The sequence below is a fragment of the Symphodus melops genome (assembly GCF_947650265.1).
Source record: "Symphodus melops genome assembly, chromosome: 9".
Classification (NCBI taxonomy): Eukaryota; Metazoa; Chordata; class Actinopteri; order Labriformes; family Labridae; genus Symphodus; species Symphodus melops.
In genome coordinates, this window is record NC_136699.1 from 18,473,704 (window position 1) to 19,050,419 (window position 576,716).

General features: G+C 40.7%; 13 protein-coding genes and 3 long non-coding RNA genes across 23 annotated transcripts in view; 7 read left to right on the forward strand and 9 right to left on the reverse strand.

Moving 5' to 3' along the window:
• ablim3 (actin binding LIM protein family, member 3) overlaps positions 1-2,082 on the forward strand; it is a 44,329-nt gene extending 42,247 nt beyond the window's left edge. Inside the window, 4 exon segments of the mRNA XM_079352227.1 lie at positions 1-20; positions 137-147; positions 275-355; positions 782-2,082. The exon segment at positions 1-20 is cut by the window's left edge and continues 47 nt beyond it. Coding sequence (XP_079208353.1) covers positions 1-20; positions 137-147; positions 275-355; positions 782-895 — 226 coding nt within the window. The 3' untranslated portion in view covers positions 896-2,082.
• A 13,557-nt stretch (positions 2,083-15,639) lies between these two features.
• afap1l1a (actin filament associated protein 1-like 1a) lies at positions 15,640-28,918 on the forward strand. Its single transcript, XM_079352226.1, has 19 exons — positions 15,640-15,833; positions 19,026-19,151; positions 19,296-19,379; positions 19,471-19,550; positions 20,044-20,182; positions 20,360-20,455; positions 20,558-20,772; positions 20,881-21,060; positions 21,147-21,230; positions 21,789-21,864; positions 23,368-23,487; positions 23,570-23,781; positions 23,909-24,054; positions 24,179-24,251; positions 24,885-24,999; positions 26,368-26,535; positions 27,205-27,377; positions 27,746-27,868; positions 28,093-28,918. Exons 1-19 carry the CDS (start codon positions 15,803-15,805, stop codon positions 28,117-28,119), a joined length of 2,268 nt encoding a protein of 755 aa, XP_079208352.1. The 5' UTR covers positions 15,640-15,802; the 3' UTR covers positions 28,120-28,918.
• A 73-nt stretch (positions 28,919-28,991) lies between these two features.
• Positions 28,992-34,913, reverse strand: gabrp (gamma-aminobutyric acid type A receptor subunit pi). Of its 2 annotated transcripts, none has more exons than XM_079352225.1 (10): positions 34,651-34,913; positions 33,293-33,353; positions 33,032-33,144; positions 32,855-32,922; positions 32,542-32,759; positions 31,601-31,683; positions 31,230-31,367; positions 30,981-31,133; positions 29,873-30,066; positions 28,992-29,778 (listed from the first exon to the last, which is right to left on the reverse strand). In XM_079352225.1, exons 2-10 carry the CDS (start codon positions 33,343-33,345, stop codon positions 29,446-29,448), a joined length of 1,353 nt encoding a protein of 450 aa, XP_079208351.1. In that variant the 5' UTR covers positions 33,346-33,353; positions 34,651-34,913; the 3' UTR covers positions 28,992-29,445. The 2 variants fall into 2 exon arrangements, with proteins under 2 accessions (XP_079208351.1, XP_079208350.1); XM_079352224.1 differs by having other exon boundaries at positions 33,293-33,373.
• A 19,107-nt stretch (positions 34,914-54,020) lies between these two features.
• On the reverse strand, positions 54,021-56,786 carry foxi3b (forkhead box I3b). The gene is made up of 2 exons (XM_079351597.1): positions 54,911-56,786; positions 54,021-54,736 (listed from the first exon to the last, which is right to left on the reverse strand). The coding sequence occupies exons 1-2, from the start codon at positions 55,509-55,511 to the stop codon at positions 54,165-54,167; spliced, it is 1,173 nt and encodes a 390-aa protein (XP_079207723.1). The 5' UTR covers positions 55,512-56,786; the 3' UTR covers positions 54,021-54,164.
• Positions 56,787-56,886: 100 nt separating this feature from the next.
• Positions 56,887-165,774, forward strand: LOC306828868. 3 transcript variants are annotated; one of them, XR_013779796.1, is made up of 4 exons: positions 56,887-56,983; positions 58,169-58,283; positions 59,428-59,580; positions 165,756-165,774. It is a non-coding gene; the product is annotated as an uncharacterized lncRNA (long non-coding RNA). The 3 variants fall into 3 exon arrangements; XR_013779797.1 differs by lacking the exon at positions 165,756-165,774 and adding an exon at positions 65,067-65,085; XR_013779798.1 differs by lacking the exon at positions 165,756-165,774 and adding an exon at positions 76,329-76,719 and having other exon boundaries at positions 56,888-56,983.
• lcp2b (lymphocyte cytosolic protein 2b) lies at positions 59,587-60,636 on the reverse strand (the record flags this gene model as incomplete). The annotated part of the gene is made up of 4 exons (XM_079352430.1): positions 59,587-59,928; positions 60,149-60,295; positions 60,459-60,545; positions 60,604-60,636. The coding sequence occupies 4 exons, from the start codon at positions 60,634-60,636 to the stop codon at positions 59,803-59,805; spliced, it is 393 nt and encodes a 130-aa protein (XP_079208556.1). The 3' UTR covers positions 59,587-59,802.
• LOC306828870 lies at positions 60,660-63,233 on the reverse strand. Its single transcript, XR_013779800.1, has 2 exons — positions 62,519-63,233; positions 60,660-61,870 (listed from the first exon to the last, which is right to left on the reverse strand). It is a non-coding gene; the product is annotated as an uncharacterized lncRNA (long non-coding RNA).
• Positions 65,078-71,480, reverse strand: LOC306828866 (protein Wnt-8a-like). 2 transcript variants are annotated; one of them, XM_079351595.1, is made up of 6 exons: positions 70,439-71,480; positions 70,273-70,306; positions 69,995-70,133; positions 69,531-69,656; positions 69,299-69,441; positions 67,752-69,136 (listed from the first exon to the last, which is right to left on the reverse strand). In XM_079351595.1, the coding sequence occupies exons 1-6, from the start codon at positions 70,738-70,740 to the stop codon at positions 68,570-68,572; spliced, it is 1,311 nt and encodes a 436-aa protein (XP_079207721.1). In that variant the 5' UTR covers positions 70,741-71,480; the 3' UTR covers positions 67,752-68,569. The 2 variants fall into 2 exon arrangements, with proteins under 2 accessions (XP_079207722.1, XP_079207721.1); XM_079351596.1 differs by lacking the exons at positions 69,299-69,441; positions 69,531-69,656; positions 69,995-70,133; positions 70,273-70,306; positions 70,439-71,480 and adding exons at positions 65,078-66,602; positions 66,695-66,837; positions 67,162-67,287; positions 67,578-67,707 and having other exon boundaries at positions 67,886-68,569.
• Positions 165,775-168,843: 3,069 nt separating the features above from the next.
• Positions 168,844-253,246, forward strand: gria1a (glutamate receptor, ionotropic, AMPA 1a). 3 transcript variants are annotated; one of them, XM_079351592.1, is made up of 17 exons: positions 168,844-168,943; positions 176,996-177,350; positions 177,500-177,634; positions 198,217-198,456; positions 201,990-202,174; positions 206,763-206,816; positions 210,317-210,475; positions 211,079-211,246; positions 212,166-212,270; positions 214,103-214,213; positions 218,580-218,786; positions 219,062-219,507; positions 237,119-237,317; positions 238,015-238,262; positions 241,853-241,967; positions 247,642-247,776; positions 249,754-253,246. In XM_079351592.1, the coding sequence occupies exons 2-17, from the start codon at positions 177,263-177,265 to the stop codon at positions 249,919-249,921; spliced, it is 2,763 nt and encodes a 920-aa protein (XP_079207718.1). In that variant the 5' UTR covers positions 168,844-168,943; positions 176,996-177,262; the 3' UTR covers positions 249,922-253,246. The 3 variants fall into 3 exon arrangements, with proteins under 3 accessions (XP_079207718.1, XP_079207719.1, XP_079207720.1); XM_079351593.1 differs by lacking the exon at positions 168,844-168,943 and having other exon boundaries at positions 176,757-177,350; XM_079351594.1 differs by lacking the exon at positions 168,844-168,943 and having other exon boundaries at positions 247,642-247,931; positions 249,754-249,845.
• Positions 183,564-395,260, reverse strand: LOC306828869. The gene is made up of 4 exons (XR_013779799.1): positions 395,179-395,260; positions 394,000-394,162; positions 392,409-393,903; positions 183,564-183,579 (listed from the first exon to the last, which is right to left on the reverse strand). It is a non-coding gene; the product is annotated as an uncharacterized lncRNA (long non-coding RNA).
• lonrf4 (LON peptidase N-terminal domain and ring finger 4) lies at positions 270,900-284,297 on the reverse strand. The gene is made up of 12 exons (XM_079351694.1): positions 283,476-284,297; positions 281,789-281,907; positions 281,035-281,157; positions 279,815-280,003; positions 279,575-279,701; positions 278,867-278,942; positions 278,501-278,615; positions 277,960-278,081; positions 277,656-277,814; positions 276,969-277,131; positions 276,712-276,861; positions 270,900-274,334 (listed from the first exon to the last, which is right to left on the reverse strand). Exons 1-12 carry the CDS (start codon positions 283,771-283,773, stop codon positions 274,185-274,187), a joined length of 1,791 nt encoding a protein of 596 aa, XP_079207820.1. The 5' UTR covers positions 283,774-284,297; the 3' UTR covers positions 270,900-274,184.
• On the reverse strand, positions 285,348-287,256 carry med7 (mediator complex subunit 7). The gene is made up of 2 exons (XM_079352103.1): positions 287,122-287,256; positions 285,348-286,377 (listed from the first exon to the last, which is right to left on the reverse strand). The coding sequence occupies exon 2, from the start codon at positions 286,366-286,368 to the stop codon at positions 285,610-285,612; it is 759 nt and encodes a 252-aa protein (XP_079208229.1). The 5' UTR covers positions 286,369-286,377; positions 287,122-287,256; the 3' UTR covers positions 285,348-285,609.
• itk (IL2 inducible T cell kinase) lies at positions 287,304-295,871 on the forward strand. 2 transcript variants are annotated; one of them, XM_079352102.1, is made up of 18 exons: positions 287,304-287,391; positions 289,253-289,379; positions 289,543-289,647; positions 289,796-289,877; positions 289,974-290,099; positions 290,370-290,407; positions 290,906-291,057; positions 291,151-291,216; positions 291,315-291,369; positions 291,821-291,900; positions 292,145-292,287; positions 292,415-292,489; positions 292,842-293,010; positions 293,089-293,305; positions 293,384-293,448; positions 293,541-293,659; positions 295,313-295,470; positions 295,567-295,871. In XM_079352102.1, the coding sequence occupies exons 2-18, from the start codon at positions 289,272-289,274 to the stop codon at positions 295,630-295,632; spliced, it is 1,824 nt and encodes a 607-aa protein (XP_079208228.1). In that variant the 5' UTR covers positions 287,304-287,391; positions 289,253-289,271; the 3' UTR covers positions 295,633-295,871. The 2 variants fall into 2 exon arrangements, with proteins under 2 accessions (XP_079208228.1, XP_079208227.1); XM_079352101.1 differs by lacking the exon at positions 287,304-287,391 and having other exon boundaries at positions 289,165-289,379.
• cyfip2 (cytoplasmic FMR1 interacting protein 2) lies at positions 298,287-323,563 on the forward strand. The gene is made up of 30 exons (XM_079353096.1): positions 298,287-298,496; positions 305,077-305,226; positions 305,337-305,426; positions 306,383-306,460; positions 308,857-308,958; positions 309,127-309,308; positions 309,404-309,500; positions 311,274-311,402; positions 311,513-311,617; positions 311,715-311,803; positions 311,927-312,164; positions 312,293-312,445; positions 313,669-313,808; positions 314,307-314,454; positions 314,761-314,914; positions 315,019-315,175; positions 315,274-315,370; positions 315,475-315,551; positions 315,653-315,761; positions 315,858-315,977; positions 316,079-316,278; positions 316,373-316,460; positions 316,578-316,721; positions 316,879-316,969; positions 318,697-318,827; positions 320,513-320,585; positions 320,725-320,819; positions 320,951-321,189; positions 321,396-321,543; positions 321,642-323,563. The coding sequence occupies exons 2-30, from the start codon at positions 305,110-305,112 to the stop codon at positions 321,807-321,809; spliced, it is 3,759 nt and encodes a 1,252-aa protein (XP_079209222.1). The 5' UTR covers positions 298,287-298,496; positions 305,077-305,109; the 3' UTR covers positions 321,810-323,563.
• Positions 324,254-332,199, forward strand: hmmr (hyaluronan-mediated motility receptor (RHAMM)). Its single transcript, XM_079352104.1, has 20 exons — positions 324,254-324,409; positions 324,607-324,705; positions 324,792-324,865; positions 324,960-325,037; positions 325,186-325,374; positions 325,513-325,599; positions 325,702-325,813; positions 325,904-325,969; positions 326,680-326,753; positions 326,826-326,896; positions 326,987-327,354; positions 327,456-327,604; positions 327,684-327,898; positions 329,162-329,278; positions 329,367-329,567; positions 329,663-330,340; positions 330,448-330,520; positions 331,275-331,451; positions 331,542-331,692; positions 331,835-332,199. Exons 1-20 carry the CDS (start codon positions 324,364-324,366, stop codon positions 331,846-331,848), a joined length of 3,039 nt encoding a protein of 1,012 aa, XP_079208230.1. The 5' UTR covers positions 324,254-324,363; the 3' UTR covers positions 331,849-332,199.
• On the reverse strand, positions 332,267-333,448 carry insb (preproinsulin b; the record flags this gene model as incomplete). The annotated part of the gene is made up of 2 exons (XM_079352650.1): positions 332,267-332,652; positions 333,259-333,448. The coding sequence occupies 2 exons, from the start codon at positions 333,446-333,448 to the stop codon at positions 332,516-332,518; spliced, it is 327 nt and encodes a 108-aa protein (XP_079208776.1). The 3' UTR covers positions 332,267-332,515.
• Positions 395,261-576,716: the final 181,456 nt, after the last annotated feature.

The following is a 576,716-nucleotide window of genomic DNA, read 5'->3' on the forward strand; positions in this document are numbered from 1 at the left end:
GGTCAACTGGGGAAGCAGAGGTAATTTAATTCAAATTTAATCACACACTCATTAGATTCAAGCAATTATTTTAACGTTTTTTTGTTCTGTTCTTTTTTACCACTGTACTGACCTAAATCTATTTTTGTCCTCCCAGCAGAATACAAGGTAAGGTGCTTAAGTCATTATTTAAAACAATTCTTTTCATTTCATTTGAGATAGATGGTAATCCCAGTGTTATTGTACAGACAAGTCTAAAGGTTAAAACATCAGGGCTGCTTTTCCTTCTGTGCAGGTTTATCCATATGAAGAGCTCATTGTCACCACAAGAGGTCGCAACAGGGTGCCCAAAGATGTCGACAGAGCAAGACTGGAGGTAAACATGAATGGGGCTTTAAAGTGAACATGTGGGGTAGAAGTTGCCCTTTGTCCCATCGTTTTAGAACAGCAGATTACTGCTCATCTTTGTGAAACGTTCTTATTTGAAGTTTCAATTGAAACTTTGCAGTGCAATTGAAGTCAATTCATTGTCCCTGAACTGAGGAATTTATTTATTAATTTATTTTTAAATTGATTATTCATTCTGTTATTTCTAAAGGTAAACTATATTCGCCTTAAGATTTTAGAACAACTGAGAGTAGGGACTTATTTACAGTATATGAACCATATCATTACTGTCTTGATGGCCTGAATGACATTTAAGGCTTATTGTAAATAGAATATTTGAAGATTGTGAGTCGCTTTTCGTTGCTATATATGTATGTGATAACTGTTTGTCTTGTTTTTATCCTTGTGTTCACAGCGTCACCTGTCCCCAGAGGAGTTTGTACAAGTGTTTGGCATGACCATAGAGGATTTTGACCGGCTGGCACTGTGGAAGAGAAATGAGCTCAAGAAACAAGCCAGACTGTTTTAAAAAAAAAAAAAAAAATGACAGACAATTGTTGAATCCTGCCACATCCTTACTGACTGTAGGAGGAGAGAGCTGGGAAGACTGTGCTACAGTTTCACTGCCATGGCTGAGAATCTGTTCTATATCTCCTTAAAAAACAAACCAAATTCTGGTCACGGTGTGGACCCTTAAGATTCAGAAGAAGGCTGCAGAGATATTATGCACGGATATGACAGACTGATCAGCTGTTCCATGGTTGTTGTTGCAACTGTGGACATGGGTTTGAGTGGCGTTTAAGCAATAGACTGTAGTACTGTAGTGCTGTGCTTTTCTTTAGCCTGACAGATGGAGGAAGGCCTGAAGGCAGGTTGGTGCACTGTTGGTTTGTGACCGGAGCCACAGTACTAATATACTTAGAGGAGGTTTTTTTGGCTTTGCCTTATTTGTTATGCTCTCTGAGTTATGTGTGCAGCACCAGCATTCTGAATGAGTAGAATGTAGACAGTGTATCATTTTTGACACTTTATGGGTGTGAACGATTAAATGGGAAGAATGATTGAGCATACAGCACCCCTTTGCTTTGGTTCATAATGTTACTTTTTTTTTTTTTTTCTTACTGTTTTTTCTCTCTCACAAACACTGCTGTGTCCCTCTTGTTTACACCAATTGATACATAATGGAAACAGGAAACAGTCTGAGGTGGGCTCAACTTTTTCAAATGTATGTAATACCTTTTTTGCTTTGTGTGCAAATGAAAACCAAAGTCAGAATGCAAATATAGCATACAGATGAGCAGATCACATCCATGTAATGTTCTGGTTGAATAATTTAAGGTCACCAATATGTAGGCCTACAGTTCACTGTGCAGCTGTAGGCTAACCCTAAATACTGTGCAATTCAGTAGATTAATAAAATAGATAAAATAGACAATTAAGTCATGTTTTCCAGCCCATTGCAATAGAATGATGACTAAATGTTTTAGTATGTGAACCATAGTCATCCATCAATTTCAAACATGCATCATTATTTATAGCCTAGACTTTTCTTTGAGATTAACCCAATATTTTGGAGCTCAAGAGAGTATTCACTCACAATGAAATGCTTTGCAAGGATTTGCCACGCTGACAAAGATCCAGGGTTGTTGAAGACTTTACTTCTTTTAAATATTGTTATTTTTGATTTTGTCACAAAAAATAAACTTATAAACATTTTTTGTTTTTTACTCTTTTTTTAATGTTTGTAACTATATTCAATGCTTTTGATATTATTTGTGTCAAAATCTACAGTCTATGGTCAAAATATGATAAATTGGCAAGAAGTCTAGCTTGTGTAAGCCAATACAGAGGGTACTGGATCTTTAAGCATTAGGTTTAAAGAAGAAGAGATTGTTTAAAGGCAACAAAATACATTGTCGGCACCTAGAAGTCTGTTACTGACAATACTACCAAGTTGCTTTGCTCTTACAGATATTTTGTGTAAAGGTGAGAACCACAGCCTAGGTCTGTATGGTGAAAACATTTTTTTCCCCATGTCATAACTTTTGATAAACAAGCAGTGCCGACCTTAAACCTTCTGACTCCCTTAAAACAGCATTTTTTGTTTGTTTCCAATTCTCTTGTCTATTTCTTTGCCAAAATTAAGATGATACATTTCACATAGTGGTGTTAGTGTGCCTCTGTCTTATTTCCACACAAAAATATGCACACAAACTGCAGAGCTGTAAACATGGTTGACACATATTTCACAAAACAACTCCAGTCCATGGTATTTCGCTTTTATCCTTTACTGAAAGTGTTCTTGTTTTTACATACACATCCAAAGTTACAAAGCAAAATAAAACAAACTGTAAAGCAAAAGTCAAGCGTGCTACCATGACAATGGATTGGAATGAAACAACCAAGCAGACACAGGGAGCGAGCAGCAACCAATCAGCGGCTAGAATCAATTAAGCATGCTGCACAGGCATGAACAACAAAAATCAAAGCACACAATAGATTATGAATATACACGGATTTCCTTAGCTCGTGCATATACATAATATGCACGAGATTTGGGAAAACTGCAATTCTATGATTTCGTTTCATTGAACATGTTTGTATCGTTGTTTCGCATTTCCCCCTCATAGGCTAATAAGCAAGCAGCGGGCTAAAATGCTCATATTTTAACACCGCCTACAGACCCAGGTCCACACCATGCAGTAGATTGTAATCTACACAAGTCAAAACTAGAATCACGATGTCTGCTCTGGCATCAGCTGACACTAGGACCCAGCAGAGAAAACAACTGTCTGAGTCTCCAGACCTGCAGATCTGTAATGTAGAGAGACTGAATCTGTCAGCAGAAGCCCTACACACACACACACATTCTCACACACACACACTCACTCACTCACTCACACACACACACTTACACTCATGGAACCACATTGAAAATCTGCATCTCCCTCATGGACAGCACCAGCGGTGAAATGGACCCAAAAGGCACCAAATGTAAGTTTCCCTCTCTTAAATCCTTGACGGGTGCTGAAGGTTTTGAGTGCAGTGGTTGTGAGCTCGTTCAGCTTGTCGAGGTGTATTTACACGCAGGTTGGTTTTATGTGTTAATAGATAATTTCTCTCTTTGTTTTTGTTTTTTGTTTTTTCTTAAATGAAGGGGACCAATCTACTTCTATCTACATGCATCTTTATGTATCCTGGGTAGGATACATGATTATTTCGATGTTAATGGCAAAATTGTATAATTTTTGATTATTTATATGCATTTGCTGTTGTATACGTCTATGTCTTTGTGACTCTTACTTCTATCAATTGTTTGAGAAAACCCATATGGACACTTCCCTTTCCTCCTGTAATTCTCCCTCCTGATGTTCATCTAAAGACGGCACAGTGGTAGAGTACTTTAAACACAAATAATACTCCGTTGGTCTCCCCCCAGCTGCTTTTAGAGGCAGAAAACCAAGTTCTCATCTTGAGTTGGATTGTTGTTACAGAAAGTGAATCTCTCTCATCCTGAGTCAAGTCAATTATCTGGATTGTTGAGATGAGATAATGTGGTTTGATATTGGACACCACTGACTGCGAGCTTTTCTGCTGACTGCTTTTATATTTCAAAAATACAGCATGTGTTTCTGCCTGTGTGTTTCTTTCCCTGGGAGGGATACAGTTGCCCCCTGCATTGCACATTTTTCCACATTGAAATTGAAAACAAAAACACATTTGCTCCCCTTGAGAGCTTAGCATGATGTCAGATATGACAACTACATTTAACCACATTCAAGTATGACCCAAGTGTTACTATTCCCTTGGTTGACATTTCTGCTGTTTGTTTCACCTTTTAGTGGGTATTGCTCTTTTAGAGAGGTCTTCACTAACTTGTTGCCAGCTGCCATGTTTTTAAAACACATGCCAGTGATTACAGCATTAATTGACATTTATGACTGAGGTGAAAGGAAATGGGACAAACTGCACACATGATGTCTTCAAACAGCTGCTTGCCTGCAAGGAAAAGACCTTTTCAGCCACTAATGTAACTCCTGCCTTCCCCATCCAAACACTGCTCTGAGCATCTTTCCTCACCCCGTGAGTTATATGGATGTTAACAGCGTATTTGTACACAGATTTTCTAAGAAGGAAGTGCCCGAGGGAGAAATCCTTGCCTGTCACTTCCATCCTTGTCAGCAAACAAGCAAACACAGAAAAACACACGAAGGAATGTAGCTGGACTTACGTTCTATCTGAGGTTTGTGAAAAGGAGAGGAGAAAACACATTGTGACGGCTCCTGATCCCTGAGGATCACCTCACTGTTTGTGGTCTTTGAATCACCTGATCAGCTGGCCTACTTTCCACTTAAAAATCATTCAAAAAGATACAAGTAGTTATTTATCAAATTATGTTTACCACAAGCTAAGACCTGATTCCTGTCAACTTTCAAACTTTTTAGTTCTGCAATCTGTTCCATAAAGAGAGTGAGCAATTGATCAACCAATTGTCATTTATTTTTCAGTATTTCTGAATGTTAAATCGGAGTTTATATGAGTTCATATATCAAGCACAGTAAGATTGACAAGAGGCAGGTATCAGCATGAAAGGTTGAAGCTTCTTAATATGCAAAATGCAAGCCAGCTAGAGCAAACGGTGTAACAAAGATTTAGTTTCCACTGTGAGCAGCAGAGCATCAGGTGGGTGTGAGAGGGGAGAGGCTGTCCCTGCAGAGATGCATTGAAATGATGGGATTGTCTATGATTTAGCCCAGCTGATAGGATGAATTGCTGCTTTTGTCAGGCTGGTTTGAGCATATGGAAGAAGTTGTGGACAAAATAGAAATCTGTTTGGACTTGAGTTGAATGATGCATACATTCAACACACACTCTGTGCGTCTTTCCTGTGATTTAGATGTGTGTGAGTTCTTCACATTCTCCGGAAATGATGCCTTCGATTCATTTGTTTTTCACATGAATGCTATGTTCAAACTTTTTCACGACACAAATCAATATAGGTGTTGATAGCTGTGGAGGATGTCTCTGAGAGTATTAGAAAGTATGTGCATTGTTAAACGCTAAATGAAATCATGGCTTTAGGTCAGCAGGGTGAAAGAGCCCTTTAGAAATGCCGTCTGCTTTCGTCATCTAGCCAGCTGTGCAGAGACTTCACTGTGCATTCATTAGTCCTTATATATTTCTCATTATGTATGGTGTACTAGTGCATTTTCACATTGCAAAAGCAGACTTTGTGGAAGTCCCGGAACTCCAAAGTCTGTATCTCTCCAAAAAAAAATCGCCTATGTCAGCATTTAACAACTTCTTTTGCCATTTTCTTTTGCCAAAGTTTAAGCAATTTGCATTTGACATGTAGAGCTGTCATGGTTCAGATATGTGACACAAATTCTCAGTCGCGAGCAACTTATGAGGAAACAGGAGCCTCATGGCAATAAAAGCTCATCCTGTGGTTCAGGGTGATGTCATATTACTGTTAAAAGTTAACGTTCTGGCAACAAATATCCACAATAACCTTCATTTTAATGTCTTCATATGTCTTAGTTTTGCCATGTACAAAGCTGTTTCCATTGCAGCACTCTTAGTATGTCTGCATTTCAACGTGAAAGTATTGTTGTTTAGTGGTTAAGATAATATGATATAAAGAGGGGGGTCTTATTTAATAAACTCAGTCAGACTATATGAAGTGTTACTTTTAAAACTAAAGATTGTGTGCAGACATGCTGACTGACACCCATACATTCAGTATAGTATATGTGCCCCATCATGCATGAGCGATAAATCACTCATGATTGTGGACCAGCCCTTTAAGGAGTGGAATTCCCCTCTTTAACCCGTGTGAGATGAGGAGGTCTCTATGATTCATTTGGCTGAGATATGTGCAGTTTATTTTGGTGTATAATGTGCATGTGGGGGTGTGCACATAGGCAATGGTCATTCTCTGCACAGCTGTTTACATGGGGTTACCATGGAGAGTATACTGTGTGAACAGAAACTTTAAAGAATGCGCTTTACTTTGTTTCAGAGGATACCGTCGATGTGCCTGAGGTGTGTATGCATAAAGGTGAGAACACACTCAGAGGGAAATTGAGGTTCATAGGAGACACCGAGCAGATTATAAAAGTCTTGCATAACCTGTTATCAGTGTCACTATATGTTTCTAAACAAGAGCCGTAATTTCGCACTGATATATGAATTATGTTAATGTAAGGGTATGGTGACGTGTTTTACCTATAGGGCTACCCTCAGGTTAACAGTTCACAGTGTACAGATTCTCAGGCACTGAAAAAAGAAAGTTGTAATATGCAGGACAGAGTTTCCCTGCTGCCTCGGTGTGCCCTGTGATTACAGGCTTCGCTCAACATTAAACACCCCCGAGAACTGATCCTGAAAAAATTACAGGTCACAGAGGAAGACACAGCAGAAGCAAATACAAGCATCACCGTCATTCATGTAGAATACATTAGACACTTGATAAATCATGGTCTTACTTTTCAGTAAGTTTAAGTTATTAAATCATCTTTGAAGACTGACCATGTCGGGCGTGAATTATTATGTCACTTATAACTTTGCATTTAGATGGAATTAATGTTTTTTCAGAAACAACAAAAAAAACTGTTGACCTTTTAAAACACTGACATTGACTGAGACTATTGACTTTTTAAAATGTTTTTAAAGCCGATTTGTCCCAGAAATTAGCTGTGAAAAAAAATCGAAATTTGATGGTCAAGGACCAGAGGCAGGACAGTGGTCCAGTGGTTACAAAGGTTGGTCCCCTGGTTACAATGGTGGGTTCAGTGGTTACAAAGGTTGGCCCCCTGGTTACAGTAGTGGATCCACTGGTTACAGTGGTGGGTCCCCTGGTTACAATGGTGGCTTCAGTGGTTACAGTAGTGGATCCACTGGTTACAATGGTGGGTCCATTGGTTACAATCGGGGCAAGAGGTTTATCTGGACAAATACACTGGTTTAGATTAGAGTGTTTTGCAGTGTATTTTTGAAAAGCTGGGCTAGCTAATGGAAACAGTAATGTCAGCTCCTTAATAATGGTTATGTAGTGATTTATATAAAGTGTACAAACCAGTATTTTCATTACAATAACTGTTCACATACTTTGCAAAATCCAAAAACTCTTAACTTTTTTAATATCCTTCAGCAGTACAATACAATTACAACATAATGTCACTGTCGGGGAGAATTTCCTTAAATAGTCACTTTACTCTTTGTGATAGTTAGATTCTGTCAACAGTAAGAAGACTTTGAGAATGTGTCCTAGTTTTTAGAGAACAACTGAAGAGAGTGCTCTGCCCCGGTCAAAAATCTCATTACCACGAAAAATACCGAAACAAGACAAAGCAGCCCCTTCTCCTCTTTGGTGTGTGTGTTTGTGTGCGTGCGTGCGTGCGTTTGTGCGTGTGCGTGTGTGTTCAATTATGTGCGTTTGGTGTATATTACCCTTGTCTGTGCAGCATCAGTAAAGCAGAGCTTCCACTTGCAGAATAGCATCTTTCTCAGTGTGTCAATACTTTTCTGTGAGGGAGACATAGCATTGTGGTGATCTCATAGGACTCAGGGCAGATACGGGATCTGAAAAATACTGACTGCACTGTAGAGCCTTTGTCTTGCAGCAGGCTGAGTCAAGACCTCTGTGCCATCCCAGACCTGAATAAATCAAGAGGGCACAAGATGAAAAATGAGAGAGAGGGGGGAAGGAGGTTTAGCAGACATGAGACATCTCCTAAATCATGCTCAGTTTTGTGATCTCTGACCTTTGACCTCTCTCCATTTTCACTATAATGAGATGCAAACGTTGCCACTAGCTACCAAAGCAGCGAGCTAAGGAAATCCCCTCCAAAGCTGGACAGGTTGAGTTGAGATGTTTCAGAAATGTGCCTGATTCATCAGAGGCATTGATATTGTTAAGTACCCCGGATTAAAATCCAGACTGGAACCATGTCCAACAAAAAAAATATATGTATTTTTTATTCTCCAAGATAAAAGCCTACTCAGCAACACTTTTCTGTGAAATAAGAATGTGGCAATAGCTGAAAACAAAGGAGTGGTGTGCGGAGACAGCACCAGCAATCAAAGTTGGTTACAAGGTCAGCCAGCTGCTGTTAACTTTAGTTAAGCTTTTTTAGTCGATCAGCTTGGTTTGAGGTCAGACACTGCAACATTTATGGCAATCATATCACATCAGCCAAAATACTGATTTCATGCTTTTATCTCAAGCAGACTGGATTACTTTAACGCACATCTTACTGGTCGTCCCAAATAACCCCACAAACAAGCTTCGGGTCATTTAAAACTCTGCCGTTAGAGTATTAAGTAGAACCAAGAGGAGAGAACACATTAGTCCAGTGTTAGCCACTCTGCAGCGGCTTCCGGTGACTTTTTGAATAGGTCCTCCTGCTTGTATACTAAGCCCTAAATGAAACAGGACTGAGCTATATGACAATCTCCCATGTCCACTCTATGCCCTCAAGGACACTATAATCATCCTGTACTGGTTTATTGAAGGTTCTCATTAGCAGCCAAAAGACAACTGGAGAAGCAACTTTCATAAACTACACTCCAAAATTATGGAACACACTGCCTCCAAATGTCAGGGAAGCCGGCTCACTAAATATTTTTAAAAGTAAGCTTAAAACACACTTCATAGTCTGATTAACATTTGAGTTTACTTTGTAAAACTGTTCAAAAGCCTAGACAAAAACAGTGGAAGAGAAAATGAGCAGCATTGCTTTACTAAGCTGACCTGTAAAGCCCTTGACTCTTTCACTGATGAGATAGCAGCTTCCAAGATTACTCAGCTGCAGTGAAACCACATGATCTCTCTCTGTCTGTGTGTGTGTGTGTGTGTGTGTGTGTGTGTGTGTGTGTGTGTGTGTGTGTGTGTGTGTGTGTGTGTGTGTGTGTGTGTGTGTGTGTGTGTGTGTGTGTGTGTGTGTGTGTGTGTGTGTGTGAGTGAACTTCAAAAGCTGGAGTGCTCCATAGCTGCCCTTCAAAAACCAGTTAATGCTTAAACAGGTGAGTGGGAGTGCAGCAGCCCATAATTCTCCCTCTCCATCACTATGGAAACATCCCGACTGCTTAAGAGGCCTAATGACTTTCAGAAGATGTTTCCCTCTGTGTGACGAGCTCAGCTCATTAGAGTGGCCTCATTACAAGGAGTGAGATGGGATGTTCAAGCTAGAAATGTGTTTGAAACTTTGAATGCAGGAGTAATAAAATATATCAGCACATTCTTGCAAGAGTGACTTTGTTGTCACTTGGTTTGGTTTGCAATGTGTGTCAAAGGTGTCCAGCTGACCACATTGATTCAGATTTTATTAATGTCTTTATTTCTTAGTCCAAAGTGTTTATCATCACAAACAGCTTTCTGGTCAAAATGATCCCAGACTCATTCAGCAAGTGGATTAAGTGTTTCAATCAAAAATGATGTCTGCTTGTTTTTACATCCTTATTAAGAACTGTCCAACTGTAGATTGCTAAAAAAGACTCTACACAAGGTGAGGCTAAAGTTAGACCAGCATGGTGTGATAACATCTTTTCAATTGTTATAGTGTTAAGTACAGTATTGCGATGCACAGTAGGCCTACATCTGCTCTTTTTTTTAACACAACACCTGTGTTTTCCCTAGGTTTCTCCTGAATCCAAAATAAATCCAGTAGGATTTTTTTTTTTCACCATTAAATTAGCACCCGTTAATCTGAGTTACACTGCTTGAGTCTAATCTGGCTGCAAAGCGGTGTGAAAGCATGATTCATTATACCCAGGCCTACAGCAAAATGTAGGCATGTCTGTTTATATATATTTATATATGTATTCCTATTTATTACAATAAATACAAAGGACATCATGTACCACTTCTGGTTGTACTGGGGTTTGTAGACTTTCAACGTGCACTTCTTGTAAGGAAGCCTCGGGCAAAAACAGTCAAAATCAACTCTTCTTTGTTGTAGGGGGGGGAGGGGACTGATGCCCACAGAATGCCCTCAGAAACACCCAACAGACATCATACATTTCTACTGATGCCGTGGAATGTGTGCTTCAACGAAGAACAACTAAACAAAGCAACTACATGTACTTCCCTGCACTGTTTCCATCCCTTGAGTACTTACCGTATGTGTGTATACTCTTATACACAAACAATGTGAGGATCATGGCGTGTGGGATGAGATCCTTATTTTATGATAACCTGAAGCATCTTCTTGTGTGCAATAAAAACAGTGGGGAGAACATGATTTCCCCCCTATGCCCTTAATGAGTAAACCTTTATGGCTCCTTCAAACCAAATGAGTTTTTCCACATGCATGTTTCCCTCACCTGCTGCTAAATTTAAGTCCAGTGTGCTTTCAGTATGCACGCTGATTGTCTGAATTTTCCATCCACATGATGAATGTCCAAAGTCATGAGAAACACATTCTCTCTACCTGCAGCTGCTAAATATAGCCTCGTTTTATGTCATAATACACAGCTCCATTATATTGTCACTCATTGGTAATACACTGAAGCAGGCCCATTCAATGCTATCTAGCTTAGCATCACAGTGAACCGAGAATAGGGTCACCAGAGACAGTGCAGTAAAAGTGGGAAAGGGGCAGCTGACAGGAAGAGGAAACAGAAGGCCGGAGGTGATACGTGATGTCATCAGTAGAGGGAGGAAGTCCATCTCCATAGGGGGCATGTGGGGTATCCTAATACAGTTTGTGAGCCCATTAGCTAATGTGGGACAGGAAGAGTGTTTGGTTGGCAGCATATAGAATACGACTACAGAACACTACAATTCCTCAGTTTATTTTCCACTTTATTTCTCTCTTTGTGTTTTGCTGAACACATTTTTGTTCCCTTTCACTTGGACATGTCTTTCACCTGCCTGTTGTCTGTTTAGTTTGCCTGACTACCTTCACACTAGTTTCTGCATGATTCCTTCTCATTTGGGTCCTTGCTGTCTGCACTCCTTTATCAAGATACACATTCAATGCATTTTGACACTGGAGTGGATTCAAAATATTCATCAGCATCTTGTTTGTTAAAGGTCACAAATTGTGCAAAATGCATTTTCCCAAGAGGAGCAAGCAGCAAATAAACACTATAGTTACAGTTTTAACTTATGGTTGATGCATGTTGCAGCCATGTTGAATTCTACTTCGGGCAACTCAGACTTTCCGACTAGTAAATAGCTTCAGTGGGGGGTTCCAGATGACACTTCTGACTGGGAACTCGGAATTTCCCGTTTCCCAGTTTAATTGGAATGCAGCATTTATTCTGCCCTCTTCCACAGCTCATCTGCATTTAAAGCTACAGTCACATTAACAGTGTGTTCCACAGGGCTGTAATAGAAGGGTTTAATAGGCATGCTTAAAAAAATAGATTGGAGTAGATTGTTGGCAAGGAACTGCAAGACATGTTTTTGGGACCCCTCATTTTTCAAATTAAACTAGTTGAAAAATGAGTAAAGAATGTGACCTTTAACAAAAATGTCACAATACCCCTAAATGATAATAAAGTATGAAAGCTGCCTGACATGAGATAAATGCTTCAGATTGGATTGACCTGAATGAGGTCATATGGAAATCTGCACGAGGTGAATGGGAAGTGTCTTCCAGAATAAATGAAATCCACAGATCAGTCGGGTTCCCAGGCTTTCTTTCCCAGACAGTCAAATGAATAAAGGAAATGAACATGAATGTCCTTCCTGTAAGTTCGACAGGCAAAGGGTCAGTATTAACAGATAATGATAAGTAGTACTCAAACCGACATATATGGTACATTGTTTTGGGGTTTTTTTTAGCAGTGGACACAAACTTCAAATGTGACATTCAAAGGTAAACTGTATAGCTACTTCCTGACCTAGACGTCCAGCAGATCCTGAATCCTGAATATCCTTTGTGTTCATTTGGAGTTGTGTGCTCATGTGAGCAACAGAAGTCAGATTGAAGGTCTCATTTTAGCTGACTTCTTCTTGCTTTTATGAGTAAAGCGTAACCTTGTATCCTTCATTACTTTGACTGTGCCCCTTTCATATAATCATTGTTTTTACTTTTCTAATTACAATGTTGATAACAGTAGTTTCAAGAAGTCCCACACAGGCCACTTGGTACATGGACACCTATGAGAGATCGGTCATGGTGGTAGTCATCATTCTGAGTTGTATCATTTCCCCAATAGACCAATACTGTCTCTGTTTATGTATCATGGGTTGTGGAGATGTGACTGCCCAGGCATGTTTTGTGCTGGGGAGAGTAGAGCCGTCAGACTTGGGAAATGTTTGGAATCTGAGGAGTAGAGTGGGAGGAGATTTCATCATGATAGGGCACACCGGTTGGTGAGAGAAGTCATTGTTGGCACAGCTCTTAATGCAATTAAAATACAAGCACATCTGGTCATGGGGTTTACCTCACCTTTGTTAGCGTGCACTGGTTACTCACACCCCTGTGAGCTGTCGAGAAATACAGATGTGACTTCTGATTTATTCTTTTTTTTATCTTCTTCTAAAATGTTTTGACTCAGCTGTTTTCTTTCAACATCCATGTCCCAGCTTTGGAAGCTGAGTTGCATAGTGGTATTTAGATAACCCTCGCATGGCATGAAGATAACATTGAAACCCTGCTGTCTCTCAGCTGAAAAAAAACCCCTCTTCAATGACTCACTTAACATGAGATAAGATACTTTTTTGCATTTCACACTCAAAAGAAAACTGCTCCCCTTCTCCTCTCGCAAGTTCTTGAGTCACATCGTTGAGCCCGGTCTGTGTGATTAGACAAAGAAAAATCTCCCACGCTATGTTTTCTGGACACCTCAAAGTCTTCGACCTGCAGAGCTCTTTCATGTCAGATCAGGTTGGGGAAAGGCTGTGTATCCAACATGTCCAAAGACAATAAGGAAGAGGCCACTTCCAAGAAAAAGCCAGCAGTTTTCATCAGATTCTGATCTCTTGTGGAGCCACAGATGGTACAATCGTTTGGGTTTGTCCGAGCAAGTTTGTCTGGCAGGAGCTACCTCTTTCATGGTTTAAACTAAGTTTTGCTCTGGGAGCTTGATAAGGGATACTCACTGTTACCTGGAAAAGGCATTTGTTTTCTCGATTCATTGTCCATCTTGTTTTAGCTGTAACTTGAATAAGTCTCTTTCACGGTTAGAGCTTTTGTATCCATTTGTAATGAAAAGTGTCTTTTACAACCTGCTGTGCCTTCCCGTCCCTCCTCTGGCATCCACGCTCCTGTGTGAGTTTACAGCTTTACAGAGGTGGTCAGGGGTCACATTTAGTCACAGTGAGGAGTAGTTTGAAAAAGCAATAAAAAACGTACGTAGTTGGGTGTGTCTGTGGTGTTTGTCACACCTGGAAAGATTTTTTTCTTTTTTGCAGAAAGACGGGGAAGATAGAAAATAAATTCTCCGGGGAAGCTCTTAAGTACTAAACTGGAAGAAGAAAAAAACATCCTGTCTAGAGTTTTAGGTCAGTTCTTCTCCATTCTTCTATATTGACATCCTTTAGAGCAGAGGTTCTCAAACTTTTTAGAACATGGACCCCTTTCAGGTGAGAAATCTTTCCAAGGACTCTCTCATTATGATATCGTCGATAAGCATGTATTAAAACAATGTTTTCATGTACTATGGTATACTTTGCCATCATAGAATTAGGCTATATTAATAATTTTCAAATAATTTATTTTATAAACTTTGAGAAAATGTTGGCTCCGATGTGTTTTTTATTTTGAGGTGTTTTTTTGTTTGTTTTTTTATCGTTGCGACGATGAAGTGACAAACATGTCAACATCCTATCAGAGTTGGTATATCAGCGCAAAACTAAAGTCGGTGGGAGTATTGGACAAGATGGCTGGTTTTATTGGTGCAAATCCTAGTTTGTGGTGCAAGTCACAATTGTTTAATAAATTATTCCACAGACCCAAAAGCTACGGTCCGGGGGTCCTGGGACCCCACTTTGAGTACCACTGCTTCAGACTGAGTGTATCAGCCGAGTTCTGTCTGCAGTAGCAAAACAGGACTCTGTGTCATCCATTGGAGAGATCCTGAGATTAAGATGGAGAAAACATCCAACCAGATGCAATGTTTAGCCAGCGACCATGTCAAAGTAGTAGTCGCGCACATCCAGTCAGGTGCCTGTCTCAAAGACCAGTGAAAAAGGACGCCGCACACTTGCTCCCTTTTCGTGCATTTTATTGTAAGCACATCCCGTCAGTAACGTTTCGAGCACAGCTCTTCTTAAGAGTCCTTGCCAACGACCATGCAAATGTGATGAAGGAGGAGGTTTAGTTACTGTGCCGTCACCTGTCGGTTCGTCAACTGCTTTGAACAGTTAGGCTTCTTGTTTATTGGAATCTTGTTTTGTTATTTTTTTTTTAGCTAGAAGAAGACATTTTCAGATAAGACTATAAGGTAGGCATGCTTTGTTTTTAATCCTGGAGGGATGTGAGATCTCGACAAAAAGTGCTAGACTGATACTGATCCATCCCTCTGCAAGAACGTGAATAAACCGATTATGAAAAAAGTGTCCTCGTGTTTGTATTGAAAAGTGGTCATATGGGAGTCAAATGGAACAAAGCAGGATTTAAGAAAAGAGTGCTATATTCTCATATAGTGATTTCATAGCACAGTTAATCGTACCCTTGTTTGTTTGGTCTGTGCATGTGAGTGGTTGCATTGTTGTGGGTGTCGTGGTGTGTTGTTCAGTGTGCGAGCTCGAGGGTGTGTTTGTGCAGCGTTACTGCCCGTGTGATTGAAGGGCAGCGTGTTGCATCGTGTCGCGGCGCATGAGTCCGCCTCAAGGCGACGAGTCGTCCACGTGTCGCTCTGAAGAGTCTCAACTTGCCTCCACCTCCACTCCAGAGTCTTCACTCTATCCCTCCTCTTTCTTTCACTTTTCATCCTTGAAACTAAAGCATTTAGAATCGAACAAAAAGGGGCCTTGGAGTATCTTATCAGATGAAGATGTGAAGTACAACAGCTCACTGTACATGTGGTGAGTCAGTGGGTTCACTTGCACCCTCTGTGTGGCTCTAGTTAAAGGTTAATAATGTGTTGAGGGAAAGAATGTGAAAGAATAAAGAATGTGAGTAAGCTATTAGTCGACATGTGTGTGTTTACACAGCAAGCCTTTCCCAGGTGCTATACGATCCCGAGGATTACAGCGGAGGGGGCTGCAACAGGGAACACACACACACACACACACAAACAGAGCAACACCCCCCTCCTTTAAAGAAAAGAAAGGAGGGGGGAAGAGAGCGTGGGGAGGGAGATAACACATCAGAGGGAGGAAAGGAGAGGTAAGGGGAGTGTGAGTGCAGCAGTCTGCACACACGCTACAAGGACTTGACTACGCAGAGGAGACAGGGAGCCTTCCACTCTGGAATATCCTCTTCAGTGTCTGGTTGTTTCTGGATGAGCTGGTCTGTCCTCTCCTTGACTGTGGACAATGGTTGGACTCTCATCCACTGCTGTGGAGGGTAAGTGTGTGAGGGATGTCTTTGTAGTTCGTTGTACACGGCAAGTCTTTTTTTTTTTTTTTTTTTTTTTTAAATTGAAGAAGGTGAAACATGTAAACGAACAGATGAATATGAATGGACACAGGCTGTATGAACGGGCGACTTGAGGTTGGACACGATGAGGAGATGACGATGACGATGTTTACAGCGTCTGAAATGCAGAGCGCATAAGGAGGGAGTAAAAAACAAGCCGTGCACCTGATTGAGGGCACATGATTCATCATAGCGTGGTTTGTTGGACATGTTAGCACAGGTGCTCAACTCGCTGACATTATTCATCCCCCCTCATCCTGACATGACACACATACCCACCCACCCCCCACCCCCTTTTTTTTTCTTTTTCTCCCTTCACTCCCTTAAAGACTTTGTACAGAAAGTCTGCAAATGCAAGCCTCTTGTAAAGGTCTCAGTCTGCACTGTTAAACAAACGAGTCACTCACAATGCACACAAGCACAATCTGCAGAGTCGGCCACTATTAACAAGGTGAGGAATGTGTCCTGTGTTTAACGGCAATTGTCAGACTAGTGTGAGGAGGTGAAAGTTTGAGTGTGCAGCAGATTCCTGCTCCATGGTGCACTCACTGCACCCATCTGTTGTTCCATTGTAATAATCCGTGATCCTGTTTTTTTGTTCAACATTTAAATGTAAATACACATTTCAGTCAGTTCATCCTCCCTGAAGCTGCAAATATTCCGTCCATACTCTACTGGCTTATATCAAGTCAGAACCACCTTGTTTTTCTGCAGCGTTATGGTCTTATGAAAGCTTGTGTGTAGTTTCCTTCAGGTGCTCGGCTAAAGAAACGTCTTGTCTCGCTCTTGAAGACATCAAAGGCGCATCACGCTCACACACACACACACACACACACACAGGTTAACATCTGAGGCCGAGATTTAAAGGATCATGTGCTGCTCGGGCTGTGCAGTTAGTGTGGTGTCAGTTATGAGGGCACGACCGGAGACTTTAAGGGTGGTCTCATGTGCCTCACACGCCAAATATAATGTAGTAATTCCTCTTTTGCAACTTTTTGGCAACAAATGAAAAACACTGTAATCGTCAGACTGGATAATCAGATCTTCCAGAGGCCGGTCCAAGTGAAATAGTGAAATAGTGTAAGTGTTTTGACGTCAACTCCTTCAAAGTAACGCCTTCATTTCGATGTATTTGATTTAATGCTGACTGGTGTCAATTTTCGGTTTCTCTCGGCTGTGAATGAGTCATGCTGCGGATGAAGTTCTGTCTTCCACTCGATCAGGGGAAGCCCAGTGTGGAGCTACCCAGCCAGAATCGAAACAGCTGGAACCTCTGGCAGAGACGCAGCTCTCAGCAGGCCAAGACTTCCCTCTCTCATGAGTTACCTCTTCATCCACAACCTCCTCTCCCTCATTTCCCACCAAATCCAAATGGGATCTTAAGGAGGACACGTTCCTCGTCCCTCCATGAATAAATTCCGAGTGCCCGCTTCTTGGAGTGCAAGTGTGCTTTTGTGACAATTGACGGAAACCGCAGTAGTAAAGAAGACAAAGAGGTGAAACAGACACACACCTACTGCAGCTTTTGTTGCTCTTTACTGCAGCCTCGGCTGGGCATTGTTCAGCCCATAGGAAGACCCACCTCAGGAAAGTATGTCTGTCTTTAAGGAGTGGGAGTAGTTTCAATGTAGAACAGACATCAATGAAACACACCAGATACATCTTCCAGCCGATCAAGCTGCTCTGCTTGTCAGTGGTCATTACTGTACATGCAACATTTGTGTGTCAGAGTTCAAACATGCACACAAACACAACAGGATGACTTGTGTGCGCCCTTTTTTTTTTTCGATGAGTTTGCTGAAGTTTACTTAAACCAACCCACTAAACACTCACCATCCAAGCATTCTTTCACATTTTTCTGCATGTGGGCACGTCTACGTGGAAGTATTCGGTGTTTGTTTAGCAACAGGTCTTGTTGCCATATGACCGCCTGCTGAACAAAGACTTTTCTGGCTCAGTGGCTGTCCCGTGGCTGACCTCCAGCAAGATGCACGCTTCAGCAGGTCTAATGTGGCTGGACTGCGCAAAGGGAGCGTGGGGGGGGGGGGGGGAGAACGAGATGGAGGGAGTGGGAAGAGATTTTGAGGGGGGAGAGGGAGGCTAGTGTGTCAGTCGTGACTCAGCCAGTTGTCAGTGATTGTCGTGGTTTTAGGATCACTGAGGTGGAGGATGCAAAAATACTGACAGAAAGTGTTTTTTTATTTGTTTGTTGTTTTTTTTTTTAAATAACAGAGGATCAGTAGCATTGGCTTTTGTCTGGCAGAACACGAAGGAATCGAAATCCAGCAGCAGGTTGTGGACCTGTTCTCAGAAGGTTCCAGCAGCTGCAGGATTCAGACGGCTTATTTAATTTCTCTTCTCAAAACAGGGAGTGGAGCAGTCCCACCTCTCAGAGCAACATGTGAGCTGTAGCATATATCCCTGTAAGCCACACAGTGTGAGAGAACCTGCAGAGCCCTGAACAGAGTGTGTATTGCAAGAGGCCGGCCTGTCTGAGCCAGCTCTGGCTTTTGTGATTCTATGACTTAAATCCCCCGACTGTCAGATAAAGATCCGGTCCCGCTGAGCGCCCATAGATTTGGCCTGCTCTGGCCTCTGTTAAGTGGTCCTTCAATAATTCTTGTCAGAGTTTCATATTTCTGCCAGCATCTCAACAGAGTGGTTGATTTACTTTCTCAGCATTCAGAGTGACAGATGATTGAAACTTGGGTTTGTGCCCAGCAGAGAACTGCAAAAAAAAGTAGTCCCAAGTTTCTTAGTGGCTTTTGTGGGGTTCTATGTTCTTGATCCTGTGAGTGTGGATATTTTTGCAGTTTTCCCTTTTTTGTCTGGGTTAATGAGCAATTAGAAAAAGCTATTTCCTGTCACTCTTCTTTTGTTGTTGTTTAGTCTGGTTGGCTGAAGAGAGAGGAGGACAGGAGGACAGCTGTCTGCGTGATAAGGCGGCAGTTGGATGTTACACAAACTGTGAAGCGGAGTGACAGAACGCTAAAGAAAGACAGAGGCAGAGAGCCTCTCTGACGTAAACCTTTGGGTTTGTTTGGACTTGTCAGTCTGACCTTTGCCCTCTCTGATGATATACTGAACCCGTGTCCCTCTGACCTTTGCCCCCCCGTGCAGCCATGGAGGTGTTGGTGAATGAGCTGGGCGCTCTGCTGAAGATGCTGGACCAGGAGACCCTCAGCTCGTCCACGCAGGAGAAGAAGACCTCTGTGTGGAATCTCCTGCAGCAGATTCAACCGTCAGGTCAGAGATATTATTTGAGGCTATCAGAAGGAATTTGGACACACCATGAAAACACTGAAACAAGAATACAGAAAGAAAACAGCGCTCTAGTATCACCTGAATATTTTTCCTACCATGCTGTAAGTGTGCATTGCTTTCCTCCAGGTTCGGGAACGGACTACATTTACATGAACTCATCAGTGTACAGAAATGGAACCAGCTTTGTGGAGTCCCTTTTTGAAACATTTGGTGAGTTTAAGCGCTGAAAAAGTCAAAGTGTCTCCACATCAACTGTTGTCTTTACATAGAGGTTGTACATGTGTGTTCTTTTCTCCTTTAGACTGTGAGATTGGAGATCTAAAGGACGTCACGGATGATCTGAAGGATGGCAAGAACGTTGAAATGGACACGTTAACACAGGCAAGTTGTAAAAATACAGTTGATTTGTGGCATATACTTGTTTCCATAAATATCAGTTAAACATGAGTTATTGTCTTAAATCCTGAGTGGAGGGTTAACACAGTGTGTCAGGGGGTTTATGTTGTTTTATATATGTAACTGCATCCATCTTGTGGAGAATGCAGTCTGTCTTTTCAGCACTTCATTTCCAAATCCAACTTTCCAGAGGACTGTTGTGCCTCGAAATTACTTTGAGAAACAGCAAAGAAAAACAGAGATTTTATTCCACGTCGAGGGGCTTTCCCATGCGCACACATGCTCATCACTCTGCAGCCTGTTGGAAGAGTAAAGGTCTCAGGGTCCGCCCTCAGTCCATGTGTCTAATTTATGGATGTTATTTTAAGAGTTTAATTCTGCTGTCTCTTAGGCGATGTCGTCCGACGGCTGTGAACCAAAACACTCGTTCTTGTGTTTTGGAGGAAATCTGATCCTTGTGTTTGTGCGTCTCATTCAGGAAAACTGCACAGACTCCCCAGCCCAACACTCGGCTGACTCTCCCCCACCTCTGCCCACAACGCCTCCTCCTGAGGAGTACTACGAGGAGGCAGTGCCACTCAGCCCCGGCAAGATGCCAGAGTACATCATCACTCGAGGTCAGCACCTTCCCATTGTGTTGAACTCAGCGCCCTTCATGTCATTCACAATTTAAGAAGCCAGTGCTCAGCATTTAAATCACACGAACATGCAGCTAAAATATAATGTGCAAGTTGTATTAAAGTGCATGTCAGAACATACTGTAAGGACTAATTATTATCTCTTCATCTCTACAGCAAGGCCGAGCCCTCCAAACTCTATCGAAGACGGATATGAAGATGCTGAAAACAACTACCCTCCCACCTGCATTAACTCACACCGCAAAAACTCTTGTGAGTGTCGGGCGGAAATGTTTAAAAAAAAAAAATAGCCTTCAACTTCCTTTAACATGTTATAGAAGATATTTGATCTTCTCTTCGCCCCCGCTCTTACAGACAATGACTCGGATGCCCTGAGCAGTTCCTACGAGTCCTACGAGGAGGACGAGGAAGAGCGAAGCCCGGGCGTGCGACTTACGCACCAGTGGCCCTCCGATGAGAGCTCCATGCCTCCTGCCAGAGACTGTCGCATCTGTGCCTTCCTGCTGCGCAAGAAGCGTTTTGGCCAATGGGCGAAACAACTCACCGTCATAAGGGAGAACAGACTTCAGGTGAGAATCTGTTCAAGTCTTCAGCACGGCATGCAATCATGCATTCAGACTACATGAGCAGCACATTGTAGCCTGAGCTTACTGCTGTTTGTCCACTTTTATATGCAGTGCTATAAGAGTTCGAAGGACACATGCCCCTATGTGGACCTGCTGCTGCCACAGTGCACGGTGGTCTATGCACCCAAAGACAGCAAGAGGAAGCACCATGAACTCCGCTTCACCTTACCTAACGGAGATGCCCTGGTGCTGGCAGTACAAAGCAAGGAACAGGCCCACAGATGGCTCAGGGTAAATCTCACCATAATATAAGGTGCCGCCTTTTAACACAGGCTGTCATCTATCAGTGTCGAATGACATGTTTAATGTCTCCACAGGTTGTCAGAGAGGTGAGCGGTCACAGCGCTGGGCCTGACGAGTCTGCGTCTCCTGTCACTCAGAGAAAAACCGAACTTGACAAAGTAAGTGCAGAAGAGAAGATGTTGTTTCTTCAAGTCTGTTTTTTTTTTTTTTTTTTTTTTTTTTTTTCAACGTCTCAGACATAATGTGGAGTCACAGCCGTGGTGAGGAAAAGCACTGATTGAGTTGTCAGCATCAGTTTTCCCAAACATGTGTTTTAGTTCCTCACAGTTCACAGTGATTGCTTTATTTGGCTCGCAGGACAAAGATGAGATCCGCATTGTATTTGGGTGGTAGGACAGCGTCGGTAGTGGTGGTGATGGTGGTGAGTCAGTGTTGGCACATGCACATCCTCTTTAAATGTTACCACCCTGTCAGAACATAAACTAACTAAGACCCTGTCATCAGTGGAAGCACAGGGTGATGAGAGAGTTTAAGGACGAAAATGGCAGAGAAACAGGAGTTCAAAGTTATAACATGTACTCGAAGAGAAGAATCCAAAAGGCATTAAAAAACAAACAAAAAACACAGTCTCATCCAATGTTATGTATCTCATATTTAAAGCTGCTAAAGAAGATAGAGACAGAGTGTGAAGCTGTGTTTATGTGCTTCCTCCTCAGAGGTTGTCTGCTGAGAGAAACACATCGGATTCAGACAGTGTGGGCGTGTCCACTGGCGAGAACTGCAGAGAAAACGGTGAGACAGAAGCCTACACAGTCTAAAATCAACGCTGCCGCTAACACTTACCAGCTTCTGTTCAGCTGCTGCCCTCTCACCGCCTTCATCACAGAATACGCTCTATATTCATCAAGCCTTCTTTACCGCCATTAACGAGGGATAAATGATCGAGACAGACAAAAGGGTTTTTTTGTTTAACACTCACACTCGAAAACAGCTGTCTGATTTTAGAATTCAGAATTATTTTTATTTTTATTTTTATTTTATTTTTTTCATTTTTTTTTTTTTTCCTCTTATTGTTGTTATTGCCTTTTTTTCCTTTTAAAATGTCTTTGCATTTGTGTGTAAAGTACAAAATAAATAATTGATCACAAAAAAAGAATCGACTGATGAGTGTTGTAGGTATAAGATTTATAGATTTAATTACCTTGAAGGAAAACTTTGGTTGATGTGAGTCACCCATATTTTGTCTTTTGTTTTGTTTTGTCAACACTGCTTTCCTAAATATCTGACTAAGTTGTGATTATTTCAATGACGAGGGACTCGATCAAGTCGTTTGAAGAATACATGTTAGATCAGGTCACACTAAAGATCAAGGCTTCTTATGACAACTGTGTTTCCTCCAGATACATATTATTAATATGTATATACCGTAAATTCCGGACTATTGAGCGCACCTGGATATAAGCCGCACCGGCTAAAAATAAGTTAAAAAAAATATTTGTACATATATAAGCCGCACTTGATTATAAGCCGCAGGTGTCCACGTTATAACAGAGCTATTTGCACAGAAAGATGTCACATAAAAACATTTTAACTTTTAATTAAATACGTACTACCGGTAACATCCGCAAATACGAAGCCTAGTGGAAATCCTTGATCGAACAGTGTCTGTAACACGGCTGATGAAAAAGATTACCGTAATACATTTCACAAGAAAAAGTCCATCCATTCACTGACTCGGAATGACTCTCACTTCCTCAGTCTCTTTTTCGTTGTCGCTGTCAGTGTCATCTTAACGTGCAGCAGCTCTGTTAGCTTCTTTGACAGCCAGGTCGATCGCCTTTAACTTGAAAGCTGCATCATATGTATTTCTCCGTGTGTTTTCCATCATGAGGGTGCGTGCATGAAGCGCAAAATGACTGATATTAAGATCCGATGTGACGAAGTCAAATGTTTTTGCGGCAGAAGCTCATTGTCCCCCATAAAAAATCCATGCATTAGCCGCACCACAGTAGAAGCCGCAGTGCTCGAAGTGTGAGAAAAAAGTAGCAGCTTATAGTCCGGAATTTACGGTAATTAATGCGATTCACTGATAAAGACCCTCATGAGATGCTGATGTTTGCTCTGGATCAAGTTGTCTAGATGTCGTTGAGTTATAGTATTGTCTCTGAAATTTTGTTATTTTTCTTCGATTAGAGTTGTTGGTATAATGGTGATCATGATTTAGCTGCATGTTGTATCATTACTGAATTTCACTCATCTAAGACCAAATATGAATAAATAATTTTTTTTTTGTAGGAAAGGTGAAACGGGGAGCTCTCGCTGCTGGCCGTAAAATCACACGCATCATCAGCTTTTCTAAGAAGAAGTTCCCTCGTCCGGGAGATCCCCGGACATCCTTCAGCGATCCTCGACAAGGTCAGAACCAACTTCACCACCTCTCCGCACGATTCCAAGTTTTCGAACGCCCTCATTCTTCTCTTCCTTCATCACCGCGCAGGATACCTGTCTGTGTTGGTGAATCAGGTGTGGAGGGAACAGTGGTGTTGTGTGTGCAGAGGTTCCCTGCACTTCTATCACGACAAAGGAGACCCTCGTACCTGTGTGCCTTCACTTCCTCTCCACGGCTGTGAAGTGGTCCCCGGCCTGGGACCAAAACATCCATTTGCCTTTAGAATCCTACGGAACTGCACAGAGTTGGCTGCACTGGAGGTACTTTACATTACAGCTGCAGTAACCAGTCATTTCACTATGTTTCAGCTTGCTCTTTGGGATACAGCTTGTCCTGCTGCTTTGTGAAAATACATTTTTCAAAGAAAATGCACTCTGAATGTTTTAGGCTAGCAGCTCTGTGGAGCTCGGAAGGTGGCTTGGCGTCCTATTGGCGGAGACGGGCTCCACCACAGACCCAGAGTCTCTGCATTACGACTATGTTGACGTGGAAACCATCGCTAACATCCGCGATGCTGCGAGGCATTCCTTCCTGTGAGTGAGACAGAGACGGGGGGAGCAGGAATATTTGAACAGGGTCAGAGCGAGGCCACTGACCAATGCAATGATGTTAGGACCTCACACAGATTTCCTTTCCCCTTCTTTCCTCTGATCCTAGATGGGTCACATCCTCCAGCGGTACCTCCACAGACTCCAGAACATATGACGAGGTCCCTAATGAGGACATGCAGGTGGGTCACATGTGCTCAGACTCACACACAAACACACACTTTCTCAGTTTAGTAAACCCTAAAGTCATGCTTAACTTTGGTGTGACACGATTAAAAGGCTGCATGTGTGTGTGTGTGTGCAGCTGTTGGGGCCTCTCATATATGACATATTAGTCAGCAGACAGAAAGTGCTCTGTTACATGTCTGTCAATGACAGCTTTTTGTAGCACAGAGGGGGAAAAAAGCAGTGTGGGCATGAGGGAGGGAAAAAATACAAAAAAAAGAAGAAAAAAAAAGCGATCAACTGGTGACAGGAAGGGGAGAGGTCATGGTGATTTTACAGCCAGTAAACACCTCTCTTAACCCCTCTGACGTCCTCTTAAACATAAACCTCTCATCACCTGTAGCTACAAACACACACGCCTCAATGGTCTCACAACCAATACATATGGAGATTAGTGTACTGGATATCAAATACATTAAAAAATCTCTCTCTCTCTCTCTCTCTCTCTCTCTCTCTCTCTCTCTCTCTCTCTCTCTCTCTGTCTCTGTCTCTGTCTCTCTCTGTCCCTCTCTCTCTGTCTCTGTCTCTGTCTCTGTCGTCATCCTTATTTTGCACATGTGTCATGCTCCCCTCCTCTCTGCTCCACCCAGTCAGGGGAGAACCACAGACAGCAGTCTGGGACTCAAGTGAAGCGACGCTCAAGTTTCTCCAGCAGCGACTCTGACAGAATCAAGCCTTTAGTCTCCCTCAAACGCACAGGCTCAAGTAAGTGTATGTCAAAGTAATGTGCTCAAGACCTGGTGAGTCTTCTCTCATGAAATGTACTTGAGGATTAATTAATTACTTGAATACAGGAATGGTACTGAGAACAATCTCTCTTGCTTTGGTTCCCTGTTTATAGACAACAAAGTGACGGTGATCACTCGGTTTATTACAAAGCATCACATTTGACCACTCATTCAATGATGTATACGTTTGAACCATCAAAGAATATAATGAAGGTTTTTATAAGGGATCATTTATTGACAGTTTTCCCCAGAGTTGTCATAGTTGTAGTGATTTAAAAAACAAGACTTTATTCTTCACATGTGCAGTTTGGACATATTGCTGCGTTATTGTAGTATGTTGTTATCCATAGTGTTTCAATACACAAAGAAAGATCTGTAAACAGCTGCACAAATGTAGTCCAAACTATTCATGAAGTCATCCGTAACAAACACGTTGAGATGTAAAGTTGGACCACATTTTTCAAGAAAGTTTCGATACATACTCAGAGGAGAGCTAATAGAAATAGAAGACAAAGGTTTTATCACTTTCATAGCTGAGATCTTGTTCCACTGCAGCACAGACTTTTTTATAAATCCTCACAGTGGTCATGTAATGTAAGCTTTTATCTGACTCGATATTTCCTTTTCCCCCCTCTTCTCTTAAACATCTTCATACTTTACGATACCTTCCCTCTCCACTCGACTCTCCCATTTGTTCCATCCTTTCAGCTTGTGAATGACATACAAATGAATAAGATGAGCGTCCTGAGTTTAGGAAAGGGATATCGGTGTGGCCGGCCGTCTCTGTGCTTTCCAATTGGCTGTTTCACTGGCCGGCACTGGGAAGTTCTGGCACATCAAAGAAGCAGCGCTCTCCTGGGCTCAGAGTCTCAGGATGTAACCTGAGATTTATTGGACATTTGCATTAGATCCGCTGTCATGCATCCTGATCCATCACTCTGCAGGAGCTGTGTGTGTGTGTGTGTGTGTGTGTGTGTGTGTGTGTGTGTGTGTGTGTGTGTGTGTGTGTGTGTGTGTGTGTGTGTGTGTGTGTGTGTGTGTGTGTGTGTGTGTGTGTGTGTGTGTGTGTGTGTGTGTGTGTGTGTGTGTGTGTGTGTGTGTGTGTGTGATTGTGATAATCTTCTGTGCATGCATTGTATCACTGTATCTTCTAAAATTTTATTGGAATCACAAAAAGGACACATTTATTTGCAGATCTCCACTGTAAGTCCTAATAGAGGCGTTGTACTCTTCACATTATGGTAGATGACAGGGTGAAATATGACCATGAGATGTGCTGTCTCCTTCCCATAACCTCTGAACGTTTGGCCCCTCACCTCTGCGCCTCTCTGACATCTACACCCAGACGCCAACCAGTACGGACGGTATGGGAAAACACGAGCAGAAGAGGACGCCAAGCGTTACCTGAAAGAGAAAGAGGAGCTGGAAAGAGAGAGGGATGGGATACGAAATGCACTTGTGACCCTGCGACAGGAGAAGAGAGAGCTGAAGGAAGAGCTGAAAGTGGCCACTGGTGAGACGATACAAAACAAAGAAGAGGCTGCACATATTCTTGTTAATATGGTGTAACAAGTAAACAGCAGCGGTACAAACATCTGATAATGTAAACTGATCTGGATAAAAATCAGTCAGTAAGTTTGCCCTGTATGGTTGAGTATATTTCACTTTAACCACAATGCGTGCATGTCAGATGTGTCCCTGTTCTGTTTCTGACCCTCCACTGGGACCTCCATTATTAGAGGTCCATGTGAGAACAGAAATCCCCTACAGGGATTTTAATAGTTTTTTTTTTTTTTTTATATAATTTAATCAGAATATGTCTGTGAAAATTCCCTTTAGGTCTTGTTAATTTCCTGTCGTATTCAGATATCCTTCAAGTAAGAGAGAATTCAGAACAAATACTCATCTGAAGCACCTCTGTTTATTATTTGGTGCTTTATATGTTCAGTATTTTGAAGTGGAAATGCGTGAAATATTTTCCTCTGAGATGTAGTTTCACAAAAATATGATTCATCAAATTCAGCACCCAAAACGGCCCGTACAGTTAATACAGTACTTGGGTTTATTGTTTCAGAGCAGGCTGATTTTTCAGACTCGGAAGGACGTTTATCCATTCACTAAATCTAATTTTCTAAAACGTGTCTTATTTTGTTGCATGTTTTCCTGTGTGGCTGTGGAGCAGAAAGGAGGAAGCCCTGCCTGAACAAGCGTCTTTCCCAGCTGGAAGAAGCCTGCAAAGCTAAAGAAGCAGAGAGGGTGGACCTCGAGCTGCGGCTTTCCCAGGTCCAAGAAAACCTCAAAAAGAGCCTTGCTGGTGGAGCGCTGGGTGCAGCTGTTGATGCAAAGCCACCTTTGGTATACACGTTGATTACGTTGAAAGATGTTTACTTATACTTGCATACAAATGATTCAATTACTTTATTATGTATTTTGTTTATTTTGTCAGGGACAATGTACAGCCACTTAACTGTACCAGAGTTAGCTTTAAGCTAATTTCTATCTGTCGTTTCTGGGCAAGAGGCTGACTCAATAAGTCACTGTTAAGAAATAACACTAAAAACATCTTCACAACAAAATACCTCTATACAACAGCATTAAATTCATCAACAGTGAAATTCACATATGATATCCAAACAGTAATTGGCTAGCATCACTAAACTTTACAAACTACACATTAGCCTCAAGTTCCTCCACAGTGGCATTCACTTCTTCTGCTTGCGTAGGGCTCCTGCAAAAAGAAACAGAACATCTACAGTGAGTCTTTACCAGTGAACTGTTCCATCGAGATGCGGAGAAGACCTCCATCTGTTTACGCTTCTTCAGGAACTGTCATGCAGAAGGCAAAGGTAACTAAATAAGGGTGCAAGGTGCAAAATAATTCACTCTTGTGTAAAATGTAGCACCTGTTATATGTCACTGTATTTTGAATAGTTTTGATCTAATGGGTTAATCCACAATAGTTAACCTAGGTCACACCATTAACTCTGTATGATTTAGCAAGGTAATACATAACACAGAAGTTAAACATGTTTCTAAATCTCTTCCATGTTTTTTTTTTCATTTTCTACAGGAGTGGGAGTCAAAGAAAGGAACTTAAGAGTATTCTCTTGAAAAGGACTGAAAGAAGAATGAATAGAAGTCGGAAAGTGACTATTGTGACACTCAATCCTTCTAAGAGGCTTTGTACTCTTCACCCCCCCCCCCCCCCCCCCCAATTCAATGTAGCTGTTGGATGTGGAGTCTACATCTTAATAGCAATGAGAAAAGCAACTGCAATTAAAGAAATTGGCCACCAGGTGGAGGCACATGTCAATAAATATTTACTCTTGTTTCCTAAAAAGGAATGCTTGAAATGTAGGGAATACATCACTGTGCATTTCTTAGTATGTTTAATGTCTTTAGGGACAGAGATTCAAAATGTGGCAATCAAAAAAGAGAGAAGCAGATTTTGACTTATGGAAGACAGACACAAGAAAAGTATATGGAACAGCATAGTGAATGATAGGTAATGGATATGCAACAAATGAGTGTGCTCTCATTTGGTGTTGCATATGGTGAAATGTGTATTTGATGAAGTCTAAGTAATGTGATGTTAATGGACAATGAGAGGAAAGAAGCAGTGAGCCACAATGTGCCTTTTATATGTGATATTTTTCTTGCCTGTACATAGTGATCCATGACTACTGTTCTGTATGTCTTTGACTTCACACTCAAAACAAGTAACAACTCATTTTAGATGTTAAGTAACTAACAAAGTGGTGCTATTAAATGACCTGAACAAATGTTTTTTTTTTCTTTACTATATGTCATTTTCGTTTTTCGCCGAACCCATGGTTGACTTTTGCACTTTACTGTTCTCCACGAAAGGAGAAAAATAAACGCCTTTCATTCTCAAATCTTCCACCTTATAATCTTTTATTACAATGCAGACATTAGATTTCTTCATTGAAATTCAACACATCCAGACTTGTTTAATTCTTTGAATTTCACAAAAAAAATCTTGTAAAAAAAAAATTGTGATTCTGTAAAAACAACATATGAGAGCCAAATAATGAGTAACGGAATGAAGGCATTTAATGCAGTACAGTTTCGTGTGATGCAGCTCAGGCAGCCTTTTGTTTCAAAGTCATCCTCATGTTAAGTACATGTAGTGAATTGTCTCTAAGTAGACTAGAGACTTTGTATCATTGTTTTTACATGCTAATGTGATATCAGCAGTGGCTCAGTTTAATACACAAGAAATTCAGATTTTTAATTGAACTGCTTGAGTAGCTCTATCTTATGATTTCATACATGAGATTTTAAAATGGTTGTTTTGATCAGCTTGGATCCAGGCAGTGGTGACTAGTATTGGGTCTCAAATGAGGAGGTAGAGCAGCTTCAGGATGGTGAAATTAACAATGCAGCAGCTTGAGTCCAGCACTCAGAAGAAGAGGTAGTAAAGCCAGTAGAGAATATTGACAAACAGGAATGCCGTGGGGAAAACGGTGCGAGCGTGGCGATCGATGTTGTGTGGATTTTCCACGGTGAAGATGGACGCAGCCCTACGTGATGAACTCTTCAGTGATGCCAGGGTGCAGCCTCGTCGCTGAGTCTTCTCTTTTAACGCATCATTGATCTTGGTGTCACTGTTGGCCGACTGCTCAGTGGGCTCCTCTGCAGTTGAGCGTCTCTCCACAGACTGGTTTGGTTGGGTGGAGGTGACGACAGGGATCGAGCCATTCCCGTTGGATTCGTTTAACTCCTTCAGAAGCTCCTGGGGAAAAAAAACGCATCAAGCTTAGCATTCTGTTATCTTTGATCAAGAAATGTTCACTAACACAATAACTTGTAATAATTGTCCTCCTTACCCTGTATAGGTCCTCTATGGTCTGGTTCTGCATGGTGTAAAAGTGGGCGCAAGCGTACTCCAGCAGAGCGCCGAAGATGAAGGTGAAGCAGATTCCAAGATAAACATCGATGGCCTTGATGAAGCAGTTGGCGTTAGGTAGAGAAGTGCGAGCGCCCATCATAAGTGTGGTCATTGTCAGAACTGTTGTCACTCCTAGAAAACATGTCACAGTGTTGTTACTATCATTTTCAGACGTGGATGAATCTCTCCTTCACTTACTGGGTGTCACTTCAAGTGTAGATATGTGTCGTCCAGACCCTCCTAACTTCCGTCATCCTAACCTCCTAACATCCGATACTTTGTCATCCCAGTAGCAGAACATTCTGTCCTTTTGCTCTTTGACCTAACAGGCAAGTATCAGTAAATCAAATAGTCAACTGTGTTTCAATTTTGAGAAATCATTCAGGTTATGGCCTCATTTTCAATATGCAGAAGTACAAATACAGAAAAATAAGCAAAGAAAGCAGAGTATAGTTACATCCATAGGTGGGTGTCATCAGACACTAGGGTACTGATTTTGAGAGACCCTTTAAATATCATGACCACCAGCGATATAATTGAGTTTTGTCTGTGTTCATATTCATTTCAAATCGAGGTTTAAAGTGCTTGTTTGATTAGTTCAGTAGTTAACGGTACAGTGTCTGCAAAACAATACAGAATGGTGTCATCAGCATAAAGATGAGCATTACAGTTTGTGAATAGTGAATGTTAAAAAGAAAAGGGACCCAGTACAGTACTTAATGAAACTCCCCTTGATAGTGAGTTATATACCTGGTAATAATTTCTCCAGAGGGTCAGTCATGTTGAAGTGCTTAAGTTTAAGGATTATATCAACGTATTCTCACACATGTAGAAGAGTGGTCAGCTGCTTAGTTTACAGCTGACTGCCTCTGTTAGTAATCAGTCAACACAAGAGTGATGACTAAGAAGAGGTTGGTTTAGCAATGAGTGCATTTATTATTAATTTATGATATCTCTTTAGGGATTTCTATGATGATCAGTCGTGGTGACACTCAAGTCTACAAACATCACAGTCAGGAAAATGCAGCAAGAGACCCATTACTGACCGATGCAGGTCCTGGCTGGAACAGAGGACTGGCTGATCCAGAAAGAAACCCAGGAGAGAACCACCAGCAGAATGGAGGGAACATACGTCTCCAGAATGAAGAACAGGACGTTTCTGCGCAGCGCAAAATGCAGCACCAGCTTCGGGTACTGTCCTGAGTGGAGACACAACGAAAAGGCAAGGCTTCTTTGGGAGAATTTAAAGAGGAGAAAATGGTTTCAGTGCTACACGTGAAGTATCCATACTGTACCTGTTTCATACACAGCCTCTGACACTGTTGTGTAGTAGCTCTCTACACTGTACTGAGCCAGCCGCAGCGTATCCAGACCCTTTACTGAATCATTCCCTCTGGTCCAATAAAACACCACATCCTGCAGGTTATAGCCCCCTGACCGCACACACACACACACACACACACACACACACACACACACACACAAGGTTTTATAATTAAGGTTTGATGAATTTGATTGTCCAGGGTAAAAACACATCATACTCACTACACTGATGATGATGATGATGATGAAGAAAATGGAGATGATGATGAAATAATTGGCTGTATCCTTTAACACGCTTGATGGAGGTTTTACGGAGATGCTGGTGGAGCGCGCATGTACTCACAGCTCTCCAGCTGCAAGGTGCACACCTGTCTGTCCATGGGGTACTTAGTCAGGTCCATGTTGCAGGCGATCGTAGCTGTGATGCTGTTGCGAAGTAAGAGATCATGAGAAAACTTCACAAGACCTCCGCTGAAACACTTGTTCAGGCTTTGATTTAAAATAAGATCATTAAACATTCATCACCACAAAGAAGCCTCCCAGTGAGAGCAAACACAAGACCAAGGAATCATATTGATGTCAGCATTAGTGGTATTTGTCTTCATGCATCGGTTATGTTGAATTTATATTGGGATTCAATAAAATCCCTGTATGTGTTGAAGTTGTAGTAAAATATGCACATTCGGCACACAAACAATGACCACACAAATCTTTTTCTCCATGTTACCACGTATTCAATGGAGCGTCATAAAAAAAGGAATATAAAGTCAGTCCCCCTGCTAAGGAAAAATAAGAACATTTCTACACAACACTGCTCTTTCTGACCCTAAATGAAGACGTCCAGACCAGTCACAATAAAAGTCTGCAGCAGGGTGACGTGACAGATTAAAAGTCAAGACACATTCTTGTTCTGGCCAAGGGGGGAATCTGCCAATCTTCACTAACACAATCTGAACTATTCAAGGAGCACATGAAATACAGAAAACAGGGTTGCCTTCCCTTCAGTTATATGACTGAGTGATGATACATCATGGATTTCTTTCTTTTTTTAGTAGTTCCCAAGGCCAATTTACGGTTGATTACCACGAAAATGAAGAAAACAGCATATTAAGATGACGAAAGATAGGAGAAGATGTTTTCTCTTCTTTTTTTTTGTTAATTTATCTTCCTTCAGCTCAATTTCCTCACAAATGCTCTGTTTGCTTTTCTTCACATATTCAGGTGCCTCAAATGTCAGTAAATGTCAATTCAATACTGCCTAAGCGTTTAAAGAATATAATGTACCGGAGAGCGTAGAGAACAGTTCCATTGCTGAAGATGCGAATGAGTCGGTTTTCGACCGTGACGTCATGCAGGAAGGAGCGCTTGGAGTCCGGGATGAAGGTGTCAGGGATCCAGAGCAGTGAGACAAGGCGCCCATCCACACTGACGCTCTCATTCCCTGGAAACACCAGTCGAGAATCTCGCCACCTCTGACGGAGGAAGATGGTGGCAGTGTAGTCCTGAAAAGATGATAAGAATAGAAAATCAGGCCTTGATTTAACACAATATTTCAACATGTTGGCACATTCAAAAAACAGGATAAAGAGTGTGATACCATATTGATTTCAGAGATGGCATCAATGCTGGCGATGTCCAGGCTCATTCCAATCTCAACAGGACCCTCTGTCAAAGGGCAGGGTTGGAAATGATTTACATTTCATGTCGGGCATACTCAAACAAAGTCAAAATGTTACTTTTAGCCTGGGCGTGAAATCAATAAATCTTTTATTACCGTTGAAATTGGGTCTGAGGTAGCGGTTGTATCCTTTCATGAGCTTCTGAATGGTTGGCAGAAGCTGAGAGTCGTTCCATTCCCCCCAGTGTGGACTTGTAAACATATAAGCACTGGTGACAGTGACAAGAATGGAAAAGAAAAGTGAACCAGTAGGAAGGAAATGGGCCATAAAAAATTGCACTTCAATCAATATAAATGTCAATATGAGTTATGTTGTTAACCCTTAACTTGTGTTTTCCACCTCAGGCTGGCTCTTACCCCTGCGTGAAGGTCCAGCAGAGGATCAGGAGAGTCTGCAGGTGGGTCGACATGGTGGGATCTGCAAGTAGGGGTCAGCAGCTGTGCTCAGGGAATTGTGAAAAATAAAAACAAAAAGTCCACAAATCATCTTCCCCGCACGCAGACATTTTATAGGCTAACACTGTTTCTCCATTAGGTGGCAGCGCCTACATGAACGTGATCTCAACCTCAGGGGAAAGCAGACATTCTCGCCCTCCTTTGATGTCATCAAACTCAGCTTCCCACCAGCCCTCAAACTTGCAAAAGGCAGCAGCTGCGTCTATCGATCTTCCTTGTTTCATGAATACATTAGTTGCTGCTCCATTTTGCTGACACTCGCACATTTTAGAGCACAGTAAAGACCAACAAGAGTGTGGAGAAAGCCATGATAAAAGCTTGTTTCAGATTTTTTCTGTGCACATAGGTGTGTTTCATTGTCTGTCACCTGTTGATTTATGTGGCACCTAACTCATGGTTTATTCACAAAGCCTTCCTGAGAACTAATCCAGTCTCTAAATCACAAAGGATTCCCCTGTTGTAACACTTGTTCTTCCCTCTTTTTCTCCTTCTGCTCATCAGTCTCTGTCATCAATGCACCCAGACCCTCCTCCCTCTATATGTATTAATTAATTTCATCCAAATAAACTAAATCCAACGTGTTTTTGCTTCCACCTGTTCACAAAGCAATACAAAAGACACTACACCAGTAGCCGGAGTCTTTGCAAATGCCCATTGCATATGCAATGTATTATTCACACAGCACTGTCACTATGAATATAGACGCATATGAGCACTATTGATTTTCCTTTCTAATGGCTAATAAATCACAATTTAAGGGCAACAGATGTAATTAGGTCCTACTTGTTTTTCCACATATTGTGTTTGTTGATGATTAATTGCTGCCACCATGTTTTCCTTTTTTAATCACTAGGCTGAACTGCACTATTATCTTATTTAGTCGTGTAAATATTACTCTTTGCTAATCTGTTTATTTTTGTCTGTCGTTGATATTTAACGTTATACCTTTGTACAAAGAGAGAGCACAGTTGACTGAAGTTAAATTCCTTGTGTTAAGCACATCTGACCAATAACGCTGAACTCTCTCAATAGTTATTTGGATGAATTTAGCCTCTAACGTCAACGCTTGCATGCTTACAAGTTGTGTGTGATTATATAAAAACATGTAGGTAAATAGTAGTATATCTTGTTGTTTTTGTCTCTTCATGCACATCCACTTGTTTTATTTTTTACATTTAAACTATTTTCCCTATCAATAAAAGACATTTTCATTCCAGTTTTTTTTTCTTTTCTTCTTATCACTGCTCTCCTTCTCCTACCTGTTTCCGTCTTCAGCTTTTCTTTTTCCTCTGGTCACTCCTCTTCTCTTTCCACTCTCTCCTTTGTTTCCTCCCCCACGCTTCCTCCTCTTTCTCCGTCCCAGATGTTGTGTGAGTGGCTGAGATTGTTTTTTTTCCCTCCGAGGTTATTGATGATTTTATCCCTGTATTTCTTCTATTTAACAGTAAACCACACTTCTCTTATTAAGTTCTGGTGTGTGGTCTTCTGTTGGTTTGTGGTCTGTGCATCTCCCTCCGTCTCTCTGCACAGCTGTATTCATCTCCCCACAGAGCAACCCCCCACCTCCCTCCCTCCCTCACTTTTCTCCCTCTCTCTCCATCCCTGCTTCTCATTTGAGCTGCATCTCTCCCCTCTTTGCTCACTGCCTTCCATCCTCCACACACATACACAAATCACACCTACATACGTATGCACACACAAAAATACATATCGACTTTGATACCCCATATCACTTGTTTTCCAATTCTCATTCTTCTCCTCCCACTCCTTTTTCTTCAAGCCCCTAATCTCCATCTGCTTCTATCTTTTGCAATTTACACCGACACCACACTGCCTCCTGGGCTCCCATGTCTCGTTGTTTCATGCCCTCTCCATCCTCACCTCCATCTCTGTTCCTTTGCATCAATGTCTCAATCCAAGTTAGTTTCCTCTCAACTCTGTCTCCATCTTCACTTCCACAGAACACAGTTGGGCTTCAATGAGATAAAAAGACTTATTTCAACTTCTCCTTTTGTCTGACATAAAACTTGACTTCTGCAGCTCACGAGTTAAGATGTATACGCATGTAACCTTTTCTATGATAGCTGCTGATGTCCCTGTTTTGGTTGTTTAAATAAGCTGAAGTTCCTTTTTCTGACTTTATTGTGGAGAAAGATCAAGAAGAGCAAAAACAAGAGAAAAAGAGAATAGTACTAGAAATGAGAGAGGAAGTATCAATAAGCATTTATTTCTGAATGAGTAAGTGTGTGTGCATCTAGTTATGGTAAAGGGGCTTTTTGTAGGGGGTGGGTGGGGATGAGGATAATGGGTTGGTAGCTGGTATAAGGCTTTCAGGCAGAAGCTTGACTGCTCATAATATTGTGGACAGAGTGAATGTGAATGGTGAACTGATGTTTTCTTTCTGCTCAATGACGACCATGTCACCAGGTCTTTGGGCCTTTTGAAAAGCCACAGTTCAGTATGGAGTGCAGCAGGCTGTCCACCATTGGCCCCGAGGACCTAAGAGAGCTCAGGAGCTCCCAGGTAAACATTTCGTTAGTCAATGAGTTTTACAGATAGCCACATAAAGGAATATGATGTGAATGCACAGAGCGTAATTAGGAGCTGCTTTAACTGTGCCTGCCCATAACTGCTTTATCAAAAAGGAAAGTTTGAAGTCTGAGTGTCTGCCTCCCGGAGCGTGGTTGGGAGATGATTCCAAAGGAGAGAGGCCGGATAACTGAAGGCTCTACCTCCCATAGTACATTTAGAGAACCAAGAGTAGGCCTGCATTATGGGAGCGTTATGTTTTTAAAGGATAGTATGGCACTATTAGCTCTTTAAGAGAAGATGGTGCCTGACCTGGGTGCTGAACTGCTTTAATTCATCCTTAGCAGGATCCTGTTTATGGTAAAGTCCTGGACCCGGTACAAAGGCCCTCTCATGACAATCCAACATAATTGATTTTTCATGCATCTTTGAGCCCCTTCTTCACATGAGGGACATGTAAACTAGGTCCATTTTGCCCCCCAGTCCTACATTCCTGATGGCTTTATGGCTTATCACAGCAGTCACCCACAGCCGGAGGACCAAAGCTCTTTTACAGATAAATGGTCAGTCTTCAGCTGCAGCACTGTTGACATTGTGATTAATCTCGATTAGCTCTTTATTTTGTGGCTCTGGAGCAGAGATTCAGCTTTAATTATACAGCCTGAACTCCGAGGGCCCACTGCTAGGAGATCCACTTTATATGGGAAAGCCTGAGGGGTATACAGCCTAATAACACCTGATGAGATTTCTGTGCAGACGCTCAACTTGCAGAAATCTATTGCTTCCCAGCCTGTATTCTACCGTCCTGACTTTTTACTGGTTGCTAACAAGCTGATTTGTGGCCATCATTGGTCATTTTGAAGCTCAATAACTCATGTAGACCTCATGCTATCTTATTCTTAATTTCATGCTTGGATGGCTGTATTCTTAAATAAACCCCTTTTACCCTTAATGATGATGGGGAGGAGAGTATAAAATGAACTCTGGATAATCAGATTTGTATCCAGCCTTATAATCATATGGACCATAGAGCACACACGCTCTCTGACAGTGAAAGAGACAAACGAAGACATCTGTGAAGTTCCTGAGGATAAGGGAGGGAATGTTTGATCTGTGAGTTAAGGGTCTAATTAATAATTATCGTCTGCTCAGGGTCGTCAACATGGCAGACAAGTCAGTGTTACTCAGTATCCACTCTGCCTACCTGCCTGCATATTAATGTCTCTGTCACATCTACAATGATAGAGTGTGTTTGGCTTTTAATTTATTTCACAAAAAACTAACTTGTTTCTACCCATCTGTCCATTTTTACAACTTCTTTTTAGCTTACTTATATTTTCTTCAAAGGCCTAAGCTTTGGAGTGTTATTGCGATAGCTATAGTGCTTATCTGACCTGGAGCTGATGGTTGAGAAATGAACCATCTGATATTTCAAAAAGGAAGGCTTTTCAAAGTGTTCTTCCCTTCTTTAGGACAGAACACATGATATGAACACGCTGTCTCTTCCCAAGCTTTTGATGGAACTATAAAAAATTCAGATCACAGGAAAGGAAGTCTTTGGAAAAATAATTCTAGATGATGGCAAAACCAGATTAACTGTGTAGTTGGCATCCATTGCCAGAGGCTTTCATCATTGTATCATTGTTGTTAATGTTGTAAAGGTTCTTAAAAGACAAACAGTACTGTTCTATAGTACCAACAACTGACCCATTGCTGAAATGATTTAGTCAATCATAAATACTAAAAATGAATAATGTTTTAAGTGTCATTGAACACAACTATTCATCTAATGTTTGTCCTGCATCAGGTGTCTAAGTGTGTCGTGTGTCATCTGCCATACTACTCATCTCCTTCATGTTTATTTCTGTAACTGGCCCCTTTTCAACTTGTCTCCTAGTTAATATTTCATTTTAAATGCCACCCGTTTCACGTGCTAACAACACCCACTGCCACATGGTTAACACCATCGACCTTCCATTACATGTGTCCACCTACATTTTCTCACCTTTATAGCTCTCAGATTCTCTCTTCCCCTTCGACCCATCCATTCCTCAATCCTACCAGCCAACCTTTCATGGCATAAAATATGCATGCTACGTTCTCCCCAATCCTCTCTTTTCTATTTCACTGTCGTTGTCAGTATGAATGAACATGTTGACGACACCATGTTGCAAGTTATGTCCTAGGCACCAGGAAATGGAAACGTCACTACCCGCTCGTTGGCCCGGGTGATTTGCTGTCATGTGACAAATGGAAATGTCACAGGACGTCACATGAGAGGGACAGAGATAAATTTCTTTTAAATGACTGTGATGGCTGCCATATCTGGGAGAAACGCTTTTGAATTAATGTACCATAGCTTCTGAGCACTGTGCGCCAACCTCTGGTCTGAGCCAGCTGTCATGACTCTATTTCCAGTGGATGAAGGTCCTTCTGCTTTATTTGGACGCAAACTTCTTAATTAAATGTCCTTTCATCTCCTTTGTATGTAAAGTGTAATTGTGCAGGCTGTTGTCTTTTGTGCTTTGGCTTTGTCAATGGCAGAATTGAAGAACCTCTTGTGGATTACTTATGCTGTTTCTTATCCTCAATTTATTCTCTATGATTGCACCTATTGATCCCAAGCTATTTAGTGATTTCAGTTGGTTAGTTTCCTTTCCTTCTCACTGTTGCTTAAGGGAAAAAGTCCTGCCAGGTACAAAACTCCCAGAAAGATTTACTAAGTAGTTCATTCCTCTTCATTTCAGCTCTTTAAAGTTTTGGCGAAGAGTTTTAATTCCTTTCCTGTATAATGATCTGATGTGTGTCTTTAGCCACCTGGTCCCTCAACAACAACATATCCACAAAGGTATGATTAAAATCCTGTACATGTTCATCGGGCATGGCACAGCATTCTGTTTGGGACTGGGAGCAGAAACCAACCTACATGACTTCTAACCACTACTGCATTAACGCCTCAGTACATTAAAAGTACAAGCCCTCAGAGGATTACACAACATGATCAAATAATTGATGTAACAAATCTCATCTCCTAACAGCTCCTATAGATTCAAATGTACCAAACACCCAACCTAATGAAGGCGTCAGTATCGGCTTAAATGTAGACATAAATTGCAATGGTCTTGAACTCTATCGCTTGAAAAAAATCAAATGCAAAGCACATTTTATGTTCATGGCATTGTGACTGGCAGTAGAATTATCCATTTTCTCAGAATTAGTTTTACTTGTAAATCAAGAACTATGAATGGATTTCGTGGACTTTTGGGATTTGGAGCTCAGGTGGAGTGAAAAATATAAAAATCCAGACTGAGGGACATAAGCTGCATACAACCGTCATGTTAACATCTTATTTTACATCTTTAGTGTACTTCCACTTGCAATGTCTCTGATGTTAAAAAAGCCTCAATCCTTAAGCAGCGGCTCAAATTCCTGGAGGAGATAACCTTTACCAACCTCGGACCCGACATAGTCCTCTGGTCTCGAGGTACCAAGCAAGCGATCCTAATGGAACTTACAGTAGCCTGGGAAGAGAGGATTAAGGACGCCCATGAACACAAGCTCAAGAAATATCAGACCCTCATCCTCGACAGCCAGAGTAATGGGTGGAAGGCTTGGAATCAGCTGGTGGATGTCGGCGGCAGGGGCTTCGCAGGGCAGTCACTCTGGAGAGCTCTCAGACTGCTCGGAATTGAAGGCCTGGTTGGGAAACAGCTAAACAACATCAACAAGCAGGCAGACGCAGCATCTGCGTGGATTTGGATAAAACAAAATGTACGGTGGCAGGGCAAAACTAGTAACGAAAACATCAGAGTTGAGTGGTAGATTGCGTGGGTAGTACCAGGACCCTGGTTCTACCATCGAGCCCCCCAAGATGTCATGTGCTTAAATCGATGAAACTTCGAGGAAGAGGGGAACCCATTTGAAGACCTGCACAAATCACTCAACTCAAGTCCTGTTTGGAGGGGGTGCCTTGAAGGAGGGAAAAGCAGAGATCGATTCCACTGGCTTACAGATGGTGCAGGGGAGAATACCTGTAATGGTGAGCCGGTTGCGATAACCCCTATTGTATTTTGCATATCACACACACACATTGATCCCTTTGTCCTCAGGGATAAACCTGCACATTCTGTAACAGACAAATGTTGTGTTGCTGGAATAATAATATCGATTTGACATCATCAATTAAAGCTGAATTTATTTTGGCTGACTGTACGCCTGGAAATGAAAGGAAACTAAACTCTCCTGTCCACACACCTTCCTGCTCTGCCCTCAGGCCTACTCAGGCGGTTATTACGGCTGTCAGCAGCACACACTAGAAACTTCTCTCTGTGGACAGCAGAAGGGGAAAGTTATCAAATATTAATTCAGCAATGTAGGCTACTAAATTTAAATATTTGAGTTTATTTTAATTGTATTTGTACTACACATTTGACAGATGTTGTACATTTCATATTTAAGTGATATTCCAAATACTTCAGAGAATGTTTAAATCCAGAGAATCGCCCATTTATTTTTTTTCCAACCTAAACTTTGACCCCCCCCCCCCTTTTTGGAGCTAAGGAAAACTGAAGGCCCACCCAAAAAAATGCAAAAATTAACATCTATTTTAACTGATTTCTTTGATAAAATCGAGTAGACAGAGCAGGGGCCCAGACCCTAGGTTAGGTACCAATGCCAAGGTAATCCTTTTTTGAATATGCCCACATCATAGTGGTGAACAGTTCCTTAGCTTGTTTTAGAAATGCATAGTTCTGACTGGTGGGTGATGGTAGAAGTAACTATGGTTCTATAACTTCTGAATAGCTTTGTTATAGAGTTTGTTGTGTCTTGATATCTTAATGATGATACTGGAAAGGAATCACTTTTTGATGATTTGAGCTTCTGTCTTATATATCCCAGGACTCGTGACTAAAAGATACTCCACCTGCACATGTTGGAAAGGGATCACATTCAAGCCTTACTACAGCCTGTTGGTAGATGTAAACCAAAGAAGACATCGTAAAACTATGTGTCTTGTTCGTGTTTTGACCGAGAGCTGCAACATCAGCAATTTTATACTGCGCTTAAATTGATCCCCAGGGTCAAAAACTGCTCATCAGTAATTTATGTTCATAACTGAAATGTTTAAGTGATGTGCAATTGTGCATCAGAAATCATAAACAATATAAAAGCAAGCAGAGTCATTGTAGCAGTTCAGAAATTCCATTTGTATCTTTGAGACTGAGTCATCTATAATTCCCCAAGTCATCACAAAGATTCAATCAAACATGTCCATCATGGGAAAAATTTAACAAGCAATAAAACAGAAGGTAAAGAAATTGTCCCAATAGGGTTTTTATGTTTTCAGGGAAATGCTTTGAGAGGCACATTGGTTAAATCCAATGAGAATAGGTTACCAGATGGAGCATGTAGGATAGGGTAGAAGCTGAAATAATGCGAGGATAAACTCTAAGAAGTGAAGTATGATGGTGAGAAAGCTAAAATATACCCCATCCTTTTTGAGTCCCTCTGGGGATTTTTAGTCATTACATACTATAACTAAACCTCCAACCACTATTTTCCCCATTTGTTCTGTCCAGTCTATTAAAAGTCTCAATAATGTGTGAGATGGTTGCACTGTAATGCAGTGGTTACTGTTGTTTCCTCACAGCTAGGAGTTCCCTGATTTGAATCCCCATTGGACAGAACTTCCTGTGTGGAGTTTGTATATCATCCCAGGGTTCCCTCTGGGTACTCAGGCTTACTCCTGCTGTCCAAAGACATGCTTGTCAGGTTAACTGGTAGGTTTAAATTGGTGTGTGAAAGTAATTGTATTTCGTCTCTGTGTGTCTTCCCTGTAAGTGACTGGTGACCAGTCCAGGATGTGTCCTGCATCTTGCCCAATGACAGCTGGGATTGGCTCCAGCCACCATCAAACGCAAACAGAATAAGCGGTATACATAATGGCTGGATATTGTGGAAGAAATATGCACAGTGACTGCCCTCTACAGGTTGAAACCTGGCTACAGCAAAATTGATTTTTTTTCTATTGGCTGATAAGGAGGCAGGTGATGTTTGTGACGCCAGCTTTCATCATAAAACCCCGTAAAAAAAAAAACTATGTGACAAGACGCGAACTGTGGGGACTCAAGTGGATTGAGAGGACACATTATAACTGAAAATAAAATGGCTTGCCATAAAGCAAAGTGCAAAAAGTGCTAAAAATGTTCAAGCCATAGCGTGAAAATCCTCCGGGGGTTCAAAGTGTTGTTATAGATGCAATGTTTAAGTACAAATGTCTAAAATCTCCAAAGTGATTAAAAATAGTCTCATCTGTTGAGAGAAAGCATTGCGAAACCTGTGCTATGCTGTTTTTGAATTCAACAGTATCTGTAGCCCGTTGATAACTGATGATTCTGACCTTGTAGTTGAGAGTCATCCTTTGACCTTTTACTTTGACAGCATTATGTCAATTGCTTGCCAAAAAAAGAGTTAGCAAAGACTGGACTTAAACAAGAACTGTCAAATTAAAAGCGAGAGACACTTTCAACATGCAGTGGATCATGCCTTAAAGCTTCTTCTTTTAAATCTTTCAAAGTATATCTCTTGGCATCTCTCTTGGTTCTTTTTGGGAGACTTCCTTCTACATTTCTTCTTCTTTTGCCTACCAAGTGAATGTTTTATCCCTCCTCCTCTGAGCGCTTCAGTGTGTTATATGAACTAACTGAAGTGTGAATCCATTAACCCGATGGGCAGATCCCAGGAGATCTCACACCAGTCCAGCTCATCTAATCACTGACCTAAAAAACAAACAGAGAAACGGACAGGTCAGGCTTGTAAGTATATGCAGAACCTCCCAGTCACCCACAAAGAACAGAAGTATTCTTCCTCGGTCAATTAGGCAATTCACTTTATGACTAATTTTCTCTGTGTTCATTCTGTTTCTTCAAACTCACATCTAGGTATTCGACATAAGCTTCTCTGAGTAATTGTCTGCTTGTATTGTGTCTATCATGGCACTTCTTACCTTGATCAAATCAGACCACTGACCTATAGTCTCTCCTGGAAGAATCACCATCTCTCCCTGGAGCAAGTCCTGTCCCTTTTTTGCCTTACTTGAAATTCAGATGAGTGGATTGTCAGGTGTGTTTATCGTCTGGACCAGGGTGTCACCTCATTTAGTTCTACAGGGAATACAAACCCCAGTCACCTTCATCTTGCCAGCTCTGATAGATCACCATTCTGTGTCTGTATATTGAGTCTAATTGGAATGTCTATTTTGGTGTTTTCATTATTTTTTTTAATAACAATGTGGACTAGCTTAATGTTTCCATGATCTGAGCTCCTTCTCCTTATCAACAGTATAGAATAAACATATTTATCCCATTCCATTTGCTTAAACTCTAAATCTGCATCTACTATATATGTACCTGAACTAACAAAAGCAAAGCTTTTAGCACAATTTTCAAGGTAAACAGAGGAGTAGAGTTCAGCTCTGTGGTCTCTTCTGCACTTTCATTTCTTCATTTTACGGTAGTTTCAATGTAGCGGCACAACTGCTACTTCTGATAATAGCCTGATGCATCATCATAAACAGTTACTCTAACTGACAGTTAGTGATCATTTCTGGGTAGCAGCATTTGACTGTTAATGAAATAAAAAAGAGAAAATGTCTTTGGCAACACCTGCCTTATTTTATTGCCGTTTAACACAATGCAAGTGATGAAAGAGAGTTGGATGAAATTCAAAGTTGGTTTGTCAGAACTGCTAGCAAGCACACGTTTGAAGAGATCATTAAGACCACTTTAAGAAGGAATGGATCTTCATTCTACAAGTGTTGCTGGAGTTTATTGGCCGATTCAAACCTTTCATTATTTATGCACCTTGGTAGTTGGTGAAGTTGTGCCAGGAAACCCCACTCTGCCTCTTCAGAGCAGGCGGAAAATGTACCAGCAATGACAGTTAATGGTTGTCTCCAATAAAATGATGTTTCAGGTAGTCATTTTAATAGAACCTGTTTAACTAAGCAACGTTGGCAGGCATCCTCTCTGGTCAGTGTGGTTAGTTGACATGTAAGTGTGGTTAGTTGTGCAAAACTGGTGAGTGTGTGAGCGTATTTAACTTCAGCTGGTAAGGAATTAGCCTCCTGGGAGTGCCTACGAATATTTTGCTGCTACTCTAAGAGCTAACTCATCAGCATGGCCCAGTCGAGACTTCCACGTTCACGTCACACCCACACATACTGTATGCACAAATGCACATGCATGCTTAGCCACAGGGATAAAGACACCAATTAGTATGCACCAGTTGATTTATTCAGGAATTGGAGGAAAGCCCACAGGACTGATCAAGGTTCAGTATGCCGAGCCTGAGCGTACGCCTTGTGCATACATTAGAGTAACACGGCAGTTAGAATAATTAGGTAAGCAGTTGTTTCTTTCAGCTAATGACTTTGTAATGGACATTAAAGCTCACATAGACTCTTGCATGGCTCCGTTTCTCTTTTCCAATTCTGTATCCATGATGATAAATGGATTGGGAGGTAGAGGTGCAAATTATTTTTTTTCCTTCGCTGCTTCTCCTGCCTTCATTTGCTGAATATGGATATATCAATCAGGTGACACATTATCCAAGCCATGTTAACAAAATTCAGGCTTTTCAGGAAAATGATCCCTGACAGCTTCAATTTCTTTAAATTGAAGGATTTATTAGGTTGTAAAAGATCAGAAGCCATTCAGGAGGACAGCATCTGTTCACATTTGATTTATCGTAGCATTAATGGATTTGGACAAAAACGTTTATACTGCGAGAACAAATCCACTACATTGTTAATACTTTCATTGTGTCACACTATCATTGTGCGTTTCAAGACACAAGCTGAAGTGTCTTTGTGTCTTTTTTCGTAGTTTTTAAAGCTCCAGTCAGTATGGCGGGAAAAAAGGATTTTGTGAAGATGTTGTTAGATGTAGCCAATCCCAAATAAATGAACAGCATGCTTGAAAGTGTGCAGCCACTTTCCATTCTGCATATCTTCTGGCGAATAAAGGGATTTGTGTAAGGCTCTGTAAATACTTCTTTTTGAAGTCAGCACGCTGTGTGAACAATTTATTGGCTGGCACTCTACTTTGGTGTTCGCTGGGGTCCCTGGTGGACTTGCGTCTTGGGAAAATATATTCTGATCGGATGCTTGTCGTGTGGAAAGTGGATTCATTTATTCCTGCTATGGGAGCTTCACTTGTCCCTGCTGTTCTCTCAGTGTGGTCATAGTTGAGTGGGTCCCCCCCTACAAGGAAAAAGGTAAAAAAAAAAAAAGAAAAGTCTTTGCTTTCTGCATGAACTAGTGGGTGTTATAAATATAGAAATGGATTGTATGAAAAATGTAAGTGTGATGATAGCAGCTCAGGGTATAGTCCACATAAGTGTATGCATGTATTGCATGTCACATGAAACAATTAACTGTCAGTCAGGATTTCTGGCCAAAGTCAAATCCTTTACCTTCAGTCATCAAAGGTACAATCAAACCAAAGGCACCATAGGACATATTAAACAGAAAAATGCAAAGTTAATATGAACTTCTCTGTTCAAATATCACTGAGTGGATCATCATTACTTTACTCATTCACATACACCAAGCCTCATTGTTGTTATGCTAATATCCCAGCTTCCTATGTCTTCATAGACTAATTAAGTTGGCAACATACAAGGAGTGCAGTCTTTCAGTGGATTGATAATCAATCCACATCAGCCATCTGTGAAAGCCTATCCAATGCGACAAAGCAATTAATCTGCCATCGATTCACTCTCGGAACCCTGGAGATGTGCAAAGTAATGAAAAATAGGCTTAAAAAAAAAGGTAAGCGGCTTCTGTATCTTCATTAACAGACCTGCGGTCTGATGGAGAGGTGATATTTTGATGAGGTGCAACGAATGTTGAGTTACTAATGCCAAAGGTCGACACACACACTGAAAGACAAGTTAATGCAGCACTCCATTTCCATACAGACTCCACCTATCTGCTGCTCACATGGTTCAATAATAGTAAACCTCAATGGTTCTTTCAGTGATAAATAACTGGACTGTTTGCTTTTAATACCTGCCCCTATATGACATAATCAGGCTGTTATTAACTTAAAGTGGATGGATGTCCCCACGCAGTGACACAATAAATCTGTCATCACATGTTTGACTTATTGAATTTAATGTGTTAAGAGGAACATATGTGAGCTAAGGCTTTGAAGCTGATGGATCCTAACGTTATTACCTTCTTTAAAATGCACAACACTCTTAGAAGCCAAAAAGACTTTTCTGGGTGAACTGAATCTTCTGTACTCTTCCTTTCATTAAAAAATGTTTGCCGATCCCTTTAGAGAATCTTTGTCTGTGAATTAATCAAATAGTCTCTGTGACATTTTTGACTGAATATTTCAAACACACGCTCACATAAAACAAGGCATATAATTGACTGCCCCAATATCACATGCAGAACTGTTTGACAGTAGACTCCTCCTGAGCCTTTAAGAGTTTCATGACACGGGGGACATGACAGCATGTCACCCTCTTAAGACTTTTCGAGGGCTTATATAATACTGTGGATCTGCAGCTGCTGAAACAAAATCTTTAATTGATAAAAAAAACAGGTCTTCTGCCAAATGAACCAAACTATAGGCAGATGTTAACTGTTTAACACAAACAAGATACTCAGCAGTACTTGCATCCAAAACACATTTCACCACACATAAAAAAAACTACTATGCTTCACACATGTTTTCTTCCAAGCCACACTTATCCAAAATAGTATCTAACCAGTGGCGTCAGGAACCTCTATTTTTGCCATGGAAGTCAGTGCAGTGTGTCACAACACGCAGGTCATGAGGGTTTGGAAGATGTGCCTGTCAGATGCTTCAGCATGCGGGGCCAACAGTATAACTGTTAAGATATCGACTGTTATTGCTTCACATGTGCGACATATAATCCATCAGAGGTAACCTTGGGGCGCTGATGATATCAAAGTGGAGACTTGAGGTCTTTATGGTTAAAAGTGATGCCGTCTGGAGTGAGATGTATTGTTTCTGACACCTTATCCTGCAGATTTCTTGATAAATGTGGATACTTGGAACTCTGCAGGTTCTCTTTATGGTTTGGATTAAAGGCACATTTAAAAAAAATACAACCTTAGAAAACTCTTGGTGTACTTACTGTAGGTTTTTAATGATGCAAAGTCATGAAACATTTCCTTTGTTCACTCAAATCTGCTGCATCTCAGCTTCATTACAACACATTGTAGATTCAGTAGTTTAAAAAAAAGATCTACTGAGCCTTCACAGTCTGTTTCAAGTCCTTTGATTTCCCTGTGCAGTCCCAGTTTGTGCCAATATTTCAGCACAAGAGTGCACTGCATTTACAAGAGTATGAGTTATCAGGGAATAATGTAAAGCCTTTAAATAATAACTAAAATGGTTCAAATAGTGTCTTTATTGTCTCCTGGTTTTTATAGTTTGTTTGTTTTTTTAAATGTGCTGTTTTTCTGTTAGTGCATGTAAACATATTTTGTGTGCTGAAAGCTCTTATCCCGGTTCTGAGAAACCTGATTTTGCTACTGAGAGACCTCTGAAAGAAAACAGAATACTGTGGCATGCATACGCCTCACCCCAGTTTCTGACAGTTGCTGGCTACCTGGGCTGACATGGCCTTCGCCAAGTGTTGTATCTGCAAAACAAACAAGGAGGCAGCAACGAGAGCGTCCTACTTCTGGAGCAACACAGACTCTGAGTTTTGTTTTATTACAGTGAAGAATTAAATATAACGTACGATGGAGAAAGTCATGTGCCTGTGCAAATAAGATGCACCAATCAGAATTCTGGATACTAGTATTTATCATATAAACAGGGATATGAATATCAGGTCTCTCTGTGTGCATGTAAACGCCATCTCCCCAATATGATCAAAACCAGGATGGGCTCATAACTGGGATACTAAAGTCCATGTAAACACATTTATTAACCGTAGACAAGCCAATTAGCAAACCTTGCAGCCTTGTCAGTAACAGCACTGATAAGGTTACAGCTCAGACATGAGCGCCTCTGCATCACCTTCCTATAAGGATGAAATGTGACATTTTTAAAGAAAGACAACTTTCTGTCAGGCCCGTTCTTTTGATGCATCTGCCTCAAGGGAAATTGCAGGATGAGAGTCCATGTCTGAAGGTTAATGGCTGTATTGGCAGACTGGAAAAAGAGCCATGTTTTTTTTTTCTTCTGTGGAACGATTCATCATCTAAATTGACAGTGTGGATCTCTCTCTGACTGCCTGGTCCAGTTTCAGCTTGTTAATGGAAATAAATGTGACACAGAGTGTATAAGTGCACACTCCTACATGCTAGAACTGTTTTACTAAACAGACAGTTCTTACTGAGCATGCTTCAACACAGACTCATAAAGTCTGTGCAATGTAGCCCGTATCTAGAGAGATAAACATAATCTGCTGGGTTTTATACTCAGGCAATAATATGATTAATTTTTTTTTTAACCAGGAGGAATAATATTTGAGCAAGTTGTCTGAGAACAATAAACATGTCACTTGTTTTAAAATGTTTTCTCTGGGCCTTTATCATAGAAGCCAATACTTGTGAGCCATATAATATGTCATCAGAGGCAATAACTCAGGTACCTTCAAATACAACTAGAAGAACAACCTCTTACTTTAAATTGAGCTCATACTGTATCTTTTTTTCCTGCCTTTTCCTTTTCTTAAGGAGTGTTATTGTGAACGTGACCTTTATGACCTTTATGTTGAACATTTGAATGCTAATGTGAAATAGAAATGATTTCATAAACATCATAGTTTAAAGGACGTTTTTGCCTGCACATAATCAATCAAATATGTGATGTAGCATAAATCAATAACAGCCTAATGTCATAAAAACTCAGAGGCTAGAGCAATGCTCTGAGCAAATGATCAATGGTTATCTTGTTGTAAACATTGATAATGTTTCGTTATGTTAAACAAGCATATTTTAGCATATTAGCCATTGCAAGTCTTGCAGAGCATTAGACAAATTTTCATTTTATGATAGTGCTGGATTAAAAGTTGTGAAATTATTACAAATACAGGAGCATTGATGTATTTTCCAAATGTTTTTTTTTTAATCACAATCATTCAGAAAGTATTTTCTTCATTTATTCTAAAGTTATTTTTTATTTTATTTTTTTTGCCTTCACTAGTTAGGACAGCTAAAGAGAGAGTAGGAGAACACACTCAAACAGCAAGGACCACAGCCTCTGCACATGGGCCGCACAACACAACCGCCAGGCCACCGGGCCCCCCAGTCTGACAGGTATTTAAACATGTACCACCAAAGTCACAGTTTTATACATTTTATGGTCATCCATCTCAAGCTATTTCACATTAAGCACAAAAGGTATTGATTCTACGTTTGCAACAGGTGTATATATCAGGTGTAGAACAGAAATTAAACATTTGTTCATGACACAACGCTTACAATTTCATAGATTCTCCCCTTCAGTTTATCAGATAATCAGTGAGATGTATACACACTATCCCCCCTTCATCCTCCTACTCCCTCCCTCACTGCAAAGCCCTGTTCATATCACCATGTTTACTTCATGTTGACATGGAAAATATTTTAGGGTGAAATAGTAATGATTCAAATATACACACAGTCTCACTGCACTCTCTGTTTGTCTTTAAACTTCACTTTTGGACAAATCGTGTATATAAGCCATGTTTAGGCTGGAGAGATCACTCACTGCCTTTTTCTCTGGGGTCTAAGTCACTCAGCTTCACCATTTAACAAGAGGAGCTGCTTCCTTTTTACACTTTTTCATCCACAACTTGAATGGAATTTTGTGGGAAAACTGGAACTTCTACTACGGACTTAACATGTTGGATATTGATGATTACAAGTTGTGATGGGTCTGAGTATCAATAACATTGAGTTATACTGTTTTACAATTTTTGAGACTTCTGCCATTCTACAGCACAACTATCCTGTCGAAAAATGAGAGAACTTTCAGAGTAAGAGCATTTCATTTTTAGTCAGTGTCTGCAACCTGTGTTTGGGTAAAATCAAGAGAGAAATGTAACAAATTCAAGTGTTTTCCATTGACCTCTAAAGAGCACATAAAAGCAAAGATTGTTCAATGACTTCCAGACTCAAGGGCACGGTACATGACTCCTTTCATCACCTGTATTCGTGTGTCTGGAGTGTGTGTGGATGTTTACACATAACAGCAAGCTGGTAATGCAGAGCTGAAGCACTGGGCATGACGACATGGCTCCAGGCTTCACGTTCTCTGCTGCCGTTTACTAAACAGCCTTGATAGGACAAGACTGTTTTAGTAAATACAGAAAGTGTGTGTGTGTGTGTGTGTGTGTGTGTGTGTGTGTGTGTGTGTGTGTGTGTGTGTGTGTGTGTGTGTGTGTGTGTGTGTGTGTGTGTGTGTGTATGTGCCTATATGTGTGTTTTGGGTGAATTTGGTACCAGGACAGTTAGACAGTCAGTTTTGTCCAGGTAGCATTTATCAAAAGTGAAGTTGTGCATCTCCTCACTAAACCTGAACCGTTTCACAAGATTTCAGTCTTTGTCGACCACAGCCGTGAAAGATGTGGGGAATCTTCTTTGCCAGGCTACAATCAGGACAGTTTTTTTTGTTTTTTTTTTACTTACAAAAACTCTTATGCATGACAGCTCAGATACAATCTTCTCTGTCTGAGTTTATATTATAAACACCACACACACTAAGCCCTGCGCTGCACAAACGCGCACACACACGTATAAACATAAGTGTGTGAGTGCGTTCCGTTAGATCGACAGGTGTGTGGAAGACTGCCACGAGCCAGGCGGCAGGTGGAGATGAGGATTTATAGATTTTAATCGTATCACTCTGTTAGGCAATAATTGTAGTGCCTAGGGCGAGGAAGGTCCACAGCTACAGTCACATGTGATTGATGGATGCTGTGCTGGGTATCTATGAATCACACAGCAACTACTGTCTTTCATAATACAAATATAATAGCTTGAGCTTTGATACAGCATGGCTTAATTTTGAAAGTGGATGCACTACGAGGTAAAGAAAGAGGGTACAGTTTGAAGACAAGGTTCTGCTGGAAAGTAGATAAAAGCAGATGGGAATAAATTCCAGGAGCAAAAAAAAAAAAAGTTTGCACCTGTTTGTGGTCTTTGGATGAGCTAACAGATAAAACATATATTTACCCTCTACATGGGGCAGACAAGAATCCAAGGGAAGTTCCAAAACAATAAAACGTGTATTTTGGTTTAAATGATCTTCTTGACTTTCGTTTCAGTGAATCGGCCATGTAAATCCCTCAGGTTTCTTTTCAACAGTTTCTTATCTGGAAGACTCCATCTGGAGGAGCACCTTTTTCCCTCTGACCCTGTCATTCCCATCAGTGGCGTTATTAACGGCTGCAAATTTGCATCAATTTGAAACTGTCTAAAGAAGACAGCAGAAGGTGAGATGTCTGCTGCTAATGAAGTCTTCGAGACAAATTCCCTGTAATGTTTCTGTTGGCAGATACACTCAAAAGAGATCTCGTGCTGGATCGACGAGGCAAAGGGCCACCGCTGTTTCTTGATGCCACATCTTTCACCTGTCAGCGTAAAGTCTGAACAAGATATGGAGATAAAAAACAAACAAAACTGGCAGCACAAATACTTAAAGTTGCCAAGACTATTTGGGATAGCAGTATGACATGTTAAGACAGCGATACTTCTCATATTGACAGTGCTTTTCTCCTTTGTCTCCTCTTTTCTCTGCTTATCTCCCGCTTCTTTCTCTCTCTCTCTCTCTCTCTCTCTCTCTCTCTCTCTAGCACTCTCCTGATCCATCCTGTAATGTCTGCAGGAAATGATCTATTTGCATATAAGTTTGGCAGAGCCATAATTCTCAGAAGTGTGCTGAGGTTTATGGCGCAATGTGAGGCAGGACATTCCACACAGTTAAATCAGATATGTATAATAAAAAAAAAAAAAAAGCAGGACTGTGTGATCCAAACCTGCAACCTCAACACTTGTTTTAAAATCAGTTATGCAAATTTTAACAGGGTGACCTGTTAACCTCCAACCACTAATACACTTTGTCAATTGTGCCAGATTGTTAAATTCCACTTAATCTTGGTTTGAAGAGTGCACTCTCTCTCTCTCTCACTCTCTCTCTCTCATTGTGTGTTTCTTTCTTTCTTGTGTTTAGTGTAAATGACTGTCATGCTGCCTGTGTTTCTGGGTAAATAAAGGCCTAAGGGTAACACCAATCAAAGACTTAATATTTATTCAAATTACACATTTACAAGGCCGCTTGGAAAAGGAATAAAACTAAGGTTGATATTCGGAAATTTCCGTTTATGCCAACCATCTTTGGTTATGAAACTAATAAATGTAAACATATGAGTTACTTTTAAAAGGCAAATAGTTCCTGAGATTTTTAAGTGAAGCCCTAAAATCGTCTACAACGCAGCATCAATGGACAAATACCTACAGTATATGTTACAGGGCTTTTAATTTGTGTTACAATATTTATCATAATCCTAACTGAATGCATTTAAACTGCTGTGTGTCGATACTTTAAAAAGAGTAACATCTTATCAATTTTATGATCAACATTATACCTGAGAGTAGTTGTAGTTTATATTTATACTATATTTTCTTTAGTGTTCAACATATTACTTGAAGTATTTCTTCCCCCTTTTTTAAACATTTCTTTCAAGTTATGAGTTATGGGGCCTTTCAGCCCTTAATGTTAGGACACCTTAAGAGAGACAGGAAATGTTGGGAAGAGAGAACAGGCATGCAACGACGCTGCCGGGCTATTGGTGCTCTCAAGTATTTCTTCCCCTTGGGTTATTTTTTCATGAATGGCGGGATCAGAATAAAGCTCAGTAAAAATGTCTCTGTGAAGTTCAAACCTTTTTCTGTGTGAATAAGCCAATAAAACTGAACACATGTATGTTCTTTGTTTTCTTTCATTCACTTCAAGGTGCTTTTTTTCATTCTAGAGCTCCCGGACCGCCTTTTTGGATAACTTTTAGAATAATTTCATTTGAAAAAAGCCTTGAAAATGACCCTTTCATTACACTTTTGAAAACTCACATGTCATGAATGGAGTTGAGTTTTTTTTTGTTTATTTAGTTTAGGTTGTTGATTGGGCTTTATTAGAGCTTTTAACAGTTGCTCCCTCTCCGCGACCTGCTTACACCCAGTCAGCAGTTTCTGTGCAGAGATGGGGTGACAGACAGGGATGTCAGTGTTCACTGTAGCGGATCGGGTCAGCATGGGAATGTGGATTTTCACTAAGAAGATTCAGTTAACTATCCATCACACAAAGATCAGGTTTCACCGGCATGCAGGTTCTACTCTACTGGTCATCGCTTTTCTGACAGGACTGTTTTCTGTCAGTTGGTGCTTACTGTCTTTGTTATTTCCTTTTTTAAAGGGGATGGGCTCTCCAAAAGAAATTACACAGTTTAAAACAATTATTCTCCATAAAAAAAACAATATAAAATGCAACTGTAGAATTCTATAAGATTTTATTCATATCAAAAACACAACATACATAGATTACACAGATTACAATCCATTTGTACAATAACAGTGAAATACCAACAAACCCACGACATAAATCTAACATTAAACATCACGTTGACATATTTACAAAGAACCACTTCTGTATCGGATTGTTAGTTCAGCAGATAGTTTCTTTCAATTCTAAAAACATGCACGAGGAAGTCTTCACGTTAGCTTCGGTTCTTTTAGCACAATGGCTTCACACCTCAATGTAGTGTAATTTAACTACTTGTCCAAATATGCTGCCTGAGCATTGTAAAGTCGATACCATCACAGAATCAAAGAGAGCTGTGTGGAATGACCTGATGTCAGCAGATCAGATCTCGGATCAGTTAATAATGAGTCAGATCTGATAGAGACTAGCTTAACTTAGAATAAAAAGCTGACTGACGATCTGATAGCGTGACTGACTGTGGGTGCAGGGAGTGACACTTGTAGTGAATTGCTGCTGACTTAGCTTTTCCTGTGGGAATCAAAGCCTTTTTACTCTTTTGTCACACGGTATAGTGATCTCCAGTGTCTCAGTCAGCACAAACATACTGTGTGTGTGTGTGTGTGTGTGTGTGTGTGTTTGTGTCTTTCAAGACAAAGCCTCCAAACAACAAAAGTGAACCGGACAAGTAAAAAGTCATTTTTTAAAACAAACTTTCCCCCCTCAATGTCTTATTAAACCTCTGTGCCCTCGCGATGATAGATGATTCCTGTTGAGCCCAATGTGGGGTAGAACTGCCCACTGGAGCCAGAGTACTGGTTGAGGATGGGGCTAGTGTAGCCTAGGGAAGAATGGGTGGGTGAGGAGGAGAGCACAGGTGTACCTGGTACTTGTGGCACCCACTCTGGGCCACCTGAGTTGGGGGAGTAGCTGCTGAAGCTTCCCGGTTGGAGGGATCGATGAGGCCCATCTAGAGGAAGATTGATCTGCAGCGGTCGGCTTAACCCATCACCCCCCACCTCATTAGCTGCCCCCGCTGTCACTCCAGACATCTCAGATAAGAAGCTGCTTAGACAAGGTGCGGGACCCGACGGCGAAGGGGAGGGGATCCTGTCCGCTGTGGGGGAGATGTTTAGGGACGTAGAGTGTTTGGGGCTGCCCCTGTCGCTGTCACCTGACTCTGGAGCTCCCGGACCGCCATCACCAGCAAGAACAGAATCAGACTTCCTCTTTCTTTTGCGGCGGAAGTTTCCATTGTCAAACATCTTTTCACAATTTGGGTCAAGGGTCCAGTAGTTACCCTTGCCTGTAAGGAAAGAAAAATTAAAATATTACTATACTGCAACACACACACACACACACACAAAATCATTCATTCAAACTGAAAACACCTTAACTAAAGATGTAAATGAAATCTAAATATCTACTGGATTGTGTTAACACAAACAATAAAAAATAGACTGGAATTTAAAAATCTTACCTGGATCATCCTCATCTCTTGGTACTTTTTTGAAGCAGTCGTTGAGCGACAGGTTGTGTCTGATGGAGTTCTGCCAGCCTGCTTTACTCTTATTATAGAAAGGGAAGTTGTCAGCGACGTACTGGTAAATCTGACTCAAGGTCAGTCTCCTGTCTGGTGCTCCATGGATAGCCATGGCGATGAGAGCGGAGTAGGAATACGGTGGCCTGACCAGCTTCATCAAGTCTTCTTGTGAGGGCAGCGAGAACCAGCTCAGCTCCCCTCCCGGACCCCCAGCTCCAGTCGGGCCTAGGTAAGGCCTCTGCATGCCGTAGTGCTGAGGGACAAAGGGAGGGCCGGGATTGCCAGGCGGGCCGGTGGTGGCCAGGTACGGTGATGTGTTGAGGCCAGAGCCATTGAACCAGAGGTAAGGGTTTGGAGAGGAGGTGGTGTAGTCGCTCAGATCGTAGGAGGTCGGCGTAGTGCGCTGAGGACTCGGCAGGGAGGGAGGAGGATAGTAGCAGTCGCTGTACATGCTGAGCTCGGGAGGCTCCTGGCCCAGGCTAGGGAACTGTGGGCCACACCTTGGAGGAGACTGGCCCTGGGCCTCAAATGAAGACATTGGCAAAATTTCCTCTCACCTTTGAATGTCTCGTCTTAATCCTGTGGTTGTCCTTCAGTTCTTTGCCAAACTGTTTTGTTCTCCAAGTTGATTCTGTCAGTTAAGGAAAGTCCTTTCTTGTTCAGACCTCTTCAGGTATTTGAATGTAAGTAGCTGATCTGGACTCCCTGTTTCTAATGTACTCTTCTCAACCCCTTTCTTGTCTGTTTGCCCTTGCTGTATGTCAAGATGTCACCTGTCATACCTGCTTTATCTGTTTCCCTGGAAACGCCCCCTTGCTTGTTTCATTGGTTGTTTTCTCAGGTGAATATTCTGTTCCTGCTTTCTGTTTTTTTCTGCTGTCAGCTAATTCAGCTCCCCCAGGGGTTTTTTTCACCCTCAATTAAATAATTTTCCACTCAAGCTGTTTTTTCAGATAATGGAGTAAGCTATGTGTATGTTTTGGATTATAACGGTAAAACTGAAACAGAGTATAATATTGTTGCTTGGCCACTTAGACATACACTTAAATCATTCTTTCTTCTGCACACTATTGTGGACATGAATGACTTTCTCCAACAATGAAAGGAAAGACAGTATTAAAATGATGATGAAAATGTCCTTTTAATAGACTAATATTTTCTAACCAACCTTTTTACCTCGCTTTAAATGTTTTGTATTAAACATTGTAGCAGATGATTCCTGTCCAATCTTTTGCAAGGCATGAAGTCCTGTTGCAAGGTTTAATTTTGAATTTGATGATGGTAAAATAGCTTTATTAAGTCCAACCACTGACTGTGAATAATAAAAAGGTTATACAGTCTAAGTGAGACACATTAAAGAGAAATGCCAAATGCATTAAGTTAAACTGTAGAAGTGAATTTATCATGTGAAAGCGATTCAAAGTGGTATTATAAAAAGGCTACATAAAGACCAACCTGGATCCTCTTAACTCTTTGTTGTTGTTTTTAAAGTGACCATCTCCTGACAGGTTGGGTCTGGTATAAAACAAATATTTTATTATTAAGAAGAGGGAAATTCAGTTATTATAATTAAAGGGGAAATTACTTTTCTAAAGACACTTTGACAAAAAAACAAACAAAAATCAATACACAAAACATAAACTATCAATGTATGGGGGAAGGACGAGACTTAATGATTGTAATAAAGTAATGTAATAAATTAATAAAGTTGTTAAAAGATAAAGTATTTGTGATTCTGATTCAGTGTGCCTATTTTACTGAAACCTACTTTTATTTATCAGTTGTTCAATAAGCTAGCCCAAGTCAAAAGAAGTCAAAGTTTATGCAGGTAGCACATTATGATGGAAAATGTTGTTTTCGGTAAAAATAAATAAAAATTAGAGACTGTCTCGCCAACCTTTTCTACGGAGTCTGCGCAGTACGTCTTTTTTTTTTTTTAAATACAGGTACGCTAGCTCGCGCGAGTCCAGACCTCATTCAAGCATATTAAAGGAAGGAAGACTTTCTATCGTAAGTTTCGCTCATTTTAAAGCACTAATGTGTAACCGCTATCTTAAAGTGGACTTGTACTAAGCGCTAAAGCGTACTAAGCACCAAAGTGTAAATTATAAAATTTATTTGTAAAATCACCGTAACGTTACTAACGTAGCATACGTCAGATAATAGCACCGTAAGCTAACGTTGGCTAACGCCAGACTTTGCTGCCATGGCAACTACTGGGCAGAAAGTGGCTCCGGGTGGTAGCTAAAGGTAGTTGTATGTCTTCAAGAAAAATAATTGTATTAATATTAAAGTATATACCGGATTTTAATTTAGATGACCGACTCGGCTTCGCTCCCGGAGGTCCCACGGGACAACAACGTAGACGATTTGGAGTTAAACAAGGATTTGGAGACAATGATAGAAAACGTTGAAACTATATCAGGTAAGTAGCCATGTCCAGTTTCGTTGGGTAGACTCAACATTTCTCAACTTCCTTTGAGAGCCAGACGTAACTTAAATCAGTGTGTAAATCTTCATTCTTTTCCCCACCTGTAGTGCAGCTGACCTGGATGGCTTATGACTTAGTGGCACTTCGGACCAGTCCAGAGCTGGGCTCTTCTGTGCAAAAACTGGAAGAGGCCTTTAGAAGATGCACAGCTGCTGTGTTTGGAGTCCAGCAGCCAAAGAAGGGAGAAGGTCTTGATCCTACTACCGCAGCACACATCTGATGGGATCCTTAAGTTCACAAGAGTTCTTCTTGGTTCTCAAGAGCGCTGTAAAGTTCAGAGGATGCTTTGTTGACACAGCCCAGAAAGGAAACTGTAATCATAATGTTTGTGTTCAAGCTCATTGTGCAAACAGCTTAATTTTGCTCTGCCACACAAGTTTTGACCTTCCTTGAATTCTCTTTTAATTGTAAAAGATTTTTTTTCCCAGCACTGAACAGCAACTTTGACTGTTAGTCTGTCATATAAGCATTTGACTGTGTGTTGTTTTGTAGGTAAATAGTTCTAATCTATTAACCTTGATTTGTTGAATAAACATTGAAATAAAACAAGTTACAGTTGTGTTCTGTGGTTTTTATTTATAGACACATGGCTGGTACTTTTTTGTTGTTCTGATGTGATTGCATTTCAACTTGCTTGTGTCTTTAGGCCGGTCTATGATGAAGTTAATGTTTGTCTGCTCTGTTGTTATGTAATGCATTTTCAGATGGAGAACACAGGGAATGGCACGGTGCAAGACGCACACTCGGCTGCCTGCGTTGATCTGGAGCACATCTTGAAAGAGCTGGACTCCTTGTCAAACTGCATGGATCAACTGGCATGTATGTATGACTGACTGTGTATCCCTATCCTCCCTCTTTCTAACCCCACGATGTCAGGAAGCATCCACTCCACCAGCGTCATCACCCTGGTGATCGATTTGCAAATATGCAAAGCGCATGATGTAACTGTGACACTGGCTCTGAAATGTGATAGGCTTAAGTGGATTTTTTCCACTCCAACTGCTTCGCAGGTGAACCTTGCTTGTAGATGTCAGCGGTGCCGAGTTACATGATGCTACACGATGTCTGTCAGATCACACTTTGCTGAAGGGTAGATAGGAGTAACTGAAGGATTTCACACACAGATGTCCATCAGGTGAATTGATATGAAGCACAATGTTAAAACTTCTTCTTTTTTTTGCCAGAGGAGACAGTTGAAGTCAGAAAAAAAAGAAAGTCAGATCTGCTTGTTGTGATGTCTTAACTGATCATTAATGACTTTAATAAGTCAAAGTCACATCCTACTTTACGAGACGGCACAAACGGGGTACGTCATGTATGAAGATAAAAGACATGCTCGGACAGATTTCAAACTGTTCGTGACGACAGGTGACCAGACGTCACGCTGAAGTTGCTCTCAGAGGGTGAACAAAGGTCAGACCGTGTTCCCTCCGGTGCTGTGATTCTGGAGAGTTATTGCTATTTTCCAATTTAAAAAAATCATTAAAAAAAATCATTATTTTCACTGAGATTGAATATGCGGCCATAAAAATGTTTTCTTCCGTATCACCCCTGTCCCCTGATTGTTTTCATTATTCCTGCTGTGCTCTTCTCTTTTCCACTTCGTGTTGCGTTGCAATAAAAATCCCCCCCCAAAAAAGTACTCAGCCTTATGTAGTCTGCATGCTGACACAGATGGGTGTCATTTTGTCAAAGTTTTAAGAGTCAGCACACTTCAGTTTGAATTAAAAAGATGTTCTCAGTGATCCAAATGTTTTTTAGCGTTCTCAATGAATACAAAGTCATAACAACAGGGCCGAATAGAAAGGAAGGCACATGTTTAAGTGAATCATTCAGCTCATTTCCTGTTCGCTCTTATCAAACTCGGTGTGGACCCTCAAACATACTCTGCTGAGTAACTTGAGTTGAGACATCTCGGGCCTGAGAAAGTCGTAAAGGAAGTGATTTGTTTTTCTGCCTGCAGTGCAAACCCAGCTGAAGCTTTGTGATCTGATCGTTTGTGTTGGCCACCCTGACACGCTGGCGTTCCTGAAAGTCCAAGAGGAGGCGCTGAAGCAGCAGCAGCCGCAGCAGCAGTCCCCCGACATGGTCTGAATCTGAGGCGTGAAGAACAGAGGTACTGCTGTGTGTCTGCAAAAACATACTTTAATAGAATATACAAAAAAACAAATCTTTTTCTGTTCTTCTGAAAGTACAATTATAGTCAACACAACAACACAACAAGAACCTTTTTTAATTGTGTCATAAGTTCAGAGGTTTTTTATGAAAGGATTCAGAGTATACATGCACACAAATGAGCGGCGAGAGACGCCCACATCAAGCCCGACGTTGGTACCGGTCATAGTCCCGCAGGGTGAAGCAGACAGCACTGACTCTGTGCTTCCGAGCTCTGGTCTGCTGCATCAATGAGCAGCAGCGGGGTGTGTGTGTGATGGGTAATCATTTCCTTCACCCCAGGGAAACTCTACAGCACAGCAGCAGACAAAAAAAAAAAAAAAATTTTTAAAAAAAAGATGACGGGGACCTAATGAAGCAGCGCAGCACAAGTCTGCATCAGACGCTCCCCGAGGCGTCGCAGGATGTGAACTTCTCAGTGTACTTCACCCAAACACAGACATCATTTTCTCGCCTTTTTTGTTTGTTTGTTAAGATCTTACATAATGGCATCATCATTTTAACTTTACCTTGTTGTTGAGTCTAGTGCCCAGGGTGTAGGAGTTGCCTTGGTTACGGATCTTAATGTTGAAAACCTTTTCTTGTTTCAGCAGCATTAGGGTGTATGGATGATCTTCAGAACATGTGGAGCTGTCCCGCACTATAAATGTCCCATCCTAAAGACAGAAAGAGTGAAAAATCAATGATGGAAAAATGACTTAGCAATTACAATCCATTGAGACTTCAGCTTCATGCTTGTCAATGTGTGTGTGTGCTCCAGATAAAGGTGTGTGTGGGGGGGGGATAAGATGGGTGAGAATGGGAGAGGCACCAGCTGACCTTGTTCACCTCTCTGAGAGCGACTTCAGCTTGATGTCTGGTCACCTGTCCTCCATACCAGCTGGGATCCAGATCGTTGACGGAGCACTAGATTGAAACAGGCACAGGAGAGGCAAAGTCAACTCTTTATCTCTTCTGCAGTGACAGACTCGTGTTTCATGTATTCCTTTTCAAACATCGCCATCTGCTGTTTCTGTTCTGAAAATGATTTAAAAAAAAAAAAAAAAAAGGCGAAGTGTATTTATGGGGTTGAAGTGTGTGAATCCCTTTTTTTAATTCTCACCCGGTTTTGTTCTGAATCTGGTGTTGACATGCTCGCCTTGGTAGGCTGTGGTGGCGCTGGAGGGGATGGGATCAGTGTAGTTGTTCTGGGAGGAGGGAGATGAAACATAACATCATTAAAATCGTTTGTATTTGCCTCTCAGAGGGACGGTCTCGCTACCTCTCTTTAATTCTTCAAATTCGCTCACCTGTTCGACAGATCTGACAGCTTTGGAGGTCTTGGTTTAGGAACCCTGCTGGTGGATGAGCTCGAAGCCTCGACAGTGCCGCCCTCTAGTGGGCGTGACGGGGGAAATGGTTAAACCTGTGACCACCATACAGTTCTAAGCAATCTAAACATAGCAGCACATACTTGATATTTTAGGGTCGATCTTTGATGGGCCACATTTTCCAGGCTTCTTACTCCTGTCTACAGGCTGAACGGGTTGGCCTGCAGTTGATGCCAAAAGAAGAACACACACATCGAGCATGAACATAATCATTCATTCGTCTTTGGTGGTTGTTGAGTTGTTAAATATTAAAGCCACCTGATGCTTTCGGGGGTCTCGGAGGGATTTCTTTGACTTTTGGTGGACAAGAAAATGGAGGTCTTATGGTCCTTTCAGCAGGCAACGGGACCGGGTCTACACATTTACATACATACATTCTGTTAGCAAATTCTTCAAGAAACATGAGAACCAACTCTGCTCTCTAAACATATCAGATAGAAAACATGACGCACAAATGCTGTTTCTCGCAGCTGCGCTCTCTCACCTCTGTCTTTACTGTCCTGACGTTTCGCCGCTGTTAGACTCATAGGGCGTTTTATTGAGACTTCCGGTATCTCATACTCATCTGAGCTGGCCTCCTCTTCAGGCCCAGTCAGAGGACAGATGTAGCCAGCTTCCTCTCTCTCCTGCCGTTGAGCCTCTTCTTCAAAATCACTTTCATTTTCCTGACCAAAGTGACACGAGTAAGGAGAGACTGATCGTAGGATTCCGTTTTAAGAGTTTTATCTTGTTGGGTGTTTGCCCTTTGTTAGATATAACTTAATGCAGGTTCATTTTGATTGATGTATTTATTGAGTGTGAATACTTTACTTACAAACTCATCCGAGTCCCAAACCACCTCCTCCTCCTCCTGTACAAATGCTGCGTAAAATAAACAAAGAACTGTGAAAACCTTTTCCTCTCTGTACCATAACCTCAGCGTTCACACATTTCTTCACTTCATGATATTCTACTCAAATCTGGAAAAAAATAATTAAAAGTCCGCCTCAGAACTGTCTTCATTCAAACAGAATAATTTTTAATCTGAAATAGATTCTGAATCAAATCATGACACCAAGAGTCAATAATCGACTCAAACTGTCACACACCCAAAGATTCCCACCCAACTTAGTAACGCTTTGAGATGGCCACCATCGAAATAATACACACAAATATATATGTGCATATATATATATATATACATATATATATATATGTATATATATATAACCATGGAGATGTTTGCCTGTCAGTCAGGTCAGCAGCAGCTCTACTGTAGTTACACATAAGTCTTTGTCTCAATACAATAACAAGCGATCAGTTTAAAAAGAAAAAACCTAAAAGTTTTCAGACCACAAAAACAGTTTTTTGAACCAGTTTTATATGTGTTTTAAAAAAAAAAAAACATTTTAACTCAATGAGACTTTTGTAGCTTTACAGCCAGCCTGAAGTGGACGCTCAAAGAACTGCAGCTACTGCACCTTTGCTTCCTTTTAAAACACAAGCAGTTGCCGTTTGGTTCTTTCTTACCTTGCTGTGGAAACTTTTGCGCCTTTGATCTACAAACAAAAAAAAGATAGATTATAAATATACCTCATGTGGTTTGGTTAGAGTCGGGCAGTCAGTGAAAACGGTTCTCTTACTTCTGTCCAGCGGACTTCTTCTGCTCTCCCTTGTTGATTTGACTTTGGATTTTAGACATTATTCTTGAAAGAGAAAAAAGAGAGAGAAAAAGTAATTCCTCAACCTTGCCACTAGAGGGGGTCAGTCAAAAATACTTAAGATAGTGTTTCATGCTGGCACTGAGTTGTTGATCACTTTGAATAATGTTGGTCAGACTCACGGGATGTGAAGGCTGGGGAACACGTGGAGGTCAAGCTCGGTCATGTTCTGGATAGTGATTGAAGTTATCATGAAAAACACAAAATCAGTTTACGTTTTTTCTGAATAGTACAAAGACGTGCGACACACTTACCATGAACTGTGCTCCACTAATGCCGCCCTTCACCACTGCTTTCTCACAGCCTGAGAGATTTAGCTGAGAACATGAACATACCAGTTTAATGAGTACGCACTGTACGTTTCAACTTGTGTTTCCGGATTTAGTAGGTGTGATTAAATCTCACTTTTTAAAAAAAAATGTTTTAAATGCCTTGCCAAAAATATGCAATTCCAATTCAGAAGACATTGAACTAACTGTTTTATGGATTCATATGTTTCCATATGGTGTTTCACAGATCAGACATCAAGTTTTCAGTTCAACTCAACGAGCACGTTTCTGCCTCTTCTCGTACTCACCCTCCTCATGTAGTCGGCTAGACTCTGTGAATTCCATCCCATCATCTCCTTCTTGGAGGGAACATTGTTCAAACTCATGCCTGCCTCTACAGTATATCACTCCGGCTGTAATAAACTGGAGCTTGAACTGGAACAGTGGAAGTTTTTTTATAAAAAAAAAAGTTTTTTGTTGTTTTGCAGGACACTCACTAAACGCCTGCTCTGTAAGTCGTCAGCCTCTCTTTTTAAACTGAAAGTTCAGACTGACCACTCGAGACTTTTTCAAGAATCGCATGTGTGACGAGTCTATTTCCTGTTGAATAACAGACTGAAGTAGAAAGTTTCAGTGGCTATGTAAAGCACCCAAGAAGTACAATATAGCGCAGACCACGACTTTAGCTACCCCCAAACATAGAAGCTGTGACTTCTCTGTCATACACCTACTGTATAAAGGCTGCCACAGGTATTTATCTACTCACAACACTCACTATATTTGCTAGTTCTAACTTGCATGTCTGATAGTAAGATCTCTCCGATCTTATTAGACTATTTGTGAAGTGTAGTTTTATTAACCTGCGTAGATCAATGCTGCGGCTCTGTGATATTGGTTTGTTGGTCGTGGTGATGTCATGCATGCTTCTGATTCAAAGCGGTGCATTGTGGGGGGGCTGTGTCAGACCTCGTGTCCCAGCCTGTCCTGTGCCCAGGCCTCTTGGTGTCTCACACCCAGGTGAGAGAGGAGGGCAGCAGAGAGGGAGGGGATGATCAATCATTGCTCAGATCCCCCAGGCATGTCTGAGTGAATACAGGAGTCCTCCTGGGGGGTCCTCGCGGGAGATCATCCCCCTCTTGTGTCTTCCTCTTCTGTCCTGATTGAGATACATGACAGTGCTGCTGTGGAGGTTGGTTTATACAGGCTCACTCTAACACGAAAGATGTGTCTCTTATCATGGTATCAAATCGGCCAAAGTTCATGTTTAGAACATTTCATGTCTAAGATGCTAACCCCAAAATGTTGAAGGAAGATTTAGTAACGCTTCCCCTCGAATCGTCTCATTGTAGAGGAGTGAAGCACCAGGCAGGAGGAGAGGAACAGTACAAACAAGCAGTATCATCATATGGGACCAATATGCTAGCAATAATGTGAAAGCAGGGGCTGGGCAGAGAGGACTTCCCAGTGGGGTGAAACCTTCATTAACACACAGCAGGGGATCATGGGAAATACAGGACATCCCCTCAAAGAAAACAGACAAATGGGAACTATGGGAGGGAGCGTTTCGGTCTGTGTTTTGGTTGCGTTAGCCTGCGTGTAAAGGTAGTTTCTTCACTCTTCTGTCATTTCTTGAGAGACATTTCATCCACAAAATGCCCCTGTGTCCCTAAATAACTACATGCACCCAAATGCTAGACATTTAATTTAGAATATAGGCTAATGGAATATATATATTTTTGGAACAGTCTTGTACATGTTAGTCTTTCGTATTCTGAGCTCATTTTTATTATTTCAGGTTTACGTTGTACAGAGAGAGCCCAGTCTACTAAAGTTAAATTCCTTGTGTGGTAAACATACCTGGCCAATAACTCAGATTCTGAATCTGAGTATTTCAAGGTTTCTAAAGCAGTTTGGCTGAGCCGTCTCTCTTAAAATGTCCAATTTAAACAGCAGGGCCGCGTTTGCCTCGATGAAAAATATATTCTCCACCGACGATAATTGAGTTCTCTTGATAATCTAAAGTGACAGCAGTTGATCCAGTGTAAAGATAATCAGGCTGTAATTTCTCACTTATCTCGTTGTTTACAGCCTCGACGGTGACTGCTCTGTAAAGAAGGTGAAACAGCCCCTCACCCCTCAGGCCCTAAGGAGGTAATATCCACTCCATCACTCATTGAGCTGAGACGGGGCAGATTTATGACACGTCCAGCTGAGAGGAAGATTTTTGGAGATACAGGGGGTAGAGAGAAGAAGGAGATGAATGGCTCCTAAGACACAGATAGCCTGTGGGCGGAGAAAGGCTCTTCTAAGACCTAATTACTTGCAAATTATAAGATTAGAAACGAACTGGTATCCAAGGTGGAGTGGAAGACAGGCTTATTTATAACTTCTCTGTGTTCACTGAGTGATATCTGAACCCTGCTTTGACCCACTTTTTTTTTTTTTTTTTGTCAAACTAACTTGGAGCACGGTCAAATTGTTCCGTTACTGACAGAGCATCCCCCCCCCCCTTCCACGAGGCTTTGATGTATTGTGAGAAATTTGCATTGCCTGTGGGATGTGACAAAGACTAGGATAGGCAGGGGTGTCCCGGATTAAGGGCCAAAATACCTGGGAATACTTCTCTAATTTGTCTTAGAAAGCCTCCCTGCTCCTTGAATGAAATCAATACACGTTGACATCAAAGTGATCGAGGATCAACATCTTGCTTAGGTGTGAAGTGCACCATGTTATCCATGTAATCCTCTGTTAAGTGTATTCACTCCATTCTTATTCTAATAAATGCCTGTGTGCTCTGTCATAAAATGCAACCCCAGGGTTTATTATTAAGTGAAATCACCAAATTGTTCATGAAGTGTAAAGAAAGATGGCCACAGGAATATATATATTTTTTACCCCTTTATTTCATTAAAAAAAACACAATATTCATAAATAGATGCTCATTATTCATACATAATGACAGGAAGTGAAAAGTGCAAAAATACATTTAACATATTTATGGGTCCTTATTTTACATATTTACTGACTTAGACAGGGAACTTTTTATGATGACTTTCCTAAGTATTCTCTTTACTTGGGTCCTCGGTATCTCCGTCTGAAGCCGTGTCCATCTCCGTCCCTCCTTGCGCACACGTGTGTCACTATAACCTGGGAGCAGTCCTCACAGTTCACCGTGCAGCACCAGTGGAATTTGCAGTTGCAGCTGCTCACGACCTCTGTGCGCCTCTCCTCCACCCTGAGGCCGCACTCGTGGCACAACCTCCGGCAGCTGCGCCTCTCCCACTGGCTCAGACCCTCACCGTGCTGCACACACTCCCGGCCCTCAGTGCCGTACAGACCCATGCTGGTGTTCCTCCTGCAGTAATCCGGGGAGTCCTCCAGGTAAATGAGATCTGCGGGGGCGACGCTGCTGAACGCGTCCACGATCGCTCCCCTGTTGTCCGCGCTGTTTCCTGCCCGCATGCGCTTTTTGTGAATGTCCAGCTTCTGCGCGTTATTGTGCTTGAGCTTCAAGTAGTTTCCGATTTCTCTGAATTCAGACAGCTGCGTCCAGCAGGTTTGGACACTGCAGCTCTCAGACATGCCATGGCACCTACAGATGCGCTTCATGGTTGCCTTCACTGCCTGTCAGGAAACCAGGGAGATTATCATTATTTTTAAACGACCCAAGCTGCGCTGTATTTAACACATGGGTTTTGCACGTGACAATAACTTACCAAGCGGCCGGCTGCGTTGTTGTGCAGGTTGACAGCAGCCCTGGAGTCCTGACCAGTCTCCTGCGCATCCACGTACTGTTTGGAAATCCTCTCTCCAAAATCCACGTTGTCACTGCAGCCACCCCACAGCCAGCCACGACCGCCTGAACACAACGCAACACAAAACTTTAAACCAAACAATCAACTACAATTCGACTATTCATTTAGCAGACGACTTTATCCAAAGCGACATAGAGAGTAAGTAAAAAAAATAAACAAGGACTTAGAAAAAAGGAAACAATGTTGGTAAGTATAAAACGAAAAACTTAAATTCCCATTGGACTCAATGCACAGGCAAAGCAAAACATTTGCACCCCTTCTTAAGACCTCTAACCAGCACAGAAACCGTCTTAAAAGTCGACACCAAACGTAACCATATCAGACACAAGTTAATATTAAAGAAACGTGTTCTGATCTGGAAATCTTACCAATTTTCCCGTTCCTGGAAATATCACAGCCGCAGTTGTCGAGGTCTCCCAGACTACAGTTCCTGGTCAGAGTGTACATGACCCCCGCAGCACTGATGGCGTGGACAAAAGAGGACTCTCTGGTGGCTGTCAATGAAAAAAAGGATCGGTTAATGTAAAGGAATTAGCCCACTCAAAAACAAACAAAACACAATTCGGACTCATTTTGGGCTACAACATGGGCCATTCTTACTACAACCAAAACACATTTAGTTTCCTGCTAACGAACATGATAAGTGAAACAAAAATGAGTCACTGACGAGCATTATGATGAATGGATATTCTTGAACATTTTACGCACAGATACCACGGGGTTTAAGAAAGCTCTGCATCATACGTTCATAAATCGATCTTTTAAATTCACATTGTTGACCTACCTCGCCTCAGGCCTCTGAGCTGTGTTGAGCTGTCAGGACAGTTCCATCTGTCCCACGCAAACTGGTGTTTGCACTCCTCAATGCCGCTCTGTGCGCCAATCTGCACGCTCCTTGCATAGGTGAGATAGGCCTGCGCGAGATGCAATGTCATATTCTGCCCTTAGTTTATTTTTTTTTTTTAAACATCTTATCTAATTTACAATTCGTGACACCAAATATGTGTTTTTACCTTTGGTCCTGTCATCAGTAAGTTGCCTGCCAACCTGAGAAGAAGATTGAGAATAATTATTGCGCTCAGTTAAACTTACGTGTGAGACAATACGCAGCCACAGCGTGAGTAGACTCTTACCAAGCATGTCCCGGACATATTGTGTGCAAAAGGACCAGGAGCCAAAATAACGAATGCATCATTTCATCTGTTCCGTTTCTCCTCATTGCAAAGATGCAGTTAATTTCGACCTGTACTTTCTCTTTTATTTGAATGAAGAACAAATGCAACTCTTGTTCTTTGTTTCATAGGCCCAAGACAGCTGATTGGTTGACGGCTTCAGGAAACGCCTCTATGCGCACTTCAAAGGCTGGCATTAAGCGGCACTTTATCCTCTTCCCTGCGGCTGTGAATCCAGGCAACCAATATACAAAACGCTGCAAACAGCTTAACTTGTTACAAATCACACTGAGTCCTTCGTATTTCATAAAATATATTTATTTGGACAAATTAAACGCATACAATATTAGACATTGTTCGTCTTCACAGAAGACAACATACATCTGACCATCAGTCCCTTAACATAAACATCAGCGTGTGAGCATGCGCGGAAATAACTGAAGTGATTGAAAAGCAAAAAAAAAACTCGAATCCATCAGATAAAGTGCATTTAAAGGCTTCAGGTGATAAGAACAAGTGAATGAAAGTAAACGTGTTCTAATACAGAGTTATAATCAACGCTGGGTGGAATGAGAAGTCATGAGGATCCTGACCTAAATAGTTTTCATTGCTGGCGCTCACGGTGTCTGCGCTTCGTTTTGTTCTGTGGTTTTCTTCCGCCCTCTCGACGTGTGCAGTAATATTTAGTAACAACCTGCATGCATTTGTCACATTTGACTGTGCAGCACCAGTGAAACTTGCAGTTGCAGCTACTCACAACCTCAATGCGCTTCTCCACCACTCTGAGGCCGCATTCATAGCACAGCCTGCGGCAGCTTCTTTTCTCCCGGTGACCCGTGCTCTTACTCCCCTTCAGGCACTCCCTTCCCTCCGTGCCCTGATACCCCAGACTAAGGTTCTTTACGCAGTAATTCGGGGAATCCTCCATGTAAATCAGCTCCGTCCGAGCGATGCTTCGGACAGTGTGCGCGATGGCTCCTCTGTTGTCTGCACTGTTTCCGGCCCTTGCAGGCTTCTTGTCCATCTCCAGCTTCTTTGCTTGTTCATGCTTCATCTTCAAGTAGTTTCCCACCTCCCTAAAGTCGGCCAGCTGCATCCAGCAGGTCTGAATGCTGCAGCTCCCGGACACTCCGTGACACTTGCAGGCTTTCCTCATGGTAGCTTTGATTGCCTGCAAAGAAATTAAGATATTTAAAATTGCCAACCCATTTCATTGTAACGTTGACATGCATAAATCCCATCACAAAATGCACCACTTTTCATTCTTGATTATAATTTCAATTATTGATGAATAACATCCGTTCATTCCAGTCATCATTGAACCATAACTTACCAGTCTGCCTGCTTCATTGTTGTGCAGGTTGACCGCTGCGCGCGAGTCATGCCCACCTTCCAGTGCGTCCACGAACTGTTTGGAGATCTTCTCTCCGAATGCCACATTATCACTGCAGCCTCCCCAAATCCACCCACGTCCACCTGTGGATTCAAAAGAAATAATTTAACTCTCACAATAAAGGCAAATCTCACATAATCTATTTGTAACCACAAGTCGAATAGAAATGTACCTGTCTGCCCAATCCTGGAGTCATCGCAGCCACAGTTGTCAAAGTCACCCATACTACAGTTCTTGGTGAGCGTGTACATCACCCCGGCTGCGCTGATAGCGTGGACAAAAGATGTTTCCCTTGTGGCTACAACAAGTGGCGAAGAGAGAAGAGCAAACTGTCATTATTTAATTTCCAAAAATGTGCATTGGCTGCTCTCACACTTCGTGCGTAAAAGTCGCGTTAAGCGCGCGTAAAGGCTTCATAGAAGATGAATATTGAACAAGAACAGTAGTCTTTTTTTGGGGGGGGGGGGGGGGTCAGCAAGGAACGTACTTGTTTTTAAAATCAGGGCACATTGGCAACTGCATCCTTGTAATGAAGCTTACATTTATAGAAGCATATTTTACAGTTGCTGGAAACTAGCGTATCACTTCACAGCTGCGTGTCAATCCAACATACACATGTATGAAAACACGTCTTACCACTTCTCAGGCCGTTGTGTGTAGATAATTGGAGAGTGTTCTCTGGACAGTTCCACCTCTCCCACGCAAACTGGTGTTTACACTCATGTATTCCACTTTGTGCGCCCAACTGCACACTGCCGGCATAGGTCAGAAAAGCCTGAGGACAGAAAAGGGCTCAAGTTAGCTGTTTTGTGCTTTAGATAAAACAATATTTGGAAAGAAACAGGTAATAAACATGTGGATGGCCCAGATGAGCTTTTACGCACAAATGGTCCAGATGCATAAAGCATAAATACCTTTGGTCCAGTCATGAGGAAGTTGTTCACCGTCCTATAGAGACAGAAAGATAAACAAGACAGCCACGTTAAAATATGCAGTCACCATGTCACAAACAAAACACCAAAAAACAAACAATGTGTAGTGGTTTTGTTTTCAGAATTCTCCCAAAAGTAAGCGACATACCAAGCTAATGCAAACTGGACATGACAGCACATGGATAGAACCAAGGCTGGGAGAAAATTCAAAGGCCCCATAGCAGATGTAATCCACACTAAATCCTGCGAGTTTGTATCCCAGAGATGTGAGTACCACGAGAGAAGAGGGCAACTGAAGCTGTAGCCGGACTCCACGCTGATGATATTTATATGGTCATGCCCCTTTGATTGACAGATTTGTCCTGCAGGTAACGTTTCGCTGTGAAAAAAAGCTTCAACGACGACATTGTCCTGTAGTCCTGTAGAGACAAATAGGAGCCGTCGGTGCATAAGTGCACTTCAAAGACGTGACGCAGACAGTTAAACAGCCCCTCATTCATTCACCTGTCGTTCCCAGGCCTTAATCCTCATACTCTTTTCCCACGAAATAAAACACACCAAGCACATTTTAACAGAGCATATTAAATCAGGGCGAAATTACGAAAACATAAAGTCGTAATAGACATTTCGTTGTTCATATTTATTTAGATTTAATTTAAGAATATTACAAGGAGGCGCAAGGAGAAGGTGTGGTGAACGACGAATATGCGCACAGGGTCACTGTACAGTATCTAAACCTAGTTGAGAGTAGTCGACATATTTTAACCTCATTCTGTGACGATAAAAAGGGTACATGTGGAGTTTGAATTTGGGAAATGGCACCAGTGTCCCAGTGGGAAAGACAGTGACTACAAAGCCATAAAGTCTTTCAGGAGCTGTCGGTATATAGTCATGTAAATACTGCCTCACACTGTGGCGACATTGGCATCGTCGTGATAATAGGATAATAGATGTTTCCCTGGGAAGCAACTTGGTGTGAAAACAGTCTGGAATTTACACAAATAAACAAATACGAGTTTTACAGTTTTAACACCTGACTTATTATCGTGTGGTCACTAATATCGGTGTAAAAATGTTTGTAACCTGTTGCAAAATTCAGTAGATGGATTAAAAACATGTAGAGCTGTAATTATAGAATTGTAGGATTATCCGACTCAGTGCCATCACTCTTAATTCAGCTGATTCTCCTCCTTGATTTAACCTCCGTGATCTCCTGGCTTCATCATCATCATCATCATCAACAGTCATCACTGCAGTTTCTGTCATTTCATACTCATTTTGTGATTTGATGGGAGAGAGGTTACCGACTTGCTGATGAACATCAGTTCTTTTTTTTTGTTTTAAAGAAATCGCTTACACTTGTCAAATCCTCTTTAAGCCACTCAAAATCCAATAAAAAAAACCCATTCAGTTTGCGCATGAGACAATGGCCGGGCAGCTGGGCGAGGTCCTGCACTCTGTAGGTGAGGATAATCCCTCCTAATTAGACATGGCCCGCATTCATACTGCGATATGACTGAAACCTAGAGCCCCTCAACACCTGGTTGCCAAATAATCAGGGCGATCAAAATACTTAATAATTCCTCTCTTTAGCGATTTGAATGGGTTAATAACAGCAAACAATGGGACTGCATCTAACTGGGCGTGTTTCAACATGGGTGCTACATCGAAACTCTTTGGGACACCTCATGTGGGTTGTTAAAGAAATATATTGTCCATTAGTCTTATTCCACAATATGTCTGCAACTTTTTAAAGGAATCATTTTTGCGACCACCATTTATCGTATGGCAAACGGCAGTTATTTAAGCGCTTCATGCATATACGTGTTCTTTATCCGAGGTTGGATGATGTGTATTCCATCCAGCTCATTACTACACTTTGCCAGAGAGGAAACTGCGGGGTCGGGAGCTTTACGCTTAAAATAACATGGAGTAAAAAAAATGCGCATTAATTAAAGAGTTCTAACAGACATTTCAGACACATTAGGCCGCTCAAGGAGCGCTGACGGCTGATTTATGGCAGCGTGAGGTGAGAGAAATCCAGCAATAAAGGCTCAGGAGGTGGCAAATTTGTCAGGCCGAGGAAGGGTGGCAGGACTGTTGACGCCAGTCAGAGACATCAGTCAGGCACGGATCCTGGGTCATAAATGACCATTGTTTTTTTGGCGACTATGGAACTGAGTTATTTAACTCAAATGTTGCAAAAAAGTAGGCTTATTAAAATAAAAAAGTATATTTTTTGAATAGCTACAGGCCAAATAACATTCGTTCATTAATTGTAGTTCATTATAGATATTTAGCTCTAGTGCTATTCTCAACTTATATTTTTAATTCATGAAAGATTTTTTTCACTGTCTGTGTCTGAGTTATTTGTTACTTGTCATGAAAGCGTTTGAGTCGTCGTTTTCCTCACTGTATTAACCGCAGCAGCTTCAAGCTAGCCCATCATCGCCCCACAAAAGGGAAAGAAACAAATCACAACAGTCTTATGTTTCACTTCCAGAGTGTTTCTTTTCCCTTGCAAGTCTTAAAACTAACTCACTGACATTGCAATTGATATTCACTGAATAAGCATGGCTTCTTCTACCTAAGGCTTTGAGTGTCCATTAGCCAGTCAGTCACTTATTGGAATCTGTGCACTTAATGCACTTCAGCCCTATCTACCATGCATTTGCACTTTTCTGTACTGTTTGTGCTTAATTATGTGAATCTCCCTGTAAACAAATGTACCTACAGCTCCAAATATATACCTAACCTTTATTATGTCATGATTTTATCAATGAATTTTATGGGCTGTGAAACGTCTCATATACAATCAGAGAATGCTAACCAAAAGTAAAATACATCTGTTAAACATTTATCATTTGTTTCTCTTTTGTGTTTCTGAGGGATTTTCCCCGTAAAGTTTTATCCCCTTTTCTATCCAATAATGAACCCACTGAGGCTCCAGGGATAACTGGAAACCATGTAAACAATAAACATGTTAGCATGAAATGTTAGCAGGCTAGCTAACTTCAAAATCAAAAAGACTGATGAATATTTTCTCCCCAGTTGAGTGATTGACATCTTGGCTTACTCTTTTGCTGACTTGTTTATCGGTACTTTCTGATTTCTGTAGTAATGATTCTGACTTTTGTGGGCGCTACAATGCTTATGATTTTATGATGAGTAGCCTATTAACCTTTGTGTAAGATAATCATGTTTATTCTTAATCATCAAATGTTTGCTGCAAACACTTAAGCTTCAAGGAATCCTCGAGAGGAACATGAGCAGCAGGGCTCTGAAATACGGCCCTCTTTAATGGATTCACTTTTTAAAACTTAAAGACAATGTCTTGGACACCAGACGAATGTCGTGTTCAGATTGTCTTGAAAACAAATCATTTATATTATGGCTTAAGATAACTGCCCAATACATAATAATATAATGCACTACTTTTTAATTATAGGTATATCTGTTTTATTTCTGCATGTCCAAGCCCCTCCCGCTGAGAATGTGCGTCAACTTGAAATGAAAACACAGACGTAACAGAGAGAGAAATACTCAGGAGAGTCTGGTTGAATGTCTTCATATTTATTTCAAAAAGAAAAGTAAAAAGGTTTTTTTTTTTTTTTTTTAGAAAACAGCCCACATGATTAGACTCCATTCCCAAATCCTTTATCCCCCCCAGCCTGGAAGTCTGCCTTTCTATCTGTGCTACTCCACCACACAACTCCACCCCTCAACCATCGGGACATGCTAGCTACATGCTAACAGTGCAAGGCAGGCACCCAGGCTAAAGTTTTTCCTCCCAAGTGGTAAGAGAGCCCCCCATGTGTGGATGCCATATACCCCTTACAGCACCCCAGGGAGCTCAAGAGCACCCTTTTTTCTGAAGACAAAGCAAGAGATTGAAATACTGTGATGATGAAAAGAAAGTGCTTTTTTTTTTTTGCTGTGGCATCTCAGCTTCTTTTTGTTCTTGTGCTCAGAAGTCAAGGTGTGGCATCGCCTTTCCTCTCTTGCTCGATGGCTGGAAAAAGAAACAGAAGCAGATGGGTTAGGCCGGCACACTTGAGTCGGTCTCAGTGAATACATGAGCTGAATGCTGCTTTTTGGACTCTCTGTTGCCTCGATTATGTGCTGATGTTGCAACAATTAGCTGTTTGCTGCTCTGCCTGTTGAGGGTGCATTCTGCTGACGGCACTTGAAGGCGATGAGGAGCTACTGACAGGAAAATGGTTGCGGGGAACTGAGGCTTTTTTTTTCTTTTTTTTTTTTCTCCTCATTCCGCCCAGAGACGCAGACACAGCACACACTGTAGACACGAGGGTCACTCACTCTCTTTGGTGGGCAGAGGGTTTTTTTCTTTTGTCTCCGTCTTCTTCAGCCTTGTCTTGTCGAAGCGGGCGATCTCAGTCATGTCAGGCTTGTCAGACATCTTAGCTGGGAAAGATAAGAGAAAAAAAAACCTGAGCATACATGTTTGACATCTCCTGTCAGCGATTATCAGGATAACACACTGACATCATCGATATTACACACATATTTTACATATTCTACAGGACAACAGCAACGGTTGACTATCGTCATCTTTTTATCTGTCACTTAATCCGATTCTTCTGTCTTTGTATCCGACTGAGCAGCACATGTCGTAGCCACTCCCTTTCTGTGCAGACACGATGTCATGCACGCCTGTGAGTGGTGGTTGCCTCCCACACATGCTCTGCCTTCATATTCTTCTCCCCAAAATGCCCATGCAGCTAACATGTGCCTATTTTTACCCATCTGTCTGATCTTCTTTGTCTCTTCCTTCTCGCCTCTCTCCCAGGCTGAGGTCTTTGTTCTCTCCCTCTGCGTCCTCTCTCTCTCTCTCTCTCCCCTTTTCCTCTCTCTCTGCATCCACCCCTGCAGCTTGCTAGATCGCAGCCACTTCTCCACTGCAGTCATATTCCTGAGCTAGCCTCAGGTCTGACTAATCTGCCTCGCACAGTCGGGCCCAGTCACGCCTCTTTGACCCATCGCTCTGTCAGAGACTGCTGTGGAAATGTGACAAGCCCACCAGCTCGCAGCCAGTCATCTGCACCCCAAGCTACTGTAAAACTCAATAATAATACTCGTTTAAATGTGAATGGGGCCTAATGGAATCAGTGCGACATAGATATGCAGAGCGCGTGGCCAGAATTTCAATGCGGTTTCCTGAAACGAGTTACAATGGATCATTTCTCATTAGCTACAAAGGTGTGTACATGCGGCTCTGCCAGGTCTTGACAATAACGTTAGCAGCTAAAATGTCAGCTTAATTCTTCAAAACATGTGCTCAGTTGTTCCTTCATCATCACCACTACCCTCCACATAGTTTCATAGCTGCCATCAGCAGCTAGCTTCTTTTCACCCAGCCACACCCTGATCCTTTGTTAGACATCCTTAAAATAAAACCAGAAAGACGCACGAGGATGAAGAGAAATCAAAAAAAAAAGCTGGAAGGAGAAATGATTCATTCTTACCGGTGTGTTAGCAGGGGGCTAAAATCCACCAGCGGAGAGAGCAGGGAGGGATAGAGACACAGAGATGGAGAAGGGAGAGCGATACGGAAGCTGAGTCAATCTGCCGGTGTGTGCACGCCTGCCTGCATCCAGGGTGTGGGCTTAAGAGGGAGGGAGGGAGAGAGAGAGAGAGAGAGAGAGAGAGAGGGGGAGAGAGAGAGAGGGGGGGAGAGAGAGGGGGAGAGAGAGAGCTTGGTCAGCCTCCCTTCTCGGCATCAATATTAATGCTCTCGAGGGACAGACCAGAGGGAAACCAACCACTGTTAAGCTGTGTAATATTGTAACAACCTGTTTGTACTGAGCATGTCGGAGTGACTCTGCATGACATGGAGCTGAGTCGTCTCTTATAGATAATCATTCTCTGTAAATGATTTCTAAGTCCTGAGCCTCTCTAATATCCGTTACATGCTGAGCTACCAACATGTCAGTATGAATCATCTCATGACTTACTTCTTTTTATAGGGACATGTTTTTTATTTCAGTATTTTTTTTGTGTCATGTTTATTTTTACAGGGACCAGTAAGGCATGGACCAGTGCTGCATACCAGCACACTTATAGCCGAAGACGGTCTGCAGTGCCCATCCCTAGAAGGACATTTATACACACACGAGCTGCGCAGGAAAACACACACACACACACACACACACACACACACACACACACAAGGGCGATCAACGATTCCATCAAATGAGCATCATATTCAACGCGCCTTATCAAAATGACCTGAGATATCACACGTTTTCATATCATCATTTTCAGCATTCACAGTTAAAGCCCGACTCATAGTTTAACACCAGTTCTTACTTAAAGGGACATTTTTGTCATTTTGAAACCTGGATCTTATTCTCATATATTTTGGGGTCTAAATGAACTCCATGGTAATAAACATTTGGAAATCCTGCAGCTGTTTGTTTCAGTTATCAGCCAATATGTGAGCAGCAGTATCTGTGTGTTCTAATCCTTTATACACTGTGTGTTGCCACTGAAGAAGACAGCCTCTCTCTCTCTCTCTCTCTCTCTCTCTCTCTTTAAAGCCACTAAACCCCCATTTACAAAAACCAAAATGTAACCTCTTCTGGTTGCTGCCTCTTTGCACAAATATGTTCACACAAATAAAATGACCCAAGAAAAAAAACAGAACGCCTCTTTAAAGCAAAGCTCCGTAGAGAAGTCTATTAATACATTTATTTTTACAGAGAACTGAGCAGAGCCAAACTATTCATGGTCATTTAGCCAATCATTTACTAAGGCCCACTAAACTAGTTTGTCATGATTAAATGACCAACACACATCAGATCGTTCAGGACTACATGAGCTTGCACGAGAACAAGCGAAAAATAATCGATTATTTCATTATAAATGACTAAAACTCTGCAAGCATCTGAAAAGAAACTCCCTGCTTTGTCCTAACTCCCTGTGATCATTCAGGTACGTCTTTTTCATTTGAATCAGATAAAACAAAGAGTTGAGAAATATCACCATGCCACTAAATTTCATTAAATGATTTTCTTTTTTTCAGTCAGAACATGCCATTCATGAAACATGAGGTATTCATGTATAGTATTAAATATATGCCATATTTAAATATAACTAGTATTTTAAAGCTTATTTCAGTCAAATATCGTCTGCATTAGAGCCTTTATTCCCGTCTCTGTGTGCAGGTGTTAAACACTATTAGTCACATCCTTTATTTTACCTGTGATCAAGCTGCCCCTTGATTACATCAGGCTTTAATAGAGCCATGATGACGTGCAGAGCTCGTGCCCCTCTGCTGACATCATTAGACCTGCTGGTCTTAACTGTTTTATCTTCACTGTGCTTCAGTTACAGCCGGGGAGGGCATTTGTATCACCGCTCGTCTCAGAATAGCCAAGACATGATGATGAGTCAACATGAGCTCAACCTTTGAAATGACACAGGGAGCCCAGCAATGTTCCTGTAAGCTCTGTGTTTATGTGTGACATCACATTACTGGATGACTTTGGGCTTTTCTGCATTACAATGTGGTCATGAACACCCCCAACGCTCTAACCAGAGGCTGCGGCACCACCTGCTGGCCAATGTATGGAACTGCTTATTAAAAAGAATTCCTTCTTATTGCAAACTAATGCATTCGACATGCTTTCCTGTGTTGCTTTCACTCGACATGGAGATTGCTGATTAGTACAAACAACATAGTCCTGTGGCCCTATGGAGCTAATTATGTACCAATGCTCTTCCAATCATTCACTGAATCAGCTTTTCAGACGGATGTTGAGGGAAATATCTTTGACCTTCTCTGAATTCTCCCCAGCCTTCCTATTAACCTTTCTGTTTGAAATGTTGTCATATTTGAAGCTTGGAGAAGGGATGCTCACTGACAAAGGTCAGACTAAACAGCCAAATGAACTGTCAGACGGCGCTCGTTGGTGGATGGTTATAGACCAGTAAACCTTTTCCAGCTTTAGTTCTGAGGTGTTCGTCTCTGGATGGGTGAGACGGCAGCATAGGGCCGTTTAAGATGTTATAAAGTAGATAATGTTCAAGCCATAAAAAATGAATCATGTAGAAGATATAGAGAAGAATGAGTGTGTGCACAGTAGAAAGAAGAAAAAAAAAACATGGTCATGTGCAGTCTGAACACTTGATGGCAGCACAGGACAGTTTGACATTTCTCTACTCTTGAGTTGCACTGAGACGAACAGTCAGCGAGGTACCACCAGGGTGCACTAAACCCTCAGCCCTCCCATCACGGCACCTCGTAACAGCTTGAGCCCTAATGTTACTAATGTGATTAAAACGACGCTCTTCACACATTTCCCAACACAGTTTCTTTCATACTCGTGTTAATGGGGAGTAGAGTTTCACGCCAGTTAGCGGTGACGAGTGGTTTAGCATGAAGCTAAGAGGCAGCACGAGATTCAGATAGTGCAAAAATAAATGATTCAGTTGAGCAGTAAAGCTTCAAGTAAAGCAGAACTGACAGTCCTGAACATGGCAGATAAGCATGCAGCATGCATTATAAGGCCCCTTCGATTTGTGTTGATTTGTAGTGCTGGTTTATGTTCATTTTAGGAAACAGGTTTATGAAGATAGAGCGTATTTCTAAATGTTATGAAGGGAGTAAATAACAGCAGCCGTCTATTTCATCTGTATTGACTCTACAGAGGCAGTGTACCATGCAAACCATTCAGCTATTGGTCCATTTCCCCCCTCCTCTTTTTTTGCACTCTTACACCCTTCACACTTTCTCTGGTCTGTTTCAGCCACATGAGCAGCATGGCTGTGTGGATTCTAACGTCCACTTGTTCACAGTTATTGGATCAGAAATTATTTTTTCGCCCCAAGAGGATTTCTGACATTTTGGTGGTTCTTTAACCTCTGATCAAGTGGCACTTTTCTGTTTATGATATGAAACTTGTTGCTCAGCTCATGACATTCCCATCCACCTCAGCTTCACTCTGCTTTTAACAGTAACTGTTAGCATGCTAACAGGCTTAACTATGCAAAGAACAAATCTATTTATGATACATGCTGATATTAGCATGTTCTTTAGTGTATACAAATAGCTAACAGTCACTAGCATTACTGTAGCCTCCTACTGTCTTGTTTTGTTATTGTTGACAATTAACTTAGTTTTCCAACATAAAGATTATATATATATTTTCAATCAGTCCTCCTGTGCTCTAAATGAAACATATGTTCACTCTCAGAACGCTCCGTTTTGGTGTGTGTTTCTTTAAATCCAAAGAGCCCCCCTGCCAGTAGACATCACTCCTCTGTAGAGACAATAAAAGTGGAAGATCTGTGCAAAAGTTTTGCTCAAGGCTGGAGGTGGAGTCCATGAGTGGAGATACCAGGGGAGGCGATTTTCTTACCAGAATCCAACTTGTGATGTCACAAGTTGAAACGGAGCATTTCTCTGTGTGGTAAGACTTATGCAGACCACAAACAAAGGACTAATTCTGTGGCTTGATAGACTTTCAGGTTACCCAAATAAATGTTTACAATCACTGTAAAAGTGGATTTTCATAATATGTCTCCTTAATGATTAAAATAATTGTTATTTATGACCTGGTTCATGTTTTTCTTTTATGCTTGGGTGAAAACATTTCTGTGCTCTTGGACTCGTTCTATGTTAACAGGAAAGCAAGCCGATATATTCACACCTGCAAACAAGTCACGTTATTTTTGATTATCGAAGTTGATAAAAGATGAGAGCAAGTGTTGGCAGTGAGGAAAGTGTAATATCCAATCACATTCACCCCAATGAAACACAGCCAGGGACTTTGATCAGCCTTAAACCCACAGAAGGAAAGAACTGGGATATACAGAAGCCTCACTGTGAGTCCTGATCGATCTCTCAGACATATCTGATTGCTCTGTGTTCAAACAGGAGTTACATGTGAGACAAAGCAGAGCTCTTGAGTGTGTTTCAGGAGAGTTGTTTAAGATTGTTTGGGACAGTTAAGAATCAGCTAGACCAGATAAAGGCTCTTCCTCAGCTTATGGTCTCCACAAGTGATGATTCTGCTTTTGATTGGTGCCCTGTGTTCCATCATCTGGCCAATGAGCTGCGAGTGGCTCGGTGTGGAGGAGTTATCTCACCTAGCCAGCTGGGGGGACAGTGACAGAGATGAAAAGAGAAGAAGGGAAAGAGCGCTGAGGGAGCAGAAGAGGTGGAGGTAGAGATGAGGGATGAGGAACCAAGAGAGGAAGAGATGGACGGAAGATAAGAGCACAGCTATAAAAAAGCAAAACACGTTAGTAATACACCTTTTCAGGGAGCGGGGAGAAATGGCGGTCTGAAGCCGACCTTAGATATAGTGTGTGTTGTTTCGATTGTGTGTGTGTGTGTGTGAGAGTGACATCGCTCTTTTTGAAAAATATCTTTCCTTTTAGGGTGAGCTTAAGCATTATTTACAAAGCTTAGCACATCAAAGTAAATATCCTCCACGCATCTTTTTCTCTCTTTCAACTTTACTCCCTCGTCTCCTCCTCTTGTGTTCCTTAACTTTCTCTCAGGGATAAATGAAAAACATTTAACACACACACACACACACACACACACACACACACAAACAGTGGCTCGAGTAGATAAAGCAAATCATGAGTCCTTTAAATCTTTACATCAGTGAATTTCATGAACAAATGAGTGGCAACACAAACGTTTTAAAAACTAAAGGCAGGAAGAGAATGAATGAAATGTCGCCTTGAGGAATAGAGCATTAAGTGAGTCGCAGTATTTTTTTATTACAGCAATTAAAATAACACGTTTCTACAGTAAGGCCGCTTTTTAGTCCTGTATCTCAGGGAATTATGTATATACACACACATATATATGGGTGTGTATATATGTATGTATATATATATAAGGAAAGGAAGGAAGAATGTGCATTGTTTTGATCCAGGTGTCGCTCCTTGAGCCCCAGCATAAAACCAAAACAGCTGTTTGGTGACACCTCCGCTCTCCTCCAGCGACACACATCCAACCCCCATCCCCTCGCAGCCACACCAAGTAGCGATTGTATGGAATTACTGAGCACAATAAAGTGCAAGCTGCAGATAAAATCGTCTGCACTGTTTTGTCAGCATTCTGGTGTTTGCATAAGTTAGCTTGTAGCGCTTCATTGCATGTAACTCAATCATGTCAATTGCATTGACATGACTGAATGATTGTGAACTAAAACACGTACTTGACATTGAGGATGACTCTAGTCCTCGACTGAAACAGCTTTTATATACAAGGGGAGGAGCCTGCTGAATTTCTTGCCACTCCATTTTACTCAGCAAACGAGCTAGTATTAGCACTTAACAGGGAGTGACTGATTAGCCATGATATTGATGATATTTAAAATCTCACAAGAGAAGAATCATGATTTGTACATGTATTGATGTCTTTCAAGAGGATATACTTGAATTCTGTTGTATTAATGTGTGAAAAGACTACATTCTATCTATCTATCTATCTATCTATCTATCTATCTATCTATCTATCTATCTATCTATCTATCTATCTATCTATCTATCTATCTATCTATCTATCTATCTATCTATCTATCTATCTATCTATCTATCTATCTATCTATCTATCTATCTATCTATCTATCTATCTATCTATCTATCTATCTATCTATCTCTGGAAAAAACAAAGGCTTAGGACAACTAAACAGATAAAAAAGACTGCAGAAGAAGTTGATTGATTTTCTTTTAATCACATGAATCTTTAGCTCACACGGTTTGTGTTGTAGTTCTAATCTCTGTGGCACTGGGAGTTCTTTCTTCTTGAGGCCCCTTAGATGTTCTTGTTAGTATATGAGAATTCATTTGTTAATGTGTTATCTCTGCTTTGAATCCAGTACAGTAAAAACACATTCTTCCAATTTTAGGGTGGCATTTCTCTTTTTATTAACTCTGACTTTGATTTATCGATTGAACTTGTTTTATATAATGTTTGTTAACCGATCTAGTTTACCCTGAGTCTTGAGTTTGTAGTCTGAAATGTATCCAGATTAGCAGAATTCTTCCTTGGTATTCTTTTTTATGAATATTTTTGCTTAATTTCCTTTCACGGTCAAACGTTTTCCTACAGAACCATCTCTTGACTCTTATCTCATCTTACTCTGTGTTGTTACCTGTGTTTTGTGCATGTATGTTTTTTAGGCGGGACTTTGTTTGTTTGGACAGTAAGCAGTGTTGTGGAGAAAAATTTCCCCTAGGAGATAATAAAGTCAATTCATTCATTCATTCTGTCATGATCTGTGTCGTGTATTATACCCAGTCCTTTTGCACCACAAGGCCTGACACATACATACCACATCTTAGTAAGTTAATAACTCTAAGACTTCAAGGAAATGTCAATGAACAGAACAGAGAGAGATCTGTGAATGACACAGCCATATGAGCTAAGGACTGCTGCATTGAATCGTTAAAAACGTTTTAATGGAAAAGGGAAAAAGAAAAATAGTCCTGAGGGATTGACTGCCAGCCTCAATCTGACAACCAACTAGTTCCCTCATGAACCCCACTTTCATTCGTCTCCCTATTCCACCTCTTTGGGAGACGCAAAAGGTAAAGAAGTGCATTAGCCAGCAGTTGAACAGCCTTTGAAATTGAGTGAGAGTCCACTCCTTTCTTTGCGAAGAGTTCATATAGCTCGAAACATGCAGTGTAAAATTCATAAAGGGAAATGTGACTTTAGCAGCATTGCAGGCTAAACTAGCCGCGAGCAAAAACTGTCAAAAACCATCCAAGTCACTCATCTTTCAAATACAGTTAAGTTTTGCAGTTTCTGCTGAATTCATCAACTGAAAACTCATCTTAAATTTAACTCAGAAACTCTTTATTGTGTTAATGTTTAATGTTGTCTATATGATTTATTTTTGCAGTATTTGGCTAATAGCAACTTCAAAATATAAGTTTCTCATTTTTGAAAGATTCTGCACAAACGTCTTTATTTCTATTAAGGAAGTAGATAAAGTCCTGATGTGAATGGGAGTGCATTCGTTGTACTTTAATAATGTTTCCACCAGCCTTGTTGCCATAATCTCATTTTGTCGGACGAACAAAACAACTGGAACTCTTCTGGTGTTTTAAGGGAATGATGATCATCTCGGCTCAGCAGCTCTGCACACACACTCATTCATCATAACAAAGCCAACACTTCTCCATTCTCACAATCCTTTCCGAAAAGAAGCCCAGAGCACAGCACGCAGTATTGTCTGCTTTTTAAACTCAATCAGAATCCTTGTTATATTTGAGAGTGGCTGCTCTCGTTATGCAGACAGCAGCTCAGTGTGTGCTTTGGAGTGAGCTAAAAGTTTGGGATTTAAAAAAGTTACAGGGAGCTGAAATATATGGGAAAACGTGATAGAAATTTAGCAAAAAGTATACCGACACAAACAAAAGCATCACAGTACAAACTGCACTGCAACCGTCGACATGGATACATCTATTTCTAGAGAGAGTCCTTTCAATATCCAGTTATATGGCACATTTCTCTCTTTATTATAATCCTGCTAAAAGCACGTTATTCTCGCTTTCCACTAAATCAATCAGAAAATGCATTTTGTTCTCGGCCTCAACTTTGGATTTCCCTCTATCAATACCCATGCTGACCTTATACAGTAAGAGGGCTATTAGTGATTAACTGTAACATTGAAATAAAAGCTGTGTGGGCTGAGTGAGTCATAGCGCCTTTCAAAGCGAGCATTATTTGTCAAAGGAGCACTGAGTTATTTATAACTTACTGTCCAATTGTCTATTGGGGACCAAGAGACGGTAACCGTCTCTGGTGCACCTTTTAATGGATGCAAATGGAGTAAGGTTCCTGACATACATCACTTTTAGCACTGTCTTCTAGCTTTCTTTTTTTTCAAACACCTTTAGCAGGTGCCTCAAATCTTTCTGGCTAGTTTGGCTGGGGTTCGGTGGATGACAGGTTCCTCTGGCGTTCAGTGGATGAGATTGTTTGGAGGATGACGGGCTCGGCTAGGGTTCGGTAGATGTCAGGTTCGGCTGGGGTTCGTTGGATGACAGCGCTCGGTGGATGAGATTGTTCGGTGGATGACAGTGTTTAGTGGATGACAGTTTTTAATGGATGACAGGGTTCGGTAGATGTCAGGTTCGGCTGGGGTTCGGTGGATGACTGGGTTCGGTGGATTACGGATTCCACTGGCGTTCGGTGGATTCGGTTCTTGTTAAGTCAACAATCAGGAAGTAAATAAAGGCATTTGCACATGTGCTCCAGCTTATCATTATACCACTCCAAAACCAATGACCACAAACATACAACGCGTATCCATTCACAATCCTCATTCGAGAAGTGTTCAACTCTCACATCCACTCGACTCACGTGACCTCGCAGTCATCTAAAGATCATCTGGTAGAATAAAGCCTTGATAACATTCACAGGAAGTGTATCTGTGAGACCAGGAGCAATGGGTCGGGAACAGAAAGACGCAGCTTTTGTTTCCACAAATTCAGCGGCAATAGCAACAAAAGCAAATGTTGTTTGGTTTTGTTGTTGCAGTTCCACACTGTGTAGAAACCAGGTGACATCTGCTCTGGAATCCCTGCTCATACACCTGAAAGGCTTTGGCTCTCTCCTTCTGAAATAGAGAGATTATTAAATGTCCCTCTGACTGGTTTGGGGGAGGGACACCCAATGATTGTGTGTGCGTGTGCATCATCTTCTGCACAATATGCTGTACGTTATCTGCACACAGCCACCTGTTTATATGAAGGGAGTCAACAAACGTCTCGTGAATTCCAATAAGGCTCACCCTCAAAGTACACACACTTCATCATCATGATGCTCGTGACTGTTCACTGAAATCTAAATCCCGTATTTGAAAGTAGCACATGGTGCATGTGTGTGGAAGAGAGACGGGAGGACAGGGCAAGGAAGGAGATTAAAACTGACAAGTTTCAGTGGTTTTAAGGTTAATGTGCAGACAGGGGTTAAGATAATGGGTCAACAAGGGATTGATTTCAGGGTTAATTAGCAAGAACTGCTCTCATCAAGAAACTGACAGGTAGAGCAGAGATTTGAGGGTATATGTGTCGAAAACGTACTGACGTACTGACAGGATACTTTGATTCCAGTCCTGGACTTGTGGTTGTGTTTTTTTTTTCCAACACAGCTCCTCCTTTTTTTTTTTTTTTTCCCACTTGAATTAAAATACGTCATTCCAGATGCACACTGAAGTTCAAACAACCCTTTTTTTTTTTAGCTCAAACAGGAAGTAAATCTCTTCTGCTGCACTCCAAATAGTTGAACATTCGCCTCACGTGCTTCTCCCGTTTTCTGTAAGAAATAAGACTTTTTAAACTGTTCAGAATTAAAGCTGCTAATCCTGGGGATTAATACAATTGAGTTTGCTGGATTTTGGTAATGCCCTGTTTCCTAAGCTTTGCCCATTAGGCACCTGCTGCTGTCACACTCGGATGCCCTCGCAGGGAAATTGCCTGGTTTCACGAGGGCGAGAGTACGCCAGGGCGTTTGAACTGCAACGCGGAAAACCAGTCGCACACTTAGACTCCGCACAAAGGCAGGCGGTGAAATCTTTGCTGTTCTTGTCCTTCAGCTTCATGAGACCAATTATCAGCTTTAGTGTGTGTTTGTCTGTCTGTGTGTGTGTGTGTGTGTGTGTGTGTGTGTGTAAATCTGTCAGTGTGTGTCTGTAGGCAAGAGTGTCAGCGGACCCTGACAGTCAGATTTCATGCACCACGGACTGTGCCGTAAAAGGACACATACTCAGTCTTAGAGTAGGGGAGATGATTGGCTCCTCCAGAAAGCTTTCACAAACACTGACGATTTCGAGGAGCCAATTGTAAGCAAACCTCTTTCCAAAGATTAGCATGCCTCCTCACCTCCCTAAAGCATCATGGAACACTGCTACAGGGATTGTGCTACCTGTCAGCTAAGATCCTGTTAGCATGGTGTGACACAGAAACAGCCTCACTAGGTACCATTCATGGAGCAACTGCTCACATTACTGTTTGGAGAACTCAATAACAGTGACATAGAATACGTGCCTTATTCCCTTACGACATTAAACAATGTGGTAAAAATATATATTTGAACCCTCGTCTACAAAAAGGGTGTGGGTTAGTGCGTGCTTTTGAGTGGATGTGTTGTAAGGTCAAATGCATGCGGCTCTTCCTATTGACCTTCACATAGAAGCTGGCTTCCACACACACAAGGAGAGTGAGCAGGAAAAAGGGAGATTGTTTAAGAATCCAAATCAGCTTTATTGGCCACACGAGGAATTTAACTTCAGTACTGTGCTCTCTCTGTAAACGTGAAATATGTACAATCAACTAAAAATATAAACAAGTAATGAAAGAATGTGTACAAGACTAAATACAATAATAGTGCAGTTTACTTTTTATGGCATGATGTTTTTCATCACACAGCTGCAAAAGAACTTCTAGCTGCACCAGTGTTGACCGTATGATGTAAAATTGCATTAATGCTTACTCTCAGTGACGAGCGGCTCTAAGCTGATGAGGGTTCCATACCGTGCTAAAGGGAACCTTGGCAGAGTGATCTGACACTTCTCCAGCTATACCAGATCTATTTCCAGACTTGCTCTAAACTGGGACTTGAACCGGCGACCCTTGGGTTCCCAACCCAACGCAGTATAGGTCAGACAGACCGGCTGCTACCCCGAATGCTGTCTCTAACTAACTTTTGGTCAACCTCGCGCAAGAGCTCAACAGCAACCCTCCACCTTTTCAGTGGTGAAAGTACATTTCCTTCATCGAATCCTCCTGTGACATTTCATAATATCTTTATATTTACACGTTTAATCCTGGAACCAAACCAACCAGCTCCTTGTATTCTTGGGACTGTAAAACATTTGAGCACAAAAACAAAGATTGGAAAATGAAGAAAAAGGCAAAGGTACAAGACTGGGTGTAATAATGTAATATATCATAGTTTGTTCAGTTTTAGTATCAAACACCTGACAACGACAGGGGTTGCAAACGAGCCACAGATAGAAACCTGTGTGTGTGTGGCATGTACTTAATATTTTACATATGAAGCAATCATTGCATGTTTCCCTGTTTTATAGGAATTAAAAAAGCCACACAAACGTGTGTATACACATCGTTTCACACTCAGGTCGCTCGTGGTATGTCGACCTTTGATTGTTAGGACATAATGGCTCATCATTTAAATGCACTCTGGTGAAAATGAATAGGATTGTATACTTCCAGAACCACATATTTGAGCTCTTTCGGAAAAGAGCTGGAGTCCGAAGCGGGCCGTAAGCTTCCTGACAAACACTTGTCACGCATCCGTCCGTCAGTCAGATCAGCCATGCGCCTCTTTAGGAGTAACTGCTGAAATCAAAGCGGATAAGTTAGCAGACAAAAAGATGAAAAAGATTGCTGACATCCATCCATTCATTTTATTTGTACTCAAGAACTGTCAGCTGCTCGCCACTTTATAATAACAAGTCTTCATGAAGGTAATTATGGCAAAATGTTGCGGTAGTTTTTTGTTTATTTCTAATCAGCTTTGTTTTGTATGTCTGCAGGTTTGCATAGATTTAAATAATGACTTAGCTTTGGATGTCTCATGTTGATCTCGCCACTGCAATGCCTAACAGATTTATTTTGCGAGACGGGATAAGGTGGGAATAGTATCATTCCCTTTATCCTTTAAACTGTTGTTGCATATCTATCAATCAGCCTCTTAGCTGCTTCTGCTCATACTGTCACCTCATGCACGCGTGCACAAGTTCCAGCCTCGTTCTACTGGTCTGAAAAGAGGCTGCAGGTTTGCTCGAAATCCCTTTAATCAGAGCTCTTAAACAGGCTCACCTGTAATAAGTCAAACACCAGACGTCTGGGATATAAAACACCAGTGACACACTAATGTATCATCACTGCTCCGAGGCTGATGAAAAACAACAGATGAAAGTAAACAAGCCGCTGAGGAGCTGGAGGAGCGTTCTGACACACTCTAATGCCTTTCCTTTCCCAAACCGTCTAACACAGGATGTCAAGTACTCATGTGCTTACACGCACACACACACACACACACACACACACACTTTGCTCATTCCTTCACTCTGAACCCACACGTAAATAGGCCGGCAAAAGTGGCGATCTCCCTGTAGTCCCCCTGATGTTTCTCTCTCATGTTGCTCTGCCATAAAAAAAAATATGCCGTCGCTTCATTATTTCTATGGTGATGCCTTTACTGACCCCGTTCTTGCTCCCCGCCCCTCGCCCCCACACCCACATCTCCGCCACCGTTTCAACGTACAGCGCCCTCAGGGAAGAAAGCGAGTAATTAGTATGCTGCTACATGAGCCAGTGGTGTTGCCATAATTTGTTAAACATCTACTTCCACCTCTTAATAGGTTAGCCTAGCTCCAAAGAAACCTCTGATGTGCGCGCGTGTGTGGGGGTGTTTGTGTGCGTGTGCTGCAGTGTGTCTCCTAATGAGGCTGAAGTACCACAGCGGTACATTCTGTTCTTGTCACATTGAAAGGTATAACGCTGATGACAGATGCTCCCACTATGTGGTCTACCACTGACTCACTCATCTGTCTGTCTGTCTGTGTGCCTTTCAGTCTGTCTCTTTATCTGTGCGTGGGGTTTTGCGGTTACATAAGAATCCACACAGATTCCTGAGATCTGTTCGTTTGTGTTAGCAAAGGAGCGAGGGAGCGTTACCATGGCGATGGCATTAGAAACCAACCTTACATCAAACCATGTGTATATTTGTGCCTTCCTCTGGTATTTTTTTTTGGTTGATTTCTTTTTTTTCTTGTTTTTTGAGTGAGTGAGTGTGTCTGCTTTTGAGAGTCAAACTGGAGGAATGTAGGCCTCTTTTTGCACAGAAAAACAAGAAGGAAGAAAAAAAAACATGGGTAAGGGGGGGGAGTGGTGAAGCACAGAGGAGAAATTTGTTGGCGAAAAAAGATGCATCTTGGAAAGGGCAGGATGGAGAGGAAATATGAGGATGCAGGGGGGAGTTAATTAGAGGGAGGGAGAAGCTGATTGTGGACCCAGATGTTTCCAAATGATCTGTTGACAACCCCCTCCCTTTACCCCCCCAGCTCTTCCTCCGTTTAACGCCTTGAAATATGTTGTTTTGCCAAAGCTATGAGTAAGCCCTGTGTGGGCTTGTGCATGTGCCTGTTGGAGTGAACTTTCCTGTGAGTGTCCCTGAAAGTGTTTGCATATATTTGACCCGACCTATACTCCAATCAGATAGCTTTTATTTTTCATCCAATGCAACGGGGTGTGAGTCCATGTTTGACCCCGTACATGGCTAACATGTTCTTCCCCTCAGATCCCCCAGAATCACTATATTTCATCCAAGTTAAACGTTTCCATGTGACTAATACATTTGGATGTTTGGGGGTGCATATTTCGAAGAATCAGCCATAATGGGACACGAGTGTTGTCAATGTCCTCGTAAAATGTCATGCTTATTATACACTCACAGCAGGCTGGGTTTTTCATGACAGGTTTGCAGTTGTGACCCTAATATAGGAAGATGCTATAATTTATGCCTTAATGAATTCAAGACACAACGAGCTCCTGCCTTAAAACTAAATATTTTCATCTTTCAAACCTCTTAAAATCATAACTGGTAGTGTTGCTATAATGCCTTGCATCAGCCTTAAAGGAGCAATATGTAATTCTTAGCGTTTAAAATATGTAATTCCTAGCATTTAACATTGGTACTGCAGTTAAAATTCAATCACTGGAAAGAACAGTCTCCCTTTCACCCCTCCTCCCAAGAGTTGATACGCAGGTTGCCATCTGACCAACACTGAAGCTTCAGTGTTTAGCCAGCTCCACATCTGTCTTGAAACCTGCACGCATTCTAACCACTCTCAATTTTTCAAAAGATGTCTCCAATATTTATCCTGAATTTTCCATATTACTGGCTGTAGAGCCTTTCACAAAAAGAGGCTTTTTAGGTCGGGTAGAATCATTTATGTGATTCATCTTGCAGCCCTATTAGAGCGTGGATGTTGGAACTAATGTCAGTTTCACTCAGGGTTGCAGTCAAAGTATATGTGGTGGATTTGCACCTTGATAGTACATGGTATTTATTGAAGTCACATCAGACTCATGTAACAGTTATCCGATTTAAATATCTCAATGTGCAAATTGTTGTACAAAGATTCCAGGGGAGCAAATCCCTTTGTTTTAACCATTGCAGCCCTCTTTGACCATGTGCATGATGATCATGCCAAAATCCTCGCAGGTAATGCGATCATGAAAGAGACAAAAGTTGGGACTCTCTTTCTCTTTTTTTTAGAGACTCAATGTTACAGAGGCTGCTCTTGTTTGGAGTTTTATCTGACTCCTACGGGGGCGCCGTCCTGATCTTATCAACCTACTGCTGTTTCCTGAATCTGAGCTGAATGATTATTTTCTTTCTCAGTTCACTCATTTGTTAAAACAAACTGTTTGCTGTTGACTTGACTGAGGTGAATCGTGTGCTATAGTCCACAAAATGTCTGTAGCCTTCATGTGTTGTTGTTCTTTTCCATGTATGAGACAACAGACGGCAGTCTTAATTTGAAATGAACAACAGGACAAACGACAACATTCAGATTGAATACGTTAAAAAAACATTAGCATCCGCTATATCAAAGGTGCACCGTTTTATGTAACCCTGTGTAATGATCAATACTGCCCATCAACTACACACATCTGCCTGATTTAAAATTCAGCCAGAGCTTCTTGTCTTTTTAACCTAATTTAAACTCTCCCCTGATAACACACACATGTCCCAGCTATCTCCACTCTGCTGTTACTCAGCTATCTTTCACTGAAGACTATCAAGTGTGAGTCTTTTAGCTCAGAGTGTAGCTTCATTCTTTCTCTCTGCATATCCCTCAGAGACCAAAGGACAATCTCTCAGCCTCTATTTCCGGTTTAAAAAAAACCAAAAACAAAAAAAACCAACAGAAACTTTAACGGGGTTGGCTTTTGTGATTTTTTTTTTCGCCGATGGTTTACCGGATCATTTACATGTGTGGAAAAATACCAGCTGTTAGTCAAGACCGTGTCAAAAAATCTGCAAGCTAATGATGCGACAGGATGACATCTGTGCTTCTGCTGCGTGAAAAGAACCAAAAGTGACCCAGCTGAGCCCCAAGAGGAAAGACGGATAAATAGATAGAGTTAGAAAAGAACGGCAAAAAGACTTAGAAAGGGAAGTGTGTGTGTGTGTGTGTGTGTGTGTGTGTGTGTGTTCTTAAAGTGCTCAACCTGTCATTCAAGCTTTAGGGGTTTATCTGAGGGAGCAAGGGCACCTGGCTTAGCTTGGCTCTGCTGTGGGGACGGCAGATATCTGTGTGCACACTCACTGAAGATGTGACAGCAGGTATCCACGAGAGGGGACAGATATGACACCGTGTCATTATGTGTGATGCATAAAACATTCACGGCAATAAGCTCTCCTGTTTGACGTTTGCCTCTGTGTTGTTCTCTCTAAACACTGCACACAGACAGACACACATAAACAGTGTCGGAGCAGCAGGCTGCAGTAGATAGAATAGAGGAGGGACGCGTATTTTGGCCTCGGACACTTATCTTCTCTCAGTCAATGCACCACATGATGACTCCCAGAGGGGCTTGAAATTACAATCATGTCCATGTGAAGTGAAAATATTTTAGTTGAACAAATTTACCAGCTTCAACCTGTTATTTATTTTTATTTTTTTTGTTGCTCTTTTGCGCTGACATAGACTTACAGACGCACATACACGCAACACATACACAGACGACACACGCGCACTAAAGTCCATATGTTTGCGGTTGGCTGGCTAAATCATTTTGACAGCTGAACACAGATTATGAGTCCCTGAGCTGTCTCGTCAAACAGAAAGATGGCAGAAATCCCCACGAGGCGTAACAGTGGGAGGTGGAAGTGGCAGAGGCAACACAAATTCTTATTTTAAGAAAAACACTTAGGACAAAAATGATGAATCTGTAACACACAATACCTAAATCACGAGGAAGTAGAGCGCATCATACATTTATGAATCGCCAACTTCATCAACCTCCTGGCTCGAATAAGGCTTAACTGCTATAATAGAGCAGTTCTCTATTAACTGCTGATAATTATTACCACTTTGAATTATCATTAAGAAGTGAAAGGCACTGATTTAATTTCACAAAGGGGTATGTGGTTGCCTTCTCTCTTAATGCAGGAACATCATCATATCATCTTGTACTCCTCAGTATTAAAGAGGACATATGATTTTGTTTTTCTTTTCTTTTCTTCCTGTTTGTTTAATGTGCTGCTTTAATTTCTGTCTTTGTTATTACCTGTTTGAAAATTAATAAAAATGTTGAATATAAAGAGGACATATGAGAGTCCCCTATGGTCCCAATGAAACATCTGTGCTGACATGAAACAAGCACCAGTGGAGGTTTGTGACCTTGTATAAACAGGCCATGGGTGGAGGAGGGTATTTTTTTTGTTTACCAGAATCCCAATTTCTGGTAAAACTGGTGTCTTTGCATTTGTTTTGGGAGTTTGCATTTGCTTTTGAATGTGCCATGTTTCTGAATATTGCTGCACATTCTACTAAATGTTTATCGTTTCATCAGCTGCTGAGCATTTGCCCTTACCGACCACCGTAAAGAAACCTTCTGACTGGTTATTCTCACAATCGTAAAAAGCCTCATTGCAGGGAGTATCAAATGTACTTTCTGAATATTTTAAATGTAGTTAAACTCACAAAAACCTATCTGTGAGATAAACCTCAGGGGGAAAATGGCTCTTCTAATGGTTCTAATGCCTTGGTATAACCTGCAGGCATTACACTGAAGTAATGCAGTGATAAGGCTGTCTTGTCCGTTTCCTCCTAAGCTTACACGGCTGAGCCAAAGGCTGCATAGAGAGAGGCTGTATTGGCTGTAAGACTCCCATCTCCTCTTTCACAATGTGATTGTCCTCTTGATGCCCTAACAGTGGTCACAGTGGAGAACACAGGAAAGCATATAGAGTGTAACTGTGGGTATACCTAACAAAAATCCTGTTAAAATGTGGTTCATGCCTGATCTTTGTCTCCTTTTATTACTCCTGCTACCCGACACACAAATTGGTTTTTTACACTTTTCATACCTTGGATGCAGAAAGGACTCTAGTTTATATTCAGACTGGAGGAGTTCAGTTAGAGGGCGCACACATAATACACTGTAACTTTCACCAGCAGGCATCATCATACAGTTGTCACAAATATTGCCGAGGCATGTTGATAAGGACTGTAGCATTTCCAGAGGAGGAAGCACAGCTTTCTACAGCAGCGAGGAGGTGACCTTCTAACAGCAGGGTTAAAACCAACAAGGCCCTTGGAACATGTGTACTCTGACAACCCAACTGCGTGGGATCTACAGCATGCTGAACTCTATATAGGAGACATTTGTGTACAGCGTTCAAAACAACACCTTTGTCATGTTTGCTTGTATCCTGTTCGTTGGAAAGTCTGGCAGATGACATTTTAGAAAAGACATTAGCAACAAGTTGCCGTATTTGGACACACAAAAAATAGGATAAAATAAATGTGGTCTTTTTTGAAACCATTATTTTTTAACAAGGTGATAAAGCAAATGTGATTTAAAAAAAATACAAAATTCAAAGCATTGACTATGGAACTCATATCGTCAGCAATAAACATAACTTAGCATAAAGACTAGAAAGAAGGAGAATAGCTAGCAGGCTGTTTAAAGTTTAACAAGTCCAATTGTCTTTGAAGAATGAGCCATGGCTTACATCATAAATGACTGAAATTAGAGTGTAATCCATTGTATCAGTTCGCTCTAGGAAAGATGGCAAATTATTATATATTCTAATTTGTATAAGAGTCAAATTCTCCGCCTGAATGTTAAAGGTCACATATTATACTTCTTTCTAATCAGATAAATAAGCCTCAGAGCTCCCCCCAAAAAAGTTTAAGAAGTTTCTTGTTATAAATCCACTCTGATACTGTATTTAAACATGCCTATAAACCCTGCTCAGAACAGGCTGTTTCTTTGTCTGTAGCTTTAAATGCAAGTAAGCTGTGTTAGACCACGCCCCTCTAGAAGAACTTGAGTGCCTCAATCCACATTGTGTGCATTGCGTGTTCGCTCCAGTTCTCTTCTCTATGTAAGACCGCTCGAGACAAAGGAATTCCCACAGTAATTTTACAGATTCACGTTTGACAGTGTGAGCTAATACAATGTATGTGGTAAAAAACACATAAATCAACACACAGACGCTCATTGTTCTGAAATCCTCAAAACAGAGTGTATTCTGAAAATAAACAGGATGTTTTAATGTTGTTCGTTGCATCCATGCAAAATAATACAATTTTAAAAAACCATGACATTTCTACAGATTTACATTACCCCATAATATCGTCAAAACTTGATTCCCTTTATGTAGTTCCCGGGCTAAAATGTGTATCTTAAATAGTCTTGTGCAAAGTATGGTCCAGGGTTCTAGAAATCATGTGTGCATATGATGGAGGAGTGCACAGTGCAGGTAGGGGGCGTGGCCTAAAGAGCCCTGCCGTAAGCAGTGTGCTCCGTGCATGTGATCAAGGAATAGCATAGATATTCCAGTGTACTTGCATGACGTCTGGTTGTTTTAATCAAAAATGATTATAAAATACATCTTCCCAACTATATTGAAGTTCCCTTTTAAGGGCCAACCTTCAATTTTGTAAGTTCCCAGTATATTCCTGTTTCTTAATTTCTGTTATTCCCATGTAAAGTTTCCAACTTTGAAAATTCCCGGAATTTTGCAACCCCATTCAAAATTATTACCTTCTATATTTGTCCACAGACGTTTCTGTTTACATCAAGGCTACAAGAGCTTTGTGTTGTTTTCAGAGTGTCTCAGCGAGAGGCTTGATATATTTCCAACAACAAAAAAACAAGAAGAAGGTGCTTTGGAACAAATTGTTTTCTTGTAGACTGAATACATGTTATTGAACGTAATCTTGTACCTGAAGCAAGTGGTGAATCACATATAGTCCAACAGTACAGGAGGTAATGTTTACCAAGCAATATCCATTTTTCCTATCATTGCAACAAAGCCCTTTAGGCAACACGTTAAACCACACATTCACAAACATTTACACACAAACAAGGTGTGGGCACAGCACGACATTCCCCATCTTTCTATTATGACCATTCAAATCTCCCATCTGCTCTCGTGTCTTCTTCCTCCTCCCTTCACCGACCTCTTCAGCCAAGCCCCTTTCTGCTTGGCCCATTACATTTCATCATCTCAGCTCTCCCTTCTGTCATAAGTGGCCATCGGCTTCTAACAAGACACGGGAGGCCAGTGAAGCAAGCATGCTTAAACGCTCTCTGCCCCTCCATTCCCCTCACTTGAGCGCCGTAGTGATGGAGTCTCATGTCTGGAAGCTTTATTTCCCTTGTGGGCACTCTAGCATATTGTGGGTCATATGTAGCACTAAGACGACTGAGCTAGTGAACAGATCTCAGCCTAAGCTCGTCCACGGAGTGCCCTGAGTGTCTGACGACAAAGACAGGGCGGTATCTCCATGCATGATCAGTTTTCCTTCAAGGTAAAAGTGCTGGTGGACGATTGGCTCTGGTGGCCGCAGCTGCCGAGAGGTCCTTGTGCACATGGTCATGAAATACTCTCTGTGTGATATGAGCAGTACATTTCAGCCTTGAGCTGGTGACTGCAGCGGTAAAGCACCCACTTCTGAAACCTTAATTCAAGATGATTAATGGAGTAAACGGAGATCTATTTTCCAATTACAGCCAGAAAATAAACAATCGACTGGGTATTTGGCTCAGCTAGACTTAATTACTGTTAGCATGCACATCAAGTGTTCTTTTCTCATACCGTACACATTCAATTTGTTGTGATAACAGAGGCAGATTGACCACTTGATATCAGTCTTATAACAACAGCGGGTCTTCAGTTTAGTCAAAGCAAATGCATCCTTTTGCTAATGCTAAAAGACTCTTAGCAAAAGGAGCCATGACGAAGGCAATAACATTGTATCAGCACTGTCTGTGCATTAAAGTCAAGCTCAAACTGCCTTTATGTTGCGAGAATAATATCTGGAAGGTAAAGTTAGGAAGGCTGTCGGTGTAAACCCTTGTTCACTGTCATCCAAATAACACAGCTTTTCACCTGTGATCCGGTTTCCAACACAGCAGGTGGAGGTGGAAGAGGGGGGCGTGTTGTTGCAAGCATACTGAAGTGATCCAAAAACTAACATGCTAGTGAATTACATTTGAGATCCAACCACATGCAATAAATATCTTTTAAGACAGAGGTTAAGACACTCCATATTAAACTTGTGATTTCACAGAGATGCATGCACTTACACAGGACGACGCCTCTCTCTCTCTCTCTCTCTCTCTCTCTCTCTCTATTTGTTTGTGTTTTGTATCGTGTCTAATAAGAGCAACGACCATGTCATAAACGTTTGGATAAACGTCATATTCAGAAAGAATGCAATCCATAGTCAGTGTTTTCGGTAAACACTGACAGGTCATTTTTATTTGATTATTTTTAGTTTTAGGATGGATTTGTTTAAAATACTCATTTAAATCCCTGGAAATCACCTTCGGTATCTTTCAATATGATGTCTAATCCTCAATGACAAACTTCCGCACCGAGTCTGTTTACTACTCTGAGTTGAGAGGGCTTTTTTAATGTAACCTGTCTCCTCTCAAAAATAAGGCTGTTTGAAATGTGTCTGGCCTCAGAACTAACACTGTCAAAATAAAACTGCAGGTAAGAAGCTAATGAGCTTTTACTTTGCAGCTTACCTCAGAGCAGGAGAACAAACACTTTAATCTGTTCCCTACACTTTGGCGCTTGTATTTTTTTTTCCATTTTGGAGAGAATAAAAACAAAGCAGACCAAATACAGTATATAAAGAGTGACGCTCTGTTCACTGCATCAGCTTTGTGTCGACAAAGCCAGAGCTTAACAGATCTGCTCTTCCTCATTACTTTGGCCAAATTTTGATTGGACAATAACTGTTTGGAGAAGAAGTTTAGTCAACGGTCAATTTCATGTTTCACAGTCAATTATGTTTATAGTCCAAACACTGCAACGGCAGTGTTTCAAATAAACAGCCACAGTACAAACCCAATGTGCGGATGCTTCCAAATGGCTGTTCAAACAGATATGTGTGAGATAAAAACCAATTATGAACAAAACAAGAGATTAAGCCACAACATGGAAACAATTTTCTGATAACATTTAAAAACCAGAGAAGGTTAATGATACTAAATCTCCAGTTTCTGAGGTGTGATGTTCTGCGATAGGACTCTTAGTTGCTGTAATTTTGGCAAAATGTATATTTGGAGCCGGGACAGAAGCCCATTTGTTGGTGTGAGCAGAGTGAGATAACAGAATGAGAGCAACAGAGAGGAAGCTACTTTAACAATTATCACCAAGCTGAAAACAAAATGTGTATGCGAGTTATCAACGTTATCCAACGGGTTAAGGACATAACAAAGAACCATTTAACAATAGAATGTGCAACTTCTTCCAGTGCAGAAGAAAGACAGCGTTACAGACAGAAATCCAAACGGAGGAGCTGGGTGTCCCTTTTCTCGAGCGGAGAAAGCTCTGTGATGCGCTCATTAAGTGACACAAGTGTTAAATGGGGTGCGATGTGTTCGAGTATTTTAAGGAAAAGAGAAAAAGATCAAGAAATCCGTCCCCACAGGATATGTCGGGAAGCATCAGCCTCATTATATCATTGATCCTGGCTCTGTTCATTACTGTCAGATTGAGTTCGTTTTGCTTTTTCTTCTCCCTCTAATGACTTTATCGATTATTCGTGCAGGGAAAACACGTTCCTTCGTCTTGCTAAAGTGTGCGCAGCAATATGCATGCAAAGGCAAAAAAATCAAAACAAAATACACATACGTATTCCTATGATTATGGTGCGGCAAACAGATTTGTGTAATGCTGCAGCCCCTGTGGAGATGCAGAGAGGAGCGTGGTTTGTGTTGGAGTGGCACCTGCTCTGCGAGGCTGCGAGCTGCAGCCTGTCCTTTGTGATTTCAGCCACACTCATTATACAGCCCAGAGCTGCCTCCACACTGATTCAGCCAAAAAAAAAACCCTAATGAAGGATAATGAGCCACACAGTTCCCCCGCTGCCGAGCAGACATCGAGCAGGGACTCGGTAACCACTGAGTCACAATGTCGCAATCCCTCACAGTCCACCTCTATGGGAGGGAAGGGAGCAAATCAGAAAAGAAAGATGTGAATTGCTGGGTCATGATGTCTCTGCATTTGTGAGATTTCCTCACACCACTTTCTCGTTATGGATACACTTTTTTAAACTGTGGTAGCACAAAAGATTTGAGTTCCTGCAACTTAAAATTGCATAAGTAATAAATCCAACCTTGATTTTGGCCCTTACATCGTTGACTACAACAAGTAAGTCATTTTTTATATAGCACCCATTCATTTCAAACGTCATCTTGAGATGCTTTAAAAAAAGAAGCAGGTGAACGACCTTACTCATTGTTATGTTGCAAAAGAAAACAAAAAATGGGATAAGGGGGAGATTGGATAATATGCAGGAAGCATTCCTCCTTTGTATTCCTCGCATTCCTTATGTCCCCGCTCTCTTGCCGCTGAGGTGGAGGTCGGATCAGGCCGTGCATGAAAGAGGGACGGCGCTGGTTGTGGGGGACGACACAGTCCAATGGTAGTGGCTGGGCTTCGGGGACGTCAGGTGCAGCAACAGACGGGTCTCATCAAGCTTCCTCACTGCCGGAGGCCAAATTGGAACAAGTAATGTCAAAGTGGCACACAGCCTTCCTGTCATATTTTCTGTTCAGATCTAACATCAGTCGGGGCTTCTGGACCTGCAGGTTTTTTATTTCGATTGAGCCACCTGATCTGAAAGACTCGATTTGGCTGCTGATTAATCAAAAAAAGGAAAAAAAAACGTTGCATAATTCAGGATTATGGCAGTTTGAAGTGTGGCTGGGAGTTTGGAGTGTTTCATGGAGGGCAACTGCAGTGCAGATGGTTACAAACTCTGACAGAGACGGACAGAAAAAGGGTGTAAAATCGACAAAAATGTCAGAGAGATGGCTGGAATATTCGCGTGTCCACAGGATATTTGTGCTGTGGCTGCTTCAAAGGCCTTATCCACAGACTTGTCTCCTGTGGAAATTGCCTCATAATGGACTATTTCCCCGAATGGCCACCGTCTTACGACAGAGAAAAGATGGTCTCTGCACTAACCCGCGGACAATGACAACTGTTTTTGCTCTCCTTTTGACTTGCATTTCCGATGGCATGCTGTTATTTCGGCTGCGACACATTTCAAATTCTCGTTCCGCACCACAAAGCAGACAGCCGACTCCCCTATCAGTCGAGTCATTCTCGACGCGTCGTGTCGGCTTGGTGTGAATAGGAGATAATTAGAAGCCGTATCCTTTTATGTTTGGGATCACTATAGAGGCCCAACAAGTGGCAGCATACACTCCTCTCTCAAACAGATCTGCCTCGCTCACTTTTATTGCCACCACCATATAGACGGCGTCGATGTGTACGCCTCTGTGTGTTGGGGTGCTCGTGCGCTGCGAGGAGGTTATTTGTGGCAGACTACTGTGGGGTCTTTGTTTCCCGTGTCTCTTTGCCTCTGACGGAGGGAGGAAAGAACTTGAGCGCACTGTGCTTTGATCAGACACTGGAAACAGCTTCATAGAGAAGAGGGAGGGGAGGAGGAGAGGGAGATGAGCGATGGAGAAGTGAAGAGAGCAGAGGTGGATAAGAGGCAGAGACTGGTGATTTAGGCGAATTAGAAATACAGTAAAAAAAAAAAAAAAAAAAAGTGAAACCTTCTGTGGCTAATGAAAAGTCAGTTTTGTGCAACTTCCTTTAATGACTACGAATAAAAAGTAATGGAGTTTGTAAAGCAGAGAGTTTACAAACTTTTAGAGACTGCTTCATTTTTGGTGTCTCACTTATTGACCTCCATTAAAAGACACACACACACACACACACACACACACACACACACACACACACACACACACAGGCCAAGCTTTTTGGCTGCATAGCCGTTTGATTATTCGTGCAACAAATCAGTCTTTGCATCCTTGACTGGGCAGCAATGCTGACGCGGTGCTGTGTCGTTCATTCAGGAGTTCGGGGTCACACGTAGTGACTGGCGTGTACACTTGAAGTAATGTGCTGTGTCGTTCTCTCGCTGACGTGGAAAAATGTTCTTTGTCAAAAAGGCAGCACAGTAATCAATCCAGCTAAGGTGAAATCAAACTGCATCACCCATCCCGTGCTAAAAGTGTTGATTTTAATTCATGTAAATTGAAATGCAGTGTATTTTAATATGGTGTCCATATGACGGATCTGTTCATGTTTTTATTTCAATTAACACTACGGCAGCTCAGAGCAGAAAAAGCTGACTGTGCGATCTTTGTCAACTTTTTATGAACTTTTTATATTTTAATGTTTTGGTGAATTATGTTGTTTTCTTTCTTTGAGGGGTTTTATTGTTGTTTGGGTTCTTACACTTTGTTCTTATATGCTTTATGCTTGTAGCACCTTGCAAACCCTTATTTTTAAAGGTGCTATACAAATAAAACTATTATTACAGTACGGTTCACATATGACCATGTGATATTTCACTTTTTCTTTTTTAATCAATTTGCAAAAATTTCTACATTTCTGTTTTTTTTCAAGATGGGTTGCTGAGTGGACATGAATGAGAAACAAAATGAACTGTTTTGATTGAAGTCAATGGCTGCAATGAAACAAAGAGTGAAACATTTAAAGGGGTCTGAATACTTTCCGTACTCACTGTAGCATCGTTCTTTTTTAGGCAGGTAAGTTAACCAACAACAGAGTGAATACAGACCTGTGACAGCCAAGGATATCATCATCGATACCTTTTTGTCAGTTCAGACCATTTGATGTATTAACTGTCACATTTAAAAGAACACAACGCTAAAAGCTTGAACATGAAACCACCTGCTCACTTTAAACTTTCTCTACAATGTGTCAAAGACATTTTGATAACTTTCATCACTATTTATCTGTAACTCAATATTTCTGCATTTAATCCATAACAAGAGCTTAAGACTTTGACTGCTCTGCTTTTATATGACACTCTCATTATGTTAATTCCAGGAGTTCGAGCAGACTCAATTCTTTACGTTAATGCGCTCTTGTGTTGCCCCTGATCCTGTGCGCAGGTCAAACAAAGTACCTGTGGTTCAGTGTAATTGTTTTCATCAGAGGACCTTAATTGCAGTCTTTCAGGACAGAAATTGACATTTTTGATTGCACGGCTGTTTGGAGAAGAACAGCACAAACTGACTGCACTGAGTTTCAGCAGGCAGCGGCCTTCGTCGTGTCACTACACTGAACAAAGAGCTTTTAGAATTTTTTGTTCATGAAGCAACAAACAAGCCAATCGAAAGAGCACTTTAAGCTATTAAACCAACAGAAATCTAAATACAGCCGACTGACCTTCATCTTCTCTTTGTTTTGTACGTAAGCTGTATTGTTAATACCTGACCACTGGTTTCAGAGAAATGTTGTCTATACATATCCCTCCTTCATTCCTCCACAATGGTCTTAGTAAACAAACAGCAGGAAAGAGAGGATAGTGGACGGCGGATGTGATATGTGTTAATGAATTATGTCCGCTCCGCCAGCAACATCCTGAAAGCTTTTTCTTTCTCTACCATCTGTGTCAGGTTCGTTCTCATTGCTGACTCTTCTGCTTGCATGTAGCTGTGGGGTGATACAACACAGCCAGGCATCTGTGGAATTATAGCAATACATGTCGTAGCATGTGGTCCAGATGTCTCTGCATCCTTTGAACGTTCAGGCGACAAAAAAAACCCTCATTCCAACACAGAGTCATGAAGAAAGAGCGCAAACGTTTCACGTGTTTCAAATGTTTACACATTAGGCAAAGTTGTCCTTCCCCGTGTTTAAACATGATTGTTCCCTCCGCTGGCCTGCACTCACAATGATCCAGGACTAACCGGACATGGGTACGCTCACCTCTTATACATGAGGTCGTAATAAAACACGTACATGGCTTTACGTACTGTAACTATAAGTCACACATTTTTTCATCGTTTGATTGGTCCTGCGACTTTTAGTCAGGTGCGACTTATATATCAAAACGTGCATACTGACTGACATGAACCACGGACTAAACGTTACCGTCTGCAGTCGCGAGAGGGCGCTCAAGGCTTGTGACAACTGTATAGCCACCGCAGAAGAAGCGATGGCGCTTCGTCTTAGTTGGTAGAGTTGTTTCATAAGCGACACCGAAGATGAAGACTTCAGTGTATTTAGTGATGTGGAATAAGATCGAGAGCTTGGTGGCCTCGCTGGCTTGTTATGTTAATTTAGCCTGTCATTGGTGTGTTGTTTATGCTAACGTGTAGCTGAATAAGCGTGGATGTGTTACATTAACATACCGGACACCGATTAAGCCTGTTGTTCTGTGTCCTATTGTGTAGTTGGATAACTACACATATTTTGTGAAATAACTTTCTAAATAAATGAGACTTTTGTTTAATTTTTTGCTCTTAATGACGCATGTTTTGACAGATGCGACTTGAACTCCAGAGCGATTTACAGTCCGGAAAATACGGTATTTCTGAAGCGTCCTTCCTTTACAACACAGTCGATCTGCGTCCGCACATCAGAGAACAACCCAGAGAGCATAACAGATGCTTTGCTGACTTTGTGGCTTAATGTGAATGATTTTAGTCAGATACAGCCAGAACACTGGGATTTCTCTTCTACCCCTTTGAAGCGTGCCAGGGCCCAGAAAGTGTGACATATATGAGTGCACCCTTTGCCATATTTTTATGTTTGCACTTTATATGTGTACAGTACATTCATGTGTTGGTTGATGTGATACAGTAGGTGTGAGTGTAACTTGTACTGGAGACATCAAATTAAAATCAAACACAACGTGAAAGCTTGTCAAATTGAAGTCACACTTACCTGCACAGATATCAGAACAGCCTCCTTCTTCCTGCAACGTTTCTATCCAAAGCAAGTGTTGATGTCAGCGACGAGGTGTGAGGAGTGTGAGGTGCTTCAGGTGTGGGAATGGACTGATTTGAGTTTGCCATGTAATCCCCTTTTTAAAAACTCATGTAGGCAGGGGGGGAAAAAAACAATCAGATTGAATAAACTGGAGATGTTTGAGCTGTTGTGTGAGCCAGAACTGCATTCATTTTGAGCTCAAAGGATTATATTCATGTTTACTTGACTCAGTATTTTCTCTCCCTGTATAACAGTTCTTATGCTTAGTTGATTTAAGTTAAACGAATGGTATATTTTTGCCAAGAAGTCAAGTATTTTACTGGTGTATGTTGATGTATTGCACATGTGTATCACATTTATAATAGATGTAAGTTAGATTTATTTTCCCCACAATTGTAGACCTCCCCACATAAAGTGGGCTGTGTATTTCTGGACTGATGGTCAAACTGGTAAAGACTAATTCTCAAACACTCCAACAAGCTAACAGGCCTGCGCTTTGGAAACGAAATACTGTTGCACTCCAGTCTTCCACTTTCTAGAAATCACCAGCATGATGGCTCTTTCAAAATAAAATGGTGTACAGTGCCAGACATCTTTTGTCAGCCCAAGTTAGTCAGAGACGGAGGTTGGAACATACAGTAGAATAAATGGTAAATCAAAAACTCTGCTCAGCTCTGTCTTTCCCAAAGTGCAACATGTGCACGATTCTCCAAACTACTTAATCTCTGACCCAGCAGAGAAACACATGTATTAACATTTGTATTATTATTTTTAACCATTAGTTTTGGTGATGGTTTGGTGTTATAGTAGCTATTTAGGCGCCTTAACTCTTAAAAGTCCGTTTTGAGGGTCACACACGCACATAAAGCTGTTACACAATGGAATCAAATAAGTCCAAATACAATATAAAGTTGAGACATAATACATAATATCATGTCCTTGAAGGGAAACATTGTGTGTTAGAGCATAGATATAGAGGTCTGAGCTCAGGCACCAGATTTAGCTCTGAGAAGAAAGGCCGCAGTGCGCTTCTAAGCATGTCAATGCAGATTAAAATCAGATAGATGAGACACAAAAACAACATACGACAATATCTTGACTTCAATTTAAAACTCTCCATCACTCATTATTATTATTATTATTATTATTATTATTAAAGATATTATTACTATTCCAGTTAAGCCCCAGGATTTTTCTTTGACTCTAAGCAATGCTTGAAGCCTCCAGCATCATGCACATTTAATGTAACGCCCCCTCCTTAATGTAATCTTATGATTAAGCACCAAACTCCCATATATCCAAAATGAAAGTCTGGAAGACTTGTGTATAACTTTCCCCTGAGGCTGAGGATCAGATGCATCAAACTCAGTGAACATTTGTTGTCAGGCAGGAGTTTGGTTTCTTTACTCTGGGGTGAGGCAGGGATGGCTTGGCTGTCTGAGTCTCTTTGACTCTGGATCTTTAGGAGATAAAGATTTGTTGCAATCAGTTGGTTTTATGTTCGGAAGTTGTCTCAGGCCCATGCTGTCAGATAAGGGACTAACATGCCTTTGCTCAGAAAGCTTCAACAGCTCTGATCTGCCAGAGCACCAGGGAAGGCAACACTTTTTTTTTTTCTTTTCTTACATAAGGAACCCGGGCTGGAGACAGTTACATCTGCAGTTGTCAGTCAGGGTTTCACTGATTTAAGGTGAGATTTTGAGGCTATGCTTTTGTGAAGCTCAATTCCCATATTGGTTAAAGCTACTGAGCTATAGAAGCTATCCAACTCTCATTTCACTTGCTCCAGTTAAGACAGTTCTTCTGTGTTGTTGTTGTTGTGCAGATATATATTTTTTGGATTAAGAAGCCACATTGAGATCCATTCATGTCAAATTCAAAATGAAAATGGAGGCTACAAATATTTACCTTAGGCCCAAGAGAGCACCACAGAATGTTTCTGTGCAGAGCCCCAGCACTTCACTCGATGCATTTCCAACTAAGTACCCTTGGATTGCAACAACAGAGGCAAACAAGGTTAACAAGACAAGTGGCAGCAAGCAGGGAGGAAGCGTCTTCTTTAATACAAAACAAATTACTGCAACATCTTAAAAGCAGAAACGCAGAGGATAAAACTCTGCACTGAGCAAACAATTTGTGCTGAGATGTTTAGAGTCAAATTGCCAATGGGTTAGCACTGGATGTAAGAGAGGAGGAAGACACAGGAAATTTCACTGTGATCACTCGCTATTACTGACAGATGGAAACCAGCCTACGCCGGATCAGACAATGCTCGAGTCAGATCACTCCCACTTTGGCATCAGGCAATGACAGAAAGAAGAGAGTAATGACAACCGCCTTTAAATGTAACAAGCTTTTGTCCTATTTAGGATAAGATGAAAGCACACAGGAGAGTGGAGGGGAATTTTTGTACACAAATGATGAAGAAACACGTGAATTATACAGCGGATTAATGCTCGAGCCTTTTCATATGCAGTACATCTGAGAATGCTATCATTTCCTGCATGTCGCGGTGGGAATGGTAAAGCATTATGTTGCTTTTCTAACCTCGCTATTGCTCAGGGAAGCCACAGGCACCACACAGGGAGGATTTATTTCGCTAATATTGATTACACTAATTACACATTACTGATTATGTGCTGAAAACGGTGAGTGGCCATGTATCATTCTTAGTCAAAACAATGGAATCAAAATAATGTTTAATGAAACAAGTCCCAGAATCAGGAAACATGATCAAATTAGGCATCAGGAGAATTAGACACACCATTAATTCCAGCATCAAAAATAACAGATCAGACACTCATCTCAAATAGAAAACACCATGTTCCTGCTCAAGGAAAAGCCTACATCAGATGGCATTTATTGAAACGTTCCAAGCAACAACAAAAGGATTTGTCCAGGCAGATCATTGGTTTAAATTTATTTTTCTTACTTTTATACACTTTATTAATCCTGGTTCGCACTCGTACTTATTGTTGAGACATGCTTCTCACAAACACAAACACTGAATCACACACATGCACCAGCAGGACATGTGGACATGTCTTAATGGACAGATGTCAGAGTTGGGTGGCAGCCCACTGGAGGCGCCTCCTGAGCTGGTGGGGGTTCAGTGCCTTGCACAAGGGCACCTCAGCAGTGCTTGAGAAGTTCCAATTTCCATATTTTTGGTCCGCATCGGGACTTGAACCGACGACCCTCCGTTTCCCAACCCAAGTCCCTACAGACAGTCAAAGTAAACTTGGCTGTAATGACCCCGTATCTGATTGTTTCTGTCTCTCCCCAGTCTGTGTCTTTCAGAGTGTCGTCAAAGCACCTAAAAGCTGTCTGAGTGTATTGTTTCACAACCTATGGAGAACCAATACAGCATGTCAATGCCTACAATTGATTCAGCATCATGGACATTAGCGTCAGCTCGGATGGTGATTTAATTGACAGAGTGACACTTAAAGAAGAAAATTCAGACCTGGGATCAATATCACTTAGAGGGTGATTTGCTGCCGCGTATGTTAAACAGATGAAGGAAGCTGGCACAGGGTCAGACCTGAATTCGTAATGACTAAATACAACTCACAGTGCGCTGACAAGATGGCCTTTTAAGATCTGCGTAACCTCCTTGGTTAATTGAATAAAGTGAAATATCTTGCATGGTTATGGCCTGACTTATGGCCTTATGGCCGCCTTGGACTATAAAATGTCGATATTGTTCTTCAATGGTGATTTTCGATTTGCCGTTCTAATGAGCAAAAGCTGCTTCAGTTCATCGGAGCAGCTGTGGTTTGCAAAAAGAGAGAATGTGGTTCAACTGTGACTAATCACACAAAAAACAAGTCCCTCAGTTGTTATTTAGGCCTTCATGATGTCTCACTTGGGCAATTGCAAACCTGTTTGTCTAAAAATTGTGTTCAACTCTTAAAAGAGGCTAACACATTTTTAATAATTAGAACAAAAAGATGACTTATTTCTAAAAAGCAAGACCTCCAGCACTGATTACACATGAGAAAATGTTTCCTTCTTGAAAGGCCTTGGCTTGGGTCAAAATGTCTGAAAATGACAACATTGTCTTCCACTGTTTTTGACCAAACCTTCTAGGGAACAAGTAGCTTGTCATTATTACACATTAGAGTCCACAGTCAAGATTCTGTTCATCTGTAATTTGTCTCATATAGCTCCATACACCAAAAAGACAAAATACAGTTCTCCCAACCCCCAGGAGTGGGACAATGAAGAACATATATATACCAACAAAAACAACAAAAAACCTAATACAACACTGGTCTCAACTGATTGGTTAATTAAACAACTCGGCCAATGGAAACTGTTTTTTGGATTGGAGGTCATGTAACAAAGAAGAGTGTAATTCAGCAAGAAGCAAACGCTTATTGATCGGACCTTTTCCTTAACTTACATTCTCCCTTGCTTCTTGAGATCTTTGGTGGCTTCTTAAGATCTAAACTCAAATATGAAGGTACTGAGCTTCCTGGTAAAGGCTTAAAGGCTGCGTTCAAACTGCAGCCAAAAGTGGCTAATCTGACATTTCCTATTAAAGATGATGTGACAGCACAAGTCCCACACATCCAGCAGGGATTTATTTATCCTGCTTTAAATCACTTAAAAACACGTCATTTTATCACAATTTAACAAATATGTACTTGATATCTTTTTTTTTAAGTAAACCAACAGCTTTTCAACTCACAACTGATAAATCTCCCAGGACTGACACTAGTTTGAATGTTGGCCTTCTATATGAATATAAATACATTTAACGGTTTACTCTCCATCCTATCTTAATTACAATCACTTCTGATGTATTCAGTAAAGATGGGGGATGAACAGAAGCGTGAATTAAATGGAGAGAAAACAATGCTAAATGAGTCTGTCTGACAGGCTATCTTGCCTTATTCATAATTCTCTCTTAAAATATCACAGTGCAGCATACAAGTGCAATTAGACTTCTTTCATATTTTATGACAACATAATTGTTTGTCTACTTGCATTCAAACATAGGTTAATACCAATAAATAATTAATTCTAGGGTCATCTTTTTTGGACACACCCAGGGTCTTCAGGGCAATTTGACCCAGCTCCTGTTCAACCATTCTAAAGTAGTTCTATCTAAACCCGAAAAACTCTACTAATTGTAGTTTGTTCTTCGGTAACACTTTACAATAATGTACACAAATTCACAAATTTCATGGTTAGTGGGAAAATAACTACGAGGTACCGTAAAGTAACTACTAATTATCCACATGGTATCCGCTACGTAACAAGTAACCGCTAAGTAACCACCAGGTTCATGTCACCTCATGGACTCTGTAGGATCACATCAATGCCAGCCCAAACCAACCACACTGACTTGGCATCATTCAAACAAAAAGGTACAATCAATTTAAGAGCCCCCTAGATCTATGGCAGCCAGGAAGTTGTGTTTGCTATTTTTCATTTCTATTTACATTAAAGACACAAATCGCCCTTTATCTTTCTGTCTTTCATTATTCCACATGTTCCCAAAGATCGTTTAATCATTGGACAAAAAGATCTCAATTCAATTTAATCCAATTAAAAAAACTTTATTTGTCCCCGGGGGGAATTTCAAGGGCACACAGAGCAGCAGATAACGACAGTGCAACTAAACAATTAACCAATCAATAAAGTGTCAAAGAAGAATAAGTGTCAGGGTGTTAGTACAGGTTAGAATACAATCACAGAGTTAGTTACGAAGAACAGCAGATAGTAAAGTCACAGAGTTAGATTCAGAGGACAGCGACGACGTGAGATGTAAAAGAGCATGATGTTAACAGATGAAAGCAGACATGTGAACAGATGTATATGATGCATTCAACTATTGAAACAGATGTAAACAGAACTGTAGTGCCAGAGAAGATATAAGTGGACAGTGATCGGACTAAGATGTATCAGACATAATGCATATATGTAAAGTAGTAATGAACAGACGTTACAGAATCATAGTACAGTAATAGAGTATAAATATGATATATAACTATAAAGCTATATGCAGCTCGTGAATCATAAAGTGATAGTGGTGCATGGCAGGAAACAACAGTCTAAATATATACTAGCTCTGTATAAACAAGATGAATACTGAAAAATAAAGTGACCATAGTGCTATGATGGATACGATATAAGAGCTGATATCAGACAGAATAAGTGGAATAGTGCATAAAGACCATAAATAAGCATACTTAACAGAATAAAGTGGATTCAGACCAGTGTGAACATAATAAACAGCATAAATAAATGTAGTATTGCATCAGACCGGTGTAAACCTTATAAACAGAGTAAAGTGGAGTAGTGCATCAGACCAATAGTTCATTAGTTCACAGCTTCGAGGTCAGGAGTGGAGGTAGGTAACCAGTTCACGGCTTGTTAGTAGAAAAACGTAATAAATGCTAAATAACGCTAAAAGTTGCTCTGTGCTCCGACCGCACGAGCAGCGACCTGGAACCGGAAGTCTGGGACGGGGTAAGGCGGTAATCGCATAATGAAAGTAAACCATCATGGAGATCTTGTGTGCTGCACTCACTGTTCTGGTATGAAACATTTTGAGCAACAATTACACCTGTTTAGTATACAGTAGGTACCAACGTCTTCCATTGTGTGTTGGCCTATGTGTGGGCAATCGACCGGTGTTATGATAAATATGGCCGAGGTTATCAATGAAACATGTAACGCAGGGGAAAGGAGGAGGATCCACACCTTTTGGTGCACACCCGAGTTTAATGGTATGTAATCACACCGAACCAAAAGGTCTGCACCGGGGTTTTAGTTTGTTTCAAGCAAACTAAACATGGTAGGTGTGAATACACCCTAAGACCATAAAGGCTGTGGTGTCTAGCATCAGTGGACTTCATACTAATCCCTTTATAATAAACTTCACATTTACTTCAAAATTGGTGCTAATAGAACTGAACTTTTTTTGAAATCACAACTATTACTTATTAATTGTTCTTTCAGGAGGTTTCACAAGGACATGTGTGAGCTGTAAAAAAACAAACAGTAGATGGTTTATTACATGAACCTTTGCAGATTCCTGGAAAGAGAGAAAACAATGTTTTATGAACTCTAAAAACTACTTCAAAAACTCTGAAGTTCTGCAGAACTGAGCCTTGTTGGAGGGTCACGAGTTGTTTGATGGGGAGATCGGCTGCAGAATGAAAGAATCTGGACTCCCAGAATCTTTGAGAAATGAGCACAGTGTTTCAAAATGCAAATGTAGGGTTTGTATTATGATAATGTAGAAAAATGCATTTCCCCGCCACAAAGGGATTATATGAAGGAGATCAGCCAATTACGTGTTCACACCTTGGAGGAGATGAGGACCGGCGAGGGAGGAGAGATTGAGTGAGGGTTTGGAGCAAGAATGAAGACGGAATAGAGAACAAAAGAGAGAGCAGAAAAAAAGGAACGCTGATAAAATGAGACAAAAAACCCCCCAAAAAACAGGGCTGTTGTACTGGGGGGTAGATTAAGCAGGAGGTAGACTGTTTCATTGCCACCGCCGGCAACAAATCCCCCAGTAATAACTGCACCCAATTTCAGAGTTGCAAAATAAAGAAATAAAGGAACGCAGCTTAGGCATCAAAGCGTGAAAAATCCCTCTGTGGCTGAGAGCTGGATGATGCCAGTGGTCTCCCCGCTGGTATTATGGCAGATCTTATCAATGAGGGGGGCATTTTGTTGGCAGGATTACCCAGGCTTTGAGAAAAGGGATATTCATTAGCTCCTGTTGACATCTCACAGAGCGATCATAATCCCACTGAGGAGCAGAGGACGGAGCACGTGAACCGAAACAGACGCTCTTTGCTGCTCGGTGGCACCCCCATGTATGCACTCTTGCTCTCTGCCTCCAAAAGCCAGAGGTTCACGTACGGAAGAGTGCTCTGCCCAACGAACACAAAGGCCACTTAAAGCGATAAATAAAATTACATTCTGACCACAAACCATAGAGCGTGATAAATCCCGCAAATGCCATCCTGCAGCTGTCTGGAGTGATATTTGAAGCTTGCATATGTGCTGTCTGCTTGGCACCATCTTAATCAGTGTGTGAGGCTACTGAGGTCAGGTTGTCGTCAAACAAATAAGGCACAGCCTGACAGAGTATGACCTGTCTGACAGTTGAAGATGTCTCGAGGCCTCAATATAATCTAAAAAGATCTCCTCGTTTTTCAATCATCATTTTGAATCTCTTTGTTGGTGCAGTTGAAGGAATAGCAGGAGAGTGGTCTAACATTTTTGTAATTTCTTTTTTTAAACTGACAACTCGTCAAGCAACCTTAGTCTTGCTCAGCTTTTGAGCTGTGGGGGATCCCGATGCGAAATCCAGTGGTAGAGAAGAGCTCGTTGCAAAGTGGCCCGCTTTTACGAACAATGGAGAACAATATCGACCTATTACGGAGAAATGTGCATGATGGCAACTTCAATGTTTATGAGTGTGTTTTTCTAGCCTGGTGGTCAGCGTTTTGTTCTGCTTTAGCCTCCACTCAAGAACCACCTGCTGTTTTGAACTGTGTGCCGTGCATAGACTGTGCTGTGTAGGACTTGTGATGTATGAACCCTTACACAGTCACAAGGAACCCTTAGTTCAGCTATGTGAAGTTTACACATACAATACATGTATTTATCTATATTTACACATAAACAATACAGGACATATACGAATTCTGAGTAATCAATAACATTTTCCAAGTAACGTACCCTGCTATAGTAAAGTGCTATAGTAAAGAGTATTTTGGATGAAGCTGCATCATGTTGTCTGGCTTACCTGATTTACTTATTCCACAACCCTTATCCCCTGACTGTTTGCCTGCTGTATATTTCATGGTGCTGTGTGAGGTTTTCCTCTCTACAGTCTTCCTGTCAACAAAGGGATCATGGTTGTGGTGTTGCTTTCAATATGAACTAATATTTGTATTTGGACAAGAGGAGAACTGTTTAGTAATGCCTCAGTAATAATGAGTCTTGGACTGAAGGAGGAGGAATTAGATAGTTTAATTTTTAATGCGTGTAGGATTACAACTCCTGATATGAGACCACAGCACCGCCGAGCTCTCCTCCTCCTCCTCCTCCTCCTCCCCCTCCCTCAGCAGGCGTACCTGCAGTGTCCACAACACCTTTATGAAATATGCAGCAGCTGTCTCCTCTCCCCCTGTTTGTCCACCCTCCCCCTTCCACCCATGGCCGAGCAGAAAACTCGACCGCAGCCAGGTGAAGTCGTCAGGCTCAACAGACAGCCTTGCCATGTTTAAGCACCGGGGATCTCCTACCTCACTGAGGTGTGCCTTTCCCAAATAATTCTTCACAGTGCTGGCAGGTGACAGAAGCACTGACAGGAGTGGAGGCAGAGGAAGAGGAGACATACAACATGTTGTGTGACTACCTGAGGTATGACTGAAAGTAACCAGTCATTTCAACATTTTTGTGACACACAGTATCCCATTTCATATATTTATTTTCAGGGTTATCAACATGAGAACAACAGTATTTATTACATGAAAAAAGAAGACATTCTACTGAAGGCAAACTTACTTTTAATTTCTCATAGTTATATTGTTTATTTATTTTATATGCTTATATGCTTAAGCTTATATAGTCTATAGTCTTCTGCATGTCACACCTACTTATTCACACTGATGGCACTGGTTGCTATTTACAGTATACTGACCATCAATCACAAGAAACTAGTACCTTTCATACACATTTATACACCCTTGACACAGCAGGGGGAGCAATCTGGGGTTACGTTTCTTGCCCGAGGGCACATCAGACATATTGCTCTGGGGGATCGAACCCTCGACTTTCAGGCTAAGAGATGCCAACTCAGCCACAGGCACCCCTACATACATTTTTCTAACCATCAGCATACATGCTCTTGATGTTTACTCTGAATAACCTCATCTAAACAACAAGAACTTGAACGTTTTGGGAGTTAATTAAAGATCAGGAATGTGGGAGGTTTGAAATCTCAGGAAAAAGTTTGGAGGAGGGTCTTGACATGTAGTTGTCAGAGTAAGGATCTTTTTTTACGAGCGGCAGCTGATCTCCAAGTCTGTGCGAGCCCCTTCACAACGCCAGCATTGATTTTGCAAAAGCTTACACTCGTCTAGACACCACTTTGTTTTCAGGTTTTTGCAAAAACATGATTATTTAAACAGACAAAATATGCAAATAGAGGTTGGGAAATGTAGTGACCCAGTCTTTGGATGAGCTTGAAGCAGAGAACAGAAACTTCTTTCTAACCATTATCTGTACTATTGAGTCAGTCTGTATCAAAGACTTTATACGGACAGTGATGTCAACCATTTGTTGCTGAAGCAGCCCGGCAATGGCAGTCTCAAACTAACTTTTGATCAACTTATAAATGGAAAAAGAGCTGTAAAGTCCGATCTTCTAAACCAGGCTGCAAACATGTTCATTTCTGCTCTTTAAGTCGACATTTTAATCGATTGTGTGAATGTGACTTCTTGGTCCTTCGTAGCCAGCCTCAAGTGGACATTGGAGGAACTGCAGTGATTTGTGCTTCCACATTGACTTCATTTTTCAACACCAGAAGTTGCTGCCTGTTCTGCACAGATCCTTTGAGTTGTGTTACTATAGACACGGACGGCAGCAAGTCTGGAAAGGGCCCCTCAAACTCTGACAGACATAAAGCGTTTGGTGTCTCGCTACACGTGGTGTCTCTTATAAAGACACTATAAAACATAAAAGTTGAATACACTCGTTAAGATTTGTGAGATAATTAAAGTTTAACAGCTTCGGTTAACAGTTTAACCAAAACAGCACCTAAAACCTGGGTACAGAATCTGTGTCCATATTTAGTATTGAATTAAGAGAAGGAAACCCAACATACCTGCACACCTTCAGGATCAACAAACGCTTGTCGATCGTCTTTTAAAAGTCCCCACATATGAAGGGTGAAGTCTCTTCTTACACAAATCTGTTTAATTGATTCACTCGTCGCCTCCCGCCTCAGTGATTAGGAACATTAAAGCTCTTTTAATGGGACAATCTCATTCAAGTGATTGATATTTGGCGAGAGGAAAGTACAGCTCCTGAGGGGCCGGGCTGCACTGGAGTTTGCAATAACCTTGCAATTAAAAAATGTCTCAGCTTGACTTGGGCCGAGAAAGAGCAGAAAAAAAGGAGCCATTAGCGCAACCAATTATGAATTAAATAATCAATACTTTTGAAAGCAATTAACACATTTTTAAAAGTAATTACTTGGTTGAAAGATGTGTCTTGGGTTTCATTTTTTTGTTGTTTATGCTTTGTTTTTCTAATTTTGTAAATCCTTCTTTTACCTCAGAGCAATTTGGCTTCAACCTTTCTGAAAAACGCTGCATCCTCGATATGAAGATTTCATTTTTGGGGATGGTTAAAATGATTTTTCCACTGTATTAGCTCAGGAGGTTCAGGTAATATAAAAATGATCAGCATGTTGGAATATTGAAAACTGCTTCAGGCTATAGATTCAGTCCACCTTCCACAAGTTTTCATGCCTCTAGGTAAGGCCTCGGGCAAACCCCATTGGAATGATCCTCAAAGGTTTTTTTTTGTGTGTGTGCAGGTGTGTGTGTTCATGGAGCCACATGTTTACTATAATGAAAGCCATCCCTCATTCGCTGGGTTTATGTACACTATACGGCTCTCTGCAGCCATTTGTGTTTTAGTAAAATTTAACACCACCGTCATCCATCACAAATGTTTTCAGCAGATTAGCTGCTGGAGCGAAAAACAATTTGTACACCACAGAGTGCAAGTTAGTTCTGTACATTTTTTTAATCTGTCTGTCTGTCTGTCTGTCTGGCTGTATATACATATATACATGCACACAAACATATACACAGATGTGTGTGTGTGTTTCAAACTATTGTGCTGTACAGAAAGTCTTTCTGCAGACAAAAGATCAACAAAGTGAATGTGACACAAATGCTTCCTCCTTGCACGATAACACATCGCCATGTGGACGGCACGATCTGCCATCGGACCACCAATCTTCTGATCGAAGAGGGACCGACTGAGCCACAGCCGCGGCATCTTATCATAAGATTATATCGAATAGTTTTAATCGCTGAGGAAATGCTCATGCAAGATTGCTCCAAAACATCAGACAAAAACGTAACAAAAAAAAAACAATGTAAAAACAGTATAGAGCCTTGTACAGTGTGAATGCAAAATAATAATTTTAGCTATCAAATATATGGTATAAGGGTTAAAGGCAAAGAAACAGTTCCTAATAAAATAACAATAGACCATTTTGATGTTACAGACTGGTCTGTTTTCAAATCCGATGACCTGCAAGAATACTGTGATGCGGTCACTGGATATATTGACTTTTGTACGGAACTATGTATCCCACGTAAGGTTGTTAAGCAACACTTCAACCAAAAACCGTGAATCAATAACGATGTCAGACTCAAACTCGTGCCAATGCTTTTAAATCTGGTGATGTCACTCGCTATAAGCTTGGCCAGATACTCACTTGAGCGGTCAATTGAAGCAGCTGAGCGTTCCTACGGTGAGCGGATTGACGGTCACTTCTCTGGTAATGACCCCCGTCGCATGTGGCAGGGTCTGAATACCGTTACAGTCTCATGTCCTTGTGTAGTTGTACTGTTTTAACTCTTGCACAAACTTTCCAATGTGTTTTTTTTTTTTTTTTACTACAAATGACAATAAACTGAACTGAACTGAGATGTACTATTAGTTAAGAAGAAGAAATGTTCTGTAGTATTAGCAGTGATAATGACATGTTAAAGAAAATGTTCCTGTACGAGGTTAGGAGAAAAGGAAGTACAGTATTTAAGTAGAGTATCGTCACACGACAAGTAATATTCTCCATGATGTCGACAATCTTTTTATGGAAATTCCTCTTGAAGTAAGTGAGGCGTTTCACTGTGAACCCAAGCTGCGGAGGGCTGGGCTTTAAACGCATCTGTTCTCCTTCTATTACACCAGCAAAATAGTCAGGTGACGCCTTGAATTTTCAACACCTGGGAGACATGAAATGACCTTCAGTACGGCGAGCCTTTGAAGTGTTAGCGTAGAGAAGCACATGAAGGGCAGCGTGTCACACTGCATTACAAAATGTTTCCATGCTAACCTGTTAACAGGTGATGAAAAGAGAAACCAGATGGTGGCAGAGGCGCGGCAAGCAGTTCCTTTCCAACTGCAGCCATGCCAGGCCTCATTAAGATCCTGATCTTAAAATGCAGAGTATGGCTGGAAAACTTTGCGCATGTAAACAGTGTTTTCGGATTTACCACCATTAGTATGGGCACAGCCTGATCGTCTTCCCAGGAGGATATACAAATTGCATAAAGTGAGAGAGAGACGGGGAGAGAGTGAGTGTCATGTCCTACTTGAGTAGGTGGATTAAGGAGAGGAGTAAAGAGAACCCCTCCGATGATTCCTCATGTTTATTTCATGACACGACTCTTCAGTAAATAATCTCTCCCGCACTGTTTACCGCCACAACATCCTGTCCATGCCGCCATGTGTTTCTGTTCCAAAGATCTCATCATATTTTATCGCATCAGTGACCTCATAATCTCGGCTAAAAGCTCTCTGAAGGATACGAAATCAATCGGCCTGTGCTTGTTTTAACCTCTCTACATTATCGAGATTTGTCCTCGTCGCCCTCCTTTTCCTACCTCCGGTGTTGATTCCTTGGAATCAATTTATTTCTCCTTGTTCCTCTCACCCTCGTGTCTTCTCTCTCATCGAGCCTCCTCACGTCTTGCCCTTGGTTTGTTATGTAAGCAGTGCTCTCCTCCTTTCATCCCCCATGCGCTCATTGTTTTCTATTGCCATGGCAATCTGCGACAGACATCATGGCAATGAGTTTCAGATCTCCGAACAATGTAATTAATCTGTGGGATGGATCAAGTGCTCACAAATGATGCAATTTATTTTGACTGCTGACATATCAGAGGATATTTTATCTTCGTTCCTGTACTATCCATCCCCTCAGCAGCTTGATGCTTCATGCATAATTTTTACATTTCATACCGCCATGAGCATTGGGTTTAAGAGGATGTGCTCGCACAAGTGCTTTGATGTCAACAATTTAGTTGGATCTGTGCCTAGAAAACTTTGTGTATCCCTGCTGCTTTTACTTTGCACTTCCTCCGACATCAATACCCGTCATGGAGCTGCGTGTAGTGTGAGGTTTAGGCTTTTTGCTCTGAGCTAATCTCTCTTGGTGTTCAAAAGCTGAAGGCCCACTGACTCCAGCATGCTGACTCTCGCTCTACTGTCTCCCAGCAGCCTGTTGCCATGGTTACCCCAGCTCTGTGGCAGGCCGATGCAGCAGCAGCATCAGCCTAATGTATGATACAACCTCCTTCACTAAACACTGGTTCCTTTGTGTGGCTGTCATAAGCCACCTCCCGAACGCCTTCACGCTCGCCCCTCCAACTGTCACCGGGCTTTGTGGGTTCCCGTCTTGGACTGTGCGCTGAAAATGACACATTAATGAAAAATTCACATGTGGTTGTTTGCAATGCTATATAAAAAAAAAGCAGGGGCTAGGATAGAGGAATGACCTTCAATTTAGATCCATTTGACTTCATTAAGCACATGTCCTTTGCAAAGAGAGCGCTCATTTGGGTGTTCACGTTTGTGAGTGCTCTGTGTGGATCAGTTTCACATTTATGTCAGCGGGACGCAGACAATGACCTGGCGGATGTATCCTTGGTGGGATGAAGGAAGACACCGAGGGGAAAGAGAGGAAGGTGGATGGAGATTATGGAGAAGATAGAATGTCATGAGGAGATGTGTGCGGTTTCAGAGTAAGAAATGAGAAATGCTTAATCGTTGCATGAGAAGAAGAGGAAAAAAGGCATGAAGGTACTCAGTGCAACAGTTGTATGTGTCCCTCCCTATGGACATGCTGAGCAAACATTAAGTGGACATATATAGCAGAGAATCACTCCCATGATGCCCCGTTGTTTTAATTGAGAGCCCCCTAGTGGCAGATTTTGCATAGGCCTTCTGTACGTTAAAAAATGTTTTTAATGTTTGTGTGTTCAAGCTTCTGAGATATGACTCAATGAGACAGTTCAACTTTTAACAACTCTGGGATGGATCAAGTGCTCACACTATTTCACACAGTTTGAACACATTTTCCGAAATCAGTCTCCAGGAACTCTTTTTTGTGACAAATAAACTCTCAATTCATCTTAGACAATGAGAGAGAAAAAACATCAAATTATCCCTTTGCCTTCTCCAGCATACATGAGATCTACTTATCTGTGCAACGTCGTCTTGATTTAGTGTTCTTTCAAGTTCCTCTGTACATTTCAGTGAAACACTTGAGAAAAGGCAAAGCACACTGTACTGATTATTTCCCTGCAAAAATGTCAGTGTGGAAACAAAACAGGATATGAAATAAATAGACCAAAATTGAATTAATTATATTCTACTCCGTGCTTTCCCATATTTGGATAATGAGGCCATGAGTTATTTAAAGTCCCTGCAAAGGATGTAGGGGCAAAAAAAAAAAACGAGTGAATCCTGCAGAGGGAAAAAATACTCGATGTCTCTCTCCCGCCCCAGGCTCATTGTCATCCTAACAGTTTCATGTAATATTAACATGTCAGAGCAGAGGAGCAGAGCCTATCACACTGCCTGTAATAATCGCCGACGGTTACGACTACTTCCCACCACAGAGAGGAGGAGGAGGAGATGGCTCTGACAATATCCCTCCTTCTCACCCAGTGGCCTACATTCACAGCCAGGTGGACCTGAGGCCTGTCTATCCCTCCCACAGGGCGACTATGATTTGATTCAAGCCACAACGGCAACAGCTACAATATTTCTGCCTCCCTAAAGCTCCACGGTGAGTTATCACTGTCTGGGCAATACAATAAAAACACATTCTATTACAGAGGATTCATAGAAACACTAGCATCAGTGAATTTCTACAGGTTTGACTTAACAAACTCCACACTCACCTTATTGGGTTTTTCCATGTTATTGCACATCGACGAGGATATTTTTCATTTGAGTCTGTGCTCTACTGATAACCGAGAGAAAGGCGCATCTTATCCACCCACGGTCTAGTTCAATTCAACAGCACAGCTTTGTTCATTTCCCAACCCAGCAAGTCAAACAGAGATCCCTGATGTGGTTTGAAATACATTTTACCATAGCGTTCACCAGGTTTTCTATATTCCTGTGCAAAGCAACACAAAAAGCAGCCCTAATGAACCCAAGGGAGCACATGTTCAATATAAAAATGTGTGATGGAAGGGGAAGCCTCTCAGATCTGAGCGATCACCAATGAGCCATGAGAAAGTAACAGATAAACTACAGGGACATTTTCTTGGTTCAGTGAGGCAAACAGCATTTTTAAGACTGGGCCAAAACCAGATCAGGACCACGTTTGCTTCTCTCCGTTTCCCTGACATCACTCGGGGAGCGTGTTAAACAGCTTGAACAAGGACGTCTTTATCTCAGCCATTCACCACTCCACCAGGTGTGAACTGACCTCTTGGTAATTTTTGCCTTAATTACCCTGCATGCCACCATTTATGAAACAAAGAGCATTATCTCCCTGCAGGGCTCTCACCAAAGGCACACTCATATTGATCAAACCAAAGTCTTATAGTTCAACGTTTAAAAGAAAGTTCTTTGGAATTGGTTAGGGCTTTCAAGCATTACCTAAATAAAAAAACTAAATAAAAAAAACCTGATAAAATATGAAAGCTTCCCAGGTTTTGTAAATGTCACAGAACATACTGAGAAAATTGAAAACCTCGTCGATTTCACCCTGCTCACTGATGTAAGACTTTCAATTTGCTTCCACACTTGATTGAAGGAGTTCATGTTTTATACGCAGACATTTTAAGACAGCTCAAGTAAAATATAGCATGAGAGAAACACTTATAGAAAGTCAGAGTGAAAAATGGCCTCTCTGTTTCTTTGTAGAAGAGAGAAAAAAACTCCTCATTTAATCATGTTAATGAAATTACTAACTGGACTTTAGAATATGACATGTCAAATATGGAATAATTGTAATGTGTAATTTGTGTCATTTTATTTGTATGTTGAGTATTACTCATTAAAGATGCTCTAACCAATCACAGACCATTAATTAAGATTAAGTTTGGGAAACAGCTTTGTTATGATATAATGTGTAAAGAGGCTATAACCTCGTCTAACCATCCTGCATGGCGTGTTTTTGGCATAGACTGTACAGTAAGTGTTACTTAAAGTATGTTAAAGGCAGGGTTGGTGATTTAGCTCCAGATACACTTTTGAATATTGATTGTTGAAATGATAAACCCTATTAATATTTAACTTATAATTTGTGTCCAACAAGATGAGTCATTTTGATTTGAACTTGCTTCCTGTAGTCTTTGGAAAGGGAGACGGGTCAATGTTGTGACTACTCTGCCGACAAATAGCTTCATAGATCCCTTATTGCAGGTTTATTTTTGCTCAGCCTCTGAGGGCTGCAGCTGATGCTGACATTTGAATTTAGGGAGTAAAACTAAGAAACAGTTTTCATTTTTTATAGAGCCAGTTCAAAGAATATCCGAATGAGAGATTGCACTCATTTACAAAAGTTAGCGGGTTGCCCAAAGGTGATGTCAAGACTTGAGCTTGCTATTGCAGCATTTTTTGCATTCCTACTGGAATCAAACAGAATAAGTAAATGTAATGAACTTGAGCTCGGGGCAAAAGAAGAAAGCACTACAGTCCCATTGCATGTGTTCACTAATAATTAGCAAGTCTTAACAGCATTCCTGACCGAAAGCATTACCCTTATTCTTGCACTCCGACATGTGTTAGTGGAACCCAAAGTAAAACATGACTTCATTTTGAAGCTCTGTAGATCTATTTTGTAGAGTTCGTGAAAAAAAAAAAAGAAGAAGAAGAAGGAGAACGATTAATTGGAGTTGTGTGAAATCCACACCTCCGATGACTGAAGCACAAAATATGTTTCATGTTATGATCACTAAATAATATTTATTTGAATAAATATCAAATGAATAAATTGATTAGCCCAATTGACTTGACTGGATTTCCCTGAGTCAACAGTGTTAGCATTGTAGCTTAGCTTCTCTGTGAAGGCAGCTATATATTGGTGCTGTTAGGAGGTGATGTGTTGTATAATAATCTGATGAGTGCTGTTTGTCCCAAAGCTGCAACAAGATAAATCACAGTGGTTGGACACGTAAGTGCCTTTAGGGTCTCTATCTCTACCTATTCCCTCCCACCTCTCTGTCTTTTGCCTGCATTCAGATGCATGCAGGGCGCCATGACAACAGCTTTATTAATCACATCAATCATCTGTAACACCATGGCGACCAAAGGGAGCTTTAATCGCTTTGAACCAAGCTTGCTATTTCTTTTCTGAGTGGCTCATTGCAGTCTGCATTAACTTGACGTGTGCGTGTGTGTTTCTCTGTTTGTTTGTTTCTGTGTGCGTGCGTGTGTGTGTGTGTGTGTGTGTGTGTGTGTGTGTGTAGGAGGAAATCTGATTGTCTGTCAGTGTATTCTCGGTGTGTACTGAGGGCACATGGGAAAAGAAGTTGTTTCCTTGAACTTGTTTATTACAATTGCCCTCAGAACTTTGTTATCCCTCTTTCTTCAGTCGCTGAACTAAAACGTTTCTGCCAGCTGACTCGATACAATCTATACAACGTCTACCTATGGACTCCTTGACTGAATGTTCTGCCTCTTGCCATTGGAAGTTTTCCATGGAAGTAAAATGTTCTTTCTGCAAGAAGTTTGGTGGGTTTGATGTGTTTTGGGAAAGTTGGGTATCTTTTGAAGCGGGGTCATATGAGGTTATTGTCTATATTAAGTGTATCCAACACGAAATGCTAGTTAGCCTTAAAAAAAAAAAAAAAAAACGTCAGCATTAAGCTTAAGGCATCGTACACCTTTCAGTGACAGAATTCTGAGGTTACAGACTTAATATTTCTTCTGCTATTTTCTCGTTATCCTTCTTCCTTCACATCAATATGTCCATCCCATTCTTGGGAACAGCTACCTCACAAGCACATTAAGGGACTGTCTGATTGTCCACAAGGTCTCAAGGAGAATAATCAAAGGTCAAGGTCACTTTGACCACTAAATCACTGTGTCCATAACTCAGGATCCCTACGCTCTGACACAATTTCACAAACATGCTGACACAGATGACATGATTGAACTCATGAGGACTTTAATCCAAAAGGTAAAACAGTCAAATTCACAATGACATTGTATAGAAAAAAAACACTCAGCCATTATCTTTTCCCATCCTTGTGAAGGAGTTTTCTCAGGACCGCCTGGAGGGAAAGTCTTCAAATTTGGCATATTTACCCACTTGGATTCAAGGATGGACAGATTAGATTTTGTCAGTAAATGTGATGTGAGGTCCGTGTGACCTTATGTCCTTTTTATCTGCCTAACATCTTATCTATTTTAATGTTTGCGTCTGTCTGAGAGGATGACAGCCTCTGCGGTTTACTAATAAATTAAATATAGGTTGGTATACTTTTTTGTTCTGCTGTTGTTAAATGGCCTACTTAGCAAGAAACACTGTGTGGATGAACACACAGCTATGAGCTGCTTTATTAATATACTCTTTTAAATGTTATCAATAAACATACCTTGGACTGTGACCTATTAAAGCAGGGGTGCCCAATACGTCGATCGCGATCTACCTGTCGATCGCGAAGGCAGTGTGGGTAGATCGCAAAGCATTATAAAGTAGACGTCAGTCTATCGTCCGTCCTCACTATGAAAGAATAAAGGGCTCAGCGCTCCGCCCCTCCGTATTGTCCCCTTAAGTTTCGTTTCATTAAAACCAAAAGTAAAGACGGTCGCGATGTGACTGTATGCTGAATGAATATTAAAATATGTAACGCAGTGTTAAAAGGCTGCATCAATGAAGTTATCATTTGTTGCAGCAAGAAAGGCAGAGGATCATCAGGCAAAGAGGAGGAAAGGTGAGAACTGTAATAAGCTAAGAGAATGAGAAACACAGTGAAGGAGCCTACCGATGAAACAGATAAAAAATAGAGATGTAAATGTAGCTTAGGCTGGAAAACGAAAGGACATGCAATGAATCAGAATATTTCAAGGCCTTGTTCAGTCACAGTATGAATTATCCATCAATAATATTATTTGGATGGATAAGTAATAATGTGACTAAACATGGCATTAAAGTTAAAGTAACAGTAATCATGACTCAGTAGTATACGTGGACTTTTGATTTTAAAAATTCAACAGAGGACGAGACAGGAGAGAGACATGAAGACCAGCACCCAGTTACACAAAGACCAGAGTCATTCTCACTCTCTCTCTCACCATAACCTATACCAAGCACTTAATATACTGATACAGAGCTAAATTCTAAATAAATATAATTTTTGCATGTTTATATTAGGTAGATCATTTTGACTTTGTCATTTTATAAGTAGCTCCCATGCCAAAAAAGTGTGAGCACCCCTGTATTAAAGGATTCTCAAGCCCAACTTTGTCCAAATAGATGCCAGCAAAGAGGCAGTGCTGAGCGAGCCTCAAGCTTCCTGACAAGCAGCTACGATGCGCCTGCTTGCCAAATCACTCCCCTAGTTTTAGATAATTCTAATCCTTCATAAAATCAAAATGGATAAAAAAAATAATAATTTAAATCACCCTGCGTTAGCTGTTTGTACCAGGCTGTTAACGTGTTTTATTTCTGCTTTCAAAATGGACAATTGACCATGAGGTGTGTATGTGACTTCCAGGGCTTTTGGGGCAAGCCTTAAGTGGACATCCACACTAAACTTGTCAAATTATCAGACTGTCCTGTCATGGATTTTTCTTTTTTTCTTTCACCCCATTGGATCTATTGATGCCCAGATCGTTGCTAGCCAGCAACTAACAAGTCTGACAGTTTTGTCAGATCTCTGTCAGGTCCCAGATCCTATCAATTACTTCTGTGACTGCATAGTCATAGTCAACCCCCCCCCCCCCCCCACACACACACACACACACACACACACTTACACTAAAAGTAGCTTTATCTTTCTTTTAGAAAGATAAAAAGGATCTCAAACTTTGAGTGACAAGGTTGTTGTGCTCATCAGTTTCTGTCCTGAAGAGTTTTTTTCTGGTTTCATGGCGGACAAGCTGAAGTCTTGAGCCGGTTTCTGATACACTTTCTCGTGCTGCATCGCTCTGTCATTCACTGTCATCCTCTAGCTGTATCATCCATCAAAATTGTTATTTTTCTTGAAATATCTCTACATAACACCTTCTCTGCTTTTTGTAAACACCCTATCTTCTCTGCTCCTGAACATTTCAGCTTAAATATGAGCCAGTCCATCCGAACCTGGCATTCAGAAGTGTCCTAAAGTTCTCTTGATTTTCACAGAAACATGGGGGACAATTACATAATATTTTCTTTCTTAGCTGATGTGATTCTTTGGCATGACTACAATGCCTCATTAAAGAAGCATGACATGATAGGCATCCCTCGCATCATGTACAGATTCTGCTGAGCAGGCAGATGGCTCATGATTTCTTAATGCAGGGGAATACTTAGCATTGTGTGCTTGCTGCTCTGACAGATCAGTGTTTGTGAGGAGGTGGAACTCAGTGTATCACTGTGCATTGTTTTTGAGGCTGTTTGTCAGAGTACCACAACCCACAACGCAAGGTGTGTATTACAAAGTTAAAACGATACACAAGACATATTTAAAGTCAAGATTGTTTGCCTCCTGTGAATAAAAAAAAGAGATTGCCTTGTCAGAGTTAATGCCCAAAGGACTCTCGCTTAGTCATATGAGGATGGGGAATGAAAGGAATAAAAAGGTTATACCGTAATCGGGGGAAGACATCTCTTTGTTTCTCTCCTCAAAGACTCTGATCAGAAAAACTGAGGGCAAGCCAAGGCTGCAGGCAAAGCTCCATCAGATAGAAAGTGTTGGCCGGGGAACTGGCAAAGTCTCAACACGTTTCTCTGACTCGCATAGAGAGGTTTAGAGCTCCATATGCATACACACGCTGCAGAAACACAGTTTTTATTCTCTGGGATGACTTGGACCCTTTTTAGGGAGTCTCACATCTTTGAAAAAAAATCTGAAGATCTTGGAAGTGATGCTGTTTCAGCATGTGCGGTGATTGACTGGAGTGTGGATTGTGCAGGTGTGATCTCTTTTTGACAATTACGCAAAGGTTTGCACTATTGTATCCAGGCTATTCAAGAACATGTACACATGTAGCTCTTGCATGTAGCAATGATACAGTTAAAAAAACCCACGAGCAAAACAAACTCACATTAAAGCGCTGAAGCACATTATGTACACTTATATGAAGTGGAGTGGCAGTGAAATGAAAGCTTGTCCACATGTTGATCTGCCGAGCAGCTCAGCGCTTTGAGTCGAATGTTGTACTAATTAGCAAACATTGGCATGCGAACATACTGTATAGTGCATGTGTGCACACTGTGTGTTAGCATGCCAAGCATAAACAAACAGGGTAAACATCTGATTAACAGCAGATAAACAACTACTTTTAGCTTTGTTATGCTCATGTTAGCATGTTTATGTGGTACTGTGTATGTTTTAGATCCTCCTGCCCAGGGTGATGTAACAGATGTAAGTGAGCTACGGTATGTAGCTAACTCTTGTTTTCTAACACTGTGTTGTTCATGTTCAGTCCTGTCAAAGAAACGTAGCTGGTGTAAGCATTTACAATTCAGAGCTGTTCGAAGTGAAAGAAACAAAAACAAAGAAAACATCCTCATTCTGATCTTTTCTATGTTCGAATCTTTAAATATGGCATGAAATTAAAAATCGAATGAATTTAGATTGCTGAAATGATAAACAGCAGATTACTTTGGTTACTACATGTTTCTGTTGTTTAGCTTCATTCTTTTCTACTCTTTTGGCCGCTTGGCCCGCTGTATGGCTCAGAGCCTGTGGATCTAATGAATTTTGATTTCTACCCACACCTCATTGCTTCAGGGAAGTCTCCAGGGTCGAAGTGCACTCAGACACACACAGTCACACATGCACCTTTCCGTCTATCCCTGCCATGTTTGACAGCACAGAGAACAATACTCACACAAAACATTTATTGTCTCACGTATATTTTCCTTCGCTGCTGCTTAATCTTTCCCCCTTTCCTCTCCGTTTTCCCACTTTTGATTCTAACAGCTTTAATAACAGCCTTATCTCCTCCCCTCGATGCAATTCATCACTACCAAATGGGCGCTATCACACAGCAACACTGCTTGGAAAATCTTCCTGAGACACGTTAATGAAGGTCAGCGGGCCACCCCTCACTCCTGGCTGCTACCACTGGGCTCTAACACACCTGCTACCCTCCTCACTGCTCCTCACCCCTTCTCAACCATCAGACAGGCCTGCTGCAGGGCTCTGTGACGACTCCCTGCCTCACACTCTCCTTTCAGGTTAATTTGGGCCGCAGTCACAGAGCAAGTCTGTAAGTTGATGCTAATAAGTTAAGACGGTTTGAAATGAATGAGAACTTTTTTTAAGCTCTCACTTTCAGCTTTGAAATGTTGAAGAACGTGACATCAGCCCATTGCTGCACGGAGAGTCATTATTAAATAAACATTCAAACAAATTAAAATGAGTTTCACAAAAAAGAGAAGGAAATCAAATCAAGAAGATGCAAGAAATGCATTACTTATTAAGTTTCGCCCCCTGTGGACAAAGCAGTACCTTCAAATCATAGCTGGAAAAAACATGCAAATAGGTGTGAAGTTGAATAAATATTTTATGTTGAATAAAATATGTTGTTTGTGTGATTTAAAAAACACAATCCCTATTTCTCATTTAGCAAATACAACTTCCTTAGCTCAACTTTTGGACTTCACAAAGTAAAGCATGATTTTGGAAATTTGAAGTCGTCATTTTGGACACAGTATCCCAAACTTATAAATCTGAATCATGGCTGAAGAGCTTCAAAATCCAAAGTGTCATATTTTAAAGGTCCCATAATCTGCCTTTTCTGGTTTTAGATGCTTGTTTGTGTGTTTTCCACGTGTCTTCTGCATGTTAGGCAAATGACCAATTTTAAGAGAGCAGATCGGCCGACCAATCAGATCAGACTTGGGAAATTTATATTTTAATTTTTTTCATGGGGGATTCTGAGCATTATAGAAATACAGGCAGATGACAGAGCCAGCATGGAGCAACATGAAAACAGGTGCTTTTTTTCCAACATTAGTGATCATGTCGCTTCAGCAGGTACAGTCGACCCAGGTATTTGTACGTCTCCACCATGTCAATGTCCAAACCCTGGATGCTCACCGGTGCAGTCTGGGGTGACTTCCTGGAGAAGTCTTTAACCATCTCCTTTGTCTTGCTGGCGTTGAGCTGAAGGTGGTTGAGCTCACTCCAGTTGACAAAGTCCATGATGACCTCTGCTTGTACTCTCTCTCTTTAGTAACATGCTAATTTACAACACATTTCCATGTGAGGCTTTTAGAGAAAAATCCAAAGGAGAAAAGAAACAGTTGAGTTATAAACAGGGATAAAATACAATTACAAAGAGAAGGCAGTGAAAATATACTACTACTACGACAGAGCAGATAGTCCAAACAAGGTTTTTTGTGCATTGGAATGCAACAGTTACCGCTTACTGAAGCACGTGTTGACTCTACTGGAGATCTGACGTTACAAATTCATCAAACATTGAGGTGCCAGACCATGCAAACATTTCAACATTCATTTGAGATCGCAGAGCCAATGAAGTTTTCAAAGCTAAACACACGATGTCTAACCGCTGACAATGGTAATATCTATATTTGTAAAATACTATTTAAATATTTATTTGAGTCTAATGATTTTCTTTTAATCCTAAAACCTTTATGCATGGTTCTACTTTATATTTCATATACGAAGCAATGTCCAACTGCATTGCAAACGTTGCAAAACAAAAGAGCAAAGTAGGCTCATGTTGTATGACATAGCAATCTTTGCTGAGGAGCTTTTCAGTGTTCAACTGCAAAAACATCCACCCATTAATCTAATCACTTCTGCACAGTATTTCTACAATCCATGAACAGACAGACACGGTTGAGGTTAAGGTCTACGTGCTATAGAATATATTTTAAGAATACTATTGCATGTTTATTACATTCACAGCTCTACTGTCAGCAGTATTGATACTGTACTTCTCACAGTGGCCTCCACAGCTGGTGCAGCTGCTTTAAAGCTGTATTCGTTCCTCTGACCGTATGGTCACACGCTTCAGTGTAATCACATGATCTTAATTCATTTGTGTAAATGTGGCTGAGTGGCTTTGTTCTCAGTACTGGTACGTATATTGCAGATGTATGGATATTCTTGTAGTAATGAGGTCTTATTGGATTAATGGTGTGTCACTACTACTAATTTATTATTTGAGGATTATCGGTTCAGCGGGGAATATCCACTGTATTTTTTTAACAACTCTGCCCTGACCTGACCTAAAAAAAACCCACAGAGGAAACCCTGAGACCTCCATGTTACGCCTACTACTCCTCTTCCATTGAAGCTTTTCAGAGACTTGTAGCCCATTAAACACAGGCTCGACCTTTCCCTTTCACCACAACACCTCAGGGAGAGGGGGCTGAATGGGGTGTGTTTGATTTAGCAGCGGTGACAGCCTTGGATTCATGTACTCTTTAAGGGTTTTCTAAAAGACAACAGAACATCTTTTGAAGCCTGAAGCTAATCCATGGTAGGTGAGCTTGTAGCACCATCTCCTTGTCTTCTTGTGACTGTAGCTCAAAGGAGACTGAGGGCATGTGGCATGTTTTTTTTTTTCCAGAGCCAATAAAACTAAAGTTCTTATCACACTGCTCTTTGAGTTTTAATTTTCTCAAATGTTTTTCAGAGCGGTGTTCCCAGATATGGTGCAGTGTGCACATGGCATCATCTTCAGATAAAATAACAGGGAAAATAGTTTAACTTGACAAATAAATAATGTCTTTATTTAAGCCTTCAGGAGGCATCCAAAATGCACTTCTATAAACGTGTATGCACACAAACACATACAGTAGAAATTCCTCCTGCAGACTGTGGAAGCTACTGGGCACAATAAATCAAATGAGGTGTGTGTCTTGTGAAATGGCGGTGATCTGTTTTTCCAGTGATGCAGGCTTTTTATTTCAGGAGGAATAATGAGAAGAGTATGTATTTTCATCAGTATAAAGAAGGTAAACAGCAGAACTGTGTTTAAAACAAATACCGCCGCAGTCACGATAAAGCCTCCCTGATTGCTAATCAACTTTGATTCATTTATCATTGCTGTTACGACTCAGGATTATGACTTTATTTTTAAAGCTGAACTGTGTGTAATCTTCTTCCTTTGACTGCTGTATGAACCCCCAATCAACCCAAAAGAATATTTCATACAAAATGCAAACAAGCAAGCCTTGATTAGGTAAGCATGTATAAAAAGGATTTATGTGGCCTATTTCATCATGACTGCTCCGTATTAAACACCCTCGTTTATGTACTGTGTTTGCACTTTTAGCTGAGTTTTGATCTGGAAAAAGAGGTCTGGTTTCCACCAAGCGGCCAGGTTTGGTTCAGTACAGTTTGGTACGGTTAATCCTGATCTTGCTTGCCAATAAGTTAAACAAAGAAGAACAATGTGACACAGTTAACAGTTAAGTTAATATCAATAATTCCTAATATCTGCATGTACGAGGTCGTCCATGGGGCCGTGCTACGTGCTGACAATAAATGCAAAAAACAAAAACAGCCTTGAAGTTACTCCAAATCCACAGGATATTTAAACATGACGCGTTTCATGTTTTTCCTTTATTACTACTGTCCCACGGTAAGTAGAGATTCTTTTGACCAATCAACAGACAGCAGTGTGTCTCGCTCCACTTTTTAGGGTCTGATCGGTATGCTTGGCACCACAACAAGCGGGCAACAAAAACAGTAAAACTTTTGACAATAGAATTGCCAAAAATGGGCCTTACTGAAATGAACTGAACCGCTCTGCTTGGTGGAAATAGGGTTTAAGACTATACCTGCATATCATTTGTTACTGTTTCAGTTTCATGCATATTCTCACCGCATCTTGTAGGCCTCCCCAAAAAACACAAGCAATACAACATTCAGACAAGATAAAGACTCCCAATCTGTGATCTCCCAAGAAGGAAGTATTTTTTCCACACATATGGAGGGATATGGTACTCTAGATGTTATGTGGTTGTTGTATTTACCGGCCTTATTTAGCGTCTAGACAAACGTTCCAATACAAGCACAATGAGGACATTAACAACTTCAAAACCTGAGATGACTTTTTAATGAGGCTATGATGATCTGTGGGAGGCAGTCATGGTATAGTTAAAGTAAGGGGAAGTTTGTGATTAAGGCATTCAATTCTCTTTGATATATCACTGTGGGTTGCTCCCTTTTCACAAAGTACTTCTGCTTCATCTCGGTAATGATAAAAATGTTCCCACCAAGCACTGTAAGGACTTCAACTTTCTGTCTTTCTCTGTGAATCAGCAACACGTCTTAGTAGCATTCCTTCAGACGATCTGTAGCTCTTCTGCTGTATAACTATGTGTAATTATCACAATCATTCCTATGCTGTTAGCATTTTATGACATTTCATGAAGTTTTAACCACACTTGTAGAAAGGAAAAGATTCTGACATTTACATGAAAAAAACAACAACAAAGTAATTAGTATTGGTTTAATTGGGTGTATTTAATTGGATTAAAAGAAGACACGATAAGGATGGAACAGAGATTGAACAATAGTAAACAAATCTTGTGTACCGTAGCCAGCAGCCACTAGTTGGGGCTGCACCTAATGCTGACCTAATTGTGTTCTAAATGGTGATAAAGTTATGTCAGCTGTTTTAGGCTAAACTGGCATAACGACCAGAGCAATGTCAAACTCCACTTAGAACAGTCATGTGAGTGTTTATCTTTAAGAAAGACCTCATGCTACCGTTAGCCTCATTCAGGAAACCTATTGTACATTGTTTACAGATGCCCAAACCATTGGAAATGAATATAAGAGCTTTCTTTCTTTCCACTGTCCCGGTAGATCTTTAAACTCAAGAAAGTTAGATGCCGTTTGTTGTGAACAAGCTACCATCCTATTTGACACGCTGTGCTCAAGTGCAAACTTTTTCCACCAAGCGCAAGAAGAACAAGCGTGATAAATAATAAATCCTGCCTTTTTAATGGTGGCAAAGTTCTAAACATTCCCACAATCCCACCCCATACAGCAGACTTTGTTCAATCATGAATGTTGTTTCACTGTGAGACACAAACATCGTTTGCCCAGGCAGCCACCACTCCTGATTTGTGAGTCTCCTCTGGCTCAGCAGTCCTGCATGTCAACACTGTAATTCTCAGTTGCTCTGCCTCAGGTTAACTCTCTCTCCCATTAAACTCACATAATCCATGGCCACTGAGACTCTCACTCAATAGAAAAGTGCTCTACACTTGTGTAATTACCTGCCATTTTTTTGTCCGCGGTCCACCGTCTGTCTCGACGGGTCTCTCTCTGTAGCAAAAGGAACAATTAATTTTGGGTCAGTGCTGTGGGGCATTTGGAAATTAAAACTGCCTCTCTCGTGGATTTTTCCTGCTAAAATGAAACAGCTTGATCACTCCCTGCAGATTTTTTCATTCTACTTGTTTCCCTATCCCCCCATTGTCTGATAATAGACGACAACCCCCCCAGATATTCCTGGACTCTGATATTCCTTTCATCAACCAGAAACAATTCCTGTCTATAGTTTTTTTTTTTTTTTTTTTTTTTTACATACTGTATAACAAACCAAACCGAAAGTAAAATATGATAAGTCACGTTTCACATTTCTAAAAGTTCAATAAATTAATTCGTTCTTCATTTTCTTTCAAGCTTGTGATTTACTTTTAAAAAATGGACAAACCCTCCACCCATGAACTCTAAGTGGTGTAACAGTAAAGGGCTAGCTGAGTCCTTTATCAATGAAAAACTCATAAAGGAGAAGCATATAAAAAGGAAAGCAATTAAAATCTTAATAGAACAATCATTTACAGTGCACGCTATCTTCAGGCAAATTACGATTATTATTTCATTTTCAAAAGATTCCAGTCATATACCTTTAATGAGACTTGTGAAATGCAAGTTAAACCCTTGTTTAAGGCATGTGCAAAGTGAATACTTCTTGATGCGAACTAGATCTCTGGAGCCATGTTTGTATTGCAGTATAACAAAGCTGAGTTTATCATAGCTTTTTATAGAAGAGAAGAAATCACTGCGACACAAATATCAACGTTCCTCCTCAAAGAAGGTAGCGAGTGCCTTTTAGATCATTAGTTGAATCAAACTGTCAGAGCAGGTTATTAACAATTTCAGAAACGTGAACATTGTATGGACATTCTTCTCAAAGAAACTACTCACAGTCATCAGTTGAAGTAGTCTAATTTAACGTCGTATCCAAGGGACTGGAGCCTGAAATCTATTTTCAGAGCAGTTTCACTTCCTCTTTCTCATCAATTATCCCAGCGGTCCCTTTCGTTCCTTTCCCTCCAGTGTCTTTGAAAAGTACGGCAGGAGGTAAGCAGACCAGTGCTGTTGTATATCACAAGCATCCCTCTCTTTATTTAATTAGACCAGACCTGATGGCAAAGACACGCTCTGAATTCTATTAACCTCACCAGAGAGCAAGGAAAACTGTGCACAACCCTGATGAAATATTTACTGGTGAGATTTACATGCTCTGGAGAGCAGCGTGCATGAGGAGGAAAGCTGGAGAGGAGATAAGGGAATGGAAGGAACGGCCAGGATCGGGCAACCATTGTGTTCATCATCTCCTGTACACTATTTAACTATGTAACGAATGTTGAAGATAATGCTTGAAATGTTTTCTCTCAACTGTATGTTGGCTGCATCAGACACATGTTATGGGACAAGAGTTGTCGTTGCAGATTGAAAGTAGGAAAGAAAACAACCAGCCATTTGGAAGATGTTTAAATATAAGTGTAGAACAGTCCTCTTTTATGTAACTGTTATACTGATCTTTATCCAAACATCAGTAACATTATCTCCTGTAGCTCTGAGTAAAGGGTTATATCAGGAGCTATGTATAGGCTTTGGTTTGCCTTTTGTGGAGACAAAGGACATTTTTCGCCAAAGGCAATGACTTGTAGCTGGGCTTGTTAACAATGTAGAAAATGTCATGCTCGTGCTTTTTTTCTGGTTCAGTGATAAAAAACAATGCCTCTGGAAGGGCAGCAAGGTGCAGTTTATTTGACTGTGGCTTCACTTTGGGGATTACAGCAGGATGCTTTGAGCGTTTAATTTCCTCACGTTAGCGGCCGTCAGCCTTGGTGAGGAGAGTATTTAAAGTGCCCGTCGCATGAGGTGAAATCTCGACGCGTTGACAGTTCTCGTGACAAAGATAAAGGAATTTGAGCTCAAAAGGGAAAATGAAAAATACCGAGATAAGTATTCCAATTTAGCTATCAGACATTTAATTGAAAATGTCCCATTTTGATGGTGCAGATGGATTTGTGGTTAAAATGAGGGGAGGGTGCTGATCAAGGTCAGTCTTAGCATGGAAGGCCCACCAGAGGAAATCTCATTATGGAGACATTCTTATTAAGGGAGGTTGTCTCGAACCCAAAGGAGCTGAACTACATGTTTTCACAGGTGATGATTAGATTCTCTGCAGGGGTTAAAGCTTAGTGTGCATACGCATGAATGTTCAGGTGTGAGGGCATGTGCACTGTATGTCATAGGAATGTCATGAGACAAACATGTTTACCTTCGTGTGATGAAAGATTGACATTTACTCAAGGTTATTTACTTTGCATGTCATTTCATCCTCTAATATAAGGCTCATTGTTTTAGTTTTACTGATTTTCTTAGACAGAAAAACACTGCTTTAAAAGTTTTTCTGCATAGTCAAATATACAAGAAGTGAAAATATAGGAGCTGAAGGGCCATGCATTCTCTTGAACAGCCAGCAGGGGGCAACTGGATTTAAATAGAAGTCCCAACAAAGAAGTCTATGAGCAAATGAACGAACTTCTCTGCAATTCTTTTTCGCAAAAAGTTTCAGTTTTGAACCATGGTCCAATTACAGTAAAGAGAATAAAAGATCCTGGATCCCTTATGGTCGATAATTTACCAAAATGTCAACATGTAAGTATGGAGGCAAAGTAATACCCATACCTGTTGCTCATTTGGCGACTTGTCCATGTGCTGATTTGTTTTTACTGTGAATGTAATTGTCTGAATTCTGCTGTGAACTATGTCTGTTATCTCTGTGTTGTCTTGTGGTATCTTTTAAGGGCTTGGGAGGCTGTGAATCTGACTTCTGGGAATACTAAAGTTGTCTGAATCTGAACGCATTCGACAAAAGATGGGTTTGGCAAAAATCGCAAAACTTGATGCTTCAAAACATTCAAAACGTCTCCCTTCTATTTTATACGCGATGGATAACCTTCGAGCCTGACTTCACTAAAAGTACAGCTATCACACAGAAATAGACTTAGGTAGAAGTAGGTTTTAAAATTAAATGCAATATAAATTATTTTAATAAGAAAGAAAATAAAACTTTAAGAATTAAACAATGATGCCCTTTTAGCTATGAAACCCTGTCTCACCATAACTTTCAGTCAACCTAAAGACAGGTTTCGAACCCAAGCTGAGGCCGGTTTTAAGCCTCTTGACGAACCGTTACATTGTGCCCACCTGTCAATCATGTCAGCTACTTGCCTAACTATGGATAACATGTATCATTTATAAAATCAAAACAGAGCTGTTTTAAGGGGAAAAAAGCAGGACGGGAAGTCAGTCACCAATGCAACATTTAAACCTCTGGTTTATTTTCAGAATAAAACACTCCATTTTGGCATTTTAGAAAAATGACCGTACATGTGTTTGTTTATGTGTTTATAAGGTTAATATAGAGTTTTATACCACTTACATAGTATTATCTCTCGCTGTCACAAGTGGATTTGTAAAATTACCGCAGGAATTCTTTTGCAGCTGCGGGTTGTTGATGGATGAGGGTGCACAGAGCCGTAGATGGACCGGAGCAGACAAGCCACGTCTTTTTGGCCAGCGGTAACTACTGTAGGGACGCATGCTACTTGGGAAGGGACACGCGCACCTGCTCGACTCGTCCTGATTGGTCAGCTGTCAAAAAGGCGCATGACATCATGCTGCGCTTTTCTGAAAAGTAAAAAGAGTTAAACTGAAAAAGGTGTCGGGAGCAGCGCTTCCTGAAAAGGCGTTGTCTTTTCCTTTTCCTGTCGGGTTGTATGTAAAACAGGGGCTGGCAGTTGAAAGGAGAAGTCAAGCGTGATCACGGCCGTGGTCATTCACCTGAGCTTACAATCTCTGAAAACAAATAGTTCAGTGAAGGACGTGACTAAAACATAACTGAGCCGTTGAATCTGCTTCAGTCATTTATTTTGTACAGATGCATGGAGGCATCTCAATCTACTTGTGCAGCATAATCCACTCCTCGCCCGTCCATCTGTGTTCTCATTATGTTCCAAACAGTCACATTTAAACAAATACTTCAGAGCCTCGCAGATCGCAGAACAACGACACAGAAGCAGTGTATTTAGTCATGTTCTGGCAGAGCCCTGATTGTAACATATGGAGCGTGTGGATGGACAGTGGAAAAGTGGATTATTTTGCAGCAAGTGCTGGAGACATTTCTGTTGACGTTTATTGCTTTTCTCTTTTTTACCTACTGTGAAAAACTTGTCATGTTTGTAATCCATTATAACTGACTGAACCGAAGCTTACAAAATGTTGAAACTTTTTAAGCCCGCAGGGGGTACGTCTGACTGAAAAGCTTTTGGGTGCTATCTACTTGACAACAGAAAACGAAAAATAGAGAGTGCAAAAAAGCACCAGTGATGCTTCTTTGTCACATGATTTCTAAATCAACGCACACTGTCTGGGCACCTGTCTTATTCTAGAGTGAAAAGCAGGTTTCCCTTTTACCTACTCACACTCCAGTGGAGTGTGTCTCCATATAGAGTCAATCACACACCTAACATGGAGGGGAGACAATATATATATACAGTATGGTGAGGGGTATGAATACATCGACAAACTGTTGGATGCACTTGCCACTTTCTGCAGCTATTAGCAGCAGACAGCTGTGATTGCTGACAGACACTTTGGTCCTCCAGCTGTTATAGTTCCTCTAGAAATGCACATTCACAAATCACTGAGCATATTCTAACATAAATAGTGTGCACTAATTATTACAAGTTAAACATCCCTTTGACAAAAACATCCAATCATTGAACTAAGAGTACACAGAATTTTATAGACACCTTTGAGAAAGCTGAAAACAAGACGTATAGCTGTAAGATTGTATTGTGACGAGTTTTTTTTTTTTTTACTGTTTATAAAACAGACGGAAATCAATACTGATGTATTCATCTCCTCCAAAAGCAGATGGGACCATCAGCCAGAATGTTTCTTTCTCACAGGTGCCACGTTGTAATACTAACAGTCCTATGACAGTTTCGTTTGAAAATGTATCACCAGAAATTCGAGCCATTTGTACCTGTAGGTGGGACCTTTCATAAGCCAACCCCGACATCTTCTACACCTCATATACACAGACACTCTGATACAGTGTCCATTTTTACAACCGAAATTAACATATTTACATCTTGGTACAAAAAACAAAACAGGTCTAATTTTAGTTGTTAGACTGGCACAGGAATGAGTCCTAAAACCCGGTGTAAGTACCAGATTGGCTCGGGGTCCTGCGCCTGCTAATGATGTCATACAAATTTACACTTCCCACAATCACAGAGTGTTTCTGATTGGTTGAGCTTGCTGTTACCATGGTAATATTTCCCACCCCTCTATGCCGTATGTTTGCAAACCCTGACACGAACAGATAAGTCTTGTTAGCAAGCTCGCTCGTTAGTTAGCTATCACGAAATGCACTAATAAACTTGTCACACCGCTGTGAATGTACTTTATATTTTTCAACAGCTATGCATCAGAAACATGTGTTTGCCACAGAGTTTATTTTCTGTAATCATCCAAAATCCAATGCAAAAATCCTATAGGAGAATTCTCGTAGGAACCACCTGTGCCATTTCTTTTGTGTTGGCCTACAAAAATATGTCATCACTATACCAGTCTATTGTCTTCATGGGCAAGCACCGAATGGAGTGAGTTTTTTTTTACGATGCATCCGTTGTTTATTTCTTGAGCGTTATGTGTTATTCCTAGTTAGGCGCGTAGCTGACATGATTGACATGTGGGCACGATATAACGGTGAAGATGTTTAAAAGCTTCAGCTCTGAGTCTGTTGTTTGGATGACTGAGAGTTAGAATGAGACAGCATTTCCATGAGAGCAGCAGCAGCTGATGCAGCATCAGATGGGTGATGTCACTAAGGCTTTTTAATATTCACAGTTTGTAGTTATTGTTTGTCAACAAGGACTCGACGTAAATAAAGTTAATGCATGCCAATAAACGTGTTCATCTAAAATTTTACAACTAATGGTTATATTATATTATACTATTTTTTTATTTGTGTAACATATCAGTAAAAAGCTGTGGTTTCACAATGCTTTGGTTTACAGAATGATTAGCTGAATGTAATCCCTACACCTAATCAAGGTTGATTCATTTAGCTGTAAATGGGACTTCAGACTGATTCCACTCGGTGACAGGTTGTGAAAGGGGAGAGCTATGAACCAGCCCATGCTGTGATGGAACCTACCTGCTGAAAAGGTCATTACAGTAACCAGGCCAATAATTGCAGCTCATCACATTTGCAGCTTACCTCAGATGTTGCTGCTGTGCATCCTGGCATTCATGGCTCAGCCTTTATGATTCTTCTCCTCCCAGTAGTCACACTCCCACCTGTTCAGCTGCTTCTGTCTAATTGACACTGACTGGATCTTGTCACCCAGCAAGGGACTGTTAATAAACAAACTGCTGTTAGAGCACTAACTATGCTGAGCTAGTAAGGTGCTTGGAGCAGTTGAGGGCCAGCACTGAAAGCTTTGTCCCTACCATCCCTCAGCCCTCCTGGGGTGGAAGCCAGGTCTTTCATCCCCACTCACGCCTCCTGCCAACACAACATTGAATTATTCACCACCTTCTGGGTGGATCGTCTGTAACAAAATCTCTGCCCGTTCAACGCATTGATGTGAACATTTAACACAGGATTTCAATATCTTTGTCCCACAAAAAGGGAATAAGTATCATCAGAGGAGCACATACAAATGATAAAAAAGCGAACAAAAAACGTTTTTTGCAGATCTTCAGAATGCAAAATGTGTCATGTTTATCAATATTATTAGTCCTATTCATAGTGCTGTTTCAATGCATAATATCAACTCCCTTGTGACCTCAACATAAATGTTGCAAAGATGTATAAGGGAAAAAAGTCCTTTCAGAGTATACCAGATGCGTTAAAGCGGCGCAACGAGGAACAGAACAGCACTGTGTGTGCGCATGTCTGACTGTGTGTGTATGTGGAGCTCTTGCTTTACATGCTCTTTCATATTTCCGCAACACCGTAATGCAATGTGAATCCAAAGACCGAAAAACTAATATCACACCGGTGCAGAATCAATGTGAACGTCTTGAGACTTCATGTCAGTGGAGCTTTCTTATGGCACTGTTGCAGTATTAAAGAGACATTCGTAATTACATTTGAAAATTAATTTAGAGTTTTATACCACCTTTCACTGGATACTGGTTTCAAGAACACAAAAGAATTCCACATATAGAAAAAAGGTAAGATAATTCACTGTCACTTTTCTTTTGGGTGCAGCTTTCTTTATGAACAAAAGTTCAATTCTGGGCTCACTTCCAGAAACAATCTGAAGAAAATTGCAAACAGCGTAAATGTTTTAATATGCATATGTAACATGCTGAATACTTTAATAGGTGTATTACATTCAAGTCAACTTCATACAAAAGAACAGGTGGGAGTGAAGGTAAAAGATGGGGCATAAATGTATATAATTACTATGTCAGCATAAGGCCATATGCTTCTTGGCAGCATAATAAATAGAAGCCAGAGCGAGAGAGACAACAGAGTAAACAGTATGTGAGTCACAGCAGTTGTAGTAGGAGGCAGTGCATACTAACTTTTTTCAGTAAAAAGAAAATGACCATGTGATGTTATTTTTATGTGTTCACTATAGTTTGCGTCATCTGCTGCAACAACACGTGAACTCAGGATGTAAAAACCCCAATGCATAGATGCAGTCGGATAAAATGTCAGATCTGAGAGGTAGTGCTTCAAAATAACTAAGAAACATTGACTCCTCCTAAGTCATTAGCTATTCTAATATAATGCTTGAATTCATTAAGTAACAAAGAAGGCTTCTTTTTGGCGAGAGTTGTGTGGGGGCGAGAGTTGCCAGATCAGAGCGTGACAGCCAGCTGCTACCCTGCTGCGACTTGTACTTTCATTTGTGTTCATTGTTATAAAAGACATTAGTTTTATGGTATTATGTCTACATTACCATCCACATATCGATTCAATAATCTTTTTTGACAGAGATCTATGCTTGGCTTGCGGCAAAAAGATCCTTCTCTTTAACATGTCTAAACTGAAAGGCTTTCTGTTATCAAGCAAACCAAACCACTAGAATAAAGTCCATTAGCCTAAATGCTTTGATCGTGCAGCAGGAGATAGCATCCTTCAGTCCACGGCTTGAAAAATGTCTGCAATTAATGGATCCATTGCCATAAAATTTGGTGCAAATATTCATGGATGACTTCTAATGACTTATTAGTGTAGAATCATTATCATAACCAATTCTTCAAGTGGCCCTTTCCAAAAGGAATGATGTGCATCAGTTTCTATTGGACTCAGTATTAAATTGTAGCACATTTAGCAAATCACTAAATGTGAAATAAAAATAATTAACATTAGCTTTAGATCTTTCCCATAATGACTCGACATGTTGGCTTACTCTTCTGACACTTAGCTCAGAGACCCACTCTGTTGTTTATCCTAACAGAGTCGCTTACATGGCTGTAGACGAGACTGTGTTTCTTTGTCAGATCTCCTGTATCGTCTGCAGTTCTTGCAGTCCTTCGAGCTTCCATAAATGAATCACTTGTTAGTTTAGCAGAACAGGTTGCTCTAAATGTTGCTATACCGTTGTTTATGGTCATTGGAGAGAAACCTTACAGAGTTTCAAACTTGTTGCATTGACTTTTTTTATCCAATTTTAGTTCTTCCCGTTATTTTTATCAACACAGTCTTGAGTTTTTAACTATTCAGGGAACCAGACTTTATGAAGTGAACGCTCTATACTGATAATTCAGTCAGGAGCTGTTCAGATACATCACCCCAAACAATCAGTCACCTCCTGTCACTCCTTTGTTTTGAACCATACAGCTTTCATTTCTGCTGTTATCATGACTTTTGGAATTATTGTTGTATCATTGCCTCCCATTGCTTACTGTGGGAGCTAAAACATAAACAATTTGAGACCCTCACATAGTACTTCCTCACAATGAAAGAGGAGGAGGTGGTTTGATTATCCTACACCTGCCTGTGAACAGTGGCGAAGACCTCATAAACCAGAGCCAGACTCTCAGATAAATCAGCACCTAAATGTCAATATGGCCTTTGGAACACAGTATTTATAGCTCAGCTACGTCACTGGACCCACTCTTACTCACTGTGTCTGTTACTGGCTCTCTCACCTTTCAGCGTTCCCTGTGTCTGTGGAAATCAACAAGCCAAAGCCCAACATTGTAGTGTTTGATACGCTTAAAATGTGTGATCCAAAGTGAGCTACACCTGTCGGCTCTCTCGGCCCTCCTCTTTTTTTTTCTTTTTCTCATTTGCAGACATTTTATTTTCTAGCTGTGGGTGCTTCGATCTAGAGTAGCTCTTTGAATCACAGAGTCGTTAAATTGGTCAATTGGAACAGGCACAAATATACAGCCTTCCCTTGATTTTCATTTGAATAAAACTAAAGGCCCTGAGCAGTAATGATCCTTATATCATCTCTCCAATCTTCAGCTTGGATGAACAATTTCTTGCTTCATTTTCCACATCATGGTATATTTTCATTCAGGGATGCTTTGACCTTTGCTGCAACATATAGGTCCTTTCACAAGTTGCTGACACTAAAAGGTCCCTGATATGAACTAATGCCTTCAGGCAACTTGTCAAAGCTGACTAATCTCTATTATTGCTGATATAAGGCCCATTATTCAGAGATTTACATATAATTATAAAGCAGACAGTATTTCTATGGCTGATCCTGCCGACTTTAAATTATAACTTGTGTTGTCTATCTTCTTTGTTTAAAGAGGTGAATATAGTCTCGAAATGTTGCAGTGCTACTGGTATTTAACGGTTGCTTTGTGCAGATTAGCTTTCAGTTTTGATCGCGTCCTGCCAATTGATTCAAAGGTCGATAAAGGTCATGGCTATGAGGAGGCATTCAGCGCAGAAAACAAATAATATTTGAATAATAAGACTTGTCCTTTCTGGAGTTCAATCCACTTTGCATGAAACATAGTGTATCCAAGGTCTTCGTAACAAGCCAAAACTGAGCAAGTTTGTGTCTAGCTTGTCTGCTAAGTTAATATGACAACATATAATACCTTTTAATAACAACCTTATTTGTAGGCTGCAGGCTTTTATAAAACAAGGTTTTGCAGAGGGCTTTGACAATGCTGAAGAAAAATTAACAACCCAAATCATAACAGAAACCATGACAACAACGCAACCCACGGAAGAGACACCCAACCAATAACAACAAAATCTCAACAGTAACATACAAAAAACATCAGAAACCAAACATCAGAATTCAAGCAACAATAACTCAGGCAACACAGGAACCTGGCAACTGAGGTTGAGATCAAGAGGACTGAGGATGTAAAATGTGTGTCTTTATTTCAATTAAAGTTTCACATGAAGTGTTACTTCGAATGATCTAAAACACATTGGGGAAAAACTAGCTAAAGCTTGAAACAAAGCGGCCATTGTGTCTGTACAGTATGTGGATTGAACATGTGGTGCCGATCCACCAACATTGTTTGTATTCGTGTTCGGGTTTGTTGCCTGGCTGATCCAATCAGACCCCGGGGCCAACAGAAGTGTCCCCAGATGGGGTGCCTGCAGGCTGGGAAAGAAAATAGAGAAACCTTGGCCAGAGTGACCACAAACAACAAGTGAGGAAATTAATCTTGCTGATGTGATCAGAATGAAACAGTATGTGTGACAAAAGAACACGCCCCTCCCTTCCCCAATAAAAGCAAGACGACAGAAGAATGAAAAAGAGACTGTATTGTTAATCTTTGATGGCTTGTCGGGACATAAATCTGATCTTGGATAATGTTGGTATTCTTTATTTGAGGCAGTGTGTACACAAGGAGGGGAAGAACGATGTATCGTTCAGTAATGCAATTGAAATGTATCCTTTAGTGTTATGTTAGCGTTGAGCTGAAAACGATTGAGGCAGAGGCTGATGTTCGGGTGGAAAGGAAACAGTTAAAAAGCAAATGACGAGGACATTAAAAGACAGCGATAAAATCCCAGCACCAATCCAGATATGGCTTATTTTGAATTATGAACTTAGAAGATAATTAGTTAGATCCATTTTTGAAAGGCTTTACACTATAAAGAGAAAGATAGAGATTGAAGGGGTAAGTGATGATGAGGGAACAGGATGAAAGGATGGCGAGAATACTGGCTAACCAACAGGACACAGCAATAAAGGGATAATCAGATGGCTGAAATTGCCTGTCAGAGGCAACAGTGTGATAACATTAAGACGGGGGCAACTTTCATTTCACTGCCTAAGCACCCTAAGTTATTGGATAAATCATATTAATGCATGCCATCAGTTTTCACTCAAGTTAAACAGGCCTCAGCAAGGAAGCTTATTTCATGGTACAATTGTATTATTATTCATACAGTGCAAAGCTCTGGATAGGGCCATATGTTTATATTTGTCAGGAGAAGCACGGAGCATCTGCTGGTACTCTGGCTAACCAAATAATATGCAGGATGGGAAATTAGCTTTGGTAAATAACCTGTGAAGCTTCTTACTAAAATAAAACCTGTTTCAGCTTTGGGCCAGTTCCATTTAAAAAAAAAAAAAAGATGACAAAACTATAGTTTACACAAGTAACCCGACCACATTTTAGGAACTAATTGAACATTAACAGCTAACTACATGCAACGGTTAGATCCAGTTACTCGACATAGCAGCACTTCCTGGGTCCTGTCTTCACCAAGATGTTCATAAAATGTGTGATTAAAGAAGCTTTATGTTGGGAAGAAATCTAAAAACAAAGAACAGAATAAAGACATGAACGAGCTTTGCCCTGCAGCAAGTATTTGAATATCTGTTACATGGATGTATACGGACCAAAGAGAGCAAACAAGGCCAACTGTCGCCGCTAAAAATATGGCTGTAAATAAATAAATTTCACACCTTGATACTAAAAGCAACATTTAAACAGGGCTTTTGCATTGACAGGCACGTCATTGTACACAGTGGTAAGGTGCATAGCATCTGAATGTTTGTGGTGGTGTTCTCCAGAACTTATTACCAATTTGTGGTGGCTCTGGAGGAACTATTCAGAGAGTGGATTTGTTTGTGTGTCCTGTACAAATGTTTGTTTTAGAGAAGACTTTGAATTCCCAAATCTCAGAGGAAATGCCCACAAGGAACGACCCAGGAACTACATATCCCTTCTTTGTTTTTTTCCCCCTCTGTTTGCAGACACTTCACCGATTGAAAGGCTGGATTGACTCCGCCTGGGCCCCAGTTGATGTAGCAATGTCCTCTTTGCATGACCTAAAGCATCATTTCTGCTTGACATACTAGAACAACACCGTTTTGTGAAATGTGCCTTTTTTTTATGTCATCTCAACAAACCTTAACTTCAGTATTTGTCCATTTGTCCATGTTTGGGTCCAGATTTTTAGGAAGTATTTAAAAGTGGCAGTCACCAGTGCTACATTTGCTTCTTTGTTTGACAAATGACTGTAAAACTAAATATTGACAAATCCACATTTACTTTTGTAATTTCAGGGTTCCTCTCATAATCACAGAGTATCTACTCCATTATCGGAGGTAAATTGTACCTCTAAACAGCACTCAAAGATCGTAGCTCATTATTGGAAAATAAATCAACAGAAATAGTAAAATAGAATTGTCATCTATTGACTTGAAAAGTTTGTAAAAATCTTTCCCTCTGTCCTTGCCTTTCAGGGTCCTCCTCTGCTGTTTTTTGTTTGTGTTGTTTCTTTCTCATAGTGTTTGCTATTTTTCTCCTGTAATCAGACCTGCAGATTCATCTTTGTCGCCCTCAGACACCACCTAAATCAATTTCCCAGCACTCTCCCATCCTGGAGGGCCGCTGTCAGGGTTGGCACCTCACAACTTGGGACACACCTATATGCAAACGCACACACTTTCTTTCTCATTCACCCACACAGTCAGCAGAGCACACACACACACACACACACACACACACACAGGCACATATAAAACACACACAGGTGCACACACTCATAGCGGTGATTCACCACATCACTGTTCTCTAATGTCTTACTTGCTTCATCTTTGCAACATCCATTTGTCACCACTGACAGGTCCTGGCAGCAGCATCTATCCATCCTGCCTTTATCCTCACTTCGTCAGCCCACACTCTGTTCCCCCTCCACCTCGACCTCCTCCGCCCCCCCCAAAGCCATGCTACAGGAGGCGCAGGGCTTTGGTGCTAGCCAGCGTGTTCAATCCCAACATGAGGCTTTGGGGTGAGCAGTTTGACTGCCAGCCAGTCAGCCGTTACCGGTTCTGTAAGCGAGAGCATGAGATGCATCAGTAAGGAGGACTCAGCTCAGGCTGGTGGAGAATCACATCGACAAGCTGTCATGGCGTGTTTGGTCAAAGTGTGGTAGATATGTGGCTGATGAATACAGTGAAGGTTTACAGAGCCAAAATATGATAGATATGTTAATCCATAAGAAAACAAATAATAACATATAGAAACATGACATTGGATAGGCAGTTTCCAAAACTTTGCTTTTGATTTTATTGCCTCGTCCTCTATCTTGGATTTTTTCAGCATCTTTTTTACATGATGTATTTTTCCCAATAACCGTCACCCTCTCCGGCCCGAGAGGAGATAAACTTCATGCTGTTACGAAAAAGAGCGAATAGGCTACTCCAGGAAACTTCATGGACAGGTGACAGTGACATTTTCTAGAAAGTGTCTGCATTGCATTTAAAAAAAAAAAAAAAGATAAATGGACTTGAGGTACTATTGCACTTTTCTAGTCTTTTGACTACTCAAAGTGCTTTTACAACAAATGTCACACCTACCCCAGATGGCAGAAGAGGCCATCAGAAGTAATCCTATTCCTAATCCCTTATCACAGTCCATTTATACCTCCACTCTTTTTTGATATACAGCATTTAACTTTGTAATTTTACATTTTACATTTTGCATTTAAATTTTGACACTTCACTTTTTGTTGACACGTCTAAATTGAGTATAGCTGCACTGTCGTTGAGTTACTGCTCTTTGTGCCTTTGAATTGCCCCCCAGGGACAAATAAAGTTATTTATTTTTATTTTTTATTTAATTGAATTAAGCCACCGTTTAGGCAAACACATTAACACATGTGGCTGCAGGAGCTGGGGATTGAACCCTTCACCTTACCACTGTGCCACAGCTGCCCTGTGTATCAGTACTTTTAATGATTTACAACACCGGGGTCCAATTAATAGAAACCTTTCGACATGTGAAAAATACTTTTTGAATTAATGTATGATATGGCTTAAGGCATGACTGTATGAGCATCACAGCTTGGATGCAATATATCATGCTGTTTATCCCTATGCATGGGTTGGTACCCTCTCATAATATTTCTTGTATAATAGCTCTCGTTAAATGTGTTTACAGGGAGAGACTACTCAAAGCACAGAGGCAATGTACGAAAGGTTCACTTAATAATACAAAAAGCAGATAATAAAGGAGTTATCTACAGTCCTGACCTTAGGGGTAGTCCTGATCTGCCAGCTCATCCATCACTTCCTGTTTCCACCATTGTTTGTCAGACTCTGCCACACACTGTGTAAATGTGCATGTGTGTGTGTGTGTGTGTCCACTGATCCGACTCGCCTTCCTAATCAAATATTGATCTTCTTGTCAAAGACAGGAGGAGGTAGAGTTACCGCCCCCACTCCATAAGACAACATCGTGGGCGAATGATTGTTTACAAGTTTTCTCATTCATTCATATTTTGTATCCCCAACAGCAATACAAAAGATATCCAACAATGACACGACTATAGGTTCACTGTCATTTATTGGCTTCTGGGTCTTTGCTTATCTTAATCCCTTTGCGAAGTCGAAGACTGCGGCTTTGTCTCGCCCCATACCGAGGTCCTTTGAAGATAATGAGTGTATGGAGGCGGTGTTGTAGTTATATTTGCAACCTCTTTGAACTGTTTTGGGTGCGTGGCCTCAGAAGTCACTTCACTGAGGCTGTGAGTCATCAGTGTGTGCTGAATGAAATCTGTCTACGAGGCTTTTCAATTCTGCTCATGGTCATTGTGCTTGTCATCAGTGAGGCCATTTAACAAAGGAGCAGTGCTGGCTCCTGACAGAAGGAGCCACAACAGGACACTTTCTGGTCTTAACAACATACTCAAATGTTGCAAATATAAATACGTCACTTCATGGGGTGATGCTGCTGCTTTTGAAACATGTAGTCTATGTTTTTTTTTTTTTTTTCTGGATCGCTTCGAGCTACATATTGCAAAAAGAAACCAAACTTAGATTTGACCTGAAGGGGGGAAAAGCCGCTCTCAATCCAGAGATGATGTCCAGTAATTGTGTTGACAGTGATTAATAGTGATGTGTTGAGGCAAAAGGGATCATAAATCAAATGTGACAGCAGTCATAGAGCGTTTCTAAAAAACACGCAAGCATGAATGCATCTTACAATCTGAGATTGTGTCGGTAGCCATCCCTCTGTTGTTTGCTCTCTTTTTATTTGCTGAATTGATCCTGAACCCACTCAAGCTTTATGGCAGTATTCTACTGGAGGCTATCCTTTTCATAGAACAGAAAAGTTCTCTGTTCACTTTTAAGCGTTAGGAATTGACTCCTTACAGAAGCATTGCTTCGGGAAACAGAGGAAACTAAAAGCTTCAGCCTCGGAATGATGCTGCAGAAGCTGAACTGAAGCAATGGTGTACATTCAAATTATTGTCCTTTGGTTTTTGCATGTAGGTTGTTTGTCGTTATTGAATTGGTCCTGATTTCCTCAAAATAGGTGTTGGCAACATTTTTTATTCTCCTTTCTGTTGTTGGGGTCGGGGCTGATGACATTGGAAAAATATTTTTTCTCTATGTTTTTTCTCTCTCTGTTATATAGATTATGATTATAAAAAATATATATATATCGACAGTCTTATATGAGCATCTCTGAACTTTTCTATCAAACATCATACTTTTGATTAGTTGGGTCTTTTATTATTTTCTGATTTTAAATCTTAACCCCCTCCTGCTGTCACCATACACTGGGTCCAGCCCTCTGACAGCGACAGTCACTGAACTGAATCTTTAGTTAGTTACTAGATACGACTGTCAAAGACTAATGCGTTACAAACTTGAACTAAATGCCATGTAAAAAGGGGAATAATGATGTCATTTTAAATCAACCTCATGTAAATCTTGCAGCATATCTGAATAGTTCAAGGGGTAACAAATAAACCTGAAAACCAAACCATTCATTTCTAATGGTGACCTTGAATGTGTGTATAAAAACAAACTTGAGACAGTATCTCAGAAACAAATTCATTCATGTCAGCCATGTTCTCTGAAGAAGAGTCATCCTCGTATTTCCATGCTTGGCTCTCCATTCTGGCAATGCGGTTGGCATTTCAAGTAAGAATATATTTGTCCCTGTTGTTTACGTTTCCAAAGCCTCAGATGGTTGGAAGATATATTTCTCAGTCTGTGTGTGAAGGGCCTCTTGTGTAGGAAGGAGTACACTTTCATCCTTGTTCTTAATGTAGCAACACATTTGTGTCGGAGCATTGCAGCGTACTCACCGTAACACTCCAGCTTTGGATGCAGTCAATCACCCTCCTCATGTGCCTGAAGACAAAAAACCCCAATCAAACTCTATTCTGGCTCGTGATCCTCTTATTCCCCTTAAAGCTTCGCTCTGGAACAATGATCGAGATAAAGTGTGGCAATTTTACTCAGCAACGCTCCGGGAGAACCACGGGGGATATATTTGCACACGTGTCCAGCAACTGCTCTTCTCAGACGGATCCAAAAATGATAGTCATCGAAGAGTTCCATCAAAAACACTTCTTTCATTATCAGGAGTGCTGGACTGAGCAATTTTTAGACTTTGGTCCTTTTCCACACAACAAAAGGAAACATCTAAGTGGCAAGTTTCAACTGACTCTTTTCGGCTTCTATAAAAACGTACAATCAGCTTTTGTGGTGTGGCTAGCAACTTTTGGAGCTTGTAATACATTTATAGAGGTGACCTTGAAATAAAAAAATAATGTCTCAGCATTGTGAGCAGTCTCTTTAAAAGGTCTGCAAAAGTTTTCACTGCCTTAACCTGCGACTGACTCATGGGACCTCTCCTTCAAAAGCTGGATAATGTGGAAAAGCTTCCTCTTTATCCTCAGCTTCTCTATTCATGGAATGGGTCCTGTGTGGCTCATTGTGTTGCGGGGCGATAGACGTTCATGGGTGATTTCACACACTCATAAAAATGTTAATCTACAATGATAATACTGCAAATGGAGTTCAATAATTTGATCTGGCGTGGTAAAACATCTTTGTCTGCTCAGCTTTCCCTCCCTCCCTCTGTCTCTCTTTTTATTCCTAGCCTTTCTTTTTTTTTTTTTTTTTTTTTTTTTTTTTCCCACACGTGGCACCCAGTATAAATTCAGCTGCACAGACCACCATCGTGCATGAAATTGCGTTAGTCATAGCTTTGCCTTCTTGGCTGCAGCCTTGCTTCAGAGACGTTTAATGGAGGCTTTTAGGCAGGGTAACTTTCAGACGGTCGGTTCAGGTCAGAGGGTCTGTGGGGCCAACTGCTGGTTGTAACCAGGCGGCAACCTCCAGTGTTGAACAATGACGCTCATGCGGAAGTGCGAAATCCTGCAGTTTTGTGGAGTGTCCACCTGAAGCTGGCTGCAGAAGCACTGATAATCACATACACAGCCATGCAAAAAGTCTGTTTTTATAGCATTAATAAACACGTTTACTGCGTGGTAAAAATAAAAAATAAAATAAAAAAGAAATTGGTCTGATTAGCTAATTCTCTTATTCAGAACAAGGCGTGTATAGCTGACCTGACTGATGGCAAAGCACAGTGTAATGGTTCGTCAAGAGTCGTAAAACCCACCTCAGATCCAGCTCTCAGCCTGTCGTTGTCTGAATGTTAGGCTGAGGCAGGATTATCATCATGGACCACCACTGATAGGACTCCAACGTCCCCCTGCAGTAACAGACAGTTTTTCCAGGTGAAGATGCAGCACTGTCCAGGTGTCACCCTGTATCCATCCATTAACTTTACTCATGCTGGATTGTAATTAATGTTTGCGTAATCATGTTAGAGGACTAAAACGAGAGGAAGAAAAGGCTGAACAAGGGCTAAGGACAGGATTTATGATACTTCTTTACCACCACATGAATGTCTTTTTGAGACAGACATTGATGCACAGAAAGTGTTGTTGTGCTGTTTTTTTTGGGGTTTTTTTTCAATCTTTATTTGTATAGCGTCAATTCATAACAGGTGTTATCTCGAGACACTTTACAAAAAGCAGGTAAAGGACCTTACTCTTTTTTGGAAGCATGCCTATGAAAAACTGTACTTTGGTTTGATTCCCATGATTGGACAGTGATCTATACAGTTCTAATGCTAATCCTCTGCTTGTATTCACATGGATATAGGACAGTGAGAGAATGAGTGTAATCAAGAAAAAATGCTCATCTGCTTTCACACATTGTTGCTTTTACATTTCTCCTTTATGGAAAGGAGAAATGTGTGATTTGCCACGAGTCCTGTTGGTCAGTTTGTTGGTTCTCTTCTTTTCTTTGGTGTTTCTAGTTTACAGCCATTTTTAAATTTATCTCTGAAGTTAGGATAACAAATGAAATGTGTTTAGTAGAAAACATTGCATGTAATTATTGTTTCCCTATTTATCTACGTATACAGTGCATGTGCTGTTTTATTTGAGGATTTATGCACACTTTACATGTGTTGAACTGTTGTGACCTTTTTCAATGCCAGTGGCTGTTGGCTATTCCTGCAGTTTTAAATGCTGCATATGTATCTAACTACGGCTATGAATATTAGCAGTGTAGCACATTTGTCTTTGCAAAACATCTCTGTTCCCCGATGATACTGAATGTCAACTTCAAAAACTCACCTTTTTTTCTGTGTGAATGCAAGCAATGCTGAAAGAGGAAAATAAAGAATACAGAGTTCTGATTCAGAAGTTCAATTGTTTCTGTAGCTACGTTACTACTTAGTATTCAGTTGTGAATGTAAACTGTACTTAGTTAAAACCAACAGTATTGTTTTTAACTATTAACATGGCTGTGTACAGCAGAAGAAGTACCATTGGTCAAAAGATATGGAACAATTATGCATGATTGGCTCCTGTTGGGAGCAAATAGTAACTGTCAGGGAAAGAATGAAGAGAATGATGCTATAACAGGACAGCTTGACAAAACACGATCGAGTGAAGAGAATTGGCTCTCCCTCTACAAGGTTTTTCAAGCACAGTGGTTTATGTTGAACACAGGAGCACATTACGCCTCCTAATAGTCATTGAATTAGAACACCAGTCACGGACATTATCAGCACTGTTTGTGTGTGTGCAAGGGTCACGCAGAAACACAGAGTGCCGAAGGGAGGAAGAGTAGAGGAAGATGTTCACTCAGCCTCCAATTAGTATCACATTGTTTCTGTTCACTAAGCCGAGCAGCAGAGACAAGCAGATTATTTTGGTTATATAGCAAGCAATGAGCTCAGCCTTTCTTTAGAATCGTATAAACGTTTCTTTTTCAGTGTCATCAGTGACAATCAGATCTTATGTCTAAGGAGCATTTTTACCACAGTCAGCTGTTCATATTAATGAGGCAGCAGGACATTGCTCTGTGATCAATATGTGATAAAGGAGCATGAAGAGTATACTGTACTCAAGGGATCCTTTTGTGTTAAAAAGTGAAAGGATGCATCATGGGTGATTTTGATTGCTTCATGAGATCATTGATTCATACTCAGCTTGGCTGCAAGTCAATGGCATTATCTCAGCGATATGTTACCAGCTTCTTCTTTTTTTTTTTTTTGCAATGAAAAAACCTTAAGCACTCGGACCCATAAGTTTGATCTCATATTTATTTTGGCTAAAATGGTTTTATTACTGTGAAATGCAGCAGTCATCAACCAAAATGGATCTAATAGGCAAAGCCTGATTTGATTTGTCTCTGCATGCAAGCTCTCTCATGGAGTTTTTCCATTAAGTACAAATCAACTTCACCAACAACCAGGGGTCATTCTGTATTCATTCTGTATTCAGAACTGCAAAGCCGACATCTTTCCGTAGATGGGATTTCACCCAAACTTGCAAAAAAAACCTTGGGGCTCAGTGGGTAGAGTCATTGTCTCTCAACCGGAAGGTCGAGGGTTCGATCCCCAGCTCCTGCGAGGAACACGTTCGATGTGTCCTTGGACAATACACTTAACCCTGAATTGCTCTGTCAGGGTGTATGCAGTTCGCTGCTCCTGTGGTCGAACGCTTGGTGCGCTAATTGCCCCACGGGGATAAATAAAGAAAGAAAAAATGAATTTGGCAATATTTTTTCTTAAACCCTGGATTTGTTTCCATTTATTAAAACATGTTTTTTTACATGTGATTCTGCTTTCAAGTAGATGCTAAATTAGGTTGAGAAAGTTCATTTGAAAATAGCACATAAAATAGATATTACATAAAAATAGCACATACATAGCACATCTAAAGGATGTTATTCTGTCTCAGACTTGTCCAATGACAAACTAATGCTTGCAAAAGCTTCCTAGGTATGTATTGAAAGTGCACCGGCAGTGGAGGAATACAGACGCTATTTTTGCTGCATTTGGAGCGGAGGAGGTTTGATGCAAATTCGCGACAATAGGCATCAAGGGGTTAAACCATTTCACCATTTGTCACTCTTTAAATACTTAAACCTTCAACCTATCCAGATTATAAGACAACATGTTTTTTTCTGACACACTGACTTTGTGTTAGAATGACAGCTTGCAGAGACCCCATTTCACCCTCAAATGTTTCTCTCTAGATTTTCACTTGTGATTGTCTTGTTAGTTGCTTTTCATTGGAGAAGCAGGAAATAGAAAACTCTGTGACACTGAAATTGAAAAAGAAACATTTGGCCAACTATTGAGCTTCCCACACCAGAGTTTATCATCAAAGTAAGAGAACCATCATGAATTTGAATAATCACAATTCCTACCAAATATAATAATGGCCTGGCCAGTCTCTCACTCTGATTGGTTGCTCTGCAGACAGTTCTGAAGAAAAGGACCAACCATGCCATTTTTCTGGCCCTGCAACAAAACTGTTGCAAAAAGAGTTGATTGAATTGTCATGTGAAGCCTTTCAAAGTTCTCTGGAAATGTGGATGGGGTGTTAGAGTGCAGAATTGAAATCCTTTTGACTGGCCGAATATTGTATGACAGACCTAGATTGGCTATGAGTCACCAAGCGGTCTTTCTTCCTGAGAGGTTGCACTGCAGTCGCCTAATGAAAGCTTCTCCAGTCCGCAGTAGTTTGAGAGGCAGCTAGACTTCGAGTCACAGGTGCATGACACAGCAGTGAGGTAAGAGTAGAGCACTACAGAGTAATAACTTTGGGCTTCAAATGAAAATAATTCAGCTTTATTGTCTTAAGGCAAACCAGGAGAAAAATGGAGAGGAGAGCGTTGGAAATGTTCTGTCTGATGTGACTGATGAGGGGAAGAAGGGAGGGCGGATGAGGACAGGCGATATGAATTGAACCTCCGACAGCTTAACGTCAGCAGCTTGCTGAAGAGAAGTGGAGCTGCGGGGTTAAAGAGGTGAGAAGTCTCCCATCGTGACAGGAGTGTGGCCATTTTCACGCAACAGCCATGGGTATTAAATTGAGTTATTTCTGCCGCGTCCAGCTGCCAGCAGGAGATAAGCGCTGTTTGGCTGAACCTGTGAACTAACCTGCATCTCCCAGAACCTGTCCTTGCCACGTTAATTGATGTATGCACATTCAGCGCTGTTGCTTCCTATTAATGCAACAAAACTGCCACTGCATTAAGATGGCAGAATTTTTATTTTAACTTCAACTGAATTACGGTGCTGTAGGGGCAGTGTTTGACTCACACGTTTGTTATGGTTGTACATAAAAAGCTACAAGCTCCCAAGCCACCTGTGAAACATCCTTTTTTGTTGTTTCTTGAAGTAAAGATAATCAAGATGATTTTTTTTATGACTTTGAGCAAATTCGCGACATATGTCGACTTAATCAGGCATAAATAAAAAGATGGGTCTCTGGAGAACTGTGTACAAATGATGTACCTGAAGAAAGAGGATGACAACTAGATAAAATAAATCTGTGTTTGTAGTTGTTATGCATCTGTTGAGGGATTTTCCCTCGTATCAAGCAAAGTATACCCCTGAATACGTGAATTGTCTAGGCAATGATTTCACTCACATTAAATCTCTATTTTAATGAGTAAATACAAATGATCAGGTAATGTTCAATTTAAAACCGTGTAACTGCAACATCATTACTTTAATACACATCTTTCAGATTAACAGGGGCCATATAGATGCAGGGGCATGAAGAAAAAGATGTTTCAGCATTTTTCAAATAAAACAATCGGATGTAACATGTGGCAGCAAAGCATTTAACTCACTGACCAACACAGTTGAATTTCCTTCGGGATCAATAAAGTATCTATCTATCTATCTATCTATCTATCTATCTATCTATCTATCTATCTATCTATCTATCTATCTATCTATCTATCTATCTATCTATCTATCTATCTATCTATCTATCTATCTATCTATCTATCTATCTATCTATCTATCTATCTATCTATCTATCTATCTATCTATCTATCTATCTATCTATCTATCTACATAATTGAAGTTCTTTACTGATGGTCTGAGGAATTGTTGATCCTACAAATCTTTTCATAGCTTATCTTTAGGTATCAAGTATTGGCTGCTGAAGAACAATAACAACAGGTAGTCCCCAAACCTGTAAGACATTTCTATCTATGAAAGCGTGGGGTGATGGTGGATCACTTTCAACCAACATCCCATTTTTTATTTGTCAGCCGAGGAAGCAATAGAAATTTGAACCAATAAGACGTCAGTGCCAACTATTTCTTCTCTGTTTAAAAAAGTTACGTCTTGAAAGGGTCTGGCAAAAGCCATGTGTGGCTAATATCAGAGAGAGAGAGAGACAAAGGAGGACAGTAATGAATGTAGGTGTGGCGACTGGTGGCAGGATGCAACCTGCACAGGTGGGCCGGACAATGTAAAGCAAAAAAAACCTTTTTTTTTTGTCCTCCATGTTTTTTCCCTTTCCCTGCCTTCTTCATTGTTAACGTGAGCTGGTGCATTCCGTCGTCGGACACGGTAATCCTTTAGTCTGAGATTTGCCAAGATGTTTATATCTTGTAGCGTTAGCATGTTTGAGATTATAGTGAAGAACATCTGTTGGGATTTTCCTTTAGTGTGAGATGCTGGCCCAATTCAAATTTGGGAAGGATTTTAGAAACTCCTGCAGTGTGAGCCAGGCTTTATACTGCTAAACTTTTCTGGCAACATCATAATCACACTTCACAGCTAAAAGCCACAAAGGTACAAGAACAGCAACTTGACAGAGTTTGAATCCTTTTGTTCTCTTTAACAGAATGGTCACTGTTTTACCTTAACAGGCTTCACACTTCACTTGACACTAGAGCAGTATATAGGCTACTGTTTTGCAGCGTCACCTTTCTTTAATTCCTGTCAAGTGTTTGACTCTCAGTGTGTGACTCGCTTGTTCCTCAGGGTCACTGACCCATAGCAAGCAATTTGAAGTGATTCAACCCTGACACTTGACAGTCATGTATCCTCAGTTGAATCACTTAACTTGGTTGCCTCTGACTGAGATGACACAGTCTCGGACTGCGAACGGGTAGATAAGGAAATACACTAGATGAGGGAATTAATGTGATACTTAAGCATATGTCATTTATAATTAATTGCACTGTCAGCAGTGATAAGGATGATAATGATGCAGTGACCACAATTGCGTCATGGTAATAGTCAAACAGTTTTCGAAACAACAACAGTCAAACACAACACCCCAGTCTCAGACCCTGACCACATTCAACATATACCACTGGGCTTCTGTTTTTACAAAGGCTGTGTTTCTTTTTTAAATCTCATGAGGTATAAATCCTTTCTGTCCTGATTAGGGTTGTGTTATACTTTATTTCTAAAGAGCCTCTTTTCTCCTCTTTAGACTCACTTGGTGTTAACCTCCACTCCTTCTTGTCAGGCATTAAAGACTGACATCAGAGAAACAACATTGTTTTACGTTATCATTACACGAACCATCCTGTTGATTTGCTCGGGGAAAATGGCGATTACTGCAGTGTCTCCCAATATTATTCATGTCTTGTTCCCAACTTCACCAAAGGACCGGGAAGGAAAACAACTGTTTTTCTTACATATTTGAACAGATTTTAACTTGAAGATGGAGAAAGGAAGAATGTTGCTTTTGATGTTTTTAGTCGAGGGGCGAAGCTAAGCCTTGGTATAGGCTCTTTTAAAAACAGCCAAGGTTGAGGATTTGCTTGGAAGCAGCACAGCTACAAGGTTAGCAAGCAACGCTAGTCTGCTCTAGAATAAGGAGGATTAGGAGCTAAAGATTAGACTCTAATGATCCTGAGGTCTGAGTGGAGCTTCAGCACAAGAGACATTAAACTAACTCATGGCCTGTCATCAAAAACAGTGAAGGGCTTGATAAGCTTCGCCCATGCCTACAGGCCTCTTTGCTCATCTTACTGTGCACTCAGATAGTGTGCCGATAAAATGCTGTAAGTGTTGCAAAGTAGTCTCTTGACCTTGATAATGCAACCAGCCATGATGAGGGGCTTGGGGGAACTTATACATGAGCTTATCTAAACAGCTAAATGCTGCCAGTTGAAACTGAGGGAAAGGAAGAAAAAAGAGAGAGGAAGACAAAGAACAGGAGTAAGAAAAAAAAGAATAAAAGCAAAGGATATGCTATAAAAATGGAATAAAGCATTTGTGTATATTTTAGGCAAGATGCTATGTAACGAATCCTGTTACATAGCATAGGAAATAAGTCCTTGACTCTTGTATTGTGGCTCAAGACTAAACAGCTTTCCCTGAGGGATGAAAACATTGTTTCCAAGTTTCCAAAGCAGAAATATTTAGAGGTCAATGTCTGTTTTATGGAAACAACCACAGCACAGAAATTGATCACTATACTGTATAAGCATTGATATATCTTCAACTAATCCATTTGTCATACTTGTATGTAATTCAATACTCCACTAACACAGAGGGTGAACTTGGTAGTATTTAAGGAGAATACCTTTAAGGAAAACACTCAATATCCAATTAAAAATTACCATCAACAATAGTCTATGAATTGGGGGTACTGTTTAGTTTGTCAATAGCTAATGTTTTCTGAAAAAAACAGTTTGTATGAGTGGACAGGGATCACTTCAGGTGGCTTTATAAAACAAGACATCACAATGATTTCCTACAACAGCTTCAAATAGGAGCAAACATCAGATGTTAAATGTATTAAACACACAGCAGCTCCGTGGGATATGTAGTTGAATGAGTAACTTTGCTAGTTGCACCCAAATCAATAGTCTAAAATCATATAAAAATCTGTTATTTTGTTTAACCTTCCAGGACCAAGCGAAGCATCCCCATGGAAGTATGGGTAGGCATTAAGCACCTGGAGCTACAGAGGCTTGAGCACTGTGTCCTAACACTTAAAGTTCACTTGGGAGTAGCCAAACAGTAAATTGCTTTACTCCCTGAAAGGTGAAGAGGAGGACACATGCTGTGCCTGGGAACTGCTGATACATGACACAAGAGGTTTTCAAGTGTATCTTTGTAAACCAGTCAGCCAGTGGTAGAACATTTGGGACAGAAAATCATCTTCTAGATCAAAGCGAACTGTACCTTTAATATAGTTTACAAGAAAGCGAGGCGAATAGTGACTGCCCTTCCTGTCCTCTGATTCAAGTTTAACCATCTCTGTCTTTTCTCTTGTGAATTACAGCCAACTTCCTCTTGAAAGGACCCCAGAAAGCACACTTTGCCAATAGACTGCTAGGGGCTGTTCTTATCTTCAGTTGTAAAATACCAACTCCATTGTCATGAAATTAAATGTGGTATTGTAAAAGTAGAGTCCATTTACCAATTTTATTAACTATTCACAAGGTAGTTTCAGATTTCATATTCATACTTATCCGGTCGATCGAGGGTTCGATCCCCAGCTCCTGTGGGATGTCCATTGTGTAACTTATTTTGCTCCCGCTGCTTCGTCGGCAGCCTATAAATGTGTATGAATCAGATTAGTTACTTCTGATGAACTCGCTACAGCAACCACTTCCATCATTGTGTGAATGGATGTTAATGGGTAGGTGTAAGTGTGTAAAAGCGCTTTGAGTTGTCAGAACAGTTCAACCTGAGCTTGTATTGGTCTTGTCCGATTTTCTATTAGGCCAGTGCTTCCTAAAGTTTACCATGCCAAGAACCCCCATAAAGCATTAGCCCTTTGATTAGGACCCCACTCCTGAATAGTTTATCAAATGCCTTGTACATTATGCTGGCAATTGTTTAAAAAAGATAAACATACAACTTCTCAATATATTTCCTTGTTTTTGTTAACAATTAATAATCTTTTCATTCATTCATATTGTTGAATGTCTTTTGTGAACGGTCTTGATTAATTGCTGTGTATTCAGCAATAATCAACAGTATATAGTGACGCACAAACACACACACACACACACATGCTCGATTTTGATTGGCTAGAGTGGTCAACTGAAAGATTGGTATAGGAAACAAACACACAGATTAAGATAAGTAGTGATTGCATCTTAACAAGATGAATATTAAAATGTTATTCTTATCAAAGTTAGAAGTTTCCTTTTGTTCTACCTGTGTTGGAAGGACCCCCACTTTGAACGATATTGTATCAGACTGTGTAAGGATTAAAAAATGAAATGCCTAAGACAAGTAAACATGATTTAGGTTTAATAATGTTTTTAGTTTGTCTAAATCTAATACTGTCTCTGACTTCAAGTATACCATGGAGTACGTTGAATGCCTGTTGTGTCATGTCGACCGAGGGCTTGTGCATCTGTATTGGATGCCAAGTGTTTATAATTTGCAATCTAAGAATGACAACAGGCTGGGTATCTGCAGTGGGGCTTAGACTAGAGAGCCCTCATACTTTCTCTTTAACCATCAGTCCTTGTGGCTTAAATAAGCACAAGGGGGAAGTGGAAATAAATGAAGTGCTCTTGTTTAGCAACCAATGACCCTCTCAGACTAGAGTAAGGGCAGGCTGCAAGAATGAGGGATTACCTCCCAATTATGTGATGCTGCCCACGGAAGAAAAACTAAAAAAAAAAAAAAAACGTACGTGGAGCCATTAAAAGAGGAAAAAAAAAAGCTAGTGGAGACTCCAAGCCCTTCTGTCAATTCTTCTTTTAGCGAACACATACGCTGTCTTAGAATTCTCCATTACCTTTTCTTTCCGAAGGGCTCTGACTGAAACTGTCTAGATTTGACTGGCATGTGTTAAATGATATAATGAAACCACGAGTGCTAAGGCAGCAAACATAGTGGCATGATTCTATTATGAAATTCATAATCCAGCTGAACATCATCCTCATTACTCTGTGTTAACCAACAATTGATTTAGAAAGTCATGCATTATTCATAGGTTGGGAATCTTAAGCCAGGAGAGCTGCAAAGGCAGGACACAGATACAATCACTGTTTACCCAAAAACCACCAAGGATCCTCTTTGCCTCTTTAGAGACCATCTGCTACTACACCATTGGCTCATGTAGGAAAAGCGCTTACAGAGATCACAGAAAAGTAAGTATTATAAAACCATTACAAAAATACTATTTCATTGTAAATAAAATGAACAAATTACATTTGTTAATATGTCTCAGATACTCTATGTGGCGGCAATTTGCCTACTACTGTGACATTTTACACCCCGCTAAGCATATTAAATTGGGGAAAAAAATGCTTCAGGGCTTTAGGGGGAATATTGTAATTAAACCACCATTACTTACAATGAATTTGTCACTTCTGAAGATGAGCAAGGGTAAGAGTGTACTATACGAACTTTGCAAATAAGGGAAATGTTTGACATTCTGGCAGCAAAGCAAGAACAATACTCTGAGGCATTTGCAGAGTGAAACGCCAGTGGAACAAAATAAATACATTTTTTTCTATTTTCTTCCCCTGAGATGAAGCCTTTTTCTATCAATCACAACCAAATTACTGGCAAACATTCATCCATCAATTTAGGTGAGGGCTAAATAACAACTTTATGCCTGACGTAGGAAATGAAAGAAACACATAAAAGGATGAGAAAGCAGAGAGCGCTAAAAGCAAAAGAGTCTATAACATCTGATCTTACAAATCCACTATAATTACACTGACAGACTATTATCACCAAACATGCAGTAAGGCAAACTGTTTTATAGAAGCAGTAGTGTTTTTCTGGTGATTCTGGATATACACATTCATACACATAGAACATAGACAGTATGTGTTATTTTGCTGTTTACCAGCATATAGATAAGAGTCTTCTTCGGCCGAGAGGCTAACATCACAGTTGCTCTTTGTGCATGTTGGTGTATTTCTATTTAATAAACACACTTGCAGTAGTATGCATATTCATTCTTTTCTGCTTCCTGTTATCTCATGTGACAATAAGTAATGCATTCAATATATCCATTTATATAAAATAGAAAGCTTTTATGCCTCTCTCCATTCTCATATCTTCTCCTGGTTCGTGATGCTTGTCCTCTGAGGCTCAGTGAGCTTATCCCTCCACAGTGTAGTGTTCAACCAAACCGCACATGTAACGGTGGCACCAACCCCCCTGAGACAAGGTGATGAAACATTCCCGCTCAGCAGCTTAAAAGAGAATTGCAGTTTCCATAGGAACAGATCTAAAAGCAATTAGATATGACATGCAGAATGAAGCTTGATGAGCAATCATTTAGAAATGGCCCTCCAAATGCTATCAGAGAGGTGATGAATCCTCTTCTTGACTCTCTTCCTTTCATTTCCGTCTCTTCATCGCTTGGGTTTCATCTATCTATGTTTCCTCGCCAGATACAGGTTTAAAGCACACTTTTTTGCAATTAATCTCATTCTTTCATCTTGAGGGCCCCGTTCATCTTCTGATCAGCCAGCATGTCTCAAGTGGAGATCGATGAAAAGCCCCTTGTTTTCTGAAAAGAAAAAAATGGGATGCTGAGGATGATGCAGAAAGGCAAACACCAGGATGAGTTTAGAAGAGATTAGAAAGTAAGGAAAAGGAATTAAGGAGCAAATTAAATAGGAAAGGCCAAAAGTGAGGACGGACAAATTGGACCAAGACGAGGCAAGAGAAAGAGGGCTCTCAGATTGGTAGACAAAGACGAGAAAGAGGGGCATGCAATAATCGAGACGCTCATTTGGGGCTGCGGTCCTCGCTCCGCTGAGGCTCATCTGCATAATATTACTCCTTGCCTCATTAAGGATAAGCAGAGGTGCTTGCAACATTCTGCCAGGTAACATGTGATAGAATCTCCCCCCCACCCCACCTGCTCTTTCATCCCTGCCCTCCATCTTCGTTTCTCAGCCCTCCCACCCTCCTCCTGTCCAACCCTCCCTCACTCTGCGTATCAAAAACGCATAAGAGAGATAAAGGGAACATCTGACAGTCTGCAACCCTCTCCACCTCTCATCCATCATACATAAATGCTTCCCTCCCCCTCCTCTCCCTCACTTAGCCCCCCCCCTTGCTCATTTGTTGGTTTGAATTGTGACTCCCTTTCCCTCTCCTTTGGCATGTCTCTACTCGCGCCTTGCTAAAGCATGACGGCATGTCAGCAGCAGTTTAGCAAAGTACACATCTTTCCAGGAAGGAATGAATGGATTTCATCTCTATTTTTGCCTTGCTCTCCTCCGTCTTCATATTCAACGTAACCCAGAGTGACAACGTCTCTGGCGCCCATGTTTAAGGCCACTGGTTAGATTGCAGTCTCAAAAGTGCATGCTGTTTCACAGTAAAACTGGAGGCGAGCTACAAAACGCTAGCGCCAACCGATACAAACACATGTCTCCCATGGGGGAGCGATTCAAAATCACATCAAATGTCATCCATCACAGCCCCCTCGTTTATTTGCCATAGTCTCTTGACTTAGAGAATAATGCCTGCTGTGGCAATCAATAGATTTCTTCACAACTAATGTCACTCCCTGTTCTGCTCTCTCCCACACACCCACTCACTTGTTGAGAGGCTAGATAGCACAGCACAGATTTTTTTCCCTCATTTTCCACTCACACACTCCATTTGTTTTCACATCTTTGTACTTCTCTCCTGCTCTGGTCCCTTTTCTCTCTCTTTCCTCTTCTATCCCCCCCCATCTCTCATTTCTCTCATTCTTTGCCTCCCTCTCTATCTCTGACAGCTGTTGTTGCTTTGCTGTGTTTGCAGCCTACGCCTTATCTGGGCATGAATTCATTTAGCTGCCATTAGATGCCTCTCCACAGACCCTGCACAGAGCTCTTCTAAAAGAGGGAACCCATTTAAACAGCATAATTCATAACACAGAGAACAGCAGTGCAGATGGAGGAGTAATGTGCTTTAATGCTGTCAACTGTGGGTAGACAAATGGCTGGTCATTAACATCAACATATCAATGCACGGAGAGAGAGAAAAAAAGTAGATGCCTCAATGTTGTTATCATTTACATAGAATATGTTACAGTAAGCGCTGCATTTTTGACATCAAAGTATTTCCCCAGCAAAATGACACTTTCCACAGGATTTATGCTGAAATGTAGGGTCTTATTTTGCTCCTACTGCCTACATATGCAAATTAAACTTTTAAACCTTTTATCCAACTTGCTTAGATTCTCTGCTGTAATATGCTGATGGCAAGCATGAGAGCCAGTCACCTATCCAGCTGTGTGCACCAAATGTCTGAAATTTGCATGCCTGGCTGTTACACACCTCCTTGTCCTCCATCCTTTCACTCTTTTCTTCCTACAACATATGATCAGACAGACTAGAAAATAGAGGTGGAACTTTTCGACATGGCAAGCAAACAAATTGTTTTGAAGGACCACATTTTGTCTAGGTTGTTACACAGAGACGTCTTACCCCCTTTTTTTTTTTACCTCTTTTTTTTTTTTTTTTTACATTATTTTCAAATTAAAACGTAGAATATTAATTTCAATCTCGTTATGTAAACATAAAGATAAATCTTCTAAATACCAAAGATGGTCTGGCCTCTTCCAAAAGTTGTAGAGTAGCTCTGCTACAGCGAGTTCGGACACAGACACAGCTGCAGCTCAGCGGGTTACTTGTTTGTAGGAAATCAATCTCTTTTTCAAAAAAGTGAAAATGAATTGTAATTTGTTAATTATATTGAACTTGAAATCAGAGAAATGTATACACAGATAGATAGTATGCTATCAACAATTTGCCGAGCCAATTTCTTGGGGAAAAAGATATCAAGGTAGTCAAATTGAAAATTTGTTTGTTTGAAAATAAAGCTAATAGCATTTTAGCAGATAATGGCTGTAGCGTCAGTTGCCTCTTCACTGGAAATTTGAGGGTTTGAGCCCCAGCTCTTGGAGCAACTTGTCCATTGTGTCCTTGGGCACAATGGACAAGTCTATCTATCTATCTATCTATCTATCTATCTATCTATCTATCTATCTATCTATCGATCTATCGATCTATCGATCTATCTATCTATCGATCTATCGGCAGTGTATGAGTGTGTATGAATGGGATTAGTGATTTGTGATGGTCACTTTACAAAGCAGACTTTACCATCAGTGTGTAAATGGGTAAGTGTAACGTATGGTGTGAAAGGCTTTGATTAGACTACTAAAGTGCTTTAAAAACTCAAGTCCATTTACAATTTACCATTCTACTTTTCTCCCGTAGCTGTCTAACAAATATTATTTTAATGATCATTTGGAAAAACCTTTTTTTCTTTCTCTTCATGTAGTGGCAGCAGTGTAAAAGTGGGTGAATATGTGTCATTATTTATAAAACCCTAAACATACAGTATAACAGTTTTTCTTTTTTTTTTCTGGGTAAAGATCTCCTTGCTCACTAATTATGTACCTCTCACATTACTTCCCTGCATATAGGTAAGGAAAATAAAATAGAGGAGTTCCCCAAGGCTACAATCTAGGGCCTCTTCTGTTCAAAGTTTTCTGCTTCTCACTAGTTCAGAGAAGATGTATGCTAAAGCAACACACAAAGCATCTGTGTATGTTGGTGTACACTTATGTATATGAAAAAGGTTTAATCTAAAAGTGACATGAAAGACCACAATCCAGATCAGAACTGTTGTTGTTGTAAAGGACTCCGACCGAAGTTCTATCTTCTGCTTTGAAACAAATGACTGTCACCACCACAAGGTATAGTGATCTTGGTAGGATTAGGAAAATCTTCTGTCAGTTTCTTGTAGATTAATTACTGTAGTTATTTCTGTATAAATCTACTTAAAAAGCCCATTACACCGCTGCATTTGACGGCTATTGCTAGTATCCCTTCAAAGGCCTGGGTGGCGGATCACATCAGTTTGTCAAGGAATCATCTTACTCTTGACTTACAAAGCCAGAAAAGGTATATGGCCAAAATTCATTTTTATACCTCAGCAAAACCATCAAGATTGTGCCTTTGTCCTTTCACTCCTGTATCAGTCCATTAATAGTTTGGTCACTTCCTCTTCAGGCCACGTCATCAGATAGCTTTGTCACCTCTGCTCAGCTCTGATAATGTGTCTTCATATCATCCCTCTCATACAGGTCTACTCATACATATTAATTGGAAATCAAATTGAAGAAGCACCTCCATCCCCCTGTCACTTCTGCAGAGGTATTAATGGAAAGCCATTAACCTGTTAACGACCACTGCTCAGTAATGGTCAATTAAGTGTCATTATACATGCATTTATTCAATTTGTGTTGCAGAGTTCAAACATCAGAGCCAAGCACAAAATGAGAGGCCTCAAATGCACAAAAAAAAATGCAGATAATGTTAATGGTTCATAATCTAGTTCAGTCTACTCTTTACCGGCGAGTGTATAATGTATTTGTGGAGTGCTTTTCCAAACCAAACATTACACTTTTTCTTCCTGCAGGGAGGAAGGAAATGAAGCTGTTCTCCACTGAGATTTGTCCCTCGTTGCTGTTGTCATCGCTTCAAACTGCTGGGTCATTACTGCACCACAAGCAGCTTGGCTTAATGTCTTTTGACTTAACACTAATGACTGACTCTGCATCTGTCCCTGCAGGGAGGAGAGCGGACGAATGCACTGTGAAAAGTCACACTAACTCTTATTTGCAACAATTAAGGCGGCGATTCTCATTTCATCAGTTTTCTTAAAGTACTTCCACAAGGATGTTTGGGGTTTTCATAAGGCCGTTAACAAAGACGTTTCGCCCCATTAGTGAAGGGGAGATGATAATAGAAGAAGGAGAGGGCAAAGACAGACAAGGAGAGAAAAACAGACCTATGTAATTTCCTCTCTCCCTTTCCTTAATTTCTTCCCTTCACCTCTCCCACCTCCCTCCCATCCATATATCTCTCATATCCGTCCCTCTTTTACCCCCTTTTTTTCCCCACTCCATGCACAGTGTTGGATAACCCATGCATATTTAACATTGCTGCATCTTCAAAGCTACGAACTTATTCATTAGCATTTAGAGTACTAATGAAAGCACGCAGAGTGCCAGCATCCTCGCTGTTTCCCTACACCTCCTCTCTACTCTACTCATCCAACCCAACACCACTCGCTGCACATTACTCCACGACACCTCAACCCCCAACCTGTCCAAACCAAAGCCCCTCAGTCGTCCTATCTCTCTTCCATTCCAACACAGCATTCAATTACAGGAGTAGTGATTTACAATTTAAAACATAGAAATATGTGGGAGAGTCAGCAAAGCCCTTCTAGATTTATTGTCTGTTCATTTACCACATTTCCACCCACAGTTACTCTGTGAATTTCTCCAATCTTTTTTTTTTGTCATTCTTTAATTGTTGCTTTTTTTTCTTTCTTCGTCTTTGTTCCAGCCTGACTCCAGGGGGAGGAGAAGCAACGAGTTCCCATGGGTCATGAGGTGTGTTGTTCATTCCTTCACACGCCCTCCTTCTCAGTGTGTGTGTGTGTGTGTGTCTTTCTCTCGCTGGAAACGCTCTCTCTAGCTTCTCGCTACACAGAGAAAGACGGGAAGTGGCTTGATGCTCAGCTAATTGGGCAGGAAACAATGTTCTCTAATGCAGTAACACTGAGTGAATGCAGTGAAATGTGAAAAGCTCATTTTCTCTAAGGGGCAAAAAAAAAAAAAAAAGAAAAGCAGGGAAAGTCTCCATCTTCTCTTCGCCTGGGGTTCAGTTTCTATCTGTCCCCACACTGTCCCTCTCAACCTGCCCTTATTTGAAGAAAAAAGCTTTTGAAGCCAAAGCGACAAGCTCAAAAAAAGGGGGTGGATCTCTACACCGCCTCCAGGACTGCAGATTTGTCGCTCTCCCACACTAATACACAGGGGCTCCAGCAGGTAGCTTGATTGACAGAGAACAAGAGAGAGACAGAGAGTGTACAGAAGCAATAAGGGAGGAACGGGAAGGAGTGATGAGGGAAGACAGACGCTGGAGATAGTGAGTGCTTTGGAGAGAAGAAGAAGGGACTGGAATAAGAGAGTTAATCTGCTGAGAAACAGATTGGCATTCCTATCCCTCCTTCCCCATTCCTCAAAGAAAAGCACAAATTCAGCACTCGAAGACACATGCTCTCTCTCTCTCTCTCCCTCTCTCTCTCTCTCTCTCTCTCTCTCCCTGTCTCTCTCTCTCTCTCTTACTCTCACTCTATCACTCACATATTTACATTCACTCTCATGGGAATTCACTCACAAAAGACAATTCAAATGGTGGACACTCATGCATGCAGCTCATACTGAGAAGCACATGCAACATCGACAGAGATGCTTATAGCAAGAGAAGCACTGGTGTGGCCCCATAGGTTCACTCAGTGGCCAATTGCTGCTTTCCATTTTTGGCACAAAGACACTTGGGGTGACCAGAGAACAGGGTTTGCTACTAGAAAGATATGGGTCAATAAAACACCAGGGACATTTTTAGCTCAAAAGGAGATTGATTTCTCGGTGGCAGGAATACTTTCTGACCTTCACAAACTTTCACAGACCTGTTTTCCATCTCTTTATTACGACCGAGCGCCATAACATTTGTTCCAAACACGTCCTAGTGATAATAGGAACTTAATTGTTTTCTCTGTACTCTTATATCGAAGTATTCAAAGATTTTTATGAACTCTGTGTACTTTCCCCCATTGGTTACCAATTACCAATCGGTTCTGGCATCCCTTTGTGTTAATGCTTCGCTTTATTTTGTCATTTGCATCGTCTTATTTCTCTGTTGATAATCCTGACTGTAGTTTAGTCCTTCCTGTTTCATTTTCTGTTTTGTTTTTTTTACTGTGCACCATGTTCTGTGTTTCCCATGTCTGCCATCATCATTAGGACAAACTACAGTAACTAATGTTGACACTCTTTTACTCTTCATTGAAACAGATCATAGCTTTCAGGAAAAATGCTCCAAATATAAACATTATTGTTCTCCCCGTGGTGTTTCTACTATTTCCTTGTGACCCTTGGTGTTCTCCTTGTGGATTTCTTTCTTGGATTTTGATTAACTTTGTTTTGGAACTTCAAAAAGTAAGTTTATTTATTGTTTTGCCTTTTTTTGTGATTAAATAGTATGTTTGTTTTTTGCTAAACTGTGAAAGGGAAACATTTGGTCTTTCTTTTGGGAATTTGTTAAATAGTCAACACCACTCGTATCCATCTGATGCAGCCATTACTAAACATTGTTGATAAACTCAATCCTATGTTCATATTATTGATAATCTTTATTTTCCCACAATTGCATTTAATCTACATACATTCCATAATGACCATTCTGTATGTGGTGATTGTTGTATATAAGAAGTGCCAAGGGATTCAAGAGAAAGAAAGCAGCATTATGTGTGCAGTAAGTGCAAATGCAGAGTGAAGATTTTCCACTGCTTCCTTACATCACATCACCAGCTGGTAGGTGGTTTGATTTTATTGTGAAGTCATAAAGTTTCATGAAATGATTTGATCCGTCGTTTCAGCATACAAGGAGAAGCTGCTGTTAGCTTTGCATGACTTTTGTGACAATACAACACAAGTGTATTTGGCCCAATGGCAGAACAACACACCATTGGCTCCTCTGTTTGGTTTCTGATAAAGCGAAAGCTTAAGGTGTGTTTTGACTGGTATAAAAAAAAAACACAGCTTCAGTTACCTGGATGGATTATAATTTTAAATATGAAACTCGACAGCTTTCCTAGCATAATAATTGCTTACAGGGTAATACACTGGTCCTGTCCAAAGATGCCAGAATAAACCTCAGTCTCTCATTAAAAAAGGAGAAATTGGTAGGAAGTGTTCCTGTGTTTTGTGTCGTTAACTTCTTGCAGTTGCAGTGTGTTTAGCTAGCAAGCCGATCTAATAGCTTTGTTTCCATAGTTCTGTATGTGTAAAGAAGATGCAGTGATTCATTTAAAGTGCATCATGTAACATGTACTTCTTAGTTGTGACAGGTAAAAGAATGTGGACATATCAGTGGGTTTGTAAATGCACTACATGCGTGTGTGACCTGCTTTGCGGACGCAGTAATGGTGGAATGGACTTGTCTGCTCTGCACAGTTCAAGCAGCCTGACAACACACCGCTATCTGTCAGGCATGCTCAACACTGACTCATAACTTTATCTGCAGCACACTTTGGGGAGAGCACTGTTTGAGCGTTGCTGTAAACGGTTCTGCCACGTGGTCAAAGCAGAGCGACAAGTGCTGCAGAAGAGAGGCGCGGGAAGGTGGCAAGTGTGATTTTTCCATATGGTTTGACTCGGAGACGTATTTCGAGGAATGATGAAGTGTTTAGTCTGCTTACCTGGGACATCTGTTGTGAATGATCTCGAATGGTAGGTGTCCTACTTGTTAAAATATGTGCTGTTTGAATCAACTTCGCACACACGCTCCTTATGTCTCTCTTCCCGTGACTGCGCGCTGACCTTTCCACGTCTGCCTCTCTCCCTCCCACTCCCCAAGACTTCCCCTGCAAGTATCGAGTCACTCAGGCTGCATCAGGCGCCGATTGAGATCATTAGAGCTGCTGATTTAACAACCTCATAGCACCCCGTGCAGCTGTGGCAGTAAAGGTTTGTGCACACACAAAGTTCCAAATTGATTGGACCAGCGCTGATTTCCCTGGGCAAATATGTGATGCGTGGTTGCTTTTATAGGGAAGAAACTGTCAACTCTATCACCTGCAATGTATACTGCAACAGATGAGCCGTGATATTGAACCGTGTGTGTATGTGTACGAGAAAGAGCGAGGCAAAGAGTGGTTACTCAAAACAGCCTCAAAGGTTTCAGAGGGAATTCTTGATTAGAAAATTAATTACTTTGCATCCAAAATTTCTACACCATTTATTTTTTAGTATAATAGCTTCTCCTTTTTCCCTCTCAGCGCTCTTATACAGTACCTGCTGTGTGTACTAATTAGAGTCCAGTGTCTAAAATTACGACCAGAATATTTCCTTCCTCCCCCTCCCTGTGGCTAGAATCCATGGCTACTCTTATCACATGCAGCCACTTGTATTTTTTATTCTGAAAGAGCTGTAATGAAAGCAATTCAACGTTAACACTGGACAGTAAGATTGACAGCTCGACGTCCAGTTAATCATTCACTTCCCTTTGACCGTCCCCGTAAGCGCGTCTGATCTCATTTGGGTTGACCCTGTTGGCTGTGCGGAACGTTAATTTGTTTTGATTGATCCTAAATGCTTGTTAGCAGAGGCGGAACATTCGCACAGATATGGCAGCGTTGATAATGAAAATTATTAGACAGGGAGACACTTAGCAAACATATCAATCTACGCCACACTTATATAGAGCTTTTTGCACATGTTCACCTGAAAGACCGTCATAAGCAACTAATACAGCTCAAGGAACAGATACTGCATGTGCTACATCAAATAAAGTGATTCCTAGCTTTGTATATATTTTTTAATGGAACTTGCTGGAGGGGCTTGAAGGATTTATGTAAACAAGTGTTATTTATCATACTCACTGGGAAGTGACAACAGACAAATGGTCCTATGAATGTTCAAATGAATCAAAGGTGCAATCATTAATTTTCTCATTACATGTTTTTGTTATCATACACCAGCAAATAACAAAAGGCATATTTCACATTCATTATCTGCTATTGGTGTCAGTCCGCCAGGTTTCTCCGCCTCAGTGAGACATGGGAATGCTTTACTGGAGCTGGCATGCTTACCCAGGGAAGTTTAATAAGTTACAAATGGGCTTTTTTCACAGATGTCAATTCGATATGTCGCAGAAGATGAAGCACATTGATGAATATTGAAATAATAAAATGTAGTAGCTGTTTCAGTTCCACAGACTTGGTGTTGTACAAGCTGGCTCACTGTCATGTTGACATGTCGTACATGGACACCAGAATGCAGCAATCGTTAATGTGATCATTGACGCCTCTCTTTTGGTACTTTGATGATTCAAAATGTGTGTGTTCCATGAGGCAACTGTTAAAGGGATTATTTTGTCTTACCTTATGGTGAAAAACAGGAAACGTAGATAAATGGAAATGACACGTTTTTTTTTTCTTTATAAAAACGTTGTTTAGATTTGTTTGATATTAATGGTTTTTTGATATAATCAAAATTAAGAAAAAGACACCAAATTATATCAAGTAAATCAGCACTTTCTGCGAAATGTAAATGCTTAATCAATGTAATACACCTCCTTTGAATGGAAGTTTTAAAGCTTCCTGCAGCTTTATGATTGCTATAATGATTCTACGTCTGCATTACTACAGATGGTAAATGGACTCAAGCTTGTATAGCACTTTTAGTCACCACATGTCACACCTTACGCATTCACACACTGATGGCAGAGGTTGCCATGTAAAGTGGCCAGAAGTAACAAATCCCATTAATACACATTCACAGACTGCTGACCAAGCAATTTGGGGTTAAGTGTTTTGCCCAACACATCGGGCACGTTGCTGCAGGAGCTGGGGATCAAACCCCAGACGTTCTGATTGACTCACTACACACTACCACCACACAAACTGAGCCACAGCCGCCTGTCAGATGCTGCATGTGCAAACATTTATTTTAGCAATGCATCCCTCTCTTCACCCATCTCTCTCTCTCTCTCTCTCTCTCTCCTTTATAATCTTATCTAATTGACCTGATTAGGTCAATTAAACGTGCATTAAAAGTAGAACATGATGTTCACATCATTTGACACCTGTTGTTTCTAATAATCTCAAAGAGTTTTCTCGTACTAACATAAACTCTGTTATGACATACAACTGAAAGATACCTCGGGTTTTAACAGTGTAAAACACCAATTACTGTCCCCATTGATTATTGCAGCCACCTGCCATTTCAAGAACATTGACTTCCTGTTATTTAGGAAAAAGGTAAACATACTATAAGATGATTTCAACAAATAAAGTCGCTCGATATGGATCTACTTCATTTACTTTACTTTCACGCATTGTTATGCAGCATTCACTATAAATGTCCTCTTTGTCATCCTAGCTTTGTGTCTATTTGCAGTTAGACAATGGATACTTCAGCCCCCTGAGTGTAGTCCTTTTTGTACAGTTTTCTGTCCTCTGTGAGTTTATGGGTACTCACAATATTTCCATTTCCCCAGAGGGGATTAATCAGACCATTATAATTTGTTCCCTGAAATTTGTCATGTCTGTGTGCGACGATGCTCGATGTTCTGGAACCACACAAGCATCGACTCCATCAATCAGTATTACCACGGTAACGTTGGGATAGCTCCACTTCCCCTGCGGCCAGTGGAGGGGAAAGGCAATTATGCAGGTAGCATTTGAGAGAGAGAGATAGAGAGAGAGAGAGAGAGAGAGAGAGAGAGAGAGAGAGAGATAGAACACCTGAATAGCAATAAAAGGATAAACAGAAAGAGTGCATGTTAATTCCACACACCACTTAATGTTTTTCTCTTTGTACTTAATGTCTGTTTGATCATGGGCATTATCTGATTGACTGTGTGCTTGGTGCATAAACAGCTTCTCTGGTTGTTTGAGGCTGTTACAAACATTGAGTGTGACCATCTGCAGTGCCTCTTCATTATGTGGGAGCTGAAAAACTGCCCTCAGGTACAGAGGGCCTTAAAGACTATGTTGGAGTTTTTCAGGGTAGAGCTCACTCAATGACTTCATAAAAATACCACTTCTGTCCTGTTTTTTTTATTTATTATTTTTTCTGTTGCTTTTGATGTGGATTAATTTTTACTCAATTCGCTTCAGTAAAAATTGTAGGCAGGGAGGGTGAATCAACATTCTCTCAAAATCAGTTAAATCAACTAAAATACATTACTGGCAGCCTCACAAATACCAAAAAAAAAAGCAATTTTAAGTATTGACAGCATGAACAATGAACTGCAGGTTTTAGTAACTTTTTTTCTCCGGAAAAATAGACACAGAGGCGCTGCTTGTCAACAATCAAGGCAGGCAACTGTATGGGGACCCTGAAGTGGAATGTTAACAAGGACATAAATAAGTTCAATGTTTAAGATCAGTTCATCTGAAGGTTAATTTTTTTTAAGTTAAACAATTAAACACAGTATTCATTTAATATGTTAAATACATTTAAAATAGCATGTTCAAAATTAAATTAAGATTAAGATTAATAAGGTCTTCAGGGACAAAGCAAACCCTTTCCCCATGGCATGTGAATTCTCGCACAACTTTTACATTGTCAGTAGCTTCAAAAGTTCCTCCCGTCTCAAGCCCTCCGTGTGCAGACCTTAATCAATTATGAGGGCCGAATAATTAAGCCAAATGTCAATAACTCATCCCAATTAAGGTACGGCACAAAAATCAAGTGCTGTCCAGGCCGGTCTGCTTCTTATCGATCGTGTGTTAATGCCAGGCATTTGTCCAACACTGGCGTACTTTCACAGTTTCTGTCAGTCAGTCAACAAGTGCTGCTACCAAGTGTGCAGATAAGGCGGCTAACAAGCCAGAAACCATCAGAATCCATTACTGATGCCTGTGTGTGACATGAAGATTGATCACTGCTACACAACCGAGGGATCACAATGAAAGGGATGGGATGACAATTTTCACACTATTGTTTTGCAAATTGTGTTTTGTCTGTGCTTCTTGTCTATCATTTGCAAAGGGTAGAAAACAATACCACGCTCAGTTTATTCTTCCTTTAAAACACATTTAAGTCATCTCAAATGCAATTGAACTGGAAAATCTCATTGCATGGGTAAAACTTAAAATGAAAAAACTAATCTTTTTTTTTTTTCACATATTTTTTAGAGAGCGAAGCAGCCAATGAGAATAAACAACTCTCATTTATCTCCTGCAAATGTCTTATTATCAAATGATTTCTTTAACAAATACATTTAATGCTGTTTGTCTTTAGGGCTGTAGGTAAGTTAAGACAGTTAAAGGCAGCATTGGTAATTTCTGCTTCTGGACCAATGGTGCTTTTGCATGTCAGTGAGGGGCGTGGCATTTAAGGGGAGGGGGTGGGTGTCGACCAAGCACTGAGGGACTACTATTTTCAAAATCATGTTAGTTTTTGGAAATGACCAACCCTGCCCTTAAAACATTTTAAAGTTAACAATTACCTGACATTTGACAATAATTGACATTTTTGAGGTCATTTAGAATGTTCTATGGAGAAAAAAAGACGAGTGAGCCCTAAAGTCCAAAGACAAAAATACTGGTACAATAAAGATTTGAATTCATTTCTGGCATGAGGGGCAGTGAGCCCATTCCAGCTTTTGCACACAACTTGCGACCCCCTGTCCTCTGAGGTTGTTGTGTATAATGTGTTAGCAAACAGTTGCCGTCAGTGAAGTTATCAGTGATGTTAAATTACAACTGAAGAAGTGTCAGTCAAATCATTTTATTTAACCGTCTTTCTCTGTTTTTGGTCTCCTCTTTTGCTTCAGAAAACGGTCTTTCTTTTAGTTAAATGCTTTGTTTTCCTATTTGCTCCCTGCTAATGTTGTCCACTTGCACCTGTTTGACAGGCTTTAAAATAACTACAATAATAGATTAATAGATAAACTTGGGGGCTGCAAGCATTGAGATAATGTGGAGAGTTGTAAATGCCAATAATAAGATCAAGAAAATAAGCTCTAAACACTGCTGTTGAGCTACAGTTTGAGGATGATGCTAGCTTTTTGAGCAACCTTTAGCAGTGTTATACACATATGTTGATAATTCAAGTTGTGTGTTTTTTTTCTATACACAAATGTGACTAAATGTCATCGAGCTACAGTAAGGCATCCCTGACAGTATCTTTGTTTTTACTCTCAGTAGTTCCTGTGGTCCCTGGAGGAGCCTTCTATGACAGACTGATGTTATTTAGCTAAACCTAATCTACTCCTCGACCTCTTTTGTTTCTTTGTCACCTCTGCAGCAATATACTTTTTTATAGTTAGGCCTCCAGTGGTGTGACGTACGTACACAAGTACTCACAACACAAGTGCAGTGACTCAATTATGGGAAAAACATGCTGCGAGTTGTTCTTTTTGGGTTTTTTTCCACTCAGCACTCAGACTGGAGAGGAAGCAGCAGATTTTGACGGATTAGCCTCATTAAACTCTTCTCGTTGACTTCTATTAAAAACCTCAGACAGACAGTCCCTTTGTGTGATCTGACTTCTTTAGGAACAAGCATGTATTTCTTACAATTAATCATTAATTACATATTTTCTTTCGGTATTGTTGTCCTCCAACAAGCTCAATGTTTGTTATTCTACTGCTAACAATACTATTTTAAGATCTAATGCATTCATTTGGATTTTTGAAGATTCCATGGTGCTCATTATACATGGTGCTCATTATACATGGGACACACACACACACACATATGTATATATATATATATATATATATATAGTTTCTGTATTTGCAAAGGCACACTAAACCTTTGAAACAAGGGTTGTTAAACAGTCCAACCATCTAACCATTTTTGTTTGAGCTCAACCTTTATCATTTTGAACAAAGGCAAGGAAAATGGGCCATGCCTGCATTTAGAGGACATCCACAATTCATAAATTAGATAACCTTTTTACTTTCTTTATTGCTATCACTTAAATGTGTAAAACACTGCAAGAAGAGTCATCATTCCTATCAGAAATGTTTCCGCTTAATTGGAAACACTGGAAATGTAATTCAGCACAAGCTACTAATCTTGTAAATTTCATTTTCCGGCTGAAATGACTTAATGCCTGCCTTTGTGTTATGGAAACAATAAGTAGGGGAAAGTGATTTTAACAAAAAAAAAAAGGGCCCTGCCTTGTTGTGATAAGTAAGCACATCCTTAATCCTAATTGTGTCAAAAGCAGGATTACCACTTCGTTTTCCAAACAAGCACCGGGCCATCGCGCCATAGTGAGGCTTGCAATCAATCTTGTGAATATCGTTGGTGCCGGTTAATTTGGCAGTGTGTACAAAAGCACAGGGCATGCACCTTTTCTTTAGGAAATAATTGGCTGTAGCTGTCTGTAAATACATGGTTTAAATCATAGCCAACCTTATCAGCTGCTCACCAGTCCTGCACTGTGTGTGTGTGTGTGTGTGTGTGTGTGTGTGTGTGTGTGTGTGTGTGTGTGTGTGTGTGTGTGTGTGTTTGAGGTTAAACAAAAGTCCTTTTTTGCATTCAGATTCATACTTTTTTTTTTTTTTTTTTTGAACCAAGACAGATGAAAGGCAAAAACCTGGAATTAATAAACCATTTTCCAAATTGTACTTTGCCATTGTTAAAGTTCTGAAACTCTTTAAAATGTTGTTGCATTTCAAATCCAAAACACCTTGTGAGGTGGCAAACAAAGTGTTATAATCCTCTGGAGATATTTCGTTCATTTCATCATCTTTGTGTTTCTCGTGTGTCTCATTTCATATTTTATTCCCCAACAAGCAAACACAAGACAGCTTCATTAAGTCTCAGGGCCTCTAATCATCCTCTGCAGCCAGCAACCAAGACAAGTTTCAAAAACTCATTTAATCTTTTATATGTATTACTATTGTGTGCATAGACTGCCGTGGCAGTTTTTCTTTTTCTAAACTATATTAGAACAAAAAATGTGAAACATAACCTGTCAATCAATGACAAACACTATAAGGTTTTGATATTCCTATATGCATCACAATGTGATGGCACCATATTGTCCCAATGCTGTCAAAACACATTTACTTAACATCTTGCATTAAGTTTAACAATTTATCATTGTGCAGGTCTTATTTCTATAAATCATACTTTTTTAAAATTGAACACTGCACATGACTGAGGGTTTGTTTTTAAATCTCCCATTAAACCATTTAAAATAAATGTGTGTCAATTATTCACTTAAATAGCCTAATGTTCGGTCATATCTTGGAAATAGCTGCTACTGAGAAAACAAGCTCATGAGAGGTTTCCTTAAGTTATTTACTCCCTGTTGGCATAATGACGTCTCCATCGGAAGGTATTCTTTTAGTTGCAATTGAAACTTTCTGGTTAGAAATAGATATAGTCTTAATATTTGTGTGCCTTAATTGCTTAACAATTTTTTTTTAAGGTTTGGTCTTTAAAATAAACTTCATTTTGTTGCAGCTCAGCTCTTTTGATTATAATTGAAATCCTGCTGGTTCATTGTTACAGCCGCAAAGAAACAACAAAAAAAGTGAGCATTTTAAAACATGTTGTAGATGGTAAATATGAATTGGCTTTACTTTTTGCAGTGCAGGAAAGTGAATGGATATGAAATCCAGTGCTCCTGGGGGACCTGTGGGTGCGCTCAAAAGCTGTACACTGCAAAAAAAGTAAAAAAAAATAATACGCATATGAATAATAATAATCTGCCGCCAGAGATTCATGTAAGAAATGAGCAGTTTCCATTTTTCTTCTATTAAATTGGACAACGCATTTGATGAACTATACAATCTCTTTATCAGCTGCTTTTGTTAGTGGAGAGTTTATTATTGTAGATCAATTCCTTTGTGAGAGATCGTTTTATTGTCTGCCTTGTTGCAGTAACTTGGGCAATTCCCAGACATTTCTGTAAATGTTCGAGATTTCCCATTAGGAAGGACACGAGATAAACCATCGCGCTACAGAGAGGAAAAACAGAGAAGAAAATATTGATAGATTGAAGATGAGAATCAACAGCTTTTCAAGATGGGCATATTTTTTGCAGTGCGGCTAATGCTGAAGTCATTCTCCGGCTCATACAACAGCAGCCAAGGACACGAGAGCATCAGCAGTGAGAGGGGGAAGAGGAGAGAGAAAGGGGCTTTCTCTCGCCATTGCGATCACTGTCTAGCTGCTGTACCGATGTTGGTGTAAAAGCTGCTCACACAGGAGGCGAAAGGAGCGGCAGAGGAGCGAGGAATTTAACTTCAGACACGGACAAACCTATGCTTGGATTTCGGCTTTTTCCCCCTTCGCCAATGCAAAAGGAAATATGCAGCGAAGCCTCACCATCCTCTACACCAGTTTACTGGGGATATGCTTGGGTTCAAGCTCAAGTTTTCCAAGTAACATCAATATAGGTGAGAATTACGCGCACGCATCAGACCTTTTGTTTCTGTTTTAAACTTTGTCCCTTTTATATTTTGTTGATCTGAGTGTTTTTTCCTGATGTCCCCTCGGGTTCGCTGATTCCTCTTAACTCCTGTTTTTTTTTTTTGCTGCTCAACAGGAGGATTGTTTCCAACAGAATCTCATGAATATGAGGTTTTTCGTTTCGCCCTCTCACACCACCAGGACATCCCCAAACTGGTGCCGCAGGTGGATATGGTCAAAATGGGGAATAGCTTTTCCATGACATATGCCTGTAAGTAAAATCTCGCTGGAGTCAGATTAGAATCGGATGTTCCTTTCTGTTCTGCATGGTTTCGCCCCTTTAGTCTATTCACCCGCTTCCCAAAGAGTGAAGAACAGCATGCTTGTAATGTTCAAACCTAAACTGGCTGTAATCGCAATCATAATAGGCCTACTCAGAAGACTCGCGAGTGTTGGTAGGCTATTTTAACTGTTGCGTGGGACCACGAAATACTTGTTCTTTCTGCTTTTCTCTGCGCAATTGCAGCGTGATTTTGCGCTCAAAGGAAGCCACGGCGCTTGTTCAAATACATTTCTGCAGCAGTATTAATAATCTCACAGTCATGTCATACCAGGTTTTGCAGTTATATGATTTTTTTTTTTTTAAATGAATGGCACTGTTTTTTCTTGATCAAACAGAGGCAGAAACAAAGAACCATAGCGCAGATCCATGCTCTCAGGCAAGACGAATAAAGAGGAAAGGGGCTCTAAATGTTTACTAAGTCGTTACGGCTCACAATCCGATGAGATGATGATGACTGTTATACGCACACTTTTTCAACATTCACTCAATGAAACCTCTTGGAGATTTGCACGCAATATATATTTTAATTAAGGACTGGAGGATACACGCCAGATCTTTGTTATTGATCATTGTTAATGTTGTCTATTTGTGGGTTTTTAGGCAGAAATATGAGTGTCTGATTACTCATTCATGTGAAAATGTTAACCATAAACGATCCTATAATGGTACAGTATTTATGGTCAGCAGAAGGGCTTTAAATCACTTTGAGTCCTTAATTGGACAGAGAAGTGGGGGATGCCCTTCTCCTGTGGGGGATAGTGTGTGCCAACATGCCAGCCAAAAAAATGACTCCACGGATCTTTACAAAAGAAATGCTGGTCTAAATTGTCTTTTATTTGTTTGCTGTTCACTTATCCCTCCTTTGTATTCTGACAAGATTTTGTCACCACTGAGACAGTTCTGTTCTTCTCCTCTGAATTAGCTTGTATACTCCACTCACATTTGGTAAAGCAAAGTGAAACATTTCCAGAAACACCATTTGGGATTTCAGATTTGTTGTTCCCCCACTGTCGTAGATGGAAGCTTTCAGTGGCCAAGACAAGGTGAAAGACTTACATATAGGCTTTGATCGCCCCTCAAAACGGAAACACTGGAGAACGTTTAGCTCATCGAAAGGTTTTTTTTTTTTTTTTCAAATTCCTGAACATGTATCATGTATCACGCAACACGGTCTGCTCATGGCCCCAAATAGGATCATCTGCCAACTTGAAACATTGCTATTTTATCACTAGAGATGGCGACCTTGTTTATAAAGCCAAACAATCATTGCAAGCAGGTTTGTGCCAAGAGAGCATCCTTATAGAGGAGGATATTGAAGTTCTTTACATGGTGCTGGAGTAAACTATTCTACCTTGTTCCTCATGTTGTGGTATTGCAGTTCAACCTGCTCAGACTGCAACTAAATGACTTAAAGAGAACTTTAATCAAATCCCCCTCTTTGGTCTTAAGAGGGTAAGAGTTACGATCTTGGGGTTTTGCAAAAGAACAATCAACTTCATTTGAAGGAGAGGTTTTGACTTACAAGATGTTCCGTCAACATCCACTCTAACATTAGCCTCATAAAAGATGACTTGTCCTGTGGACCATGTGATGACCTTGAGGCTTTGATAAAGGTGTGTTACCAAAGCTTCACAACAAGCTCAGTTAAATTGAAAGTTGGTGAAATAAGTGGACTAGACATTTAATAATTTCATTTTCTACTGACACAATGAAGAAGAACAATCACAACTTTTAGCTTGCTTAAAGAGAGACCCACATGGCTGCTTAACACTGCCAACCAACTAAATAGCAAACCTGAAAGCCAGTAATTTAAAGTGCCAGTTGGTTTGGAGGTTTGATAAATTTGTGCAGTGTTGTGGCTGTTCCAACTGTACATAAGCTATTATTGAATAAGTTAAGTAGCTGCTTTCTGGTTAAGCAAAGTCTGGATAGCTTAAAAAGAACCCCTGAATGTACTCTAAACCAGCTATGAATAATAATGCATTAGTCCTGTATGTGACAATGGAAGTGGTTTGAGTGATGCTTTAGTCCAGTGGTGTCCAAACTTTTTTTCTTGCGGGCCAAAATTGTCGAGTTAGAATCGCTCACGGGCCACAGGGTTTTTTTTTTAAATATTGGAAGGAACTTTTTGTACTTTGACCTCTTCAAAAATAATGTAAATACACAATAACTAATTGCAGTGAGAAACTGTTGTGTTCTAATTTTTTGGAAAGAATAGTCAGGCTTTTATTGGTCTCCCTCGCTAACATGAAAAAGAAATGAAATATGCCATCTGATGAGGCCTGGGGCCAAAATCTTCTGATTCTTCGATTTTGAAGTCAAGGGCCACAAAAAATCCACTCAAGGGCCACAAATGGACACCCCTGCTTTAGTCTAATTTACCAGTGACAACGTGTCGAATGTGATGACTTGAGAATGGACTGACAATTCACTGGACCTACCTGGTCTTGTCCTTATAATGTCGCTGGATGCAACCACATGATCTTCCCTCCAAGACCTTGGAGTTTATGACCAACATGTGCCAGAACTAGCCGCCCCTCATTAGCTTCCGGATGTAATATCATACTGTAGTCGGTTCCTTCTGGTGCTGCTAAATAAAGGGTTGTGATGACATACCATGCACTTTGATATCACTTTTTTTTATTGGCACCCTTCTCCTCTATTCTTGTTCACTATAGTATTAACTGCTGTTCTTATAGGAGTAAAATCCAGGTTGGGTTTACTGGACTCTCGTTAATTGTTGTGTGACCCATAGCTACTCATCAGTGCCGCCAGCCATGAGCCGCTCCATCTTTCATTCCATTTCTTCGACTGCCTTGGGACTGTTAGGGGCCACTGTTATGCTTTACTGTATTTTGCATTTCCTGAATCTTTCTTGTCACAAACCAGCTGATGGATGGCATGAGGACAATGACTATCATGAATGTATGGAGACTACATTTGTTTAAAGTGACACAATAAAATCCACATGATTCACCCATGTTCAAAGATGAAGGCTTGAATACTGGCTTATAGCTGCAAAACCCAAAGGTCCTCATTATGGTTATCGGCTTGTGCATTGGTTTACTGTCTCTACATTTATGATGCCATTCTGGGCCAAATTCCAAGCTAGTAAAAGTAAAGTTGGGAAGGACAACTTTTAGGTTTTCAGCCCCCGTATTGCAGTTAACAGTCTACAGACTGATTTTTAATTGCAAAATTTGGTAACTTTGATTTTTTTTTAAAGAAATCCAGAAATTTCTTTGAGTCCACGGATCCTGTAAACAGATGTCTAGCTAATAATTTTAATGTAGTCTTAAAGCTATCGTATGTGTCAAGATTTTTGTGTTTTTCGAAACTGCTGTTATTATTTTAAACCACTTCTCCCTTGTAAAGAATATCTCTGAGCTCAATGGACCAAACTTGGCTCTATAAAGGGTTAACAATAAAACTGAATTAATAATGGAAATTATTAATTAAAATGTTTTTTATGAATTAAAAAAACAATTGTTGATATGTGAGGTTCAGTGTGCTGGATAGCCACATTTTTGTCATTAGGGGCTTCACATTTAGGTTTTGCTGGGGTGTTTTTTGAATACTGTCACCAGGCCAGTCAAAAAAACACTTATAACACTGTTATAAAACAAGAAGATGGCTGTTTACCAAGCACATAGATCTCAATACTTGTTTACATAGATCAATATGTGTTTATTTGGTCATATCCACCACCGGGGTTTGATGTAATGTGGTTGTAGCAGTTCTTATGAGATTCAGTTATGAGTTTAAAATTGGATTTGAAATAAAGCATTATGTGCAACAGCACTCATGCAGATTCAAAGACGCTCAGTGCCGGTTTCTGTGGAGTGTTGAGCCCTCTCACTAAAATACATTTACTGTTGTTGGCCAGAGTATCACCACAATATCTCAGCATTTTGATATTACTTTTTGCAAATATTTTACCTGTAGATAAAAAACATACACTTTTATTCAGACAGCCTGTGCAGATTTGGCTTCATATGGAGTATCATTTTGCAGATATGTCTTTAAAACACGGAGCTGTGAAAAACATTTGGAGACCTTAACAGACCCCAGGCAATATCAACCTTCCCCTACCGTCCCAGTAATTTGAGACCATCAGAGCTGTGTAATGAAATGTAAACACACCCAAGAATGCCCTCATTAATGAGATGGTCCAACGCTCAAGAGGGAATTTGAAGTGAGTATGAGGGTCAGACTATTGCTGAACTTTTCCGGGGATGTCGTTAGTGGATCAAATATGGTGCCTGTATCTTGGAGGAGGATAAGGGAAAAAGGGATAGGTGCAAAAAAGTCACAGAATAAACCAGGCAGTAACAATGTTGTAAAAGGAAGACAATGTGGAAGTGCAAAAAATGTTTAGTTTCGAGTGACCACTTGAGGCTTGATGCAAAAAGACCTGAATGTTCCATTTACACCCATGCTAAAAATGGCCACAACCAAGTTCAATGAAAAAAAAAATGTTTTAATTGTTTACATTTGTACATGCTGTAAGCGAGAGGATTTTTGATTATATCGAGGCTCAGAGATATGCATAATAAGAGAATTTGCTTATCATTACTCTATCCATTCTTAGTAAGATCAGCGGTTTGCCTGGAGGCTAAAGTCCTGCCTCCCTTCTGTCTGTCATTGTTGCTAGGGTGATCTTGCATTTCCAATATGGTGACTGTCCTCATTGGGCATCAAAAGTTTTCTCCAGAAACCAGTGGGTGATGTCACTGAGACTACATCCATGTTTTATACAGCCATGGCATAAACCAAATAGATAACATACAGTTGGCTTTCAAAGAACATTTTAGCTTACGGGTCTCACATAGCTAACCTGCCATATATACCGGCTGCTACCCTCTTCCTTTAATTGAGTTAAACTGTTAAAGTAACTAAAATTAGCTTCAAGTCTTAAAGCAGGTCCTTGACGATGGCCTCAGAACAATGGCCTTAAGAAATTTAGAAACTGCTCGGAATTGATAATTTGATGAAGGATCACTGCCACTGTTCAGAGCTTTGAATTTTGTTCACTATTTGGACAGGAAATGCAGATGTCCTTCCTTCCAGTAACCCTCTCAGCCTTCTGTGCAAAGCCATCAAGTATGACATCTTTTCATCGTAGTGTCACAACTATCCCTGCAGTCCATCGCTATGATGGTGGGCTGTGGTACAAGCATGTCAGAAAGATTCACAGTAGCGGCCGATGGCAAAAAAAAATGAAAGTGACACCTCTTCCTGCCTTGTGTCATTCGTTCTAAAAGAATATTTCAATGTGGTGGCTATGGAGGCGCGCTTGTAAGAAAAAAGCAGAGCCTCGGGGCCTGTTTATAATGAGTCAGATGAGAAAAGCAGCCTATTCCTGGATCTTTGTGTAGGAGTGTGAGCATGTGTACATCTGGGTGCCCATGCTGGCATCTGTGTAGGATGTCATGAGTGACAGTTCACCCCTGTAAGCTTGTGTGAGTGTGGGAGCATACCCAGGGCCATTGGGGTCCAAAAGTGTGAAAGCAGCGTGTGAATGGGCCCTTGTGCTAGGGGATGAATGGAGCTCCGGATGAGGGTGATACTCATCAGCTGGCTCTTGTGACTTGTCACTTTCTTCAGCAGCAGGACCTCCCACCTCTTACATACACACACCCACATACACTACAACACACACTTACACATGCTCATACACACTTGCTGGCACCTGCCTCAAGAACAGGGATAAAGAGGCGAGAGGTTAGGGTGAACTTCGGCAAAAGAAAAAGACAAAAACGAGGAAGAGGAAATGAAAGGCAAAACACAACAGACACGAATAAACTGATTAATTTGCTGATCGGGTCTGCTGAAGATTTCTGCCTGTTAAAAGAAAGTTTTTTCTTGCCACGCTATGACGGATTAAGCTGGGCTCTTGTAGTATAGCCATAAGTAAGGTCCTTTACCTGCTTTTTGTAAACATAACAATGAGCATGGTCTTGTTACCTGCTCTTTCGTTAATGTTAACAAACAAACAGTAAGGTCCTTTACCTGCTTTTTGTAAAGTGTCTCGAGAAAACGCCTGTTATGAATTGACGCTATATAAATAAAGATTGATTGATTTATTGATTAATTTTATTTTTCTCTATTGGATCATCAAGGTAAAAATCATGACAAATGTGAGATAGGAAACTGGAGTTCATTTGCATTTGTCTGTCCTCTTTCCTACTGTCTCATGAACAAACCAACACAAACAGGTGTCAAATCTATTTTTTAGCATGTATGGTACACATCTTTACTTTTTTGATACATGTGCCTTTGTTTTTGTATTCTGAGTGAAAGCTCTTGCTAGACTGGCTTATTGTACATGTTTCCTGTAGTTAAAAATAACTTCCTGGGATGCAGTGTGTACGTGGTGAATATTAGTCACTGTTCCCCTCAGTTAGATATCACATTACCATAATCTGCTATTGACTTGCTTTATAATAAGGACGTCACTGAATCGCTAGCTTCATGTCAAATCCCCTGCAGGCTCATGCCTATATTATCTACTTCTCCCTTTGATATTGTACGTGTGTGTGGTGAGATTCAGGCTAAGCTTTGGCTATTTTCAGTGTAAAATTCTCTCTGCAGGGTAATGCACCTAGCAACTAAATGTAGCATTTCAAAATGTTGAATTTTTAATTTCCTGTCATTTACATTTACTTTTGATATTGAGTTCAGTGGTTCTGATAATAAACCTTTCATTAGGACTGATCAGTATTGTCACTGCAGTGTTGGCCGCAGTATTTCTGTGTGTCTCTGAAGGGCGGTTAAAGTGGACTTGAGAAGGATCTATGAGGAGATCCTGATCAATGAACTGAGCACTGCACAGAGGCCTCGCAAATCAATCAATAGGATACAGATAATAGGAGATGGAGCTGTTTGTGCAGTCAGATCTTGACTGGCATGTAGAGGTCAAGTCTAGGGATGGTTGATCATTTGTGGCAAATCAGGCCTTCATTGTTGTTAATGCGGCTCATATTTATTGTGAATTATTAGTATGCGCTTTAAATGTATACTGTATATATATTTTTAGATGTATTGTATCTATTGATGGGTTGTTTTTTTCATCGAACCAACCCCCAAAATCTGGTGTATAAGACTCATTTTGATCCAAAAAGTTTGCTGCCTCTCATACACCAGTGCGACCAATTTACCAGAATAAAAAGCATACATGCCGTCATTACCAAGAGTGCAGCTGCTACAATCCAGTGGCACTATGGCGCTCCCATTCATTGTGTATTGCAAGGTGATTGCAAGCTGTGGGGACACGGCCAGTCTTGTAGTGCTACGTTTTAAACCTCTTTTATTCTTCACTTTGTCATATCATGCATTTACATCAAGCAGTGTAATTGGTCTGTAAATAAACCTTGTGTTGTGCTCTTTTGATGGACTGACTCCTGTTAAACTTAGTGAGTGACCAGCAGAGTCAGACTGCGTGACTAGCGTGTTGTCAGACTTTCATTGTAGGCTGAGAGCTCAACAACCGTACTACAGCTAGTTGGAGTGCAAACCCTACAAGTCAAAAACAGACGGTCCTAAAAGAGTGTGAAATAGCTGTAAACCAACTGAACATTGTGGACTTAAACACAACAGAAATCGTCACACAGGTCGACAGTTTAACCCTTTTTTTCTTTTTAGGAAACCCCCCAAAATAGACTCCATCATATTACACTGGTGCAATTTATGTCCCGAATTTTTGTGAACTCAAGTCTTTGAAACTGTTGGCTATCAACTGGTGACAATACAGCCTCTGGGAGTAGTGGCCATCTTCTTTTCCAGTGTTTCAGCGGGTAAAGGATAGACGACTTGGGCATGACGTCTTTTTATAAAGTTTTGCCATAGTTTACATTACAACTAGAAACTTAAGAAACAGAACAGAGTGGATGTTGAGATTTGATGTCCGAGATCAGGTTTCTGTTTGCAGCTGTGTTTTGATTTCTATATGTATGTAGTTAAAAAAAAATACAAATCATTAAGCTCTGCTGGTTCCATGCTCTGCCTCTATTGCTCTTTACGCTGCCTTTTTGTTCCTGATTACAGCCAACACGCCAAGATAAACCGCTAGATTATACTCAGACTATGCAAACTACTACTAAATATGTCAGTAGCCCACAGATTTATGTGCAGAATCTGTTCATGGAGATTGGATGAATTAGATAAACTTTAGTATTGTCTTCTCAGACTGCTTTGATGATTGTATGACTACTATCAAAACCACAACAAAAAGCAAACTGTTCCAATGTGTCCAACAATGAAATATAGCAGAACTATCTCTGAACGTGCATGAAAAAAAAGATGTCCTCTTCACGTTATGATTTTCTTGTGTCAACTGCAGAAATTCACCTGCCTTACTTTTTACCCAAAAGGGTAGTTTCTTGCTCTGACTACTAAATAGAAATCTGTGAAAGCATGTGAGGCTGCTTTGTGATGTTCTCTGCTCTCTCTCTCTCTCTCACACACACACACACACCCCACAATAGCTACAAGAGACGGAGCTCGAACAGATGCATTTAATGTATTATTCAATGCAATACATCCAACGCTATCACTCCATGGAGTTATAAGTATAAATATGTAATAATAACCCTGCAGAAAAAAAGACAAGAGAACTTACTCAACTGTTAAACACTGTAATGCTTAAAACAAAAACACTCGTTCTATAGGATCTGCCTGAAGAAAAGAAAAAAAAAACTGTTTGTCTCTCAGGAGACCTTTAACTTTCACATACACACCCCCTTTCGCTCCACTCTCTCTCCTCCCATCTCCTCCGTGGTAAACATCACCCAAAAAGAGAAGTCTCAGCTGGGGTGTAAAGTGCTTCGAGGAAGAAGGAGGGTGGAGGTTGAACCGCTTTTTCAGACCCGGTGGCTGATGTCACCGAGGCTCTTCGGTGTTGTATTGTACTGTGTCGCTCATTGAGCTACAGCTGTGGTGACCGACTTCTTCAGTTCATGCATGTTCAGAGAGATTACAGTATTCAGTGTGTTGTTGGAAAAGGCCAACAAATAGCAGATCACTGCTCCCTCCTGACTGTTCAGGACATGACAGTAATTTGTTGAGGAGAAACAAAGAGCACCGGAGAGTCGGAGTGAAAGAAAAGAAACTGACGGTTGTTCTCTGGAGTCTGGCAGGTGTTGGTTTGATGAATGAGAAGGCTTGGGTTTTCTTCTTCTGCAGCGCCAGGGATAGAGAAAGGCCCATAGCAATCAATGTAGATCAGCCAAAACTGCTCCCCAAGCTGCAGAAGGGGGATGGAGACGGATTCTGTGTGAGGTGTCAGAAGAAAGATGGGGGGGGGGGATGTAAACATGGGGCAGGGGTGAAGGAAGGGAATTGTTTAGGAAAGAGAAAATCAGCAACCTGTCATTTAATCTCCTTTCCCTATCCATGACAATTTCCTCAAAAGTATTCACTTGAGGTTCGAGGTGTTCAAGTACTGCCTTGGGGATTGAGCAGCAAGACAAAAACAGTCTTTGTTGCTCACACTCTTCTCGTATAAACACACATTACTCATGACTGTGTCCACTCTGTTTCTATTTGTCATCCTCATTGTCTTTCTGAGTCCGTTGTGAGTCCTTTTCTGTATTCATAGCTCACCAACTATTTGAAACAAATCTGCTGTCCCTGGAGGTAACAGCAGCTGGGACGTAGAGGTCTGAGCCGAGACGTGTGGGGCTGGCAATTAGAAGACAATGTCTTGGAGGATGAAGAGCAGGATTTGTGCTGCGAGGTGGAGGGACAAGCGCTGGATGATGGCAGCTGTCATGGGTTTTTTTTTTTTTCTACAAAGGCAGCAACAAAGGCTCTCTTTTGTCGTACAGCACATCTCAGGAGCTTCTTTGTACTTTAATGAGGAACAAAGCCTACAAGCATATTAAACTGTTTGACATAGTGTAACTGCTCCAACAGTGACAGCTAAAAACGGCTCTTGACATCTGCACAGCAGCGCAGATGCTTGCAACACTAAATTACTGAAGTGACACCACACCTGCAACAATTGTGCAGGTTGAAGAAAAACCATCTTTTAGCATTCTCGCTGGGCATTAAATATTTGACTTTCACCACATATACTGCTTTACTACCAAATTACTACTACACAATTTGGACTATATATTTATATCTGTGGGCGTATACAACTCGTGTGACTAATGTTACAAATCAGTGAGCAGGATAACTGCGAGACGATGTTAAATTTATGATCTAATTGGCTCTCGCTTCGCCCTGCCCCCTTATTTACTGTTGCCACGTCATCTATTTATGGATGGCTCATATGCAGTTTATAATGATCATGGTGGTTTAAGAGCTTCTTGACATACCAAGGTTTTAAAAAATAAGGCTTCCACAAAATACAAAGATGGAGACTAGCAATGTTTTTACTCTCGTTGGTTGGCTAAAATGCCAGCTTACTTGCTATCATACTTATTATCATGTGTTACATGAGAGTTGGTCCCAACCTGTGCCTTCGCTCTTTCCTGAATTGTTCTGAAATGACAACCCTGGGAAAACATATCTAATGGGCTCTTTTCTTACTCTTTCTTGCTCTTTCTTACTTTCTTTCTTTTAGGTTTAAGCAGTGTGGTAAACTTGGACAGTTAATTGTTACCTTTATTTTTCAAATATACATTCACTTAAAGAATGAAAAGATGTCATGTTGGGCCACAAGATATAGCTCACATGATTTTCAAAAGACATTACCCTGTCACATTTTTTTTAACACGTCTTCTTCTTTGATAAATGATTTTATATCCTCGTCCAGTTTCAGGTGCATTGAGCTGTGCTGCTGCAGAGTTGTCCAAAGTTGTAATTTAAAAGTTTAGTCAACAGACAGACAATTTTTGACAATAAGATTTTCTGATTCTTATTAGTTACTTAAATGGAATCATGTGTATATAAAAAACAATAGTGTAACATTTGGGACATTATAGTTATAATTTCATTATAATACACTGGATACATTTGTATTTAAGCCTTTAGGTCAAGCTCAATATTTTGTTGCTTATTGTGCACCTCTGGTCAGTTCTCGTAGAGATTAAAAAAAGAAACATTTCCGGTTACTCTGAGATTCTGCTCAGGTCTTTCACGAACACTTCTTTCCCCCAGTGGCACAGCTAGAATTTATTTAAGACAATTGCTAATTTATCCAGCAGCTCCTAATGAATTTGCATGCAGGTTGCGTGTTTGCCTCATCTTGCTCCACATATCCTCCTCCATCTAGTCTTCTGTCAGAGAAATGCGAGTGTGGGAGCAGGACCCTCCCTCAGCACCTGTCGACACTGATAAGCAGATGGAGCGATAATTGCAAAAAGGGATGATGGTTAAGGAGATAATTGGAGTTTCCATACCCCCTGATACGAGCTGGTCTGGGCAGGGTTTCTGACCTACTGCCCAGGTAAGCATTTATTCAGCAGGCAGCAGGGCTCCGCTGCAAACCAGAATGGGAATGTGGCAAGAAACAGCGAGGAGCACAGACAATAGCCTAGTGTGACAGGGTTAGAGAGTGAGGCACAGGAAGGGAGAGATATGTTTGGAGCCGAGGGGAGTGCTCTCACACCCTCGATTACCCATTTAATGAGGCGATGCGGTGCCATTGTTTTATTACTTAGAGGAAAAGGGAGGAATCTAGATTTCACTGTGTGGTCCCTGTGTTTCCCACTGCTTGGCTGGCATCTGTTCTCTTTGTTCGCAGCAGTCACCCCATCATCTCCTCTCAGAGACACTAATGTTTCCGATTCTTCTCATCTAAGAAAACCGGCTTTGCCTTCTGTCTCACTTTCATTTTAAAGACAGGCTTGCTTTTTGGCTCATCCTTATTAACCTTCCATTACCCCCTTTCCAACAAATGTAATCTCCCATAAGTATCCAGCGCTCTCTGACATTAATCTAAGATCTGTTTGGCTGGTCAGCTGCTCTGATCACTCCTATTCCCACCAGCGTAAGCTTAAGAGAATAATGTCTTTATTTCTGCCCCCCCCTCTCTACTTCCTTCATTTTTCGCCACCTCACCTCCTCATCAGTCATTTCCTCCCTTTTCTCTATGGTAGTCTTTTTTTTTGCCATACACTGGTAACAGCGGTGACATAAACACGGTTTTATTGCTCTTGCACTGGCGGTAAATCTCCCTTAAGCTTGAGGAGCTAAAGCTGTTTATATCCAGGAACAGCGAGTGCACCTCTCCGGAGCGCAGCACTCCACGGGGTATTTGGGTACCCTAGAGAGGTACAAATGCAGCAGGGCAAAGCCCACTCCCTTCAAAAAAAAAGCCTCTATAACCTGCTTTGCATTTTCTTGACTTGGTATGCATGGAGGAAATTATCTCTTTTGTCAGTAAATTGACACATAATCGCTGAATGAATCATGCATCTTCAGAACTTCTATTTTGCCGAAGATGACACAGGGAACTGCTCCCTCAGTGAAACCATCCTCCGCAGTCATTTCTGCATACATTCATGCAGAATCACGTAGGTGATGCGTTTCGGTCCCCAGGGTCTCTGTCCTCTGAACAGCAGGGAAGTGATCTCACTGTGTGAGACATGCTGATCTGGAGGCCTGTTGGTTTGGGCCGACCCCGCCTATCGTCAGATCGTTACAAAGCCCAAGCTGTGTGTGAGATGCTCTTATTGTCAAAACCAGCGAATAATATTCCCATTAAAATGAGTATTGTTGAGGGAGCAGTGCGCGCGTGCATCCATCTGCGTTCATGTACATGTGAATATAAATATGGACTGTTGACGCCTCTCTCTCATTAATAAAGCTGATTAGGCGGGACCAGAGGGACCACAACATGCTCTCTACTTTTATTACAGACATCCTCTGACAGTTATTGGCCATGGGTGGCTGAGTTGACGATGATTGTGTGCGTCTTCCAGTGTCTGGTGTCAGATGTGTTTATCTCCCTTCAACGTGCTCCGTGGTTGATTGAGTGACCCTTCACCTTTATGGAGGTGGTAAATATTACTGCCTAATGGGACAGCTACCTGCCTGCTCCTGTCATGCCTCTCATCCTTCTCGACGATACCTGAAACTAAATTCAGGAAAGATAGTTTAGGGTGTATTGTGAATGTGAGTAAGTAGAGGAACTGGAGCTTCAGAATCAGCTTTGTTGGCCAGGTATGTTTAACACAAAATGAATTTTATTTGCGATGCTCTTTCTGTACAATCTAAACATTAAATAATTAGCTAAAAATATGAAAAAGAAATTAAAGACTAATGTGTGCAAGACTAAATAAGATAATGGCGCAGTGGTGAGTAGTGCATAAAGATGATGAAGTTAACATAAGGTAGTTATCTTTTACAGTGTTTACTTCATAGAGTGTGCTTAGATTATCATAAATTAAATAATATATGTACATTCACAGTGACAGTTTACTTCCATAATTATTTCACAGCGACAGGTCTGACACTCTTTGACTGTTTAGCGTTCATCAGAGTGACAGTCTGGGGGAAGAAACTGTTCTCATGACGGGTTGTTTTGGCGTCCAGTGATCTGTAACGCTTGTCGGAGGGGAGGAGCTTGAACAGTTTGTGTCCAGGGTGTGAGAAGTCTGCAGTGGTGCTACCTGCCCGTTTCCTGACCCTGGACCGGTATAAGTCCTGGATGGGGGGGAAGGTCAACACCGATGATCTTTTCTGCAGTCCTGATTGTCCGTTGCAGTCTGTGTCTGTCCAGTTTGGTTGCAGATCCAAACTCGACAGTGATGGAGGTGCACAGAACAGACTGAATGATGGAGGTGTAAAACATGATCAGCAGCTCCTGGGGCAGGTTGGACTTCCTGAGCTGACGCAGGAAGTACATCCTCTACTGTGTGTTTATGTGGGAGGTCCACTTCAGGTCCTGTAAGATTGTGGATCTCAGGAACCGGAACGAGTCCACTGTAGACACTGTGCTGTTCAGAAAGGTGAGGGGGGAGTCGGGGGGGCCTCCCCTGAAGTCCACTATCATCTCCACAGTCTTGAGCGGGTTCAGCTTCAGATGGTTCTGACCAGAGAGCCAGCTGCTCCACCTCCCGTCTGTAGGCAGACTGGTCACTGTCCTGGACGAGACAGTTGATGGTGGTGTCGTCTGCGAACTTCAAGAGTTTCACAGAAGGGTCCACTGAGGTGCAGTCATTGGTGTAGGTGTGTGTGTGGGGGGGGGGGGGGGGGGGGGGGGGGGGGGCGCCAGTGCTGATAGTCCGGGTGCTGGATGTGACGCTTCTCAGCCTCAACTGCTGCCTCCTGTCAGACAGGAAGTTGGTGATCCACTGACAAGTGGAGGCCGGTACTGTGAGCTGGGTGAGTCTCTGGTGCAGGATATCTGGGAGGATGGTGTTAAACGCAGAGCTGAAGTCCACAAACAGGATCCTAGCGTAAAAGCTTAAATATGAATGCCCTTTGCCCCAATTCGGTTCTGACCTTTGGAACAGACGACAAGAACCCTGGGACCAAAGACTGGAAGTGACGGTACTGTTCTGTCTAATGTAGGTTTATAGGAACAATGTAACCAAACAACAATTCAAAATAATTGTTGGGCTTAAAAGCTGCATGATGCACAGTATCCAGAGCATGTAGGCATGCATGTAATACACATCACCACAGTCCAGTACAGTTCCAAAGAAAGGCAGTTTTGGAATTGGTAATATTAAAAAAAAACAGATTCAGTAAAGTGGGACTGGGCATCAGTGTGTTTGTTACAAAATGATAGTAATTAGATTAGAAGAAAGAGAAGAGAGGGAGCCAGATGGGGTAAGACATGCAACAAAGGTCCCAAAATAGACACAAGACTTAACCCAAGGGCTCACACCTGCAATCAAGCTGTCAGGTTTCCCCACAATCAAGTTTGACTCAATTTTATATGACATGGAAATTATTTTCCTGCATTTTTATGCAGTCTTTTTTTTCGCCCTGGCAAACAGCATTAGTCACTCTAATATCTATCAGTTATGAACGTAAGATACTTGCACACATGGGTTCTCAGACTCTTAGCTATCAGGACATTCCCTTCAGGGCAGCTTTTCTCACTCAGCTTGAATTTCTAATAAAAAAGTGACACCCCAACCTCCCATGGCTGATAGAAAAACCTATAACATTGTTTTGGCACGGAGATTGTCCAGAGATGTCGTAAGAAAAGCAGGAACTGCTTTGAGAAAAATGATAAAAGAAAATAAAGCTTAGTACTCAAACACTTTCAGACTATTTTTTTTATTATTATTATTTTTTTTTTATTACATAATGACACTAATACAGCGATGCCATAGACTTTTTGAAAGTCTACCAACAGGCCAGAAAGCTAAATGACAAGTACAAGGCTAACATGTTAATGCTAAGCAGCTGTTATATTCACCTTTTTAGCATCTTATCTCGTATCTTGCATAATATTTGTTTCAGGATGAGTTCAACTTTGGCGCTACATGATTTAGAATAAACTCAAGATACTCTTGCCCTAATGAGTTGAGTTGTTCTTATTTTTCAGTCTCTACCTAAGTGACTGACTGACTCAGCTTTATCATTGTTAGAACATGCCAGTAGCATCGCAAATCACAAGGAGCTGATTTATTGTTTGCATTTTTAGAAGGGTTAATGTCTGCGTGTTGGACTGTTGATGTTAAAAAAAGGGTCTGAAAGGGGTTTAAAATAAATTACAACATTTTATTAAAGATGTGTATGTTCTTCAAAATCTTTAAAATTTGACCTCCCCAGGCATCCGTGAAAAACCTGTTGTGTAGAGGTGACATTGGATGGACAGTAAAAACCCTGTTGTCCTAACTGGATTGAGATTGTGTGTGTGGCTCTGGGAATCAATCTGGCTGGGTTATGTTGCGGTGGAGAAAAGTGGGACTGGATTTAGCTGCTCACTCTTCCATCCCACGGTCTTTGTTCATCCAGGCCCAAAGGAATAAAAAAAAAACGTGATTCACACTTCAAGAAAAAAAAAAATCTTTCAAGCTGCACAGCAACAATACAAAGAGTAGAGTACGATTTGAAAGTCGATCAGTGGTTTAGATGAGCAACATGACCTATTTTTGAGGAGTCACCCAACATGTAGTTGGGGCTCTTTTAAATAAAATAAAAAAGACCTTTACGGTTGGTTGAACAAGAACAACCCTGCAATCAGCACTCTCCCTCTAGCTGAACCCATCTTCCTGCAGCTGTGAAATTCCCTCTGTACTGCTGACCTTAATGTTGCACAGGATAATGGCATGCAAGTCCTAGGGGAGGAAAATTGTAGAAGCCCTATGTTCCTCCTCTCGTGTTTGTCGGATTAAGAAGGCATATAATGCAAACATCATCCATATCAGAATTTGTGGTTTGCATGTGGTCGCATTAAAGCCAGGAGTCCATGTGTACATGGAACCGCACTCGGAATATCACCATCATATTGATTCTTGCAAATGTCGTTGTAACTTCCCCCAATGTATATTTATTAATATACATTTGACAGCCCTCACCATTCAATAGTATTGACATGAAGCAATACAGAGATATTGAAAAAAGAATCACACACGCTCCGACACTAGGTGCTGTTCTGTAATACCACGGTCTTACTCAGGTTTTGAGAAGCTCCAGTGGAGCAGCATGAAGTCAGGTAAATGCACAAGGACACCTTGAAACCTTTGAAGGATTTTGCCCAAATATCAAACAAAAAATGACATGCATTGACCTATTTCTTAAAAAAAAAAGAAGTTCTACCTTTGATATATGAATCCTTCTTTTTCTCCAAAATGTCAAAAAAAAAAAAAAAAAAGACTTTTTTTGATGAATCCTGGTTTTTCATGTTCTGGACATTTATCAAAAAAAAAAAAAAAAAAAAAAGCAACCAGCCAAAAGCGAAAGTCTATTTTGGATTTGTTTTTGTCCAGCATCAGTATTAATGTGGTTTTAAGTCACACTCAGCCTTTATCTTCTAAGAGCATTGTGTGAATTTGTACTGATATTAAAATATTCACGGGTTCTCTAAAGGATGCAGCCCTCCCATCATCCACAACTTTAGATGTAGGAACAACTGTCACAAACACGCCCTCTTTATGCAGCCGACACAGACACGTCTGTCATTTGATATTTGGCTCATGCTAAGCAGAGGAACAGCTGCAGGGCACAGGAAACAGAGAACAGGGGAGACAGAAACTGCATGAGTTGTTACTGACAGCTCCTCCTGTTGTGCGAGTATCTGTCCCTTTAGGATTTGAGTGTTTTCGCTCTTTTCCTGCGACCCAAAGCTCTTTGGCCACACCGAATGCAAAATCATATGCAAATGTGGCTGTTCATTCATAGGAAAAGTTTAGAAAAAAAATTGTACAGTCAGGAGAAGGTTCCAGCAAGCTTTCCAGCGTCGTCTGTATGCATGCGCTGAAGACTTTTGTCAGCTTTTGGAAATGATTATGTTTTGTTTGAGTGTAAATAAAAATGCGATGCCGTGGAAATGTGCCGCAAATGCTCCTTTATACCAGGAACTATCGAAGGATTTTGCAAAGCCAAGTCAGTTTTTCAAATTGGCTAATTCCTTGAGGAGAGACCTAATTATGACAAACTGTCCAAACACTCACAATTCCCACTTCATCTCGCAGAAGTCCTTTAGCAGCTCTGAGCCACTGTAATCCCTGCCAGCGAAACAGATCGTTGCTAGGGCAACCTCCGTCCTGCCGCCGTGGCAGATGTAACTGTGGTGAGGAGACACGGCATGCCAGGGAGGACAGGTGTTGCTGGGGTCTTCGAGATCACTTCAGGTCTCCTGGCTCGGCCGGCGATGTCGTTGCACATGTGGAGAAGCACTAACAAGCCGCTCGCACACAAACACACTCAACACTCCTCTATGCTACTATCTGGACCGGAGCACAGACCGCTGAGTTACACTAATGTCCTGTGTCAGGCTCTTGTCGAATTAGACGAAGGCATGCTTCTCCCGCCAGCTCAGAACAGGAGGTCTGTGCCACATGGCTGCATGTTTTCTTTTTATGTTTTCTTTTTCAGACAGATCTTACTGCAGGTATGAGCAGTGACTCATATCCAGTGAAACCGGGTTACCTGCTGCAGGGCAGGGTAATGGGACACTGCACAAAAAGTCAAACAAGCTCTCATTACCTTTTATCCATGCAGAACATGGAGGCCACAGCTGAAATTGGTCCTCGAAAATTGTAAAGGGAAATATAATGTATGCTAGGGGAAAGCAAAGTGAGTGTCGATTTAATAGCGAGAGCATGTGCAGACCATGAAGGAAAGATAGTTCTGTTACTGAGTCAGTGTGGCGAGGCTCAAAATGTCTATTTCAGGGCTTGCTTTAAGTAGGGTGACTCACCAGGCTTTTGGACAACGAGAGACTGCATATGTGTGTGTGAGCTCATGTGTGTGCACATGTATTTATTTGTGATACCGCTGAATTTCTCTCTCACCCAATCTCCGTCCAACACACACGCAGACACACACACGTGCCTGCCCGGAGGGTGCAGGTCTGTGACAGGTTAGGCGTTTTGGGTACCGGCCATCCTCACTCTGTCTTTCCCTCAGCCCCTAGGAGCAAGCTTGGCCCTCACACAGGGACAGGCAGCGACTTCAATCTGTTTGGTAAATACTGCAATAAGTAAGGCCCACCCATCGTCACGGTGGAAAATAGCCCGGACCAGACCGGCGAGTGCAAAGATAGCGTGCCTTGCTAATATGTCAGAGAGGACATACCTTCCAAAGAGAGGACTGTGATCATAAATGAGCTATTTAAAGATATAGGTGGGAGTGGAGACAGTCAGATTGACATGCAGACAATGAGACAAAGAAAAATGCAGAGACTGAAGGAGAAAAGCAAATAAGAGACGGGAGCCTCCTGCTGCAAGTAAAATGTCAGAGGAACTCCAGGGATGCATTGATTAACCTCTCTACTCCTAATCTGCTTTCACCTCCTCCACCTCTCACTGGAGGCAAAACACACACACTGCTGGTACACAGATGGACAAACTGGTCAGATTTGCATAAGCATGTCACTAAGTAGCGAAAAAGGAGGAAGCTGTCAGAGATGGTTTCTACTGAAATTCCAAAAGCAGTCAGTGATGACCCATGACAGATATCTACCCCGATCTTATACTCTTCTTTTTCAATACGATAAGTTGCCTCCTTTTATACATTTGGGAATCAAAGTGAATGAATTGTGCATGATAAAAAAATTCTATTTAGTTCAGTTTAGCAAGGCTTGACTCATTACATATAATTCTTGTTTTATATCAGCTGTTATCAATGAATGTCATTGACACGACCCAAAGAATTGTATAGGCTTAATGATTATGTATTTCTTCTGTAAAGCGTCTACTCGTTGTACAATTGATCTTCATAATATCTCAAGCCGATGTCCCTGGGGACCTTTCAATCTCCAAAAGAATATTCTACAATTTGAGTTGAGTAAGCAGCACATCTTTGAACTGAAATCTATTGCCGAGTCAATAATTGTATTAATCTTTGTAGCTGCAAATCATTGCATCTTTTCTCTGCCAGGAAATCTATGATAAGTACGATCATTACAAGCCTTCAGTGAGTGAAGGTGTCTACCTTTATAGCTCAGGCGTTTGATGCATTTGGAGGCAGAAGATGGAGAGGAGGGACCAGACCTAGCAACTTTTAAAGACAGTTTTTGCTCCATTTTTAATCAACAAGGCCCAACCGATTCATGCAGTTTGGAGTGAAAGCAAACACATGCGTTCGTGTGCCTTCTTGTTCAGCCACAGTTTATGTGTCGTGGTAATGCGCTGAGTGCAGTCAAGTCAACTACGGATTGGGCAAAGGGCTTCAGAAAATGTAAAATTCTGATTGATAGCTGGTGGGTTTCAGGTATTTCTGTGTTTATTGGACACCTGCAGTGATCCCATCGCAGCAGAAATGATCCCTGCTTCTCTCTCAGAGGGGCGTGGTGTGTATTTCTGCAAGAAGCACAGCGCTGTAAGTTCATTTATAATTTCACTCTCCAGACACGCTGACAGCATCAGTCAGAATCTCATATTAACTATTAGTAAGCGTGTTCGACCATCCAAAAGGTAACCACAGCGGACCTCCTGATAAACCCGGAGCTCCACGAAAGGTGTGTTCATCATTATATTTTCAGTGATTCAAGTTCATCAGGCCTCTCTGGAGAGTCTTCCTCTCTCCTGTCAAATGTCAAACAGGCTTTAGTTTTATTGTTGCTGTTGTGACATCACAGCACACATCATGGACACCCTCCTAGATGCTTTGAACAGAGTTGTCATGACTCAATTGCGTTTAGGTTTTTTTTTTTTTTTTGTGTGTGTAATTGTGTTCTTCAATGTGTGAGCTGGGTTCTGCAGGCAAGTGCTCACCATTACAAATGTTTTCATTTATCATGTATAGTGTCTTGTTCAGAGATTTTATGTGCACTATAGAAGGAAGGGCTTCTTGATGAGAATAAGCTGTATTAATCTAATTTCACCCAGGCATTCACTTTTAGTCTTTTAGAATTATTATTATTATTATTATTATTATTCTCTCCAAATACTGATTTTCTTTATGTTTCCTCTCCCCTCTTTTCTCTCTTGCAGTTTGCTCCCAGTTCTCCAAAGGTGTATATGCCATCATTGGCCTGTATGACAGGAAAACGGTCAACATGCTCATGTCGTTCTGCGGAGCGCTGCATGTCTGCTTCGTCACCCCGTCCTTCCCAATCGAGACAGCAAACCAGTTTGTCATCCAGCTGAGGCCCGAATTACAGGATGCCTTGGTGGGAGTTATCGACCACTACAAGTGGACTAAGTTTGTCTACATGTACAGCTCTGACTCAGGTAGGAAACCTTCTCACTCTGTACTTAGTATAACATCAATCTTGATCTTTCACAAAATCATTTTTTGTATTCTATTTTTCAAAGACATCTTTTTGGTTTTCCTTACCTACCTTACTTGCTTTATTGGTTTTATAATCCATATTCATCATTCAACACCAACACCACATAACAACAGTGTGCAAAAGAATTTGCATTAAATGACATGAAGACGAACAGAGTCGTTAGAGCAACCACCATTAGCCGTCTTCATATTGCCATGGTGACAGCAATAGGGTCAATCATAGCCATTGTGCAAAGAGCCATCAGAGCGTTTATTTTTGCCCACCGAGGACACAGAAAAGAAACATTGACCTGCACTGAATAGCAGCTAAATGACACAATGGAACAAATATAAAGCTTTTCAATGAGCAGTCCTCAGTGCTGTAAACAGTGCCTTTGTCAGTAACATGCCAAGAGAAAAACACAAACAAAACACATAAATAGTGCTGTAGCGTTCAATTTAAACATCTCCTGCAGAGGCAGATAGAAATAAAGCAGGACACACCTGTCAGCCTCCAGCCTCCTCCTCGTACTCTCCCCTCTTACCAATCAGATGAGACTTTCCCATTATGCCGTGCCATCTGTCCCAGGTGTTGGGGGTTTTAGAGCATGAAGGGTGTATGTGTGCCCCATTTAAAAAATGCAAATTTGCAAGCATACTGTAAGAGGATTTTATTTTTGCAACTTTGCACAGCATCAGTATTAATGTAGTTTTAAGTCACACTCAGCCTTTATCTTCTAAGAGCATTGTGTGAATTTGTACTGATATGCACGGGTTCTCTAAAGGATGCAGCCCTCCCATCATCCACAACTTTAGCTGTAGGAACAACTGTCACAAACACGCCCTCTTTGTGCAGTTTTTTTTTTTTTAATTTCTTGAGACATCAGCAGGCTCACGTCAGCTTTAAAAGACAGATGCCATCATGTCACTCTGCACAGCACACAAGCAAGCAGTGACAGTGAGGATTTCACAGTGGTCTTTAACCCTGTTGATGCATGAGGGCCATAGCTCCACACATGTCACACAGATTTTTTTTAATCTCCGGTGATCCTTTCATTATTATTGTTTGCTAGTGTTTGTGTGCAGGGTCACCCCTATGTGATTGAGTGGTGGGATGGAGCCAATGGAAACTGAATCAGTCGTCCTCTGTTGCCTGGATACACCGCCATCGTCACCCTTCCAACAGAGTTATTTTAAGCCTTTAAGAAAAATCATATTTAGTTGTGAGGTGTATGTCTGGTATAAGTGCGTGTTATCTTTTTCAAACATCTGTCTTTTTTGAGCACTTCTTGACCATATTGAGTTCATCTACGTTTAACATTTTCTAATATTTCTATCATTATCTGTTTTAGTCAAGGACACACAAGTATCCAGACGCATTCATCACTTTCCAATGCTGAAGGAATTTTTTTAAATATACTTGTTTCCTTTTTTTAATATTAACATCCATCTTGCCGTTCTACCTCGTAGTATCTGGGACTAAAAGTGCGTCCGATTTGTATTTTCAAAAAGCTCATGGACCGAAAAACAAATTTGATAGCCCATTAAGTTTATCACAAACAATATTCAGGAAATGGTTTCCCCAAAGTGTTATTACTCTCCTCTCGATTGCCTGGTGTCCAGGTCCTCATGTATTGCCTCCAGCGAAAGGAGGCTCATGGTAGCCAGATTCCATTATGATATAATTCCTTTTTCCAAGATGCCTTTGGAAGACCTGTTTTTACCTCGGCCAATCCTACGATTCTCCATGTCAGGCTGGCTCTGATTTATAGGGAGGTATCTGCCACATATCTACATTTAAAAGGGAGTGGGGATATTCAATGGAAACATAGTGATACAGAAACGAAATGGAACAAAGCTATAGAACATAAATTGTCAAGTCACACTGAATATATAAGGAACAAAAATCCTTATAAAAGTGCAAAACATTGTAAACTCTAAATACTAAATAATAGACTGAAAAGATACAAAGTGAACCTCGCTAAGAGAGACACTTTCCTCTTAGACTGCATGGTGCTGTCCATGGTGCTGAAACCTTCACTGACGCCACAACTCCCCTCTATTCCAATCCAGTCGTCCACTTCATCTGTCAGGAACCACCGGTTTCAGCCATAACAATGATAAACTGCATTCTCTGTCCCCATGTGGATCATTAGTTCCACAGCTACAAGCTTGAGCACCAAAGACTGCAATTATTCACTCTCAGACAAACAGTCAAAAACAAGAGAAACTGTGACAGATTTCCTGTCCCCCACCAATAATATTCCAATTTTTTTGAGATGTCTAATTTATTTACATGTTCTGTTCTCTGGTCATATGTTGAGGTGAAACACCATCCGTCATTGTTTCTTAATGACCTGGTGTCAAACAGGCAGCATGAGTTGCCTGGAGAGCAGCTGGTGTGCATTGTGATAAGGCAAAGCAATCATATTTCAGAAGCAGTGACTGCATCTCTCATTCTTTTTTCTTTCTTTTTTTTTTGGATAGGGTTTGTGTTGTTTTGTGCATACGCCATTTTAAAATTTGCTCAGTATGCATATGCAGAAGCTTGGATGAACATGAACAAAAAACAAGCATGGAGGAGGATATGCAGAACACATCTTGTATAGGCCCACAGTGGCTTTAACAGTGTTTGACAGCTTAGTGGGAAAAAAGCACGACTATATCATGTATTAGTTTACATTCTGAGATTTTGTAATTGCTGTATTTCGGCTGCCAGTCTGCTGCGTGTGAAATTACTTTATTTTCTCTGTGGAACAAATGTGACTGCCAGCTTGAGAGGAATCTGATTGGTCTACTGCCAGCAGTGAAAGAGTACAACAGTGAGTCAGCCTGTAAATCAGAGCTCAGGATCAATGTGTTCTCTAATCGCCTTTTATTTCCTGTCTTAGCATGAGCCCTTAACTCATTGGCTGCTCTACCTCTTTCCCTTTGTTGCGAAAGAATCTTAGTAGCATATCAGTGACAGTGTAATTGAGTAACGGCTCTTTTAATTGGTGCTTGGAGGACGTAAAGCTGGCTGTGAGTGTGTAGTCTGAGATGATGCACGGTCTGATTATTTGTTAGTGTGGAAGTGGTGATTATTTAGCCTGGCGCTGTAAGATCTGGAAACCACACCTGTACGTGGCAGTGTTCCTACAGTAATAGACTTTTATACTCATTGTACTTCATCACTGATGCTGCAGGGGAGAGTCTGATGGATAAACTTATCGAGAGCAGTTTGGTTCTGCACATTTTCTGTTTCTCGCAAGGTGTTTAAATTGATCTGACTTCTCACAATATAAAATTAACATACGCATAATCTATGTCTCAGACAGCCTAATAAAATAGACAGTTGTGTTCTGCTCAGTAGAATACAAAACAGTCATTTATCACTATATTCCTCTTAACTTATGCTGGAAAAAAAAGCAGAGGAAAAATGCAACGGCAGAGGATTAAATCCTGCAATTTCTCATTTCCTGAGAGTTTTACTTTCCCCTTCTCTTCACTCTAGGCCTTTCGGTGCTGCAGAAAGTTCTGGACACTGCAGCGGAGAGGAACTGGCAGGTGACCTCAGTCAATGTGGAAACCATGACGGAGGCCTCATTTTTGAAAGTGTTCCAGGACCTGGATAAGAGAAAGGAGGGCCAGATTATCATTGACTGTGAGACTGAGAGGCTCACCGGCATCCTTAAAAAGGTAAGAAGGTGTCTCTCTGTTTTGTCACAGTGATAGGGGATGATGTGAAAACAGTGTGCTGCAATATACTGTGTATATTGCAATATCAGCTTAAAGACAGAAACCTCCATACATAATTAAACCCTGCTGTATGTTTTGCCTTTCAAATTGCTCAAATTAAATGTGATTTTTTTTACATCATGTAATTTGAGCAATTAGCCTCCATATAAAGGTTAAAAGAAAAAAATACATTGAATACATTTAACACACATTTCCATGAAGGATTTACATGTTTTATTCAGATGAGCGAAGAAAAGAGGCAGAGGGAGAATATAGTTGTAAGAATGAAAAGTGGGGGTTGGTTAGTGGTTTACTGTGGGGGTTTAGCCTCCTACAACATCAAGGACAGGCGAGATAAATAACTCAGCATTGGTGTTGGAGTCGACAGTTTTTCCGTGATAGGATAATCACTTACTCACCTCTGTGATGTGTTGAGGAAAATGTTCTAAGAATCATGGTTGACTGTCCAATCACGGCTTAGCGTCCAGGCACGACTTGCCTGTCAAGCTTTTGGATTTCAGTTTCAGTAGTGGTGTATTTCAGTCTGTTTGAAATCAACAGAAGAGAAAAGATGTCCGCAGTGAAAAGTAGACTGCGAAGGTAAGCATTTAAAGCTTACTAGCTCCATATTTACAGTATTGACAAAACAGTTCTGACATATAATGAAAAAAAAGGATAATTGCGTGGCTAACGACGTAATCCTGAGGTTTAGAGGTAACATTAAAAAAATATGTTCATGACGAGCAAATTTACTGTGTTGACAATACAGACTAAAACATGGACATGGTCTAAGTGACGTCACAGAATTAGTCACAGAATGATCACAATGGTCACTGATGAAGCCAGTGATAGCGGTTGTCAGGATACCAACAACTTGACTCTTATACTTATATCAAGTTTAGTACATTTAGTACATTTCTACAGTGCAAATAGTTATATCTTTATACCCTGCTGTGGTTCACGCCTCATACAATGCACTATTTATAGTTTACACCCTGCTATAGTTTACATTTCGTACTGTGCAATAAGAAATCTGATGTCTGTTTATCCATTCAATTTCAGCGTGCTGCTAACTGTAAATCAGTCCTCCCACACTTATCCCACCTTCCGTTAACTAGGGTGACTTTTTTTTTTACCTATACTCTTCTTCTTGTTGTTTTTAATTTTTAGCTGTGTGCACTTTTAGGTTAAGCCAAGTAATCTCGTTGTACAATTTGTATAATGACAATAAAAAGGCATTCTATTCATTCTAGCATTGCTGTACTTCAAACAGAAACGGTACTTGTTTGAAACTTGATATCTGATGTAGTGTGCTTTTGCAAAACTACAAGACTCAGGGCCTGATTTACTAAGATCGCAATTAAAGAGTACTAAATTGCATATTCTCTCCAAAAAAGAAGCCCACAAACACATTTGGTTTGTGGGCGTGATCTAAAAAAAATATTTGCCTGAATGAAAACAGGTGCAAACCTTGTGGAAGCGGTAGTATTTAAGTTTAGTTAAACATTTGAGAGAGCGTTTGAACGGAAAGGAGGACGACTGCATGCTCAAAATATGTATTTGTGGGAGTTATTGCAGATGAATTTGAATTTAACAAAAAGAAAATTTGGCTTATAAAAAAACTACAGCATTAAACAGGGCCTCTCTTTTCTCCTCTCCATGTTTTAAATAAATTGTCACACATTTTGCTGGAGTTGTAAGCTGTGTCCTCTGTTGCACGGGCGCTCATGTGCGTCAGTCGAGCCATTGTTTTGCGCACCATAATATTATCATGTTTTGGAACTATTATGTTTAATGGGAAATACAAAAGGAAGCCTCCATAGACCTACCTCAGTTGAAAATCAAAAATTTATATTACATATTTTGGCCTGTTGAAAAAGAAGAGCATAAATGTAATCAATATGATTATAACATGTGAAGCTCAGAAGCTCATTTTAGAAAAAACAACTATTGCGCATACTCAGTGGCATAGCTTACCAAGACAGGAAGTGGAACTGAGCGATCACTCACTAAAAGGACAGATGTCGAGGCTGGCACGGAATCATGGGAGTGAGTCTCTGCTACTCCACCTCCCACCCCCGTTAAAAATAAACTCAAAAACAAACCGCACTGGCTGGAGTGAACATGTTTACGGACGATGTAGCAGTTCCTGCTTTCTTATGGATTTCTTTGGCGTAACATCCATTGTTTCCATGGCAATGAAAAACCTGTTGTTTCTATCATGGTGGCTTGGTCATGGCGGCCACCACAACAACTATCAAATCAAGGATTTAACTGGCTTTGATAACTGATAACTTTGGAAATGTTAGTTGTAATGTAATTACTCAGCAACACAAAAACAGTTGAGGCACCTGAAACCAATTTATCACTGCAGATTATTATATCTCCAGAAATATTTCAACATAGTCATTTTTTTGTTTTCCTTGCTAATGTCATCTTTCGAAGATTTTTTCGTCAGACTTCTAGAAATGTTTTCCCCCTTGTTCTGTACATCCTAGTCTATATGAAAGCACAGACACACATGCACATGAATGGTTTTCATACTATACATACAAACAGACAGGCCCCATCTGTATAAGCTATGGCTCCTCCTGTGTGAATATTATTGATGGCCCAGTGTCTACAGTTAAGGTTATTGCATCAGTTCTCACCACTTTACAGGAGCTGAGCCTGAGAATTTCTTCATTCAGACAGCCACCATCAATCATCTACATGTGTTCCCTCCCGTCACACTGCCCTGCATGCACAGCCAAACAATAGCGTGCTAACACACACATATACATACACCTCTACTGTACCTTTTCTGCCCTTTAAACTCACCCATGTGTTCATCTCATTCATCTTATACAGTACACAGATTCTTTAGCGATAATGCCACTGACAGTATCCTGAGAGGGACTTCTTGTATAAACTGAATATTGATGTAGACTCTGGGGAACATTCATTGCGATGCTGTGAGCTCAAACAGCATTTTCCTCCAACACAGAGACAAAAAGTGACCCGCTCTCTTGGGGCTGAACTTTGAATGACTCTTCAAATCTGCATGCATTATTAAAAACCCACTTGCATCCAAAACATTTCCATCCGATGGCCCACTGTGGCAGTAATATGTGTGCTTCCCCTACCCATGTTAAGTGTATTGGTGTCAGCGCTGGTGTGTGTCTCTCCTCCCTCTTGTTTTTTTTCCTTGCCTGGGGCTTGGTTGCAGGGTCTGCCTTGTGCTGGGGTCACCATTAATAACAAATGCCACCGCCTGTCATGACCTACAGCATCAGTAGACACACACGCGTAACACACAAACAAATGAGTGCACCCCGACGGATTAAACACAGGGGAAAATGCTCCGAGAGAGGAAGAGAGGTGAAAAATGTGTGAGGTCATGCGTAGTGCCTGAACAGACCGCCGAATAAGCCGCTTATCAGCTGAGCTAAGGGTTATTAATTGGACGGAGCATGGCTTTAAAAAAGCGCTGCCCACTCTCCCTTCATTTATGTTGAAGCGTATATTATAGTACAAAACAATTAATGAACCAGGCTTTAGCCATTAGCAAAACAGAGAATTCATCATTGACCCCATATCTACTTTAAGAATGTCTGTGAAGGGGACGCTAAATTGGCCCACATCATTTATAAATAAACCTGGCACCTCTCACTGTAAAGTTCAAACAGCCCTGGCCCTCGGTGTTGTGTCGACCTATGACGCCTGCAGGTATAGAATGACAACAGCAGGAGAGACATGGAGCGGTGCACAGCACATCATTACTTTCCGGTATTATTAGACCACTGTGGAGTTTCAGGAAGATTGGACTTTTATTCAAGTATTAGATCAAAGATTAAATTACAGCTCTTGAGGTGGTTATGTTAAAAATTAAAGTCGGAGGAAAAGCAGGGAGGAACATTTAATGTTTTTATGAGTAGACTTTTATGAATATATCAGAATAAGAAATAGTTTGTCTTGACCCAATGGGGAAATTGGTACAGTAAAATGGAGGATATATTGTGCAGTGTTGCATAGTATAGCTGCTGATTCCCATAAAAAAAGACAGAAAAAAAAAGTTCGTTGAACATACACATTTTTAATGGTCATTGGAGAAGCTTGTTGTTTCCTTAATTAGATGTATGTTCTGTAGAATATGTACTGTGTCTTTGTCGGTCTTCGTTTGATTGATGCTTTGTTTATGAAGTGAAAAAGGGGATTCTGCATCTTTTTTAACCTACTGTATCTGGTGTTTTTGCTGTGTTTCTTTTTGATTAATTGTAATTGATGCTGGCGATTGAGGTGTGGATACTTTTTACACAGCCAGCTCAGCTTGTCTTTGTTAAACTAGTCGCCTTTTAACATGTTCGCTGTCTTATTTCTCATCCACCTACTTTGTGTCTGTCCTGCACAAGGTCAAGTACTGTATAGTGCACCAAACACACTGCTGAGAGACTGTCAAAACCCCTCTCTCTGTTGTAAACACAAACACAAGCAACACACATACAGCAGCCTTCTGTTTGTGTATCACAGATATTTTATTCTCTATCTCCTCTGTGTCCTTGACTTTCAGATTGTTGAACAAGGCAAGAATGCAAAGGGCTACCACTACATCCTGGCTAACCTGGTAAGAAATCTTTATCATATCGCTGCCTCGCAATCTTTTTAAGCTTCCCTGATTTTACTCTCTCCATTCTTTTACACCTTAATTCAATTTGCATCACTATTAAATTTGGCTTTTAACAGGATTTCCGACCTTCTGTACTTTATTGCCTGTTTAATGGAGTTGCTTGTGCCGAATAATTTAGCCTAAAACTATGTGCTTTTATGTCTTTTATGTTCTCTCATCCCATTTCCCTCTTCCGCTGCTTCGTATATTAGTTCGCTGCACTGTCAAACCTGCAGACATCTCAGCAGCAGAGTGTCTGACTAACAGTAAAAAGCACAGACTGGGAAGCTGTGACAGGCTGAGACAGAAATCTATGCAGACTGACAGTGATGGAAAAAAGGTCAGGTGGCCAATGTATGAAAGCGTATATCCATTAGCGCTCTTGGTCTGCAGCTAATGGTATGTAGATCCCATAGCCCTGATCAAACTCACAAAATTCAACCAAATGAAGAGAAAATTGACATCAGTGGAATCGGTGGTAATAACAACATTAATATGCAGCTGCTGGCTTGAACAATTTCTCACTGCTGATTGGCTCAATCTCTCTTGTCTTGCCAGTTTGCTAAATTTAATTTATAATGATAAGACTCGGATGGTAACAACAGCTGATAGGCAAAGTGGTCATTTATTATGGGCCCATTAAAGGTTTGCACAAAATTACTTTTTCTGTGTCCTTGTATACTTTCAGAAATTCCCTAATTTGCTTTGTGTATGTGTGTGTGTGTGTGTGTGTGTGTGTGTGTTTAGGTGTGTGTGTGTGGGTGTGTGTGTGTAGGTGTGTGTGTGTGTGTGTGTGTGTGTGTGTGTGTGTGTGTGACTGAACCTAAAACATAGACAACATTGTGATACAGACATTAAATAAAAAGAATAACTACTGGGAAAATGTGGTCAGAATGTCTGTTTGAAATAACCCCGTCCCCCCCACCCCCACTTACATGGCCAGTGTTAGAATAGACTGGTTTCTATAGTAACCTCTTCAGCTGACTGCACTACATTAGCTCATACATGGAGCAGAAAAAAAGACATAACTCTGTCTGTTCAGCTGAGAAATATGGAAACCTAGCAACGCACAGGTACTTTAGGGAGACCGAGGTAAGGGGGCCGAGGGTCGATTCTGGATACTGCTCCTCTTAGCAAAAGTTTGTTTCCTGAAGCTTGAGCTGGTCTTCATTTTTTTACCAGTCAATTTGTGGACCTTCACCAACAGCAGAAATCTTTAAAAAAATGTTACTTTTTAGCTAGCCAATTCAAAATGGCATCCTTTGTCTCTATTGTATGGATCAGAGGAGGTAATAAGTGCAATTTTTGAGACTCGTTGTTTGGTATACTCTTGTGGCCAAGAGAGAACAAAAGATTCAAACAACGTGAAAGAAACATCCGAGCAGAAGAGACAGAGAAAGGATCGAAAGGTGTGTGTTGTCAGACTGATGCCTAGCTAGCGGGAGCCACTCCAGAGAGGCACCTTTTCTTTTCATCAGTCAAAAGTTTGCTCTTAAATCTTTGACAAATCACAGACAAATCGTCTCTCCTGCTCGGTCTCCACTCCCACCCATTCCCACTTGTCTGCCTCTTCCTTTCCCCACGCTGACAGGCAGCCTGCTGAGAGGCTGAATCTGTCTCTCCCACTCCCTGCCTTTCTCCTTCTCTAAAAAACAGCCTTCTCCACATAATAGTCTGGGGGGAAAATACAAGTAGGAGATACCATTACTGTAAATCGCTTCTTTCTTCATTGTACTCTGCCTCCGGCAGCCCTGCTATTGTTCACAGCGGCCCATAAGGTTTTGATCCAGCCATTGTTAACAATAGCCTATGAGGACTCAGTCTATCACAGATTAGCTTCGGACAGCGGCAGCCATTAAATTAGTTTTTCTTTCTCACTTCTCTGGTCCCTCAGGAACCACAGACATGAGTTCTGCACAACTGGAAAAACCTCTCGAAGTTAAAAAGAAGGATTTGTCATTTTCATTATGCCATTAACCCTTAAAGCTTTGATTGTAAAGTGCAGAACAGTGAAAACAATCTCATGAGGTGCCCTATAGGTGACTAACTTGACCCCAACCTTTTTGGCTTATGACCCATCTGAAGCAAAAAACACCGTTCTGTCACAAGTAGAATTTAATGACCACATATGAGAGTGAAATTCAAGTCCCTGTAAATAGTTTCTTATAAATATTTGTAATACAAAACTATTTTGTGCAGCATTAATATGTTTCTACTTTTTTCTTCTTTCTTTTATCCAGTAGTTTGTAACTGTAATATGGGAGTGTTTATCTTATGAATGTTCAATAATGAACACACGGTTGACAGAGTTTTAATGTTAACAGTCTTTCTTATATTCTGTTAGCAGGTACAGCCTACACATTCCTTTCCATTTGGAACAACACTTCACATAGGATAGAAAAAAGACATTAGCTTGACTTGTAATCGTCAAACATACATTTCCTCAATCTTAGAGAATCACTTTTCCTTTTCAGCTCACTACATACACTCGGCTCCAGTCCAAATATAACTCCAGTGCTATAGGATGTTTAGGGAAGAATTACCCTTAGATGGTTGACAGAATTATCAAGATGAATGAATTCATGAAAATTTGTACTATTCGTAGTAACCTCGAGGTAAATCCAGAGGGGTCACTTTAAGATTACATGGATGAGAATAAAGTTAAAGTGTCAAACAAAGGAATCATCATTCCTCTGCCATTGTTTCTCTTTCAGTATTTTCTGGCAAGTGTAAGTCACTTTGGCCTCCTCAGACCTTCAACAATCTTTGGAATTTCTTTGAAAACTGTTTTTTAAAATTCAAGATTTCTATGGAGGAATAATAACTCTTTGAACTTTGACATTCTCACAGCTGAAGTCCACTCCCAGTCCTCACCTGTGATGAGGTGTTAGAAGAAGGTATTGATTTTTTTTTTTTAGAGCTCAGAAGGCAAAAAAGACTCAAACCACTGATGGAGTGACCCCTCCTAGTTGTTTTGTGACACCCTGTCGGGGTGATGACCCGCAGGTTGACTAACGCTGCGGCAGACAGCCGGACTGAAGGCCCACAAAGAGTTTTTCCAATCACACATGACAACAGGATCATGGTGTTTGAACCATCTCTGACGATCCTGATGTCAACCAAGTAACGTTGATACTTTCAACTGTGGTTTGTGCAGTTACCCAAAGCAGGATTGTCACAAAAGCTCACATCAAGATACAGCTCACGCTTGCTTTAAGAGAGATTTCAGTTGAAAGGGCATCGAGACAGACTGATCAATAGAAACATCTCTGTGTCTCGATATCCTCTTTCTCCATGTGTCCTTCACTTGCAGGGATTCTAGTCAATCCCTCTCAGGACACAGTGCGACACCAATGCCTAATCATTCCCTATGTTTTTTTTCCTGAAAGCCTACTTTGAATACACAAATATCTCCTTTTCTACCTCTATGTCTCAATTCACCTGTCTTCCTGTCTCAGGGTTTCCTGGACATTGACCTGACAGATTTGAGGAAAGGAGGGGCGAACATTACAGGCTTCCAACTCGTCAACAACTCCGAGCCTGGTGTCAGCCGTGTCGTCCAGCAGTGGCTCGAGTTCGACAACAAAGACTCCAAAGTGCCCAAAAGTGGACTTAAAGTACTGCTCCTTTTTCTCCCTCATCTGCCCTCTTATTGTTGTTTTATTTCGCTTGTATCCACGAAGCACACAGCAGCCAGGGACATGTTTAGGACTTCTCTGTCACACTGAAAGAATGTCAACTAAAAGAGGATTGTCATTATCTGTGGGTTGTGGTAACTGCTTTTCTGTGTTTGAGGAAATAACAAACCTGGCTGATGTAACTCTGACCCGTTTGTTTGTGACTGTCATCTGAATTGAGCGCAAACGGTTATGAAGTTTTTTTATTCGATTTGGCCAACAAATGAACCATGATCCCAGCTTTTAACTGATTATTGATTTTTAGCATTTACAACTTTCCAACCAGTTGAGGAGGAGATTGATTTTTTAAATCCAGGAAGTCTCACAAGATTAACATATGAAATAAGTAATAGAGATCATTTCCTTGAGTGTCGAAGGAGAGCTGCAGGATTCTTGAAAGATGTTGTTGCATTTGAAATTCATTTTAAAGCATTCATTGTTGATTTATCGATTTTTCTTCTTCTTAAATTACCCCCCCTCTCTCTCTGTCTCTCTGTCTCTCTGTCTCTCTCTCTCTCTCTCTCTCTCTCTCTCTCTTCACAGTATACAGGCGCTCTGACATATGATGGGGTGAAAGTCATGTCAACAGCTTTCCAGAATCTGAGGAGACAGAGGATAGACATATCTCGCAGGGGCAACGCTGGAGAATGTCTTGCCAACCCACCAGCTCCCTGGGGACAGGGCATAGACATCCAGAGAGCCCTGCAGCAGGTCTGTGCACATACATGGCTCATATGTGCACACACACACACAGACACGCACTAAACCCACACATACACTCATGCAAACTCCTGAGTGGCACATTGGCTAACCAATCCTGAGCTGGGGCTGGCTGAACAAATTAGGTCTCATTCTGTCGTGTAAAGTTCACATTAAGTCATAGGAGAGCTCTCCAGTATCAAATGTGACATCATGGCTAGTAAACAAACCTGCGGGCAATAACACTCAGCTGTGATCATCATGGAATATGACATCAGCAATTGAGTTCAGAAATGTAATATTTGGCCTGCAAATGCAAATGTTGGACTGGCTGGCACAGAGACATAGAAACCATGCAAATCTAGGAACAGGGACTTTATATCATTTTTTTAATGACATTAAAATGGACTCAGGGACAAACAGTTTTCAATTAGAAATGCATAGAAACATATAATTCATTTACCCTGAAATACAGTTTCCATTAAGTATGGAGGTATGTGCTATGCTTGTGAGGGCTTGTTTATAATTGCATGTTAGTGTGTATGTGTATGCATGTGCAGCCCAAGGCTCTGTCTGCAGCGTGGCTGTGCAGAGGCCTGCTCAGAGTCAATCTAGCCATCTGCCTGCGGATAGACAGGAGATTGAAACCCTGTTCGCTCAATTAACTCCATCGCATGGCCAAAACAAACACACTGCACTGCACTGTACACACACACGCACACCGTCTGTCATTCACTCCTGTAGGGACCCTGGCTCAAATGAGTCCTATACAAATACAGCGACGCTTAACATGCATTGCATGTTAGCAGGACATGCACATGAAACAAGTTAATAGTATGTATATCATCCTTCACAGCAGACATTATTAATCCATCTGCCAGGGAGGCCAGAGGCAGTGAGTTACTTATCCATATCTGTGATTCTTTTAAAGGTCCGTATAGATGGATTGACTGGCCACATTCAGTTCAACGAGAAAGGCCGCAGAACAAACTACACTGTTAGCGTCATGGAGCTGGCACCATCTGGACCCAAGAAGGTAAGCCTGCCGCCCGAGGCTCTGATTAAAGACATTAATGTAGCTCAAGAACCACGCCTTTAAAAAACGGTTTTCTTATGTTACGTTATAACCTTGAGGCTCGTTAAAGGACTGACACGCAACATTCAATGAAAGGTGTTCGCTGCAGTTAATCCAACTTCTCAGATTTACACCTGAAAAAGCAATAAACAGACCATTTAGAAGTAAAACAAAAAAGTTCCTCAATGAGGCCCATTTATCAAGCAAAATACTTCTCTTCTCTTTAGAGCAGCACTCGAGTGATCACATGATTAATCACAGGTAAACTTTGAGCAGGAAAAGCCAAATGCAGATGAGCATTTATCTGACAACCACCTCTGGAGTCATTGATAAAAAATGAAATCCTCAGTTTACACAGGGATGCTTGTTTTTTAATGAATACATCATTCTTAATTTTTCATTGAATTCATGTGAAATCCTTATTACAATCTGGTATTTGTGTTATACGCTGAGTCAGTATGGATGTAAGGCTTCCAAAAAGAAGACTGTAATAAGATGAAAACAACAATAAAGTGTCATTGTGTACAGATTCTGCATAATTATGCAGAATTGTTCATTGCACCTGCTACTGTTTCAGCAGGCTTTGCATGTATGCAGGAAAACAGCACTGGACCGCTACTCAACATACCAACATCCTTCAAACAATCCGCAGTTATCTGACAAGTATTAGTTCATTTCTTATCTGAATGCATGTGCAGCTAATAATCCCTTGGCCATCATTCCTTAACACCAACAAAGTTTGCCTTACTTCCAGAGGCCATAACATGGTCAGACAATGTGTTTCAGCATGGCTCTGGTTAATAAATCCAATGATGTAACTTCCGACAAAAATGTTTGACTTAATTTTACAATTACCAATTATAGTTTCTGTGGTTGCTCCAAAACATGGTCCATGATGCTTGAGAAAAACAGCAACTGTGTTCAACCTCCTCTAAAATTAAGGCAGGGTTGGTAATTTTCCCCAGATACACTTTTTAAGATTTTGGTTAAAATTGTCTTCAGGTCCTGACAGAAATTATTGACTCATGTGCTCTAAAAAAGGAATAAAGAAAATCCATCATCTGTAGCAGTTTTAGGCCCGTGGAAACTTTGACCAATGTCTGCCATGAGGTAACAATTTGATGAACCAATCTCCCTGTCTTCCTGCTCGTTCTTTAACCCATGCATACACAAGCCCACACTCGAATCATGAGCTGAAATACGCTTCTGGACCAATAGTGTTTGTGTCTGTAAGTGAGGGGCGTGGCTTTTGAGGGAGTACAGAGGGGAGGGTGCGGGTGCAGATGGAGCACTGAGGGAATGCTACTTTCAAAATCATGCCAGCCTTCAAAAAATTACCAATTACACTGCCTTTAAGACAATATTTTTGTACATTTTTTTGTGGACATGCATCTAAGAGTAGAAGTGATTCATTTTCAAGTAAATTTCAAGATGTTTCTCAAAGCAGTGGTTCTCAACAGGTCTAGCCTCAGGACCCACCAACACTACCTCAGTGAGAAACCTTAACCAAATTTCTGAAATGTTCAACCCCTCTGATTTATGTGAAAAAGACAAAATAGGGCAGTTTTGATCTCAGACGGAACGAAATGTGAAAGAGCGCAGAGATCGAACAGGACAAACGTGTCTTGTAAGAATATCGTCGACTTTTTACAACAACTTCTTTTCCAGGCACAGTTGGAGACCCACTAAAAACTGCTCTGCAACCCACATATGAGTCCAGATCCACCATTTGAGAACCTCTGTCTTACTGATAAACACATTACCTGATTTATGACATCCTCTCCTTGGATCAGGTTGGTTACTGGAATGAAGATGAGAAGTACGTGACTACAGCCAGCTTCATGAGAGGCAGCAACGAGACCTACGGCCTGCAGAACAGGACTTACATAGTCACCACCATCCTGGTAAGTCCGTGTGAAACAGAGAGGTTAAGGGAAGTGGCTACAGTAAGGATGGAGAGCGAGGTAGAGAAAGGCGGGGTAACATTTTTCATTTTCCTTCCTGATAGAGTTCCTAAAAGTTCAAGTCCCTGATGGAATTCAGCAGACATCTATGATTGTATCTTCCTTTCTTTCTTCCTTTTCTTACACTACTTTGCCAACATCTCTGTCTGACCTGTGCTTGGCCGCAGCCACATTCAGAATCCCTCTATTTGTTTTTGTTTTTTTTACTGCGTTTTGGTTCATTTAAGTTTGGTTTGTCTGTCATTATGCTCGGTTTTATATTTTCATTTCTGTCCTTTTGTATTTCTCTTTCTCTGTCTGTGAAACTATTTTTTCTGTGCTCTGAATTTAAATTAAATGCCACACTCACTTTATTTGTTTAGCACAACATTTGGAGTGGGCATTTCATGACATTTCTAGCTTCACAGAGTTTCAGAAAACATGTTTTTCTTAGTTTAATTTCTAACCTTTAATTATACTCAAGAGTATTGGGGTTTCCCTTATGTCTAATGCATCTAGATTACAGACACATAATTCAAGCAAAATGAAAGTTCCCATACAATCGTTTGCAAAAACAATAGAACAACAGAAAATAAAAGAACAGTAACAATGTTAACAGTGCTTTTGAGAATATAAGAAGGTCAGGACAACTTCTCCTTTTATGTTCTGAGACAAACACAGAAGAAGAATAGTCTGAGACTGTCCACTGATTCATATTAATAGTACTATAAAGAAAGTACTTCCAAAGTATGTAATTGCACTGGCCTTCATTTCTCCTTCGCCCAAATGTTCTCCGCTCGGCTCAGATGACACCATCGGGCTGTTCAAAACAACTCACCAGGCTGTGTTAAGTGTCCAGGCCTACATCATAGAGATGAAGCTCTGCAGCGTGTGAAGGTTTGAGAAAAGGGCAGCGACAATTCAATCTGTCCAGCTCATGGCACCCAGGTTACCATGACATTTTCCGTGGCAAAGCAACATAGCAGACTTTTCTTGGCTGATAAACAGTGGAGGGTAATAACAATGGTCATGCTGTATATCTTTGCAAGCACAAGATGTTCCCAGTGTCTGCATCTTGATGAAAATTTAATATCAAAGAACACTCTTTGAGTCTGGAGAAGCCTGAAGCCCAGCACTGGTCCTTTTTGTACTCCTGGTTTATTTTTCAGTGGGAATTTCTTTTATCTCTGAAATCACTGCTTCAACATAATTCTGTTGGACTTAAAGTAGATATTCAGTTGCCAGCTAGTATGAGGATGAATTTTCAAAAGCTGAATAGAAATACAGACTCTAGCCAAGCATTGTGGGTGCATCTGATCTCTATTGTTTAGGGATTCAATGACTGCACAAATACTTCGCTTTTAACAAGACTCACCACATACCAGATAGAAACTTGGTGAAGGTAAAAGAGGTGATAACCAATGTTTAGTGGTGAATGTTCAGTCAGGACCCTTCTAGCATAAGCAGGAAACATCTAAACACAACAATGTTATGACATAACCAATGTGAATCATCGAGCAATTGTACATTCATGTCACATTATGAAGCCTGTAAATACCAGCATCCGAGTCAGGAAAACCTTTTACATCATCCTCTTATTGTTTGTTACGTCGTTGAGAATCGTACACCATTATCTTTCCCTGACATGGCCAGAACAGTTTCAGAATCAGAGTTAGCCTGAAACCTCTCAGTTATGGGCCATGCAGCTTAAAATGTCTCTGGATACTTTGGTATACTTACAACCAATCAGAGCAAATGAAACATGTGACCTTGTGCTAGGTTGCTTCAGTAGGTAACTGGTTGTGACATCCAGAATGGCAGAATAGCCATCTTGATTGTTTCTAAGAATGCATACACTCATTGAACTGGGCATGTTGTAGATTAGGCAAACGGTTCTGATTGGCCCAACATAGAAATCTATCAAAAACAAAAAAGGCGAGAAAGGTGTTGCTGCAGTAGAAGCGTGCAAAAGAACTAGTTCAGATAGAAATGATTCTACCCGAACTAAGGAGCTTTGGATTTTCTCAAATACGCATTAATGAGCAGAAACGTGATAAAACTAGGATCAATATTGGTGATGCTTTTAAAAATTAGAGAGGTTAAAACAAAGAATGGCTAAACACTTAAGCTTCAAAGTCTGCAACATGGCAAACTGCAACTCTGTGCCAGACAACTCTCTTCAAAGCTAGCTAGCTTTGTTACTTCCATTGACTTCAGTTGTGTTGTCTTTTATTTAATTAATATAAAATGTCACATTTAAGATGATTCCCAATTATCTGATTTGAAAAGTGACAGATGTTTTTGAGGGGAATCAAAGGACTGGCGAATCGCACTACACAAAAAAATGTTTGGACCCCATTTAAAAATTTGTGAAAACTGAAACTGTCGTCTTTTCCCATCTAATTAAAAACATGTCGAATCCTCATTAAACCCATTGGCTGCTGTCTCCCAGGAGTGTGGACCCAAAATAACTCTTCCTGACATAATCTCCTATCAGTGTCCCCTTTCCTAAGAAGATAAATTGGTTCTCTGTCTCTGAACCTAAGAGAAGAGATAAGGTGTGAACAGTTATTGGGCTTTGGGGGGAGCAGTCAAAGTTTGAAACCATCTAACTTTTGGGCTCACTGATTGGTTGTTTGAAGGAGTGTGTTGTTTTGCACTTTGTGTTTCTGCACAATCCTTGCTGTCCCAGGCTGTGCACACAGGGCAGGCTAGGGTTAAGAGGAGATCTAGAGGAGCCAAGCAGAACATGTTTAACGGAGCGGTCAAGCTCGGTGTCTCCGCAGTCATGGCTTTATACTAAAAGTAGGCCATGAGTGGAATTTTAAGATTTAGTTTTACCATGGTAAAAGTTTGTTAATAATGGCTTTCTCACCATGTGTGACTTGTAAAGTTTTTCACAGGCTGTAAGCAAGACATGGTTTAATTATATAGCTGAAGAAGACTTGCTCATGGACTGTTTTAACCAAATACATAAGTGGACTTTTGCAATTGAAGCAACAGTAAAAATTGTGTGTGCATTTGTTTTATTTTGTACTGCATACATTTCTGTCTGTTATGCCTGTGTGTTTCTGTATTACATTAAAATGACTAAGTGACAGCTGATATCAGTGGGACCCTTTCGAGGTCAATGCGGAGACTGAGTCCTAGAGGAGGATTTGTATGTCATGCTATGTCTGTGTGTGCTCGCTTGTGCCTGCACACAAATGCAGTTGTGTGTAAAGTGTACATGTGCATGCTCTCACATGTGTGTGTATCTGACTTTGTGTGCTTACACTGAATTGCGTGCGCTACGGCAGACCTTTCTCACCAAAATCTCCCTGGGGTGTGATTTCTGTACCAGTGGGCTCTGGGTTTCCATGTGTAACAATGATCACATCCAGTAAAGGGCAGGAGAACCCTGATAACTGAAACACACAGAGGGACTCCCCTTCCTCCAGACCCTGATGAAATATGACGGCAGGATTTGCTCAGCTCAGCACAGCCTTAGCTAAAAGCAGGCACACATAGCAGCTTGTGGGAATTGAAGGCCAGCAGGTGCTACTGGACAAGTCACACTGAGCTCACTTGATTTATATATGAAATACAGTGTTTTCTTAAAGTAATGAGAGGCCCCATGTGTCATGTCAGCTGCAATCCTCAGGACTGCCAATCAGTGTGAGTTGTTGAAATATCGGTATGTTGCAACAAGAAGTGCTGCCTTGGTCAGGAGGTCAGCGATGTCTTCATGGCTATCTAAAGGGCTCACACACAGACCTACAATCACAGATACACACATTCACAACCACAGATACTTCTTCATCTGAGATCTGTTGTGCGCTCGTTCCTACAACTCCTTTCTATATGGGAGTACTTTCTGCACGACAACATTTAGGCACCTTTTGTGTTTTAATTACAGACCATACCTTTATTAAAAAAAGGCAAAATAATACCTGTTAATATCCAACATTTATCTTTTCTCACCAACTTTATCCCAGCAATAATTGTATGTTTGGGCCCAGTAAGACGTTCTATTCCTTCGGGTAAAACAATATGTGATGAATTGCACTAAGTGATACAAAGAAACGTTCTTCCCAAGATCTGAGCTAGTCATATAAAACCTAACGACACGCTAAAGCTTTATGATCAGCCATTACGCTATCCTTTGAATTAATTAGCTTAACAAACTGTACTGCTGTAAAAAATGATGCGACTGCACTCACGTCAGCTTGTGTCAAGAAATAATCCCTGACAGCGTACAATTAGTTTTTACAAGGGTGTATAATGTGTAATATTGATGTTTGCAGATTTGAAAAATCGGTGCTCATGCTTGCCCTCCATCCGACAGGAATCTCCATATGTGATGCTGAAGAAGAACCATGAGCAGCTTGTAGGGAATGATAAGTACGAGGGCTACATTGTGGAGCTGGCTGCAGAGATAGCCAAACATGTGGGCTACCAGTACAAGTTGAAGGTCGTATCAGATGGCAAATATGGAGCCAAAAATCCTGAAACCAAGATGTGGAACGGGATGGTGGGAGAGCTGGTGTATGGGGTAAGCAGAAAGAGTTTTCTGTTGGAGTTACACCTCTACACAGTTAGGGTTGAAAATCTACAAGCAAAAATGACTAAAAGTCTCATTATAGAGTCAGTCTTTTCTCGATGCAGATTTATAATTTTGCCATACCCAAATATTTCAAAATCAGTACACATTCTTTGGACAACCTTTAGCGCTTTTGCTGCATTAGAAATCAATTTCAATCAATACAGTTTCAAAATTGGACTGTTTGTTCTTTTTTAAGTCTTCCTCTCTCTCTTTCTGGCCCTTAGAAAGCAGATGTGGCTGTGGCTCCTCTGACCATCACCCTGGTCCGTGAAGAAGTGATCGACTTCTCCAAACCCTTCATGTCTCTGGGTATCTCCATCATGATCAAGAAACCCACCAAATCCAAACCTGGCGTCTTCTCGTTCTTGGACCCCCTTGCTTACGAGATCTGGATGTGCATCGTGTTCGCCTACATCGGCGTCAGTGTCGTCCTGTTCCTGGTCAGTCGGTTCAGCCCGTATGAGTGGCATGCTGAAGACTACGAGGAAGGAGCTGAGCCGCAGACACCCACCCAAGCTTCAGCCACCAATGGGGTGCAACAGGGCCAGACTCAGACACAGCAGAACACCAATCAGCAGAGTCAAGAGCAGACCAATGAGTTTGGCATCTTCAACTCCCTTTGGTTCTCGTTGGGGGCCTTCATGCAGCAGGGCTGTGACATCTCACCACGGTAAGAAATTGAGGCCACACTTTTTGTAGCGTTGCAAGCACAATGGTATGTGTGTTGGTGTGTGTTTATTGGTACACAAGGAGATACTGGGTGACACCTGTCTGGCATACCAACACTTCAACAAAAGGCTCTGCAGTCTCGTTCAACTCAGCTGGGCTTTGTTCATTGAGATTTATTTCTTTGTCCGTCACTCGTCATACAGAGCAACCATAAAGGTTTGATGAAGAGCAGCGGAGGGAGTTTTTGATGTGGTCATGTTGCAGAGTGTTGCATCTTCATTGCTTGTTTCCAAATACTTCCTCGGGTGTGTATGAATGAACTTGCTGAGCTATAAAAAACTGTTTTGGCAGCTAGTTGATTGTTTTTCAAAATGCCCAATGCTAATCTTTAAATCTGCCTTCCTACCCTTGTATTGATCAATAAATCAATAAGTTAAAAGTGAATATCAGACCCTTCTTGAAGGATTCTTGTGTGAGTATTGAGTGGTATGTGTTGTCTACCCTGGAGTGCTCTCATGAGCTATGGGATGGAAGCATTCTCAAAAGGTCACCAATTAAAAATCTCATTAAATGTCTGAAATTAGAGACTCTGAGGTCGACTTTTTGAGCTTTCCAGAGGGACCAGAGGGAGGAGATGGGAAGATAGTGTCAGTGCTAGCACTGTAAGTTCTGAACCAGCAGAGACAGGTTAGGTCAGAGAGAGATGTACTGCTTCTTGTCTATTTAAACATTAAGGGACATATATATTATGTATATGTGCAGTGCAGCGGTGCACATATGCATATAGTCTAGTATGTATAGTGTGAGGATGAGAGGCTGCTTCTATTTCTTTATTGAATATTTATTTTCAGCTTCGGACAACAATATTCCCGGACCTTTACAATGCTGTGCATGAAACCATTCCATTTTAACAACATAAATAAATGACTCTGCCATTATGAACCTTTTGTTGCTTAGATTTACCTGAGAAGATCAAAATAGCTATTAAGTCAGTAATGTGAGCATGAAGCTAGAGCCGTGGATGGTTTAGCCAGAGTCCATAAAGACATAAGACATAAAACACAACAAATATACAAAAACACAGCTTCGGCTCACAGATGAACATGTTTAATCTTGTTTGTTTTATTTTTTTAAACTCTCTTGCATGAAAACAAGACATTTTGAAGAAAATTAATAAAGAACCAAACTAGTTAACATTAGCTTTGCTAGTCATACCTTGGCTATAACATCCTCTCTTTAGTTAGCTCTGGCTGGACAAAAAGCGCTCTCAAGCTTACTTTCAGCTAAGTGAGAGTCGGACTTCGGCCAGAAGTGAAATTGACGTGCTGCAACGTTGCATTGTAGACTTTTAAAAGTTGAACTTTTTAAGACCGCTAATGAAATGTGGAACACAGCAGAGAGTGCATGCTGTACCCAAGGAAAACAAGGGTTTGGCTGGGGATGCTTTTTTGAAGAGTCTCTGAGTGGTTTTTAACTTGTCATTAAGCTCTCTTCAATGCCGAATTGTCCCTTTAATATTATTTTTTTTACTTAAAGTAGTAAAACATATTTAATGGATAATTTGTATCTGTAGTAGCTTTTAAGCTAATATTCATCTGGATTGACAGAAAGCACAGTTCATGTTTTTTTTTTTTTCTTTTTTTTTCTGGGAGGTTTAACTTTTCTAAAGAAATGATCCGTCAGAAGAATTTAACAAGTAGTTCCTGTAAAGATGTAACTTCTGAAACAGAGTATTTAGGACACTGTGTAATGTGACTTTTGCATTTTTTATGGATTTCTTTTTTATGTTTAAAGCAGCGAAAGTGAACATTAAATCGAAGAAAATCCCACCAGTCTCCTAATCAGCTTTAGCAGAGGAAACAATAACTGCCTGTATGGCCGGACACGGAGGTAAAGCTGTCGTCGAGGTATTCTGGAAAACATGGGTTTTGGAATTGTGGTTCAAATGACCCCTGCGTTATTTAGGCTGATCAGTGAACAAAAATAGTAGACGTATTGCAATTCAAGTCTCTCAAGCTGAGTGTGATTGCATGTTTAAAAGGGTGTTACTGAGACGGCAGCAGTGCTCAGTCAGCCTTCCCAGATGGAGTTGTTGAAGGTTAAAGAAATTACAAAAATGTTCAACACTGCATTTCTGTCTTGACTTCCATCTTGTGACATTTACAAAATGTGTTTTCACTTTGCTCTCACACTACACAAATATCAGAAGGACCTACACACCTGCACCTACAGGCCTGTGTGTTGCATCAAGGTGTTCAGCAGCACACAATGTATGTACTGGATCTCTACACCCACAGGCCTTCACCTGACATTTACCATTTTCTGCCCGGAGACTCGGCTGTGCTTCATACAGGATGAAGCCTATTGTCCGAGTATTCTCCTCATCCAGCCACAAAATACATGTGCAACAACTATTGATTTCCTTGCTCGTCTTACAGAGACAGACAGAGAATGTCACAATGCATCCTGTGATTGTCCCTTCCCTATGTTTATTTTTTCTTTACGTGCACGCACACACACCCGGGCATTTCATAAATGTTTTTGAGTGTGTGTGCATTTGTGTGTATGTCTCCGACGTGCACTTGCCTACACACAGGTTCATGCATATTGTATTTGTATTTGCATTTGGTTTGCTTGAGGGAAAGCAATCTCTGCTGATGCAAGACCTCTCACAAAGAACAAAACAGATTTTCTGGGGGGGACTTGAGGCAGCTCTGTTGATGGCACCTTTAACTCAAATGTAACCAGTCATAAGTTCATTTATGTTTCATCATCAGGTGTGACAATTGCAAATGCAGTCTTCGCCTGAAGTTACATTTAACTACAGCGATGTGACACGAGAGCAAAACAGTTGTAGAATATGTTTTTCCTCAAGAATTTCAGGATACATGACCTACTTGAGGAGCACACAGACATGTGTTCTTATTTAAATAGGTCTCATGTGGAACAATTTTCTTAGTGATACGCTCTTTGAGGGCTCACACTCTCCAAGGAATCTGTCCTCGTGCTCCATGTCCTTCCAAGGTGACTTTCATTGTCTCATCTGCTTCTTTGGTGAGAAACTGTCTGTGAGTGACAGCATGAAAGAAAAGAAAGCCACACGTGGTTCGCGGTGTGCAGCAGTCCGAGTAGTAGCGATCACAGCGTGGTGGATTGTGCTCTGTGTCTGAAAACCAACACAGTGAATGTTTCACCCCAGTGAATGCTGCCCTGAAGGAAACAAGTTCCCCTTGAAGATTTGGGTCACCTACTTGCTCAAGTTAGAAGAGCGTGAATTTACACACGGTGGTGGATGTTGATTTATCTCCTTAAGCGATACAATTTCCCTCTGTGTGATTTGAAAGGACATGTTATAAAATGGTGTTTTCTCAAATGAAAGCAAAAGTTGTGACCTACAAGGAATTAGTAAAAAAGGATTACTACTAAGACAAAAAAGACTCCCAAAGACATTAATTTTAAAACAAATAATGGATTCTATAAATGTAATGAATCACTTATGCAGATACGAAACACTAGGGCCTGATTGAAATGGAATTTTTGGTGCCAATAACGATGTCTAAATTGGACAGAAGAAAAATCTGATCAATACAGTATATGTTGGTATGGTCTATGTTCCATCCTTAGAGATAGATGCATAAGGATAAATAAATGTATTGTATTCATCCTTCAAATGTAGTTATCAAACACTCGTGGAAAAGATATACAGTACAAGATGGTCACTTAACTGGAAAGTGCACGTACATGCGTCACCTCTTGACACTGGAGAGTGATAATGCTCATTGTAATCCATACAGCACCCTGCTGGTAAAAGTAAACTGCTGGTGTAATGCAATGATACTAAAATGACATCATTTGAGTGGTAGTAATATTAGTGCTATACATAAGTTTTTATTACATTAATAGAAGATCATGATACCGAACATATAAAAGAACTTCTAGTTTTGCCTTTCGTGACTTTCATGTGAACCGCTCGTCACTTTGCTTTTATAAATAACAGGTGACAATAGAATTTTCCGGAGGTGCATGCAGCTCTGGGGTAGGCAGCTCGAGGCGCTTCACTCCTCATGTGTCTCCATTTAATCAGAGACAAAAGGCCAAGGAACAACAGTGACGATCCACTCTGTCCTCCATTAATCAGTAGGCGTGTTTAATTTCCCTGTCTGCCTGGACCCCAGTGTGTGTGTATGAGTGCGCTTTAGTCTGTATGCATGTGTGCGTTCTATAAAAAGCTGAGGCTCTTTTTGCCACAATCTTTGTCTGCTGCCTGACTGCATCTCTGCGTTACTCTTACAGGCAGCTGTGTTTGTGCATGCACCTGCTTTTTCTGTGTTAAAACATGCTCGCAGACATTAGTACGTTGATGTGACGCGTTCATTTTTACAGAATGTAAATCTTTGGGTGTGGGTATGCATGTATGTCTGCGTGGGTGTGTTTCAGCCTCCCTGCTCCTCCTGCTATTTATTTTCTGTGAGACCTTGTTTACTGTGCTCTCTCTAAATGTCAGCACTGTCAGTCAGGTCCTCCCATAAGCCCCAGTCCGTGCTGTTGGGCCCTCCCTGTGTTTATCTCTGCAGACAGGTGGACTCTGAGTTTAAGCCCCCGCCCAACACCACTTTATCCAGCCATCCATCCATGCATCCATTTACTTCCTCTCCAATCAATCCAGTCGTTCTTTCATTCTCCCTCTGCTTGTCCGTCTGTCGTTTTTAGACATCGCTGACTCTTCATGTTGTTGTGTTTGGTTAAAGAATATGCCAGGTGCAGCATATCACCCTAATCTGTATGTTCCTCTTTCTCTTCACACAGCTCCTGATAGCAAACAGCTGCAACCACAAAGATTTGTTGTCTGAGGTACTCACCGTGCTTTTTGGACTTTGGTAAATTGTACAGAAGTGGTTCCCATGAAACTATCAGAATCAGAAATGGAAAACCAATCCAGACAGATTTATTTTTTTAAAGTTCAAATTTTTGAAAAGTTTTCAATCTTGGATTTCAATTGCATCAGCTTTTGAAGTATTTGAAGAAGAAAGTGTCCCAGTCAATAACTGTCTTCATTACATTCCAAAATCTAAAAAGATTTTGATTTTGAAAATGGGGTCACTGGAGTCTGAATCTTAGGCTTAGGAAGCCTAAAAATCTGCCTTGAAATTGTCTAATTCCTTTATAAAATCGTAAGTCTCCGAGAAGATGTATGTTCACCACTATGAAAAATCTGCTCCCTTTGACGTAGACAATTCCTCGAGATTGATCACATATGGATCAAGTTCTGGTCAGCTTTCGACTGACAATCAGCACAGCTCAGCTTTATGAGTTTGAGATATCCGAGGAGGAAGAACAAGCCCTGACCTGTATAAAATCATAAATGTTAATTGGAGATTGGATGGAGAGATACTGAATTCGTTGTTGTCTTTGTACCTTTCAATCAAAATCATCAACATGCACGTGCAATGTCAACTGAGCTGTTCCAATTTGTTGTCAAAGCTGTGATTGCAATGGTGAATGGGGGCTCTTTAGTGTGAGATACATCTATGATATCAAGAGCAGCAGACCATGTACAGTTCACAAACATGTGCATTAGGAAACAGACAAACCTGTGAACACATTTAAACACGTTCATTGAAATACTTGCAGAGGGCAGAATGCATTATTTTAGAGGATTTTTATTTAATTTGATATACTGTATTCATCTGGAGGGGAATTACAACTTTACATTCTGTCATTGTGAGACACTCCTATGGCCCGAAAGCACAGACAGGATCTACAGGCTACATGGGGACTCTGCATTTTATGGGATGTGGCACCTTGGCAGTGCTCTGGAAGTGAACTGGCACCTCTACAGCAAACAGTCACAATTTCCACACTTGGCTTGACTTTAACGTATGACTCCCTGGTTCACGACCTAAGTCTATACACGCTAAGCTTCTGCCTCCCCCAAATAACAAAATAAATAAATAAGAAGTCAAGATTCAAATCCCAATGCCAGGAAATATGATCTTAAGTGACACAATGTTAAATGTTTCATCAAAAATACATTCCTTACAGAATATAATGCAGGTATTATGTACGTACCATACATGAGACCATAAATAACATAGTAAGAACGTGGGTAAGAGCGAGTTCCCAAAAGATTTAAATGCCTTAGATGAAGAAATTCAAAAAATTAATTCAAAAACCAATCAAGGCAAAGTGGAGCAGTTTGTAAAATGAGCTGCAGTATGTTTGATAAAGGTTTAAGACACATACAGGAAAGTAGCAGCATGTACATTCAGCAGCAGCTGTACTGAACTTGTGGATGTTTACTTGGCTCCTGTTCCATATAAAGCTCACCGGGTGGGAGATCTTGGCAGGAAGAGAACTTGAGTAAAAGGGCGTGGGTTCATGATGTTCCTCCAGTGAATGTGTTTTGAGATGTTTATGTCTGCTCCTGATGTGTTTGTGTGTATGTCTGATCCGTGTGTGTATATCTGTGTGTGTGTGTGTGTGTGTGTGTGTGTGTGTGTGTGTCTGATAGCCCCATGGAGTTGTCTCCTCTCCTCAGCGCCCGTCTTGCTGCCGTTACATGATTGTAGACTGAAATAAATCAACTCTGCCACTCACACTCTGCCTGCCACAGCAGCAATTTCTCAGCCTGGCGGTCAAAATGGTTCGATAATGGATCCAGTATGTGGTGTATAATGGTAACCAAGGGAGGATCAGTGTTTCTCAAACTGAGTTTTTTTGTCAAACAGTGATGCTCATTGTCTATTTCAGGCATAAAGTGAGTGAGAACAAAAATACTTGTAAACACAGTGACTGAAATGAGCTTCCTCTGGAAGGTGTCTGGGCTCAGTTTTACAGATAGGATGAGGAGCTCGGACATTCGGGGTGAGCTCGGAGAACATCCGCTGCACCTTCGCATTGAAAGGAGTTGAGGTGGTTTGGGCATCCAACCTCCCTTTGGAGGTTTTTAGGGCACGCCAAACTTGGAGAAGACCCCGGGGCAGACCCAGAATACCCTGTAGGGATCATACTGGATACCTGTCTAGCTTGGGAATCCTGAAGGAGGAGCAGGAAAACGTTGGTGGGGAGAAGGAAGTCTGAGCCACTACGATAAGTGGACGAAAATGGATAGACAAAAAAAGGAGCTTTTTAAATATGTTTTTTCGTGTATTTCTGATTGAGAGACAAAAGAAGTGACAGTTAAATTGATCCACTGATAATTACCAAAAAAAAAAAAAAACACTAACCAAAAAAAAACAGACTAGAAGTAAAAAGTAGTACAAAAAAATGTAATTGAAAACAAGAAGTAATAAAAATTATGGAGAAGAATAAATGAAAGAATCCAAAACTTTTAGAACCTTTCAGAGGGATCAACCAAAGTCAACAGGGAAGGTCTTTGATACCACATTAGTGTTAGGTGACGATGAATCTCTTTCCTCTGTAGGAGAGTTTATGCCTTAAGTTGTGCACTCTCTTCAACTGAGCATTCATTGCGTTTTGGTGACGTGCTTATTTGGTAAAGTGCTTGTATTTAAAGACACAAAACTAACTAATACTTATTTCTGTACACTTTTTCTGAGCAATGAAGGCCTTTTTTTTTTCACTTTTCGTATCTGTCCCTGGACTTGTCAGGTGAATGTGGCTTATGAAAAGTGCAGTGAGATATTTCAGTCTAGAAAATAGAGAAACCTCTGCAGGAGGTACAGAGCGTCCCAGGCGGTGTGAAGGTGTGAGGAACATGATGTCCATTGTTGTGTTTGTGTAGGTCATTCCAGATGTGTTTGTTCACCACCTTATTTGCCTCTATGAAGGTTTATTCTCTGATGGGCCCACTGCCCAACAGAACTGTAGTATTGCTTAATATGTAAATGATGTAATCTGAAACTTGTTTCCAATGTCTTTGGTTACATTCAGGTTTTTTCAGTACAACATGCAAAATCATGTGTTGTCTCGCAAGACTGAAAGTAGAACTTCTATTGCTGTTATTTTTTAGATCCTTTTCATCTTTCTCCCGTGAATGCTGTGTAAGTGTGTGTGTGTGTGTGTGTGTGTGTGTGTGTGTGCGTGTGTGCAAGAGTGCGCGTGCTTGCCTGTGTGTATTTCTGGATGCGCTCCTTGTTGCGCAGTAGTTTGTTTTTGTCCCTTTTAACACACTCTTCAAAGCAGGCTGTACACATATCTCATTTCGTGAGTCTGTAGTGTAGTGAAAACACTGCATTAAAAAGTCAATACGATCATAAACATAAGTGGTACTCGACGTGATCAAATTTAATTAGATCTTAATTTGCTAATCAAGCCATCTGAGTGAATCTTTTCGATCAAGAGAACTGCACAGGGATCAGTCAGATATCACTTTCAGTATTGTTGTCATTTTCATGGTTAAAAAACAATAATAATAAAAAAAAAAAAGGATCGTGTTACACACCACTGGGTTACATAATTGTAGTGTCAGTGAGTTGCTGCCAAAGCAGTTGGGGAAGACTTGGTAGGAAGGAATGATTTATTCATACAGCGGCGGTTCAGTTTAGTTCACAGCATCGCCTATGTTTTATTTATCTGGAAATTGCATCAAGGCGACTTTTGATCATACATGCATGCACACTCACTCACAGAAGCTAGTGATGCACACGCACACTTCCCCAGAGGATCTCACTGGGGTATCACACTTTGTACACAGACAACGACACCGGCCCCTCTGAGGCATATACTCTGTCAAAACTGCATTTAAAATCACAGTTGCGCAGAGGCACACATATGTTTCCTGTAGCAGAGAAAGGTTTCACCGTCATCCAGCTGTGACAGAATACAAATGCCTTTCCTGCAACCATGAATTAAACACCAAACCAGTGGCCACTTGGGAAATCTACCTGTAAATAATCTCTTTGATTTGGCTTTAAAAGATGTGCCCTGTAATGCTTCGAGGGCTTATCATTCAAGCATGCGTCTTTAAGCCTGTAAATTGAAAGAAGCCCTAATGTAATGAGCGCCTTCACTTTGTAGCGGCAATTGTATCCCAATATATGGGTGGTTGCTCTTATAGAGAGAAAGACAGAGAGGAGGAGAAGTGAGATGACTAAAGTCTCTCTCGACTCAGCTGCACTGTTTGGAGTGCAGAGAGTGCTGCCATGGCAACCAAAAAGAGACAGATTTTTCTATCAGGGCAGAGCTTCATAACAAGTGTTTGTGGAAAAAAAAAATAATAATCTGCATGTGAGTGCACACGGGTGATCTTTTTGTGTAAGTATACAAGAAAGATTTAAGTTGGTTTGTGCGCTTATTGTTGGTATTTATTTCAGTGAGAAGCTGTGATGTATCGACGTTTGGATTCCTGCTTTCTTTGCTGGAGTGACTAAGAGGCTGCGCGTATGTGTGTGGGCGCTTAGCGATCGCCCTCACAGCTCAACCAGCACTGACTTATCTCAGGTTACACGAGGCTAAGAACGCATCCGTGATATCATTCAGCGAAACCTATATGTACACGCACAGCTACAATGATTACTCGATCAGATCGATTCCTCTGCACCAAAACTCAGCTGGAGGCTAAGTTGTTGTGTTGTCATGCACCAGCACTCACAGCTGCTGCGTGTTGCAATGCAGCCTCTTAGTTTAGCAAGCTTCCGAATCAACGTCGTAGTGTTTTTTTTAAATCATAATCCTTATTGTTTCTGAAGCACACTGGGAAGAATGTTATCACCAGCTTTCGGTGGGGTTGCTGCAGGCTCTTAACAACATTTTCACAATGTTCTCTTTTCAACATGGTAATACTGCCCTTTACAGGAAGAGAGAGAGAGAGAGAGAGAGAGAGAGAAAGATGCTTTAATAAATCATTATCTTTTTTTTTGCTCCCTGCTTTAAGGCCTGCATGCTAGTGTGGCCTTGAAGATGAAAGCACTCTGAAAGTATGCAATCTAACAACCGCGACGACGTGAGCCTAACAAAACAAAAGTGAAGCGAGCAAACAAACAGGAATCAGAAGTAAACCGGCGTTTCGCAGTCATATTGGCCATAACACATTTTCATCTCCGCTGAGCCTCATTTAGTAATATCCAGACAAAGAGAATGACGAGATTGAAAGCTATGAACAATTCAATGAGTGCATTTTCAAAATGCCTCATCTGTTTGCTGCGACCAGGTGTGCCCTAAAATCATTGTGTGCTGCACATCAAACCAATTTGACTTCCCCTGCTCGCTGCTGAGCTCAATATTTAACCTGCAGCAGGCGACCACAGTTGCCCTTTAGCGGGAGGCTTCAGCAGCCAAAGTGACCTATATCGTGGCAGAATAACATCAAAGGGTAATCAGGTTTTTAAAGACTTTATTCTGGTTAATTATCCTGTCACGGCCACATTCCGATGAATGTTGTTCATGTGTCTTCCACTGAGGATGCTACGGGGGAATCTGGATCTTAATAAAATTTTTATCAACTCATAATGTTTACATGCAGCTAAGATACAGCTGAGGAAGCGCTAATTAACAACAGCTTAGACGTATGGGCAAGAAGTGAGCGCAAGAATTAAGGTTTTATTGACACACACAAGCGTCTGCCAAATCTATTATTCAAGGTTTTCTTGCTGTTTGTTTCGTTCAAACACGATGTAGGTGCAGCCCAACTTACTCTCCCTGCACCGCTCAACAAGAAAACATCAATAATTTAACTTGTGTGTGTTTGATTTCAGAGCCTGTTTTTAATCTTTAGATAATATCAACTTCAGAGGAGGTCTCAATATAATGTAATGTCAATGATCTACTCTCTGGTCTTGTTATGTTGCTGTCTGGGTGGTCGTGATCTAAAAAAAGGTTCTGTTTATTTTTTTATAGCTCTGTTGTCATTATCACATCTAGTGAGCTGTGGTGTCTGTGGATGTTTCCTGCAATTCACCACAGTATGGAGCAGCTAATTAGACAGCACAAATCCACAGACACCCAGAACTCTGTTATCACACTGTGTCTACAGTATGTGTGCTTATATACCTCCATGCCTGCAGATTTCTTTAGGTTTTTCAGATTCCATGCATGCCATTTGCTTGCAGACTCCACCCTGCCTGCCTCATTCACCCTCTTCCTGTCCTTTTTTCTGAGTGGCACCAAGTAAGTCTGGTCCATCCGTGCAGACAGCTCCAGCTGTCTCGCTGATTTCTAAAAGGGGGGGGGGGGGGGGGGGGGGAGTCAGTGTGGCAGAGTAACTCTGTATCCGTCCCTGATTTGTCTTAGAATCACACCATAATTAGAGACCATTTTCTTTCTCATTTAAACCTCTGTAATTCCTAATCCATTGTAATATGGCCATTACTGGCTAATTTTTTACACTTGCTAAAGTCATTAGTCATTGCTCATTAGCATATCGAATAGAGGGGGGGCAGCCAGGGGAATTCTAATGAGGCTTTAGTGCTTCAGCAGATTCTCAGGGAGCTGTGGGTGGAGATCTTTTAACACGGATCTAGATCTGACGTACTTTAGAGAGATGGTCCAATATGTTCAGCTGTCAGTCAAGAATGACCACCAAAGGTCGACACCTGAAGCAGTGTTGGTCTCTTTAAATCTGTTGGAGGGTGTGTACTTCTTTGTTTGGTAACATCATGCTTTATGTGAGTTAACGAAAATGTGTTTTTGTTTTATTTAAGCTGTATAATATCCTTTATCACAAATATGACTGTGTATGTGATGTGTTACTCATCATGTCAAACACACAGCTAATAGACCCTTGGGTCTGCAGGTCCCACATTCATGTGATTATTGACTGTGTCTCATTTGCATATTCAGCAGTCCCTCTTATTGTTTTCCAAATCTGTCAAATGCCTGACATACACAAAGAAATGTCACAACTGGTTAGATGTGAACGCCATGATGTGTTCAAATATCAGTAGTTCTTGTTGTGCAGAATGATATGCAGAACACACTTTTAAAGATGGACATCCGAGGGGCTGGATCTATTTTTGATTTGATTTACAAAGAGCATTGTTTAATAATCTTTGTTCTTAAAACTTGTAAATAAGGAATAACTTCCATATCATATTACCTAAACTCAATGAGAGGCCGTAGTCTGAGTCTAGACGAGACCAGCACCTATTACTGGACTGAAACAAACATTTATTTCTATTTTTTCAAGACAAAGAGAAAACAAACAAAAGCACAAAAGAGTAGTACATAAGACAATAGAAACATGTAGTTACTGTACATTAGAAAAAGAATGGGGAAAAGTGTGAACTTGTCTAATCCCAGTCCCAGTTCTCTACATGATGCTATCCAGCCTTTCAAATCTTTCATTAAGATTCAGTGCTATGAGTGGACCCAATGGGTGAATGGCTGTAGAGATACAGGTAGAATCACGCCAACAGAAGAGTTTCAGAGACACATTGGGAGGGAATACATGAGTTGGTGAAACGTGAACATGGAGCTCCAGAGACAAAAGCAGGAAAGGAAGTTAAAGCTTTTAATTAAAAATGCTAGGACACCAACATGTTCATACTTACTGGCATTAATAACCAGTATGCCTAGTATGATCTGAGATGCTTATTAGAAGTACCTTCAAACCTTTCATATGATTTGCTGTGATACGAGTCAGTTGTACTTCCTCAGTTTATAGAGTCGTTTGATCCCCAGCTCCTGCAGCAACATGTCCGATGTGTCCTTGGGCAAGACACTTAATCCCGAACTCTTCCCATGCTTCGTCTGCAGCGTATGAGTGTGTTTGAATGGGATAAGTGACTTGTGATGGTCACTTTCCACAGCATCCTTTACCATCAGTGTGTGAATGGGTGAAAATGGGTAGGTGTGACATATGGTGTAAAACACTTTGATTAGTCAGAAGACTTGAAAAGTGCTTTAAAAACTCAGGTCCATTTATCATTTAAGTTGCAGAGAACATACAGGCGCTGCTACGACTAAAATGACAATTGAAAATATTGGATTACCAAAATTGTAACGTAAGAAGGCCAGGCTCATTTGATAATAGATCTAGTTTTTCATTTCTCCATAGTCCTTTAAACCACATATTTAAGATGAACAGTTTGTATTCTTTAGTCTGCCACATAATAAACCTTTACCGATACTCCGATGCTATATTTACTTTTTAAATGACTTAATCAATTTTCAAAAATCATTCAAACTCTATTTTTACACAGATGTCTGAGATTACATCCCGGCTCAGCTGCTGAGCTGGTGGTTTTTGCTGCTCCCATTACCGTTCCGTTTCCTCCTAATGCAATAAAAGAGGCATGGTGAATAATTGATTAATCATTGCCTTCACACGACTATGAAATTACAGTGCTACTTGGAAGATTTCACTTTCTGTAATGAGACAGCTTAGTTAATGTTTCACGGCGGCACCAAGGTTGGCTTCTATGCAATAATGTATGAGGAGCTGGAAAAGTAGGCTCAGAGGAAACAACCTCAAAAGGAAACAAACAGAGACAAACAGGTCTGTGTTTGCCATGTCGCTCTGCTCAACCAGGGAGGACGAATGTTACAGGAAAGCCAACACACACCCACTCACATATGTAAACAGCTCACACACACACACACACACACACACACAGCCTCACTCTTTCTCAGAAGTCACACAGCAAATGGTGACCCGGTCGTTCTCTTGCACAGACAAACTCAAACTCTCGCACATTGTCCTCAGGAAATAAATGTGAGTGTGTGTTTGTGTGTGAGTGTGTCCGTTTGTTTGTGTGCATGCATACTTGAATGCATCAGTGTCAGTGCCAAGGTGTAGGCCATTGTTGTCTTGGCCCAAAACAAGCCCCTGTCATCTCCCCCGAGCTTAAGAAGAGACAGGCGGGCAGCAAAGCGGAGAGGCAGAGAAGATGGAGGGGGAAAAAAAGAAGAAGAGAGAAAGAGAGAGGTAGGGAAAAAAAAGGCGATTGAAGGAGAAGGATTAGACAGCTGTTTACTGCCATCTCTGGAGGCCAGCAGCAGTCAAAGCTAAGGAGTTTGTCAGCCTCTGGTGATACCATCCAGTTTACTTTTCATCTGCCTCCCCCCCCCCCCCTCCCTCTCATATGTATTGCTGTTTGAACTGAACACAACTCTATTTTTCTCTTTTACTTAGATCTCTGAGTATTTCTTGTTTGTTGAGTTCTTCCTGTTTTCTTTCTGACCTAAACAAAAGGACTGAGGAGTACTTAAGACGTTTAACCAATAATTTACATCATTGTATTGAATTTATATTGCATAACTATACGAAGTGTTTGATTCTGTAGAACGCTTTCAGATAAAATCTCATTATCTGTACTCTGTGAGAAGAAGCAATCAACTTTGAAATTTACGGTCTCAAAGATGTTCAGTTAAAGACGTTGCAAATGCTCTGCTCGTTGGTATTCAGAAATGACTGAGGGTCGATATTTACAGGAAACATCACACACAGCGTCCATCATCAAACAGGGGTCGGCTTGCATTAGAGCGAGAGTAGGTGGAAGCGGTGAATCTTTTTCTCCGCTCTCCGCTGAGTTGAAAGCACATGATGAACTCTTTTTTAAAAAAAAGACAAGAAAAGATGACGACTAGAGTTGATTAAATTTCAAGTTTAAAAAAAGGATGAAATGGCGATTTTGAAGATTGCTACATTTAAAAAAAAAAAAAAAGTAAACAAGCTTTAGTCTGTCTGTGATGCCACTGGCTGTGTCAGGCAAATGTAGTTGTAATCCTTATCCTTAAATCATGTTCTATCTAAACCTGCCTCTTCAATTTAACACTAACTTAACGAGTATCTGTTTTGATATCTAATTAAAAAAGGTCCCTTGTGCCTAAGTCGTGGACTGTAGAGAATACTGTACTTTAGTGTTTTATCCTCTATTAAATGAAGAATAAAGCAACGATCAAATACAGTTTGGAATCTAAAACTCTGCACACATCCCAAATATCTGAAGCTAGGGTAATGAATGATCTGGGTATTTCTATCATCTATGCGTATTATTGAATCAATAACGAAGAATGTTAATCAATAGCCAGTCAAATCATGACCCACAGAACTGAATTCAAATTGGACTGTGAGGTTTTTGTTAATACTCTGCCCCAGTTATAAACACATCATACCATATTTGATACCAGTAAAAGTATACACATTTGGAGGATTCATAAAAGATGCTACTTCAACTTTTATAGTAATTAAGCAGGTTGATTTCCTTTTGTCATTTATTGGATGATTGATTCAGAGTGTAACTTTCAGATAAAGTGGTCATGAATCATGATATTATGTAAGGAGAAGATCACAGTATGTTCTTTGTTTGATTCACAGCAGTTTGATTAGATCTTCTTACAGAAGCCTAATGAAGACACTGTTTTTACAAGGGTATTAAACTCCATTTTTTAAGGTTTTAAAGGAGACATGAAAAATCCACTTTGTTCACATTTATTTAGGTAAACTGAGTGTCTATTGAGCTGCATAAATTGAAGTAAATCCATCCAGTGCTTTGTTTGTGGTCTGCACAAGTCTTACATCACCATTATCCCCTCCCCTGGTATCACCACCCATTGACTTCACCTCCAGCCTAGAGGAAAACTGTTGCACAGGTCTGCCATTTTTATTCTTGCAAGTGAAGATGATGACTAAAGCCTAGTTTATAATTCTGCGTCGCGTCGATGCTGTGCCCTCGGCGTACACCCGACGCCATTGTTGAGCATTCGAAATTCTGCGTCGAGGGAACGTTTTAGGGGGCAGTGGCGACGAAGGAGACATTTGTGGAGGTGGTCTGTTCGACAACTAAAGCAATCGAGGCTGAAAAAAGGTTAATTTAACACACTTGTTAGCTCACTGAGGAACCTGGATGAAAAAATGCACTTTTGCTTTTGAATGTCCGTATACACCGTATACAGCCTTTTAATATTTCCGTTATGACCGGAAAAGCAACTGCCGGAAATGACGTTCTGAGCAGACCAATCACAGTCCTTGTGGTTCGCATTGACACAACGCGTAGTCAGGATTTTTTGGAGGTGCACATAGGGCCATTGCATAGGGGTCCACGTCGACCGCATAGCTACGGCGCCGACGTGACGCAGAAGAAAACTCAGGGGGTCTTAACGCATTTAAAGAGACACACACACCAAAACGGAGTGTTCTGAGAGAGCTGGTTTATACAGGTTCACAAACCTCCTCTGCTGCTTGATTCATGTTGTATTTGGACCAAAGCACAGCACAGATGTTTCATTGAGACCACCGGAGACTGTTTGAAAAGGTGAAAGAGGTTTATAGTATGTCTTCTTTAAGTAAGCTATAAGAATATTATGCCTCTCCGTAAATGACGAACAGAATTTTGGTTTGACCGTTGCCCTTGTGTGGTATTATTTTCAGTTTTACACAACATTAATCCATGGGCTTTAGATTATGGAGTTTATTATTTTACATCTTACTGACTGTAATTCAGTTCTATGTGGGAGTGTTATGCTAGCTATTGAGCAATATTTACTGCATGTGAATGTTATGATCCTGGTGTTATTTGTCCGTACGAATCTTACCTGGAGAAGGTCTGAGGAAAAAGATGTCTCGAGCTGAACAGAGAAAAAAAAAATACTAGTTTTGACGCAGGAGAATCTACCTTGTTAATTGTTTGCTGCAGAACTAAATCTGTACTGAGGTATTTAGAAAAAAAAAAACATGTTGCTTTTCTCACTGCGCAGAGAAAGCTTAACCTTACCCACACCTTTTTTTGAACAGTGATGAGCGAACAAGTGAGAAAATGCAGACACAAACACAACCTGCAGACATCTCTGCATTCTCCCGACTGATTTTCAAAGGCTCTGTGTTTAGTCTGTGTTTGCTCTTCTCTCACTCCCTGACTGCTCTTTCATCATCCGGCCGTCATCTGGAAAGCATCTTAAATGATTATGTTTCAGCTTTCCCCCCTCCCTTTTCTCCCCCATACTTAATCTCGCCTTCATGTTCACGCTTCATTTGGCTTGACGGCACAAAGGTGAATCATGAAAGCCTTTTTTGTTTCAGATTTGTGTCATTTTCATTGCGTAAGCTTTGCCGCGTGGTGCCTCCGCGCTTGTCTGGTATGCGATATGTAAGGCAACATGATTTCTGCTGTCGCTGTTAAAGCTGGCTTCTCAGAGGTGAAGAGAGAGAGAGAGAGAGATTTGACTCTGGGGATTTTGCTCACAAATCAACCAGTCTGTTTTTTTATTTTAAATTGCAATTAGAGCAGTGGCTAAGTGTTCTCCTCTGCTTATTAATCCCAAACAATTAATGTGCGTGTTTCCATGAAACATATTGGCAACTTTCTTAAAGTGAGATTAATTTGGCAGGCGGGGAGCTGAGTGGGCCTTTGTGGAGCTGGTTATCTTTCCTCAGCACATTGGACTAAGCTCTCCAAGCCTGGTGGAACGCAGAGAAGAGTGTGTGAGTGAGTGCAGTGGGAGTGTGATGCAATGTAGGTCATTTGGATAGTTTGAACATCTGAAGGTCTGAAGATTTCTGTTCTTGATTGTGTGAAAGAAAAAAAAAATGGAAGAAGAAAAGGAATGGTGCCGTTTCTTTTCCAATGCCCAAATTTGTATGTATAATTGACTGTGCTTGTCAAAAGTAAAGAAGGAACAGCAATCTTGAAACAGAGAAATACATGGACAGGTAGACACACTGTTCATGAAGCCAATTGTTTTGACTGATGAAAATCTTTTCCCTCTGTTATTAGATCTCTGTCTGGCCGAATCGTTGGAGGCGTCTGGTGGTTCTTCACCCTCATCATTATCTCATCCTATACTGCCAACCTGGCTGCCTTCCTGACTGTGGAGAGGATGGTGTCTCCCATTGAGAGTGCTGAGGATTTGGCCAAGCAGACTGAGATCGCCTATGGGACACTGGATGCCGGCTCGACTAAAGAATTCTTCAGTGTGAGAATTAAAAAAAAAACTGATTTCAGTCCTAACCTCTTGGATGAATATCTTGGGGCACTGGTGGCCTAATGGTTCCTGTGCCAGCCCCATGTACAGAGGCTAGGGTCCTCCAAGAGGGCAGCATGGCTTCAGTTCTGACATGTGGCATCTTTCCCGCTTGTCATTCCCCACTCGCTCTCTCTCTCTCTCTCGCTCTCTCTCTCTCTCTCGCTCTCTCTTAGGGATTTCAGACTTTATCTCCTGTCCTACCTTTAAAAATAAAGGTCTAAAACCTTCCAAAATGTCTTGCATGTATAGTATTCTACCAGTAGATTCTAAATGAAAGCATCAACAGATGCAGGGATCATTGGGTTTGGATTGTCAGTAACTTTATCAGAGCGAACAGTGAGTCCGATATCAGAGAGATAAAATAAGAAATAATGATTCATTAAATGTTTGTTGAATTAAATCAAATTGCTGCCTCCAAATGAAAACTACTAAACAGAAAGCTAATTACAGAATGTAACTACTTTTTATTGCAATAATGATTTTAAATATACTGCAAAATCTATGTAAGAAGGCTTAATTCCATCACATCAAAGATTGCATTTTTACTGCAGCTTTCCACACTACTGAAATATAAATCTTTTTTTTCTTTACTCTCACTGTTTCTTTCTCTGTCTTGATCTCATTCATCAACCGTTCTGGCCGGCAGAGGTCTAAGATCGCTGTGTTTGAGAAGATGTGGTCCTACATGAAGGCAGCCGACCCGTCCGTGTTTGTGAAGACCACGGACGAGGGCGTGATGAGAGTCAGGAAGTCTAAAGGGAAGTATGCCTACCTGCTGGAGTCGACCATGAACGAGTACATAGAGCAGAGGAAACCCTGCGACACCATGAAGGTGGGAGGAAACCTTGACTCCAAAGGTTATGGTATCGCCACACCCAAGCGCTCCCCCCTCAGGTAAAACCCCGCCACTGCAACACAGCTGGATAAAAGCAGCTAATGGCTTTTATCACGGCTGGTGCAGGAGCATCATATGTCCATCCAGCTCACTTCTTTTTGCATTTGTTCATGTATGATGACCCTTCATCGTCCTGCTTTTTTTAACATGCATGTTTCATGCCTTTTTATTTATTTTGCACTTCTTTTGATCAAAGTAGCACATCTCAGTTATTGAATCGTTGTTCCTCATCTTTTGAATACAGTAAAGACATACAACACAGCATCATCTTTTACGGCACTTCATTAAACTTGTCCTTATTTGTTCATAGTTTAGTTAAACCCCCACAGAGATATTCTCACACTTGATCATGCCTCATCTATGTTTGTGTCTGCAAATGTATGTAGCATAGCCTATTTAAAGCTGACATGTGAGCACAGGCAGAAGTGTAAAGTAGGAAAATGTGAATCTCCTTCCTCTTAAAGAAATACTTGCCTTCCTGTCGGCTGCTAATTATACTCTAAACCTGCTTTATGAACATTTGCTGAGGCTGGTCTCAGGCGGTCCTCTTTGAAACTGAAGCATCCCCTCAGACACACAGAAACGCTTGTACAGAATGTAAATGTACCTCTCAGAAACCAACAGAGCCCTTGAAGCAGGGTTACAGCTTAAAAGGAGCACATCCCATACGGCTACTTTTCCACTTCCGCCAGGGCTCACACCTTGAATGTGTAATTAGCAAAAGTGAATTTATTTTTTTAACACATTCAATGTGATAACTGATGTCATGAGTAATAATTCCTGCTGGTTGTACTTTTCTGCTGTGGATGTCCAAGAGCAGCAGCTGTCTCTACACATCACATCAACACCCTAACCAACTTCCCATTCATGTTTCTCTTACAACGACAAAGAGAGAGAGAGAGAGTGTGCAGGAGCTGGTGGCATCTGAAGCTTTTAATCTATCTCTTAATAGGCCTCATTCATTTTAATGAAAGGAGCCATATGGAGAGGTTTCATTCAATCTCGCTGAGGATTCATTCGGGGTTTCACCTTGGTTGACAACCAAAGGTCAGAGCATGCTGGCTGAAAATGTCCAATGCATGTAACTTGGAGGCTCAATTTAATTTACGAATCACATTTTGTTCAACATGTAAGTGCTGTTTTTGTGACAGAACAAGTAGTGAAATTAATCTGTTCCCATGTCATGCAGTAAAATGAGTGTGAACCTGCAACGATGCATACAGATATCAGAGCTTAGCTGCTGAGGATCGCCCCATTATCTCTTCCTCTCTCTCTCTTTGTCTTAATTATGAGCAGAGTGGCATGTTTTATTTTCAAGTTGCCATTCACAGATGTCTGATAGTGAGGTTCATTAAAAGATTAAACACCGTCATGACTTCAAATGTGATATTAAGGATTGATACTTTGAAGGAAAACGACATCTTTGGTTGATGTAGGAATAGGCTGGATGTGCTGCTCACCTGGATCAGACATCAGTGAATGTGATGTGGATTTAACCAGCTAACTTCCATCATACCTACGGTGAATTATAAACTGAATCATGAGGATGCTTTCAGTAGACTGATTCAACCTATTTTCAAATGACATACTCAGGATATGTGTTGATACCAAACCAGATCTGCCTTTGATTTTCAAAACATGTCCTTTGCTGCGTCTGTGAAAAAGTCTCCTCTTTGACAGTTTGATGAGATTAAGTCATTATGACGAAGCCAACTTGATAGGCTATCCATAATTCTTTGTCTTTAGACATGATTATAGTGTCCCTCTAGAAAATGACAATGTCATTCTGACACTATTGCCCAGACTGAAATATTTGAACAATGATTTGATTACAGTGACATTCATGGTCATTAAAGTAAATGAATCCTGCAGAGTTATCACATTCCGTCATCTTTCACTTTACGCACGATATTGCTAATTAGTTACTGAACTCGTAATAATATGCCGAACTATGGTTGCAACATGTCGAATGCTTTTCCTGCTACACATCAGACTGTTAGCGTTGTCATGGTAACAGTTTGGCTTAATCTCCACACAGAGATAGCTGTAGCTACAAACTCTCTATGTTGGTACCCTACTGTGAAGTTAAGGGAGACGCACCATGACATTGATCTTTTTTTTGTAAAGTAAAATTTTCTATTAAACAAATATTTAAAAAGCACATCATGTCCGTGTCCCAGACAACTTGGAACAACGGCTCACCTCTGACTTTGTATCACAACGATTTTATTGTTGATAAAGATGATCGGCAGTAGCTTTATGCATAAACATTAGCTGGCTGCAGCCGAGGAGGATAGCACACCATTGAACAAAATTAAGGAATTAAATGTAAAGATAGATAAATCAGAGTCCAAAGGCATTCTGAGCTCAAATGGATATTTGAAATTATATTCAAATACTGAGCTGTGGGTATGACTGAAAGCAGCATTTTGAAATACGAGCTGTAATAATAACGTTTCTCCCCTACAGGATGACAGTCTTCACTATACACTAATCAGTTTGTAAAATATGTTGTTCATAATCTGTTTTAATCTCTCCATTTCTAATTGATATGATGTCCACCACCCCATGCCTGCCTGACTATTTCCCCCATCCCATCTAACATACAGCACAGTAGCCCCCCTGACATGTTCTCACGTCAAACCACCGGACCAAACTAACTAGTAACCTGCAGCTCTGCAGTCATCCATGTCCACGACCTTCTTTCTTTAGATGAGAAAGAAATCAGAGGTTTTACCAGCTCTGAGGATACCTGTGTTACCTACAGCTGTGTTGTGCCTTTAAGGTCTCGGACAAAGACTCGTCTGTGTCTGTTGGCTGGGAAAGCAGAATGACAACAAACTTAAATGTGGCAACAGAGACAAAAAGATGCTGATTTGGTGTGAGAGACAAGGGTGTAATCTTTGCCTTTTTATGTAAATTCTGATTGCACATTCTGCTTTTCTGGGATTTGTGAGTGCAGACAGTCTTTGTCCTCTGCCAGACAGCTATAGGAAATACACTCACCAGAAAGAGAGAGAGCAAACTTCTCGAGATGTTTTGGATTCATATAGACTCATGTTCAGAACTCTGTCTTAAATTGGTCACAAGGTTTCCTTTCATCCAGATTAGGAAATGAAACTGACAGTTTAAACATTCGAAGCCTGTCTGCATTTGTCTCTGTTGATATAAATTAATCAACACAGGCTTCTTTTCACCAGGATGCCGTTATGTGTTGAATATTGATAGGTTAGTTTCCATAGCAATCTGTATGCTACTGCTACTAAAGGGAAATTACCATCTGTAGACAGACTTCTGCATCCAAAGCATCTCCATGTGTGTGTGTGCTCTGCCTCCCTCTGAGGCCGCTGCCTGGTAAAACCTGACTCTGCCACTGTACGGCTGCTCTGCATCACAGCCCCTCACAGAAATACAACTAACAACCGCATCTAGAGCCAGCACTCCTGCTTCATATCAGTAGTCTCATGCAGGAGTTTCTAATAATATATCACTGTTATGTCATAATCACTGCCACCACCATGTGAACAAACTCTTTATATCTGTCGCATGGAGTGTCTCCTAATGATTATCATTTTATATTACTTTCAAGAAATCCAGTTAACCTGGCAGTGTTAAAACTGAACGAGCAGGGCCTCTTGGACAAATTGAAAAACAAGTGGTGGTACGACAAGGGAGAGTGCGGCAGCGGGGGCGGGGACTCCAAGGTCAGAGACAGTTTGATAAACCCTGCGGGTAACCCACCACCACTGGGAGTGGGGATGTGTCGGGACAGGGGTAACCGGCAGGCTCACACTGCACTACCACTCTTGCGACACTTAATCTCTCTGCGGTGTGGCTGAGAGCAGAGGAAAAGTGCAGGGCTGGGGTGGGGGGGGGGGGAGTTTGAAAACAGGAGAGGTGGATATTTTGTACCATCTCCGCTGCTTGAAAAAAAAGAAAAGCAACATTGATTTAATATTGATCAATGTTTAGTAATTAAACTAACGGAGTCCCTCGTGCTCAATGATATTTGAAGATGCGTCTTGCATTTAGCGGCTTTGGGATTTGTTCAGTTTAAGTTGTTTCCTTTGGCGATTTACTTTTGACAAAAGACTTAATTGAGACATCCGTGTTGCGTAAGAGAGGGTAAGCAGTGTGCCGGTTACCCAAAGTGATATAGTAATACACATCTACTGCCAAAGAGAGCAAGCCATCCAAGCTAGATGGAGTATTAATGCATATCACTTTTTCTATAATGCTTCTAATGATGTCTATGTGAATGTGATACTGTATGTGCGTGTGTGTGTGTCTAAGTGCTGTGTGCAACAAGTTCTCTGTTTATTTGCTTTATTTTACCTTTAAGCTCACGCATCATGTGTGTGTATTTGCTACTCTGTATCTATGAATCAATAACATAACATAACATGGTATAATATGTTATTTATGTTATTTCCTTTCGATTGGAAGAATTCCAGTAAACCTAGCGGTGTTGAAACTCAATGAGCAAGCCGTCTTAGACAAACTGAAAAACAAATGGTGGTACGATAAAGGGGAGTGTGGCAGCAAGGACTCCGGAAGAAAGGTTAGTCCCTATGCCAAACGTGTCACCTCACAGCACCTCCCAGCACAACCCTGCCCTGATCCTAGACCAGCCCCAAGTCCAGACCTCAGTCTCTATTTCACCGAACAGTTCTCCCCTATGTGGCTCCAGAAGTACTACCGTATTGGCCTGAACATAAGACAACCTATTTTCTTCACAACATATCTTGTTTTAATAAAAAAAGATAAAATAAACAGGTTAACCAAAAAGTAATATATTTTGAATGTTAACAGTTAAAGTTATTACAGTATAATTTACAATTGTGATTTAAATGCTTTGGGTCATCATTTCATTGCTCCTACCAGTGCCAGTATTGGAAAGCTTTGCTCATAATGTGCACATTCTTTAGAAATGTAGGCAATTACCTTTGTTTTTGTTTTATTGTCTTTCTGCAGCATGAGGCAGCTGACAACTGTAAAAGGTTAAATTAATTTATAACTTTGGCTTTCAGCAGCCACTCTACCCTCAATGATCTATTGTAAGAACACAGTCTATGGTACAGTATAGTGTAAAAGTTTAACAAATAGAGAAAGCTCATATTTATCCGGAAAATGACTCAGCAATATTAGCTAAACAGTTCTCTGGGCATTGCTAATATTAGCTAACATAAGCTAGCAAAGTTACTGGTTATAATAGAAAAGTTAGTAAAGTTAAAGAGGGAAAACCTCTGAGTGAATTTAATTGACAAATTGACAACCTTAGGAGACAAAAGTGAAATACTTAATTCAAAATCAAGTTACTGAGGGATTAGCCTAGTACACAAAAGCCACCCCAGCAATTATAAAAAGCTAGCTTTTTGTACAGTAGTTAACTCTCAAAGTACCAATTCTCAAGCACAAAGTAACACTATTTGTGTGGGACTGCCGAAAGTTTCCACAAATAAACGTCTTATGTTTGGGCCAGTACTCTGATGGTACTCTGATGTCTAAATGTTCCCACTGATGAGCTTGTGTTGTGAGAGATTTGATGTTCATTGCCAGTGTGTACATAAGTATTGTGTGGTGGATTAGTTAGGCTGGCTACAATGGTTTACACATAGTGACTATATAGTTACAATCTAGGAGGGATAATCCTCTGAAAATAGACTGCCAAAACCTTCAAACACACTCAGATGCAAACACTCAGATGTGTATACACAGATGAGTACCTTTAGTTTGTGCTAGAGGTTTAATTTGAATGATAATCCACTGCATATTGACAACTCTCTCCCAATGGGAAAAAGAAGAAGAAACAGAAGAATAAGAGGGGAGCAGATGATCACAAAAGGCCTTTGAACTTTGAAGAGCCTTCGTGTCATGTTGAGACATCACCTTTGCAATCTGGCTCGTATGATAATTTGTTACGATTGCTTCACCGCAGATTTTGCATATATTGATGCAAACCCTGTCAATCTGCTAGATCAACCCAAGTCTTCCACTGTGCTTGCATGTACTGTATTTGCACTTAACATTATCAACACTGTTTCAGGAAGTGCGATTCGCTTTCTCCCATCACTGTACATATTTAAAATGTTAACTGGCTTCTGATCCTGTCACCACACTTGTCAAGAAAATCTTTATCTCGCTTCCTGAACTTTGTAACCCGAATTCAGGAGTGTCAAACCATTTGCTATTGGGCTCAGTGTTGTGGGAACATGGGCAGACAAATATGTGCTCTTAACCAAGAAAAACATTCATAATTCCAAGAAGAGATCGAGTTAAAAATACACAGTCAACCATACATGAAGAACATCTTAAGTGTAAAGTTGCATGTGTAGTTTACTGTACAATTTTCAATCCCTTTACAGAAAATATTATCGGAAATGCATTAATATAGGTCTAGGAAAACATGTTTCTTATCTTGAAAAATACACACATAAGCGTACTTTTCCTCATGTTGTGTTATACATTCAAGGTCTGTGGCCAGTACTCTCTTGGCAAGGCAAATTCGCCTGCTAGTTAATTTTAATTTTACTTTTATTTTATTTTATTGTATGTCATCATTAATAAATGATGACAAAGACTTTGTGATGACAGTCAGTTCACAGACAGAAATTCATTGAGAAGTTAACTAACCTTTTGTTCCTCCATAGCCCACAGTTTGACACGCCCTTGCATAAAGGCCTTCTTTCAATCACACATGCTCCCTGATGACAGGATAGCCCATACAGATAAAATACAGAACAATTACGGAGGACCAAACAAAACCAAGACACATGCTTAAATGCAAATAGATGCACTATTAACTGTAAATCATCACAAAGCTGTCCATGTGGCAATAATCTCTTCAGTGACTCAAAGGGATTCCCCAGCAGATTTACATAAAATAACACAATTCACTAGAATCCGATATTCCACGAGAATACTTGAATTTGACTCACTCATATGATAATGTTAGATAAGTTGGCATGAATGTCAGGAGGCACCAAAGTGATAGAGAATAATGACACATAATGTGGAATAATGTAAGGCTGAATATGTTTGTGCTGTTGCTGCATGACTGCATGTGTTGTGGTTTGTTGTTTATGTACGTTACCTGTCCTTCTGCCCTTTTTCCAATGTGTTTTTGGAAAAAATAGTCATATTTATAATTACAAAGTATATTTTAAGTTACAAGTGGTAAATATAGCCATTGTTGAAAATGTTAAGAATCCTGTAAATAGGTCAAACTATTTCCAGATTTTTTTTGACAATCTGGGGCCGGTCTCACAAAATTAGCTCAGTACAGTCAGGCTCTCTTTAAAAGGTAAGTTTAACTCGTCTTTTCCAACATGATTCTGGATAACCGTCTCCCAACCAGCTTTCACAGAGCTATTTATACATCGTCATGCAGGAGGGAGGGCATCAAACAAACCGCTCATTACTAATTACTTTACAGCTTTAAGTGCAGTGATTTTAATAAGGAGAGAGTAAACAGTTGACCCCTGCTTGGAAATGGAACCTCCCACCAGCACAGTCACATGAAGTAATGATAAAGGTAGTAATTATAAAAGGGCCATACGTAAAAGTGTTCAACAATTTGTTGCAAGTTTTCTGATCTGATGAGAGAATCGAGCTCTGATATTGAGTACAACATCACAGGGACTTTTTCATGTGTGTATCACTCCATCTAAGCCAGCTAAAGTTAACATTACAGCAGGCAGAGTGTGTCTCTTGCATGTACTGAAACCCTCACAGAATATTATGAAACGTGCATGAACAAATTAAAGGTTAAAAAACATGGACTTAAAAATAAGTAGCTGGTCCGTGGTTACTATGGACACTAACTAAGTTGCAAGAGTCTGAAAAATATTTGAGTGGTATAGCAACAGGTCAGTTTCAGTGATGGTGGAGCAAAAATTTGTAATTTGACATTTTAAAAAGCAATATCAGACTCGAGGTTGAGATGTTGTCCTGGATATCAGTACTGCTGTGATTAGCTTAGTGCTGATATTCAGTTAAAGATTACAACCTCCAGTGTGATAGCTCTTATTTCTACTGCAGTATGGGAACAAAGATGCTAACAGCACAAAGACAATCAGTGTTCAGTTTTAATATGTTGTATTGGATGTTTTCCAAGGAAGTACATAAAAAGACAACACTAAAATGTTTCAGTAATGTTTAATCATACTGTATGCAAAGGTGCACTGTAGGAGTGTGACTCGTGAAATTGAAAAGACTTGATAAAGGCCTTTGACTAAACAACGGCCCACATACATCATGGGAGCCAATTTTCAGTGTTCTGACATTCTTCTGTTTTTTAATTGAAACCCTCTGATCATTGTGTGTTAGTTGGGCACAGTTAAATTATGTCTTATTTATGACAGGGTCCTCTTGAGGTCGCCTCGTATTATCTACTCCTCTAGTGTTTGAATATATGAGTCAAGCTGTCTACACTTAACTGAAAGAATTCCAATACAATTAATATGCAATAGTACATTTTACTATTCGCTTTTCCAACCACCCACTGTGCTTGCTGATTTGTGAGATGCCCTGGTTGATAGCCAGTTTGGCACCCAGGAGGTGTACTACATAATTATTTATGATATATTTTTTTATCAATGGACTTGGTAAAATATACCAAAACTTGGAAGAGTGTTCAATACAAACCTGTTATTTACATAAAGTGATGTTTAGTCCTTCACCAATACGTTTCTCACCACCTACTGTTTTGTAGTGTTAGTGAGTATCAACTATTTGTTGCACATTTCTGATATAATACATGACATAAAGAGCTTTCAAGAAAAACACTGTAACATTAAGCTTCTCAGTGCTCTTAGGTTCTTTTAAGTTACATCTGATTGCACTGTTTTGTCCCTTCTTAAATCCCCTTGGGAAGATAAAAATGTTTTGCCTCATTTAATACATTTCTCGCTGGAAGCCTGAAGCAAGTTTTCTTCAAGGTGTTTTATCTATTGTGAATACTTGGCTTGAACTCTTCCTTTTTTTTAATTAATCAGAGAAGTCAGAGTCGGATTCAAAGTTATTATGTCAGCGTATTTATTCCTGATTTTGTGAGACAGGCCTCTTAAATGTGTATATTTATTTATTGTATGAAATGTTTGTTTATCACGTCCTCTGGTCCTGTCCTGGATATGATTGTATTTTGTCTGTGGTCTTAATTAGCCAGAGAAGTATGTGTGTGTGTGTGAATGTTTGTGTATACTTTTGTATGAATGGTGTGTACAGTATATTTGTGTCCGTTCAGTCCTCGTTCTCGGGATTCTTGTTTGTGAAGCTATTGTTTGTTGTTATGAATATATGTCAGTGTTTTTGTGTTTTGTTTTGGGGTTTTTTTGGAGCCACTTCCACTCCTGACCACTGACCTCTGCAACCCTGCAGGACAAGACGAGCGCTCTGAGCCTCAGCAACGTGGCGGGAGTCTTCTACATCCTGATCGGCGGCCTGGGCTTGGCCATGCTGGTGGCGCTGGTGGAGTTCTGCTACAAGTCCCGGACCGAGTCGCGCCGAATGAAGGTGTCCACTGCGCGAGCTGCTGCTGCATCAGCCGCTCAGGCCTTTCACTGCTCAGCCTTAGACAGTGGTGCTAGCGCCCCCTACACAGAGCTGCAGAGCTACGGCCTGTACGCCAACAACACTGTTAAGATATAAGGGCAGAGCACAGCCACGGGGTAGGAAACGCTGTTATCGATGATGATGATGATGATGATGATGACATCCGCCTCCTCACCCCCTGCCCATCTAACCGTGATCACAGTAGGGCCTGTCACGGCTTCCACCGCTGTGCAAACACTCTCCTGTTCCTCTCTCTACCTCTGCCGCTCACATCTTTACGTCTCTGGTTTCCAGCCGTCTTGTTGATCACTTGATTTTAAAATTGCCTTCATGCCTGTTTTTTTTTTTGTGTGTGTTTAAGTTTACATTTGTATCACATCAGCTGATGCATTAGCACTACACTACAACAAAGTTAGCATCCCAGAGTTAGCAGATTGCATTGGACATTACTCTTTCTTTAAAGTTGCATTTGGATGTTTCTTAGAGATTATTCTCGAATTTATCAAAGTGTCTGAATGTTTGATTTACATTACCTAAAAACACACCATTAACAGTGGAATCTAAATGTGTCCACTCCGAAGTTAAGCTAACTGCTTTGAAAAATGTGCTTTGATCTTCGAGTTAAATTTCATTACTACACTCAACAGCTAATCTCATGAGCAAATTAAAGGAAATTTACAGCACAGGTATGAAGGCAATTTAAATCACAGTGATGCATCTATCTGTCGCTCTGACCTCCTTCCTCTCTGTTTGCTAAACTGTCTCGCAAATGCAGGGCCCATTGTGGTGAACATCCTTTATATGTATACCATAAGGCAGGCCTGGTGCGGCTGACATGTGTTCCATCACTGCTTTAACCTAGAATAGTCTAACTCCAACTGTTGTATGTTCACGACTCTAACAGCAAGGACTTGTTGCTTGTAACACTTCACTGCGAGATGTGCGCTTTCTCCGCTGACAGCAGCAACATGGCAGCAGTTAGTCAGCTGCTGTGTGGATCAATTTACAACAAACAACCTTTGATTCATTCTTCAAACATCAAAGCCCCTCGCTGAGATACTCCTCATGGAGGCCGCAGAGACAAAAAGAAAGGCAGGGCCAAGAAAAGGACTGATCTTCTACACGGATCTCTTATGTTTTAATCAGCCGTCGAAGAGACACCTGATCAGTATGCTGATGACATTGGCGAGGAGCCTATTAGTCAGACGGCGCCTTTATGCTGTTTGGCATGAAAGAAACAACAACTCCATTCCAATTAGAAGCCAGAATAATTCTCCAATCCCCATGTAGTGCTCACATGTTGCTCCAAATCGTACACTCACTTTGCCCAATTTATTCAGCAATAAGAATGGGGGGGGGGGGGGGGGGGGGGGGTGCAGGCAGACAGCAAAGAGGCACGTGCTCACATACACACACCTGCGTCACACATCATTAGATCTGCTTTCATTCCCAGTGGCTTTCTTTGCACTTGACTGGAGAATGAAGCTATTAAGCCAATGAGTGACGCCTCAGCTCTTGTCTCACTGCCCACACGTCGCTCCGCTCCTCCTGTTACAAATTAGGACATCGATGCACATCAGCTCGTAGCACGGTTTACCACCCCGAATATCACTCAGAGGGTAAAAACCAGCACCCTGTGACTCCTGACAGCTCATTCTGCCCGGGAGTTTTGAGGCGTGCCAGCACCACAGTCACATAGAGACAGAAAACAGCAGCTTATGCGCATATATTCCTGTAATAAAGAGCAAAGGAAATGCTCTGTAGACTTGTCTCTATTCTTCTTTTCTTTTTCTTTTTTTAAAGTGGTTAATTCTATGGCTGCTAGCTCTTACTGTTTCAGAAGATCTCTCTCTCTCCTCTGATTAGGGTATAATACATGCAAAACTGTAATCACGGGTGTAGACTGACTGCAATTTTGTTTTTCGTTTTTTCTGATAGCAATCCATCAACGACGCCATGCACTGCTCCACCCTGACCCGAATGAGTGGCAATGGGAACGGCGGAGAGAACGGACGAATCCTCACCCACGACTTCCCCAAGACTGTTCAGACGCTGCCCTGCATGAGCCACACCGCCAGCATGGGACTGGGGGCCTCTGGCATGTGATCATCATGTGACTGTGCTGGCAGCGAGGTATCGGCAGGGTGGGGGCAAAAAAAAAAAAAAGAGAGCGCAGTGACTCTTAAGTGACCTCACAAATCATGGCTGTCCGGTTTGACCCATCTACTCTCCTGGCTGTCAAGGTGCCCAACTTGAACAAGACTTAATTTACTGCCAAAATGCACTCTCTAAATGCTCCACAAACGTTTTTTTTTACTCAATGGATGGAAAAAAAGAGATATTGAGGAAAAAAAGGAGGGAATGTGCTGCAATAAAGAAGCCGTCAACGGGGCGTGTTTTGGAATTTTTTACAGTGTTGATTTGTGTGGGGGAAAAAAAAAAGAAAAAAAGAACTCTATTCTTCAGTGTGACACCTGCGCTGCGCCATTTTCACGGAGCTGTTGACATTAGTCTGCGTGTGCAATATCTTCTCCTTCACTGATGATTATGTACTACCTAGATGCTTCTGAGGGCGTGAGGGAACGCGTCCTGCACGGATGCGGCTGAGGAGGACAAACACACAGGACTGCTAACGACGACTTGATATGCTTTGGGGACATTACTGCTCTCTTTCACTCCCACATTTACACCCCATTTTGGAAGGACAGAGTTCTCTGTGTAGCATAGACGGTTTTTATGAGTAGTTCATGGTTTACACTGTTTTCATAGCGCAAAGAGCTTTTGTCAGAAGTAGTTTGATTTGGTTTTTTTTCCCCTGGACTGAAGGCAGTTTTAATCAGTGGTTGAACAGACAAACACGCATTGCTGCTACACCTCATTTAACACACCATGCCTTGTCTTTGTGCCATATGACCATTCTCACAAACACACACACATGCACTACACACTTGTTGATGCAAGGTCAGAAGTTTGAAAACCAGATACACACAGAGTTGAAGTAATTGAAGGGCAGATTCAGAGACGCTCCCTCTAACCTGTGTAAAGCTCGATTACACACTGACACATTATGTACAGTACTGAGTGACCTTACACTGTATTCTACTGTTGTGACATTCATAGCATATCCATCTATATACGAGGGAGTCTATTTGCAGCACATGCATAAGAACAAGGATGAAATCCTTCATTTCAATCTGTTGTCAGAGCTGTTGCTCCTGTGCTCTATTTTCGGCTGTTCTCAGTTTGAATGAAATAGACAATGCAGCTATTGCTCTCAGTTCATTGAGAGTGGCATATTCCCTGCAGATGGTGTGTGGCCTATAAAAGGAAAGTTGACCTCCTCTTGCTGATACTCGCTAGCTTACGGAAGGAGGTGGAGTCGGAAGACTCCGTGTTACTGACAGATTCACACCCACTATTTTCTGTGTTTAGTGGAAGTGAAGGTTGCGGTTGTCCTTGAGCAAAGCGGCTGTGGACTTCTCCCTTTCAGGTCATGGATATCAGAGAGGCAGGCCTTAGACAGGAGAGGGCAGAGACGACAGGGTAGACTGTCTGGGTTTGGCATTAAGGCCTTAAAGGAAAATTCCACCTTAAAGCATCTCAATACTATGAACTGAAAAGGCTTGTTGGTGATGTTCTCTGCATTTCCAAGTCTTTGTAAGTATCTGTGTGTTCTCTGCTGACACTGACGACAGCAGAAATCTGAATACATGTTTTTATTCAGTACCAAAGAAAAATGTAACGGAAAGAAAAAGAAATAGGCGGCCATGATTATATGTTTTTCTTATTGCTAAAAAACCCTTTAAAAGGACAACAAAGCTATCATCCCCTCTACCCAAAACCTTGAAAACTGACTATATAAGAGTGAGCAAAAGATTCCTGAGCGCAGATGTATCGGTTGCGGTTCAAACAGAAAATCCTGTATTTGTGGAGCTTGTCTGTGCTCTTCAAAATATTCCTCCAGTAGTACTGTATTTGCATTAGGTAACATCTCGCCCAAAGTCTTACTCCTACTGCAGGATCATTTGCAGATGTTTTAGGTGGCTACCGTCTCCAACGTAATCAATTAAAGACGATTACTTTGGAGGTCCAACTCGCATCTTCTGATATATTTCCGAGGGCCTTAAATCATCATCAATGACCCTTTTCCAACCCCTTTAAACTCCTGCCGAATTCAAACACACAGTATGAGAACGGCTCAAAAAATACCTATGTTGTGTTTGTTTTTGTTGTTTAAACAGCTGTGTACTCTAGTTTTTTAGATTGCTTCTGAAATGTTTTATTTTTTATTAATTATTTTCAACAGCTTGAGGGTATCTGTTTTTTTAAGTGGTAGCCTGTCAGTGTAGGATTTACTTCCCTCCACTGCACAAAATAAAAAGTCAGCCATTACTATGATGTGGCTCTGTGACGTGGAAGGAATTGCAATATGTAAGGAAGGATGGTAAATAAAAAGGAAATCATATTTTAGATATTTTATGATTAACAAAGCAAATTATAGACTTAATTTAGGTTTATTTGTTCTACTCAATATTGTTTATCTCAAGACACTTTACAAAAAGAGAAGGTCTACACAGTATTTTTTTAATGTTATTTTCAGAGACTAAATCCAATTAAGGTCATCACAGAGATCATTCAAATCCAAAGGACGTTTTGTTTATAGTTGAAGGTTAAAATGCAGTTATTCTTCACAGTATGTGTCCTGAAATGCACAGAACATCATCATCACACATGGATAAGGGATATCTGAGAGTCTGAAGGTGTGATTTTACTTTCAGGTGGCTGGAAGGTCGTTGCTTGAAATGGGATTTCCACTGCAGCTGGAGGCCAGAGGTCGTCTTTAGATTATGTACCGCACACTCTCTCTGACCTCTCATTTCACAGCGGAGGCCAAGCGCCTGAACAAAGGCAGCGCTCCTCCTTCTCCACAGTCAGTTCTGCATTCATTTCCTCCTTCTCTGAGATTCTGCTTTAAAAAAAAAAAAATGGAACCAAATCAAAAGTATGACTTCTCTCTTTCTTTACGCCGTCATGCGAGCAGGAAAAACAGGCAGTCAGAGTTTACTGAATCCTACATATCTCCACCTATTATGTATATAAAAGGCTTCTCTCTTTCCCAGTGAAAATGTTTGTTCTCCTCCCCATCGAGCCTCGATGTACCTGGATTAGTTACCTGCCGTGTGAGTACTTTTCCTTTCTTCCCTCATCTCTGCGTCTTCTTTTGCTGATGTTGTATCAATGAGAACACAGCACAGCACTACAGCGAAGGCTTTACCTTAAGACAGATGTTTTATATGCCATAACAGATTTGTAAAAAAAAAAAAAAAAAAAAGAATCAATAAAAAAGACACTCAATGTTTGTAATATAAGGGAGAGTGTGGTGCCATGAAAGTGTTACACTTTTACGAGTGTAAAAAAAAAAAAATCAAAAGAGACACAATGATGTGGAATAATTCGTAGATGCTAATGTTGTTTTTCTGTTCATTTTCTTTTATTTTGTTGAAATTTCAAAAATTACTTCTCATTTGTGTTTTTTTAAGTGCTTAAAGTTTAACACCATTTAAATATTTCTTTGTCGTTTTCCTTTTTCACAGTGTTTTACTACTGGAATCCAATCATGACAAAACATCAGACGTTTTTTCTTTTTAATATGGAAAGGGTGTTGCTAAGTTTTAAAATAAAAAATGGTTATAAATTGTTTCTAAGTTTAAGAAATGTTAAAGAGTATAACTATTAGAAGTCAAACTTTTGAGAAATATTTTTTTTTCTAACCAAAGTGCTTTGGAAGGAAGTCATCATGCTTTTGTAACGGAATAAAGAAATAAACCATGAATATTTGTTCAGTGTTATTTCCACTGGAGTGCTGTAGCTCACTCTGTGCCTCAGGCTCTATGGGATATGAGTTTAGATATTACAAGCAGAGGAGAATGATGCACCGCCTGGGTCACAACCAGGTGCGTTGAGCCAAAAAATAGACTTTAGCCGTCTGTCTTGTGTGGACAAAGAAGAAGTAGCATCTATTAACAGTCCTGGAAAATCATTTAGAACAAAACAGTCAACTAGTGGTGACTTAGCTCAGGAGACCACCTTCACAAACCAACATGCATCTTCTTCTTGAAAAGCAGGACAATAGGCCTGCAGGGTCAGAAGAAGAAAACAAATCAAGAGGGATATTTAGTATTTTGATTCAGATTTATTGTCTTTTCTTTCTGTGTGAAGCTCTATGCCAAATCAGCATGTTTAGTGCACAAGGTCTCAGATTTTAAAATCTGATTTACAATGCCATCTGACTGACTGGTGACAACATGCAACAGAAGTCTTTTGTCAGACACTCACAATAAGTGGTACTTGTCTTAAACCATGACTATTAATCGAAATGATCAAGTCCAAAGTCAAATGTTTGCCACGAATCTTAATTTTTTGATTGAACATGCAGTATTTGAAGGATGACAGCAGACTCGAGTTTCCAGATAGTGGTCAGTGTTACTTCATTTAGCCTGCGATTTAACTGAGTTCCACCATTAGTACAGACTATAGATAAGGTTACTTGAAGGGATAAGACTCTTACCTGCGATAAATAATAAGGGCCACTTGAGGGCAGTGCAACAAGTTTTAAACACATTTACTGTCAAGCTGCAGACACAGGAACAAATATCAGAATGGTTGGCATTACATGAGGTAACAGTAGCTTTCATTGAAAGTCATTTAACTACACACCTTAAAGTCTCAATGTCTCCATGTGCATCAGAGGAACATGTTGTTTATGGTTACTTATTAGGTTAATGATAACCAATCATTAGCTACATGCTAACTTAGTCTCTAGTTCTCTGTTTGGTCAGGGAGAAGATTAGTCTGGAAAACCTGTTTGGTGTCTCGGCACTGTTCTCATCAGACCTCACAAGAAGCAGTTAGCTCAACACAGCATGGATTGCAGATAGGCTAATGGGTTACCCTACAGAGAAACGTAAACCCAGAGCCTAAAAGTGGCTGCTTGGTTGGAGTTTTGTCTCAGGCTCTATGGCCAGCAGCAGTAACAAGTGTAAAGTGTGCAGAACAAAAGTACATTTAATAGGCAGCAATAACTAGTGATGTGAGTATAGTGAGGGATGTGCAGTAGCTTTAAGAAAACTCATGTTCTTAAATTTATCAGTTTTTTCATTCTTACAATTATTCTGCAAATTCATATTTCCCGAGTATATCTTTGTGCTTATTGACAACACGAGGGGGAGGGGAAAATTCTGGGGGAATAAAGCCTTTTCAATTTGAGCCATTTATGTCAAAGATGCTACTTTTGAGTCTCGTCAAATCCTAGCTTCTGCAGAGTTAATCCAAGCACCTGCAGAATGGTGTTACTCCAAACACAAAGTATCTGTACCGTGAGCTGGAGGTGGTAGACAGATCCTCAGAGTACAGGTATCTGTTGAATAACTAGTTGTGATATACAGCGGTTATTTATATACAGTATGTCCATATGCTTGCATAACATACATTCAAAAAATCCATCTGTTTGCACAAGGGCTGAGACGAAAAATAACTTTCATTACCTGGAGGACACATTTCATGCAACAATCATTTCTCATCTTATTGTTCAGCCGGGAAGAATAATTATTATGATGAAAATGCAAATATAGAAGGTGTCATTGTCTGCTGTGGTGCTTAGTGTGTACGTGTATTGTGTGTGCGTGTGTGTGCCTTTGTGCTACATACAGATAGCAGGGTGTCATGCTGTGTCACACCCCCATGATTAGTGACATCAACTAGTGGAGAGGCCCCCACTCTTTCTCCCCCTGACAGCCAGAGGCCTACTGTATAATTAACATCTCTCTTTTTCTGTCACTCTCTTTCTGTCTCTTTGAGAGCTACATCAACAGGATTGTTTCTTTTTTTTGTTAGGGTCCTGGTTGTCATATGTAACTTTGAAACTTGACAAAAACGTACATTTACATGTCACTTCTTTATAATAACTATTTATAGAGCAGCAGGCATACAGAAAACCTGCCCTGTCTAAAGGTCAGTTTGTCAAAGTCTTGGCTCTAGACTTCACGAGTTTGCACCTTGTATGAAATTAATCATTTGATAATGAAATCATGTCCTCACATTTTAAGAGCCAGCGAGTAATCAGTCCCTATCTTAAATTAAATCTCGATGCGTCACCTGACTCGTCCTATGAGGACCTGTAAATCACGTCTTTTCAAATGAGGATGTCCTTAAAAGAAAAGTAATCTTTTGATGAGTTGAGTATAAACGACAGTCTCAGAAGTAAAAGACGGAAGTTTCTTAGAAACACCTGCAAGTGTGCTGATGACGCCGAAGGCAGCAGAAATACAATGTTGTCGAGGAGGAGATATGTTGATGAGAAAACTGAAAAGTATGCAGAAAAAATCATGTAGAAGTACACAGACAGACACAGAGAGATCTTGTTCCAGCCTGGAGAGTCATAGTAAGTGAATGCAGTCTAATTGTGTCCAGGTGCAGTCTCTGTTTCTCAGTGAGCTGATGAGGAGCAGCAGCAGCATTATACCTTCACAAGTGGACGCACACAAACATACTCACACTAATCAAGATTTTCACAGATGCTCTAATAGGGACGGCTGATCAGCAGAAGGGCCAGTTTCCAAGGATGCTCGACAAACACAGGTGTGGACTCACAAACACTCTGTACATAATTATCTTAGCCACTTAGATGGATCTGTTTGGACACCCAATATTTCACCTAAAATATGTGATTCTGTGTTCAAACTTACCGTGAAGTTATCAACAAAGAAAGGATGAACATGTTTTGAGACTGAACGTTATCAACAGAGCAGGAGCCTCGTAAGGTGTCTAGCAGAAACAATATTGCCTGACCTTGTGTTATTGAAACTAAGAAGGTTACTTACATCATTGTCTTGTAGCCTATGTGTTCTTTGACTTTTGTTCTCCCTGACAACTGTCCGTGAACAACTCCAAAATAAAAGCATTCTGCACCAACACACCGAGTTTCTTCACAGGATCCATTCTTCATTTAAATAAGATCACACACAGGCTATGTGTTGGCTTTGTCTCCCTGCTGTCAGCCCTGTCTTTCTAAATAAGGTTCATGCATTTTTAATTTACTGGCTTTAAAAGGAGATCTATTCCTCTGATCCATACTTAAACACATATAATGTTACTGTGTTGGATGTTCATGCTAAACCTCTGCAACGTTTTTTTTTTAAACACAAGATACTCAGTTGTTAGCGTAAGCTTCATCAGGTAGAAATTTTTGCTGTCTTCTTCAGTTAAAAGCATTGCTTTCGTGTGTCATTGTGCAGCTTGCTATAATTGATTTTTGCTGGAGGCCTTTTGTTTTCTAAATAAGGTTGGTTCCCCAAACCCTCTTATTGTCTTCCCTTGCATTCCAATGATGCTGTGATGAAGACAGGCGGTCCTAACTTTGTTGCAGTGTCTCCTACTGGCATGTGAGCCATGTTTTTCCAAATGGAGGAGGAAAGGAAATCGATAATGGTGAAGACGTTGCTGCCAGCTCATGTTGGAGGGACGCAGTAAAGTCTCACGGCCATCAGGGAGGAAAAACGCTGTTCCTTTATAAAACTGCTGGAGTGGCTCAGTGTGTAGTAAAACATTGACTCTTCCTCATTACTTTTATCTTTGAAGTCACATGCACTACACCCACTTGCTGCTTCAGGCAGCTGCTGCACACATTTCTGTACAGGAGCCTTTTTTTTTTGTTCGTATTTAAGCAAATACATGCACACAGACATGGTTATATGTGCACTAAAACCTCAAGCACAAACACTATCCTCCTACAGAGATGCTGTAAGACTGAAGCCCTCTTCAGTCGGATGTAGCACCTCTCGCCTCTCATCCATCCAGCCCTCAGGCTGTCTCTCAGTCTGAGTGACTGGCACTCCCAGCAGGACGAGATCTAAAGACAGCTTCCAACAGCACATTGACAATACAGAGAAATGCCTCAGGACAGTGTTGGTGCTTCGTTGATTACCAGGAACATTCCTTCTATACATGTCCACATACTTTTCAAACATGCTCAAATAACACAGTCGAACAATATTTGAACAGGGTTGCTACTTGAAAAGATATTGATAGACTATTCACCTCCTCTGAATAGCATGTGTAGTGGTTGCTATAGACTGAAACCAGCAAAAGAGCTTGCAAGATCCAGGCAAAGCTTGGCAACGCTTTTCTGCCAACCACTCGAGTTGCTTTCCATCTGTGTTTCCATTGGAGTGCAACTGCTCTTCCAAGATGTATGAATTGTTTAATTGTAGCCTGTATTTGGACAGGAAATGCAATAAATATTTTAAGGTCTGCCGTGAGGACTGTCTCTGCAACCGACACTCCTAGGGATTTAGTCAGCTAATGAAAATATTGAAAAGACTACATTTACCTCAGAACAATGGCTTATGTCCAACAGAAGATGTTTCAACAAAATTACCAACAAGAGAGACATATTTACAAGCAGTGAGCAATAAATGTCTTCTTCTGCCAGGACTTCTTTTCTCTTACGTTACCTGACTGCTAAGTTTTGATGTCAGGACGGTGTTGGAGTTGGGACACAAGAGCAGATTTGTATCTGCACGTGCATGAATGAGTCTGTTATTAAGACACAAATTACAACAACATTATAATTATAAGACCATTATATTGCATGTCACCCCTTTTAGTCCCCATACATGGCGTCAACTCCAGCAAAACAAGAGTGGGTGATAATACTAGAGGAGATACAAACAAAACCAGACCTGAAAATGTACACAGAGTAATCTATTTTGTCTTTTACGTTTTAAGGTCCTGCTTGTAAAATGTTCAAGGATTATTTGAGACTTTTCCTGCAAACTTTCTCAGCACATTGCGGCATTAAGTTATGTTAGCTTCATCATTGTTTTATTGTCGACCCGTTTTGCAGTACAGAAGAAACAAAACATAAACAGCTCTGTACAGGAGGACAGACGCACACACCTTGGCCTCAGACGGGACAGGACAGCCTTGAAGATTGCCTCAGTGCTCAGTACACACATCGAGGCTTATAGTTTGAAGTTCCACTTATCCCATTAGCTGTTGATTTATGCTGGTAATGCCGTCATATTGCTCTGTAAATGAAAACGTATTAGGTTATGATGAGTTGTTATCCAGTCTGAGCTTCACTGGTCCTCCCTCGTCTCTCTGGTGTTGAGGGTCACCCAGGGACCGACGGAGAAAGACAGTCAATCACCAGCCAGAGTCAGTTAGTCCCGCACCCTGAAGATTAACTGTCCTCGTTTGAGATATGTGCTCCCACATTGTTGAGGGAACAGAATAGTTGCTCTGCTGCCAGGTCTCCTAAAGTTAAGGGAAAGCTTGCGCCCTGTACCTTACATCTCCTCCTCTGTTTCCCATCCGTCCATCTCAGCGGAGGGAGGCAGACGACGGCCTTGAAGGAAAGATGGATGGAGGTAGTAAACCAGCCCTGGAGACAGAAAGAACAGGAGAGCGGGAGAGAGAGAGAGTGAGGGAGAGATGCATGACAGCCCACATCAGCTCAGACAGAATGACAGATGAGGGGATTATGGTGCAGGGCTACTTTCCACTGTGATCAAAGTTGGGGAGCGTCCCTGCACAACCCAGGTCGACTATGAGCCAATCAATGTGCTGGATAGGGTCAAAACACAAGGAGTGGGAAATGCCCTCCATTTCAATGTAATATTTCCTTCAATAGGGCAACATTCCTTACTCAAAAGTCTCCTCAGGAAAACAATGTTTTTATTTCCATATTCATTTGTTGAAAAGGAACTGTTCTTTGACAAAAAGAGACATTTTCCATCCTGCCAGCCTTTGCATGCTGGTGTATTAGCTGTGGGCTGTAAGTAGGCAATCTCTTCACTTTTAGAAGACAGTGCTTCTGCTCAGAGTCAGAGTTCAATTGAGAGACACTCAAATCACTGTAGAAACCTTCTTAACTCTAAAGTTCAGCCTCTCCAAGGCCCAATGCATATATAGCAGGCACGTAAATCAAGTTTGCCCACAGTCTTATTATCTAAACGCATTACTGCAGAACAGGCGCATTTAGAATAATGCATTTGTCTGAATTTGTGTGGATCTATGTGTATGTGAGCATCTGCAGAGAGCATGCATAAATGCATGTGTGCATACATGAGTAGCCTCCATGTGCAGGTGTTTTCTGCACCAGCGAGTGAGATGTGCAGGTGTGATTTTGGTAAAACGCGCTGTGAAGTAAACCCTGAATAATGGATTCAGCCCCAGTAAGAGTAATCAGTGAACCCTGAGCTCAGCCTATTGAAGTTTAATAACATTCTGAATGTCAGAACACATGACAGCAGAGGAGCATAATCCCCTCTCCCTGAGAGAGGCTGCAAACTAACTCTACCCTGCTCTCTCTCTCTCTCTCTCTCTCTCTCTCTCTCTCTCTCTCTCTCTCTCTCTCTCTCTCTCTCTCTCTCTCTCTCTCTCTTTTTCTCTTCACCCCCCACCAGCAAAACCAACCACCAAACACACACACACACACACACACACACACACACACACACACACACACACACACACACACACACACACACACACACACACACACACACCTCTGTCACATAGTGTATACATACATCAACACTGGTAAAGCCTTTCAGATTAGCGGCTGTGATTTAAACAACATTCAAAGAGCAGTGTATGAGGGAGAGTTCCAGTTGAGCGGAGTTCAATATCCATATCACCTACAGGGTTCTGTTACCTTATCACAACCAGGGTCTCTCTGTTTGATCAATGGAATCAAAGTAACCCAACACTGGGAGAACACAAGTTTAAAACCAGATCTTGATGAACAAAATAACTTCGTTATTTGTGCACCACACTGCTGCAAAAATTACACTTATTGTCTTCTTAGATAAAAAAATATATATATTAAAAAATGGACTCAGGGAGTCCTTGTACTTAAACTGAAAATAATAGTAATGCATTTTATTTATGGGTGCCCTTTCACTACATTTAAGGTCACCTTACAGATAGAGCAGTAAAACTAACAAACAAAAACAGCAACACTAAGAAGGGTGTGGTTAAACAGAGGTAGCTAACACTAAAAAGGTGTGTTATGAGCTTTGTTTTGAAGGTGGAGAGAGACTTAATGTTACTAATGCTTTATGGGAGAGAGTCCAAGAGACGGAGGCACGTAAAGGCTTAAAGGGATACTTCACCCATTTGCATGAAGCTGTGTATCATTAGAAACATGGTAGTAGTGTTGAATGGTCGTGAATCCAGCCCTCATTTTGCCCTGAGACGAGAAAAATGTGTTTTTCTTTGCTTGAAAGTTTTCTTCATGTGATGCAAAAAGCGTCATATTGCATCACATGAAGAAAACTTCCAGGTAAAGAAAAACATGAGGGCTGGATTCACGACCATTCAACACTACTACCATGTTTCTAATGATACACAGCTTCATGCAAATGGGTGAAGTATCCCTTTAAGACCCATTGATGATAGGTGGGCAAGAGGTGTGGTGAGGAGCACGGAGGAGGCAGAACGGAGGGTCTGAGAGGGTGTGTAGGTGTAAAGGAGAGCTGAAAGGTAAGTAGGTGTTAGGCTATGGAGTGCCTTGAAAGTGAGAAGGAGCATCATATATAGTCAATGCAATATTATGAGCCTGTGGAGTTGTTGAAGGGCAGGAGTGATGTTTTCTATGGAGGGTGGTGATGATCCGGGCATCTGAGTTCTGGATCAGTTGGAGATACTGGAAATCTTAAGCCGTAGGCCAAAGAGGAGAGAGCTACAATAGTCTGCACGGGAGGTGACCATGGGTATTGACAACATGGCGCTGCTGTTAAGTGTGAGAGACAGTTATAGACGGTTGACGTTGTGCAGGTGGAAATGCGCTGACGGAGTGAAAATATTCATGTGAGCTTCAAAGGATGGAGAGCTGTCGAGGACGATACCAAGGCTCTTTACTTGGAGGGAGGGAGGGACTGTGGAGCTGTCAATTGTTATTGAAAAAAAAAGTCAGACTCGGTGGAGCAAACAAGGAAAACTTCCGTTTCGTTGCTGTTAAATTTAAGAATGTTATGAGAGAACCAGGACTTAACTTCAAGGAGACAGTCGGAGGGGGATGAAGGTGGGAGGATAGGAGGTAGACAAGAAAGGGAGAGGACCCAACACTGAGCCCTGAGGAACACCACCAGTGACTGGGGAGAGCAGTGATCTGAAGTTTTTAAGTTGAATAAACTGAGAGATATGATTTGAAGAGGAAGGAGGCAGGTGCCAGTGAAACTGCTAGCCTCTCTCTCGGTGATATGAGAGATGGTGTTGAAGGATGCACTTAAGTCAAAGAGGATGCGTATTGAGTCCAGAATCAGCTGCTGTCAGGAGATCATTTGTGATTTTCAACACGGCTGTCTCAGTGCTATGAAGGGGACGGTGACTGGAGTTCGTCAAACAGGTTTCTGTCAGAGAGGTTTTTTTGTAAACCTGAACTGCAACGACTCTTTTTAGTATTGCTATCATCAGGTATCTTGATAAGTAGATTAACTGAATACGTAAATGTGAACGAAGCGGCTCAAAATGATAAAACCCTTGAGAATGATCACAGGTTTTATCATCGATTCATTCTATGGTGCCATGTAGCCTCTTTCAGCTCAATTGTTTGGGTTTTTCTGCCTCAGTATCCCTGAAACCTTGTCTAAGTTTCAAAGGATATAATTTCAGACACTTTTGGAGCTCAGTCACATCTCCTTTCCTCGGAAGTTAATGGCGAACAAAAAGATCATTGCACTGACAGCATACGCTTTACAAGGTATTTATCTGTCAGTAGACCCTCTCACACAGGACCGCCTGAAAATGTTTATAGAACTTATGTCATCTCAGGCAGTGAATGTTCTTGAAAGTTTCCTGTTGCGCCGATACATCAGCTCTCAGCTCACCACAACTTCTTGAGGAAACTGAACAATCAACAACCTTGGTGAACTTTGGAAAATTGAAGTGCAGTGCATGTGCGGGGGGCTCCCATCTTCTTTACAGCTCGGTTCTGCAACACAAAGAGGCTCACAAAGGATTCTGTGAGTATGTCTAGAGAAGAATATATTGTTGTTTAGTGATGCTCTCCTTGTACAACATCTCATCTGTAATTTATTCACTTATAATCACGCAGGTACACACAATAAATGTCAGCAAGTGAAAAAACACAGTGGCATCACAGTTTGCTGTCCATGCATATGCAATGCTAAAGAGCAAGCACATCCCGAGTCTTAATGCCACATTAACATGTGACATTTATAGGTAACCTAAATGAAAAGCACTGTGATATTCATCCCCCTCACACTGATCATTTCCATGATGCACTTCGAAGCCAGAAGTTGATTGTTGATATTAAAAAGAGAACAGAGGAAGACAGGAACAGTGAAATCATGATGTCTAATGATCCTGCCTGTGCCTGAATGCCTCATTATCATGAGTGTGCATTAATTCAGTTCTTGAATGCCTCTTTATATCTCTCTATCTCCCTCTCCCTCTCTCTCTCTCTCTCTACTTCTCTCACATCCGTCTCATCTTCTCTCCAATCCCCCCGTCTTCACGTTTTTTTTTCCCCTTGTCCCTCTCTAATCTGTAAAACCGCACATTTGGCTCGCTACAGAGAGCGGTGAGAGGAAATGTCACATTCCACTGCAAGCAGCCGACCATCACACTAGAATGTCAATTGGACAACTAGTGTCGGGGCGGAGGGATGGAGAGGTGGAGGGATGAATGGGCAGAGGAGAGGAGGGCGACAGGATCCTGAGCCTTTGTGTGTTTTTTTAAAGACATGGCGTTTTCTGATGATTATTCTAATCCCAGCGAGGACCTTTCAGCCTGAACTGGGTACCTTATCTCCATTCACCAGTCTTTCTCTCATTAAAACACAATCACAGGCCACCAACTCTAATAAACCTTCAACTTCCTCTTTGAAGGGGGGGGAGGCTTTCTGTACGTGACATGGGGAACAAAAATGCTATTTTAAATCACTTCTAGGAGGAAAAGACTATTTAAAAATTGTTGGGTTTGGTGGGTTTTTTTTTTTTGGTTAAACCCATATTGAAAAAGGTCACTCTTTGATAAAGGATACTGGGATTACAGACATTCTTTTAGGGATTTAGGATGTAAGCACCTTGATAGTTTTTTGGTTGCTGTGGGGACGTGAATGTTCTGAAGTCACAGCTAATATGGGAAAGTTGTCCAAACTAAGCCAAACTTCTGAAATCATGAGCTTATTCAGATCCCTTAGTTAAATGTATGTATGTGCACTGAGATTTTAACAGCCAATAAAAGGGTCCAGCTATGGTTCACAATGTATTAAACTGTAATAAAGCCCTTTGGGTCATCTGAAGTCTAGATCAGCACTACACATGCTCAAGTCCATTTACAATTTTACCATTTCAGTTAAAAGCTTTGCCTCAAAAACAAGGCATGTCAAAGTAAAGAGATTGTTTTAGAGTTGCCGTTGTTCTTTGTGAAGTTCCTCTGCTGGCCAAAATGATGATATGACAAACAAAGATATTCTTTCCGAGTAGTGAAGATGAAACAAACGTCTATAATTATTCAACACATGCACAAACACGAACGTTTTGTCGATAAATCATCGAGAGTCTGCTTGTTTAAGCGTTTTAACACCGCTGCCATGAAGCTAGTTCTTGACTCACATGTGTATCTTTCTACTACCAGCCTCCATGTTTCTTTTGTAGAACCTACTTGATAGATCAACAGGTAAAATAGTCACTGTTACAATTTTATCCTACAGAAAAGAACAAATCAATAAAGACTTCCTGCTACCCTGGACACAATGCAGATGATTTGTTTTTTTGTGATCGTGTTCTACTTATCATCGACAGTCCAGGGTCTCCAACCTTTCTTCTTTTGAGAGCTACCTTCAAAAACTGAAAGTGGCCATGAGCTATTTGCATCACATTGCTTGCATTTATTCGCATCGCACACACCAGCTGAAGTAAGCTACTGTTTGCACATGTGCAAAATTACAGAGCCAATGCTGATGAACAACCCACATTCACATCAAGGTATAAGAAAAGAAAAAAAAAACATTGAATATTTGACACTTCTTGTTGTGCAAAGTAGGCTTTGTTGCTAAAAAATCACATTAATGTCAAAGAAAACATTACTTCTTTACACTTTTTTTGGGCTACATAACACAATAAACAGTCAATCAACCCATCGGTGAGCCACTGAAATCCTACCAGAAACAACCTGTTGAAAAATCCTGATCCAACCGTGCGACAATATTTGTCTCCAGTCCAGCTGTACTGAACACATCCTCCTTGTAAATGTAACCGAGGAGCTAAGCCACTTTGGCTTTGATTGCTTATTCAGCTGAACTTTAAGACATAATGATATCGCCACTGTTGTCTTCTTCATGTCGTTTTTACCCTCTCCCTCAGGTCATAGCCTCTGTATGTATGCAAGGATTCAGCATTGCGTCTGAACCAACTTTGAGATGTAAGTTGAGGAATTTATGGAAATAATATGCATTAAAAAAGATGAGAGAGGATCCAAAGTCAGAGCATGCAGCTGTCATTGGTAGTGATTCAGAGGCCTATGAGGCATCTCACTTTGTTCCTAAGTTATTCATGCAATCTGTCAATACTGCTGTCTAGGTAGACTCCTCTCTCCCATGTGTTCTATGACGGCAGAAATCCTACGCTGCGTTCGCTGCTATCTTCTGCAAATCTCTCAACGGAGACGCACTGAACTTCCAAAGATCCTGCACATGCTTGTGAGTGTGTAGTATGGAGCAGCTATATGGCTGCCCATGTGAATCTGTCTCTCACTACTTGGTCATTGCACATTGTTGTTGTGCGCTTACAAGTATTGGAGTGTTCCCTCATGCGAAAAAAAGTACACTTCATAACAAATGACCATTCAGGCACACGTGCTCGGGCACGCACAGTGGATGCTGCCAGTCACAATGTCCCTCTCAGGGGATGTGGCTCTGGCTTTCTCGCTTTTACGGAGAGCGGGCAGACTCAGGGCAGAACAAACTGATGTGGGAGTGTCACCCACCAGGTGGGAGGGGTTACTACCCTTTGTGATGTCATCAAGTGAAAATCAATACGTGATCAAGCCAAATACCAAGACAATCTGATGTCGAATTTCAAAATAAAAGCTATCTGAAAAACAAACATAGACCTATATTCAGGGGCTTATTTCAGTTTAAGATTGAACATAAATTACCTGTTACCACAGACTCATTTTAGTCCAGATTGGTAGTTCACCAGCTCACAATGTTATTTACCAAAACATCCTGAGACTCTGATGTAAAATTTAAAAAATATGAATTTCAGGATTATTTACATTTAAATTTAAGAATAAATTGTGTTACCACAAAGCCAGTGCTGCTGTCTGACCAGTCCAAGAAGTGTAAATATTGATAAATGTTTCTCATTCATTGCATGTTTAAGACATAGGGAGGACTGTAGGACTATAAATAGTGACGTTAAGGGTTTGTAGGCGTCTCAGGGAGGCTCAGGGGAGCTACAGGCTGCTGTGACTCTGCAGGCACAAACACTAATGGAGATATGGAGATGTCGAGACAGACATTAGCATATTTTATCCACACGCACAAACATCCTTAAAATATTGTTCTTGAGCATACCGGATGTCTGTGTCCTGTGCTCATAATTAAGAATGCAGAGGGAGCAGATTACTAATGTAACAGTAACCAAGGCCAACTGCTTTGCCTCCATGACAACCAAACCTCAAAATCTGAGGGAATTGCTGTGCTCAGTGATGCTGCGCTGCTTCAGATCAGAGCCCTTAGTCATTGTGCTGATGGTGCTCGTGTTTCATGTTTCTGGAGAAAAAAATCCACATAGATTCTTTTTCTTTTTCCATCTAACTTTTCTCTTCTCCCTGTTGCAGCATATTGTTCCTTTACAACAGGACTTAGTGTAATGATAAGACCCACAGGCTGAACAGAAATATGATCTCACACAGCTTCGGCTTGTGCTGTTACTATTTAGACGCTGCCTTATCTTCCACACACACCTTTGCTTTTGCAACAAACTTCTCAGATGTCAGAAATCACCGGAGGTGAGTCACGCTCTCCTGTGAGAACGCTCGGATGACTTGCTTCTGGGGAAATTATGACCACTGGGTGATGAGATGAAACAAACTGATATTACTGTATTTACCGAAATGTGAGTATTTGTCAAATTGAACCGGCCTCTGAATCACTCTGTTCTCTTATCTTGTTTTCTTCCCTGAATCCCTTCTCTCCCCTCTTCCTCTGCATCAGCTCACTTTTCTTCAGCTACTTATTTCTTCCTTTCAACATCTTTATCACAATCAGTATACTCTCCATTTTTCTTTAAGCACTTGATATGATCTTTCATATTGTTTTTTCATCATTCAAATGGCACGTCTGTAATATTTTAACGATTAATGGGGGCTTTCCTGGAGGGCATGACTCATCTAGCACGTCATTACTTTTTTTTTTTTTACAAAGAATAATGAGGAGCCCAGTAATTTATAGTTTCAGGTTTAGAAGACTGTTAACATAGATTTTCCAATCACTCAATAAATTAATTTGTGTCATGTTAAATCATGAGCGAATGAATCTCTTCACACATACGTGGGTCTGAATTGTAGGCTGTCCTCAAGCCTTGTTCACGCTTCTCCTGAAATTCTCCTGAAGTTTTCAGGGTGAGCTGCATGTGTGAACTAAATGTTTCACTTGCAGTTTCATCCAGAGTTTCTCTTGCCTGCCCCCTTCTAATTTTTTCTGTATAAAGTACGAGTGAGCTGAGACAGGAGCAGGATTTTATTGGGAGAATTCTTCTGCAGGGAGCCAGATCAGGTGGGGATGTTTGTACAGGATCAATGCACAACCATTGACTGTCTACATGAAATGGTTGAAATCACAACTTCATTATATTTTCCAGTGTTAATTGTTGCTCTTTTGTTTAAATCATACTTCTGCCAAACTACACATGTCATGGACATAAAGGCAAATACGCTCAATATAGCGTCATATGGCGGACTGTGTTGCTTATAGTCCCTCATTTCCGTGTCGTCCATTTTACCTCATGTCCTGTCTCAGGAGACCCCCTGCCCCTTCTCCCATCCAAAAGGGATAGTCTCTCTCTTTGAGCTGCATGTGTGAGCAATCAGCGAATCAGATAAGGAGCATTTAAAGACTAAGTCGTCCTGAAATTCTCAAGAATTTTTCAGGAGTCCATTATGTGAAAACAGCTTCAGTAAAATGATTTTCAGACACCAAACTTAATCGATCTTGAGCAAACGTCGGACAACAGTGGGAAGGAAAAACTTCACTTTACCACGAATAGACATATTGGTGAACCGCTATCTGCTGTGTAGCTGGTTCGAGACAGTGGGATAGAGAGAGCAGAAGACAGAAAGGCTGACAGGCAGACAAGAAGAAAGGTCACTAAATCATAGCAACTTTCTTTTTGAAATGCAGCGAATAAAGTTTGGCTCAGAGCATGTGACTGGCCTTGGACACATAAAACACACTTATACAGCAAAGTTGGAGAATCAAGATATCCCACTCTCTCACCTTCTTTTTTTTTAATCTCCCATCATGCATCTCTATCTCTGTCCTTCAGATAGACAAATGCACATGAGCAACACAGCATGCCTACAGACCACTATACAACTGTGAAGAGCAGGAAAAAAAGCTGCCCACAGCCAGGTGCGTCTCATCAGGTGGTTTCTCTCTAAATCACTGAGCCACTTGGAGGACATCGAGTCTCCTGCAGTGACCCCCCCCCCCCCTCGCTTCCTGTTTCTCCTGTCCTTCATCTCCCAGCAGGTGATCCCCACTCTGCTTCATTTGTTTTTGTGTTTTCTCCCGAAAAAAGGACACCTGATCTCTCCCCTCTAAACCTACTAAATCTGCTCCAGTGATGCCTCAGAGGATTCTTTACAGGGGGTCAAATGGATATCTCATCCATCTCTTTGTCATATTAAACTGTCAATCACGCAACAGAGCGAGTCAAAATCTGTTTTTGCACACGTTTAAGGTTTGAATCATGTGTCTCCTTCTTTGGACAGTTGGAATGAATTTAAAAGAAAAAAGAAAAGTTTTTTTGGGTTAATCCTGCAGCCCTTTCTGGGCTGGATATCTTTTGTGTTTTTTGCCAGTTTTTACGATGTGTGCCGTTGTGCTGATAGAGGCAGGTGGCCGATATGTTTACTTTGGCTCTCAGTGGAACTGTCACACAAGTGAGTAGGTGCTCATGGGTTTATCATCGTGTTGACACTCAAGGGGATTATACAAAGACAGAGAAAGGTTTATCTGCTTGAGACCCATAGGAGGACACACACAAACACACACTTGCGCACTCGCACAGACACAAATATTCCAGACAAGAGAAGCATGGATCATAGCTGAAATTTCCTGCACATGTACGCGCAACCAGTGAGAGAGAACCCGAGCTCTTTCGCCCGACCTTCGTCTCCCCCAGCTTCCATTCACCGCCCTCGTATCTGTACGAATTAGCTCCCTGCCTGTTGTCTTTCAGGCTCTGCAAAGTAAACAAAGCTCTTTTCACTTCAAAGGCAAAGTCTCTCAATTTTCTAATTGATAAATCGACTCTTGACAGACTGTGTTTTGTTGCCGTGACAACCACGCTGCATTTATCCTCTGATGCTTTCCTGTGGCTGTCTTGTTGTTGTGCTATTTCGCACAGAGAGGGCTGTAGTCTATTTTAGTGGAGGCCCTGGTGTGTTGTTCCATAATTAAGAGGGATAATTATTAAGGATTTACACACATACACAAACCAATTTGAATTTGTATGCTTTTCAGGACTGAGATTCTCATTTTCATATTCCCCTTCTTTGTGTTTCACAGAAGCGAGACCTTTACCTTCCATAAGGTCCAACTTTAATCTAAAACCTTTAACCTAGAACTGTAAACGAGCCAGTACATCCTCTCTACAGAGGACTTTCTTGACCACTCGTTTCCTGAAAGGAAGCATGGTCCTCTTAACTGCACAAACACAGAAACACACACACAACACACTCAGACAAACAGCAACAGCCAGTTCCTCCTTTACGATAACTCCAACAAAACGCCTGTCATCCCTACTCAGTCATACACAAGCAGGGAGTCAGTGCGAGCCAATGGATCAATTTAGTACAGAAAAGCTGTGGCATTCTTCAAATGTAATGGGCTTTGATGTAGACGCTGAGCTGCATTACAGAGCCTGACTGAAGCCAGTGAAACCTCTCTTCATCTGCTTGCTTCCTATGCAGAGGACGTTGGCAAGAAACGTGCTTCGCTTCTACTACAGTTTTTTTTTCTTTTTCTCTTCTTGTACGTACAGAAGTGCAGTTCATGGCCTGTACACCTACACAACATCTTTTATGGTCACAAATTGATGCGCTCCTCAGCTGCATGGAAATAACTACTTCCTTCCAGCGTGTTTTGCATGATTGGTTCCTCCCGCGGAGCAGCCAAAATGCCTTTTTTAACCTCTTTTTTTTTTTTTTTTTACACCAAATGGCTCATTTTTTGCCTTTATGAAATGGAAAAAGAAATAAGATTTCTCCTCTTCATCCAATGAGTCTAGCTGTAGATCACTTTTTATTCAGCTACAGACTGCCCCCTGGTGGACAGTTAGTTTATTGCAAGAGTGTGTTGTTCTTTATGCATTCAAGATGATGCTTCCTCTCAGATAGTTGTAGAAAGTAGTTATACTATAGCTTGACATTAAAGACATTGCTTTTCTGTGTTTGGCCCATGACACAATTTTAAAACGATGACAATATCGGTATCTGACATCTTAACTGTTCTATTTCTCTAAGACTGGAAATCTTAACATTCACATGGAGTAGCCTGTCTTCTTATATGTAAAAGAACAGATGAAAAGCAGAGGTTCCTCTCACTGTGTTGCAGCTGCACTGTACACTCAGTCCTCCATCTAATTATAACTGTTTCCATACATAAGTGTTGTATTATCAGTATGTGAGGCATGTTAATAACTGCTCCTCTCCACCACTTTCTGACATGCTTGGAATTGCAAGATATTCACCTCCATTTCCAGCTTGAAATGAAATACCAAATGTTTCAGCATGACATACAAATGGACACAAACCACTTTGAATGTAGACAATCGCTTCGAACAGCTTTATTTATAATAACATTGAAAAAATTCATCCAGGGGCCAAGCAAAGAAACAATTATGAGATCAAGATAAGTGACTGCTCTCGGAGGTGGAGGGGTGAAGGTAGATGAATTACAGAGAGGTTGTCTCAGTTTCTGTGAGTTTAAATTGTCTCATTAACGTTGTGGTATCTCAGCAAAGTGTAAAGAAGACAAGAATACATATCTGTAGTTTTTACAGCTTGTAGACCACTGACCACCAGACCACACCAGCCAACGTTTTCTGCAAGCTGCAGCACATAGCAAGAGCACACTTTTCACAGCTTTACCCCCCCGAGAACCCACGTGTTAGACTCGTTCTCACGGGGGGAAAACTGCCACGCACATGTGGCTTCTTCTGTCCTATTTTTCTGTTTTGGAGACAATATAGAGTTGGTACAAACTGTTTCAAAGTCAAATTAAATGGTAAATAGTGCTAATAGACATCCACTGTTGCAGTCTGAATCAACATTTTATTCAATAATGGCGTCTGAAAGTGAGAAAGTAACAAACGGAATAATGCATGATGTGAAAAAAAGAGAGAAAAACGTGTGCGACATGGCAGCTGAGCATTAGAGAATACACACAATTATTTCACTGTGCAAACATCTTGTTTTTCTCTGAAAAGAAACAGAACAGGGGCTTGAGATTGGCTGTAGTGGCTGCAGGCTTGTCTTGAAGCTGATCATTTCTAAATTCTCCAAGAATCTAAATCCCTTTTTAGTTTTTTCCCCGCGAGCTTTCAGACAACTGACCTCATGGGATACATGGGAAATCAGTCAAATTCACACCGCAGAAAGAGAATTGTATGAGAAGTTGCACATCGTAGAATTTGACTCAAATCTCAATGGCTTCAAAAACCTCAGCAAATAAGCAGTTTTACATAAACAGTAAGTTTTTACCTTCAAGTAAAGTGTAAAAGTAAAGTGTAAATTCCCCAGTCAGAGTTAAGTGTGTAACATGTTTATCAGCTAATCACTGCAATCCCAGAATCCCTAAGTCTGTCTGCTGATTTACTCTTTAGTGGGATATTTATTGTGCGTATGCAGTCTTGTGAATTCCATTTTAATTCTAAGCTTTACATGTCCTATCAAAGTAGCACGGCTACTTTTCGGCGTCGTACAAAGTGTTTCTGTAAGTGATATGTTGGCCATGAAAAGATTGTAGCTTAATGTCAACCATACAAAAGGCGTGAAGTCTAAATACAATGTCCATGATGTGGACAAACTGAAAGTGAGACCATCAAGCACACTGTCCCAATGAAACAAAGAACATAGAAATATCTGTGGCACGTGTCAAAGTTTAAAAAACACAAAAACAAACTCGAGCGCAACACTTCACCCAGTTTAGCCCATGGTTAGTAAATTCACTGTACGTAACATTGCAGGTTCAACATTCCATGGAATGTAGCACTACATCAATAAAATCAATAGCGAAAATCACACACTCATTCCTGTACAGACTCTAAACACTACTTTGGTGAGCCGGCCCAGGCACTCAAAGGCATCATGACTGGTGTTCGAGGGTCAGGAGGACAGACAGAGAGACACCATAGGTGCCAAATGTAGGTGATGTGGCCTACACAGAGGCACCGCGGGGGAGATAGCCCTCGTCAGGCCCCAGCTTCATTATTTCACAGAGCTCCCTGCAGCACAAGAGGTGTTAAACACTGTGTCCTGGGACTGCTGCTTCATTTACAACCATAGTGCTCGCACCACACCACCAAGTACTGTCCTTTACAAGACACACAGAAAAAAGCTAATGACGATAGTGACATTCAAAACTGACTCCCTATTTACAGCTGACACACACAGTGCTGCATCCATACTAAACCAGCAACACACATATTCACATTGGGTCATAGTGTAAAACTAAGGTGGTTCTTGGGCTGCACCCTTAAATTTACTCATTTGAATAATAAGTTAAGAAGATCTGATTTGACTCACGTATGTCAGTGGTATACATATTAGTCTTTCAATGCCGAGAGCGACAGCAGTCTGTAAACGTAAAGTGGGAGTGGTGAATTGTTGAGTCATCAGTCACAATGTTTGACAGGGGGCTATCTGCAAAGGTAGAACGGTAGAAAGGTAAAGTTGTTTTTAACCAGCAAAGACACAAAATAAATTAATTTCACAACACAAATGTGTGTCTTTGAATCTCTTCAGTGGATCACAAAGCAACTCAATCATTCAGAAAATGCTTTTGTTAAAAAAAAAAAAAAAAACCTGGACTGGACTTTTCCTTTAATGTATGGGAACTTCCTAGCTTGCACAAGCCAAATCAGATTCAATTGACAAAATTCTGAATGGGAAACTTGTATTCTCTGTCCTGAATCTGTTTGTCCTGTGGGAGATAGCAGCCAAATCAGCAACTTCTGTTGATTATAAAAGATGCGGCTGCACTTCAGAGTGAAGATAAAAATCACTATTGCAATAATTGCTAATACTAAATAAAGATGATTCAATAGAATAAAATGAGCCGCTTTCAAAGGCTACTAAGGCCAATAGATGCAGCTAAAATGTTAGCATGACAAGAATTGCCTTTCAACACAATCTAAATAATCCATTTTCTTTAAAATGATCCCCGTAAACACAGGAACTTTAATCCTCTAATATGCATAGTCCCCACTGATGCTCTGCTAAATGATGTGTGTCATGAAAGTAGATGTTCACTCCAAGCTTTGCTCTGTTCATGCAAACTTCTCAAAAGGCAGCACGTCATTTTTTTCTTTTTTGACGATCCCCATAACTATTGCTGGAGAAAAACAGTGACACCTAGTGCCCATTTTCAGCAACAGCATTTGTAAAATGAACTGATATAGTGAAGAAACAATAATAAACCACTGTCAGTGGATCTTAATTAGCAGAATCTTTGGTCACACATGTATGCCTTGCTGTGAGTATTATTGTGTCTACTGAAACTATTCTAAACCCTTTAACACCCAGGGAAGAAAATGGTCGAAGAAAGTCAAACCCAAACCGAAATAAAGAAAACAGATTATATTCAACTGTGCTGTGTTCAGAAATTCACTCACTATATTTCTTCTTTTTTAGATTATTCATCCTTAAGCTGTGATTTTACAGGCCATCCCTTCATGATTCAGAGTCTAAAACTCAACCTCTCTGTGCTGCGAGAGCATCTGTTGATTCCTCCACTTTGATTTGTATGTATTATCTAACTCTCAGCTGATAGTGGTGACAAAACAAAAAAACAAAAAAAACAACAAAAAAACATGGTGCTGTGGAGTCTAGCTCTGAGAGAAGTATTCGAGGACGAGGCGAAGGTGTCCCAGGCGGTCTTGGAGTGAGGTCAGGGACAGGACGGTGGTCTGATAGGCAGGGTCGAGTTGGAGGACAGACAGCAGCCACCAGCACCAGGCCGGACCGTTGGATGATGCCTAGAGGTTTTTGAAGAAACATTTGACTTTGTTAATCATGGAAATGCACAATCCATACTATGTGCTATTTACATGAAGCAGAGAGGGAAAGATTCAACTTCCTGTTCATGGATTCATAAGGGAGAGACAGTGCATGTCCCTTCTGTATGTGTGGGAGTCTAATGTGTCTGTGAAGATGAGAGGCAGGCCAGAGGTGTAAATGTGTAACTGTGTTTTAGATAAATAGAGAAAAAGGCATGGGGAAGTAATGAAGGACAAGGATAAAGAAGTCCATCAGGGGTTTCCTGATTGACAGGGATGTTGTTTATTGAAACATACTGCAGCAGAGATACGACCCAAAGAGAGTTAATCAGAGTTCATAAACACAGGGTGGACATGACATATAGGATAAGAGATGATCTCTTTGTAACAGATCAGAAGACTACTGTGTGGTGTACACGCACGTTCAAGGATAGGAAAATAAGTATATGGTAACAGAAGACTTCATGATTCAACCTATTACACCAAAGTGGAACACTATGTCCGGGGAATGACATGCTGGAGGTCCGATTGGAACCCTGGCTGCTGACTTCGAGGACTATTTGACAGCCTAAGCTAACCACTACTAGCCTACAGGCGGCCCTTTAAAAAAAGATCAAAGGGGCCTTGAGACGCAATTTCCAGGAAACATTGAACATACATGTGGAAATGCGTTCAGGAGTACAGTCAAAGTAAACTCTCTCATCGCCACTGTTTTCTATTCCCTCTGAGGAATCTGAATGATGTGAAGAAGCAGATGCTTTCATTGATGTCAAGAGTTAATGCCGACAGCGTGCATGCATCTCTGCGTACAGTTTAACAGGAGCAATCTGGAGAAGCATCAAACCTGAAATGAATATACTGCAGACATTTATGTGTCAAGTGAAGGAAACCAGACGTGCACGTGTCAACAGTTGGATTGTAAATGGTTGTAAGTTAATGTTTCACGCCATACTGACTTCTGAACGGATGCTGTGGCGTCGAAAAAAAAATTCATGGAATAACAAGGAATTCAGGAACGTTAAGCATATCAGTTTTGATAAGTGAACCGGGTGTGCTAATTATCTACTCCAGGGGCCTGATTTACTAAGATCCTCGTGAAAGAGCACCAACGTGTGTGATCATGCCAAAAAATTGCACGTTTGGTTTGAGGGTGTTTTGCAGGTGACTTACGAAGAATATTTGAGTGAATGACATCAGGTGCAAACCTTGTGGAGGTGGTAGTATTTCAGTCAGGCTTTTGAGTGTTCTACTGTTTTACATCACGGAGAGTTTGGACGGAAAGCAGGACAACTTCAGGTGCAAAATAGGTATTAGTGAGAGGCAAATGAACGTCCAGTATTTTCGAGTTATAGCAGATAAATCTGAATATAACAAAAATAACGTTTGGCTTATCAGAAAACCATGTTCCCTTCATTTTATGAATGAATTGCCATACAATGCGCAGGAGGTACGAGCTGTGCCCTCTGTGGCACGGGCGCTCCGGCGCACCACTCGGATCATTGCGCAGCAGACAGCTGGTCAGCGCTGTGAGTGATCGGACATAAAAGGCTTTGCAAAAGGAGCGCACCGGAGAGACGTGCAAACCGAGAAAAAAAAAATGTCCAGTTTAAAATGTAATGTTGGCGAAAAGAGGGAAATGTCAATGTTGCAATTGTTTAGAATGCAGAGACTGTGAATGTTGAGTTATATCAATTTAATCGAGGTGTTTCTCTTATTGAAATAAATAATTACCAACCATTTTTTTTTCTGTCATTTGAAACATCTTAAAATGTGTGGGGGGAACAAAAACTATCTTCACGCCTTCTTTTATTGTGCCTCTAACTGCAGCCTGATTAGCACGTTCCTTTCAAAGGTCTTAAATTCAGACACCGTCACAATCCGCAATTTTTGCCTGGCTTTATAAATCAAATTGCTTTTACTAACGTAACTTCTTTGCATTTTCTCCTCCCAGTATTTTGCACTCTGGGGTAGAAACATCATATATTGCATATTCATTAAGGCAAACGCACTAAATGGACAAGACGTGTTGTTTTGCTCATATGAAAGACGCAGTCCTCACTGCACGCTGTTAGCAGATCAGATAGCACATCTTCTGCTGCTGGTATTAAGTTTGCACACGTTTTAAGACACACAAACGTTTAGTAAATCAGGCCTCATGTGTTTTAAGACATTGGCTCCATTAACTTTTAAGCTGGGAAGCACTTAAAGGTGAGTCATCACTTCACTGGTGGACAGCAAGAGTGGCTACTAACCGACATCCAAAAGGAGTGAGTCGATGCTTACAGGTTCTGGGACGTTGTGAGAGAATGGTGGTGAATTTAGCCAAAGAAATCATAATTTATTGAAAGTTCCCAACCTGAATGTTCTCATCCCTACTGGGCATGGGGCCGTACTGCCTGGTGATCTGCTCGCTGATACCGTTCCCAAGGCGCTGGTACCAGTCCTGAGCCTGCTGATACACGCTGTCATGGAGATGCTGCAAAAGCTCCAACTCACTGCCATCAACCTGGGAGAGAGACAGAGGACGCGTACAGAAAGAGAACCTATTCGTTATATGTCCAGAGTGTGTCTTTTACAATCCAAAACTTTCCGTTGGATGTCTGTGACGCTGACCTTGAGGTCCTCCAGGTACTCTATGTCAGCGGTGTGGTATCCGTCCCTCAGACTTCTCTTTATCACCCTGAACCTGCTGCCGCCCACCGTGTCCACATAGGAGCGTCCGTCAGGCAGCAGCTCCAGAGAGTGGATCTCCAACATGCAGCCGTAGTCTGCAAACCTGCAAGAGCACACGGCCCGACGCCATTTTCACATGAAGGCGTCGTTTATCTTTCCACATGAGAGACTCCAGCTAGGGATACGCTCAGCGACACGTTTTATAATAGCCACCGACATTGACAAGAGGTTTGAAAACGAAAGTTCAAATACAACAATATTCTAATTGTTTGGCCTATTTTTTTTTTATTTATCAGGACAAGATAGAGTGGAACTAGGAGAAAATATATGAGCGAGAGATTGGAATGAACAGATGACTTCAAATCAGTTTCATGACCATGCAGCTTCTTCTTCTTCCCACTCTCTAAAGGCCACACTGACTGGTTTTAGCTATGCTGAGGTGCTGACTGCTTCCACTGCATCACTCTGTGCTCCGAGAGAAAAGCCAAACACAGTCTCTTTCTGCCATGACAGCCTGTTTAAATGACTGTAAGAATCTGTTCGTCCATAGATAAACGTCGACCTCGATCCAAATTAAAACACTTCTTTGGGTAATGGTTCAAAACACCATATACATTGATATCATACCCCTTTCCGTGCTCATAACTGCACATGCCAAACTTCTTGGTGCCAGTCTCCATGCAGCGTCGCATCATCAGCCGATAACGGGGCTCGAAGATGTGCAGAGGGCAGGGAACTCCAGGGTAGGCCACCGTGCAAACAAATATAGGGATGTCCTTAGTGAGACTACAGGGCAGGAGACAGAAGAGGGGCAAGATAAGACAAAAGGAAGATGAAGGCAAAGAAAGAAGGATTTAAAAAACAAACAAAAAAACAAGGATAAGCTGCCACACTTCATCTAAAGTAGAGTTTGTGTGAGGCAGGTGCATACTTGGACAGCTCAGCCATCTCAGCATCGTGGACCTGTTTCCTCTCAGCCAGCTGTGAGGGGAAAAGGCGGGTCATGATTTCCTGAAGCACAGCTGTTGGGTTGTACTTCCTGTTTTTAAAGTACTGGAAAGACAAAAAAAACACAGACATCAGCTGTCAGAGCAACATTATGATGCTTCCAGGGTATTATACCATATAAAAAATACATGCAGAGAAATGATTACACAACGCTGACACGGCAGTTATTTAACACAGTTGTGATCTTCCAGCACAAAGCAACATGTAGAAATGACAAACCAAGAAGTTCTCCTGTTTCAACCTTTATGAGATATCCAGTACATACTAATAAAAGAGGGCTGTCATCCACTGTGATCAAGTCTTAAATAAAACTGACAACAAGCTAAGTTTAATGTTGTCATATAAGGGACACTGGGTAAGATATAACAAAGCACTGAAAATGAAACAGCCTGTAAAGTGCTAAAAACAGGACTCTCTTCCATTAGGTTTAAAATAGATGTATGAAAGTGTCTGGAGGTGGTTACCTCTTGCAGTGGCTGTTTGCAGAGTGGACAGCGGAGGTTGTGGTCCAGACTCCTCTCTATGCAGTTTTTACAGAAGGTGTGACCACAAGGAGTAGTGACAGGTTCAAAGAACAACCTTAAACCAACACATAAGGGAATAAGCTTGTTTTAAGAGCTGAGCTGTGCGAGGGGATTTAAGCTTTGTACAGTAAGGCTTGTGAGTATTTGTGGGAAAGTTATGTTTGTGCTAAACATTAACTAGAGAGAGAGAGAGAGAGAGAGAGAGAGAGAGAGAGAGAAGGGGGGGGGATGTTGCATGATTCTGCAGGGGACAGGGAAAGGGCAGCAATGCATTATTGATAAGAGCAAGCACTCCAGCGCACTGACCTAATGCAGAGAGGGCATTCAAAGTCTGACACGGTGAGGACAGTCAGGGTTTTCTCTCTGTGGTGACTACTCTCACCTGAGAGAGAGAGAGAGAGAGAGAGAGAGAGAGAGAGAGAGAGAGAGAGAGAGAGAGAGAGAGAGAGAGAGAGAGAACAATGTTTACATTCAGTATAAGCCGCCACAGGAACACATTACACAACTGGAGATTTTTTGTGGGATTGTGGGTTTCGTGGAAAAGTGAAGTATATGTGGGGGGGGGGGGTTCAGAGAAGGGAGGGATGTTGTCTGGATGTCTCAACTTCTAACAAGGGATAGAGGTTTAGACCTCGGCAAAGACCCGGCTAACAAGCTAGCTAGGAATGTTTTAGAAGCTAGCAAGTTTGTAAGTTGGCTATGCTATATGCTTCATCACACGTCTACTAAACATCCATCTCTGCCCCACTTCCCTCAAGACGGAGGTAAAGAGCACACAGGTTCAGGAGGGCTCACCATGGGAAGAGCATGATCATTAATGTGGCCTGATCAAAAGGCCTCACTGAACAGGCCACAGTGGGAACTTGTGTGTTTGTTTTGTTCACTGTGTGTTGTGTATGTGCTGTTCTGTGGTGGGGATGGTCTGTTGGACAGATACACTGCTGTGAATAGGAATTTCCCCATGAGGACAATGAACTCTATCTGATGGAGATGTTCTCTGATAGATTTGTGTACCCCTGCCACGCTCATCCTCCTTCCTCATCATCATCTCCTCATCCTCCTCAGCAGCAGGGAGGAAGGAAACAGCTTGGCAGAGGCTGAGGCAGCACTCCGTACCTGATTCATGCTTCACCTTTGAGCCCTAAAGAGGAACAAATTCATCTTTTAGAATTTCACTTGCATGCCAACACATCCCCAAATCTGTCGATTGAAGAGCACAGTGGAACCGTGAATGCTCTCCCGTCAGCAGCTTACCTGGTGAGCCCCCTTCTTCCCTTTTCCCTCTGCTTCATGCCCATGTGGATGTCTGAGGCCATCGGGGTGCGTCGGCCCTTGAGAGCCACTGAGGCTGGTGATGGGACAGGGCTGTTTCAAGTACTCAGACACTACTTGCAAGATGCAGGACACCTCATCTGGAACAGCCATGCCCTCCGCCTCCAGGATCTGAGACACAAGTAGAATGACAGACTGTCACTGAATATGATTTTTAAAGTGAGTTTTCAATAAAAGGCTTCACATAGATGTAGAAGTTTAGAAAGGAAACGTATGTAGTTATCGAGTCAAATGTATAATCTGAAATTAAAATGAAGATTTCAAATGTTCTACATGTCTAAAGTTACTAATTGGCTAAAGCGCTCTGGTCCTCCTTTGACTCTCAGCACAAGTTCTTTTTAAATACAAGAGAGAGGAGCATCGAGAAGTTCAGGTAAAATGCGCTCTTGCACGCACTACACACTCCCAACCAGAAGAAGGCAGCGGAGAGATAGATCCCATGAACTGAGCTGTAAAGAGCAAGTCATGCAGTGCCACCGGACCAGAGGAATCACAGATCATGGCAGCAGGTCAGACTAGCATGACTCAATGTTTGTTTGTTTTTTAAAAAGTTTGTCCCCACAATGTTTAGGAGACGTATATCTGTAGGTACAAGCTCAATTTTCAGTTTGTGTTAGCATCAAGCTAATGAACTAAGCTATACATCTGGGGAGAAAGTGTGGCCACCTTGTCGAAGAATGCACCAGCCGCCACTTACATTGAGAACTGGACTGCTTTAATGTAAAAAAAAAAAAAAAGAATACTTTGTAGAAGAATGCATTCTCATAACAGAAACTTCAGTCAATCTAAGACGAAAGTTTTACAATTTAAAATGTTCAATCATAGTAGAATAGTACACTGATCAAAAGATCTCTTTGTAAACACAATCCTACGGTGAGCTTGTGAACAAGTGAAACATTATGTCACCGTCATGCTAAACACCAAGTTCCTGATATTGTGCATGTGTCATCTCTCTCTCAGTGTTAATCGATGACCATATGAGAGCTCTTCACGATTGTTCTATAAGTTAATCCATTGATGCCGCAGCCTCTAAAAGGACTAAATCTTTAAAGTAAACTCGCCTCTCAGTCTGCACCTGGCTGCCCGGCTCTTTGTGCAGAAATGGACTATTACTACAAGAATTCTACATCGTAACTTCTAACCTTCTTGATCTGGCTCTTTGCAGGAGCAAAGTCAGCTTGTAGATTTAGGCAACGGTGGAACTGGACGAGGGCCTCGGCCTGTTGACCCATTTCCAGCAGCACATTCCCTTTACGAAAGAAGCCCTGCAACAAAGAGAAGCGTGAGATCAGCACATCGCTGCCTGAGTGATCGACAGCTCGAAAGCATTTCAAAGTAACTAAAGGCACTTTATCTCTTTCACTTCGTTTGCACTAAAGGACATTTACATCATGCGTTGTGTGGCCAGCTGCCAACAGCAGCAAATGAATAGTGAAACATAAGGGGAACTTCTAATAGTGATATAACACACCGCTGGAAATAAAATGACACAATAACAGTGATTTCATACAGTCAACATTTATGCATTTGCAGTGAGTCGCCCACTGGCATTAAGTGAACAAATGACATTATGACATAAGTAGCTGTTTGCATAACTTTGTGCATGATATAACATCAATAAAAGCCGAGGTAATGGCTTTAAGGGGGTCAGCTTTTCAAGCCAAATATAAAAACATGCAATTAAAAAAACAAAAATAAAACTTTTTTATGGTCGTGTGAGTCATTACGCGCATGTTAAAATACCCAACACTCGAGTGCGTGTCGGCTAAAAATGACATGAAATGACATGCTTTAAATGTGGGTTGTCGATGGATAACTTCAACAATTGTTTCGTTGATTTTCCGAAAGTAAGCCTGACGTAATGGGTCTCGATGACACTTCCCCGTGGTGCCTCACCTCAGTCCAGTTAGGACGAAGGCAGCAGAGGTAGTCGAGGTCTGTCAGAGCGTCGGAGAAACACATCAGTCCCGTGTTAGCTTCAGCTCTGTACACCTTTAAACTCTGATCATCTGGGACTGTAGAGAGAGAGAGAGAGAGAGAGAGAGAGAGAGGAAAAGTGTTGAATAACCTCTGCAGAGCTCTGGCTTCAGTGATTACATTGTATTTAAATCTCCTTTCAGTGCACATACAAACATTCAACATGTCATGACGGGCACGGAGGAACTTGCATCATGAATAGTTGCGCTTTGTTCTGGAGTGTAAAGCACTGACCTGATATTCACACTGACCTTATTAAAAAGCATCATGCAACTCCAGGTCATGACTAATCCATATTCAAATTCTGTTCAAAGTCACAATTATTATAAAAGAGTGACCATCCTATCAAAGCTTTCTGGAACGTGTGAAAACTACACAGCCACTGGATTATGCATCTCTTTATTACAGGCTAAAAAAGTTACTATTACCTAAATCCTGTTGCTCCAGTCATTGATCATGTTTATCAACTGTGTAAAGACCATAAAGACACAATTCACATGCTTTGTAATGGCCATATAACACATTAAAACATGAGAGCTGAAACGCATCGAGACACAGCCTCAAAACTCTGAGGACAGGAGAGAAAAAAAAAACAGAGGTAGACAAATCTGTTAGGAGATCATTACACAAGAAGTAGGAGGGCAGGAGCGGCGAGGCAGCACTGTTTAATTGGGTTGGCCTGAGATGGCAAACATGAAGGTAATTTAATGGAGCGCTGATTCACTTCAGCACAATCACTCCTACAATCCAGGGGACGCCTACAGACTGCATATACACTGATGTAGGGCAGAAGTAGAGCCTTTTTTTTTTTCTTTTTTTTTTTTAACGTCCTCGCTGCTGCCTGAAGAAAATAAGGTGAACTGCCCCCGGAGTGTAACTCAATGAGTTGAGCATCTCTGTGCAGATAAGAGTTTCTGTTACAATCAAGGCATTTAGCTGTGGAATGATTACAACACATGTGCTCTTGGACATCCCATGGGTTTTATAAACATGACTAGCCAGCAGAACAAATACAGAGCTTGCTCAGAAAGATGCATTTCCTCAGCCTTTATCTATAGATTGTTTTTAAAAAAAAACACACACACAAAAAACAGAAAACAGCTGTTATCGCTGCACCTTACTGAGTGCTTGCATGTTATAGTGTGAAAACAGATTAATGCTTCAATGTGAAATGCTATAGGTCTATATTTTTCTTTAGCGTGCACACAGAGAAGAACAGAAGTGAACACTTGGAGGTTGTTTACTGACCCAGTTTAACATTTAGGTCATCAATAGCCTCGAACAATACAATGAGTCCCACTGCATCCCAGTTCCCTCCTGTGATTACACCTCCAGCATCTCACTGCTGTGCACATTATGTCAGTGTTCTGAAGTGAAGGATGGGATGCACCATCAGTCCCCATCACTGAACCCCAGCCGAGACCACTGTGAGCAGTGAAGTCAAAGTGCCGCTGTGGACGGCCTGCTGTGTCAAGTGTGATGTAAGATAAAGAAAAGTGTTTACAGCCAGACCTGCCGTGGCCATCAATTCACGCACTATGTAATCAGCCAACCACACGTGTGTTTTAGCCAGCATTAAAGTGATGTCTTCGGACGTGAACCTTACCTATGTCCAGCCCCTCGTTCGTCATGCGTAAAGCTTCGGCGAACTCGTTGGCTTTCAGCTTCTCCTGTACATGGCACTTCATCTTCGTCTCATCGGGGCAGCACTTCTCAACGACACTTATCAGCAGGACGTTGTTCTTCATGCTCTTCACCTCTCGTTGTTTTAACCTCTCTTTGCACGACGGACATTTGGACGGCAGGAATAAGCCGACGCACCTCCGGCAGTACGTGTGACCGCACGACATGGTCACCGGCTCGCACATCAGGAAGAGACATAGTGGACACTCCAACAGATCCATGGTTGGGGATTGGGTTATGTCACCAAAAGAGCGTCCAAAGGGACGGCAATGTGCTTTTTTTCCCCGTCAAAGTAATGCGGGCGTAAGAGCTGCATGGACCATTTAAATAACACGCCGACAACAAGCGATAGTGAGAATGTGTCAGAACCACACCACACATCTGCTTGAACCACACTGGGTTCTGTCAATCTGAGCTCACCTCACAAATGTCCCTTTCTTGTTGGATTTTATCCATTGCAATTATCCGTTATAATGCCAACACTTTGGTTTGGGACACATAACGTCTTCCCTCACGCACAGGTTGTATAAAAAAGAAGTCAGCCCGCAGTTCAATGCGACGCTTTCCTCGCCGCTCCAAACTCAATGAGCGCAACACGAAGCCCACAGGAATATTAACACGTTCGTATTATCTCCTATTAGTAGTCTATGTCCGCATTTAACCCCTCCGGCGACGTCTCCGCGACCACGAAGCTGGGTTACTGTGTAACACCATTACATTACATAAATAAAGACCACGTGACGCTGCAGCGCGCGCGCGGATTGGCTGGAGCGATGGCTTTCCGCCCTGTTGTGAAACACAAGGATGTCGAGTTTCATAACGTGATTTCTGCGACACAACTTTTGTCTTTTTTTTTTAATTTAGTTCAATTAAGTGACCCGTGGGGAAGTTAGTCGACACTAATCGTGAGACGTGTAGAAGAAGAAAACGACTCCATTCATGCAGTGAATGGAAACTATCCCACGGTGTGTGAAGGGAATCCCAGCAGAGGGGGGAGGGGGCAGAATGATGACATAAACCAATCTACCCATATTCTCTTTAACTCACTTACACAAGACATTTACGGCGGATAAAACTCAAGTTTTATTTAGAAAGTCCTAAGGACATCGCACTTTGAGCTAGCAATGCTCAGACACCTGCGGCCACATTGGAGTGTTTCAAAATGTAATATATATTTGTGAAACAAGTAGATGCATGTCAAGTAAAGCCTGCCTCAAATACACCAGTCTTTGTCCAAATGACGCAGATTGAGCCTGCTGTTTGTTCTTAAATTCACGTTTAGTTTAATAACTCCTAATGTGAAATGCACACTCTGTCTTCACGAATACTGAAGACACGCTGTCCTTCCTGACAATCCGTTTTACATGTTGGAACAGCTTCTACTTACACAGCAGCTTCTGTGTTGTACAACACTGAAGTACACAGTCAGGTTTACTTATCAAAATTCAACCTAGATAAAAAGTACCTGTATGTGGTGAGACATGCGTCTGGTGTATTTCAATACTCAGGTTAATGGTTCACAAGTGCCAAAAAAAACTGTGATCATGTCTTCTTCATGGTTTAGACAAAGGGGACTTTTCTCTGATCTGAATTGCAATGAAGAAATGAGTATACTTTCAGGAGAGGTATGTTTGGAAGAGTTACCGTTATTTAACAAGGCTTTCAAAAGAACCTTTGAGAAGGTAAAGAATACAAGACAGTGCTATCATAAACAAAGGCATGACGGTAAAGAGTTTGAGGAGTGACTTGTTGATTAAATTTCCCTAAAAAAAATATTTTATGACCACAATCAGGCTTTGGTGAAAATCAATTGAAACATCTTTATTATACAAAAAACTGAAAGTTGTAATCTGTTCAAGAATTCAAAATTCTCCAATTATCTACGCAGGAAGTCCTTATATCTGCATGTTAGGTTAAATAAAAGTAACATTTCGTCTCTAGATGGGATGTTGAACCTGACGAACACGGCACAATTCTCCACACTTACAACAAGTACAGCAAATAAAAGACAAACCAGTTTAATTGTACAGCAAGAAACAAGAGTCCACAGCAGAAACTTAAGCAATATCATCGATAATACTGCACATGGCAGCATCCTTGTCCAACATTTTGTCCCTCTTTGAAGTAGGGATACTCTTCTCCTGGTGAACTGCAGCCATACAACTGCCCCCTGCTTCCTCTACATCCATTGGTTCAGTTTTCAGCCGGGGGACTTGTCCGGAGGAACAGCCAACACTAGCTGCTGCAGTCCTCGTCCCATCGGCCGGACCATCCTGAGCCTCTATCTGAGGCAAGTCATCAGGTAAGGAAGCAAGGCAACCCTGGATCATCTCGACCACCCTCTCCAGATGTTTCTGGAACCGTTCTGCCGTCTCCAGCCGTTGTCTTTTCTGCACCTCCATCATCACCCTGAGTGTCTCCCTGGCTTGATGCGGCCTGTATTCATTGATTAGGTGGTGCATGTGAACGAACAGGAGCTTCAAGTCTTCCATCTTCTCTTCCCGCTTTATACTGCCAGGACTCTTGATGAGGATGTCCAGCAGGTCCAGAAAGTTCACGAGGATAGACATGTTGAGCTTCTTAAGCTCGCGCTTGTGGTCAAACTGCATCGGGTGGAGCCGCTCGATACCTTGGCTCTCCAGAGGCCGGATGATGAGGTCGTCACACTGGAACTGATTCCCAAACATCATGTAAGTGTCTCTGATGGGTGGAGGTGGCTTAGGAACCAGGCCCTTACGGATGTTTTCATCCGTGTACTCTTTGATGTACTGCATAGGCGGAGGAGGCAGTGCGCTGACCTGCTGTGGTTCACCCATGATGCTGACCTGAAACAGTGACACAACATGTTGACCACCCTGTTTCAGTAACAAGGTTAACTACAAACTAATACATAAAGGTAGCAAAACAAATATTAAATATAAAATATACAGATAATAACACATGACATGAGTTTAGAGTAAAACTAAGGTTATATGAGGGCACAAAAACATTCAGTTATTTAGATAAAGCATAGTGCAAGAATGAGGATTAGATGTAATACATTTAAACAATTGAGACTTTACATGTATTATACTTTCTTAAAACAAGACTTGAATTTGTACTTTATTTGGCTTCTTCATATTTCATGTCAATGCATTTTGTTGTAGCAGCGATGACGAACTAAATGGGAGTGAACTACTTCAGAAATGTGCTGAAGTAAATTCATTCAGATTCAAAGACAGAGGGGGTGAAGTCGACAGAAGATAAAATAACTTTATACATGAAAAGACACAAAGTTAGCCTGCTACTCGTCATGGATCAGATAAAACCAGCACTGCTACCTGCTTCCCCTGCCTCTAGCAATTATAATCTGCACGTAGTTTATTTTTGATTTAATAAACTTAAAAATACTGTTTGTTAGTTTAATTCTCTGGTTTTTTGGTCCGTAGCAGCGTTTTATAAACACGCTAGCTTACTTAGCCACTCAGCTAGTTATGGGGCTATCAGCATTTAGCTCATATGCGCTAACGATGGCGTGCCGAAAGTCAACTTTTCGGTCACTAAAATGCAGCGGTCAGACTTCTACATACCTTTAACTGAGATCTGCTCTCAGTTGTTCACCGTAGACTTTAGATCTTTTATTTTCTGACCGGACTTTTAGCTCATGACTAGCTTAGCTGTTTCCGTCGCTGACATGAACTACGGCGGACGTTTCTGTCACAGCTTCCATTGGCTGAAATGCGCACGTGGAGATTTTTCGATCGTGCTGATTGGACAGTGTTTGATGAACAAACTAAACTCTGATTGGTTTTAATATATGGACTTCAGATGGTGGAGGATGATTGACTTTAGTTTGGAAGGTTCGTCGCTGAGCAATCAGTGACCGACATACTTGCTACGACAAGTATGTCGTAGCATATAGAGAGATAGCTCTCTCTATATGTCTCTCTCTATATGGCTATATAGAGAGAGATATAGAGAGAGACATATAGAGAGAGCTATCTCTCTATATGTCTCTCTCTATATGGCTCTGGTTCGTAGAAAAATGCTCTTCTTCTGCTCTTTGTAAAAATCATGTTATCACATTGAAGTCTGTTTTTTTTCAATTGTTTTATTACAAAGCTGAGCTTCACCAAATACTTTAAACAAGAACGGTCAGAGTTAGCGACATAAATAGGGATAGGGATAGATAGGGAGCATTATTATTTAAACAATTCCTTCCTAATACTCAAATAATAATGACAGTAAATCAGTAAATAGCCCAGGCCTACAATAAAATAATATAGTTTGTTTAGAGTAACTATAAGTAGAATTTGTTTCAGAGCCCCCTCCCAGCATAATATAGGTAGTGTTTGTTTGTTGTTTTCTTGTTTCATGTCCTTCATTTATGCCTTGTAAAGCCCAACCTGACAAAAATGCTGCTCAAGGAAAAAACAGGGGGAAAAAATCCTTTGGTGCTGAAATACCATTCTGATTTTGTAAAATCATCTAAACAAACAATAACAAAAAATGACACACTTACTTTTTATTGTGGATGTAAACAACAGGAATGTTGTTTTTGAGGCCATCAACAAGCCTTGTTGATATCTGAACAAAAAGTTAGGCTTATAATATGTATGTATGGATAGGATGCAGTTCTTATTCCTTTAAACGGGTCCCTACATCATGTGTCATCCTAATAATGACACAAACTCAGTTTAGAACTTTTTCACAATGCATCTATCTTTCTGTGTTGTGTTGCTTTGTTTAAACACTATAGTTGTTTACTAAATCTTAAACACTAATACGCTAATCAAACCTACAAGACAACAACATCTTCAGAATATCTGGCAATGCGTTTTATTTAGTTATAGTTATTTTTGCATAATTAATAAGTATAAATCAGTTGTTAATAAAATAATTCAGTGCAAATATCCCAGAGCAAAACTTTGTACACTTTTTTTCTGCCAGCCCCCCCATGGCAGACAAAATGTTTTTAATCAACATAAACTAAACATATAGTCCTGCTCTTTATTCCTATATTCCTGTTTAATGTATCCCAAACATTTGCTATTAAAAGTACACAATAGCAACTTTAGTATGTGACAAAAAACTTACAAACCACTTTTAAAGAGGAAGCAATTCAAAGTTAATTTGTAACCTAAACCTCCAAATTTGTGACATCTGTTAAACATTCGTTATTAGCTTTACATTAACCTGGAAGTCCTCTCAAATTCACAAAAATGTGTCATACTTTGCTAGCAGTAAAGCATGACACCCCCTCATAACTCTGCGACCCCCCCCCCCCGCCGCGGGGTCCCGTGCCCCATTTGAATCACTGGATTAGACTTTTATCCCCAAAGTGCTTTTTTCGATTGAATATGTTCAAAAGTGCAGATATTATATAATACCCACCGATCTAGCAGATTGAACACTCTAACTTATTGCAACATCAGTGAAAGTACATGTGAGTGCATGTGTAGTTTGTATAAGCGTGTGTGTGTGTGTGTGTGTGTGTGTGTGTGCGCGCGCAGGTGTGTATGTTTGCTTGCTCAACCCATTTCATGCCGTGGATGTGGTTTACCGAGTGCAACAACTTTGTGCCGGAAGCTCCGCAGCTTCTATCAAGTTGCTTCAAAAAAAAAATCTGTCAGTGCAAGTTGCTCCGTCTCTCTCTCAGGGAGCCAAAAACCCTCTGGTATCTGTCACTGCGTGTTTTGTGTCTGTGACAATGTTCCCCAGGGTGATTTTGAAGGGAACTATGATTAAAAAATCTCAACAAAAGAAAAGAACATCGCCTTGCAACTACAAGGAGAGGCTTTTTGTTTTGGACACACAAGAATTAAAGTATTCTGAACGCCGCACAGGGGTGAGTAATTGTCCTTTTGTCGATGTCTACTGTGGGTTTAGATATTAAAAATCTACAATCTAGAAGCAGGGTCTGTACATTTTGACCTTTGTTAAGCAACTTTATTTGAATCATACCCTTTATATGTTTGGCACTCATTAAAGGAACTTTTTTCTTCTCTCAGAAAAAGCCCATGCTGAAAGGTTGCATCAAGCTGAACACAATCAAGTGTGCCGAGATCGTTTTCAGTGATGCCCCTATACCATGCAACTTCAAGTACCCTTTTCAGGTGGGTTTACATTCTGTCAAAGCAAGCATGCTAACAAATAAAGAACACTTAAATAAAGTTTCATATATCGTAAGTATAGAGTACAAACAAGCAATATGGACATGACATGCAAAAGAAGGTCTTTTCTCAAATGTAAATGTCTCTGCAGGTTTTTCATGACATCCACTACCTCTACATTTTTGCTCCAGATAAGGATTGTCGCCAGAGATGGGTCAGAGCTCTTAAAGAAGGTAAGCACTACTAAAACATCAGGCTTCAGATGACACATTATTGTAAACCCTTGATTTGAAATAATTCAATGTTTTGCTGTGGTGCCTGAACAACAGAGACGAAGCATAACAACTTGGTGGCTAAATATCACCCAAACTTCTGGATGGATGGAAAATGGAGATGTTGCAAACAAACAGAGAAACTGGCAGCAGGTTGCCGTGTGTACGACCCAGTGGGTGATGGTGGGTTTTAAACTTTTTTTTTCCATGGTCCTTTTGGGATTTAGTGAACTTTTATTCTTGATTTGGTTAGTTCATCTGAATGAAACAGTTATGAAACAATCTCATTTAAGTAGACATTTCTTCAACATGGTGGGGTAACATCTGTATCACGATCTTTGTTCCGTTCGTGTTACGTGACTTAGTGCCCCACAAAATCCTGTTCAAGCGCCACTTACCACAAATGAATGTTCCCAACAACTTCTCAAATTTGTCTGTCTAATTTCTCCACAGCTTCTATAAAGCCACTTCCTTTCCTTCCAGATCCAGAGGTATGGCTTGTTGATTACTAATTTAACGGAATAATATGACAGTTATAGTCCAAACTACAAGACAAAAATCTTTATTTTTACATTTATTCTGTTGCTTTTTGGCTTCAAGAAGCCAGTCCATCAGAACCGCTCCACTTTAAATGATCATTTTGAGACATCTCACATTAGGTTCACTTTTTTTTTTTAATCTTGTAAACACTTTCATTGCCTTTTAACAAATGCACATATGGTTTGGAAACAGATGAACCGATTTGTCTTTCGTCCTCTTTTATTAAATTTTATTGCTCAGATTATAAGTCTCCTCTTTAGCTGATAAAATAAGTGTTGAAAACCAAGTACAATTGTTTTCCATCATATTTACACTTTTTGGTCTGTGTGTCTCTTGGAGAATATGTAAAGCTAAAAAAAAAAAAAAAAATGCGTGGTAAATTACGAATAATTCGGTGTCCTTAAAACCGATGTGGAGATGGTTTATTTTCTCTTTGTTGTGTCTGCCAGTTGGAAGTGATTGAGGACGGACAGAGGAAAGTCATCGCCTTACAAGACTACACACCGGTGGGAGACGATGACCTGCCTCTTCAGAAAGACCATGAGTACATACTGATCAACTACTCCCACTCTGATTGGTGGACTGTCGAGGATGACAGAGGGTATAGCACTTAAAATGCAAATACAAGTCTGAGAATTAAATAAGAATGATGAAGTGTGTGATTGATGTTAACTTTGTCTTTACCCCTAATCAGGAAGAGAGGCTTTGTACCGTGTACATATGTAGCCATAAGATCTGGAAAAGACTTTGAGAGATTTGGGTGAGTTTGATTGAATGTGTCTTCTTATGTTGGCCTCTGCAAATCCATTAAGTCCTGCACAGAGTGGATTTATTTGTGCTTAATTTGTCTTCTCACAGATGGTACAACAAAAACATAACCAGAGGGGGAGCAGAGGATTTGTTAATGAAAGAGGTAAAAATGATTTAATTGTTTAAGGATGCAATAATTCTTCAAATTAATTTGTTTGAGCTTCCAGCTGCGGGTCGACAGTAAAAAAATGTCCCAAATAATAATGCTGATGAGAATTAGCAGGATGTTGCTTTTGTGTGAAGCTGTGCTGTTTTGCTTTGACTGTGAACCACCCACAGCAATGTAGCAATTGCAAGAAATTAATGCAAATGCACCTGCGCAACAAGAATCCGACATGACATAGGGCATAAAGAATGTCTCATAACCACAAAGTTTCCTCCTAAGCTGAATTTCCTGCCGTAAAAATGCTTTGCAGTGTTTTGTAAGCAGGAGGAAGAACAACCTTCCGACATGTTTGACACCAGAATATCACCATGGGCTACTTTTACCTTGAGTTTTAACATGTTTCGTTTCATTTGAATTCTGTAACGTATATTTAACGCTGTACTTTTAGAGAAAAGAAGGTGCATTCATGGTGCGCAACTCGAGGCAGGCAGGAGTTTACACTGTGTCAGTCTTCACCAAGGCACCGGGGTAATATGACTTTCTTCATGCTTATTTTACTGATAATCAATTTTAAGATCCTGGCTGATAACGTTTGACTGAATCATGAAGTAAAGCCTTAGATGCTGGCAGATTGAATGATCATAGCTGGACGTACTTGGCGTATAATGACATCCGATTGAAATCAATGCTGCTCACATTTTGTGTCGCACATGCTTCCTTTGAAAGTGTGCATTATTCTATTTATATTAAATCATCTATTTACTCTCTTCAGGTCAAATGGGGAGAAGAACCCAAGAGTGAAACATTACCAAATCAGACAGGCAGAAACAGGAGAGGCAAAGTTTTACTTGGCAGAGAAGTACCTGTTCTGCACCATTCCTGAGCTCATCCATTACCACCAACACAATGCTGCAGGTCTGATGCATGCTACAATTACAATCTCATAAACACTTCTGGAAAACAAGTGCAGAAGAAAGTCACTGCCCTGAGGTGTTTTCTAAACGAATGCCTGCTGCTTGTCTCCGTGTTGCGTTTGTGACAGGATTGATAACCCGTTTGAGACACCCTGTCTCTCAAGAGGGGAGCTGCTCCCAGGACATTGCTGATACCTCCAAAGGTTTGATTATTCCCCTTTGTATAAATGGATCTGTTGGACAAGTTGGATTTGAAGCAGGTTTTACCTTACATATATGGATGTAAAAAACAGGTTTTTTGCTGACCTCTAGTGGTCCTCACAGACGCCTCCACAGGGTGTGTTCAGTTCCTTCTGTTGTGCAACAAACTTGAACCTTTCATAAGGCTTTGTCTATTATACATAATAATGTGTTTGTGAACTACTTGCTGCAGTAAACTTTCCTAGAAATCTCTTAAAGTTGTCTTTTAATCTTTCACATTTCTTGTCCACGCATACTCATACGTGACCTGCATCGTTTATTATCTATCTGTTCGTGTTGTTTGATTCTCAACAGATCAATGGGAAGTGGACCCGGAGGAGCTGATTCTGGGTCAGGAGTTAGGCAGCGGACAGTTTGGTCTGGTGCTGGAGGGGAAATGGAGGGAGACGAAGGTGGCGGTGAAGATGGTGCGAGAGGAGTGCATGTCAGACGAGGATTTTAAAGAGGAGGCGAGAGTCATGATGTAAGGGCAGTTTTCTGCACTCATATTGTTTTGCATCAATTCTCCATCATTCTTACTTTTATGTTTGTGTTTTAACAGGAAGCTGTCTCATTGTAAGCTCGTGCAGCTGTACGGCGTGTGCACCCACCGTTCCCCCATGTGTCTTGTGTTCGAGTTCATGGAGAAGGGCTGCCTGTCGGAGTACCTGCGAGCTAAGAAAGGCCGTCTTTCTCAGAAAACCATGTTGGAGATGTGTTTGGATGTCAGCGAGGGGATGGCTTACCTGGAGAGCTCCAACTTTATACACAGAGATCTGGTAAAAGAAAGTGAACTTCATGTCATAGATGTTTGTTTTCATAAAATTGAAATCGTTAATCCTTCCCTTTTTCTGCAGGCTGCCAGGAACTGTCTGGTTTCAAAGAACAATGAGGTGAAGGTGTCTGACTTTGGAATGACCAGGTATGCTTTTCAATGCCGACTCACTCTTTGCCCTGTCCAACATATCGCCATGTTTGTTGCCTAATGATTCAACCGTTGTCTGTTGTCTGTAGATTAGTGCTGGATGATCAGTACACTAGCTCCCAGTGCTCCAAATTCCCCGTCAAGTGGTCGGCCCCAGAGGTCATCAGATACTGCAAGTTCAGCAGCAAGTCAGATGTCTGGTCATTCGGTGTGTTTGTCGGTCAATCTCTTTGTTCCTTTTGCTTATCATATCTGTGTTCCTGACTTATTTTTTCTGTAGTCATACAGACTACAGAAAAAAAACCAAAAAACTTTATTTTCCTTTTTTTGACCATTTCTCCAATTTGAAAATTCTGTGTATAACTTTCACAGGAAAACAACAGGTCAAGTTTTTTTTATTTTTTTTTTTTTTTTTACAAATGTTGAAAACATGTTGACTCTACATGAAGAACTTGGGATCAAACAAGAACACAGCAGTTTGGTAACAGTGTGCACAGACACTAAGGGTCGTGTGACAAATACGCCCTTTGACCCCCTTAAGAAGCATGTTGTGTAAGCAGAAGTTACAGAAGTCTTTTAGAGTTGCCTGGACGGACGGGAAGCAAATGCCAAAAAGTACCATTATTACTATCGCTTCTTATATTGTGCCTATGGATTTGTAGTTATCTGAACACCTTTAGGATCCTTGTAGAAACTAGCTATTTTCAACGCAAGAGCTACAAAAGGATGAGCTCACAAAAATGAGCTCATCATCGCCTCTAATCAGGCTCAGAAACAGATGTATGTCAGGTTTTTTGTAATTCTGGTTCCACAAACATGTTCCACTAATGCAGTTCAAGGCGGTTAAGTTAAGTTAAAATTAAAATTCATTAATTTAAGTCCACATTTTCAAAGCCTTTGTACCTAGAGCCCACCCTCTTCAATCTGTGCCCCCCCCCCCCCCCCCCCCCCCCCACACACACACACACAAAAGTGATTAATTGCTGTCAAGCAGTAAAAGAGATTTTAATTGTTTTTTATTGATTAATGTCTCTTTTCTGCTATGAGCTTTACATTACTATCTTCTAAAATTCCCTGGCACACCTCATGTTCTTCACAAAGAACCTTTGTAGAAACCATCCAGTAGGAGTGTCATCATGATTGTAGTTCAAATATGCAAATCTAGTTTTGGTAATACTGTTAAAGCCTTCCGCCCTGAACTTGAAGGTAACCACATATGTAAAAAAAAAATACCACATACAATCCAAAATTAAAATCTGCCCCATCTGACTTTTCTAATATTAACATATTATTTTTTAAAAACCACACAATTAGTGGATTAAACCAAGTGTTCAAAATAAAATGGACGATCCTGGAATCTCCCATTTTCCGTTAGCTTGTGGGCAATGAAAGAGTGTATTTAGCTTTTGATGATGATTATTTAACCATTAATGAATGTATGTGAACTACATAACATGAAACAACCACAGGATTACAAAAGCAGATGCTAGTAGTCATCATAATGTGAAAGAACTGACTAACAGTCTATGACTGTGTCACATGCTAACTATAACATCCTGGTGGCAAGAAAAGTGAAACGCTATCTGAAGTTCTCCAACAGAACCCAGAGCGCTGTTGAACCTAAATATCTTATCCAAGTCTCTGATCATTGTTTGCTGGGGAATACATAATGGTCTGGATGTTGAGAAATCAAAATAAAACTACTCACAGGAGGCCTGATATACCTGCATAATGTAATATACGTGTACAAGGATACATATGTAAAATAAGACACATAAAACTGAGATGTAAAGAATTATTTAAATACTGTCCATGTAATTGAACTGGTGTATTTATTCTGGAGTGTCTGTTCTCTCCTCAGGTGTGCTCATGTGGGAGGTTTTCACAGAGGGACGTCTTCCTTATGAGAATCGTACTAATGCTCAAGTGGTTGAGTCCCTGAACTCGGGCCTGAGGCTCCACAAGCCTCGCCTGGCCCCCGACTCTGTCCACCTGCTCATGGAGTGGAGCTGGAAGGAGGTGGGCACTGGAAGAAGGGTTAAATGATGATGTCCTAAACAAACAGACAATCAAAACTGTGTGTAATGATTCTTTTATGTCATGTTCTTTTCTCAGAAACCAGAAGATCGACCCTCCTTCGCTCTCCTCATGCATGAGCTGGGCTCCCTCACAAACGAGTGAGCCATGAGAAGTTGATTTTGATGACAATAAACCGCTGTATTTATTTTATTTATTGATTTATGTATTCCACAAATTTGTTTTTAATGTATGTTTGATGAACATGATTACAAAACACAAAATGGTGATTTGCACTTTATCGGTTTTAAACCTTTGTAGGCTACACTGTAAGTCTCTAACAGTCCACTCACTTAGCTGCTTACTGCAGGGTGAGGATGAATTAAAACATTGTGTTTAACTACTGAGAGGATGACTTTTTTTAACCCTCTGTTAATAAATGCATCCTTTTGAAAGAAAATCGTCTTCGATAGTATGTAAAGCAGTGAGGGGATTATTTCATCTGAAAATTCTAAGGAAACGTTTTATCTATCTGTAGGTTATGGAACACGTTGAAACATGAAACAGGTAAAAAATAAGCAAATGTCACTGATTTTCACGAGGTGCAGGGAGGAGGAAGGGGCTGTGGGGATTACTGTTTGCATGTTTCATTTGTTATTTAAAATCTTCTCTTTCTTTATCTGAATAAATCGATTTCTTAAATGAACAAAAATACATTTGTAAATGTGTTTACATTAGTCAAGTATACATGACTGTTCACCCATGTACAGTACATAGCCTTGTTAGAGCCTGAAATGTAACAACACCCTGAAATGTAATAAAAACAATGCAACAAAACCTAAAAAGTAATAACTGATTGATAATGTAACAAGATGCTGGGCCCAAAACGTAGTTACCCAAATGTAATAAGTTGGCACATTTTGGGTCAGTTATTACATTACGGGGCAGGTAACACATTTTTCAACTTGTTACATTTTAGACAAAACATGACTATGTTTTGGGATCAGCATTTTGTTTCATTATCAACCAGTGATTACATTTTGGGTTTTGTTATCTATTTAGTTTCTAACATTTGGGGTCGCAACAAGCCTCTATGATGCATGTTCTCTCTAAGAACAAGCTGTAGATGCATTTTACATCATAAGGTTCACATATGTTTATATAAAACTAATCATTTTATGAAGATAAATAATATGTAAGATCATAAATGTATATTATATTCCATTGTTATTTTAATTCTAATAAATGGGAAGCTGATGGTTACATTTTAAAAGAACGTCATGCATGCTTTTCAGACAGCTCAGGGTTTGACTGTAATATAATTTACACTGTTTGTTGACTTTTCAGAGATAAACAACCTTTCCGAGTGTCGAGAAAAAAAACCCATCCTGTTTATTTTGTCATGCCTGATGTCATGCCTGCTTTTTTTTGACACGTAGCTTCAGAGCTTGAATTTAGATTATTTTTTATGAATTGTGAGGTTAACGTGCCTTCATGACAAAAGCGTTCAAAAACAAATTTGAAATGGTCACAGTTTGATCAAAACGTTGGAAATAATATTTCCTTTGAAATACAGTTCAGTAATGTTTCAATTGAACTGGAAATGTAATAAAATATGAAGACCGATGTTACATGGGATCATAACATAAGAGGTGAGTTCACCAAACTAGATACCACATAGTGCACATCAAGGCCTAGAACTAGAAGTCACAAAATGCCCTCTGCTTTAATGCTTTGATTAAAGCTAGAATGATAAGATTTAGCTGCATTAAATAGACCTTCTTCACAAGACCGTTAAGGATACATTTGACTGTAAAAAGTTTGTTAAAAGTGTTTTGTTTTAGTTAAGAACATGTACGGGTTTTATCATTAAAGAGATAAGATATTGCTTTGTCCACAGGGGTCGCCAAAATCAACACAAATCACAAAATCCTCTCAGCACGTTTTTACGTTTGTTTTTACTTTCTAATCAACACCCGACAGGTTTAAAACAAAAGAGCTAGTAGATAGGTTGGTTTAAATCCGTAGTTCGTTAACCTGACTCTGCTGTTGTACAACATGTCTGGGGTGTCCTTGGGCAAGACACACGTTGGTCCTGGTCCTTTGTTGGCAGTGTATGTGCGTAGGAATGGGCTTAGTTACTTCTGATGGTCTCACTATATAGCAATCACTGTCTGGTTGTTGATGGGTGAAAATGAGTAGGTGTGACGTTGTGTAAAATTGCTTTGAGTAGTCAGAAGACTAGAAGTTCAAGTGCCTTAATGTATCATATCTAATGCAAAGTCATGCATGACAGCTCCAGGCCTATATGCTTTTCACTTTTAGAACTGCAATAAAAAAATATGACAAACATGACTAACAAAGCAACTGCACTGTTTAAGTCATTGCAAATAGGTTCTAAAATGTATTTAATTCACTTGACTATAAAATGGATTAATTACAAAGATTAACTAGCATGACCCATACTGAGATAAATAAGTAGATGATCCTAAAAAGACCCCATGTGTGATGATAGGCTACACTTTGACTACATTGACAGCAAGTCCTCTTTAAATAAAAGCCAATTCAGATAGTTTCTCTCCTTACATGACAATGCCCTTTTATTTATAAAGGTTTTTAAGGGTCACATGATCACCCCTTTCCCATCACACGCACAAATATACTACTCTACATGGTTTTAGATGGATGTATTCTTTAAGTTAACAGATATAGATTTGAAAGATGTACTGTAGCATAGGAACTAAAATCCCACGAGTACAATCAACATGTCGGGGGCCCCCTCATCATCCCCCCATCACTCCACTGTGACTGTCCCTTTAAGAAAATGCACTTGCAGCCATTTTCTGCTCTTTGTGTGGGGTGGATTAGCAGCACTGGGTAGGCACTGGGCGAAACTAGAGCATCAATCGGCACAGAAGACGAGCACAAAAAAAAAGAAAAAAGGGACCAGCAAACATTGGAGCACCGTCGCAGACCGCGACACCGTCCGCCCGTCTTCGTGTGCCGCCGGACGGACATGTAATTTACAGGTATGGGGCTTTTTTTTTTTTTTGGTTGCAGCGATGGATGGAGCCGCAGCGCTACAGATGATGTGCTCAGGGGTAGTGATGATGGCTGGAAACCGAAGAGCGGTTTTTTCCCCCTCATTCTCATTCACTCCCTCTCACTGTCTGTTTTCCTCCTCGGCCGGTGCATCGCTCCTGTTACTCATTTCCTTGTGCACAAACACGAGAAAAAGGGGGTCGATCGTGAAAAAATGAGCCTTAAAGAGTGGGCAGGACCGAGCGGATTAATCTGACACATGAATGGGATCCCCGTTAGCTTCCATCGGCGCCGTAGCTCACGCTGAGATGGGTGGGGTGAGGAGAGGGTGCCTGTGTAGCAAGTGCACTATGATGCACGATGGATGGATCAGATGTGGGGGGGAAACTGAGAGATTTTCTGAGCTGATAGCAGCGTTTTCTGTGAAGGATGTGAGTAAAATAGAGCTTCATCCGGCTTGATTTCACGCCCTTTCATCCTTCTTCTGCCCCCCCCCCCCTCCTGTATCGTCGCTTTGACCCATCCGGCCAGCAGGGCACACTGCATGTAGATGAGAGCAGGCGATCTGCACAGCTCCATGCACATTTGCACAGTTTAGAACAGCTGCAGGCAGACCGACTCGTTACCGATGAGCTCAAATGACAGGTTCACCCACTTCCGTTTTCGCTCTCATGTCGAAACACTGCTGTTTAATTTGAGGACAGTCTCTCCATTAGATCAGATCCATCCATGCACTTCTTCAGAGTGGATGTATTAATGTGCCGCTGTTGCAGAGCCCATGAGTTGTAAATCTCCATGGCAAGCCTCTCACCATCGAGCAGTGATGTAATGATGAGGCTGTGGGTGCTTTGCTGATACTGACCCACACTCAAAGAAAAAAACAAACACCCAAATATTTATGTTATATCATGTAAAGAGAGTTTATTATTCTATCCCTTGATCACGGTTTTTTTTCTCAAAGTCCTAAATAATTAGCAGGTGTGGTTAATAAAAAAACCCATAATGAAATAATTTAATTGTAATATTTAAAGAAATAATCTGTGAGAGTCATATGTGATAGATGTGTTATGTAAGAGATGTTTGCTATTGGCTGTAAGTGGAACGCAGATGGCAAATGATTTCACTCACTGTTATAACTGTTATAATTTATAATTTCTGATACATTTGTTGACCAGTCACAAGAAAAAAAAAAAGAAAAAAAAAAGGCTGTTATACCCGATATGACATTAAGCTTTAGTTTGAAACCTTAAAATCCAAAAGCTCTCTCCCTTCTCTCATTTATTAGCTGACCGGTCAAAGAAGACAGGAGTTCATCATTGGGCTCTGAGAAATACTGCTTTTACACATCAAATGAGTAAAACATGACACTAAAGATAAGTCACACTTCATACTGTCGATATTGACAAAAACTATAGGGTACGAAAATGATAGGATATGGCATTTGGATAAAGTTCTGTCGACACATCTGTAGTTGGAATGGCTAGAATACATTACAAGGATTAATAAAGGTTTCCAAACAGTTTTTTTTTTTTTTTTTTTAAGTTTAGGAAAGGAATGACGGCAAAGACGCGTGTGGACAAAATAACCAAACAGCCTCGTAAAAGAGAAGTAGAGGTTAACAATGCAGACAAAGTATGGTTCACAAATACACTTGTTGGCATAATTTTGATACTTCTCACTTCCTTAAGCGCCAACATCTTTACAAAGGGAGAATCCTGAAAATGCGAAGGCAGGCGATGTCAGTGTGTTCTTGTTTGTCATCTACCTTTCAGGCCTGGTCACATGAGCGTGCTTCTGTATTTTTTTTACCCCATTGTATATTCATGTGACGGTCATTGTTGTTGGTCTAAAAGGAGAGCGTGACATCATGCGGCTTCACGAGATGACAACAGTTTTTGGGACGCTCTCCTCTGAAACAACACGGCTAGCCTTTTAAATACCTCACCCAGCCAGTGTGCTACACATGTTAACACAGTGCAAGACAGCAGTGACTCTGCATGCTGACACGACGCTAAGCCGGAGTGTTTTCTGTCGGTGAACGTGTTGTAAAAAAAAAACAAACAAACAAACAAACATGGGTATGTGCGTGTCTCGGTGCACAAACACTCCCCTTTCTTTTCGCGCTGATCAGATCTCATCTCGTCGAGGGGGTGAACATATCTTCCAACGCTCGCCTTGGGGGGAGATCCCATTGAGTCGTGGCCCTGGAGTTGACACACTTCTCTCACTCTCTGTTTCTTTCAGGCGAGATGTCACACAAAGCCCTAGTTCTACTGGTAGAGGGACTATCTTGGACAATTGATGTGTTATCTGTATTATTGCGTTTTTACGTTATCTATCACTTTGCCTATTCTTACCATAGCCTGACGATACACGGGTTGACCTGAAGGGCTGATCACAGCCGATCAACATTTGAATGAGAAATACACTTCAGACAACAATAGTTTCTGTGATTGAGATATAATCTGACTTCATGGTTTACTCCAGTCTCAGGACTGTCAGCAGCGTGTGTCGCAGAACATCACAGCTGAGCAGAATGTGATTTTCACAAGGATTGGTTGACATTGAATAATAATTGTACATATTTATCTGACGACTGAGTACTCTCATATATTCAAGTCTTTTATCATTCCAGCTCCACAATTCATGATATTGCCACCAAATGTGTTATATGAAGCCACCATCTGTGACCCCCCCCCCCCCCCCCATTCAAAATTGGTTGGCTGAATTTATGACATCATCGTTATACTTTATCATAAACCAAATCCGTGGAAAACTGATTTTCATTCGAGTGTTGTCCGAAGGTTACATTTACTTATTCCTCTGTTGCAGTTTGGTTTTACAGTTTCAAGACACTGTCTCGAAACTATTCGCTGATCTGCTCGTCAGATTCTCAGTCAGTGGCTGACATCTAAAACAAATACAAAACTGTCTGACTATTTTTAGCTACCTAAACAAGATTGTAGATATGAAATGAGTTATGGCTGAGTCCATTACCAAATGTATCAAGAAAAGTCTCAATCTTACAATATTGTGACAATCTTACAATATTGTTCAGGCTCTAGCTAATATATTTTTTTGTTTTCATTTGATCCTTTGTACCATCCATTTATTGGATCCTCATAGTCATGAGGAGATCTGACCCTTGCCTTTAATGTACAGGACTATCAATGATGTACATCGGGGCTATTTTCCCACTGCAGTGTTGGGTTGGTTAAAAAGAGCAGTCTTGTGAAGTCTCACTTGGTCATTCTGGTGTTGAACAGGCCTAAGGCTGGGTTACTAAGTGTTCTGAGGGGAATGAAGAGGCCCTTTGCTTTGTAAAGATACACAGTGCACACATAAACACACACACACACACACACACACACACACACACACACACACTAACTGTTAAACAGAATCTAGTACAGGGTGGGAAAGTTTATTCAGCCGACCCAGGCTTCAGTCTGTGCCTGTATTCTGAAGCACAGATGGGTACATTAGCACTGAGCATGCTTGTCTGCCTGTCAGAAGCCCTTTAGCAAGCTGCACGTTTCGTTTTTTTTCTGTGAGCTGAACGAATAAAAATAATCAACCAAGTCTTCAAAGAAGCACAGCGATGTGTGAATCCAGGATGTGCAGAAAACGTACAGCATGTAGTGCCTTCTTCAAGTTCACAAAGAAATCCTGTCTGCATGATTTTTTTTTTTTTTTCATCTTTTCATTGGCAATCAATCTTCACACTTTGGTATACAAATAATTCCACCAGCAATAATGCATGTTATAGCAGGAATTAATTGTTGACATCAGTCCAAGCAAGAGTCTTGTAAACTATTCCTCAGATACATTTCCCTTTTCACGGTCGAGATACGAGCGTCTTTTTTTTCTGCTCCGTTACACAAAGGTGTCATTCACTTCAATTTTAATTAGCAGTTTGATGACTCAGTCATTCGTCGGTTTTTTGGCCTTGAGCCTGACGGCGTACCTCCTTGCAGATATAGCCTCAGTGTATGTTAACTCAGTTTGATGCGACAGGAAACTACACCTCCCTCCTTTGTGATCATGCTGGTGTGCCTGCACGCGTGTGCCTCAACAACGTGTCGCGATGAAGTTTGTCTGTCATGCACAGGAAGGTTGCGTAATAATGTTTCGTGCACTTCTTCTGGCAAGTTTGATGATTTACCTTTTTTATTTAAAGCACCGTCAAAAGAACTTCTTGGAATTGCGTCTCTATAAACTCCAGAATCTCAAATTAGCTGCTGTTTTTTGAGATTTATTCACCTAACTGTTCATCAGATCCTCAGTCAGTGGCTGACATCCAAAACAAATGACTATTATAGATACCTGAACAAGATTTTATCTACAGTACATTCAATTTGTTATGACTGAATCTCTTACCAAATGTCCTGCTTGATTCAGCACTACCTGTACAAGTAAAGGAAAGACAGACTTTGAACATGCCTCTTTTTTCTTTGGTATTTGGCTCTTATCCTTCTCAGCTTAAGTTGTGCTCTTTTTGGCTGTGAAAATTAAGCTGATTATTCGCCCTGCCAGCCCCATCTGCCAGGTCAGATGTAAAACTCACATTTCTCCGAGGCACATGACATACCGGTGGGCACATACACTCTGCTGCTGTGTTTTATTCAGGGAGAGAACACTGCTATGGCTGTGCTCTTTCAAAGGAGTCTGGTCATATTTTAAGATCGTAAAATTATAATGGCTCGGATTTTTATTATTGGGGCATGAGGCACATACCATAGACTGTATAAAACATGGACGTCGACACAGTGACGTCACCCATTGGTTACTGAAGGGGAGTTTTGAAGCCAAATGATAAGAGTCACCGTCTTGATAATGCTGTCTCAACCTATCTTTTGGTCAACATAGTAGCAGGCAAAGAGGTGATGCTGAAGCTCCTGGCAAACAGCTATAACACGTCTGCTTGCTGTACATGTAATTGTCCATTTACATTATTATTCTGGAATTAAAAACTGATGAATTCTTATAAAGTTCACCACCGTACTGTGATTGCAAATATAGACATAAACCATTCCGACCAAAAGCCATTTATCATGCTGTAAACATCTATATGTGTCTATGTATGTGACTTCATGGGGCTCTTGGGGCCAGACTTAAGTGGAAACTCAAAAAACTGCAATTTTTTTGCAGTTGGATTCATTCTTCAAGCTCCGAGGTTTCTGCTCGGTGCGTTGCATACACATGACCCGGTTGTTCATGTAATTGCCCTACATTGTTTAATAGAACATATCAGGGGAGCTTTTAGTGAAAAACAACATACAACAGTGAGTCCAGTAAGCAAATGATCAAATGTAATTCACTGTCCAACAGTTTTCTGCCTCTTTCAACGTTCTTTTCAGTTTGATTTCCAGGTTTATGCATTTTAAGAATTGTACGCTTCAATAAGGCCTCGAGTCAGAGATAAAGGAAACAGTAAGAAGCATCTGCCCTTTACTTCCTCTGTGCAGTGGCATTTATAGAGGAGGATACAATAGCAGGCTAAATACATCTGCAAAGACCTTAAAGGATCTTGTAAGAGGAAGTGGAGTTGTCGAGGCATAAAAAAATAATATTTTGCATATTTTCTCTGAAGGAAAAGCACAAAGTAGATACTAGTTTGTTAGTTTCTAAAATTGTAACACTCACCCTTCTCTTTAATTTATTTTGCATCCTCTAAACTTTTTCAGCCCTTTTGTCTTTTTTCCATTACTTGCAGCTAACTTCACTGGCAACTATAACTATTAAGCTAACTATTTGAACCAGCTATTCAAACTGTTCAGCTTACACTTTGAAGCATTTATGTGCTACATTTAGCTTACTATTTGACCCGTTTCTCCTTAGCTTTTAGTTTACTAATTGGCTAAATATTTTATGCTTTTAGCAAACTTTTAAGCTAGTTCAAACGTTATTCTAGCGATATATCATTTCATTTGCCAAATTCCCCATTTTTAAAATAATTTAATCAAATCACCCTTTTGGTCTATCACTTTTAACTGGTCCTTCAACTAGTAACTTTTTTGCTCGATGTTTTAAAGTCTTTGCTAGCTGTCCTTAAAGTTGAATGCATTCTTTGTAACAGCAGTAGTCCTGACTTGCTATGTGGATGTACTTTTATCATTGAAAAAAACAAAAACAAAGGTTAATTGGAATTATCAGACAACCTGTAAAATTCAAAATAATAGCCCATGCTTTTACAAGTACTTTAGCAAAGAGACCATAAAGCTGTAAATGTACACCAGAAAGAATAATTGACTGTTTACAAAATTAAGGAATGGATACGAAAAACCAAATAACATCACCAATAACTAATTTCATCTTGCTTTGAAATGTCACCCATCTACTTTATGCCAACCTGCATACTATTTCTACACAAAATGCATTGGGCCTCTAATTGAGACCTCCCTTTATTTGTCTCAGAACTAGGCTAGTAAAAAGGAATGGCCTTTTAATCAAGGTGTTATGGTCAATAACAAATACCCCCTTATGTACATCTGAAGTCTCTGTCATGGCATCTTCTTCTGAGCCCTCATCTGATGTCATCGCTCTCTCTTTCTTTACGCCTCTTAGACTGGGGTGTTGTGTGAGTGACGCCTTGTTGCCATGACGACCCACGTTACCCTGGAGGATGCTCTGTCCAACGTGGACCTGCTGGAGGAGCTGCCCCTCCCAGACCAGCAGCCATGCATCGAACCCCCGCCCTCCTCCATCATGTACCAGGTACACACTCACACACACGCACTGTCACCTCCGTTCATTACTATCCGTGATTGTTTGCTAAGACAGAACCCCCTTTATATACACTCTGTTTTTTCACCCTCTCTCTGCAGGCTAATTTTGACACCAACTTTGAAGACAGGAATGCATTTGTGACTGGCATTGCTCGCTACATAGAGCAAGCTACAGTCCACTCCAGCATGGTGAGAAATGTGCACCACTGTAAAACACACACAGACACCAAGGCCTGCCATGGTATTAGTTTTTACATCTGAGTGGCTGAATCAATTTTTTGTTGTCCATCGTAAATAGTTGCTGTTCCCCTTTCAGTGAACACAAAGCCGACTGTGGGAAGCGGCCTCAAGCCCTCAAAGAGAGCCTTGTTTAATTGTGAATTGATTATCATTTGGCTCTTTTGTTAGGATTTGGCCAGGCCCTTGGGTGAGACACACAGACAACACTTACACACACTCGTACAGACACATCCTTCACTCACATGCTGGTGATTCAGCCAGCAATAGACCAGTAAACCTCTTTCCTCCAATGGATAATGAATGGAGCGTGTGATCTGCCTGGCAAAGAAGGGAAATAGTGCTTTATTTAACCCCGTTAAAACAGGAAGTCCCATTGAGGTAGAGGCAGGTCTATTTGAGGATGCTACTATCTTTGTCCAGCAGGATGGAGAAATCTGGCTCATCCATTTTTTTTTTGTATGGAAGAAATTCGTCTTCCTTAATTATCAACCCTCATTCATTACGGAATATTTGAGATGTCAACAAGTATTCGTAGTTAAGCGCCTTTTTAAATTACTCCTGGAACAAACATGTTGAAGAAGTAGGAGTAATAAGAAATGAGTTAATCAAAGCATAGCTTTGTCAATTCAGATGCTGTGTCTGTCCATTAAAAATGGATGCTTTTTAAAGACAAAACAAGCAAGACCATCCGCAAGAAGACGTGTTATTTTTGGTGCAGTCTGCATTTTTAAAGCCTGTGACTGCTGTAGGTGTCAGATGAGGTGATCACCAGCACATTTCTAAAACAGCCTCTTTTTTTTTTCCACATCTACCACGGCCAAGACTCTTCAGGGATTATATTTGACTGTTCACAGAAAGGACGATGAATGAATAATGTCTTCGCTGTATTTTGTGTTTGTGTGCAGAATGAGATGCTGGAGGAAGGACATGAGTATGCTGTGATGCTCTACACCTGGAGAAGCTGCTCACGAGCAATTCCCCAGGTAGGAAACACTCAGAAACACACTTACACAAACACACACACACACACTAACGCAAAGGCCTGGGCTTAATAGGACACCTTATTTCTCACTTTGTATTGTACTTTTTTTCCTACCTGTCCTGATCTCGTTGCAGCAGACGAAGAGCTTCTATGAATAAAGCACCTTGGTTTGCACAGGTTTCAGATTACATAATGTGCACATTAAGCAATACTACAGGTCTGTTTGCTCCATTTTAAAGTCGATTATACACATTTATTCAGCGCTAAAATGACCCCCTTCTATTCAGATAAGCCCCACTTCAAAGGGTTTACAACCGCAGAAAGTGTGTTCATAGAACATTATCACTTTACAGTAATCCATACAGCAATTACACCGTTTGTGAGTTGAAAAACAGAATAGTGTGTAAATAATATTTTGATATGTTATAATGATGATTAAATTAAGGATTAAATCAGTCCAGGGCTATCCTGGGACACTTACCAGATGCATGTGAAGGTGTCTGGGGTCATTTGCGCAGGTTTGGATTGGAAAAAGAGGTTTTTTTTTTGTTTTTTTTTGTCTTGGACAGCTTGCTCTGGTTAGCTCGCCAGAGGAGGAAGCAGAGCTAAACGCGTTATTAATGGTATCACATCTGTAGAGTCTGGATAAACTGCTACTGTAAAAAGAGCTGCTTCCTCTCCTCCTGGCAGCTGGTATATCAATTGATCAGTATCATCTGTAAATTGAACCATTAGTTCTCTAATCCCTTTGCACCATGCGGAGGTTGTTAAAAAGCAAAGTGTGTTTGGCTCTATTAAACCACTCAGCATCCTTTTACGACCAAATAAGAAACATAGTTGTCAGTTTTTAGCATCTGCTGATCTACATCCGGTAAGTGTTAAATTGATTCAAAGGTGTCTGAACAAAGAATCAGAATAACATGGTGAGCATCAGCAGAAGAGCAGAGGAACTTCGCAGATGTTGAAATTGAAGACGCGTCTTTTAAATCGGAGGTGTGGAATCATTTTGTCTTCCCCAAGACGTAAAATGAAAGAGGAGGAGGAGATAACTGACAAGACAAAAACTGCGTGCAAAATATTGCAAGAGGACAGGGAACTTTACAAATAGCACAACCGACATGACGCAGCATTTTAATGGACGCCACGATGACAGGCTCCAATCGCCTCCTCTAATAAACCATGAAAAGGCCAAACCACACTGACCAGCTGGTTAGCAGACCCTAAAGGAATCTGTTTCAGTCATTTTGTAAAATCCATCATGAGAGAATCGTATCGTGATCGCACTATTGTGAATCATATCGTGATTTGAGTTAATTGTTACATCCCTACTGCAATGACATCCAAATCATTACTCAAGACTCACCTTTTCTAACAAGCTTTTCATCTGTGATTTTGCTGTGTTCTTTTAATATGTAGTAGGTTATCTGTGTAAAGTTTATGCTCTTAATATGTTGTGTTGATTTTTCTATTTTCACGAAGGTTTAGTGTCTTTGAGTTCTTGAAGAGTGCAATAAATCAAATGTATTGATATTATTACTATTATTAAAGGAAGAATGTGCAACATTTAGATGCCGCCCTTGAGCACCAGAATGAAACCAAAACAAACTGCTGTTTGGCGACACCTCCGCTATTCTGACGCCTCCGCTCTCCTTCAGTGACACACCTCCAACCCCCCTCTCCACTCGAACTTGAACGCACCATACTTAAGCACAAGCGGCAGATGAAATTGTCTGTTTTTTTTGAGCTGCAATTTTTTGTGTCCTGTGTTGTTGTATTAGCATGCTAATGTTAGCGCACTTTGGTTAACTTGCAGCTTCATTTTGCACATTAATTGACACGACATGACTGTGATCTGAAGACACTTGCGTGATATCCAGATCAGCAGTGAGTAGGCTGTGTCATTCTTACAGCCCCGTCCATGTAAACACGGCTTCGACAACAGTACAGCTGGCAGGACTCAAGAGAGACATTTACACAGGATCTATTGGATTTCTGCTGTATTTATGTATTAAATGCTTCTGCCTTTAAATGCATCCCAACAGGTCTGCAGTGTTACTTGGGTGACTTCATTATTGAACATTATATAATGTTTACCTAAGTGGGCTGGTAACACTTAAAAACGATAGAAGATGGATGGATAGATAGATAGATAGATAGATAGATAGATAGATAGATAGATAGATAGATAGATAGATAGATAGATAGATACTTTATTGATCACAAGGGAAATTCAAGTCAGTTCAATGAACATAGGAGAGAAAACATCCAGAGAGAAAGAAAAGCAAAAGTCACAACTTGAGCCATAATATTGTTGTATGAATGGGCTGAACTGCACAAGTGTAAACTGCTGTTTCTTAAACCAAGTTGTGAGCAATGGTACCCTCTTGTGTGTGATAGGTGAAATGCAACGAGCAGCCCAACAGAGTGGAGATCTACGAGAAAACGGTGGAGGTGTTAGAACCTGAAGTGACCAAGCTCATGAAGTTCATGTACTTCCAGGTAAGACTCACTCGCCCACCAGTGTTTTTTATATTAATTGAGTTATGATATATCAATTCATATGATGGCATACATTTCACCTGAGATTACTTTTTATTGTCAAGCGGAATTTGAATATTGATTAATGTAATAAATATTGATGTGTCTTTTTTTTTTTTGTCTCCACAGCGGAAAGCCATCGAACGTTTCTGCGGTGAGGTGAAGCGTCTGTGTCACGCTGAGAGGAGGAAGGACTTTGTGTCTGAGGCCTACCTGCTCACTCTGGGCAAATTCATCAACATGTTCGCAGTGCTGGACGAGCTGAAGAACATGAAGTGTAGCGTTAAGAATGATCACTCTGCCTACAAAAGGTGGGGACTCTTGACTGAAGATATAATGAGTGGAAACATTGTAGGATACCTTAAATTAAAGCCATTTAATATTTCTCTCCTTCTCTGCCCTTCAGAGCTGCTCAGTTCTTGAGGAAGATGGCCGACCCTCAGTCCATCCAGGAGTCTCAGAACCTCTCCATGTTTTTGGCTAACCACAACAGGATCACTCAGGTTGGTATGCCCACTCTAGGCAGCATTACAGGGTGCAATGTTGAAATGAATGGCCCGGGTCAGGGGTCAGCAACCTGTGGCTCTTTTGATGCCCTCAAATAGCTTCCTGTGGTGTTGCATATGAAGAAAAGAAAACATTTTTGACATTTTTATTTACATTTATGAATGTTGTTTCAAAGTATTTTACATTCTGTAACTGTAAAACAGGTGCAGCCTTATTAAACTATTAGGCTACTGTCAATATTTTTAACAGTTCAACAAAGTTTCCCATCCTGCCTGCGTGGAGGCTTACTGTTAGGCAATGTGTTGCCATAAGTCAGCAAACAACAACAACAGTAATAATGACAGACATGACCAGGACGAGCACACTGGAGAGTGTGACACTGCAAAGAATCTGTCTGCTCGGTTGGAGAGAAAGGGGGCAGTTTCTGAAGTGATGCTAAAACCAGAGCAGAACAAAGGTAGCCTACTTTTGAGAAAGTAATTAATTCTCCATTAAACTCGACCACGGTTCGAGCTATGTGGCAGCTCAGGAAATCATACGACTCCGGAAGTCGTCCACAGAACTGGAAGTACATCGAGGAGTGCATCGGGGCCCTACCAGCCGAGTTGTCACCTGAGCCAAGGAAGGAGACTACGGTCCTTGTTGCAGCTGCCGTGGGTTCGACTATTATCCAACTCCAACTATGGCATTTGCTGCATGTCAATCCCCACTCTCTCCTCACAGCATTTCGTGGTTCTCTTCAGCTGTCCTATCTCATAAAAAGCAGAAAGGCCCAAAAATGATTATTAATCGGGCCTCTGACCTCATAAACAAAACATAGATCCCCGAAGGTGATATAGGCGCTTGCTTTGGTTGTACAGAACTGGAAGGTGCTGCCTTTTACACTGAATGTTTTGAATGCTTCCCACTCATATGATGTGAAATACAAGCACACTGTCAGATTGTCAACATCCCTCATCTGCAGGGAGGGTGAGAAGTTAGTGACTTCTCATTTAAACATGTTTCCTAATATGGTGGAAATTTCTCACCCGAGCCGATGTGCCATGCCAGGTTGCCGTGTCACGGAGACTGAAGCTTCAGTGTTTAGCCAGCTCTGCATCAGTCTTGAAGCCTTTCTGCATTCTGAACTCTCCAGTTTCCCAAAGCATCTTTAATCCAAGTCTGAACATTGAAGAGACCTTTATCCTCAAAGTGACAGCAGGTTGCCTTGTGACGGACACTGAAGCTTCAGTGTTTAGCCTGCTCTGCATCAGTCTTGAAGCCTTTCTGCTTTCTAACCTCTCTGATATGTGTCCTAGTTTGACCACGTCTCTGCTCGTGTAGCTTATTAGAAACGTGCAGAAACTTTTTAAGTCGGGTAGAATCAGTTCTATCTGAGCCGGTTTGCTTGCCTGCTCCATCGCTGCAACACCTGTTGGTTTGCTATTTTCCTGGCAAACAGAAGGGCAGAACCGCCATGTGGGGGTCCTCAAAACCGCTTACCTTCTCTGGTCAAAACAAACGTATCATTCGGGGCAGAAACTGAAACTTAGAAGGAGCACAAAGTGTGGCATTGTTGAAAGAGAAGCCGGCACTTCAACACAGACGGATATTTATTTATTGATCCCAAGGGAAATTCAAGTTTCCTTAATTTCAGCTGATATAGTAAGGTTAATTTATTAATTAATTCACTAGATAGCTTTCTGTTATCTTTCTCTGAGTTTCCTTTCAAGTTATCTGAAGGTGACCTGTTGTCCCACTTCTTTTGTTCCTCCTCTTTTTCTCTGTAGTGCCTACACCAACAGCTGGAGGTGATTCCTGGCTACGAGGAGCTTCTGGCAGACATCGTCAACATCTGTGTCGACTATTATGAGAACAAGATGTATTTGACGCCCAGTGAGAAGCACATGCTGCTTAAGGTAAATGCATTGTGACCCTTCTGCTGCTTACTGTCAGCAGCTACAGTGTGGACTGTAGCTGGCTAAATGTCCTTTGTTGATGTTAAACAAAGCGTCTCTTCCTGTGTCAGGTGATGGGCTTTGGTTTGTACCTGATGGATGGGAACGTGAGTAATATCTACAAACTAGATGCCAAGAAGAGGATCAACCTGAGCAAGATTGACAAGTTCTTTAAAGTAAGTTTATTTTTTTTTGCTTCTTCAGCAGCTCTGTGATCCTCTTTTCTTTGTGCGCATGATATGACTGTAAAGCCTTCCTCCCTGCACTTCTCAGCTTCAAGTGGTGCCTCTGTTTGGAGACATGCAGATAGAACTGTCACGCTACATCGAGACAAGTGCTCACTACGAAGAAAACAAGTCCAAGTAAGAAGATTTGTCGAGCCAACTTTACGTTAATGATTAACAGATACGCTCAGGTATTCTTGACCACGGTGCCATCTGCTCACTCACCCTCAAACCTCCATCGTCTTCCATTTTTGTGCCCAGGTGGACGTGCACCCAGAGCAGCATCTCGCCTCAGTATAACCTGTGTGAGCAGATGGTACAGATCAGGGAGGACCACATCCGTTTCATCTCGGAGCTGGCGCGCTACAGTAACAGTGAGGTGGTGACGGGCTCGGGCCTGGACAGCCAGAAGTCGGACGAGGAGTACAGAGAGCTGTTCGACCTGGCTCTGAGGGGCCTGCAGCTGCTGTCCAAGTGGAGCACACATGTCATGGAAGTGGTGAGTGACGCCATGGATTGACTGAGTTTACTGAGTGAAGGCCAGGATAGATAAATGTGTAGTCTTTAATAGGTGTGGGTTTGGTATTTAAAGTATTAATAGCTCTATTTGTCTTTTTTTTTTAATAGTACTCCTGGAAGCTGGTCCATCCCACAGATAAATTCTGTAACAAGGACTGCCCCGGCACAGCGGAGGAGTATGAACGAGCCACGCGTTACAATTACACCAGCGAGGAGAAATTCGCCCTGGTGGAGGTCATTGCCATGATCAAAGGACTGCAGGTATAAAAAAAACCAAAAAAATAGTGACTCTTTAAAGTCTTTGCTTTGAAAGCTCTTTATGTGGCCATTCATTCAACCTTAAAGGGATAGTTCAGCTGTTTTTAAACTATCGGTCGATAAGTTCGTTTAGAAGATCAAAACCACTCTCAATGGTGTTGATCAGAGCCAAGGCCGCCCATAAGGGGGGTGGGGTTATGGGAATCGGGTCCAGACTGTGGATGCAGATAGCATCCAGGAGACCGATCCATTACAGATGCATTGATATGATTAAGTTGCATCTGCAGGGTGCCCATTCACACTGCTTTTCAGGAGCAGGAGGCATTTCTTTGGGCGGGCCTGATCAGTAGATCAGATCATCTACTGACTCTACAGCCTGATAGCTATTAGGCATCAGACTTAAATACTTTGTGGAAAGCAGAAGGCCCTGAACTGTTTATACTCTTAGATTTAAGATTTGAAAAATGAGGGCGAGGTCTATTTAAAAGATAGGTTTGATAAAACCATTTTAAAGAGGACATATTATACCCCTTTTTTCACCTTTTCAAAAAGTCTCCTGTGCTCTAAATGAAACATCTGTGCTTCGGTCCAAATATAACATGAATCAAGCACCAGAGGAGGTTTGTAACCCTGCAGAAACCAGCTCTCTCAGAACACTCCGTTTTGGTGTGCGTATCTCTTTAAATGCAATGAGTTTTCCAGCTAGACATCACTCCTCTGTAGAGACAATAAAAATGGCGGACTTCTATGAAAGTTTTGCTCTCAGCTGGAGGTGGAGTCCATGGGAGGAGATACCAGGGGAGGGGAGGGGAGGAGATTTTCTTACCAGAATCCAACTTGTGATGTCACAAACTGAGAACATGTGAAACAGAGCATTTTTCTGTGTGGTAAGACTAATGCAGACCACAAACAAAGGACTGGCTGGGTTTATTTCTAATTTTGTGGGTTGATGGACAATCAGGTTACCCAAATAAATGTTCAAAACACTGTAAAAGTGGATTTTTCATAATATGTCTCCTTCAAGACACACATTTAAATGCAGAGCTGAGTACGCGTGATGTCTTTCAACTTGGGGCAGATATTAGAGTGGTGTGCTGGATTACATGTGTAGCTCTATAAAGAAAGCGGATCATATCCAGAATGTCTGTCATTGTTAAAGAAGCATGTCGATGGTCGGTCGTGCTTGAGATCAAGATCAACATGGTGCTGTGTTTTAAACTGTGTAGGTTCTGATGGGCAGAATGGAGTCAGTGTTCAACCAGGCCATCAGAAATACGATCTACGCAGCGCTGCAGGACTTTGCACAGATGACCCTGAGAGAGCCTCTGCGCCAGGCCGTACGCAAGAAGAAGAATGTCCTCATTAGGTGCGCACTCAACTGATTCACACCTTGTTTAACATCCATCCGAGGCGATCGCGCACTTCTTTCACACTTTGCTTCAACGTGCATTTGCTAAAGTGTCCCCGGTGACCACTTTGGGCTCGATCACACTTTCCCCCCTTCATATTCAAATCAACACACAGCCTCATTACGTTACGCTCTGACACCTTGCACACAGAGTCCAATGCGTTTATTTTTCTATTAATTCTGAATATTTGCAGTATGACACAAAATGCCCCGTAGATCACGCTGCATAATCAAGCAGTGAAGATGATTTTTTGCTTCCTTCTCTACCTGGAGAAAAAAAAAAACCCCAACACTAATGAGTGTGAGAACAGCTTCATATGCAGCCTGAACTATCCTGGGAGTTCACAACGTGCATTGAGAATGTCCACTTGTGTCCGATCACCCACAATGGATGTTGATAATACTTCACCCTTTAAGACAGGAAGCTTTTCTAAAATCCTCTTTACCTCTCTTCAGTGTTCTTCAGGCCATTCGAAAGACGGTCTGTGACTGGGAGGGGGCGAGGGAACCTCCAAATGACCCCTGTCTGAGGGGGGAGAAGGATCCAAAAGGGGGATTCGACATCAAAGTGCCGCGCAGGGCTGTAGGACCCTCGAGCACACAGGTAAGACAAAGGACAGGTCTTACCTGTGTGGCCTATTCTTAACAACCTGCTGAGTCACTGCAGGCTGGACGTTTGAATTACAGTACAGGCCACTGCAGGATCCTGTCTACAATCCTTTGCTCATTTAGTTTGAGAGGTGTGGAGTGAATGAAACTGGAACATGTAAAACAGTTTGGTGCCGTCTCTGAAATCCCAGCACTTACACGTTGCAGCTCAGTTGCATCTCATTACAGAGATTTGTGAGCGATCCTCCCTCAAACTTGCTTCATCACTGTTTGTATTTTCACCCTTGCCTTCTGTCCGCAGCTGTACATGGTGCGCACCATGCTGGAATCATTGATAGCAGATAAGAGCGGGTCTAAGAAGACTCTCCGCAGCAGCCTGGATGGACCCATAGTGGTGGCTATAGAAGACTTCCACAAACATTCCTTCTTCTTCACACACCTGCTCAACTTCAGTGGTGAGTGGATCATGCTGAAGCCACCGCATTTCATCGGAATCGTATTGCTTGTAGATCTGTAGATATTTGAAGAGTCTCCCTGTCCCTCTTTCTCCCTGTCTCAGAGGCCCTGCAGCAGTGCTGCGACCTCTCCCAGCTGTGGTTCAGAGAGTTCTTCCTGGAGCTGACCATGGGTCGCAGAATCCAGTTCCCCATTGAGATGTCCATGCCCTGGATCCTCACTGACCACATCCTGGAGACTAAGGAGCCCTCCATGATGGAGTAAGAAAAACACATCTAGGGTTGAACTGTGATATATATATATATTTTTTTTTTTTTACTTTGACATATTATTATAACTACAATTCTCTCTCCTCCAGATATGTGCTGTATCCTCTAGACTTATATAACGACAGTGGCTACTACGCTCTCACTAAGTTCAAGAAACAGTTCCTGTATGATGAAATCGAGGCTGAGGTAACCTTGAATTCCAAATTAAAATGCTGCAATCTTTACTTCAGTATTGCTCTTGACTAACACAACCTTCCCCCATTATTTATTTATTTTTTGCTTGCTTTCAGGTTAACCTCTGCTTTGACCAGTTTGTCTACAAGTTAGCAGATCAGATATTTGCCTACTACAAAGCGATGGCTGGGAGGTAGAAGTGACTTTCTTGTTTGACTTTTTTTTTTTTTTTTTAATAATTGAAGCGTTGTAGCAGCCAGTAAATTTAATTGCAAAATCCCACGTGTTTCACAGCGTCCTCCTGGACAAGCGTTTCCGAGCAGAGTGTAAAAACTACGGTGTGATCATCCCGTACCCTCCTTCCAACCGCTACGAGACACTGCTCAAACAGAGACACGTTCAGGTACTAGACCCATGAAAATAGTCGAGCTGTCAAAGCCCATCTATTTTATTTATATCTTATACCACATTGCTGAACTCTTCCTTCTTTGTATTGCAGCTGCTAGGTCGCTCGATTGACCTGAACCGTCTGATCACTCAGCGGATCTCAGCAGCGATGTACAAGTCCCTGGACCACGCCATCAGCCGCTTTGAGAGCGAGGACCTCACTTCCATAGTGGTAAGATCCCCCACCAGGGATACCAATACTCCCAAACTAACATGAGTCCAACTGAGTTCCATCTCCTTGAATCTGCATTTTCCTCCTTATGTCTCTGGCAGGAGTTGGAGTGGCTGCTGGAGATCAACAGACTAACCCACCGGCTCTTGTGCAAGCACATGACCCTGGACAGCTTTGACGCCATGTTCCGTGAGGCCAACCACAATGTGTCTGCTCCCTATGGACGAATCACACTTCATGTCTTCTGGGAACTCAACTTTGATTTCCTCCCTAACTACTGCTACAACGGATCCACAAACCGGTTGGTTTTTCGCGTTGAATCGTTTGTGTGGAGACATTTTTCTTCAGCCTTATTTTTGGTCCCTTTTGTTTTAAACGTTGTTTTCTCTCTTCAGTTTTGTACGCACAGCCATTCCCTTCACCCAGGAGCCTCAAAGAGACAAGCCAGCTAATGTGCAGCCTTACTACCTGTATGGGTCCAAGGTACGGTGCTATGTTCGATATTATTGTGTGTGTATAAGATTTTTTTCGTGCAGTAATGTATAAAGGATACTCCCTTTCCTACTGTTCCAGACTGACACTGTTTCTTTCTCTTTCCAGCCTCTGAACATCGCCTACTCCCACATATACAGCTCCTACAGAAACTTTGTTGGCCCGCCTCACTTCAAGACCATCTGCCGTCTCCTTGGTTACCAAGGCATTGCAGTCGTGATGGAGGAGCTGCTGAAGATTGTCAAGAGCCTGGTATTTATCTTCATTTTCCATTGCATCCCCTAAAATCACATTTTCTTCCCCCTCAGTGGGCGGTGTTCTGACAGTGAAATCTTTTGTTCCCTCTCGGTGCCCTCTCCTTCTCTTCCCCCCCTGCTGCGTTCTATCCATCTTCCCTGTCACTTTGCAGTTACAGGGCACCATACTGCAGTATGTAAAAACACTGATAGAAGTCATGCCGAAGATCTGCCGCCTCCCGCGCCATGAGTACGGCTCACCAGGTGAGCCTACAATTCCCACTGTTACTGTGAACAGAGGGCATGTGGGGAAAATCTGTAGACCATTTGTACAGTGTCTGTCACAAAACTCCCTGGATGACATTTAAGTTGTTTACGGCTGATATGATGGTACATTTCATGTTGTCATTTAAGGAAGAGGGGTATGTTTGTGGTTGCACCTGTCATGTCATCTCTTTAGTTAATAGTATAATCATAATATGTAAATCATTTCACTCTGACTGTGTTAGCAATAATGAGAGGAAACCAATTTAACAAACCTGACACAAGACGCATTGTGTGGGCTACACTTTTAATCATGAAAACAAACAGTCTCTTTGAGATAGATAGATAGATAGATAGATAGATAGATAGATAGATAGATAGATAGATAGATAGATAGATAGATAGATAGATAGATGATACATCAATTGATACATCATTTGGATGAAGATCCAGCTGCCATATAAGTTACTGAGCGTGAGCGCTTTTTTATTTAATTAATTAATATGATATGTTAAGATGGTTTGTTTGTAGATTTCGCCAATTTTTGACCAAACACATGAAAAAATAATAACATTACCATCAGCCATTGTATTTATGTTTTGCATACTCCTTAGCATATGTTGCTAAGCTAACGTGTTAAATGTGTTCACACATCTAGCTTAGACAGAGCGGTAGTATTTTGTTTAGAAGAGCTCGGGCGTTCAAATAGTTTACCTGCTTAGCAACATTATGCTAGCATCGCCACTGTGAGTAGATTATCAAACGTTAGTGCTAATCTATAAGCTCCCAAATAGCTGGACCCCCTTACTTCAGAACAAGACATCCTTTTATCAATGTGGAAAAAAACACACTTTTATGGTTATGCAAGTTAGCATATTCTTTATGCTAGTCAATATCCTTCCATTGACACCATTCTTTTCCGTCCCTGTTTTAATGCCAGCTCAGCGTTCCTCCAGTGTTTTGTGAGCACTTCTTTTAGAGCAGTCGGGACTTGGAAACAAAACCGGTATGAGATATCACTTGGAGCAGCTGTGCAAGCATTTGCAGCACATAGTCAGCAGAGGAAAATGCTGAGTCGTTGAAACAGGAGAGGGGTGTAAATGTGCGAATATGGGACATTTGGAATATGCTGTTTTAAATGTAACAAATACATTTAAGACATTTGAATGATCTATTTTTTTTTTATAAAGTTTACCTGCAAAAGAAGACAAAGGCCTTCCAATTGAGTTGAGGCACACGTGAAGTAGCTTTCCTTTTATGTCTCCTTTCCTGCACATTTTAGCCAGATCTCTTCACACAGATTAGAGGTCAGTCAGATGGTCGGTCTGTATGAGGAACGTTTAGTTAATCTGTAGATTACTGATGTTCTGTACTCAGAGTTCTGTACCTGGCTTACTGCCTGTGATCTTACTGTCAGCGGTTAATGATCCTCCCGTCGTCTGCTGCGACGGCCTGATGCTCGGAGCAAATGTGGGTCAGGACAGCTGGGCAGACACGCTGACACCTTCCTGATTCATCCAGGTGGCAATAGATTATCAATGACATATGGAAGTATCAGAGGGCACACGCCGCTTAGCCGTACAGTATGTTAGACTGCAGGAATTAAGGGGTTGTAGAATGTTCGACTTTGTGAGCATTCTTTTAACATACATGTGTCATCAGAAGGGACTTCTGATGACACATGTAAAGGGACAGAGCTTTACAGAGCTTTACTGTTTCCATTCCAGGTATCCTGGAGTTCTTCCACCATCAGCTCAAGGACATCATTGAGTATGCTGAGCTGAAGACAGATGTTTTCCAGAGCTTAAGGGAGGTAGGGAATGCCATCCTCTTCTGCCTGCTCATCGAGCAAGCTCTGGTAAGACAATTCATTTTACTACAAGCATTAATTTCCCTTATTATTATAATATTTCACTTTTAGTAAACCTGTGACCCTATCGACTTCGTCGGTTAATTTCACTTGTGTTCTTTCTGGGCAAATCAGTATTCTCCCTCTTTACAACCCTGCTTCCACAACCTTTTAATCTTATCGTTCCCTGTTGTCCTTGAGTACGCTCAGTGACAGGAGGACACTGATGAGTAAAAGTGTCTTGACTGCCGTGTTTTTGTGTGGGTGACCACAAACTTATGAATTCACATCTGTAAAAAAAAAAGTCATGGACACAAACAGTCCCCACTCCATATGACCCTTGAAGAATGTTTGATATTGGATGTTTGTGTTTTTGTCTGAAACAAAACTCTATTTTTCATTACACGCTGGCATCTTCCTCAGGTGGTAAGGATTTAGGTTTTGTTATTGCAATCACAAAGGCAGCATATGTCTTTTTTTCCCCCCTCCCCTTTTCTTATCAGTTCTTCAGTGTGGGGCTGCTGTCTTTCTGTTTCTTTGTTGGTTCAGCACACACAGTTTATCATCAATCAGCCATGGGAGACGAAGGACTGAGACGAGTCCTTTTGTTTGTCACAGATCAGTGAAATGTCACTTTTGGACCGATATTTGAATCCAAACTATTTCCTTACTCAAAACACAGATGTATCTGCTGTGTTTTAGTATTTCTGTCTTCGGCTTCCATAGAAGTGACAGAGCTTATGTGGCTGCTTGTTGGTACAGTGTTGTGCTTAACTCTACTCTACATTATTTCTCTCCATATTCTCTTCTGGTTCTGGTGCCCCTGAGATTGCCTGTCTACTGTAGATAACACTACTCAGCTTTCACTTTATCTACCATGTCTTTCTGACGACACTCACGTGTGTGTGTGTGTGTGTGTGTGTGTGTGTGTGTGTGTGTGTGTGTGTGTGTGTGTGTGTGTGTGTGTGTGTGTGTGTGTGTGTGTGTGTGTGTGTGTGTGTGTGTGTGTGTGTGTGTGTGTGTGTGTGTGTGTGTGTGTGTGTGTGTGTGTGTGTGTGTGTGTGTGTGTGTTTGAGAATGTGTGTCTAACTCCTTATATCATTGCATGCCTCTGTTTTCCATCCTTAAGTGTAGTTGAGTGTGATTCACAGCATGTGTTGACTAACAATTGCCGTGCCGACTCCTTCGAACTTTGACATCCCGTAGCAGACACACCGCTAACACACTAACACTCCCCTCAGACGGATGAGTGTTCATTCAGGTGGTTGTAACCTCTTCCTGCGAAACGAGATTACATGGGATGTTGTACTTGAGAGTGTGACAAATGATCACCTGCTAACTGTGGCTTGTCATCACGCCGTGATAAACATAGCAACAGACAAATTCACTTATCTCAAGTCTGCGCATAAGCTGACTATAGTGTTGACTAATCCATCAATCCATCCCATGTCTATCTTTGGAATAACAGTTAGCATTACAAACGTGCTTGAAACGCTGTTGGTCCTTCCGAAAAGCACAACTCTTCGAATGTTTTGCGATCGTGTTGAAGGGACTCATCGGAAACTTTCGAGCAGCGTCCTTTTTATCACCATCCCGTCATGGCTACCGGCATGCTCTTGTAAGGATAGTCCACGGTGCAAAGTGGGTGCTGAACTTTCAATGACCCTTTTGTTGTAATGTGTTTTGAATCTTAGTCGCAGGAGGAAGTGTGTGACCTGCTCCACGCCGCACCCTTCCAGAACATTCTGCCTCGAGTTTACATCAAAGGTAAACAAAAGTGTTTCAGGAAGAAGGTTCAAAAATCAATCGTGCCCTTTAAGGGAAGTCATGCACCCATTAATGTAATTGTCTTTTTTTTTTTTTTTTTTTTTGTACATTTCCGTGCTTGTGTGTGTGAATTTAACAGAGGGAGAGCGTCTGGAGGTGAGGATGAAACGTCTGGAAGCAAAGTACGCCCCTCTCCATCTTGTGCCTCTAATTGAGAGGTTGGGAACCCCCCAGGTGAGCAGAACTGAATCCCATGTTTGCCATACTTTGGTTTTCTGTATTTGTTCTGCATAATCCACTTTTTTTTTTCTTTATGTATAAATGCTACTAAAAATAAAGTCATGTGGTCCCTTTTTTTATAACAGCAAATTGCCATTGCTCGTGAGGGGGACCTGCTGACCAAAGAGCGTCTGTGCTGCGGCCTCTCCATGTTTGAGGTCATCTTGACGCGCATCCGTAGTTTCCTGCAGGACGGGGTGTGGCGCGGCCCCCCTCCCACCAACGGGGTGATGCATGTTGACGAGTGTATGGAGTTCCACCGCCTGTGGAGTGCCATGCAGTTTGTGTACTGCATCCCTGTGGGCACGCACGAGTTCACAGCAGAGTAAGTAGCAAATGGCATGTGTGTGTACTACATGATAGGAATGAACTCTGAGAATTAGACATTCTCCTTCTCTTACACGTTTTCTTCTTTGTATTGTCGTCTTGGTTTGTCTTGTTGTTGCACTTTGATAAGTCTCTTTAAGTATTCAGAAACGTGCGAGATAAATCTAATGCACAACTCATGCATTGTTGCGCCTCTCCTTCCAGGCAGTGCTTTGGGGATGGCTTGAACTGGGCCGGCTGTGCCATCATCGTGCTGTTGGGACAGCAGCGCCGCTTTGACCTTTTCGACTTCTGCTACCATCTGCTCAAAGTCCAAAGGCAGGACGGCAAGGATGAGATCATAAAGAACGTGGTGGGTGAACTGCATTTGCTACATGTCCTCGCACAAAAGCAGCTCCGGATATCGTCCGACTAATTATTTTCTCAACTCTGTTTTTTTTCCCTCAACAGCCCCTGAAAAAGATGGCAGACCGCATTAGGAAGTACCAGATCCTAAACAACGAGATCTTTGCAATCCTTAACAAGTACATGAAGGCAGTGGAGACAGACAGTTCTACTGTGGAGCATGTCCGCTGTTTCCAGCCTCCTATACACCAATCCTTGGCTACCACCTGTTGAAAAGACCCTTCACGTGTAGTGCACAAACACAGGCAAACACACATAGCTGTGACACTGATTTCTTCCTCTCATTGGTCTTTTAGAGGTTTACATTAGACTTTTAGAATTCAAAGACAAATCTTAAGCTGTTCCTGTATCTAAAACGTGACTGTCTTTTAATTCTCAAAGCCACCTAGAAGTGGACCAGGCCAGAGGCAGAAGTGTAAACTCACACCTTTTGTTTTTTTATTTAAGTATCTGTGTGGCTCTCACTCAGACTCATGCATGCCTTTGCTTCCTCCTTCTGCTGCACACCTGTGGATTGGACCACTGACTCAATTGCCAAACGAGTAACTCTCATCATTGAATCTGAATGCCACTTGTTTGAATTCACAGCCTAAATGCCTTTGAGAATTCACGATGAAAAAGCTGAGACAAACAAATCATAGTAAACTACTAAATAACGACACAAATAACAACATTTTGAAGTTGTATAAAGAGGGAAATATGGTGCTCTCAAGTGCTACAGCAGTGCTAGCCTAGGCACCAGTACACATACATTTGCTACTGTCATACATGCCATCTGTTATGACCCAAACCTGTTTATTTGGATGCATTTCAACCTCTTCACTCATGTTGATCATAATCTGGCTTGCCCATGTCCATGAAGCATAATGTCTTATCCTGATGCATTTGAATTTGTCTACTTTGTCCTTTTCTTCACCTGCTTGCTTTCACAGGAATGAAGATGCATAGCGTTCTTGATTTGCTCTTTATTTATCTCAACGCCCCCTGCATCTGGTTTTTCTTGCTTCCTCCTAAAACACATTTTAATTCGGTACCAGTCCCACTGTAAATTTCACTGTTGAACTAAGTGAAGTGTTGAGTGTTGTAATTGTTCTTGTTTTTAATAATTAATATTTTTAATTTCCACATCCTTGGTATACTTGCCTCTCTCTACTACTGGCTGGAAACCTCATTAACTGTTTGTTTTTTTTGTCTGCTGGAAAGATTTTTATATTCTGTAAATGAATACAGTGATATTATTTACAGTTTGGAGAAAAAAAAGCATCTTCATCTGGGTAAATGTTTTTGCTTTTTCAAGAGTTAAAAAACAACAAAAGAAACAAGATTAGAAAATACCTCTAGGTTGTATAAAGATAGTGCTGTACTAGATTAACCTGTTTTGAGTGTGAGTGGATGATGTTGGTCTTGCAGACCTATACTGCACATAAAGGAAAAAACATAACTAAAATGTCAGTTATAATGAAAGGGCAGTTTCCTTAATATAGTCAGTATTTACTATTCTTGGATATTTTTCTTTAGATATAGCAGTGTTATCAAAATATGCAAAAATCTGTCCCTATTTTTTCTTATAAAGGAAACAAATGAATGATGACGTCGCCCTCATCAAACAGCCCTGCGATTGTTTTTCTGCTCCGTTTTGAATGAAGACAGTTTCTTTTTGTAACTCCGGTGTCTTTTTATCATATTTATTCAACTCTGACGTATTGTTCATTTCAAGGTTAATCTAGTCAAAATGAAGGTATCCATGTATCATCTCAAAACCTTAGCATGGCAAGTGTAATTTATTGTCAACAATGGCTCCATTTGTGACATGAGGCTTTGTTTATGATATTGTTGTACAAGTGACCATGTTTTGAAGTACAAAAAAGTGGAGAAAAAGAATATAAAATGTACAACAATGGTCCTGAAAAGGATTTAAAATTCAGTTGTATTTCCATGAAATAAAAAAAAAATGTTTAACTGAAAAAGTTTTCTTTCTTAATCTATTTTTTTTTATTGTATGTTATATTGTTAATATATTTATTGCAGAAACTATGCTATTCTTAGTTTACAGGTGAAGGCCAGATAATTTTAAAAAAGGATCAAGTGTTGAGTGTTTCTGAAATATTCCTGTTTTAGAAATTCTTAGAATTTCTTTCAGCAGTTAAATAAAGTGAGTAGCAAGTCAAAAATGTCTGACTGTATGGTCTAGTTATCTAATCTTTCTCTGTAATATTAAAGAGGACTCAAGGGAACATCTGTGCTCTGCTTTGGTCAAAATGTAACATGAATCAAGCACCAGAGGAGTTTTTGACCATGTACAAACCAGCTTTCAAAACACTTCATTTTGAGAATTTTTGAAAGCATGCAAGCTGTCATCTCATGGTTCACATCGATTTTGTTATAGCTTGAAGTTTTAAAATTTTAATGTGTAAATATGATTACACTCTTATAATCTTTCTTATGATTCAAACGTGTATAAAACCTCAAGGACCGTTAATATATGAAAATAATAAACCACATAGTATAAAAAGCATTAATCCTTAGTGGTTAATTTACATTTTAACCTGAGCGAATACTTGGTGAGGTTTACGGTCGTGTTTGAAAATCTGAACGTGAGGTGACGGATGACGTAGTTCCAGGCTGGATACCCATTGGCCAAACGTACGTAAACTTGCGTATGACGTACATTTGAAATTTCAGCGGTGAAGCGTTTGTTGTTGTGTGACAGGGAGCTTTATTGCTCCGGTTGGTAGTTAAGAATTATTCACATACCGTGGACTTTAAAATGTCTTTTTCAAGAGCCCCGTTGAAAAGGTTCAACGAGCACATCGGTAAGTTTAATCCAGACCGTCGTACCTTGTTTAATATGTGTGAACTTTAAACGGCAAATATTAGCTTAGGCTAGCTGAACACATAGACAATTGCTTAACTGTCAAAAAAAGGTTACCATATTCTTTTTGTGTTTGTATCTTTGTGTATTCAAGCTAACGTTAACTTAACAATTTAACACCATACCCTGTGTTAACAGGCTGTGCCCCTGCACCGGGATCCTATGAGGTGAAATCTGGGGACATGAAGGGAGCTGCCTCCTTCGACAAGTCTGATCGATTCAAACTCGTCAAGGCAGGTGGGTAACTGAAAGCAGAGTCAGCTCTATGTGTTGTCTTCAATATCACGTTTTGTAACACTTCTTGTCATTGTTTGCGTCCCCAGCTCTCCTTCCGCCACCGTCGCCCTCCAAATCTTTAGTGTCACCTGTGCGCAGGACCATGTCTGTTGATGGGCTGGTGAGTTTTCACAATGTCCCGCATCAACAGATCTCGTCCTACAGCTGTCGCTTACCTAAAACTCCCCCTCTTTTTTCTCTATCTGCAAACTTAGGCTGAAGGGTCAAGTGCCAAGAAAGAGAAGAATGCCATGACCCTGGAGAGGAAACAACAGAAACTCTTGGAGAAGGAGGTACACTTCATTGAAGGAACATTTGTGCTTCAGGGTTTCCACATTTCTTCCCCCCCCCTTCGACTCAGTGTTACGTGTATATTTATGTTTTGTATTGATCTATTATTACAGATGTCAAAGTCCTAACATCAGCATTTATCGCTTCCAGATAAGGTCCCTTGTTCAACAGCGAGGGGACCAGGATCGTCGCTTACTGGCTCTGGAAGAAGAGCTGAAGAAGGCGGAGGCCAAACTGTTGGCTGCAGTTCGGGAGAAGACAGGCTATGCTGCGAATGTCACCACCCTTGAAAGACAGCAGGCTGAGCTCAAGAAAGTCAACGAGTTCTTGAAAAACAAGGTGTGCTTGGCCTGAATGTTAGATGATTCTTTATTTAGTTTATACTCTGAATTGATCAGTCCTGAACAAAATCTGTCTCAGCATTATGGGATGAAAAGTTGAACTTCTTTTTTCTTTTCTTTCTTTATTTTTTTTAAGGTGTCTGCTGATACTACAAAAAAGAGAATCAATTCTCTCAGCATGGAGTTGATGGAGGCCAGGAGCACATTGGATCTGAAAAACAAGGTACAACGTGTGTGCAAACACTTCCTTTATTTAGGGTTTAAGCTAAATGTTGAGTTTCTTCCAGCCGCAGCAACAGCTGTTTCTCATGTACGGTTCGTTTAGGAGTTAAGTGTACTGCACGTTAACACCGAGGGCCAAGTGAAGCTGCTAGAAACTGACCTTCATGCTGCCAGAGCTACAGTCACTACACTCAAAGACAGAAACAAAGACTTGGGTAAGAGTTACCTTCAACAGAAAGGACGACCAGTGAGGTGAACAACAACAACACATTCACCAGCACTGCACTGTTTTCACTGTTTTACAGAGGACCTTCATCATGTGACCAAAACCCTGAATGAAGAGCTTGAGAATGAGAATGCCAAACTGCAAGGTGAGATTTTTAACTTTGATACCCAGTGAGCCTCTATAACACAGAACAGCGTGAGAAGTGTCATGCCCCAGCCTAGAGGCCTTTTAGTACAGGACAAGACTCACCTGAAGACCTTATGTGATTTAGTTACACACTGATTGTGGGCAGTGTGTTGCACTAACGTAGAATCAGAAAAGTCTCTTCTCCGTATATAATGTCGAGGCTGAATGTTGCATTTGCTTCTTATTACCTCATGTAAATGAAGCCATCTCTTGTATAACTGCATTGTTTTATCATGTTATTGCGGGTTTCTTATTTAGTCTTATTCAGAAGTCTTTTCTCATTATGTTTATTGTAGATATTTAATGTAGCTGTGCGTATGAGAGCACAGTTCACCAAAGTTAAATTCTCTCTCTGTGTAAGCAGACTTTAAAGCTGAATCTGATTCTATAAATTATATTTGATACTTACAGAATATTTGAAGTTCCTGAATTCACGACAATTCATGAACTATACTTCTCTAACTTGTTAGTTACTTTAAGCCTATCTTTCATTATTCTGAAACGGAAAAAAGCTGAGGGGGAAAAACTTGCTAAAATTTATTCTGAGTTCTAAGTTCTCAGTTCTAAGTCAAATCCACATGGGATTACTTGCATGAGAGCTAGTATGGCTGTATGTCTGTTTTGTTGACCTCCATGTCAACGTGTCACTGTGTTTGTGTTCTGTTCCAGCTGTGATACGGGAGCTGAGAGAGGAGGTCAGAGTCCTGCAGGGATACCTGGATACAGCCAATGACAACATCCAGGTACATACTTGGACCTTTGCCAAAGACATTGACCTCCTTCGAGGACATGCTTGACTTGTTTGCTCTTTTTAGGATCTTCGCATGAATCTCAAAGAGCAAACGCGGGAGAAGGCTGTCGCTGGTTTTCAGGTGGAGAAAACGAAGTAAGGAAATGCCACTGGCTCCTTAAAACAAAGTTAGATCTCATCTGTGTACCAGGAAACTATATCTTCTCTTTTTTTTTACTTTTACAGAGAGCTGGAGACTGAACTGGAGCAGTGCACCGCTGAATTAAAGAACACGCGAGATGAGCTGAGACGCGAAGAGGAGGAGGCTCAGAAATGTAAGCGAGCGCTGCAGTCCTCCACGGAGGCTTTAGAGGCAGCGGAGAAGAGGCTGGAGGAGCAGGAGCTGGAGCTGAAGTCTTCGCAGGAGTCGGTGAGCGACATGGAGGAGCAGTTGAAGACAGCCAACCGAGAAGTCCGAGAGTCTCGAGCAACGGTTCGGCAGCAGGAGGCGGAGCTTGCGAGGCTGAGGGAGGTGCTCAGGAGGACGGAGAAGGAGCTCGATGAGAGGGTGGCACATCTTGAGCAGAGGTGTCTGTTCTCTGAGGAAGAGAGAAGTACGTTGTTGCAATGGGTTTTTTTTGTTTTGTTTTTTGTAATTGAAAAAGTAAGTTGACAGTCATTTAATGGATGTATTCTGGATTTTTTTTGTTTTTAGGCAAGACTCAAGAACAGGGGTTGAGGAGGGTGGAGGAGTTGAAGACGGAGCTTCATTTGCTTAAGGAGGCAAAGAGAGATGAGAGCAAGAGGCTGGTTCGGCTGGAGCAAGAACACTCTGCTCTAACTCAGGAACTGACGAAAGAAAAGGTAGCACGGAAGTTTTGTCTTTGCTGGATGCCATTTGAATCCCTTTGGCTGCAACTGATCCGGTTGCTGCTCTCTACAGGCACTTGTAGACTCCCTGACCGTGCTGGTGGAGCAGGAGCGGGAGGAGTCGGAGGAGAGGTGCAGACAGCTCAAGGAGGAGATGGAGGAGGTGCTGGGAGAGCTCGCTGTCTTGGAGGAGCAGGAGGAAGGGAGGCAGGAGGCTCTGAAGAGGCACCGGGAGGAAAAAGAAGAGCTGCAAAAACAGCTGACTGATACCTGGGCAGTGTCTGAGAGGTGAGTGACAGTCAAGCATGCTGACAAAACAGAAAGGAAAAGGAACCGTGTTTGTGCTGCGATGTGGAGTCGCAGGCAGGCAGAGGCACGCTCCGACATATCGTGCACTACAGGAAAATGATGGACATGTTGGAGCTACATCAGAGAATTTACACGGTTCACTTTCCATTTCTGGTCATAAATATTTCAGCTCCGCATTTTCACAAACTTGTCTTTGGAATTGTGAGGGCAGCATGTTCCTTTTTCTTTGAGGTTCCAGCTCGAACACACGGAGAACGAATAATGCAGAATGGTAATAATGACACGAAAAGGAAGTCATCATTTCTTGATGTTGACCTTACAGCTCTGGCTGCTATTGAAAACGTATTATTAGGAGCACTAGTATTGTAATGGTTAGTGCGTGTGCTCCATGTACGGAGGCTATAGTCACCCAAGTTCTAATTCTATCTGTGGCTCCTTTGACTGTCCACTGTCCTATCTCTACAATAAAGCCCCAAAATACAGCTTAATAAAACAACTTGCGGTTAGCGTAGTAGCATTTGTTGAGGGGACGTTGAACCCTTGGTTGTCTTTCCTTTAATGTACTCTGCACTGACATACACAGACCCAACAACAACAACAGTGAGACCTCGGTTCACTCAGCCAACCGTAACCATGAGCAACCTTAAAGGCAAAGTGCATCATATAAATGCTACAAAAGTACAAAACATACGTATAGATGAAATTTATGTATATTATCTTAATCTGAGAAAAATGAAGACTGATAAAATAAATCTCTTACATTAGCATGACAAATGTGTAAATGTATATTTTTATTAACTTAAAAGTTAATAATAATAAAAAACCCATAGCATTTTCTCTGCGCCCAGGATTACTTGTCTGATGGACTGACTCTGTTATTATTTCTCCTCCTCCTGATAAAGAGCTGCTCTGTAATTCACCACTGACGGGCAACTTTTGTAATGGTGTCAGAGGGAGCGCTGGTTTAAAAATATTCACTTTAAGAAAATGTCCTTTTTTACCTCTAAAAGTCTTTGCTTTTTAGAAAAGCAAGTTGAAAAAAGAGCTAGAGTAGTGATGGTCGGGGCGGCTGTGGCTCAGTGGCAGAGTCATCTCTAAAGTGTAAGGTTGAGGGTTTGATCCCCCACACAAGCTCAAGTCCATCCACCACTCACCTTGTGATGACAAGTGTAACAACTATTTGTTGCCTCCTCTCAACACATCTAAACTGCACTCTTTTTTAAAAAAATGTCTTTTTTTTAGTAAGAGCAGTGATGTCGCAGCTCTAAAAGAGGAACATTTAGCTGCAAAGAGGGAACTCCAAGAAGCACTCACAAACTCCCTGAGCAAGATGGCAGACGTCGTGTCAGAGCTGGAAAGGTGAGTGGTACTAAGTATTTCTTGGTGTCGGCCGTAACTTGACTATTCGGTCATAGAAACTTCACAGACAGCTTATGTTGCCTTTCAGTGCTAAAGAGGCTCTCAAGGCAGCCGAGACGAGACGGACAGAGCTGGAGGCAGAGGTGGACAGAGTAACCAACCAGATGAGAGAAGAGACGGCTAAAGTGGTTCAACAGAAAGACGAGGAGATCAACAGAGTGAAGGAGGTCTTAGAAGAGCACCAGGAGAGGCAGTCAGCTGAAGCCAAAGCCAGGGAGGAGGATTCAAGGTACGCTTAAAATTCACTCTCTGTCTCGGGTTAAAATAGCTGCAACTTTTTCAGACCTTGTCATATTTCCTTTTTTCTTTGTTTTGACTTCATAGACATTTGCTGGAGATGCAGACATCGCTTGCACTAAAAGAGGAGGAGATAAAGGCGATGGAGGCGAGTCACACAGCTCTGATCAGTGATCTACAACTGCAGACCAAAGAGAGAGAGGAGGCAGTGGAGCAGCTGGAGCTGCAGAAAGGTCAGAGTGCGAGAGCCCAGACGCTGCTCGAGAAGGTCAGCCAGGAAAAAGAGGAAATAACGGAACAGCTCCAACAAGAACGAGAGGAGAGAGTTAAGATCCAGACAGCCCTCCAGGAGGAACGGGGAGCATTGGATGTTGAAAGGAAAGGCCATGAGCAGGTCAGGTCCGAGGTGCTCAGACTCCAAACCCAGCTCGAGAGAGTAGAGGAGGAAAGGAGCAGCCTCGTGTCTGAAGTAGAACTCAAAGAGCAGTCCAGGCTCGCACTCCAGAATGCGCTGAACATGGCAGAGCAGGAGAGAAGTCGCCTGGGTGAGGTCGAACAAAGTGGTGGAAGCTTCCAGGCCCAATTAGAGCTGATGGAAGAGAAGACCCAGACTCTTCAGCGTATGCTGGAAGAACAGCAACATGACAGAAGGGCTCTGCAGGAGCAGGTAGAAGTACTGACACAGGAAAAGGTTACACTGCAGTGGGAGATGGAGGAGCAGCGACAGGAACTCCAGAAACAAATAAATGAAGCCCAGGAGAAAAGGTGAGCCTGATTGTTTTTTGTGTGTGTGTGTGTCTTTGTATTGTTAGACCTTTTTATTATTATTTGCCATTTTCACAATTCAAGCATCCCTTTTTTTCTTCCCTCAGCTCCCAAAGTTCAGAGACGGAACACTGGAGGAAACAATTTGAGGAACTGTTTGCTAAAGTCAAGCCCTTCCAGGTCAGACATTTCCAGAATAATCCTGATATGATTTCAGTTTATCTTCTTTTAAAGACGCACTTTTAGAGATATCTTTGATTATAAGATTTCAGGGGGAGAAAAATACAAACATTTTATCTACAGTAACTGCAGTTCCACTTTGCTTCATGGAAAATTCCAATACGGTTTCTCCTTTGGGATGAACTGCGGAACATTCATACTCCATTTTCCCATGATAACCAGTAACTGTTCTCTCAAGATCTCAGTGTATATATCTCAAGAAAACAAAACGTGGGTTTCCCCAGATAACATTTATTATCAGTAGATTTTTAGTTCTAATCTTATTTTTCATGTTGTTTCTGCATATCAAACTTAGTTTTCCTGCAATTATCAGATTAAATGTTTTTTATATTTTTTATTTGTACTCATCTGGAAACAATAGACTTATCGGCCTGACCACACATGCTATCCTGCAGTACTGTTGCTCACATTAATGCACTGTTGTAAGTTTATTTCTTTGATTTTGCAACCTCGGCTCCGTAAAGCTAAGTCGAGATCTTGAGAAAAGGGCAAAAAATGACTTCTCATAGAAATGCAATTGTAAAAAAAAAAAAATCACTGGATGCATGTCCATTCAGAACCTCTGTATTGAACAGGCTGCAACTTCAAAGTTTGGGTTGAGTCTGGTCACTCATTAATCACACTTGCAGCCTCAGAATGAGTCATACATTCTTAAGTGAAATGATTTTACTGTTTGCTGATGTTGGGCCTACAGGAACAACTCAATGCGTTTGCGGCAGAGCGCAATTTACTGCTCAATGAAAACGGAGCAAACCAGGAAGAGCTAAACAAGCTGTCTGACGCTTACGCTCGTCTGCTGGGACACCAAAACCAGAAGCAGAAGATCAAACACGTGATGAAGCTGAAAGATGAGAATGTCACTCTGAAACAGGTGATACAGACGCTCAGAACTGTCTGCTGTTTTTAACTATGCACATTTTGTTTCAAGCGCCCATACATTGCATCCTGTGTGTGTGTGTAGGAGTTGTCTAAGCTTCGGTCTCAGGTGAGCCGACAGAAGATTGAACAGGAGCAGCTGAAGTCGAGGCTTCCTGGAGCCGCTCGCCGCAAGTTTGATCCCAGCAAAGCTTTCCAACACGACAAAGAGAACAGGTCTGAACCTCTTAAAGAAGGTGAGTCACTGAAACACCAGCGACTCTAAAGTGAGGCTGAACTTTGGAGATAAAAATAGGTTCGGTAGGCACATACTTTTTGGTTATTACTTTCCTTTCATGACATTTGAGTGGAAGCCTAATTCTGTGTTTGTTTTGTCAGGAAATCATGCGTAACGGAGCTCATCTTCTTCTCGAGAACTGACAACTAATCGGGTCCCAAAAGACATAACAAGTTTTATCTTTTCAGTACCATTATTTTACTTTGACTCTTTTTATGTATATGAAACAGTTAGGTCACCATTCTTAAAGGTTTACAGTTTTTGTTTTTAGTTTTAAAATAAATATTAGGAGATGTGTGTGTGTGTAGAGGTTTGAGATAAATAATTAGGAAACATTTGCAACTCTGAAAAACACAATCCAGAAGAGAAATGTCGAGTGAGCATTAAAAATGTGATAAAGTGAATGTGTCGTTGAATTGGATCTTTTTAACTTTGTCTTCTTTGTAAATAAAGACTGATTTCTAAACGTGTTACTGAGATTCATTGAGTTTCCCAGTGTAAAAAAGCCATTTTATTTATTCTTCTTGGCCATGTCTGTCCTTCGCCAGTAGAGAGCACTCAAGGACTGTGGCCACAATTTGGAGCGCGGCAAAAGGCCGAGTTTCATCCATTCTTTATAGCAGCTAAAAAGAAATGAAATATCACATCGTAGCAAAAAGAAGCCCTTGGGGTGCTGGGTCACGAGGCTTTATTTCCTTTAGTTAATCAGACATAGACAGGGCTGTTGGTCTGGAAGTGGACTTCTTACATGGTGTGAGTGATGAGACATGAGGAGGGACGAGTCAGTCGCAGTAGCCCTCGAGGTGGTAAACGCTGCATGGCCTGTGGCAGCACTGCTCCACGATGCCTCTCTTCACCTTGGGCTCGTTATGAGCCTTCGTCAGCCGCTGCTCCTGTCTGGCTCTTTTGGACAGGAAACCTTTAAAGTGAAGAAAGTTTCCACAGCCGTGTGTTTATATTTTCCTCGTCTGTTTAAACCTTGAGTTTATCAAACTGTCATTTCTACTGTTCACACTTAATGGTTAGATAATCTCGTCGGTACACTCTGTTCGGTCCTTTGACTTTCTACTTCAAGAGGAGCTAAGGCGGCGCTCAAGACCTGAGTAGACTGTTTGAGGTAGAAGATCCACATAATGTGTTTTGGGAGTGATGTAAAGAAAAACTGGGAGATCTCACAAGATTTGTGATCACTGGATTTGTGACAGATGTCGTAAGCAACAATAGGACACCAAACCATGGGATTTAAAGACCGCCTTTGCACACTAATGATGGCTCGGACACATAACAGCTCATCCCGGAGGTTTCCAGTATGTTGTCTGTAAACATTTGTCCTCCAGCTAGTATCCAAATTGGCATGCTCATTATACTGAGTTTAAACTTTGAACATGGTGGGCAGAGACACAAAGCCAGCCCTGGCTCTCGGGGCAATGTCATGCTGGTCCTTTGTGAACTCCCGCTATCAAGGGGACAATTAAAACTTGTTTTGCACAAGTCAAAAGTGCTCCCAGAGTCAGTGTGGCCTTACCGAGCAGATGATTTAAATCCCGCTTGTAGAGTCGGTTTTGACTGTAGAAAAAGCCTCGCTCTCCGCAAACAAAGTAGAGTGCATCAACCAGGTGAGAGCCACACAGGTGCTGGACGGGGGCTGTGGACACCATCGGAGGGTGGAGCACAAGTAGTAACAGCAGAGACACCACCCATGATACTCTGGCCATGGGAAGGGGCCCTCTATGACACAGAACAAACACAAATATGGTACCCTGATTAATTTTGGATTAAACTCGGTTCCAAAAACCAACACTAAAATTGAATCCACACATCAATTCCTAATACCCCGAGGACAGACGGCTGAAAGCAAGAGGATGAAGTGATGTTCAAATTTGATCAGACCTTCCTTGACAAACACTTGAGCATTACAAGACTTCTTTCTTTTAATAACTTTCGATATAGATATTTTGTGATGTTCCTGACTGGGACCGCCTGAGGCTTTGTTTGAAGAGTTTCTCAGAAATAACACTGAAGGTAAGCAGCAATACCCCCAACACAAAATAAGGGCCTTAAAGTAAGACTAAGGAAATCATTCCGTCATTAAAAAAAAATCAAAGGCCAAGATTAAAGCAGTTGTGATTAATGTCTTCTGTGAAATCATTGGAGGATATTTGATTCAAAACTCAAAAAATGGTCAAACGGATCATGCGCCAAAGTAAGCAAAGTCACTGAATGATGATGAAGAGCGATGAGTGCAAATTGTACATGTTGATGACAATGGTCCTCATACCCTTGAAAGAGGGTTACAGTGGCGGTGCTTCTAAACTCCTCCTACTCCGGAATAAATTGTTTTTAAAGTAAAGACCGACCCCTGTTTGATGTTCCACATTTTATAGTTCATCATAAGCATAAACATTTTTAGAGATTTACCAACCCAAGGTTATGTTTAATGTTACTTCCTTACAGCTCTGATTGAAGTAAATTGAAAATTGATTTGGTTTTGATTTCTTTTTGCTTTACTTTCATCCCCCCGGTGAGCCTTGTTTTATCGAAGCGCCATTTACAGGCTAGAAAGAAAGCCTGTGTCCCTGATCATCATCGTCGATACCGTCAGTGTATCCTCAAGGTCAGTCCTCACCGAGCTGTCAAGTTTAGCAGCTCTAGTGCTCAAAAATTGAATTATTTGTTTTTATTAGTGTTATTTGTTAAATCTCTTTTTTGATGGATATTCTCCTAGGGCGGAAGTTCAGCCCCAATTTCAAGGTGAAAAAACATATTTAGTAGTCATTTAGAAACTATATAGACCTTCTGTGGACATCTTGTGGTGAACTGCATATTATTGGATCAAATATGAATTATCTTAAGCGTGTCTTTAACAATGCACCTGTGCCAGGCATTACAACATTGGCAGAGCACTCTATCTGGCCTGCCACCCCTCTATCACTCTTGGCTGTGAGCCAGGCTCCTTGGCATGGTGGATTGGTTGAATTATAGATCCTTCTCAGGCTACTCTTTACTTTCATCCCTGGTTATTATACACATAAATTAGAAAACGTTGAATTCTTGAGGGTATACAGAGAAACTTGCTTACCTGCGTGTGAGGCCTCAGTGCGGCAGAGTGGCTGGTAGTCACAGATGAGATTTTTGTTCATGTGGATTTTGGCCTTAAGTACTATACAGGTACAGAGAACATCTCCACTTGGCTACCTTTCCCCTTTATAACTCCTTACCTCCACCTGGCGTTTGTCAGCCTCAGTGGAGAACACCGTGGCCTTCTCATTGACGCACCCTGACCTGTAAGCCCGTTTATCCTCTCTTGAGTGGCACTAAGTCAGTTAACTGAGTGTGTACCAACAGCAGAGTTGACATAGAGTTGAGACGGCCGTCACCCAGAAACGAACTCAATTCAACCCTTCCTGTGAGAGGGCCTGTCTGACACAGTTCACACACAGATGGATAAACACCATATGTCACGTTCTGGCAATTTAGTGTAGATTAGAAAACAACCAGGTGTTTTAGTGACCACTAGTGGTGTGTTAAAGACAAAGCCGTGTGCACAGTTGCTTATGTGACAAAATCTTCTGTTGCACAAATCTTCTGTTGCTTTATACTTGCTACGGTAGCTTATTCTGATGGTCACATTATAAAGGAACCTCTGCCATCAGTGTGTAAATGGATGTGAATATGTAGTTGTGATCTGCGGTTTGAAAACACTTTCAGTAGTCCGAAGCCTATGGAAAAGTTCAAGACCATTTATGTGATTGGCTGGTACTTGTGACTTAAGGTTTACCACCCAGCTATTATTATTTTCTACAGTTACAGAAGACCAGGTGGACTTGTTGTTGAGCCCAAACATATTCCTTTTCTAAACTTCACTGAGCACTCTCTGTGCCTGAACCTTACCAAAATATTATTGTAACAGTATTTAATTTGAATACAGCTCTTTACCTATTTTCTAATCACATTGATTTGGGTTAACTGTATAGGTCCCCACAATTATCTAAAAAATAAAAAAGGTAAAACTTTATGTTAGGGTACACCTACTTTTTAAACACAATCACAAAGTTACTCTCCTGAACATCACAAACGACATGACACAAAGCATGTCGTTCAAATTCATAATTGAATCATTAAAGCTAAAAATTAGGAGTGGTTATTAAAAGCGCTTAAGAACATGTGTTTGAAAAATAAAACATCTATATTATGGGAAGACAGTTCCCAGCAGATCCAATACTAACTGGTAGGGCTGGGAATCTTTGGGGGTCTCATGATTCGATTCGATTTAGATTCTTGGGGTCACCATTCAATTCAGAATCTATTTTAGATTCAAAACTATTCTGGATTCATGATTCAAAGTCTATTTTTTAATTAGTACGTACTCCAGGATCTATTCCAGTCATCTATGAGACTTGCTGAATTTCTTGCTGTTCCATTTGGCCTTTTCCTGAGTGAAAGAGCCCTTAGCACTTAGCACCATTGTGCTAAGGACCACTGAGAGACTGATTAAGCAAACTATAACATCGATTTTTGGAGGTTATATATCTATTTAAAATCTTCCAAGATCTATTTTTCACCTTGACTCTGGAGCACCCAGCAGGTCTAACCCAGCAGATCAAATTGGCCTTTTTGGACAGTAAGGGGTTCAAAGGTCGCTGCATGAGTTACTTTAGCAAATCTCTTCTGTGTGCAAAATGTATTTTATCCTGAACTTATTTCATGAAAGATGTTCTTTATGACTTTTTGCCTTCTGTTTTACCCAGGTTTTATTGCACCCTTTGTCATGTGCAGCAGCTGTTCTTTTTAGATCAAGTGTGCCTACAGGATCTGGGGGTGGGCCAATTTAGATGAGAGGTGACACGCTGTATAATTTTATGTCAAGTGATGACTCAACTGTCAGGCCCTGAGGAAGAAGCGCACCTTGGTGCTATCACCTCTAAGTCTCTGTGGTGTAATTCACTTCATCATTTATAATTGAAAGCACAGTAGATATTACACTGGGAGACAGTTACTGATCTAGATATACCAAATGAACAGATGTATGTAAACAGCATGGTGATTATGGATTTGCTTCATTTCTTTCTACAGGTTTTTTAATTGGTTGATGTGTGATATATTGTTTTGTAATATTGTATTTTTACATACTTGGATGGGATGAATATTTGGGTCTCTACTGTCGACATAAAATCAGAGCTTATTTTATAGAAACAATTCATCCTTTTTATTGCCAAGACTGAACTGAAAGTCTAAACCATAATTTATAACAGGGACACCTTTTTAACAGATTTCACTTTACTTTTAGGGCACAGACTTACGAAGGACTGAGTCTTACAAACTCACTGTGAGTGGAGCTCTGGTTGATATTCTATCTTTCACTGCCTCTCAGTTGTCGAGTTTCACACTTTTTAAATTCAGAAAATTAAGGGAGAATGATCTTGAGGTTTTCAGCTTAACTGTCCTGGAGGCAGGAATGGCTGTTCAAAAAAAAAAAGTCACATTCCCATTTTAGCTGTCATTGCGGCTTTGAAGTTAAATGTATTTCCAATACTTCATTTTGTAAAAAGATCCAGTGGTCATTAGCTCAAAGTTTAAAGAGAGATTTCTATATGAACTTTTAAACCAAAAAAGTCCTTAGATTAATAAAACTATCATTTGTAAAAGGCCTGATAACGACTCCCTTGACTCACATCACATTTATTTACTGTGAACATTAATGCCGTAGTGTATATAATGTACACACTATTAACTGCTTCTTTCTTCCCATTGTCAGAGGTATTGACGGGTCCAATCTGGAGCACCTGAGCCTGTTGCTCTCAGTGCATTAAAGCCCGACCCGAGGGTGGATCTCGCTCTTTCTCTCCTCCACACACCTCGACAATTGTCGCTTGTTTGTTTGTGCTGCAGTTGTTGTTGCCCGTACACTACTAAATCATTGTTATTTGCAAGTTGTGGTCCTTTATTGTATTTATCATGGCCCTTGAGCCAGGTTATGAAAAATTGGGGGCTCGTCAGGGAATTGAACCCCGGACCTCTTGCAGCTTAGCTATCATCATGAAAATCTACATTTGAATACTGACATGTTTTAGAAGGATCACATGGGTAGACAACCCCTTTGTAAAGACACTCCAAGGGCACAAGCAGGTTTGACTTAAAAAATACAATGTCTAGATTCCACAACCAGCGGGCTCTCAATCAATACTACAAAAACAAAAGATGACGTTGAGTCGAGCGGGGAATCAGGGGAAGAGAATATGTTCACAGACGATGTGTCCAAGTATAATTTACAGTATATTACATTTTTGTCACAGCAGCACATACAGAAACGGGACAGCAGCTTTCAGCTTCCTTATGCAGTGTTCTTTGACGTTACATCGATAAAACATCTGTCATAGCGGCTGCTGCAACAAAACACGTCCATTACAACTATAAAATTATTAATTTCTCTGGCTTTGCAACTTTTGGAAGTATTTGAGGTAATGTAACTACTCAACAAAAACATTAGGTTAAGTAAATTTGTAATGATTTTAGATATTTTAATGTAAACATCGTCATAAAATTCGACATATTGTATGACTTAAAGCACAATCTGCTTTTAGTTTAATCTGTTCAACTAATTTTTCATACAAAGCTGTCCTATAACAACAGAAGCATCCACAATATTATTTTCTCTGATAGAAAATCCAGCAGGGGTATGCATGCCTGTCCAAGAAAGGAATCTTCTGAACTTATATTCCGGATGTGTGTTTTTATTCAGTGTGAGTACAAACCTTTAAAAGGGAAACATGCTTCTGATCTTTTTGATGTTATCTGAACTGAACATTACAGAAATGAAATATCCAAGAGGTTCTCGCCAAAGCAGTTCAGATGTTGCTTTAAGGTAAAGAAAGCTCAGATCAGTAGAAAACTTTTTTTGTCATTCGATTCGATTATGGGTTCGCCGGCTCGCTTGCCCTTCTAGAAGAAGGTGTAGCCCCCTTTTTCCTCTTTCAGTTGCCCTTCAACTGCCAGTCGGGTTTCGCAGAGAGCAGCCACATCAAGCTGACATCTCCTTAGCTCTCTGGATATGATGGCAGTTCTCCTATGGGGTCTGTCACTAGCTTCACTGTCCAGCAGTGTGCGGATGTTTCAGGTTCCAAAGTTAATTGTTTTCTGTTTTTGACCGCATAATGGTGATCCCTCTTGACGCGTTAGCCAGTCAGGAGATGGGGCCCCTTTTCTAGCCCCTTCCCCCAAGGGGATGAGCAGAGTGGATCCTAAATAGGGCTGGTCAGTCATGGGTGTAGTTGCCAAAGGGCTCTCCTGCCTTGGTCCAAGACCCCAGTGACAGATCTTGCACCCACCGCCTACTGTGCCAGATCATGACTAGAGGCACAGATCTCACAATCTTTACCCCCGTCGCCATTTACTGATCGCCAGGGGACTTAATCCAGGATGATAGGGTGGATTCCCATAAGAGGACGCTCGTGCATGGTTTGGTTTAACGTGTGAAGACCGGTGCACAGACAGCCATCGCATGGTCCTTGGCAGGGATGGGTCGGGGTCCAGTGGCATGGACTCCAGGACGACTGGAGACACGTACCTGTTGGAGCCTTTCATCTGCCTTTCCAACCGTTGTGGGGCTCAAAGAGCTGTCATCCTCTGCCTGGTCTGCCGTTGAGGTCCCCCTTGACCTTACCGCAATGGGTGACCCTACCAGGAGCTGGAGCTCCAGACAGCATTGCTCTCAGGTTAATTGGAACACGCAAGGTTCTCTACCACGGCAAGGTGGCAATCCACGGAGAATGCCTCTCTAACAACACTGCAGCAGTCAGTATGTCCTCCTTCTAAGCATCAAATCCAGTCTAGAATGGTCTTTTTTTGTTTTGAACAGAGAAGTTAGACAGTTTTAAGGCGCCCCAGCACAGTTGCTGGGGTGCACAGCGAACCAACAAGAGCTAGAACTGATTCTACCCAACCTAAAAAGCCTCTGTATGCTTCTAATAAGCTCCAAGAGCAGGATCGTGGTAGAACTAGGATCAGTATTGGAGAGAAGGCTTCAAGACTAATGTAGAGCAAGCTAAACACTGAAGCTTTTGTGTCTGTCACTGCTTGAAAATCGAGGTAAGAGGCTAGGCGGTGGGGTGAAACAGCTCTCTTTAATTTTGAATTTGGACTGCAGTACCAATTATAAATGCTACATATCTGAGTTACTTTAATTATAGGAGCCAAGTAGCGGAACCTACATACAGATTTACTGATTGAATTCAAAATTGTTTCGTGACATATTGGGGCTTATCCTTAACTGAGTTTTACATTCTGATGACCTGAGAGCTGGTATTTAAATTTTCTGACTGTTGATTAAATAATTAGTGTCTCTGAGAAAAATCCCAAAGGCTATGGGGAGATTTAATGCAAGCCAGAAAAAAAGCAACTTACAAACCCAAAGTTGAACTTTGTTTTTCATTTATTTTCCATAAAGGGAATAAGAGCTGTTTGTAATGAGTTGACAGTTAAGCCTTTGTAAACTTTAAAGCATTGCTTTTGTAATAAAATATCATCAAGCTGTCATGATCAAACAGTCTTTCAAGAAGTAAGACAATTAACATTACATTAGGGTGTATGTGTGTTAAAATGACTTTTGGGCACTGAAGCAGATGTTCATTTGCTTTAAATGACACGTTTCAGCGAAATGACAGCAGAGGGAGGGCTGGTCTTTGCTAATGAGAGGAGGTTCTCTTTGAATGGATGATAAAAGGGAAAGAGTAAGAGAAAACTATGGAGCACCTTGACACTGCGATTCGAGGTGTTAAATGAGAACCAGGAAAGGTCCAACTTTGCCATGCTTTAGATGTCGTTCCTCAGGGGAACAGAGCAAAGCGGCAAAAAGCTGCAAACAACAGGCACATCCTCCTCTCCCCGGTCGCTTGGCTGCTTCAAACAGCCACATCAAATAGCACAGAGGACTAGCAGACGCCCTAGACATGCCGAGACAGACAGAAGTTGGGTGGAAAGTCAGCTGGGTCCCTGAGGTGGAGGTTGCATAACTCGTCTTCTCTTCTTCAGCGTTTGAGGAGATAAAAGAGAGTGAGGAGTTCATCTCAGTGAGATGCTGTTAATCTGCTCTGATAGTGAGGCTTTTTTCTCCCTATAATTATCCCTGGTTTTCTGAGGATGAAAACTAAAGAGACTTAGAACCTCGGAAAAAAAAGAGGGGGAAAAAATTGTTAACTCACTCAGTAGACAGAAACAGCTTGGATGATTATGTGTTTATAAGAGAGTTTGAACTATAAGAAGACTGAAGTATTGAGACAGATTCCTATAAGGCAACGTTGAGAGGTGGATACAAGAAACAAGGGCTCTGTGGAGATGTGTAATGCGATGTTTTATAATATTGGACAATGCCCAAAAATCACAGAAACCATCAAAAGTGTCAAAAAAAAGATGAGAACTCATTTTTTAACTTTTTGATTTTTTTTTCTGCATGGGCTGCTTAGATTGTGGCAGGTCAAGCAACCTTGTCATTTGCAAACGCTATCTCCTGCATGTGTGCGCACCAACACGAACGACAGGCTGGACATGTCCGCCTGTTCCAGACATTGACCTCCATGTGAGTCATAGCCTGCTGCCTCAGCTTCATGACAGAATGCCAAAGAGCTTTAGAAACCTTTGCTGCATATGTGTGTGTGAAATTATGTATGACTGTGAGTGAGAGTTAGAGAGCTGCCCGGGTGTCTGTGCTCTCTTTCCAGCCGGTGACAGTCGCTAATGCAATACTAACCTCTGTCATGACCTACGCTGCTATGCCACCTCTGTCTGGACCCTTACAGATCACACACATTAGTAATGAATAATGGAAATGTCTTTGTCTGAGGACATTTTCTTTTAAAATTACTTCATTCAGAGTTCACACACTGAAATGACGCTCAAATGTGCACAAATAAGAAACATTTGAGCAGATTAGAATATGAAGTTGACAGGAACAGAAGTTGGTATAAGAGCACGCTTTGACAGCTAAGAAAATGACTTCATGTTATAAATGTGACACGTCCCCAAGGGAGGTGAGCCAAGACAGAATGATGGCCACTTTGATTTTCAGACATTTCTATTTAAACACTCATGTGGCCGCCCCTTTTCACGTCAAGCTCAGCACGTCACAAGAGGATTCAATTTGGAATTGGCCTTTTTCTAGTTTGTGTGAGGTGTCGTTCAGCGTGATGGATTGATAAAAGAGCCCCCTCGCTTACTCGCTTTTTTTTAACACCATATCTGAAGGGAGAAGATTGTTGTGTCCATCCCATCTGGGTATTATAACCTTTCGATTCCCCCAATGAGTAGTAGTATCAGCTTGAAATGTGCTTGATCTCGTCCAATTTCTCAATGGAGTCAGGTGTTGATACACTCAGGCTTGGGATTGACATGATACAATCTTCAATTGTTTCAATTGTTGGAGCTGGTGCAGTTTTTTGGTTGCATCCCTGTTCAAAACAGGTCCTGTTTCAAAAAAGGTTTACAGAACAGATTTTGAAGTATTCACTTAATCAAGGTGCACTGCTTCATTTGCACGTTTGTGTTCAAGGCCATGGTGTGAAAATCCCCACCATACTTATGCAAATGTCTTCCCCAGTTCAGTGTTTGTTTTTGGTTTGTTTGACTGTCGTCATTGTATGGTCTCAACCACATTTCTATTTGGAAAGACATAATGTGAGTCAATCGCCACCTTGGCAGCTTGCTGAGACTGTACTAATTTGAGTTTTCAACACAAGGTACAGCTAAGACTGTTGAAAAGGTCATTTTCAAAGTGAGTTTGTTCAAACAGAAGTACTTGGTATTCAGTACTCAGTCCAAACTCTTGTCCCAACGATGTAATCAGTGAACCTGATGATGGTAGTAATGGTACCAGAAAGTTATTACAATGCAACCCTAAGGTTGACTACATAATAATGATATGATAACGCCTGTTATGAATTGACGCTATATAAATAAAGATTGATTGATTGATTGATTGATTGATACATGCCATTTTATAGCAATCCATCGAATAGTTATTTCTGTCTGTTTTACCTTGCCATTTACAATAGTGCTAGCATGGCTAAGATAAGAAAGGGCATTCTGTTTGAGAATATTGCTGATTATATGGTTTCAGTGTGTACATATTGGGTAATAGACAAACGGCTTTCAATTTTCTATGGATAACCTTCTAGTTATGGAGTAGAATTGATGGGGGTAAACCGTGAGGATTACAGCAAAAGTGTGAACTGCCACCTGCTGTAAGAATGTTTGTGTTAGTGTGAGTGTGGTTCTGTCGATGTGTGTACAAATCGATAGGGCTGGTATCACCCCGCCCCCGAGTCCATCTCCCACTGCTCTTGGAGATTAAGTAGAGAAAGCAGACCTACAGCCAGACATATGAGTGGGATTAACACCAAGTGCTTATTTGTGGGAAGAAAAGAGGCAAAAAAAAGCTGAAGATTGAGAGATTTCAACACTTTTTCATTATTTTGTGGAGAATGTGTACAGCAGGTACTGTCAGGGAAAATGTCACAATCAAGCAATCCAATGTTCTCTGCCAACCTGCCTCAAATTGCATATTGACTCAGTGTAACGCTTTCCAAACTGGTGGATTAGAAGCATGTTGACAACTTGAATGCTACAGCGGAGCTTTTCTATAGCAGTACCTGTATGTCGTTATTGGTGTATCTCAGGGAGGTTGAGTAGATGTTGCTAAGCCCGAGCTATTCGTCTCACTTCTTTCTGCGCTCTCTCTCCCCCTTCGAAACATTCTCTCATACGGGTGTGAATGTGAGCAAGAGAGGTGTCGTGGCTGTGGAGCAGAATGCCAAACATGTTTGTGTGCAGGTGCGTGCGTGCGTGTAGAGCCGACACCTGAGAGGTATCTCGATCTGTAACTGTCTGCTATCTGCAGGAGCTGTCAGAGCGATATATATAAGTGGTGTGTAGTCGCATAGAGGAGATGTATGTCGCCTTTTTGTCTTCCACTGAGTTCACATATAGCATGTTGAACAGGAGGCACTGCAGCTTTGATATGATGATGAGATTCTTTTATGTTTTTGGGAGCAAATGCGTTTTACCCTTCTTGCTTAAAAGCAGTGAGGGAGACGCCTTAGATGTCGTGTCCTTTTATTCCTTTTATTCCATCGTCCTCTTTTGAGGAACGATGAGCCCAGGGAAACTTAACATTTTATTGTGTCTCGCCGCAGATAAAGATTGAATTATCTTGTGTTCTCCTTAAGTCCCCATTCAATTTTTTCTTAACAGGGATGAAAGATTTTGTCCGAGGTGCCCGAGGAGCAGTGGATTCTGACATTAATCCCTCCTCCTTCCCCAGTTGTTCCCAAACAATTCAAGGGCAGTGTTAGATCCCCAAATTGAAAATTTACTGAAAGGCTTTTTTTGCACAACAGCAAGTGATAGTGTTTTTGTTAGGCATAATTCCATTTATCGTTACTGGGTCCTAGCAGAAAACTGGCTCAAACAACAAATTATATGTGACGCTCAATCACAAGGGTTGTTACCCATTAATGGAAGTAGATTTCTGCTCAGTGTTAGAGAGAAAAAGAGAGGAGAGGATAAGTCTTTGAAGTGAAAGCAGAGAACTCCCCTCTGAGTTTCCACAAAGAAGAACTTCAAGGAACGGAAGACAGGGTGGGAATGCAGAGAGGTGAAAAGAGGATATTTTCTTATATACTGTGAAAGAATTCTTCATTCTTTCCAAGAAGGACTTGCTTCATAATTCAGCGGGATCCAGACCTGAGCTTCTCATCCACACACACACACACACACACACACACACACACACACACACACACACACACACACACACACACACACACATTCACCCTGTACGCTGAGTAAATGGCCTTTGACCTGGTCCAGAAGGTGGCTGCCTTGGGATGTGAATCCTTCTGAATGCAGATTCAGCATCATGGTCTTGATTTAACCTGTAAAATAGAGCATCGTTCAGACATGGATAATAGAATGTGACAACTACGCCTTTGATTAGGTTAAAAAAGGTGCTTCCTTTTCAACCCTATATTGTACTTGACAGGTCTCTGGCGTTTAAGCCAAAAGTTCACTGCTGGGTCTGTAGAAGTAAAGTTTTTGAGGAAAGTGAAATAAAAGTGAAAACAACTCTCTTTCAAAGAACGCAACACGGAATTAATGTCACTCACAAAAAACATCTTTTATCGTTTGAAAGTCTGATGCCGATTGTTCCAGCTCAGTCGTTACTTACTCGATTACCTTTGCTCATAAAATGAAGCAGCTCAAATGACCCGTTAGTTGTTGGTTCTTTAGAGAGATTTAAAGATAGACGGATACATTAACAGACTGAGTCCACTCTTTTACAAAGTGTTTAGGATACAAAATACTTCATCAATCCTAGGGAGGGAAGTATTGCACTTAAGGCTCGGTGACGACAATGTTATCCAGCTTGTATCAGTATTGCTGACATAGGTGGCTGAGAAAACTTGTTGACCAGTTGAATTTTGGGCAATATGTAACAATTACTGCAGGAGAGACCATCAAAAAGTGTAGAAGAAAGGACGAAAACTGTTTTTTTTTCCCCTGTTTGGATGGTGTCTACTATTTTGATAGATTCTGTATCTGTCCACAAGGGTGTGCCGCAGGGCTCTGTATTTGGTCCACTTTTATTTACTATTTATGTGGATAATTTAGGTCAAAATGTATCGAATGATACCTTATATTTTTATACTGATGACACTATGGTATACTGGTGCACTACATCTCTTGCACAAGCCATTGAAAATCTGCCAAATGCGTTTGTTGTTTTTCAGGACACACTGCACAAGCTGAAACTTGTTTTAAATGCAGATGAAACCAAGCTTATGTTGTTTACCAACTCAAAGATCAGGTCACAATACCTGCAAGTTCTACTGTTGATGGAAAGGAAATTGAAGTTGTAGACGATTGAAGTTGATCGATGAGTCTCCTTAAGTTTAAGCTACATGTGCCGTGTCTGGTGAAAAAGCTGAGGCTAAAACTGGGTTTTCTTTTTAGAAACAAGTAAACTTTTCATGTAAAAAAAAAAGTGCATCCTTTTTACCTGTCTTGAACACTGATGATTTATGATACATGCATGCCTCTGCTCAGTGTCTCCATATTGACACAACTTACCATGCATTGCTGAGGTTCATTACAAACTGTAAAGCTCTGACTCTCTATTAGACAGTATTCTTTGCACTCTCAGGACCTTTTCATGCTCTCTGTCCCAAATGCTCAAACAGAAATTGGGAAAAGGGCTTCTGGCTTTTCTGCACCATCAGCCTGGAATCTGTTACAGAATGATTTAAAACTAAAGTAGCTGGTGTCCTTCAAGGTTTTTTAAATCTGAAATGAAAGACCGAAGCAGTTTCCATAAAATGCTTTTTAGCTCGACAGCTTGAACTACCCTGATTTGACTCAAAGATGGTCCCATTATCATGCAGATGTTTTGTAAATTGTACTCTGTCTCCCTTTGTGTATTTGTTTGCAACTTTGTGTTTCTTGCTGCTGCCAGGTCTCCCTTGAAAAAGAGGTTCCTAATGTCAATGGGACCAACCTGGTTAAATAAATAAAAATAAATAAAGAAGTCTACTTATTTAGCCATTAAAACACAGCAACTATGAAAGACATGGACTGCATAAAAGATGTAAACAGGTGACAATGTTAGTGTCATAGAGAAGTATTCTTATATAAAGTAGAGAAAGTCTGTTTTTTACACTGAAAATAAAACCGGTACAAATCACAGAATGCGCACAAACATGCTTCAAGGTCTAATGTTGTGAAAAAACACACCACCAATTATCGCTAATCGCCAAAGGTGCTTCCAAAGAGAACGAAACAGTGATCTTAGAGATTGATACTTTTAAGCTGACCTTTTAATCCATTAGCTAAACCGCTTACCTCTGAAAGGTCGGCGGGCGTAAGAGGTAGGTTAGATGATTGAAAAATATTGATAAGAAAAGCTTTTTTCTTTTAGCTATACGCTATTTTCAGACACTAGCATTTATACTTTACCTCGGCTAGCTAACTAGTTCAATACTTTTTGTATGCACTAATGTTGATGTGTTAAGCACCAAATACATTGTTGTACATTTATAGTGATATCAACATGTAGATATCAACTTCATAAAGTGGCTAAAAATAAACTACACGTTAAACTTACGAGTGCAGCAGCTGCAGGATTCAATAGATTCTGCTGCACCAGATGTAAACAAGAAGGAACATCTATCTCAGACAAGCAAAGAATCCCAACAGTGAGAGACAAGAAGGGTAAATATTAGTTCAGTTTTCTCCAGTAACTACATGGCGAAAGGACAAACAGAGACTGAAATACGACCCAGACCATGCAGAAAGTTAAAGATTCCAGCTTAAAGTATTAAGAGGAGCAAGAAAAGAGCTTTAATAAAGCAAACAGCACTGTTGATTTAATGTGGCCAACCTGACACTTCACAGAGGCAATCCTTCTAATAGAGCCGTTCTGATTTATCACCGAGACTCTCCACAATAGAGACCGTAATGGGCTTTATTCATATTTTTATTTTATGAAACACGATGAAAGGGGTCATGGTGGCCATTAAGAGGATTAATGGCATGTGTTGGGTAAAGAAGATGCTATAAAGTCTTTGAAGTTAATGCTGTCATCTGCACACTGCTGTCCTGATGGAGTGGGAGGGGCCAAACGCCACTAATAGACATAATTCAGCCAGGTAATGTTGGATCACTGGGGGGACAAGATGGATCTCACTTGGCAATGTTATAGGTTTTGCCGAGGTGTGCCGGCACATTTATGCAGGTTATTTATGCTCTGTAATGAAGAGCATAATGAAAATTGGACACAACTATAAATATGAGCAGGGAAAGTGTAATGTGGAGGGATACTCATTGATGCAATTATGGTGTTGTACACATGCAGTGCGAGCCCCGCCTCCCCTGACTTTCTCCTCTTCCTTTCACTGAGGCGGTATTTTATTCTGAAATATCACATTCAATCAGCTGGGGCATGTCTGCATAAATCTTCTGGTCTTCTACAAGAAGGGATGGCATTTAAAATATGTTAATGCCAAAGCAATAAAATATTTTCTTCATCTATCTCTGAGGTTATTGACAGCTGCTGTTATACAGCGAGTAGTGTTTCTCTGACTTAATTGGCGTGCGGTTTGTGTTTTTGTTGATCCACGAAAGAAAATAGGAACATTAGCTTCTCTTTCTTTTGGTGCTGTTTCACCAATGTCAAGATCACGAATGAGAGACAGAAGGGAGAAATGGAGGGAGAGAGGGAGATAAAGTCAGGTTAGGAGATGTGGGATGAAGACAGATGAGAGAGGGGAGTCCAGGCGCTGAAGTGACCCTGCAGACAAGATGTTGATAGAGTGCCATCACTGAGCACTCTGTCAACTCTGGCTCGCTTCTGTCACTGTCACCCTGATGCATTTCAACCTTTTCTCCTCCTCTCCTTATTTTACCTCCTTCACCTCCTTTGTATCGTCATATCCTTAACTGACTTTTGTGCGTTCTTTTTTTCCCTCCCTCTTTCAGATTTTTCCTGTCTTAAACCCTCATTTTACCTTTGATTTTCATCGAAGGTCTCACACTTAGATCATTCTGCTTCGTGGTAAATGACTGACAGCTGCAGTCACGTGTGACAGACTCATACAGGGACCATAGCTGTTCACTGAGTATTTAGATCCCCCCCCCCATCACGTTTGAAGACCACCTCAGTCGCTCAGTCATTTTCTGTTATATCATGTTAAGAGTGGTTGCAAGCTGCCCCGATTGAGGAGAGAATTAATTTCAATACTGAAAATGTTTTCACAATGAGCGTCAGAGATGATGAGCAAGGATTTACTGTACCAAGTTTTGGTGCTGTTATAAATGCTGATATAGCAATTTGTGAAAACTAAGTGAAGTTAGCCGACCTAGACGTGGATGTCCTGCTCATAAACTTCAATTCTTTTATTCTCTTGCCTTTAAAACTATTCCAGGATGTCACGAGTTACTAGGCACTGCATAAGTGGTCCTATGAGTGTTTTTTTTTTCTTTCATTGAAAGTGTAAGGAGAGTGCTCGAGCATAAAGCAGCCTTATCCATACGCACTTATCTTTCTTTGAAACAATGATCTGATATAATGTGACACGGATGAGAGAGAACAGATGATTCAGAGTACTTCATCTTGATCTTGGGTGTGTTATAGTACGAGTGGGTGTAGTGCGGTTTAAAGATGTTAGGAATCAAAGGAGTGACATGACGACTGGCGCGGCTTCTCTTTCCTTTCTGTGAAAACACAACAAATTAATACAATTCAAACAGCATAATGCTCAGCTGAAAACAAATGTAAAAGGAATGCACTTTAACACTTTCCTATTCTTCAGACCATTTCAAGTGCTTTCTTCGCTACATGTCTCCCTTTCACAAACACCTTGTCATACTGAAGAATGGGCTTTTATGTAACGTGCCCAATCTTCTATCACCAATCAGTGCTGATACGATCATTTATACCAATTAATTCCCTACATACTGTACTGTGCGCTTTCAGGGACACCTTGTTATGTGGAGTATCCCAACCCGTGTGTTCATTCTTTGCTTTTACATGTTTTAACATTAGCTGAAATAACACATTTTTAATTGGGAATTTTCACCATATGGTCTTGTACACAAAAATTTGCAAATCACGCTGTGGTTGTTTTACACTGCTGTTTTTTTATTTTTGTATTTCTGTACATGATAACATTTTCTCTGTGCCCCTGACAAGAATCCCATAACAACGGAAAAAAGAATAACAATAAAACCAACAATTCCAAAATAAGGCTGGCTGACAAATATCATGTTTTTAAAAAATTAAATACAACGTTATGTTTCAGAAAGAGATTAAATAAGCCGAAAAATGTGCCCCAGTAAAGTTGACATATGTTGGGTCGCTACAAACCACGATTGGTATAACTAATGTTAATATGCAGCTAGCATATGTTGTATAATTAAACAGAAGTTCACATCTGGGCAGCTGGTTTAAATCAGTGTTTTGAGCAGGCGCCCCATGGGCAGAGGTTTTTACTTCCATGCGCACATTGGTTACTGGTTTGACTCCCAGTCAGCAGCTATTTGTTGCCTGTCAATTCTCGCTCGCCAACACTCGCTCTCTCTTCGACTGTCCTGTTTAATTACGATCCAAATGACCCAAAAGTAATTAAAGAAGATGTGTCTACATTTTAAGTGTCTTGCCCAAGGACACTTTGTTATAAAAAAAAATCTGTGATCGAACTGTCCAACCTTCCAACTAAGAGAAGACCCACTCTTCCTCAGAGTCACAGCCACCCCTGACAATGCTCTCCCAGTTATAACCTTCACTTTTGTGCTAAAATATGTAGAAGGACACTGGATGTTGAGTCCCTGTTTGTCAGTTGGGGTTGGACAGGAATCCCTCAGGTTAATCTGTCTGATTGCAACTATCCTGGCTGTCACCACCAGGCTGAGACGGCACTTGCAGGCTCAAATGACTTTGTTTTGTCCCTGTCTGAGAAAGCTCCACTGATTGGGACTGTGTATGTGTGTATGTTTCATAAAAATAGCGCCACATGGACATTGATTTGTGTTTGGTATAACAGATCAAATTGTCCCCTCACGCTCGTACCCTAGCAGAGTGTGCGTGTGTGTCCCCGGTGTGTGCGTTTGGACAACATTGCAGTCTGATTTTTGCAGCCAAATCCTGTCATTTTGCACCTGTCACATTCTGTTAAGTGCAGCTCACACGCCTTCCTTAATTCTCCACATTGCCTTGTCGCCTCCACCGTCATTCCAGACGCTCATAAACAGCATCTCTCTAAATGGCATGCATGTCATTACACCCGTCTACATGCGAAGGAGGTAGAATACCAGCACCTCTGCCTACACACCAACCGCTGCAGCTTCGGGTGACGTGTTAAGAGATATGCTGAATTAGCTCTCTAAAATGTTGATTTCTGCAGTGCGAACTTTCAGTAAAGGTTATGTAGTGGACACTTTCTACAAATATCTGAATTAGTATATTGATATTACTTCTTCTACAAAGTGAACTGCATATATTAAATGGTTACTTGATACTCGTGATAGCACTTGATATGCGCTAAGCTGATAACACATACCGTTTTTTTTGCAGTATCATAATCATGGAGTAGGTCTGTACGGAGAAAAAGTGAAATGTACAATGTTCAGGATCAAGAATTTTGTGTTGTGCCACTGATCACAAGAAGAGACATCAATATAAACTGAGTCTTTGTTTTACTAAACCCAGTATCTCTGATTACTGAAAAGAAAAACTCTAAATTAAAAATAAAGGGGATTCACTGTCAGATGGCAGAATCAACTTTCTTAACATGTCAGCCACAGCCATCATTTAGTTTCCAACATGTTATGATGTTGTGCATGGTGTTGGGATCCCTTGTTTTAGTCGAAACACAAGAACAAAGCATCAAGGCAACTTTGAGACTGTCAGACAATTCCCAGTTTAGTTCCGTCAGCAGAGCAGGTGCCTTAAAGGCAGAGGTCACAGTCCTCGATACATTAGCCGCTGGTCTGTAGCCCTCTGATGCATGTCTACACAACTCTTTCCTGTCTCTACTTAGTTGTACTTTTATAAAGATAAAACAGGCTAAACAAAAGAATGTTAAAGAAAAAATAATGACAGCAGAATTTTATTATGATTTCAAATATTAATTAAGCCGTCTTAACTTTGGGCAGGTAAACAATGTGTTTATTAGAGCTATCAGGGCTACATAAATAGTTATCAGATCACTCACTGTACAGCTCTTCTGCTCCACCCCTTTTACTTCTATATGGGCATATACACTTAGCTCCTATTGCCTGTGGTTGTTAAAGACAAACACCTTGTGTGTCATGCACCACCACCCAGTAAAGTCAAAACACAAAACCTATATTTACCAGATGGCATTTCCACCTTTACAACATTACAAGACCATGTAGATCCAAAGGCATGGCCCATACTATCAGCTGTGTTACCAGTATAAGGTTACACACGTTTTAAGAAGATATCAATCCCTTATTATTTGTATTTCAATTCCAATTCATAGCGAGTGTTATCTCGAGTCGCTTAATGAAAGAGCATATGGGATAATATACAGGCAGGATTTGTCCTTTGTATCCCTCGTTGTCCACACGTCCTTTTCACTGAGGTGAAGGTCTGAGCTGGCCGTGCATGAATGAGGACGGCACAGTCCGATGGTCGTGGCAAGGGGTCAGGGATATCGGGTTGTCGTAATACCAGATCATCTCGCTGAAGGTTGGGGGGGCTCCTTCTACTCGAAAGCCTAGCTTTTGCTGCTGGGACAAGGCCTCCTGGACATTGGGGGTAAAAAAGACACAACTACAGGATGAACCATTAGTGTTTTATTTATTCAGTTGAGGAGCATTTAGACGTGTTACAACTGCAGAAGATTTTTTTATTTTTTAAAAACAGATGTAAATAACATGACTGTTTTTCAAAATGTGAACAGGTGAAAAAAAAGTCACACCTAGCCACTTACAGCATACACACTGACTCCTGCAGCAGGCGGGCCAGCACTCACGGAGCACGCCATCTAAAGCTGAGTGGCTCTCAGCAGCACTTAAATAGAAAGAACACAATCGGAGTGACAACCTCCTCAATCAAAGTTGATCGGTGCTCAGTTATCTCAGCTTTAAATCCTACTGCATCCTACAAAAGTTTCTGAAACTAAGGGCATGTCAGTGCCAGTGGTTGTGATTATTTGGTGACTAATTTGGTTATTTAAGTATTCTCAAAAAGACAAGTTTTGCTTTACATACACCTGCACACACACACACACACACACACACACACACACACACACACACACAATATTTTAGGCTATGTGCTTCACTAGAGTTATAACTTGGGAATGGAAACCTGAGTGTTGGGGAATGTGTGTGTTCGCTTAAGGCCGCCATTCATCCTCATAAGGAAGTGTCAGGCAGTGGTATGAGCTTCTTAATGGAAGCTAAATATCCGGCTGCTGTGACCTTTTTATTTGTGTCCAAACAGGCACGACAGTGATTCTCTGTCAAGTGGTGGTTAATTTCTTGCTTCCTTACTCACAATGTCACTCTGTTGTTTATGACAAATAACCACAGAAAAAAAACAAGAAAACTTGTGCAAACCACTTTTTAACCAAAACTTGCAAAACAGGCTTTGATGTCCCTAACAAACCCATGCACATGCACACATGCACGCACGCACGCACACACACACACACACACACACACACACACACACACACACACACACACCTACACACACACACACACACACACACACACACACACACACACACACACACACACACACACACACACACACAGGCACACAGGCACAGAAATACACACAGTAGCAGAGCTGGTCTGCTTCTAAAACGGGATGCTCTTCTTGAATATAGTTTTTGCAGCCAGTGTAGAACCAGGGGAGAGCATGAAGTGTTTTGGTCAAAGGCGCTTCAGCCTACTGCTGTGTGCAAAGAAATGCGATGAAAATGTATACTCTACTTACACACTAGTTCCCCGGGCAAGGGGAAATGAAAGGGTCAAACTGGCCTTGAGAGCTCCAGAATCAGTCTTGCGGGTTTCTGTGTCACCCACTGGGAAACGGGACAATGATTGCTATAAAGCACTGCTATTACTGTCCTTGAAGAATGAACCAGAAGGTGCTGTAAAGTTGTCTTAACAGCAGGCAGAGCACTCACTGTGGTCTGAAACTGGGCTGCATCAGACTCTTTGGAAACCATCATGAAGTTATATATCTCTCATGGGATTGAGTTTGTTGTAAAACAAATACTTAACAAATATGAACCTTTTTCCTTGTATACTTAGTGACCTGGTGAAGGAAAGAATAGCACATTATGTAGCCTGTTTCACATTTAGTGACGTGAATGACTTTTTGTCGGATATGTAAAACAGCTTGATCAAGTTTAACAGCGTGTCTTAAAAAGTCTCTCACTCATGTGACAGCGTGGTTAAAATAAGCCCCAGAAATAGATTTCAGCACATTTCTGACACTGCTGATGGATAACTGAATTGTCTAAGCGTAACAAACCATGGCAACAACAAGGCCTCTACTTGTCCCAGCATGTTCATCACTTCAAAGTGTCTCCTTGTAACACTTTCTTTGTTAGTGCCGCTTGCAGCATGTTTGTGTATTTGGTGGCATTGTTTCATATTTGCACACCTCCTCTCAACACATATATTATCAAACGGTGGAGGTTTTTCCTCCAGTATCCGTTTCTGTCCCTGATTTTGTTCCTAATGCACACGATTGAGCTCTCAGGGCCGCCATACTTTTCAGATCAAAGTAACATAGATGAAAACTACTGTATCTAGTTGCGCAATACAAACTTGTATAACTATGTTATTCACACATCAAGTAAAAATGATGTACTTTGAACTGACTTTAGAGTCATATTTGTGTCTAACACTGCCACAATTATTCCAAAATTCACTCTCCTTTGATCTCTGTTTTGGTCTCCACCAACCTATCAGGAGGAAAAATGGCTCTTTGAGTTCTGAAACTCCCTGATTGTCACTCTAAGATAGTTTACAGTCAGAGATTGTCTATTGCAAACACCTGCCTTCAGGCAGCTGTGGTGCAGTTGCTATATTTGGTTGTCTCCTGACCGGAAGGTCAGGGGTTCGATCCTCAGCTCCTGCAGCCACATGTCCACTGTGTCCTTGGGCAAGAGAGCTAACCCCAAGTTGCTTCGGCTGCTTTGTTGACCTCTTGTGAATGTGTATAAATGGGATTAGTTGCTTGTGGTGGTCACTATGCATAGAAACCATTGCCATCAGTGTGTGATTAAAGGGTTAAACAAAGGTCAAATTTGGGACTGAATTTGAAAAAGTTTGGCAGCATCAAAACAAATTTTAAAAGGTTGAGAGTCTATCGCTCTCTTTCAGATTCACATCAATCCACTGAATGACTATAGTAATTGTTAATTTAATTGAAAAGGGTAAAAACTGAGTGATGGATGAAACATTAAAGAAGAGCTAAAAGCAGCGTTCTTCAGGGAAAGGACAGTTTTGTCACTGCAGGACACACACATCTCCGTTAGTATACATTTAAGCCACTTATACGAGCTGATTTGGGGAGTGTCCTTGATTAATAAAGCGTACCTTGTACCACCACAGATGCTGTAGGACATATAAACTCCTTCAGACGGCCTGTGTGTTACAACAGTGATACATGAAGCAATGCCAGGACGGAGGATCAACTAAAAATGTGTTTGTGGTAGCCTTATGATGACACACCGCTGTAAACATCAACAAATGCTTTGAGGATTTGGAAGTAATCATATCAGTGTTGTTGATAAAGATGCATGACATCTTCTGACGTTCCCTTGAGCCACATGAGGCACACAAAGTAAACATGAAGTTCTCACTGATCTTTAATCAATTTCTCCTGCACTAAGCTGCAGAAACAGGTGGAGGAGGGTGTTGCATTAAAATTCTGTTTCATTTCACTTCAAAAGGGGCTTTTAATGTCTGACATCTAGCCAATGAAAATGGACCTGTCTGAATTATCCCTGTGTTGGACGTTCCTGCTGTATAGTGAATACTGAATAGTTGCTTTTCCTAAAGCTAACCTTTGCTTGACTTCATCTTGTGTCGTAGTCCTGCAGAAGCGTTGCCCTTGATGGGCTCGAAAACATTGTTTAAGCATTATAAAATGTATTTACCTCTTTGTGACGCAGCATTTGTTTCAAAAGTTTTGCTTCTTAATATGATTTTATACCAATGACATGTTTATGAAGTCTACAGAAACTTCAGTTTGAGTCTTACAGAGTCAAGCTGGAAAACATGGTCAGATCCAGATCCATTTTCTCATGCTCTCGATCTGATTGCAAACTGGACTTTATCCAAAGCATCTGTCCACCCTAAAATAAGTCAATTTAAATCTGATTTATGTTTTTGTGTCTGTCTGTTCATAAAGAGTCAATTAACTATATGTGATAATTATGACGTTTTCCTAATAAATGAATACAAATGTGTCAAAACAGCACCTTCCTCATATATAAACCATAAAATATTCCCTGATTTGGTATGTGATAATACACGTTGTGGTCATATGGTTTATTATTTTCATGTGTGCATATCAATACACCACATATATTTATATAATTTATCCCCTCAGTACCTATCAAAAATACTTTAAAGGAGAAACCAAAGCTTTGTAACTCAAAGTACTATTCATCTGCAGCACTGATATAAACAGTAACAGTAGAATAAGATAGATAGGTAGAGTAAATCAGAGCTACTGAACATTAAGAGACGAATCCCGCTTCAGTCCCGCTGAGGATTCTGTTGAGTCTGAAACGTCTGTTCACAATCAGACTGGTTGTATGTGTTTTTTTTATTGTCATGGGAAACAGAAGATGTCTGCTTAATAATCCAACTAACAGATTGCTTTAAAGGTTTCCTTCCATTGATTCCAGCAGCACCAACAACAGGATTTGATCCATGTATCCTGCATAAATCATTTACTAACCTTGAACACTGCTCAAGCCAAACTTTCCATCTCTATTAAATCTATGAATTATAATTAACAAAGCTGGCAAGTCCAGTATTACTTGCTGAGGCCATATGCTGCTCTCCCTCAGGTTCACAACAGCTGAATCAGTTGTCGTCTCTTTTAACCAGAAAACACAATATGACAGTGTTTGGCAGGGCCTGTTTCCTCATCTTAATGCCGCTGTTGGTGCCAAAAGCGTATTACTTTTTGATGAATTGAACCAGAGCTCCAGTAGGGGGCAGTGTTGCTCTTCTGCAGGCTTCTTGGCCTCTGCCCAGGCTCAGCATTGATTCATTAGTTTATCAAATGTTGTGTAGACTTTGGTGAATTGGCTCTGGTCTGTTTTGGCTCTCCACCTCTGGTCGCAGACAGATTAACAGATAAATGGATCGCCATAGAGTATTCCAATTTATTTGGGTGGAATCAATACATATTGTCCCGTAACGGCTTCAGAGGACATTGAATCATCTATCAGACCTGATTTTAAACTCCAATCCCCCAGATCTCAAACACTAACTGTGGAGCATTTCAAGGCAGAACATAGTTGTATTCATTTTAATTATAAAAACAAATGAGGTCATTGATTAGCATAGCAGCTCCTAAGACAAATCAAAGTTCCTTAATTGCCTTTAATAATCCATGAATGTTCACTTAATTGTGAAAAATCACATTGTGTCTTGAAAATATTCATAACTGAGGTGATGGGAAAACTTCTCAAGCTTTAGCTGGACTGCTATTGCTGGTTCAGTATATTGTTAATTTCAATGAAAATTAATTTCCTTTCATTTCAATTTTGTAAGGTCAACTAACTTTGAATAGCTCAGAGAGAGTTTACCATTATCATTAAATGTGTCCTGATTGGGACTGGCCTCGAATGAGCAGTTTGTGTGCTTGAAATAGAAGAGGAAATTGTGGGTGCAAGCCTTCAGGGAGCATGATAAGGTGACTCCTCTCTTTAAAAAGAAAAAAAAAAAAAGAATTAATTGTGTTTCCAGCTAAAGAAATTAATTTAAAACCTAAATATTGCTTATTGAAAAAAGACAAAGGAGTTAAACACTTGGTAATCAACTGTGATAGAACAGCACTTAATTTGTCATGAATGAAATGCTAAATGAAACATCATTAATTAGCAAGAACAATAGGAGTGGTTGTTTGAAGGATAAAGTGGAGTGTAAAGGCATATGCTTTTTGATCAAAGCTCGAGAGTTGAATGAAGCTGTCAGATCAAACACTTTATTTTACAGCACCATCAATAATGGATAAAAAGTGCTATCATTCCCATCCACGTACAGGCACGCAGGTGTCAGGAAGACGTACCAACATGTGTGTTCATAAGGCTGTGAGTCAAGTGGTTTGATTCAAGTTGACTTGTTAGGGCTGCATACATAATTTCCTCATGATTGTTTTTGATGTTAGCAGAAGCTGTTTTATAAATGCATTTCTTTCCTTTCCTGTCAGAAAAAGAGGAAGATGTTTACATTCTGTGGGTAACATGGACTGCTGTTACTATCCTTCCCCGTCTAAGAAGAAAAACAACAACATTATGACAGACAGTTTTCCTACTTCTCAGACAACATGTTGTGCATTTTTATACATAAAATACTTCTCGGGTGAAACAGCACAACTAGAGATTCAACATATCTGTGTAAATCTTGTTCCTCAGCTGGATTGTTGAATAATTGCTAAAGCTCCTTTCGTATTAGCTGTGCAGAGTGCCCTCTTAAACCTATAGGCCCTGACTTTTTAGACAGCCTCTTAAGACAGTCACGCCATGAAGGTCATCCATTATTCAACCCTCTGCACTCTGACCAAGCAACAAAAAACATGTCACAGAGACAGACTGCCAAAACAAATTTAACATATTTAATACCAACCTTGTGCGGGTCTAATCACACCCATTCTCTTTGAAACCATAGAAAATGGTAATTAATTTTTCATACTTTAAATTATAATCCTAATTTGGAAATGCAAGATCAAAAGAAATCATTTCAATAGCTGGCTGGAGGAAGTACTCCTTAGTGGCCGAGGACAAGAGGCTGTGGTGTTCAAGATGTCCCCAATGGCTGCGTCACAGCAGAATGCAAAGACGGATTTACTGTTATTTTTCTGCTGAATCACATTAATAAAGCATGCACATATTAAACCATGGCGACATTCGTAGGAGGAATAAATCCGGCTTACTTTTCATTTCTATTTATTACCAGAATGACTTGCTTTTTAGAAAACAGTCTAACAAATTCTGCATTCCCTGGCTGGACCCTGCACACCCCATTAGGTTGTACAGTACGTGTTTGACAAGGAGCTAAATAAGCAGTGCACACATTCAGTACATTGCAATCGGAGCAATTTCATTTGGTCGGGATCAGTTCTGCAGGCTGGATGAAAGGTCGCTGAGGTTGTGAATCACAGAGGAATCCTAATCAGGCCTTGTTGCAACTCTAATTAATTACAGCCCAGAGGGCAAGAGATCATGCAAACCTACAAGCTAGCACACATCCAAACACTGAAGAATACACACACACACACGCACACGCAAACACATATTGTGCATACACACAACATGGCAGAATGTATCCACTCTGGTTCACATCAATCCTTCTCGTTAAATACGCTCCAAGAGTTGGTTGAGGATTGGTAACTTAATCTCATGTAATCTTATATTCTTCTACTTTCCCTCAGCCAGTTGCCCCAGTTAGAAATGTCAAAGTTTAGACAATGACTCGACAATCTCCAAACCATATGCATGGACTTGTTACATTATGCTGTTTTAGAGGAGGGCAACAGCAAGACAGAAGAAGTCTGACATTTTCATAGTTTCTCATCAATTCAGAAATCACTGTCAGTATGATTTTAAATAACAAGTGTGTCCAGAGAGAAACCAATCAGAGTTGTAGAGCTGACACTAATGCTTGAAATCCTTCCCTGTTATGACTTCCAGGGATATATCTCAACATGTCACATTCACTTATAAGAAAAATAGTCTAACGGCATTTTAGGAAAAGACTAACTAGCTTGGCTGTTTCCAAAGGCACTGTAACATTAGCTGACCAGCAGCTCGAGAGCTCACTAATGTGTTGTCTTCAGTTTTTTTTAGATTTGTTCCAGATCGAGCTGTAGAGTCCGATAAAAAAAAGAGTGTGGTATAACTGGGAATGGGCTACGTGCTGGAATCTCTAATTGTTCCAGGCTTGATAAGCTGACTTCTTTTTCAGCATGACAGATAGCCTTCCTGCAGTTACGTAGCATGTCCTGTTAGCAAGATGAGCTATAGCTAACTGAGCGAGAACTGCAAGCCCAGGACTGACAGGGACATATTTTTTAGTTCTATAGATATGTCAGGGGACTCGGGACAGGAAGCTTAAAATTGGGATGGTCTTGTTTAAAGCGGGATGTATGGTCACCCTAGGCTACATGCAAGTTCATATTTACTAAAGAGATTTAGAAGCGAAAATAGAAATCACCAAACGTCTATATGAAAGACTATTAGCCTACGTCCATATACTGTGTATTGCAATGTTGCTGTTGGAGTTGGGGTTTTATACTTATCTTATTAAAATACAACCTTGAATTAGAATATTTGACTTTATTCAGCCTAAAAAGACTATTGCACTAAAAGCGTTTCTCAGGAATGTAACCGTTTTTTATTTTTATTTTAAATATTGTGTTTGTGGCAGCAGAATTAAAAGGCTGTGAGAGGCCAGCCAGAATCTCCCAGGGCAGCCCTGAGTGCAAACAGGGAGAAAAGCAAGGGCAAGCCAAAGCAGAAGATCACAGGGTGTTATGAGAATGGGTTTGGAAGTGTGCGTGTTCGTGCATAATGACATTTTTTTTTTGTTGGCGTAAATTAGACAGTGATGAACAAAAGTTTGCTGACTCAAATTCTGGAAGTCACATCCAAACCATCATTTGCTGTAAAATTGTGGTCTTTGACAGGCCTCAGATCACAATAAACCGATCCAAAAAATGTAAGTGATGAACCACTGACTAACAAAAAGGATGGCCAATATGAATATGTTAACCTTGACTTTAACATTTTTGCAAATGTGCTGAGTAGGGGAAAACACTGACTTAACTTCGATAATGCCAAGTTCTCAAACTCATACTGATGCAGAGTACATATTTTCCTAATCGATTTGGGAGCAAATCCTCCACTGAAGGCAAACAGGACTTTGGTATTCATGGGGGCATGTGTGCCTCTCACTATGTTAATAATGCTGTCTTCTGAAAGGATCAGGCTGTAATGAGGATTCACGAATTCAAATCACAGTCTGCTACATATGTCAATGCCATCAATATAGCAGAGCTCAGCCTGTAAAGATTCCTCTCCGTTTTTGACACAGGTTGACTTCTTGACCCCTCCCACCTCAACAAGGAAGCGGTGGGGAAGTTATCTCTACTCCCATCAGATAATGACAAGATGATGGCTGGCCTCTGGCCTCCTGCTTCATGGTTTACAGGAGAGATGTTGGCAAGCAAAGGGCATTAAAGGGAAAAAATAGAGAGGAAAATGGAGAGGTCTAAGCACTACTACTATTAACTACTTGTCAACATCAGTATCAGCTTATGTGATGCAAGCACAGATAGAATTCACTTCCCTTCCCCTTTACAAAAATAGTTTTTTTGCCATCTGTATATTTTTACGCGTCCTCCAGTTTTTGTGTAGTTTTTTTTAAAAAGTGTTTCTTCAGAATAAGACTCCATCTTGGCCTTAACTATGTTTGATAAATCTTTAATAGGATGGGTACATGAGAGTCAATCTAATTTAGCCGTGTTCCTGCTCTCTGTGTATTGAACAGTAAGTGTTTATGTAAATTAGAGCTGGCTAGCAACTCTCCCTCTGGTCTAGACTCAAAGGATGTTGTTTATCACACGGAGAAAAAGGCAGTTTAAGAATGAACTGTTTATACATCAAATCAATTGTTGAGTAGATTGTGTTTTTTTTAATTTACAGTGTTAGCATGTTGGCCAAATGAGCACCTTGGTAGCTTTAGCTCATTTGCTCAAACTCCATTTCATCATAAAACAAAAGACTACCAAGCCGCAGTGCTCATTTGCTTCCGTATCCACGAACCCTCTTTAAGCTTCCCAAGCCACTCCTCTGTCGAAGACTTTCACTTATAAATAGTTACTTTGAAGAATGAACTTCAGGTCATTACAGCCAAAGTACTTGATTAATTAAGTCGTTAGAAGAGAAAACACAAAGCAATGGTTTGCTGCCTTTCGGTCAACACTTGTTTGCTTCTGTTTATTAAAAAGAATCCTTTGGGTGAGCAGACCTCTTAAATGGGGTTAGAGCTTGTTGAAAGCAGCATTTCGCAGTGAATAATTGGATTGCAGCCTTGAGAACGCATGTGTTTAAATGTTGGGATCGAACAGTGCCTGGGGTGTGTTTACCTGCGAAGGCTCGTCTACCTCCTATCCTTCTTTTTCTCCCTCCCACCATCCATCGCTGCTTTCCTTTCTAATCTTTCTAATAACGGATATCCTCTGCAGTCTCAGAGCCGTAGCTCTGCAGCAACAGATTAGGCCGCTTGCAGGTATGCGCACACATCGTCTGCTGTGGAAAGAGGATAGCAGGGGCGTTTCTGCTACTTTTTTTTTTTTGGCGAGGTTGGCCCAACTGATGATGCCCCATATAATGCAGGAGTGTGAGATGATGTACTGTATGTGCGCACACTTTCTCAAGTTTTGTTACCTGCCAATGTCAGACTGCTTTTTCAAAGTGGTAGAGATGTATCACCAGAAAACAAACTAAATTCTTCAACAATATAAATTTAAACAGTTGTAGATTTGGATGGTTCGTTCATAAACAAAATCAGATCATAAGAATATAATGAAATATGTGTTCTGGCCGTGGTTTGTATGCCCTTCACATGTACACATGGTGAAATAGTTTATGCAAGAGGCTATACTCAAAGCAAGACGTAACACAAATCTTGACATGTCAAGAAATTTGACCTAATCAATAATGTATCAGCAAAAGAAAATTAATTTAGTGTCTAAAAGAAATACTTTCAGTCTCTTCACTTACTGCTTTCTCTGTATCCAAACTAACCATTACTACACTGCGCTGGTTGTACCCAATGTAATGCATAATTCTAAACAATCTTCCAAGATTAGAGTTAGGCTGACAGCTTTGACGTCAGACTTTTGTATGTGCTTTAGATCAATATTGGTCCTTCTGATGATGTAATCTCTGGGTCTTTTGTTCTTTTTGAGTTTGGGTAATACTCTTAAAGTGGCACGCTAAATTGAGTTTGTTAATTTTCTAACCTGAAAAGAGTGCAGAAACATTGTTGTGGTTAATTACGGTGCAAAAATGGATTTAAAAGTCTTGTGTACACTGTGGAGTTAGCAAACTCTGAGTGGCTCTGACAAATTGGTCAGTGCTGATGAATTGGCATGTGTGTGTGTACTTTGGCTAACAACACTTTGGAGTAATGAGCAGGTTGCCCCTAAAGTAACCTCTGCATGTTGAGTAACGGAGATGGATGCTCTCTTGGATGGCTTACGCATAAAGGTGTGTGTGTGTGTGTGTGTGTGTGTGTGTGTGTGTGTGTATGTGTGTGCTTGTGTGCATTTCTGTAAGTTTGCAGGACGACAAAATGACTTTATATCTGGATACATGACCAGAATCCTCTCGAGGCCACAAATGTCCCAGACATTTTCGTGATCACAGCAGCATCAGACTATTTGTGTTACTATAAACCCAGAGTGGAGCAGAAGGGCTTGTCCAATGGCTTTTACCGTTCTAGGAAGGTACAGAGACTAGCTGCAACTCTGTCAATGGTGCACAAGATGCCAAGTTGGAGACACTAGTGGATAGTGTTGCTGATTTCAGACATTTGTATTTACTCTGAGCATGAAATGTCACCACTCAAGTTGTTTGTAGCACTAAAAGCATCTGATTTTGTAACCTCCTGTTGGCACTTGGTGGTCTCCAAAACCATTGGTCTCGGAATAAACATGCCATCGCTGTTGCCTCTAAGAGAAAACTAACATGCTTTACTTTCAAAAGCTTTCAAACCTCCATGGAGGAAAGCATTGACTACTTTACAGCATCATCTATCTGCAGTCGCATTTTAAATGCACCATCTTGCCACTTTATGCCATTCTTTATCAAGACAATGAAGGAACGAATTCTTTGTGAGGCATTTACATTGGACAATTCTTGTTCAATCTAGCTACACTCCCCATTTTGGCTCCCAAGTGAGACAAGCCTCTTTCTGTGAATAAGCTTGTGCATCATTGTGCCCTCATTTAGCCTTCCCTGTAGCTGAATGGAAGCTGTTACGAGCCCAGATTCTCACAACCTTGACAGCTGCAGCAATCAGCTTAAATCACACACTTTTATGACCCAGCTTTCTACCCTGATACACTGCACTGAATGAGATGTTTTATAATTGGAGAAGCGCTGCGCCGTAGGTGGCTTTAGATTTACAGTTGATGGAGTTATTAAAACACAAGTCAGTCGTGCCTTAAATGCGCGTGGCTGTTTGTGTCGTGTGATGCTGCTATTACAGCGTGAAAGCAGGACTAAACACATTGATTCATGGTGTTGGCACCATGATGGTCACATCTCTCCTTGGCTGGCTGGTTTATTTAGGTAATAAAAAACTTCCCTTCACTGTTAAAAGTCAGAGGTTTTAATATTTGGAAAGTTACCTTGAAACAAAGAACAGCCTGTTTTTTTTCTTTTTTAAGCTGAGCAAAATATCCAGAGACACAAAGTGAAAACAAACAGAGGGAAAGTTTTTCTTGTCCAAACTGGCAAAATGCGATTACAGATTCATGTGGAGAAAGGTTCAACCTCTACACTATCATACAAGGGGCAGTTTGCTCTGGTGAATGTTCCTGCATTTACACATTCTCTTTAATAAGGTCCTGAACTTCATCAAGAAACACGGCAGGGTGCCATTATCTGCACCCAGAGAGCCACGCAGGGCTCCAGTAGCTGATGGGATTAAGGAACAAAGAGAATCCAGGGATTAGTTGGGTTTGGGAGACCTGCCAGAGTCTGAAAAGCATTCATTTTGTTTACCTTTGTCTTTATTCTTTTATTCCATTTCCTCAGTGTTGTGTTGTGACTCCCTGTCAGGGGGCGGTGGAGAGTGATATCTTGTTTGGCTCCTGACAGCACCACTTGGAGAAGAAAATGAAAAGAGATGTTGATAACATGGAAACTCACGCATTCACACACACCTCCTGCTGGCCTGTCCACCTCACGCTGTTCATAGGGCAATTCAGAGCTGGCAATTTAGGGCTGAGTTAAAGTGGAAGGAGAAGCCTAAAAATAGTGAGAGAAGGTGAGAAGGGGGGGAGAAAAAAAAAAAGGACCTGGGGAGTGATTGGTGGAATGGTGAGCGACAGATGTAATTTTCAGACAACGGCAGGGAAGTGATGTAATTTTCTGGGTGCAATTTGTGTATGAGTGTTTGTGTGCGTCTATGCTTTTGTATGTGTGTGGTCTGTCACAATGCAGATGCTAAAGTAGCACTTGGATTGAGGGCTCCTCAACCGAGAGGAACAAAACATCTCATTTCGCTACCTTGTTTTTTCCTGGAGATCGAAATTGGTACAAGTTTGTGGGATATAATGACCACATTGCAAAACAAAAGAAGGGCTTTTCATCTTGTTTTTATTCTTTACTTGTTTGGTCACAAAATACATTTGTTTCAAGAACACATTAAATGAGCTTTGTCAAGTATGTCTTGCTATTTTTCTTAAAACAGTGATAAAACAACATGCACAGCAACTGTAATCTCAGGCAAATGAGCTTTACAATTTGAGAAGGGACAATTGATATTGCTAGCAATGCAAATAGTGACTTTTATTTTGCCTTCTCTGTTGGACTTGCCAAACTAATGTTTCGTCGAGACAACATTGTTTGATGCATTATGCTCCTGGCTGTCTTGGTAGACAATTAGCTTGACAGATGAATTAAAGAATACGAGGCCGTTTTCCGCAGGAGATGGATCCCTCCCGCCTAGGAATTTACCCATTTATGGGGGTCTATTTTCATATCATACAAGGGAGAAACATAAAAACTTTAGTGTTTGGTAATTGAATGGTTTAATGGCATCCCTCTCAAAGTGAACCAAGGACATCTTTGTTTATTAATTTGAACTCTGTATGCAAACTTTAAATGCAATGACAACAGAAAATGAGTCAACTGAATTGATAAGGCAATGTTTATTTTACAATCAACAATTCCTATTAAAAGACAGAGTCCAACGACAAATATATTTGAGTTACAAGGACTCCCATAAAAAACAAGGCCTGATATAGTTTATTCTTTTGTGCCATAGGCTCCCATTGTTGTCAAAAACATTACAATTTATAAACATTCATGCTGGGGTTCATTTCGAGTTAATAACAAAACTAGAAGAATTGTCATGAAAATGCACCTTTGTTTAAACCCATGTCCATCGTTGTATTGGCCAATTTTAGGCAGCACAACAAGTTTAAAGTGCAACTTAATGATTAAAACAACAATATGCAGGACATTGGTTTGGTGCGATTTGGCGCCCACGGGAGGTCTCGGAGTGAAACTGCAAACATAATGCTGTTATGCCTCTTTTGACAATGTGCATTTGTTAACAAGCAGAAGGTGTGAAGCAAATAAAGATATTGTAAGAAACTAAACACCAACTAGGTAAAGTAATATTACCAGAATTTGTACAAATATGACCCTGCAAGTGTCTTCAGCCAGTTGTTTTTATCTATGAACTGTGGCTAAAGGTCTACCTGATAGGTTTGTAAGCTTTCAAACTCATGAAGCTAACGAAAAGATCGACAAGGAAAAAGACAACTGTAAAACCAAAACAACAAGTGCAAATGTTTGTTGACTACCGTAAATTCCGGTGTATAAGAAGAACTTTTAAGACCAAGTTTTTTCATCTTAAAAGTTGGCTGCGCCTTACACATTGGTGGGACCAATGTACCAGTATAAAATGCAGAGACACATGCTGCCATAACCAAGGACAGAACTGCACTGAAACTACACGCTGTAGGATTGACTAAACACAATAGAAATCGTCTCTCTGAGAGACCTGAAAGACAGATTGAGCGTTATATTCCAGTGGGATTTATAATGCAGATTTTATGGTATGTTTCAGTGAGTGACATCATTGAAATTACAAACACCAATTCCTTTGATTGTTTATGACACATTATAAGTGGGCCTTGTGACACAGAAAAAGAAGTGAAGGCAGGAAGAATTGTGTAATGATGTGTTATTTGTTTTGGTCTTTTTGTTGGATATGTTTGCATATTCAAACGTCACACTAAAAATACACATCTCTTGTCAAGTCTTCAGTTGCAATCACTACATTTTCAGACATTTAAACCTGACTAAAGCCTCCTAACCCTCTTGTCTACCATGGTCATTTTCCACTCTTTAATTAAAATCAGGATTTAAGGTGAGTGTCACGTTCAGTTCCTTCCTCTATAATTGCGACTGAAGGTGTTAAATGAATTGAAATAAAGCCGGCAATGTCACATGGTCACCATAAACACGGCAGAGCTTGCTCCCGCTGTTAAACTGTCCTCTCACCCCATTCGTCTCTCATTACGTGGACAGCAGGTCAGCCATGAGCTTTGATTGAAAAGACAGATTCTGATAGTTACATCCCCTGCTGCTCTGTGCATTAATCAGGCTTCATAAGCTTTATTGGGCTGTGTCATCATGTGACTGAGTAGTTGATATAGTAAATCTTGTACCCAGAGGTTACAGCATAAGGCAGACTCATAATCAGACGAGATAATTTAGGTAGTTTAAAATAAGACATTATAATCAACAAGGGACAACAACCAATTTTTAAAGATGTAAACACTCAGGTTGTGGCCACATCAACTCACTAAATCTATGCAGCCCAGCAGATTTTATTTGTGCATTCACCTGGAGATAAGACAGAGTTTATTGGCTCCTCTTGTGACCTCCTCGTCCTTGCGAATCTCAGCGGGACTGTTAGTGTCTTGATGGAAGGTTACCTCCCAGTATAAAACACTCAACAACTTTATAGAACACCTGTGGCAGCAGGATTTTATGAGCTCGACGCCTGCATGGTTTTACATTTTTCGGTCAGCAAAGTCACATATGCTGCGGTGAAACTAACACCGAGTCCTCCAGACACCTGCATGCAGATGGGAACGGTCCAGAGTCAGTCATGTTGTTCCATGCCTAAAATCTGTGACCTTTATTGTCCTACTGAGATTACACAACTAAGATTTTAAAAAGTAATGTGCATAGAAATAGTCACACTGAACCATGGGGCCAATTCTCAAGGACAATTTTTGATGATTTCACATAAATATGCATCATTACATTTAGCCATATAAGTCAGAACGATGAGTCAACAACAGTCATTCAAAGTGTTAATACTCAATTAGCACCCTATTTTAAGTGCCTCCTATAACTATGGCCATTTGCATGCATTTTTACATAGCCACGCTGGCAGAGGCTGACTAGAGAGAGCAGCGGTTATATATCTCCTTGCAGCAGAGCATGTAGAGCCTTTTGGGGGCAGTTGAAATTCTGCAGAAGCCCAGTTTTCATTTTCATGGCTGCATTTACATGCTGTCCTACTGTCTGCCCCTTTGAGTTATATCAGGGGGCTTTATCACCTGAAATAAAGCAGAGATAAATGTTGCTGAGAAAGTGTAAAACCCAGCCCCCTCCCCCTCCAGCGATATGAGTGTGTGTTGTGAGTGCATGTAAGTGGGCCTGTGTACATCTGTGTGTGTGTGCCTGTGTGTGTTTCTGTGTTATTTAATGCTCTCAATCGTGTGTGTAAACTATGAGCTTTCTGCAGACTCGGCTTCTAACGCAGTTCTCACTGTTCTGCTGAGGCTGCACTTTCAGCTCAGGGCTGCAAGAGGTCACCGTGTGACAGAGAACACACATACACACACACGCGCACGCACACACACACACACACACACACGTACCTACGATTGTACCGTTCCTGACATTTGACGCACATATGGATCCAGCTGTCACTGAACAGGGAGTCCACTTCTGTGGTGACATTTACCTGGGGTCACCAGAAATCATTGGTTAAGGTCAGTTTCCTAGCTTCAGTGTGGGGAGTGGGAAACGAACCAGACTATACTTATCTATACCACTTCAGTGAGCTGTTAAGACTGTATGGATTAATGGGTGGGAGCTCTTAGCGAAAACATCCTCTGAAATAGAATAGCATCACATTTTTATTGTAAATTGTGAGGAATATTATCTTCAGAAATACAGCTCATCCTTTGTCACAGCAGTGCATAGGAAACGTTGAAACCCATTTCTCAACGTATTCCAACTATTGAATTCTGTTTGCAACTATTGGGCCTATGTTGTCTTGTTTGTATTTAAGCTGTTTTCCCAGACTTGAGTTCTTTTGTTTGGGGGATGTTTTGGTGAACTTTTGAGCCCTCCTGAGTGCCTGACTCCACTCCCTCTGAAAACACAAATAAAGAGAATAAATCAAAGAGCTCTGCTGAGATACTCTAAATACAAACACAGTGTTGTATGTGTTGGGTGTTTCTCTGTTTGTAGCTGAGAGGAAAGATGTATAGTGGGATTTAAAAGAGACTTATGCACATAGGACTTTCTGAATAATTATTTTCTAAAACTAACTCTCTATAATCCTCATGGAGACAAAAAACCCTGCTAATATCCATTTTTATTCTATGCACAACCTTGATATCTCACAATACATCTACTTATATTGAAGCATTCACTAACTTGGGACTCTGAAGTTTCTTATGTGCATAGTAATTAGAAAATCCAACCTTTACCGCACACAGATGCAAATAGATTCATAGTAAAGCAACCTGATTGGCTCGATCTGAATCAGTTGACTGGGAGGAACAGAAATATTCTGATCATGTACCACTGGCGTAAGTTATTTCTTTCACTCTGTCCGCCTTTTTCTCAGTGATCCACGTCTCAGAAGACCGAGCTGGAGAGTCTGCGCAGACTGAAAAGTGGTTAACTGAGCACTGCAGAGGATCCCCAGTCATTTAATGATACAGCATGACACAAATATGGGATAAAAAGCCATATGACAGCCTAATCCAATTTAGCCATACCTGGGACGAGGGGGAGTAATTGATGGGGTAGGTAGTGAAACAGCAACACAAGTAAAATACGACGAGGAAAAAACGGTGATATTTATTTTCAAGGTAGTTTTGATAAACAGCTTTTTTTTTCATCACAATTTTAACCCTAAAACTTTTGTATACATTCAGCATACATGTACACACAAATGTCTGCACTCGCAAGCATCTCAGAGTGTCAGGATATTATAGAACATAGATTCTTCTAAGAGCACTTTCTCTTCTCCTTTAATGGAAACACATTTTATTCTGGCCCAGCTCTTTGTCAAACAGGCTGAGAGAGCAGAAGACGTTTCTGTTTGAAGCTCTGCAGTGCTAAGCAGATTGGAGATCCTTTGTTTATAGCCACACAGGACAAAGCTGGACTGGACTGGACTGGATTCCCTTGGCGTGACTTGCTGTGACACCACATGCGTCAGTCGGGGAAAGAAAGACACACACAGGCAGGTAGGACACTGGCTATTCATGCTGTTGGCTGTTTGGAGAGCCTCCTTCTTCTTCTTCTTCCTCTTCTTTTGTACTCAGCACTTCCTGCGGCTAGCTTGTGGAAATAAACTTTGTTCCAGCCCAACATAAAAGAGTTTTCCTTTCTGTCAGCACAATTCTCTGTTTTTGTTTGGTCTGAAATAGCCTTTCAGTGGATACACAAACACAGAGTGGAATTCTAGTATCTATCAAGCTATCATATAGTGGACCTTTGTACTTATGTAAACTCACACACATAGTAAGAAATAACATGTTCAAGAATATGCAACTGCATTCTCAACTGAGAAAAAAAATTACATCTGAAAAAATTCAGATAATCCTGCTCTTCGGGCCGAGAAGAAGCATCAGCATGAGGTGGCTGCAGTGTCTCAAATAAAATACTATTCAAGTGTAATTATCTAATTAAGGTAACACATCCTGAATACTGAGGGAATATAAGGGAACCTTCACATTATGGTTGCAGTAGACGTTATGATATAATCTCTCCTACAGCTAGCTGTAGTGTGCAAATCATTGCTACCGATTTAGTTTTATGCGTCACCATTATAATAGTTGATGGTACTTTTTCACTTGGTTGAAAATAAAAAGTAAATTTGTAAAAGCATCTATCTGGGGCACTGACTCATGCAGGGGTGGCATGAAGTTTGTGCTCACACATACCTACACACACACAAAAATAAATAGCATTTAATCTCCTCTAATTCTAAGCTTCTGATATTTAGATACAGATATACAATAACACAACAGATTGGCAAAATATAAATAATCAAAGCTTTTTATTCTTTGGAAAGTCAAACAGAATAATGTTAATGTGCCACGATGAAAAAAAAAGAATAGATTCTAGCACTCTGTTGCAACACTGATGAAATAGTTAATTTTACACAAGTTCCGCCTCTGACAAGGAAAAACAGGCTCCAAATTTCCTGTAAGCAACAGAGACTATATGAGTCAGTCAACCTCTAGTGTGTGCTACTCACACGTTTATGTGTTTAATTTGCACTTATTCACAATTTCAGATTTAATAACTTTCCAATAACAGCTCAAATAATATGCATCCAGAGATACATATCAAACTCACAATTTATTACATAAAAATCCTCTTACTCAAACTGCCTTAAAGACAATGACACCATTGTCATTGTGTTTGGAGAACCTGGCACGGTAGAAACGTTTGGTCCTCTTCGTGGATGTGCACTTTGATCATGATGTTGAGTTTGGCTAACAGCACAACACTGAGATCTAGTATTTACCAGCTCAGACCTGTAGCCAAGATAAATTGATACCTCCCTGCAAATTATCTAGAAACAGCAATACATGCATTCATAACATCTCACCTGGACTACAGCAACTTACTACATGTGGGCTTGGACCAGTCATTCATCCAACACCTGCAGCTTGTCCAAAATGCAGCAGGCTCACCTGCTAAGAGGCACAAAAAAAGAGGGACCCTGTCCTCTGTTCTCTCCACTGGCTTCCTGTTCACTTCAGGATTGATTTCAAAATTTCACTTCTGGCTTTGAAATCACTAAAGGGCTCAGCACTACTTAAATGAACTTCAACATGTTCATGTTTCATCCAGAGTACTAAGGTCCTCCAGCCAGCTGCTCCTGGATGTTCCCAAAACTAGGCTTAAAACTAGAAAAGGCTGTTGAGCCTTTTCATGTTGCAGCTCCAACACTTTGGAATAAACAACCTTTTAATATAAGTTCTGCTGCAACAACAATTAAACAACAGTTTATGTCATTTTAAAACACATTTATTTTACTTGGCTTTTACCTGTCGTTGAGTTGTTTTTATCCCAACAGCAGTTTCCACTAGAACTTGTACTCTTATTTAGTGTTTATCTTATTTTTAAATTGCTTTTACATTTCTTTATGATGTTTGGAAGTAATGTATTTTCCTTACTGTACAGCACTTTAGTCTGCCTTGGCTGTTATATGTGCTATATAAATAAAGTTGACTTCACTTGACTAATCACAATATTATATACATAATGCTCCCTTTTGCAAATCCTTTGACATCAATTATACACAACATAAAATACATAATGTGGCCACACATTTCAGATATTTCCAGTTCAAGGTGGGATATTTAAGCCCCTGTTATGCCCTTGAACTGGCTTCAGAGGTCGTAACAGAGTCTCAGGGGGAGATGGTGGTGATGTATAACATGAGGTGCATGTTAGCATTTGCTGAGTATGTTTGTATAGTGTAGGAATCTCCCACTGTTTGTCTGTTTGTGGGGCCTCTTAAGCTTATATGTGAAACAACATAGTGGGACATGAGTGTTACATAGTTGCGGATATTGTTTCAGCATCGAGGTGAAATGTTGGCGAAACTTTGTGACATATTGCTTCTGGTTGGCAGAAGTACAACACAAGGTTGTAAACATCGAGAACTTCCTCAGGCGATGCTTTTAGGGACATTGTTTGCACACGTCTGTTTATGCCAACTCTTAAAATGAAATATCTCTCATGTGAAAACAGAAGCTTAAATAAAACCAGACAAAGTGTCTTCAGACATATGACTGATGGATGTTTTGTGCAGTCTGTGTTTATTCACCCAGTGTAACAGGTGTCTCAACTGGACAGATGTTAGCTGTAAGCTAGCTTGCAACAGACTTGTGTACCATGTGCACATGTGTGCAGCTCAGCCTCAGGCTGAAATCAGCACTCACCAGACGCTGCATTTCTTTCTTTTATTCCCCTCCTGCTTCCTTTTTTTTCTCTCATCCCTCTGGATTTCTGAAATAGATTCATGAAACCTTCTGATCGAAGTGAAACATTTCAAACTCATCAATTTAAGACACTACCTCAGGGAACTTTGTGTCTAGTTGTGTGTCATTTTAATGACCCTGTATGCATTCCTTCACCTAACACTTTGACCTGGTCCGAGCACAGTTTTAGTGTAGATCTTTGTGAAGACAAAAGTAATTCACAACTATCCACATACATTGTTTACTATTAACTAAAGAAAAAAAAAACATGACTTAGAGGACGAAGACCCCTTTCTACCAATGAACAAGCTCAATTAGGTAACATGTCCAATGATCACAATGTCAGTGTTTTTTTTTTCTTCAGCAAATTAGCATAACTTGCAAGCATGCTAGCAATTACTATAATGCAGCTGACACTGTACTAATGCTGCTGTGTTTTGGCCTTTGGAGGCTAATGGAAACATAAGTTTGAATGTATTATGTCCTAAAATTTGGAGAACTTAGGTTTCTGTAAAACCTCATGGCAATATTGTTGAATTTTGTCATTGATGGATTCCCCTGAGCCACAACACCATCCTTGTGGAATCACAAGGCAAGAGATAAAACGTTGCCCATATATATTCAAATGAAAAATGTTGGACCCTTTACATATGATATATACATACACACACACACACATATATATATATATATATATATATATATATATATATACATGTGTGTGTGTGTGTATATATATTTTTCACTCGCTGCACTTTATTTACAAAAAAATGACTAAACCGCTCATCAACATGCAGTACATAGTTTGAAAGCAAAAAGAAATCTGCATCATAAACATGTATCCACACAATGGACCGCAGAGACGATGGTCATGGACTTTAAAAACAACTTGAATCTCTCAACAAAATGAAAGGTTATTGTAAGGACACTTGTGAATTCACAGCTTTTTAGATTGTTTTGAGCATTTTATGTCAACTGTGTTGTTCACATACTCCAGTTTGTCCAGGGGAGTTCTCATATATTATTCACAACGAGGCAACATTGGCTATTCTTGTTTGTGTTTTGTTTTTTTTCAAAAGCAAGAAATAAGAAACACATATGCTGAAGCAAAATATCCAGAGGAAAGAAGTGTTTGGATGGATTCAGTTACAACATGGTCAATTCTCAAAGTTTTATACCCACTGAACTCCAATGTCACAGGGATGACTTGATTGTATCCTTTCTGTAGAGACAGAGGAAACAAGAGCAGAAGATGAGTTTAGGGGACAGTAATTGAATCCTGGAGTTATTAGATTTAGCCAGAGTATCACAGTGGGAGACCACGATGAAGTTGTCTCTAAAACACTGATTAGTATTTTTAGTGCTAATAGGCTTACAGTTAGGGTTTCTCAGTGTGTTTTTTATACTGGGCTTCTCTTTCCTTTATTCTCAGTCCCTCAACATGACTCCCCTCCACAAACATAAAGTACAGTAATTACTACTCTACTTTCTCTTCCTTGTCTGATCCTTCACCCTCCACCTTTCCTTTTGCCCCTTATCTTGCTGCCCTCAACTGAAGCCAAAACCCCACAGAACCCTTGTGCTCTCCCTGTGTGTCTTATTCCCTTGGTACTTGAGGAAAAATATATATGCTTGCGACAGTGCACACGTCTTCCAACTGCAGAAAAAGTCATGTTTCTTTCTCTGGGCCTGAAGCCAAAGGCCAGCGTTGGTGTTTTACTACAAACCTTAGCGGAGGCACGAGCTGAACTGCAGCGATGGCACTTTCCCACCTAAGTCCCTGGCCTCCACTCTACTCCCCCTCCAGCCCCTCAGCCTCTGGGGATCCGTGAAGATAAGGATTGAACATCTCCGGATGCCACTTTGCATAAATGTTTAATAGCAGGGAAAACATTAGCATCAGTAATTAAAGCAGTAATTTAGGCCTAGACGCCATCAACAGGCAAGCTACTTCCACGCTGGAATAACACTAGTGAAACACAGTAATTAGCTTTGCTTTGATTGGACGGCAGACTGAGTTCAGAAAAAAAGTGTGAGTGTGTGTGTGTGTGTGTGTGTGTGTGTACTTGTGCACTGCTGCGTGAGCGTTACAAAGCCAGACTTGAAATGCTTACCTACTTTCTGTGCACGAGTTTTCTTTGCAGATAGCTCGTGCTTGCACATGACCATTGATGGATTGTCCGACTGTCCTACAGATTGATTGGGTGTGAATGTTTGTACAAGCCCAGTGCGTGGATGTGTGTAAAATGGCATTTGACATTGGTTTAGACAGTGTTTAACACTGGCCCGAGGAGGTCAAATATTGTCTAGCACTTCCCTAAGGAAATTGATGTTGTCCTATGTCATCATCTGTGCCCTGTGAGCCCCAGCCTTCCTCTAATTCCCCCTAAACTCGAGACTCTAACCTTTCTATCTATCTGGGACCTTTGGGACAGAACCCTGCATTCTTTTTCATTAAAGTGCTATGATAGCAATATGGCTGAGAGGGGGGATGATATGTTTTGCTTTTTTCCACTGGCATCAAAAATCGTTAGGAGAGCAAGGAGGTCAGCCTGGCTCGTATCTGGCTTTTAATGGGTCCTTAAAGCTAGGCCCCAGGGATGGGTGTATATACACAGACACACACACACGGACACACAAACTACTGAGTGTCTGAAACTGAAACCAAGCCAAGACCTTACTCTCATCCCTCGCTCTTTATTTTTCTTCTTTTTTTTGTCTTTTCTTCTCTGGCTACCTATTCCAACCAAATAGCTGTAGCCTTTGATGTATTTCAAATGACTATTGCTGAAGCATCAGTGCTGTTTTATGATTCTCACTCATCCTTGGCTCTGGTGGAATCTGCACTCCTGATTGTTTCTTTATCTTTTCAATTCCATCTGTTTTATGTCTTTGAAAGCGCACCTTTGTCCATGTGCATTCCTATCAAACTGCTGTAAAAACAGTTTCTTTTTCATGTATCAACACAGTTAAACCCATGACCTTTGAGCTTTCTAGAAAAAGAAAAAAAAAACACTTTTCACTTGTGGCGGCACCCTGCAGCTTGCTCTCAGCATGCCGATAGACTTTCTGAGCATTTTAATTAAGCTTATTGAGTTTGCATCAGCAGTGGGGTGTTATATGGCCGACTGGATACTGGCACGCGCACACGCACAAGTCGCACGCTTCGCAAACACTTACTCCCCTGCTGCCGTGCACACTCCTATCCATCCCAGCTGACAGCTTGTTAATTGCCAGGGGGTTAACTGGAAGTGGTGGTGTAATTGCATCAGAGTTTTAATTTACCCTCGCCTTTTATTTATTTACCTAGCCGTAGATTTTAAGGCAGCATTAATCGTCCGGGTGAGTCAGGACGAAGTGGGGATCGACAGGCAGGATGTCAGTCCAGACTTGGTCGAGGCAACTTTGTAGAGCGTTCAGTGATACTTTCAAAGTAGAAATCTTCAGCACTGTGAGGAAATTAACTGGGTTTCTTCCGTGCTTTTAAAGTAGAATATTTCAAGTTTATTGGAAAAGAAGATAATAATTGAGTCACTGTGATGTTCTTTAAGGCTTCTGCATATATCCTTCCTGTGCTGCTGCAGTGTTTTATGATCTACGGCAGTGATGAATGACTAGGCTCAGCATAGCTGTCTTATTATCAACGCTCTTTACAGCTCGACTAGTCTAAAAAATGTGTAATATTGTGCCTTATGAGGCCTTGATGCTTGAATGCGTGGCATTTCATGATGGCATTGACTTTTTTTTCTTGTCGATTTTTTCCATTCCTGACCTCGGAGAAACAGCAAAGCAGGAAGGCCTTGGTAATCAAATTTATTTGACGGGGGAAACAACTTAAAAGCTCTGCTGCCGACTAGCCTTTAGTTCAAGGCTGAGATGGAGGACGAGGCATTTCAATACCTATGAAACACACTTTAGGAAAATGTCATGTGCTTGATCTATCTGACCACCGTGGCTTTGAAAAACGTCTCGATTAATTGGAAAATCATGGAATCTGTTTGAGTTGGGGTGTCTTTTTTGAGTTGAAAGGCTTCTTTGTGTCTTTGCACTTGTGTGTATTTGTGCGCGCGCGCTCTGTTGTTTGTTGCGTTGTACATCAGATTGACTCTGGGTGAGGAATGTCAGGGAATTGGGTCAATTCCCTGAGGCAATCCAAACCTGCAGCTTTGTGCCTCGTGCTTTTATCTAACCAACCCCCTACCGTACCCTAACACACGCATACACACACACACACACACACGCACACTAACTCCTCTCCTATAAGCCCATCCATCCATCTCCTTGACATGATTGTTCCTCTCTTGTTACTTTATGTTCTAATCCATCAGCTATGAGTAAAACGGCAATTACAGCGAGCCATCGATGCAGCCAGCAGACAGAGTCAGAATTATGGCATGGTGCATTACTGCAAATTGCTATTAAAGTTCATTTTTTCCCACCAGAGCATGGGGAGCAAGTGGAGAGTAATGGACATTCATAATAAGGCATATCATTAGGATAGATTTAGTCATCTCACGGTTTTAATTGCAGTCTGGACATTTATCCACACATACAAGTGTATTCCCCACAGAGTTTGAGTTGTGGTTTTCTTTTCGCTGCCACTTTTTGCCCCTGAAGTCAAAGTTCTCACTTCATCTTGATGAATCTGTACCACTTCTGCCTGCTTTTATCACCACTTTCCCACTTTGTCGTATCATTTTAAACCGCATAATGTTCCTCTGAAGTTGTTTACTGTCGTTTAACGGCAGCTCGGCTGCATCTTCCTCGTCTAATGCGTGCTTAAAAGTAAAACTGCCACATGAAATATGGCCGTGCCTTTTGATATGTCAGAGTGACACATGAAACTCGGCAAGAACAGTCCCAAATGCCATTACTTAATGAGCAACAGAATCACCAACTAGTGTCATGCGAGGACAGGAAAAGATAGCATATGTTAAAAAAAAGGGGAGTGATGGAGGGTAGATGAAGAGAAAGGTGAAGTGATGAGCGGTGTCCTATACGCCTGTTCTCCAGGAGATGGATGGTGTACGTGTGGGTGGAGTTGTCCTTGGTGTGGTGCAGATTGTGTATGAGGTGGTGCTCAGCAGGACAGATGGTGCTAGTGGGCAGATGAGTGAATAATGATGTTTCACCACAGAGCAGTAATTACTTGCTCCGAGGCCTGCATGGCAGAATGTATGCACTGTATGCTGCTGACGGACACACACACACACACACACACACACGGTCATGCATGCCCTCATGAATCCCCTCATACAGTGTGTGTATGAACATATAAACCCGAGTACAGTACTGACAACACTGCTGTTCATATCTCAGGATTGATAGAGAGCGATATCTGTGGCAACACTCGGTGATGAGAAGTGTGTGAGAGACTTCAGCACACATTTTAAATCAGGGTGAATCTTTTTGCGCCTGCATGGGAAGTCACTGCACTGAAATACGAGTGCTAGTGATTTTACAGCATAAGGTATTATGAAGTTCTTAAATCCCATGGTTTCCGTCTTTTGCTGTCAAGTTTAGCGCCTCATGATGTTATTCAAACAGACAGAAAACATCTGAATCTGAGGTTGTTGTTTTTTTTGGTTACTTTTTAAATATGCAGTGATCTCCAGTTTCTGAGCTTAACTCAAACGAATCTAAAAGCACGATATTTCTGCATTTTTCTCTTGGAGGAAAAAAAAAAGAAGTAAATGCTTTGTGCTTGGGGTATACTGGTTATCCACAACTGACAGCGTTTCTTGGGGGAAAGCCAATGAGAGATGAGTGACTCAAGGGATTGTTGGAGGGTAGATTAAGCTGCAAAATGAAAATAGAGATTTTAAATTCAGTCCTTGCCAGTGTTTGTGCATCAAATGCAAATCACACAGTGTTTGTGTTGCAAGCAAAACAAAAACACATTCATTACGAATATAAAAAGTCCACAATACAAATGATATCCTATATTTTTTTATTTGGGGAACTTCTCCTGAAAGATATTTTTTTACGTTACTCAACATCCCCCATTACCACAAATTAGAAACTGTGATTTATCAAAGAGTTACACTCCCTCCCTTTTTAAAGCTCTTCTATAGAATATTTCCATTCCCTGTCATAACATAACTTTGAGCATGGGTAAATGGAGGGTAATCATAGTCACAGATCCACAGATTAAAATCACCCGACTGAGCAGTTCTTCTTTTCATTGGATTGTATCATGTTCTAATAAGTTATTATTTGGTTCTACGGGCTAAACTTCACTGTTGTGATTATTTCTGGTTTTCATCTGCATCATTTCCAGCAGCAGCAGCAGCAACAGCAGGCAGCTGTTTTCAGTGACCAGTCTCTAATAAATCCACTGTACACAACCAGCTCTGCACCAGACAGCTGACACATACAGTTAGTGACCAGAAGGTGAACACAGTGGTGCATTTCGCAGCTAAAGAGGCGGATATTTCACTGGTGAACACTGGACTGACATTTATCAGGTGGCCGGGCACACAGCTCCGAGATGACTGCAAACGTTCCCCCACGTGATAAGTAAACACAAGTTTGCCTTTGCAACTTACACGACGTTAGTATTTCAATGTTTCGTGAACAGAATATGTCCATTGCCCCTGAGAGAAACTTAACATTCAAGGCACCTTGAAGGAAGCATCATTTGTCAGGTCCACTTGGTCAGTTTGTGCACAGTGTTTTACTGTGTCGGAGAATGCAGAAAAGTTAAACTGGTGAAGAACAATGGACTTGTGGTTTGTGATGGGTTTTTCCCCATGCACACACACAAACTCACACAGACACACATCTGAGTTGACAGGCCAGTCTATGGCAAGACTACCAAACAATGTTTGTGTGCTGCTGGACTGGATTAAGAATACTCCTGGTGTTTCAAATGGCCAGTCATGGTCTGCTCCCCAATACTGCCCGTCTGCTTTTAACAAGTGTCTCAGCCTCAGAGCAGCTGGATCTTTTTATGAATCAAGTGTGAGCTTGATTCTTCTTGTGCATGTTTATTTACTGGTACACAACAAACTTCTCTTTTCCCCCAAATTAATGTGGATCGAACCCCCCCCCCCCAGCAAAGCTGCACTCACAAGATAGAAGTGAATAATGATTAATGCTCCATTGTCTCAACAAAAACTGTTTAAAAAAACCAGAGTGTGTTTGAGTTATACGGGTCACACAGGCTTCCAACAGCATCATTCAATATCAAAATACAAGTCACCCTTTAAGATGCTTTCTCTGTTGTTCAGCCTGCAGTTGTGTCTGCTTTGGATACGTTCAATCTTTTTTTCCCCGCAGATTATTTACATAGAGTTACTTATTGCTGTAGCTGACACGAAAAATATGGCAGTATATTTCTTGGACACATAGAACACGTGAATTGCAGAGAGAAGAAAAACTGGCCAAATGAGAAAGGTAGGACATGGTTTTTTTTCTGTTTTTTGGAATTATCAGTGCGACAGGTTACGAGAACAAAGAAACACTCTCACACACACATTACCTGATATATACCTGATATTAGCTCAGGATATTTAAGGTGAGTGTTGCTGCTCTGGTAATTCTGGTAATGTTGTTGAAGCTGGTTTTAAATGTGCCCCATGCATCTACCCTTCACTTATTCAATTTTATTCACATGATTATGTTTACACAAGATTTCGAAATGCAAATGTCCTCTCCATATACACCTGCTGTCCTTAGGGCTCAGATGGACCCCATCTGGTTTAACTATGATTTAAAGCATTACAGTATACATTTTCAGTTTCTGTGTTACACCTTTAGTCTTACTTCAGTCCAAAACATTACCACACATAGACCTTTTACATCAAAGTATAACCTGTTTTTGAGTGAAAATATAATAACACACATTTTTTTGACTTTATATCATTTTGACTATTCGACTGATAACACATAGGTCAATTTGAATCATTTAAAATGTTATTAAAGGCAGCACATAATCACACCTGCTGTCCTCTGGGGTCAAAATGTGCCTGTCTGGTTTGCCTGTCATTTAAAGAATATGAAGGGGATATTTTACCCCATTCTGTGTCACACCTTTAGCAACAACTTAATTCGAACACCATTTCTTTATTTCATTTGAAATTAAAGGCCAAGAAGACCTCATTTACATGCCTGCATGTGAGGCTAGTAGTGACGTGATCTTGGCAGATGTATGCGATTGCAATTTTGGCATGTCCTCCATCACTCTGGTGAGGGGAGAATTTGCACTTTTTTTGGGGGGTGATGGTCCAGGAGGAGAAGGTGCTGCAGAGGTCAAAAAGACATTACTGCTATCATTGAACTTGACCATATTGGACGTCGAGGCACTTCATTGTTTACTTGTAAACTGCATGGGGCTTTTGTAGTAAAGTAGTCGTAAGGTAAACACTGCTCTCATGTGTCTAGATGGCATTTTAGCTACTACTTAACTAGTAATATTTCCAAGCCTCACTAGTTAACTCTATTGTCGACCTTACTAGTGAACATGTAGGAATTTTTGTTGTCTACTACCTGCGGTTTTTAGTGAATCTTTCAACTTTCTACTCTCACAAGCAGTCAAAGACCCAAGTAGTGCAGGAACTTGAGTTTTTGTTGTCATAGCTATTGCTCGACTCCTAACATCAAAGAGCCAGGATCCAAAATGTTTTGGAAAGCAGTTTATGCTGCGTGGTCTATTTAACCCCAGAGGACAACATAAGTTATAAAATTCAATTAAACGCCCATAATTCAATCCAATGACTTCAAATTTTAAAGTTTAATCATGAAGAGCGTATACCTCCATTATTTTCAGAATATTTTATGAAAAAAAACCGATAGATTTTTTGGCAAAAGATTTAATTTGGAGTCAGATTGACCCCAGGACAACAGGGGGATTCATTTAGCACCGTGTGACTCCTTTAGTAGGAAAACATGCTTAAAAAGTTATGGATAGAGACACAAACTTGAAGGTTTTATACAATTCTACACTTCATTTCTCTTTTATCTAAAGCCACATACTTTAGAGAGTAAATTAAACACAACCAAGGATTTAGATTGGAGAAAACAACGACACTTAGTGCACAGCTTAAAGTCCGATCGGACACAGAGGTGCTGACAGGCAGAGCACATCGAAAACTGTTTTTGACTTAAGACTTGAGAGATCAGCATAAAAAACCATCCTAAACATTGTCATTATCATTATCAAACAAAACCAAAGTCATCCTCGTCGAATCATCAATAAAATCAATATTAAGGGTCTGCATGCATACACAAACCTCAAAGTTACAGATGAAGCAATCAGTATTTATATATTTAAAGAAAATCCCATCAACACGTTTTTTCTCATAAAAAGTCCCTGATACAAAATTATCTTCTGATTTTGAAATTCCCAGGAGAATTTGATTTGTCTCTTAGAGCTTGTTTTTTTTTTTTTCATCCACAACAGTAAAGTCTTAGTTTTGTTCTCATTGTCTACCTTATTTGTTTCAAACAGCTATGGCAAGTACATGATTGGATATCTGCAGTGTATTATGGAAGTGCAGCCAGCAGCTAACACACCAAGTGAGCGTATAAACAAAACATTTCAGCTTAATAAGATGATATGTCTGTGCTGTGTTTACTGTGTTGATCTGCCCCCGAGTGGCAAAAAAAAAAACTTAATCAGAAGCTCAAATGCAATATTCTATTAGATGTTTTAAACAAGGTTATTAGTGTTCCCTTTAAAGGCAATGTTCAATTGACTGTCCAACCACTCTTTGACTGTGAACAAGGGATTACAACATCTCTCTTCCTTTAATGCTAGTAACTACTGCACCAAATCCCAGAAGCAGTACGTCTCAGATAATTCTCTCATCAATTAGGAGCTGCTTTGTAGAACTTTGCCGCATACTCAATGAGAAAAGGCTCTCATCTAGTACAGATGTGAGGCAGAGTATCATATGCAGGTCACCACTTAGCTTTTTCCACATTCTGCAGCTGTCGTCCCCTGGTCCAGACAGCAGCCACTTCATCAAAATCAGCTGCTGGAAAGTCACACAAATTACCCACAGGAACCTACGACAGAGCTTGAAATAGCAATCAATTTCACCGTTATCACAGCTGATGTCATACGCGGTAAACACTGCTGTGCATAGCTTATGCTAATGACAGAGAGGGGAAAGGAGGGAGCGGGAGAGAGACGCTCCTCAGATGATAAAGTTCTTTATTGTGATTGGTTAAGTGATGAGTACAGGTCCAAGATGCTGTATAAATTCCCCATGGGACAGGATAGAAGACTCTCAACACTAGATCACTTGTAATAGTGATCTATACAACTGCAGACAGATCACAAGATTACAGCTTTTTATTGCAGTGCATAGAAAAGACCTCTGGGGCATTTTCTTCAAATCATTATGAAGATAACAGAGGAAACCATGTTAACACTTTGCATGCCTTTGTAGATTTCTAATACTCGGGTCAATTGCTGTTCTTTTATCAATAAAAGTGTTCATTGATGTAAACAGCTTTGTAATCATGTATCATCAAAGCCTCTGGAAACTTACTTTCCAGACTACAAGACTACAAGAATACCTGGTTCATTTTACTAGTTTAGATCATTTTCTCAGGACTGGGTATGGCATCTCACGTTTTGATTGCACAAAGTGTATACACGTATCTAACCGCACGGAACAGAGCTGTCTCCCTCATAAAAATCATCCATAACAAGAAAATAGCAATATATTGTTGAGAGAATGTACTTTCTGGACTGTTGGTTTGTTTGAATAGAAACCCAAATTTAAGAGCACAAGTGACCAACGAAGGGGGGCTGCGCAACTCTAACCAAACTGTTGGCCTTCAGCGGCCAGAGACAGGAAGGCTGCAGTGTAGCGAGCGAGAACACTGTCCAAAGACTCAGCTGTTTGCCAAATGCCCAAAGCCTTCTGAGGAAATCAGTTACATTTTCTTGGGAGGGAGAAGTGCAGCATGTGTCGGAGCGCTTTTGCATGACTCCACCACGGCTCACCAAAACTCGCTGGTTCTCCAAATGGATTAAATGACAAGCCGCCATCTTCACCTGTGGATGTGAAGGAAAGACACGCAGAGAATGTGGGAGCAAAGAGCAGAAGAAGAGAGACGGATCAGATCAATGGACAGATAGGAGTAAAAATAGATGACATTTGATGCTTAGTTAGATTAATAATTGCAAAAGGTGAACAGAGAGGAGTTGGCTTGGACTCATGAAGGCAGACTGAGCAGATGTATTGTAGTTTTGTTGCATTTAATTAGCAGGACATGTGTATTTTTTTATTATTGGTCTGAAATGTATTGCGTAATAAATCTCAGAGCTAACCCTTCACCCAATATTAGGAAATTGAAAAAATACTTGAATGACAAAATTCCAAAATTGGTTGGAAGGTCCTTTCTGATATTTTAGCAGGGTTTGATATGATGTACATTACATCATGAATAACATAGCTCGAGGCAACGCACAGCATCTCATGGATCTTTGAAGTTAACAGGCTGCAGAAATGTGAGGGTTTCCAATCTCTTCTAGTTCAGGATCAGCTTATGAAAAGAGGGCAGATCAAAGTTTATTTAGACTCTGATTCTCTGTCAGGATGATTGTAAATGAGAACAATGAAAACCCCTTGTTCGAATGTTGGTGATTATGCTTTAGTGTAGATGAGTCAATGAACATCTGTGAGCCTGCACAGACAATGCTCCGTCACTAAACTAGCCTCCTCTGATCCTCCTACACCCTCCTCTTCCTCTCAGAGGGGAAGTATCCTCATCTCAAAGGGCCACTGCGCCACTAACTCGACACTTTCTATTTCAGGAGGAGGAAGAGTTGCAAGTTTGTTCCGTCGTCTGATTTCTGTGTCGTTTCATCGTCACTCTCTCATCCCCTGTGGGCTGTGGAGTGTTGGTGCACTTGTCGAAGATACACCATATACCCTCTCTTCAACAAATCATACCCGACATATATATCTTCAAGAAACATCACAGAAAACTCCCTGGAAGATACCTCAAGGCAGTGAGCCTCTGTAGCCGCAGAGCAGTTGAGAGATGCTTGACTGAACTGTGTTTGATAAAAGTGGCTGCAACACCTGCATTTAAGGCAAAAGCAGAAGTCTGCAGCTATCTGCTCCAGACAGTGCTTTTATTCTGACTCATGTATAACTATATATTTCAGCATTTTCTTCTGACAAAAAAAACCCTATGATGTAAAGGGAAGGTGGCTTTTGTTCTACTTTCGCTCTATCTATCCATTATCTATACCACTGTTCCTGAGGGGTCGAGGGGGAGCGGAAGCCGATCCTAGCCGTCACTGGGTGAGAGGCAGGGACGGGGTACACCCTTGACCGTTCGCCAGTCAATCACAGGGCTGACATACAGAGACAGACAAGCAGCCACATTCACGATCACGCCTACGGGCAATTTGAGAGAGTCACCCAATTGATCTGACGAGCGCGTCTTTTGGTCCGCGGGATTCGAACCAGGAACCTCCTCGCTGTGAGGCATCCAGTGCAGTGGCCACACATAATTTCCGAAGTCTTCAAAAGGATAGAGCCGACTCTCATTTCCACACACAAGTTTGTGTTGTCTTTCTTTTTGTTTGAATTTGCTTTCAAACAGGCACGCACAAATAGACGCAGACTCTGACAGCGAGGACAAGAATTCGAAAGTAGAGGCTGGAGAGTAAAATGAGGTAAGTGTGTGGGCGTGACTGTACGTATGCGTTTGTGTGTCTGTGCCTAGTCCAGGGCTGATCTGTAGCTGAAGTGGCAGGTCTGATCTTGTAAAGGTCATCCATGGCATCAGGACTTGGCTGCTTTAGACTTGATGTGTATTGGTGCTGATAGCTGCACGACGAGTGAAAACTCTGTCCTCTCTTACTCTTTTCTCACTCTTTCTCCCATTTCTTTACTTTTGTTCTATTTCTTTCACCCACACACACACACACACACACAAATAAAGACTTGCACATTTTATATAAACAAACCTCAGGTATTAAGTGTATCCGAAAAGGTCAGTCCCACTCATTCACTCTCTTAACTGCTGACCAGTGGGAGTGTGCAATAAAAGCTTTCATGATGTCCTGCCACAGAGGAAATGTGTGTGTTTGTGTTTCGTTTTATTCAAGCGAGAGTTAGAGAAGGGACAAGTCAGGACAAAGTCAACAAAACAAGGACAGTTACTCTAGAGATTTGGTCCTTCCATCAGCCACATCTTTGCAGACACATTTAATGTCAGATATGATTGAAGTGAGGGGTTGGACCCTTCGTGAAATATGCTTATTCAAAAGAGTTTGCTTATTCGCTCACACAGTAAATCCCAAAATTGTGACTTTTTATGACCTCACTGGCAGACAGACATGGATCTTTTTTTTTATATAATTGGAGCCAGTTCATATTAAGGCCACATTTTATTCCTAACTTGCTCTTTTCAGTATTCAGTATCATCCTGGCTCGCTCTGGCACCAAATTGCATATGCATAACAACCTTTTTACACTTTTTAACGGCATTCACCGCTCGGCTTTTCTCAGTGTTCTGGCAAAATGAGATGGTCAAATATGTGTTATCTCTTTCACCCTCCATTTACTGCCAATCTGAGGTGATTTATGTGAAGTGAAGTCTGGATTGTGTAATAAACTGTAGGTGTTTGTGCGTCGGGTGACATTGTAATATGTTTTATAGTATTGATTTTTCTGTCACGCTATTAGAGCTGTGACCAATATATTTGTTCTGAAGCCGTTGTGGTGTTTGATTAAATCACTGAGAAAAGCTCTGTGATTGCTGTGATACAGGTTTTGGATGATATTACATAAAATCATGGGCTTTATGATGGACTTTGTTGGATCCTCTGTAGTTTTGGGGGGAAAAAATGTGGCTTTTGTCTTTTCCAAGAAAATCACAATAGTTGGTTGGCTCACTATAGGTAACAAATCTTCCTTTTGTTATTTCCAAGAACAACTGACTACAGACTCCAGCTTAAAAGTAAAGCTACTTTAGTGTCTCGCTCTTTATTTATTATGGGCACTCTTTTAATCTTTAGTATTCAGATTGCAAGCAGTAGTTAGGAAGTATCAGGAAGCAGCAGAGGGAAGATGTTGTGTGTGTCCACACATAACTGACATTGTTTTTTTGTTGTTGTTTTTTTCATTGTGATCATAGGTGCTATTGTGATTGTGTGATAACACAGATTGATGCGATCAAATCAGACAGACAGCTGCAGATAAAAAAAGGGAGCGGGAAAAACACAGCAGCTGATGAGAAAGAGAGCAGCAGCATATGATAAAACACATGCGGTGCAGGGACTTTACAGCATTATTTGTATATGATTGTAGGAAAACACTTTGTAATGAGTGTTGACATAAGTCAGAAATATGACAGCTGCTGACCCACTAAAGTCTGTGTTGGAAAACAGGTTGTTCTTTAGCTCTGTGTTGTGTCTTTGTTAAATGAAAGGTGTTTTTTTTTTAAAACTGGCGATAGTTGCTTTTAGGAAAAAGAAGGGAAATGGTTTCATTTTGCCTTGGGCCCCAAACCTTTGAAAACTGCCTCTGACATTTAGCGAAGTAGAACTTGCTTGAAGGGGTTTTTGACTTGTTAACTAGACAATGTTTTTCCTCAAGTGACTTTAAACTTGAAGGTGGTTCACAGTTATAAATAAAGTTAATAACTTTTGAAATGCTCACAGCTTTCTTTTTTTATGAACAAACTTTCCTTGTTCTTTTACTTTTAAAACTCATGCGATTGTTAAGTCGATAATGTATGAGATAATTTAAGAACTTTACTTTCTACTAGGACACATGAGGCACTTTTTCTGGTTTTACATCTACAGTATTACCTTGAGGTACTTCATCCACCATTGTTTGCAAATAACTAATTGGAAGAAAGGCAAAGAAAGGGCTGCTCATCATCTTCCTCTAATGGCTGAAGGAGAGGAGGCCTGAAAAAAAGGGACATGCAAACACATGAAAATGTTTCCCATTGTGGGTATGAGTGCCCTCATGATGTCCCCCCTGCCTGGTACACGCTTTATTTGTTCTGTGCATTTCGACAAACAGAAGAGCCCTACTCAGTGAAATTAAGGTGAAAAGCGAAGTGGCAGGGCTGAGGGCCTTGCTTTAATATGAAGTGGCCTTCTTTCCACCAGGGGCCCCTGCAGCTCTGAGTACTCTAATGTCAGACACACAAACACGATAGAGGAGTTGGACTTCACCATGGCAACTATACTCATCTAGACTTACCCCGGGTAATTGCCTGGTGGGACTTTTTTTTTTTTTTTTTTTGAAAACCTCAGAAGTTTTTTGAGGCTGAGAGGTTCATATCTCTTTGTTTTGTCCTCTTAGTTTTGCGGAGAATGATGAAATTTACAGACATTTTTGCTCAACCATCACAAACTATGATATAGGGACTGCTGCTGCCACCAATTTATTTTTATTTTTTTTAAGGAAGCTGTATGCTTCCCCACACACGCCAACACACAGATATACACTCAGTCTATCTCCGTTTCCCTCACTGTCGGCTTGTGTCATGATGAAGGCTCTGTCACTCCGTCCTTATTACCAGAAGAGAGGTCAGTGCAAGTTCACTCTTACATCACTCAGACTGTGACAGCAGAAGCACTCTGCTAAGAGAGAAAAAGGAACAGACGTATGGAAAGAAGGAAAGAGGGAAGGAGAGAAATGATTCTAGTTTATGGGGGGGCTATATCCATCGAAGCAGCCCTGTCTCCCTCTGCCAGCCATTGTCGGAGTGAACTGCAGGAGTCAGTCAACCAGCTGAGTCTTGTCTGTGTTCGGCTGCCATTTAGTGAGAAGTGGAGGCGCAGAGGAAAAGATGAACGAGATCAGTACAGCACATATCACAGGAGGAAGCTTCGGCCTGAGTGCTTCTGTGTCCAGGTTACCAAAAAGAAAAAAAAAAAACAACACAAAAAGAAAAGCAGCAGAGAGTGGAGAAAGAAGGATCTCCCGTATGCTTTTAGAGACTGTATGCTATTTGTCGGTAGCCAAACTTCAGAAAGCATTGATTTCCAAGGAACTGGATATGGGGAGCCATATTTTTCCACTTTACCTTTTCAAGTGTTTGTTTGAAGCACGGCTATTGAAATCCTTCCTCTGCTGCACTATTTTCAGCACACCTTGAGGGCATCCAGCACTGCTGCTCAACACAACCACGTTTCCAGTGCTTCTGTTTTCCCTTTTACCCATTTAATCAATCACTTCTTTATTCAACACGACATCTATTTCAGCTTTTATTTCAGTCCTCTCTCCAGGTCCTGCCCTAAATCCCTCTTTACTTTTGACTTTTTATTTCCTCTTGTGTTGTTTTCTCTTCCCTGACGATCTTTTCAGCCTGAAGGAGGAAGGTAGCTCTGCAGAGACACCTGGGCAATGGTGTCTGTCTGAATAGTTCCCTCTCCCAAGGTAACCACTCCTTTTCTCCCCCCTCCCCCTCTGTTCTTCTGTCCTGCTCCTCCTTCATTGTTCTTTTAAAAGGCACAAGCCACAGAGAGAGTCTTCGTGGAGCACAAAGGTCCTCTGCTCGCCCGAAGAGAAATGCAGGATAGGGAAAGGCCAAACTTTGTCTTATTATTGACATAATCCAAAAAGCTGGTGCCTGTGAAGACAGATCAATTTTCTCTACCTTGTCCTATTATTAAAAGCTGGCTTGAGGGCTAAGGACACCAGATCTTACAAGGAGAAGCACAGGGAGAGAAAAACACACAGCAAGGCGGATGGAGACACGCAGACACCAGCTCCTCTCTCTTTGCCAGCTCCAGCTGATAAAACATGTATCCAGTATGAATTTGATTTTCCAATACTGTCATTAATAGATGAGCTTGCTTGGGCTGGGGTTGAGGCCCGTGGAGCGGGCAGGCCTGCTGTAATACTCATGGACAGGAGTGAAGATAGAGACAATCACTGCTGCTATGAACAACACTTCATCACTGTCACGTTTGGGCAGAATTCAATTTGCAGATGTCGAACTCACCTCCCACTCTTCTCTGTCTCTGCAGCATGTCTGGGTTGTGAGAGGCCCACGTGCACACACGCACGCGCGCACGCACACACGCACACACACACACACCCCATCAGTACACGAATGGTGCATGCTTGCTTATTATGTGCTTCTTACAGTACAAAACCATATCAGGCAGAGATAACTGCTTTGTGTCTGGTCCACATATGATCAATGAGCTCTTTTGTTTGCTCCGTGCGATGACATCATTGTGAGCGGCGTTTCACTCACAATATTGGGCGTAGAATGTATTTAGAAAAAGTACATCTTTGGCCTACAGCTGTAAAAACACTAAATAAAACTAAACAAAAACGGGACTGCCTTTTTTTTTTTTCAAATTGCTCGATGCACAATGTGTAATCAGTAATCAGAGAGATCTTTCACTGTAGACTTCTAAATATGAATGTGGTTAAGAGTGCGTTTTCCTGACAACAATAATAGAAAGAATTCATGATTTTCTCGATAGTGTTATTTAGAAGACTGCAGAAAAGTGCCTTTTAAAAACAGAAGAGCATGAAAAGAAATCACCCATCCTGTAATCAAGAGAAACGATGAAACATTTAATCAAAATACAGCAGAACACTAGACCAGCATCAATGTGAGGTGAAACATGCTCTCAGTTTGTGTGTTTACCACACCTGTATGGTGTGATGTGGGTAGAGTATTCATGTCTATATGGAAGAGGTTGAATTTTATTTAGATTTATTCATATCTTTATCAGTAATTGGCTCCTGATGAACACTTTTTAGAAGTAGCATGCTAGTAAAATACAAAGCAGGGCAGATTATCAAAACTACTTGTTTTCTTCTTTGTTGTCAAATACAATTGTGATAAAGATTAAAAAAAAACACACACCTTTAAACTTGGTTACCATTTGAAGTAACAGAGGTGTAAAATGTAGCGAGAACAGTGGAACAACTGTGACAACTTGATTTTACAGCCTGTAAGTGCTGTTTGTGTCATTTTTGAGAATAAAGGATAAAAAAAGCCTTATTTTACAGCCCACATCCTCCAGACCTATTGGTCTACTACACTACACTACACTACACAACTGTATATTAAAACATGAGTGCTTTCTCACACTCTGATCATTGTGTTTCTCGTGAAGGTCTCGGCCACATTTTTTTTTTTTTTTATCAAAAGCATTTTTACTTATTGTCATGTCTCAGACTGGACGGACTCCGGATTTTAACTCAAGACTGGTTAAGACCATCACTGATAGCCCTTCTATTTAACTATGTCATTACTGCGATAAAAAGGAAAATGGTCCACAATATCTGTTTCCGTATTGTGCATTTTTGTGACTGTTTTCCCCCGCTGGAACACTATATTCATGCTTTGCAAAAATAAAAGTTTCACTCTGAAGTCTTATCTAAAAATGCTTTACTGCATTCTGTTTTAACCTATATTTAACCAAGTATTTAACCCATCGGGATCTCTTTAACAAGGATGACCTGGCCAAGAGGGCAGCAGCATGTGTCATAAACATACATGACGTGATGAAGACACATTGACAATAAAATGAGATGAATAAATGACCAATGACAAGAGTTATAAGGTGTGATTAATCTGCATCATCAGTGGTGAATGTGTGTGTGTGTGTGTGTCTGTGTGTGTCTGTGTGTGCAGAGGCATAAGCAAACTAAGCGCTTGCTTAGGGCCCCGTGGCCACTAGGGGGCCCTGAAGAGCACTGTCACTGCACGTCCAAAGTGCAGCTAGAGTCAAAAAAACGTCCAAAAAAAAAAGGACATCCTTTGGGTGCAGATAAAAGGAAATTGAATGAGATTTGTCTGCGTAATTAGCAAATTAGCCAGCAAGTTTGAAAACGGCAACATTTTTCTGGGGTTGTTGCTGGCACAGTGGAACTGCTCACGTTTCTATTCATTGCAGAGTCTTCGCGCGGGCGGCCGGGGTTCACGTCCAGCTCATGGTGGTCCCTCCCACATGTCTCTCCCCACCTTCCGACACTATCCATTACCCTTTTCTGCAGTGAAGGCTGTAAAACGCTCAAAAATAAATCTTAAATAAATACAATTTTTAAAAAAAAAGCTAAATGTATTTTATAACTGGCTGTTGAAGTAGCAAAATATTCATGCCAATAATATGTAAACAACACTGCCAGAGCCACAAGGAGTTTATGATAGGTGTGTGAATGATCAACAATGCATATTATTGGCAGAAATAGAGGGCCCCAAAATCAAATTTAGCTTAGGGCCCTATGGAGGCTTGGGCCAACTCTGTATGTGTGTGTGTGTGTGTGTGTGTGTGTGATACACAATTATGTGGCATGAGCTGTTAAAGGGTGCACTAACAAAGAACGAGAACAACAAATAGTCTGGCTGGGAGAGAGAGAGGCATAGGAAGCTAGGTATTTATATCCTGGGTGGAGCATTGGGCCCAGGTGCTCCAGATCTAGAAGGACAGGATGACAACTCCATGGCTCCTTGAGGAAAGCACACACACATGTGCACACAAACATACACACATTCTAAGCAGAGACGTCAACGCCCCCCATAAAGTCGATGCTCTGTGGGGAGCCACTGCTACTCAGGCAGCAATGCATTATTACCAAGATATCAAATGATGTCAAAGAATAACAACTGCATTTTACGTCTCAATATAACAAAGAGTACTTGCATGAACACATAAATAAATAATGAACAAGACCTTCATTAATGGCAGTCCTCTCGGCAGGCTGCAAACCCAACTCCTTCTCTGCAACCCCCGATACAACTTTGACTGTCTTTTGACTTTACTTAAAGGACATAATTCATAGCATGGGTGCATGGGACAAAGCATTCGCCATGACATTTATAACAGCTTTAATATGCTCAGTTTAAGGTCACAGGCCTGCAAAAGCAATGACCACCTACACTGTAAAAAGAAAACTGTTGTTTTAACGGTAAACTTCCGGCAGCTGTGGTTGCCGAAACACTACCGTAAAATTACGGTAAACATTTTCTTCATTTACTATCGATACTGTTGATTTTACGGTTAAAAAATGTGCCTCATTCCATATTTTACTGTTAAAAAAAAAAGTTTGAACCTTTAAAAAAATGTGTTTTACTTGAAAATTTACATGGAAATACCGCTTAAAATAAAGTTTGTTTCATGGCATATGACGGTTTTTTGCTTGACAATTAACAGTCTAAAATATAAACTACTAATTTATTCTGTAAAAATTCCCAAAAATTACTGCAAATATTAAGGTTTGCACAGAAATTCCCCTCAAAAATTACAGTAAATCAATGTCTATTAGTAATAGCAATGAGTGCTAGTGCTGCTAATTTTATGGTTAAAAATGGTGTTTTAGTCCATATTTTACTGTAAAAGCATGTTCATTAATTGTATAATTAGTACTATGAATTATAAACTACTGCTTAAATCCATCAATGTAAAAATCTAACAAAAGATGTTTGAAGCATACTTTACTTCTCTATATTTATCAGAGTAGAATCAGAACATAATATAAAATAAGAAAAGATCACATGTAAAGAAAAAAATTAATATACTTTGAATATTCAGCCAAATTAGCATTTCCACTGTTATCATTCATTCTGTTCTGTAAACTTAAAACAAAGAGCATGAATTAATATTGTCAAATTACTTAATGTACTAAAACAGCAACACAAAAAATATCCACCTTAAACTTTTCAAATATATAAACTCTTTATTTGATATTTGTGAGGTTGTAAATATCAAATATTTGAAGTTTTACACATCACAAAATATCTATGAATAACATCATAACATCATCTATAAAAACATCATGTAAGAAATGTTCACTTTGAAACTGTTTCAATTTCAAACTTGTGTAGTAGCTGAAGACACAATTTGCCAAGAAACCTTGAGACTTAATTTGAGAACATTTAAGTGCATTTTTTGGTACAAATATAACCACAAAGTGACATCAGTCTACATACAGGGTATCATTTTCACGTTATCAAAATAAAATCATCCCTGAAGGGGAGCAAAATTTCAAATCTTGCATCATAAAGCTAAAGAATATACAATCTCTATGAGTGCAAGGAATTGTAACACTTCACTTGAGAGCTTTACCATTTTTAAGACAATTCTGGAACTAGTAACAACATGTACAAACTGTACCAGACAATTTATCTAGTAAAAATATAGCTTTTGTAAAACTTTCAGAAATTTAACTCTAACAACAAAATATCTGCATTTTATATAACATCCAGTGTACCTTTTATCATATCATCCCTCAGCATCACTGGTAGGTCCACTCGTGGTCAGCAAGGTCTGAGATCAGAGTGAGGACCCTGGGATTGACTGAGAACACTTTCTTCTTCTTCTTATTCCACTCGACTTTGGTGCCTTTCTCAGGATTTATTGAAAAGAAACATCTTTAAGAAGGAAGGAAAGAAAGAAAGAAAGAAAACATCAGATGGGTCATCAAATGCAGTGTATTTTCTAATATTATAAAAAGAAAGAAATTTTACCGTTGGAGGAACTCCAGTGTAGACCGTAGTTCCACTGGGTAGTGTATGTTGAAGCAGTAGTAACTGCCAAAACATCAGGCAGATGTGAAGGAAGTGATGTGGTTGTTGACAATCTCTTGGTCGATGCTCAACATAAATGTCTCAGCGGCAAAGCAGGAGGACCCTAAAAAATACAAGAGACAAGAGCTTCAATATCAGCCATAAATACAAATCCAGTGGTACTTATTTCTTACAGGTTTGGTTCAGTTTACTTACCACACACAATAAGGCATTTGATGACCCATCTGATGTTTTCTATCTTTTAGAAGTAAGTTAAGTTGATTCAAAGTATGTCTGTCCCAACTCGTGTATATTCTGTATTTCTTCAACAATGTTTTGAATGGTAGACACTGGAAGAAGATGCTGTCCCTGCAGTTTTATGTAAAACATACATATATTTCTCAGATACAGGTCACTGAAATTAGACCCATCCCCAATAATGTTTTCAGCATCTGACATGCTGGCAGCTCCCTGTGTGCTAGCACTTGTAGTGGGACTCTCACACTGTGTATCTTTGGTTGATGGACAAATCACATTTTCTGACCAATGTCTGTGCTTTCTGGGCATGTGAGAGGTAAAGGACGTTTTTGCAGTGAACACATTTTTGCATCCTCTCACTGGGCAAGCTACATGACGCCCTTCTGCTATGTGCTCCTTTAAGTGAGCGACCAACGATTTAGTTCCCTCACACTGGCGTTCACAAATTGAGATGGTGCATTTTAATGGCGCTAAAGTCGTATCCTGAGTAACTGTTGGTGTACTGCTGTGGTGACGATAGAAGTGCGACTTTAACGCGGTATATCCAGAAAACACCTGCTTACAACTTGTTCCAACACATTTGAAAACACGTCGGGGTTCATTGCGGTGCAGTTTGCAATGTAAAACATAGGCTTTTACAGACATAACGTTTTCTCCACATACATTACAGGAATACATATTCAACAGTCAAAAACACACAGAGCTTATATCCACAACACGAGCAGCGTAGTTAGCTAACCGGAGGCTTCAGCACAGACGGACCCGCTTTAGCTTGATGCTAAGCGGCTAACTACACAGCGCATTTTTTTTTAAAGCAGTCAAACTGATTAAACGATTGCTAATAATTCACTCGGTCTCTTTAATTGGTTTTGCTGTACTTACCGAGGTGTACTGACGACAGGCTTTGGCTGGAAATCATAAAAAAGTCCAGACGCTGATGAAAGCTGCTCCTCTGGTGAAGACCGTGAACCGGAGTGTGTCAGAGGTTAACGTACGATGCGTCAGATGCGATGCGCTGATTGGCCCGTTTTGAATTTCAGGCGCGCTGTCAAAGAATGCACAGTCTGTCGAACGAACTGTAGGGGGGCATACGACTTCTACTCAGTTTAGATAGATAGCTCAGATTAATGTTTTAAAACAAATGTGTGTGTGTGTGTGTGTGTGTGTGTGTGTGTGTGTGTGTGTGTGTGTGTGTGTGTGTGTGTGTGTGTGTGTGTGTGTGTATATATATATAATACAAAAGTTCATATGAGAGTTATTTTCAAGATATGAATTTAAACATTTTAAAACATTTAAAGGCAAACTGTTGTCTTAGGATAGATATTGTTAATATAATTCATTGTAAAGGGAAATAAACAGGCTCTTCAACCATATGAAAAACAATGACAATTAGCATTGTAACAGAGAAATAATCTAAATAAAGTTAAAAATTAAAAGTTAAAAATAAAGTTTTCAGTTTGAGTTGTTCGGTTATCAGCACAATAGTATAGTACAATAGTAGTTACAAACTGCATTCTTTATGAGAAATGAATGTAAAAACTGTAGTGTGACCTGTTATAAATATTACAGTATGTTTCAGTGATCAGCACAACAGTACATACATTTAACTGTGAAATATTGTATTCTTTTCAAGAAATAAATGCAAAATTCACAGTATTGAATGTTATACATATTACGGCATTTTTCCATTAAAAAAACTGTGCAAGAGTAGGGAAACGTATTTTTTCAAGAGAAAAAATGTAAAAAACACAGTTTTTTCCTGATTAACTTATTTACGGTGATTCTGTGTTATATAAACAGTATCAAACTGTTTTTGAGATTTACAGATTTTTACTGTCACGATTGACAGTTTTTCACCGCAAAATTTACGAACATTTTTTACAGTGTAACTAGACCTGAGAGATTTCAAAAAGGTCAAGAAGTCAGTGTATGCCAAAAGGGGCACTTCTCCTACATAAATAGACTTGAGCTTATAAAGTGCTTTTCTAGTCTTCTGACTATTCAAAGCACTTTTACGCTGAAGTTGCTATGTAGTATCATACATCAGAAATAACTAATTCATTCACACACCACAGCGGGAGCAATGCAGGGTTACATGTCTTGCCCAAAGGACACATTGGGTTACTCTCTATAATTTAGGGATTATACCCTTGACCTTCCAGCAGCACTTTTTCCGAGTGTTGAAGCACCCACACGAGCCAGCACCTCTTTCATCAATAACAGAATAGTTAAGCTGGTGAAGGTGAAACTTTTCTGTTGAGACCTGCCAGTTTCAAGTCATTTTGGATTGCAGACAGAAGGAACATACAGAAATGCAAGGCATAGTGGCTCCTGGTTCTTTGAAGGCATGAACAGAAGTAAGAAGTAACTTAACTAAGAAAAGCTGTATACATAAGATTTAGCCAGTGTGTGCACCTGCGTACCTTCAAGAATGGCCAGATTTAATGTACAGGTCACAGTGATGAGTAAGGTGTCTATGACTAGTAACAAATCTCAAGGCACAGTGATACACAGTGTCAGTGTCCAATGTCTGTTTGCATTTGGCGCCCATAGAAAGCACCTCCCTATATTCCAACTAAGGCAAGAAGGTTGATGACACAAGGAGTCTCCTAGCTCAAAGGGAAAAGCAGGATTGCTTTCTAAAATAGAAGTTTAACTTCATCTAAAGTTTGGAGACCAAATAGAAAGATAACTCACCATCAATGAGAAAACCCAAGTAGTTTTTACTTGCTCAATTGGATCTCTTTGGGAAGTTAAAATCGATGGGACGTTCCCTGGTAAGTTAATTAAATTAGAAAACAACATGAGCTTGGTTTTATCTGTGCCTGAGACCACTTTTCCTCGCATGTTCTCCAATACACTTCATTTCAGTTCTTTACAAATGAAATAAGGGGAGTTTAGTTCTTTAATGTTTATAATCTGTTGAAATTACAGGACATAAAGAGTTTTTTTTCCCCTCCTATTTTTTATTGAATCATTAACATTATGAAGAAACTTTGTTTTTATAGTTTTGCAATTAAAATGATGTTATCATCGGCATAAAGCTGCTATATGTTCTGTTAACTCTAAAGAGCAAAACATGTCTTCATAACAGATGAAAGCAAAAGTACCAAGAGGATGTTAATTGAGGAAGGTCTAAGTGGTGTTTCATATGTTTTAAACAAACTATTAAAATTACTAAATGAAAGAATAAAGGAGCTGGCCTAATTCAAACCCATGCAACTTGTAAAAAGCCAGCTCAGTTTCTTCTAATCATGCAGGTCTTTGGACACTTGTGACCATTAAACTGCACTCACAACACTAATTCAATTGTGAAAAATAGCTCAGTACAGAACTCCACTTTGAGCTTCGCTGTCTAACTTTCCTGGATTAGAAAAAAATAAATGGTGGTAATTTTAAATCAACCTATGCCTTGGCTTGTTTTTCCTTTTACTACACCTTTGTTTGAAAGTCAGATGGCATCAGTTGTAATTCTTTCATGACAGTGTGCCATCTCGTTGTTAAACCAAAACCTTGAGTTCCTACGAGCCTCACTCCTCCACTGAGATTGTAAAATCAACACATTGAGAAAAGTTCAGGTTGCTTTGTGCGGGCTGATAATTTATTGCGTGCAATGGATTGTTTTTCTGTCTGTGAATTGACACAGTAATGGCTGCCTGTGATGTATTTGACCACTTTGTGTCTTACTTTCAAATCAACACACATAATAGGCAGTGATTACGGCAGCCAAGCCGCACAGCCACAGCAAATATTTCCTCTAAAGAATGGGACTGTTTGAACCCCTTTCAGCCCAACACAAATGGAATCGATTAATAATAGCCTTTTCTTCTCCAACAATGATTAGTTATTTCATGTTGCCATTTGTGTACCGTTTGATTTGTGCAACTAGCAAGGCAAAGTTTATGTGGTTGTATCAAGGGACTCAAGCGAGTGATTTGTTTGGTGGGTACCTGGGAAATGTATTCTTAATTGCGTCGAAACCTTGTTACACCCTCAGACTGGCAGGTCACAAATAACTAGCCAGCTGCTCGGTGTTTGTGGGCACAAGGGGGGAGAGAGGAACATAAATGGATGGTTGAGAGAATGCGAGGCTTTGGTGGTGGAGAAGGAGGAGGAGGAGGAGTATTTCAGCCCCTCATCAGTGAGGCTGCAGGTGTCCTGCTGTCAGGTCTGGGTGGGCAGAGGTGTGAGATGAATGTCGAATCTGCACCCCCTTTCTTTGGAGGAGTTCCCTGCCTATCACTTACATGCAGAGGTGTCTTCTCTGAGTCCAAACAAATACAGTTGATTAGTACAGTATGAGTTAAATGAAGTGCACGCATCTGTGGGACATTTGTTTCCGTGTCTTATTGATGTAGCCTTTGAGCAAAAGCTATTATTGTTGCTGATTTATTAATGCGTCTGCTTTTGTTCAGATAGGAAAAAGCTTTCATTAACATCCTATATAAGGCAAATGAAACACTACACAGGAAGCACTTTGTTAAAAATTTGCCATTGATTTCCAGATCCTATCCATGTCTATGTGATTATGAACACGATTGGAGTTTTAGCTTAAATGGAAATGACTGATGTTTATTGGCTGATAATAAGCTATTACCTCAACCTTGCTGCAAGCTAGAAGTCAATCCATGCTCATTTCACTTGTAAGGCGGAGAAAGGGGCTGGCAAGAAGGATGGGGAAGAAGGTTTGGAAGTATTAAGGAGACAGAGGGCAGAGTGAGATAAAAAGCAGAGAACATCCGTGTTTGTATTTCAATGTGCTGAGAGTAAGCTGCAGCTTAAAGCAATTTATATACCTGTGAAAAATGTGCCAACAATTTAATGGCTGTGGAATTAGCCGGGAATGGAACAGCACCTATTTCAAGGGCAGGGCTGCTTGCAGATAAGCATCACCATTTACTGTAATATTGGAGCCAGAGGATAGAGTCCTGTTACAGAGGAGATTAATGAGACCCTGCGTGTGAGCCGGTTTGTGTGTCTGTGTGGATATTGTATTCATATCTTTCCTGGAAATGTTAAGGTTTCCAGCAGCAAAGAAATTAATATTTCCTCACTTTGACACAATACACCACACATGGATTGATGTTAGATACTCCTTTGAAAAAAAACTCATAACAGTGCCATCATGTGGAAGGACCTCTCCTGTGCACCTGTGTGTGCCAGGAACTCGCCACTGAGACAGCATTTTCAACTTGCCTCTTTCTTTAAAACTTAATTGCAATATTTGTGTTAGAGTATGCCTGTATGAACACACACACACACACACACACACACACACACACACACACACTCACACTCACAAACACAGTTTTCCCTTTTATATGAAAAATGATAGATGAGAGTATAGTTTCTGGTGTATTGATTGCATGCTTTTATGGAATTACATCTTCGGAGCAGGTTGGGCTTTAAAGGGAAGACGAATAGGCCCTGACTAAATGAGAGTAAGCACTATCCACTGTGAGTTGGCTAGAGAGATTGGGTGAGGGGGCACCTAAGGGCCAGGACCCGTTCCAACACCGCAGACAGACATCCATCCTTCCTCAACTCCTGCATGCAATGGCTCCGGAAAGAGAGATAGCGCCCCTCGAGTGGAGATTTCGAAACAGAACTCCACTTTTCCTCCTCTACATGCTACACACACTGATACGTAAACACACTGCAGCACTGAGAGCAACAGCCGTTCAGCTTGATGGGTTTCTCCTATTGCCACAACACATAAATGGACCCGCTCTATTTCCTTTATTGATTATTATGAAAGCATTTCATTATGCAGGAAGTTATATGGCCAACAAGCAATTATGAATTCAATACTGCAAATGTAAACTGAAATGTGTCTTCAAGGCATGTGAGGTGAAAAGGTCATTAAGCCTCCTTAAACACACACTCACACACATGAAGTGAAGAGGAGTGTACCAAAATGCCGCCGTTTTTAGATATTAATCAGAATTATGGAAATGGTGCCTACTCAAGCTGTTTCACACTGAGGGGCTGCAAACAAGCACTGAGAGCAACAGCCACCTGCAGCATTGGCGAGTATAGAAGTCAAACAAAAACCAAAAAGCCGGGAGGGCTAAGCTAGCTTAGGAAAGTGACGACCTCAATGGAACACTGTTTGAAGCTGTAGTACAGTACTGTAAGGGCTTTTTGATTTACCATCTCTCCAAAATGACCAATATTTACATCCTCTCACAACCCCAGAAAAACGGAGAAATGAATATAAACTGCAACTTTTGGACACTTGTGATCATAAAACTGCACTCACAACACTAATTCTAGGGCTACAAACAGCTCAGTACAGAACTCCACTTTGAGGTTCACATATATCATGGAGAGAATTCTTCCCCTTACACAGCTGCCAGGATGAAAGCCTACAAACCACAGACAGCTTTATGTATTGTTGATGTGGCTGGGTCAATAATGCTGCCATTTAGGAAGTGAAGGGCGAGAATTTCGTTATCAAAGCATAAGTGAGTGCGAGCATGAGCCAACATTTGCTACTTAACGTTACCTAGAGATTGTGTCAAGAAGTCAGCTGCCAATTTTAAGTCAGTGTTCTGGAGCAGAAATGTGAGTTCAAAGGAAGTAAAAATGTGATCCAGTTAATACAAAATAAGGCAGTATTAGAAGAAGTTCAATCTTTTGGTTCCACAAGGGTAAGCTGTGCATTAAACAGCATCTGCTCCTCTCTGGGTTTTTACTCTACAGGATTCTGAAGTACAACCCTTCCTTTGTAGCCAGGTCCTGCTATACATAAGACTATTAGATGCAAAAGGAACATTGAGTAAAATTTGGTATAATAAAAATATATACAGTATATATATATATATATATATATATATATATATATATATATATACATATATACACACACACACATATATATATATATACACATATATATAATATCCTACTACTATAGAATTTTGTATTATTAACAGTATTAGACAGCAGACTTGCTAAAGTCCATGTTTGTTAATTAAGGAGCAGCAGTTTATCCATCTCATTTGCCAGAGAGTCAGCGTTCCCCAGGTGGATTAACAAGAGCGCAGTACGTAATCCCCGCCGTCTCACTGTAGAAAACTGCTGCCTCCTTTGACCAGAATCTCTGGAAACCTTTCTAGTTCAATTGAATCTGATGAAAAAGTTTGAGCTGAGGACAGGTCAATGATTCAGTGAGTTCCTCTGAGGTGAAAGTGACATGAGAGGGGGAGCAGGTAACTCAGCCAGTAAACAAAAACATTACAATCAAAAAGCGCTTTGAACTGTGATGCTGCCATCCACAACAGCAATTTTGGATCTTCAGTTATTCACAAGTGATATTGTGAGGTTTGTAAAGCAAAATACAGTGAATACTTTTTGATGTAGTATCTTTCATTTAATCGGACAAATAGCACTTTTTCACCTCTGTGCATTTGACACTAAAGATAAGGCCTTACCATATAGTCTAGTTACATCGACATCATCACCCTCTGGTTTTATACAGAAGCCCAACAATAACAAACCCTATATTGAAAATGCTGTCTCCACCTAACTTTCAATCAACTGTAAGCCTTCTGGTAAACACAGCTACAATCCACACCTGCCAGGAAACTCAGTCATTCTGCATCACTCTTAGCCAAACCGTTCTTTGAACCAGGTTGTAAACTTGTTTATTTCAAATTATTATTTTTAATTATTTTTTAATTATTTTAAAAAAGGACATACATGGAATTCCTTGGCTTTTGCAGCCAACCTCAGAGGACACTCTAAGAACTGCACTCTTTTGCACTTCTGCATTAGCTTATTTTACAACAATGTGGTTGTCATATGGGCACAACATGCTGTCCCCTCTTAAACAGGCAATGCCATCATGTAATGCCTTTTTTTTCTCAGTAACTTCTGGAAGCCTTAGAGTGAAATAATGGTGCGATACTGGTCAGTTTGTTCCAATTCATGCAAAATGTCCTGGATATGGTTATGATAAGCACCTCACTTTTTGGGCTTGAAGATAGTATTGTGTGGAAACAGGTGTGGGTTTATCCCTTGCTGCCAAAAGGTAGGAAGCACATCATTTAAGCAAAAAGTAGTTGTGGCTAGACCCTTTATCGGTAGGCAATGCCCAATACTGTAAATTAGCTTGTTTGATTCTCTTGTAAGGCTTCAAAATCCCAATTCTAAATGACAGTGATTTACTGTATGTATCAAAAGGTCCTTCAATCATCGCTATGGAGCCTCAGTTCGAAAGCATAACACAGCCCTGAAATGCCTGAGCTTAGTCAGTGATGAAATCATCCAGAATGACTTTCAGCAGATAGGAATGAAACAATATGGAAAAGAAAATGATTTCACATACATTTCAAAGGTGACAAAATATGGAGGGGTGGATTATTCACTTTGTTCACAGTATTAGGCTTAACTGTTGTTCCTTTGTGCATCACTTTAGTGACGAGAACAATTAGCCAAAAGTTATCTGTCACTGTCCTTCAAGACAAAAGTAAGGGAATAGACAACAATTCAGCCTGTATTTTGCAGCTTACAGCTCAAGTTCTGCTGTTTCTTTTCTTTGTAGACTACTGAGGCTTCTGTTGGCTGGAGACTGTTGTGCCTGCCTCTTATCCACCTCTTTCATGTGCCCAATTATCCACATGAAAAAGAAAAAAAAATACATCATTAAACAAAGTTGACCCAAAAATGCAACTTAAATTCCCCAGAGCTTTTCACACTCAACCTTATTAAATGTTTTTGGTTTCCTTTCATCACACTTTTAGGTAAATTTGGATGAAATCCACGCCCACGCTGACTTCACATTTTAACTGTAAATTCACGCCTGTCATGAATACGAATTGAAAGGTTTTTTAACCTTTGAGACGTGTCAAACAGAGTTTATGTGAATGCCCGAATATTAATTGCTGGATCAGTGACTTTAAACTTCAATCATCAGAATATGAAGACCAATGTTATAACTGTGCAGGTGAAAATACATCAAATGAGTTAAGAAAAAGTCTGGCAAAAAAGGACATGTAACTTTTCTTCAGCATGAGGGGAGAAGAGGATAAAAACCGGAGGTAGATGCAAGTCAAAGAAGGAGTGAAGATGCTGTGTTCTGTGCGCTTCAATCCCCTCGAGTGATCCCGGTGAGAGAGAGAGAGGAGAGAGAGAAAAAAGGGAGCCATGTTCCTGCTGCAGTGTCTCTGCCTGATTTTTAACAGACTGATAAGCTCAGCAAGCGTCCCTGCAGGACAACTGACCAATGGTGCCACATTTCTGAGACTGAGAATGACATGGAGGCGGAGAAACACGTGCAGTTATCAAACAGCCAGCATCGCTCAAAGTCTCTGATTGTCATACATGAACAGCCTCCAAGGACATAAATTTTTCAAGTGAGCCGGGCCGATGTTATTTGTTTGCAGTGATTTGAAATTTCTCCATATCAAAGCCTGACGGGTGGCGCGTGTGCAAGCGACGTGGGGCTATCACATGCATTATATAAATACAAATAAAAGGAAATAGAGCACAGGAAAACAAATGAAAATGATAGTGTGTGAATACTTATTTCTCCAATGTAAACAACACAGTCAGTAGTAGCTAAATACATGCATTTTCATGATGCCTGTGTGGATATTTTGTGTAAATGGAAATATGAATAAATTGTGATTATTGAACTGCAAAAACAGAATCCAGGGCTGCTGTGCTAAAATCATGCGCCGGCTTAGACCCCATTGCTCTGGACATAATTGTATTTACCAGCAATCATTTGGAGTCCCCAAGGGCCACTGCTGGTAAGAATATTTATTGGAAGATAATATTGATATTCGATTTGCTTAACTGAAGTCGCTCTTCTTAAATAACATCCGTTATGCACTGTGTGTGTGTGTGTGTGTGTGTGTGTGTGTAGGAGCAAGGCTACATGACTGATTTGAAAGGTAAGCCCTTCATCAGATATATCACCCTGAGCAAATTAAACCACGTGCAGTCAAATAGCCTCAATAAGAGGTCTGAAACGACTCAACACAATACTCTCCTTCCACCAGGAATCTATAAATGGCACATTTAGCATCTGTGACCCCAACGCCTGCTACTGAAGGAGAGTTATGGCCTTTCAAAAGGAAACTATCATAGATTTTAGTGAAGTAAGAAAATGTCCCCAGGTAGCTCTAGAGCAAATGAAATTATGCATGACCCCCTCATTACTTGGCTTAATACGTGATCTATGGACTAGGAACAATAAAGATCCAGATGTCATGGAGACATATGAACAGAGAAAGACTAAAGAAAGTAAAAAAAAAAAAGATGATGAAAAATTCCTTGGATCTACATATTCAGTTCTTTAGGAATGCATGGAAGTGGGCTGAGTAGTTTTCAGTCTCTCTCTTTGTCATTCACACACGCACATACCAAGGACTGTGATATCTGTCTCTCATTGGTATTCATTGACCCTGGGATGGAGAAATGGCCATCGCGCTTTCATTTAATCAGACTGTTATGGGGATATGCTGTAGGCATGTGTGTGAGAGTGTGCGCCTGGTGGACATTGGCTGTCAGCAGATATTAACGCAGACTTGTCAAGGTGGAGGAGCAAAGAGGGTATGAAACCTGAAGCTGGGTTAAGTAATTGGATTCTTGTTCAATAAAAGTTGGGCACAGGGTGTGTGTGTGTGTGTCAGTGTGTGTGTGTGTGTCAGTGTGTGTGTGTGTGTGTGTGTGTGTGTGTGTGTAAGTGTACAGTAAGTGTTAGTGTGTTTGCGTGTATGTGTTCTGTGTGCTTTGCATGTTGGGAAATTCCTCTTTGCATCTTGAAATTTACTCCAAAAGGTTTTCAAATGTTGAGATGTGCCTCTCATGGTGCCCTGGAGAGCTGCGGGTGAGGGCGCAGACTGAGTAACTTGTGCCCGATATATCACGTGAGGGGAAAGATTCAGGTGCATAGTCAGAACAAAACAAATGTTTTTGGTAAATGAGAAGAGATGGGCACGTGGCAAACATGTTACTCTGATAACAGTTTACTGGTTCACAAAGATGTTAACTTTGATAAGAGTTAATCAGTGAGTTCAGTTAATATTTAACAGATGTTAGAATGAATATTACTAATCTTATCAATAAACAACACAAAACATCAGCTTTACTTTTCAATTACAGACCGATATCTATTCTTCCGTGCTTTTCTTAAATCAGAGAAAAACTAGTCTACATCCACTTGTTCAACTATTTTAATAGCAGTAATATTCTTTATGCAGTAAGGAATCAGAGAGAAACATTCAAATTCAGTGGCCCTAACCCAACTCTTCCTCATTACTAAATCCCTTGACACTAAGTAAATCACACTTGGTGTGTCCATTGACTTATTAAAAGCATTTGATACAGTCAACCATGACATTTTAATGCAGAGACTTTCTCATTATGGCTTAAGTGAAACAGATCTGTTGTGATTCAAAAGTTACTTGACAGAAAGAAAGCACTTTGTAACCTGGAATAGCCTTTCCTGATCACAGGTAATTTATTGTGTTCTATCCTTGGTGCTTTACGCTTTCTTATTTTCATGATTTATATTTGAAATGAAATAAATAATTTTTTATCTTGTTTGCTGATAATTCCAATATTGTTCTATCTGGTAGTGATGAGCAAAGATTGGTGTGTCAGAAATGAACAGCGAATTAAGTAAAGTTGACACCTGGTTTACTGCAAACGAATGATCACTCCATACAAACAAAAACTCTTACAAATTATTTACAAACCAAATGTTCTTGAAAATGAAGAAGTCATAGTAGTAGTAAATAGTAAATATTGTGTGCAATATAAAGAAAATATATTGAAGCTATTTGTGGCGTTTTACTTGCAGCTTAATTCCTCTGAGAAAGATATGAAGTCTCCCAGTCTAGCAAATGGTCGACATAGCAGATAAGCAGAGAGTCACTGAGGCACACTCGTGTACAGGTCTCAGTCAAGCATGAACCTCACTGTCTCACACACACACCTACATACAAATGCGCACACACACACACACACACACACACACACACACACACACACACACACACACACACACACACACACACACACACACACACACACACACACAACCACCTGTGACTTGCAGAAAGTAAACTTTTGCATTTCATTGTGAAGAGTTCCACAGTCTCCAAATTGTAATCATCTGAAATTCAAGGAGCTTTTCATTGATTTAATTATTGTCTCATCCCCTTCTACTACTTCTCCAACAGCTCAAGTGTAAATCCCTGCAGTGTTTCTAGGTCCATGGCCTGAGATGTACTTGCTTACTGATCCAGCTCACCTGCTCCGATTACAGTGTAAAGTAATGTGGCCTGACCCCGAGGCCCCCTCAGAACCACCACTGTCATGCAGTGTGAAGCCAATCAACCTGTGGATGAAATTCATTTTGGCTCTGTGTGTCTGGGATCCTATTCTTTCAGTAACTGTCAAAACTTGTGACGGGGGTCAAGGGCAAGAACAAAGATATTGAGTGGGAAAATAAGAGTCTGGCTTTGCGGCTCTGCCTTCTCATTGCCACAGTGGTCCAATACGGCTGCATTAATGTAGCCCCTTGCACCGAAATGACAGTCAATTTCATCACCTATTTCAAGGAGAGAATTGTGGTGTCAGATATCAAAGTACAGCACACAATCCCCACAGAGACGGAGACATCCTGTTACAATTGGACAAAGGCTGAGGTTTGGTTTCAGTCAAGTTAGTTGGGCTTAGGGGGTCTTCTTCCTTTTCTTGCATTAGTCATAGGATTTGGTGATGTCACGGACCTTGTAGTTAAAGTTGTTGTGAAAAGACGAAGGAACACTCGCACAATGACATAGAATAGAGATATAACTTATTTGAACAGTGACAAAAGCTTAGAAAAATGGATTCAGCCACTTTGCATAAAACTTAATACAATGTACTGAGCAGCTCTTTGGTATGTAGTGTTTAAGTGTGAATAGAACATGTCTTCTAAAGGTTTTGCTTCCTTTATTTGAGACCAGAAAAAAGAAGAGAAAGGTTGTACAAGCTTTTAAAATCTTAGACCTTGGTTTTCAAATGAGGAAGGACTCCTTAAAAAACAATTTACAGTAAAAAAAATTAAGCTTCAAGAAGAGCAACAGAAGAGATGTCATGCTCTATAATTTTTTCCCTTTACCTTTTTGCTCTTTATGTCATGCTATGGTTGTTTTTTTATTCATTAAATTTGAAGACCATTGTGTTGAATAGTGTTTGAAATGTGCTATAGAAAAATAGATTGACTTGATTCCTTTAGAAAAAAAAAAGGTATTTGCTCATCTTTTATGTAAGATTTCACTTCAACATTCACAACATTATTACAAAAGTCAAGATCAAATCAAATACTAATATCAATCTCAAGGTAGGGTATTCAGTATAGCTGATCGAGACATTTCTCTTTGTAGAACACAAGTGAGGGCTTGCCCAGATGTGAAAAGATGTCAAAGTTTACATTCTTTTTGGACCACTTAAAAAAACATTTTTTGTCCGAGCTGATATTGTTTATATTTGACCTTGAAACCAGCAGCTGACAAAAAGTTAATAGTAAACTCAAACTCTTTCAGCTGCTAAATGGGCTTGGAGTTTGAGAGGCAGAGGGAGGCGAAGGCTTTACTATTGTGTCCTTAATACAGTATATGTATATATTTTTTTTATATATATATAGTATATAGTATATAGTATACAAACATAAATAAGTAAAATATCGTAATATAAATCATAGGTTAAATTATAAAGCCTTGGGCAACACATCGTATACACATATATATACATGTATACATACATATATATATATATATATATATTGAAGATGTTCATGCAAAGTGACTCTAAACACTAAATATAATATCTCTTTGTCACAGAGGACACTTTGACGTGAAGAGAAAGCTTTGGTTAAAAGATGATGATAAAGCTCCATTTAATTTATCCAGGTTTAGAGACCCTATTGTACATTTAGATTACACAAACTCATGTGACCTAACATACTGGGCACTTAAATAGAACATAGCCTGCCAACAGGCAGGGCATTGGTTCCCAAAGTAGGGGTTGGGATTCTTTCCACAAACACATCTAAAAGTAAAATGGTTTAAAATCGTGTATCATACCAATTATTGTGAAAATATGCACAAAAAAAGTACACTGAGAGAGAGTTCTTACATGTTGTAGCGTTTCATGCAATAGATACATATACATGTATAAACAGCGTTTGATGTTTAAAATACATCCAGGGGCAATGGGGCTTCACAATTAACCCTTGCACCCTTGTTATTACAGATACAGAGTGTGGGATGTTATGGGACTGAGTTTTTTGGGGGCCTTTTACATCTTTTACCTTTTTTTCATTGCTAACAATTACAGTTAGTCCTCAAGAGCCAGAAACTTCTAGCAATGATCTACATCAGAATGTAAAAAAAAAAAGAGACCTCAGGTTGCTTTGAAATATGTGCTGCTAAAAAAATAAACAATGATCGGCTTTTGAAAAATGCTGCAGTTGCTCAAAGCTAAGAACACTTTTGAAATTGGTTGGAATTTATTGAAGCTTTTGAATTTATATATAAAGTCAAGGCATACTACCTGAAATAACCTTTTTAAAGTGTGCAACAGCTTTATCTCATCCGCTGTATAACCCTTTATGATTAATTGGCAGTCATGGTCATCATTTGGCCTGCTTTCAACTGCCTCTTTACTGAACATTGGAAGTACGTACATACAATCCACCAAACCTCTCTGTGAGGTATGCAGGAGTGCAGTACAGGTTTTTGGATTGGCACGGGGCAGCACTCAGTCTCTATTACTGGAGGCGCAGGACTGTCTGGCTGGAGTCAGGGAAGCTCAAGGTAGCATCATAGATTTGACCAGTCAGTCGTGGAGAGCACTAAGTCCTTCATTTACTCCCCGCATTCCGTCTGCCTTCCAACGTCATACCAGTGCCCTCATGTACACACAAACACACAACCAGTCACACAACAACATGCACACACGTTAAATGTAGGCGGTCCTTCTTATTCCCCTTTTCTCTCTATTGCTTCCACACATATACACTCAATTCCACAAAGCTTGTTTCCCAACTGACTCACTCACTCCACCTCTTCACACACACTGTTTTAGCAGCCTTGAAAAGCTAAATGGTGTGAAGTTGAGTGTTGGTCCATCTGTCTCCTGGGTGTTTGGAAGGGATGAGATGGAGAGTGAGCAGTGGGAGGAACAGGGGGGAAAAAGATTGGAAGAAGAAAAAGGAAAGGAGGGATAGGGGTCAGGCCCATTAATATGAATCACCAGCAGAACCCCACAGCGGCTCCATCTGTGGTTGTACAGCACCCAGGAACAATTCACAGCCTCGACAACGGGACATTAAAAGGTGAGTTGAGAAAAAAAAATACCTATGTCATGCATGAATTGCTGGACAGTTTCTGCCTGTGGTTCAAGGTTTCAGTGCATAACTGTCTTTTCTCTCGCTGTGTTTCAGGCAGTAACCATTGCAATGCGAAAATCAAATGTCACTGCAGCTCCTTGGTGAAATAAAACCATTGCATTTGCAGAAGAAGAATCTTTAAACTTTTAATTGAAGGTAGAAGTTATCTCAGTATACCTGCTGAATGTAGTTCTTCAGTCAGAGCTTCTGTTCAATATTCAAGAAGGACGTTTGAAGAGGCACTTTATGTAGTAAATCTATTCATCAGAACATGACAGTGGAGGGGCCTGACTATTGGTGACAGAATCAATATTCTTCTTTCATGGATGCTTTAAACAGTAAATGCTCCTCTTTGCAGCAAAGCGTTAGAGCCAGAGGTGATTGTAGATGCGTGCACACACGCACAAAAACGTGCGCACACAGGCAAATGTGAAATTGGCTGAATGATACAGCTCCTCTATGGATTTCATACACAGCAAAGCAGTACCTCTTCTTTTTTTTCCAAAAGGCATTCATAATGCAAAATGCATGAGGAGAGAAAATAGATAAAATAATTGGTAAGAAACCTTTTAAGTTTTCTGACACATAGTGAAAAAAACAAAAACAACAACCTTTGAAATGAAATATCGGAGGCCATGGCATAAAGTGAAGCCCTTTAAACCCAATTCCTTCTGTGTGGCAAAGCACCTTGCTTATTCAGCAAGACGATATACATTAATGAGCTAACAGTCACATCACTGTGTTCTCTTTTTGTTTTGTTTATCCAATCCAGAATGGACGAGATAGGGTGGGTTCAGGGTGGTAGGGCCATTGTTGATCTAATCCAAACATTAGAATTGGAGAATGATATCCAAAGCTCATGCAGCAACATGCTGCGGCGTATGAATGAGATTGCTTTTCATGGTCTCACTACATAGCAACCACTGCCATCAGTGTGTGAATGGGTAGGAGTGACATGCAGTGTAAAAGCACTTTGAGTAGTCCGAAGACTAGAAAAAGCACTTTACAAGCTCAAGTCCAAAACTTATTTTCCTCTAAAATGTCTTCTTTTTCAATAGATAAAGATTTGATTACAGTTGATAAGGTAACACATATACATATGAGTCTCTTCTTAAAATATTTTGTATCAATCGCTAAGGGAAACAATCACATTGACTTTTTTTTTTTAACAGAAAGGGAGCATTTTAACAAGCTAAATGGTAAATTATGAAAAGCAAATGTGTTTACTGTCTTATCTGATTTATTTTTTATTTTTTGCCATGAAATATCTGAAAAATGGGTTCGATAGAGATATATATTTGATGGAGATAATGCCACGCTTCAGAAATTATTTTTCAACTCTAGAAAAAAAAAAGCTGTTCAGTTTTGTGACGACTCTCCCCGCCAGCAGGGCCTGCTGAGGTGTTTGGTCTCCCTGCAGGTCACTGGTGGGTGGTGTTCTGCCACACTTGGACAGACATGGCCAGTCTCTCAGGTGTAAATTAACAACTCATTCAATCCCAGCCGACATACTGATTTACTAACACACAAACACACTTTTTGTAAATTGTCAAATTGTACTTTTACTTTGTTTTTTTTTCAGGCCTTAAGAGCTGGGTCATGACAATATCTTTTATCAAGAGTGACCTTGACTCATAATCTCGTAATTGTCTTTAGTCACCAGTGCTCCCAAGGGAGAAGGTGCTGAGGTGTAGTGTGTGGTACTCTGTTGAGCTTTATAAGAGCATGATTTATATCAAAAGCAACAAACTGGTTAAAATGTTATTATGTTCTACAATAACAATGATCTCTCGGACGCCCAGATGGTTCAGTATCATTTTCTTGGCTAAGTCACAAACTGTAACGCTTGGCACATTTATAAGTCTCTAACATCCCTAATTAGTGTCTGCAACAACAAGCATTAGTTATGGCACTGGTCTTACAACTATAGGCTTGTGTTTGGGATTAATGTCTTTGTGCGTTTGACCTGACCTTGCATTGAGGCAAATCCAGAAGCATGTGTGGTTGTGATGTCTGTCTTTTTGGAAAATCTCCATCAGTACATGAACTGAATTGCCTCGACAATTTGAAGTGTAATTTGAATCTTCAAAAATGTGGAACAATGTGATGAGACGTATGACCGAGTTTATGTATCAACTCCATCCACTACATAGTTCCCCTGGTTGTATTCACATCTAAAGGGGAAAGATGATAGAAGATATATTTGCTTTCATCACAACTTTTTCCTTTTTCTGAAATAAACACAAAGTACTTGTGTCCTAATGTAAGAATAAGCGCTCAGTGAAGAAGCCCCTTATCCCTACTGATAAATTACAAAACTTAACTTTTGTTCCTTTGTTGCCACTACAACCAAAACATTATTGCCCTCCGATCCATTTATGCGAGCTACTGAGTTAGTGAATGACAATACCAATGCTATCTACTCTACCACATGAACACTTTTGGCCCCCACAACTCAATCCAAGACGAATGGGCAGCAATAGTCAGGATATCCAGTGTTTCACCTAACTAATGGAACAGCACAGGACAGTCAGCTCCAAAGCCCCAGAGCCCCCCACCTCCATGCTAGCTCTCACCACCCACCTCACCAATGTGCAGAGATGTTATATATTTTTTACAATTCATTGAGCAGACCATTTTATTGAAAGCGAATATCTTATCAACTTTAACACATACTTATCAGAACAAAGTATCCACTGACTCACAGCCTAACACTGTGTCAGGCCTCAGGCTACCGTTTCTTATGGAATAGCTAGTTTTCCTCCAATATCTACCTGCACCTCCCAAACATTAGCACCTTTACGTTGTCCTGACTCCTCTTTCACAAACAAACCGGATGGCTGCAATGTTTTCCTGAGCAGCGTGACAAAATATGTCTTTAAAGTAGCCATCTTTGAACATGAGGGCTACAATAGGTCGCTATCTACCAAATAATTGGATCTGGGTTTGACAGCACATTATCAGTAGCTATATTTAACATGACTGTAGTCCATATTCCACAGGGCCATCAAACTAAGCTTCTTTAAATAAACCAATCAGGTCAGCTACTGTACTTAAAGTAGCCGTACCATTATTTATTTGCTGTGATTAACTGAAACAATATAGCTTAGCATCACAACAATTTCAACTTTGGCTACATGTGTGTGATGTTGGTGGAGGGTTGGCGTCCTTCTTCCACACGTGAATTTCTCCTCTACTTACTCCACACATTAACTTATTTGAACATTTTGGGCTTCTAGTCTAATGCTTAACTTCATTTCATTGTCTCTGTACTTTCAGTCTGTGCAAGGACAATTTACTTTAATCTGATCCAACCTAATCTGTTCCTTCCTGCATACGCTCAGGGGACGGACCGATGTGTGACTCATTGGCTTGGTGAAAGGCTGTTTGAGGAAGTTTACTGCCTCTAGAGGGGGAAAGAAGACTTCTGATAACTTAATGTTTATACAGCATGCTGTGCGTTCTTAGCTGCTCGCTAAACTGTTGACAATGTTATCCATGTGGACAAACATTCAGTTCTGTTTGTGGATAACTCTGCCTGACCTGGCTGCTTGGTATACTAATGTGTTTTTTCTGTTCCTACATGTTTAAATAGAAGATGTATCTTGTGGATGCATTGCGTTGTATTGGCTGATTGAAATGTATTATTTAAAATGTTTTGCAAAACGCTGATAATGAAACATTAATGTGTTATTTTATTATAATATGTTTTTACTGCAGACTGAAAAGACATTGTTGCATTGGAGGACAGTAGTCCTTCAAATGTGACAGAGTTGTAATGAAGTTGGGTAGAGAGATACTGTACAGAACCAAGTTTCGTGATATATTGTAATAACCTGAGCTCCGGCAATTTCCCATGATACATATCTCAGAGACTGAGTGTATCTTTCTGAAAATATGTTCTTGGGTCCACCACATCTTATTTGAAGGAGTACTTTACGGCCATAGTACAATCTCAAGCTAAAGGGATGCAAGGACAGGAGGTGAATTACAATCCTTGAAGTTTAACCACAGATGAGTATGTATGCAGAGCCCCAAGGCCTGTCATGGTTGTGATACATCATGTATAGGCTCATGAGGGCTAAAATTGTGCTGACTAAAACAGATTGGAAAACAAAGACTTGTGAATTCAAACTGATCATGAGATGTCAAGCACACCGCCTTTCTCAAACTGTAAATCAACATTGTCAGTGCACATGTTCCTCAAAGGTCTGTTACGTCCAGGACAGCTTGAGAAAAAGTAACCAAATTGGCATTCCCAGGTTTGATAATTACAAAGAATGTGAGGGCTTTTTCACCAGTGTGCATCTAGGCTTAGATTAGATCTCCCTCAGTCCAGTGTGAGTGAAAACATTACTGGGCGTGTTTAGGGAAGCTGTCAAAGCTGTCCCTTCCAGACTGTGTTCAATTCCACCTCAAGGCCCCGAGGGGTGGTGTCTGGGAATTAGAACTGTCTCCCTCTCTCTCAACCACCCACCTGCACATAAATTCACACACACAAACACCCTTGTCGGCCATGACCCATCTGGTTTCTCTCTACTTCTGTGGTTTAGCCTGTCTGATAAGGAAGCCAGAGCTGGTTAGATGACAAAAAATACATTTAATTACTTTCCAGCAACCCACCCACCTATCTTCCAGGATGGACAGACCGTCAGACAGACTCAAACAAATTCACTCTGTCTCTCAGTCATTCACCTTGTTTCTGCTCTTTCCACCATCTCATCCCCTGTCGTGCTCTGACAGCCTTATGTAAGTGTCCTTTGGCAGGCTGAGTCTCACAGTGTTTACACATACAGTATGTTTGCAGACATGAATACACACCAAGACACACATGCAAAAATACATACTATTGAGCCAGGGCATGTCCATAACTAGTTTCTTTTTTGTTTAAGGGATTGGGGGTTTGCCTGTGAAATAGCCTGTCCATCAACTCCAGCTTGTTAAAGTCTTGAGGGAGTAGATCGGCTGTGACATGTCTAGTCTACCTGTCTCTGTAGAGATGCTTACATAATAAGTCAGTTTGAAGGGTTGGAGTCTGGCTGATGGGTCAGCTCAGTACATGTTGAGGATGTGTGTGAAGACATGCTCAAGCTTAAAAGTGTATGGAAAGAGGACAAAATGTGCAGTCTGTGACTATAAGGTTATAGGGTTTATATGTTACCAAAATCCCAGAATATATAATTCAAATGGTAAGTTGGAGACACTAGATGGGAGATGACCTAAATTTAAATATACTTTTTCTCAAGTATATGCAAGATTCAGAAAATACGAAACTAATGTAATAAAGCAAAATGTCAGACTGCAAGGATAATACTATAAGATGAGTTACAAAGTAACACGTCAGTATCCACATCCCAATCCAGAAAATGATGTTTGTAATTGTATGCCAAACAACAAATTAAGAAGAAAAAGCTGACAAAACACATGAGTAAGAAAAGAAACACATGGTAATAACAAGGTGAAATGGTTGAGCCTGAAAAGTAGTTGTGTGGGTAAAATCACGGGTTCACAGTCTTATATGTAGGTATGTCATTGGAAACATGTAGAAAATGTTAATGAACGTTATATGTTACCACACAGAAGTGCCAATCATGGGATTTAGGCAACACCTAAAGCTATGTGACCACAAAATTCATAAATCATACATATTATACATCGCTTCATAAGGAGGCATTTTATCTTGTCCAGTATTTTACGTTGTATTTATTGTAGAATTTTAAATTAGGATGTATGTTTCTGTGTTGCCCCTATTTGACATCATTTTGTTTAGTTTTCTTATCTTTTTAAGTCATGTTTAAAACACTCAAGACTGTACCAACTATAACAGGTAGTGCCAATAGCACAGGATGAACCAAACTCAAAAATAAATAAGCCAAAGCACTAGCTAGAGCATCCCTCCCATTCCTGATGTTTTTTGGAGCTTCTTCAAGGTGACAGAAGGAAGCCTGTGATGGTCAAGATGTACCTCTCTCCAACATACTTTTTAAGTTTCCAATACGATGGACCTCCACATTTTCCCAAGCCATAGAAGGTATGTTACATCTCCAGGGAGTTCTGCATATGCCCAAGGGTCTCCTATCAGTCATATATTCCTTGATAGCGTCAAAGGAAGGCGTCCAAGAGATCCCTTATCAGATGTTGAACCACCTCAAGTTGCTTCCCTTTAATGCAAAGAAACAACGTCTCTACAGTACTTCCAACTCTGAAGGGATTTCTGATCTCCTTAGCCTATGTCCATGGTTGAGCCCTTAAATCCTCAGTTGTAAATGCATTTTAACCACTTGTTTCTGTAAATCGTTCTTTTGGCCACTACAAATGAAAAGCTAATGACCCTGAGGAATGGTTGGATCATATCCATTGGTAAGTCATCAGCTTTGCCTTTGTCTAAGCTGAAAAAAAAAACTCTTCAACTCTTTACTTGAAGTACTTCACTTGAGGTGGAATCTTACCCAACAATCAAAAGGGAGCAATCCACCATTGCCTGGGTGGTGATAATACTCAACTATTATTTTCACTCGAGATTTAAAATGTAGCTTTTAAAAAGGTCATGGTCTTGTAGAGGCAACAGGACATCATCAGAGAGATGATTACTAGGTCCCCATACCACACACTTCCCTCCCTTGACCATGCCTTAAGATTCCATCGTTGTAAATACCAATGATAATCTGTGAGGAAATTCTACTCTGTTCGAGCCCCTAACACCCACTTAAAACATGAAGCAAAATAACTTTGCAAGAACACAGATGCAGCATAAAATTCTGTAAAACAAGTGGGCTTATAGCCTCCCAGACAGCCATAATACTACTTTCATACGCTATAAAAAAAAAGGCATAAACGTGTATTTGAAAATGGCCTCTTGGTAAAAACACAGGTGTTAAGGAGTGTCATGGCCTAGCGGTTTGTTAAGTGTCTGGTTACCAGATAAGCTTAGTTAAAGTGTTGTATGTCTAAGTTGGAGTCAGATACATGGTAAATGGACTTCAGCTTGTATAGTGCTTTTCTAGTCTTCTGACTACTCAAAGCGCTTTCCCGCCCAGTAACCAATTCAATTGTAATACACATATTCACCCTGACGCAGCAGGGAGCTGGGGATCGAACCCTATTCCGATTGAGAGACGGCGACTCTACCAACTGAGCCACAGCCTTCCCAAATACATAAAGAGATCTGCCATACATAATGTGTACCATGTCTTTGTCAAGGCAAACTTCTATTTAATTTAAAGCACTACACAGAGTAGACAAAATAATCAAATATTAAGTAATTGTTATTTTTAGACAAGGATAATTATGTTTTGTTTTCTGGGCTTTGGGGTTTGCAGCATAGCAGTGTGCACATGACTTGCAAATATTAAAAGCATAATGGACTATCTAAGATTGAAGAATGATTTAGCTCTGTGAACGCACTATTAGAGCACTTTAGAGCATTAAATCTAAGGTGTGAATCAAGAGCTTGGTGCTAGCAGTGTTAATTATCTTGCTACACCCCATTCTACTGTATGACTGTGTGTTCCATGTGCAGCCCATTGACCTGGATGAATCCAGATAGGCTAGCTTTAGGCATCTGTGAAAGTGTGTTCAAAGGGTGTTGAAATGATGTGGTAACGCTCTTGGTTACATTCAATACTAATGTGAGAAGCCCTGCTCAAAGATGCAAATACAATCATTTCAAGAGGCTGAATGATGGAACTGAGTGCATGTCCTTGCCATGGCTAACCTGCTGTACTGTCAATAACTCTCATTTAATCTTAACACAGAACAAGACAATTGAACGTAAAAGAAAATTACTTTTTAAATACATGTGACACTTAAGCGGTGAACAAATCATTCAAAACAGCTCACTCAATGTGTTCCAGGTCACGACACACAAAGAGTAAACTGTCTTGACAAGTATCTCTTATTTGCGGTGAAACTAGTCCTCTTTGAAACAATAGCTTATTGCTCGCAATTGACATCTCTCCAAACAAAGCTGATGGAACGACATGAAATGAATAAAAGAAGAAAGACTGATGTGGACATTGTAAGAAGTCATGTTTTTTTTTCAGGTTCAAGTAACAATCTTTGACAGACCCTTTGAAAACTTAATAATACCGATTTTCTGACAATCTAAGCATGCCGATTAAATCGACTGTTTTATATTTTTCTAAACCGAGCACTTGGCAAATAAAAAATCCTTTGCACATGGAGGACAAGGAGAGAATAAATACTGGGGAGAGTGATTGAAGGACAAAGGAGATTGACGGCTGGACAATGATGCTGGAAAAAAAAAAAGAAAACAGTGATCGCTGAGCTGAGACAGGTGGATGCTAATACAGAAATTGTGTGAAGGCAGCAGACTGTGGAGGATCTGCATGTTGAGTATTTTAAGCAGACAGGAAGAAATATTCGTCTATACCCTGAGGGGAGGGGCAGGACTCTATCCCCACTCTGAATCTCATCTTTCAGTCAGTGTTGGAGCGGATCAGTGCGGGGTCAATATGTCCGTCTGGGACGTGTACATCTATCAAACAAACGAAAACATGGTACACAGCTTTATGAAAAAATATAACAGCTGACTGCATTCTGTGTTTGATTGAATAATATACATGTTTGGTTATATTTCAAAATTAACAGCCTTATTCTTACAAAGACCTGTGTCCGCCCATGCTCAAATCCGGAAATGGATCATTACACACATCAGCACTTACAGTAACCAGCCACAGATGTGATTTTTCCTATAATCAGTGGTGCATGAAAATGCTACCAGCCTTGAGAACAGACAAGCCGTACACTTGCTCGCACACACAAACAGTAACGGACAACTTAGCTCAGGGTAGTGCAAAGCAATCTTGGCAGCCAACCTTGGCATATTCGCAGCCTTTCAGAATCAACACAGTGAAACGGAGGGTGGAATCTCAGTGTGCTGGCAAGGTAAGGTGTCCTTGGGAAAAGAATGTACAAACTGCATACAGGAAGAGATCATATACCACTACCAGATTACGAGACCTAAACAGATGGTGTATGGCTTCGTTAATTTAAACGTTGGCGGAAAGTGTCATTCATGCGAAAGAGCGATGGGGAAAGTTAAAAAAAAGTTAAGAAAGAACCAACAAGAATAAATAAAAAAACAGAGAGAAACACTGAGCAACAGATGCTGAATATTGTGCTCATTTATTCAGGGCCTGCTGTGTTAATGGCTATGTAAATCTGCAGGTCTCACAGAGTGCTAGAAACCAGCATTGGCAGGACTCAACAATGCAGCCTAATTGGAGATAAGCCTGAACAACAAGCTTATAGCATGGCCTCATAAATTACTGCACCACACAGTCCATCCCTCTTCTCTATATATACAATCCTTCTTCCTTAACACCTTTAAACAATGCATTGTGGGCTCTCACTCTTTTTAACAATTTTCCTGTCCATTGTTTTTTTTTATATAATTTTTTCTTTTCCCACTCATCATAGGTGCATCCTTCAATCCTCCCTCCATTCCCTTCTTTTATTTCCTACTGCCCAGGCCTTCCCAGGGTTGTAAAGAGGTCTGTGCAGATTGAACAGTAAATTAAATTAATGTAGGCCATTTCTCAATCATTTTTCATCCTCCTAAAATGATTAAGGCTGACGTAAGAAGTTCATTAAAACAGAAAACATTAGGCTCATTAAAAAGCCATTAAAACTATCGCAGAGAGGTGATTTATGCTGGAGTAGGACTGGGGGAGGAAATGATTGGACGAGGGGGAGGTGAGTCCGAAGAGGAGGAAATGGGAGACTGAGGTGGTTGATAGCAGGGAGGCAGGTTTTTTTCAGTTTTTTTCTTTTCGTTTTTAAAAAAAAAAAATTTAAAGGATGCCACAAACAGTAAACTCAGGAAAAAATAAGAAGAATGGAGGCAAGAGAGAAACAGTGGGTGGCAAGCATTAGAGGTTTTTAAGTGCTTGTCGGACCCTTCCTTTTTAGTGCACCTTATCCAGAGCTCTGACTGTTAGAGAATAACAGGTCTCTCCATCTCTCTAATGTCTTCACACTAAGTCAGCGGAGCCTCACACCAGCCATCATTAACTGTTCTTAACTCTGCCTATTAGGCTTTGGCATTTACCAAACTAAATGTCATTGTTTCTAATCATCATCTGTAAAGCAAGACACAATATGCATGCATGCGCAGACGCACTCATGCATATTAACGCGGCAAATTTCACCCGCCGACAAACTAAAACTCTTTCGCTTGTCTTGTTCTATATATTCTTTCCTTTTGAGCATTACATCTGTTCGGAATACGATATGTTCAGTGAGATAGCATCTCAAAGCCCATTCTCTCCGTTTGACGAGGCAGAGGGGGAGCTTTCAGCCGACTGCTGCAGGTACAAAGTGGCAGAGAGATCGCTGGAGATGAAGAAGCAGAGGGGGAATATTTTTGAAGAAGGTCTTTGAAGCAGCAGTTCTGTGTCGGATAGATTCAGCTGTGTGCTAACGTAGCAGCTGGGGACACAGCCAACAGTGAGCCAGTTTTCTAGAGCTCAGCTCACCTGAAGAGGCTCAGCAGATCGGATGGTTAGATTCTGCTCACTCTCCGTCTAGCTGGAGGCAAGGTTTCACTGATATGTCTGCTGCTATCATACAGACAAGCTGTCTGTGATACTAATGCATCAGAGCATATTTAACTTGGCAGACAGCAAAGACTTATTTTTCTCCTAACCTTTTTTTTATTTGACCAGAGCTTTAGTTATACACATTTGTGTCAGGAGGAAAACTACATTTTATGGTCTGTCAGTTTAAAATGTATTAAAATATGCAGTAGTCTCTTTGAATGTGGAAATGCATACATATATTTGTTTCTGCTACATTTCCTTCTTTGAAGACAACCAAACCTTTACATGCAAATGTCCAAGTGTGGGCACACACAAACAAGCTCCCACTTTCATGCTGCTGTTTTTGTGTTTAAAGAGAATTCTAAATCGCACCACACATGGCCTGCTTTTAACCCAGAGGGATCCCGACACAGGCTACCTAATTGTCTGTGAAGCTGCCAACTGTGTTCCCTTTTTTTTTTTTTCGCGGGTGTGTGTTTAGTGTCTAACCACCCGGCTGACAAAGACACACTTTGATAAATTGGCTGTTGAGCTAGTTAGCACATGTACAGAGTTTTGTGTTTTCTTAGTACGTATGTAGGGCTGGAGATTGTGTGTGTGTTTGCTTCACTCTTTCAAACTGAGAATGTAAATGCTGTAGCTGGCTGTTGGTGACATATCCAATTTGCAAGTTGGCCAACGGTTTAAAGTAACTTCACTTAGTAGCTAAACTTAAACTCTGTCTCCTTCGAATTACATTTCTTTATTACTTATTTGCTACAGTTACTTTCCAGTCATATTCTGGAAAGAGCTCACTTTTTTAACTTTAATAACTTTCCTCCCACAGAAACAACAGCTATTAGGGCAAAGCTAACTTGATAAATCTACGTAAAGTTTTCAGTGTTCATTTAACATAATTGACACATACTTAATGCATGAGATAGATAGTACTTATCAATTGTTCTGTAAATATAGTTTTAAAGCCTTGTTGATGCCAAAAATGACACCAATTCAATAAAAGGTGGGTACACATAGCTAAACACTGCTAAATAACAAGGACCACAAAAATAAGCATCATGCTATTTTGAGGAGATTTTGAAAAAGAGAGAATAATACATTTGATTACAAACTGATTCACTGAGGTATTAAATAAATCAAAAGTAGGATGATTCTGTCATGTACAGTACAGATGTTGCCAGGCAACCATCAGACCCAGGCAGTCATTCGACCAAGCAAAGAATTGGTCTCAGATATGAATACTAAGTGAAATGGAGACTTGACAATACCAAGGTTGAGATTAAGACCTTTGATAGGCTTGGACCCACTGCCAAGAATCAAGGAGAAAAGGCGTGCCCTCACACGGCATTCAACTCATAATGTTTTAATAATGAAACATCAATCCATGTTGTATGTTCATCAGTTGACTGCACCTACGGCCAGGAAACAAGCGAGACTCCATGAAGTTACTAATTTATTTTCAGTTTAGAAATAGTCCAGCTAGGTTTTTTCAAAACCATTTCTGGCTGTAACTTCATATGGGCTTCATATATTACAGATGTGAACATGTTATAATCTTATCATGTAACTCTTATCAAGAGATTATAGATTCCAAAATGTTTATTTACATTTTTTTTTCTCTCACATAAATGGTTGTTTTGAGTAAACCTCACCTCATGTAGGACCAATTTCTTGTAGAAATCTCCTAAAACAATTCATACACAATGACCAACTTCCTATAAAGTCTGCTGGGTACGGTGGCTGGGAAGTCTTAAAAAAATGCATTTACACAATGCTTTGCACAAAAGTAAAGCGCAACTGCATTTACAGAAAACACAAACCTGAAATAGCCACAACGTAGATGCAAATGCAAAAAAGAATACAACATGAATTGAAAATGCCAAAGTAGAGGATCAGGTTTGTGGTTTCCAACAGACTGGTAGTTCAAGAGGACACTTCTGGAAGATTCACTTTTTGTATCAAACTTTATTAAAAAATGTTGATTAAAGGGATATTTCAACCATTTGCATGAACAGATCTCGCTTTCAATCAGTTGAGGAAACGGCAGTACTGTAAATAGAGCACCCGAGCTTTAGCACATTTAGCTTCACACGTCATGTTTTACGTGTGAAGTATCCCTTTAATTGTATACAGCTCAAACATACTGTAGGAGTACTACCCCCCCCCCCCCCCCCCACACACACACACACACACAAAGAAGTAAATTGATCAAGATTTTATAAATTAACATAGGAATTTACCAAACCAATATATTTAATATGGCAAGAGTTCATGTCTTTGAAGCTTTTTTGTTTCATCCACACTTCACAGCCATAGCATATCTTAAACGTTTACACACTAAAGTATCTTACAGAAGTCTTTTACTGACAGACACACCCTATTTTGGATTCTGATTGGATACCCAAGCAGATAATGCTTTATTGAGACTTTGCATCATCTTCATCATACTTTAGCCTTGAAACACTGAAATACTTCAATGATGTTTGTTCTTCTTTGGTCGTCATTCAGAGCCTCAGTTTGTTTGACCCTTTCCTCTGACTTTTTCTTATCTTTGGCCTTGTTTTTACAGCCCCCCTCCCCCTCCTTCACTGTCTCTGCTTTTATTGCATAATTTGTTCACAAAATCCTCTGATCTGTTCGGCTCCAAAGACTCCTGTTGATACATGAATTATGGAATTGGACATTATTCAACATTCTCTCATGCTGCTCTTTACATTGTGCTGCTTGCATGTATTGGTATTCATGCAGATGGGAATAAAACATGATAGGGATCCTGATTTGTAGTTGCAAAGATTGATGCAATATTTGCTTACAGCAGTTCTGTGCAGCTACTGTTCAGTTCCACTTTATACACACTGCTCCCCTATGGAGTTGTGTTGGATAATGCATATTCAAACATGCACATAAAGTCACGCTCAAAAATGTCACAGTTACTCTTTGGCTCTCTACGGGCTGAACACATTAGCACTGCCCGTGTGTTGTTTTAGGCTTTTTTGTTGCTATGCAAAAACAGTTCAGAGCTGAGCTACTGAGTAAAACCACAAATCGCTGCATATTCATGATTCAGTGTGGATAAAACATCAGTGGCTTGTTTCTGTTTTGGTGTATAAATGCTAGTTGTGGTGTATCAGTGCAGGTTTCAATGGTTGCATTTTGGAAGTGGTGGTTGTTCGCATGAGATTTTTTCTCTACCGAACTCTGAACTATGTCCTGCTTGAATAAACTCTTAAAGACCCACAAACATAAACACCACCTGGGCTGAATTTGGCTAGTGGACTCCCTCAACCCAAATGAGTGACATGCACGACCAGCTTTAGCTTCTAAATGAATTAGTCATAACTGCCATCATCAATCAATCAATCTATCAATCTTTCAGTCACTCCAGCAGAGCTGCCATGGAGGCATGCATTATGCATAGTCTGTTAGTCTGAAAAGGGAGACAAACTGCTCATTTCACATGCATACGTTTTTGTTGAGCTCAGAGGAACCTTTGGTAAGCTTATGACGCTCTAACATTTGGTGATGCTTACTGAGAGGCACCAGCTGCAGGAGGTTGGCTCTATGATGGAATGACGAGCAGCTATCTTTCACTCCTGACAGCAGACCCTCAGATGATTTTCTAATGTCCTTTACTTTTATCTGTCACTGATGAACCTATCAGCCTGTCATATGGATCCCAGACAACCTGTACGATAGTGTGATCCTTCAATACATTTCTAAAAGACATGTTTTGACGGATTATTTTTTACACAATACCCAACCCTTGAAAGATGAACAATTGCAGAATTAGTATGAATATATTACCAAGAAAAGAAAAATAACCTACATACTTAAAGGTGCAATATGTATATCTGACAGCTCTGCATCAGCCTAAAACCTTTCTGAGTTCTAACATATCAACACGATTACCTCAAATATTTATTGTAGCTTTAACACATTAATTATCCGAACCAGTTTGTTTACTCACTTCCATCTTTGCAACACCTGATACGCTACACACCGTGACAACTGACCTAATACTTTGCAAGCTGAAGGCCATCTAAAATGGTTGGGGGTGCTCTTCAACTGCCTACCTTTTTTCTCTTCAAAACAAGTACAGACTATTCCAGACCGAGACATATACAGGACCGTAACCAAACACAGCACGCAAGCATCGGATATTGCTTTCCATCTGGCGCTAGACACACTCGCTGTCCACACCAAATCTGTGAAATATTTCATTCATTTGCTCTATGGATTTCAATTTTACGCACACAAACAGTAACATATCTTGTGTTGTTTTTTTCATTTAAGTTGAATATGGTGCTTTGTATTTAGGTGCTCTTAACTTAAATCACAACACTCATAGACTCGTCAGTAAACAGCTCTCGGTGAGCCAAATTAAAGTTTTTCTAAGGAGGTAAGACAAATCACAACATTGGGAGTGTACCACAATCCTCACTTTGTCAAACAAGTTTTCAAGCTTTGTTGGGTGAAATAAGCGAGTGCCAGTACCTTGTAGAGCCCCCTCCTTTCTACTTCAATGTCAGTCTATGAAAACGACAGAGAGCACAATACAAATGGGGCATTGGGGAAGAGTTGCGTGGGCAGTTAGGACAATCCAACAGGAAACAATAGAATCTAGTCTATATTGTCGCTGGTGCTTCCTGCAGTTACAAAAGGTCGTTAGATGGAGGACATAGGCTCAATCTCATGTCCCTTATTTGCACTGAGTGTCCTCCGAGTTGTCTCCTCCACTTGCGTCTTAGTCCCGCCCACCAGAGATGCACGGAGGAAACGAAGCCGAGGAGAGAGGACCGAGGAAATCAGCTTTAACACACATGAGACGTCGTTTCCTCGACAGCGTCACATGACTCGACATCAGCTGATCACGTTCAGCTGTCAATCAGACTAACAGCTGTTTATGTCCACACAAACACACACTGTATTATTTCTAATCAAACACACAGTTACAGTGTTTAGTGTTTTTACCTGATAAAAAAAACAACACCTGAAGAACAACCTGCAGTCTGTTTCAAACCAAAAGGACAGTTTCTACTGACTAAAAGATTTCATTTTGAATTGTCTATAATTATTTATTATTATTAAACAGTTTTGACTTAACCTAGCCTGTATTTAGACAATGAACTCTGTATTTTATAAACACAGATATTTATGTGTCAGGATATTGAAAATGATTGATTAGAATCTAAATGATGAAACTTTGTGAAGATAAATAAGTGAGAATATAAAACGGACTCCCTCTTCATCAAACTGTCATCCTCATCATCATCAGACATTCAAACACGAACAGAACATGAAGGATGTATTGATTTGAGATAAGTTATAAGATAAGAGATATAAGAGATAAGTTATAGAGCTTCATATTTGGTTGTTAATCTTCATGTCAGACTCTTTTTAATCCCAGCTCATCACAGAGTGACTCTTTACAAACTCACTGATGTTCATCATCTGTTTAAATGTCCCACTCTCCGTTTAGCGTCTTTTTAATGTCCGTCTTTTCTCCCGTAATAAACTCTGCTCATGTTGAGAAGTTTCACTGAAGTCTGATCCTGTGCAACATCCAATCAATGAGTGATATACGAGAAGGGGGCGTGTCTGTCAGTGAAAAGACTTCCGTGAAGTCGGCTCTCGTGTCTCCTCGGTCATCGCTCCTCGGATCAGCCTCCTCTCTCCTCGATCCTCTCTCCTCCGTTCGCTATAAGAGCTTTGGGACGATCCTCAATATGGCGGCTTTGGAACTACTTCCGGTTCGGCCGAGGACCGACGACCGAGGAGACTGCAAATAAGACACTTGGGATCCACCCATAGTGGCTGCTGTATTGTTGTTAGAGAAGCCAGCACTTCAACATAGCTTGTTTCCTTAATGTCTGATGATATAGTAAGGTCATTTTACACAGAACAGCGGCCATTAAAAAACTGTCCGATCATGTGTGAGATTTCAATAAATTGAATGGATAAATTGAAAATGCATATGCACATCCTTTAAGGCTCTCATCGTATCTGATGTTTGGAGAGCCAGCGGCTAAGGTGCAATGTGAAGTGTCAATATTTTTTATACTCTCTCTGTTTTTTGTTTTTCTATAAAAGGGGAGAGAATGAATATGTTCAGTTTAGTTTAGTAGATTTATAAGTTGGTAGTCATATAGTATGGTTCAAAACATTTCGCATTCCGTTCAGGGAAGGTCGTGGTGAGGTGCCAAGCTTAGCTCCAGGTCTCTTACAGTTTTTGGGAGGGAGACAGGGAAGTGGATTTATTATCAAACCACAGATAAACACCACCAGACCAGCATTTTTCAAGGCCTATGCCCCAATGTATATGTGCAAAAACACAACTTTATAACATGAACAAAAACCACACAACTTTGAGAAATTAGGTTGACAGGTAGCTCTGGTGGCTGCCCAGCTCGACACTGTTGCCCGGCATGAGTATGGGACTTTAGTCCGCCAGGATTTTGAGCTTGTCAGGCCCAGGGCAGAGGGTTCTTGTTGATAAAGTTTGTTTGATGAAAGCGAGTTGTGTGAAACTGTTGCAAATAAATGAACAGAGAGTTCAACCCAGACTCTATCAGCACGGATGGCGAAAGCACGATGTGTTAGGCTGTGGAAGCGGGTGCAGAGATGTGCTGGCTCATTACCCCAGAGCTAGCACGAGCTCCACGCGTCTTAGGGCTGCAGCCACGGAACCCAAACTCAGGCTCATTTTAATCCCCGTGTTTCTGCAATTATAATGTTATTCTCTACCTTTCCACGATACAAGTTCCATATCTAAACATTACTTGTTGTACGGTCTCTCCTCCTCTCTTCCATACATAAACAGTTTCACAGCACATCCGTTAAATGCTGCACTAGCTGAGTTTCAGTTAAAACAATCAGCTTAATGTTTTAAAGAAAAAGTTATAATAATTTATTTAATCTACATCATTTAACGATTCAACTGGGTTAGGAACAACAACAAAGGATTTGGTAAAGAAAAAAAAATCTGTTCACTGTTCAGAATTCAATAAGACAAAAAGAGAAAATGAAATGTGTGCTTTATCGCAGTTTTAAACATTACGATTAACCAATTTAAACTGTCATTCAAAAAAAATGTTGTCTCCCTTTAATGTAAAAAAGAAAGTCAATCCAGGAAACACTTCCTTAATCCATTTAGTTCCCAAAGAGCTCAGAAACTCCAAAAAGTGAAACCCAGTAAACAAAAACAGGTTGAGCAATGCCTTGCAAAAAAAAAAAAATCCTACAAAAAGTGAAAGGTATTTGCTGGTTTGGCCCTTACCAGTCCTGCAGCATAGATCCTCTCCTTAACCTGAGCGATACCGGATTGTACTCTATGTTCACGGTATGTTTTGGAGGACAGCTCTCCTCTGCCTCTTTCCCAGTGAGACAAAACCAAACAAAATCCCCCACAAGCATTTTCCCATCTTCCTTTGTTCTTCCGAGGCAACGCCACCTACCCACCTGTGTCTCCCTGGCTGATCAGGTCACATGACCAGGCTCAAGGTAGAAAATGAACATGACCACAGGGTGACACATAATATATACATACATAGACACTACAAAGGGGTTGAACCTTCCGAACAATTGTGGCCCTGTCACACAGTATCTACAGTTGTTTCCTGTCAATGTGTATGTTTTTGGTGTGCTTCGTTTATGAACTAGATCTGTTTGATGTTAAAGCAATTTTTGTGTTTGTTTCTTCTGCAGCGCATGAGAGTCTGTGCAGCGTGTTTCAGATGTTGCATTTGGTTTGCGAGTTTGAATTTGCTTTTGAATGTGGCTACATGTCACTGACAGAGGAATACAAAAAAAAAACCTTGTCTTGAGGAAACAAAGTGGGATGTCTCCAACTGGAAGCCTGAGCCATTGCCAATAGATTGTTTTTTCCTATTAACTAAACTAATTGAATAAACATAAAAAGGTAAAACTATAACAACTGCAATAAACGACAATGAAACAACAAATGATTAGTCTTCCACATAACCAAAGCCTATAGAACAGGTTTCTGTTCTTTAGAGTTACATAGCAGTTATTTATCTGAAATCGTTTCAAGTCAGCATGTGATTGTTTTCATAAACATATTTTGTATCTTCCTAATAGTTGCAAATGTTCAAAATTGTTTTGTATCTCAACATTATTGTAAACGAGGAAAAACTCAATGATTTTCAAGGGTTAAATAAAGGTTGATTGCAATCAATCCCTGCACACCCCTAAGTTATCTTGATGTACTGTCACTTTAAATCATCACTGGTGATTAGAAGCATTTTTACTCCTGTTTTCAGCTCTTTATGAGGGTAACACTTTTTACAAATGTAACAATATATTTTATCTAGTAAACAAAGGTTGCAATAGTTGGGGCTAGATATTGTGCATACATATATGCACAGTGGTTGGTTTTGTTGTTGAAATTGTTTTTATCAAATGAACACCAACAAGAGTGCAATTACAAAAAATGAAGTAGATGTTGTTGTTGTTTGTAGATGTTGTTCCAGTGTCAGTACAATGACTCTTGGATGCTGAAGAGGTTCTGCAGTTATGATGTTCTTTGTTCTGACTGTCTCAACTCTTTTTGAATCGCAAGGAGCTTGTAACAAACTCCGAGGTCAAACAGCGAGATGAAATATGTAATGTGTATCCTCAGCAAAAAATGCTTTGACTCGCACACTTCACACCTCAGCCCTTCATCCTGCTTTTGGTGGATTCATAATTAATGATCTATAAATGAATAATGCATTTTCATTTTACCCACTCCACTAAAACAAGAATTTCTGACGTGTGACCATGTCCACTCAAGTTAACACAACTGTTTCTCCTCCCAACAATAGATACTATGTACTTGTTTCTTTGACTCCTTGTCCCTTTCCTTCCCTTCTCTCCTTTCCTTTCCTTTACTCTCTTCCCATTTTCCTTCTGCTCTTCTCCTCTTCTCTCCTCTGCTGTCCTTGCTCCCCCCCTCCCGCATTGATTTTCCTGATGCTTGCAATGCATTTTCCATACACCTGCTTACCTCCATGCACCGGAATCACCTTTTTTTCCTGTCCCCTCACTGATCATTCACGAGCTCGTACCTTCTCCAGCCCAAAAGAGAGACGATCCATTAATCAGCAAATAGTGCATTACCTTTGTAATTAACATTCAACTGAGTTTCACCCAGTAATATTTCATTAGTTTATATGCAAATAATTTTGAGTGATTGCCTCATTTGGTCTGTGAGTGCAATGATATATTGGTCTGTGGAAGGAGTGTGTGTGTGTGTGTGTGTGTGTGTGTGTGTGTGTGTCTGTGCGAGTGCTTGTGTGTGCATTTGCGTGCGTGTATAAGTGTGCATGTACTTGTACTGTAGGTTAATGCCATAAACTCTCTATCTCTCTGTCTTTCTCTAACACACACACACACACACACACACACACACACACACACTTGCTCTCCATCAGAAACACATATGCATATACCCACACATGATAGATTGCTTGGCCAAGTATCCTTGTGCTGGATTTTTAAAGGCATTAAGCTCTTTACTCACATCGAACCAATTTCAAATTCACTGCACTCCATCTAACCTGAGTTGACTGTGAAAACAGCATGGTCAATTCCTCTCAGTTTACCTGAAATATACCTGCACACACTGGAGAGCTGCACCTCAAACAGCTGCCAGTTCTGCGTGTTTATTTAACCGAAGCATGAAAACGCTTTTAAAGCCTTTTGATCCATTTTCATTTGAGTTAATCGTCATTATTTACTGTTTCCACTTAAAGTCCATGCACACTTGTTCATGAGACCTGTAAGCATCATAAAGGTGGTCATTATTACACTGTATAGTCTTTTGAGTAATGGTAAAGCCTTATGCTTGGTATAATTATACTCTGAATGAACAATAGAATTACTTTCACAAAAGCAATATTTATAACTCAAGCTGTTTTTAATTTTAATGGAAGATAATTCTCGTATTTTGAAGTAGACGACAGTTGCGTTAATCCATATGATCCTCACGGCTGAAAAACTGTGGAAGCAAGACCTCTGTTTCTCTAGAAAACAGACGGCCTCTGAGGCAAAACGCAGATGTTTATGTGTCCAATATGATCAAAGATTACATTATACAGGGTTTGTACTGTGACCCTATACTAACCAAACATCTAATGTAATATTCATTTGTTTTAAACATCAATCATGCCCATTTCTTGGGTCAACTTTTAACTTTTTGTGCCCTATCTCAACTTTCCATTTGTCACTCTGTTCTTTCTCTTGCAAACAGGCCATTTGGCATTATAAATTCTCAAAGGCTCTTTGAAAACAAGACATATCATTGGAATATCTGTAATTTGTTGTACAGAAATAGTAGGAGGAGCTACAATTACAGACCCATGATACAATAAAACCAGACTGTGTTTTGTCAACCACCAAGATTTTGGACATAGATCAAAGTTGAAAATGTGACTTTTTTGGTGAAGAATGAAACTGCTCATTTTGGGCTCTTACACAGGACCTTGTCCATCTCTGGCACACCTGGAACCATTAAAAGGACTCTTTCCCAAACTTCACGTCTGCATGTACAATATGTGGTTTGATTTGACAGGTGACTTTTTGCCTGCCATTTGTATAAAATACCTTCTTTTGCCATTCAGATCTAAATTCAATTTAATAATCCGACCTAGAGAAAGAGAGGGAACAAGTTAGGATGTGCGCATGTGTGTGTACTCATTTATAATGCATCCTGTCAAAGAAGTGGAATGATATTGGATGTGATGCACGTCAGAAAGTGGTCGGCACGACAACTCAAGTTGAGGCTTAACAGGAAGGGACACATAACTCCTTTACGTGAGTGTGTGCTGACGCACGCATGCTGCGTGTGCATACATTCAGCTTTGCCATTTTCAAAACAACCTAAAGCATATGGGTTGCACCATCAAGTCTCTGTTTTGTCAGACTAAATAGTGATGGACTGTAAGAGTGTGAAAATGGGGGGGGGGGGGGGGGGTTGAGGACAGGAATGAGGTGGAGTTCTGATCACCTTTAGCAGAGTGTTTCAGATTTCTGCAAAACTGCTTTTAAATTTCAAATCTAGTCAGATTTAGATTACCAGCCTTAGTAAATCAGAAATGCTAATAATAATGTTAGGGCAAGAATATGTTAGTTTCTTTATTTTACTGTTTGGGATTCAAGGTTTTTTGGGACTTGTAGTTTTTGTAAAAAAGTAAACAATATTGCGGAATTAGTGACATTACCTTGAAATGGGAATGTGTCATTTTGCATATGAAATTAAAGTGAGACGGTCATTACACACGTGTTGTGGTGTTTGAAATGTTCCTTCTTTTCAATCCTGGATTATTTGATGATTTTGTGTTAAGAACACAATAGCAGCTACTTTAGCTGCGTAAGGTCTGACAGTAATGCCTGCAAGAAGGAGGCAGGATCGATTACTTTCTTCAGGGAATTTTATCAGATATTTGGCCAATCTGGGAATAAATTCCTTTCCAATAGATTTCTTCACAAACGTGTTCATAAAGGTGTCTTATAACACATACTGTATAAAAAAACATTTAAATCCAACTCCTGTAAGAAAAAACCGTGAGAGTTGCTCAAAGTCATTGTAACTGGAATAGTACCCTATTTTTACTATACACTTTTCACTATTGGTGAACATTTGAAAATGTTAACCTTTGCTTTTGGTAGCTTGTACTAGTTAAAAATTGTCACCTTGTTAAATGTCTTGAGGGTCCAGGTCTGAGTCTTCACACTCTACTGTTCTGAAAGTGAGGATTGGGACCCCCTGGGGGCTTGTGAGACACTGAGAAGGGGGTCGCGAGATGCTTTCCATCACAATACAAAAGTTGAATGATCTAAAACTTTACGGTTAAATAAATGGTTTGAAACATAAAGCATTTTTAATCCACCACAGTGATCCTTTTATGACCGAGCTTCTAAAAAAGTCATTTCATAATAATGATGCTATTTCTGAAAAGATGGCTTCCATGAATTAAAAAAAAGCAGGTTTCAAGAAACATTTATTTTAGATTGAGATACAATTCTACAAAAACAAATGCATCTTGAATGTTTCTATAAAGGTCTGGTAAGACACTTACTGCAGCCAGATCAGCGAATTTCCGACTGCAGAGATGTTCTTCTGGTAACGTCAGTGAGCATGCTGAGTGTGTTTCAATATCAACACAGTATGTCAGCCTCTGTTTGTTGTTAGTGTGTGTGTTTGTGTTTGGTTTGTGTGCGTGTTTGTGTTACTGTTCCGACTGCAGCTGACACTCAGGCAATATCATTACATGACAACTGCCAATGTGTCCACTGGGGCTGATTCATTGGCCCCGAGTCTGGGGGCTCGCCCAGGAAAGAAGGCTTTCCATCAAGCTAGAAGTGAGCAGACGCTGGCCTGAAGCTGACAGCTTTCCAATATGCAAACTTTCTGTGTTTATTTATTTGCTTCTTAATGACCTCAGGTTCAAGCCAAGGGGGCATTTTTTTTTTTTCTTTTCGTTCTGTGAAAAAAAAAACAACAGCGCAGCCATTTTTCCTGTTGATCATTTGTCACTGGCACATCAAAGTCAAGGGCTGGAGTAACTTTGAATGGAAAGTTTGCGCCACTCTTGAGATGGATGCCTTTCAAAGTTTACCCTTTAATACCAATAAGTGCTTGTGTCATTCCTGCCCTCTTTGACACAAACACACACACACACACACACACACACACACACACACACACATTTCTGTTACCTCTGCCCACACACCTTCTCCTCTCAGCTCCCCCCTCCCTCCTGGCTTTAATCAGAGTAATGCCAACCTATCTCAGCGCTCTGGGCTAGGTTAGACAACAAGACAAGTAATGAGATTACACACAGACTACAGCACTGCATGCGGTTAAGTTAGCGGAGGTGGAAGGGGTGCAGCCTCCGCTCTCCTGCCTTTGTGAGCTTTTGGAAGGGCATTCAAATGAGTTCGCTGTGCACAAAACGTTGCTCGAGCGCTTTCACTTCACGCCTCTCTCTGAGAGTTTACCTGTGGCACTTTCCTGAAACGTCTCAATAGAAGAGGGCTGGCTGTTACTTTGATGTGCTGTTATAACTTCTCCCAGCCCCGCAACTTGAAGTGACTCTTAGAGTTACATTGTCTCAGACTCTCTATGCATCGGACTCGTTGGCTCTTTCCTGCATGTTAATCAACTTCAGAATAACCCACATTGGTTTTCTTTGGCAGGGGTTGGTTTAGGGCCGACGGCTCACTGCTTCTATTATTTCTGGAGATTTTCAGTATGGACAAGCATACTGTATGTGAATCTGTGTAGTGAGAAGTGACACAGTGCAGTGGCAGAGATAAACTGCCAGAGGGGCGGGGCTTGAAGGGCACCTATACTTGGATGTGTGCACATAAATACTTTGATAGGTTAGCCTACTGGCTACGTGTTGTTTTTTTTTTGAACATTATCTACCATGTGTGTCCCGATATGACCAGATATGAAGACACAAACACAGACGGAGATGACAGAGACAGAAAGAGAAACGTACTGCATAACACGAAACATCAACTCTTCTAATTACCTTGAAAAAAAATCTCTCGTTGATCGGCCTGTTTCTCTGCATTTCAACAAGCCAGCTGTAGCCTCATAACTCGTGTCTCCTGTGGTTGCTATGTTTGTGGGCTTAATGCTCCGTAGTGTGATTGGCTGCTGAATTTGCCAATCAATAGCTGCATCTGCTGTAGCTTCCCTGTTTTTACAAGAGACTAAACAAAAAACTGAATGAGACGGCGCTATGCTAGCAGTTTCGTGTTTTCATGTCATCAAATTGTTTTGTGATGGGACTGAGATTTACAGTATAATTTGAACACATCTGTAGAATTGACCACACAGAGGGAGCTTTTTTCCATCCAACCATCCAGAGCCATTTTCTCATTTTACAGCATGTGCAGCTGCCTACAAGGCACTGCGTTGCCTTTTTTCCCCCTTTTTTTTCCTTTTTTTCCCTATTTTAAGAGCACACTGGAGGGCTTTGTTATGTCTCTCCATGGGATCTGCCAGTTATAGGCTAAGTCAGAATGTCTCATGTAGATAAGAGAAGGAAAAAAAAAAAACCCTCATCTGATCCTTTTCCAGTCCAGAACTACACTCATTACACGGCTCTGTTTGCTCTGCCAAAGATCGCTGTCTGCATGTCTTATTGAAGGAGAAGGTTGATACCATCAAACCACTTGAATAATCACATCACACCTGTTAACCAGGATCTGCCTTTTCATCATTCACCTGCACCTGAGCTGTGTTCGATCTGAATGTGTGATTCAACTCTGATAGATACAAGTATGTGCTCGGATGTATGTTTGTCCACATGCTTACAGGACTCATGCAGGGAGAATAAAAAGGAACTATTTCACTCCTTTTACTTGTATAGTAAACATATAACAAACACTAGTTGAGTGTTTGGGGATGTTAATGTGTTTGAATCATATTGCATCATGCAGGGGATCTGTTATCTCTGAGGGCTCAGACTATAAGATTGGGAGTGGGGGGGTTACAGGGATACAGGTGCAGGGAATGTATTTCTGTATGCAAAGCAGAGACATCTGATTTGTGTGTGTGTGTGTGTGTGTGTGTGTGTGTGTGTGTGCGTGTGTGTGTAGGTGTGTGTGTGTGTGTGTGTGTGTAGGTGTGTGTGTGTGTGTGTGTGTGTGTAAAGCCTTTTCCCAGAGGAAAAAAAACACAAATTCAAAGGCATCCAGATTGTCTTCTATTTCTGCACATCAGTGCTCTTGCAATGAAGTGAAATATTTGACCAAACAAAAGGGACAGAGATTGTTGTGGAGTGGCTAGTCTGATATCCTGACTCTCTTTTGGTGGGAACTTTTAACACACCTTTCCTGATCTTCATCATGCTGGAATACCGACGGTGACAACCTCATGGATTGGCCCATGGCCTGCGGGCTTGAGTAATCTGCATCGGCGTGTCACAGATGACCACGGCCAATCCGCGCAGGTGATCCATCAGCATGGCAACCGGACGACAGGGACCAACTACAAATGCAACGACTGATCGATGTGCAAACTGTAATTAAAAGCGCTGCACTAATAAGTACCGTGGGAGCAATAGCCATCACACATGCAGGGCCAGAGCAGAAGAGAGGGAGAAGATGTAGAGAAGTTGGAGGAGGAGGGGAAGAATGGAGTGAGGGATAAGAGGGATGAAGACGGATACGGGAGGTATTAAAGATGAGTAGAGTTACAGGGAGGGAGCGAGGGAAGCTGGAGGGCTCGAACGAGAAGGCCTGGGTGAGAAGATCAAAGCTCAAGTGTTACGATGGACAGATTGAAAAGCACGGGGTCGGGGGAGGCAGAGGAAGGTGCTGTTGGCTGAATATCTAACAAGCAGAAAAAGGAGCAGGAGAGACGAAGGAGGCCAGGGAGAAGGCTGACATGAATTGGCTGCAAAGAGAAAATATCATCTTTGAATTATGGAACATTTTAGAGGCCTGCTTCTGTTTCTGAGCCAGATGTGTGCGCCTGACCTCTGCATATTTAACACTGTTTATAATCCAGGGAAGACTCCAAAGATGGAGAGCTGGTTGGCGTGAAGGAAAGTTAAAATGCAGCCCTTTGTCTGCTAATCTCCTGCCATATCTTATTAGGCTGCACCCCCAAACACGTCGTAATTAAAAATCATCTTAAGTCTCAGCAACAATGAATCACATATGCATACTTCCCGACATGTGTGGGTTTCAGGAGAACACAAACACAAACGCGGAAACACACCAAAGTCTTAAACCTAAGGTGGGATATTCTTCTAAATCCCTTCGTAAACAATTAGGCAAGTTATAGAGTGTTTAATGAGATAAAAGCAGATAAAACCTTGTCTTTTGTTTGTCTGTCCGCTGGGACCATGGGCTCGAAGTTAGTTTGTCTTATCAGGATGTCTCCCTTGAGAAGGCTACACGGCTGGAAAGCTCCAGGCATTAACACACGCTGCTCTCGTCTCGGGGTGTGTGTGCGTGTGTGTGTGTGGGGGGGGTCTGGCGTGTGGGCGTGTGATTCAACTTCAGTACAATGCTCCAGGTATAAACGAAGTATCAAGTTTATTCAATTTGTCTTTTTTTATTTAGCTCAGCTTCTCTCTGTTCCTTTTTTTTTTCTTCTTTCTCCTCGCTCTCCAGGCCTTCCTTCTCCCGAGCTCTGAATCCATGTAAGGCGTCGTCTCTGAACCTCGCGCGCCTTCAAACAAACCGCACAGCAGAGACACGTTTCAATTGCCCAGGAGGCGGCAAATTAAACACGGCTGTGAAGGAGAAATTCCTCCCTCTCCCCTTTCATTTGAATTTGTGATTGCCCACTGTGTTGTTGCTGTCTGCCTGTACACATTGGGAAGCATGAAATGAGAAGTGTTTATTGAGACTCATGTGGTGTTAAGCGGACAGGATACAGTGAAATCTCATTTTCATTCACACCAGCCGGAGCTCATTCAAAACAATGCGCCAGGAGCTCTGCAACGACAGACCAAGAATCACCTAAAAAAAAAAAAAAAAAAAAAAAACTGTTTAGAAAATGACTGCTGATATTTCTGACGCTGCTCTCTGTCTCTGTGCCTGTCTGCCAGCCTCTCTATCCAGGGCTTTTCTATCTTACTTCTTTCTTATCAACCCTCTGTAAAAGTCCATGCTTGCTATGGTTATCACACAACCTCCACTAATCGAGAGAAAGGGGCCCTTTCTGTCAACAGCCTCGCAAATCTACAAAGATCATCTCCGCCTTCGACACATGTCTGCAAACATTTTGCCCCATAAATGATTCATGCGCCTTTGCAGCTGATGGCAGAATTCACATCCTTGTTTACTTGTTCTCCACCACTTTAAAATGTGATGTTGCTCGTTTTATATATACATGGCTGCAATTACCAGGGTTCAGAAAAGCCAGGGAGGAAATGTCACCACCACACTCGACTGAGCTAAACTGGCTAAACGATGACAAGCACTCTCGCCCTGTCAGATAAACAGACCAACAGGCATTGAGGTTTAACGTACACTTCACGATTCCTCATTAGGAGATGCTAATGCATATGTTCGGCACGGCAAATTGGCAGGACATCAAACCTTCTGTGCTATAGGAAAAGGGAAGGGGCGGATCATAAACCCTCATGATCATGTATTTTGGCAGGCGTGCCCTGACATCAAAGGGTGGTATGTGAGGGGGGTCATATATATTTCTTTAACATAAAAGGACATGAAAGATCGTTCATTCTTTTGATTTTGATTGGCATATCGAAGCTCAGTGTCTTCTGAAAATTGCACTCTCTGCTACAGATAATAGTACAAGCAGTGATATTGTCCTACAACACTGAAATTCTGCACAATAGCGGTTTTCACTGTCAGTTTCACATTGTTTCTTTTTTTCTTAACCTGTCCCAAAGCTGCACCTTTTTTTTTTTTTTTTTTTTTCCTTTCTTCCTTTCCTTTTTCTCCTCTCCACTCCCTCTTTACTAATTTGTGTCTCGTCTAATGACACATTCATCTTCGGTCACCTTCAACGTGTTGCCTCTCAGAGCGGTTCTTGACAAATGCTCTCGCTTTCTAGAGGCCGCCAGTGTCAAAACATCAGAGGGGGAGAGTGGCAGTGTAAATACCAACAACGGACGCTTCCTCCGGAATAATCACCACTGCTGCTGGCCTGCTCCTGGCACTCAGCACCCCGCTTGATTTGCAATGTGTGTGTGTGTGTGTGTGTGCGGGGTTGTCTTATCCTTATGCATGCCAGCTTGCAACTATGTGTGATTAATCTATACTGAGTGAAAGGTAGGGTGCAATCAGCGCTCCATTTGTGAATACCAAAGGGCTCTGTGACCATGAAGGGGAAATGGGAAATGGGAGATGGCGTGTCCGGTGTTTTGGCAGGGTAATGGAGCCTAAGAAGTCATTTAGGACCAGCTCTGCCCTGTCACATGCCTGTCACACCGCTGGCTCGACAGTGTCACATCCCATGTGCGTCTGGTTGAGCGCGGCGCGGCATGCTGGCTCCTCGCATAGTCCTGCGTCAGTCAAAGACAACACACATGACAATCACAAATACACACTCTTACATTACATCATGGAGAGAGAAGAAAAAAAAAAAGGGAATGGCGCTGCAGTGGCCCCGTCAAGCCATCAAATCTGTCCCTGCCAGATAAACATCCTCTCGACACTGTGACATTTTCCCCAACGCAAGCAGAGTGTGAAGGCTGCATGGCTGTGTGTGCACATGTTTGTGTGCATGTCCGTCTGAGTGGTTTATTTATGCATGCAGAAATAACGCGCCTTTTATATAAAGAGCAAAATTAATGTATGACCCCGCTGTACTGGGTAATAAATCACCTCTCGTGAAGGATGAACGCGTTTTGGGTTTTTTTCAAACTCTCCTCCCGAAAATGTTACCATTAGCATTTTGTTGTGTTGACTCTCGATAAATGATTGTAAGATTTATGCTAAGAGAAGGAGATGATGCCAATTGTTTGTGGCATGGTCATGAGAGTCATGTGAAACCCGCCTGGTTTTCATAAATGCAAAAAGAGCAGCAAGTTGATTTCATTTGACATGACGTCTACTTTAAGCTCGCTGTCGAGTGGAATCTAAATTTTCGGTATTTGTCTTTTTATATGCTGTAAGAGTGATATTTGTCTTGCTGACCCGCCCTAGATCAAGTGTTGAACAATCTAACGGCTTTGAAAAGCAAGTTTCGCCTGTCTTCCAAATGTGAAAAGTTATCAGTTAGTGCCTTTGTTCAAATTGGCCTTTTCATTCTGTGAAAAACAAACTAAACAATTGCGGTGCAAGTTCATATAAAAAAAAAATATTTTTTCTTTCAGGTTTTTACTCAGACTTCAATGCAATCAATCCAGACCCAGCACGCTTAAACCAGCAGAGTAGCTCTCAGTTAGACCACCTCTAAAGGTTTCACTTTCACTCTCCCCAGTCCTTCTTCTTCCCCGTATTCCATTTGTCGTTCTCCTCCTTCTCCACACCCTGAGCGAGGTTGAATTAATGTTTGACTGTGGGAGACTTGTAGATGGCAAATGTTCACATTCATTATGCATGACTTCCATGTTGCTGTTAATTTCTCGGAGCCAGCCAAGTCGAGGAAATGATTTTGTACATTATGTTTGTTTAATGAAATTGTCACACTAATGGAATTGGGGCTGAATAAGATGGAGATGACTGTTTCTGTTTGTCGTTTTTATGACCTCTTTTTTTTTTTTTTTCATCACAACCCGTTTTCACATCATCAACCTCACCGGGTATTTATGGACCAATGCAGTACTCAAGGAGCTGCGAAATATAGTGGGAGACATTCTGCCCAATCGCTGAAAATCATTCATCTGCTCACAGTTGGTGGCACCCTCAGCATGTTCTCATTCATTGCTAGAAATACTTAATATGTACTGTATGTGTAGGTGCAGATATTAATAAGTTTGCATTTATAGTATGGGAGGACAAGCTTAAGTTTGAACATAAAGTCACATTTGAACTGGCTGTATGTGTTTTGAGAGCTTCAGACTATGTGCATTGTGTGAATCCTTGAACTGTCTGAAATCCTTCTGTAGCCACAGCTCTCTCTGAGCAAACATGCTTTATCATAACCTCACTGCACCAGACAGCGTGAATCTACGAGCCTAATCACAGCTCCATTTTTTTCTGCACTTTGAAAATAAAATCAGCCCTTACACCCTCTTACATCAGCTGATAAACACTAACTTGTTGATTAGCCTGGGTTTGTGCCTCTCACGTAGAACTATTGCATTTAAGTCCCAGTCAATGCAGGTTTTCCCAGAAATCATATCCGACAGTCTATGAGAGTTTATCATAATATTTCAGGCTGTTATGTCGTTCTTAAAGAATCCTCAGCCAACATGATGAATGTGAGTGTTCTGCAGGATAGTTTTCAACCTCTTTCACAAGTTCTGACCGTGTTTGTATAAGAGAGGCCAGAATTTAATCTCCATGATATAATTGATCCATTTAAGATAGAAACTTCCTGTTTCAAAGTAACACACTATATTATAGGACGCTGGTGTCGCAGGTGGTTAGTGTGTGCACTTGATGTATGGAGGCTGTGGTCCTGGTTCGGATCTGACCTGTGGTCCCAACTCTCTTTCCCTGATTTCCAACTCCATCGACTGTCCTATCTCCACAATAAAGGCACGAAAAGCCCCGAAAAAAAATCTTTAAAAGTAACACACTATAGATAAATATACACGGTACTCAATATAAGGTATGGCTCATTGAAAAGAAACCTTCATGTTGACTCATCATAGCAAGATCTGGCACTCCCACATTGGGAACGGCACCTATTTGATTGGATTCAGCACCTCCATCGTCATTATCAAAACTTTTCAATACTTTGAAGCAACATTTAATGTTGTCTGATGTTTTTTTGCATTTAAATTACTCGTTACCTGCTTGCTTGCTTTTTAAAATATTTTCTTTTTTTAAAGAGAGAGCGAGAGGTCAGATTTTGCACACAACACAAGAGCTCAAATGGTGTGTTACTGTCTGTGATTGTATAGTTAGTGACTGAAGTTTGACATGTTCTTAAATCTGTAGCTGCTGATAACTCTAGATAGTATTAATAATTAGTCCAGGGGGCTTAAATTGATTAATAATTTAGCCTATGATTTCACTTAGCCGATAAAAGGACTTTATCATTGATTGACTTTTAAATGACTTGATTCTATGCCAGTAGTTCCAATCTTTGAGGATGCTCCGATGAGCCTCTGTGCATTTTTTATGTATTCTGTGACTTTTGTCTCCTCCTGCCCTGAGACTTTCGGGGGTTTACAAATGAAGCACTGGGCAACTGTATTGACTATTGGCATGAAGACATTTCAGCAGAACACAACATTTAAGTGATCTCTCACTTAAGTATGTTTAGATAGAGGCAACAGTTGCCCCCCTCTTAATGTCTATGCACGTTTCCCACAAAAACCAGGGACCAAATAAAAATGCAGTGCTAAACAAACTGAATAAAACTACTCATAAAAACTTCAATAATTGTATATTTTTTGTGAAATAAAACTAAACATGTGCGTTTTTTTTTTTGGTTTTTTTTTCTATTAAGAAACAGAAGCACTTTAGCATCTCTTGTTGGCGTTCATGTTCTTTTTCACTCGGCAGCAGATGGATTGTTTTTGTATCCAGATGGCTAAAAAGAGTCTTCTGGGATTCTTGAAATACCTTTGCAAAAGTGGAAAGTGCCTCGATGAGCTCGTTGGCTGTTCAGAGATCAGAATGTATTTGTTTTTGTAAAGAACTCTGTAAAGAAAAACACTGCTTTTTGATACAGGATTACATTTGTTTTTTATGCATATAATAGTCCATAATATAAATCTAAAATCAACTTGCTTTGTTTAGGACCTTGTTTTTACCTAAACTCAGTATATGCAGATGTTTGATCTCTTTCCGGTTATGTTAAAGAAATACTCCTGTAGGAATAAACAAACAAAACAACCTTTATCCTTCATATCCCTCTTCCATTTAACTTTTAGACATCAACGTTAATCCTCTAATACACAGAACCTTTTGTGCAAGCACCTAAGCCAATGCACATGTGGGTGGTTTGTATGTGTGTGTGTGTGTGTGTGTGTGTGTGTGTGTGTGTTTATTGCAGTGGTGCTGATGCTGCCTCTAACCCAAAATCCATCACTGAGTCCAGCCATGCGATTACAGCCTGCCATGGGAAACGCTGACTACTGCTGCTACTCTATTAGGCAAAGTGCTTGTGTGTGTGTGTGTGTGTGTGTAGGTGTGTGTGTGTGTGTGTGTGTGTGTGTGTGTGTGTGTGTGTGTGTTTATGTTGGTGTGTTTGAGTGGGAGAGGGGAAAAAGAGAGGGACAGAATGGGTATTATCCCAGACCAGGTGCTAAGTGCTTCTCAGTAGCCTCTGCTCGGTCCAGAAGCATTTTCTCCCATGCCGCACCGATCCCTCGCCACTCCTGAGCTGTGAATCAGTCCGTCCTGCAGAAGAGTGAGATTAGCGTACGCTGCATTGCAACAGATTGATTTCTCCTCTGGTGCTTTTCATCTTCTTTCACCCTGATCCTTTTCGGTGACTTCATGTTCTGTAACGTTGTAGATAGTTAAATTGCTAAAAAGTCTGCTCTCACTGTAGCTTTTTAAAAACTTCTTCTGGGTTATGTTTGTGGAAATACTGTATGTGCACAGAAAGTTTGTGCGTACATAAAACATGCCACACGTGTGTGTACTGTATGTTAACGTGTGTGCATGTGGGAGGCTAGGCGAGCTGTGAAATAGGGATTGATGTGTCCATTTGAAGACAGGTGTTTAGAGTGTGACTGAAGGCTGCAGCAGCCTCACTCCGCCTCGGTCTGTTGCCTCTGTCGGCCCGGCTCCACCGCCGGCTTTGATTACTTGTTGTTATTGGAGTGTGAAATCTGAATATGCTTTTTCATTACTCAAAGTTTGACTTGTGTTGGCGCAAAGAGGTGCAGGGGTGACAGCAGAGGGTTTGGTTTTTTATGATGTGAAGCTGGTCAGAGTTTGTGGTCTTATTTTCTTTCTGGAGAGTTTGAACTCTCGGGCTGTTTAAAAAAAATTGATTTATGTAAATTGAAGGAGACATTCAAAATAACACATGTAATAGATTTTCTGTGGTTGTTTAGGGACGGCTTTTTTGGCCCACTGGATGGAAGTCAAATCCATCACTCTAGTCCAGAATAAAAAATCACAACCACACTGTGATCAATTGCTTTCACATATTTTTATTCAGAAATTGTTTTTACTTAGAGGATTAAACCAACTTATTATTTTAGGGGTATTAGGGTATATTTTAATATTAGGTTTGTAATTATATCAAATGTGTTTTTCCTTCAAAATTAATAATAATTTTTGCAACAAACAACTTTAATCTGCTCAATTGATCCACACACTTGAATTGTGTATTTAGAAGAGGGATGTACCGACAGAGGACCTTATCACTCGCTCTCTTTCTCCTCCACTCTCTCTCTCTGCTGATGTGATTCAGCACTTTTGGTTTTGCTGTCTTATCTCTACGCAGGAGTCGAGAGGGAAGGTTTTTTTAAACGGGAGTTTTGTTATGTTCCACATAACTCACTCTCTCTCTCTCTCTCTCTCTCTCTCTCTCTCTCTCTCTCTCTCTCATTCTTGCTCTCTCGTGCACGCAGAAATGTCATGAATAAATGAAAAATTCGGAAATATACTCTGGCGGCCCACCCAGGTATCAACTATGTACAGTGGGAAACACTGCTGACAATGCTTTGTCAATAATGGGCCCAAATGAAGTCTTCTTTGTAGATTCTCTCTTTTTGTTTCCTATTGCTACACCAGAAGGTTTACATTTCCACTGTCAAATAAAAGTCTCAGAAACTTCAAAATCATGTATAAAAGACGACAAAATCTTCACCTTCCCATAGCGCCAGCATCGTGGTTTCATTTTTGATTTTCCAAAGTACTTTTCTTGTGCAAAACATAAACTTTCCCTTCACGTTCCATCTCCCTTTTATGACCTGTACGTTAACACGCTCACACGCAAATAGTACCCCGTTACCATCGTCATACAGAATAAACATGGACATAGAAAGAATGTCACTGTGAGCCTGCTGATCTTTCCATTCGCCGTGTAGCTTAAGTGCAGCTCCCCGGAGCAGCTGATGGCTGCGGATGTTTGGCCTCAGTTGAAATGATTTCATTCAAAACCAAACCAAATGATTTGCCCCTTTTTTTAGTCGACTCGTCTTTCTACTCGTGTCAGATGGCATTTGCCACACCACTCTGCGAGTACAGACTTTCTCCAAATGACCTCACGCTGTAAGCTGACAGCCAGACAGCTGAGCGTTTAAATAGCTGGAGTGTGTTATAAAAAGACAGAGAGCACCTGGTATAAGTGTATTAATCTTCAGGTGCTTGGAGGAGACATTCGTTATCAGAGCTTGGGAATTAAACATGAGCATGAATTCTTCAGAGGCGCAATATAAAAGAGTTGGATAATTTTAGAAGGGATCACTCCACCTGTAATTTTAGCTCCCCTCAAAGGCCGCTCTGTCTCTGCCGTTTAGAACTAATCCCTTTTGGAATCTGAAAGCTGTGTTCTCCAATATGTATTCACAAAGTGGATTAAAGTGACTCAATAGTTCAGGTTTTGTTTTTCGTGTGATTAAGTGAAACCTGTGAGAGTGATTAGATTTTCCGGCGAAGGAACGGGAGAGAAAGGCTAAAAAAATAAAAACATGTAAACATCTCGTGTTATGCCAGCAGCTGAAGAAGCTGTTTTTTTCCCCCATGAAGAGACAAATGTCTGGCAGCGTGATCACTGTGGCTCATATTTAAAACAGGTTTCAAAATAAATGCCTGTTAATGACGTTAAGTCTGGATATTATCCAGTCTCTGTATCATAAGGTGAATGATGCTGAAGGGCTTGTTTTTTTTTTTTTTTTAAATGAGCAGCAGCAGGTGTGTTTGTTTGAGGCGGATTTCACAGCAGTGTTTACAGCATTTTGTGGCACCTGTGATATCAGCGGCGCCGGTGATTGATTATTCTGACCACGGCTCTGACTGCTTTACACAGATTAACCTTTGACTTTTATAGGTGAGAGATCACATCAGCTGCTGAGAGGATGATAGGTGGGAACGGGATGGTCCTAATTTAGTGTCCCATTATCACATCCCTGTCAGGAAGGGCTGCAGGGAATGAGGGAGGGAGGGGCAAAAGGACAGGCAGACAAAAAAAAAAGAGAGCAAAACAGCCGAACAGAGGTATTAGAGGGGTTAATCAAAAAAGGAAAGAAGATGAAAGGGACTAAAAAAAATAAAAAAAACCATGCAAAAACAGGAGCCAAAATTGTGCTCTAATTCTGATGTTTATTTTATCTGAGGGGGCAGGTGTGCAAGGTCCACAACCTAGCAGTGCTTCTGTGGCCCGCTCTCACTGACTGTGTGGCTCGCCTAGAGATAAGACTGTAACGAAGCTGAAATGGAATAACACAAACCTCGGAGGAAGCCTTTCAGCCAGACAGCCGGACTGTTGCTCGCATCCCCCCTCCCTGGGCTATACCCCCCTTGTCTCACAACATACATTTGTTACTTCATCCCTCTCCTGCTGGATGTGTTTGTTTAGCAACTGGCGATGAAGGAAAATAAGTTGCATTGATTGCCGGGGGAGCGGAGATCACACAGTTCACTTCAAGCTGTGAAGTTGAAGGTTTACATGTGGAATTTTAGAGAGCTGAATGATCAAGTCCGACATCAGTTAGCTTGACATCATCGCGGGCTAATAGAGGAGACTCAGATCACTCTGTCATTCAGTCCTTTAAGGAATACGAGGTTCAGGAGGACGATCTAATCAGCGGAGGCTTAATTAGCAGCAGTCTAATGAGCAGAGGTGTCTCCAGGATTTGAGCGTCTCCAAGGTTAGTTTCATCACAGATGTGTTTTGTTTCTTTTTGTCATCAGTGGCTTGTATTCGATTCACTGCAAGGCGCATAATTCTATGCTGTGTCTTTAATGACAGGTTTTCTGTAAATTCAGAAAATGTAACACCTTGTTTTTTTTTGTTTTTTCACAAACTGTAAAGAAGTTTCTTGATACCTTTAAATTAAAACAACTTCTTCTTCTGACCCCTGATTGCAGGTTAGGGCTTTTGTGGACATGATAAATGAAGTGCTGAAACAAATGATAATAATGAGTCGTGTTTCATTGAAGGATTTTCATAAAGTGAAATATGTTAAATGTGTTTTTTCATTAGTAGTCCCACAGATTCCTTATTTATTGTTATCCAAGCTCACCTACAATTTCTTTCTTGAGATATAATTGTTGCAATTTTGTATTAGTGATCCAATATCCCTCAATATTAATTCCCACTTTTAAGACTTCTCTGCAGCTATAATTATAATAATTATAATAATAATAATAATAATAGTGGACTGTATTTATAATGCCTTATTAAAGTCCTGATTTAAAGTTCTGCTTGAGGGAAGACAAGATTGGAACATCCCATCTGTTGTACATCCCTTGATTGAAGATCAAGCTGTACAATAGAGATAACACAACATTTAAAATACAATCAATAGGATTAGATAAATAAAGTGACACCAAAAAGCACTGGACAAAGAAAACTCCAGGCTGAAGATTAAAAAAATATTTCCTCTTAACAGTAAGTTTGGACTGCTTTGGCCCTCTGTAAAAAGAGTCGCCCTGCGTCTTGATTCAGGGTTGAAGAAGGGTCAGGAGGGACCAGCCTAAAGTTCTGAGGCTGTGCGCTGTCTCTTAAGACACTCAGCTATATAACCAGGCAGTTTACCACGAGATGTGGTTACTGTGAATGGTTTTGGTTTGTTTTCTTCTGAAAATCCTTTGCCATGAGTTAGAGCAGGGATAATTGTCTCCAAAGTTTGTCATTCGTTTTGAAGCTGAGGGGATAACTCAGCATCCCCCTTGTTCTGAAGCTTTGAAATGAATGGAAAAAAAACGCAAACAATAATTACAATATATTGAATATATAGTTTGCGCTAAATGAGAGGAAGTTTCATCAGCTCCATGACCATTGTGGATGATGAAACGCTGATGTGATGTGGTCGAAATCCAAGCAAATAAGTCAGAACTTAGCTGAGCTCGTTTAGTTCAATCAGTAATTTATATGATAACACATTTCTTAATGTACCAGCTTGATCAACTCTGACCTAAACAATCATGAACTGTGCACAAAATCTCAGGCTTTCCGTCAAACTGGATGCGCATAAGCTATTTGACGTGTGCTATAAATGTCATTACTCTGCAATTTCAGGGCCCATGTCCTTAAAAGCCATGAAATTTAGCGCACAACATTTAAACAGACAGTGGCGACATTTAACCCATTCCAGCTCCCTGTTCAAGGCTTCACATGAGGGTAGAGATGTGTGGTAGTGTGTATGTGGGCTTTATGCACGCATGGTTGCAGTAGCAGGTGTATGTACAGATGCACTGACAGCACCGCAGCTTTAAAGCTGGCTCTGTGTGTGTGTGTGTGTGTGTGTGTGTGTGTGTGTGTGTGTGTGTGTGTGTGTGTGCGTGTGAGTATGTGCTGGTGTTTTTGGGGAGAATGGATTTTGCATTAGTGCCCTTGTTTCCTCTTCCTCCCCTCCTCTCCTCTCTCCCCCCCCCCCCCCCCCCACCTCTCTCTTGTCCCTCTATCCCACTTTCTCTCCCCTCCTATTATTCTCATTCTGCACTGGAGGGCCGTCAGCGAACCCTGAATGCATTATGCTGTCTGCTCCATTGTTTGTGCTGTTTCCCTGCGCCTGTGTCCCACTCTCTCCCAATATTTGTTTTCATTAATCACAATGGGTGCCTGCTGCGGGTGTCTTGATGGCTTTTTTTGGTCGTCTTTTGTTCCGCAGCGCAGCTTTTGTCTTTAGGCATTGGCTTTCTGTGTTCTGTTTGTGTGCTGTTCTGTGTTTGTGCACATGTCCATATATGCCCACACGCAAAGCGTCAAGACAAAGGCGGAGGTGGGTGAAGAAGCAGGACGACGCACACATTTCTCCTTCTTCACACATGGTAATGTATCGCTCGCTTTCATGTTTGTCTTTTATCTGGGCTCATCACGGCTGTTTGCTGAGGAAGTAGAGGGGCACCGAATGGACATTTTTTCAGTTGCAGTGCTGCATGTGTACACACCAACGTTACGTTTGATGTCACTCATACAGGAAGCACGTGACATATTCACTGAATGTTTTTGATTTCCTTTCTTTTGCAACTCGATTTTTGGCTGAAAAATCTGATTTTTTTGCCGAAATGTAATCATTTGTAGGATAAACAGGTGGTGATGTTTTTTTTTTTTTTACCATATAAACAGAACATCAACACACCTCCTCTGCCCTGGTGCCTCCATTATTGAGGGTCTTGTTGGTTTGTTTGGTTCAGACGGCTGGTGTTGCCAAAAGGTGGATAAATAAATCATCTCTGAAGAAATATTAAAACTTGTCTGTTGCTTTTCCACCTTCTGCTCTCTGTTCCCGCGTGTTGCTTGTGCACCCTTTTTATTTTTCTCCTCATTTTCCTGCACCTCCACTCAGCCAGCCTCTCTTCCTCTGATGTGTGACTCACTGTTTCATTTTGCTTTCATTTTTTTTTTTCTTTTTGTTTCTTTTTTGGTTGCAAGGCTCTGTATCTCAGCACATACCCACACACACTCAGGTGCACAGCATCGCTCCACGCTTGCAATGTATGGATTTGGCCACTGTTAAAAATTTCAGCTTCTCCACAGGATCAATTCCAATTAAATATCAAATAGGGCTTCTATTTTCTCCCTTTCTCTGGCTGCTCTGCAGTCTCACAACAGCGTGCGGTCCAGATTTTTCTCTGCTGTCTCCCCCCCCCCCCAACCTTGGCTGACTCTGATATTCCTTTTTTTCCTATATGTCCTATAATCTCAGAGCTCATAGGGTGTTCTGAGCTATGGTTCAGTGGTGCATAATCATGACAAATCCTTTGGGTGTCTGTGGGATGATAACGTGTTTCAACAAGCAAATGCATACCTACTCTATCAGTATGTACGGAAAAAGAAAGTTCCCATACAAGAGAATGATGTGTTGTCCTCTGCTTCACAATGCCATAACATACTCAGACAATCTGGGCAAAGAAAGTAATGTAGGACAACCACAGTTACATATGAGCTGCAGAGTGAGAGTCTGTGAATAAAGTCTTCTCTGACTGAGAGAAAAATGGATTTTAGAAAAAAAGTGGCATCTGGTGGCAGCTCTACACTTAAATCTCTTATTTCACTGTTACACCTGCAAGTTGCATCATACTCGACACACACCTTTGAGTGTGTATGTGTGCGTCTGTATTCACGTACAAGTGTTTATGTCTCTCTGAGTTTATATATGAGTGTGTTTTGGGATGTACTCCAACTTAATTTCATTGTGTGACGGATGATGTGGCAGAAGTGGGCTCGGCAGTGTGAAGCCTCTCACCCTTGCCATTTCTTCAGGATAATAGTGTGTGTGAGTGTGTGTGTAGGTGTGTGTGTGTGTGTGTGTCAGTGTATGTATCGGCTAGAAGTGGAGCTGATAAGAGCTCTGGGGATATATCTCTATCCTTGCACTCTTTATCCAACAAGGGCCATTCTTCCAAAAATGGATATCCAACATTGAGGCTTTGACCTGATTACATCATCTTAATACCTGTTGCAGTAATTAGTACATGAGCTCATCGCCAGCAAAGTATTAAAGGAACCACTTTGAACTGTAAGTGCACTTTGAGTTTTTAAACATTTAAATGTGGTTTACGATGGACTACTTCCTCTAAATCCAGACAAATAGTGTGGCCTAAAAAAAGGTGGACACTCGTACAAAGTGTGCGGACACTCAAACATTACACCCTTATGTTCTGTGCTGCTATAACTGACCGCACTCTTCTGAGAGGGCTTCACACAAGAGTTTTAATTTGCCTTCTAGCACCGGGCAGCACATTTAATATGGAACCATAAAAAAAAAATTACAACCTTATTGTTGCTAAGTGCAACTGTTTTCGGAATCATTCTGCTCTCTACATCAAAGCTCCTGTGAGAGACTTGTGGTTTTTGTCAGTGAGGGGGTTGTCCGTGGAAAAAGCCGTACGTCTTTGCTGATCTTGTCTTGTATGTTCTGCGGAGCTAGTTCTTTCTTACAAAAAAAACAAAAACAAAACATCATCCTGCTTTCTTTTAACATTCAAATGTATAATAGTCTGCTTCTTCTGCATCCCGTTAAGCGTCTCATTTGCCACTAACCCCTTGGCAGCCTTTACAGGCATTACATTATCCTAATGAAATGATTAGTCTTGTCGCTGATGGTCTCATTTTGATTTTGTGGGTCACATACAGAGAGGCATTACTGTGAATTCTAGGCTTTTTCATTATTAGCTATAAAACTCAAAGGCATACGTTTACATATTTAGAAATGCATTCATGCTAAGAAACCCCCCCCCCTATCAATTTAACTCCCTTGTCTGTAGGGTAAATATGTTATTGACTATGGGCTTGTGTCTTTGCAGGAGTTGAATAAAGGAAAGGATGAGCTTAGGTAAACCTAATCTGCCTCACAGCACCTCAGTAACACCTTAAATATTCTCTAATTAACACATTCCGTCTCAATGATGTATCCATTGAAAAGCGCAAGTGTTACTCTGCCAAGCATTTCATGGTGGATGATTTTACCCAGTATATAACATGTAATATTATGAGATTTCACAGATTCAATTCAATTAAAAAAAAACATTATTTGTCCCCGGGGGGGGCAATTCAAAGGCACAAAGAGCAGTAAATGAATGACAGCTACACTAAAAGTGTAACCAAAGATAAAGTGTCAACAAAACAATAGAGACAACTAAAAACAACAAATAAAAAGCTGTGGAAAAACATGATCAATGCTAAATAACGCTAAATGCTACTCTGTGAGCCAGCCGGTCGACAGCACGAGCAGGAACTGGAAGCCTGCAATAGCTTGATGCTGGTAGGCCGACAAAGCCGACCTTGCAGCTTCTCACTGTTTACAGTTTAAAATTAGATTGAAGGTAATTGACCTTTGGATCCACTGACATACTTCTCAGACAGAAAGGAATCTAACTCTAATATTGTTTATATAGTTGAATAATTAGTTAACCTTTAACTGTAGAAAGCAGGAACTTGTCTTCAAAGTCAAGGATAAAAATGGTGGTTGTGCTAATTGTGGCGAAAGAAAGAGGCAAACTCTGTCTTCTGGCATATAAGTCTGATGCTCCATATGTCCACCCACCATTCTTTTCTTTTTGCTCTGCTGTGACAAAGGATGAAAGTCTGCATTAGATTCTTTTCTTCAGGAGAAGATCGGTCCATTCTGGGTTTTGTTTACAAAGGATGCTGGGTTTTATTTGCCACTGTGCAGTCCCAGGAGTTTCACTGAGGCCACTCACTGATGTCTGAGATAAGGCCTTGTGCACAGTCCCTAATCCATCCCAAAGCCTCTGGATGGGGTTGATCAAGGTCAGGGCTCTGTGAAGAGCGAGGGGAACTTTTACACAGTAAACCAAGAACTTCACTTCTTAGTGGACCTTGCTGTGTGCACAAGTTTGTTATTGAATTGTCTTTCCTAAAATTGCCAACACATTGTGATTGTATATACAACAAGGGAAAATTTCTATCATTTCAATAAGGCTTAACCCTTGCCTTGCAAAATTGTACCTTTTGTAAACTTAAACCTGGATGTCTTCTTACTTTTGGCAACATTATTTTTATCAGGAGAGACAAGTAAATGAATTAAAGACAAATAGTTATTTTACATATGGGATACTGACTGATTGTCTGAGAATCTTTGGCGTTTCAGCTCTACGGGGAGTTAGGGTGATCGCAATATGTCTGCCCTAAGCGGCAGAAAGATCTATCCCAACCTCTGGTGGTGGAGGCATCAGCGGACGATGTCATCTGGGTGTATGAAGAAGCTGATTGTAACTTGTGCTTAAATATTAACGCTGAGGCTTTCTCTTCTTCTTTATTTTTACAGGGACAGTGCATATTAATAAACATTTCTGTTAATATGCCAGAGTTAGCCAAAAGGCTAATTTTCATCTGTTGTCCCTGGCCAGATTTTATAAAGGGCTCCCTAAAAAAAAAACACAATAAAATTCAAAATTTGTAATATAGCAGTAAGTAAATGTGTCGAAGTGTCTCGAGATAACACTTCTTATCAACTACAAATACAGATTGATTGAGGTTTGATTGAACTGTGAACACTGTGATTGACCGGGCGATGGCTGATGCTGTAATCTGAGGCTGGTGGGATGAGGAAGGTGGTAAAACTGCAAAGGCTTGGTGGTGATGGGGAGGCAGAGAGTCACACTCAACAATAGTACAAATGGACTGATGGAAGAGAAAGCCATATTTACAAAGATTTTGCACTTATGGGATAGGCTATCAATGAAGGAGTTACCACGAGGGGACCAGGTGATGACAAGAAGAAAAGGAGTGAGCATGTGTGGAGAATTGATGTGACACAGTGTGAGAATAAACAATAAAACCATCATAAAGAATATAGTCTTCCTGACTGAACTTTTGCTAGTTATGCATCTGTCATGGCTGCCTTCTCCTGGGATTAACCTTAAGGGTGTGATACTGTGGTATCAATAATAACTACATACAGGAGATACTGTCCCTGTTTGGAGAGGTTGCCCAGAGTTTCAACACAGATGCTAAATAATCCATCTGGACTCTTGCTAAAGAGCACCACTGACCCAAATCATTAGGAATAAATGAATCAATCAACTCACTTGACAACTAGAAGTTTTCCCCTGACTCTCTGTCAGTCAGCCTCATCCGTAATAGCAAGTTATTCATGTTAGACCTTTATTAGCAGCTAAAAGACTTGTTTCTCCTGAACCCGTCTGCAACAGTTTTATAGCTTATTGATCATGTAGAAACTCCATTTTGCATCCCAAACAGGGGGCAGCGCGGTCTGTTTCCTATTTACCTCGCCTATAATTGATAAATACCTCATACAACCCAACTTCAAACCATTATTCCGTATTCTGGTATTATTTCATTTAATTAGTTGAAGTAACACATCTAACCCCTGTGAGCACAACCAAAAACGGCCTATCTGCTCTGCACACATGGGTTACTTGGCTATGTAAGGTAGTGGACATTCATAAGTCCCTCTGATCTCCTTGATTAAAGAAATCCCTCTGAGCTTAGAAAACACAGTGAGAGAAAGAGAGAGAGAGTGTTAGAAGTAGGACTGCGCTCATTCATTTGTGGATGTTATATTATACCTCAGTGGATTGACCTCTGACTCCATGCGCGCTGTCCTTGCTCTCTCTCACTCTGCCTTTCTCTGGTTCTCTCTCCTGGCACACCCTCAATACTAAGCCTCAACCATCGGAGCTACAGAGAATTAATGAATTATAAATCCCACTGGATACATTAACTAGACCCACTTTATATGCCAGGACTCAAATTACATCAATATACGCTTTCTGCATTTGTAAATGCCTATCAATTATGGATGTGATGTCATTACCCAAGCAATATCTGTCATGAATGAGCAATATGTGTCATGCAGCCGTGTTGACTCATCTTGAGATTGTTCTGACGACAGGACAGATTTGAGCCACTTGAGGGCAGCAGTATAGGCTGCTGACGCTTTACACACGTTAGCGTGTTGTAGGAAATAGACAAGATGTCTGCAAAGTTCAGCTTATTTCCATATTAGCAGAAATTCAACACCATACGTTTCACTACCTGCTAAAAGTCCAACATGAATTCTCCTCCCACTTTAAGCTATATGCATTTGTACTCTAAATGTATACAATTTCACTTGACTGAGACATTTGTGGAGAGAATTCAACCTTCAAGGCAGGGGGCAATAAAAGTGTGAATGAATAGATTTAAATCATTGTTGGACAAAAGACATCTTGTGTCCACACTATCTCAACACTGAAAAATAAAAAAGAAATACAGACGATGTTTAAGTCATGTCATAGCGGAAGAAGCTACAAAGACTTTATGGGGTAGATTTATTTGTGAGTGAAATAGGCCATAAGGGAGTTCCTGTCATCCTGTATAGATTTATTATTCACCTTTACCTTTGGAAGAACTTTTGTTCCCAACTGAGAGTAGCGAGTGTGTTTTCTATCTTGTGAGGGTTACAGGTCTGTCTATATCTTTCAATTATACATGTTGTGATCCCCATGGGGTACTTACAATCTAATCATTTCAGAATGTATTTTCAGAAAAAAAAAAGTGTGGTGGCCTTGTAGCTCTTATAATTGTTGATCTGACCTTCAGATATTTACACCAAGGTTCTGGATGGAAACGGGGATCAGTTGCCATTGCTGTAAAACTGAAAAAAAGTGCATTGCAGTTAGTTTACATCTGGTTACTGTGGACTGAGGGTATTGTCCATGCTGTAAAAAAAACCATAATGTGGCCATTACAGTGACTTGAAGTGAGGTGACATATGAGTTGAATATAGCTCAGTGCAGACCCAGGGATCGTTGCTATTTATCCAAAGAAGTGACTGAGGCTGTGTCCATTATCACACACTACTCACTAAACAGCGCACTTTGTGGGTCATTCGCCATTTTATGGTGTTGTCAGAACTATTAGTGAGCATTATCAGACTGCTGGGCTCTTGTATCCCACAATACATTGTGAAAATCAGTGTACAGCAGATGGTCACCAACAAAGAATATACCATCATGCATTGCAGTGTAAAGCTTTCTCAACCGGATAATTGTCTGACTGATCAAACCCATGGCAGAAAGATTAGAGAACTGTGATCAGCATGATCATAGAAACACATGACAAGTATAGTTGATGACATTTTACAGAAAGCGAGAAGCAGTTTAAGTAGCCTAAAGAATGTTCGATGAGGGGATGTTTTCTTTCTTATGACAGGCCTAAGACCAGTCTGTGTGTATACTAAGAGTTATGATTGAATTTTTGTCCATTCTTTTTCATTGATCTAGGCGTTAGCATTCAGTTTTGCGATAATGTCATCTTTATCGTCAGCCAGTGAGACGGCAAATTGTGTCTGAAAATGTTCTTTCACTTGTGCCGATGAGTTCACTAGACCTAAATAATCTTTCTTACCACTGTAACTTTGCTAAATGTTGTTCAGTGCTCATGATAGATTCATGCTGGGTCTTTGTAGATATTTAGCAATGAGTTAGGTCATTCACCTTCCTTTTTTGTAAAATGTCTTGAAATAATATTTGTGATGAATTGGCATTGAACAAATAAAAAATGATGGATTGGTTGGTTGATGGATGGATGGACTTCCTGATTGATTGATTAATTGTTACTGTATATTAGTCCACTACTGACAAATCTCTTTTAAGGGTCTAGGGAATGAGAGGGGATTTCGGAAACAACCTAAGAGTAATGATGTTATGGCCTATCCACTTATTTTAGATCAAGTCTCCCAATTTCATTAAAGTGCAACTTTGAAATACCTGTTAACTCCCTTCAAACTTTCTACATCTTAAAAAAACAACCTCACAACACAACCCTTTGAAGTTTCCCATGATGACTTCAAAGCAGTCCTTATATGTCTGTTTAGTTTGAAGACATTCACTATACTCTTGCATTAAAATTGCCTCTAAAATGTCACTCTGCTACCTCTCTGTCTCACTCACTGTCTATCTTTGTCTCCCACTCCTCCCCTCTGATGCAGAAATCCATAGCGTTGTAAATGAAGCTGTGAGGATCGATACTGCAGGCAGGGTAATGCCGTTGCGCTGCCACTGGTGTATTGCTACAATGATCTAGTGGTTAAAAACACATTCACAAACAGAGAGGGGAAGATAGATCAGAGCCAGCAGCACGCCCACATTGCTCTCGCTCGAGACATCATCAAATTAAACAACAACTATGATGTGTTTCTGCTCTGTGCCTTCGCTACCACAGCGCCATGTCTTCTCCAACACACGCACAGATTTTTCTTTCCTTCTATTGACAAGAACATCCACAGGGTTAGATTTATAATGGAATGCAGGACATGATTTGTTTCGAGTTTCCTATGAAGGCCAATTAGTTTAACAAGTATGAGACAAATCTGGTTTGACAAAACTTTATGTCAGGGCATGTGAAATGCATCCACTGGGAGATGTGTAGTTCGCTGGAAGCCGGCTCTGTTGAGACACTGATACTCACACCTGCACTCACAGATACTGACTCACAAAAGCACTAAGTATCAAAATATGCCTGTGCTACATTCAGAATTATTTTCCTGAAAAACCCATTTTTGTATAATCAAACCATAAAGATATTTTGCCGCCTTGTTTTTCTGATGTTGAACATTCAGCTTTCTCTTGACATTTTTGTTCAATTGTTAACAAGCACAACAACAAGGGGAGTCATTAGTGCCAGTCCTTGGATGGCCTCCAATAAAAGATTCCTAAAAGTCTTTTTTACACATTAAAACCCTTTTTTTTTGTATCTCTCAACCCACTCAATTCTTGAAAGTCACCCTTTCGTCTCTCCTCTCCTTATTTCCCGTGGGATAAACATCACTCTACCCCCTTTTCCGTGTTGCCACAGCAGTGGTCTGGATTATGGAGACTCCTCATCCTTACAGTAAACAGCACATAGAGGCACAGATGCTCACACACAAACACACATCTATCAGAGTGAGTAATCTTTATTGTGCAAACAGCAGATGAGGGCGACTCCTGCCACGTCTTCATGGGAACAATTTATTTACCTGCACGATCATACAGGCGACTACATGTAATTCTGAGGCTTTAGGTTCTGGTGTTTATGCTGCTTGCCTTCTTTTTATCCATTATGTGTTTCATCGGTGGATGAAAAAAAATCTAAATGTTTCTCAAAAGATAAATAAATAGTCAAGCAAGTGTGCAAAGGGTCAAGTCGTTGCAACTCTGTGTCCTGCTGGACAGATTATTTCCCTCACCAGTGATCCAATCAGCTTAGTCAAGGGCATCACACACAAAAACTCATTCACAGCTGCACTTCCCTGCTAACTGCGCCGAGAAGATACAGTCATGGGCCCCAATTATATAACCACCACAGAGACAAACCAAGTGTATTTACTATCATTGTCGTTGCTTTGTGAAGTTTAACAGCAGGTTGACCAGCAGGGACCGAAGCAGAGAACAGACCTTATCACACCTTGAGTCCTATGGTGTCCGCTAGCATACTGGGCATTATGAACACAAGACTTTGACTTCAGCCGTGGTCTGATCCTTGTCTCAAATCCACTGAGCAGCAGAGTCAACAGGCGATGGGAGCGGGGATAGCCAACTACGGGGAGTGTCAACAGGCCACTTGGCTCCAGATAAAAGCTGTTTGTTTGGGGAGGCTGATCCCCTCTCTATTCATCTGGTCTTGACCTTTCTTCTACACCATTTTGGACCTGCGGCTGAATACCAAAGATTACGTCTGATCTCACAGGTATTTCAGGTCAACATCATCCCACCACTGAAGGAATAAGGTTCATATTCTCATCTCCTGCACTCTACCTAATCACACTCCCTCTCACTCATTCAGTGGTTTTCATCCCCTCCTGTGCCTCGCGCCGACCTTGCTGATTAACATTTTCGACGCAAATGCGTGTTGTTCGAACAACAGAGTGGTGAGTGCTTGAGATGTAATTAGAATTAAGGATATTGATCACACAAGGCCAGGCGGTGGAGTTATAAATAATAGCTAGCATGAATAAGTGAAAGGGATAGGTGAGCTCTTGGTGATTTATATACGGACTCCCATGGTCCGCAGCATAAATCACCAACAGTCATGTTCTTATTGAGTTATGGAGCCCAAGTTGCAGCAGAATAATGGCCAACTATGTGTCTTGTGCTCGTCTATTCAATCCATAAGACAACACTCTGACCAATAAGCAAGCACAGTTGGTAACTATGTTGTGCTGAAACAGTTTGTGAAGCTGGTTGAGTGTAGTATGTCTTTGGACTTTTTCACAATTAATTCCAAAACTGAGTGTTATTCCCAACAAGTAATTTAAAAAAAAAACATTTAATAAATATATTGATGTGTTAAAGAGTAACACCAACCAAGCTAAAACATGCTCGAACTGCAGCTGTATTTTCATTTTCGATTCATTTCTGTTAAATGAACTCTATTCAAATAATTGCTTTTCCTCTCTCTGTAGTAACCTAAAAGATGTAAAACAAATTGTTTTTAAAAAGTCTTGGTAAATCATTCAGGACGGCATAAGAAGTGACTTGCTGGACATACATACACGGTTACATTGTTTTGACTTTTTCTGATTCACATGATTTACATCTAGCACCACAATCAACTTGATTTGTTTGTGAAGAATTTCAACAGGTATCCGACTGCCGCATTATTTGACTCTTCTCTTACTTCGATCCAACAGTGAATCAATAGTTTGACTTTTCAGGCGTTGTTGGGCCTGAAGGATGTATCTTGTTTGTTTTTTTGAGTTTGGTGATCCTCTGGCCATTCTTGCAATGCCATTCTGAGGTGCAAATTTGTGGTTGTGATCGAAATTATATTTACTGGTGTATTGCCATGAACTTAGTGTGCGTCAATTTCTGTGAGGAAAATTCTGGTTAAACTTTGTCGCACAAAAACCTGTGTTGTCTGGCTACTTCACAACTTTTGGTACTAAAGTCAATTGTCAATGCTGATGTTCAAAATTACATCATTTTAACAAAGAAGAAGCTGGCAAGTGTGTATGCATCTTATCCTCATATTTGAAACACTTCTCATCAAAAAAAGAGCAGCAGACACTTGATAAATACAGAAAAGGCATACCGTGCAGAACTCCCCCATCTCGCTGAATAAATCCCACCTCCTGATTATTTCTTCTTTTAAAATTACTTAGCACTGTGGCAAAACATGTCTCTACTCTTCAGGGATATAAATGGCCCTTTCCGCTCTCTCAGACAATCTCGCCTTGAGCAAGAAGTTCAGTAGTGGAACTTCTGTCTGAGTCAGGTTGGATGGTGGAGTTGCATGGAACACTTCGAGATACTGTGGAGGACCTGATTTCCTGTTCAAAGTGTCAGAACCTTGGAGTGATTGGTATGCCCCTGGGTATAAGGGCAATGATCCGAGACTATTCATGGTGATTTATTCAAGAAGGCAGTAGGGGACGGACTATCACATTTCTGCCCTGGGCTGGAGTGGGCCAATCACAGACTCGGACCAAGCCCCAAACCCCACCAAGGGTCTTGCCCTGACATAGTGTCTTTTTATTGCAACAAACGAGCATTACGAAAGGAAGGCACTATAGCCAATTGTGATCAAAGGATCAAGTATGATTACACATCAACTGTTTCTGTTATTCAAGAGGCAACCTATTTAAAACTAAGTGAGATCTTTGCTCATTGTTGCATGGTAAGATGCCCAGCTGTCCATCACTCTCAAAGGTGGGGGCCATATCTTTGTCTCCCTGGAATGGGTTTTGCTGTTTCATCAGGCACGTATACATACAGAACAACAGACATAGCAAGCAATATGGCGAGCAGTTCACTTCTTTGAATCCTTTTTAGGATCTTTACTTGTATCTTTTTTACAGACTTCATAAAAAATGGGAATGTTTTATTAAATCTATTCAGTGCATTAAATTGAAATCTTTAAGCTGTCTATTGATACATTTTTGTTGGTCTAGCTCAGAAGTGTCTAAAGTGGAGGCGAGGCCCTCCTGTGGGTCACAAGCAGGTGGGGGTGTGGGTCATTGACAATAGATTAACCATCTATATTTAATCCAGGGCTCCAATCCCCAACTGGGGGGCTGCTATGGAAAGTGTCCATTCACTAATCCACTTTAAACCCAAAACTCAAATGTGGGTTCAGTGTCCTAAGGATACTTCGACATGGATGTAGGAGGATCTTCTGAGTAGCAGCACTGGAAGACCTAATCTAGCACCTAACCACAGCTGACCCTCAGCTTTTTTTTTTTACATCATAGGTCTAAGTGCTCCAACTACTGGTGACAGCTTTTGCAAGCATGGTAATGTATTGACTTTAGCATTAGCTTAAAGCACTTCTGTGCAAAGATCCACTCTTCCACCGCAGCTCAACTCTACATGTTTTTTTTTAAGTTGTCAAAAGTTACAGATGGTGTCTAGCTCTGAGCACTAAAGGTTAAGGAGGTTGTACAGCTGCAAGTGTGGTTGTTACAAGTTACAAGAGAGAGCAGAGAGTGACAGTGAAAATGAGCACAGTAAAACAGGTGATTAGGGAAGTTCATTATACACAGAACTACAGTGTAGGGATGCACATTTTGTACAGGTGCATTGTATTACAGCTGCAGACTCTTAGTCCTGTTCTCATAATGACTACAAATGTTCACTTACCTTAACAATGTAGAACAAGCTGCTTACTCTCAGTCAAAGATTAAAAATAAATCAGCAAGCTATAAACATGGACAGATTTTTATTATTTCTAACAAACTATTGAGTCACAAACTCCATAAATGGGTAGACAGGGTGATATTTAACCTGCTAAAGGTTTAGATGGCTGTTACAATCTTGTTATTTCTCTGGACAGAAGCTTGTATTTACAGTTGGCAGGCATCTCGTTAGAGGCCGTTCAGTTTGTGCTGCATCCTTCACACCCTTCTCCTAAGTGACACTAAGCCTCAGCAACAGGGGAGGCTTTTTAACAGGGCCCATGAACAGCCATTACCCTGAGTCTCTTAAGTGCTGTCTGTATGCTGCGCTGACAGATCCGTAACCCGTCCTCTATACCTCGTCGCGATCAGCAGAGAGAGGGAGAGTTCATCCAACCTGATCAAGCATGGTGAGGAGAACAAACAGTGCTTTAAGACAACTCACACCATCAGCAAACATGCATCACAACAGAGAAGCGCTTTTGGGCAAGTGTGCCTGTGTGTTTTTGGTGTAGGTTTTGCTATTGGTGATGTTATCTGTGTTTAGTATGAAGCAGTCTTTTTCTGTTCTGAGCAAACAGCAATGTAGGCTGTCTTAGGTCAGTGTCGACTGCTCCCCTCCATCTTACATTCACAATGTGTTCCAATGACATATCACCCACCGATTCAGGCTCACACATTCAAGCACAGAGTTGCCTCCCCTCAGCACCCTGACTCTCTGGAGCGGTAGGAAGAAGACCTTTCATCAGACACACTGGAAGAGAAAATATTTCAGTCCAAGAGGAGAAAAACAGGAGCTGCAGAAATAGATTTTGATTTGAAAGTGACGGCAAATAATACGGCTTGGAAACTGCCCATGAATTTGAATCTGTTTCTTATTACAGAATGTAAATGACTTATTTCAAGACGTTTTAGGGATGGACAGGTTTGAATTTCTACACACAGCAATACCCGCACACCTGCAAAAATACGCAATGCCTGCTGGCAAAAACATGCATGCACCCAACTAATACATAGATGATCACAGCACATTTCAGATGCCTCTTCATCTCTCAATGTCTCATACAAAAGGCCAATACCATGCTGTCAGGGTCATAACCGAGCATTTCTAAACCATCTCAACACAGAGCCTGAGTTGCATCATAGGTAGTTTTTATTAAGGGCATCTGCTTCTGTTTGCATTAAGGTATTTAAAATGTCTAAGTCGGGATTTGGATGCAGTCTTTGGTTCCAAAAACTTAAAGTGACGAGCACTCACAAAACCGCAAGTGAACACATAAGCCTTCCAACTCACAAAAAATCAGATGATGCAAAAAAAAAAAAAGGTCAACAAAAAAAGTGCAACTATAACCTCTCAGTAAATAATTTGCAAAAGCAGAAATGTTAACAAAAGATAATTTCAGCATCCAAATCTCAATTAGTAAATCTCAAACCAGTCTCCTTTCAAAGCCCACCTTCATGCACATCTCTCCGTTCCGTCAAGTTGACAGCTCATAAAAAAAATGGAGTTGCCAAATTATACATCATTAATTCAACAAATTAATCATGATTTTCACTGACAATGGTGCGCTGTAATAAAAGGAGACTGACAAACAAAGCCGGCCACATCACCACTTCCAAATTAACAGTGACTGACACCAGCCCCCCCACACTTAATTAATGGGAAACAAAACACAACAAGAACATCCATCTAGATACAAGAAAACAAAGAATGGGTCGGCTTGTGTCATTTTGCGTTTGCTGCCTGTTGACAGTGAAATGCAACACTGAGATTGATAGTGCTTCCAAGTCTGCGCGTGCACTGGCGTGCTCAAATGTTTTTCTAGTCTGCGATCTCTTAAGCAGACACCTTACACGCCCCAAGCCCCTGACATTGAGTTTATAAGCAGATATTATTTTTAGCGTTGCTGTCATGTTTCTCCAAGTGACAGCTCCTAAAAGCTTCCACAGGCAAACCCATCTCCGTTTGCACTCTAAAGCCATGTCTTCTTAACAGCGATGACTGGGCTATTATCTTACAAGATGAAAGCTGACGCGCGGCTATGCTTTTCATTTCTGCAAACAGCCTCGCTTTAAAGCTGGGCTTTTTGATGTTTGATTTGTCCTCTTAGTCCTGCCCGCTATGTGGCCGCAGTCAATATTCGGCGATCATAATAACATCCGATTGTCGGATGTCAGGAGAATTTCTTTTTTTTTTTTGTATTCCTTTTAAACCACATTTGGTCGTGAAAGGAATAGCACACAATAGGACAGAGAGGGGGAGGAAGAGGTCGGAGAAGCATTTTAGAAAACCACTCCGGAGAAACTGGACACTCCAGGGCACTTTGTCACATCAATTAGGAATTCTATCTGGGCAATGGGATCATGGCCTGCAGGGCACTGGACAGGACAGCCATTATACATCTTGCTGGTGTGTGTGTGTGTGTGTGTGTGCGCGCGCACACGTGTGCATGTTGTCGTGTACACGGAGAGAGAGGAAGATCTCCTTTGAACTATCGACTTTTGCCTCACTGACCTCTGGGAAAGCTAATTTTAGTCGGTGTTTCACAGTAGTTTTAATTGCCTCACATTGCTAATTTCCTCTTCACTGACAATGAACAGAGCGGTAGGTGTTCCCTCTTTTCTTTTCCTCTCTGCATCCCTCTTTCTCACCAACAGTCAGTCATGCAGTCAGGCCTTGAGGCTGTCAGAGAGGGAACAAAGTGACTGGGTGATGAGCCAGACGCCTGTTGTCTGATCACATGGACTGATGCTGTGCCAGACACCACAGCCACTAGCTCACTCAACAAGGTCCTCCTCACAACACAGGAATGTACTCCCGACCTGGGCCTTTTATACTTTACCTGGCTTCTTTATTCCCCCCCTCCTCACTGTCTCTGTCTGTTTCAATCGTTCTCATCTGCTGGTCCCTCTTTTTCTCCCATCTGTCCCCTTCTGTTTTCTCTCTTTCTTAGCATTTCCAAGCACTTGCGCGTTCTGTAGCTTTCTGCATTCTTTACATCTTACAAAGGTGGGACACGCACACCCTGCAGTCACCCCTCTCTTTCTCTTGTATCATAATTGTGCTGAGGGTGTGAAGGTGGGTTTCCTGCTGTGAGCAACATCACTGAGACACACGTGGAGAATCAGCTTTTTTTTTCTCTTTTTTTTTTTTGGAAATGCAAAATGTGAATGCAGACAACTGTGCAGAACGTTCCCTTTCTCCAGGCAAAACTGTAAAGACAGAAACGGTACAGACACACACAAACTTGAAGAATGTCACCGGCCAACATTGTTTTGCAGACTTACAGTACATTTGTGTATTGCTGGCACCCAATGCTACACACAGCTCTGACAGACCTCATCTATACTGAATCAAATCCTTTGAGGTATGTGTGCGAAACAACTATATTTTTGTTCTATGAATAAGCTGACTTCCCCTCAGATTTGTAGCTCCCAGCTGCAGTGGGCTATGTATAAATCAATGCCTTGGTGGGCTAGAGAGGGAGCAGTTATATTTACTCTGCTTCCTAGCTAGCAGCACTAGCTCTACTAGGGGGGTAAAGGAATTCGATACACACCACTGGAAGGCAAGGGCTTTTTTCACTCACGTAGAGGAATGGCAGCCCCGCTGATAGGGGTAGACTAATGAAGGAGTACCAGTCCAGTCAAGCAAGAAAACAGAGTCTGTAAAACATCAACAGCAAATATAACTGATGTCTGTCATGCACCACAGGCGGAGACATAAGAAAAACTGAATTGTGGGCATGGAAACACTCGCATAAACAAGAATCAGACTCTGGTAGCTTCCCATTTTTGTCCTCACAGATGCCCTCAAAAGCTGATAAGTATAAATTTTAATCTATAGCGCTTTATTGATTCAGATAAATCACTTGTGTGCGTCTGTACTTCATTTGCAGTCTGTGTCTGCAGCCCTGAGTACTGGATTAAGGTTGATGGCAATGAATTATACATGCAGTCTGAAATGTAATTCTCTTCATTAGATGACAAATCTCGTGTTTGAATATTGCATACTGTGGTAATAATACTGCTTTTATCATTGGCCACTGGAGTCGTGGGGCTGAGGAAAAATAGTCTTGTCATCAATGTAATGCACCGCTGCTAATTCATTAATTCAACTACCAAATTAAAGTTAAATCAAATGCAGTTGTTGGGACATTCATTTTAGCATAAGAAAGCATGTACTGTCTGCTTTTCTCCCGTGAGGAATTGAATGACTTGAGTGTCTTTTTTGGACTTTTTATGTGTGTGTGTGTGTGTGTGTGTGTGTGTGTGTGTGTGTGTGTGTGCGCGTGCATGTGTGGTGTGTGTGAGTGTGAGAAATGAAGAAATGAAAGTCGGGCCTGGTTAATAATAGTGGTCGAGAGGGTCTGTTAGCGTAGCCCACTACATCACTCCTTAGCAGGGAGACATCTCCAGGGCTCCATGCTGCCGTGATGGAGTGTTGGAAGGGGAGCAGACTGCTACAGAGAGCCGCTGAGGACCGGAGGATGGAGGACTGAGGCTGGGGCACAGAGGACTGATGAGATTCACACAACAGGGAGGCAAAGAGGTGAACAGTTGGACATTGTTTTAAAAGTTGTTTCATCATTTTTACATTTACAAATGACCCTCACCATCTCTGAAAGATAACTCTAGGTGGCATCCAGACCGGAGTGTTTTAATTTTATTTTTTTTTAAGTTTATTTGGGGCTTTTTATGCCTTACTAGAGAGACAGGATTGTGGCTGGAGTCAGAAATCAGAGTGGAAGAAATGACCTGCGGGTAAAGGTGCCACAGATGAGATAATCTGTTTTCCTACTAACAGTGAGTCTGGACATTTGGGGGGGTATACACAGATACATTAAATTATTATTTAGTTATATATTGTATTATTATTATTATTATATATTGTAATTATGTATATATTATTAGTATAGTGAGTTATACACGACTGTAGTTCATCTCACATGCTTTGAAATGGACTTTAAAGGGATCCATTATCAGCTTTATAATATTCATCTTTACTCCTCCAGCCTTGAGTATGTCTCTGTCACGGTAAGTGTGGACGTTAGACTTTGTGTCTGTGTTGCATTCATAACTGAACAGTTTTGTCATTGTCTCTTGTTTTTTTTTTTCTTTCTGTATTTCGATCTATTACTTCTAAAAGCCGCCAGTGGACATGTGTTACCAGTTAGCATGTTTCTATAAACACTAAGGGCAGTGCATCAGAGGATGGCCTGCCCAAACAACCCCCCCAAACCTATCCTGCATCTTGTCCCATCTCCCCCATCCCATTTCAAGCCCAGCAGAGTTTAGCAGATGGCTGTTCCGTCATGAGCCCGGGTCTGCTGAAGATTTCTGCCTGTTAAAAGGAAGTTTTTTCTTGCCACGCTATGACGGATTAAGCTGGGCTCTTGTAATGTAGCCATAAGTAAGGTCGTTTACCTGCTTTTGTAAAGTGTCTCGAGATAACACCTGTTATGAATTGACGCTATACAAATAAAGATTGATTGATTGATTGCATCCGGGACACGTGCAAGGTTACATATTACAGTATCAGTGTTACTGCATGTCAATCTTAAATAAACGGGTACCCATATGTATTTATTCACATACATAAAGTTGTGCAGTATCTCAGCATGTCTGTCATAGCCCTATTATTATAAACTGAAAATCCTCACGAGAAACATGTTTTTTTAATGCAGAACACAGAACATCATACAATTTAAATGATCACAAAATAAACATATTGTGATTATTTTGACATCCAAAATAATGGGCTTTGTATTCTTCGCCTGGCAGCTGTATATGTGCTACATTTTAAAGAATCACTATAATGTGAACAGTGCCTTGACATCCCTGTCATAATTGAAACATGATTGATGAGGTCTTCAAGTCTTTCTTGAACTTGTCTGTTTTGTCTTTGTGTGTTATATCGACAGTTGTGAAAATGAAGAATTGAACTGAGGACAATGTCTGGCTGACATGCAGGGGAGAGCAGGATGAGTGTCCTGAAAAAGGATGACTGCAACAGACCAGAGACGGAAAGCGAGGCCAAGCACACAGACTTAACAGAGAAAACACTGAATAGAATATTGTGCTCGAGAGAAAGGACAGATTTGTATGGATGAGACTGAATGCGGGGAATTATGGGAGGTTTTGAATGGATTTCTCTGAACCAAGACTGCAGTGGGGGAGGACGGAGGAGCTGCAATGATTTGATTCCTTTTTGGACACCGACTGAACACTGTAGATGTCTGAGTCACTTTTCTATATTCTCAAAACGCAGCTTATGTCATTTCTTTTTATCAGCCAAGAGCTAATGGAGATAGATAATGTCATTGGCTGGATATGCAGAGACCTCGGTGTTGAAGGGGTGGTAGGAGACATTGAATGTGACCCTCTTCAAGCTAAATATCCCCACCCCTCCAGCAACCTGCTCCCACCTTGGTGTCCCCCTTTCAATCTGCTCTCATTTTAGATAATGAAAGAAGTCTAGAGGGGGGAAGCCACTGCAGAGATCACTGATCCACTCTAAGTGAAAACCTATACTCAAGTTAATGTGAATACCCTCAGGGGACAAGGACTTCTAATTGATTAAGCACACTACCTGGATAAGAGTTGAAGCCTTCTGTATGAGAGCAGCTCAATATGGGCATCCAGTGTTCAGGAGATATAGACAGTCTTTGCATTGCAGCAGCTGCTCTGGACTGTACTGCAGGTGTTTGTATTATCTATGGATGCACACGCTCTGTCCACTAGAGGCAGCGTTGGATCATATATTTCCATCAGATCCTGCCAGGTTGCCACAGCGGTTGGAGCATGAAGAAAGCATCATGGGGATAAAGCTGCAGCTCAAGATGGGTTCAAGATGCACTCTTTTTTTTTTTTTTTTTTTTCCCGAGCAGAGAGAGCAGACAGGTGTGTGAGCATCAATGCTTTCCTTTGCTGAAGAACAAAAACCCCTTTTATATGAGCACAATGAGCAGGGCTGAAGCTAAATACTTCACTCTTGTTTATCAAGAATTAAAAAGCCAACTAAACGACTTTAATTCCCTTCAGAAATGTGCATCTCAAAACCTTTTTTTTTTTTTTTTTTTGGTGGGGGATTTGCATCTTTTTCTGTAAACATTGCATAATGAAAGCTTAAAAGGCTATGTTTCACTCATCACTGTTAGGATTTAAATGGATTCCTTTCACTTCCTTGCAGTGTTGACACAGACGCCGCGGTGATTAATAAAACTTGTCCTCCTTTGAAGATGCTCATGCAACCATCCTCGCTGCTCTGAAACAAGGCGCCACAGTTCAAAATGCTCTTTGATCTCCTGACACAAGACAACACAATGGCTGTTGTAAAAGACAAAGATAGAGACCTGGTGGGGGACACTTTGGCCCTTAAACTCCAAAACAGACATTTGACGGTGCTTGACTTTAATAAAAAGCTTGTGCTGCATTGTATTCAGAGCTGGACCTGTATGCAAATGCCGTGTCCTTGGGGAGGTCATAGTATGTACTCAGGGTGTCATCAGAAATACTGCTTTGAAAAACTGAAAAATTACCCTGGGTTTTGTAATATCTTCACACAGGTAAGTGTCAAAGAGTCAGCAGGAGTTCTTTGAAGGTGAAGTCTTTTGAGTGCGAATCACCTTCTCTCTGTAGTCATGAAATATTGCTGTAATAAGTCGTAGTTTGCTTCTTAGAAAAGATCGGACTCACTGTGGGCTCTAAGAATCTTTTTTATTTTCAGGGCTCACCTTTTTTACAGCATGACATTTGGATTTCTAAATACATTTTTTCAAACACTTGAAGAGATAATTCCATCCAAATAATCTACTTCCAACAAGATTTAAGATTTTCTATGTGTCATTGCAGTATTATTCATTTAATGAAGCTCAAGCGAAGTTCAGTGAGGAGGACTACATAATTACCTTCACTATCAGGCCTCTCTCCTTCGTCCCTTTTTGCACATTCACTCATTCTCGAGCTGTCATCTTCTGTTGCTGTCATTGGATAATCAGCTGTCACGTCCGCCGTAATCATCTAACCAATTGCATGGAGTTCCTCCCTCATTCTAAGCCTATCATCTTTTTGCTCCCCGATTAAATATGATTGTTACTGTAGTACCTTCATGCTGATGATCCGTGCACCCCTCCACCTCCCCATCAGTCCATCTTCGCGGCTATACATCATCCATTTATTCTTCACCCATCCGGTCTCATCAAGTCATCTGCGTCACCACCACCTGTCTGGAATCCATCAGAGGACTTATTCAGTTTACAATTCGTCTGGAATTGTCACAAGCCTATAGCTCAACCTACCATCATCTTTAAGTTGAGTTTGAAGAAGTTTTAGCATGAAACTTTTAGTGGAGACAGAGAGAGGTCAACAACTTAGCCAAATTTAGCGATGGTACTGTACATCCTCAGTACTGGCTGATAGGCAATACAAAATAAAATAACAGAGCATATATGTGTAACCTTTTATACAAAACCATTGCATGCTTTAACTCTTGGAGACACAATGTGTAAAATATTATTTTAACTGCAACTTTACAGTGGGCAGCGTTGAATACACCAGATAGCTTTAAGGTTATAGAGAATATACACATTCACTCTCAATGAAATGAACATTTAAGATATCTTGCAAAAGCTCCACCTGTGAGGCTCTGTTAGGTTATGTTGTTACGCTGCAGTGTTATGACAGTGTCAGATGAACCTTTGTCTAGCAATTCCCTCGCTGGTTTTTAAGCTTGCCCACAGTCCGTGCCCTTTTTTATGGGCTTGTAGATTACTGGGAAACACATCAATCTCCTGTGGATGTGATGCTGTACGTCTTCCCCCTCTGCGCCGGGTGACCCCATTGCCCTCCCTCTAGTGTCCACTGGGTTGCTCATGTCTGGTTCCTGAACCTCCGCTGCCCTAGTTATTAAAGAGCACTGGGCGATATCCACCCTCGTCGTTCCGTCTTCCTTTCTCTCTCTATTTGCCCTCGCTCACTTTGTTCTCGCTTCTTCCTTACTCAGTGTATCTATTTCTCTGTTCATTCACCTAGAATAGAAGTGGAGATTGCTGTTGTTCTATTCCTGCACCGCTGCTACTTTCTCACTGTGACACACATACATCCCAGTAGCTACTGGTTACACACCTTCACTACCTGCAGAACTTGTATGACAATTACCAATGGGAAGTTTTATTAATTGAAATGTATTTATAATTCTCATCAGTAATCATGGTCCCTTTCCATTTTTCTCGTTCCATCAGTCACTGTGGAGTGTGGAGTTTGGCAGGCGGCCCCACAGGTAGAGAGGTTGACTAATTAATGAGCGAGATGGGTTGCTTGTTCATTCCAGGCGGAGGGATGTTCTCCGGCAATGAACTCAAATTTTCATTGAAGGGTTTATACTGCACCTCGGGTACATGTATCTGTGAACAGCTGCAGGTACAAAACGATGACATGAAGTTAGGACAGGATTGTTTGTTTCGTGGTTTCATGATTACAATATCAATGGATCAGATGACCACAGGTTCGTGAAAGAGGTCTTTTCACAGTAACAAACCTGCACAGGAAATGTTGCCAGCTGCTGCACACAACTTTCTACTTGCTACTTGTTTAATACCAAGATAAAAAAAGATAGAGTTATCAAAGCTCGCGGCCGTCGTCGATCATTTAGCGGCTATGAAGACAGAGCTAAGTATTACTGTATTTTTTGCAAGGTCAAAGACTTGTGTGTTGTGACTTGTGACGTGACTGTGTGTTATAGCATGTATATACGGACTGATGTGTACGTTTGAAAGTGCATCAGTAACCTTGTGCAAAATGTTCACTGTGGATGAGGTAAGCAGCTTCCTCTCTTCATTATTGTATTACTGGATATTGATTCAGCCTCAATACAGATGCACTGACATGTCGCCCAAATGATAATATCCAAACGTAACATTACCCAGTACATAAGCAAAGAATAATACCAATAACAGGTTCAATGGGACATATACTCAACTGCATCTCAATATAGAGGTTTACAGTAGACTACTGGGACACAGCTCTACAACAAGCTACTCCAAATACATTTCCCTGTGTCACAAAAAGCAAAAGACCTACTCTTGGTTCTCTTAGTCAAAGTCAACAACATGTTTACAAAAACAACAATAACAACTGAGAGCTCTGCCAAATCCTCAGTAACAACATGCATTACCTGCTGGGGGTCCTGACAAAGGCCTCCTCACACCCCTGTTGTTACCCCCTCCTGCCTTTTATTTTGTTCCAGTGGAATGTATAAAATATGATCATCAGTGTTCAAGTGATACCTTTCTCTGATCTGTCTGCTCCACCTTTTTGCATGTCGGTACTTTATAATGCCTTTGATTGGTATTTTTAAGTTCAGCCCCCCTCTCTCTGTTTTACATTTACATTCCTTCTGCACGACATACGACTGACAAGGTTTCCAACAAGCATAAGGTTTTTGTGTTTTTCCAACTTGTTTTATTCATTTCCTGGGTTATGTTTTGTAACCTTGTCTCTCTCTTTCAGATTTTGCTCCTGATCTTCCTGGCTCGTGAGTCAGCCCCGCCCTGACTACCCTCACCTGTGTGTCGTTGTCCCCTGATTGTCTGTGTATTTAATCCCAGTGTTATCTCCCTCTTGTTGCCAGCTTGTAGTGTTTCCTAGCATACCTTTGTCCCAGTCTTTTTTTTGTTGTGTATGATTCATGCCTGCCTTTTTGACCTTGCGTACCCCTCTGGATTTGTATGTTGTTTTTCGACCTGTGTACCAAACCCCTGCCTGGATTAAAGGACTGTCTTTTGAACTCTACCTCTGAGTCTTGTCATGACCGGTTTAAAGGCCACTGCAAATAAATGGGAGCGACAGACAAAAATACGCAATTAGTAAGTATGGTTGTAAGTAGTTTAAATTGTGTAAGTGAGTGGGCCTGTGAAAACGTATTGTGCATGTGTTAGATGAAGAAGAAGGCCAAAGTAACAAAACAGTTAGCATGTAGAGCGTCTGTTCCAGTAGACTGAGGTGACAGCTTTTATCCTGACTGTGAGCACCAGGCCCAGGTGCTCCCAGTCAGACTGATGACGGCCACATCTACCAACAACACCAACCTACAACAGAACAAAACAAGAAGGCACAACCTAACAGGCCACAGGGCCGTCACAGTCTGCTTTTGCTCAATATACTGTGTCTTTGTATCAACGACCCCCCCCCCCCCGCCCACCTTATTGCTTATTGCATCATACAGTATCCCAAAAACCCCATTGGCTGACTCCGTTTCAGTTGCTTAAGACTTCTGCCTCTTAAAAGGAAGTTTTTTTTCTTGCCAGTCACTTCAGTTAAACTGTGCTATGCTCATAATGGATTAACATAAGGTCTTTAAGGGGGTCGTTTACGTGCTTTTTGTAGTGTCTTAAAATAACACTTCTTATAAATTGGCGCTATACAAATAAAGACTAAGTGATAATCCTACACAAAGTGGGCAAGGGATTACATTTATTTAATTTCCTTCCAAATTTTTCCTTGTCTCTGTCTTGTGACCCATTTGCCTTTTAAGTTTCCAGTCTGTGCCTCCACGTCACTCTGATATCACTCTGAGTCCTTCCAGTAACAAAGCACAGGGTTTGGGAATTCTGTGTTTCCCTTGCTCTAGTTCTTTTTGCCCTCTCTTTTATATTTGAGTTTTCACTTTATGTCCAAACTGCGCAAACTTTTCTCTACCATTCACAGCCTAATTTGCTTACAAACTGCTGATTGCTCTGGCAGTTGCTATTACCGTGGCTGTTCTGCTGGATTTCATCCTGAAAGCTGTTGGCATTATGGGATGTTAAAAGTTTAGTGCCATGCTTTACATGATGTGCTAATGAGCAGCACGGTAAATGTGATGAGTTGAAGCAGTTGATCCATAGAAAACAGAGCGTCTCTAGTTTACAGTGTTGCTGTGCGCCCATGGCAGTGTGATAATGTTGAGACAGTCGGGTATTAAAAAACATTTCAGGTGATTGAATAACAACCACACAGCAAAAAATAAAGGATGTAAAGAGACAGAAAATGCTGTGAAATTCACTCGACCAAATCACATTTGAGAAGAGTATGACCTCATTGTTGGTGTGAACACAGTATTCGTGTTTAATGTTTTATTGGACTGTTTCTTACTTCAAACTGCTGTCTTGCTTGCTGGTACTTCGCACTTGTAAAATCAGTCAAGTGTTGGGATTGTAAAATCTTCCCCTTTATGCGCATGGTTACAGTTTTCTTTTTACAGCAGCCCAGCTCTACCAGCCCTCGTGCTGTTAATAAATGGAAGTTCTTTGAACCACCAGCAACCTGCTTCCCTCTTAACCCCCAATGTTCAGTTCAATGGATCTGCTTTTGATTTCTTGAAGCCCTAGGTGTCACTGCATCAGATTAAGCAAAGGACTGCTTGAACTGGGCTGATGGCGAACCTGCTGCTCCCACTTCTTTAAGCCGGTACCTTTTAATGAAGATCCTCCTCTCCTAATAGAGTCCTCCTGGACTCCCATCAATTCAAATGCTCTTAACCCCTCCTCCTTATTCCACCCAGCCTTTTTTTCCCCCCACAGCACCCCCTCCCCTCCAACTCTCTCTCTCTCTCTTTTACTCCTCTGCTGTTTTAATTGCTTGAAGGTCATTGACAATAATGTGACAACTTATTAGAAACCCCATCTGATGCCACTGATTTTATACCTCACTTTGCCACAGTGCTTGGTTTCCAGGCAATTACTGAGCATGCTATTTATTAATTTCACGGTTCACAGAGCATCACACGCTATAAATAGTGAAGGATGATAGCTCAGTCATTCACAATGTCGGTGGCTCTTATCGATTTTGAGTGAGATGCTCGGGCGGGATGGAGCCTTCGTCTTTGGGGACTTAAATACTGGAGAGATGGGAATGCACAGTGTGGGGAAAGAAACAATCACACAAATGACAGCTCATCAGTGTATGTGAGCTTAAATGCCCATGCTGCTACACTTTTAAAAAAAAGTCATTGTAATAACACAGATAGAAGAAATACCGAACTTCACGGTCAGTCCTTTTTATTTCCACAGGAATCCCTTCAGCGCCGAAGAAAGCTGACAAGTGTTGTACAGCACTAACAGTACAAGTGCCGAGACCAATTATGTGTTGTCTCCTTGAAGCAAGACAGAGACTCGCAGCTCTGCAGTTCGCCATGCTGTTCTTCCAGAATGATCTCACCGTGCCAAAGCAATGTGTGTCTGTGTTACGGGAACCATTTAACCTGTCAAAGCAAGAGTTTGGTGAGTGTTTGGAAACAATCCAACAAATTAGAGAGAGACAATTTCCTCAGCCAAAAAAAAAAAAAAAAAAAAAGACTGACTCGTGCATCTTTTGTTAAGTCATCAAAAGGGGTCGATTCCCTTATAATAATGAATCCAACCCTGCTGTGTACGCTGTGTCGCATATTCAGAGCCTGAAACGCCAGCCCAAACGGACTTTCTTTTTTTTTTTTTTTCTTTCTGCGTTTGCAAGACATATAAATAGACCTTGTTTGTTTTCCCCCCAAAGTGTCCTCAAATGCTTATTCCACACAGCCTCCAGCTTTTCTTTTTCAAGTCTCACTTCACATGAGTGCCTCTCTCACATCTGCAGCTCGCGCTTCTGCCTGAAGGTGTGAAAAAGGCAAGGGAACATGCACAGGACTTTGACCTTTTTAAGTCAACAGCATAAATGTTGACTCCGGCTGTCACTGTTGTCTTGTTTTTTATCTCTGAGCCACAACACAGCAGACACAAGCGTCTCTCTTTTCAAACTGATGTATGGTGTTGATCAACGTACCTTTTTAGCTTATGTTCCTGGTACAGCCATGGAATGCATAAGGATAATAGTTCAAAGTATGTTTTCTTGTCTGTCCAATCCGAATACAGCCTCATGTTTCTTTATAACAGCGTGCAGGTACAGTAAAGCACACAGCAGTGTAAATCAAGCTGCTGAGCACTTAGGGTGTTGACAGTATGCTGGGAGACACTTGTGCTTCAAAATCCCACTTTAATGGCTTTCTATATGAAGCCATATATCTGAGGCGTTAAAGTCCTGCTTGAGGGCACATGTGTGTGATGCTCCCTTTGTGTTTTCATCACACTGCTTCAGCTGTAAAGGCTTTTGTGATCGAGAAGACGACGGCTCCCGTTTTTTTAACGGTCCGGAGTGCTCTGAACTTAACGAGAGCGACAGAGGTCCTTCTGTCCCTCTGCTCCTAGCAGAGATATCATGTTTGTTTACCTCTGGAGAGAATTTATTCTGTGGATTCATTGGCTGGCACTGCTGCAACGGCTGAAGCAATTCGATTTTTCCCTTTTATTTATTTGCTTCATTTTTCCTCCTGTGGAAGAGTAGTCTCTCGTATGATACCACGGGAAAACTTCCCACCTCCCTGCTGTGGTTCCCCTGAGAAACGAGATTAGAAAGAGACAGGGGAACGGAAGATAGAGGACAAGGGACATAATAGAGTTGTTATTCATCGTAATCTTGCTTGTCCTGTTGTAGCTTTTTTGCTTTCTCCTTCAAAAATAGGCTATTATATTAAATAAACATGTCACTGCAGGCATTCATTAGTGACCACGTTTGAACAGCAGAACAGTTAGAAGTTTTTTAAGCAGGTTGTTTTAAACTTTTTGGACTATAGCAGGATAGAGCTACAAAGCTTCACAAAGGGATACACATGCAGCTGTTAGCAGGCATGGCTTGATGCATAAAATTCAGATGGATTGTGCAATATATTACAATTACAGAGCTGAAAACAGGCAGAGCAAACCCCAGCTACCATGAACGATCTATTCCAACTTATTACGGAGGTTTATGATTTGAGACGGATATGACTTGATGTGGTCTTAGTTTCATTAAAAATGACATTGAGAAATGATAAAGTGCTGGGGAAATGTGTGTGCACGCAAAAAGTGTGCACATGCCTCCCTCCCTTGCAGGTCATCCGTGCTGAAGGGGTTTAGAGGAGAGCTGGCCGAGCTATGAAGTGGCTCACAGACCTGTGAAATAAAAATAAGTAAAGGATACTAAAGCAGGTGGCCAGCTGTGATTTACCATGGAACATAACTCAAACAGAAGCTTCTCTTAATCCCTTAGTCTGCCAACAACAGGAAACCGAAGCAGCCTGAACGTACAATCGATAACCGCTCCATGTGTTAGTCTCAATTGGTTTGGTTCAGCTGAAGAAAAAAAGCCAAAATAGGCTGTGTCAAGGCTGCGGGGGGGAGAGCACGACACCTTTGCCATTTTCTTTTTCTTCATGCATCTGATGTGCAATCAGCTTGACGTGTCACCACTTGGCGTCGTGTGTCACATGAATGGCCCTGCAACCACAGGGAAGAGACCCCTTTGCGTGACACAATCTTCTGGAAGCACAAGGTCACATGGACTTTGCATGTAGGTCACATGGCCTCGCATGTCCCTCACTGTGGTTCAGCTGCACCAGAAGCCACAGAGGAAGGCGAGATCAACAAGCAGCAAATGTAAGGCCTTTTTTTTGTGTGTGTGCAGAAATGTTACACATTCCTTTGGACAACAAACTGTGAGTTTCAGCCTCACCTGTGCCCACGTGAACACATGTATGGACATAATGTTGCTAGGTTGTTAGCGGTTACAGCTAACATCTGTACAGTTGATGCTTTGGCTGTTTGTGGCAAATAAACAGACTGCAAAAAAACAATCAATCGTGTTTCATATTCCCTTCCAGGCAGACTGTATATTAAGATGGACAGGAAACAATCAATTTCCAGCAAGTTGTTTTGTAGCCTTTTAACTTTCTCTGAATTCTCAAGACATTCAGAGCATTTGCACAATAAATGCCTCCGTCATATACCAAAGTTATTATCAGCTGCCATTTAATGCAAGGGTGTAAGCAAATTAAAATACCTTTGTGTGGTATTGAGAACTGTAGTAAACACTGTTGATTATTCAGGTCTTTAAAACTCTAATGTGAAACAGGAAACAGAATAGTCAACTCAATGAACTGGAACATTGCAGCTCCAGTGAACCTTTTTTTGTGCGGCGTGCACATCATTTAAACAAGATAAGTATGTTCCCAACATCTCTGCACTCCTGTGTTTCATTTTTAGCATTAAATAATTGGGCTTTCGTACTCGGCTCACTTAATTTGCTTCCTGATTTAGTTACCATCCCTTCCACCCATTCATCGGAAATAAATCGAAAACTATTTTCAAACAAGGATGAGAGGAGCTGATAAGTTTCAGGTAAAGCACCAATATTTGAGATAGTTAATTAAAACAATCATAAAATGAACCTCCTATATCATCAGACAACAATGCAACAGCCACTATGTGCTGCTTCTAATTGTTTCTTTCCTGCGCAGAAAGGTCTCTTTTTGTTGGGAGGTTTAAGGCACCTTTTTGAAAAATGGAAAAATGCAGAAAAATGATACAGAGTTTGCTAAACACTGAAGCTTCAGTGTCTGTGACATGGCAACCTCCTTGAGCATCAGTTCTAGGGAGGAGGGAGCGGGAATAGACGGCTCTCTTCAATGTTTTAAATTTGGACCGCAGTACAAATTTTAAACTCTACATGTCAGAGTTCCATATTGCTTCTTTAACACAGACTTCTATCCTAGACCAATGACATACTCACAAGGAAAACTAGTCTCCACCTCTCCTCATTTTAAAATCAATATATTACTCCTTTCCTTACCCCTTCAAAAAAACAGACAAACAACAACTGACGAACAAACAGCAATGACCAGTCAGCACAGTCCACAGCTGCACAGCTTCTTGTGTTGGTCTTAAGCAGACAGTCATGGCTGCAGCAAGTTTAAAAAAAAATAATTTTAGTTGCATGTCATCTCTCTAATCCACGCCTACTCTGATTATCCTGCAGAATGCTGCAGAAGCTGCTTTTGTTAACAGAGCTGTCAATCATTGTTAGACCTCTTTGTTAGACTTAACTAAGTAATGTATAAAACCAGACTTCTCAGAAAATTAGCATGTGGACATTAGTCAGTGTGTTATGTTTTAAGCAACTAGTCAATCTTTATTTATACAGAACCACGTCAAAAGACACTTTTACAAAAAGCAGGTTAAAGACCTTAGTCTTTGCTTTATTACAAATAGAAGTATGAAATAAGTAAGCAATCATTTAAAAAAAATGCTTTTCATTATTTTACACTCTTTATAGTTACCTCTACTGCACTAACACCTCTGGTTAAAATATTTCCCAAAATCCACTTGCTTTAAATGTGGAAACATAACCGCAAATATTTCTTATCAGACATTTTTGCAGTTTTCCAGCTCCAGCAGAAGTGCAAGCAATTAATGAGCGTGTCGTCTGCAATTTTTTCAGTGCAGCAGGGGTTGATGAGAATATTGGCTCTTGGTCCAGAGCAGGTTACAAAGTTGTAAAGCTTCTCGGGAAACTGCAGCTGCAAAACATTTTCTCCATATCGTGTTGTGTGACATATTGATTCAATTTTGATCTCAGTTTGTTTTTCACATGTTATTACAAAAAAAAAAGGGATGGTGATTTTTTTCTTCTTACTATTATTTTCCAAGATAAGAAGGAACATTGTTAAAATGGGATCAAAAGTATTAGAATAAAATACTAAACCTGATTATATAAACACAATCATTCCTATACAGAAGTCAAATGGACAAATTGAAATCAGCATTTTAAACGTTCCTTTCGAAAACTGTTGGGTTTTTTTCTACTTCCTTTGATCTTATTCTCTAATGGTAAATCCAGTGGCAGGAATTGCTGGTTAGTGAATGCATTGTGAGACAGGTACCTGTAGCTGGACTATAATTGTCCCCCAGGGGCACTTCCACTCTTTCAGCTAGGTAAACGCTTCGTTGCTGTAAGCCTATTGTGAATTATATCAAAGGAAATTAGATTAAAGCAATTGGATTTTCATGGTAAATTACTCTTTACCCCTCAAATGACCCACTGAATGAGAGAACAGAGCCACCGGCTGATTTAAGTAACTGTAAACTACCGTGTCGTGCTATGTGTTTTTCCCAGCGGACACCGCAGAGAGGAGATGAGATTATTTTAAAGAGATTCTTCACTTTCCCTTAATTGACAAACAAATAAACACAAACAGCACAGTGATAGTTCAGGGATTTTGCCTAGTCGGAAAATGGCCACAGTTCTTCTTTTTGTCGCATGTGAGACAAAAGGTTTTCTGTTTGTTTGTCTTGAAATGAAGTGGTGGTAATGGATGCACCACTTGATCAGCAAGCGACATGAGAAAATAATTTGCCATGAAAGTGACTTTTCATTTGCTGGCAGCACACATAACCACATTACACGCTAAACACAAGAAAAGCAGAAGGACACAATTAAGGGTTGTTTTCTCTGATAGCTGCGTATCTAATTTGCATGACTTTGCATAATATAGTCCATAAAGGCAACAATATTCATAATGTGACAGCCAAATCACATTTTCCCTGATAGGGCATCAAGATTCTTTTTACCTCAGCTGCGAGGTAGAAACCAAAAAAACAAACAAACAGACTCCATGTTTAGGACCAACACAAAGAAGATGCACAGAAACAATAAAGTCCAACAACTTAGTCTGGTTTTAAATATTTCTACAGCCTCTCATTTTAATGATTAAACTCTGTTGAGGAGACAAATGTGATATCTTTAATTTACCATTAGTTACTTACAAATGAGAATTTAACGGGTGTTAGAAGGCGATTCTTTTATTTGTAGCATTACTGTGTTTCTTTTAGTGTTTTTACAGTCAATGATACCTTTTTTATGATACCGTTACTCTAATTGACTGCTCATTTTGATGCATGTAGTTTTGATGTATGACATTTTCTTGTGACAAAATGTGGTCTAAATATCTGAATTTCTCTTGTTGACGGTCTTCCTCTTTATCTTAATGGAAAGTCCTTCTAGGCGACATGGCTGTGTTCAAAAGAGCGTGAAATATGGAGCATTCTGGCATCTTGGTGAAAAACAGAAGACTAATTACCTCCTGAAATAATTTAATGTCAGCCCTGGTGTGGTTTCCCCCTCAGCAGGACAGCTGAACAGGCCCAGCCCTCTGCTGGGAGATTTATCTCTGTCAGCTTAGATAAACCTGCCGGCCATCACAGCGTTGGCACACACATCCTGCTCCTGGTCCTGAAAAAAAAAAAAAAAAAAAAATCCTGATGAAGCTGTCCTGCCTTGCCTCTACAGGAAAAAGACAGGAGGCCTAAGTGAACACGAGCTTTCATTACTGCTCCCTTTTTTTAGCACTTAGGAGGTGCATCTGTTTTTTTTTTTGTTTTTTTTTTGCAAATCACCTTTATCCTCCGTAGGCTTAACCAGCTGCCATCACCCTCTGCAAGGGTCCTTAGAGCTGTCAGGTTTGGGTAAATAGCATTTCACCATGTGTGATGGGAGTGGATAAGCAATAAATGTCCCTCATGTTTTTTGAGTTACTTTTTAATTACAAATTAAAACAAAAAAATAATGCAGATAGAATAGTATAACTCTATAAATGTTTTCCACCAGAGTTGAAAATGTGCCTTCAGATACATAAAACAGTATCAAAACATGCAGGCAGTCAATAACACAGTCAACATAGCAACTAAGTTTACACATTAAAAACATTTATATTATGGTTCTCATCTCATAAGTCATGTTTTAAGATTAACAATGTTTTATGCACTTGGGATAACTGACTTCCTAAATACATTTTAAGTTGCCAAAAGTCCTCTTTAGCGCCTCCCAGAGCGCAGAGGCTCAAACTGTCAGAAGGGAGGATGGGAGTTATCTGCTAGGACACTCCTTGCTTTCCTCCTCGTCCTATCAGTAAATAGTTGAGACAGAGCCGTTTGTGGTTTTCCCTGCCATTGACATGTTCTATTACATATTCTTAAATCTCCAGCTCAAGTGACAGTACTAGGCAGAAAAGTGAAGAGTGTGGGGTCAGAAGACAAGACAGTTTTAGACCCAGATCTCCCTACTCCCCCTCTCTTCCACTTCCATCACCCACACAGTATACCTGTCAGGTGAGCCTGTAGTTTTACATGAACTGCATGAGATCGCTGCACCAGTAAATATTAACTCATAAGATAAATGACTGCCGTTACAGGTTCACAGCAACACAAGTCTTCGTGTTACCTATGAGCTTCGTTTTTTCAAGTCAATTTGGTTCTGAGCAAATGAACTGAAGACCACTATAGGTGTTAATGAGCACCTGTATGGGTCAATGAGCTCGGGAAGGTTCTAAACAGTAAATAACTATTGTTAGCATGCCTCATTAAACTTAGTCTACAATTAAGAAAAAGTTAGCTATATGTGATTCTGTACTAACATGATATGCTTCTTTCACTTGACACATTTTAATGTGCTGTAAATCAGCTTGACCTTGTTTTAAGGCTCTCATAAGAGAGGAATTAATTAGATTATAGGCTTATACCGTAAATCTGTAATGGCAAAAAGTGAAGTCATCCGTCTTGCTCCCTTCAGGAGAGGGAACAATTACCAACCGTACCTTCAACAAAAAATATGACCAAACCCACCCTTGTAATAATCATTTTAACAGTCTCTGAAGTGACTAATCATAAAGTTTCGGCTTTATGAGTTCATGATAATGTCATCAAACAGAGGCGGCTCCATTGGATCGATGGATAATGAAGTGTTCCCGCAGTACCTGCACAGTGTATCACTCTTACTCTTACAGTGGCTTCCCCCGTTTGGCTGTGTCCTTGCAGTCCAATCAAACTGCACCTTTAGTGTCGGTCACACACCTGTGATGGATAGCTGCTTATGATCAGCCATGCTTTGAAAATTAATTCTCAAATATCTTTCCAATATTGGCAAACTGTTAGAAGTGGAGGTTAAGTGCGCCCACATACTCTTCTGATATAGGACACAAACATGTACAAGGACATCTGCCCCTTTTCTCTCCTGGATCACCAACCTGTTCACTGTTTCTCTTTGATCTTAGGTTTTAGCTATGCTACATCTTTTAAGGCAAGTGGCTGAAAGGCATTTTTGGAGCGCTCAGTTATTGCTCTGACTTCAAGGACGTGTGCTGGGAGCTTTTAAGATAGTTTTGATCTCAAGGAGGCAGTGACTGAGTCTATTTTGTTAAAGGAATCATTATTCATTAGGTTTAAACAATATTCAAACTCTTTGGTTAAAGGTCAGTAGAGTCATGAACCCAAACTGCATCAAACACATGCCAAGCTGACAAAGGGATAAAGTTGTTGGCGACACAGCGATGGGCACAAAGGGATGCAGACAAATTGTTATTATTTGATGGCCATGAAAACACACATGAATAATCTTGAAGGCATCCCAATGCATCTTTGTTTGATGACAAAATGGACATAGAGGGCTAAACTGAAAAGCATCAGCAGTTAAATACGTCCACACAGACTTAGGCTTTTGTTTCTGATTGATGGAGCAAGAAATTCAGACACGCAGATTTAACGTTGTTTTGAGAAAGGAGCCTGTCATTGTATATTCATTTCGAAGACTGTCTTGTTTGTTCGGCTCGCCCCACACTATTTGTCTTTCTCTCCACATTTTCCACACCTTTGCCTTCTTAGATCTAAGATCAGATGGACCGCACTGTACTTGCACATCCTTTCGTCAGACTGAGGGACTATAAGCAGAGAATGGAAACGCAGAGCCAATGCAGTGTGACCGCTTTGTTGTTCACCAAAGAGTTGTTTGTTTTCCCATGCTGTCCTTTGGTTTTTTATTTGATGACATTCCATCGAAAGTTTTCACTCCCAGATCAAGTTATATGACACCTTTGGTACCACTTCAAATTCCTTTTTACCAAGCACTGACATAGCAGTCTACAAGGAAACATAAGCAGGTCTAATATCAATAAATTTAAGTCAACAAAGGTAATCATTTTTTTCCGGTTCGGAATATTTCACGATTGCCGTTGGCTCAGCAGTTAGATCTCACAACATTATTTCCCCAGTGAGTCTTTAAAAGTCTTTTACAGGATACTTGTGGAAGCTCAGTAGCTGAGACAATAACCTGGATTACATTTCAAGACCCAAATGAGTTTATCCTTTCCTTCTTGTGGCGCAGGAAGAATGAATAATGACTTAGTATGTTAACACTAAGAGACACTTGCCTCAGGACTCAATCCTTGCAGTGAAATTGAATTCTTGTACCGTGTGAATGTATGAAACAGCTCTGAGAAGATGTCATTCAAACGCGAGGGGGGCTGGCGTTTTGAAATAAAACCTCAAGTCAAACAGGCACATTCATCCACACCACACCTCTTCTTCCATTTTTTTTTTCTTTCTCTACAATTCCTCTTTTTCTTCTCAACAAGACCCCTGCCCTTCTTATCCCACAAATTAATCCCTTCATGAACAGCACACAGAGGGGTAAAAAGGAAGAGGAATTGAGAGAGTGAAGGATGATAGAATCCTAAAGCTTTAAAGTGAACGCTACTACAGTATCTAGGTGGTGTAGAATGAGCTCCATTATTGCTCTCAGGGCTCAAATTGAAAACATTACTGCTCCCATTCACAGTCCTCAGACACAGAGGATGGTCTTTATTTCCAATCTCAGTCTCCTTTCTGGTTGAGGGAGCGCCAGCTGTGTGTGTGTGTGTGTGTGTGTGTGTGTGTGTGTGTGTGTGTTGGTGTGAAAGGAAAAGACCGAGGGGAAGATTGTGTGTTTTTGTCTCCTCAAGGGTTGTCTCTATAAAGTCATCACTGCTGATGCTGTGCATATAGGTGACCTCGCCTAAACCTTTCCCATTACCCCCCACAAGTCGCAGATGGAGACCTCAGTGGATTTATAAAGACTGCCTTTACATAACAAACACTCTGGCATTAGCCGCCAGTGCTGTGGTGTTGACCTTGGTGAGCCAGGACAACATCAGTATGCATTGTGGCGTTGCTCAAAAGGACACATAGTGCCACATTCTGGTGAGGTCGTAAATGAGCGAAATCACAAGTTGCGTACAAAGACTTGAATAAATAAAAGGTTTAGTCAGGCCTTAGATGCTGTCACTTTCAAGTTCAAGGTTTTACAGTCCTATGTTGTTACACAGCTTTATTCTTTACATAAAATACAAGCTATGAAAGAGGTATTAGAAACGTCATGTTCCACACATTGGAGCATTTGCAATGAATGTAAATTCACTCACCTATACCTATACTTTTTTTAGTCTTTTAACCAATCAAAGGGCTTTGCAAAAGAGCCCATTCATGGACTTAGGCTCACACCAAAGGGTTTAGGCTGGGGTTCATTATCCTGTCCAAGGACACCTCAACAAGAGGAGCAAATCAAAGCCCAAATCCATCCCTGGGTGGACGACACTCTATCTCCTGAGCTTTTAGTGCAATAGCAATTGGTTTGTTAAAGCGGTTTTTGTAAATACTGTGAAGGCAGCAATTTTGATTGTACGTGTTAAAATACTAAGAACTGAAATGAAATCTCAATCATTTGTAAAGAAGTCTCAACATGTTATCAAACCTTTATTTAATCTCTCTTCTCACACCGAGAGTTTGCCTCATTTCAGAGAGGCTGTTTACCTAAAAACCATCCCTGGAAGTAGAAAGGTCACACATCTTCCATCCCTCTTTCACCCTTGTTTCTCCTGTCACCCCTCCCTTTCATCCAGGGAAGGCTGCCAGATTGCTTTAGCCTTTTTAGTGCAGCTCACTAACAGACAGACACGGCTCTGGCAAGGTCACAGCCAGAAAAAGCATTTTCTGATGGAAACACCAGAATTTACAACACACTGTACAGTATGTGTGTCTGTTTAACTTTACACAATCAGAATCAGCTTTATTGGCCAGGTGTGTTTAACACAGAAGGAATTTAACTTTGGTAGACTGTGCTCTATTTGTTCAGATGTAAACAGTAATATTAAGTAACAGTTATTAAAGACTCATTTGTACACTACTAAATAAGATAATAGTGCAGTGGTAAGTAGTGCAAAACAGAAAGATGTATTTAGAGTGAATTTGAAATCATGCCTTTTATCAAGAATTGCTGTTAAGATCCAGCAGACTCAATTATGAAATGAAATGTTTTCCAAAATTTTTATCATTCATTATTTTATTTAATATATAATCTTTGAATTATATATATATATATTCTTTGTTATGAGATTAAAAAAAAACATACACAATAACAACAACCGATTTAGACAGTTCAACATGTCTGCAAAGGAATAGTAATTAGTATAAACTTATTCATTACTACTCCTTCTCCAATCTCAATCTTAATCACATATTACTGGCATTTCAGGGTATTACATAAATAAAGTGTAGACAGTTTTCGATGTTTTTTTGTTTACCGTAATTTGTTTTTTTTTTACAGTGCATCTTTGTGGTTATAATGAGCTTTCTTCTTCCTCTCTGTGCTTTCTGAAAATCGCTTGTTTATACCTACATTATATTTAAACTGAGTCAGGCTCGTACATTGCCTCAGCTCCACACTCATAGTGTTCCACAGTTTTACCGCCCAGATTGAAATGCAAAGACTTTTCATGGTGGTACGCACAATCACAGCTTAAAAATCTTTTTCCCCCTCACATTATACCCCCCTTCTCTATTGAAAAATAATCTTTTTAAATTACCAGGTAATACATTATTTGTTGCTTTAAACATTATTTGTGCCGTTTTTAATTCTACGATATCGATGAATATGGGCTCTTTAACTTACTTTTCACAATCAACATATTGTTCCTGTACCTTGCATCAAAAAATTCAACTAAATGCGAATATTTCAACAAATAAATGCTGTACTCTCTGCCCTCTTGCTAGTTGAATTAGCTGGTTATGCATGCACACTGACCCAACTGTAGGTTTACCTTCCTCTGGCATGGAGCCAAATACCCAGAAGTCAGAGAGAGAGAAACAAACAGATGCATCAGGAATGTTCTGTAAAGGGTAACATAGGCAATATTTTTGCCCAGTAACAGATGCATTTAATTAAAAAAAAAAGTGACTGAATTACAGACAACTTGAATTGCAAAACTAATGTGTCATGTTAGTCATTACAACAAAGAAGTAATCCAAGTACTCTAATAGATTACTCTGTAACACATTATCTCCAACAGTGGCCACCACAAATACTCATTCATATCTAATATGTAACATTCAAGAAAAGTTTGACAATTAGCTCTCTTGGCTAAGCTAGCATCCTGATCAACAGCTAGCCTACCCCTTGGGCAAGTGAATGATGCAGCTAAGTTGGCAGAATCTGTTTTTTTTTTTTTTTTTTATCAAAATCATCATTATAATTTGTTTCAAATAAATAGGAATAAAATGGTTTTTTTTTTACAAAAGGACTTTTAATTATCATGTTCTTTAAAGGGTTCAGCAGCTGCACTTAGCCTCCTCACCCTGCCAAAGCTAATACTTACCAATTATGGACTTGAAAATTATATCAATTAGACTCAAAGTAAAACGGCAGCTCACTGAACCGGATATTTCAGAAGTAACAGGTTGTTACTGAGTGAAGCTGAATTTCCAATGACTGTCTACTTCTTACTGACAAAAACATAGAACAATATTCTAGCCTCTAGTGATATGCTTCTCTGTTTAACGCTCAGCATGTTTCCACAGTATTGATGTTGATATTTTGCTACACCAACTTTTTAGTTCCCAATTCTAAGTGGCACTTTCTTATCACTTTAAAATCATTGTTCTCTGAATGATAGTCAGTTACCAGGGTCAAGACGGACACTTTTGTGGTCTTTGAGTGCATATGTAGGTGGTGATGCCTAATGCTCCTTAAACGGATAGCTTGAATGAAATTGTGTGCTCTTGAATAAAGGCTAATTGGGTTAAATGGAAGGTTTGGGTTAAAGAATGGCAAAGGTGGCACGTTGCTTAATCGCGTTGAACCAAAGAAAGAAAAAAAGATTAAATTCACCATTAACAAGAAATTATGCTGTCAAGTGGTCCTATGCACATCAAAAGAATGACCTCAAGTCTTGAATGTCATTCCTTTTTTAAAACACTGTTGAATTGATTTTTATTGAAAATGTGCAGCTTCTTCAAGTAAGACAGGAAAATACCGTTGTGTTTTTCAAAGTAAGACTTCTCCTTGTATGGGGAAGGTTATCCAACAATGACAAATGATGTTAACAGTTATCTTTGGGCAGTGGCTAAGAGCCTTTGGAACACCACTAAGAACATTTTCTCTTTTATTGTCCTGCGCTTTGGCTTCTGTGATGTTTTAGGGCTTAAGGCAACATTGCTCACTAGACATCAGTCGTTTCACTGAATAGATGTGTCAGAATGTTAAAAGAAGGGGGGAAAGTGACAAAAAGATAGATGATGAGATGAGAGGGCTAAAAGAGACTGATAGAGAAAAGACAAAGATGGATTGAAAAGAGAGAAGGAGTGACGGATGAAGTTGAATGATGCTAGCCCATTGCCTTACCTTGTTATCTTCATCCTACTTGGTTTTAGATTTATCTACGCGTCTGACACAAAGTAATACATGAATTTTGCACTGTTGCCAATGCACGTCATTACAGACAAATTGAATAGACATTGGATGCATATTAGCTTGTATTGTGTTAAACTTGAATCAATAAGTCATTAGGAATAGGAGTCTTAACAGATCAATATAATCAACTGATAGTTTTGTGTATGATCTCTTTTCACACTGTGATATTTTTAGAATTTGTTCTCAGCCCACATCTCGATGGCAGCGTGTCAGACTTGCCTCACAAAGTACACCCGCTGGAATTATTCTTTCAGTTTGTCACTGTATCTATATTCATTGTAGTGATGCAAATACTTTGTGAATCTGTAATGTTCATAAGTTCACATACATTATTGTAAGCAGGAGATGAAGCGATGTTCGTATATAGCCATGTCAGAGTGAATTAGTGAACCTCTCACTCTCATGGTAGGATCAAGTGCTCGACGAAACATTAGTTTAGCAACACTGTCAAAACCTGTTTACCGTGAGGTGAATGCTTCGCCACCGAGGCCGAGAATGGCAATCATTATGATCACAGGTGAACGACTCATGGGGCTTAGTGATTTGGCCCCTCATCTGGATGTGTGAGCCAAAAGAAAACGTTTGCCTTTATGGATCTGCTCGCTTCACTAATCCTAACAGTTGGGTTAAGCTTAAAATGACTGTGCCCTATATCCCAATGAACTAGCCTCTATTGCTGTTGTCACTCCAAATATTATCAGTTCATTTTAACTCTAGGCATTAATGTGAGTGTGAATAGTTCTCCTCCAATCTAACAAATGTATGATAAGATACTCAATACTCAGGGGTGCACTGGTCCACAATAAACACAATTTTCTGTCATGTTTTCCCATTGTGCCTGCTTTGTGTAGCCCGTTAGTAAGAGTATATAAACCTAAACACATTAGCCCTAGAATTAAAAGCATAATAAAGATACCAAGAGGTATTAAAGAAGAAATGCTTCTAGCAGAAATAATCACCTCAAACTGGCCTCAGACATTAGACTGAAAGATGCAAAGCCTTGACTTCGGCTCAGACAGTCCATTTAAATATGCTGCAAAATTCATTTTTCAGACTTAATCATATATCCAACGCACTCTTTGGATCACGTTTACTTAAGCTTTGAGTTCTCAGATTAATCTTTATCTGCCACACAAAAGCCTTAACCTACTGTAACTTGCATTCAAATAAGGGAAGAGAGACATAAAGACACTTGCACAATATATAAATATGTTGCACAGGCGGAAAAGTAGTGATTGCACAGGATGGGGAAATATGTATTCGGCAAAATATCTGGTCATGTGGGTAAAAACTACACAAACATATACAACATGTATGGAAAATAAATATTGTCCATTAGGAAATTATATTGCACAATTGAAATTGAATGCATTGCACTAATTAATCTACTTTAGCTTTAAAATGAGTACACAATGACAAGAAAAAAAGATTAGAGAAAAATGAATAGGTTAAGTAAATGAACACAATGGCCCGTATAGGAACATTCTTGGCCTTCTAGATCCTGGTAGGCAAAACTGTTGGTGTTGGCTAACCCTGAACAGCTCCAGAATCAGCACCCTGGACAGCGCCCGTGAAAGAAACAGAACAAGAAGTTGAGTTGAAGCGGGATGTCGCGTTATATCTTTACACAGTGCATCAGTCTTCATTTTTTTATTTCTCTGATAAACTGGAAAACAACAAAAACAACAACATAATAATCATTTAAGTGCCCGGAAAATTGTGAAACACTTTGTAGAAAATGCCTCCCCACTGAGTGATAAAATTCACACCTAGGTGCCACTTCTATCTGTCGCATTGCACTTCAAGGTTATCTCAAATATGTGACGCAAAGTACTCCCACCCAGCAAAGAGGAAACAGGAAAAAGAACCAAAACCATCAGTCACTAATTCTATTTCCCAGCTCAGGGAGGTGGTACAGCCAGAGGGGAGGAACAGTGACTTACACACCTCTACTTAGCCCCAGCTGAGGGCCCCCCACCACCCTTGAGATAGAGTTACCGCAGGGGGGCACTTGGAGGCTAAACGCCCTTTTCCAACAGGCCCCTCAGGGCCCCATTGTACATTCGTCCCTCAGTGGGAACCCTTGCCACTGCAATCTCCAGCCAATCACCTTCCCCAGAGACAGTCTCATTTGTGTAGAACTTGAGTGAACTTCATGTGGATGTGTCGCAAAAATTCACACTCCAAGGATTTGTTCAATAGAAGCTGTTAGATTTTGTATTACCTGTCTGAAAATGTGTGATATCCTTCAGTATGTTGCAGCTTTGCAGAGGAATGAGAGGCATCTGATTTTAGATTCAAATACTGTTGGATGTTAATGACTCATATTACTGCTTTTTTTCCTTTGCAAATTCAAGTCAGTATTTCCCTGCCTCCAGCTTGGGCTATTCCCTGTCGTTTGTCATTAGATATTAGATAAAGTCAGTAACATCATGGGCATGGAGCTGCAAAGCATTATGTTTGGGGAATACAGCTTTGTGAAGGAATTTACCTTTAGAAGATAGCTTTGCCTTTTAAAAGGCATCCAACTCTGCAGGATCCGCACCACATCGACTCCAGTGAAAGGCCAAGTCTGTGTGGCTTTACCCAGAGATAGGGTCTCCAGGCAGGGGATGGATCAGGCAGATCCCCTGTCCTCCTTATGCTGTCTTATACAAGTGATAACACCTGGTGTTTATCCTCAAAGCCTGGAGCAGGATAGCTGCCCCACAAAGCATAATAAGCCAATAAAACAGCTTTTCTTTGCATTCAACTTCCTACGTCATAAATCTTTTCTCCTCTTCTGTCTTTGTCACAGCTGGGCAACAAAGTAAGGAATCAGTGAGGGCTTAAACTACCGAATGTGATATGATTCCACAAGACCAGACTACTTATATCCACATTTATTATATGATTCAAAGTTGACAACGAGAAGAGAATTGAAGAGACCTGCTGAACAGTTAAAAAGGTCAAGCATATTGCTATTCCTTTCAGTCTGTCCATCATGTTTGGCAGAACATGATATCTGTTTCTAAATGTAACAGATATAGTGACTTGAAGACAAGGTTACATCAACTCTATTTTTTACAGTAAATACAATTGTTTCCATTCCTCTATTCCCATATATGTGCCCATACACCCAGTTTGAATGTCAGCACAGGCAGATATATGCACACGTTGTGTTTTGATTTCGGCTTCCACGGCTGTCATAGATCAATTGAACACTGTATCCATGAGGGACTTTGCTGTTTTATCTCCCTATTGTCTGACTTTTCCCAGACTGCAGGGTCTCTGACTGACTGTCAAACTTTATGTTGTGCATATGCGTGTGGGTCTCAAAGACACAGACGTATAAATCTGTCAGTGTCACTGAAACAACACTTCCTCATGGACTCGATCACTAACTAGGTTACTATGGATCACTGAGTCCCTTTGTTTCCCTCGGAAATCCCTTTATATATGTAGTCCTGACTGTCCTGTCACTTCCCTGCATGTTAGTGAAGCCCAGTGTGTCCTTGTACACACACAGACACATACAGATGCAGGAAAACAAAAAAGCATCAGCCGTACTACTGACTAAAAAACAAGATATCCTTCATATTTTATTTTCCACTAGCACTCCTTTTTTGCCACATCATGCTAATATAAAACAAACCACTTCCTGCAAGTGGCTGCAGTCTGTACTGTAAGTCTAGAATACTCCTGACGGATTAAACTGTCCTCGGGGTATATGTTTACAAATAGGTTATGAGAGCCATAGTTATTTGCTCCACAATATCTGCTAAGATAAGCATTATGTCGACTAGCTGCAGGCCTGGTTTGGTGTAAAAGGTTAGAAAAGTCATTGAGCTGCTGCCGGAGCAATGTTGCTGCTGTAGCATCCATCTTTGTGAGAGTAATGTGAGTGCCGTGACATTCTCCTGGTTTTAGAGAGAGGGCACCGTGAAAGATGTGGTCTGTCAGCATGACGCAGATTGGTTGCTAGATGCAAAAGATGGGACGCTGCAGATTGTGTGGCTCTGCACTCAGTGCCCCTAATTTGCATCATGTAGTTTGTATTCCGAAGTGGTTTGTGAAAAAAAAAAAAAAAAAAAATGTGTGAAAAAAGTTCAGTGTGTGTATGTGTGTACAAGATCTTATAATGTAAGCGTTCGCTAGCTAATATGCAGGAAAGCATTTGAATCCCCTGTTTGCCTACTAATCTCTCGCCTTTTTTTTTTGCGGTCTCTTCTACTCACCATAAACAGATGTCCAGGCGACCTGCCTCCATTAACCAGAGCTCCTCTGGAGTATAACTCAGCACTGCCACAGACCCAACCCAGCCCCCAGACGGCAAGCCCAGCCCTCACCATCCTTCTGCCCAAGCGTGGGATTTGCAAAGCGGACTGTGATGGCAAGGCAACAAGCCAGCACTGGCCCTTGCTTCATATAACTCCTGCTGGAGGTGGGAGAGTGCGAGCTGGACCCTGCCCATCCCTCTGCTGTAAGTGGTCATTAAAGAGTCGCCTGACAGCGCGCTCCTCTATGAGTAGTGGTTGAGGTGTCCTCTTCTCTGCACAAGCTACTCCACTCAACACCACAAGGTTCAGTTTAATGGTGTCTGCTGGTTAGTACTGACCCATCTGTCACTATGTGACTGTGTTAGCTATCATCATGTTCTATTCCCCTGCGCTCTGCAGACTGTCATCTCTTCACTGACAGTACTAATCTTCAGGTTTGGATCCAGGTTTGTTCAGACAGGACAAGAAAAGACATGTGAGAAGACAAAGAAAGTGAAGAGGATTCTTCTGTAAAACATTTGTTTTACCCTTTAGTCTTATTTAGAGTTTAGTTTCCCTCACGTGAACCTAATTAGTATCAGTGATCAAGAAACAGAGGCAGAACAGAGCTGGGTGACAGGTTGATCCTGAGGTAATCTCAGTTAAGGCCCATTGAATGAAAGTGAAGCAAATTTGAAATGCTTTATACAAGCGTCCTGTAGATTGCTGTAGATGACCCTTTGAACAGCCCTCGTATGACCAGACAGACTAATCAACAAGGAATGTGTGTGGCCCAACACATCATTACACAAGTAATCATCAGATTTGTGTGCAGACGTGAACTGGTGTTGTTTCAAGAATATACACCAGTTTTTGAACTGCAAATCCCAGGAGATGTGATTTACTTTCAAGCTAAACTCCCACTCTGTGTATCAAAAATCCGACTTCTTTCTCAGCTTCATGACTCCCTAACACTTATCAGGTGCCATTGTTTTCCCTTCTACCACACTATCATCAATATTGATGAGGCATCATTTGATTACCATGGTAGTAATATGCATAGAGTTAATGGCAGATGTAATTTTATACCCATCAACTACAACATAGTGTTCTATTTCTTTTTCATCCTTCAATTCCACCGAATTGTTCTCGCTCTAGGTATCCTGGCAAATGGTGAATAAATTACCCGGAGACGCCCAGAAGCCTTTATGGGTTTTCATTGTTATTCATTCTGTTTGGTTCTGGCTTTTATTTATCTATCTTTGTTTTATGTTGAAGGATCAGGGGCAGATCATCTTAGGAACAGGCATGGGAGAATTAAGCTGCATGAGGCCTTGGTTAGTTTTCCCACCACCCATGCTCACCACTTTTTACAATCCCGGCACCCCTGTCTCTCCTTACGCCTGCCTCCCAATCCAATCTACATCATTCATCAGATTAAGTGATAAGCTTGGGGAGCACATTGCAGACACATTGTTTCAGCCTGTAGTATGACTAAGATTACAGAAAACATTTCATATATTGAAAGTCACATTTTACGTGTATTTCCTTTGTGTAAGATAACCAGTGGTAGATGTCAATATAGGACAAAACTGAAGAATAGACAAAATAAAATAGACAGGAATTATCACTTCACAACTGTAAACTCCATTTCCTATTTTGTCTGACTCATTTCCTGTCATTTTCCTGTTTCCCAGCTCTGTCAAATGACCCCAATTATGCTGTCATTAGCCCAGTTTGTCATGTCATACTGCAAATGCATGTTATTCTTGTTATATAAAAAGCACTATTATAAAATACTACTATGCTGTACTATATATGGATTATGGATTCAATGCATTTTTGCCAAAACAAAGGGTACATGAGAGGACTGAGCACACAGTTTTGAGGGACACCTAACAAAGTGAAGGATTGTGGATAATTGGTACTTACCCACACAGCCTGTGGTCTCTCTGTCAGGGTCCTAACACAAAGCATTTGTCCACTTCTTTCAGAGTAGCAAACGAACAAAAAAAACAAAAAAAACAAAAAAAAAAACAGTTTGCCACAATTAAAGTGTAAGATTTGTATGTTTGCTTGTTCCCAGTTTTTGCATACTTTTATCACAAGACATGGTTTTCAGGCGTAACAGATAACTTCATGTGTTATACAGTTTTAATGAAATCATGCTGTATTTCTATTTTTTATTTTTTTTACAAGGTGAGCAATGTTATTCATAGCCTTGGGCAACTGCAGAGGTGCCCTCTGGGGTACAAGTACCTCTGGTGGAGAATCACTTCTTTACAGTGTACGTGCCCCCATGTGTAATTTCAGGTGGTGTTAAGAGAGACAGAGACCATGAAAGACAAGGCAGAGAAATTGAATCTAGCTGGTATAGTGGATATATTTCTTCTTCCATTTAAGTCTCCTCTATGTCTAACTAATCTCAGTCAATTGACATACATACCTGTTTTATCAAACTGGACCTTTGCGTGCTGTAACTAGAAATGAATAATCTTCATCCTTTAGATACTTCATCTGACTTCCTTTATTTATTTATTTATCTATCTGGGAGAGCACTCATGTGTCACTTTCTTTTATCCTTGGAGACGAGCGTGGAGACAATGGTTCCACTGCAGCATTTCCTCTTGTTCTGTCTCTGCTCAGCAAAACATGACGGAACAAATGAACCAATTAAGTGTTCTGGTGGCTGCGCTGTCCCAGGGGAGGCATCTAAGGAACTGAGACGGCCTGATTAGCTCAAAGGTAGGCTTGACTGGAGACAGCCAGCTAAGACAATTGAAGTAAGAAAAGCTTCCGAAATGTGAGCGCACACATATCTACAGTGCATCTGAATGTATCGTCTTTTTTATCTTGTGGCTTTTTGATTGGTGCCGATTGAGTATGAACACTTTTTTAAAGTTACAAAATGTATAGTGGGACAGAGACAAACGTATGTTTGTGCCGGATTAACACTGGGACCAAACGTGACAAATGGACTGAGATGGTAACCACATTCTGCCACAGAGAGAAACCTTAAGGCCAGTAATATACCCTCAAAAGTGTGTTACAAGACACTCCAACAAATCACCGCCATGAGTGACGTCTCCAAGTGCGGAGTCCAAGAATGTTAAAGCCACTCTAACTTTATTTCCATCGATCTCATGTGCTTCAGGAACACCTAGATGGGTTCCACTTGACTGTAAACAAGAATGATCAGTTAATACCACCAGTATTGATCCGTCTTGACCCTCTAACGTTGAATCTCTTTGTGGACACTAATCTATCTTTCTGTTATCATACGCTCACCAGGACTGCAGGAGTGAAAATACAGCTTACAGTGGGACATCTATTTGTCTTCAATATATTTTTCTGCCAAGGTCAGATGCACTTCATATATTTTCCAGAAGGAATCTAGAATTCACAGACAATAATCTGGGTTTGGAAAATGCTTTAGCTGCACCCAGTTGGTGCTTTGGTGATTTCAAAAGATAATCCATACCCCATAACAGTAATCTTGACCTTATTTTAGCTGATCTTCACAGAATGTCATGGTAGAATTCATCCTTTGGCCTTCAATACACAACCTGCTGAATGGATGACTATGTCACCTCAGTTGTTCAAACCAGGCTTTTCCTTTTCTATAAATCCCAGCAGCTTTTAGCTCTGATATTGGACCTGCCTACCTTCCCCTCAGTATTTTGCTTATTTTCTGATACTGTGACATTTTCACTGTCTTTCCTGCCAAACCCATCCGACAAGATCTGCAGTTTCTGGACCTAGGGGGAGAATGGAACATTCAAAAACTCTTCCTCTCCGAGGCAATTTTGAGGCATCTTGTCCCCCGTGGTCAATTTACCACCATGTGGAATGCTGCAAGGTGTCCTTGGGGCTGACCACTGGTCATTGCTCTCCCTGACACTCAGGGAGAGAAAAAGAAGGAAACCGAGAGAGACAGAGGGGGAGAGAGAGGAGTGGAGGGAGAATGAACCTGACAAAGGCCGTGAAACAGATCTGTCCCACTCAGCAGAGCCGAGGGAGTATGCAGCCCGGCTGTCAGCACCTCTCATTAGTCAAAGGCAGCCTCCCTGACAATGTGACACTGATTACTGAAAGCCCTGATTCAGACTTTCTCTCCTTTTCTGTGTCGCCACAAACAGAGTCAGCTAAAGCAGTATGCACATGCTTAACCACACACACACACACACACACACACACACACACACACACACACACACACACACACACACACACACACACACACACACACACGCACAACCACACACATGTTAGTTCAATTTACTATCTTTCACACCAAAATGCTTGAAGTGCATTTCATTTCATTTAGAAATTTCTCTCCCATCTCCAAAGGGACTAAAGCCTTCATTAAAAAGAGTGATAAAGGGCAAACTGGCGTCTTCCAGCTCTATTTAAAACCTATTGATTGATTTTTCAGCAGGTATAAATAAATATCTGAAAGCAATATTGTGCACGGAAGCTTTTACACTGGCAGGGGTGGTGGAATTGGGGGGAGGAGACGCGGTGTTCGTTAAGAGTTTATCATTTTTATTGATTTAGCTGACATATCTCAGCACTGAGGAGAATCTGATTGCTTTCACTTAATCACTGCATAGAAGTGAAGTGAGGGTTTAAAGTAATTAAAAATGGGCTAAAGAGAGAAAGAAAAATAGTGTCTAAATAGAACAATGCCAGTATTGACTGTCTGGAGACCGAACAGAAGCAATCTTTGTAGATCCTTTAGTTTTTTCAACTCATAGAGGAAAAAGTCACGGACTCAGCATGTGTTGCAAAAAAAAAACAAAAAAAAAACGGAAAATTACATCTATGATTGTAAAATGATATGTTACAAACAGTCTGTCTCCAATGTTTACACCCCCATCAGTTTCATGATGTCAAAAAGAATGTATGATGACTGTGATCCATGAAAAGGTTGGGAAATAAAGCATGACTTTTACAGGTTTTGAATAAATCCAATAAAATATACAAACCCTTGCTGGTATATTTAATATGGAATGACATTATTTAAAGAAAAACCTTAAATCCCCTCTCTGTGTGCTGTTTTTTTTTTTAAACATTTGAGTCACAATGACGCTCTATTTTTGGAAAAAAAAATATTTATATTTGATGATCAGGGATTAGTAAACTTGAATTCTAGTCAAGCATACCATAACTATTTTATGTCTTTTTTCTGTTATGAGTCAGAAAACTATGCAAATGGTAGGATAGGGTATTTATAGAGTTCATTATATTCCATATATTAAAACTATTATATATCAACATTGTTATTGTCAATGTGTTTTTAAAGTATTGTGTACAGCCTTGAGCTTGTTTCCTTTATTCAATTAAATGAGTGAATGGCCCTTTTTATTCAGACTGGCATATTTACCCAATGACAAGGATGCACACACTACTCCAGGATGATCAAAAAGGAATCCCACGTCCAGTGAGTGTCCATGAATCCCTTTGTTATAGCACATTAGCAGAAGAGGTTTAAACAGAAAAAAAGGATCCAAACACAAAACCATGTACAACAGGGCAAATTAGTAACTATTGTTACAGTGCGTTGTTCTACTGGTGCATACTTTCCTACATAAATTTTGGTACTTGGAAAACGAAGGTCCTAACGGTAAAGAAAAATAACGATACAGAAAGATAAGGTTGATAGGGCCGAAATATAAAGACAAAACTAAAGTGAAAAAAACAGGGATTTGCGTATATCTAAATGCGTACAATAAAAAAAGAGGGTTTTTCTGTGGGGGAAACAGATGAACTGTTCTCTTGTAAGAATGAGAGTACTTCTAAAAGGTGGCGCTGCACAGCATGCTTCAAAGACAACATGAGAATGAACATAAATATCCAAATTTTTCTTCGATTCTTGTATTGCTTCGCCTGTGTTGTACCAAAATCCTAAAAGACTAAGTTTATTAGAATCAGTTGTTACAGTCAATTCATAGGAAAGGTCAAAGTAAAAGGAGTGGTAGAGATTTCTATGTGGCTCGGTTACATGCCATGGAAGTTCACCTTGTTTTTGTTAATTTAATAAAAACCAAGATGATTAAAAAAAGATCTTGAAAAACATTTAATAAACACAATGAATTGCATTGCATTCATTGTATAGCAAGCCTAATTAAAGATCTCATGTGTTCTAAGGGAGTCACAATATCTAGGCCTATACCATCACATATATTGACAACAACTGAAATATCTGTTGAAAATACACCTGGGAGGTAGCAAATACTGTTGTCTAGTATACTTTTTGCTATCCTATTACCATACAAATAACTAAAAATATGCTTTATTAATACACATGGTTGTACAGTTTGACATTACACAAAGAATAGTAGAATTACAAAGACGCCATTGTTACTGCACCCACTATAGAAGTAGTTAGAACTTGCAAACATACTTGTGATACTGTAACTATCCTTAGAAGTTGACTTCTGTGAATACAAATAGTAAGGTTTCTGTGGCCCAGCTGTGAGACCGATATGAAGGTGTGAAACCCTCCCATACTTTTGCAAAGGGGCCTTTTCATGTGGATGCTTGGAGGCCAGGCAGCGTGGAGTCTAACTCCTGTGAGAAGAGAGTCCCCCCTGCCCTTCAAGCACAGACACTGCTGTTAGCAAGGCCAGGGCAAGGATTAAAGGGAATTTGTGGGGAGTCCTTGGCTCTGCAATTCTGACTTGTGCACTGTGTTTTCTAGTTTGTACCACCTGTGGACATGCCAAGGGGAGCGTGGTCTGTGTGCCTTTGATTGATCCACGTGGCATTTTGACCTGGAAGGGCTCCATAGGCGCCTCTTTTTATTAGAGGCCAGCAGCTAACTCGTGCCGAAAGCCAAGAGTATTTCCCTCCAAGTCTCTTGTGTTTCAGCCTGCCTGACATGAATGCTAAGTAATCTCTCTCTAACCTTCTTCATTTATCCACACTTAACCCTTGGACCAATTGACTGCTTCACTTGTTTGTCAATCTTCCTGATGCACACACTGCATAGCATGCTTCTCATTGGAGTACTGTTATTCAATGCTTGTACACTGTCTGCCTGTCTCTATACAGGGGCTATGTTATGTATCAGAGGCTGCTATTCACCCCCCTCAATGTCTGGGTTCTAACAAGGCCAGGATAGCAGCCAGATTGACAGCTGCTGGGGCATTTTAACAGGCATGGTGTTAAACTGTTAAACTCTGAGCAGGCAAATGAGTGATTGCCTGCCAAACCACACAGAACACATACGCGCTGCCTTAAATACACATTTTCTGACCAAACATAAGCTTTTACGAATATTTTTTTTTCCCCAAGAGCAATATTTTTTAGAACAGACTGCATTTCATATTTACTGGACTTTTTTAATAGCCTTGGTTTTACATGTTGCTCCAGGAAGGCCTTTTTAGGGCCACATTTTTGCATTAAATAATAGAAAATACTGGTATGACACAGGTTTGACATTCTGTATCTGTATATAAAGTGAATTTGACATTTAGTCAATGTGCCAATTCAATGGGTGTTATTGAAAGGTTTCATTATTGACCATGGGAATAGTAGTTTAACTGATCTTCTTAGTAAAAAAGCATTAAATATTGTTTGTTTGCTGGTTTGTTTGTTTACGTTCAAACGTTTGTTTACGTTTCCAGCCTACAGTCTTCATAACTAATGACTCATGCCTGGTTGAAAAATTAAGATGAACTGAAAGTCCTCAACAGAATTGTGTTAACTGTTTACAGCCATTTAGCTTTCATGTCTATACATCCATCTCCATGACTCAGCAAAATGTTCGATAAAGTCCATGGGATTGCAGCTGAATGCTGTAGAAAGGGCTGATATATGTACCTGAAATCATGCAGTTTTGTAGTGTAAGGCTCTGCATATTTTCCTTATGTTTTAATTGTGCATTGATGAGCACAGAAGAATTCAATGGTCACACTGAATGACTCAATCATTAGCTGCTGATGTCTCTAGTTCAACGTCTGCCTTTTACCTCAAACTGCATTGACTATTACATGTCTCATTAGTTTTCACTCAATCCACCTTTTTTTTTTTTCAATTGTTTGCACAGACAATAGCTCCATCTATCTTTGAAGGTATAGTCTCAGAAAATGTTGTTTAAATGAGATTTTACAACAAGCTCCTCAGTAATATGTCCGGCAAATGTAACACAGTGCGTGGGGTGTAGATTCAGAGAGAAGGACATGTGAGCACTAATGCTCCAGTGGAATTTGCCAGTTCTCTTTTCTGTCACCACATTTCTCTCCAAAACAGAGGGGGAAGTCGAAAACACCATTTGTCACTTCACATTACATCTCTGTTGTTATGGTCCAAAATGAAAGCTCAGTATGTGGCTCCTTTCAGCAGAAGATGCTAACAGGCCTTGCTAATTGGACTTGGCTTGGTTCTCTGTAAAGCCTTACTGTCAGTCTGCCTAACTAAGGGCCAACAATTCACCAAATGTACATGCATAGACATAGAGACCTGTACACTTACCAAGGACAGATTGTGCATGTTTTTCATACTTTTAAATAGTACCTCATTTCAAAAAAACAAAAAAACAGAGTCTAACGATAGTGGACGAGGCATGAGTGATTTCTCATTTGAAGGGTTGTTTTGAAAGCCCGTTCATGGCATTTGCCATGTTGGAAATGTTAACTCTTCTCAAACGTTCAGTCACCCTAACGCTACTTGAGCTAAGGTGGGTCCGAAGCCTCCTGACAAACGGCTACATCCTGGCCACTTGCACAGCGGTCTTTTTGACAAATGTTCCAGTGGACACCTGAGGAACTGCAGTTTGTTGCACTTAGATTCATATTTCAACAACCAGGTGCCTCTATATGATCAATGGTAAATTAGATATTCATGTATAAATGGATCATTTCTTTATAGCTGTTTTTAAAGACTGTAAAGGTTGCCATGGTGCAGGTGTCAGATGAGGCCAAAGAGCCTGTGCTTAAACTTTCAAAAAGGAAAATATTAACAATGTGCGACACCTCTTACTATTTGAGGGGAGCAGGATGAGATTTTTCTTAATAAGGCACCACTGGTGCAAGCACAGCATATGATCTGCAAAGAGATAATGGGTAAGAGGCAGCACTTAGTCCAAAATGACACACACACAAAAGTCCTCTCCCGTCCTATAAGGATTTAAACAAATTGGTGTAATTCTCGTGGTATCTTTATTTTCCCCACAGTCATGCTTCAGCTGAAAGCTCAAACAGCAAAGTTAAAATATTTGTATGCAGGCTACAACAGGATTTATGTAACCGTCTAGCCTGAAGGAGTTGGAGTGATGGCTCGGATTAACTCTCTACAAGTGAGGAAACCTGCAGTCGCTTTGAAGTTCCTTTTGGATCAGAGGCAGTTTGATACCTGCAGTTCCGTCAAGGTAGATTTATGACATCAGAAAGGTTTTGAGCACTGTTTTTTCCTCTGTCTCTTAAAGAGTGAAACTATGAATGAATAGCACTTATGATTAAGGTTGCACATTTTTTATTTATACCAAAAAGATTAGACATTACTAATCTATAGGGTTTCATATCAACAATTCTCCTTGTTTAAACAATCCTTAAGTGTGGACAAAAAAATAATAAAAAAAACCAAAACAATTTAAAGCCTTTTTAATTATTCTACACAGAAAAGCAGACACTTGTCAGATTATCCATAGACTGACACAAATCATTGATGGCACATAATGAGCCAAAGCAGGTAATCTAACACATTACACTATTAATCAGGGCTAGCCCACAACCCGAGCTGATAGTGTTACTGTATTAGTGACTGAGCCTGGATAGTCCCGCCCAGCTGTGGCAAGCAAATGCCATTCACTGACTGTCGTGTGATTGGATTGAGGCAGACCTAAGCGCAGCATCGAGCCGCACTTATCAGCTGGCTGGCAGATAGGACTTGTCATACTGCCTGTCAGATCTGATGAGGGGACCAGGAGCCTCACAATGGAGCTAAAATGCAATCTCCTCCTCTGCAGCTGCATGGACTGCCTCAGGGACACGCTTATTAGACTTTGTAAACAGCCAAATGTGAGCGCTAAACTGTAAGAGCTACTGTCAGGAAGGCTGTCTAAGTCAGCTACAGCCCAGACTGAGGGCAATTCAATGCAAAGCTACAGTTGTAATAAAAGGATTTACACAAAAACCAAAGAGAGAATCGAATACTAGTGCGATTAAAAGAACAAACATGACCTCATGGTCAGAGGATTGCTTGAAGACCCTTGACACTTTATTTCATATGGCATGGCAGAGTCATAATGTAACCTAAGTCCCACTGTAGCACCCATAAGGAAATGATAAAAAAAAAAAAAAACACTTGATGTTAAAGTGTGTGTTTTAGCAAATGTTATTATTCATCTTTGATAGCTCCTTTGTATGAAGTAGTTTGTTTATTTTATTGTCTCATTAAACAACATTTGTTTTGGACTCAAAAAATATGTAGTATGTAGTACATCTAAAAAATATGTTGTTTGACACAAGACAAAACCCCTAAACATCTTAGGTGTGAACCACAGTATAATTGTTATTGATGACTCAGTACTTCCAAAGTTCACATAAAAAAATAAAGTTCTGCAAAAGTTTAACTTGGATTTAAGTTCATACGGAAACATAAAAACTGTTATTATTCTTTACCATTTGTCAAAATGGCTGGATAGAATGAAAGGTTTCCTGAATTCATGAAAAATGTACTCTGCACTTATTTGACAAAAAGGCCAAACCATGGGGGGCACTGTTCTGACATAGCTAGAATGTAGTGCATTGACAAGTCTACAAAGAAAATAATGAGGGACGGAGTAAGAAATAGAGGTCTCCACAATACAGGGCTGATTATCCTTTATTAGCCTGTTCCTGTTCTTTTATTTCTCACATCTCGCCACCCAGGTACAAAGCCCTCGGGGTTGTGTCAATGCTATCGAGACTGACCTCGCTTTTTCTTTTCTTTTTTTTTTTTTACTCGTTCGCTGTCTCAAACTCACTCCTACCTTTAATATAATCCCTCTTTCTTGTTGACTGATTATGTCCAACTTCCTCCCAGTTCCCCTGAGATAATGATATTTAAATAAGCGATATGCGCAGGATTGCGAGAGGAGGCTCGTGGACATTTAATATCTGGCTGAGTACAAAGAGCCAAGGAGAAAGTGGCCAGGTTGACGGGAGACTCGCTCCTTTTTTCCTCTGCTCTGCTTTCCTACAATCATTAATTTTTCCAAAAGAGATCTCCCCGGGTGAGACTTATTCACATGCAGATGGCACTATTCCTCCGGAGTCTCTATCGCTCTTTCTCTCTCTCTTTCTATCAAGCCATTTAGTGCTCCCTTTCTCTCTCTTTTGCTGCATCGCTCCCTCCTATATTAAGCAAACGGTTAGCGTGGCAGCCTTAGGTGACATAGCACTCATATTTCAGCACGGGGGAACAGGAGTAATGCAATGTGCTACTATGGATACATTACATGAGAATTTGTCTCTTTTAAAGCGAACAAAGTCTGGGAGTGTGTCACTTTGTGATACAGCCATTTATCTATGGGGATCATTCCTTTTCTCTATCTTCTATTATTCTCCAACTAATACCTCCCCATTTGCTTCCCCACCCTTGGCACATGACTGGCATCAGCAATGGGTGTTTCATAAGGTGGCCTTGGATGGCCTGGACACTGCTTGAAATGTTGTAGCTGCCACTCTATGTATCCTAAATTTTGCCATGTCAGAGATGAGACCTAGACCTATTTTTCTTTTTCCTTTTTTTTTCTTTTTTTTTATTAGTGATGTAGGAAAATACAATACAAGTGAGAGATAACTATGAGGATGTCAAAAATATGTGTCAACATTTAAGACAAAACAAAACAAGACAAAATGAAAACTAGTAGGAGCAAATATTTTGTAGGGCTGTGTTTGTGTATGTACATATATGTACATATATGTACATACCACTACTATTATCAGTATTTGTTTTGTTGTATGTATTAATAGTGTATATATTAGGGAGAGGAAAGAGAAAAAAAGAGAAAGAAAAAAATGAATATATCTGTGTCTATATGCACACTGCCACTGTTATCACCAGCCATAGGCCTATTTTCAGGTACATTTAGGCTCTGTTAACTCAGGCTGGAATTCAGCAGTTATCATCTCAAGACAGTATAACCCCTGTGAGCAAACTTTCTGGGACTTCTGTTGTAGCCAGCAGTTACATATGAAAGGCTGTCAGCCCTCTGTTTAAATGTGTTAGCATCATTTACTGTTTGATCAGCAACTTGAGAGGAGAGGAAATTGTTGATGGGAAACCACATGTAACAGGGATGACGCGAGCTATATTTGCTGATGGGTTAGTGTTCGTTTTTATAGAGACAACATTATTTACAGCTTCAATATAGCCGGACGATTGGTGAAAAAAATGCATTTTACTGAATTTTGTTTTGCTTTTTTGTCTCCACGCTGACTGTTTTCTACACACTGCCACAGCCTGCTAAAAAGTCAGTGGACGATGCTTCTTCGACTTCAAAACGGAAGCAGCATCATGTTGCAACAGGATACTCGTAGAGTGGTTTGTATAAATGTTTTTGGTTTTTTTTCTAGAAATACACATTTGTGTTTTGGAAAATTCAACATCGAAAATGGATATTGTGCCACTTTATTATGTAAGGCAGGGTAGGTAATTTTCAAAACCTAGCATTCAAGCCACCCTGGCACAAAAAAGTCTGGATACACCCCTGGGCATGTGTGTTATGCTGCTCTATGCTGGTGCACGTTACACATTTCACAACTACAGGGGAGAGCCAGTTGATGTCAGATTGAAGGGTAAATGTTCCCTTGTTTCCCAGGAGAGAGGACATCTCTCTGCCCTTTTGCTGCTGTCATGGTCATTTCACTCAATCTCTTGCTGTATGCTAATTTTCCTGGAGTCAAAGGGCTTTGTGAAACCTATCTGGTAAACCATCTTAACCGGAAACCGTCTCTTCAGTGTTGCTGTCTAGCAGAAGCTCCTGCGTCGGTGTTTTCCATGGCAGTAATTAGTAATTAGTGACCCGTTACTGCATGCATTTGTGCCATGACCCAGAGGCGTTAGCAGCAATCTCTCTCCCTCTCTCTCCCCTCTTTCCACAGTTCATATCTAACCTGATAGACTTTGATGACACGTTTCTTTGAAGAACTGATCAAAGACGAGAGCCTTTGATGAGAGTGATGTTTGCTGTTGGTGAGGAGGTAAGCAGGAATACCAATCATCTCTTTCAGGGAGAGGTAGAAATAGAGAGGGGATAGAGGGAGTGAGCGGAAGAGAGTATACACCATCTACAAGATAAGACTGCCACTCTCTTCAATGCATCAAAATATTCTAAATGTTAAAGCATCTAACACGTGGACTTCGTCATCTTCAAATTGGAAACCGTTTTTCATGCCATACTTCTCATATCACTGTCAAAAAACAATCTAAAAACATAAATATTAGCTAGTTATTATAACATAACGTACGTTTAATTAAGTCTAATCATAAGAATAGATGTTATTTAAGTCTAAACTGAGTCTTAATCAACTGTCACACTACTCTGCACGTTAACATGCAAATTAGCAAAAAAAAAACAAACAAAAAAATAACTCCTCTATGGCTGTTCGATTGGAATCGCATTTGTTTCCAGGAATATTTTGTACTGAACGAAAAAAAAAAAGAAAAGCTAAATTGCGTGTCATTTTGTATCTGGTGGTGGTGCTTTATCTAAACGGTTTCCATTTGAAGGGAACATGATGGAGGGAAAGTCAGTAGATCACCACACAGGTCTCAACACTGAGGAATCGAACTATCATGAGAGCTCATGTTCTCGATCCAACTTTGAACCCATTCCTCTTGAGATATATCACACAGGGTTATCCTACATGGTGATGTGCATATGGAGTGCTGTGCATTACCATATACTCTCTTATCATATCATAGGATCACAAAAATCACCAGATTCCTCCTCTGGGAATCATGAGTGTGTGTATATGTGGCTGCTTTGACTCAAAAGGGAAGAGAATTACTTAATGGTTCCAGTGGTGTGCATCAATGTGTCCTGTGACATGCCTTCAGTCAGCGATTTTGTGTATGAATGTGTAATTATGTCATAGTTTAAAGGGATTCACCACGTTTTATTGCAATTTGTGAAAATGTCAATACATTTGCCAAAAAAAGCTATAAAAAAAAAAATGTACCTCCTGGAACTCGTGCGACAAATTAAGGAGATCAATAATGTCGTAGAGGAGCAAATCTGAAATCTCTTCATCATGAGCCAACATCTTAAATCCTTTTTTTAAATTTATTTATCATGAGTCAGAAAAACATCTGGCCTTCTGCCAACAGCATAAAGAATAACTTAGCAGTGTGTTTGGGATGGCAGCTTATTTTCGATTTGAATGTGTTATACCTCTGAAATAATACTGATGGATGTGGTAAATTGTTTCATCCAGGTGTCAAGAAGAGACAAATATTACTGAAATAATTCAGACGCCGTTTCTATCAACTCAGAGCGCAACATCTGCTAATATCTGAATAATGTATTTGGATTTGTGCACATCTCTGCAAATAGCTCACATGATTGTTTTACAGAACAAAACACAAACATACCAAGTGGTTTATAATATGTTGAATGGGTTCACACATCAAGGGAATAAAAGGTCAAGCTTGCTCTGGACATTTCTCATATTATAGCAGGATCATTCTGCAGGCGGAGATGTGTCCCAGAAAAAGGAGGAAAGTTGCATGCGTAAGAAAAACTGAGAAGACAAACTGAATGAAAATGGACAGACTAAGAAGGAAATGGGCTAAGAGGCAGAACTAAAGCATGAGTGATGTGAGGTGAAAAGGGTTGAAAGAATAATTCCACGACGCTGAAAACAATGACAGGATATCATCTCGTTGGCTGTCATGTGTCCTCCTACCTGATTTTTTATTTATTTTTTTGCTGTTGTGTTTCCCTTATCCGACCAGTTATACTCTGGCTGTTACGTTGGATTCGTTTGTGTCCTCATGTGCCAGGTGAGAACAGAAGCAGAGGACTGAACTCGGCATCTGTATTCAGGTGCACTAATGGAATCACTGAGGCTAAAATGGCAGGAGGTGAAAGGTGAGTGCACAGAGAACAGCAGAGCGCTCCACACCACTGCTGCTGCTGTCGCTCTGCCAAACCACTCGAGTGTGATGGTATAGGAAGTGTGTTTGTGTGTGTTTCAGTGGTGCCTTTGTGGGTGTGTATGTGGAAGTGAGAATGAGGGAAGGAAGGCAAGTGAGGGAGAGATTTTTTTTTGTGATTTGATGTTTATGGACAGCCCATTGTCCCAGAAATTAATTCAAACTTCAACAGAAAGTCCTTTTTGAATGAATGCTTGCTCTTATATAACCCCGGCTGCGTTTACATGGACATACATAATCAGAATAAAAGCCTGGTCCAAATGAAAGAGTGAAAAATCAGAACAGACAGATTCGATCAGGCTCATTCAGAAAGAGATTTCATTGATAGGGGTGATTTGATGTTTGGATCAGGATCCATGTACACGCTCGATCTGATCGTCTGCCTGACTGGGGTCATATGGTCCTGACTGAGTAAAGTGATGCATTTCCATCAGATCTCTGGGTCAGAGCCTAATGTTTACAGTCTATGGTCAGAGCGCACAACTTCAGAAATGACTGCCGTGTCATTCCCTCAGATCATTTTAGGTTTTTTTCTGTAATTGAACAAAATGTGTAAATCAATCTTCATATAGGACAGACAGACCCTGTTTTCAATTAACCCTGACCAGCTGCTGTAAAAAACACAACCCAAGCAGGTCTGCGACAAGTCTCATGTTTATGAAAAACCCATTAGCATGGAATCTCATGGAACTGTGATCTGTGCCACTGGGATCATAACATTTACTTGAAATCAAGATTTGTCCATTATTCTAGCGCTGTTGCCCAAACATAACAACACACAAGAGTCCCTAAACTAATGTGAGTCCTGCACTTTGTATGCCATCCAGCCACATCAACCTTTTCTAAAACTCAAGAGTGCTATTTTAATTAGGACTTTCATTCTCTCAAAGAATGTCTCTTTAAAAAATCCATGCCACGTTAAATGCTATTAAGAAAGCAATTGAATAATACGGTGCCTGGCTTCTAGGAGACATGGTTTTTATGATCAATTCTTAATGTTCAAAGACATTGTTATATTTTTTATGAGCTATGCTCCGCTGTGGATTTTCAAAGATGTTTCTGTAGGAATGTGTTGGCAGTAAATCAAAACAAAATAGCTATTGACTTTTATGTATTTACTAAAATGCTTTTCTGACATTTCTTAATATGAACTCGAATCAATATGTTGGAAAGTATGTCCAGAAAAACAAGTTCAGGGCACGGGATATTTTCATATAAATAATTAGCTGATTCTCTTTCTTCGAGTATTTTTCTAAAAGCTAAATAGACATAATGGCCGGACAAGTTTCCTTTACTGAGCAGGGGAAGAACGATAAATGACACAAAACCAGGCAGGGAGCTCTCAATCAAAACAATAAGAAAAGATGATGTCGAGGCTGGTGGGGAATCATGGGAGATAATTTCTCTTCTACTCCAACCCTTTCTCTGGTGAAAACTAACTTTGTGTTGACATTAGTCAAGACGAATTGTGAACAACCTCACGTATCCAAGTATAATTTTCTGTGTGTTTCTGTACAGCAGCTCATACAGCAACAGTAAGGTAGCTTTCAGTTGCAGTTCCTTCTTCCTGAGGCCTTATGTCCAACTAGCGTTTTATTCTCAGCGCCAGTGTCTTTTTTCAGTTGTTTTCACCGGGTAGAGCGCATTTGCAGGAGAAAGCGGCTGCCTGGAGGAAAAGTGCAGCGCCCAGTTTTTGCATAGGCGCTCTGCCATTTTTGAGCAGCTGCTCTGAATACTCAAGGAGCTCTTTTCAAAATGCGTGAGATTCTCTATACTTTAGCCTCCTATGGATCGTATCTTGTACCACATCCTTTTTGTCTTCTGCTGGGGTAAAAAAAAAAAAAAACGATCTGAAATATAAACTGCACAGTGGAAAGTAACAAAGCTGTGTCAGTTTTACAGCAAACGTCGTCAACACACTGTTGTCATGGAGACAGGACGGATGTGCAGCGTGTTTCTTTTCAGCTAACAAACGCTTCATGCAGACACTCCAGAGCGCACAGCCAGCGCCTTTTCCGTCCGGGAAGAATGCTAGGTGGACACGGGGCCTTAAGTCACAGTAATCTACATAAGATCTGGTGTTTCCATGGCAACAATAAACATGCGTCTTGTCATGGAAGCTCTACCAATATTTTAAATTGAAGTAGCCTAATGTAGGCCTATTCATGTTTCCCCTGAAAATACACATTGTATGTGTTACCTTGGATATTGCCGTGTCTAACAATATACCCGGGATTAATATTAATCAGTTATTGTTTTTACATCGGTCACCACTGTACCATTTTTCTGGTGAAGTCCATTTACACAAATTGTGTTTCTCATGAACCAGTATCAATTCACCGGCCTCATTTTAAGCTACTTTGGCTTGTTGCTATTACTAGCTTAGCAGTTCGTTAGCCTAGCCATAAAACACAAGACCACGTCACAGCACAGACAAATTCTCTGTGTTGTGTTTGCATTTGAGATGAAGGCTCAAGAAACCTTACACATAAGTTTATCTTAATGTGTTAAGCCATGTGTTTATTTTTAGAACATCAGAAATGCTTATTTGTTATTGTTTGTTTTTTTTCCCCATATAGGCCTACTAGTCTATGGGTCAGGCGCTGAAAGTACACAAGGATTTTTAATGGATTGCCCGTGAATGTACCAGTCATCACCATCATCTATTCAAACCGTAAATAGTCCATGGGTTTAACTTTCAACTGAACCCATGCAATAATAAATCATTGCAATGCGTGTGCCTGTGGAGCAGTAGACCATAATAATTTTCTGCTCGACCACCTGGGAAAAGACTGTGTCCCATAGAAGAAGACAGACTGCACTTAATTGCTCACACCGTGCGACTCACTACACCTGCTTTTCACGCTAACGATGGTTCAACATTAAACATGCAAGCAACTTCATCACTGAATAAATCCTTATCTCTATGGGCCCAATCGACATATAACAACAGCCTACTCATTTGTCTGCCAAATTATTTTTAATATGTGCTTTGGAAGTCATATTGCAGGATAAACAATGAAAAAAAACTCACTCCAAGCTCAAATAAACAGTACGTGCAACTAATGTAGGCACAATGAGCATGTTAGCCAAGTCTTAGCGCTCTAGGCTAACCAGCACATTGTCTTGTCTTCCCCATTACGAATACTTACAAGATGTAATTAACATACTTGGTGTAAATAAAATTCTGTTAAAAGTAAGCAGTAACTTCTATCTGTTTCTGTACTTGTGATTTGAATATGAGAGTATTGGAGCAAAGATTAATTGTTCATTGAGTTATACTGTTTGTCATTATAAACTTGGTTTGGAAGTGAGCCCAGATGTGAAGCGCAACATAGTCTATCTTCTCACAAGACTTTTATTTTGTCATGTTTGCAGTTTGCATTGGTTGTAAATTGGCATCAGTCAGCACTCAGTTTGCCTAACATATTTTTGAAAATAATAATATAAAGTTGCAGGAGAAAAGTTTGTGCAATCCAAGAAGAATGAAAATAGCACAAAGGCAAAAATGTATTGAACAGCTCACTGAACTTTCAGGATCATTATGCAGCAGTAACATAAAGTCATGGATGTAGAATGTCAACAATATTCACTTTACAGGAGCTGTTTACGTCTTTCTGAGCTACACTAACTGACAATGAAGCGTCAGTAACACCCTCTGTTCAATGTTTCTGAGCACATCTTTGCCAGTCTGTCCTTCTCACAAACAAACTTTATGCAAGCAGTTTCTGGGAGAAGCTACACAGCAGGCTGTAAAATTGAAAATGTTCAAGCAAGAGTACTAAAAAGAGAAACTCGATAATAGAAGGCTGAAGAATGAGCTTCAGCCAATTAGCTTTATACTGGACAGGAGGAAGCAGAGGCAACATACTGGGAGGATGCACAACAATTTGAGAAATTGCAGGAAGAGGCCCGGGCATCAAAATGAAATACAGGTCAGGAGTCTTCTTGCCACAGCAGGTCCAGAGAACAGAAAATCAAAGGTTTATCTATTTATCTTTGAGGTAGCCCCGCTAGCTGGAATAAAAACAGACAGCATTCTGCCACATAGCTAGTGGGGACAATAAAGCCTTAAGCAGACGGGAACCAACTATTGTAGCAAACAGAACAGAGCAATTATGCTGCAGTGAATTCACAGGAGTACAACAAATGTCCATGTGCGATACAAAGACATTTGAAAAAAAGGTTTTCTCTGGAACATAAGAAAACCGGCCAAATGAAACTACTACTACTTATTATTACAGATTAGGATATGGTTTTAATTGTATTGTTTTCAAATTAGTGTATGATCATACAAAGCCAAAGTCAAATCAAAAATGTTTTCAAATTAGGGACAAACCGGCAGCTGCCACCAGATCGCTCACTGCAGACATACACAGCTTGACATAAAGATATTGACCAGAAAACCACCTATCAGGGACCCAGTGACAGACTGTCACACTTCTCATTTGTCCAATAACAATCAATAATAAATGATACACACATCGCGTCAGCATGTGCAGGCTGGTCTGGAATAAGATTGTCATTGCATTTGGGGAGTGACACTTGACTGTCCAGCTGTCCAGAGCTGTCAGTTGGTTCCTCCCCAGAATTAAATATTTAACTACAATCCAGAGGATTTGAATCTGACAAACAAAATACAGACAAAAGTAAAAATTGAATTTTTAAACCTTGCATTATGCACTAAAGCCTATCTCTCATATGTGAGCAAAGTACGACTCTTATTTGAACTCCAACCATGTCCATGCCATCAGCCTGAATAGGCAGTTTAATAACGAAACAAAAATCAAACCTACGACAAATCAAAGCATGACTTTTACTATAAAGCATGAAGTCCCCGAGTTTGTTCGTTATGTCTGTCGCTGACCTGTTTTATGTTTCCTCTTTTGGGAGTGAAAAGCAATCAACCTCTTGTGTCATTTAGATACAAGTACAGATTTAACAGGATTCATTCTGTCAGCTTAGTAACTCGGCCAGACTTTTCCACAGTGCCACCTTATGAAAACAGATACTTGAACCTGCGATGGAATAATTAACACAAATTCTACACAGTTCTAGCTTCCCAGGGGAGAAATTCTCATTTTTACTGGAGCCTCAAAAGGTCATAGTCTTTAATAATCGAGTCACATGGAACTGCAATTGATGAATTGCAGCGCTAAATCAAAGTCAGTAATGCATTAAGATAACGTTTGCATATTTTCCCCTTGTTATCATTTCCAGTCTGAAGACCTGAGACTGAAAATTTTAGAAGCCATATGAATACTGTATTAAATTATCTATGCATGTTTACCTCAGAGGGTGCTAATGTTACTGCTTTATCAATGTTTTCCTTTTAATAAATTGACTTTTTTTGGATTCTTTCATAATCACAGTTTTAGTACCAGTGTGTGTGTCGCTGAGTGGGGAAAAGTTGTGCGAAACATGAAGTTGTTTGAGGGGAACCATGTGCCTTTTCTTGCTTCCCTCGGACAGTAACCCAGCCACTGCCTCCCGGCTGCTTGGCTGCTGTGGGAGAACTTAGCTATGTCAGCCCGCACCGGCTATAGGTGGCTGGCTAACAACTGCTGCATATGATGGCTGTGACTCAGTGATGAGAAGTCGCCTCTCTGAATAAGACACCCTTACCTCCAAAGCTAGAAATAAACTTCATTGACACAGTGAGCAGGAGAGAATAGGAGAGGTAGATGCTAAAAAAAAGCCATTGTAAATTAGGCATTGTGCTAAGCTAGCCTGAGTGTAAGTAAGTAGTTTAAATATACAAAACTGTTTAGCAGATGAGTTGCTAAAGAGCAGAAGGGATTTTTGATTACTTCTGTTTGTCTAAACCTACATTGTTTTAGAAACAGCAGTTGTAGAAAACTAGCCACAATGAGCAATTACGCTTTAGCTCGATCAGCACAGAACAACACAGTAGCAGCAGTGGACAGAACAGGAAATGATGCAATACGCTCGCCGTAGTATACCTAGCACACAGTCATTCCCGTCTTACTGCAGTCCAAATTCAAAACATAAATAGAGATTTCTCCCCATCCCAGCCCCCTCTTGACCTTGATGCATACTCAAGAACCCTGAAACCTTTCTGCGTACTCCCCACTTTTTTCCTGTTTGTGGTCATGGAGCTTGTTAGAAAAAGCCATGGCTTTTTAGGTTGCTTGCCCGTTTCCCTAACTGCAACACCTGTTGGTTTGATGTTTACATGTCAAACTGAGGGGTGTCCAAAATGGCTGTACACATGTGAAAACACCTACCTTCACATGACCAAACACATAAAGACTATTCTGCACTGGAATCAAACCTTAGAAGGAGGATATACTGGCTGCTGCGCTGTTGTCACCATCAACATAATGTTTCCTTAATACAGTATCTGATGATAAAGTAAGGCCATTTTATGATTTCATTCAGTAGATACATATCTACTGTTGGTCCTGTAATTGTATTATTGTGAAATGGTTGCTGAGGCTTTGGTCATACAGTAACCAAAGAACATGTTGTTAACTTTGTTCAAAGATGCACACAGTTTTCAGGGGTAGTGGATGCTGACTTGTTAGTCTGTGAGAAAACTGCCTCTGATGGTGCTCTCCTGAGTGCTTCTTACCACTCCCTGTAGTGTGCTTTAGCCCAGCCCAGACACTACAAAAAGAAACAGGCTACGATAAGACTTCCATGTACAGTACCAGTGTATCCCCCTCACACACAAACATTCACAAAGACAGCAATTTTGTAAACTAGCCTACATTTGGAATAAATGCAATACATGTGTTACAGTAACACATGTATGAGACATTTACAATCACGCATGGAACAGATTTAACCCCAGCTGTTAAGAACATTAATCGCAGGCTTATACTGTTTACTGGCTTATGATGAAACTGCAGTAGTGAGCAAACATGCAGCTTAAATATCAAGCACAGAGAATGAGTTCCAGCTTCATGGATTTTGTTGTTAATCTCAGGTAAAAGCAGAAAGGTGATTATGGTAAATGAACTTCAGCTTGCATGGCACTTGTGACTACTCAAAGGACTTTTACAACGCATGCTACAACCTACCCCTTCACACACTGATGCTAGCGGCTGCTATGTAGAGTGGCCATCAGAAGTAACTAAGCCCATTCATACACATTCACAAGCCGCTGATGAAGCCATAAGAGCAACTCAGGGTTAAGTCTCTTGCCTAAGGACACATGGGACTTGTGGCTGCAGGAGCAGAGGATTGAACCCCCAACCTATTGAGGTTGAGAATCTACCAACTCCAACTGAGCCACAGCCAATTTTGGAAATGGCCTTGTTTCAATCATAATGACCCATGAAGAGTATCTTATGTTGTTTTTTACTATCAGTATTTTCCTACTTAGATGTTTACTGGAAGCCATATGGTGTAAATCTTTTGCACATTTTCTGTGTATATTGTTAAGATAGGATTTTGGCAATTGGTACCAGATTAAAAGCAACCAACATTAAGTGTTGTGTTTATCACCCATAACAAGAAAATGCGAACGCTGGCACCGAATGTGGAACAATACACAATTGTGGTTTCATGGCAGTTAATTTCCTAAAAGTTATCTTGCTGTCTTTTCAGCCGACAGCTAGCTCCAATGACTAAGCAGAAGATAGGGATGGAGCTGGCGAAAATGTTTATACCCCGTCGCCATGGCTACCACCGCCTGCTCCTGTTCAAAACAGAGACTGATAAAATATAAAAGGAGCTCTGTGAGTCAGGAAAGGCTGGAGCAGCTATTCTGTCAGAGAATGAGGGAGAAGGATATTGGACTTTTGAAAATTGAGAGAGGAAATTGGACACATTGTGGCCGTCTGTGCAGGGTGCAGGGCCTGTCAGATGCTCTATAGAGGAGTATGAATATGCTGCTATCTTTTTTCGCTTGTACAATGTTTACCAGCATGAAAGTACTGATGCATTACACCCTTCTTGTGAAGCTCCTCTGAGTTGGGTAAAAAAAAAAAAAAAGCAGGTCAGGCCATGAGGGAGACACATGACTGTGTGCAACGTCTCTGGGCTTACAGAGGGAGAGAGCAGCTCAAGAAGAAGTGGCCGTCTAAAAAAAAAGAGAAGAAAAACGTTCCGTAAAACACTGAATTTGGTTTAATTCTTGCTGACATGATAATTAAAAAAAACTCTTTGGATGTGTTTAGAGCACATTATATGTGCCAATCAACAAGCAAACTATAAAGTAACCCTTGGTTTTATTTGATTTTTTTTTTATTAATGGCACACTACTAAGTTGCCTTAAAGGGATACTTCACCCATTTGCATGAAGCTGTGTATCATTAGAAACATGGTAGTAGTGTTGAATGGTCGTGAATCCAGCCCTCATTTTGCCCTGAGACGAGAAAAATGTGTTTTTCTTTGCTTGAAAGTTTTCTTCATGTGATGCAAAAAGCGTCATATTGCATCACATGAAGAAAACTTCCAGGTAAATAAAAACATGTTTTTCTCGTCTCAGGGCAAAATGAGGGCTGGATTCACGACCATTCAACACTACTACCATGTTTCTAATGATACACAGCTTCATGTAAATGGGTGAAGTATCCCTTTAATATTAACCTGGGTCTTAATATCTCAGTGTTTCACTTATTACTTGATTATGTTTCAACATGAGCAAGGCCGCACACACAGGTTGAGTAGCTAAGTGGGTGATGACTGATGGATGACCTCAGGTATTATAACGGAAGCATATGCAATACTGCAATCACCAAAGAGAATAAGAAATGAGGACTTATCTCAAAATATATCTTATAATTATGACTTTAAACTCAATGTACAAGATAGGTTTTTATCTTTACAAGATTGGGATCAGATTATTACAGTTGTAACATGCCTTTTACCTGCGTGATAGCTTGCGGATGCCTGTGTCCATGATGCAGCTCATAATAGTTCGGCGACCTCCTGCAGGTCAGTTAATTCCGTCTGACCAATCCCAGTCGGTTGGGTATGATTGTGATGTTTATCTCGTTTTTACTCAACGTGTTACATTAATTGGAACGTTAAACCATCTGTCCTGACCGATTCTCTCTGGTTTCGTGTTTTGCTTGAGTCCTTTTTACTGCTGGTAGCTTCAGGCAGTATCCGCAGCTCAATCAGGTTAAACAGGCATTTAAGCTCCACGAGGGTTACACTTCCATACGTGCAGCCCAACAAAGGCTTTCTGCGTCTCCCATAGCAGCCTCAATAGCATGTAGGAAACACCGGGGGGGCTGACAGTTCCAAGAGGGGAGCTTGAGAGGGCCAGAGAAGGGCATCAACTCAGCAGCAGGACCAGTATCTGCTCCTTAATGGGAGGAGGGACAGAAGGAGCACCGCCAGAGCCTTAAACAGAGCCCGACTGATCTCCAGCAGGTACTGGTGTGCATGCTTTTCACCAAAGTGATGGTAGAGATGAGGCCACAACGTCCTCTGAGACCTGTGCTCGAAGCCCAGGTGTGCAGCTTGATATGCCAGGAAACACAGGAAGTGGACCGTCCACCATTCGTGCCCCGTTATTTCCACAGATGAGAGCAGGTTCACACTGAGCACATGTGATAGGCATAAAAGAATGTGAAGATGCCGTAGAGAATGTTATGCTGTTTCTAACATAATCAAGCTTTAAAAGTTGGACTCGGCTCTGGAGAGACATATCCGTGTCCTACTGGTGGAGGACAATGCCCCGCCTCCTTTTTTTCTTCACTTTCCACTTTTGATGAAACCAAGTTAACTTTATGTGGAACACAAATCGAGAACGAACGTTTTTTTCTGTAAAACCACGGAACAAGGGAAAAAAAACTAAATCAATTTTTTTTTTTTACTGTTGCTGTGCCTTTAGTTTGTGAAAACGCAAGTCATTTGTCCTTTTTTGTCCATTTGACTATTGACAACAGATCCCTGTACCCCTCTCTCTTTCTCTCCCACATACGCATTTACTTTCAACCAACCCCCGTATATGACCGTCATTTTCTTTTCTCTCGCTGTCACACACATACACACACCTGTGTCCCCTGTGGCTCCTGTTTGGCGTGTTACTTTCCTTCCCAGTGAGGCACCATTGTGAAGCTGAGGAGCCTGAGGGGAGAGGGACCAATTTAACCCTCCCTCTATCACTTCTTCTTTCTTTTTGCTTCCTCCCTTAGTGCATCTCTCGGTCCCTCTCTCTTGTCCCTGTTGACTTGTTTGTCCCATTGGTGTTTACCTCCTCTTCTACCTCTGTTTGGCTCAGCGTCCACCCTGACAGTGTAAGGCCATTATTTTTCCCGTCTCACTTGTACCTCTTTCTTCTTACCCTGTCGCTCCTTTTTTTTTCCTCTCCCTCTCCACAGAGCCTGGCTCCTTTTCCTCTTTTTCTCTCGGCACCCTAATTGGCATGGCACTTTCCCCCCTGTCATCTCCAGTGGAACTTTGAAAGCAGCAGTCAACCCAGCTGGAGACAGGAATATGTGCAAGGCCCCCCTGCAACGACAAAGTCCAAACCATTGTTTTAGTATCATCATTATTCTAGTCTTTATTTACACTACATGCTCCCTCAATCATCCCTAAATACACTCTGTGAACACAGAAGTGCATTAAATGGAACATGCGTACGTTCTATATGCAAACCAACTGTTGCTAGTGGCGCAGAAATAAGGAGGCCAACCGCAGCATATTACTTTAGCAGAGAGAGATGACGAGTGTTACAGACAGTACATGATGCTGACGGAAATCTCTGTACATTTAAGGTGTGAATATTTCAGTGAGTCCTACAGTTGGGTGTTTGCATGCTGTTACCGAGCTGCAGGCTCTCTCAGGCGAGGATGTTCTTTGGGGGTGAGACCTTTCCGCTAAGCACAGCTAAACCATTACACGGCCTCCTCCGGAGCCCCCATGTTGAAAATGGCAAACTGTCTTTACTTATTCATGATATGTTGCATTAGACTCTCTGCAGAGGCTTGCTTTATATATCCCCCTGTCGCATAGTCCTCGCGGTAAAGCATGTACTGAGTCGGACACTCATGAGAAACATAGTTTGAGATTCATAAATATTCATGATGTGTATGACTTTTGGTCTGAGGCAGCAGCCTGACAGTTTTTATGATTTTTTTAACTATTTTTTTTTCTATTGAAGACCAAAAAGATTAGGATATCACAGATGGGTATCAGATGAGGCGATACAGAATAAGAAAAAAAAAAGATAATGTTGGAAAAAAAAAGAAAAAAAGCCCCTCCTTTCACCCCCAGGTCTTATTAGTTAATTAGTCTTGTTAGGCTGCTTAAAAGTGGTGTCTCCCCAAAGCCTTACGTCCATTTATCTACAGTAATTGAAAGGTAATTCCAACTCCTGCAGGTGTAGCTCAGCCAGCACTTCCAAAAGTGATGTTAAAAGGGCCAAGCCGAGGAGAGGTGTATCTGGGCTGCGGTATATTTTACAGCATGGCCATGGAGACTTTGCACCTCCTGTGCTCTCCGTCGACTTTCCTTGATCCTTTGTACTTCCTCCTCTCACTCCCCACATTGCTAATTCCCACATAGCCCATTCTCACTACTCCCGTTTAGCACATCCCATCTTCTCCCTTCATGCTCTCTCTAGATTCAGCTTAATAATTCATCTGCACTTCTGCTAAAGAGAACACAAACCCAGCAAAGAGGGAGCTGAGAGAGGACTACCCCTTCCAATAACACCTTTCTACGCTGCCACCACAGTTTGGAGCCCCAGGCTCCTCTCTCCCTTTCTCTCCCTCCGCTTTCTCTCCCCGCTCCCACTCAAACCACTTTCACGGCTCCCTCTCTTCCATCTCCTCCCTTTCAGCACGTACACATTATTCTCTACCCCCGAGCATGCCCAAGATGCCCCCAGCTGTGAGGAAATGTCAGGCGTTTACCACCCACCATCCTTCTCACCAAATATGCACACTCGCTCAAATGCACATAAAGCACAAGGGCGTAGAGTAATAAATGCACCTGACACACACACACACACACACACATACACACACATACACGCGCACACTTTCTCACACCTTTTTGACTTACAAAACAACAGAGGGAATCTCATTAGTCAGTCAGTGTATAGCATTGATTTTTGCCTCTCTTTGGTGCTGGTGGGATCTGGTTTGGCACAGTCTGGCTCATGCAACAGAACCCACAACACCACCATGGTTTAAGCTGATTACATTTTTGGGGGGAGCAAGGAGACCCGAAGGGTTAAAAAGAACCAGTTTTGTTCCACTCCTCCCTTTGCATTTCCCCGTCTTTTCTGCCCCTTTTTTTCCCCTCTGCTGATTTATTCATATGCTCCTGAGGTTTAGCCACCACGGGCTTATGGTTGCATTCATTGACTTGAGCTGGAAATTATTTCAAATTCAGTGGATTACATGTGTGAATATTGAATAGAAAGACAAATGGTGAAGAAACGGTGGGTGGAAGTGGGTTGAGGGAAAAATGGCACAATGCCTTTTTAATTCAGCCACGTAGACTTGACTTCACAGCAAAGCAAACTGTTCGCAATAGCCAGGTTAATGAGTGGATATTACCTCGCTCTTGGCTATATTTAATCATGTGAATAGCTGGCACACTGGCATGAATTTGATTATAAGCTACCCATATCTGTCATTTCCCTACCCTTTATTCCCAACCTTTTGATCCAACATCAGGTGTGGTTTGATGGAAATGCTCGGGGTATCAAATTTCACACAAGTGGGGCTAAATGAAAAGTACACATCACAGTTTCTCCCCAAAGCACTGCTTTGCTGCGAAAGAATAAATGACTAAAAGGTGTGCCATTAAGATAAAAAAAAACAAAAAAACTGAGCATAGCCAAAGTCATTATGTTGTGTAGTGTCTGGTCATTTCATGCCTGTGTCCGTTGCCAGATGGGGGAAAGTGGGCCAGCATATGTGAGTCAAACTGGGAAAGAACAGAGGTCTCTGTGGTGTTGGCACTGGCGTCCCTGTCGATTGAATCCTCATTATAGTCCCCTCATAATTGTGTTTTTCCTTTTTTTTTTTCATCCGATATTCTAATGGCTACTGTTGCATGTAATTATGAAGCAATTATCTGCTTCCTTGCCTCAAACTGGTGTTCCATCGCTGCTAAACAAAGTCAGATTGTTTGTATTATCCTCCCGCTGGCATGGCAGGTTCACTTGCAGTACTGTTAGGCTACTTGACGGAGGATGAGTATTGAACGTTTGCTTAAACCTCTGTCAAAGAACAAATGACCTAAAGCCTTCCTTTCATTGGTTCAGTTCCAGAGCAGTCCGGCCCACTCACTGCTACAGAGGGATAATTAGTCTTCAATATCAGAGAGAAGAAATCATTGATATGTATTTTTCTTCCTCTATTTTCCCCCCAAGTCAAGTTGATTCTTTGAAGTCAGGGCATGTATGAAATCACTTGATCTTTATTTCTTTAAGTTCATTACTTATTTTCTAGTTGTGTGCATGTCATGCATTTTTTAGCAAACCCTTTGAGTTGACTTTGTGATGTGTCGTATACAGAGAACATCAAAGTGATCTCTTTCTCTCTCTCTCTGTTTCTTTCTCTCTGTCTCCCTCTCTCATTCTTTAGCCTTTTCATCTCCCCCCCCCCGTTTTACAGTCTGAACTGCACACTCAGAGCTTTTCTTTTCAGGCGGATTTGTCAGAGAAAGGTAGGCCGGAGGAGAGGTAAAGCATCGCCGTTGTTTTTCTGTTAAAGTCATTTAAACTTTCTTTCATTTTTTATTCAGACCATTAAATACGGTTGCATGCCAGTGATTAGATAATGAACACTTCCATTACTCCCAGGGGCAGGTTTATTTTAGACTGCAGAAAACACAAAATTGCATTCCCCTGCTATTCTTGACCAACAAATAGTTGGTACAAATCGGGGCATCTTATTCACGAGCTTTTCAATAATACCTGTAGTGACAGTTACATTCAACATGCTGTGTTTTCTCTTATTGCAAGCGATGAATGTTGAAATGTCATGTCTCAAATCTGACACAGTTTTTAAAGAGAAAACAAACCATGAAGAATAATGACGGTGACAGAGTTGTTTCTTAATCTTTTCCAGGCAAAAAAAGTGCATCAATTGAAAACAGAATAAAGAAAAAAAAGTGACAGTAATTACAGTATTTAGACTGTGGATCTAAGGACGTCAATGCTGGTCAGGTTGACTGGATGAATGTAATATAACAGCTTTTTTTTTTTTAACATCCTTGAACTTTAAAGCAATATTTCAGTCTTAAGTGGATGAAAACATATTACTCCAGGCAGTGAAATTTCTTATCAACTAGAGCTTGACATTTCATGCCAGAATATAGTAGGGGTGGGACTTGATTAAAAAAAAATAAAAAAATCTATTAACTCAGGGCTTTCTAATTAATTAATCGAAACTTATCCCATTTTGAGAACATCACAATATTTGCCCTAAACAGCAACACCTCTCAATCTAAATGGATTTTGGTGGATGGATGAATGAATAGAAACATCCAATTTGACTCGCTTTTCAGTTTCATAAAGCTGTTGGATTTTGTTTGAAATCTATTATCTATTATCTTCTACCACTAATATTAGTCTACAGTCCAGAGCAATCAGATTAGCGAGTGAATTTGTAAGTGTATCAGATGTTGAATGACTAATTATGGTCCTGAGGCCAGTCCTTTGGCCTCGTTTGGGCTGCAAACGCCTCGTTTGTACATATCGCGGAGCTAGCGTGAAGCTATGACAAACAGTTCCGCGCTGTTTTTGAGGCAAACTGTAATTAAAAGCATTACATTTTTTAAACGCGTTTAATTACAGTTTGCCTGTATTGGCAAACTGACAGTTATTGTCTTGTAATTAATTCATCTTAATTAACATGTTAAAGTCCCACCCCTAGTATATAGGCTATACTCATGCCCATCACTGGGCTAAATGTACAATTTATCAAATAGTTAAAATATTAATGTTGATGCTACTGACAGTCCTAAACAACCTCAACTGACCTCGAAGCTGCAGTTGTTGCTAATTAGTGATGTTTCGTGTAAAACTAAGATGGTGGCTATCTTACTGTCTACTATATGAAAATAGTTTGCAATTTAATAGTGCCTCCTATGATATTGCCTTAATCATGCATTGCACTCAGATAAGGTAAGATAATCCTTCATTCATCTCACAAATGGAGAAATTTAGTGTTACAGCAGCAAAGCAGGATAGCAAGAGAAAGATCAAACAGTGCAAAATTAAATTACATAAATGTAAAAAAAAAAAAAAAAACATGTATCAGAAATAGTTAAAAACAGAGCCAGTTACAGGGCTACAGTTGTTATAGTATGAACACTATTATGCACACTGCATTTAAGGATGGACATGTTGTTGCACGTGTGGTCCCATACTTCAATGCAAACTTAAATAAAATCAGGTGGCAATAACATCATCTAATATTACTATTGCACAATATGTAGGAGTGAATTGTCCGGTTTGTGGGGGTACTAAAGGCAAAAACAATATGCACAACAATTGTCAAAATTTGAAAAAAAAACAAAAAAAACATTGTACATTCCTCAACACAGTAATGTCTGGTCTCAGTCTTAGATTATGTTGAAAACTTCTCAGCAACACTTCAACGTGTGTGTGCAGTGGTATAAAAGCCATAATGACAGTATATATACCAGGACTCCGCATTTACTCGTCACCGGATTATTGTTTCTGCTGAAGTGATATAGTAGCTCTCAAATCCTTGGCTCTTGTCTATTCAAAGTGTTTTGTTTTCATTCCTTGTTGTTAGCTTCCATGCTCATATACTTTTCTCTGTTAATCAAGGCCGTGTCGCTCGCCTGCCTGCCTGCTGCTCGTTTGCTCTGCACTACCCACACACGTTTCACGGACTATCTCTGCACGGATCACTCACCACGCTTGCGCACGGAGAGCACGGACACAACCTCACGGATTACCAGAAGTCACTTCACCCCATCTTTGTTCTCATGAAGTATTTGTCATTAAATAACCCTGTTAATTGTATTCTTTCTCTGAGTCGTGCATTTGGGTCCTGACGTTTAGTAACACTGATGGTTTTAATGTCGCCTGATTTAGGGGCCTACTTCTCGTTTCCTGGGCCAAACAGCAACAATTTCATCATCACACTCACCACTCTTCTATACAATTATCAACAGCACACAGCAGCACCGCAGGGAATAAAACCTAAAAAGCTGTTCCTACCTGTTTATTTGGAGAAAACAAACAAAAAAAACAACAATTGATCCTTAGACATTGGCAAAATTGAGCTTTCGTAAAGTGCTCAAAACTCCTGCTTCATGTGTCCCTATTATGTGATCTGACCGTGATCTGATCTCTTGCTCTGTCTCTCCTGTTTTTAGATTGAAAAATTCACAAGCAGAAAAAACAAGAGATTCCCAGTCATTTAAATACAAAGAGAATGTCAGAACAAATAACATTATATTGCACCGAATGTAACAAGAGATTTGGATAATGACAAAGGTGAGTTATCCAACCAAATAGGTGCCGGTCCCAAACTGGTAGGTGCCGTATTTTGTTCTGGCAGGGTCCAGCACAAATCAAGCACTGCAGTTAAGTAATGTAACTTAAACATTGCAAACTGAATGCTTTGTATTGTGCACACCTGTTTTCTTTTAATTCGTACATCCTGTCCCATTAAATGTACCTTGCATTTAAAACAGCCAGGAATCTGGGAAAGCATGCAAACACACACACACACACTCCTCCATCTGTGCCCTGCCTGACATCGTGTGGCCTGTAGGGCAGCAGCAGGGTGTGGTCTGCCCTCCAGGCATCACAGGGGTGCCCTCTCGCCTCGAGGCTCTCAGCTGTGCAATGGATGGTCCCAGCCCCAGGGTACCCAGAAAGTGTGTCTCTGTCCTTTGATTTCCCTTTCACACGTGAGGCACAAGCCAAAGAAAGTTTTCTTGATAGCCTCTTGCTGACAAACAGACATACTAAGGCCTCCTACAAACCATCTGCACATATGTACTCCCATAACTTCTGCTTTTTCACTTTAAAGTTTTGCAACAGGAAGCACTCCGCATTTCCCTTTACATTCAGAATGTCATGTGGAATAATAACTAACATTTACAGAACATAAAAGGACCATAACAATCTCCCACAGAACATAGCTTGTTGTTTGAAATTAACTTTCATCTTTCTAGTCTGTCTGCTGCTGTTGATTGCTATTCAAGCTAGTCTGAATAGCAAGCCTTTTCTCTGCTCAACAATTTGCTTCACTTTTGGGTTCCTCTCCCACACAGTGCTTAGTGCACCAACACCAAAGTCTATAATCAACTTAGCGGGCATATGCACGATGAGCGATGTGAACGTTGAAATGGAAAGGCAATCTGAGGCCTGGCTATCTGAGGCTTGAGTTTCTTCTTTTATTCCTCTTGTTAAAGACAAAGGAGGATGGAAGTACTGCAGGGCTAGAAAAAGACAACAGGAAAGGCTGAAACTATTTATTTTGGATTTTTGACAATAGGCGAAGAGACCAAAATACTAATTTGTTTTACTCATCACAGTCAGCCCATCCAGTTTTTGTTAATAAAGAGGCACAGCTAAGCTTTTGGTAAGACGGAGTGAAACAATAGCCAGCTGTTGCCTTTATATTGCTATGTGTCATTTGGCACTTACAGATTGCCAAATTATGCCTCTATTGCACATCTATTGCTCTGTGCAATGCAGTAAGGCGGATTGGTCATGCAAAGTTAATACGCCCCTGATTCCCCATCAGAGGTAGTGCTGGTTCCCTCCGGATAGTCTGGCCAACTCCTACAGTCCAAAGACATGCTTGTTTGGTAAATCTTAATCATCTGTAAGTGTGAATGTGAGTGTGACTGATTGTTTGCCTCTGTATGTCAGCACGGTGATTGACCGGTGACCAGCCCAGGGTGAACCTCACCTCTTGGCCAATGACAGCTGGAATCGGCTTCAGCCCCGCCTCACCTCAAACAGAATAAGCAGCCAAGGTCTGCGAAGTAGACCCAAATATTCTTCCCAAACCTTCACATAGAATTATTTATTTTGATGTCTTAAATCATGAAGAAGAAAATACAGTGACAATATTACTAAAAACAATATGACAATATAAAGAGCAGGGTGAATTGCTGTCCAAATATAATGAACAAATTGGAGGCTGATTGGGTAGAACAAACTGATAACTCAAGTAAAACAAAAGACAGCCAACTTACCTCCGTAACTAACAAAACATGAGAAAACAAGGTTAAAGTAACGAGAGATTCACCTCCCTTCTGACATAAATTGAACAAAGAACGGAACAAAAAACATGGCGTGCCTTGTTGGGAAATTGGGAAGATGGGGTTCCCCCACGTGCCGCCAATCAGCTCCTGGGTCACAGCCAGCAACACAGCATATAAGACAAACCATGATTCAAAGTCTTAACACTCCCTGCGCTCTCTTGATTTGTGTAGGTTTCAAAGATTGGCACGAGTCTTTGAGGGCATACCACGTCAAGTCTCATGTCTTTGACAGTGAGCCCAAGTCAACCCTTAAATCTTTGAGGGTAAGTCTGAGTCAAGTCTCCAGTCTTTGAGGGCAGCCGCAAGTCAAATTCATATCTTTCATGGTTTTACAAGAACAATAATAAAACAAACGTATATTCAAAAAGTGATCTATCTATAAATGTAGGTCTAGACAGGATGACTACAGTGGATAACGTCACTCAGGGTAACAGGAAAATACTACTACCATTATTAGGTATGCCAACTAATTAGTCCTGTAAGAGTTTGAACTATACTGTTAACTCAATCTGGGTCCCAACTTCTGAAAATGTACAATCTACTATTTGTGAACAAATCCCTCTAGCATCTCTTATGCACTGTTTCATAATAAATCAGTAAGACTCACAACATTCAGCTCAAATGAAAAGGCGCCAGAAATGCGTTATACACAGATCCAGCACATATTTCACTTTCTTTCTTTTTTACTGCAAACAAATCACCATCAAATCAGACTTCTTCAGTAAATCAATATGATCACAGTTAGTCCTCTTAAGAGTGATAACACAGTGACAGCAGATCTCTAAATGCTGCAGTTGACCGTTAAGAACCAATCATTTTTGTTTTTGCATAATTTTATCGTTACATTCATGTATCTTCATAACAATAGTTCATTTTACTTTAATAGAACTTTTATACACCAAAGGCTGTTTGAAACAGACTCAATTTATGTTTTATATGACTTGAATTTGTTGCATTTAAAGTGAATTAATCTGTTATATCTGTTCTTAGAATTCCTTAATAAATGACAAAATACAGTGTGTGGCCAGCCATTCTTAATAGGCTATCGAGCAGATAGATCTGCTGGTAAATCAGAGGAGGGTTTTACCCCGCACACAGCCTCAGCAGCTGTTGCTATAGAGACCAAGAAGATATGGGCACAAGTTTCCTTCTTCTCAGGTATCTACTCTTTTCCTTCTGCCCTTTGCTCACTCTCTGATAATTCCAAAAATACAAACAAACACAGAAGCTCCAAATACTCCCCCAAAGGTTTGCATTGTTAACTGAAGAAATTGTTCAATCATACAGCAATGAGCCTCAACGATCATTAATAATCACCTTTTAGTCGTTGATTAAAAGTGAAAAGTCACCAGTCACACGGTATTAACTTTAAGCTATCTGGAAACTTTAGGCTCATCAGAAAAAAAAGAACTCTATCCAGCTTTAAAGTTAAACATGTCCCTTCATTGATCTATTGCCCATCTCTTTATTGTGGGTATTAAAGTATTAGCAACAAATGGAACGTTAAGAAGGGTAAAATGTTGACCTTGTATTTCGGAGAAGCTCCAATGACAACTAACAAAGTTTTTGTTTTTTTTGTTACAAATAAAATAAATCCTTTTTTAAAAAAAATCACTTACACTGTATATATGATTGTATAATACTGATTCATCTATTTAGTAAATTGCAATATAAGCACCTTTTCCGAAATGTATCTTTATTTTCAGCTTTTTCTACAAAAATGTTACTTACAGAACTACTTCAGCAGAACAACATTAATCCATGTAATAAAAGATGAAGAACAGTCAGATATGACTGATTGCTTTAAGAGTCACGTTTCCTTTTGTTTTGACAGTGAATTAGTCAATCACAACCTTCAACATTTTTTTTTTTCTTCTTAACTACATTTCAATTGTGTTACAGCGAACATCTACATTTCTTAAGCTCCATAATGACAATAATATTCTGTAGGCCTATCTATTTGTATGATGGCTCTGGTACTCACAATATTCGTTAAACTTGCTGTTTCTACATGGAGGTCCTAAGTGAAAATGGTTAAATTCACATTCAGGTAAGAAACAATGTTGGAATTAAAAAGCTTCTCCTGAAATGAGGGCTCTTCAGAGACAAGAGGAGAAGTTCAAGGGCTTTCTAATCTAAAGGTTAATCTACCGATTTAGTGTGTTTTACCGACAACCTGAAGAGATGAAAATGACTTTCTCCTTCTTTAAGGTGGATCTAATTGTTTTCTTGCAGTGATCAAAACCAATGAAGAAGGAAGGATATACAACTGAGGAAAAGAAGACAACCAGGTTTATCTAATTTTTTTATGTACCATTCAAACTCGAGAGCATTCTTTGCTTTTGCACCAGATATGAGAAGCCATGAAAGCTCATTGTCAGATATGTTGTGGTCCATTTCCACCCTGACTATATATATAGATATATCCTTTTTTAGAATGGCTCTGCAAACAACAGTCAAAAGGAAGACTGGGAGCTACATTGGTGTTAGAGTAAAGTAGGGCAGTATGTGCAACTGGGAGTAAATGTGTTCTTAGCCTATCCTGCTCTGAAGTATTTGCGCTGAAGTGGAATAGAGGGGCACATCTATCAGAAAACACTCAGCCAGATCCATAGCCCAAGGCAGTGCAGTCTGAAACGTACAACACCACATAACACTGCTATATTCTGTCAGGCCCAGTACTTGATGATATTTACAGCTATGCAGTTTAATGGAATGCTCAAATGTTCTGTCTAATTCAGCTTCTTTCAGAGAGGATGCTCCACAAGTATTGAATGAAAAGAACCGTCTGGTGTTGAAAGTTGATGCCGATGCAGAAGTGCAACATCCTGCAGTTTGAGTGTCCGCATGAGGCGGGCTCCAGGAACACCAAAAGTCACACAGAGCCCATTCTTGAATTTCCCTCGGGATCAATAAAGTATCTATCTATCTATCTATCTATCTATCTATCTATCTATCTATCTATCTATCTATCATTCTCAGTTTTTAGAGCAGAAATTAGCACAGCTTACACCTTGGTACAAAAACATCATTGGTCTAGAAACTAGCATTACTGAAGCTACTCATGGGCACATACTGCACTGGGAGTGCAGTATGTGCAAAGGTTTTTTTTTGTAACTCATTCATTTTGTTGCCGTGAAGGTTAAGAGTCACATGCGATGTTTGTCTTTAGGTTTAAAACCCGTCTCAGCTCCAGTGCGTTGACTGAAAGTTATGCTGACACAGCATTACCAGCATGGCAGCTGCTTGCTGATGAGGCTCCAGAGCCCCCTGCAGTAACAGGTTACTGACGTCACTCAGACTTTGTCCATTCATTTATACAGTCTATGATTACAGGTCTGACTTTCAGGGGTGAAAAAGACAAGGTTTATGCAAATATACAGTGTGGACAACTATATTCTGAAACAGCATTTCTGTGTGGTGGAAGATTCAAATGAGTTAGGGTTAAGTGATGAAGATACTTTCAAACTGCTCAGATATGAAAAAAAAGAATAAGCTGCACAGACTTCTGCACCACCCCATTATAACATCAAGCTAGCAACAAGATCATTGCAAAAAGCATTTCCTGTAACTTCAAAATAAAGGTACTTCCTGTCAAACATTTACATTAAGAAGTTGCTTTACATCAGTTGCTGTAAATAATGTAAATGGCCACTAATGCTGACAGATTTGACTGAATCTAACATGTAGCACAGTATTGTGATACCTTTCAGAAAGGAATTTAAAACATCTAACAAAGTGGGTGTACAGTGTGGGCTGAGCTGCTCCTTGAGGATGGAATGACATAAAAGTGTAGTGGATGTTATGATGAGATACCATCCATCAGCTTCTTTTTGTTATCATGCAACAAAAACAGATGGGAAAAGAAAACCCTGTCAAAGTTTTTTTTTTTTTTTTTTTCAGTTGAACACTATTCAGGGAACCTCCGAAAGAAGGTCCTCTGGAAAAGTTTACAACCGTAACATTTTGTAATAGAAAATTGAGGAGAGATCTGAGTGAAGAGAAAAGTAGAGGGATCATTGTCTTTTTTTTGAAAACAAAAAGATTATACTTTCTTTTTCCTTTTTTTTTTGGGAATGGTGGGGACATACAGTGCCACTGACAGTGAAGACAGAGGGAAATAGAATTTTGGGAGATTTTTCAGAGGCACTTCAATTTCACACTATCAAATTAAAGTGTCCATGTAGCTGAGGATGGATGAGTGATATTCCTGCTAGGTGCTAGGTGGTCTGCAATTCCCATGAATAATTTGAGTGTGTCACAGTGGGCGGTCCTTCTAAAGGAGATTGTGCTGGCAGGTGGCCGGATAATGATAGATAGACTAGGTTCCCTTTCATCCAACTCTTCTCCTTACCATGGGTTAAAGATGACGTGGCTGGCGCAGAAAACTAGCGACAGGCTCTGAAAGTTCCTTTTTTAGAATAATTGGTGAATTTTTGTATCAGAATTTTTACTGTTCTTTAATTTTGGTCCACTTTCTTGTTCACTTTATATGCAGATGGTTCTGATCGGGGTTAATGTTGATGCATCGAGGCACTTCTGAAACCCAAAATGTTATATTTTCACTCATATCCAAATCCATAAGCCTCCCCGGTGAAGAAGAAAATAGCCTGAAACATATCTGGCAACACAGAGAACTCCCACACAGCTTCACACTATCACTTTCTGCCAAGGTGGCAGCCATGGTGACAGGGGCTAAGGGGGGAGCCTGTCATTTGAACAGAAGGGCAGCAGAGAGACGACACAGGGAGCAGAGACTCAATAAATTGTGAGAGGGAGAGGACAGGAAAATAAAATGAAAAAAAAGATGTGAGAGAAGTGGTGGATCAGACAAGAACAGAGCTTTATCTTTGAAATTCCACTTTTAATGCAGAAATAAAATGCACAAAGGAAACTCTTTTTCTTTCCGACGCTCATTAACTGATCCACAACCATTATTGACGATTAAAAATGTAAATTTTAGGATTAAAAAATCATTGTGATCCATTGTGTTGTATACGAAGAGTGAATACTTACGAGTACAGTAGAAGCATAAACAACATTTCTAAAGAAAGTGAAGTTTACTCTGCAAGTCTCATAACTACAATATAAAATTGTCTGGCATAAAAAAAATCCTGAATATAAATCCATGACTAGAGTTGCCATACTGTTAAAACAAAAAACTTTGTTCCAAGTAACTTTATTTTATTATCTTTTCTGTGACTTAAGTTACTCACTTTAAACAGTTTTTACATTATGCATGGGAGTCACCTCCGAGCATGACATAAAAAAATCATAAATTAAATCATACCACAAACACGAGTAAGGCAAAGCCAAAAAATATGTTACAATCGAACTGTTCAATTACTTGATATTCAGTCAAACATTTAATAAACATCCCAAGGTTTACACTGTCTGAATGGATAAAAGTTCATATTCATGTATAGATCCTTTTATATAAAAAAAAACAGCAATGTGTGCATACCAGTCAGCTGTCCATCCTACACTTACCATGGTCTTCCTCCTTCCTCCAGACCACTCTGTTTCTCCCCCAAGGCTGAGAGTTGATGTGTGACTGACAGACAGCCATGGACAGCTCGGTTAGACACAGCACACTCTGGGGAGGCCACCAACACTGGAACCAAGGAGAGGGGGCTGGAGGAGTGGGACGCTGAAGGGGGGGTAGCTGACGAAAGGAATTTGAGAAGTGAAAAGAGTGAGTAAAAAAAATAAAACATCAGAGGGGAATTAAACAGAGCTTAGAGTGAAAGAGAAAAGTGAGCAGAATGGCGTGAAAACGCTGCAAGTATGATTCAAATCAAATCTGTACAGTTATTTTTTTCTTCTATGCCAACTACTTGCCACGCTTGCACCGTCAAGGTCCTATTCTGAGACTCTCTATGATAGGCAATTACTTTACAAGAATTAAATAGGTATTTCAACAGAGTTGAGAAATAATGGTTTACAGAATTTACAGAAGGACGCAGCCTTGATACAGCTTGCCCTATCCTGACTATGTGAGTGAGACTCAATTCAGCTGCGGTCAGAAGACTACTCAACGCTCAGTTGAAAACATAAAGGCAAGAATCTTGAAAAGAGTCAATAATTCAAAACTTCTGACATTGAGGTATGAAAGGATGCAGTTAGATTTGACTGAGCTTCTTCTTGTCCAGAGGGTTTCTTCTGTCTTTGAACCTTGCATTCATTTTAATGTGCGTGTTTTTTTGTATTAATGGTGAAGTGTGCTCATGACTGGAAATAAGGACTAAAAGCTAAGAGTTAAACAATATATGCATCTTATTTATTTATTCATAGGCAGGAGCTCATGTGAAAATAAGTTAAATAGATTTATAAAGCTATAGAATTTAACTATTGGAATCATTGTGTGTGTTTTCACCATCAAAATATTATACTAGTAGCGTATGTCTGTCTGTGAATAGCTCAGTTTGTATGTGTCTGGGTGGTAGAGAGAGAGAGAGAGAGAGAGAAAGAAAATGAAGGTGAGTGGGTGTATTCAGTTGGGAGACCAGTCAGTCCCCTGTGTGCTCGTTGGAAATGGAGAAGCGGAAGAAGGTTAACACAAGGCTAATATCATAAAAGCAGTTAGCAGCCTAGGCATTTATTACCGAATATCACAACACAACTTGAAGTCCATTTTAAGTCCACTTTTAGTGTTATGGGGCAGTAATTTGAGTTAACAGCAGGAATATTTAGATTTAGTCAACACCATATTTGATTACTGGATGAGGAGATAGAATTTGTTTTCCCCCTGACAGGGGCCGTGGAGGGTCTTACTACATTACTCCACATACGGCTTCCTTTCTGTCTTCTTTCTCGGATTAAATTCCAGCCTGTCCTCCACCGAAAAACAACTCCAATAACAACTCCAATGGTCGTCAAATAACGACCCATATTTACGTTTTAGAGTCAAGCGACCTCTAGTGGACGTATAAATAACTTCGATCCGGTGAATGTGTGTTTGTCATCGATTGACGTTTGACCCCTAAACCAAGTCCAAGCTGGCTAACTTTTTTCCCAAAAGAATACTTAATTACCACTTACCTTGGTAAGCGCATCAAGCAGTGTGACGGTGCAGGGTGACGATTTACTGGCATTTCTATGGGTCGTATTACGTGACAGACAACCTTGACGATCATATAGGTTGGAGGACTTGTTAAATTCTGTAGGAGCAAAATCTTGGCTCGTCAACTTGTCGGTCAGGGTATCACATTAAACAACACCTGTCTTTAATTTGAAAAATAAAACCAATAAAACACTAGGAGGGAATTGAGATCAGTAGCTTCTTAGTAGCATACAGTGGCACAGAGAGCTTTTCTTGCCTACAAGGTGGGCAGTTCCTTACAAGTATGACATCACGTGAAACTTTTAAATTCAGAAAATGGTACAATTCCTAGGATGGTGAAGGGATGCTGCTCTGTCTCTGATTGGTTAGTACACACTACCTTTATATGCTGGGAGTCTTATGTTGCTGTTAGTAACAGAGGCCATTTATTTGGACGGGACAGTGGGACAAATTAGTAGTAGAGTACGCCCGCTTTTTTGGGCCCCACTACACCACTGCCTGCACAAAAAGATTTGAATCAGATCGTCTTGTAATGGATGGTTTCACACGCCTTCTGGCTTTTTTTTAATCAGGGAACTCAGACTTGAGGTCCTGGATTAGTTCTGTTGAAAACCCATTGATTTCTCAACTGCTTGCATGAGTCTCAAATGTAGCTTTTTTTTCTTCGCATTAAGTCTGCATAGTCCCTGCATAGGACTTTAATAAAAACCTGTTGAATGTGTATTGAACCCTTCTACAAGCGGTTTATAAATCTTTAAATCATCAACATAACCAAGTGTTCTTATATTTATTATACTGTGTACCGTCCAGCATCATTCCATCTGAATGACATCACTCCCCACATCTCTTCATCCTGGGATGCCTTAGCTGTAAATCACCTTCACAAATGTGCCATCTTTACTGCCAGTGTCAGACCTCAGCCTCTAATCTTATTCCTTCTGCCTTCCCCCCTTACTCTACTTCATCTCCTTATCAAAGACCCAGCCTTTTAATCCAGCATGCCTCCATGGTCACATTCAGTCATGAGTGTCCTGGAAATCCACCCCATCTCCTCTTCAAATCCATGCAAATCACAACATCTAAGGGCAGCAGAGCTTCCTCTGAGACAGAATTATGCACATGTAGGGAATGGACAAGTAGGGAGGGGGCATGTGCACCCCTATTCTCTCTCATCCTCAGCAATGTTTATGTCATGCTTCTTGGTAGAAAAAAATGAAATATCCAGCGCTTCTTTGAGTTGGTTCAATTTGGCTCAATATCAACCGAGCTGTGGCCAGTGAGGGGAATGTAAGTCCTTCACATTTTGGTGTAAAAAAATGTGTGTGTGTGTGTATGATCCAGGGGGTTGGCTAAATACTGGGGTTTACAAAGGCTGTTGTGGAGGGGAGGGGGAGGGGAGGGGGAGGCGTTGTTCGACAGTTAAATCTGTGCACAGAGAGGATGAAGGATAAGTGTAGGGTGACTGGAGCGGATTGACATTACACACACATTTTGTATTGAAAGAAAGCACATGCACACACTCAGTTAGATTTGGACTGAGAGCTTAGGCCACATCTGGATTTAGGTTAATCTGTCTCCAAAGTAATACCAATATGTATTCTATTTAAAGAGTTTATATTGTGATTGCGGAAATGTTTGGCTCTCATGTGGCAATGCGATTATGTGACATTAAAGATGTCCGTGAACTCCTGAAACCCTTCAAATCTCCCAACTCTGCAGCCTGACTCAGTGAGGCTTTAAATACAGAGCTAGCCTGCTCTCTAAATACAGAGCTAGTTTTGTATCTACATCATGGGTCATCATGTGTTTGTAGATACACGTTTTTTACCACTATAGCTTCAGTATCAGATAGCCCTGATCTTCACCCTCATTTCCTTGTGTTTGTATGCGTGTTTGAGTCTGAGGAGCGTATCCTGCAGAAGGGATTGATGGATGATCAGGAAATGTTATTCCTAAAGAGATTCACAAAAAGCTGATCAGCTTCTGAGTACCACTCAGCAGATGAAGAGGCAAACCCCTTATCATGTGCGCAATCAAATTACAGTTTGATTACACATAATGAGAGCTGATTGGTGATGAGGTGCTTTTTTTTTTTTAAATGTACCATCATATCTCCCCACGGGTAAATTAAAAAAAAAAAAAAAAAAAGTCGGCCAAATAATGGGGAAAGTCGCCCAAGGCACCAGACCCCATGAGGCCACCAGAAGCCCCCAGGTGCAATGCATGGCAATTAGTTTGTTTTATAATGATTGAATTCCACTTTGTTTTAAAATATTAGATCTGATGAACTACTAGTATGAAGTTTTTTTAAAGGTCCTGATTCACTTTCTGAATTTGGAGGCCTTGAAGAAGGGCCCCTGAAGCAATGTCCAATTTTAAAACCTTAAGTGCTATCGGTTGATTTAATTTAGTCTGATTATTACAGAGCAGACATGCTGGCTCACACTCTCCTTTTAATCCAAACAAACTATGAAGAGGAAGTTGAGTCTTATGACTCAGCACCCAGTATGACATTTCAGACCGCCCACGCTTTTTATGCTGAACGCTTTGTTCGTCTGTGCCAGAAGAATGTGCCGTGAGCATACTCTGAAGTCTGTCATTGAACCGTTGTTGGTGTAGAGTCATAATATTCTGATGTAGAGCAACAAAATCGACGTTATTGAAGGAACCTTTGTTGATTCAATACGAATCTACAGAAGTAGGATGTTATTGATACAAAGAAGTGATAAAAAAGAACAAATGTTTGTGACTACAACATAGGCTATATTTAATAACCAATGGCGTAATTATGAACAGTGCCTGTGGAGTAGCAGGGCCTCTGTAAGAAAGCAAACTTTAATAACTTTAATTAATCAAAGAGACATTTGTGTTCAGAAATAAAAATGTAATGATACGGTTTGCTATATATTGCCTTGAGGTGGCAGACCTCTTTCGATCATGGATTTTGATGGATGGATCAATGGATCAATTTCTTTTTTTGTGTGTGTTGTATTCGGTCACAGTCTACGATTGCTGGGTAATATGAGATCATGTGATGGAGCTAGTTACTAGTTACTGCAGTCAAGAACGACAGGAGTGAAAGAAACAGGAGGACAGGGTGGCAAAGCTCCCTAAGTTCGACACTTGTGGTTTGACTTTTGGTCACCAGCCCGCAGATGACGCCCTGCCCCTTCATATAATGAACGCAGCAGCTCGGCTCGTGCTTCAACAGCCATGCAGCAGGTAACGTTGGAAGGATAGAAGCTGTAACATTAGCACTACATACACCTAACATGAGGCCAGATTTACATTTCAAGATAAGTTATACTTTCATTTTGTTACAATCTAACAAATTGTTGCTGAATGTAAAGCCAAACTGTTTGTTTGTCTGTCAGAATAGTTTTAACTGGGGCCCATCGTGACTACCTTACACCATTCATGTTGGGGCACTGGGACCTCAACAATAACACTGATACATACAAATATTAGAAATGCAAGCTATTGTTTATATTTGAATGCAAATTGTTGCCTCTTTGCCTGTGTTTAGATGGGATCATGCGATTGGTCCTGCGTAAGTGAGACAAGATGAATAAATGGAGATTGGGTTCTCTTCGCCTACGACTTGACTATGAGGCTGCTGGGAGGGACAATTACATTTTTTTTCTTTGTTTGGGAGGGGGGAGAGTGTAGTGAGGATGCAGTTTGCCACCCACACATCCCCAAACATATACTTGGCAGAGATCTTGGAAAAGCAAATATCTGAAATGTAACATCACAGCTTCTGTTTCAGAGAAGCTCCCACTGATCCTCAGGATTTTTTTGTACGTGTTTTTAACAGCTTTTGTTGGATAAACCATTTTTACTGGAAGTACTGTTTTCAGCTAAAAGGGATAAACAAAGACACATATAACAGAAATAATGCAGAACATTAAGATATCCAATGTCATATGCAAGATATGTATAAAAGGCAGTTTATTTACACATAGGCAATCTAAATCTCCTTACATCTTAATTCAGCTTACAAGTAGAGCAGTAGCAGTGCCTACTTGCCCACTAAACTTACTGGTAGTAAATCACATCAATAATGTGACAGAACTGCAGTGACCCTGAAACTTAATTATTTACAGTTGAAGAAAACCTTTCAAACTCCATGACCAGAAACATGGTGAAACTGGGATAAATATTGGAGATGTTTTTGAAAATGGAGAGAGGTACAGAGCGCAAAAAGGTTTCAAGATGGATGCAGGGCTGAAGCTTCTGTATCTGCGACATTGAAACCCCATGTGCACATCAACTCCAGAGAGGAAGAGCCGGGTGGAGACAGCTCTCTACAATGAGAGAATTTACACTGCTAATTATAGACGACTCGTGTCAGTGTATATTGTTTCACCAAACGAAACCCACAAAAAGAGCAATAAGCAGAGAATTAGAAAAAGTGCTATTACCAGGTATCAGCGCACACTTACACATTCTCACAAATACCTCTCACCTACACAGCTTTAGCATCATAGCCTCTTCATGCACTCACATGGAGATATACAAACACACACACACACACACACACACACACACACACACACACACACACACACACACACACACACACACACACACACACACACACACACACACACACACACACACACACACACACACACACACACACACACACACACACACACACACACACACACACACACACACACACACACACACACACACACACACACACACACACACACACACACACACACAAACTCGCCCCTGCTTGCAGGGTTCATATCTGCAGAGTGCCAGATAGTTGCTGTGTGTCCTCTGAACATCCTGATCTCATCTCCTGGCAATGTGATTGACAGCTCCGACAGCTGGGCTCCATCCACTCTGCAGACGGGTGGACAACCACACACACACACACACACACACACACACATAAACAGTGGCATAACAGCAGCAGGGGGAGAGATGAAGGAGTAGGAGTGGAGGGGGGTATTGATGGCAAGGAGAGGAGAGGGTGAAGGAAAAGCAAATATTTCCCAGATTGATGAGGAGATTCCGTTTCAAGGTATACAGATGTGTACTTGTGGACTTAAACATAGAGATGGGCATGTAAACATTGGAAAAAATAAACTAGAGTAGGAATGGTAGGAGTCAAGAGACAGGAGAGCCTGAGTGGGCTGTATATGGCGGCCATATGAAAGGATAATTATCCCCTCGACACATGTGCAGCAGCAGTCAGCAGCAACACTCATGCACATATTTAAACACCAATTCCCTCTGATATGCACTCTAAAGAGCGATGAAAGGCCAATTATTGGGACGCCTGAAGCACAGGGTCAAGTGCCTTTGGGGAATGCTGGGGGGTGTAGTTAGCCAGGTGGTGATGTTTTTTGTCATACGCTAACAGACACACACCGAGTACTCATCTGTGGACCAGAAGCAGCTAGCCGGACAGTCTGCTCATATTCATGTGTCAGTTAGTAATCACGCACCATGGCCTTGTTTTCCTGACTGCTCAGGCTTGTCAGAAACACTCAGAGCAACATGCATCACTCACTCGGCTGACATCCTCCTGTGCGCGTGTGCGTCCACGAGAGCGTGTGTGGTCAACAAGTTTATGTGTGTATGACCTATCTCCATCTCTGCCTCGGGAATGACAGGCAGCCAATCATTAACGTCCTTGCAAGACTTCATGACATGTCTGCATCCTGCAGCTGCCATTTTTTTCTATACCTATATATAAACCCCGATGAGGACAACGATAAGATGCTAGAGATAGAGGACAGGTCATTATCGCCAGTGTTGGGCAGTACTATTTGTGATGGGGTTTCGACTATTTTTCTCAGTAGTTGGAACTTGTTTTTTTAAGCAAGTTCATTTTGTGCTTTTAACAGATCATGAAGTCAGTAGTTTCCCCTACAGATGATTTTTTTCTCCCAAATAAGTCAAATTGCAGCAGTATGATGAAACATTGCATTACAAATAAAATGTTAAAGATCAGTAAACACTAGAACACACACGAGCAGTGGTCAGGTTACTTCCTGGGCCATGGCTCAAGAATTCTTGAGCTGATGCCTGATATCGCTGCTGCAGGAAAATGGGACAGGCACGCTTGAATTTTCTTGACAGACAGACTTTCTGAACAGACTGGCCAAGTCATGGTTAACCATAATGCTGTCTGCATACACCAGCCAGAAAAATCTCCACAGCCAACCACATGGCATATGAGGGAAGAAGTGCACGATAAATGAGTTTATAAGAGAAAAGTTGGAACTGAGATTAAGGGAGAGTTGGATCTCTGTCAGCCGTGCGTTTTTTGAGCCCACACCCAACTCGTGTACCTGACTGTGACAAGAACTTGTGGTTGTGTTACGCTTAAAGCATTGTTAACTGTCAACAAATAAGATGTATTAAAGGGGCAATATGTAACTCTGTTATTAGTGTTTGAAACGGATACTGCATTGGAGAGGGCTGTCCCCCGCCTCCTCCTTCCTGGAGTCGATGAGCAGGCAGGTTGCCATGTACATAAAAAAAAAATAGACCTAAACTTGTCTAACTGCTTTTTTTTTACGCAGCCTTCATTCACCGATGCACATCACACTTCCACACCAGTGCTGCTATGTAAAGTGTCCACCTGTGTCAACTGAGCCCATTCTGCACACTGACAAGCCGCTTGGCTCGGAGTTTAGTGTCTTCCCCATGAACCCGTCGACATGCGCTGCAAGGTCAGGGAATCAAACCCCTGACCTTCAGGTAACCAACCAACTCTCATCCTGAGCTGCAGTCTGAATAACCCCGACAAGGCTTTGTTTTTGTTTTCTTTGTTGTTGTTTTTTTCAACAAGGAGTTCAGAAAATAGTAAAAATGTGTTACTTTGAATATAAAATCCAGAGTTCAACCCTCCTAGCTCCTCCCCCATATAATATATTGACTGCGTGAATATTTTTGCAGACCATTTTTACGTGGCTTTTAGCAGAAAGTGTGTCTTTTGACACCATGTCCGGTAGTACATGGGAGTTTGTGTAGACAACATTCTCCAAACAGGGGCTTTGTTGACTGTTATATGCTGTATCTACAGTGTACGTGTAATGTACCTCACTCTATCCCACTTCAAAAATCTCATTCATCCCTCTAACTGCACAAAAAGGTATCAGTGGATGTTAATGAATAAACCATTCTCAAACAGGAGGCGACGGAGATCTTCTGAGACTCGTGCGTCAAGTTGAAAACAGAAATAGTTACTTGACAAAAAGCAAAAAAATCAACCGAGGGCCTTCTCTAAAAGGGAGCCTTCACCTAAGACCATCGACTTGTAGCCGGATATAGTGTGGAGTCTGTGATAAGACTTGAACACAGCAGGAGGGCCTAATCCAAAACCACCTAACTCCTCAGATGCTGAGCTGCACAACGCCATGGAGATGATTAAGCAAGATTCCTCAAAGATAAATGTTTTCGCAAGAGATTACTCCCTGCTGGTGCCACGCTGAGAAGTTTGCTAGCAGGCTTAGATGGCTGCTGAAATATGACATCGAGCATCTTCTTGTGAAAGAATGTGTTATGATTGAAACGATCTGCTGATGGTGTACAGTTTGAGACAAGCAGGAGTCAACTCTGATGCTTGGAAATGTCACTCCGGGTCTTCAAACATTCAACAACATTTTGTATCCCTTTTTCTCCCATGTTCGGCTCTGCTGTGTAATCTAAACCTAATCTTAAAAAATGTCCTCTGTTGTCTTTCAGTTTAGTTTGTCCGTGTTCTGTGCCAAAACTGAATTATGGGCGGAAACAAATAATGTGCCAGACAGGGATGTTTTTCTTTCGCCGTGTAGTGCGAGACATCTCCACATACAGTGAAGAAGTCCATTTCCCTTCATTATCCTCCCAGACTCTGGGTTGTGTGCTGTTGTTTCTGTAGCGGAATCAACATCGCGGCAGGTGGAGATAAAGCAGGGCAGTGTCAGGATTATGTCCTCAAGTGTAATTTTACTGAGTCCGCCTGCCGCACTGAACAACACAGCTGCTAAAGCTGGACAGTATACACGATGTACGTGTGTGTGTGTGTGTGTGTGTGTGTGTGTGTGTGTGTGTGTGTGTGTGTGTGTGTGTGTGTGTGTGTGTGTGTGTGTGTGTGTGTGTGTGTGTGTGTGTGTGTGTGTGTGTGTATTGATATTGTTTAGTGCTTTTTCTCGTCTTTAACCACTCAAAGTACTTTTTACACTGCAAGTCTTCACACCAGTGATGGCAGAGGTTAAAGTCACCAGCAGTATTAACTAATCCATTCATACACATTCATACAGTGCACCGCTGACGAAGCAGCAGAAGCAACTTGGGGTTTAGTGTCTTGCTCAAGGACACATCGGTCTGCGGTTAAGAGACAACCAACTTCAATGCGACCAACCAACTCAGTCACTGTGTGTGTGATGTTGTATTACTATATCACAGAAATATGTGTTATTCCTTTCTAGAATGAACTCACAAAAAAGGAACATGACTGCATGTGATAGATTGTTTCTTAGCAACACTCACATCTAATCAGATAAACATGCTCACACACAGAGAGAGAGAGAGAGAGAGAGAGAGAGAGAGAGAGAGAGAGAGAGAGAGCAGCACTCTTTAACTCGGTTCAAACACACCGAAAGCCACACTTTGTGCATTCATTTAACAGAAAGAACTGATACACAATTCGTCCCAACAGGGGTGCAAAGTTAGATTTTTGTTTCTGCACCATATTTCTAATGTTGTCCTATTTAAGTTTGTGCCTATCCCTAAACCTCTCAAACTGTGTAATTACATTTTAAGAGTTCAGTGAGTTTGCTCCTCGTCAATTACTGTTTGTATATTTCAATCATTCACTTCTACATGAAGTCATGAACTAACCTTACCTGCTGTAAATACTTCATATAGAATAACTATAACTGTAATAGAATAATAATAATAGAATAACTGTCATTTAAAGCTGGGAGGGAGTAGATGTAACTTCTGGTCATCTTGTTTCCTGGGTTTCAGATCTGTGAACGTGTGGAAGTGAAGAGTGGACAATCAGAGTTTATCTTGTGGAGCTTTGAGCACGTCTGCGTCCGCCTCTCTGTGTGTGTTTAGAGTGTGTGTTGTGTATATTTGTGTTTGCTTCGTGCAAGCCCTTAAATGCCAGATCTACAGACTTAATAGGCCTCCATTAAGAAATTATCTCTGGTGCTTTTGTGCCTTTCCAAAGAAAAAAAAAACCTAACTACCAATTAAGTGGTTGTGTGCCTAGATGGGCCATTTACTTGGCTGTTGGTAATTATGGGTTTTCTTAGTGTTTCTCTCTCTCAAGCCGGCCCTTCTCCTTTTGATTACGCTCCTCCGGAGTGTTACAATCTACAAACTCTGTCACTCCGCCAAAATAAGATGTCAACTCAACCATATGCATTTGTCATCATGTCTCCACAGAAAGAAAACTGCAGTTGAACGGCAGCCACAGAACAAAAAAGAACAGGCAGTAATGTTCCAGTAAATATTCCTGAATTTTTCCCTAATGGACTTCAGAAGTTTCTGCAGATTTGATTATGAACATTAGTCCAGTGTGGGTATGATTGTGACCACGTGATGAAACAGTTCTAATACAGAGCATAATATGGATGTTTTGCACACAGTATAGCTACAGCTAGTTTTCAGCTTTTATACTCGCAATATTGGGAACAAACCCTTTAATGTGTTATCCGACAAAAGCATAGAAAATGACCATTCACCGTGGCATCATTTGAAATCTATTCATGTGCTATTCATGCTCTCTGCTTTCATATCATATTACTGCATGTCACTATCTTTAAATTGAAGTTACTAACCACATTTTTTCTGGGAACCCCTGAGCTCTGTTAGGTTCCTCAGGACTGTTGGTGAGCACGGCATGCCCAAACAACCCCCCCCCTTTTTTTTTTCTTTCTTATTCTATCCCTCTTTCTGCATCTTATCCCATCTCCCCCATCCCATTTTCAAGCCCATGTGCAACTTTGGCAGACTGTTTCATCATGAGCGGGTCTGTTGAAGATTTCTTTTTACTATGACAAATTAAGCTGGACTCTTGTAATACGGTCCGGCTTTTTGTAAAGTATCTTCAGATAACACTTGTTTTGAATTGAGGCTATACAAATACTAATAATAGATTGATTGATGTCTTTACAAGAATTTAACATTACAGAGGAATTAAAAATAGTAGACTTTGAGTGCCTGTTCAAGAACATCACTCAAGATTTAGAACCAAATCTATATAACTACAAGTTTATTTACTAAAAAAGCACATTAGTGATAACAGGGTCGACAGAGTCACCCAAAGACATAGCAGATTCATTTCAGCTTTTAGGCAAGGGATAAAACAGAAACAAATCAAAAGCAATGCTGTATATTTATTTTTCCTCCTCTACTCTATTTGTCCTTTCAGTTTGAAAGTATTGGCTGCATCGTTCCCTTTGCTCTGGTCTCTAAATTGCTGTGGCTTTTCAGAATAAGACACACATTGACAGATTTAGCATTTTTCAAAGTGCACATTTGTCACAGATTTTTGTTAAACATAGATCATTTAAACAATTCAGCCTAATCCTGAATTTGTATTTTCTTTGATAAAAATCTTCAAAAAATGCTGCATAGCTCTTCTCTCTATGCTGGTGAGAATGAGAGGAGAATTTTACATTTCAAATCAAAGTGTTAAATAATTCTTTACCATACAGTCATTTATCAATTGTGTCATTTTCAGCAGAAAATCTGCATTCTGGTTCTGTTGTTTGACATTTTGTGGGTTTTGAAAGCTTAACAATGAAAAAAAAGGATGAAGTAACACATAGTAAAAGATTCAACTAATAAAAAAATGTATATATTAGTATTATAATGTAGGGATTGTTGAATTGCATTAACTAAATAGCCTTTGCATATTTGCAGAAGTACAGCAAGTACATTGTGTGATACCTTGCATGAAGTATCCACACAGACTCTACTGTATACGAGGTCGGCTGAAATCAGCTGACAGGCATCACTTATTCATCCAGCTTCATGCTGAGGAATTTGTTTCTCCCCCTGTGTTTCTTATCGCTGTGCTTTGTCTACCGCCGCCTGTCAAGGTCAATAATTGTAATTCAGGCTATTCAAGCCCATCTCCAATGTGGACGCCTTTCATGATGGGAAAGAGGACCTGTTTTTGAATCTGCGGAGACGGAGACAGGAGGAGGTGGGGGAAGGTCAATTGATTAGGAAGATACTTTTGCTGATTAGAGCCATCACTCAGTGTCACAATTATCAGTGTCATCAGCTCGTCTGCAACAAATTTCTGTCGCATCCTGGGACAGACTGACGCCCTCTGCATGTCTGTGTGTGTGTGTGTGTGTGTGTGTGCGTGCGTGCGTTCGTGCATGTGTGTGTGTGTGTGTGCGTGTGCGTGTGTGTGTGCGTGTGCGCAGTCTCCCTGTGCTATCTCACACACTCCCAATTACTCGACCTGATTGGATATATGCAAATTGGACCAAAATTAAAAGCCACCTGCAAGGGGACCCCTCGTGGGACAGTTCTGTACACACATACACACACACCTCAAACACACGCCCCAAACACACACACCTACACACACACACGCGCACGAACGCACGCACGCACGCACGCACGCACGCAGGATTTCTTCAGCTTTAACCTTCATCCGTCCCAATGGTTGGTAACCATACCTGTTCTCATGGAGCAAAGATCTTTTACTGTATATTTGACAGGCTGTAGGTTTAACATTTAGAAAGCTGCAATCAAATATACTGTACACGAACAAAGACGGACCTTTTTCTTTCACTTCTCTGCACTGCATCTTTTAAAGGATATTACTTTTTTTATTCCATTCATGATATGCCTCTTCTCCCCATGTATCCCTCTAATCCTATACTGTATCTATGCATCTGTCCTCTCCTCTCTGTGGTCAGAGTCTCCAGTTGTGCAACAAATGACCACTGCCCCACTGTGCCCAGCAGGCCAGTCCTCTCCTCTCTCCTCCCCTCCTCTCCATTCTTTCCCTCTTATCTGCCCCACCGTTCAGTCTGTCTCATTTTCAGAAAATACACTTAATTTTTCCTCTCTTCTCTTCCTTTCTTTTCTCCTCTCTCCCTTACCTTTCCTTGCCTCCAGAGAATTGGCAGGGGGAGAAATCTCTTTTCTCTCCCGTAGGCAACCCCAGTAAATCTCTCTAAGCTCTGCCTCCCCTGCCATACCTTTAGATTGAAGGCCACCACCAAAGGTCACTGAGCAGAACTGATCCTCCGTATTCTCTTCATCCTGAAAGGCTGCATGAGGCTGGAGGAGAGGGCTGGCCTCGGGCACGGTTGGAAGCGAGTGAAACAGAGGGAAGGATGAAGAAAATAAAGAAGGGAGGTGGGGAGTGTAGGTGTGGTTAGGGCATGAGGTGAGTTCAGAGAGCGGAAGAAGAAGAAGAAGAAGGCTGGACCAGGAGCAAAGTGGAGGGGAGGGTTTGGGATTCAGCCCGAGGTTACAAAGGAAGCAGGGGGCATAGATGTGGGGGCGCATGAGTGAGTACAAGTACTACAGCAGGAAATTAAAGCCAGAGCAATTCCAAGGCTATAAAACAGACTTGTGGAGACGACTTTCTAAATTTAATCTGCCAGAAATTAGTGATTAGCTGCTAAAAATTCATTCTTCTCTCTGGTGGGAAACTAAATGTCAGAATGGGAGCGGAAGGAAAGATGGTAGAAGAATTAAGACAAAGACTGGTGAGGGGCAGAGACTCACCAGGAGTGCAGCTGTGCTCAGCAAATATTACTCCCCATACTGCAGTTCCCTGCAAATATGGAGCTATATGTAAAAAAAAACAGCATACAGGTGATAGACTTGCTTGTATTACATGTCAAGGATAAAAGGTCTGTTTCTGCCTTTTTATCGGTACAAAGCAGCTACGATGGAGTGACAAAGAGGCAGAGGCGTAGAAATGGAGCGATTAGAGCAGCAATAGTGCGGGAAGTACAGGGTGATATTCTCCTCTCTCAGGAACCCCTCGCCTTTTGGATTATGTGCTATGATGGTGTGTGTGTGCAACGAGTAGATTTTATTTAAAGCAAATATAAGGAGCTTTTATCTGGTTATAAAACAGTCTTAGTTTAATTGTGTTCTTTACATGACCTGTTAGACTAAATGAGAACATTAGTGAGAGGAAGCAGTTATCTTTTCTAATGGTTGCATCTAATAGGACTCTAGAAATAGACAAAGACAGTGATTTATGACAGGAAGGGTGAATGTTTACATTTTCCATGTCAAGTTCTGCTGTGAACTGACGTTCTCATAGAGCTGTCTCTTGTTTTTTTAAATGACTATTCTATAGAAATGTCATTGCTTCAATATTGAAGGCTATATTCTTGGTCAAGTCAGACCAAGGGTCACGGATGGAGAAATAGGAAACTGGACCCAAGTGCAGATATTCCACACAAATATCGATTTTAAACAAAAACAAACTTACTGTCAAAATGTCTAAACTGAAATAAATAAATAAATAAAAAAAAAATAAAAAAACTGTGAGCCACACTGACAAGCAACATAGACTGAAATACGACAATGATCTGACACAGAAGGGAAAAAACATGGAGACGAAAGAGACACATTGTAATCAAAGACAGGTGAGACTGACGACACAGGTGAAGACAATGAGAGCAATCAACACTGGATGGAAACACACGGAGGCAGGAATAAAACACAAGAAACACGGAGGACAACAACAAACTAAATCATGAAACACTAAAGAAACACAAGAATAAGAAATGACACCATCACAACAATAAACAATAAGACTATCGGAAACAATCAACACTAGGAATTAAATTAACTAACAAAACAAGGAATGAACTCAAACAACAGCAAAGTATATAAATCAAGTCTGACATGAATTTTGACGACTTGTGAGGATGTTTTTTTTTTCTCTCCTATTTCTTCTGTATTAACCTTGTGAATTCAGAGGAGCTGGTCTTGCTTTGTTTGTTGTTGTGTTGTTCTGTCTAGAAGTGTATGACTGCATGTGTGTTGTCATGCGGTGGAACTCGTAATCGACCTTGGTCTGAAGATAAGTCTTCTAATCTCGGAGTAGAAAGCATTTTTACTTGCTCTTCTCAGACTTAGCAGACTCAGGATTTTAAATCAAAACCACTCAAGATACTTCTAAAAGGCTAATTGTCCAAGTCATGTGATTAGAAGAAAAAAAACATTCCTTTCTAAGAGAACGAGTAACTTCAATTCCTATGTTTGATTTTAATCCCTCAGTTATGGCTGAAACCTTCCCAATGTTATGGTCGAAGTGAGTGACATGCCCTCTGCTTACAAGATTTTTCAGTGATGGTCTTGACTCAATCCTTAAATGTGTGTTGGACCCCAGGAAGAGTAGTTGATGTAGGCTGGTACTAATAGGGATCTAAATAAAGAAAAAAGAAAGTTCAGAAACAAAGTTCATGTTGTCCCAAATCACTATACAGAATCATTTTAAACAGCATTAAACACTCTTTATTCCTAAAAAAAAAAAAATCCAGACAGCTATTTCAAAGAAGAAAAAAAAAACGGTCTTCATAAAACAGCCTTCATATTAAATGAACAGCATTATGTGAAATCAGGCCTTCTGTATTCCTCAACAAATGCTTGATTTTCTTTTCCTACCTAGCCTCAAAGATCAAGACAAAATTGACCTATATTTTTCTTTTATATATCTATAAAAGAAAGAAAAGAAATCTCAGATAAAAGTTAAAGTCACACTATCTCATTTATTCTTGCTGAAGTGACTGTGAGGAGCTTTTATCTTGTGACAATCTTGTCAATTTCTGTGGACAAAGCAGCAACATGTATCTCATATTAAAGAGTAACAGTGGCTAAAGCAGCATTATGAATATACTGGTGTTATTCAGCCATGAAAAGGTGCTTATACTGAAAATAATACTTGCAGGTGCATTTTTCCACCACTACACTGCACTGTATGTGCTTTTCTGAAAATGTGTCTTTGTCCATGTATGCACAAGTCTTTTTTTTTTTTCTATATTCACACTACAAATTGAGGCTAACGATGTCAGCGATTGCATCCACACTCCCATTCATCTATGTCCAATCCCATCCACTGTCTCCCCATTTACGCGCCACCTTGCCTCTCTAATTTCTTTCTGTAATGAAAGTCCCTTCGCCCATCAGTGGCTGAAAATGATACTGGAAATATTAATAAGGGGCCCTTTTTTAACCAAATTACATTCTATCAGAGCCCAGATTAAATTAGCAACCGCCAAGGTGTATAGGAACAAAGCTAATGGAATTGTAAGACAGCATCCGTCAATCAACAGGCGATATGCGCTTTCTCTATCCGACCTTGTCCCATCCACTCTTATCAATCTCGCACACACACAGAACTTTGAGGTAGCTCATGAGTAGAGGCAGGATGTTACAGCATTCGCCATGCTATACAGCTACTGATAAAGCTGCTATGACAATGTGCACGTTTGTAGTTAACCCCAGCTGAGGCAGATTTGGAGTCTACAAGTTTAGATTCAACTTGTGTGGTGTTATTGTAAATGAAATATGTAATTCCATGCAGACTTTACATTGCAACGTAAGGCTCAAGATTGCCTCAGATGGTGTCACTAAACACATTTTCCTCCCACATCGTATCTCAGAAAAACAAACATGCGCGCACACTGTGACCATTGTACTGCAGACGGCGGCATCAATGAGGTACACTAAATAGGGTTCGCAATACATTTGTGCAGCCAGAGTCTTTCACAGACAGGTTTATAAGAGATAACGAGTGTGTGTGTATCTGCTCCCTTGGAGAGCGTCTGCCGGTTGCAGGGTGAAGGTATATCTAGTGATACTGATAAGAAATATATCTTGTAATGGTGAGAAAAAATGAATTGGACTGACTTGTCCATCAGAACAACGGTTTCTTCTCTAAATGTGGTTTGATAGAGACCTTTTATCTCAGATTATGTGTGTGTATGTTCTGTGTGGATCCAAGTCCCTCCATCTCTATCATTTCTGTCTCCTTAACTCTCTGATCTTTTCTTCTCTCATTCTCTCTTTCTCTTTCTCTCTCTCTCTCTCTCTCTCTCTCTCTCTCTCTCTCTCAGACACACACATACACATTCTTTTTGTCTCCCCAGGTGTGCACTGGTCCAGGTGTATGTCTTCACGGGAGCTCATCACTGCTCTAATGAGAATGATCACCGCTCATCTGTCTTCATCCACATCCAACAGAGAGCACCTGCTACTATCAGAGTTTGTGTTTGTGTGTGCGTGTGTGTGTGTGTGCAATTGTGTGTCGATTAGTTTGTGCGATAATGTCTATATAGATATTTATTACCTGTGTGTAATACATGATTTACACCCACAGTGGGTGAGTTGCCTTTAGACCTGCAAAAATCTTTCGACTGGTGTCAGATTTGGCTTGCTAAAAACGACTTGTGAACAAAAGTCTTTGTTTGAGAGTCTTTGAAATATTGCTTAGGCTTCGGGAACTTCTCCACAGGAGTGAAGTTGTTTTGATTTAACCCTCCAACTACTCCTTTGTCGCAGGCATCTGTCAGCCGAAGGGGTTGTGCGTCAAATAAATCAGACGGATGAATCAAACGGCAGCAAGCTGCGTCACTCGCTGAATGCAGAATAGTTTTCGAGCTGATTAACTTTGTGTAACTCTATAGGGCTCCTGAATAAATGGAGGCAGGTTGGCCTTTTAGCTCACGACAGCTGCAGCCTTGAGAAAATACAAGTGCCAGGCTTGTTAACTTCATCAAGTTAGTGCTAAAGCGTAGGTTTAATTTTGTAGTTTTTTAATTGTAGTCATTACAACAGTAAGCCCCTCACTGTGCAGGAGAAACTGTAGACAGATTAAAATCAATAAATATAAAAGACATTCACTTGTAAATGTATCAAGCTGTATGTTGTAGTGAACCCTACACCAGTGTGACTAATTCAACTTCCATCGACGTTGATGCGAAAGAACAATGAAAACAAAGTTCTCTTCTCATGGTTAGGCTGCACTTACACTTGGTAAAGTTGCTCCGTACCGTGCAGAAGTGTGATTATTCCCTATCCCTGTTCCCCTGCGCTCACACTGCTCCAGGACTACCACGGTTATCTCTTATTCATAACGTAGTTCTTTGAACACAACATGCATAGGTGAGGGTTTCTGTGTCTGTGTGCGATGAACAAGGAGATCATTGTGAAACAAACTTGTGGATCATCTTAGATTTATTCACCCATGGTCAAACAACATAATATACATCACAGACAATTGCTCAAACATGCGTAATCAAGATCTCACAATGATGGACAACATGCTTGATCACCAGAACCTTGCAGTCACTGCCAACATCACTCACGATCACTCGCAAAGTATTCTTCATAACAGTGTTCCTTGTATTCTGCTCGAACGCTCTGCCCACAAATACTTGACTATTTGTGTACTTCTCTATAAGGCGAGAACAAAGAAGCCAGTTGGCTGGAAACCAAATCTAACTCTGCTGCTATGATGAGATTGCTTACTCGTACAGTACGTACCATAGCTTCACAAACCTAAAGGAATTACTCTCACATGGTTGACACAATTAAAAAGATGTATCCACAAATTTAACAAGATGAATGAATCCATAAAAATACGTACTATCGTAAGGTTCAGACAGACTTCAGAAAAAAAGAAGAAGAAGAAAAAAACAGGCACGCACAGTCCAATCTGTTTCTGCGCATCGGAGAACGACACAGATTGCATGACTGTCTTTACGGACTTTATGGCTTATTTTAAGTCATTTTAGTTACATACAGCCATAACACTCCAGGATTTCTACACGTTGTGCACCAGTGCTTGTGCTCGTGCCTGAGTAACTGTGCCAAGGAAGTACTGTATACTGTGCTGAAGCACTGAACGGAGCTCTCACACGAGGCAAACAAACTGGACTTTAGGGGTCGAACGTGTTCAGGCAGATTCCCTAATATGAGTGTGGCCTCAGTCTACATATACTATTTTGCCTATTCTACGAGTTATCTCAGACAGACACGTGTTTTAGCAATAGTATTACTTCATTTACAGTGAAAGATGTCATTTGTAGTTTCAAAACCATGGACATTTATGACCCTCTACATTTCCCCTCCAGCAAATGAGTTTATTTTAACGACTGTCTCATCCTTTCTTCTTTAACTAACCTCTCTCTCTTTTTTTTTTTTTTTTTAAAAGATTTGTTTTTGGGCTTTCTTGCCATTGTTGGAGAGACAGTGGATCGAGTCGGAAATCGGGGAGAGAAAATGGGGATGACGTGGGAAAGAGGCCACAGACCCGGGCCGCCCATGTGAGGACTGTAGCCACGTGGTGACGCATGAGCTGCCATTACGCTACCAGCGCCTCCATTACTAAACTCTCTTAGCCTTTAAAAGTAAATTCTGTTATAATCAAAGTAAAACCACTGTATGAAACTTAAATACTTAATAAAGAATTTAGCAGCTCGAGCTCGTTTACTGAAATGATTCAGGGATTTGTGGAGACAAAACAAGAGCTAAACAGGCGTGTATATTGTATCTAAGATAAACACAATCCCAACTTGAAATAAATAAGAACGCTTTTCCATGTCTGTGAGATGTGTAAAAAAAGCAGCTTTTCACTGACATGGTCAACAAATTAGCTCATAGGGTAAAAGAACATCACTGCTATAGCTTGTTATTCTGTCCCAAGTGGCCCATTGCTAATCTATTAATTTAACAGTCTTGCAAATGAATAAATATTCATATAAACATGAATTATTTGTGCAGTGTCTGGCATAACAGAAAATAATCACTGTATGGCTTGTGTTTAAGACTGGACATGAAAAGCTGGTGCAGACAGGCTGTATATTAAGTATTAAGTGCTTGTTTAACACAGTTCTGTATGTTAAACGTCTCCTATCTCTCTCTGTCTCTCAGGCTTCATCAGGTCACATCATCGTTTCCTCTACCTTTTCACAGCTTTCATCCTTATAGCATGTGTTGACTTTGTGTGTGTGTGTAACTTATGGGTAAAGACTGATGATCACATCTTCTTTCTGTCCATTTCAGTCAAGCGGCCATTTGGGATCTCTCTCCTTTTCATTTTTTGTCCCCCAGCACTGCACTTGAAAATATGTTTACTTAAAAGGGAGCCCAGAGAGAAAGCAAAACAACAGAGATTGTATTTACCCCCCAAAGGCCGCGTCAATGGACTATTGTCAAAGTCTAAGTAGATTTTATGTAAAACTACCAATCCATTCTGTTAGTATTGACCAAACGACAAAATGCTTGTTCATTTTTTTCTCAATCCAATTAGTTTTCTTGTGGCTTTCTGACAGCTCGTTTATATCTGTGAGTGAGCACCCCGTGCTGAACGGGTAATCGTGCAGCCATTGTGTGCCCAGCATTGTGTAGAGAATCTTGTTACCTGAGTTTGTATTGGAAATAAAAACAGAATTGATTTAGATCTGAGATTAATAGGAGAACGTTGTGATGGGCTATTGATTCCTTTCTATGATCGAATGAAATCAAAGCCGAATCATGCAACACACAGAGCACTAGTCTCCGATTGTATTCTCTAGTTTGTGGTCCATTTAAACCAATCAGTTATTTAATTGCTTCATTTTTTTTTCCTGCTGCAGAATCAAATCCTTTGAGTGAAGCATGAGTTGTAAGACAAGCAAATGAGGCATTATTCTATAGCTTGTTTGGTGTAAATGTCAAGGTTTCAAATGAAGCCTGAGATTATGAGCTTAAATCTCTAACCATGCTTTTGACTTGTAAATTATACAAAATGTATTTCCCCATCAGAAACGTGTTGTGTGTGTCTCTTAGCAGTATGAAAAATGTACAAGTGATAGCATGTCTTGCACTTGTCGTTTTCCACTAACAGGACACTGATAAATCACCGTTGACAACAGAAAATGGCAGCTTGGTCTTCATTCAAAAGGTTGATTTCCCTCACTTTGTCAACACGCCGGCTAGCTGCTCAGTCAGTCGGTTTCGCCAGGTGTACATTGCCCTGCTTGATACCAAGACGTGATGGCGGTGACAGTGATGGAGGGAAAAAGGTCAGATATGACACACTGGTTATGGAGTGGGAACAAAACGAGCACTTTGACATTTCCGGACCAGACGTGTGCCCTGCATTTTAATCAGCAGGTGAGAGGAAGTGACTCGAACAAGGTACTGAAGCATTCCACATGGTTCCCTTAATAAGCATAAACGGGCACTTTTTGTTGAAGTTAAAGCTCCTTGGAGAAACATTCGCAAAAAGCTTTTTCAGCCATGTGCAATTACTCACCTCGTCTCACACTGGCTGAAAGGAATCAACAATGACATGACGAAGTTGATCTAGTTGCTTACAGATTTGTTTGCTTTTATAGATCAAATATAGACATCAGTGTTCATTTCTGTTTAACCAGCTTAAAACTCCTCCCCTGAGCTTTAAAGACCATCAAGCCTCCAGCAAATGTCTCACAACTTTTCATAAAAGTTTTTTAGGAATTTGAGCTGGTGAGAGTGCTGAGAGCTTTGGGTAAAAATACACTTTCCTGTTTTTTCTTCAGACAAAACCCAACTTTGTCTCCCCTCAAGGTCAGTTTGTTCAGTATAAGCTCAATGCACGTACTTTTCTTTACGCCTCGCTGTACCCGCAATAATGATCACACTCCAGAGGGATGTTTAAGTTAATCTTCAGACTAATGACTGCTAAGTACTCAGCAGACTATGGAGGAAATTATAATTTGTTTTACTTAATGCATACATTCTGCTTGCTGCCACAGTGAGCCGACCCTTAAGGCCGTTGATGTTGTTCAGCCTCCAGCTGCCGGGTCAATGAGGTCATGATTCCCTGTCCGGCTGCGTGTCTTCAGAGTGGTGTGACATAAGCCATCCTTGGCCTCTGTCTCCCACAGTGCCAGTTCTTAGTCCGGAAGAAGCCATTAAAGAAGCAATTAACATTTCCAATTAGAGAATGATGAAGCAGAGGGGAGAGTTTACATAGTGGGAAGTGACTAAAGGGCTTTGGCTCTTGAGACGTCACCGACTTTAGGTGGTGAAAGTGTAAATCAGCCACTAGAGGTTCATACTGTTGAGCAGTGTGTCTCTAAGTTCTGATGCACTTAAGGAATCAAAACAAAATCATGAAAGTGGGAACTCGCTGCGATACATGTCTTGCCATGCAAATCAGGAGCCAGCGCCTTTTCAATCAAGGCTGGAAGATTGCTTTGTATCATTCAGTCAGCTGTGGAGGGCAAATTTTTTTGGGGTTTCATAATTCAGGCAGCAAGTTTGCGTGCATAAAGAGCCTTCTCAAAGAGCCTTTGACGTGAACGGAATGTAGAAGATACCTGAGAGCCCTGAGATGAAAGGGCTCCTTCCACATCTCTTGATCTCGCCCACCTCGTCCTTCTCTTGCCTTTTGCCTTCTTCCCCTCCCCAGCAGATTGCAGGCCAACTAATGGTACCTTTACTGCTTCAAAGGGGGCCTTTTTCACTTGATAAGGACAGTGTGGGAGCTGTGTGTATAGCTGAACACACACACACATTGAGTTAAGCTTGTTATGGTAACCCTGCTCTGGACCAGTGTCCTCATTAGATCCAATACCCCGAGGGTTTTTCTGTGTATGTATAGAGTGGTGTCACGTACAGGACCTGACAGGCCCTATGCATGGATGTGTGTGTGTAAGAGTGCGTTTGTGTTTTGTGAGTTTTTAACTTCATCACACCAGCCCCTAGGCAGGCCACTGATCCTCTCCAAGAACGATAAATACAACTGCACTGTGATGCTAATGAAGACGGATAGAGAAAGATAAAAAGCGAGGAAAGACAGAGGAAGAGATGAAAGGGGAAATATAAGTACTCTTCTACAGCAGCGCTGCGGGTTACAATGTAATTGTTCCCCCCTTGACTATCACTATAGGGTATCTGAGGTAGAGCAAACAGACATACCCTAAGGCCAAACTCCTACTGAGTCTTTGACTCTGCGTATGTAATACAATCTCAGGGTGACTGATGGAATTAGTCCGGGACTGTTTTTGTGTCAGATAGAAAGTGAAAGCAAAATAAAGGAGGGTCAATTTTACACCTTCCCCGATAAAAGTGCCAAAGACAGGCATGACTGTGCCGTGCTGGCAGCAGTCCTCATTACTTTGCACGGGCAGGCCTGGAGTGCCCTATTAGACAGCCATTACTGCTGCTGATGGGAATCTGTACTGTAACACTGACACAAACAAGATGGACAGATCTGGGAAGCATGCCGAGACCACGGTGCTGGAGCCTCCAGGGAAGGGGTGAGATGAGCCTCCCCACCCTGATCGTTGCACTCCTCGGCTAGGTCAGGGTGCCTAAGTAGCAGCCCGTGTGTCAGTGTGCCATCTCTGTGTTTTTCCTCTGAGCTAAGATGAGTTCCCCTAATTAAAACCTCTTTTTCCTCATACCCTCCGGGAGACATGGGCGGGGGAATGTAGTGACAGAGACAATGGAGAAATCGGTGGTGAGAGCACCAGTAGCAGAGAGCAGGCACACAGGGAAAAACAGTCAATGGAAGTTTTGCAGGAGAAGAATTTAGCAGTACCGAGAAAGGAGTGAAGGAGAGGTCAGGAACCATGCCAACTGTGCTTATTCAGAAGTTTTCTCCCTTTTTTTTTCCTGAAGAGCGTGGAGTGTTGTTCGGCTACAATATAGAAAGAAAAATAATTTTCATGTGTTTTTTGAAAAGTTTTTGAATTTTAAAAACCCAAGGGCAGCATGCAGTCTCTAAGGCTATGCAAACAGTGTGAAAGGGAGAGAGAAACACAAGGAACAAGGAGAGAGGTTACAGGGTGCATTGTGCAGAGCTGGCATGAGGTCCAGGGAAGAAAGAGAAAAACGAATAAGAGCAATATTACAGGTATTGGAAATACAACAAACTGCAGCTATACCTTGGCAATGATTCAGAGAAGTTCTGGATAAGGTTGGCTTGTTTATGACCTCCTGAATTAATGAGTTGTAAAAAAGAGAAAATAAAATAAAATAAAAATTCTAAAATGATACATATTTAGCTTTTTACAGAAAAGCTATGGTTCTGTCAAAATCAGAACTGCTCTTTGTAAAACACACGAAGACAGTCGGAGTTCAATGATTTTGAAGTGGGAGGTGAAAGGTTAATATAACTCTGCAAAGTCAATCTTGGCACCCATCGCCTGTGATCTGACAATTAAGGCTACGCTCATATTCCAAGCCTTAATGCACATTTTAGATTTTCGTATTACATATTTAGAAGCCCCATAGCGCTCTTTATACTATTGGAGTTACTCCAATAGTATAAATTGAAAATGAAAAATGAAATTTTGTCCGAAACACTCAAACGCCATGTATGAAAAGAAGATTCAATTGTTGAGGAAAAGTGGGTTATTGTATCCAGATCTCTTGTGAGCTAAGTAGTAATGTAAGCATTTGTGGCTGCAGCTGTTGTGTGTTTAACTTTGTCATATTTTATAATCCTACGTTTGCTCTGAGTTTCTAAATTAATCCGATCAGTTGGTGGAAGACTTGACCATGATCATGACAGCCCGGGCATTTAAACACAGTTGGGCATATATGTCTCGCTCTCCCTTCCCAGCTGCCAGTCAGTGACGTCAAAGTCGTATGCATTAAGACCTCCATGTTCAGACTGAGTTAACGTGATCGCAGATGAAATTGGTCTAAAACTGATTTAAAAAAGATCTGATTCCATGCGACATGTTCACGAAGTCATACAGAAAAATCTAATTTGTATAGCATAGGAGCTGAAAAAGAAAAAAAAACCCAGAGCAGGTCACTTTATCCTGCATTGTGAACATCTGACAGAGTATGTCAGAGTATGTGTTGAGACACATAATCAAGGACGGAATGTCGGCTACATTTGAAAGCAGAGTTCCTTTTCTAGAGATGAATCACAGCTACAGCGTTGTCAAATGACTGCCGATGAGAGTAAGGATGCATGACTGTTCTCCTGCATTTAGACAATGCTAACTCAAACACCAGTGGGTAATACTTGTAGAACTTCAAACAAAAGTAAAGGTATCTTCAGAAACCAAAGTCCCGTCCTGAAGCTTCAGATTCTGCATTTCTATGCTCTAAATGAAGACCCTGTCCGCAGTCATAGAGGACTCTTAACCTAAACACTGACATGGAGTCATGTGTCAGAACACTTCTTGGTCTATTTTCCGCCAATATTTGTAGCCTTTCTTTAATTGTCTGTGGGAGAAAGATTCATATTTACCACATACTGCTTATTTAGCCATGGTGGTCTTTATCTGTTTACTCAATGTACTCACAATAAAAAGCTGTTTCCTTAACGTGTACATTGTTCAAAATTGTTTTAAAAGGTGAATTTTAACTGTGTTTTTCAAGAACTGCACCTATTTTATGTAAAAGATCCTTTTGGCAGCTTTTTTCAAGCCTTTTTTGCAGATACAGAAATAGCAGTGTGACAGCCAAAATCTTTTTAAAAATATGCTGTTTTTGATTGGAAACCATTTCTGTATTGATTTGCTCCTGTCCGGCCACATCCTGGTCAACACAAAATGAAGGGTGAGAGAGGAAATGGTATACTTTGAGGGTAGCAGATGCTTTATTTTGGAGAGGGCAGTTTTAGCAATGATGGGAGAGACGAAAAGAGGACTTTTAAAACACCTCACAGTATCTGTCCTTAAATACTGTAAGAATAAAGTTTTACATGAGCTGCAAACAAGAATCTTTTAATTGGAGCTTGACTTTACTTTTGCTCAAAGGGTTTGTTTTTATTATTGGGATCCTTCTGTTGAGGCATAACATTCCTGTTATTGTGGGCGACATGACTGGGACTGATTGATGTCCTTGGAGAAACATCATGTCACTGGTTTAACTTGATCTCTGATTTATTCTAAATTAATTGTGTAATTCATTGTTTACATCGATCTTTACAGCGTTTTCTTTGATTGAAATTGGCTTGACGTTTGTTTTTCTGAGAAGCTGGTCGCAATTGGAGGTAGGCTTTGATATACAGCAAATAACAGTGGTGGGATTTGACTGGTTGTCCGGACAGGTTGCCATGGTGAAGGCAGTGATTAAAGCTATTAAAGCTGCAGGCGTAGGGTTAAATGGGAGCTCTGACTGCTCCTGCTGTCACAAATTAAACAAAAAGGGAGCGGGAGCGTATGAAAGCATGCCAAAGACATAAAAAGATGGAATTAGAAGAAATAAAATGCACAGATAGAGGAGGAAAAAAAAGGCAAAAACACTGAAGTGTGGATGAGCAAAATGTGATTAGTCGTGCTAAAAGCAAGACAGGATCCTACCTAGCTCTTAATTGATTCTTTTTACGGCACATGAAATAAAGGTTACGGTGTTCCAACAATAACCTTCCTATCTGAGCCCAGACAGGGGTCTTTATCACGCTGTAAAAGAGCAAGCGCTCGTTCATCATCACAGCCTGATGTGTACCACCAGAGCTTATGGGGTAAAGCAGGAGGTGTGTGTGTGTGTGTGTGTGTGTGTGTGTGTGTGTGTGTGTGTTCAAATACGAGTGTGTGAGGGAAGACAGAGGAATAGAGAGAGAGAGGGAACATCTCTTGTCAGCACATGTTATAATCTGGTGTTTTAGTGGAGTGACATGATAATTTACCTTTCTGGCTCAGCCGTCTGGGGAACAGAATCCAAGGCTCTTAATCAGGATGTCATTCCACCTCTTGCTTTTCTAAAATCAATACAAAGAGAATCACACTGTCAACATTTCATATAATGCTTTTAAACAAGCAGGTGTCTACAGAAAACTGCTGCATTAATCACATGTGTTGTGACTACACAATGACCCAATCAATGGCTGTTTAAATGCAAGACAAGAGTAAACCTAATTAGATTTATGATCAATACTGATCATCTTTCTTATTAAGGAAAGACTGAGTGTGAGAGAAACTCTGAGGGTAAATACCTATTGGGCTTTTACACAATATCTTGTTGATGTTTCATTTTCATCTCTTCTTCATCCTTATAGAAAATATATGTACCATATAGTGCAAACAAAGACAAGCTGTTTAATAATCCATTTGAGAGAACAGCCTTTTAGCCCTGCATTCATACATTTACTTCACAGCTGTTGCGCTTGCTTGGCAAATTGAGATTTGACACAAACAAAACCTGTATTGAGCTAACTAAATATGATGCATTGCTTTAGATCGAGCCAATGAACATTCTTGCCTGGATTAACCCAATATAGGGGACCCAAGGACATGACAAAGTCAACACGTTTTCAGGATATTCGTATGTGTTATTGTATTCACATCATCAGAAAAGGTTGTTTGCTGAGTCATGACTCCATAAAACAATATATCTGTGTATATTGAAAATGCTGTCTCAACCTAACTTTAGATCAACCTGGAAACAGGCAAAGAGTTGGAGGTGTGATGTTCCTCAAGCCTCCCTTTCAAACAGCTTTCAAAATGTCTTGTGTCCTGCCTGTCTGTAAACTGCTACTGGATGCCCTGAATTTCCCTCGGGATCAATAAAGTATCTATCTATCTATCTATCTATCTATCTATCTATCTATCTATCTATCTATCTATCTATCTATCTATCTATCTATCTATCTATCTATCTAGCTACGATACAACCTGCTTGCAGACAAATCTATCTCAGCGCTAATTATGCAAAACTGTTATCCTTCATAACATTCAAAGGGATCATTCACCCTCTGTACAGTGCACCACTAACTTTTCAGAAAAAGTGGATCTTTTTGTAACAGGCTGTAAACACGTTCATTGGTGATGTAGAGGGTAGTGAGTCTATGCGACTTCATGAGTCTGTTGTTGCCTGCCTCAAGCAGACACTCAAGGAATGGCAGTTTACTTGGCTATTTGTTTGCAACCCTGAAGGTTAATGCTTGACTATGGAAAAATAAATGAAGACTAAGTTTGCTATCATTTTTGTCTTTACAGGAGGTGAATCTGTGTCCGGCGGGACATAAGACTTTAACAGTCACACGGACTTTAAAGCAACAAGATCTGTGTGCACACTGAGCTGATTCCTTATGGTAGTCGTTCGTTAAGACCAATAGATCGTTCTGAATAAGCAATACTGGATACTAATGTATCTTTTCTTTCCTCTGTCATGATGCTTTTGATGTCTTGTGTAAAGCACTTTGAATTGCCTTGTTGTTGAAATGTGCTACATAAATAAACTTGCCTTGCCTTACAAAGATAGTGCCAAAGCACTTCAAGAATTGGTGGGATTCAGTGTTTTGTTTTGTTTTTTTTCCACTTAATTTTGGCCTTAACATCTGTAAGGATTGTGTACACTCAATGATCCCCTATCTTAATATAATAACAACCAAAATAGATGATCTTCGACAAAAGGCTCCTCTTGGGCCTTCATTAAGTACAAATGAAGGAGCCTCTTCAAGGCCATGCCATTACAGTGTTGATTGTGCATTTGTAGTGCAAATTAGCAAACAAATGTGTGATTAATCAAAAAACTACTATGTTAATCAGGAGTCTTTGGCGCCTGGAAATGTTCAGGCCTGTTGCCAGCTTTGCAGAGTGGTTAATCCTTGCCAAGGGAATTTAAAGCAAAACAAAAATCAGCTGCCCAAAACACAACTCTAAATGATGCTTACACATCGATGCATCAGAAATATTGTTATAAATAGAGGTGGCATGAGCCGTTCTATTGCATGATGGGCAACATTAGCACCTAAAACAAGGTCTGTGATTAATACAATCTTAAGAGATGTTGGCGTTTTGTTAGACGACATAAACTATATTAGGTAATACCCCCACTTGTGAATTTTGACATTTGTATGTGTACTTAACAAAGTGGTTGCTAACAAATGGCTAAATGAGACTACATTAGTTGTCCAGGACATTACACGTCATCACGCCGGACACGTTTAAACATTTAAAAAAAGATTTGAGTGAAGTTTTAATAAAAAGGTGATGTTTCCTGTAGGTTTAATTTGTCTTTGGCTAAAGACAATAATTAGGTTAACAAACAATTATAAAGCTACGGTTTCGCTAGCCTGTCAAAACCACTTATCGGATATCGTCTATAGCTAAGCTGTTGTTACATGAAAATCATCCGTCCGTGGTCTTGTTCAACATAGTGTAACGTTAGCGTTTTACTTCTGTATTTTACTTTCTGTAGTAACACTTACAAAACCATAAAAATGGTGTTCATTTGTGAAGCTTATTTTCTGCAATGATCCAAAAATGCAAAAAATTCCATAGGTGAATTCCCACTCGACCCCATGACAATGCTACTTCCTAGTAGGCTTACAAAAACACATTGTTTGGTTTGTTCTCTATAGCCACTGCCCATGAGAACAAGTGAAGTGCTTTGCTGCCCACATTGTATCAACCTGAACCTCTGCGATCAGAGATGGGCCAGGTGTAAAGAGACCTGTGCAGCGTGTGTGTTTGTGTGAGTGAGAGAGAGAGAGAGAGAGATAGAAAAGGGGAGATGTGAGGTGGACTGCTGAGTGCAGAGCTGTTGATTGTGTGTGAGAGCTTTGAGAAAGGGTGCAGAGAGCATCTATCTGTATCATTCACTCTAAAAGCCTGGAGAGATGGAAAGGATGGATGGGAGAACAAGTTGAAGTCAATAAAGAGATGGTTGGGATGGAGAGAGAGGAGATGAGAGTAGTTCTATGTGAAGATGACTTAGAGTCGTCTAAGGCAGGGGATGGGTGGATGGGGGATGAGCACAGCGGCCGAGGAGAGAGAATCAGGTACCCAGGGATAAAATAAAGTGGAGAGAGGGGAATTTGGCGGGGCGAGCATCAGGAGTGATAAACAGAAATGCAGTTGTAAGAAAGACGAAGAGTGGGAGAGGCAGGGATCGAGAAAGAGATGAGAGAACTGTAAGTGAGGTGACGACTGAGTACAATGGACAGGAAAAGCAAATCATGATGGGGAACGGAGAGGGATATTCTTTATGTTTGCACAAAAACGCACATTTGGAAAGACTTTTATTGTAAGGATAACTCATGTACCCCCTCCCTAGGTATTCATAAAAGCCCTTTTTTCCCTCCTACATGCCTTTGTGTTGACTTTACTCAGCCTGATAGGCTCTAGTGTTTGCAGAGTCCTCAGATAGCCCAAGGTTACGTCTTTGAAATATAGCTGGACTACTTTCCCCCTCACTTTGCACAGCACTGCAGAGACAGAAGGAGTCAGACATTGGTTCTGTCAGGTGATTAAGGGCGGAGAGTCTGCCTCTCAGTCTCTCGCTTCACACATCTGTGGTTCATGTTAAATGATGTATGACATATGTTGGGGTAGGATTTCAAGACTGTACACAGACACACATGGATTTCCCGAAGAGGCAGCTATAGTGTCTGTAATTTTAAGTCAAGCACATTTATTGTGTTAACATTTTCTACACAACAGTTGTTGAAATGTATAAGCTATAACAAGCAGCTATAGCTTCGTCTGTTATGTGTGATACCGCACAGAAAACAACAGCTCACAGGCGAAGCAAAAAAAAAACATATTTCAGCCACTAAGCCAAAGAAAATCACCACAAACATTATCCATCTGCTAAAAACGCATTTTAGGTTCATCCATCCAGAAAGGGCCTACAGATAGGTCAGAGGTCTGAGAGTAAATCCTCAAATTTGTGCTGTGCTAAATGGAGCATTATGCAATGTTTGGCGTCGCTAACTGAGGGCTTTTGCTGAACATCTTGTCCTGTCGCTAATCCTGCCAACAGCAACCAGCCAGGGAGCGAAACAAACTCTGACCCTCAATACACGCACACTCGCAGAGAAATGTGAATGGACACAAATGCGGGGACTGTGACACACTGCACTGTGCATATGCATCAAAACATGCGTATAAATATGCACCGTATTAGGATACTTTGAGATGCAAAAAATCGTTGAAAGAATGCACACAACGTAAACGCAAAATATCTCTGGCTCATATCGCGCTACATTGGATCATCATCAATAAAAGGGTTAGAAAAGAAGTCCTCGCCAATAAATGCATGTGTGGGAATATAAATACCTTGGTGTCTGTGTTCTCCTGTTCAAGCTCATGCAGCATCTGGATTTCCATACACAGTAGATTACCACCACAGACTGTGACAAGAACAAAGTACTTGTGCTGCACCTATTTGCTCATTTACATTTTTCCTGCTCCAAATTCAATGAAGCCCTTGAAAGTAAATAATACATTTTTATATACTGCATGATTTCTATTCATTAGAGCAAATCCCTGTGTTGCAAAGTTAGCAAGGGATACTGGAGTGCTAATGGATAATAAATCTATATTTAAGGATATAGGAGAGTGGAAATCCAATTTGTGTCAGGGCTCTCCACCGATCCCCACTTTTATCCCCCACACGCGCCTGGCTGGAGGAGTAATCGGCTTTGTGTAATAAAATGATGATGATGACTTTATCTGACGTTTGTTAAAGGAGGAGGCCCAGATTTCTGTAGGTCTGTATTATCAGCGTCTATCCACTGAATTAATCCTCGGACGGACTGAGACAGAGTGAAAATGTTGTTCCTGGGAGTAAACACATGGGTTATATTGAGGTGAAAAGAAGAAATGTGTTTGCAGAGAGTTGTGTTTGCTTTGTGTGTGTGTCTATTTTCTGTGTGTGTGTGTGTGTGTGTGTGTGTGTGTGTGTGTGTGTGTGTGTGTGTGTGTGTGTGTGTGTGTGTGTGTGTGTGTGTGTGTGTGTGTGTGTGTCCCGAACATGCTCTCACTATGTTCTCTGAGCTCCTTTCCCCTTACCTCCTTCACCTGCGAAGTGAAGGAGGATGATTACATACCTGGAGGTCAACTTTATCTCCATGGAGATCTCTGGAGGAACACGGATACGACAAAACAAGCTTGGACTACGTCTCTCTGTTACCTGCGGAGAAAAGAGGAGAAAAAAGAGAGACAGACAATGAGATCAAGCAAGCTCCAATTGGCCCATAAAGCAGAGTTTTCCGATGGATCTAAGCTGATTCAACCTAATGATCTAAGCAACACGTCAAAATCCTCCGCCTCATTGCCTCAAAACACATCAAATCCCAGCCCATGTCATGCATTCCCTTTTGCTCCAAATCCTTTGTTTTCGACACTGTATCGCATGATGTAGCGCTCCTCTAGCGCTTTCACGAGGGCCAGATTCAATTAATATGGCTGTGAGTTAAGTGGGCCCTGAGGGGGTTAAGGTCTGTCATGTCAGATGGATCTGTTTGTGTGGAGGGCCAGGAGAATCCCACACTCCACTAGTCCTGTGGAGTGGAAAGAGATGCCTCAGAGCTCATCTCAGTATTCCCTTCACAAGCCTTTATGGCTCATAGGAATTTGATCCCAGAACCTCCAAGTCTCATACAAGGAGATCTCAGAACCTCCCATTACCCCGCTGGGTTAAAACTCTCCACCTGCCCTGAGATTCTGCTTTAGAATTAAATATCCTTCTTCTGAGTGAACTGCTCAGTGTGGCTTGTTCCCTCTAAGGCGGAGGAACTCCCTTAGTGCATACAGAGCGATTGCTGCACAGTAAATGATTTCTCATGGCTGTAACATGCATGTTTGTATAACATGCTCAATAATTGAGCATCTTCTATGGTTATATGTTAAATAATTTGACACTCTGACAGGATGAATCCTTGTATCTTTCATTATAATGTCACACAGCAAGCGTGTTCGCCACGGCATGTAGATGAACTGGAGTGTGATGTAAGAGTTAGCGAGAACAGCTCTGTTATCATTTAAGACCAGGCTAATTGACGAGAGCTCAGAAATGACTTGTTTGTGAAAGCCCTTCTGTATGACATGCTGATCGTCTTGCTCTCAGAAAAGCGCCGGCAGCAGCAGCAGCAGCCATCTGAGTAAAAAGCCTGTCACACTGCTAGACGGAGACACCAGTGAAGTATCAAGGGGCAGGAGCCCACACGTTTTCTGTGGGATGGGGGAGAGTGAAGCCACATGTTTGCTGGAAAAAGGGAACAGTTGTTTCCACCTGCTGCATTCAAGTAATGTACAGTTTTCAGGCTAAATTGTATACCTGTTATCTATCATGCAAGAAAAAACTACTCTTTTTTTTTTTTTATTGGTGTGATAATGTGACAAGAAGAAAAACCCACTCTGCCAGCGAGTAACCAGCCACAGCATACATGGCACAATAATGTATAGAAACTCTGATATGGTGCAAAAATCAAAGACAACCATCATCGGTAATCAATATTGTTCTATATGAGCAATTTATCAAATTCATGTTTATAATTGGGATAAATTGAAGAATTGTCCTTTTTCAGTGTTCTCTCAGGCTAACAGTCAATAACATTAACTTCACTTAGGCTGGCCTCAGATTACAGGAGCATAACAAATCCTTACTGATTTTTAAACTGGGTTGCATCATGCACTCAAGGAGAAACTTGGCAGATACCGGTCTCTTTTTTTTTTAATCAAACAAACACATAAAAGAGTGCAAGAGGAAGCAATGTATCACCTCATAGGATCATTTTTTAAAAAGTGGCTGACAACATTCAAGTAATACTTTCTCATAGTCAGATTTTATTATTCACGAGAGCTGGAGTTGAGATTGTAGGTATTTGTATTTTGTCAAAAGTAGTTTGCTTGTTCAAATTAACCTTTCTACTATTGCTGAAAACACACTCCTCGTAGCCTTTTCTATCATTATTATGATTGGTGGTGTATCTTGGGAATTTCCGATGTGCTCCTCTGGTTTTAAATATCAACCATGAAAGATATTTTGATTTCATTTCAAACCTTTATTGTCGACAAGGACGCTGAGGTTTTCCTCATTTCCAATGCTGTCGAGATTCCTAGCATGGTAAAACAAGAAATACATACAAAACACAGATTCAAAGACAAAAAAACAACAACCAAAAACACAACAAAAAAACACTGATCCATTAAAAACATTTAAGATTTGAAATAACGTAGTTAAGAAAAATCAAACTCCTAAACTCTGGAAGAGAAGGAAGAAGGAATCTTTAGACTTCACTGTATGTCCTTCCACAAGTTTGGGGCATCAAAGTTAAAATAGTATCAGGACAGCTGTGATGAGTCTGTGTGTATGTGTAGTTGAGCAGGTTAAAGGCTCTGATCTTAGAACTCCTCACTATCCAGTTAATGATGTTCAAGTATATATCTTTAAAGGCTCCAATCACACTTCTTCATGGAGTGTAAGGACGACCAAGCTGGGTTGAAATCATCTCTCTTTCCTTTTCTTTTTTCTCTGAAGTTGCAATGGAAAATTGCCTTGTCTTGGTTGAACCACAGTCAATCAGTGTATTAGTTGTTCAACGGGAGACTGACGACTTGTCACACTTTCTCACCTGCATTCCAGCATTTTAGTCTCTCTCTCTCACTCTCTCTCTCTCTCTCACTCTCTCACACTGTCTCGCGCATCAAGAGCTTAGGCATTTGTAGGTTCACAAGTCTTTTACTATATTCCTCACGTTCTAATTAATTCAAGTATGGGATATAGGAAGGATATAGTGGGATAAATGGAGCCTCATTAACACTCGTCTCTGTGCGTTTCCCACTCTGCATTTCAAAGACTGTTACAGCAAGCAACACTGACACAAAGATGCATAAATATGCACACATGCACACTTTTAAAGCACGGGATGAGACAGACTTTGTGTTTAAGGACAACAATGGCAAACAAAGATCTGCTATAGTGACTTCACTATGTGTGTCCATGACTGCTTGCGAGGCTTAGGTCGGGGGACTCGGGGTTGAGGAATGGCTGAGTCATAAAAGGAGACAGGATACACTCGCTGGAATTGTGTTTCTTTTCCAAGTCTGCTCTTTACTTAGTCTTTTATTCATGTCTTTCTCTGTCCATTTATTCTCCCCACAAGGGCAAATTAAGCAACGCTGCTCACTTATTGAATTAACAGCTATCGGGAAGCATTGGGCAGAGGTCCCCTGTCTGATGTTCCCCTCAATACTGTGACGAACAGTGACAACACACAGTGAAAGAGGCTATGGATTGTGGTTTTCTTGGTTGGTGAAATCCAGCAAGCAGGAAGTCCAAGGTGGGGGCCGGTAAAAAAGGTCAGGGCACAGGTTGTAATTGCCCCCCTCTCCCCCAGTGAGTGTCATCTTTTGGGTGGGCACAGTAAGAAGGCCAGGGAGCATCGAAGCCAACTCCTTGGAGAAAGGGCACAGATCTGGGCTGAGGACTGCTGGTAGCATCTTATCACAGCCTGCGCTCTTCAGTCTGACTCACAGCATCCAAGCCTGCCGGAGGACACAGTAAGGAAAGCTGAGCATGGCTGGACTAAGGACACACAACATACAAACACACACACACACGTCACACTGGTTCAGGGCAAGGCCTTGTCTTTGATAGTCTCTTTAAGCCTCGTCACCATAGCAACTACTGCCTCATTAGAAAGCCGCTGGTGGTGGCCAGAGCCTGTGCACTTTTCTTCTTTGTCTCTTTTATTCTGCCTTTGTTCTTTATTTTTCTCCATTGTCCATAATTACCCTTAAATAGGTTTGTGATGAACAAGAACTTCAGAAGACAATGTGAAAATACAAAAAGCTTAATTGCTATCTATCAATAAGCATCCTACAGTAAATACTAATTAAACAGAGTTATATTGAACACGGTTCTCGTTGATTTGAGATTTTTTACAATCCCAGCTTGTCAGAAAACCTGTTTGAATAAGAGGTGGAGAGCAACAAAGATGCAGTGATGTTCACATAGTGATTATTCACAATGGGTACATTTCTATCTGCAGAAACACAAATCATGTCAGGCTGTGGAGTTTGGAATTGTAACCGAATTATGAATTATGCTGAGATGCAGGAAAACATCTTTCTGGGAGTGACAGCTATTGCATAGAGAAACTACATCTTTAATTATGCAATATTAGAGATTACTACCACAGGGCCGTGGATCATTTTGTGCTGGGCCGCAAAGAAAGAATAAACTTGTTTAAAATTATATGTATTTTATTTTCATCAGGGATTTTTATTTTGAGAAATTGTCACTTCTGTCCGTGCCTCACTCCCGTACATAACTCGGCTTGGCTTTTTTCCCCCACACATCAGTTTCTTTAAATTACAAATCACAAGGTTGGGAACGGCTGCTTTAGAACAGCCAACTGGTATCAAATGAGACTGAGGAAGGAAGCATTCGAAGCCGTTTCAGACACGGCCCGTGTATTTTAAAATCCTAATGCCCTTCTCTCACTTTGTTAGGTCCTGGTTCAGGTCCTTCATGAAAAAGCATGACCCGCTACTTGTTTAATAACACTTGGGAAGTTGGGACCTGAGACAGTAAAAAAGATGTGACAGGACAAAGAAAAAGAACATAATAAAAAAAAAATCCTTTGTAATGCTTTTTGACTGTTTTTTTGTTTTTTTCTTCATCCCTGTTACACCTTTGTGACGCATTGGGTTCCACAACACACTTTGGATCTTGACCCACCAGTTGAGAACCACTGCTTTAAAAAACACTCTGGGAATCACAGTTACTTTAAAACTCAGCCTTCTGTTTGCAAATTCCAAAACTTGCAGACATTGGAAATACTTTCTAGAAGCTCATAAACAACGATATGTAATATTTAAAAATCCCATGAGCGTGAGATTCTTGACAAACACAAAACAAAGCCGTATTTGTACTTATACTGACAACTTACAAAGCCTTATCTTTGTGTGTGTATTGTGTTGTCTCATCAGAGGTTTGGCATTAGTACCTCGGTGTACATATAGCGTGAATGTAATTTCATAAACCCTACTTTGTCTCCCAAGGCATTGGTGTTTCACTTAGTTCTCGCTCTTTTATCTATTTATGCATCAAATCAAAAGGGACACTGAGGCACATTTAGGGAGTGGAAAGTGTATCCTGAAGAATTTAATAAGAAAAGAGATCTTGATGGATTACAGACCTTCTCCACATCTGAGACATTTTCAGAATGATAAATCACAAAGGCCTTTCATACTCCCTCTTTCTTTTCTCCTTTTCTGCCTCTCTCTCCCCCCTCTTACTCTGCCTCCTCTCATGAGCCTTGGCTTTCAATTGTAAGAGATTACAGGAGCATAGCCGGACTGTGGCCCGTCGAGGATCTTTTATTAATATTTATATGCATATGAAACAAGCCAATTCTAAGCCGTCGGTGAGCAGCTGAACCCTGCAGGCCCATTTTGTGTATATATATATGCAGGAACCAATGTGTGTGGCAGTTTTAGGCCTGTGATATACATTACGTGTGTGTGTGTGGGCTGTAGAGAACCTGTTTTTTTGTGTGTGTGAAAGTGTGTCTCTATTTTGACACCACCCGTTTAACCCGGCTCTTTCCCACACCACCTGAGCCACCAGTTATGTATCAGAGACTCGAGTAGGGTTTCCCAGCAGAACCACATGGTTAACAGGAACTCTGTCTTCAAGGTTAAACAGGACTTGAAGGTCGGGGGGAATGTAGCAGTAGGGGCTCTGAATCTGCAAACAAGTGTGGAGCCTGGCATGTCAAGGCTATCGAGGAGCTGATATCCCGCCGGTGGAAGGAGCAGAAGGAGACTAATCCTTCATACATAATAGATAACCAAATCCTCTAAAACACAGAGACACTAGCTGCCTGCACCACAGAGGCCCTGCCACCACTAACAGATCAGACATGAGGTACCCCCCCCTCCTCACCACCTTCATTAATACTCAATTACAACAGAGATCCTCCAGCACAACACTATTGTCTTCACCTGAAGCTGGCCTTTGTCAGGAGAAACAGGAAAAGTTGCTTCCTCACACAAAGATATAATGCCTTCTATGTCTTTGTCACTTGAGTTAAGTGGTGAAAGAAGCCCGACCTCCGAAAAACATCATCATCCACTTTGCATTTGTCTGTCATATTGCCATGATCAAAACGGCAAGAATGGATAGATCTGAGGGGAGCTTGTGTTTATGCTCGCAGCTCACTGGTATCACAGAATGAGAATTAAACAAACAGCATACTGTTTTTTTTTTTTTTCTTGTGCACTCTGGGGTCTGTACACATTTATTTCAAGCCAAGGGATGCTTCATGCTGCAAGTGATCTCCTGCAGCAATATTATCTGCTAGCGATATGAAAGTTGACACATGCATAAGTGCCTTGTGATCAAGTGACAGTTTGTTTTAGCACCACTGTCTTTGTGGTGTTCAGTGCTTATTTATAGTGACAACTTTTACACCTCATGATGTTCATTATACCGTTTCACAAATAACATTGCATTGAGGAGGGGATATCTGTAGAAAAGTTGTTCCTTCGTCTCCTGCTCTCAACCTCTCTGTCTTTGGCCCGTTCCACAAAATGTGTGCTCGAACAGGCCATTTGGAGATTTTCCCTTCATGACATCACAAAGGGCAGTAATCCCTCCCCCGCCAGGTGGGTGACACTCCCGCAGCTAGGTGTTAGTTCTGCCCTCTGAGTCTGCCTACTTATCGTTAACATGTGGGCATAGTGCCAGAAAGCCTGAGCTACCGAAGCCCTTCCAGAGGGGGACGTGATCAGACACAGCTCATTTGCATATAAAGGTACAGACACAGAAACAGCCTCCTCTGAGAAAGGCTGACATAGAGAGGTTCATAGGAATAAGCCAATACAGGATCAGAGTGGATTTTTTTTACAAAGAACATCACATATATGCTTTGGGGAGCTCTGAGACTTATCTAAACTCTCTGAGAAAGGGGATCATACGTTACCTTTAAGATTACAACTAAACGCATTGTCAACACGTACGTGTTCAACTTATGACACATTTTGATCTTTATCTTATCTGAAGACGTGCAGTGCATGCCAGGAATACAGCCGTGTGTTCAATGTCTACCAACCAAACACAAATTTAATTACTTAAATGTATTTCAATTTTATTTAAAAAAAAAAAAAAAACCTTAAAAGCTTAACAATTTCACAAAAGGACAAAACCTAAAGGAACTAACACAATTGATTGATCAAGAGGAAATCTTAGTTCCGTAAAAATCTGCCTGAAGACTGTTACATTTGCAAAGTCAATTTGTAGATATACATAAAACCTTTGAATGTTTTGGAGTTATTCATGTTCAACTCAGCTGTTACTGAATAATTGTTAACTTCTTAAAACGCTCAGACTGCATGTTTTCTTCTCTCCAATTTTTCATTTCCAATATCTACATTTCCCCTAAGTGCAAATTCTATCAAGCCACTATAAAGCAATAACACTCTTCCTCTTCTGGGTTTCTGTCACCATTGCTAACATTTGTAGCTGAGAGGAACTACGCTGAGTGGAAGCTGTCACTAACAATACTTCCTGGTGCAGAAATAGTCACTCAGGAATAGAGTACTGCTGCTGTTGCTCCAATTAGCTAGTCCCTGCATGACTTGCTTGCTTCTCCTTACAGCCCTTTTTTTTTGTCAGTCTTTACATTACCCCATCTATCCCTATTAAATGCATTTCTCTCCTGTTCTCTTCTCTTTCTTTCTCTCTCTCTGTCTCTTTATTTCCACATTTCAAGCCTCCTTGCTGCCTTTGGGGTTTCAAGATTTTCTGACAGAAATAACCAAGCAGGTAAAGTTTTCTCCGTGTCTCAGAGAATGAGAAAGCCCGTTTCCTTTCTTCTTCCTTTTCCCACTCGGTTCTTTTCCTAATCTATCATTTCGCTTATTCTCGGCAGGGCTCCCCAGGCGTAAAGGTCCCTGTAGGCTCAGGCTGTGATCTGTGGGTGTTTAGCTGTTAATCTGTCAGACTAATTCTATGGACAAACACTGCTGCGATGTATAATTCCCAATCCACAAGGAGAAAGGACGTGGAGGCCATAGGCCAGCCTGGAGACTGATGAGCCACACTAGCATAATTAAGGCCAGAACATCCCTCGAGACGAGCCTGCACGTCCCTCTCTTTCTCTGCATCTATGTCCATCTATCTATATACACCATCTATCTATCGGTGTCCTTTATAGCTCTCTCTCTGTTCTCCTTGTTTTTTATCTTCTCTGTAGCAGGTCTCTAGTGGCTGTGGATGACAAATCCTTCTTTTCTGCTGCTTGCATTGCAAATGATGGAGAGGAAAGAGAAAAGACACAAGCAGAAGTCAAGTGCTGAATCTTTGTGTGTGCTTGTAGGTGTGTGTGCGTGTGTGTGTGTGTGTGTGTGTGTGTGTGTGTGTGTGTGTGTGTGTGTGTGTTTGCATTTGTTTGAAATGCATCATTTAAGGTTTCCTGCTGTGTTAATAACTCTGCCATATCTCAAAACTAACCCCCATGGTTTAATTGATATTTAACAAATGATCAATATTTTCATAGAGACCCTGAACTAGCAGAAAGTAGAATCTGTGGATTCCCTTTATTAAATTTAGAGGCGCTGAGGATGTGCTGTATTAAGTGTTTGGACGTCGAATCCAAATAAGTGTATCTCACTGTCATTATTTCACTTTTATTGTAAAATCTATTCACATTATATCAGAGCAAAATGGTTCAGTTGTTTGGTTTCTTACTTTCGGCTATCGTGGCTATTGATTGAAATGTATCCTTTAATTATTTAGGAACTTATCTCTTCTCGTTGTAACTTTTTTTTCCTCGACTATAAAAGGACTAAAAATAATTTAGAATTAGAGTTTTGATGTGAAACAAACACTCAGTATAGCTACAATCCATGCTGTTATCCTTGTTAAATGTGACCAGTGTTAGCAGTGGGAGCTGTAGCTTTGTTAGCTGCGGCGTGTGACAGCTCTGCTAGTGGAAGTGGCTGTTACTGCTGATCTAGCTGTGAAACACAGTGCCATGTCTCCAGGCAAGCTGGAAGATACCATCACACACACACACGCATACATACGCTCACACACCAACGCACACACACCTCAAGCACAACTTAAATAGCGTGGATGGAGAGAGGGATCTCGACAGGAATGAGATTGGAAAATAGACAGTCGTCCTCTCCTTCCTCACACCTGAGAGTCCCGTAGGCAGAGTGTAAGAGCACTTTTCTGTAACTCTCCATCAGACTCTTCTCCTTCTCCTCCCCCTTTCCCTCCATCTCCACTTTCTTCCTCACTGCGGGCGATTGGTTTGATCTCTGATCCCTGTAGTCCTGCCACTTTCCTCCCTTCTACGAGACCAAGAGCTGTTGTTTTCCCAACCTACACGGATCTGCACTTTCCACACAAAACAAAACACGGCGGCTCCTTTGACGTTAATAACCGCAGATATGTAAGCGTTAAACATGGAACTCCAGCCCTCTGCAAATCTCACACAAGGCATTCAGAGGCATTAATGGGATTTTCTATTTCTTCAGCTTCGTCGCACACGCACAAACCAATTCCTTTGTTGGCAGGGTTGTTTTGAAAGAGAAATTCCCGGGTGAGGTGTAAGTATGAAAGCAAAAAATGAAAATAAAGACGCCTTTATAAAGAGATGCCTAAATTTGTGTTGCTTTTGAATGTGCACCAAAAAGCCTTGGCCTACTGCAACCCCAGCAAACCACGGTTTTATTATGCACTTCACATTTTCGTTCCAACATGCTTCTTATTCTTAAATAGTTGAATCAGATAGGTCCAGTGTTACTGAAAAAAAAAAGTCTTTTATTTTTTTATTTTTTTATCCCTAAAATACTCTCACACAGTCAGAATCTGAGAGTCTACTTTTGTACTTGTGTTTATAGGATTCAGAGCAGCACTGTCAGAGCAGTGATTGGTGCTGAGGTAATCTCCTGAGAAAGAAGAGACCTTGTTTCAAAGATCAAACAATCCTGCATTTAATTTCATTCTCCAGTATGGACCTTTCAAAAAGCTCTCCGGGGACTTGTTTTCTTTGAGATACCCTCAAAGAAATACGTTGGAAACATGTTCTTTTCTATCCATATCACCCATGCTTTTTGTCTTCTCTGCCGCTGAGATAAACATGAATAATTGTGCTTCTGTGTAAAAATGCCATTAGTCATTTGGGTGAGCCCCTCTATCTTTGATGGGAAAGCATTATGCTGTAAAAACGGCAGCATGTTCCCAGCCTAGGCCCCAGATCTCAAGGGGGCAGAGCAGCAGTTGTTGTTGTTTAAGAGCTTCATTCATTCGAGGCTGGCAAAAACACACCGAGGCATATGGCTGCTTGATTTAGTTAGCTTGTAAAATCATTTCAGAAACTACATTTGGATGAAGATAACAAAGTAACCAAGAAATTAAATCGAGTATGGTCAATCTGAAGCACCTGATAGCACAGATCCAGCTGCGGTGGAACATCTGGTAAAGGCTTTTGCAGACCTGTACGAAGGGAAAGCTGTGGATTTCTGGATTTGTTTGAAGAAATCACATGCTTACAAAAAAATATGCTCCTCTGTGTTTGTGTGCTTTCCTCCGGAGTTAAGGTAAGCCCTCATTCAAAGACATATTTGGAGGTTAAATGGAATAGATGTGGCACTCGTCAGTTGTGCATGTGAAAGAAAGTGATCTCTGCTACCTGGCAAACCAAAAGGGCATTATCATTCTCTGATCTCACAAGCATGACAACAGCCAGAAATACTGGCATGTATCCCTGCTGCCTGGCTGGTATCGACTACCTGCTGCAAGATTCAATGCTGGACTTGAGTTACCCTGCCAGGTCAGATGCTTTACAAAAAAAAAAAAAAAACTTAGTTTGAATGAATCAACAGCATATTACTTTTCCCATCAGCAACACAGCCTAAAAAAAACATCCACATGTATTTCTGAAACGCTTCTGCATCGAAATGCTGAGTAAAAAAAGAGAGCGCAATCAAACGATAAAAAGATGAATGGAAGCAACTGCATGTTAGTAAAACAAATGGTTCTGATTTGAGAATGTAATCTGTGCAAGTGGTGTATGGGGTCCTGCGAGACAGCAACAACTATTATTAATGGTAAACAGTGAATAAAAAGACCATAATAAGACATGCATGATTAGATAAAGAGGGAAAGGTCACAGCAGGTTGATGCATCTGTCTCATTAGCTTCTTTATTTGTGTCCTTTCGTTTACCCTTCATTAGCCTGCCTGTTTAATCCTCTCTCTTCCTCCTTTTCTCGAAGTCTTTCGTTCCATTAGGCCCGCCGCTCCACACAGCATCCTCATGTGTTGTTTCGGAGTGTAACGGCTTCCCACCGTGTGTCTATCTTTCCAAAATGTCACCCCGATCTCTCCACAGCCTAGTCTCTCTTTTGACATGAGCACTATGTGCAGCATTCAGGGCATAGGGATTAATTTGCTGTGTGTGTGTATTCCTCAGCACCAGACAGGGGTAGAGACTGTGACTGAGGCCTATGACAGCAGAGACGGAGCCGCACTCGCAGGATCCCTCACGTCTCCCTCTGCACTTGATGTCACAGGCGGTGCGGTGCGGTGCGGTGCGGGGGGGGGGGGGGGGGGGGGAATAGGAGGTCCGCGATAGAGGAGGAGGTGTAAATGTGTCTCCGTCAGAACGAGAGAAGAGGAGAAGGGAAGAGAGACTTGGAGAGATACGGAGAGAATGTGCGCCTGATATCAGGGTGGAAATAAGTGAGAGGAGATGGATCCTGCAGAAAAAGAGAAGTCTGCTTCTTGGGGAGTTATCACTGTAATGCAGCTCGGTGCCAAAAGAGGTCATGTGTGTGCTGCAGATTCATTAGTTTCACAAGATATTAATATCCTAAAATCATTACCACTTTGAGCAAAGAACATTCTGTATGTGTGAGGCTTTATTAAACCCCATTTCATAAACCTTAGGTAAAGGCTGACATTAATTAATCTTTCTGTACACTTGTTGATTTGCAGTGCAGATATCTATGCTCTGTAGAGGATGACAAAGCCTCCATCAAATGTGGATGTATCTGTTCATGCTTTTATACGGCTAAATAATCTTTATTTAACTCCACTTACTCTTCCTTTGCACTCACTCCATGTTTAGTTCACACACTGCTGAAAAAACCTCTTGAGATTCACTTTAGAGGGTAAAAGATACATGCAGCAGCATTTTTTTAAACCAATTTTAAATCGGTGTATAACTGTTGCATTCATCATGAATGAAATGACAAATTAAAATCCAGCATCTGAGATGACAGACCAGCAAACACAAACCTGTCTAACAAGAGCTAATGAATGAATTATTAACATTCATTAATGTACATGCAATTTGTGAGATGGAATAACTATTTAAAAGAGAGCATGAATTATGAAAGTATGAATAATGCACAAAAAATATACCCAGAAGACCTTAAGATAAGCTCTTTTGTTTGCTTTGTCCTTGCCGAAATGTTCTTCCAAAGAATGTGCTCACAATAAATATTTAATAATTTTCCAACCCCATTTTTAAATCTCTCATATTAAACCTCACACACTTTGTTACTACGCTCCCATTTATTTTGTCAAAGACCAATTCAAGTCACAATTTATTTATTTTTTTCTCCTTTTGCCGGTATTATGAGCTGGAGATTCCTCTACCTCTAATACGACAGCTATTAAAAATCACAGGAAATATAAAGGAAAAATAACTCATTTTTGAATTAGTAAATAACATTTTTTTAGTTACAATTACTATAACTTGAGCAGTAAATTAAAAGCCTTGAGCCTAATTTATCTCAGCAATAAGAATACATTTCTCATAAATACCCACTTAAGCCCTTTTTAAAAAGACTAACGTTCACCTTTTTTTTTTTTTCTTCTCGGGGAATGAGTTATCCACATTTAAGTATGTACAGAATGTGCCTGTGTGCAGTTGGAGTCGCTCGTCCCTGTGAATATGTTCCGTTTATCGCTTCAGTTTCTGCTCAGATTTTAGATGATACAAGTTTATATGACTTATTCTTGTATGTTTCGGTTTACTGACGTCATTGTTCAATGAGCAAATGATATCGTCTTAATGTATGTGTCTGCAGCTCTGCTGACTTAAATCGGTTTTAAATTAAGCATGTGCAATTGTTTTTCTCCACTTCCAGCAGAAACATACACAATTCAGAACAATTTAAGTTTTTCTGACATTTTGGAGCACGATCAAGAATCATTTTTTTTTTTTGATTTCATCAGGACATAACTGACTTCTCTTTACTTTTCATTTCAATCCTGTGTGACCAAGCAGTCTGCAGGGTCGGCTTGTTTGTCTTTGCTAATGGAGAAAACTGGCACGTGCTTCTGATGGTGATTTTTGGGGGAAATTGAACACCATGCGCAATATTGCAAAAGCCGTTCTGATTGCAACTTTGGAATAAGTACATTCCTATTCATTTTCTGTGATTCATTTTTGATATATACCAAATAACACAAAGAACATAGTCATGTGCAGCCATGGTTTTGGCTTCTCAAAGACTCGACATAACGCAGAGCAGTGACTAAGAAAGCAGTCATGGATTCACTGAATAGTAAAGGCTTAAGATAAGCTGCTCCTTGAAGCTCTCTGCACCGTAATACATAAACATGTATGTACAGTTTAAGGAAATTCTTTGTATTGTTTGACTTCCTGACCTTCCGCTGTCATCGGGGAAAACTGTGATTTACACCTTTACAGAGAAACACATCCTGCTCTCTTCTGTAATGATGATTTTAACCATTGGATGCACTGCACCTGCATTATCACAACATTGCACATGACAGCCCATCACAGCCTCGCCCTCTTAATAAAGCAATGTCTGGAGTGGCTGTGAAAGCCTTGTCTGGGAGGGAATGCAATGGGCTGGGGAGTAATGAGCAAAGTCGGAGATAAATAATGGATCGCCGTCATTCATATTACAGAGGAAATTACTGTAATGGTGCTTGCTGGGTGAAAGACCTCCATCTAACACATTAAAACTCAGGACAAAGACGGAGAAGAAAGCTGGGCAGATGGAAGGAAGAGGATGAGAGTGGATGAAATAGAAGCAAAGGAGGTAAGAGATCATCAGTAAAAAATAGGAGATTGTCATCTGCAAAATACATCCTGCCACTTGAGGAGTGACAAATGAAGTGAGAAAGGAAAGTGAGGAAATGAGCACATGACTATTTTCAGGTTGGGATTTGATTGAAACACCCAAAACTCGTATTACTTCTGTGACTTATTTCAGAAGGAAGTTTCTCTCTTTCCTGTCCTGTTACCTTCTTTCTCCAACCCTCCCACTTATTCATTCAACCCTCCCACCCACCCTCACTCTCTCTCCCCTCTGTGCTCTCCCGGGGCATTAGAAACAGAATGGTCTGAATGTGAGCCTCCAATAGTGGAGATAAATGGGATTTGAAGCACAGGCTATAAGGAGTGGCAGTCATTAGACAGTAAGTGAGCCAAGCGAGTTGTTAGGACATGAGCAGTGCTAGTCGTTAGGAAGGGATGGAGGGAGAGAGAGATGGAGCGATGGAGGGAAGGAAGGAGGCCACTGGCTGTTTGTTCTAGGACTAAGTGCTGGATAATGAGATCAGACTGACATGACCCGGCCCATAGCTGAGAGAGACAGCTTTGCCATTACACCTCTCGCTCTCTTTCTCTATCTCTTGATCTCATTCTCTTTGTCTTACACATACTTTCTCTTTCTGTCTCTATCTCTCTCTCTCTCTTTTTTCCAACTCTCTTCTTTTCTCTTATGCAAACTACATCAGTAGTGGCATGTGAGAGCTAAATCAAATGCACCTACTGTCCCAGACATGTAACACTCAAACAAACTATATTTAGTAAACCAATGTTGCGATCACAGGCTACTTTACCTTTTTTAAATATAAGAGCAAAGAACTTTGACGC

What these genes read in the sequence shown, in the direction of transcription:
- afap1l1a (XM_079352226.1), top strand. Translation starts at nt 15,803, where the DNA reads ATGGTTGGACTCTCATCCACTGCTGTGGAGG. An exon ending in AGGCCCACAGATGGCTCAGG is followed by an intron (nt 21,061 to 21,146) that starts GTAAATCTCACC and finishes ATGTCTCCACAG; the next exon opens with GTTGTCAGAGAGGTGAGCGG. An exon ending in CAGAGTTGGCTGCACTGGAG is followed by an intron (nt 23,782 to 23,908) that starts GTACTTTACATT and finishes TGAATGTTTTAG; the next exon opens with GCTAGCAGCTCTGTGGAGCT.
- gabrp (XM_079352225.1), bottom strand. Translation starts at nt 33,345, where the DNA reads ATGTCGACCCACCTGCAGACTCTCCTGATCCTCTGCTGGACCTTCACG. An exon ending in AGAGGCTGTGTATGAAACAG is followed by an intron (nt 31,134 to 31,229) that starts GTACAGTATGGA and finishes GTCTCCACTCAG; the next exon opens with GACAGTACCCGAAGCTGGTG. An exon ending in CCATAGAGGACCTATACAGG is followed by an intron (nt 29,779 to 29,872) that starts GTAAGGAGGACA and finishes TTTTTTCCCCAG; the next exon opens with GAGCTTCTGAAGGAGTTAAA.
- foxi3b (XM_079351597.1), bottom strand. Translation starts at nt 55,511, where the DNA reads ATGTCTTCATTTGAGGCCCAGGGCCAGTCTCCTCCAAGGTGTGGCCCA. An exon ending in AAGAGATGAGGATGATCCAG is followed by an intron (nt 54,737 to 54,910) that starts GTAAGATTTTTA and finishes CTTTCCTTACAG; the next exon opens with GCAAGGGTAACTACTGGACC.
- LOC306828866 (XM_079351595.1), bottom strand. Translation starts at nt 70,740, where the DNA reads ATGCACCGACGGCTCCTATTTGTCTCTACAGGACTACAGGACAATGTC. An exon ending in TCCTCATGACTGGACCAAAG is followed by an intron (nt 70,134 to 70,272) that starts GTATTTATGCTT and finishes TTCTGTCCTCAG; the next exon opens with GCTTTTCTGACCTATGCCGG. An exon ending in CTCCAGGATTGGGCAGACAG is followed by an intron (nt 69,442 to 69,530) that starts GTACATTTCTAT and finishes TTGAATCCACAG; the next exon opens with GTGGACGTGGGTGGATTTGG.
- gria1a (XM_079351592.1), top strand. Translation starts at nt 177,263, where the DNA reads ATGCAGCGAAGCCTCACCATCCTCTACACCAGTTTACTGGGGATATGC. An exon ending in TCACCGGCATCCTTAAAAAG is followed by an intron (nt 202,175 to 206,762) that starts GTAAGAAGGTGT and finishes CTTGACTTTCAG; the next exon opens with ATTGTTGAACAAGGCAAGAA. An exon ending in GCGGGGGCGGGGACTCCAAG is followed by an intron (nt 241,968 to 247,641) that starts GTCAGAGACAGT and finishes GCAACCCTGCAG; the next exon opens with GACAAGACGAGCGCTCTGAG.
- lonrf4 (XM_079351694.1), bottom strand. Translation starts at nt 283,773, where the DNA reads ATGGATCTGTTGGAGTGTCCACTATGTCTCTTCCTGATGTGCGAGCCG. An exon ending in TTCGTCCTAACTGGACTGAG is followed by an intron (nt 281,158 to 281,788) that starts GTGAGGCACCAC and finishes TCTTTGTTGCAG; the next exon opens with GGCTTCTTTCGTAAAGGGAA. An exon ending in GGAAGAAGGGGGCTCACCAG is followed by an intron (nt 279,702 to 279,814) that starts GTAAGCTGCTGA and finishes GTTCCTCTTTAG; the next exon opens with GGCTCAAAGGTGAAGCATGA.
- med7 (XM_079352103.1), bottom strand. Translation starts at nt 286,368, where the DNA reads ATGGGTGAACCACAGCAGGTCAGCGCACTGCCTCCTCCGCCTATGCAG.
- itk (XM_079352101.1), top strand. Translation starts at nt 289,242, where the DNA reads ATGTTCCCCAGGGTGATTTTGAAGGGAACTATGATTAAAAAATCTCAA. An exon ending in GAGGAGGCGAGAGTCATGAT is followed by an intron (nt 293,011 to 293,088) that starts GTAAGGGCAGTT and finishes GTGTTTTAACAG; the next exon opens with GAAGCTGTCTCATTGTAAGC. An exon ending in GTCAGATGTCTGGTCATTCG is followed by an intron (nt 293,660 to 295,312) that starts GTGTGTTTGTCG and finishes TTCTCTCCTCAG; the next exon opens with GTGTGCTCATGTGGGAGGTT.
- cyfip2 (XM_079353096.1), top strand. Translation starts at nt 305,110, where the DNA reads ATGACGACCCACGTTACCCTGGAGGATGCTCTGTCCAACGTGGACCTG. An exon ending in CCTCCTCCATCATGTACCAG is followed by an intron (nt 305,227 to 305,336) that starts GTACACACTCAC and finishes CTCTCTCTGCAG; the next exon opens with GCTAATTTTGACACCAACTT. An exon ending in GCCTCGAGTTTACATCAAAG is followed by an intron (nt 320,586 to 320,724) that starts GTAAACAAAAGT and finishes TGAATTTAACAG; the next exon opens with AGGGAGAGCGTCTGGAGGTG.
- hmmr (XM_079352104.1), top strand. Translation starts at nt 324,364, where the DNA reads ATGTCTTTTTCAAGAGCCCCGTTGAAAAGGTTCAACGAGCACATCG. An exon ending in TGAGAATGCCAAACTGCAAG is followed by an intron (nt 325,970 to 326,679) that starts GTGAGATTTTTA and finishes GTTCTGTTCCAG; the next exon opens with CTGTGATACGGGAGCTGAGA. An exon ending in CTAAAGTCAAGCCCTTCCAG is followed by an intron (nt 330,521 to 331,274) that starts GTCAGACATTTC and finishes TTGGGCCTACAG; the next exon opens with GAACAACTCAATGCGTTTGC.